Source organism: Dromiciops gliroides, chromosome 1 (assembly GCF_019393635.1).
Source record: "Dromiciops gliroides isolate mDroGli1 chromosome 1, mDroGli1.pri, whole genome shotgun sequence".
Classification (NCBI taxonomy): Eukaryota; Metazoa; Chordata; class Mammalia; order Microbiotheria; family Microbiotheriidae; genus Dromiciops; species Dromiciops gliroides.
Window position 1 is genome coordinate 185,570,457 of NC_057861.1, and position 576,716 is coordinate 186,147,172.

Consider the following 576,716-nt stretch of genomic DNA (forward strand, 5'->3'; position numbering starts at 1 on the left):
GTGAATGTGAATGGGATGAACTCTGCTATAAAACGGAAGCGAATTGCAGAGTGGATTAAAAACCAGAACCCTACAATATGCTGTTTACAAGAAACACATTTGAAGCAGAGAGATACACACAGAGTAAAGGTAAAAGGCTGGAGCAGAATATATTATGCCTCAGCTAAAGTAAAAAAGGCAGGGGTAGCAATCCTTATCTCAGACAAAGTGCAGGCAAAAATAGATCTCATTAAAAGAGATAAGGAAGGAAATTACATCTTACTTAAAGGTACTATAGATAATGAAGTAATATCAATATTAAATATGTATGCGCCAAGTGGTATAGCATCCAAGTTCTTAGAGGTGAAGTTAAATGAGTTACAAGAGGAATTAGACAGTAATACTATACTAGTGGGGGATCTGAATCTCCCCCTCTCAGAATTAGATAAACCTAGCCAAAAAATAAATAAGAAAGAAGTGAAAGAGGTGAATAGATTACTAGAAAAGTTAGACATGATAGATGTCTGGAGAAAATTGAATGGGGATAGAAAGGAATATACCTTTTTCTCAGCAGTACATGGCACATTTTCAAAAATTGACCGTGTATTAGGGCACAAAAACATCATAGTGAAATGTAGAAAGGCAGAAATAGTAAATGCATCCTTCTCAGATCATGATGCAATAAAAATTACATGTAAAAAAGAGCCAGGGAAAAGTAGAATGAAAATCAATTGGAAACTAAATAATTCCATTCTAAAGAATGAATGGGCCAAACAAGAAATCATAGAAACAATCAATAACTTTATCCAAGAGAATGACAATAATGAGACAACATACCAAAATCTATGGGATGCAGCCAAAGCAGTGCTTAGGGGAAAATTTATAGCTCTAAATGCTTACATGAATAAGAAAGAGAAAGAGGAGATTAATGAATTGGGCATGCAACTTAAAAAGCTAGAAAAAGAACAAATTAGAAATCCCCAATTAGACACTAAATTAGAGATCCTGAAAATTAAAGGAGAAATTAATAAGATTGAAAGCAAAAAAAACTATAGAATTAATCAATAAAACTAAGAGCTGGTTTTATGAAAAAACCAATAAAATAGATAAAATATTGGTTAATTTGATTAAAAAAAAGAAAGAAGAAAACCAAATTACCAGTATCAAAAATGAAAAGGGTGATGTTACCACCAATGAAGTGGAAATTAAAGCAATAATTAGGAAATATTTTGCCCAACTGTATGCCAATAAATTTGACAATCTAAATGAAATGGATGAATATTTACAAAAATACCAACTGCCCAGGTTAACTGAAGAGGAAATAAAATCCTTAAATAAACCCATATTAGAAAAAGAAATTGAACAAGCTATTAATGAACTCCCTAAGAAAAAATCCCCAGGGCCAGATGGGTTTACGGGTGAATTTTACCAAACATTTAAAGAACAATTAATTCCAATATTATACAAATTATTTGGAAAAATAGGTGAAGAAGGAGTTCTACCAAATTTGTTTTATGACACAAATATGGTGGTGATACCAAAACCAGGCAAAGCAAAAACAGAGAAAGAAAATTATAGACTAATTTCCCTAATGAATATTGATGCTAAAATTTTAAATAAGATATTAGCAAGGAGATTACAGCAAGTGATCACCAGGATAATACACTATGACCAGGTGGGATTTATACTAGGAATGCAGGGCTGGTTCAACATTAGGAAAACTATTAACATAATCAACCACATCAATAAGAAAACCAACCAAAATCATATGATTATCTCAATAGATGCAGAGAAAGCTTTTGACAAAGTACAGCACCCATTCCTAATAAAAACACTAGAGAGTTTAGGAATAGGGGGAGTTTTCCTTAGAATAATAAACAGTATCTACCTAAAGCAATCAGCAAGTATTATATGCAATGGAGATAAATTAGAGGCCTTCCCAATAAGATCAGGGGTGAAACAGGGATGTCTATTATCACCCCTATTATTTAATATTGTCCTAGAAATGTTAGCTTTAGCAATCAGAGAAGAGAAAGGAATTAAAGGAATTAGAATAGGCAAGGAGGAAACAAAACTATCACTCTTTGCAGATGATATGATGGTATACTTAAGGAATCCTTGAGAATCAAGTCAAAAATTACTTGAAACAATTAACAACTTTAGCAAAGTAGCAGGATATAAAATAAATCCACACAAATCATCAGCATTTCTATACATGACCAACAAAGTCCAGCAGCAAGAGATAGAAAGAGAAATTCCATTTAAAGTAATGGTAGATAATATAAAATACTTGGGAGTCTACTTGCCAAGACAAACCCAGGAACTCTATGAACACAACTACCAAACACTCTTCACACAAATCAAATCAGATCTAAATAATTGGAAAGATATCAATTGCTCATGGATAGGCAGAGCTAATATAGTAAAAATGACAATACTGCCTAAATTAATTTACTTATTCAGTGCCATACCAATCAGACTACCTAAAAATTATTTTATACAGCTAGAAAAAATAATAACAAAATTCATCTGGAAAAACAAAAAATCAAGAATATCCAGGGAAATAATGAAAAAAAATTCACAGGAAGGTGGGTTAGCGGTACCAAACCTGGAGCTTTACTATAAAGTGGCAGTCATCAAAACTATCTAAAAAATAGAGTGGTAGATCAATGGAATAGGCTAGGCTCAGGAAATGCAGTAGTAAATGACACTGGTAATGTAGTGTTTGATAAACCCAAAGACTCCAGCTTCTGGGATAGGAACTCAGTATTTGACAAAAACTGCTGGGAAAACTGGAAGATAGTATGGCAGAAATTAGGCATAGACCAACATCTTACACCTTATACTAAAATAAGGTCAAAATGGATACATGATTTAGACATAAGAGGTGATACCATAGGTAAATTAGGAGAGAAAGGAATAGTGTACCTATCAGATCTTTGGAAAGGAGAACAGTTTTTGACCAAACAAGAGATACAGAATATTATGATATGCAAAATGGATGATTTTGATTATATTAAATTAAAAAAATTTTGTACAAACATAAGCAATGCATCCAAAATTGGAAGGGAGGCAGAACGCTGGGAAACAATTTTTGAGGCCAGTGCTTCTGATAAAGGCCTCATCTCTAAAATATATAGGGAATTAAATCAAATTTATAAGAATCCAAGTCATTCCCCAATTGAGAAATGGTCAAAGGATATGAACAGGCAGTTTTCTGATGAAGAAACCAAAGCTATCTATTCCCATATGAAAAAATGCTCTAAATCTCTAATGATTAGAGAGATGCAAATTAAAACAACTCTGAGGTACCACCTGACACCTATCAGATTGGCTAAAATGACAAAAAAGGAAGATAATAAATGTTGGAGAGGCTGTGGGAAAATTGGAACACTAATGCATTGTTGGTGGAGCTGCGAGCTGATCCAACCATTCTGGAGAGCAATTTGGAATTATGCCCAAAGGGCAATAAAGCTGTGCATACCCTTTGACCCAGCAATTCCACTTTTAGGTCTTTTGCCCAAAGAAATCATGGAAGGGGGAAAGGGACCCACATGTACAAAAATATTTATAGCTGCTCTTTACGTGGTAGCAAGGAATTGGAAGTTGAGGGGGTGCCCCTCAATTGGGGAATGGCTGGACAAGTTGTGGTATATGAATACAATGGAATACTATTGTGCTGTAAGAAATGATGAGCAGGAAGAGTTCAGAGAAACCTGGAGGGTCTTACGTGAGCTGATGATGAGTGAGATGAGCAGAACCAGAAGAACATTGTACACAGTATCATCAACATTGAGTGTTGACCTACTGTGATGGACTATATTCTTCTCACCAATGCAATGGTACAGAAGAGTTCCAGGGAACTCATGATAGAAGAGGATCTCCAAATCCAAGAAAAAAAAGAAAGAAAGAACTGTGGAGTATAGATGCTGATTGAACCATATTATTTCTTTTGTTTTGGGTGCTGTTGTTTTTTTTTTCTATTTTGAGGTTTTGCATCACTGCTCTGATTTTTTCTCTTGTAACAGGATTAATGCAGAAATAGGATTAATGTTATTATGTGTATATATATGTGTGTGTATATATCTATATGTATATGTATATGTATAGAGATATATAGATATAACCTATATCAGATTACCTGCTGTCTAGGGGAGGGGGGAGGGAGGGGAGGGAGGGAGAAAAATCTGAAATTGTAAAGCTTGTATAAACAAAAGTTGAGAACTATCTTTACATGTAACGGAAAAAATAAAATACCTTATTAAAAAAAAAGAAATGCATAAAATATATCTGTGACATCAAAATATTTTATCTTTTAGTAATATAACTCAGACTTATTCTATTGTATGAAGGGAGGGCCAAATTTCTTTCTTTTTTTTTTTGTGGGGCAATGAGGGTTAAGTGACTTGCCCAGGGTCACACAGCTAGTAAGTGTCAAGTGTCTGAGGCTGGATTTGAACTTGGGTCCTCCTGAATCCAGGGCTGGTGTTGGGCCAAAAAATTTTACATGGATTTTCCAGATCATGGGGGTGCTGTGCCCCTATTCCCCATGATGTGGAAGGGATAACTGTACAACAATTACTGTGAAAAAAGATCTAGGAGTTTTGAGGCACCACAAATGCCATATGAATCAATAGTAGCAGCCAAAAAAGTGAATGGAATTTTACACTGCATTAAGAGAAGCATTATAGGGGGCAGCTAGTTGGTGCACCAACACTGGATTCAGGAGTACCTGAGTTCAAATATGGCCTCAGATACTTGACACTTACTAGCTGTGTGACCCTGGGCAAGTCACTTAACCCCCATTGCCCCGGAAAAAAAGAGAGAGAGAGAGAGAGAGAGAGAGAGAGAAGCATTATGTCCAGGATCAGGGAGTTAAAAGTCCCATTCTACTCTGCCCAAATTGGGTCACAGCTAGAATTCTTGGTTTTTGGAACTACATTTAAGGAAAGACATTGAAGAGCTAGAGGTCATCAAGAAGAATGTAACTAGAATGAAGGAAGTACTGGAAAACATGCTCTGATGAGGATCAATCAATTGAAGGAATGGGGTTGTTTGGTCTGCAGAGAATTAGAGGAAACATAATAGTTGTCCTCCAGTTTTTCAATAGTTATCATGTGAAAGAGCAAGAAAGACTTGTTCTGTCTGACCCCAGAGGGTAGAACAATGAGCCATTGGTGGAAGTTAAGAGGCAGGAAGATTTAGTTGTTTTTTTTTCTTTTTAAGGAAATACTTCCTAACAAATCAAGTTTTCCCAAAGTAGAATGAACTTCCTTGGAAGTTAGTGGGTTTCCTCTTATCTTCTAGATTGTAGAATCTACTTCTTATAGGTACTGTAAAAGGAATTTTAGTTAGTTTTGTATTAGACAATATGGTCTCTGAATTTCCTTCTAGTTCTAAGAGTGTGATTCTGTAATGGGGTTACTTTTTAACTGTACATTTCTTTAGTACGATCAACAAGGAATTGTCAGGATGCATTTGTTGATTGAGTGTTGAATGTTTCATGGGGAAGAAAAAAGGAAAAACAAGGCCCTATTCCTGATTTTCTTGGCAGAGATTATTCAGTTTTTTTTTGTTTGTTTGTTTGGTTTTTTTTACACTCCAAAAGAAAAAGCTTCTGGCAAATGCAATTGGAGATTGTCTTGCAGGTTTTGCTCACACTAGCTTCTTGAAATTTCTGTAACTTACTCTTCTGTTGACTAGCAGAGTACTTTCTATCCCAAAAATACAGAACTCATTGGAAATAAATAGCATGAACTTGGTTGGTCACATTTGGAGGATTTGTCAGATGTAAATCTGTGTTGCACTTGGGAAGGTTAATATACCTCATTTTGAAATAAATACAATTCTAGTGTTGAGTAAAAACATATTTTTTTAATAAAATGAGATACCTTACTGGAAAACAAATTTTATTTTTCCAATTAAAAAAAGGGTGAAGGTGAGCATTTCTTAACTCCTTCATTTACTTTACTTCCTACATTTTCTCCCCTTTTGGTGATGATGGATGCACCCAAAATAAAGGTTCAATTTTATTTTCCAAAATGGAACAAAATTAATCAATAGATTTAGGAATTTATTTATTTTTAATTGGTACCAGACTATTAAAACCTGATCAAGTTACAATCAGCTTTTAAACACATCCTTTAGGAAAATAGACACAGATACATGTATTTCCCAAACCCATTTTACAACACACATTTAATCACTCTACATATAGTATGTTGTGAAAGACAAGGTAGCCTGAGGGCTCTCTAAGTCTAACATCTTTGAACATTACTGTGTTTCTAGTTGAGAGGAAAAAGCTAATTTTCATATGATTACAGTATATGATTTATGTGATTAGAAAATGCCTGTTTTACATTGAAATGCAAGCTAGCTCCCAGTGATACTAAATATTGCCACCTGTTTTTAAGTGATTGCTTTTTTTATTTCTAGGAAGACCCATAATCAGAAATTAGAAGCACCTTCTTATCCATTGAAGATTAGAAATACAATTTGAATGTATTGAAGAATTTTTAATTTATACTTTCAAGCCATTCTTAATGTCACATGTTTGGAGGACTGCATCTATCATGATCATGAACATTTCAAATGGCTCATGGCCATTTGACAGATGAAGTGAATGCAGTTCACATGAACTAGATGTCACATCTGGGCTCTGCACTATTAACTAACTGGGTGATAACTTCTTTTTTGCCCAACTCCTCTTAATTCTAGTGTCTTCCCTTAGTTATTTATTTCCTATTTATCTTGTATATAGCTAGTTTCTCTATTGTATTGCTGTGCATTTGTTTCAGTCATGTCCTACTCTTTGTGACTCCATTGGTGATTTAAGATACTGTAATGGTTTGTCATTTCTTTCTCCAGCCCATTTTACAGATGAGGAAGCTATACAAAACAGTGTTAAGTGACTTTCCCAGGGTAACACAGCTAGTAAGTGTCTGAGGCGGAATTTGAACTCAGATTTTCCTGACTCTCACTTTAGTGCTCTATCCGTCACACTACCTAGATACCCTTGTTTCTCTATATTTGTCTGCATATTGTCTCCATCATTAGGGTGTGAGCTTCTTGAGAGCAGGAACTGTTCTTTTGTTTTGTTGTTGTTGTTGTGCTTCTTTTGTATCCCTAGCACTTAGCACATGCCTGGCAAATAGCAGGTCCTTAATAAATAGTTATTGTTTAATTGATTGTCTCAATTTTCTCATGTGGTTTTGTCTAAGTTTTTATTTATAGACTAGCAGTACTTCTTGGTCGTCGTGGACTTACTTCTTGACCAGAAATTCTGCAGCCAGTTGGGGTCTAGCCCTTTCTCTGAGCTAAATACAGTGCTCTGATTTTGCTAATAACTTCTGGCACAGATATTAACATAAGTGACAGTTCTGTTTTTCTGTCTCTGGAAGTTTTCTCTTCTTACTATAATAAGGAAATTTTAAGGACCTTGAGGGCAGGGATTCCATGTATCTTATTCATCTTTATGTCTCTTTCACTGGCTCCCAAGCACAGCACCTGACACAGTTAGATACTTGATTAATGTGTGAATGTTTGAATCAATGGTAGCTCTGTCTGTCTTCAGCTAATATTTGGCTGTTGTGAAATTCTGCTAGAATTTCAGTTATTCTGGATTTTAATTTTTTCCCTATCCTGATTTTCCTTATATCTTGGAATTTACTAAAGTAGTAGTTTCAGATATGTGTTTCATTTGGGTTTCTATTTATGCTGATTTAGTTCACTCAGTCTAAGTGATCCTAACTTTTTGTTTTTGTATTAAGTCTCCCTAGAGCTATTCTGAGATAACTGGATTTCTCTTTGGGTCTTTTCCATGCAGGATCATGTTTCACCCCATTTGTTCATTCTTTTCTAAGCTATGGGACTATTTCCAGTTTGAAAGACTTTTGTTCCCACCCCAGTTATTTCTGTAATAGTATATGCTTTCTAGGGTTGGTGTTTCATTTAGGGTTTTTTTTCCCCTGGACCTGTGATTTCATCAGGTTAGGGAATTCCTGGTGTGGACATTCCTTCTACAGATGCCTATCAGTGACTCCTTTGTAATTTATAATCTTAGAGAGTTACCTGGGGGCACTGAGAGGTTAAATAATTTGCCTGTGGTAATACAGTCTGCTTGTGTCAGAGGCAAGATTTCCTGACTCCTAGGCTGGCCTTTTAGCCACTCTGGCACTTGGTCTTTCATTTAGTTAAGTAACTCATTGATAACATCTTTTAAGCAGTATTTCTATTTTGGGATATTATATTCCTGTAGTACTTATAAAATTGTGGCACACAACTCAACACTTAATTACACATAGTATGCTTCTGCTGTTTTCTAATTGGTATACGTGTTAGTCTCTTCTCTGTGAATTTGTCAGCTCTACTCCTCCAGAAGACAATGGCTTATGTTCCCATTGTGCCTTTCTCCTCAGCTTTTAGCATAGTGTTGGAAATATGGTAGGTGCTATATTTATTAGATAGATGGATCGGTTAGTAATTTGTAATATTATTTATAATATAATTAAATAGATGGATCTGTCATTATCAAGGGCTCAGTATTTTAAAATGGTAGCATAAAAGCTTTTTTCTTCTCTATGAGAAATCATGAATCAGTGGGTGGAATCTTGTGCATTGTTTGTTCTTCCTTTTATTTGTCTTTTCTCATTGTAGGATAAATGCCCACTTTTTTCTGATTCTACATGAGAATTGGATTGGTTTTTTGCTTTTTGGGGTTTTTTTGCAATCATGGTTTTTTGTGATTTTTTTTGGCCATCTTATGTTTGGTTTCCAGTTAGCACATCTTTGCTTCTAAGTGATATCATTTACTGATGTCATTAAGATACTTGGTGATACAGTGTGGGTGTACTTCTTGCCTCTACATTTATTAGATTACTTGAGTGATGCATGATGGCAAGGGGAGTACGGTTTAGTAGAAAGAGCATATAATTGAGCCTCAGGATAGCTGTGTTTGAGGTGTGCCTTCATCATTAATGAGATAAGTGACTCTGAAGAGATCACTTCTGTGGTCCTCCTATTTGGAATCTATAAAATGAATGGGTTGGATTTTAAAGGTCCTTTCTAGCTCTGTCTGAAAGTCTCTCAGTCATTGAACAATGTTGGGCAGGGGGAAAAGGGAATAAACATTTGTAAAGCACCTTCTACTTCTCAGGGACTGTGCTAAGTGCTTTGTCCATGATCCTCGCAACAACCCAGTGAAGTTGGAATGGTTATTATTCCTCTTTTACAGGTGAGGAAACTGAGGTAAACAGAGGTTAAGTGGCTTGCCCAGGGTCACTCAGTAGCTGAGCCTGTATTTGAATTCAGGCATTCCTAACTCCAGACTGAGAACTTTATCTGCTATCCCACTTGACTGACTCTAGCTGTGACTAAACATCATGATTCCTGGCCTTGGCCAGTCATTCAGTCAGTCAAAAAACATTTATTAAACACCCAAAATGTGCCAAGCACTGTGCTAAGCCCTGGAGATAGAAATTAAAGAAAAAGAAACATAGTTCTTGCCCTCAAGAAGCTCTCTCTCCAATGGGGGAAGACAAAACACAAAAGAAAGCTCAAAAAGTGGAGGGGATAAGAAAATACCCAGTGTGGGAGCAGTGGTGGAGTCCAATCCAAGGAGTGTAGCTGGTAGAGAATAAGGAATTGGTGGGTCTGTGAGCCCTCTTTCAATTCGGGCACTGGAAGGAGTCCTTTGCTCCACCCTTCACTTAGAAGGGCAGAGGGTACTGGGAACTGAAGAGGTGTAAATAAAAAAGATGATGCAGTTTCCCAAGATAATGAATTTCCTGGTGAAGAGGTTTCCTGGAAGCATGATAATGGGGGACATCAAGTCCAAAGTGTGCAGCTGGTAGAAAATGAAAGTCCTTTGATTTTTTCTGAGCCCCAATTTCTTTATGGGCAAAGTGCTAGCAATAGAGTTGTTAAAAGGGAAGTTAGGAAGCCCCATCTTTGTGAGTTTAAATCTGGCCTTAAACACTTACTAGCTGTGTGACTCCAGGCAAATCACTTAACCTTGTTTGCCCATTTCCTCCTCTGTAAAATGAGCTAGAGAAGGAAATGGCAAACCACTCCAGTAAAGAAAAACTCCAAAAGGGTCACAAAGAGGTGGACATATCTGTAATAAATGAACAACAACAAAAGTGCTGGTAATGATATCTATTCAATTTGCCTCATAGGGGTGGTTTTGAGGATCAGATACAGAAAAGCATGTAAAATCACTTTGTAAATAATACAATTCTTAATCATTTCTATATTTCAGTGAATCTGTAATTTCATGAACATACCGTCTAGTGATGTACATTGCAATCCATCCTTGACTTCTTATTCTATATCTTTCTGGTGCATGTGCTTCCATAAATTATCCACAGAAGAGAAATCCAATGTCCAGAAGGCCTCCTTCTAGGTCTTCTGACATCCTGTGGGTATTGATACTGCCCATCTGTTATCCCTGACTCCATAAATTGGATCCGCCTTTTCTGTTTTTTCTTTTTCAGGGTTTTTTTTTGGTGGGGCAATGAGGGCTAAGTGACTTGCCCAGTGTCACACAACTAGTAATTGTCAAGTGTCTGAGGCTGGATTTGAACTCAGGTCCTCCTGAATCCAAGGCCAGTGCTTTATCCACTGTGCCACCTAGCTGCCCCTGATCCACCTTTTCTAATAATAAATTTCCTATATATTTTACAATGCTTCTTGCACCCATGACATCATTAGTATAGCACATGCCATCCCTATCTAGGCTTACAATATGCCTTTACATTCCACATGGGGTTATCTGCCATTTTGTCTCTTTAGAGATTGGGAGATGCATGACTCCCTACATGCAGCATCAATAGAAGTATATTCATATGTCAACGATGGATTTTTAGGTCCGGGAGTAGTAGCTCAGGAGCATTGGAAACCATCTTCAATTTCCCATTTACCATCTACCCCAACATCTTCCTCCTTTTCAATTCTGGGACCAGTTTACAGTCCATACCACAGTCTTTGATAGATAGAGCTACAGAGATAACTTTGTTCAGCAATCCTCTTAGCTGTTAACAGCAAGTGAAGCATAAAATAAGGAGACATATGCTCCCCAGGGATGTTCACCATTTCCTGTAGGATGTACTGAGCACAGTTAAGATGGAAGGATTCTCACTAGATCTTGCAGTCTTCGAGATGTTTCTGTTTGTAGATACCATTGTGCTGATTCTATCAAGCTGCCAAATACCACTGAGACTCCAGTGAGATGTACAACCACTCAAAAGAGACTAACCTAAAAATCCAAATAATAAAAAAATGAAATCACTGAAAATGTCTGTTGTCTAGACTATGACATATAGTCGGGTGGACAGCTATAGAGTCACAGGGTCTGAGTTAGTTCATTGGTACATCTATCTTGGACAGATGTATCAAGTGGAAGGCAAGTTCATTTAAATTTACTTTTCCTGGGCATTCTTCATTAGTGCTTGACTGACTTCTATGTGCCAACATCATAATTGTTTCTGTTAATTCTTTGAATTAACTTTGAATTCTTTCATTTGAGGAGGAGTCTTGGGACGGGCCAGTAGTGGCACTAGAGGTAAGTATTGGGGGGTATAGTATAGAAGATAGTATTAGAAGGGTAAAGGGATACAGTGAGGTCAAAGAGGAGTTCCAACCATAGAGGCAGTTGCAACAAGAGATCATGTAGTCCATTCATCATAGTCTGTGCTCTCTGGGTGATTGTAGCAGGAAGGGAGACCTTTGAGAGAGGTTATTTCATAGTGCCAGGAACCTAAGAATGGAATCATATGAGGAAGCAGAGTCTTATTGTGCAGAATAAACCAGCAGATGTCCACAAGAAGTAGAGACAGCAGTCTTTCCAAGGTGTGGGTACATATGCTCTCTTGAATGTCTATGCCCTGGGACAAAGCTTTTATGGCCACACCTTAGTTATTGTTCCATAATATTTTTGTGCTCTAAGCACATCTTAGGCCAGATGTTTACTTGACTCAAATGCAAGTTGCAGATCTGGAGAAACTCAGTCAATGAGACAATTAATAATGAAAACAACCCCCTTTTTACTAAATATAAATACATGCTGTGCAAAGATAAATGAACAAATATTCAGCAAGCATATAATGTTAGAGTTCTAGGATTTCTCCTCATTGAGAGACACCCAGATCAGTAACAACAATAGTTTGTCAAATTCAAAGAGCTACCTTCTTTTCTTGATATTGGCTATATAAGATTCTCCCAAAAGGGGCCTTGGTATATTTAGCTCATCGCACTTTGGAGTTTTGATGACTGAAGGCTCTGCACTCATTTTGAATCTTTAACAACATGCAACCTAATCATACCCTGGAGCCCAAGACCAGGGCAGAACAAATAACACCTGAGATACCACAATATTTTCTTGGAATGCTTAACTCTACAATCTGCATTGTAAGATTGATTTGTAGTTAAAATAAGACTCCTCAATGTGATTTTTACCTTTCATTTTTTCTGGTTGTAGAAACAAAGGGCTGAATAAGACCATCCCAGTTTAACTAAATTCTGATAGCAGGTAATACTGTTGCCTGCCTCCTATAGTGTCAGTTAATGAAGTAGAATAATAGAACAATTATCTAAAACAACCAAAAAGCAAACAAAACCCAAAAAGAACCCCAATGCTTATTTATAACCTGCCAATAACCAAGTACTCTGCTTTGCCCAAGATTGCCCTAACCACCTTTGTTTCCTCTCCATAAAATCATTTATTCATTTCCCATTCTTTTAGACTCCCAAGTATAAAATAACAAACCTTCCTTCCAACATTCACCCTTAAAGACAGTTTGCCTGTTTATTATTTATTCAGTGTGATAAGAGAAAGCAGTGGTAACTGAGGCCAAGTCAGGTAGGTGACTTGTTCAGTTCCATACAGCAGATTTACTTTCCTGATTAAAAATAGCCTATATACCATATTTTGCAAAGTGCTGAATTTGCCACTAAAATGTATCTCTGTGAATGCAGTACTAATGGAGAAAATGCTGCTACTGTTTACTTCCTGAGGTTCTAAACTCCCCTTAGGAGTTATTTTTTTTTCCTTCAGAAAAAAGTACTGTATAATTTAATAAGGAAGTATGGTGGAAAGAGGTAAAAAGAGAGAAGAGTAGTTAGTAGAAGGAAAAAGCCAAGTCAGACCATATTATCCTCCATATTCACATCAGGTCCATGTTACTGAAGAAACAGATAGTGGAATGGCATAAGGATAGCATTTCTTCATTCCTCTGATTTAATTAAATGCATTTTCACTTAAAGTGGATAACAATGTTAGATCTTAATGGGATTAACCTAACTGAAATTTATTTGGCTTTGCTTTGACAGTCAAGATTATGGATTGCTCAAGTTCTATTTTGAGACTGCCACTACCGATTCTGTAATTATAGCTGCACACCAGTCATAATGCTGCCTCACCTAAGACACGGCGAGAATTATCAAACAAAGCTTGTTTGGGGAATGACTGCAGAAATGTGATTTGGAATATTGGTGCAACTTGAGTGTGTCTCCTTTTAATTTATTTCTCCCTCACCCATTCAGACTCTAAATCTTGGTTTGAAAGAAAAGTGATAAATTCTCCATCAAATTAAAGGTTTGCACATAGTCAACAGGTACTTGTGATTGAGTCTTCAGTGTGGTTTTTTCCATTTGGTTCTGAATTGTCCAGATAACTCACTCCATAATCCAAATTCCCTAGTTAATTGCCAACTCTTCCCTTCAATTAGTGTTACTTTACTTATTAAATGGCTTGATTCTTTTACCTTTAAAGACAGATCTTCCTTAGCCCATGAATTATGAATATGAGCAAGTTAAAATCTGATAGCTGACAGTAATCAACCAATCAAGAAGCATTTCTTAAGCACTTCCAATGTATCAAGCACTGTGCTAGGTTCTGGGGATTTAACTACAAAAGCTAAATAATCCTTGCCGTAGTGTTCTTGTGTGACTTTGGGGTTTGGAGATTTTTCTAAGTTTCAATAAGGAAGCAGTGTTTGCATTTTGTGGGTAATATACCTGGAATTCTTCCACTTAAGTCCTGCTTTGATGCTTCCTATTGGCATGGAAGTAACCCTGAGTCCTTGAGACTATTCCAATAAAATAGAAAATCTTAGACCTATTACTGACCTGGAAAGATTTCTAGTATGGATCCAGCAACAGACTGGCTAAATTCATTAGACTCCAGCCTAGCTATGTGGAGACAATGGTCCACAACACTGACTATGGGATTGTGTGGTTTTCATTCAGAGTAATTCATGTATGCCATCTACTAAGGCATAGATAGGTTGCTGTGGCATTGACAGAAGAAGTACACAAGTAGATGAAAAGCAACCCCAAATAAATAAACTATGATTCTATGAGGTATTAAATTATGATTGGTTTTAGTCTGACAAAAACCACTGTTGAGGGTCTGGTTTTTTTTTGGGGGGGGAGGGGCAAAGAGGGTTAACTGACTTGCCCAGGGTCACACAGTCACACAGCCAAGTAAGTGTCAAATGTCCGAGGCTGGATTTGAACTCAGGTCCTCCTGAATCCAGGGCTGGTGCTTTATCCACTGTGCCACCTAGCTGCTATCAAGGGCCCTGTTTTTTAATTGTCACATAAGCAATTGGCGATTTGGGAAGCTTCTAAAATCACAATAAACCATGATATACCACGACCTAATTTAACCAGTAATCTCATTAAATTTTGGGGTTTTTTTTTTTGCAGGCAATGGGGGTTAAGTGCTTGCCCAGGGTCACACAGCTAGTAAGTGTCAAGTGTCTGAGGCTGGATTTGAACTCAGGTACTCCTGAATCCAGGGCCAGTGCTTTAACCACTGTACCATCTAGCTGCCCCATAATCTCATCAAATTTTTAAAAAATTGTATCTCTGTGGCCACTCACTGCCCCAATCCTACTAGTGATCAACATGGATCTACTTCCAACCTGGGTCCATCTATAAGCATCCTGGTGACCCTCCATTCTCCTAGGGGTTCACCATATTGGTGCTAGTCAGTATATATAACAGATTGGTTTTAACCTACTTTAGTGTATGACTAATACACTAAATAGGTACACCAACCTTGCCTTCCCCCAGTAGCAAGGTGGAGTGGGGATGGAAAGGAACAAGCATTTACTGAGTGCCTACTATATTCCAGACACTGTCCTAAGTGCTTTACAAATATTATGGCATATACCACCATGAGCACTGTCTTATGTGGGGAACATTTTTTTAAGAAGTGTTTTCTTTGTTAATATTAGGAGTTTTGCTGGGGGGGACTCTTAAAATTTATATAAGACACCAAGTTAACTATGAAACAAGGTGATACCAGTGCCAAGAATGCTAGCTTTGGAGTCAAAGAATCCAAGTTGGAATTCCAGCTCTACCATTTACTACCTTTGTGATCTCAGGAAAATCTCTTTGACTCTCTGGGCCTCAGTCTCATCATCTGTATATTAAGGAGGTTGGGTCTGACGATCTCTAAGATCCCTTCCAACTCTAAATCTGTGGTCTTATAACATCTCTAGGAAGGAAATCTAGGATTTGGATTGATTGTGCAATTCAAAGGGCGTCTGCATTGTAAAACAATCCTAGAAGAATTTTAGGCCTTTGAATGATCTCTCCTACTTGCTATTCCAGGATATAAAGGGGTAGATGGGAAGGGAATGAGCATTTATGTAATGTCTACTGTATGCTACACTGTGCTAAGTAATCATTTTACAGATATTATTTCATATTCTTATAAGATTTTAAGGCAGGCATGGTATTGTCAAATGAAATATTCAACTTTAGCTCTAAAATATTTTGGTGGCTTTTTTAGTCATGAAATATATCTTTTGGGTTATGATTTGCCTTAGATAACTTTAACCTTAAGAAGCCTTGGAAACCTATTTATTTCCTTACTCTGCCATCTTGATTTTCTTCTTTTATTTATTTTTTCTTCTTCTTCTTCTTTTTTTTTTTTTTTGTGGGGCAATGAGGGTTAAGTGATTTGCCCAGGGTGACAAAGCTAGTAAGTGTCAAGTGTCTGAAACAGGATTTGAACTCAGGTCTTCCTGAATCCAGGGCTGGTGCTTTATCCACTGCACCATCTAACTGCCCCTTGATTTTCTTTTAATGAGAACTTTATTTCAGGACTTGCTGTTTTATTTTTTTAAGCAAACATTTATCTGTAAAGTGCCCAGAATAGTACTAGCTGTGAAATAGATGTTCAATAAATGTTTTATGACTGGATTAATGAGTAAAAGTTAGATAAAGCATTTATGAAGCATTTATTCTATCCTAGGAACTCTGGCAAGCACTATGGATACAAACACAAGCAAGTAGGACAGTTCCTGAACTCAGGAAGCAGGAAAGAAGTCAGTGAACCACATATCATTATAGACCTACCTATGGCTTCTTCCCTGTATTCACTTAATTTGCATCTTCTCTAAGATTTATTTTTAATGTGGAGGATTTTGATTTAGTTCATTAAAGATTCAAGTAAAGGCTGAGTTCTTTGCTAAGTACTGAGATACAAAGACAATGAAATCCAAAATAGGCCCTGCCTTTTAAGAGCTTACATTCTATTGGGTTGGGGGGGGGAATCACATATACACGGAAAATTAAATGGAAAATATGCACAAAGTATATACAAAGTAACTTCTGGGGTAAGTGTACTAGAGAATGGTGGAGATCAGAAGTCCAATAGGAGGTTTCATCTGAGCTAAGGAAGTAAGTCAGAAATACCGTCTATCAGAGATGAGAAGAAAGTAACTCCTAGGGATGGGATGGAGAGATGGAATGTCAAATAGGGGTTGGTCAGTTTGGTGGGATTGTAAGAGCATCATACAATAAGCCTGGAAAGGTGGACTGGAGTCAGTGTGTAAAAACTTTAAAAAATAAATAGAGAAGTTTATTTTATCTCAAAAGCCATGGGAGGTCCATGGGCCAGCAACTAATATGGTCAGAATTTGCTTTAGGACTACCATTTTTTCAGTTGTGGGGAGAATGGATTGAGAGGGGAGGATCTGGCAGCAAGGAGGCCAATTTAGGAAGCTGTGGCATTTCAGGTGAGAGAGCCTGCACCAGGGAGGTAACTTTTTGAGTGGAGACATGGGAATGGATGTGACATATATTTAAACATAATTAACGTGATGTGGTGATCAGTTATACATGAGAAGTGAGGAGACAGAGACAAGGATAACTTCAAATTTGTGGACTTTGGTTACCAGAAGAATGATAGTGCCCTCATAAGTATTTGGGAAGTTAGAAAAAGGAGGAGGACTTTGGGGAAAAGAGAACAAGTTCTGTTTTGAACAGATTGAGTTTGAAATGGAAGATTCTTTTGGAGCCATCCATTGGGCTGTTGATGATTCTGGGCTTTCTTTTTTAAATGGTAGAGAAGAGCTGGACTTATTTATAAGACATAGTAAAGAAGTTAGTGGAAAGGTTTAGTTAGAGAAATAATGGTCAAAAGACAAGCTCACAGAGGTGATAGAAAGGGATGGCATTGAGGGGCAAGAAGAGAGCTTATACATATTGCAAGAAAAGACATTTCTTCTAAGACTGAGGCAAGAAGAAGAGGAGAGAATGGGAAGCAAAGTAGAAGTGATTTGAGGTGGAAAGCTGGACATGAATTAGTATGTAGTTCATGGGCTACTCTCTTAGGCCATGAACAAGAACAAGAACAGAACAAGAATAAACATTTATGAAGCATGTTACTATCTTTCAGGCACTGTGTTAGGTACAATACAAATAGTAGCAAACTGAATGGCAGCCTCTATTAAGAAGTTTATGGGTTTTTTTTGTTTTTTTTTTTTAGTGAGGCAATTGGGGTTAAGTGACTTGCCCAGGGTCACATAGCTAGTAAGTGTTAAGTGTCTGAGGCCGGATTTGAACTCAGGTACTCCTGACTCCAGGGCTGGTTCTCTATCCACTGCGCCACCTAGCTGCCCCAGAAGTTTATGTTCTAATGGAGAGGACAACACATAAAATGGAGCTGAAAAGGAATGGGGTTTGGGGAGGGGTCATAGAGGTCAAGAGTTAGTCCAGGAGTTCATGGTTAAACTGGGTGTAGGGTGAGAATGACTGACATGGACACTTCCTTAAAATGGAGGTGTCAGGAGGTGCTCAACAATTGTAGTAGTGGGTGAAGGTGGTGGAGGCGCCTTCCAGAGTGAGAAGGGTGCTGGGTGTGTGGAGGAGAGAACCAGAGAGTCAGAAATGGGGTCAGCATGGTTGGCCTGAGTACTTCCTCAAAATGAAATTTCCTGGAAGAACTCAACAATTGCAAGTGGGGCAGCGGGGTGGGGGGGATCTTCCAGGATGAGTGAAGGAAGGGTATATGTGTGTGTCACTATGAATGTGTGACCATATGTACATACACTTGATCTCTCATAGGAAGTTCTGGGGTCCTACAGTGTTCCTGAAAGGGTGAGCAAATAACTTGACAACTCAATGCCAGAGGAAAGTTATGAAAAGTTAACTTGGAGGCACTGCCCCTTATTTCACCTTAATGGGCAGAAGCATTCCACAGGAAAAGTCAACCAACCATATACTCAGACATTTCTTATTAGAATTTAATATATTTTTATAAAGGGTGTTACTTTTCCTTGTGCATTCATTTTTTGGGAATGCCTTGCCAGTAGCCTGCAGTAGCCTTATCCAAATACTTGGGTTTTAAATTGACTTGCCATTTATATTTGAGAAGCATTGATTAGTCTAAGATGTTTTCTTTGAATTTCAGATTTACATATAAACATTTTGTTTTTGCTTAGCTTTGGTCTTTACATTTCTAAGAGTGACATTTGAGACTTTCAAAAGAGGCCCTATATAAATAGTTTTATAGTTCAAAAGAGCAATGAACTGGAAGCCAGGATATCTGGATTTTACTCCCAACATTGCAGCTAACCTGCTTTGTGATTTGGGGAAAGTTACAAAATTTCTCAGTTTCCTTATTAATTAAATGGAAAACAACAACAACTGAGTGGTAGCACAGTGGAGCAGAAAGAATATTGGGATTAATGTGGTTAAACAAATTATGGTATGTGATATGGATTGTTACTGTCCTATAAGAAATGTTGAATAGACAGTTTCAAAGTAAATTTGGAAGATCTAAATGAACTGATGCAGAGTTAAGTAAGCAGAGCCAAGAGAACAATTTATATAATGGCAACATTTAGAAAGAATAACAACTTTAAAAGACTAAAGTCTGACAAAGATATAACATGCTACCTACTCTCTAAAAGATAGGTAATGTAACAATTGGAATGATGCCACCTGCTAGAGAGCTACTGTAGGAAAGCTCCTCCAGGAGGAGAAGGTGTCTGAGGGCAAGCTGTGCGGCTTTTCTTTGGCATCAGGAAGTGACATTTGCTTGTGGGAGGAAGAGGGGGGCAAGGCTGGCTCTCTCGCTTTCTTTTGCTAGGACTCTCATAGAGAGCGGAGCAGAACTGTAGCTCCCCAAGATAGATGAATGTAGGCCATTCTCTCTCTCTTCACCAAATTTTTATTCTCCTTAATAAATGCTTAAAAGTCTCAACTCTTGCTAAAGCTTATAATTAATTGGCGACCACTCATTAGATATTTTAGATAGGATAGCTAGAATTTTAGCCCCTTATAGTAATGGACCAAAATGAAGAATAAATGATAGATTTTTGGATATGTCAAATGAGTAAATTTACTTTACTTGACCATGTATATGCATTATGAAGGTTTTCTTTTTCTTTGTTTTTGTTAAAATAGAGAGTAAGAAGGAAAGACTAATATTTGTTAATAAAGAAAAAACGAATATTGTATTTAGAGGATGTGTTTGCTTCTTAACGCTTTGTAACTTTCTGACCTTAAACAAGTTTTCTGGTCTATAAAATAAGATTTCATTATATGATCTGTAAAGTCTCTTCCATCCTTAACATTGACCTGAATACCTACTTCATTAGATTGTTGTGATATTCAAATGGGATGATATGAAAAAAGATCTTGAAAGGTACCATAAAAAAATGTAAGATGCCTTTTATGATTAAAAGTTGTCTGAAAATTTTGGCAATATAGAGAGCTCATTTTGATCATATCCACCCAAAGTGTGTCCTTTGATTCCCTAATATAGAGTTTGTTTTGGAGCCCCAAAGCAAAACTTTAGATGGGCTACTTCCTTTATCTGCCCTCCTGGGCTGTGTTCCTTTGGGAATGAACGTTCTTATTATTAGCTTTAAGGAACTTGATGAGGATTCTTAGTTAATATATAATAAAGGCTCAAAGAAGGTAGTAGTATGCACCAGGGAAATTCACTCAATAACTACTCAGCTCTTAGCTTTTCTTTGCCTCTAGAAGAGAAACCAGAGATTGAGTTTTGAATATATAAATTCATTCCAATCTATTGTTATTAAATGTATCATACTAGCATTTGAATAACCACAAACCCAGTTTATAACTAATTGATATGTGAGCGCCTGGACATGTTTGCTAACCTCTATATATTCACTCTGAATGACTTTGTAATGTTGATCTTTTTGGAACTAATGTAAGCAAAATGAAAATTAAAAAGAGTTAGAGGGGCAGCTAGGTGGCACAGTGGATAAAGCACCGGCCCTGGATTCAGGAGTTCCTGAGTTCAAATCCGGCCTCAGACACTTGACACTTACTGGCTGTGTGACCCTGGGCAAGTCACTTAACCCCATTGCCCCATAAAAAAAAAAAAGAGTTAGAAAGGATAAGTAAAAAAGTGGCCAAATTATACCTGTCTTATAAAAATAGCAGATAGTGTCAGAGGGGCTGTGCTGGTCTATAATTTCTTTCTTTTGGAGGTGTGTAGGCAGAAAGGAGTGGGAGGAAACCTTTTAGCTCATTCTTATGCCAGTGAGTAACTTATGAAGTCTCCTGTTTTTTATTTTTAATTGGTTCACTCATTTTGTTACACTTTTAACCTTCTTCTGTCTATCTCTGGCCACATCAGAATTTAGCTATTTACTTTGGGATTCTCTATTTCTATTCATATAAAGGAGGAAATCAAATCCTCTTTCTCTCTGAAAAGGAAAACCATAGACACATTAAATTAAATTAGGAAGACATCAACTATGGTATGCTTACTTTTAAAAACAACTCAAATAGACTAGAACTTTGAAGGCAGAAATCACTTTACCAGTTTTTTTTTTTTAATATATATCATGGTGCTGACCTTACTACAGGTTTTTATAATTGTTGGATGAATTAAAAACACACACACAGATATAAAAATCTGAAGTCACAAAATAGCTCAAGTAAATGTTAGATACATACATAGATAAAGCATTTATTAAGTCCTAGTAGATGACAAAAGTTGATTATTCATAGATTATAGAGCAGGAAAAGACCTTAGTGGTCATCTATTTTACTTCATCATTTTACAAATCAGGAAGCTGAGGCCAAGAGAGGCAAAAACGACTTGCCCAAAGTTAAACTGGTATTAAATGTCTGGTTGTGATTCAAACCCAGGTCCTTTGACTCAACATCCAGGACTCTCACTTTACAAAAAGATTATTTGTATAAACTGTGGTCCGGGGCCCACAGTCTCCTCCGCTCACATGGACCAGCTCCAATCTCTTTCTTTGGCTTATTGCCTCCACCAGAGTTTACTCTTGCAAAATCTCTAAATATAGCTTAGTTTAGCTCCTGTCTAGATTTCCACAGATTGTTGCTCAAAGTAACCCATGCATATCACATTAAGATAGCCTCCATTTCACTCTACTTCAGAATGCAGAAAACAGAAAGGACTCCCCCTAGCTCATATACAGATATCAAAATCACATAAATCACTCTGCATTTTTTTTTTCTTTGCAAGAATTGAATTTGGAATTATTCTAAGTATTTGGGCATGTTTCTAACTCCCCCAAAGGGTCCAACACACATCCCCTCCAACTCATAGTGCTCATGTGATCTGAACTTTTCCTGGGAAGCAAATGCAGTCTGGAGCTGCTGGATGGCCAATCCCCTTCGCATTGGATCTGTGCTATTTGAACAATTCACTCTATTGTGTGTGTGTGTGTGTGTGTGTGTGTGTGTGAGAGAGAGAGAGACAGACAGACAGACAGACAGACAGACAGAAAGAGACAGAGACATATAGAAAGACAGAGACAGAGACAGTGATGGTGATGGTAGTGGCAAGATCCCAGTCACTTGCTTACCAATCATGTGACTGATCCTTGCTCCTCCTCTGGCCACAGCACAGAGGTCATGTGGACAATCATCTTTCCTCTGGAACTCCTTGCCCATGAACTCTCCCTTACCAGGTCAGAGAGCTAGATTCTGATGTCGTATTACTGAGGAAACCCCAATTCTCTTACTAGAAGGCTGGAGTCTGTGACTCTTGGTCTTGGAGAAAGCTGCTCCACAAGACACATACTACTCACGAAATCTCCCTTCTTTTTTGACTTGCTTAGATTTTGGGATCACACTGACTAAGCAATCAAACCCCACCCCCTTTACATGGAAGGCTGAGATTTAGGAAAATTAGCCATGAGTGCCTGTCTTGGGCTTAGTAAGCAAGCAAGTTAGCTTATATAGTTATGCTCTTATTGCCCTAGCTGCTGTCATTTCTTAGGTTTGGGAAGTCCCCTCTTAGACTGCTGGTCTCAGATCATGCTCAGAAAGCTGTGGGTAAACACATTTTAATTCTCATATCCTTCTCCTCCAAGGAAGCCATTACTTCTCCATGGGGTGTAATATTTTTTGCCTTTCTTTGTAATCCTAGCACTTAGCATGGTGCCTGGCACATATTGTGCTTAATATTTGCTTATTGATTTGATTTAATGGGGATGATTGTGTTCAGGCACAGCCTTCCCCTCTACATAGAACATAGGTATGTTCTGATTTGCCCTTTTCTGTCCCTGGAACAGAGAAAAAGTGAATCAAGAAGTCTGAAATGATTGAATAGTCTGTTACCTTATTTTCATAGACCCTTGGAGTGAGGATGGCTTCTCTGACTCATGCTGATCCTCCCAAGAATCTTACTCAGTTATCTTGGGGGAAGCCCAGTCAGGAGCGAAACTCTATCCTTCTAACAAGGCACCAAATGGGTGTGCCCACACTTTCCACAGGGATGTATTTTCCTGACTTCAAAGACTCAGGCTGTGTAAGCCAAACAAATTGATTAGGGAGTTAATCAGATTGATCAAGAAACTCTTCTGATCAACTTCCGTCTATATTTGGTTGGTAAAATAATAAATCCAGATTACTTTTTTTTTAAAGTAAGAGCTTACCAGAACATTTTAAGTGTTTGCAAATTACTTGAGGGAGACAAGGTACATATATATATGTATATATGTATATGTGTATGTATATATATATATATATATATATATATATATATATATATATATATATATATATATATATATATAAATAATTTTTTCTTGGCGGGGCAATGAGGGTTAAGTGACTTGCCCAGGGTCATAGAGCTAGTAAGTGTCAAGTGTCTGAAACCAGATTTGAACTCAGGTCCTCTTCAATCCAGGGCTGGTGCTTACCACTTCACCACCTAGCTGCCCCCATCAAGGTGTATATATCTATGGGAATATCTGTCACTACCATTTAAAAGTAAAAAAAATAAAATAAAATAAAAGATCTATCATCTTTTTGTTCTTGGGGCAAATCAATAGGCGATGATTTTATTGAAATTCAATTTATACATATCTTGAATTAATAATATATTGTCTTTATATGAGAACTTTTTTTAAGAAAAGAATTTTTTTTCCATTTGATTGATGAGGGAAATGAAACACAAAGAGTAAATGTCTTAGTGAGGATCTCATCTAGCTAATTTGAACTATTAGGATAAAAGCTGGCTTCCTGATTCCTCATTGGTCACTCTTTTCAGAGTTAAGTTATCACATTTTGGAATTGAATACCTTCAAATTCAGATCATCAGGTATTTATTGAACTCCAGATCTTCAGGGATTGTGCTTTTGCCAGGATTAATACAACTATATAAAGAATTTCACTATTTTGACTTTTATTTTTTTCTTCTTTTTTTGTGTGATTTAATGTGTAGAGGAACTCTTGGTGTGGAAACTTCCTCCCTTGGTCTATTGTATGTCAGATGTAATATATAAAAATGTTTACACACATATACATATACCTATTCACACATATATTTAATTTATACATACACACATACATATACCCAACATTATTACATATTAAACATAATATATATTTAAATATAATATTATATATTTTGTTTTGATCTATATATGTCAGAGGTGAAACTTGAACTAAAGTTTTCTTGACCCCGAGTAGCAAGTATTGACAATTCTGTTTCCTTTTTTTTTTTTTTTTTGAGGCAATTGGGGTTAAGTGACTTGCCCAGGATCACACAGCTAGTAAGTGTTAAGTGTCTGAGGCCCGATTTGAACTCAAGTACTCCTGAATCCAGGGCCGGTGCTTTATCTACTGCACCACCTAGCCGCCCCTGACATTGCTTGTTTCTTTTAAGAGAAGGAATTACTTAATAATTGTCACTAAATTTACTACCAATGGTTAGCTATTTTAAAGTTGTACATTGTACTGGATAGAAAGCTGGTCTTAGAGTCAAGATAACCTGCATTCAAGTTTTGCCTTTGATCCATAGGTCAAAGACAAGTTAGGTGGAGTGATGGATCGAGTGCTGAACTGAGAGTTAAGAAGACCTGAGTACAGATCTTGTCACTGGCACTAACCAGCAGTGTAACTTCAGGCAGAATATTTGCTTATATGTATTGTCAAATGGAGTTTCTTCACAGAGAAAGCACCCTATACAGATGTAATCAGAAGTCTAGACAAGGAAATAAAAACAAGGCTGGAAAGATATACAAAATTCCTGAAAGAATTAGTTTTCTAGAAGTCATGATTTTTTTTTAAACAATGCAAAACCAACAATGGAATTACTTTCAGCTATCTTTCTGGATGGCTGTGATGACCCTAATCCTTACTTTAAAACATGCACAAACAGTGTTAGTAATAAACAGACAGTTATATGAGAGACAGGTAGGAAAAGGGGGGTTAGTTCCACTGCCTATAGCTTTTGTTAACAATAAAGGATAATTGAGTGTAATCACCAGACATTGCCATTACAGTCACATCCTCTGAATGAATTGCATGGGGACCTGTGCTTAGCTCACTCTGTTTGTTTATTTAGGGTGAGACTGACAGTTGTGCTATCTGTGAGAAGGAACTGTATCACAGTGACAGAATGCAGAGTGCTCTTTCATGTGTTACAGATTGCTAGGAAATTGGATAGGACCTCCTGAGAAATTGTATCTCACACCTTCCCCCAAGACAATTCTGTGACATACATTAGGAAAAGGCAGGGAAGGAATGATGGGTAAAGGTGGAATTTACACTAAGATGTATGGTGTCCTCTATACATGTGGACTTTTGGGCATATCAGTGGACAATAGTACCTTTTCTATGTCTTAGAAAACATTATATGTCTTTATGTCCTTCATGGTTTCTCCTTCTCACTTCTTCATACACACACACACACACACACACACACACACACACACACACACACACACATTTGATCCAAATGGAGCTACTTGATTGTGTCTTAAACCGAAATCACTCTGGCTCTCACTGATTGGCCAGTAATGGGCTCCAACCCAAGTCTCGGTAGGTCAGTCATTGTTTGGGTTTTGTTGGCTCAGAGTGAGTGTAAATAGCAATTGTTTCTATTCTAGCCAGAAACCCTGAAGGTCTTCCCATCCCAGATTTATTTATTTATTTTTTGAGTAGGTAAAAGAGGCCATTTTTTGCTTTACTTCTTACCTAGCCTTAATCACTAAATAAGTGTTGTTTCAGCCAAACTTAGCTTAAAAAGACCAAGGTCTCCCACTGATTCCAGGACCATCTCCAGTTGTCCTGATCTGTTTTGCCACTGGACCCAGATGATGGCTCTGAAGTGAAGCTGGTGACTTTGCATAGCCCTGCCTTACTTAAATCCAATTCACTTGGAAGTCAAGACATCACTTTCATGATGTCATTGGTTTTCTTAAAAAATGAAGGACAAACAACAGTCTGTGAGTAGTAGTAGCTGCCCTTCCTTCCTTCCTTCCTTCCTTCCTTCCTTCCTTCCTTCCTTCCTTCCTTCCTTCCTTCCTTCCATCCCTCTCTCTTTTCCCCCCTTTCCCCTTTACACACACATACACACACACACACACACACACACACACGCAGAAAATGTTTTCTCCCATTTACAGTCTGAGTGTCTAAATATGCAAATATATCTAGATATGTAGTGATTCAGAGTTGAAATGGAAAGAAAATGATCCTTGGGAAGAAAATATGGCTTCAGGTGATTAAAGTCTCTCATTTCCTGAAGCCCCAGTGGATCTGCATAGGTAAATGTCTTTTGTTGTTGGGTCAGGTGAACTAACTCTTAGCTGGTGTGTCTGTCTTCTAAGTGAGACAACCACTTTTGCCTTTGGGATCTTCATTAGTTAAAGTATAATAAATAGGCCTGGCATAAACTGAGCCAATATTAATTATTTGCTTTTTCATGAGAAAAGGCATAGCTGTGAAACATGGAACTCTTTCCCATTGGAAGAGAAAACAACTTCTGAGAGAAACATGTGTTTCATATTTAGTATTAATAAGTCATTTTCTCAAAAAATACATAATTTGAAAGTCATTCTTTCTTTTCCTGTGAGAACTGGAAACTTTTTTTTTTTTTGCTCTTGATGTGAACTGTAATAAAAGTGCTTGTAGGCAAAAGAATAGAAGTCAGGAGTGGCTTTTATTTTGATACAGTGTAATGGCTGTCATTCTAGGATATGTCTGGAAAATGCATTGCTGTTTTCTGCTGTTGAATATTGTTTTTCCTGTGAGCCTCCTGTCCAAGGATGATGTCATCCTCATGTCATCAGCATATCCTAAGTCTGTTTGGAAATCAAAACTACTGAAAAAATAGTAATTGATCAAATATGTACCATACAGTAGAGGAACAACCCAAAGATTCTGCTAATAGCTATCATATCTCTCAGTATTTGCTGGGATTGCTTGTTTTGTTTCAAATTGTTAAAACCCTTTTTGATACTTGTGATGCTGTGTTTTGCATAATGTGACATATTTGCCCTTCTCTTTTAAATGCATAGGAATTGGCTAAATCTCATTTTACTGGATGTCCGCTGAAGCATGATCACAAGACATCCAGCATGACGGATGAGTACTTCCTCAGGTAGGGAAAGAAATGATTGCTGATGTGGGTTATATTTTGTCCTACTTAGAGTTCTTATGTCTGACTTTATTGGGGTTCTATGTCCAGATTAGCCCCTGTTCATAACAAAAACTATACCACATCATAAAGGGACCCTTATCTTTTACAGTATCATTTTTTAAAATGTTGGCATCCTTATTTAAGTTAAGATGGCTTTTCCATGATTTGCAAGTTAATATTAGGGTTGCCATATTTTGAAGAATAGAGTTTACCTAAATCGAACTGAATGCAGAAAGTATTACAGGTAGAGAGTAACTGTTGGTTTGAATGTGACTGTGGCAGAATGAAACCATCAGGTACCCAGACACTGGGGAAATAAATAAATAAATGAATGAATGAATGAATGAATGAATGAATGAATAAATAAGGGACCAAATTAAATGGTACTTCATTTGGTTTGATGTACACCTGGGACTTCTGACAACTCTAGGTAATAGTCTTAATTCATACTGACCCAATGTCTTTTTCCCTGTCCTCTTTATCCTTAAATTCCTTTCTCTGTGATTCTAATGAAGCTTGATGAAAGCCTGGAGTGTTTGACCCTGAAGAAATGTAGGTGCTTGGGCCTTTAACTTAAAAACCCTCTTTCAGGTCCCCTCATGCAAGTAGGCTAAGTGGGTGTGGGGAGGAGGGATAGGTAGGTAAACAGCTTAGATAGTGCATATCCTAGTGTAACTATAAAGGTTAGCTAAATGGAGCCCTGCTAACTTTCCCAGGGCTTAAATATCAGGGTGACTTAGGTTTGTAATCTCTTAGAGCAACACTTGGCTTTTCAGCATGTTTCTTGAAAGTGGATGTTCCTTGTTTTTCTCCTTGGAAGTCATGCTTTGTGGTGTATTGTTCACTGGAAAACTGAGGTTTCTGTCTTGTGCACAAGAGGAATGTTTCAGTAGCCTTCCTCCAATGCCAGACTCCCTTTAAACATTATTTCCCCTTTTCTGTATGCTGCTGATAGGAATGATATCATTTAAGATTTATTTCATCATTTGGAGCATTGCTGAGATTTGGAGTCATACATATTATATATGAGTTGTTTATCAGAGATTCAAAATGAATTTAGAACTATCTCTAAGAAGGTTAAATAGAGTTTTGTTAATAGTTATCATGATATCATAGCTTCTCAGGTAATTTTTGGAGAAGATGAATTAGGAAGGACTACTCATTTCTATCTGTGTAAACTGAGGTCCAAAGATATTTAATTCCAGTGTTGTGCATTGCTCTTGTTAGAGGTTTCAGGCAGCATATCCCAGGATGATTTGAGGCTGTTGTTAGGAGATGAAAGTTACTGAGGTTTTGGTCCTGTGCCCTTGACTTTGATAGAACATCTGCAGTACTCAACTGGTCTTGTTGTTTAAGGGACTAGATCAGCACTGTGGTTCAGAGGTCTAATTGAAATGGAAGTTCTTGAGTTCTTCATAGGATGATCTGTTCAGTTGAAGTCTAAGAATCATTGCATGGAGCTAAAAATGTATAAATTTTAATTTCTGTTTAGTCAAATTATTAGCCAATTACCCAATGACTGACTAGGTCCTGTTTATTCTACCTTGTAACATCTCTGGTGTATGCCTCCTTCTCTCTTCTACCATTGCCACCACCATTGTACAGAGTTTTATCACTTCGTTTTTGGACTATGGCAATAGCCTGCCACTTAGTCTCCTTGCCTCTTCTCTCTACATCCTACATGACCTGTCAAACTGATCTTAAAAAAGTCTGACCCTTTTCAATAAACTACAGTGTCTTTCAATTATCTCCAGGATCAAATATAAAATCCTCTGGCCTTTAAACCCCATTTTAACCTGTTCTCTTCCTACTTTTCTAGTCTTCTTACACCTTACTTTCTATGATTCAACGACCCTGGCTTTCTTTCTAAAGTGAAAGACACTTCATCCCCTGAATGTGCATTTTCAGTGACTCTCTCTCATGCTTGGAATTCTCTCCCTTCCTGTCTATGCCATATAACATCCCTGGCTTCCTTCAAATTTCAGGTAAAATACCACCTACTACAAAAAGCTTTTCTTGGTCTGCCTTAATGCTAGTTCCTTCCCTCTGCGATCATGGCCAATTTATCCTGTCTATATCTTGTTTGTACATAATTGTACATTCTTTCCTATTAGTATAAAATAATGTAACAACCAGCATTTATATAGCACTTTGTAAATATTATCCCATGTGATCCTCACAACAACCCTGGAAACTAGGTGCTATTATTATTTTCATTTTACAGATGAGGAAACTGAGGCAGACAGAGGTTAAATGGCTTGCTCACAGTCATATAGCCAGGAAGTATCTGAGGCTGGATTTGAACTCAGGTGTTCTTGACTCCATGTCCAGGACTCTATCTACTGTGGCACCTAAAATGTGAACTTTTTGAGATCAGGGACCTGGTTTTTTTTTTTGGGGGGGGGGTTGGAAGATGAGGGGTTGTCTTTCTTTGTATTCCCAGTACTAAGTAGATTACCTTCCACATAGTAGAATGTTAATAGATGCTTGTTCACTTGACTTGCTAAACTGATGGATTTGAGAGAGCATAGACACCTCTGTGAGGAAGGAGAACAAGTTTGTGTCAAAATATTATCTGCTTCCTCCATTGGTTAAAATTCCTATACTCCTATTAGAGAACAAATTACTCAATTTTGTTCCTTGTTGAGCAGGTCTGAGTGTCAAGTCCTTACCAAATATATGTAATAATTAGCATGCAAATCTCATTGCCTCTGTGTTTAAGGGAACATATGTGAGTCCTAGTCCAAAAGATTCCTGAAAGGCTAAACTTCTATTTAAGGTTATCATACCATTTGTTCTCTATTATACTCTTTCAATTTGTCTTCCTTCAGTTGTGGGATAGAGAATGTAAAGTGAGAAGAGATGTTCTAGCATCACATTAAATGGATCCCTTAACAACAGGAAGTCTAGAAGTTTACCTTTGTTTGAGAAAAGGAGCTTGTTAAATGAATGGTATAAACTGACTCATTAGGGAGTATGTTTTACCTCCTTAAAAGTATAGACATACAATTTTCCTGTGTATGTAATTTAGCAGCAAACATTTACATATTTACAATTGATATTTTAATGACAAATAATTGCCACCAATTTCTTCTAGTAGCTCCCCAAGATCTTCAACTTAAGTTGATACTTTTTTGTTAACTTTGATCCAAGTAGGCTTATTAGACATAGAAGTGGCCTTAAAGATCATCTGGCCCAATTCTTGAATTTTACAGATGGGGAAACTGAGGCCATGCGATTAAGTCTTGTCAAGGTAATATGATTCGAACCTATGTGCTTAGACTTCAAATCTGGCACCTTTCCACAGTATCATGCTGTCAGTCCTATATCCTACTGGATTTGATTGAAAGTAATAACATTGTTTTTCATCCTAAATAGTTTAATGCAGGCCAGGCTTTATGCTCATTAGTCTGAGTTAGTGATTTTTTACTGAGCATGCATTTTGAGATTTGTAACTTGACCTTATTGTGTGCCCATCATGCGCCCTCTCAAGGTGATATTGAAAAATTTGCCTTTCCTTCCTTCCTTCCTTCCTTCCTTCCTTCCTTCCTTCCTTCCTTCCTTCCTTCCTTCCTTCCTTCCTTCCTTTCTTCCTTTCTTTCTTTCTTTCTGCAGGGCAATGAGGGGTAAGTGACCTGCCCAGGATCACACAGCTAGTAAGTGTCAAGTGTCAGAGTCTGGATTTGAACTCAGGTCCTCTTGAATCCAGGGCCCTTGCTTTATCCACTTGCTTTATCCAGCTGGCCCCCCTTTATTTCTTAAAGGTGGGAAACATGCCATGTTCTCAGACTAAAATGAAGGCTCTTATGTCAATCACTTCTTAAACAGCTCAAAGAACTCTTGTATCAGCATTAATAGGAACACTTTGGCTATAGGGAAGCTGCTGGAAAGGGCTTTTCTTTAATTTTCATGCTAATACTGAATAATTTCACAGCAAGAAAACAATTTTAAAGTAATCATGAGACCTTGTTGCAACTATTACAATAACAATGAAGACTGGACCATGGAGGGAATCAGTTTACCAAAAGAACTAAAAAACAAGAAGATAAAAAAAAAATCTAGGGCAGCTGGGGACTGAGGATAGCAATTCAGTGCTTTGCTGATCCTCTTTGGTTGGCAGAGTCCCTGGGCAGCAGAGTTCACACAGCTGGAGAAAGGTTGCACCCTGTAGTTTCTTTTTCCACTTGGACAGAATTGGAGGTGCTGGGCCTATAATCTGACTCTACCCAGAGCCAAGTTAGTGTTGTGCAGTATTTCCGTTTCTGAGCACATCTGTCCTTATTTCCCCTTTACATTGCCTGCCCACTGCAAAGGAAGAAAAAAAAACAACATAGAGGATCTGTTTGGGTGGAGGAACTCTCTGGTATAATACCTCAGGGGCTTTCTAGGTTAAGTTAACAAATTGGAGCCTTTGATCAGATAGGGAAGGAGTGGGACGCAGCTGTTTTGTTCTTTCTTCCCCACCCCCTATCCTGTTCCTGATGGAATTATTGAGGGGGAGGAAAGGAAGAAGGGGCCCAATTTCTGAGACTGAAATACAGGCATCTACACTACAGATCCTGGTTATAAGCAGTCTTGTAATATTTCCTCCTTCATTTAGGGAGGGGTTTGAGTATATTCTTGGGAGTGGGACAGAGACAAAATTCCGATTTGGAAAAGGGTTCACAGCAGGACTGTTATAACCTTGGGCTATACTCCTTTGGGGCTGGATTATGCAAGGGTAGAAGAAGGTTGTGAGGGCTAGCCTGGCTGAAATGGATAAAAACTCATGGGCTCTATCAGAACACTCTTTGAAGTGACTCACCACTCAGGGAAGAAGAGACATACCGCTTTGGCATCTGTCCCTGTGGTCCCTGGGTGAAGGAAAGAGGAACTTCTTTTAGGTGTGTGGGAGGAGAGAAAGGGAGTGAGGCAGTTTGATTATCCTTAAGAGGTACACCATTATTCCTCTCATCCTCCTCTGCAGGGAGGGTGAAGGAAGGAGTATATGGAGGTGGAGTGCTTCTTGACAGAGTCTTTATGAAATTGAAAGGAAGCAACGACAACAAATAAACCAGAATACACATCTCTCCAACTCTTAAGGCTGTGATTCTGTGATTCTCTATTCTCTCTCTTTTCTCCTAGTCACACTACCCGCCTCCTTTCCCTTCTGTGGCAGGAGGTAACTAGTCCATAAACTTTGGCAGGAGTTAAGCATTTTCATACTTTTTTGAAATGGAGACAACTGTGCATGGAACGGTGAATTTGAAGCTGGAATAAATGATAAATAAACTTTGATACTTCTGTACTAATCCGGATATGGTGTACCATCAAAGTATCTTGATCCAGGGGTGGGGGACAAAAAAGGGCCCATCTTAGATGGATGAAGGAACGGAAGAATCAAAGGATGATAAATAAGGAGCCAGTATTCCAGACTGGCAGGCTCATGCCCAACTTGTCAGGTTCTGAAAGTATGGTTTCAGGCTTCCTTTATTATTGTAACCTCTTGAACAGACTAAGCCATTTTCAATGACAATAAATGCTTCTCCGTGGATAAGTTTATGACCTAGTTCTGACCAAGAGTACTTATGGGATTGTTCTATGCAGGGAAGAGCAAAGTAGGTTGGACATCATTGGCCTGAAGTTCTATGTGGATCAGGGGCTTGGGGCTAATTAAACCCTGAGACATTAAGGAGCAGCTGTTTTATTGTGTGATTTTTTTTTTTTCAAAGAGGATTTCAAGAGGCTAATTCTCCTCGGAAGTCTGTTTGCAAAGGGGTGCTTTCCTGGCTGTGGCTTCTGCCTTCTTCAGAGGCCTATTTTCACTGTGGGATTGTGAGGCTGTGCCAAGCTCACGGATGACCTTATGATTCGTGGAACCACAGGAAGAAAAAAAATGACCCTGCAGGGCCCCAGGAGGGGTGTGGGAAGGGGTGGGAAGACTAAACTATTAGGGCAGGGCTTTTAAACTTCTCTGCAGACTTTCTGGTCCTAGTTCATCCTGCCTTCGACCCACCCAGCCGCCTTGGCTTCATGCCAAAGCTTCAGAAGAGACCTGGAAGTTAGGTAGCAGAAACTAATAGGAATGTTGCTAAGAGAATGTTTCTCCTGCTCCTCCTCTCTCTTGTAAACTTGGTATTTGGCTTCTCTCTTCACTGGCATTTTTCTGTGAACTCGTGGTTCCACTTCCACTCTTCCTTTTTGCACTCTGCTAATTTGAAACTCCAGTCCTTGTTCCACTGAAAGGGTGACTTTATTTCACCGGCTGTGATTTTACCCTGGAGGCCTGTGAGAAATGAAATTAAAATTCATCTAAAGTTCAATGATGGTGGTGAATATGATTAATATGGAGGCTGGAGGCCTGCTGCTATTTTCTTTCTGACCACAACTTTCTTAACTTTTTTTCTAGCTTTTTTTTTTTTCATTTACAATGGAAGAACTTAATAAAGAACTGTTTAAGCAAGTCTTAGGAAGGAAAAATTACAGTATAAAGAATGGTTTGAGGACATAGTGTAGTCTCTGATGCCTGTAACAATGAAGACTAAGAGAGATTAAAAAGCAAAATTGGTTGCAGTTGCATAAATTTGTATGAGGATTCTTAAAAAAAATAAGCCATGAGTATAATATCCATTTCCATGTGACAAATTTACTTTAAGACACCATGACTTTGAATAGTGGATAAAATGGAGACATGCATTCTGATGCTGGATTTGCTCAAAGACTTTAATGAATAATAAGAATTAGATCATAGTGTTTTCTTTCTCTTTTCCATGATTTGCCTTATATAATTCATAAAAATTAGTGTCCCATAAGGTTTGTTTTTTGTTTGTTTTTTGTTTTTTTGGTGAGGCAATTGGGGTTAAGTGACTTGCTCAGGGTCATACAGCTAGTAAGTGTTAAGTGTCTGAGGCCGGATTTGAACTCAGGTCCTCCTGAATCCAGTACCGGTGCCCTATCTACTGCACCACGTAGCTGTCCCCCGTAAGTTTTGTTTTTTTTTTTAGGGCAATGAGGGTTAAGTGACTTGCCCACAGTCACACAGCTAGTGTCAAGTGTCTGAGGCCATATTTGAACTCAGGTCCTCCTAAATCCAGGGCTGGTGCTTTATCCACTTTGCCACCTAGCTGCTCTCTATAAGTTTTTTTAAAAGAGATTAAATACCCTTATTCTAAGACTCTCTATAGATCTCCCCATTCAATGTAATTGTAAAGATATATAGGAGTTTTAGAACTTTTGTGCCTAAGTAATAAAATGCAGCAGTGCTTATCAATTGAGTGATAGGTATGGCATTAGAGAACGAAGGTTCAAATCTAGGCTCAGTCACTTAATTCTTTCTCATAGGCTTCAGTTACATCAACCTGTAAAAATGAGGCTCTCTTACCAATTCTAAATCTGATTCAGAAGACCTAATTTTAGGTCTTTGTTCCACAAATTTCTAGAAATGGTTTTAACCTCTGGACTCTATCCAGAGGCACTAAGTTTATATTTAGATCCCTTGTAATGTAATACAATTAAAAAAAAAATCTCTATCCTACTTGGCTTAACTCAACTTACTTTTCTCTCAAGTTATTATTTTTAATTGTTTCAGTCCTTTGGTTATGTCTTCCTTCTCCTTTTCTTAAATCTGTGTTCTCTTTCTCTCTCCCTTGGCTCTTGTCTTTCCTCTTATTTTTTGTTTCATTCCCTCTCTACCACTGATGAGATGATCTTTGAATTACTTTACTGAGGATGACTCATAAGCAGTGAGCAACATGTCGCCATTAAAGTTAATAGTGCTTCTGAGGGACCACATTTGTGGTAATAAAATTTGCAACTAAGCATGAGCAATTTCAATTTGCAATACAGTGCTTTAATTGTTCAGAGATGTCTATAAAAGTATAGTATGGGCAAATTAAAATATCTTATGAACTGCTGCAATTCTTCTCACCAAAAAGGATGCTCCCCTGAAAGCTCTCTTCTTCAAGGATAATGCTTGCTGGCTCAAACATCTGCTTTGACACACAGCACAGGATCATGTGCCCCTGAAACTTTGTTTTCCTTATTTTGATTGATAGAACATTTGGTCTAAATATTTAAGCCATTCGATAAGTTGAATTGGCTAAATTTTTTTTTAGCAGTTGATGGATGTCAGCCCAGGGCATTTTATTCTCAGACATCTGAAGGAGGGACTTATTTGACCTTTCCTTGACTCTTTTAATTACTACCTGAAGAGAAAGCAATTTGCATTATGTAGATTCACATGGTTTTGGGAAGTGAGAGAGCATGATACCAGAACCTCCTACATTTTCTTACATTCCAAAGATGAGAAAAAAAGGTCTTAAAATGTTCATTTTTGTCTGTGATAACCTGGGCTACAGTAAAATGCTAAGCATCTAACTTTGTTCCCACCAACCTGTGTCTTTGACACTTATTTTCACCTTCATCTCTCCTGGCGTCTTTTTCAACCTCCCATTCCTTTCCCTCCTTGCTAGTGGGTAAATATTAGCCATTTCTGTATAATGAGTGTATAAGTATTATCATCCACTTCTAGCTTTCTCCCTGCTGGACAGATCTTTAACCTTCTAAATCCTGTGCAGATGGGGAATCACACTTTTTAAGTGCCAGTAGGTCAGGGGCATATCTCATATTTTCTTTACAACATTCTACATTTTAGGAATCTTAGTTAATATTGTTGACTGACATTCTGAAAAGTCGCTATACTTCTTAGTGAAGACTTACACAGTCAGAAGGGGCGTAATCACAGAGCCACAGGTAACAGTTTTGTAACTTGGGACAAACAGCACAAAACAAATCTTCAAATCGATTTTGTAATTGTACTTTTTGTATAAAACAATGAATGTTATTTACAAAAGAAATATTTAAGACAGATTCAGTTGGGCAGGAAGGGAGACCCCAGGACACTGATCCAATGTGGTGTTGAGGAAAAGCTACATGCCAGGTCTCCCACACCCGGGGCCATCACCAGTTATCCTGACCTGTCTTGTCACTGCACTCTGATGACTCTGGAGGAGAGATTGAAGCTGATGTCTTTGTATAGCTCTGCCTCACTCATATCCAATTCACTTGCAGGTCAAGACGTTACCCTCCTGATGTCATTGGTCCTCTTCAAGAATGAAGGATGAACAACAACATCCCAGCTGGGAGCAGGGTAGGGTCAAGCTAGGGAAAAGCTCACCTGAAGTGGCTGAGGGGGAGAAAGTAGGGAGGGACAGAGGAAGCTCACCATCTGGTAGCTTACTACTTTAACAAATTTGTCTTGCTACCAACTTTAATTAAGTAAACATTTGTTAAATATCTATTATGTGCCAGGTACGTTCCTAAGACCTGGGAATGTAAATAAGAAAAAAAGATAGTCTCTGTCCTCAAGGAACTTAGAATCTAATGGGAGAAGACATCACTTATAAGGAAATTGAAAGGGGTAGGGGAGGTAAACACCACAAAGCTGAACAGAGCTGCTGGTAGAAAATAGTTACCAGGAAGGTTGTGAGTCCTCTATAAAGGAAGTCATTGGAAAAAGTTAAGTGTTCCACCCTCTAGGCCTCCAAATCAGAGGGAAGAGGCAACTGAGTGAATTGAGAGGGTGGAATCAAAAAATGAATTATTTTTCATTGTGATGAGATTTTAGTTGATCGGTTTATCCTGCAGAGGGGGAGAGGGCATATTTGGTGTTTTTTTATGTTTCTGAAAGACTAAAAGTGTTGCCCAAATCATAGCAAATGTAAAACATGAACAATTTTAAAAATCATTGTTTTGAATTTATGTGCCTTGAAAATTCAGCCACCTCTTTTTAAGTCATTGGAAATTTTAGATGTTGAAGAAATAATGAATTTGAAAGGCAGTAGCAGCACTCTGAGGACATGTGGAGGAGGCTTCCACAAGACAAAGGGGATTTCCCATGGAAACTGGAAGAACTGTGGTTGGATATATTATATATGGAATTCTTATTTAGACATGAGTTAGGCCTGATGTCCTTTCCAACTTTGAGATTCTGCAATTCTTTGATTATACCTAAAATAATTAGTTGATTTGGGAAATGTACTTTGGAGGCTCCTTTACAAAATTTTATTGAAGGTTTTTGTTAAACAATCCCACAAATTTATTAATTGCTCACTATTTTAATGCATAGTTATAGTTACTAGGGGAAATAGAAAATGTAGATAAAATATGACCTTATCTAGTTTGGTCGGGGTTGGCTGGTTGTTGTCCTTGATTCTCAAAGAGGAACAAAATGACACTACTATGTTGGAGTGGGTCTAACTGACCGATCAGGCTAATATGAGCTCAGAAGATTCTACCACAAGATTGGGCACACATAGTCCACAGAAACATTTGGAGTGGAGATGTCTCTAAATTTGCACATCTCACATTTCTTTTGAGCCACTGCAGTTCTGCTTCACTCATAGAACACAGCACCTTCTTTGATGAGGGCACGCCATGCTTGGCGATCCTTTGCCAGTGTCTCACATGTCATGCAATTGATTCTAAAGTTCTTCAGAGAGAACTTCAGAGCATCCTTGTATCAATTCTTCTGATTTCCATGTGATTGTAAGCTCTCTATAAATTAGTCTTCTAAGGGACACGTATGTTTGGCATTTGAACTACATGTCTAGCCCATTCAAGTTGCCTTCTTTGCAGTAGAGTTTGAATGGTTGGCAGTTTAGCTTGAGAAGGGACCTCAGTACCTTATCTTTTTTTTTTTTTTTTGGCAGGGCAATGGGGGTTAAGTGACTTGTCCAGGTTCACACAACTAGTAAATGTCAAGTGTCTGAGGCCAGATTTGAACTCAGGTCCTCCTGACTCCAGGGCCAGTGTTTTATCCACTGTGCCACCTAGCTGCCCCTCTGGTACCTTATCTTGCCAGGTGATGTTCAGAAAAATAAAGATAGTCTGCCCCATATGATTAAAATTCTGGTTCCATTTTCTATGTGAGGGCAACATATCCCACTGGCAACCCTTTTTCTATCCAAACTATTTTTGATCATGGGTGTTGCCAATAAGCCTGTTTGCTTAACCTGCTTCCTGCTTCCACAGTGTTTAGTGGTTCTTAAGTGCTTTATGAAAATTCTTTTTGACATACCTGTTCTCTGGGATTGGGTCAAACAATTCTCCTCCACTCTGACCTAAACAGAGTCAGTATGGGCCAGGGCACAGTTTCAGTAGAATTGTGTGGATGGAAGTGTAAATAAAATTTATCAAGTGTTGAGGAGAGTATAGGTGGAAAAGAAATAAAGACATTCAGAGTAGACAAATTTTTATAGAACATTGCCCAAGAATGGAAGATGAGAAATAGATGGGATGGTAGCTAGATTGGTTGAAGAGTCAAGAAAAGTCTTTTTTAGGATTGGGAGGTCCTGAGTGGAAAGGAAAGAGCCTGTGGACAGGGAGAAATCAGAGGATGCATGAGAGATATGATTGCTGGAACAAGGACCTAGAAGAGGCCAGAAGGGATGGGTGTGACTTGAAGAAAAAATAACCTTAGCCAAGTGTAGGAAAACCTCTTCCTCTGGAAGATCATGATTTGGATAAAGAAGTTGATGATGATGCCAAGAAATTTTGAAGTATGTAAGTAGGGGGATAAGAGTGCTTCTGTTATTGGTCCCAATCTTCTCAGAAAATAAGGAAACAAAGTCATCTGGTATACCTGCCAAAGATAGATGAGAGGGGTACTTTGAGTGGACCTTAAAAATCTGAGGCAGAAGTTTGGAATGGTCTCTTTAAGGAATGAGGCAAAGAGTCAGTAAGAATAGAGGAACTTTCTGCCAGTGGTGGGAACTCAGCTAAAATTTTAGTGGATGGGGGGCAGCTAGGTGGCGCAGTAGATAAAGCACTGGCCCTGGATTCAGGAGTTCCTGAGTTCAAATCCGGCCTCAGATACTTGACACTTACTAGCTGTGTGAACTTGGGCAAGTCACTTAACCCCCACTGCCCCACTGGATGAAATCCAGCTCATTTCATGATTCTCCACTGAAGCTCAATGACCAGCAGCAGGAATAGTTACAACATATCCCCAGATACAGTATGGGGTTATTGTTGGTGACACCTTAAATCTGAAGTGGGAATGTGTAATGAGATAGAGGCATTTCCAGGCATGCTGATTTATCCCATTCCATTGCGAACTGTCATCACTTGATGTGATGAGAGGGCACAACCAACAAAAAGTTGGCTAATGGGGAAAAATGAAACACTTTAGATATTTTGGGGTTTATTTATATATTGGGACCATCAAAGAATCACATAGACAAGGAAAATGTCTCCTAATAAAGCACATAATATGAATATATTCTTACTAAAGAGATGAATTGAATACTAGTCCCTGGCAGAGGCAGGTTATCTTGGCAGTAGTGGAACAATAAAATGGTAGTCAGAAAGTGCTTTCCAAATACTGGTCTCAGCAATAGCCAGATTTTCCTTGATCCTGAATACCATTAGAGAAAGTATGTTGTGGTATGTATAGAGTAGTAGTGTGTGCCTTGGGAGAACTGTGAATCATGTTGCTACTATATATTCTGGAATTAGATTGTCAATTTCATTTTGGAGATAGTCAGAGTTCAGTTATAGTGACCATGGTGTAGTGGAAATAATACCTGGCTGGGGGCAGGGAACCTTGGAAATCTAGTCATGGCTTTATAATTAACTTATTTGTGCCATCAACCTGTGTGACAATAGTAAGGCACTTAATCTTTCTAGGCCTTGACTTTTTCATCGGTCAAGGACAGATGCCAAACTAGATAGGATCATAGAACTTTAGACCTTAGTATCATGGATTCATAGATTTAGTGGTTGAAGAAACCTTTGAATTCATCTAGTTCAGCCCCTTCATTTTATAGGTGAAGAAATTGGAGCCTGGAACTATTAAGTGACTTGGCCAAAAGTCAAGTCAAGTACTTACAGTATACCAGGCATTGTGCTAAGCACTGGGTCATACAAGAGGCACAACTGAGATTCTGCTGATTCCAAATCGATTATTACACTACATTATACTACTTGAAAGAAACTTAGAGTATAGGTGCCAATGTTAAGAGCCTCCTTAATGTAAGAAAGCATAAAGCAAGAAAGCAAGAAGGCACAAAGCATTGACCCTCCTCAGAATCTTCTTTGTACTAAGAGGTTAATTTTGTTTTGCTAAATGCTCAAATGAACAAAGTTCCCCCACTGAATTTGCAGGTCCACTTCCCCATCTTAGTAACTAGGCCTGAGAGGGAAAGGGTGTGTTAACTTATGCAGGTAAGTTCACTGCCTAGGGTGTTGAATGCTCAGAATCTTGCTGTCCAACATTAATGATTTTGACTCAGACTTACAGTAAACTTCATCAGCTTTATTCAATGTTTCTCCCCACACCTTGACTATATAATTTTATGGCCCATGGAAACTCACAGATTTCTGAAAATTATTTTTTAAAAAAATCACACCCTGGTATGCTAGCATGAATGCTTGCCAAATAGCTTCTTTCACTTGTTTTGCAGGACTGAATCATGGTATTCTACCTCCCCCCACCCTTTAGCTGTTTCTTTCTTTCTGACTCCCCCAGTTTTACATTTAATTAAGAACACAAGAATCTTGCTCATTTTGGAATGGATCTATATGCTAGGGCATTCTGGAGAACAAAGATAGTTCTGTCTCTGAGTTTCCAAGGCTGAAGGGCAGCCTTGTAGCAATGAACATCAGGTTTGAACAGACTATTGGTCTCTACTTAGTTTCTAGGGGAAGTCACTGTTTATAAACTCATGAAATAGAGCTAGATTTTTCATGCCAAGTTTGTCTTGATGTGCCCTCACTCCCCATTGCCCACTCCCATTCCTATTTAACATTTTAACTCAACAACTATAAAATAATGAGAGGATTTGGGGGGGATAGACTTCTTTAAGACACACCCCAAGTCTCTCTATCCCCCCCCCCCATCTGCAATTAATTGAAAGCTGCCACTGTTCTATTCAGGAAGGAAATAGAATGACACTGTTTATGTCCAGGCCATTATGTGAAGCTATTCTGTACCCAAGGGCCCTTTTCTCCTTGATAAGACCACCCTTTATTGCCTTTCAGAGCTGGGGTAGATCAACTTTAAGTCTAAAAATAGTTTATATCCACCAAATGCATTAACACAAGGTGAAAAACATATCTGCAACAATAAACAGTGGAAAGAGTCTTCTCTAACACCTTGATAAAGTTTTGATTAAAACACACACAACAGAAATCTATGGGGCAGGGTCTCTGAGCACTTGGGTTTTTAAGGTTTTTTTAGAGTAAGCCTTAGGAAAAGTAGCCCATCAGATTCTTATGTGATAGGATCTTGTGCATATTTAAACCCTACAGATCAGCATTCCAAGTCATCCACCAACTTGAGTTCCCTCCCTTCACCTCCCCATCTGCAACAACTTCCTCTTTCCTTGGCTTCTTAATGTGACACACACTCTACTCTGTTTGTTATCCTTTGAATATGATCTGCTTGGCCTCACCTCTATTTCTGGTGAAGACAAAATATCAAAATATAATATTGTTGTCCCAACTCTTTACTTATTTATTTATTTATTTATTTTTAATTTTTCAACAAACATTCATTTTATTTTCCATTTACATGTAAGGGTAGTTTTCAACATTCATTTTCACAAGATTTAGAGTTCTAAATTTTTCTCCCTCCCTCCCTTTCCTCCCCCCTCCACAAGATCACAATCAGGTTATATATGTACAATCCACAAGTGTTCTTTTTATCAGTTCTTTCTATAGGGGTGCATAGTAAGCTTCCTCATTAGTTTCTTGGGATTGTCTTGGATCATTGCACTGTAGCTAAGTAGCTAAGTCATTCACAATTGCCCATCGAACAATACTGCTGTCACTATTCACAATGTTCTCTCAGCTCTGCTCACTTCACTATACATCGATGTTCATTAGTCTTTCAAGGTTTTTCGGGGATCATCCTGTTTGTCATTTCTTATAGCACAAGTCCATTCCACTACAATCATATAACACAGCTTTTTTCCATCATTCCTCAATTGATGGACATTCCCTTGATTCTCAATTCTTAGCCTCCACCAAGAGTTGCTATAAATATTTCTTGTACAATTTTCCCCCCTTTTCTCTTTTTCATGATTACTATTGTTAACTGTTTCCCTTCCATCCTATTCTGTTCCCCATGATACCTATTCCATTATCCATCTTCTTTCATCCTATCACTCCTCAAAAGGGATTTGCCTCTGTCTGTCCCCTCCCCCACTCTGCCCTTCCTTCTTTTGCCCCTCTCTCTTTATCCCCTTCCCCTCCTATTTTCCTGCAGGGTTAGAGAGATTACTCCACCCAATTGAGTGTGTACATTATTCCCTCCTTGAGCCAATTCTAATGAGATTGAGGTCTTTGAGCAAATTTTGATGAGTGTTAGGCTCATTTACTGCCCAGATTAAACAGATTACTCCACCCATTTGGGTGTGTCTATTAGTCCCTCCTTGAGGCAGCTCTGATGAGTTTAAGATCTTTGAGCCTTTTCTGATGAGTGTAAAATTCATTTACTGCCCCGCTCCTCTCCCATCTCTTCCCCCACTCTATAAGCCTTTTCCTGTTACTTTCATGTAGGATTTAGCTTCTGCCCCTCCCCCAATGAATTCTCTTCACCCCTCAATTTAACCCTAAAGATGTTATCATCTAGCTAAGTGACACAGTGGACAGATCATCACCTCTGGACCCAGGGGGATCCCAGCCAAAACCTGGCCTCAGACAGAAGACAGTTGCCCACTCTATGGCCCCAGGTATGACCCTAGCTCCAATTTGTTTTTTTTTTATGGTTCTCTAGGGTCTTGTATTTGAAAGTCAAATTTGCCATTCAGTTCAGGTCTTTTCATCACAAATATCTGAAAGTCTTCTTTTTCATTAAAGTCCCATTTTTTCTGCTGAAAGATAATGCTGAGTTTTGCTGGGTAGGTGATTCTTGGTTGTAATCCCATTTCTTTTGCCCTTTGGAATATCATATTCCATGCCCTCCGGTCCTTTAATGTAGAAGCTGCTAGACCTTGTGCTATCCTGACTGTGGCTCCACAGTACTTGAATTCTTTCTTTTTGGCAGCTTGCAATATTTTCTCCTTGACCTGAGAGCTCTGGAATTTGGCTATAATATTCTTAGGAGTTTTCTTTTTGGGATCTCTTTCTGGAGGTGATCAGTGGATTCTTTCAATTTCTATTTTAGCTTCTTCTTCTAGAATTTCAGGGCAATTTTCCCTGAGAATATCTTGGAAGATGGTGTCTAAGCTCTTTCCTTGATCATGGTTTTCAGGTAGACCAATAATTTTCAAATTATCTCTCCTGGACTGATTTTCCTGGTCGGCAGTTTTTCCCAGAAGATATTTCACATTGCCCTCTATTTTTTTGTTCATTTGGATTTACTTTATTGTGTCTTGGTTTCTCATAAAGTTACTGGCTTCTATTTGTTCAATCCTAATTCTTAGGCAATTATTTTTATCAGAGAGCTTTTGTACCTCCTTTTCCATTTGACTTTTCAAGCTGTTGACTTTTTTCTCATGTATTTCCTGCATCACCCTCATTTCTCTTTCCATTTTTTCCTCTACCTCTCTAATTTTATCTTCAAAGTCCTTTTTGAGCACCTCTATGGCCTGAGACCAATTCATATTTTTCTTGGAAGCTTTAGATATAGGGGCCCTGATGTTGACATCTTGCTCTGAGGGTGCCCCTCGGTCTTCCTTGTTACTGAAGAAACTTTCTATGGTCCTCACCTTTCTCTGTCGGCTCATCTTGCCTTTCTTTTACTAGACTTTTAGCTCCTTAAAGTGGGGCACTGTTTCCAGGCTGCAGTATCCCAAGCTTAAGAAGTCCCAGGTGGTATGATTTAAGGAGAATCAGGTTCTTCCCTCACCCGGCCTGTTTCCTGGTCCTAGATGACCCCAGACCAACTTGCCAATCAACTGGCTTTGTGAGTTGTGGTTGTTAGCTCCAACGAGCCTGTGCCCCTCCCTCACCTGGGCCACTTCTACTTGATCCTACCACCTTGTTTTCAGTAGGGGTGTAAAATCCAAGTTCTGCTTTAGCACCAGCATAGACCCATGTAGTCTCTCCCCTTCCCAGGGGTCAGCCCACTCACCAGACTGTGAGCTTATTTCCAGACGACACTGGTGCTTCAGCTGATTCAGAGGCTCTGGGGGTCTCCTTCTCTGGTGAGGACTTCCTGAGACTGGATCTGTGTCAGGGTGACTGTGGGGTTGGGCTCCACTCCTGTATCAGCACCCTTTTGGGGAGGAGACCAACAGCATGAGCTATGCACACCAGTCCGCCTGTGATGCATGCCAGATTGCCTGCTGAGCACTTGACTTCCGGGGTGGGAGCTTAAAAGGCAAGGAGAGAACGGAAGTGGGGCCTTTTTTTTTTCCTGCTCCACTGGTCTCCTGACTGCGCTGCACAGGCTGATTGCTAATGAGAGTTGACTGGGCCCGGCTCGCAGTTAGCAGCAGCACGTGCTTGACATGGTCTCTCTCTCTTCCCAAAGGTAGCCTTCGGCTTTTGGTGAGTTTTATACGGAATATAGACTAAGCCTAGACTTAAGACGATTTGTATTGTATTTCTACTTTCCTGTCCTTCTAATCAACATCACCTTGTGACTACCATACAATAAAAGCTCTAACTAGAAAACCAGAAGCTTCTTCCATTTACTAGTCTGGGAGATAAATTAAGGGAAAGGTTAAGTAGGGGAGATTTATGATCTAATATCCAATTTTAATCTCACACTAGTTTATGAAGCCTTCCATCATTGATACTTCCTATTGTAGACACTGACAATTCCCTAGCTATTCCCTCTAATGTTTTACCTCCTATTGTCTTGTGGGAGATGTGGTTGTGTTTTGCAGATTTTAAAGTGCCATATACATGTGAACTCCAGGTATTATTGAATTTACTGTTATTATTATTACTGTTATCTTGGTTTCCTCATCTTTGTTTATTGGATTCAGATGCAAAGTTTCCAGGACAAATCACTATTTTGCCATTATTCTTTTATTTTTAAACATTCTGTGAATTACTACACAAGTGTTTGTTAAGTGTTTTTTGTAGTTGAATAAAAGTCTTGGGTTATAAAGTCATCTTCTTTGGACTCACTGAAAGAAACCATGGAACAACTCCAGATGTAGATAGGCAGACAAGAGTGATATAGACTTCATCCTATTTTCACATAATTTTGACTTCTACTAGGTCTCTATATTTTGAGAGCTTTTCATTACATATAGCTTGGAAACAGTGAATCCTTGGTATGGTAACAACTATTGAAATTGTTGTTCCTAAGTTCTTATTTTATGTATCAGTGGTATAGTTGGGTGATTGATGCTCCAGTTATAGTGTAGTTTGATGTTTTAGTTCTTAAAGATACTTTGAAGTATGTATTTGCAGTATGGAGATTTGTTATCTGTCAGTCCAAGAAAGATAGTGAACTTTCAATGTATAATTCCAATCATCAGGTCACCTCTTGCTAGGTATGCTGTAGTTGTTAAATTTTTGCAACCTGATGTGATGTGTTCTGTAATATGTATCACTTTATTGCATAATAATCTGCATTTGTAAAAATTGTTTCTTACATTCATGGGCTAGCTTTGTCTATGTGTTTAGGGGATGGGGAATAGAACTTGTGCTTATACACAATAGAAAAACCAGTGTCATTCATCCTTCATTTTCAAAGAGGACCAATGACATCAGGAGGGTGGTGTCTTGACTTGTGAATAGCTTGTATTTGAGTGAGGTAGAGCTGCACAAAGTCAGCTTTACTCTCTCCCCTGGAGTCATTGAAGTGCAGTGGCAAGACAAAAGTCAAAACTGCTGGTGATGGCCCAGGATGCTATGGGTGATCTTGGCTTTTCTCAAATAAGGCCTTTCCCAGGTATCAGTTTGTTCAAACAGTGCATTACAGAATATAGAAAGAAGAGCTGGTAATCTCCATGTCCTTCCCCCAAGCTGTGCATTTTGACTGTCTTTGAGGAAGATTGTGAGAGAAGGGCTAGAACCTGGTTATTAGTGTCCATTGTGATCAATGTATTAATAAGATATGAATTATGATGAAAATACCTTGAATTAAGGAATACTGAAGTCCTATCTTAGTGTGGAACAGAATATGAAATACCTTTTCCCTGGACAGAACACCCCTGGACTAACAAATTAGTCAGTTGATGCTATGTTGGTGGCAAGACTGCCTTTCTGCAATGTTTATAGGCTCAGATATGCCTGAGATTAGGCCTGTTTCAAGATGACTCTCTCCTAGTCATACTTCTTTCTCTGATACCAATCATTAAGAGATTAGGTTTCTTGAAATATCAGCATTTGTTGGCCCCCTGGCTGAATCAAAGTATGTAGCCTATAGAGGAATGGATGCTTGAATAGATTTTCCTCATGAAAGAAATGCTGAGTTCTGAAGATGAACATTCATAGAGTAAAGCAATCTTTCACCTACTGAGAGCTGACAGATGCTTTTGATTTTTTTTTAATATTGTGGCCAAGGGCATTTGCAGGTAAGTATATAAATAGGTAGTTGTGGCACTAGGCATTTCTCTACTTTGTGCCTAACTCTTCTTGGTAATTATTAAGCAGTAGAATCTATGTAGCCTATAATCAATTCATTTGAAGATCTCAACTTTCTTTAGCAAAACTGGAGATTTTGATTTGGATGGTAGTACTAGGATTACATGATTCTTGTGGGACATTTTTGTGGCATCCTCATTGTTAGCACTCATGTGCTATTGATGTATCAATAGCATTTTATAGTTTAGAGATCGTGATGTTACCATGAGGAAAAAGAACATGTGGTGCTCAATATGATAATCAATTCTCTGGGAGAATGAAGTGAGCAAATCCACAGTTCAGGGCAAGAAATGTATGTCAATTGGTCATCAATCAGCATTTTTTAAGTACCAGGGAGTGTGTAAGACCCTGGAGATACAAGGAAAAAAATAAAACAATCCCTACTCTCAAGGAGCCTACATTCTATCAGGGGAAGCTATATGCATGTGTATATATGTATGTATATATGCAAATATATTTGTATATTCAGAATAAACATAAGTAGAATCAATAGGAAGTCATTAAAAATTAGATAGGGAGGGAGGGAAGGCATTAGGAGTTGGGAGGAAGCAGGAAAGGCTTTATTTGGAAGTTGGTACTTGACCTGGGTCTTTAAAAAAATAAGGGATTCAGTGAGCCACAGGTGAGGAAATCGAGGATGGTTAGTGCAAAGATTTCTCTGGAAATGAGGAACAACATGCCATAAATAAGGAACAGAGATAGGATCAGTTTGGCTGGATCATATAGTACAGGAAGGAAAGTAATGCACTGAAAAGATAGTCTAGGACCATGTTGTAAATTTATATTTTATTCTAGAGGCAATAGGGAAGTATTATAATTTATTGAGTAGAGTAGTTTGGTCAAGTCATTGCAATAGTTCAGGTAGTAAGACTTTCAACTAAGGTGTTGGCTATATGCATGGAAAAAAGGGGTCATAGTCAAGAGATTTTCTGTAGATAGAATTTGCAAGATATGGCAACAGATTGTATATACTGGGTGAGAAAGAGTGAGGTGTTGAGGATATACCAAGGTTACAAACCAGGGAAACTGAAAGAGAGGTAGTGTCTTTAATAGAAATAAGACCATTTGGTAGGTGAGTTTTTGGGGAAAGGTAACCAGTTTTGGTTTTGATATATTGAATTTGAGATGTCTTTAGGATATCTGATTTGAAATGTCCAACTGTTATTTATCTCATAGTGCAGAACTGGAGCTCAGGAGAGAGACAGTAGCTGGCTTTATGGATCTGAGTAATTAGCATTTAGGTGATAATTAAACACATAGGACTTGATGAACTCATGAACACATAGAGTCCAGAGAGAGAAGATTCCTCAGAACAGATCCTTGGGGTGATCCCAAATTAGGGGAAATGATATGGTTAATGGGTCAGCAAAAGAGATGGAGAAGAAACCATCAGACAGGTAGGAGGACAACCAGAAGCAGTGTTATAAAAAACCCAGAGACTTACTAGCTGTGTGACCTTGGGAAAGTCACTTAACCCTCATTGCCCTGCCCAAAAAACAAAAACAAAAAAACTCAGAGAGGAAATGATATCTAGGAAGAAAGGGTATTCATCAGTGTCAAATGGAGCATGGAGCTCAAGAAGCTGGAGACTGAGAGGTGGCCTTCATATCTGGCAATAAGGAAGATCACTGGTAACTGGAGACAAAAGTTTCAGTTGAGTGAAGAGGTTGAAAACCAGATTGCAAAGGAGAAAAGAAATAGGGATAGTAAGTAAGTGTAGACGGTTTTTTGGAAGTTTGGCTGAGAATGAGAAGAAATATTGCATGATAGTGCCTGGTGAAGGTGTTTTTTTTGTTTTTGTTTTTGTTTTTGTTTTTGTTTTTGAGGATGGTGAAACTTGGACATATTTGAAAGCAATGTGGAAGAAACCATAGTTAGGGAGGGTTTGAAGATTAGAGAAAGGGGGATTAACAGACAGTAATATGCTATAGAAGACAGGATGATCAAGGGCACATGTAGATGAGTTGGCCTTGGCCAGGTGTAATGACACCTACAGTGGGAGATAATGTCAGGAGTTTTGGAAACGAAGAGAAGAGGACAAGGAGATCACCTGAAATGACCTCAGTTTTTTCAATAAAGTATGAGGGGAGGTCCTCAACTGAGAGAGTTAGGGGAGGAGGAAGTGTGGGTGGCTTGAGGAGAGAAGGTTTGGAATAATTCCTGTGGGATAGGGAATTGAGGGGGATACTCTATATCTTTTATTTGTAGTATCTTTTAAAAATAATATTTTATTTTTTATTCATAGTATCTTGAAGTGGACAAACACTGAAGAGGTAGAAATCAGAATTAGTCTGGACTAGCTGAGGTAAAGTGTCTGTGTGCAAATAGAGACTTCTATTAGAATTCATTGTAGGGGCAGCTTGGTGGTGCAGTGGATAATGCACCAGTCCTGGATTCAGGAGGACCTAAGTTCAAATTCAGACTCAGACACTTGACACTTACTAGCTGTGTGACCCTGGGCAAGTCACTTAATCCTCATTGCCTCCCCCCCCCCAAAAAAAGAATTCATTGTAAAATTGAGTTTGTTTTGTCACATAGTAACAAAGTGGTATCACATACCTAGGCTATCATTTCTTCTTATCCCCTGTCTTCCTTCATTTTTCATCCTTCTTCCTTTTTTCCTCTTCCCTCTCCTTTACCCTTTTTTTTCTTTTCCTATATTTCTCCTTTGTTCTTCCCCCATCTCTTTTAAAGAAGTCGGGTTTAGGAATATTGCAAGAATCTGTGAACAAAGATGGTAAAGCTGATCACATTATTTGCCAGTAAACTTCGCCACTGGACAACAAAATATGCACAAAGAATGGAGAATAGAAGCTTTTTAGTCACACTTTGGTTTTAATAATAATGTAACATCTTCGGATTAATTTGCCGAGTTAGCATTGGAGGATCTCAGAGTGTTTAGGTGTAAGGTGGCCCCTGCAATTTTGTGCCATCTTCTGAATTAAATGGACAGTGATCCATAATAAATTGTTGAAAGAATGGACTTGCTTTCTATTGGCAGGTACCATATGAAGTTTGATCGAAAGGGATGGGGAAGGAAAGGGCCCAAGAACTTCTGATCTTGGAATGGAAAGGGAATGTGGGGAAATGCCTTATGATGAAATGCCTTACAAGTGAAAGAGAACACCACTCCTAGCTTTCACCAGAAAAGTTAATACTTGTTTGTTTTTAATAGTTTAAAATAAAGAGGCCTTCTGTGTACCTTTGGGCATTTCTCACAAACAAATAGGCCCCCAGGCGCGCTGCTTGAATCATAATCTGATATCCTTCCTTGAGGATTATACCTATCTTGGGAGCTGCCATTATGAAAATAAGCAGTTCTCTGCCACATAATCATTACATCCTAACTCAGTCTATCAGGCTAATGTGTATCTTCATAACCCATGCAAGTGAAACAGTCATAAATAGGTAGAAGGGAAAGTTTCCCTTGAAATTTAAATAAATGCCATACCAGAGGGTAAAATTGACACTTAGTCGTGGTCATTAAATCTCTTCATTTTCTTGAAGTACCTTAGTAGCCATGTGAAGAATGGTCTTGAGGTATAAATGGGGAACCCCTTTCTTAGTCTGGGTCTTTGTGTTCTAGTCTTCCATCTGTATAAAAAAAAGAAACCTAAAATTTATCCCCAGCTGCTACTGTACTGTAAAGTTCTCTGAGAGCCTGCAGGTATTTTTTTTCAGTGCCTTTGTGATTGTGATAATTCAGAGATGGTGAAAGGGGAATGCCTGCTATGGAAATAGTAATACCCACACTTAGGATTTAGCTATTTGAAAAGCAAAATGCACTTCTTGTTCTTTTTATTTTTTCCTTTTCCTTTCTTATTTTTTTTCTTCTTCTTGTTCTTTTTAAATGAGCTTGCCCAGGTTTAGTTTTATAAGACACATTTCAATACTGTGATTTTCTTCACCTCCCAGCATCTGTTGGATCACTTTTTTTTGGGAGGGGATTTGCTGGCTAAAATAGTTGGTCAGGATGTTGTTGCTGTAGTTCAAGAGAAATATTAACAGCCAGATTTTTGAAGTATCATTATGTCTAAGAGTTTATGTTTATTTATATTTAGTACTAACATGGATACCCTGCATCATGGAGAGCAGACAGGATTTGGGAATGAGATCAAGTGGTTATAGGGTGTGAAAAGCGTCTAGTCAATATTTGACCTGATGGGGTAGCTATCATTCTCCTAGAAGAGAAGGGACCCCAGGGGTCATGTGGGTCAATTTTCTACATAAGTTTTTGATGTTCTCTTTATCAGATGACTATCTAGCCTCTGCTTGTATATCTCCAGTGACATTATGCTCACCGCCTTAAGAGATGACCACTTCTATTGTTGGAAACCTCCAATTATTAGTAAGTTATGTAGATTTTTGCCACATTACATTTTTCCTTTTTCATGGTTATTTGCTCTCCAAAGCAAGCTCAATCAATCTCTGTCTCTGTCTATCTCTCTAACACACACACACACACACACACACACACACACGCACACACACACACACACACACACACACACACACACACACACACACTTCCCCTCCCTCTCTTTCTCTTATTAGTGCCTTCAATATAGATGAAATCAACCCAGACAACTTTGATCATTTTAAATGATGGTAAGAAGTCAATTTCATTGCTAACATAAGCTTTTGGATTATCTGTGAATGTCAGCAACCTCCCATTTCAGTTACTTGAAAAATTGAGATTTGGCTTGCTCTTTTAGGTTTTGAGAACCATCTGGAAGTTGACCACCAATTGAGAATGAAGTATCTTGCACTTGAATTTCATAACCCTGAAAACAATTAGATTTAATGGACAAAAAGGGGGGGAGGTGTTGTGAGGATGGGAGGGGCAGTTTGAGAGTTAGAGAAGAAGCAGACACTTGAAAGTTCTCTCCAACATCACTGGTATCTTTTAGATGAATCTTTGGTAGGGTCAAGGAATAATTTTTATTGGCGTTCTGACTTGCCTGGTAAATTAGGCAGACATGTCTGTGCAAAATAAAGGTGTTAAGTGAAGAGGGTTGGGTCATGTTGAGCTGGATTGTAATTAAAAACAGAACAAACAAACAAAATCCCCTTTTCATCGTGTGGAAAAGTTTTACCTTACCAAAGGGAATGAACTCTCTGAAGCAGAGAAAAACCATCTGCAAAATGAGGGGATTAGACTACGTGGCTTTTGAAGCTCCTTCAGATTCTATCATCATGGTAGGACAGATAAAAGTATCTGATGAACAAATACTATAGCAACGTATTCTGAATAAAAAATACTCTTAATAATATCCTTGCTGAAGCCTGCTTTATATGTGTGCAGATAAACTCTGTACATAGATTTCAAATCAGAAGCATTGGGGTACCTCTGTGGCATTTGTCCAGGAATGTTGAAATCATTTTAAATGTCATTAGCTATAGAGTATTGGCTACTCAAGCCTAAAATGGATATTTTGAACTGAAACATAAAAGCACATATCATAATTAAAATACAGAACAGCATCTGAAAGTGCCTAAGGTTAGCGGTTGCTACATCTATATTATGAGTAAACAAAGTATTAGTCAAAATTACTTTCAGAGGCCTTAATTACATCTGTTTTAATTTAATCTGCTTTAATGATACTTTTTATATGAATTTACTCCATGGTTAATCTACTGATTGCAATTTCCTTTCATTAGAAAGAATGTAGTAGGGGTGGGATAATTGGAAACTTCCTAGTAGGAGCTTAGTTTGGTGGTCTTGGGTAGCCATGTTATTCTGAATTCTTCATCATATTTTATATTTCACATTTGAACACATAGTAGCCAGTATAAGTAAGAGAAGAAAAAATTTTAATTGTTTTGGAACCAGCTTTCAAGGGAAAAATTTTAAAATCAATAATCTAAATTCAATACATTTTGATGATTGATTTTTAGAATTTGGTTCTATGGGACATGTGATGGTAGATACAAGAGATCATAGGATATAGATAAATATATAAAATATGCAAGTATCATAACAGATGTCAAGAGATAGTATATTTAAAATAGAGGAGATAAAACGAGCAATTTTGAAATGACAGAGCTGGCAAAAGAATCATTATAATCTACTCTTTGTTTTTTGTTTTTTTGGTAAGGCAATTGGGGTTAAGTTACTCACCCAGGGTCACACAGCTAGTAAGTGGCAAGTGTCTGAGGCCAGATTTGAACTCAAGTCCTCCTGAATCCAGCACCAGTGCTCTATCCACTGTGCCACCTAGCTGCCCCTATAATCTACTCCTTTATTTTTATTTTTAGTGAGGCAATTGGGGTTAAGTGATTTGCCCAGGGTCACACAGCTAGTAAGTGTATAATCTACTCTTTTTTTTTTATTTTTGCAGGGCAGTGAGGGTCAAGTGACTTGCCCAGGGTCACACAGCTAGCAAGTGTCAAGTGTCTGAGGCTGGATTTGAACTTAGGTTCTCCTGAATCCAAGGCCAGTGCTTTATCCACTGTGCCACCTAGCTGCCCCCTTTTTGTAGCTGACATTTTTTTTTGTGTGTGAGGCAATTGGGGTTAAGTGACTTGCCCAGGGTCACACAGCTAGTAAGTGTAAAGTGTCTGAGTTCGGATTTGAACTCAGGTCCTCCTGACTCCAGGGCCAGTGCTCTATCCACTGTGCCACCTAGCTGTCCCTTATAATCTACTCTTAAAAGACAAATAAAAATAATAAGTATGACAACAAAACCTATAGGGACATGTAAGGGGAAGAAACCAGAAATGTAACTCCTAAATCTAGATACAAAATAATATTCTGATTAACTGACAAGGAAATTGAGATCTTGGAACTTCCTCCAAATGATCTATACTTTGCCTTGGGATCTCCAACAAGTATGCCCATTCTACTTTTGGATTCTGGGTTTTGTTAGGAAGTTTTTCCTTATATCAAGTGTACACAAACACACACCCATGCACACAAACACATTTAAAAAATAGGAAATCCGTATGTATACACACATATTTACATATGTGTACATTGTATGTATATATAATATAGCAATACTAAACACATATACATAATATATATGCATATATACATATTTAAATGTGACTTCCTCTCCCTCTTCAGTTGTACAGTATGGAACAAAGGAAGGTGGGTGGTATTTGGAGAAGGGAAGCAACTCTAGAGACTAAAGTGATGAGATGGATTTGGTGTCAGAGGTCCTGCTTTGTGTGATCTCAGCTAAGTCCTCATCTAGAACTGAAAATAACCTGGTGGAAGGTAGTTCCTGGTGCCTCCTCCCTTCTGCAATCTCCATCACATTTGCTGGAGGAGTCCCAAATCACTAGAAACTCTCTGGCCTTGATTCCTGGGAGCTATGTTTTTCTTTTTTCTTTTAAATTTCTCACTCTTAGAGTGTCAGCAGCAGTGAACAAGTAGTTATTATTTAAACACACACACACACACACACATCACATTGTAGAATCACAGAATTTTAGTGTTGGACCCTTAGCAGCTGTCTGGTCCATTCTATACCTAAAAGGAATGCCCCACTATAAAATACCTGAAAAATGGCCTTTTGGTCTCCTCTTGATGACCTCTAATGAAAAGAAACCTACCACTCTTTGAGACAGTTCATTCTTTTTGATGGCTCTAACAATAATAATAGCTCTCATTTCTATGGCATGCCTTGTCATCTTTCCTACTAATCTTTCATTGTCATTTTGGAAGCAGAAGATGAACTTGTAGGAAGGAGGGTCATTTCAAAATTTTTGTTTATTTTTTGAGCCTCTGTGATTAAAAACAAAGGATCATTAATTTGTCAAAGTAATGGGGAATGAACTCCTTCTTAATTATAGTGGTCCTTGGTTAGCAGGCTAAATCTTTTGTTGGACTTTTATTAAATCCCTTCCAAATTGGTAAATGCTTCCAGAGTTTGCACCCCAACATTGGGCTTAGTCTTTGATAATACACTTTGATGATCCATTGGCATTGAACTTCTGTAGAAGATAATGAGATGGGTGCAGAATGACAGCCAGCTATGGTACAGTGGATTGAGTACTGGACCCAGAGTCAAGAAGATCCAAGTTAAAATCTAGCCTTAGGCACTTGCTAGCTATGTGATCCTGGCAGAGTCACTTCTGTTTTCTTCAAGTGTAAAATGGGGATAACAACAGCACTTATCTCACTGGGTTGTTGTGAAGATCAAATGAGATAATATTTATAAAAAGTGCTTAGCATAGTGCCTGTGACATACAGGCATTTAATAAATTTTTTCCTTCTCCTTCCTTAAAATTAAATAGGAACAACTGAGTTAACTGGATTAAATTTGGAGAACTGCACAACACTTTTAGCAATCCTAAGCAGTTTTCTGACACAAAAGTCCATCTTTTTTTTTTTTTTTTTGGTATTCTCCTGATGCTACATCTCTGTGAATTGTGGAACACCATGATCTCTGAAAAATAAAAATTGTGGGTGAGCCAAAGGGCAAAGGAGAGAATCCTTACAGTGAATGTAAGAAGGCTGCAGCTTCTTATTAATAATGACTTGTGCTTAAGGAGTGTAGTAAAGGATATCATTCAGGAAATGTGTGATTAGAAAAGAAGGAAGGCTGATCATAGAGCAAGAGCAAGGGATGACAGCTCAAATGCTGCACTGGCACCAACACAATGTTAAAAGTTCTACAGGAAGGAAGACCTAAAACATATTGGTAGGATTCTCAGTGGATGACTTATGGGAGGACATAGATTAGCTAGGATTATATGTGGAGGGCTGTTAATTTGGACAGCTGGATGAAGTACCCACATCATTAAGACACAGGGTTATTATATTCTCTACCCCTTCTCCCACACAGAAATGTTAACACTACATATACACTATATGTATGCGTGTTTATAAGTTTATAATATTATGTATATCTGTGTATTCTATATGTTTATGTATTTTGTATATATGTGTTTATATGTTATGTATAATGTGTGTATGTATATATGTTTGTAATGTTGATTTAAGTAGATCCTTTATGTAATCAGAATGATGTAATGGAAAGAACATTTGGGTTAGAAGTCAGGTGAGCCAAGTTTCAGGCTTAGATTTACTGCTTAATAGTTGTCTGATCTTGGACACATATCTTCTCTCAGGTCCCATTTCTTCACCTGTAAAATGGAAATGATATTTGTCTACCTCTTGGACTTGTTTTAAGTGTCAAATGAGACACAGTGCTTTGCAAACTGTAATGATCTCTGAAAATATAAACACAATGAAACTCATGCCACCATGCAATAAAACAAAGTTCTCTAGCACTTTAAACTTCTAACCCGAGACTCTTTGGAAATGACATTAACTATTTAAGCTACTTTTGAGAGGAGGAGAAGAGGTATGGGTTTCCGATTATAAGTTTAATATTGGAATATTTTGCAGCTTGTGACTGTGAATATTTACTGTGTTTAGATGTTTATTTGCTATGACCTTGAAGTTACAGTTACTTATGAAGTCACATAAATATTAATGATTGTTTATCATGTGGAATATAAGTTGAAAGCACTTCAAATATAAATATTTTAGCCATATGTTAGAAGATAGCCAGCACATTAGAGCTATTTAAGAGGGTGGAGGAAAATCGCTTCATTTATTGATGACGTGTGGGAATCCGGAGTCCTGGGTTTTATTTTCATCTCCACCTTTGACAGCCCTTTATAAAATGTTAATGCCTAATAAATGTTTAATAACAACAGCAATAATGATTTTAAAATAATACCTTTGGGTCAATTCACTTCTTTATGCTGCATCTTACAGTGATATATTTTAGCCTGATCCTCACCTAGAACTTTTTTACTTAATATTAAAGTTCCCCATCACTGGACTTTTAAAAAACTTTTTGGTTGTGTAGTGGTGGTTAAACCTCCTCATTAAGTACTACATTAGTTCATTTTTCCATATCACAGCTATATTTAAAGCCCACCTGAAAAAACATACCAATGGAAGTCTCTCAGTGTTTGTTAGTAAAATCAATTTACCAAGTAAATTGTTGGCAATTAGTGGCACAACTGGTAGTATTTCTTCATGGGGGAGCATTACATCTGGAGGAATAGAGGTATGTTGTAAGTCAGGGAAACTTTCCCTTTCTTGTGAGTGTCAAAGCAGCAAATTGGGGAGCATCATAACAACATCAGACAGTAAAGGAAGGAAAGAAGAAAGAAAGAGAAAGAAAGACAGACTTTTAGGAATTTCCATTTTGTGTCCAACTCTCTATATATCCTCAGTGCCCAATTATCATCCCATGATGGCTCACCTCTGTCCTTATAGGGCATATAATATGGAGAACTTTAGAATCTGAGCATTTTCTAGATAGAATAGACCTTGGAGATTGTCTAGTCCTACCTCTTCATTTTTCAAGTAAGAGAACTCAGACCCAAAGTAGAGAAGTGACTTGTCCAAGGACACGCAGAAAGTAAGTAGCCAAGCTAGGAATCAAATTCTGATCTTTTGGCTTTAAATTCACTTCACTTCCTATTCCCTTTCTTTTCATCCCATGGTCTTTTTTTCTCTTCCTCAAGTGATCAACATCAGCAGCATATGGGGGGAAAAAGGATGGAGAAAGGGAGGGAAAGGTCACTTTGAGCCACAGTGACTGGTATAAAACCTGACAGATTATTCTTTTTTTTTTTTTAGTGAGGCAGTTGGGGTTAAATGACTTGCCCAGGGTCACACAGCTAGTAAGTGCTAAGTGTCTGAGACCGGATTTGAACTTAGGTACTCCTGACTCCAGGGCCGGTGCTCTATCCACTGCGCCACCTAGCTGCCCCAGATTATTCTATGTTTGAGAGGCATCTTTTGCTAGGTCATCTTTCTCTCCTCGAAGTTGTCTAATTCATAGGCATATAGAGAGCATGAACTGGCTCAGGTGGGTAAACCCAGCCCATTGTCTATGGATTCTCTGGTCAGCCTACTTCACTACAGTGAATGCAGAGCTAATTTAAAGGGCCATACTTTCTAATGTAAAGTACCTGCCATGAAAACAAACAACAAAGTGTACATTTGGTCCCGTTCATTCAGCCTCATTTTTCTACTTTTTGACTTCTATGTTTGCCTGCGGAATTATTTTGAGTGTTACAGCTTATCTTAGCCTAAATAGCATTTTAATTGAATGAAGAACAGCTAAAGGAACAAGCAAATATAACTAACTTTGTTTTTCTCTTACATTTTTTCCCCATTCTCTGGTGCTTTACTTGATCTTTGATTTTTGAGTGTGGGTGCACTTGGAATTACAGTGGGAAAAGGTCTCTTCGTAATTTATGTTGCCAGAATCCTTTTTCACTGAGTGTGAGGGCACTTCCCCCTAATAGCAAAATGGATTGGTAAAGAACAAACAGTACTTTGCTAAGTTTTGTTTTCAGTTGAAATAATATTCAATAACATTCCAAATTCAGGATCAGACTATCTCCCAAGAGTTACTCATGCCAATGTTTGTGACATCACGTCTTGGTATGGAGCACTGAGAAAGTAGGGTAGAAGAGAATGCAAGAGAATAATTTATATAAAATGTAATAGAAATCTACTTTGGAACAAATTTACCCACTTATCTGTAGTTCATGGTATCTAGCTTCATATCCTGAATTTAGGGAAGGGTGGTAGGGTAATTGTTTACCTTTTTTTCAGTCATCCTCTTCTTATTCTTTATCTTTCAAGAGGCCAAGATGAGAGAGCAAGAGAAAGGGAGAGAAAGAGAGAGAGAGAGAGAAACACAGAGAGACACAGAGACAGAGATACAATACATGGAGAGGGAGAGAGAGAGAGAGAGAGAGAGAGAGAGAGAGAGAGAGAGAGAGAGAGAGAGAGAGAGAGAGAGAAAGAGAAGGAGAAGGAGAGGGAAAAGGGAAGGGGGAAGGGAGGGAAGGAGGGGGAGAGAGCAGAGAGAGCAGCTGATACAAGGTGGTATATAGTGGAATGACCATTGGACTGGAAGTAAATCAAAGGGAGCTGAGTTAGGTTAAGCTGATTGCTTAACCTCATTGTACTGCTCTTTAACTGTTCACAAAATGATGATTAATATTATGGGTCCAGTCTATTTCACAGAGTTATCAGAGGGATTGAATGAGGATATATATATATATATATATATATATATATATATATATATATATATATATATATATATATAAACACTGAAATTTTCAAAGTGTGATAGAAATATATGGTATCATAATCCCACAGAAACTGATAGGCAGATGGATAGATGGATGGATGGATGGATGGATAGATGGATGGATGGATGGATGGATACATGCATACATACACACATATATAACTACCTACATAGATGGGTACATAGGTAGCTAGATAGAGAAAGGGCAGGGATACCTGGCCTAGTAGTACATTTAACAGATTTTTAAAACCTAATTCTTCTCCCCAAAATGCATGCTTAGTTAACAGGTCAGATACATCTTTCTACATATTTTTAAGGAGGACTGAAACATTCAGTCATATTTTCTTGATCAATGTTTTGTGGATCAAGGAAATCACACATGAGGAAATCCATCTAGAAAGTCCTTCCTTTAAGAGACTGAGGACAAAGCACCAGCCTGGATTCAAGAGGACATGAGTTCAAATCTGGCCTCAGACATTTGACACTTACTAGCTGTATGACCCTGGGCAAGTCACTTAGCCTTCCTTGCCCCCCCCCCCCCAAAAGGCTGAATAGTTAATTTTTATTTTCTTATTTTCTAGGCATTTCTTTATTGGGTGGCTTAATAGCTTTAATAATGATGCATTTACTTGGATCAGTACTTTCTCCCCATATTTGAAATGTTTGTTCCTTCATTTCCCCCCTGCAGATTTCCACATCTATTTGATTCATTTGGGAATATGATTTGGAGCAACTGCTCATATATAACTTGATTATCAGTTCATTGTACATATATGTATATGCATTTTTATTATATATATTCTATATTTCTCTGGTTAAAAATTTTCATCTACCAGTATGATGCAATGTTTGCAAAATGCTTAAGCCAAGCCTCAGGATAGCCTGCCAGCATCATTTAGAAATCTGCATTTCATTTATTTATTTTTTAAGGATCACTTTCTGTCAGCTGATTTTTTTAAAAAAAATTCTTCAGTGTAGTCAAATTAACACTTGTTTTTTTCCTCCTTTCCTTTAAGGAAAACCAGGGCAAGAGAAAGGGCAGTTCATAATAACATCATGACTGAATGCCTTTGTCAGAGTTCATATTCTGGACTTCTGTGCTGGCCTTTTATTTTTTCCCCCTGAATTCAAGTTTTCTGTGAAGTTATAGAGAGAGGGAGGGGTCAGGGGAGAGGCCAAGTGATAGTCAAAGGGGAAGAAAGTTCAGGGTTGGACTCTGTGGCATTGGGAGCCAAGCAATGGAGCTGTTGCGAGAGTTATTGCTGTTTGTGACTGTTTGGCCTGGCTACATGTCAGAGCTATTAACTTCAGAATAACAGAGCCTTTAAGAGAATGTACTCTTTTAGAAAACTCCTCATTAATTTAATTTATGGAAGGGGAGAGGAGTTGGGGAGCAAAGACCTAAAGCCCGGGGCTCCATCAGTTCCTGGAGTTACATTAAAAATAGCCAGGAATGCTGAGCTAAATGAAGAACTCCCAACATCCTTGGATCTGCCCCGGGTGGTTCTCAGGGGCCTGTCGTGTTTGAGATGGAGGAGCCTGGCCTTTGGAACCCAGTTCCTAACATGGAACCAAGCCTGGACATCTTCTAACTCTAGTTAAACTTTGGTTTGTTTTGACTCCTTTCCAGCTAAGTGGTTGAATAACTTTGTATATATAGTCTTTTGCTAACTAATAACTTTTCCCACAGTTAGTAAAAAGTAATTCTTTAGTGTTTATACTTACCTGAAAGTTTTTGGCTTTGCACTCTTAGCAAATGGCTAACTTGTATACATAGTTTTAAATCCTGCCCAAATCATTGGATCATAGATTTGAAGCTGGAAGGAACCTTTAAGACTGATTAGTCCAACTCACTCCTTTAAAAGTTAGTCCACCATGGCATAGAAAGGTGAGGGGTGGTGTGGGGTGGGGGTGGCTTGGTCTAAAACTCCTCTACTAATACTAGGCTGCCTTTGTAAGATCTGGACACTTAGAGGCATGAGGAGTCACAAAGGAATTGCAGTTGGATGTAATCAAAGTGCTTCCTCTCCTCTCCTCTCCTCTCCTCTCCTCTCCTCTCCTCTCCTCTCCTCTCCTCTCCTCTCCTCTCCTCTCCTCTCCTCTCCTCTCCTCTCCTCTCCTCTCCTCTCCTCTCCTCTCCTCTCCTCTCCTCACTCACCCCATTTCTCTCTCTGTATCTGTTTCTTTCTGTGTCTCTGTCTCTCCTCTCTTTCTGTGTCTGTATCTCTGTTTTTGTCTATTTGTCTCTCCCCTCTGTGTCTGTCTGTCTCTCTTGTTCTCCCCTCTCTGTCTTTGTGCCTCTCTCTCTCTCTCTCTCTCTCTCTCTCTCTCTCTCTCTCTCTCTCTCTCTCTCTCTCTCCCCTCTGTTTCTCTCTGTCACTGTTAGCCTCTTTCCCTCTCCTTTCCCTCCCCCCCCCCAATAACTACTAGTGGAGTAGGAAAGAACAATAGTGACTGGAGCATATTGAAGAATTATGAAACATCCATTTTGTGAACTTTGTAGATTCTAGGACCCAGGGGGAAGTAGGGGAAAAGAAAGGAGGAGGTTGGGAGCAATAGAAAGAGGACAGAGCTTTTTTTTTCATTGATGTTTAGTTTTGTTCATGTAGAAGGACATTCTTTTTTCTCCCTTTCCAAATCAAACTTTCTCTGAGAATTCATGTTCTTGCAGGAGAGAAGGGAGGGAATAATAATCAGTGAATTGAAATGTGATAGATACCCAATTCTTACAATGATAGGTTATCTTTATGGGGAGGGGGTATACCAAATTTGACTAATCCCCCTTGCTTATCAGTTTAGAAAAACCGAGGCACTGTATCTCTGGAGCTAGTAAATGGTGAAAACAATGCATTAGAATTTGCTGCTGTCAGTCTTCACAATCAACGTGGCCTGCTTGCAGTAGTTATTGATTATGTGATGAAATGTATTGATCATTAGGACCTGCAGCATTGAACCATGGGGACTCTTTGCCTGCCTTTTCTCTCATTGTATACACACTCTTGAGTTTTGAAATTGTAATAATTTGGGTTGAAGTCTATAAAAGCAAGATTTTGTTGTGCAGGCATTGCTGTGTATCCTCCCTGAATGTTTTACCCTCTATCAGATTAATACTGAAGAAGTATTTCCAAGAAATATACAATTAAATTAAAAATATGATGTAGCAATAAAACATTAACCCAATTGTGAAGCTTTCTTTGCAGTTTTTTTAGTTCCTTGCCATATTTTCCCCATTATTTTATTTGCTTTCCTTTTTCCTGTTTTTTCTTTATATATTTATAAACTCATTTATGCACAAAGTATAATATTGAGCTCTGTGAGTTTTGTACTCTCTTCTTTTCCCTTTTAATATTCTTATTAGTGGCATTCTCATTCTCTTCCCCACCCCTTTTATTACTTCTTCATTTTTCCTTACTTTGCTTAATGATTTAGTTTGAAATTGGGCAAATGCTTTCCAGAATTTATGTCCTTTACTCAAAATACCTGCCTCCAGCCTTGAAGTTCAGGATTTCTGTTCTTTCTTAAAAGAGAGATAAAGTTACATTTGTGATGTGAGTTTACTTAACTATGGTTTCTAATTTTGGTGAATTTTATTGGACATAGTTCAGAAAAGCACCAAGTCCTCGGTCTCTTGGGATTGACTTCATAAGGGGAGAGTCAATATATTTAAAACAGTGTCTTTGCATTGCCAGCTCTGGCTAATGTTGTGTCAGCATTTCCATTATAATAATCCCAACATTCTACAGTGTATAATGAGGCTGTTAAATTTCACTGTGGACTGGAGCTTGGCATGCAAGATTTCAGCCTACAGCAAACTTTTTTCTTGAAAAACCCCAGTTTTTGCAATTTCTGTATAAATGCACCAATAAAGAAGCAAAGCTAGTGATTATTGTTATTACAATGCCCAAACTGCTTAGTTTATTTTTTCCTGCAGGGACATTAGTCCATAATGTAAACAAATCACTGTGAGAGTTTGGGAATAGAGTACTGAATGTGAGTGATACTTAATTTTGAAGGGTGTCTGTTTGAACATTAACAAAACATTCTCATCTTGATTTTAGGAGAATTTTCAAGATTTGTTTATTTAAATGTCCTATGGGAACCTAAAGTGCCTAGGACTTACAATAATAAACTCAATAGAAATATGCAAATGTTTGTGCCTACAGGAGGGTTCCCTTCTCTCTGCTCAACCCAGACCAGTGGTTGAGGCACAAAAATTATAATCAAGTTGACATGGTTCAGGCTATTTTAGCATGGAATATAGTGCCTTGCAAATAGTAGGTGCTCAATAAGTATTTATTTTGATTTAGTAACTTATTTCCTCTTTCATATTTGTGAAAATGGTACTGGAATTCAAGAACCAAAATGATTTGAGTGCAATTGGCTTTTTTAGTCTTATCTCACACTATTTTCCTTCACAAACCTGCCAAGCTACTTATGATGCTCTACCTTTGGCCATCTCCTCCCCATTGTGTGTCTTTTGTGCCCCCAATGACTAGAGTTGAGTAGAGCAGATTCCTTTTCCCATTCCCTTTTGCCTACTGACCTTCTTTGTATCCACAGTACTTAGCACAGCCTGCTGCATAGTAAGCACTTGATAAATACTTGTTGATTGACTTATGGAAATTCTTCCAGTTCTTCAAGGGCCAGCTCAGAGGCCCTCCTTTGTGAAGCCTTTTGGCATCCTACCAGATAAAACTAACCCCTGCCACCTCACATTGTAGCTCTGAATTACATAGAATCTCAGTTAATGGGCTCTGCATTCATCTATACCTAATTTCACTCATACCTAAGCAGGACTTTCTTTCATTGTATCACACAGGATGAATAATTCAGCTTCTGCTTGAAGCTTTTCAGGTATGGAGAAGTCAATGAATGTCTTCCTAGGCAGTTCTTTCTTCGTTAAGACAACTAATCTTTGAGAAGTATTTTTTCTGAGTTTTTAGGTAAAATTGCTCTCTGAAACTTTAAGCTCTTGGTTTTGTTATTTGTCTTGAAGCAAAAGAGAGCTATTCTTCTTCTTCTTCTTGGTGGGGCAATAGGGGTTAAGTGACTTGCCCAGGGTCACACAGCTAGTAAGTGTCAAGTGTCTGTGGCCAGATTTGAATTCAGGTCCTCCTGAATCCAGGGCTTGTGCTTTATCCACTGCACCATCTAGCTGCCCCTTTTTCTTCTTCCTTTTGTTAAGGTATCTAACACTTGAAGACTGCTCTCATGTATCCACTGAGTCTTATTTTCCTCTAACCTAAACATGACACTTTTTTAGCTGATCCTTTTATGACATGGTTTCCAATACATTTATCATGGTTATTTTCTTTTTGGGTGCATTGCTACTTGGTCAATGTCTTTCCTAATATGTGATGTCAGCAAAGGATTCAAAACCCCAGATTTGGTCTATACAAGGAAGATAATAGTGGGACATTAAATCTCTTGTTCTAGATACTTAGACTCTATTATTGTAGGTCAAAGTGTCAGCAATGTGAGGAGGCAGACCTCCCTTCTGGCTGAGAGGATCCCCAAAGAGTTTGTGAAGGGGCTAGCACCTGAGCTAGCCCATTATTACTTTGTTGAGTTGTATGGGCTTCCTGCCCAAAAAACCTTCCAGGCCCTTTTCACATGAAATGTCTGGTTGCATTTTCCTGATCTTATAACTTTTTCAGTGGATTTTTAAAAATTCAAGTGTAAAACTTTATATTATTCCTATTAAATTTTATGTTATTAGCTTTGATCCACTCTTCTAGCCTGAGAAGTTCTTCTGGGTTCCCAGTTTTGTCATTCATTACTTTAACTGCATATTCTAGCTTCAAGGCATTTGCCCTCATCTGAGGCAATGTCAACGGATTTGAACAGAAATGGTCCCAGTACAGAATCTTGTAGTATGGTCCTGGATTTCTAACTTAAAGTTAACATCCAGACATTAAGCATCATTCTGTCATTCTAATTTTTCAACCAGCTTTGATCCACCTAAATAAACTATTTCCTAGTTAACATCTTTCCATATAGTTCATAAGGATATTATGGGAGACTTAGTCAAATGCCTTTTTGAAATTTAGGTGCATTATTATTATTATATAATTCCTCTGATCTCCCAGTCCAATAACTCTGTTGATAAATGAAATGTATTTACTCTTGCTTGCTTTGTATTTTTTTTTATTTTTTCTTGATGAACCTAGCCTGACTTGATAAATTTCATTTTAGAAAATTCATAAACTCTTCTTTCTAGAACTTCCCTAAGATATCATCGACTTAACAATCTTAAAAATCAACTTTCCCTGACTTTTTGGAGATGAAAATGTATTTCCTTTTCTATTTCTTTGGCACCTTTTCCATTTAACAGGATCTTTTGATCATCACCTAGTAGTTGCTCAAGCAGTCAGAGCCACAAGTTCTTTCAGAATGCTTGGAGTTAGTTCATCTGGAACTGTTGGTTTGAATTCATTCATTGTTGCTAGGTACATTTTCAACATTCCCTTACTTATTTTGAGGCTTAGTTCCTTATAAAGATTTTTTGTTCTATCTCCCCCAGTACAAAGATTATTCTATTTGGTAGAGAAAGCAGAAGTAAAATAGGAGTTAATTAGTTCTACCTTCTTTTTGTAGTCTGTTAACATTGTCCCAAGTTTCACTGAAATGGTACTTTTAATAATGTTTCATGACACTAATACTATTCCAATATATTCACATATGATAATTTGTTAGCCATTCCCTGATTGATTTGTACCCCTTAATTTCCAGTTTGGGCTGCTACAAAAAGATCTGCTATAAATATTTTTATACATATGAGTGTATGAATGTTTTTCTTTGATCTGTTTGGGGCATAGACTTCATCTATCATAGGTTTTCCTGGGCCAAAGGATGTGTGCAATTTAGTGACTTTTGGGGCACAGTTCCAAATTGCATTCCAGAACTGTAGTAATTTACAGTTCTACCAAAAGTGTATTAATATGACCTTTTCCCTGTATCCTCTCTAACAATTCTCATTTTCCTTGTTGTTCCTGTCATTTTGCCAATCTTCTTGGTATGAGGTAGAACCTCAGAGTAGCTCTAATTTTCATCTTTTGAATTATTAATGATTGGGGTCATTGTTTTCATATGGCTCTTGATAGTTTGGAGTTTTTTTCTTGAACTATTTATTCATGTACTTTGACTATATATCAATTGTGGAATGACTATCATTTGTAGAAATTTGTATACATTTTGTATAAATCCCCATATGTCTTGAAAATGAGACTTTTACCAGAGTTTTACTTTTACTTTTACCAAAATTGTTGCAATTTTCCTCAATTACTTGCTTCCTTTCTAATTTTAGCTGCATTGATTTTGTTTATGCAAAACTTTAAAATTTTATGTAATCAAATTGTCTATTTTATCTTTGATGATCCACTCCTTTCTTTGTGTAATTGTCAACTCTTGTTCCATCCACGGATAATAAAGCTAATTTCTTCCTTGTTTACTAATTTGTTTATGTCATCTTTTATATTAAATAATGTACCCATTTTAGAGCTTTTCTTGGTATATAGCCTGAGATATTGTTCTATACCTAGTTTCTGGCACACTGATCTCTAATTTTCCCAGCAATTTTTGTCACATAAAAAATCTTTAACTTCAGTACATGGGTTTTTTTGTTTTTTTTTTTTTAACATTAGTTTACTAAGTTCATTTACTTTTGTATGTTAGGTTCCTAATCAGTTTCACTGATCAGCCTCATAATTTCTTAACTAATATCAAATTTAATGGTAAAGCAGTATAGTTTGAGATTTGCTACTGCTAGGCCCTCTACCTTCAACTGATCCCCGCCCCCCAATTATTTCCCTTAACATCCTTGACTTATTTTTCCTGCTTCTCCTTTTTAAATATTCTCTTTAAATATGATTTATATTATGAGCTCCTTGTGCTTCCTCATTAGTCTTTCAAAATGGTTTTCTTTTTCCTTCTTCATCAGAATTCTCAATATTCTTCTCCATATCTGCCACGAACTCTGAGGTGGCATGATCACTTCCTCCCCATAATTATGTCTCTTTTATCTTGGCAAGCAGTTCCTTCCAGTTGGTCCAGAATAGAAGTTACCCACATTGTACTTCCATGATTTTCTGAAGGATTATACTGGCATTGTGGTATGGAAGCATTCAGATGCTCACTCTGTTCCTTCCTCAGGCTACATATTACAAAACAATATTAAGATAATACTTTGGTCTGATGTCCTTTTCATATTTAACTGAAATGAATAAAAACTTGCCAGTATGTAATCAAATACCTAGGAAAACAAAGCTCTTCACAGAATCATATTTTTCTTCTCACCAAAGGCCTAACCAATTTCTGTTAGGAACCTGGGTAAGTCATGGAGGTGCACTGTTCTCTCTGAAGATAGAATTGGGATGATGATAGTTAAGGACAGGGGACCCTGATTAATCCACTTAATTCATACATTGACCAAATTAGGCTAAAATTAGAATAGGAGAAGAAAGAAATCTCTGATTAATTTAGCTGCTAGAAATATCTCTTGGATTCACTTTCAAGGAGGATGGAAAAAGAATCCTTAGAGGGAATGGTTTAAGAATTGAATGGTTTAGGAAAATGATTCTCCAAGGTTGTACCAATATTTTAAATGATTGTTCTTTACTCTGATGATTTAGACTGTAATTTGAACTTTGTTACTATGTTTTATTTTATTATGGAATTTTGCCTGTTGTTTGGTGATAATATAAATTGTAACCTGAAAATAGCTTGTTCAGATAGAGAGATATTCAAAGGAAGGCTGGATTTCTGGGTCTTTGAATTTTCTCTCCTCTAAGCATAAATGCTCACACTTAGAATAATTTAATTATTAAATGGTCTCTAGTAGGGTTATACCTCAAGTTCAGAGATCAATTGTTGTCGTTGTTGTTGTTGTTGTTGTTGTTTTTAACAATTGGATGTAAAGAATTATGAAATGCTTTCATAACTAAAGTATTTTGTCTTCATGCCAGTATAATTGCTCTCTCAAGACCATGAGGCTTTTATTTCTTCTGAATTTAGAAAGAGAGGAGCTAATACAAGATTAGGACAGGAGGGATTTTGAGTATATTTTGAGACAAATAGAAGAGAGAGGGAAAGGAAAAGATAAGAAGGGACCCTGACCACAAGGAACAGCAAAATGACAACAGTGCGCAGTGGCATCAATGTTGGTAGTATCCTTCTTCAAACCCAAGCCTCCATGGAAGAACATGCTAAGTGAACTCAAACCAGACAAGGGGAGATGTGTATGACCACACAAATAGTCATATATGTCTATATAAGGGATCTATATGTCTATATATACATACAAAGATAGATACACATGTAGACATATGTGTGGGAATATGTATGTATGTATCTATCAGCCATCCATCTATACACACATATACATGCATACACAATACATATACATACATATAATAAGACTGGTATTATATTTATCCCTCTTCTTGGATATTATGGGCATCTTCATTGCAATTCTTCTTCCTGTGCTATAACTTGCTAATCTCCACATATGAAAGAGACTATTTGTGGACAGCTTTTTAAAAATTTCTCTTCAATTTTCTGTTTAAATTCCACTTGATCAAGTATATGAGTTTCCAGGTAAATCTATTCTTCAGGCTTATTAGATATAATAATAACAACAACAATAGCAAATATCTAACATTTATATAGTGCTTTAAGGCTTGCAAAGTGCTTCACAATTATTCAATTCTCACAGCAACTCTGGAAATAGCTGATATGGCCATCATAATTTTACAGAGGAAGAAAATGAGGCATGCAGAAAGGTTAAGTGACTTGCATGGGGGTCACATAGCTAGTGAGTGTCTAAGGCTGCTTCAGTCTTCACAATAAGGGTTTATGAAATTATAATTCAAAACAAAGATATATCTGAATTTAAACTACTGAATGGAATATTTGTAATCTGAAATAATCCTGAGATAGTTAGGATAGACACCTTTTTTAAACAAGATGTTATATGATTATTTGCATACATAGCTGGTAAGACACAGAAAGATAAAGAAATCTGCTCATCAAGGGTGCCATTTCTTCTTGTTCTTCTGTTGAGGATAACATTTCAAGTTTAGACATCCTGTTTCTCATACTAACATCGAGGGTGTTTCTGCTTTTCTGCCACTGGTAGCATGGTGCACTGGAAAAAGTCAGTGGAAAAGTTGCCTTTTGAGTAAGAAGATTAGAATTCAAATAATGGATCTGCTACTGTCTGCCCTAAGTGGCCTTGAGGGAATGACTTTACTTTGCTTTAGGCCTCAGTTTCCCCATCCTTAAAATGAGAGGGCTGGATTAGATTCATTCTGAAGTCCCATCTAACTCTAAATCTATAGATGACTATATGGATGAGAATACAGTTGCATTGCTGTATGTCTCAGGAGTTTTTCTGTCTTCTCATAAAATGAATATTCTATTCTCTTTCCTGTACCCTCTTTGGCTTGAATAGAATTAGATAAAAGGTGAGGAAAAAGGAGATCACAAATCAGGAGATCAGGTAATAATATTTTAATATGCTAAAGTTAGTGGTCTTAACATAAGTGTTCAAAATAGCCCTTTTAACACACCCTTCTTGTTCTTCATTGGCTCATGCTCAATGTACTCATTTTCTTTGCTTCTTTCTGTGTGACATGACCCATGATACTAATGTAACCATGTCCTCCTTTGATCTCAAATATATTGATGCTATAAACATTCTTTGCTGACACAGCCTGTTACTGGGGAATGGGAAATAGAGAGAGATGACCTGGTGCTCCAGACATGAATCTAATTTTATATGTAAGCCAAATTAGATTATTTGAGATGCAAGCCATTCAGACTAAATGTTTAGAAGAGCTGATTTGAGTCACTATAAACAGAATTGAAAATTTTACTCTCAGAGTATAATAAATATTTGTTGAACTGAATAATGTATGAGAAGAAAAAGTTGTCAAGGATTTTAGTCCTTTTTCTTTTACCTAAGAGCAACTCCTCACAACTATGATTCACTTCCTGTCTCAGAGAAAGGATGTAGTAGAAGTGGAAAGGGCCATAAAAGTCCACTTTGATAAATGGAATTTTCATTGTTCAAATAATTTGCAGGCTCATGGTGATCTCTTGCTAATTAACTGAAAGGAAGCCCTAAAGAATCAGAAAATACTAGTGGGAGTCCTTATAGGGTGATTGATTTAGATCTGGAAGGGGCTTGGGGGCAGCTAGGTGGCACAGTGGATAGAGCATAAGCCCTGGAGTCAGGAGGACCTGAGTTCAAATTCGGTCTCAGACTGTGTGACCCTGGGCAAGTCGCTTAACCCTCAATTGCCTCACCAAAAAAAAAAAAAAAAAAAAGAGAGAGACATAGAAGGGGCCTTAGAAATTGTCTTGTCCAAGCCCTCTCCTCTTTTTTGGGGGGCAGGACAATGAGGGTTAAGTGACTTGCCCAGGGTCACACAACTAGTAAATGCCAAATGTCTGAGGCCGGATTTGAACTCAGGTCCTCCTGAATCCAGGGCCCATGCTTTACTCACTGTGCCACCTAACTGTCCCCTAAGCCCTCTCATCCTCAGGGTTTTTTGGTGCATTTCTTTGCATTAGCTTTTTGTAGAAGAGTTGATGTCTCAATTTCGGTGTTTCTGGTGTCCATTTTAAGGGTTACAGGGATAAATGCAGAGTTTCAGTGCTACTTAAATATGCCGCCTCCAACGCCCAAATAATCAGTAACTATGCTGATGTCTAAAATACACATTTAAATGCCCATTTTATTATTTTTCTCTTCTTAAAAATCAAACTTTTCTGCAGACAGCTTATGTTTTCAATGTATAATGTAAACAGGAAATTCTATACTAGGTCAACCATCGGGTAATACAATGGAGGATTCTATCTTTTTGAGTGATGCCGGGGGATAATTTCAGTTACTGTACATTTTGTTGTTTTCAAGAATGAAGTATGCACTTTAAACCCCTTGCTTTTCCTTTATGGAATATTCATTCAACAAGGTAAATGAGGTATGTATAAGAGAATGGTAAAAATCAAGTTGTCTATTTCAGATTTGGAGACATTTGGAAGGTAATATCTCACATTTCTCCTGGGCTTTATGATTTGCCAAGCACAATCCTCTTAACATCCCAGTAAAGTATTATCATACCCATTTTACATTTGAGGAAATTGAGGCTCAGGAAGTTTAAGTCACTCAGTCATGCATTAGTAAGTTTTGGAACTAATAATAGCATTTATAAAGAACCTACTATGTGCCAGGTACTGCACTAAGAACTTTACAAATATTATCTTATTTGATTTTTACCACAACTCTGGGAAGTAGTGCAATTATTATTCCCATTTTACAGATGAGGAAACTGAGGCAGAGGTTAAGTGACTTACCCAAGGTCACACAGCTAGTAAATATGGCCAGATTTAAACTCAGATCTTCCTGACTCCAGGCTCAGCACTAAACCATTGCACCACCTCCCTGTCTTTTGTCTTATGTCTTATATGTCTTAAACCTGGGATTAAGACAGAGATACAGAGGGAGAGAGAGACAGAGAATGATGAAGAAGGGACATATTCTCACGAAAGGAATGTTTTATACCAACTGCTTTGCATGCTGCTTACTTCTTTTGATGAGAGAATTCATAAAAAGTTGGATAAGTTTTTGCAGGCTTTCAGGAAGATATATGAAACAAATACTGGGATGCTTGTGGATTGTCTCATGAATTTCTGTGCTTTGTATTTTGCTTTGCTTTCAAATCCGTTTCCTGGCCCAAATTTACAGGAGTAAACAACGGGGAAAGGACTCTTTCACATTAAACTCTTCCATAGCTTCCATAGAGGGTAACTGCACACACAAAAAAATGAGTAGTTTTCTTGGCCATTGGCAAGTTTTATGGATCACTATTGTGAGAGCACTGTGCTAAACACAGAAGTGAGTTAGCTGATACAATATATATATATATAAGTTTCTGCCCTCATAGGACTTGGAAAGAGGATTATAACCAATATAAATGAGCAAGAGGGCGTGACCTTAGTTTTCTATTTCTAGTGGCTGTCCAATGCAGCAGCACCCTCTCCCTGTCTAGTTAAAGTACTATTTATGTAAATAGGATGCTGACATCTAGCAAATCAATGTCTCTAAAAAATATGGTAGAATTTCTTTTGCAATCATGGCAAGTTTTTGTCACCATATGTTACAATCAACTTTTGATTAACCACATGTGGCTAAATCAGGATTATCTGTGACAGTTAACTCCCTCCTTCCCCTGGCCCCACCCAACAAAAACCAATGCACAGTTGCTTTACTCCTGTCACCAGCCAGCAGCTTCCTGCTGTTCTTAGTTGCTGTGTGTTCTGGGGCTTCAAATTAATCTTAATGTTAGCCTAAACTATACAGAATCAGGAGGGAGGTTTATTTCCAGCCTACCACCATGGTTTAATGCATTCCAAACCAACTATAAGTGATTATTGGATTATCCAAACCAATCATTTCTTCTATTGGCTTGAATAGATAGTCAAATGGGGACTCGGTTTACAAGACTTTTTTAATAGGTGGGTTTTGGAAAAGATTCCATTTGCATTATGAAAATAGTATTGAGAGGATCCCTCAAACATTTGCATTTTATTTTTGGAAATTTTGATTGCAGCTGTGATTTAAATTTGTTTCTTTTTGTCATGCACTCTGGTTTACATATTTTGGGTTTTATGATTGTTGTTATTTTTGTTGTTGTTGTTTGTTTAGTTGTGAATTTTTAGAAATTTCACAATGACACACTCTTGCTTGGTATATGGAACAAAAGGGATTTTTTTTCTTGTATTGTTCTTAAGGTACCAAAAAAAAAAGTTCTCATTTGCCTTTTCTTTCAAGCTCTAGATAACTTTTTACATTCAGGACTCATTCCCTTTGCACTACACACATCTGTCTTTTCCTCATATTGAAGTTCAACCAACTTCACTGGAGGCTCTGCAGGAGGAAGAGATTATGTGGGTGGAGAAGGGAAGGAGAGCCTTTAGCTTGTTTGTATGAGCTTTATGGAGTGCACTGCAGGAAGTATGAATGCTTTAACTTGGAAGGATGCAAGCAAATCAAATAAGCTGACTCTGATTAAATGAATCTGGATTCGCTCATTTACCAGGGAAAGTTATCCCTTCCCAAACAGATGACCTATTGTCTTTACATACATAGTGGTTTTTTTTATTATTTACTTAATAGATTGAGTTGAATTCCTTCCCATTTTGAGTCATGCCAGTTATAAAAGATAGGCTATTTATTTATTTATTTATTTATTTATTTATTTATTTATTTATTTATTTATTTATTTATTTTGGTAACTAAAAGAGTATCAGAAAGTACATATTTTTTATAATGGGCCTTATTGAAAGTATATTATACTCAGATTATTAGTTCCATTTTCTCTATAATTTGTTAAACTTATAAATGACATTGTGGAAATGGACTGTTGGTTGATATTTGTCACTGGTTCCCAATCCTCATGCCAAACTCTATCATCTTTGCTAAAAGGGAATAGGGAAAAGGAATGAGCAGTCTTGAACACCCTACTATGTGCCAGGTACTGTGCTAAGTGCTTTACAAATCCGATCTCATTTGATCCTTCCAGAAACCTTACTAAAAGGGAAAGATAATATTGTTTTCACTTCCTTGGTTATCAACCTTGTTGCAGTGTAGAGTTGTTAGGGCATTGGATAAAAACAACATGTGTTTGTAGGTGTATGTTTCCGAGGGATTGTGGGGTGGTTACAGAGTTAAACAACAACAACAACAAAACCTGGAATAAGTTGTCTGGGTGAGAATGCTTCTTAGGTGGCAGAAATCATTGCTTTGCCTGAGAATAGGAAATGTATACAGAATATCCCTTTGTCCTGGATTTAAAGCAAATCACTGCCATGCTGCTGCTAAACTGTTCCACACCTGACTCCCCCATTCTTCCTGCATCCCCAAGAACCACATCTCTGGGAAGACCAAGGAAGACAGATGTGGAAGAAGAAGATCCATAGATGTGAAGGCTGTTTAACTTAGCCCTGTCTGCTCCAGAAGCCGGTTGGAAGAGCTCAGGTGGTGGGAGTTTACCTCTCATAACCGCTAACTAAGGCTGTACTTGTCTAGGATTAACATGAATATTGTAATTTGAAATAAATATTCCTTGAATGAATGAATGGATGGTTTGATGGATGGATTCCTTATCACATTAGTGTTTTAGTTTTTATCATCTCTTTTTTTTCCCCTATGCTTTCAGCAAATAGAAATTTTAAAAGATGGGAAACTAGTCAGAGATTAAAAATAATTGACCTCCCCCCTCCCCCCCCAAAATCTTATCTATTTGTTTAGGTATGAAAACCTTGACCTAGACACGCACATATATACACTCTTTCCTTTTCTTGAAGTTCTCAGGGCTCTTTGGTTGTTCAGAAAGTCCTGGTGAACCCTTCTTCTGTGTAGAGATGTTCTAAAACATTCTACTATCTAAGGGTGAGCAGGGAACAGTGACACAAGGTTTCATCCACTCTCCCCTGCCTTCCACTTATTGTTTCAGGATTGTCAGAAAACATGCTGAGATGAGGAGGAAAAGAGACTGTGAGGGCTGTTTTTTCTTTTTTTTTTTCTTTTGGCAGTTTGGCTGCTGAATGAAAGCAGTCGCTTTATTTAGAAGTGAGTAGGGAGGGAAATGTAGCTTAGGGTTGACACCCTCCTGGTGCTTATCCATAAATATGAAATGGTGTTAGAACACCAGACACCAAAGAGCTTTCTGATTGGCTACTGGTGATGTCATACTTGTCATTAATACTGTACTCTGAAAATGCACTGATCTGCCTGCTTTTCTTTTTTCTTTTAAATGTATAAAATCCATTTTGTGATCTCAAGCACGGCACTTCAGGCATTGCATTTTGAAACAACTATTCCACTTAGATGGGTAAAGTCATTTTGGCCTTCACTTGATCTTCAAAGTAATCACCCACAAGTATGCTGCCTGTCAGGTCTTATTGTTTAAATGTAAGGCAGACAATTTTCAACACCTGGACACCAACAGTTGACATTTACCTCAATTAAGTGCTAATGCAGCAGATATGAATTTCCAGCCTGTCAGTCCTCCAGTGTCCTAAAAGGTTTGGAGCATAGGTTGGCACATTAGAATGAATGAAGAATGTTGACTGGTAACAAGAAGTGCTTCTTTTCTTTTCTTTTAGAGTCTAGTTTTAAGATCCTCCACCCCCTGTAACCTCATAACTGAGTCTAAATGGTGTTTTTCCCACCCACCTAATGCAAGTGCATCTGAAATGTTAACTTCCTGATTGTGTTACAGGACCAGCATTACACAGGGATGGTGTGTCAGCACTATGCACATGTTAGGTGGATGTGTATTGTATATGTTTGTATGTATGTGAGAGAGAGAAAGAGGGACTGAGACACAGAGAAAGAGCTTGAGAGACACATGAAGAGAGACAGAAAAAAAGAGATGGAAACAGATGAGAGAAAAGGAGAGAGATACAGAGGGACACACAAAGAGGGACATACATAAAGAGAAAATCGGAGACAGAGAGAGACACAGAGAAAGAGAAAGACATGGATAGACAGAGAAAGAGTGAGACCGAGACCGAGATATCATATAGCCTTAAAAAAAACACCCCAACAAAACAAAATACTGCCAGAGTAGCATCCTTAAGAGGAAAGTCACTGCACAGTCACTCTGGATTGATTTTTGGCCTTTCTAGGGTTGAAAGGTTTGACCATCCTCCAGTTCTATTGGTTCCTATGCTTTTCAAAAAATAGCTGAGTTATTACGGGCCAATGGGAAATATTTAGTGTGGACATGGCTTTCTGTGTTTTCTTTATATTAGGTACTAAATTGTCCTTTTAAGGTAATGCTACACATTCTCTGAGAGTTGGAGAGCAAGCTGCTGGAATATTCCTACCCTTGTCTGAAACATTATCCATGTTTAAAAGAAAACTTGTAGATAACTATTAAGCAATGAATGCGAACAATAGCTCACAATTAAATACTTGACTTTGAGATCTACAAGCAGAAGGTATATGACCACATCAGGGGATGTGTTTAGTGGGGATTGGGAGGGGTGTAGAATTGCTATTGGCTGGGGTGGATGGTCCTTGAAGTCCCTTTTGATTCAGAAATTCTGTAAAGGTTTACAAAGTATCATTCTCAAAAAAACCACTGTGAGATAGTCATATTTCTTATGCTTATGTTCTATAGATGGGAAGGAATGGCAGCTTGGAGAAGTTATCATTTGCCCATGGTCACCTATAATTAAAGCGAGGGACTTTCTACCCAGGTCTTTTGATTCCAAGGACGAGAATCTCTCTACTTCATACTGTTTATTAAGAAATGAGCCATTCTCTATTACAGAAAACTGGTACATAGCTAGGAGAGACAAACAACATAGATGTCTAGATACTGCCTTATCCACAAGGCTAGGAGGGAACTTTATATCTAAATGTATGTGTGTGTGTGTGTGTGAGCGTGCGCAAGAACTGCTTTGTGTAAGGGATAGACAGCTGGTCTATATACCAGGAAAACTTGGATTCAAGTCTAGTCTTTAACACATATTTGCTGTGTGACTCTGGGCAAATCATTTAATTTCTCACTTCTATGGGAAGCTCTCTTAGATGATGAGTTCCTGATCCAAATCAGTAAAGGCAATTTCTACATCATGAGTTCCCTATACTAATGAAATCATATAGTTGTGTGTCCTCCTGCCCCATTACCTTATTATATTAAATAAAAAAGATGTTACATAAAGTAATCAATTCCTTCCCCTCTACTCTAGAGCTGTTTTTGTACTGAGAGTATTGTGTTTAACTCACATGTGGTATAGTGACACCCCATCTTGTCATTTTTGGGGTGTTTATTTGGATGCCCTGCAAACAAGTGTGGTGTGATTCCTGTTTTATTGATGTTACCAGAAATTATTGTGAGATGCCTCCCAGCTCACCTCTCTTAAGGTCTTTCTCTGTTTTAGCTAGGTTAGAGTTCAAAGAGTCAGCAGTTCTCTCTAGGTCTCAGAAAGGAAAAGGGAAAAAGAAAAAAAAAACACCCAACAACAAAGATTCACATTCATTTTTACACACTGTAATGAGCTCACCGGAGATGGTCTGTTTTCCACATTAGAGCCATTCCTTTGATAGGCCTTAATTATTTGTGAGCTGAAACCCGAACTGAGGTAAACATGCATACAAATTTCAGACAAAGATTTTTGCAGGTGGTGACTTGGACAGGTCTAGGAATGAAAAATCCGTGTTTACTGCTCACTCAGCCTGTCTGCTGAGGACCGGGGGAAGGCTCTGCTCTGTGGTTGCCCCCTCTGTCTGCTCTTTCTCCACTCGATCATGTGAAAGCAGTCGCAGACCAAAGGAGGGAAACTATCATTCACCAGCAGGATTCTTAATCCTTGGCAGGTGCCGTTTGAGTAACTGCACCAGGCCTGAAGGTCATGATAATCGTAAAGCCCCTAGCTTTTGCAGATGGCCTGAGTGGGAGGAGCCAGATTCAATAACTTTTCACATATGAAGAGCCCACCCCCCCACCCCAGACCTTTTTTTCCCCTTGAATATGGTGCTGCCACTTTTCTAGCCCTGTATGAACTTTTGAACCCCAGTACAGTTTTTAGGATGTTTGCTGTTGATAGGTTTCAGATAAAACAGGAGCAGATTTGTAGGAAACAGTAGACAGATACATTTTCCTTTTCCTCTGGTGATGTTAGTGGCCTAATTTGAAGTCCATGCTTTGGTAGCTTCCTCCCTGTGTGCCCCGTGCTTTCTTTTCTGAAGTCTGCTTACAGAAATGAACAAAAGCAGGATGTGACCACTCTGTGTTACTCAAACAAGGACTCCATCTTCGAAAAGTCCAGAGTTTACCAAACCACCCCTTTATCTCACCCCCCCCCTCCCCGTTGCAGACACCAATCCAGAGCTGGTGAAACATTCTGTCTCCTTTTCATTGTGAAGGCAGTACTTTCACTGCCTTCCAATTGCCCCTCTGTCGATTTATTTTATGTCCTTTACTAATCACTGCTCACAACTAATTGGGATTCCACGCACACACCTCTGCCACACTCATGGGTTTGGATAATGTGGAAAACCACAGAATTGCTCAGTAACGAGTGTTAAGCTGGCACCCTTTCAGAATCAACAATGAAAGCTCTTGGCTACAGAAGAAACTGAGTATATCAATTTGGGGGTTGAAGATTGGAGCCTGGAATCTTCTCAGTGATTCTTAGCTTAATTCAAAGAGTAAACTACATTGGATTCTGGAGGGAGACAACTGCTAAGCTCATTCCTTTTTCTGGAGCCCTAATATTCCTTGTGGCTTGGAGACTGAAGCACAGAATTTCACAATTATACTGTATACATGAGCACAGGCCCATATTTAGTATACAGTCTCTGTGGTCAGGAGCTACATATGACATGTGAGTGCCTAGTTAGGAACTAAAAATATACATCGCAGACCAATTTGTACTTAGCTGAAGTCATACTTTAAAAGCACATTTTTTTAAAAGCATCCTTTTTAAAAAAAGATTAAACTTATTTTGACTTCGTATTTAAAAGCAGTGCTCTTTCTATGGAGAGGAAGTTCAAGGTCAGGTTTTTTTTTTAGCTTGCACTCTTCATTGGGCCAGATGTTGGCTGTACATCACAAACTGGGAAGAATTCACCCGAGAGATGTCAGTAATTAAATGAAAAAGTATATGGAGAAAAGTTCCCTGTTAAGTATTATACTTATTTTAGCTGTAAGAACAAAATTTGGGATAGATCACTTACCAGTAGATAAGTGGATTTAGAAATTGAATTGGATAGTTTAGAGAGATTCCTTTGCAGATAAACACAGAAAGTATTGCATATCATAGGAAGGAGTTGTGCTAGAATTGTTTTAAGAATGATGTCAAGTGGGGGGGGTACAAGTATGGAGGTACAGATTTATGGAGATGATAAGATGGTAGCAGTGCAGGACCTTGATCCATTGTTTCATGAGGAACTCTCTGGCCTCCCCAAGAATATTATAAGTCTTTTAAATCATGCAATGTTTTACACACACTCACACACACATGCAATGCTTTACATATATATGTGTGTATGTACGTATGTATGTATTTATTTATGTGTGTGTTTATATATGTATACCTAGGGCAGCTAGGTGGCACAGTGGATAGAACACTGGCCCTAAAGTTGGGAGGGCCCGAGTTCAAATATGATCTCAAACATTTACTAGCTATGTGACCCTGGGCAAATCACTTAACACCAATTGCCTTAGACATCCAGGGCTATCTCCAGTCATCCTGATATATATCTTGCCACTGGACCCAGATGGCTCAGGAGGAGAGAGTGAGGTTGGTGACTTTGCACAGCCCTCCCTCACTTAAAATCAATTCACTGCCAGTCATGACATCACCCCGATGTCATGGTCCTCTTTGAGAATAGGAGCAGGTAGGTGGTGCAGTGGATAAAGCACTGGCCTTGGATTCAGGAGGACCTCAGTTCAAATTCGGTCTCAGACACTTGACACTCACTAGCTGTGTGACCCTGGGCAAGTCATTTAACCCTCATTGCCCTGCCAAAAAAAAAGAAAGAAAGAAAGAGAAACAAAGAAAGAAAAGAGAATGAAGGACAAACAGCAAAAACAATATGCACACACACACACATATATGCATCTACACATACATATATACACAAAAACATGTACATATATTATTTTTCATTTCATTGAATCAATATGGAAAAGGGTCTGTATTTTTGTTGATTTGGGAACCCTACGTACCAAAATAGTGTTCAGCCTGTCTATAACTTAGTAGAGAAGTTTTAGAGAATCTATTGAGCTTCAGAAAGGTTCAGGTACTTCTCTTTCCTAAGAAAGCTAGGAAGTGTCAGAAGTGGAATTTGAATCCTAGCATTCCTGACTCCAAGAATGTCACTCCATCCCCTACATTGTGATGCTTATCAGTTTGTACTCATCATCATTCAATGCTGTTTGCATAGTTGATTGAAATATGCTTAATGTATGCCCTCCTATGCTACTTAGTTTTCATCTTCTCCCAGACATGATATTTAGAAATCCTCATTGTGAGCCATGCAGGAGGCTCCTAGATAGAAATGACCATTGAAATATTATTTTCCTCTTGTTTTTCTGCATATTAAAACAAGTGAACCTAGATTACAACTTCAGCTGAAGGTAAAGATTAATCACAATGAAAGATGTTCTGTCTTCTCTCTTTCCCACTGAATATGGGACCATGGAAAGCCTTTATGCCAGTTGTCTTGCAGCCCTAGGTTGTAGATACGTTAATGAGTTTAGCTTCCTAGGGACTTGGTTCTTTCCTAAGGTTGAGATGGATCTCATAGGCATCCCGGTAACAACATCCAACTGCACTTGAAGACTGTGTGTGTGTGTGTGTGTGTGTGTGTGTGTGTGTGTGTGTGTGAGAGAGAGAGAGAGAGAGAGAGAGAGAGAGAGCGAGAGCGAGCAAGAGCACACTTTTTTCTCATCCTGAGTGCACATTACTAGCCTCAGCCTATCTGAATTCCTTCTTGGAAATCCTGACTTTTGCCCTGGTCTTCCCTCTGTACTTAGTATAATCAAAATCTCTTTATCCCCCATACTCAGTCTAGTCTCTGACATCCTCAGTGCCTGTTCCTGTTTGGTTTTTGGAAAACAATGACATCCAATCTTGATTACCCTTCCTTCCTTCCTTCCTTCCTTCCTTCCTTCCTTCCTTCCTTCCTTCCTTCCTTCCTTCCTTCCTTCCTTCCTTCCTTCCTTCCTTCCTTCCTTCTTCTCTGTGTGCTTTGACAGTGGGGACTATAGCCTCTTTCCCATACCTCCTTCCAACATACAGTTGTGTATTTTCTAAAGTTGCTCTACAAGTGAAAATAGGACACAAGATATAACATACTAAGATAACGTCATCAAAAATGAGTCTACAGGAATATACCCTAGATAGATTGCATAGCAGATTCTTTTTTGTTTGTTTGTTTTGGTTTTGTTTTTGTTTTTTTGGTTGGGCAATGAGGGTTAAGTGACTTGCCCAAGGTCACATAGCTAGTAAGTGTTAAGTGTCTGAGGTCAGATTTGAACTCAGGTCCTCCTGACTCCAGGGCCAGTGCTCTATCCACTGCGTCACCTAGCTGCCCCGCATAGCAGGTTCTTCTCAACTTTGTCTTTGTATCTAGCACAATGCCTGGCACATAGTATGTATTTAACAAATGCTTATTGATTAATACCCAAGCTTATTTTATCTCTCCTAAGCTACCTTAGATTTCTTGCTGAATCTGAGGACCATCTAAGCCAAATACTGAGCATCTTCACAGAATACCGGCTACTAGGGAATAATTTTTTTTTTTTAACCAGGGCAACCTCAGAAACAAAAGTAACCACCACTACCTCAGCAAAACATATAAAGACTTCAGCTAAGTGTAAAGAAACCATCATGATTTGGGGTATTCTGTTGTTCTCTTTCTCTCCCTGATTCTTCCCCCCAACTATCTTTCATATTTTAGGTTTCAGTATATTTTTTTCCAACTTCCAAAGGCCCTCAGTAATCATCAAATTTAGAACCATTCCACATCTATCTATCTATCTATCTACACATACATGTACATATATACATATGTGTACATGCATGTATTTACACACAATTATATGTACATATCTATATAATTTGTAGTATCCAATGTTTAATAGAAAATGTCTAACATTGAAAAAAGGGACAGGGACTTTGTGTAGGAAGTGCTAAAATCACTCATTTGTAAGTCACCTCTTAAATTTGAGTGACTTATATTCTACTTAAAATTGCCCAAAATGCCCATGTGCATTGTACCCTTATCCAAGAACCTCTTTTGTACACATATATAGTAGATACATATATACATGTATATATGTGTGTGTGTATACACACACATCTATACAGATGTACACACATATACACTTTATGTTTGGGTTGTATCTGTCTCTTTAGATTGTTCAGGGAATGGACTTTCTTCTGTTTTAAGACTGCCAAATCTAGGTGGGAGGCAATGAAATTAGTGGATGTTGGTAACTGTCAATTTGAAAATGTTAGGTGAAAAAGAAAGTAATGAAAAGGATGACTTTGTTCATGTAAGATTGTTTTGTGTCTCAAAACATCAGCTGATTTCCTACTAAGTTTTTGAAATGGTCTTGGAATTAAATAAAGACAGTCTTGCCCCTGCCCCCAAAATGAAGCATGATCGAGCCTTAGGGATATTGTTGGTCTTTAAATTTTTTTTTATCATTTCATATTCTTTTTACTTTTTACTCATGACAAAAACCCACTTACATTACTTCTTTACATTTTTCATAAGCTTATTGATATTGAATGATGGGAATTGTGACCCTTCTTTTTTTCTTTCACTCTCCTGTTTTCTTCTGAAACTTAGTCAAGTGAGAAAGTGAGAGTTTTTTGTTTTTGTTTTGCTTTTTTGTTTTTGGTGAGGCAATCAGGGTTAAGTGACTTGCCCAGGGTCACACAGCTAGTAAGTATCAAGCATCTGTAAAGAATTAATTGTTATTTAAGGTTTTTATGACCCCATCTTTTGGCTAGAATTTGAAAGAAAAACCTTGGCGTGCACTGTCCTGGGGCTCCCCAAACTGGATGGTGCTCCACCCACTGGTTGTAGCTGTTGCCATGGCGCTGGCACCTCAAGTCATCACCACTCCCCAATGCCTACATGGGCCTGGCAAAATTATAATGATTGGAAGCCTAGTGAGGGCAGTCATGTCACTGTCAGAGCGGCCAGCCAATTGGCTGGGGACTGTGTGAGGGTGCTGGGAGAAGGGAGTTTGTTTTTTTTTTTTCCTGGCATTCTAGCTGGAAGCTGGAAGGTGCTGGAAGAGGCTGTGGTGTATTCTCACCTGATTCCTGGGCGGTGGTATTTTTTCAGGTTGTATAATTTCCCTTTCCCCATTTTATTTCCTTTCTCTTGATCCTACTGATCCTGTTTGTGTTTTTGTTTTAAGTTCGTTCTTGTTAAAATAAATCCTGTTCTGTTTTGAAGGAGGCTGCCTTGCCCCAATATTGTGGCGAGCCGCTTAGCTAACACTCCCCAATTAAAAATTGGTCCCCACACGTCTGAGGCCGTATTTGAACTCAGGTCCTCCTGACTTCAGGGCCGGTGTTCTATCCACTGCACCACTTAGCTGCCCCCAAAGTGAGAGATTTTTATCAGTGATGGTAACACAGATTGTAGCCAACAGGTTTTGGTATCATAGAAGGTATTCATGTATTTTGATGACCATAAGAATTCCTTACCTGGTGGTCCAGCCTTCTGGTGATAAGCTTTTTGCAGGCAGCTAAGCTTGTCATTGGATATCAGAGACACAGTATGCTTTTGGACACAATTCAGTAGTGTAGATTTTATGAGTACAGGTATCTCTAAATCATGATGAGGTATGAGGGTTAGACTTTACTGGTAAGTACTAAAAAAATAGGTAAAAATATATTACAGAGGCAATATTCAAAATACTTGAGAATAAACTGTTCTCAAGTATTTAATAAGCCCTAATTTACATATCAACAATTGATAGCTAATTATAAGCCATTCTCTTCTATTCATTAAAGCATATTCCCCAAGGACCCCTACTAGGCAATAATTTATTAGCTGAGCTTGAAGTTATCATATGTTGAAAGCAATGAAACAGCTTTTCTTATTAAAACATTATAATTAAGACTTTTCACTAATGTGGATTGGCCTTCAGTCCCAGTTAGTCCAAATGAGTGTGTTTTTCCTTTATCGCTATGGAGATGAAGGTGATCTAGCTCTTTTATGTAGAGATGGTCAGTGTCACTTTAATGTTCTTCATAAAATCTTAGGGTGTTAAAGCTGGACAGGCCCTTATTGATATCATATCAAGTACATTAGCTTTGTCTTACAGATGATCAAGGATCAGCAAGGTTAACTGACTTGATAAAAATTGTATAGTGAGTTATTATCTAACTTAGTATTAAAAGATCAGTGGTTCTTAGAAACTAAAGGTAAGAATTCCCTTTTCTTCCTTCTCAAAAAAGGAAACATTTCTTTAAATCAAAATTATTTTTCTTAGGTGTCATTACCAAAAAGAAGCCATTTGAAAGAAGAAAAGAGGTTGAAAGCAAGTCAGAGAGTCATTGTTTTCTATTTTCCCTTTTGTGTTTACCCTATGTTGGCTCTGTCCTTCTGAAGCTCATTGTATCATCTGTCACTTAGAAGCTAGTGGCACAGTGGATAGAGCAGAGGACTTGGAGTCAGGAAGACCTGGATTCAAATCCTGCTTCAGATAGTACCTGTGTGACCCTGGGACCACTTAATGTCTCTGTACTTCAGTTTCCTCATATGTAAAATGAGGATGATAACAGCACTTACCTCCCAGGATTGTTGTCAGGATAAAATGAATTAATATTTGTGAAGTGATTTGCAAACCTTAAAGTGCTGCACAAATACTAGCTACTATACTAGCTGGTAGCTACTACCAGCCATTATTCATCAAAATGCTATTATATCTGTCTTCTGACCAGTGTCCCTTTGAGCTTTGAGTTGACCATCACTCAATGTCTCCTAATATCTGTCATCTCATGATATTGGAAACTTAAGCTTTTACTTGGACCTGGCACCAACCCTAGGTAAAATTGTGAAGGAAGTAGTTAGATCTGTTCCTTTTTTAGAGGTTTCTTAATTTTGGTTGCAAGGTACCCTCATACTACACCCTATCTGCGGCACTGTCCACCTGAATGTGTATTTCTGATCTTTTCCCCCTTACCAGTCCATCTGTCTTCCCCATCAAGACTAGCTTGTCCTGCCTGTCCCATTCACTTATGATCTTAGCCTTTACTGCTGAACAACAGCTAGCTATAGTGATGATCCTATTAGCATATAGTAGTTTCTCATGTTGATGTGTTCATGCATACTATTCTAGTGCTTTGTCACAGCCCAGAGATGACTATGAATTCTCAAAGGCTCTTCCAGCCCAAGGCATGATCTGACTGCTCTTACCAAGAACTCAAGTACAGCCTGATGGATGGGATGTGTCTCTATTGTCCAAAGACTATTTAGTTTCAGAGAGATTCATGACTAGTAGTTTGGGTACTGGGTGATGACATTTATAGGTCACAGCAACTCATGAGAGTCACTTAAGTATTGTAGTGGTGAACATTGAGAAATCATATAACTTTTGATATATCTGAGTATTAGGTTTAATGTATCATCTTGAGCAATGTATGTACATTTTGGCAAAGGACTTCTTCAGACCATCCCTTAACCAAAAAAAAAAAAGTTATTCTAATAAAAATTTCAGGTATAGTTACAGGACTGTGAGAGAGGTATTATAGGCCAATTATGAACTCATGATATTCCTCAAATTACATCCAGTAAAGAGTTCCCTACTTGGTCTCCCTTTTAGTGCCACCCCTTGGGTTTTCTCTTCTTTTTCAGTTGTCATATAGGTCATACTGTTCCTGAAATAGTTATATTAGAAAGAAGACTGGAATCTTCATTATTTCAGGTGATGGAAATTGCTGTTTAAAGTAGTGAATTCTGGGAAAGATTGTATATTTAACACATTTCTAACTTGACAACAGGTCATTATTGTTCAGTTGTTTCAGTCATGTCTGACTGTGACCCCACTGGGGGTTTTCTTGGTAAAGACACTGGAGTGGTTAGCCATTTTTTTCTCCAGCTCATTTTACAAATGAGGAAACTGAGGAAAACAGCGACTTGCCCAGGGTCACATAGCTAGTAAGTATCTATGGCCATATATGTACTCAGGTCTTCCTGATTCTGGGCCCATTGCTCTCTCCACTGAGCCAACTGGCTTCCTCCTAAGATAGCTCATGCCATCAAGATTACTTCAGAGAGAATTTAAGGAAAATAAACATGCTTATACAGTATGATCCATTTGTCTTAAAATGGCCTTGCATGAAGTAGGTGTATGTGTTAGAAGGGAAAAAATATTCTGTATCCACAGGATGCTGAGTCAGTTGGACTACAAACTTCTATATGTCACTGCAGTAGAAGTATGGAGGCTAATAAATTATATCAGTGGACAATTTCCATACTATCCTTAAATGAAGAGATTCTTTGCATATCTGTTTATATAATAAAATTTGAAAAAGAGTGTGTAAAACATAAGCTTTTGAAATTATGAGTAATCCACAGTAATTTAACAAAGGCCAGGCAATGGGCAGAGAACAGCTATTCATCAGAATTCATCATCATCTTCTGTAGCCTCTGTGGAAGAGGGGGCAGCCCTGGTGCTGTCCATTGCCTGAGACCATGAGGATCCACCCACTGTAAGTTCATGTGTTCATGTTTTATCTATGTTGGTGGTAGTGCAGGGGTGGTGGAGGAGGTGATGGTAAAAAGTTTATGGAGATGATCATTTTTCCCCATGAGATGCTTCAAAGGAGAGTGTTTGCTTTGTGAAATAAAGTAAAATCTACATAAAATGAAAAGCTCTTGAAATGTAATTTTTCAGAGATGTGATATAATATCAAAGGGGAAAAGGTTAATGATGGAGTGCTTTTCCCTAATGCCTGGAGCTTGGAGCTCTGTTCCCTACGAGCTGCTGATTTTCATAAACTAGATGGATGGGGGTGGGAATCACAGGTCACTAGCCTTTAGTAACAGGGGGACTGTGGAAGTAGGGGTTGTACATTGATAGGGAAAGAAAGGAACACCTTAACTACCACCCAACATGCACAGAAAGAATCTCTAGGAATGTCCGTTATCCTTGGCCTGTAGCTTGGAAAATGAGGATTGCCTACATGGCTGTATTTAAAAATAATAACTTCTGAGACTCTCTCCTGGATGTTTTGAAACATATCATAAAAGAGCCAGGAGTGGAAATGCCTCGAGTCATGTGGTTTATGGCCCCATCACAGACACTAATGAAGTCCTTTCATCCACCCAAGGGACATACCATCATTGGTCTGTGCAAATACAGTTATTGGAACAAATCTGTGGTACAAATTCTCCCCCTCATCCCTAACCCCACCCTTTTAATTTTGCTCTAGCCGTGCCAGCTCTCACTTGACATTTGGCTTGTGAAAAAATAACTTCTGTGGAGCTATTGTTTCTTCTGTCATTTTAAAACAATAACAGAGGATGGTGGGGAGGGAAAAAAACCAAATCACAGCTCCCACACAAACAGATGCCTGTTTGAAAGTGTGCAAAGGCAATGATATTCTTGTAGCTGCCTTCTCAGCCCTGCCTCCCCCCCACCCCATCCTCGTCCACTCCCCCATCAGTAAACACACACTTTCTGACAGCTGTTCAGGGACCAAGGAGTCCAGACTCCTCTTGAGCTGACACAATTCAGAGATGGCTGTTCTGTTTGTATACAAGTCCTACAGCCCTTCAGCCATGAAACTCCTTGCTTTACAAACATTATTCTGTGTTTGCTTTCCTAGAAGCAGAGTAGGTATTCTGATTCAAATCTGCTGGCTGGTGGTGATGAGATCTTGATGAGCTAGAGTTTAAGGGCAAATCACCTCTTTTTCCTTCCCAACATGGCTATCATACCTTTTTCTTCTCTTTACTGCTTTATAGTGGAAAGATTGCTGGGTTTGGAGTCTGAGGGTTCTGGATTTGAATCTTCATTCTGTCATTTACTACTTGTGCGATTCTGGGCATGTCCCCATCTCTATGAACCTTAGTTTCACCATTGGTTAAAAGAATAAAATAGAAGGTTGGACAGTACGGCCTCTAAGATCTTTTCCAGCTCTGGATGCTATGATACTATGATCTTATATTTACTAAAGATGAGGGAATAGAGAGTTAGCAAAAGCAGGTTATTTCCCTGATCATTCATTAGGCATCTCATTCATCACAGAAGTTGAGTTCATTCAGTAGAGCATCAAAAATGTTGGTAGTATAGTAGAAAGTGCTCTGGTTTAGAAATCAGAATACTCTATGGTGAATATGCTTTCCCCCCACTAGAAGTTGTGTCACCTTGGGCAAGTCATTTCTTCCTCTCTTTTTTCCTTTACCTCCATGGTGAGGGGTTAGACTGGTTGATCTGTGAAATCCTTTTCAGTATTAGAAAAAAAAAATCTTACAGTTCCTAAGTGGTGCCACATTGCCAGGCAGACTTGATCCTATGCTATCTTAGGGAGCTCAGACCATTGAAAATTTGTGTTCCCGTCCCTGCGTTAGATGACTTTGCATGGAATTTGAAGGGATTTTATGGAATTCCGATTCGGTAGCAGGGGGGGGGGAAGTAGCAACACTCTGGTTTCTGTTTATTCATTCTTACCCCACATTCTGCCTTCTCTTTTTTTCTATCCCCTTAAGCTACTCTCTGTTCTCTTAAAACTAACCTGAAAAGGAGAGAAGGAAAATAGATACACTCTGGGGATGTTCTTTTGTTCCTTAAAAAAATATTAGACGGCAGCTTGATGGCGCAATGGATAGATAGAGCACTGGCCCTGGAGTCAGGAGTACCTGAGTTCAAATCTGGCCTCAGACACTTAACACTTACTAGCTGTGTGACCCTGGGCAAGTCACTTAACCCCAATTGCCTCACTAAAAAAAAAAAAGTATTAGAATGTATTTAGGGCTTTGAGAGACCATTCTACGTTATCCCCCCTAACTCAAGGCCTACCGATTTAAAAAAAAAAAAACAGCTCTGAGATTTTCTTAGTATAGGAAGTCTTAGTAAGGAAATTCTTTCTACCAATGCATTTTGGTGCCTATTCTGAAACTTAATGGAGAGATACCAGAGTCTTTGAGATTTAAAGTGACTTGGCCAGGTTCATTCTGCAAGAATGTTTCATTGTTGGGAGTTGATCCTTGGTTTTCCTATTAGGGTGGCTCTCTTGTGTCACTAAGTCGAGCTGCCTTTCTCTAATGGTAATATTTATTGTGTTAATTCTTTTTTTTTTTTTTTTTTAGTGAGGCAATTGGAGTTAAGTGACTTGCCCAGGGTCATACAGCTAGTAAGTGTTAAGTGTCTGAGGTCGGATTTGAACTCAGGTCCTCCTGAATCCAGGGCCAGTGCTTTATCCACTGCGCCACCTAGCTGCCCCTATTGTGTTAATTCTTACATTATGAGAGTTATGAGAGAGAGAGGTGGGGGGGTTGGGCGGGATGTAGGAGAAGATTATACTCATACCTATGAATGTTAAAAACACCTATAGACATGCCATGGCTTCTAGCATGTTGGATAACTTTCCTATAGAGTCTTGATGGGAGTCTCCAGTGGACAAGAATTGTACAGTATGAGAAGCTATGAATGGGTAGCAATCTATAATGTTAGAGAAAGCACCTACAATTGATGAGTTTGTGAATCTTTTAGAGCATATGAGGCCAAAAATCAGAAAGAAGAAATCTTTCCCTCCCTTAAACTCTTCAATACTGTGGTTCTTTAGCATTTTTCTGAGCTGTCTGATAGAGAAGAGAGTGCTAACTTTAAATAAGATTGGTATGTGACTTGCTTAGTATTTGTGTATTGACATGATACCATCTATTTTCAGACACTCTTCAATGAAAACATTTTTATTGATATTTATATTTTATAGAATGGTCTCTTGTATTTTCTTGTAATCTACCTTCTGTCCAGATGGTGGAGCATAGTGGAAAGAACCCTCAGTTTGGAGGATCTGAGTTTTAATCCTGTGCCTGTGCCTTACTGCTTGGGTGACCCTGGGCAAGTCATTCAACCTTTTTGGGTCTCAGTTTCCTCATCTGTAAAATAGGCATGTGGAACAAGATGACTTCTTAGGGGTTGTCTATTTCTAAATCTATAATCTGTTAATCACAGGATCACAGGTTTAGAGCTAAAGTGACTTTCTTCACTTTAATACAGACTTCACACAGGTAGAGGAATGATATTTTTAAAAATCCTAAGTCTGACCAGATCACCTCCTTGCTTAAAAAACTCCATTCACTCACTTTTACCTCTAGGTTCAAATATAAGCTCTTCTGTTTAGAATGTAAAGCTCTTCATAACATGCCCCCTTCCTATCTTTCCAGTGTTTTTTTTTTTCTTTTCTTTAATACCATACATCACTGTCCTCCTCACCCTCTCTGATTCAGACATACTGAATCTTCCTCACATGTGATTTTCCATCTCCTTTTTTCAGGTCTTTTTGTTGATTGTCAACAATTTCTGGGATGTTTTTTTTTCACATTTGCCTCTCAAAATCAACAGTTTCCTTCAAGATCGCTCAAGTACTACCCTCTGCGTGCATCCCTTCTTAATCTTCATACATCCTAACACTTATCATCCCCAAACTGCTTTCTATTTATTGTGTACATATTTGGCAAAGTATTATAACTATGTATCATATAGGTCAGCATATATATGCATGTACCTCTGTATATATGTTATATATGTATATAACATATATACACACGTGTATATATGTATATGTGTATATATACACAGAAACTGCCGTGTGTGTGTATGAGTGTGGCATAATGGATAATATTGACCTAAAGCCCAGGAAGACTTGGACTTATATCCAGCCTCTGACTTACTTTGGCTATGTGACTAAGCAAATTATTTAGTCTCCCAGTGCTCCAGGTAACTCTGTAAGACTCTAGTGGATGACATGCACTGGTAAAAGATGTTTTCTGAGAAGAACCTGAGAGTTCCCTCTACTAATGGGTTTAGTATCCATCACTATTAATATCCTTATATATGTTCTTATTGTCTCCCCCATTAAAATATACCTGGAGGGGTGGAGCCAAGATGGCAATTGCCTGAGCTTTCCTTTGGTTCCCTCAAAAAGAATATTAAATCAAGTTTCTAAACAGATTCTGAAACTACAGAACCTACAAAAAGACAGAGAGACACAATCTTCCAACCTGAGATAATTTAGAAGACTTCAGGAAAGGTTGGTCTCTCTCAGGCAAAAGGGAGGAGCAGCTCACTGCATTGAGGGGGTTGGGGCAAGTCAGCAGGAAGCTCTAGGCCACAGTCAAGCAACTGAGGCCCCTTGATCCTGACTCAGCAAGCTGGTGGTGCAGCAGGTCAGTGGTGAGATCCACCATCACCAGCTGAGAGGGCAGACTGCCAAATAGAGGGCCACCCACAGGACAGGCATGACCAAACCTGGCCGTCCCAGCATGCCAGAGCAAGCACAGGGAGTAAGCCCAGGGCGGTGAGCAATCCACAAGCCATAGAGGCCTCAGAGTAGAAAGCCAGTGACACAGTCCCTATCCTCCAGAACAAGCAAGAAGCTTGAAACAGGGACCCAAGTGCTCCAGAAGCAGACCTCAACTTAAAAATAATAATAATAATAATAAGCTGCAATATGAGTAAGAAACAAAAAAGAACTCTTACCATTGAGAGCTTCTGTGTCGACAGGGAAGAGCTAAACACAAACTCAGATGAGGACAATACTCTTAAATTGCCTACGTGTGAAGCCTCAAGAGGGAAGATGAATTGGTCTCAAGACCAAAAAGCCTCCTTGGAAGAGCTCAAAAAGGATTTTAAAGATCAATTGAGCCAAGACAAACCTAGGAACTCTATAAACACAATTACAAAACTCTTTTCACACAAATCAAATCAGATCTAAATAATTGGAAAAATATCACTTGCTCATGGATAGGCTGAGCTAATATAATAAAAATGACAATTCTACCTAAATTAATTTACTTACTCAGAGCCATACAAATCAGACTACCTAAAAATTATTTTATAGAACTAGAAAAAATAATAACAACATTCATCTGGAAAAACAAAAAGTCAAGAATATCAAGGGAAATAATGAAAAGGAAGGTGGGTAAGCTGTACCAAATCTGGTGCTCTACTGCAAAGCAGCAGTCATCAAAACTATCTGGTGCTGGCTAAGAAATAGAGCGGAGGACCAATGGAATAGGCTAGGCACAGGAGACAGAGTAGTAAATGACATTAGTAATGTACTGTTTGATAAACCCAAAGACCCCAGCTTCTGGGACAGGAATTCAGTATTTGACAAAAACTGCTGGGAAAACTGGAAGATAGTATGGCAGAAATTAGGCATAGACCAACATCTTATACTAAAATATACTTATACTAAAATAAGGTCAAAATGGGTACATGATTTAGACATAAGAAGTGATACCATATGTAAATAAGGAAAAGAAGGAATAGTCTACCTTTCAGATCTCTGGAAAGGAGAGCAGTTTATGACCAAACAAGAGATACAGAATATTATGATATGCAAAATGGATGATTTTGCTTACATTAAATTAAGAAGTTTTTGTACAAACAGAAGCAATGCATCCAAAATTAGAAGGGAGGCAGAAAGCTGGGAAACAATTTTTATGGCCAGTACTTCTGATAAAGGTCTCATTTCTAAAATATATAGGGAACTAAATCAAATTTATATGAATCCAAGTCTTTCCCCAATTGAGAAATGGTCAAAAGATATGAACAGGCAGTTTTCCAATGAAGAAATCAAAGCTATCTATTGCCATATGAAAACATGCTCTAAATCACTATTGATTAGAGAGATGCAAATTAAAACAACTCTGAGGTACCACCTGACACCTATCAGATTGGCTAAAATGACAAAAAAGGAAAATAATAAGTGTTGGGAAAGCTGTGGAAAAATTGGAACACTAATGCATTGTTGGTGGAGCTGTGAACTGATCCAACCATTCTGGAGAGCAATTTGGAATTATGCCCAAAGGGCTATAAAGCTTTGCATACACTTTGACCCAGCAATACCACTTTTGGGTCTTGTTCCCAAAGAGATCATAAAAAAGGGAAAAGGACCCACCTGTACAAAAATATTTATAGCTGCTCTTTTTGTGGTGGCAAGGAATTGGAAATTGAGGGGATGTCCATCAATTGGGGAATGGCTGAACAAGTTGTAGTATATGAATGTAATGTAATTCTATTGTGCTGTAAGAAACGATGAGCAGGAGGAGTTCAGAAAAACCTGGAAGGACTTGCATGAACTGATGATGAACGAGATGAGCAGAGTCAGAACATTATACACAGTATTATCAACATTATGTGTTGATCAACTGTGATAGACTAGATTCTTCTCACCAATCCAATGGTACAAGAAAGTTCTAAAAGACTCATAATGGAAAATGTTCTCCAAATGCAGAAAAAAAAAGCCTGTTGAATTTAGATGCAGATCAAACCATACTATTTCTATTGTTTTTGTTGTTGTTGTTTTTATTTTTTGAGGTTTCTCCTTTTTGCTCTGATTCTTCTCTCATAACAGAGAGCAGAAATATGTTTAATGTGATTGTACATATATAACCTATATCAGATTACTTGCTGTCTTGGGGAGAGGGCAGGGAGGGGAGGGAGAGAAAAATTTGAAACTAGAAATCTTATAAAAACAAATGTTGAAAACTATCTCTAAATTTAACTGGAAAATAATAAAATATTTATATGAAAAAAAAATCAATTGAGAGAGGTAGAAGAAAAAATGGGGAGAGAAATGAAAGCCACATAAAACATGCCTGGCACACAGTAGGGTCTTAATAAATATTTAATCCCTTTCCCTCCCTGAAGCATGGACTGTTTTATTTTGGTCTTTGCTCATTGATTGTATAGTAGACAATAAATGCAGGGTGATTGATTACTTGATTTGATTGGTTTAGTGTAGTCATTTATAGTGTCTCAGAACTGGAGGACACCTTGAGATTTGAGCCAATTTTTACCAAGGTTTTTGAGTAGTATCAGAAAGTCACAGAATTTCAAAGCTGAAAGAGACCTTTGAAATCTTTTTTTCAACTACCCCATTTTACAGATGAGAAAACAGACCCAGAGAGGTTAAGGTATTTGCCTACATTTGATGCCTAGTTAGTGACTGGACATATCAATCTAGCCTATTTAAAACATCTTCAGACTTTTCCTTATTAACCTACCCTAGTGTTTATAAATCCTGTCTGTCACCCCATTCTATCTTATAAGCTACCCTACAACTCTCATGCTTCACTTTCAATCTGTCTCCTTATTCTACCCAAGGCAGAGATTGGGAGCAGTTGGTCACCATAATGACTATTCCTAAACTTGAAGACCATCTTCTCATTATTACCATGTAGAATAATCCAAATGCCTTTCACAATTCCACATTTTATAATTCAATCCTAGTCCCTTCATTATGTTCTGTCACTCTGAATTGTTCTTATGCCTGTGCCCATGCTCCTCCTCTAAACTGTGGAGCCTTCAATGGTACATAGTACTCTCCTGTGACAATTGGAGTCATGCCCCCTGTTGGAGAGTTACTTTAGGAAAGCTCTGCCATGAGGAGAAAGCATCTGAGGGCAAGCCACGTGGCTTGGAAGGTCAGTTCCTTGGCGTCAGGAAGTGACGTTTGATGTTTCTGGTTTAGACAGGAGGCTTCTGGGAGGAGGAAGGAAGTGTTGGCTCCTTTTTGTTCCTGACCTTGCTATGGCAGGTTGGATGATGGGGATGAGGTCTCTTAAAAATAGTTAGATTTTTACCTTTCTCTCTGATCATTAGATCCTAATGCTCTTTAATAAATACTTAAAAGTCTAAATTCTTGCTAAAGCTTCTAATTGATTGGCGACCACTCATTAGATTTTTAGACAGTATAGCTAGATAGCAACTTTACACCCTTAAGGGTTGGCCCAATGTTGTGCACAATTGGAAGATTGAAAAGTCAGAAGAGTAGGGATGACCCCAGCTGGGTATGCTACAGCGGGGATTTTTGTACAGGTGAAAATTGGACCAGATTGCTTACAAGGTCCTTTTCAACTCTGAGATTCTACAATTCTGGTCACTAAAGTAGGAGTGAGGAGATTTATTTCTAGTCCCAGTTGACTAAACTAACTATATAAACTGGGCATGCCACTTCACATTGCTGAACCTCAGTTTCCTTATCTGGAAAGTTAGGATAATATTACTTGAGCTTCTCATATCAAGGGGTTATAAGTGAGGATCATATGATACAGAGCATGTGCAGGTTATTTGACAAATAGAATATTTTATATGAACACACAGGACTTAATTAGGAGGAAGAAGTATGGAGAGACGGAGTGAGGGCAACGCAGAGGGTGAGAACAGCAAGAGCGACCAACAGTCTTTGTCAGGCTATAGTGTGGAGATTGCTGCTCTAGAGGGTATTATTTGGATGACTTCTGTAACTCAGTAGAATAGGACAAATACATCATTAGCCGTACACAGGATAGAATTTAGTCTTTTTGCCCGCCAATTGAGATGCCAGGATGCAAGGAGTAATTTAATAGATCACTGTGTTCCTTTTTGGCCTTTGAAAAGGATAGAAAATTAATAAGACTACACCCTCTGGCTGCCAGCAGTTTCTTTGGTGTAGTCTTTGAGGTCAAGGCCGCCTGCAGCAATGAAGTATCAATGTGTCGATTTGGGTTTCAAGTCCTCTTGAAACTCAGGCTCAGGCCCTGGCTTCCAGCCCAGCATTATGTGTGGCCTCAGGCCCACCCATTGCCTTGGCCTCATCCTATGTCTTGGATCTGGTACTTGGCCTTTCTTCTGTGCCAGAGGTCTAAGCATCACGCAGAAAAGGTAAGTGGGTTCCAAATTGACATCCACACAGGAGTCAGAGGAGAGCTGCTGGCATCAGCTGCTGGATCTGATTACACCTTCTCACCTTAAAATTTGATTCTGTTGGATGGCAAGCTGATTCTTTTCCCTGCCAAAGGCCTAGACTCTTCCTGGGACTGTGGACATATCTCTCTTTTCCTGTGGTGAATTGGAGGGAGGGCTGTTGCACTGGCAATATCCTGTCGTCTCTCCCCTACCCACTCCTTTCTTGTTAAAGCATTAGATCTAGGAACTTGATTTGGACAGAAGCTGAAACCAGTTAGAGGCATTCCTTCTTGCTCTTGCTTTATCTCTTCTCATTTCCATGCTTCAAAGGAGGAAACCTGGACTTTGGAAAATGGCAGAAAAGCTTGGAATCCTTTAAGACTTGAATTGACTCCAGGAATGTGTAATAAAGTGAGTTTAAGAAGTAGAGTTTTTGACTTTGATTAAAACTGCCAAGAAAAATGTGATGGATTCTCAATGTACAACTGGAATGAAAATATCTGCACATAACCGTGGGGAAAGTGAACAGATGCATAATCTTCATTTCCAGCTTACCTCTTGTTCAGGACTGGCCTCTTTAAAGTGGATGGGGTGAAAATTAGTAGCATCAAATGCTATTTTGGTAGAAAAAAATGCTGGAATTCAGTGTCAGGAGACATGGGTCCTCATCCCCCTCATTGGGGTTGTGTAAAACTAAGTGTTCTGTTCACTTAAAAGTGCTATATAAATGTGAGGTGGCCCAGTGGATAGAGAGCTGGGCCTGGAGTCAGGAAGATCTCAGTTCAAATTTGCCCTCAGCCAGCTGTGTGACCCTGTTCAAGTCACAACCCCATTTATCTTAGTTTCTTCATCTGTAAAATGAACTGGATAAGGAAATGGCAAACCACTCTGGTATCTTTGCTAAGAAAACCCCAAATGGAATCATGACGACTTGGATGGGACTCAAACAACTGAACAACGGTTGCTAGAATATCAGGTTGTTACACTGTTTTCATGAATGACAGATTATGTTTGCCCCCTTTCCACCTTCTAAAAGCTAATGTTAACACATTGGGAAAATATCCAGGTACCTAGAAAGGTCATCTGAACCTGTCCACTCTTCTGATAGTAACTTACTGCCTTTTGCAGACATGGCATTAGATCTTTTGTCAAAAGACCTAGGTTGAAATCCCAAAGGGCTACTTTCTACTTACGTCACCTTGAGCAAGTCATTTAATTTCTCTAGGTTTCATTTTCCTCACTGTAAGGTCGACTATGATTGATCACCTTCTCTTCATGTAGGGGGAAACCGAGGCTCTTAGCTATTAAAAGACATTCTCTTTCACTCACTAAGTGGCTGATAATTAGACAGCTTCTCCACAGAAAAGAGGTTAGATGGACTATCCATGATAACTTTGAAGTCACTTATCTAGGGGGAATGAGTTTAGCTTTGCTCACATAAAAGAGATCATATTCCAAGATAGATAGATGGATAGATAGATGATAGCTAGCTAGCAAGCTAGATGTAGATATAGATTCACACACAAACATATATATACATACATATGTACATACACACCTTTAATAAGCTGGAGAATGCTATTTTCTTTGAATCTTGGCATTTATTTATGTACCCAAAGAATTTTTTTTCTTTTCTATCTTGACTTACTTTTGCATTTGATCTGTATCTTCCAAGATAGAAATGTTGTCCCTGGAAAAGAAGAAGCCCCTCATTACTTGAGTATTGGTTTATTTTATTTTGTTTTTGGCATAATGGTCTAGTTCAAAACTTTGATATGAAAGCCCAGCTTGTGTTGTTGTTCTGTCATGTCTTACTTTTTGTGACTCCATGGACCATAGCATGCCAATGCTATCCATGGAATTTTCTTGGCAAAGCTATTGGAATGGTTTGCCATTTCCCTCTCTAATGGATTAAGGCAAACAGAGGTTAAATAACTTGCCTGGAGTCACATAGCTAGTAAGTGAGGCCAGATTTGAACTCAGTTCTTGCTGACTCCAGGTCCAGAATTCTATCCACTGAGCCACATAGCTGCCTCCACACTTGTAGCCCTACTTATGTTTTTAGGAGAGAAAGCACATTTTCTTCCAACACAAGACATTATAAGCCATTATATTTGGAGGAGTCAAAAAGACTTATTGTTGACTCTCAGAATTAATGATTGAATTAAAGTCATATATTAGAACCTAGCTTCTTAAACTGTGGGTTGTGACCCCATTTGGTGGCATGCAACTGAACGTAGGGGTTGCAAAAAATTTGACAGCAGTAAAAGGTTATGCATATACCTATATACCTGAGGTAAAAAAAAAATTCTTTGGTGAAAAAGGGTTGTGAGTGGAAAAAGTTCAGGGAAGTCCTAGATTAGAAGAATTTCTCCTGACTCAACTCTATCTTTTTTTGGTCTTAGTTTACTTTTCTGCAAAATGAAGCCACATTGTTGTATAGATAATGAGATTTATTTTCAAAATAATTTCATATTAATTGAATTCATTGTATATGTGTGTGGATTTTAGACTGGAAGAGAGGTCAGAGGTCATCTGGTATAAGTCCACCTATTTAAATAAATGTGGAAACAGAGACCAAGAGGATCTCGCAGATTGACAGTAGAAGACCTGGGATTTGAATCCAGCTCTTCTAATTTCAAATTCAAATCTCTTCCCTCTACCACTTTTATATTTTTATACTCTATTTTGGGATGAATGTAGAGCTTTTGTGGAGCCAAAATATTTTGTTTTGAGAAGGATTTAAAAATTGAAATAGAATGCAAACTTATTGCTATCTTGTTATTATATAGATGAGTTTGTGTGAGTCCCTGAGGTCTTCTTGAACATCAGATTTGATGAGGCTATTAGGTTTGCTTGAAACTATCTGTCTGTCTCTTTCTTGTAAAAATAAAAATAATAGAATTTGCTAGTCCAAAATTTTGACATTTCTAACGTATGGGAACTTCATTCTAAAAAAATTTTTTTTTAGTGATTTAAAGATTCTTTTAGCTCTAAAATAGAATTTTCCCCAGTGATCTCTTCCCAACAATTTTTTGTCAGCTTGGCAAGATAAAGTGCTTGGATGTCAAGATTTTGGTGATGCCATGCTACAGCAGCAGAAAGTATTCTATTTATTTGTCCATATATACTGTATTCTTTTAGGTAAGGATTGCTTTTTTCATCTTTATATGCTCAGTTCCTCATACATGATAGAGGTTTCATAAATGTTTATTGAATTGGAATGGGGTTGGCCAAGCCATTATGGTTAGAAATGACTACAAGACACAAATCACTCTTTGGTTAAGTTTTAGAAGGAGAGTGCTATTATTACACAGAGATGGATCATATGATTTTGAGCTGTAAGAGAATTTGAGATGTTCCAATCCAAGAAGGGCTTGCTTCATGGAAGCACCATAATGTCTGGGATTTTTTGAAGCAGATAAAATTGGTGAATGATTTGGGCGAGGCCACTTTGGGTTTAGAAACTAAAAGAAATGGCAGCTGTTGTCCATATTTCATTGAGAGGATAGAATGATTTTCCAGATCAAGTTCAATTTTCATCTGAATGTACTTTCTAAGTATTACCAAAATCTGCCATCAATAACTTTTTTCCAAGACTGACTAATGGCATCTTTTATGAGTAGGGTTTTGCTCTTGACCAACAGCTTTCCTCTGTTTGTCCTCTAAGTAGTCATGAAAAGTAGTTTGTGTTTATGCAGGTCCATGGCCTGAGGTGGTGGTGGTGGTGGTGGGTGAATCATTGGAATGTTCTTTTTGCCTTTTCCCTTCTCTTTCATCCCAAAAAGCATTATGTCGTGGGGCTCAATCAGAAGCCAAAGAGTACCCAGCTACTGTGTCTCTAACTCAATAAGTTCATAGTATAATTTTGGGTTTTTATTTTGCATGCTAACATGCTATACTTTGGAAATTCGTAGAGCAAAATATATTTCTTGGCTTCCTGCTACACTCTAGAAGAGAACTCCTGACCTTCTATGCTCACGTATGTCTCTGTACAACTGTAATTAATTTTGTATCTGTTTTCATATGGGAACCTTTCTACTGCTACAAGAGTGGGAAGCTTGGGAAAGATGGCTAGCAAGGAGTCTTGGATTTTCCAGTCCCGGCTGTAATCTCCTTTAATGGAGAATTGCTAGCATTATGGGGTGAATCTAAGGCTGGACTCTTGTGTCTGGGGATAGATCATGAAAGAGGAGATGGGTAAATGAGAGAGGGAGAGAAGAAATTAAGGTGGGAGGGAGGGTGAGAGTGATTGTGGAAGGCAATCCAGAGCAATTTTCACCCACTCAGGAGAAATTTAAAAAATCAGGAGAACTGGAACACCTCGATCCAACCTGCCTCACACTCTCCACAGATTATTATTGGGGTTATTGCTTAACAGGTCCTGAGTCACCTTGGTTAAGTGCTATCCTTAATGTACATGTGGGTTTGATTCCTGCCCTGAAGGCAGTACTGACAGTCTAACTAGTAGGCCATGTAATGCACAGATATACCAGTGCCAGAGGACAGGGCATTGTTGCTGTCATTCTATTAAGTAATTTTCAGGCTGGAATAAAAGCATGTTTTCCTTTCTCTCCCCTGGCAGTCTTATTCATTCCCATGTCCTTCAGCAGACTCTACACCACAAGTAAAGTGGTACACTACTTTTTGTGCTCAGAATTGGCTGATGGAGTAAATTACTGAATTTACTCACCCTGCTTCCTATACCTAGAATGCCCTCCTTCTGCACCCATCTATCACAACTCACCTAAGATGCCACTTGCTCTGTGAAGTCTTCCCTGGAGTAGGTATGCCCTTGGACATAACTTAGTTTTCATTTGTAAACCTCTAGTGCTCTTATGCAACTATTTGTGTTCTAGCTAACTGTATGTCACAGTAGTATCTTACCTCCTAGGCTAAATTCTTGGAAGTCGGGGCCCTCTTTAATCTCAATTTTGTATCTTCCCTAGGGCTACCACAATCCTCTATGCACAGGAGAATCTTAAATAGGACTAACCATTTAGAATTGGAAGGGGCTGTAGGGGTAATCCAAACCCTTTATATTCCAAATGAGGAAACTGAGTCTTAGAGATGAAATGATTTACCTTAAATTGCAAAGGGAATGACTGGCCAGATTTAGAAACCATGTTCTATGGCTCTAAATCCAATAGCTTTTCTGTGTAACCCCTTCTCCACTCCCCCCCCCCCCCCGCAAGGTTTATTGACTTCAATTCAGCTTCAGTGCCTTCTCTTTCTTTGGAGGACTAAATCTGGTAATTAACTAATTTATTGTTGCTATTATGCATTAGTAATAATTTTATATAGCACCCACTGTGATGTGTGCTCTCTGAAGCATGGTCCTTGCTGATTGGGAGAAAAGGACAGCGTCAATGACTCATATCCTTTCAAATTATACTGTTGCCTATTACTATTACCCTTCTCATAAAGAAGGATGATGTTTGGTAATAGAGAAAACAGAATGTTGCTTATATTGGTGAACTGTTCCTGTCTTTGGATAGTTTTAGCCATTAAATCCCTTTTTTAAAATGTGACTAATTTTTCCATACCCCTGATAACTTAGAAAGTTAGTTTTGTTTTTTGGTTCTGATGTTTGAGTTTTAGAACTAGAAGTAATATTCTAAATGATTTAGTCTATTTCCTTCATTTTAATGAGGTAAAAACCAAGACAGAGTGAGGTTAAGTGACTTCTTGAGGGTCACATGTACAATGAATGGCAAAACTAGGATTAGAAGCCAGCTTTTGTGGAATTTCCATTTCCCCTCCATTATTGCCAACTTTATCATTTCACAGAATCCCAGAATCTCAGTTATAAGGGACCTAAGAGGCCATGTGGTCCACCAGGCTACATATTGATTGCATAAATTCTCAATGAATTAGCTCTTCTCTTTCCCTTATGTTAGATGAATCTATACTCTGGGTGCTCTTTGTGAGTGGAGACCTGGAGCATGTATAATGAAGGAGAGATTTCTTCCTAATAAGAATTCTCCATCTTGTTACTGCCTCTGTACTCATTCTCCCTCTGTCTCTACTTGTCTTAAGTGTTTTCCTCTCTCAGGCAGAAACTGAGGGGGCGGAGCCCAACAATGCATGTGTAAAGGCATGTAATCCCAAGCTAAACCTATCTGTTTTATCTGAGTCCCTTGTGTAGTGTTAATTTTCATTAAATATGCTTTTGAAAACTAAAGGTATATTTTTAAGGTGGAATTGATGCATGCTGAAAACACTTGATTTGTATAATCAGGGTCCAAGTATAATTGAAATCACCTAGACAGTGTTAGTAACAATGACTGATCCCTGGCACCCTTCTTAGCATGCCTTATAACTCATACCTAATAGAACCTCCTCATATATTTATTGGTCTTTTCAGAACAGATGAATGCTATATGTCTATCAGTTGACAAATGATCAAAAGGAACTGTACTGAGACGACCAAATCATTTCAGGTCTTTAATGCCATATTACAATTTATTGTAATTCTTTCATTTCTGACCCTTCCCGAACACATTTGGGATTTTTCTTGGCAAAGATACAGGAGTGGTTTGCCATTTCCTTCTCTGGCTCATTTTAAAGATCAAGAAATTGAGGCAAACAGGATTAAGTGACTTGCCCAGGGTCACTCAACTAGTAAGTGTCTGAGACCAGATTTGAACTCAGGAAGATGAATCTTACTGACTCCAGGCCCAGCACTCTATCCATTGTGCCATGTAGCTGCCCCTGATTACAATTCAATCTTTCTTATCTCTTGTCCTTTATGAGAATAAAAATATTTGATTAGAATGATGATATTTGAATATGAAGACACAAATGTTATACTATCAGTTATATATTTGTATTGTTTTTGAGTAATTTTTAGTTATGCTTTACTCTTTTTGAATCTATTTGGGGTTTCTTGGCAATGACACTGGAGTGGTCTGCCATTTCCTTCTCTAGCTCATTTTAAAGATGAGGAAATTGAGGCAAACAATATTAAGTGACTTGCCTAGGGTCACACAGCTAGTAAATGTCTCAGGCCAGATTTGAACTCAGAAAGATGAGTTTTACTGACTTTAGGCCCAACATGGTGACACTTAGTTGCCCATCAGTTGTATGTATTTCCTTTGACTTGTTTTTATAGCAGCAAGTGGGTAGAGGCTTACCTCAGAGTTAAAAGAAACTGTGTTCAAGACTCACTTTTGACAAGTACTGAATATGAGAATGTGCAGAACACTAACTTCTCAAGCACATCTTTTTATTTATTTAACAATAGACATTTTTATTTAAAGCTTTGAATTTAAAATTTTATCCCTCCTTCCCTTCCTCTCTTCCCCTCTCTCTGAGGAGGTAAGCAACTAGATATAGGTTATACATGTGGAATTATGTAAAACACTACCCTAGTAGTAATTTTGTTTAAGAAAACTTGAATAAAAAACGAAAATGAAAGAAAGAGAAAAATAGCATGCTTCAGTCTGTGTTCAATCAATATCAGTTCTTTCTTTGGAGGTGGATAGGATGCTTCATCACTAGTCCTTTGGGATTGTCTTGCTATTGTATTGCTGAGAATAGTTGAGTCATTCACAGTTCTTCATCAAACACTATTGCTGTCATTATGCAAACATTCTCCTGGTTCTGCTCACTTCATTATACAGCAGTTCATAAAAGTCTTTCCAGGCCTTTCTGAAATTGTCCTGCTTTTCATTTCTTATAGCACAATAATATTCCATCACCATCATATGCCACAACCATTTAGCTATTTCCCAATTGATGAGCATTCCCTTGATTTCCAATTCTTAGCCACCACAAAAAGAGCTGCTATAAATATTTTGTTATGACTAGATCCTTTTCTCTTTTTGGGGACCAAGTACATCTTTTAAGACATAAGATATGTATTGGTAAAGGGAATTTCTTTATCAGGAATTCTGTGCACCAATGAAATATCACTATATATACTCCAGTACTGGAGATAGATTTAGATTCACACACTCTCACTTTGTCCACCTTGCAATCTTGTACGTGTTTATAAGACTAGTGGTTTGATTTAGGGGTGCAGAATTTACCCACAGAAGCAAATTCTTCCCCCAAGTGAAGCTAATTGGCCTGTATTATGATTGATGCTTAACCAGTAGTATTATTAGGATCATACTCATAATATAGTATACTGACAGATACAGAGAATCACTGGTCCACGTGCTTTAAGAACTTCATCTTCTCCACTCTTCAACCCAGTGTTTAGAGAAGAGAAAGAAGGTGAGGAATGGATACTGTCTTCTAAAGGAGTAAAAGGAGGAAGAAAAACACATCTGCCATTGCTCCTCACAATTCCTGTTCCCATTCTAAGGGCTTCAGTTTTTTAACCTGGCAGAGTCCCTTCCCCAGATTTTAGAGGTTACCACCAGTGTATTAGAGTTGAAAACATCCAGTTCACATTGCATGGGATGAGGAAAGGGGGATGGAGTGGATCAAAGCCCTAATACCGTTGTCAGAGCAGCATTTGGAGAAGGTGCAGATTTTGGCATATCATATAAACCTGAGTTTCTTTGATACTATTAACACAGTATGGTGTTCCATTTTGGCTACCAAATGGGTTTTATAGGATTTAGTGTGTAGTTCTTGAACCCAACTGCTGTGAATAAACATTGATGCAGTGAGTAAAATGCATTTAGGGTTTCAGACAAATGTCTTTTTTGCTATAACCTGTGGGAAACTCAGAAGCACTTTGCTACATTTGTCTATTGCTGTTGACTAAATGTTCTTTCTGGTCCTTCTAGTTGTCTAGGCAAATTAGGGCAAAAATCAGCTAACTTCAACAAATACTTATTAACTGCCTACTGTTTACAGAAAGCATTTATTCTCTCCAAAAAAATCTAAAAAACTTGTCACTTCTAGCTTTTCTTGGCATTTGAATTCCTTCTTCATGGTTGCTTAGCATCATGTTTGGGTTGGGGAATAATAGCACTTTTAGAACATGGTGTAATTGAATTATATTTTTGAAAGTACTCAATAGGGTTTGCTCTTTCCTGAACATTCTTTTACCCTCTTTCTCATCCATTACTCCGCCTCCCCCTATCCTTCCAGAACAAGAAGGGTTTGATCATCTCAGAGCTGGTGTCAATTATAATTAATTCTTTCTTTTATGACTTTGCCACATGAATACACATTTAAAACAAACCAAGTGAACATTAAAAGGCAAAACTAGATTTCAACTTGGGTGGTCCGGTTCATTTCAGGCAATGAACTTAGCTTTGGAAGGCAGGCATAAAAACCTTACGCATGACTAACCCATTGTAGGATCTTCATACATTTTGATTTTATGACATTTATTATTTTTATGTATTCTCTTGAAGTATTTGCTTATTTTACATAGCTACTATCTCCAACTCCTGCCATCCCTGGGGTTCTCCCCCAATTAAAAAAAAGTATATCCCCTAGAAACAATACCAGAGAAAGCCACTGGCTTATAGTTTCAATTTAGGTATCTTTCCGACACCTAGAAAATTCCATTGTATCAGGTGGCTCAACCAACATAGTAGCTGCATTTCTTTCCTTCTTAAATAGCTTCTCCAGTACTTGACACTGCCCATAGAATTCACAGTAGTTTTTCAGAGTCCTTTCAATGATTCCCTAATCAGAGAACATAATTAGTAAACAAATCAACAGTCCTTGGCGAGGATATATACTCAATCTAATTCATCAGTTTTCCAGTACCATAGAAGTCATGGTGGCCACTCATTCTCAACACTTATTAGATGGTGCACACTGGGCCTAGACTTACTTCAGCACTTATATTCACCCAAATGAATAATTGTTCAGTGAAATTCAAAGCTCAAGCCTATTTTGATGCTTGCAAGGGTGATGTCTCTGTCTAGTGCATGGGTTTTTCTGGTAGAATAGGCTCCAAGCAAATAAATATAACATAATGACTTTGGATGAATTCACCCAATATAATTTAACACATTATTGAAATGTGAAAGTTGCATGGACTGGGTGCAATCTTGCTGCCTTTTAAATACCTAAAACCTCCCACCCGAGGTTTCCTCAAGCAACTTATCCAGTTCTCCAGAACTTCAAATTCTAATTCACGTGCACATTAAGACATCACCCCTGTGATGTCACTGGACCTCTTTGAGAACAAAGGATGGACAACAACAACAACTACTGCAATGGGAAACAATTATGGTTGTTAAGGAATTCAGCAGCCATACTTGCTATAGAATTCATTGTACCAGAGAAAGGTTATATCCAGGTTGCTTCCTCACATTATAGCTTCCTATGATAGCTATCCTCTCCATCCTCCACAACCCCTTTAATGTTTCCATTTGGCAATGGCTCCTCCTAGTCATACATGTTTCCAGTTTCCCATTAGTTTGTGCTGTCTTCCATTTAGCATCTGTGTTTCTATGCATATAGTTTCTGAGAGAGCCACATGTTTCCCTAAAGGTGCTATTGAGATGCATAGATGATTTTCCAGGGAACTGAATCTGTGTCTCTATCAATTCTATCAGTATCAAAGAGGATTCTTGGCTAGAGAACTGTCCCTCTGGAGAAACTTGTAGTTCTTTAGGATTGCATGATCAATATGAGCAAACCATGTAACAGTGGCAACCCCCAAAATTAGTATTTTACTTCTTCAATCTAAATATCCATAATTCCAGTTCTTCATTAGAGGTGCATGATAGTTACCTTCAAAGTAATTGAAAGGCTATCTAGCACAAAGGTCATTAGACTTGGTTTCCTTGGCCCAATAGGACATAATCATTATTAGATGAATGAATGAAAGTTGCAAGAATCCAGGGCATAGAACACCCCTGCACTTACAGTTGTCCAGAAAGGGACTCTCCTTTCTTAACAGGTAATGAATTTCCCATCATTAGAGGTCTTCCAGTGGCTTATAGAGGATGCCCTAATGTTTATTCCAACCCACTTATGGGTTGAACTTTTGAAATCCCTTCTAAATGTATGTGAAATTTTTTGATTGTATGATAGACTTAAAAAAAAAACAACTCTGCTTCTTGTTGAAATATGTTTCCCTCATACTTTGGAAATAAACATGTTTGTTTAACTGATATAATTTATCTTTTTTTTTTTTGGTGGGGTGGGCATTCACTAAAGAAAACTGGGCTGAGAGGGGATTTGGATTCTAATCTAGAATCTGCCACCACATAGATATATAGTGTGAACAAGCCATTTATCATCTCTAGTCTTCAATATTATCATACGTAAAATAGTGAGTGAGGGGAATTGGCCTTACAAAAGTTCTCCCATAGTTGTCTTCCTTACCTCAAATTTCTTCTCACTTATATCCTCCACCCAGTTCTCAGAGTAACCTTCCCATAGGGCTGGTGTTACCAAGTCAACATCCTAGTCATTAAACTCCATTGCCTTTGGATCAAATATGAAATATTCAGTTTGACTTTAAAAGCACTTTGTAAAGTGGCCCTTTTTGTTATTTTTCAGGGTTTTTTACAACTTATTCCCCTCCATGGATTCAGATCCAGTGGTACTGGCCTCCTGGCTATTCATTATTCAAGATACTTCATCTCCCAACTCCAGGTATTTTCACTGGCTGTCCCCCATGCTTGGAATGCTCTTCTTTTCACCTGCACCTGCTCAATTCCTTGACTTTTTTCAAGTCCCAGGTAAAATCCTACCTTCTTCAAGACCTTTTCTGGTCCTCTCTAATAATAGTCACTTCTCTCTTAAATTGGCTCTAATTTATCTTATAATATAATATATATGCATATATTATATTATATATACACATATATATATATAATATATATACCTACACACACACACACACACACATATTGGATACAGTTGTTTGAATGTTTCTTCCTCCCATTAGACTTTGAGTTCTCCTGAAAGTAGTGACTGTTTTTTGTTTTGTTTTGTTTTGCCTTTCTTGGAATCCCTACTACTTAGCACAGTACCAAGGACTAATAAATAAAATAAATGAAAAGTTTACCTAATAAAAGTTTGTCTTGACTAATAACCCTTTCATTTCTTAAGTTCTGTAGTTCTATGGATTAAATTATGGATATGGAAGCAAAACAAAACAAAATTTTAGTTGGGGGTGTTATACTACATCTGTAATTCCATTGGTAAGCAGAAGTCCTGGGGAGGAAATTGTCTATCAATGCATATTGGAAATAATTCTTAAATTGAGTGTTGCTTGGAATGCTGAAATGTTAAGTGACTTACCAATGGTCATACAACTAATATGTGTTAATAGTAGAGCTATTGAATGAAACTACATCTTCCTGATTCTTAGGCTAACTTTTTTTTGGTGAGGCATTTGGGGTTAAGTGACTTGCCCAGGGTCACACAGCTAGTAAGTGTCAAGGGTCTGAGGCTGGATTTGAACTCAGGTCCTCCTGAATCCAGGGCCAGTGCTCTTAGGCTAACTTTTTATCCACTCTACTATGCTTCTATGAAAAAATGAAACAAAACATAGTGCTGGGGAAAAATACAAGATGTTGAAAAAACTTTCAAATAATAAATGGTGGAAATACAAAATATAAATGACTAATTGGTTGACAAAGGCTTACATGTAGTATGTATTTCTCTGCCTTCTAAAGATGAACTTTGTATTTACAACTAACTTCATTGGTCAGTGGGGCAGGGCTAGTGGTAGGAAAAAAAGACAGGACACCTTTAAGACCCGATTTTCCTTAAGCATATTTATAGGGAGTGAGGAAGTCCTGCAATATCTTATAAAAGTTGTTGTCATATGATATTGTGCTAATACTACTATTAAAATCATTCCAGTTAGATAAATCAGAGTTCTATTAGACTAATGTTGGATGTGAACCAGTAGAACTTTGGTGGTTCATGCAGCAATGTGGGAAATCAGAGCTCTAGACTGCATATTTCCTAGGAGTCATGTTATTTTTGTTGATTCCTTTCACTCATGTCTGACTCTTCATGGCCCCATTTTGAAGTTTTCTTTTTTCCCCCCAGGGCAGTGAGGGTTAAGTGACTTGCCCAGGGTCACACAGCTAGTAAGCATCAAGTATCTGAGGCTAGATTTGAACTCAGGTCCTCCTGAATCCAGGGCTGGTATTTTATCCACTGAGCCACCTAGCTGCCCCCATTTTGGGGTTTTCTTGGCAAAACTACTGGAGTGGTTTGCTATTTCTTCTTCCATCTCATTTTACAGATGAGAAACTGAGGCAAATAGCTTTAAGTGACTTGTCCAGGGTCACTCAGCTAGTAAGTATCTGAGGTCAGATTTGAACTCATGAAGATGAATCTTCCTGGTTCTAAGCCCAGTTCTCTATCCACTGTTTTACTTAGCTGCCTTGGAGTCATGGGTTTGGGTGTTCAGTAGAACAAAGACTTGTACTTGAATAGAAAGAAACACTTCCCTTTTCTTATTCAGCTTTCTTCTGTGTCTTTTTCCCCCCTTCTCTTTCTGACCTCTCTTGATTTTTCTTTTCTCTCACCCTTAATTTATTTAGAAGCTTGGCCAAAATAATTTTTCAGTACGTCTACACTCTTTGGTAATTGGGAGTCATGTTGCTTCTTAACTTTCATTTTGAGTAAGAGAGTAGGGATTAGACTATAATTTCTTAACATAATTGAGAGAAAGTAGCTGTATATGTGGGAAATATTTTAAAAATACAAAGTGCTTTACTTTACATTAATTTTTAAAAACATATTCCAGCAGACATTTAAATGTAGACTGTGTAACTAGACCCTAAGGAAAGGCATTCCAGTTGGTCACAAAAGTAGAGTGTTAGCAGTGAACATGAATGTTAGTTAATAGCACATTGGGGAAGAGGGAATACAGTGTTTCATTAAAGGTCTTTTGATCAACTTTGATAGGCTTTGAATGATTTGCCAGAACTGTATCACAAACCAAAATGCTTTTAACTGTTCTCACTTTTAAGTTTTTAAATTCATTTATATATGCTTTTACAAATTTTAGAAATAGACAAGATTAATGAAGCAATGGCTAAGCCTATTATTGTACATTAATATAATAGCCTGTTACTGCACCATAAGAAGTGATAATTACAAAGAATAAAGAGAAGTAAGGAAAGAATTATATGAATGTATGTAAAAAGAAGTAAGCAGAACCAAGGAAACAATATATGCATTGTTAAAGCAGTATAAAAAGAAAGAACAGTAACAACCACCACCACCACTAAAAAACCAAAAACAACCCCTCCCCCCACAAATGCGTCCTAAATAAATAAAACTGAAAGTTATATTTGTACCATGACCAAGCTTGGTTACAAAGAAGATATGAGAAAATGTGCCCCTCTCTTTGAAAAAGTGTTGGTATAGACTATAGGGTGGAATGTGACATCTACTATCAGACTCAGTTAATGTGTTATTTCATTATATTGAAATACTTTCCCCCTCTTTATTTCTTTTTAATACTTTGGTGAAGGGGATTACTCTCTGGGTAAGGGGGGAGGGGGAATTACATGTCTGAAAATGAAAATGATGTAAAAACAAATGATATCAATATATATTTTTAAAATTGAGGGGCAAATGTTTGTGACAATCTTATCTTGTAACTGAATCAAGAAAGGTAAAAGAATAATAGACGAAATAGTTTTTTGATGGCAACAGTTTTAAAATATTAAAATGTGGAAATAAGACTGGGGAATCTTTCTATGCAGGTCTCAGGAATCTCATATGTCAAGGGAACAGTTTGTGGTTTTGGAGATGAGATGAACCCCCAACCCTACTGTGATTCTGTACAGTTCAGTCCTACACATGATTTTTCTTTGCCTTACTGCAAACCAAAGCATGAATGCTAAAAGTAGCTGAATAAGAGGTAAATGGTTGTTTAATACGAATACTTAGTGATTGCGACTTGATGAGAGACATTTAAGAGAGGGGAAAAGCACTATATCTTCTGGTAATAGGCCAGTGAAGTATGATTAGATCATCAGGAATCAAAGAATGCAATAAGTAAAATTCAAGATGTTTTAGGTGCTATGTCAAGATTAAATGAATTGCCTTAGTTAAGTGGCGACTTGTGTCTGTCTATATCTGGTTTGTCTGACTCTCAGGGGAGGGGCAGATTCTTGAGATGCTAGCAGGAAAGACTTAGTAGGTGAGGCTTTCTATATTGTGATTCTTCCTGTGACAACTGGGAGAAGAAGCAAGTCAGGCAGACAGAAAGAAATATACACATATCTGCAAATATAAATACATTATACAAATATAGTGTATGTTTTATAATGTATGATAATAACTATATTAGCTACATGCATTATGTAATAATATACTTAATTGGAAACCGTGGCATATATACATACATGTATATATACATATATATACACACACATAAGGTGTCTCAGAAGTCTTTGGAAATACCCTGTATATTTGCTACTTAACAATAGCCAGCCATCCCTTTGTGCCCTTTCTATATCCCCTCTCTAGGTGCTAGGATTTTTTTTTGAACAAATGGTCAAAATATGTGAATTCACTCATGTAGGGGGCTGATGGGTGAAAAAAACTCCCTCTATCAATGCAGATCAGCAACTGTTCTATATTTAGAGTCTTGGAGCATTTATCTGGAGTGCTGAGATAGGTTTTGAAGCCTTCCTCCAAAGCTGGCTCTTATTCCTTCTGCCATTCTCCCTATGGAGAAAGACAAAAAGGAATGTTAGCTGCCCTCAAAGAGCTTTCTTAGTATAAATGAAAGAACTTCACTTCATGGTAATGGAGTTAGAAAACAAGAAGCCTTAATCCTTAATTGAATACAAATGAACATATTCACATTAACCAGCTAGGGTGATTTCCTGTTCTTGACTTTTGTGGAAATTTATTTTGATTTGGGGACCTTACCTTTGGGCTGAGATTGGAAAGCCTTAGGCCCTCAGAGTCTCTTCTGTGTGGGAGGGGCTGGTGCCCCTCCTCCTCAGCTTCAGCTGAGCCAAAAAGCCCCATGGGCTGTACAAGATGCCAGGTCAGACAGCTGGAGGGAAAAAGCCCCCAGCTCCCTCCTACCTAAGCGGAGGTATCTGAGAGATGCTGGGCTCTGGCGTAGCCTGTGCTGAGGCATGTGAAATTGGAGTACACCCCGCCTCCCCCCACCAGCTGCAGCCCTGGCTAGTGGATTAGCTTGGTCTGTGGTGGCGCAGGAAGCCCGGAGATTTGAGTGGAGAGAAGAAAAGGTATATATAGACCTGGGAGTTAGATTAGAAGGGATCTGTCGGGGGGACGAGATGAACAGTAACGCAGGACTAGGAGCAAGGAGGAAAGGCCGGCAGACAAGATTAAGAGAGGCGGACAAGATTAGAGGGGCGGCAAAGGTGACAGAGGGCAGACTGACGGAGCAGACAGACAGAAGGTCGGTGAGAGAGGAACACAGGGGTTCAGCGGTGGCAGTAAGAAGAGGAAAGTTAGAAGCAGGGGGATTTACAAAGTGAAAGGGTACAGGCAGAGTTAGTGAAAGTAGCTGAGTAAGTGAGTGCCCTGAGGCAAGAGAAGGTTCAGGCCCTTATTGTATTAAAGAAGTTCCACGCAGCAGGTGGGAAAGAGACACAGTGGAAAGAGACACACCGCAATGCAGTCAGGGTGTACATTTTATTTCCCTGTATTCTTAATTTTAAATAGTATTTCATAAATAAACTCTTCTTTGATTATTTAGTTAAGAGGCTTCTTAATATTTTGCTTATCATTTTGGGAGTAGAGCAGTGTGGTGGAACTTTATAAACGGCCCATATTAAATTAAATGCAGTCAGATAGCCAAACAGTCAAAGGTCCCCAGATTAAGTACCCCAATCAGATTAGCCCCCAAATTAGCCCTAGTCATTAAAAATATTTTACATTTTAATGATGACCATGAAGGGACTTATGGCCCAATTATAATTTTCCTAAACATATAATTTTTCATATAAACTTATAATTTTTCATAAGTCCAATTATATAATTTTTCCAGGTTAGCTATAGTTATTAATAATTAATTTTTGTACACTTGGTTGGTCTATGTAAATTTGTACTTAGATGCTTGTCCTTCATCTAACTGCCTCTATGTATTGGGAGTGATATTGAAACACAAAACAGTACAGTTGCTTCCATGCTATGGACACAGCACCTAGAGTTAGCTTGCTTAAAGTGCTTAAAGAAAGGAGGTCCTTACTATGAGAAACCCACCATCATTTTATAGATAGGTTTTGCTAGGACTTGTAAAGTTTCATCTTTTTTTGTTTTGTTTTGTTTTTTTGGTGGAGCAATGGGGGTTAAGTGACTTGCCCAGGGTCACACAGCTAGTAAGTGTCAAGTGTCTGAGGCTGGATTTGAACTCAGGTCCTCCTGAATCCAGGGCCAGCGCTTTAACCACTGCACCATCTAGCTGCCCCCCCTTTTTTTTTGTAAAGTTTCATCTTAAAAGTAAAAGCAAGATAATAGTAATAGTCTACACAAACTTCTGCAACCCATTCAGCTCCTCAGAATGGATCAGTAAAGGTCTGATAGATATACATCCTACTTTCTCTTTAAATATTCTCATACATTTTATGTGTTCCTGTTGTCTGTATGCTTCTAGATATGAATTGTGAAGGCTAAGACAAAGGTAGAGGTAGAGATTGGAGTGTTTATTTGATATGGAGTAGTTTGAAGAAAGCCACCCTAATGCAATTGTGATTGAAATGATTGCATGACTTCTTTTTAGTTGTTATGGAGCAGATCTTATTATAGGATGAAGGAGGAAGAATTGGGGCAGCTCATTGACTCAGAAGCTCAGAAGACCTGAGTTCAAATCCAGCCTCAGACACTAATTGTTTGACCCTCAGCAAGTCATTTAATCCCATTTGCCTTAGTTTCATCATCTGTAAAATGAGCTGGAGAAGGAAATGACAAACCACTTCAAATATGTTTGCTAAGAAAATCCCAAATGTGATCATAAAGAGTTGGACATGACTGAAATGATTGAACAAAAACCACAGGAAGAATAGGGTCTGGGCTAGTCTGGGTCAATTTGCAGTTGCTTAAGCATGTAAAATATGGCAAAAGGGCTCTCTGATGATGGGCTCAAAGTTAGCCCTAAAATAATGCAAGAGAGGCCATGTGAGATTTATGAACCTTCCCCTCCCCAGCCAGCTTTGTTATAAGCCTAAGCCATTAAAAAGTAGGTGAACTGGGTAAGGGGGGGGGGTGTTGAATACTAATTAGAGGGTTTTCTGCTTTTGATACCTCCTTTTCAATTGGATTGGAATAATGGCATTTGTGGCTAGGTATGGGGATTGTGAAAAAAAGATTAATTTTTTAGAGAATGTTGAAGTCAAGTCAAGAATAATTTTTTAATCACTTTTTGAGTTCCAACAACTGTGCTAATTCCTGGGGATACAAAGAAAGAGGGGAAAAAATGACAACCAGTCTTTGCTATCAAGAAGCTCACAGTCTAATGGAGGAAACAAAATGCAAAGGTATGTTTATGATAGTTTTCAAAAAATTAATACACATTATAAATATTAATAAAGAATATTTCAAATAACTTTTAATAAGGTAAATGTAAGTTGAAACAATTCTTGAGGCCTCCCTTCAGATTCATCAGACTGGCAAAGGAGGCAAAAGACAAAAAATATGAAATAGTGAAAGGGACAATACATTTAATACACCTTTGGAGTTAGGAATTGGTCTAACCATTATGGAAAACAATTTGTAATTTTACCACCAACAGGCCCTAAATTGTACACACTCTTTGTCCTAATGATACCATTGCTAGGTATATACCCAAAAGAGCACAAAGAGCTCCATTAGTATTTATGGTAACACTTTCCATTTGCAAAGAACAAAGTTGGTGCTTATTGACTGAGGAGTGTTTGAACCAATTATGGTATGTGAATATAATGAAAGGCTGTTTTTCATTAAGAAATTATGAATATAAGAGACTTGGGGATTTTAGACAAACTTTTTGGAGTGAAGTAAGCAGTATAAAAACATTTTACACATTGAGAATGTTTATAATGTCTTAACTACATAGAATAGGCTTGGCTGAAATCAGTAGAATTCTACTGTATTGAAGCCTAGACTAACTTGATGACTTAAAACAGAGGTTAACCAATACAAAAGTTCTTTTATGTTTTGCAGTTAAAAAGTTTAGGTTTGTAAATTTATTGGGAAGTTTTTATTCATCCTTTCAAAGAATTTGTGAGATACATCTATATTAATTTACAGATTTAGGAATTCTTGTTTGTCCTTCATTCTCAAAGAGGACCATGACATGGGGCGGGGGTGTCATGACTTGCACAGAATTGTATTAAAGGGAGGGAGGGCTATGCAAAGTCACCAACCTCACTCTCTCCTCCAGAGGAGCTATCTGGGTTCAGATCAAGAAGACTGGAGATGGCCTTGGGTGTTTAAGGCAATTGAGGTTAAGTGAATTGCCTAGGGTCACACAGCTAGTAAGTATCTGAGGTGAGATCTGAACTCAGGTCCTCCTACTGCACCACTTAGCTGTCCCAGATTTAGGAATAGATTCAGATTGGTTATACAATAGCACTCAGGAACTAACCTCTTGATGAGATACTCATAGTGTAAAGAATTAATTGTTATTTGAGGGTTTTATGCCTCAGTTTGCACTGGCCTAGGGCTCTGCAAAACCATGGTGCTCCACCCACTGGTTGTAGCCATTACCATGGCATTGGCACCTCATGTCATCACCACTCCCCGATGCCTACATGGGCCTGACAAAATTATAATGATTGGAAGCCTAGTGAGAGCAGTCATGTGACTGTCAGAGTGACCATCCCATTGGCTGGGGTTGTGTGGGGTTTTTCTGGGATTGGGGGAGGAGAATTGGACATTCTAGCTGGATGCTGGAACGACAGAAGTTCTGATTCCTGGGCGGTGGTATCTTTTGAGGTTGTATAATTTCCCTTTCCCCATTTTATTTCCTTTCCCTTGATCCTACTGATCCTGTTTGTGTGTTTTTTTTTAAGTTCGTTCTTGTTAAAATAAATCCTGTTCTGTTTTGAGGGAGGCTGTCAGTCTCCTTGCCCCAATATTGCAGTGAGCCGCTTAGCTAACACTCCCCAATTAAAAATTGGTCCCCACAGTTTTTTGGCACAAAAACCTCAAATAACAATTCTTTATAATAGTGATGCTAGGTTTCTGCTTTGTCCTCTGGCCTGGTAGGGAAGAAATGTTTTAAAACTTCTTTGTCATCCCATGAAGGATCAAATGGGTACTGAAGGGAAAGTGAAATAGCAATTTGGTGATTTTCCATGTCTGTAGAGAACTCCCCATTATAATCAATGGAGGATTTGAACATTATCCCTAAAATTAACCATTAATTTCATTCACTCTTCCTTCATTACCATTCATCCATCCAACTCCTTGAGGGTAGGTATTGTTTCATTTTTTAAAATGCTTATCACTCAGAGAGACAACACAAAGTGGTTAGTGGGTAGATGATGAATGAGTCAGGAAACCCTGGGTTCAAATTCTGTCTCTGACACATATTAGCTAATTATCATGGGAATGTCAATTAACCTCTCATTGCCCCAGGAAAATAAAAGTATAAATTATAAGTGAAAGATCTACATAGGTGAAAAGAGTTTCTTATCAGGTATTACCTATATCAAAGAAATCCTAGGTACAGGTCCACTTCCACCTTCAGTGGGAACTTAATAACTTTTTGACTGAATTGCATTCACCTGGTAATTATTATGCTAGACTTGTAGCAGTTACCAACTCTGTGGGAACAAAAGTCTTTTGTAGAGTGTTTGAGTTATGGAAGGGGAACACAAGAAGGGATTTAGGGTACCAAGGGTTGGTTTGTGATCAGTAAATTCTTGTGTCATTGATTATTATGGATGGCAGGATTTATGAGTTGGAGTATAAGAGCAAGTGATTTCTAAAATCTTTACTACATTCAGAGTTTAAATTCTGGCCCTTTACTTTCTACCTAAATGATCTTGGGCATGTAAGTCATTTAACTACTCTGGGCATAAATTTCTTTGTCTAAAAAATGCAGGGAGTGGGCTATATGACCTCCAAGGTCCCTTTGAGCTCTACATCTATGATCTTATGATTTCTCAATGATATAACAACCTTGGATTTTAGGATCATACCTCTATGCTATAATGATAGGCAGAGATGGGTATTTACAACTTCTTAGCTTGCAGACTATTTGGAGTCAGTGGAACAACATTCGAAAAATGATTTTTATTTTAATTTTGGTGCAAGATCTTTTGCATTGCCACTGCTTTAAAGGCTCCCATTTTCCGTGGTGGTGTACCTTGCCCTCTCCTGGCCTTCTTATATGTGGTGTTTTGGCAAAATCCCAATGTGATAATGTCAAACCATATGCATAGATTTGATACAGCTGAAGGAGCATCAAGCCATGCTGATTATGTGCAGCGATTTCCCACATCAAGTGCTTTAAAGATGAGACTTTTTGGATGATCCTTTAAAAAAAATAAAAATGTGCTTGCTATTTGACATAGATTGATTAGCTGGCATCAAGGGAAAGTTGGCCTTTGAAATCTATAGGCATCATGTTGCAGACATGACCTCCCTGATCCATGGAGATTAGTAATGGTCTATGCAGGCTGCTCGGTCAGCAAGTCTGGCAGTGCAATGCATAGCTCCCAGCCAGTGCCTGTTGGAGGAAAGCACTGCTGAACACAACAGTAAAGGCACTGTGCCTTAGTGCCACCATTTTGGGAGGATGAAACCTTGCTGAGAGGTTTGTCTAAGTGCCCCTGCCCTAATGAGCAAGAGAGCCTTGTATAGATGCCAGCCTGGATTTAGGGTCCTTTTGCAGGTTATTCAAATTTAAGTATTGCTTTCCTACCTTAGCATGGAGCTCCTGAAGTAGGACATCTGGGCTGATTAAGGAGTCTGTGGCTTTAGGGTTGTTCCTAAAGGGAATCTGAAACTAAAATTGATCTTGAGCCAAAGAGCCAAAGAGCCAAAGAGCCGGGCATGATGTGATAGTTTTTATTCCCTGAGTTAATCAGTGTAAGGTAAATGAGAGCAGGATAGAATTGGAAGAGAGGCAACCATTATAATTACAGTTCCCAGTGGAAGAGGGTAGAAATGGACACCCAAATGCTCCATCCATTTAGCTTCCACAAGTTCCTGCAAGTTGTTGTAGAATAATGCACACACACACAGAGTCAAAACTTGCAAGAGTGAGGACTCAAAGATATGGTGGCTGCCTATTCCTTTGGCTACAGAACAGGGAGGAGAAGAAGCTCATCAAGATTTTTTTTTTTTTTTTTGCAGGGCAATGGGGGTTAAGTGACTTGCCCAGGGTCTCACAGCTAGTAAGTGTCAAGTGTCTGAGGCCAGATTTGAACTCAGGTACTCCTGAATCCAGGGCCAGTGCTTTATCCACTGCGCCACCTAGCTACCCCTCATCAAGATTTAACAATTGAATGAGCAGCTCTCTCTTACTACAGATGAGCCTAAGATTTGTCCCATTCATCTTTCTGATTGAATTTTCATTATTTGAAAATGATACTTGGAGTTTTATTGGATGTTTAATTCTGAGCGACCAACCCTTATAATTATCTCCAATCTAAGCTTTACTCTGTCTGTAAAAAATGTGCAAAGATTAACTGAAAGGCTCTTCTGTGGTCTTTGAAGGGTAGCCACTCAAAGGTAGGGATTGGTTATTGAATGGGTCAGTGACTTTCATCTTTACTAACTTTGAAATTTTTTTTTTCCTGCTGTAACTTTTTCTTCCATTGCCTCTGTTCATGCAAGCTTGGGCTTAGCAACTTGCTGCTATTTCACGTGCTCATTGATGCCTGTTGAGTTGTTTGGTGATATACTGCCTGGAAAGCTGCAGAAGATAGGGCCCATTTTCCGAAGTTTACCTTTGAGGATGATTTGTATCACCAAATATAATTTCTTAGAGGGTTCTACTTAAAAACCTGTAGTGGTCTCATGAAGTGCATTATTGATTTCTTAGATACTCAAGGGCCCTCATTTTGTTTATTTTAGTTAGGGCACTTTTAGAGGAACTTTTGAAAGGGAGTAATTTGTTACTTTTTTTTTTTTTGTGGGGCAGTGAGGGTTAAGTGACTTGCCAAGGGTGACACAGCTAGTAAGTGTCAAGTGTCTGAGGAAGGATTTGAACTTGGGTCCTCCTGAATCCAGAGCCAGTGCTTTATCCACTGTGCCACCTAGCTGTCCCCTGGGAGTAATTTGTTAAAGGGCATTGGGGGCTTGCCTTCTTAGGTCCTCATTTGCTAGGTGGCACTGTGGATGGAGCACTGGCCCTGAAGTTAGGAGAACCTGAGTTCAAATCTTACCTCAGACACTTACTAGCTGTGTCACCCTCGGCAAGTAACTTAACCCCAATTGCCTTAAAAAACATCCAGGATCATCTCCAGTCAATCTGATAATGTATCTTGCCACTGGACCCAAATGTCTTTGGAGGAGAAAGTAAGGTTGGTGACCTTGCACACCCCTTCCTCATTTAAATTCACTCCATTGCAAGTCATAGAATCTGTCATGGTCCTCTTTGAGAATGAAGGACAAACAACAACACCAATATTTGGCTTATCTTTAATATACATGGGTTGAACTAGGTCATCTGTAAAGTCCCTTCTGAAATTCTTTGATTCTGTAATTAATAAAATTTTTCTTAACTTGCATATTGGGGTCTTGTCAGTCTCCATCCCAAAGTGAAATAAAACACTGCTTAGTGGAGCCTCAGAGGGAAAAGTATAAAAATCCTTTTTCTGCCCTGGGGTAAGTAGAACTCTCTTAGATGAGTCAATACATTTGACCCAACTAGTTATATAACTTTCCCAGATTACAAATACCGATGATTTGGACAGTGTGATTTAATAAAGACAATCGAGTTCTTATTGATTCTATATTAGAAAATTATGCAAAAATATAATAAAAACACTTTAAATCAGCTTGATAGATATTTGGAGATGGGAACTTTCCTGTGACATTTTCTAGAAGGACAATATGGTTGAATAGCAAGAACGTTAATTTGAGCCAATAGTTCAAAACCTTATTCTAGCAAGTCACTGAAATTTTTTGGTTCTCATTTTCCTCACCTACAAAATGAGGGTATTGAATTAGATGGTCTCTGAGCTCCCTTCTATCTCTAAATTAGATCTGTGGTCCTTTTGGGTGCTAGGAAAATGTTTGGAGATTGCTTATCATAAGATTGCTACAGTTTTGCATTCAGTAGGAAAATTCAAATGATTGGGAGGTATTTCAGGTGAAAGTATGCCATTTGCACTGTTTTGGGAGAGAAACAATAATACATTTGGATTTTGTAGTGATTCAGCTCATCTTGCAGGTGCTTAGTTTTCTGGAAGTAGATGCCAAAATAACCAGAGAAATTAAATAGGTAGGAAAGAAGTTTCCTCCTCTCCCCTTTTCACCCAATGCCCTATGGTTATAATGCCATACGCAACAGCTATAACAACATGAAGCAAATATCTGCTGGTTGATTTTAGTGGTGGGAGGAAGAGAAGAAGAGAAAGGCAGCAGAAGCCAAGAATAAAACCTGGTAAAGAGGCCACATCAGCTCTGCCTGGCAGACTGGTGCAGTGGCTTGGGTAATTACCCTGGTGCCTGGTGTATGTGTGCATTTTCCACTGAGTTTAAAAAAAGGCTTTCCTTTAACTACTAGGGCCTCCAAAAGTCGGACCACTTTTGCACTTGGTGGTTTTTCCTTGTGGAGTCTCTGCTGTGTCTGGGCTCCACATTGTGTTTGCTGACTCCAGTATAATGCTCTTGGCCTTGCTGCTTCACTCAGTCCTTGCCCTGCCCGGTCTCTTCCTCCTGGTCCCCTGACTAAGATCCCAGAAGGCTTGTGAGGACATGCCTTCTTGGGAATGGTGCCAAGAGAAACCACATGACTGCATGGCTAGACGGATACATGTGTGCTCAACGGATGGTCTTTTTTTTTCTTTTTTGTTTGCCTTTTTCTGTCTCCTTTCTTCCCTCCGCCCCATTTTTAGCTTAAACAATAACTAACTGCCTCAAACTGGCAAAAGTTGTATGGAGAGGGTAGTGAACTGTGGGTGAGAACTGATTTGACTTTTGGATTTATACCATAACTGTAAATAAAACTTTGCTTCCAAACTCTTTCTGGCCCTTCAGCCCTCACTTTTTTTTTCCCCTTGACATTTAAAAGCTATGATCATGCATAGTATATGACCAAAGAAAGTTTTAGAAAAGCAATTCTTGGTGAACCTGAGGCTTTGCCCCTTTTCTACTTTCTTAATCCTTCAAGATATTAGAGAGCCCTGATTTTTGTCACTGCTACAAATGGCAGTCCTCCTACAGCTTAGCCTGTGATCTCTGAGAGCTGCTGTGGCCCAAACAATCCCATTGCCCTCTGGCAGAACTGATGACAAAACTCATCAGATGTCAGTTAATCCTTGGAAAATGGATAGCTTGTTAGTGCGGCTTGTTTTCAGGTCTGTCCCAGTTTGCTAAGTCCTTCAAAAGTTTGCCCTCTGAGAACCTATGGTCACCCTTTTACTATAGTGAGGAATTGAAGCAAGGATCTTTCTTATCAGCTATTTGATTGGTTTCTATCTTTGTTTATTTCTTTCTTTCTTTCTTTTTTTTTTTTGGTGGGACAATGAGCGTTAAGTGACTTGCCCAGGGTCATACAGCTAGTAAGTGTCAAGTGTCTGAGGCTGGATTTGAACTTAGGTCCTTCTTAATCCAGGGCCTGTGCTTTATACGCTGCGCCACCTAGCTGCCCCCCATCTTTGTTTTTTTTTCTCAGAGAAGATATCCATAAACATTAATGGTATGACTTCTTTTTGCCATTTTACTGTACATTGGAAAGGGACAAGGCAAGGGTTCACCAACTTTTCTGTTGAAGGGCTCTTGGGCATTAGTTGTGGTTTTGGAAATCCTTTTGTAATGTTCATACCTGAAATCCCTCTTCTCTTTCTATGTTGCTGTCAATTTAGTTTTAAATATTTTAATATACAATAATGACCTATAATATTTATAATCACATCATCCAAATCATCAGTATATGTAATCTGGGCCAGTTTTATAACTAGTTGGCTCAAATGTATTAATTTATCTAAGAGTGGTCTACTTACCCCAGGGCAAAAGAAAGATAATATGGTTATAGAATAATATAATTTAATTTATAACATAAAATGTTTGTGATCTAGTAGTACAATATTAGAAATAATATTGTAAATATTATATACAATATAACATTTATTTATAATGTAAGACAAAATAATAAACATTTATAATATAATAATGTGCTTTTCCCCTGTCACCCCTTTCCTTTTTTACATAAATATCAAGCACTACTTTTCATTTTGTTCTTCCTTGTACTATTCCTCAAAAATCTCTTTTGATTCTAAATTATTCTTATTCTATCATCCCTCCCCCATCTCTACCTTAGAGGCTTTGGTGTGAGCTGTATAAAACTTCTAAGTGTCCTATGGGTTACTTTGTAAAAAGCAAATTCGAGAATTCTGAAATTAATATCATGATTGTGTGTTCTGGCATAGGGCCCATATAACTTAAACAACTAGTTCAGTTTAAGTGATTTGTTAAGTAGAAGCCATTCTGGTGAGATAGGCCATGAATGGGAGGCCTGGAGCATCTCTTTCATTATGATAATCCAAGTTGTGTAGAAGGATGGAGGGGAGCCCTACAGGAATGTGTACCCCATTTTCCCTTTAGTTAGCTTTACAGTCAAATATCTAAACTAATTGCAAGGCCAATAACCCTTGTTCCCACAAAGGATGAATTTGGTATCTTGGATAGAGTATTGGACCTGGAGTCAGTGAAACTTGTGTCCGTACCTTACCCTTTATATTGTCTTGGTGACTATGGACATCCAAACCATGGAGTGTGTAATTATAGAATGTATAAAGGTATTTGATGTGCAGAAAGCCTGGGAGGGTAGGCTGGAATCAGACTATAAACGTCTTTAGATGCAACACAGAGGAGTTTATTTTTATTCTTGTACCTAGAGTACCTACCTTATGGGATGGATTATAGCCATTAAGATCATGTAAAATAGTGTATGTAATTTGCAACCATTTAGCACTGTACACATATTGATTATTATTACCATTACTTTTCATTAAAAGAATCCTGGAATTTCAATGTTGTAAAGGACTTTGGAGACCATATAGACTCATGTCTGGACAAGGTTCTCCTCTACAATATAACCAACAAGTATTGGTTGAGCCTTTACTCAAAGACCTCTTTTAAGGTCCACTACTTCCTAAGGCAGTTGATTCCATTTTTGGACAACTCTCATTGTTAGGAAGTTTTTCCTGACATCAAGCCTAAATCTACTTCTTTGTAACTTCTGCCCATTGTTTCCAGTTCTGCCCCCTGGGTCCAAGTGGAATAAGTCCAATTGCTCTTCCAAGTGGCAGCCCTTCAAATGCTTGATGACAGCTATCACATCCTTCTTAAATCTTCTTTTCTCCAGGCTAAACATTAAGTTCCTAGCTTAAAATGGAGAGATGTGATATTAACAGGTTGAAACAATGTGATGATTGTACATGAGAGAACATCACCATTCTTCTTGCAATAAACTAAATAGCATAATGACTTATTCTTTTTAAGTCCCTGTATTAGTAGTCACATAGGATGAGTGTAAGTGGCAATACTTATAAGAAAATACAAAGAAGAAACAGATGAAAAGTTGTCATAAAAATGTGGATGGCCAAAAAGAGAAGATGGGCTGGTGATACAGTGAGAGAGGGGAAGGGCACAGGGAGAACCTCTGGATGACAACAACAGCAATTTAAATAGCACTTACTATGTACCAGTCAATGTGATTAATACTTTACAACACCCCTGGGAGGTAGGTGCTATCATTATCTCCATTTCTCAGATGAGGAAAGTGAGTTAAAAAGAGGTAAATGACTTGCCTAGTAAGTGTCTGAGGTCAGATTAGATTTGAACTTGTATTTGAAGTCTTTCTTATTCTTGACCTACAACTCTATCCATTAGACCACCTAGCTGCCTTGTTAGTATCCTTATACTATCAAGAGAAAGTAAAGAAAGCCCACAGCATGTCAGATGTGGCAAATTTGTGGGAAGACATTGGGGAATTGTATAGGATGGAAAGCTATTAATGTACTATGTTTTACATTATTGGAAAGAATATCAACATTGATGAGATCACATATCCTTCAGAGTTTTTAAGTAGTGAAGGCCATGGCTTTCCACTATATTTCAATATCCATTGGTACCTGAGACAGTCAGAAGTGTTAAGTATATTAAAGGCTCTTGTCTTACTCCTTGTATTGTTTTCATTGTGTCTAAAGGTGGTGGTATTGTTGCTAGCATTTCCTGTACATATTACTGTTGTGTGTCTGTCATAAGGAAATGCCACTAGTGTAGTCCAGGTCACTGGGAAGTAAACTAGCCCTATTCCTAATATCCTGAGTTCATTTTTACTTCAATACTTTGATTGATTTAATAAGATTAGACAGGGTTTTTATGAATAGGACGTTTCTCCTTGTCCCCAAGAATACTAATAAACTCCTAAGATCTTCCAGATAAAAACAATCCAGTGATGGATTTGAACAACAAGTCAAATAACAGATATTTATTCAATATACATATAACAAGCATGGTACCAGCTGGAGCTCTGTACTAGATTAAGGCAGGAACAAGGATATAGGGTAAGTTCCCTGACTTTATGAAGCTTAAAATGTAATTAGTAGAAAACAACATAGATGAAAACTGAATACAGAAAGAATTTAAGGGGTTTATCCCAATGAAAAATATGCTCTCATTTAATACATCTAAAAAATTCTCAAATGGATTTTCATGGTTGCTAACACATTGAACGTACATTGGCTGGCTGACTAGCTAGTCGATAAGCCAAGAAACTTTAGACATTTGGAATTGAGATATCAATGTGTGGCTAGTTGACAAAAAATCATTTTCTCCTATTCTAGTAGTATATAGATTTTTGTTTATTTCATTGCTAGATGATTATGAATTATGAAATATGCCAGTCTCTGAAGAATTAAAATTGTAGATCACTGAATGGCCAAGGACAGATGCATGGTAGGTAGATGCATTTAGATTTCATCTCATTGCCAACAAAGAATTATATAGGAAAAGTGGCATAAAGGGCAACATTAGAGAGATATATATGACATATATTAAAAGGACAATGAATATCCTTGTGGTAAAAGTGAGGGATATGCATTTAAACTTATGCAATGATAAGCTACCTAATGAATGTCCCCTAACACATTGTATGGATTGCCTTTGGAGGACTTATGTGAGAATGTAGACAAATATCAGACATGAGAGAGTCAGGATGGGTTGGGATTATTGGAGGGAGTACTCAAATTGATGGCATCTATCTGAAGTATCAAAGTACAAAGTAAACCTTTAAATTTATCTTGAGGTATCTTTTTTTGTTTTGTTTTGGTGAGGCAATTGGGGTTAAGCGACTTGCCCAGGGTCACACAGCTAGTAAGTGTCAAGTGTCTAAGGCCATATTTGAACTCAGGTCCTCCCGAATCCAGGGCCAGTGCTTTATCCACTGTACCACCTAGCTGCCCCTTGAGATATCTTTTGTAGGGTTAGATAAATAGGATTATTATTGGAATTGGAGAATTATATGTTGTTTGAAATTGGCATCTTCAATAGCATTAGAGTTGGAAAGTAAGTCAGGAAAGCCTGGATCTAAATTCTGTATTGATAGAAATAGGAGAGAAAAAGAGGTCATTCCTTCTGTGTTCTGCCCACTTATTAATTAAAGACCACTTTAATGTAAATTAATGTGTCAGTGGCTAACCCTGGACAATTCACCTCCATTCAATACCAAGCACCTTTTAGATTCTAGAAGCTGTGCTAGGCATTCTTTTCTTTCTTTCTTTTTTTTTTATGGGGCAAAGAGGGTTAAGTGACTTTTCCAGGATCACACAGCTAGTAAGTGTCAAGTTTCTGAGGCTGGATTTGAACTCAGGTCCTCCTGAATCCAGGGCCAGGACTTTAGCCACTGCACCCCATAGCTGCCTCTCTCCCCCCCCCCCAGGTATTGAGAATGCAAAACTGAAAAACAACATAGCCTCTCTCCCTTCATGGGTCTTACAGTATAATGAAGGAGGATTACAATTTAGGTACATAATCATGACACAAAAGAGAATATAATAAAATATGGGAAAGATACAAATAAAATGCTAAAGAAAAATTTGAATAGAGAAAGAAAAAAGGGAAGGGTTTTGCAGGAGGTTTTTCAGAGAATTTCAGCATGAAGAGATCAGATAATTGCTAGCAGTTTAGTTTGGGGGGCAAGTTAGAGAGTGTGAAGAGGAATGGTATCATAGATTTATAACTGGAAGAGACTTTATATATCATTTAGCCTAATGGCGTCAAAATATAATAGAAATGGATCTTCATCAGTGCATATTCACTTAGAAAACTACATATTAACATTATTTTTGTTGTATTTTGTTTCAATTTACTGTGTTAAATGTTTTCCAGTTACATTTTAATCCAATTCAAACTATACTTGGGAGTTTTATGGGCTGCTTATGGCTGAAGAGTTTGATATCTCTGATCTATTCCAACACTATCATTTTATAGATGTAGAAAAGAAATCCCAGAGACATTAAGTGACTTGTCCGTGATTATATAGGTATACAATAGAAGTTCCAGGATTCACGCCAACATCCTCTGACTACAAAAGAAGCCAGATTGTGGAGGGATTTAAATGCTAGATTAAGGAGTCTGAAGTTTATTCTAAATAGTAGGGAGCCAGAGAAGGGTTTTTTTGTTTTGTTTTGTTTTGTTTTTTGATGCATTTGGGGTTAAGTGACTTGCCCAGCGTCACACAGCTAGTAAGTGTAAAGTGTCTGAGGCCGGATTTGAACTTAGGTCACCCTGACTCCAGGGCCAGTGCTATGCCACCTAGCTGCCCCCATTAGGGAAGCTTTTTAATGAAGACGGGGAGGGGTATGTGATCAGACCTAAACACTAGGAAGATAATTTCGGTAGCTGTGAGAAGGGTGGATTAGAAATAGGGAAAAAAAAGAGAAAGAAATGGGCATTTTTTTTGTTTTGTTGTTCTCTTTGTTGGAAATAACAAGATGAGTATACCTTTGTATATATTGAGTTTGAGGTATCTATGAGAATCCTGGTGAAGGGTCCAGGGAGCAGATCTACTTTGGATTTGTGTTTTGCCATTTTAGCCCATGAATTGAGATTCCCATATCTTTTTTACTTATGGTATGGGAATTTCAATTGGTCATGTGGTTTAGTGGACTTTCTATGGGTTTAATCTTATATTAACATTCTCTTTTTCAGTGGGGACTGAAGCTCTTGAGACTTTACCCTTCTCTGTGTGATTTATTCTATTCCTACCATTGAGGACAACAGTCAAGGCAGATATTTATATCACTGAATATTGAGGTTGGTAGCTTTGGGAAATGGAAACATATGGATTATTATAAAATAACAAAAAAGTAGCAAACTCCTAAAATACACAAAACCAAAACAACCCTAGTAAAAAGCAAATAAGTTCTCTTTGACACTCAGTTTCATTTATTTATTTATTTAGTATTCTTCAAAAGCCGGTTGGTCTTTTAAAAAATCTTGAAAATCAATACCTTTCCAGGTCACCTTTTGTAACATCACACAGCTAGATGGAACTCTTTGTTTTTATCAAAGAATTACCCTTTCATCTGGTGAGATATAATTTTTTCTAGCATTTGATTTTGAAGGTTGTCGTTTCATCCTCCAGTTTTTCTTTTGATTTTCTAATCCTGATCTACTTGACGGTTTTGTATGTGTGTTGGTGATTTTTTGAGTTTTTATTCAGACCAAAAAGAAGAGGAAAAAATAAAATAAAATTAACCATTTCTAATAATCAAAAGCCTCTGTTTAATTCTTGGGGCTTGTATGGCCGGTGACTGAGTTGGTTGTGCTATTCTGTCTAGTTTTTATGATGCATGAAACTAGACAAGTCATTTCCTGGATTTCAGTAAGCCAGTTTAAAAGGGGTCTGAATTCACTCAGCTCCTGAGAATGCATTTAAGCTCTCTAGAGTGCTTGTTAACTAAATGGTGCCCTAATTACATCCAAATAACTCCTTTCCCCTCTTGTAGAATATTTGTCCAGCAGGATCTAACCTCATTGACTTTTGCTGTGCAAACCCTAACATCCTGTAAACATTCCTTTAGGATGAATATAGAATGAAACAAAGTGCATTTGTGAGCTGAAGGATCAGAAGTGAAGCTTAGACTGAGTTTCAGAAAGTGATTAGATGAAAAAAAATTTTAAAAATAGAGACAAGACATTTAAGAAAGGTAATGAAGTCAAAAGAAGCTAATAAAGATCTCAGACGGACTGTTTTGCCATCTCGGTAGGCATGGGATATTATGATATGCGATGTTCTGAAATGTTTCTTTTAGTCAAACTCTGGTCCTTTTAATGATGCTTGTCTCTTTCTAGTCTCTACTTACGTTCTCTTACCATCCCTCCTGAGCTTTTTTTAAATAGGAAAGATAGGTAGACTTAGAAAACTCAGGAAAGTTTTTGGTGACATTAACATGAGATATATAAACCGTGAGGTATGTGGCACAGCAGATGTTACTCCCAGTCTTCTTGGCTCTCCACCTAGGTGTCATCCTCAACTCCTCACTCTCTGTTACCACCCTCCTCCTCATTTTGTTGCCAGATCCAATTGTTTTGACCATTCTAATACCTTAGGCCTATGGTCCCTTCTCTCCTCTCATACTGCCACCACTCTGGAGCAAGCCCTCATCACCTAATGACTGTTATAATAGCTTTCTGGTAGGCCTCCCTACTTTAAGTCTTCCCACTCTAGTCCATCCTCTATTTAGTTGTCACATTAGTCTTTCTAAAGTAGCAGATCTGATCATGCTAGACCACACCCCTCACTCATTAATCTCCATTGGCTCCCTATCACCTCCAAGGACAAATGTAAAATTCTCTATTTGGTGGTAAAAGACCTTCATGTTCTGCAGTTCTTCCCCTCAACCTTTTCTGTCTTCTTATACCTTACTCCTCCCCACCTCCCCCTAAATGCTCTGACATCCAGTCACACTGGCCTTCTTTCTATTTCTCAAATTAGACACTTCTATCTCCCAACTGCAGGTATTTTCACCAACTGACCCCCATTATGTCTTTTCTCATCTCTGCCTCCTGGCTTTATTCAATTTGCTGTTGGAATCTCATTTTCTACAAGAAGGCTTTCTCCATCTTCCTTAATTCTAGTGCCTTTTTTCTGTTGATTATCTCCAATTTATCTTTGTACATAGCTCTTTGCATATTGTCTCCCCCAACAGACTGAGTTCCTTGAGAACAGAGTAGTCTTTTGCCTTTCTTTATATCTCCCAGTCCTCAGTACAGTGCCTGGCACATAGTAGGTGCTTAGTAAATGTTGATTGACTGCCTGACTGACTTGTAGTGTCTGGAGTGCCAACCTCAGAATTAAGTGAGACATCTGAAACATAGTGACTCTCTGACTCTAGACAAAACCATTAGTCACTCAGTACTCTGAGCAATTCTTTAAGACCCTAAGTTACTGAATAAGTTGAGGGAGTTTCTTCCATAGGGATTTCCTAAAACAATGAAATCATAAACCTGGAAAGGCAAATAAATAAAAGCTAATAATAATAACATATGTGTGCAAATATATATACATATATACATTTCTATGTGTGTATGTGTATGTATGTTTGTATGTATGCATGTGTACATATATTCTCCTCTCTTCAGATAATGCATTTTTGATAGAAACCATGTATAAAAAAAGACCACCCAAAAGGGCAAACTTCTAAGTATAATATGAGAGCTAGAGTGATCATGAATGCTAGGGGAAGATCATTAAGCTACTAAAGACTACCATTACCAATATAAAAGATGTTATGGCTGTGATTTGAACTCCAGAACTTCAGAGAGTAGTTGCTATCATCCAAACTTTGCTATCAATTGTGATTCAAGGGGATTCTGGGATTCTCCTTAATCTAGGAATGATGTCTACGCTCCAACCCATCACATACAATGTGAAGGTTTTTCTGAGATATTGGACTACAAAGGGGGTACCCTTCTGTAAATCTTTGCCTTTGGATCCAGTATTTAAATTTGTACTGCTACAAATGGGAATGGTGCTGTTTCATTATTCATTATATGTCAAGACTGTTGTTTGACAAAGCTTCATTTCACTTGTGGCTATTGTTGCTAAGTGACTTCTGGTATCTTTGTTGTTGTTGTTCAGTCATGTCTGACTCTGTGACCCCATTAAGGATGCTCTTAAAGATACTAGAGTGTTTTGCCATTTCCTTCTCCAGCTCACTTTACAGATAAGGAAACTGAGGCAAATAGGGTTAAATGACTTGCCCAGGGTCAGTATGTGTCTGAAGCCAGATTCGAACTCAGGATGATGAGTCTTGACTCCAGGCCTGGTACTCTATCCACTGCACTACTTAGCTGCCAACTGGTATCTCTAGAATGTTCTAATTTAAAAAAACTGGTTGGAGAACTCCATGTAGGATGGGATGGATTCATCATATTGTATGGAAGTTGAGGGAGAGGGGAAAAAGAGAAGGGATGTGAAGAGAAGAAGGCTAGAGAAATGGGAGTATAAATGAGAAAGATAGCTTGAGTGCATCAACTGTTTGGGTAACAGTCACGTTCTGTTAGATATCTATTTACCAAAGTGACATTGTCAAAGAATTCCAGAGTTAGGAGGAACCTGAGAAGTTATCTAGCTCAGAACATGTATGTGAAAAGCCTTGGGATAGTTATTGGGAATTAGGAAGCAAATTGCAAGTAGCTGTTTTATTAGTAGCTCTGAAGTCTGATTTTCCTAAAGCCTGAGAAATGTCTTCTAGCTCCAAGGCATATGAGCTAGTGATTTACTTGATGCCTGAAAGAGAGCAAAATGGATCATGAAATGGAGGCATTATGACAGACAAGGAAGACCATGAATAGGGAGAAGAAATGAGAAAAAGGATGATTTTTTTCTGTTAGAAATTGCTAACAAAATTCATAGCACCACAGTTGATTGTATTAATATTATTATTTTTCCAGTTTAGATGGGAACAGTCTCTCTCTAGCTCCTTTTTAAAACTTAGACTGGTAGGAAATGTCATGTTTGTACTCCCATTATGCTACACTGTAAAAACATTTTTCTTTATTGTGTACAACTGCATCTTTTCTTGTCTTGTTAAGGGCAATGATAATGAGGAATAGGAAGCCTTCTTGATAGGTGATGAGGACATTACAAAAGTCCTGCTGTGAGTTAACTGCAAACTAAATTGTGTTCAAACTATCAGCCCCAGGGGGCTGGCCCCTGCTGAGCCTCCACACTTCCTTTTTCTTTTTATCTCCCTTCCTCTCACAGAGGCTGGAAATCTTTCAGTTTAGACAACTCCTCCCTAACTTCTATAACAGTATGTGATGGTAGGAAACAGAAGAAATGATCTTGTATTTTGGGTAGGTAGTTACTTTAGCTAACCTTTTAAAAGACATATACTTTCTTAAACAGGTAAATTTAAAATACCACTTGAGTACCAAAAGGCAACACAGTTATGGGCACTGCAGTTTAGGTAGTACCTTCATAAGACAGAGAGGGGTCAGGGGAAGATGACGAGGGAGGTGAATGGCTTCAAGTCTATGTCACATAAAACTGTATTGAAGTACCTGGGATTGTTTATCCTAGAGAAGAAATGACTCAGGAGTGTGTGATGGCTGTGCTCGTGTATTTGAAAGGCTATTGCATGGAAGATATATTGAATTCTTTTATTTTGCCCTCGAGAGAAGAACCAGGGACTATGAGTGGAAATTGGAAAAAAGAATCTAGGCTGTATGTCAGGAAAAGCTTTCTAACAATTAGAGTTAGCCAAAAGTGGAATGGACTGTCTTAGGAAGTGGTGGTTTTCCCCCTCACTACAGGTCTTCAAGCAAAGGAAGGATGACCATCTATCTGTCAGCATTTTGTAGTGGGGATTTTTTTTTTTTTCAGGGAGAAGTGGGGAATTGGATTGTACTATATGGCTATTAGGATACCTTCTAACCGAAATTCTGTGGCTTAACATTCTTTCCTGTCCACTGTCAAACTACCAGCAAGAGGGTGTGCAACTATTGTTGTTCAGTAGTTTCAGTTATGTTTGACTCTCTGTGACCCCATTTGGGGCTTTCTTAGCAGAGATACTAGACTGGTCTGCCATTTTCTTCTCCAGATCATTTTATAGATGAGGAAACTGAGGCAAATAGGGGTAAGTAACTTGCCCAGCATCACACAGTGATTTAAACTCATGAAGATGAGACTTTCTGACTCCAGGCCCAGCCCTCTTTACATTATACCACTTAGCTGATACAGAAGATGTGCTATGACCAATTAAAACTGGAGCTCGAGTTAGCCAAGTAAGGATCATGATTTCTATAGGAAGGAAGATTGGTGTCAGGCAGCTGAGAAAGGGATTAGGTACAAAAGAAGCTTAGCAAAGCTGTGTTATCCTCTACAATTGAGGCATAAAGACTTCAGGTCTCTAAAGTGACTGGGTTTGTCTTCCGCTGATGTAGAATTCCATATGTGGTAAGGCAGGTGAGCTCTATGGTGTGAAAAGGGGGAGAGGAAGGGACTAAGCAGAAAGAGAAAATGAATATAAAAGGGAAAAACGTTTTGAGGCTGTGTTACCATGTTAGCTTCTATGTTTTGTTTTGTTTTTCAATGTTTTCTCTCCTATTCAACTGTGAACTCCTTGAGAACAGACTGACTTTGCCTTCTTTAAAAAATTTCCAGTACTTAGTATTGACTCATATTAAATGACTCCAGACCTGAAGCCTGCCTTCAAACCTTCCCAACACTTATACCACCATTACTCTGACCTCAGAAAACCATTTTCCCCAATATACCTGCCCTCTTCTTGCTGCCTAGGTTCCTGGGGTCTGCTGCTTTGGTTCTACTGCCTTGGTCACCTGATGGGCTCTGTTTTGTCTTTTGCAAGTTTTGTCTCCTTGGATGATCTTGACTGGCTCTCTCCTTCTCAGTGATAGACATTAATAAATGACTTCCAAATTGAAGTAAAGATTATTTGACCTCAGTGTTCTCTTAATCATTAATCAATTAACAAGTAGGTCTTAAGCATCTGCTGTGTCCCAGATACTGTGCTAAATGTTGGATATATAAACAAAAGAATGAAAGAGTTTGTATTGTCAAGGGGTTTATGTTCTAAAGGGGATGACATTCATATAGGTATATATACATATATATGTAAATGTCTGTATATAGCCACATGTATGTATACATATGTATACAAGTACTTGTATAACACTACATATGTATATGCATATATACAAATATCTATATATATGCATACACATGAACACAAATATAAGCACATATACGCATGCACAGATATATATATATATATATATATATATATATATATATATATATATACAAACATAGGAACATACAGAATAAATGAAAAAGGTTAAATTCTGAGTAGTTAGTTACAAAGTAGTTTGGGACAGAGGGTACCAGCACTGAGGGGGATCAGGGAAGTGTTACATGTTGAAGGTACTCCTTGAGCTGAATCATGAAGGAAATAGGCAATTCTATGAGTCAGAGGTGAGAAGAGAGTGCATCTAGGTATGAGGGAAAGCAAGTGCAAAGGTGTAGAGATGGGAGATTGAGTATTGGTCAGTTTGGCTTGATCACTGAATACAGGTTTGGGGGGAGGTAGGTGATATTCAGTGATATTGGAAAGATGGATTGGGGCCAGATTGAAAAGAGCTTTAAAAAACTAAACAGAGGAGGTTTTTAAAAATATTTTATCCCAGATGCAATAGAGAGTTTGTTGAGTAGGAGAATGCTATGAGATCTGTGCTTAAGGAGAATCACTTTGGCAGCTAGCTATGCAGACGATAGACTGAGATGGGGAGACACTTGAAGCAGGGAACCCATTTAGGAGTCCATTGTAATAATCCTAATAGCACTGTATTTTCTCATTATTTTTCTCCTGCCACTTTGAGGGGGAAAAGATGATGCATTCTGCTTTCTAGTTGAACAGTGCATGCAATAATAGCTCATATTTATAGAATATTTAAAGCATTATTGCAGAGCACTTTACTCACAGTTCTCCTGTGAGGTAATATCCATGTCATTTCTCCCTTTACTAGCACAGGCCATGTCAGCTCTATGATGGCTTTCATGAATTACTCTGTCTAAGAACTTCATTCCCTAGCAGCAACCCTGCTTATAAACCTTTCTGACTTTAGCTAGATTGGTCTTTCAACCAAAGACATAAGTTCCATTGTTATTCCCAAAGTCGAATCCTTTACAACATGTTAGACCCATTGGAGTTTGTGCTCAGCTGGTGTCACCTTCAAGCCACCGAGGTAATCTCTATGCCATGATGAAGTATTAGAATAGGACTTTAGAAGAAGGGTAATCATTATAATAGATCACAGTTATACAGGGTTTTAAAGCTCACAAAGCAATTTCCTCACTCTAGCCTTGTACATTAGATTATGTGAATATTATTATCCCCATTTTATAGATGATGAAACTGGTTTCAAAAAGTAAAATGACCTATCAAAGATCACAACAGCAAGTGAGTGTTAAGCTAAGACTCCAACCCAGATCTTCTTTATTTTTTAATTAAAATTTTTTTAAATAAAATTTTTTATTTATAGTTTTGAGTTCCAATTTTTATCCCTCCTTGTCTTCCTCCCCCTCCCTCCTCCCTGAGATGGTAATCAATCAGATATGCAATCCAGGTCTTCTGCTTGAAATCTATTGCCCTTCTCATTACACTACATTGTCCGTGATGCTTGGCCCCAGTGGGTAGAACTAGGACTGACAGGTAAATGCTACAAATCCAAGCTATCCAAAATCAGAAAAGGCTGCTTCTGGGAGTCTTCAGTAAAAGGCTGACTGACCACTTGTAGGCTGTGCTGTGGATTGGATCGTTATTCAGGTACAGGTTGCACAGATGCAGTCTCTTCTAACTCTTGAGATTGTGTGAGTGTGTGAACTAGAATACCTGACAATGTCTAAATAACTGACCACAGAGGATGGAAATGTTAAATTTGGCCACCTGATCTCCTTTGATCTATCATTCATAAAATTAACATGATCCTACCAATCAATAGCTTAGCAATCCTGTAGTTCTGATGCCCCAAAATGTTAAGTTCTCTTTGTGGTTGCAAAATGACATCAAGATCTGGTTAGAATTTATTCTCAACCTAATCTCTTGCCTCTGATTGAATGTCATCTTACTCAAAAGGTCAATATTTCAATGGTAGGTAAGTTTAAAATGTTGGGATGAAAGTCTTAGCAAGAAATGACTTTTGTAATATAAGAGGTGTAGATAAACAACCAAGACCTAATGGATAAAATGCTTGACCCAGGATCAATAGCCTTGGGTTCTTTCCTCACTAAATAGTTCCTGGGATAGGATTAGCAGGCAAGATGGACATATCAGTCTTTCCCCCAAGTATAAGATCTTGGAAAAATCCAATTTACACAAAAATAACTATTTTGATATATTTTCAGAATTGTCATTTGTATTTTTAAAACTCTTTTGAGAAGTGGAAGGTAGAAGGGGTACAGAATAAGGAAATAGAATAGTTGGGTAGGAATAGGATTGGTAGGACCTGATGGTTTTAGGGAGAGATGCCAGAAAAAATCAAGAAATGGAACCATGGGTAGAGACTGAATTTTGACTCACTGTTTGGGTCACTGGTCACTTTGATTCTCTTGAGATGGAAGCTTAATGATTTGCAGCTATACAATATTTCCAACAGTACCACACTGCCTCTTGGGTTTTCTGAAATTCTATTCTCTCTTCCTTTTGTCCACCCCTTGTCCCTCTGGCCAGCACTAAGCTGATGTCAGCCTGTATTCTTGAGTCAATCATGGAGCATCATCTGTGGAGAGGCTACTTGGGAGGAGGTGCGAAGTGGTACCTGGTGGGAAAATATTTAATTGTTTGGGCAATTTCAGTCGGTCAATAAACATTTATTAAGGTCCTACTATGTGTCAGGTGCTATGCCAAGCACTGAAGATATAAAAGGGGGCAAAAGATAGTACCTGTCCTCAAGGAGCTAAGAGAGGAAACAATGAACAAATAAATTGTAGAATAGATGAGGCAGGGGGCAGCTAGGTGGCGCAGTGGATAGATCACTGGCCTTGGAGTCGGGAGTACCTGAGTTCAAATCCAGCCTCAGACACTTAACACTTACTAGCTGTGTGACCCTGGGCAAGTCACTTAACCCCAATTGCCTCACTTAAAAAAAAAAAGAATAGATGAGGCATATTAAGGATAAATAGGAAAAAAATTAAAAGAGAAAAGGCAGTAGAATTAAGAGGGATTGGGTAAAGGTTTTTGTAGAGGACATGGTTTTATTTGGGACTTAAAAGAAGTAAGGGAACCCAATAGATGGAAATAAGAAGGGAGAATATTCCAGCTATTGGGGGACAGCCAGAGAAAATGCCTGGAACCCAGATAATGAGTGTTTTGTTCATGGAACAGAAAGGAGGCTAGTGTCACTGGATTGAATTTCCCAAATGTTATCCATCCTGCTTTCCTCCTATTAAATTTTGGGCACTGCTCATCATCATGTTCCATTTAAGTCTTTAAATCCTAATCACATCATACCCTTTCTTCCTAGTAAGAATTTGCCCTTACTACTAATTCCACATCTATGTATAAGGTACTCATAAGAATTGCAGCTTTCCTCCCTGAGGCACCTAATGTCCCTATACTGTATCTGGTTTCATGGGGTACCCGTGCTGATGATACTGAGCTGAGGCATACACTCTTCAGCACTCCCCTATCCTTCATACCTTTCTTTGCCTCCACCCTCATTAAAACTTATCTGTTCCTTGCTTCATTCTCTCAGGGCTTTGGTGACTGGCAAGCTAACTGATAAATTAATTTGTGCTAAGGTGTTAATGGGTGATAATGACTTAATATGCTACCTTTCACATATAAGATATTTGAGTTTTAATAGTCATCTGCCTTTTAACCCAAAAGAATGATCAGTAATAGGCATTTAGGTCTTTCCTGCCCCTCAAATTACAACCTTATATGTTCATATGCTATGGTGCTTTTGGTGTACAATTGGTTCTACTTTTAACTTTACATTAAATGTGATTTCATTTCTGTGTAGCTTTTCTATCATCTGAACTCACTGATCTCCTTCCTGTAATCTTTGCAAGGTCACAACTGTATAATTTGTTACATAGACTAGTGTCCTTGAAAGAGAGGAAATAGTCCCATATAAAACCATGGAGTCTGGCCTGAATGCCTGCATAGATATGTAGTTAAATGTCTGAAGGGTGACTGTCTGATAACCATCAGTATTTAGTTGGTTGGGCTTACATTTTTTTTTCTTTTTGAAAAATCTGCTGTCCTTTTTTTGGGGGACTATTACTGAATTTGTTAAACCTGAAAATGTGATGATTAGTTTGGACATTACCTTAGATTTAATCAGCTTGTATAGAGTTGGGCCTGACACTCTAGCTGGTAGTTGTAGTAGAAATGAGACAAATAAAAGATCCTGTCTCAGGATCTCAAAATCCTATTAATTTAAGATATACTGTTTTTAGGGTAAATTCGTCATGTCACTTATGAATTACCTGAGTTTATAGGCTTTCCATTTATATATTTATAATTATTGTAATAATATAATAATTATTATATAAATATATCTTATATATTTATATTTATTTATAGGGATTCCTTAAATTTGAACAACAGTTCAATCATTTCAGTTGTACCTGACTCTTCATGACCCCATCTGGAATTTTCTTGGCAAAGGTACTGGAATGGTTTTTCATTTCCTTCCACAGCTTATTTTATGATGAGGAAGCAGGCAAATACAGTTACTTTTCCAAGGTCACACAGCTAGTAAATATCTAAAACCTCAGATTTGAAACCTCAGGAAAGTGACTTTTCCTGACTCTAGGCTCAGTGCTGCTGCCCTCCTTAAGTTTATTCTCTCTTTGTATTTGGAATATGGGATGAGGATATTCTTAAAGTAGTTATGTATGTACAATATGCAGTAAGACATAGCAAAACACTTCCTCACAATAGTTCTGTGAGGTAGGTAATGCAAGTATCTTTTTTTCTCATTTTACATATAATAAAAGTTAGGTTTAGAATTACATGCTTATTAAGTGTTTACTTACCTTTATTGGTAACTGAAAATAGAATTATATAGCTCTGTGACTTTGGGGGCAGGGTGGGACAAGATGTGTATGGACCTGATGTTTCACTAGTACATGGAAACTGTCACCACTGATGCAGATTGGCAACTGGTCTATAAGATATAGTCTTAGATAGTTGCTTGGAGCATTAAGAAATTAAGTGACTTGACAATAGTCCCATAATTAGTATGTGTTAAAGGCAGGATTTGAAGCCATGTCTTTCTGATACCCCTCCTAGCCCTGTATCTATTGCTTTGCCTCTTGAGGTTTGAAGTAGATAAAATGCTCAACTCAGGAGTCAAGGAAACCTGGGTTAAAATCCTAACTCAGTCACTTTTTTAGCAATTCAACATTGAGAAAGTCCTTTGAACTCTCCAAGCCCTGTTTTCCATATTTGCAAAATGGGGATAATATTAGCACCTCCTTCCTAGGGTTATTGTGAGAGTCAAATGAATATGTGTGTATGTGTGTATACATATATATACATACATACATATATAAATATATATATATATATATATAATGTTCCATATAAGCCTCATGACTCAATATAAATTTCAGATAACATATCAATATCAGTTGAACTTTGAACTACTATAATGAATATAAGTAGATAATTTTCATTGGAATCCATCAAATTTTTATGGAATGCTTATTGAATACCTAGCATCATGATAGCATCCTAAAAGGAAAAGAACATGATGTGGTTCCTGAAATCAAGGGACTTTGGGAATTTGAGGGAAAAATGACTTTAAAATAATTACTGGTAATCCTGAGAGCAATTCAAGACTGTGTTCAATAATAGTGTAAGTTAGCTATCAGGTTGACATCATGAAAGAAAATAAAAGGAATGCAGGATTATATACTTCAATACTTGAAGAATCTATGATTTTTAGGGTGTTTATGGGTATTGCATATATGGCTATCGATCACATTTTCTTTCTAACTTAGGTGGACTTTGTTGTTGTGGACAAAAATTTATCCCTCTGACAAGGGTTCTTGGTTGATGAACATCTGTGATCCAGTGACACTGGCCCCTTCCTGTTCCTTGTACAAGATGTTTCATCTCCCAACTCTGAACATTTTCACTATTTCCCAGGCCTTAAATAATCTTCCTCCTCATCTCTATCACTTGTATCCCCTGTCTTACTTCAAGTCCCAGCTAGAACCTTACCTTCTATAGGAAGCCTTTCCCAATTCTCCTCAGTATTAGGGGCTTCGCACTGTTGTTTCTTTCCAATTAATCCTGTATATAGCTTGTTTGTACGTATTTTTTGCATGTAATTTCCTCAGTTAAACTTGTGAGGAGGGGCTATCTTTTGCCTTTGCATTCCCAGTGACTTGCACACAGTAGGGACTTAATAAATGTTTATTGACTGACTGATTGGTGGGGCCCATGGTTAAAGTCTTTCCCAGTCTTCGGGAGGTGCTACAGCTTATGCTTCATAGCCATAGACTTTGAGAATCTATGTTGTCTTGAGGTATCAAAGTAGGGTTTTAATGGAGGCGAGGGTGTCTACTATGTGCCTGGCACTGTGCTAGGCATAAAAAAAAACCAAAAAAATAAATAGTGCCTGCTCTTAAGGAGCCTATGTTTTTTCAGAAAACACATGTTGTACACCTATAAATATACAAAAAAAAATATAGATAATACTTGTGGACTAGGTGGATTTCCAGAAAGCATAGGGCTTGAATGTGCTTGGTTTCAGTATTTGGATTCCTGACTACATAGGAATTAAATTCTTTCCCTGGCTTTGCCACCACCCCAGTGTAAAACTCTGTTAAGGGCTAAAATTCTAGCTAAACTGTCTAAAATATCTAATGAGTGGTCGATAAAGGCAATTAGTGTCTTAAATGATAAGTTCCCATAATCCAAGTCTCATATGGATTTAAAAATTGAGGATAATAAATGATTGCAAAAAATGTGAATACATCTTGACTCAGAATATAATATATAATTATGCAACAATTTCAAATAATACCTTTTTTTTACTTAGTATACAATTACTTTTGTGAAAAATCTGAACATATTTAAATATAAGTTAAAGCACAACAGAATCTCAAAGAAAACTTTTTTTTTGAAAAAAAGAAAACTTTTACAAATGTTCCCCTCTTTTTTTTTTTTGGAATATGCTTATCAAAAATAATACTTCTAGAATCAATTTACACTTGCCATGGCAACCAATTTGCCAAGGAAATGCTTTAAAGAGTTTGATCAAATAATCAGTTGAGAAAAAATAACAAAAACAAACAACTCAGAATATGGGAGCACAATACTCCTAGAATTAACATTGTATTATGAAATCAAAACCATGTTTCAAAATTAGATAGATGAATGAATAGAAGAAAATACACGTGGAATAATAAAAGACAATGAAATTCAAACTAGGGAAATCTAAATGAATATGAATTTAATATTAATAAGAGTACTATAAAATATAAACTTGATCACATGACTATAAAAAGCTTTTACAAATATTCTCCTTGTTTTAAAAACTAAGTATAAGACACAATCTCAAAAGCATGAAAATCTCTATGAAAATAAACCCATACCATTAATTTCAAAATGTATATATAATAGCATAGAAATCCTATGTAACCTCTGAACTGACATTAATACTCTGAGTGAATTCAGAACACTTTTGATTCCGATATCTAAAATCCCCAACACTCATATCAATACCTTGCTGCTTACTTCTACATTTCTCTAAAATATATACCCTTCCATGGCAAAAGAAGCAGAGTCTTGAACTATGTTGATGGTTGTCATTCTTATTCAGCTTAAGTTTTTCTTCTTTAACCCCTTTATATTGTCTGTCAGTCTTTTCACCATACAAATGCTTTATAAGATTACTAATTAAAGACAAAAGCAGGTTAGCAAAATTATGAACAAAACGAGCATATCTGGAATTTAAAGAGTTTTCTAAGATTGTCTCAAAAGCACAGCCAGGGCGGGGAAGGGCTGAGCCTGAAGCTGCAAATGCAGTTAGAGAAAGTTGAGCATGTGCATTAGATCTTTGGACTTCCCGGGCCAGGGAAGCAATGGGCTTGGCCATGGGAGGAGTAGAGGTTGGGGTTTGGAGAGGAGGGGAGGGACCAGAGCAATTTGAATCAGACTTGATTTTGAACTCAGGCCTGGATTCCTCTTCCCCCACTTTGCCTCCAGGTGCTAGGGGATTAAAAACTTCTAGAGGGTGGGTCATTGCCTCCAGGCATGCAAAATTAGAGCAACAATTAGTGTTAGAATTGGGAAAAGCTGCAGGAATCTCTTCAGGTTTCTCTGAAAAAGCATGGTTGGGAGAGGGAGTGATATTTCCTTGTGTGAGTAAGTTGCTGGCTCTTTTAACAAAAATAAAAAGAAAAATAGAAAATCCACAAAAACAAAGCATTAACATGATCTTATCCCCCATTTGTCTGGTTAAACAGACTAAAATCAAAAATAGGGTAATTAGGGAGTTTAAAAGGTCCATTCGAAAAAATTTAAAGGAAAACACAGCCAGTGCGCCAGTACTTAGCAGTTAAAGGGAGAGGGAGGGGAAATTTCTTACCCAACCAGCAGATCAGAAGACTGAGGGTTAGCTTTCCTCTTCGTGGTCAGCCATCTGTTAAGGGCTAAAATTCTAGCTAAACTGTCTAAAATATCTAATGAGTGGTCGCCAATAAATTATAAGCTTTAGCAAGAGTTAGGTTTTTAAGCATTTATTAAGGAGAATAAGAATTTGGTAAAGAGAGAGAGAAAGGCCTAGATTCCTATCTATTAAAGGGAGAGCACATTTCTAGCTCCCTTCTCCGCCAGCGTCCTCAGGAAAGAGAGTGAGACCGAGCGCCAGTCTCTTCCTTCCTCCTCCCACTAGTCCGCGTCACTTCCTGACTCCTGGTCTTGCCCTCAAAGACGTTCCCTTCATGGGCAGAACTCCTCTACAGTAAGTATCCAGCAGGTGGCGTTATTCCAATCGTTACAACTCTAAAGAAATCTTTAAAACAAAGCTTAGATGTGCATGGCTAAATGAGCTAGAAGATTAAAAGCAAACTCTAAACTAGAAAAAAAAACCCAGCACTACCACACACACACCCCAAAATCTAAGCAAAATGTTCTATTTTTATTCTACTAATGTGTATAATTTCTTTCATAGGCCCCCAAATATAAGGAAGGGAAACCAAGGGAAGGAGAGCCTGAGAGCAGTACCCTTAATATAGTAGGATGTTGATAAAGGCTTTTTCAATTGAGTTGAGTAGAAAGAAAACAAGACAAAGGAAAGGATTAAATTAAATTTGCTATCTTCTCATTTTTTCCTCTTACATGATAACTGGTTTTATTTTTGATACTATGGGTTTTTTTTTTTAAGCAAAATGATATGCCAACCATGTATGTATGAAACTCTACCTACGTGTGTAGTCCCATATGTACTCTTGGATAGTCATCTTGATGGTGTTGGACCTGGAACATCTATAAATTGTGCTTTGATTGACTTCTGTTCCTGCAAGCAAACTATACTTATAAACACCCTTTGATGGGTGGAAAGCCTGGTCAATACGGGTTCAATTTTCTCATTTGTTCATTGCCCTATGTTGAGAGATTAGAGTTGTAACATAGACAACACTTTTGCTCTAGCATAGAGAAATAGTCTATTTGAACTCGACTGCTCCTTGAGTTTTTGGTTTCCCAACCAGCCACAGACTTTTTAAAAGTTTCCCTCTATATTTTTGGTTAATCTCTCACAACTACAGTGGCGGCAGCTGGACTTTGAACTGTTTTTGGCAGTTCACACAAAGTGCCTGTGGGGCAGACTATGATAATTTCCAGAGGGAGTTCTCTTTAACTGGTAAAGAGCATTTCATGGTGATCTTTAACATCTGGGGTTAAAAACTTCTAGGTTTGCCTTTGGTTTACATTCAGAGCTGAAGTCAATGAAGAGAATACTTTCCTTGTGTATATTCATTCTTGGTGATTCCTTTATAATTGCCTCTTACCCATCTCTTTCTCTGTCTGGCTCTTTCCCTGTTTCTCTTGGTATTCTCATGTAAGATTCAATGCTTGAGATATGTGATGTTATATTAGAAGATATAGGTTTTGAATTTATTTTAAATACCTCTGGTTCTCTTCTTCCAGTGGTCGTTTGAGGAATAGCACTTTTCACTGGTAAATCAACAATATGTATAAAGGTGCATGCAGCCAGATAACCATATGATAGAAGGAAATCTTCACCTGTTAAACCCTTAAAGTACTTTGTAAGGAGAAAAAAACAACAACAACAACAACAATTAGCAGATTAATACACCAGCAGAGCACTTGGCCTAGTTCAGTGCCCCTGCTGTGACTCCTCAGTGTCAGGAGACCATTATCTGGGATATTTTGTTTATGTAAAGAAATGTGAATGAGTTCTCAAACCACTGTACTGAAAACCGCAAATGTTGGGGTTGAAATCTTGGTAACATCAAGACTCAAAGCTCTTGGTTTGATTGTAGAGGGGTGTGTGTGTGTGTCTGTGTGTGTCTGTGTGTGTGTGTGTGTGTGTGTGTGTCTGTGTGTGTGTGTGTGTGTGTGTGAAGACAGAGATAGAAACAGAAACAGAGTCTTTAAAAATGTTATTTTATGGCTGACTCAGATTCTTATTCTGGTGACTACATGCTTATCTGAGTGCTTCTTGACTATTTGTACATTTATGTTGTTTGGGTTTTCTAGTTTTTGTTGGTCAGTCATTTTAATAGTCTGTGATCCCACTGGGGTTTTCTTGGTAAAGATACTGGCATAGTTTGCCATTTCCTTCTCTAGTTCATTTTACAGATGAAGAAACTGAGGCAAAGTGTGTTCTTTAAAATCTAAATGTGGGTCCCATTATTTTATCACAAAACAGGACTACATGACTTGCCTAGGGTCACAAAGTAAATGTCTGATGTTGGATTTGAACTCAGGTCTTCCTGACTCAAGGGCTGATGCTTTATGTACTGTGTCACCTAGCTGCTCTAGGATATCTAGTAGTACATCTTATTTCTTGATTAGAAGACAGCTAACTGAAGGAGAAAAGTTACATCTTAGCTATAATTGGTAATTCTGTGGTATCCAGAATAGTTCTATATATTCCAGAGAAGCACAATAAATCTAATGTGTCTAAAGATGATGCTGATGATGCTATTAATCTTTCTCTATTATTTCTGGCTTCATGTATCTAGCAATTAGCATGACATCATGGAAGGAGCAGGGAATTTGCACCTGGATTTGATTCTACTATTTACTAGATGTGGCCTTGAGGTAGTTACATAACCTATCTCAGACTAATTCCATTTTTCTATAAGGCAAGAATAATTCAGTTCCATTCAATTCAATCCACATGTATTAAAAACTCTGCTAAGCACTAAGACGCAGAAGACAATCCTGGCCCTCAAGGAGCTGACAATCTAAGGGGGGGGGGGAGAGACAGCATGCAAACAAACATATACAAAATGGGCTACATACAGGATAAATAGGAAATGATTAAAAGAGGGAGAACAATGGAATTAAGAGGGTTTGGGGAAGAGTTCCTGTAGGAGGTATGGTTTTAGTTAGGACTTAAAGGAAGCCATGGAAGTCAGTAGTCAGAGTACAAGAGGGAAAGTGTTCCAGGCATGGGGAACAGCCATACAAAATGCTCAGAGCCAAGAGATAGAGTGTCTAGTTTGTGGAACAGCCCAGAGGCCAGTGACACTGGATTGAAGAGTCTATGTTGGGGAGTAAGATGTAAGAAGACTGGAAAGGTGGATGGGGGCTCGGTTATGAAAGGCTTTGCATGCCAAATAGAGCATTTTGTATTTGCAGCATGACCTCAATGGAAGTGTTTTGTATGTACACTATAAATGTCAGCTGTCATTATGTCATTATGACAATACATGTTAAATTATTAGTTTCTGGGGGCAGCTAGGTGGCACAGTGGATAAAGCACCAGCCCTGGATTCAGGAGGGCCTGAGTTCAAATCCAGCCTCAGACACTTGACACTTACTAGCTGTGTGACCCTTGGCAAGTCACTTAACCCTCATTGCCCTGCAAAAACAAACAAACAAAACCAAAAACAAACAAAAAAATAGTTTCTTTTGTTCATATGTACAAAATTCATTTATAGCTATTAAGGTAAAATACAAAATATAACTTATTTTAAAATTCTTTCCATTTTAAATTTGGATGCCAAATACACTTAATCACTTGGCTAAATGGACCTCTTCTGTTCTTAACTGAGAGTAACCTTCAATTAATTTCACCAGAGGTATAGACTCCCTCAAAGATTCAGGGTTCCCATGGATTTTTTTCAGCCTCAGGGGCCAAATCCAGAAGGTTATGATCTGTCTTTAGCTCTTATTCCACAACCTTAGTGTTTGTTCTGGGATAGTCTCTGAAATATAAAACTTTCATATATCTTGTGTCCAAACGTTGCTAAATTGTAACCCCATCTCTCAAGGTAACACTCAATGTAATTAATGCATATTGGGTAAGGTAGCCCTTATTGTATCTCACAGAAATTGCGGAAGATACAAAGAACTCAGTGGACCACATAAACAGAGAAAACATACAATACTCAAATCCCCAAAGATAGAGTAAAACACATACACACAGACATGCATAAGAGGGAAATGATTATAAATAATCAATAATTTGTTGAGATCTAGAGTTTTCCCCTTTTCCTAAAGTCCTGATTTTAAAAGTTCAGTCTCTTGAAGGACTAATGAGATTAGACTTGGACCCCACCCTGATAGGACAGCTATTCTGCTCAGGCTTGGGTGGGGCATACATTCTTTGAATAGATGGCCCAAGGCTAGGGGTGGTCTGGGTACAGAGATAGTTCATCTGTCCATGGGTTACATGATGTCACTCTCAGTCCCTCATTTAATATAGCCCACCTCCCACTGTTTTAACCAATCAGAATTAATTGCTACTCTTCTTCCAAAAGGACATATGAGCCCTGAGTGGATAGCCATGATGGTCTTTGGTCTAAAAGAGAGAGTCAAATGACCATCCTTTTATTAATAACTTGCTGACCTTATTAATAAAATGATTGAATTACCCAGAAACTATGTCTCTTGAACCTTTTTAATTGTCACACATAGGTAATCCTAATATTTTAATAATTGACCCTTTAACACCACAGGGAACCCATTGAGGTCCTGGATTATGTAGGAAAAGAAATTTTTTGAAGCTCCTAAATTGTAGTACCCCTTCTTTTGGGACTCACACTTTCTAAATAACTCACCATGAGAGTTAGTGGCAAAGGCCTTTCTCTGGCCTCTCCAGCATCCCTGACTTGGCTTTAGCCCTTCAGGTGTAGTGATCATTCATGAGCTAAGCTTTTCTTTCTCCAAGGCTGGATACTATTCAGTACTTATGTGGATGAACCTCTCCTTTCTCAAGAAGGATGCAGCTTGGCATTTAGGTATTTGTCTTCTTTCTCCAGATTTTAGATTTCTGAACATTTGGATATGGATGTGAATGTTTTCAAATGTGGGAACTCTCAAGCTTGAGGACATCCATAAAGCCGATCCCCAAGTCTGGAGAAAATCATCTTCTTTAAGAAGGTTAAGATCGGGGACCATGAATCTCAGGAACAAAGAATTCTCCCTCCTCTACACAGGATATTGAGGTTCAGGAGCATTGTCTGTGAACTTCCCATTTTGGACTATGTCAGCTTGTGTCATGTGCTTCTGCAGGAAATCTATCAGTGTCCTAATTGTTTCTTGGACTAGGAAAGTACTTTTAGCATCTGTCTTCTCAGGACTTGTGTCTAACTCTCCTGTACATTTCTACCACTTGCTCTCATCAAGTGTTTCTGGTGAGAGGAAAAGGAGGAATTCTTTCTTCTCTCAAGTACCCACCATCTGCTGACTTCCCTACATCCCATGCTACTCCCCTCTGGAAGCTTACAAGATTAGAACAAAGGGAAGATCAGGGCAAGTCAGCTTCCTGATGTCCTCTATACCTTGGAGATAGAGGACAGTTTCATTCCCAGTTGAAAGGCTCATGATTTCTGTTCCTTCTCCTTCTTTGAATCATTTCCTGGGCTCCTCAGGCTCTCCATAGAGATAAAAGATGAGCAATCACTAGTCTACATTAGTACTGTATTGAGAACATTAGAAATTTGTATTCACCGCTTGAGGATAGCACAAATCCCTGAGATTTCTGAAGGAGCATTTTTGTCTGACATAGACCTATTTGTCTGACATAGACTTTTTTTTTTAAAAGCTAAAATGCTTCCTTGAATTTCTATTTAAGCGAACTTGGGATATGATTCAAGCATATGCAGCTGTGACTTAATCTTTGGACATATTATATCTGATAAGCATGGTCATCTGTGGCTTATATTGCATTGTTCTTAGAGTCTTGGGAAATTTGCTGCCAATCCTGGTGATAGCTAGGGGAATGTTGACTGTAGTTTCCTTCCATTCATATAGATTTTACAGTTGGTGGTAATAAACAAGACTATTATGTTTAAAAAAAATCTGCCCCTTAAAAAATAATTCATAGCACTGTTGGGCTTGAGTAGCATAAGACTCATATTTTACAGTGGGACTCATATCACGATGGACTCATGATTAACAGTGAGAAAAGGTAATGTGTTATATTCATGTGCTGTCATCTAGATGTCAAACATAGGCTTACTAGGGAACATTTCTATATGTATATACAATATATGTGGATGATTTTATAATATACATACATATATGTGTGTGTGTGTATACATATTCAAGTTAAGATTTTATTTCTACTCTATTTCCAGAGCACAACTGGTAAGCCAAAAAACATTCTTTCATTTTAATGCATCACTAAAGAAGTCTAGATAACAGATTCCTTCCTAGATATTTGAACTCACAGCTGTAATTCCTTACATTCTTTAAAAGAGCTATGACTCCTTAAACATAGACACACACTTATATTTGAAGCCTTTTAAAACCCATATGGAACACAACATTGTTAAAACAGGAGAGTAATTATTCCCTGCCCCGCCCCCACCCTAGCCCCTGTTAATAATTGTATTGTAGTATCTAAATGGAGAACAGTAGTTTTCTTTTTAAATGTTCTATAATCATATTCATATTCCCAGATGCTCTGTCTGTTTGTTCTATCACATTTTCCAAATGACATTTCTCAGCCATTTTTGAATCTGGTGTTGTATTGTGGTCATTTTGCTGAAAAGGTCCTTGATATAAACATTGAGACGGCCTGGATTGGTCCTTGTTGAAAGCTTTTCATAATGCATCTCTCAGTCCAAGATGAACTAGTTTCCATCCCCTGGAATGAAATAAAGTTAAGGTCAAAGAGGTAAATACAAAAAAATAAACCATGTGACCACAGTACTCATTAGCAGTCAGTCATCAATCTCACCAATCTTGTAGCTGGAAGACCATGGCATAGTTATTATTGTTATTGATCTGATATAAAATCTGATGAAGCCAATTGGCAGTTTTGAAAAGCAGCTGATAGTTATGGTGCAAACTCAACAGAAAAATTTAGTAAAATTTGCAGGAAGTCTTTTCTGTCACTTGGCCTTGTTCCTTTAGCTTTGGGCATCTGCTTTGCAAGACCTAGGAGCTGTTCTTATCTCTACAACTATCGATATTTAAATGTGGCTAAAACCACTGAGTATGCATTTCTCTTTTGGCCAGACAAGACAAATGGAAGCCAGACAGTTAGTGTTTTGGGTATTGAGAGGGAAAATCCACACAGGGAGAAGAAAATTTCCATCCACATAAAACAGCAAACATTTTGAATGTATGCCTATGTAACCAAAACAGAGGGTTTAATCTCAGTCTATTATGATTTTCCTAAAATAAAGATCTGACTCTTCCCCCTGCCTGCCACCTCCCTGCCCATCACCATTTAATAAACTCCAGTGGCTTCCTATTACCTCTAGGTTAAAATACAAAATCCTATTTGTTTTTTTAAAACCCTTCATAACCTGGTCCCTTCCTACCTTTCCAGTCTTACAACCTAATCCCCTTAATATGTTCTGTGATCCTGTAACACTGGTCTTCTTTCAGTTCCTCAAATAAAACATTTTATTTCTCCAAAATCTGAGCTTTTCACTGGCTGTCCCTCATGGAATACTCTTCCTCCTCATTTCTACCTCCTGGTCTCTCTAATTTCCTTCAAGTCTCAATTAAAGTCCTACATTATGCAGGAAGCCTTTCCCAGTCCTCCTTATTTTCTGAGACTACCCCCATTATTTCCTATGTCTTGTTTGAACTTAGACATTAGCATGTTTTCTCTCTCATGATACCATGAGCTTCTTGAGAGCTGGACTGTGTTTTTCCTTTCTTTGTATCCTCAGTGCTTAGCATACAATAGGCATTTAATAAATGCTAGTTGACTGATTGTCTTTCAGCTTTTCATTGACTATTGCTAATCATAGTGACTTATAAAAAAAGCCTTTGCAGATTCTCCCTTCCTCAAACCCCATAGAATGGTGTTAGATCTATTTTGTATAGACATATATATGTACAAATTAGATTGTAATCTTCTTGAGGATAGGTTTCACTTTTGTCTTTGTACCCCCAAGTGCCTAACCACAGTGCCTGAAACATAGGAGGAACTAAATAAATGTTTTTTTAATTGATTGATCTATATTAAGCACACATATCCATGTATCATAAATCATAGAAGACTGGTGACTCTCGGGATAATTTTTCAGAGATGTATTTCTCTGGTTCACTATGGTTCTTAACCCTTTTTTATGTGTAATTTTGATGCAGTATTTTAAAGACTTGGATCCCATCTTAAAACACATGATTACTAATATTTCTGCCTAGTGATGTTTATAAGAAGATAGGCCAATTCTGCTAATTGAAGATATCCCCAAGTTTTCTAGTTTGATAAAGTTGTTAAGCTTCAATGGAGTTTAAAAAGAGCATTGATTCTGGAAATGTCTAGTGTTTGCAAGGCAACATTCTATAGAGTACCTCTGTAGCATGGACTATTGGCCCTTAGAATAATATACTTACCCACAATGCCAGCTTGAAAAAAAAAACCATGTAGCATTTGTGTACCTAATGATTATTGAAAAACATGTTAAGTTATTTTTCCTTTGGTATAACATTTCTGAGAGCTTGTCTCCTCTCCTCTCTGTTTCAGGCATGAATCATGGCAGACCAGGAAAAGACAATGATTTACTACTTTGAAGGGCAGGCGTGTATGTGATTAAAGGATATAAGTGCAGGACTCCAAGATTTACTTCCTTCCTGCTCCATCCAGCAGGGATACCTGAGGTGAGTGAGTAATGGGATAATTTATAACACCTCAGGCTCTTCGTCAGGAGGCTTGTAGTCAAAACAGGAAGATAAAACTCTGAAGGTTTCTAGTAAAAATACAACTTTTTATACTCTTAACACACCCTTTAATTGCAAGTGGCAGCAACCTTCAGAATTTTCCTCTTTTAGTTACCCAAAGATTTCCATAAACAGGACAGTTTCCAATGCAATCAAAACATGTACTCAGTTGACTTTCTACAGCTCTTCTTTCTGTGCTTATTTGTTTCTTAATATCTTTCTGTTGTTGTGGATATCAAAGAAGCTAGGAAAACTAATTATAGATTGTTCCCTGAACCGGTTTGTTTTCTCAGGCTGTCTTAGTTGTCATCATGACAAATGCTATAATGCTATTCTGCCAGAAGCTACCAAGAACTATTAGTTGACCATTATTAGCTCATTTCATGTCTATTTAGAAATATTTTATTTCAGTTTAGAAATACTTTATCTGGTGCTCTTTCCCATTGTGGTAAAAAAGTCTTTCTCTTTTCTATGTAAATCCTTCCCAAACCACTTTATAAAGTATGTGAATGAGTCTTTAGAGTTTGAGGGGCCCCTGTAATTTAAATGATGTCAGGTGACAACAGAGCTTTTAACATTATTCAAATAAGTGGGTGATAATTGTCAAAGCAGTGTGGTATAATGGACAGGATGGTGTACTTGGTACCAGGAAGTCCTTGGTTCCAATTCTGTTTTAGATAGCTACAGCTCTGAACATTTGTTTCCTTACCTGAAAAATGAGTGTAATAATTAACATCCCTAGCATTTACCTCATAGGACTAATGTGAGTATCAAGGGAGATTATGAAAATAAAATGTTATGGTAACCTTGAAGGGCTAAATGGTAGCTATTATTGTACTCAAATGTCTATACTCAGGTTTTCAGTCATAATGAGTTTTTTTTATAATTATTTTATTGTGGCAGCTAGGTGGCCCAGTGGATAAAGCACTGACCCTGGATTCAGGTGGTCCTGAGTTCAAATTTGACCTCAGACACTTGACACTTACTAGCTGTATGACCCTGGGCAAGTCACTTAACCTTCATTGCCCTACCAAAAAATTATTTTATATTCAATTCACAGAATAAAACATAAAACTGTAAATCTACCATGTACAACTTGCTATTCCCTCCAAATATACAACAAAGTTTTTGTTTTTTTAAATTCATAGATGCAGATAATTCATTGCAAATTGCCTCTTGAATATCAAACTAGAGGTCTTGCAGGCATCTCAAATTCAAGACATAGAATTAATCATCTTTTCCCCCAAACCTTCCTCTCTTCTAATCATCTTCCTGGTGTCCCAGATTCAGAAGCTTGGTGTCATACTTTTACTCACCCTGCATATCCATTCTATTGTCAAACCTAGTTGTTTTTACCTTTACAATATTTGTCATATATGTTCCCTTCATTTCATTCACATAGATACCACTCTAGTTCAGGCCATCATCAGCTTTCACCTGGAATTTTTTCTAAACCATGGATCTAACATTCACTTACCTACTGAGTAAACGCCAGAGATGCCTCTCTTAAATCTAGGTTCAAATACAAACTCCTCTGTCTTTTTTTTTTTTTTTTTTAGTGATGCAATTGGGGTTGTGACTTGCCCAGGGTCACACAGCTAGTAAGTGTTAAGTGTCTGAGGCCAAATTTGAACTCAGGTACTCCTGACTCCAGGGTCGGTGCTCTATCCACTGTGCCACCTAGCTGCCCACTCCTCTGTCTTTTAAGATCTTTCATTACCTGGAGCCTTCTAGCCTTTTTACATTTTCTTCCTCTTTACCTACTCTGCTATATACCTACCTTGCCTTACTTGCTGATCCTACCACTTGGCAATCCATTTCTTTGTACTAGCTCTCCCCCCATGTCTGAATTGCACTCCCTTCTCATCTCCACCACTTAGCATATATCATCCTTTTTTCAGGAAGCTTTTCCCAGTCCCCCCAGAAACTGGCCTCCCCTCTTAGATGCCTTTCCATATATTCAGAATATTTCTTGTATGTACCTAATTATCTGCACTGTTTCTTTGATTAGAACAGGAGCTCCTTTGGGGGTGGGGTGGGGATAGTTTTTACCTTTTTTTTTTTTTTTTGTATTTCCAGTGCATAGAAGAATTGTTGTTGTTAAGTCCTTTCAGGCCTGTCTTACTTTTCTTGACCCCTGTGGACCTCTGTCCATGGAATTGTCTTTGCAAAGATACTGGAATGGTTGATCATTTCCTTGTCCAGTGGCAAACAGAGGCTAAGTGACTTACCCAGGGACATAGCTAGGAAGTTTTTGAGACTAGATATAAACTCATGTCTTCCTGATTCCAAGTCCAGCACTCTATCCATTGTGCCACTTAATTCCCCTACTTAGCAAAGTACCTAACAATAAATGTTTTGTGTTTTTTTTAATTATACTCTTAATTGGGCTTATACTATCAATCCATCATTCTCTAACCATATGTTAGATGGTATAGTAGATGGAGTATTGGGCTTGAAAAAGAAAACAGTTGATTTAAAATTCTGCTTCAAATGTACACTAGTCCTGTGACACTGGGAAAGTTAAGTGGGTTCTCTGTGCCTCAGTTGCCTCATCTGCAAAAGAAGGAAAGAAGGAAGAAAAGGAAGGAGGAAAGAAATAAGGAAAAGAAGGAAGAAAAAGAAATAGGGAAGGAAGAAGAGAAAGAGGAAAAGAAGGGGGAGGGAAGGAAGGAAAGAATGGAGAAAAGAAAGAAAAGAGGGAAGGAAAGAAAGCGAGAGTTAAGGAAAGAAGGAAGGAAAGAGGGACTGAAAGAAAGCAAGAAAAGGAAGGAAAGAAGGAAGAAAGGGAAGGAAGGAAAGAAGAGGGAAAGAAAGGAAGAAAACAGGCAGCATGAAGGAACAAATAAATGAAGAAGGGAGGGAAAGGAAGAAGGAAAGAGGAAAGAAAAAGGAAGAAAGAAGGACAGAGGGAACAAATGAAGGAAGGAAGTAAAGAAGAGAAAGAAGGGAAGGAGGTAAGAATCATTGATTCCCTTGATATTCTTGACATTTTGTTCTTCCAGATTAATTTTGTGAATAATTTTTCTAGCTCTATAAAATAATTCATTGGTAGTTTGATTTGTATAGCATTGGATAAGCAAATAACTTTAGTTATAATTGTCATTTTTACATTGGCTAGGCCTACTCATGAGCAATGAATATTTCTCAAATTGTTTAGATCTGTCTTTATATGTGTAAAAATTGTTTTGTGATTGTGTTTATATAATTTCAGAGTTTGCCTTGGCAGGTAGACTCCCAAGTATTTTATATTGTCTACAGATATTTTAAATGGAATTTCCCTTTCTATCTCTTGCTACTGGGTTTTGTTAGTATATAGAAATGCTGATGATTTATCTGGGTTTATTTTCTATCCTGAAACTTGTTAAAGTTGTTAGTTGTTTCAGATATTATACCATCATAGCCTCTGCCAAGAGGATAGCTTTTATTTCCTCATTGTTTATTTTTATTCCTTCACTTCTTTTTGGTCTTATTATTATAGCTAGCATTTCTAGTACACTATTTTGTTGTTGCTGTTGTTCCATGTTCAGTTTATTTTTTTAATCATAAAATATTTTATTATTTTCCAGTTATATGTAGAAATAGTTTTCAACATTTGTTTTCATAAGATTTTTAGTTCCAATTTTCCCCCCTCTCTCCCTTCCCTCCCCCCTCCCCAAGACAGAAAGCAATCTGATATAGCTTATATATGTATAATCACATTAAGTCTATTTCTGCATTAGTCATATTGTAAAATCAGACTCAGAACAAAAGGGAAAAACCTCAAAAAAGAAAAAACAACAATCACCAAAAAGTAGAAACAGCATGGTTCAATCTGCATTTAGAATCCACAGTTCTTTTTTCTGGATGTGAAGGACATTTTCCATCCTGAGTTCTTTGGAATTATCTTGGATCATTGCACTGCTGAGAAGAGCCAAGTCTATCACAGTTGATCATCACACAATGTTGCTGTTACTGTGTACAATGTTCTCCTGGTTCTGTTCACTTCACTCAGCATCAGTCCACTTAAGTCTTTCCATGTTTTTTTCTGAAATCTGCCTGCTCATCATTTCTTACTGCATAATAGTATTCCATTACATTTATATGCCACAACTTGTTCAGCCATTCCCCAAATGATAGGCATTCCCTAGATTTCTACTTCTTTGCCACCACAAAGAGAGCTGATATAAATACATTTGTACATGTGGGCCCTTTTCCCTTTTCTATGATCTCTTTGCATACAGACCTAGGAGTGGTATTACTAGGTTAAAGGGTATGCACTGTTCCATAGCCCTTTGGGCATAGTTCCAAATTGCTCTCCAGAATGGTTGGATCAGTTTACAACTCCACCAACAATGTATTACTGTTCCAATTTTTCCACAGCTTCTCCAACATTTATTATTTTCCTTTTTTTGTCAAATTAGCCACTTTGATAGGTGTTAGGTGGTACCTCAGAGTTGTTTTAATTTGCATTTCTTTAATCAGTAGGGATTTGGAGGATTTTTTCATATGAAAACTGCCTATTCATATCCTTTGACCATTTCTCAATTGGGGAATGACTTGCACTCTTATAAATTTGATTTAGTTTCTGTAGAACACTTTTAATAATAGTGGTGATAATGGACATACTTGCTTCACACTCTGATTTTATTTTGGGGAGGCTTCAAGTATATTCCTGTTACAGACAATGCTTGCTCTTGGTTTTAGATAGATACCATTTTAAGAAAGGCTCCGTTCATTCCTGTGCTCTCTAGTGTTTTTAATAGGAATGTTTATTATATTTTGTCAAAGTTTTTTTTGCATTTATTGATATAATCATATGATTTTTCTTTTTTTGATATCATTAATTATGCTGATAATTTCCCTAATATTGAAACAACCCTGCGTTCTCGATATAAATAGATCTTTGGGATATTTCACTGTAATCTCCTTGCTATTATTTAAAAATGTTTACATCAATATTCTTTAAGGAACTTGGTCTATAATTTTCTTTCTCTGTTTTTGTTTTCCCTGGCTTAGGTTTGATACCTAACCATATTTATGTCATAAAAGGAATTTGGTGGGATTCCTTCTTTGCCTATTTTTTTTTCAAATAATTTATATAGTATTGGGATTAAGTGTTCTTTAAATGTTTGGTAGAATTCACTTGTAAATCTATCTGGTCCCAGAGATTTTTTCTTAGAGAGCTCATGGATGGCTTGTTGAATTTTTTTTTTAAAGATAAGATTATTTAAGTATTTTATTTTCTCCTCTGTTAATCTGGGCAGTTTATATATTTTGTAAATATTCATCCATTTCACTTAGATGATCAGTTTTACTGGCATGTAGGTGGACAAAGTAACTTTTCATAATTTTTAAAATTTCACCTTCATTGGTGGTACATTCACACTTTTCATTTTTGAAACCAGTAATTTGATTTTGTTTTGTTGTTAATACATCAAACAATGGTTTATCTACTTTGTTGGTTTTGTCATAAATTCAGGTCTTAGTTTTATTTATTACCACAATCATTTTTAACTTTCAATTTTATTAAACTCTCCTTTAATTTTCAGGATTTCCATTTTGGTTTAATTGGGGATTTTTAATTTGTTTTTTCTAGTTTTTTAGTTGCATGCCCAATTAATTGATCTCTTCTTTCTTTTATTGATGTATGAATTTAGAGATATAATATTTTCCCATTAGTATCGCTTTGGCTGCATCCCACAAATTTTGGAATGTTGTCTCATTGTTCTCATTATCTTTAATGAAATTGCCAGTTGTTTCTATGATTTGTTCTTTGATCTACTTATTCTTTAGAATTAGATTTTTTAGTTTCCAATTGATTTTTAATCTATGCTTCCAAAGCCTTTTATTAATTATAATTTTTATTTCATTATTAACTGAAAAGGGTACATTTAATAATTTTGCTTTTCTGCATTTGATAGTGATGTTTTTATGCACTAATACATGATCACTTTTTGTGAAGCTGCCAGGTATAGCTGAAAAAAAAGTAGATTCCTTTCCATTTCAATTCATTTTTTTCCAGAGGTCTAACATATCTAACTTTTCAAAGATTCTAGTCATCTCCTTGACTTCTTTCTTATTTTATAGTTAGATTTGTCTAGTGCTGGGGGAAATTTGAGGTCTCCCATTAATATAACTTTACTGTCTATTCACTCCTGTAATTCATTTAACATTTTCTTTTAGAATTTGGATGCGATGTCAGTCAGTACGTATATGTTTATTATTGATATATTACTTTGTTGTCTATGATTCCTTTTAGCAAGATGTAGTTTCACTACTTTTTCCTTTTAATTAGGTCTACTTTTGCTATCCTTTCCTTTTTTTTTTTAATTTCAGTAGAAGTATAATGGATTCTGCTCTAGTCCCTTATTTTAACACTGTGTGGGAAAGTGTGTCTCTTGTAAACAACATTTTTTTGGATTCTGGTTTATATTCCATTCTGCTTTCTTCTTCCATTTTATGGGTGAGTTCATCCCATTCACAACCACAGTTATGAATACTACTAACTGTATATTTCCCTTTGTCCTATTTTCCCCCCTCTCTCTCTCTCTCTCTCTCTCTCTCTCTCTCTCTCTCTCTCTCTCTCTTTCCACTTCCCTCCCTCCCACACTCTCTCCTCTAAAATCTGTTTTCCATGTATAACCTATGTCAAACTGCTTACTGGCTTTGGGAGCAGGAAGGGAAGGGAGGGTGGGAGAAAAATTTGGATCTCAAAAAATATCTTTACATGTAATGGAGAAAAATTAAAATAAATTAAAAAATCAAATTTTTTTTCCTTCTGACCACTACCTCTTTTATTTTTCCTCCCTTTTGTCCCCCATCCCTTTTCTCTTATCCCCTTCCTCTCCTACTTCCCTGTTGGTTAAGGTAGATTTTTATTACCAATTGAATATGTATTTGTATTTTCCCTCTTTGAATCAATTTAGGTGTGAGTTTTACATATTGCTTTCCCCACTTCCATTTCCCCCTTCAAGGTAAGAGCTATTCCTTGTGTGCTTCTTTTGTCTGCAATAATGTCATTCATTCTTCCTCTCCCTTCTCTCAGATCACCCTTCTTTCTTACCTATCCATTTTTACTTCATCCCAATGTAATTAACTCATTCTCACACCATCTTTCCATGTAGAATCCTTTTAACTGCCCTGATAATAATAAAGTTTTTAGAAGTTACATGTAGGGGCGGCTAGGTGGCACAGTGGATAAAGCACTGGCCCTGGATTCAGGAGTTCCTGAGTTCAAATCCGGCCTCAGACACAACACTTACTAGCTGTGTGACCCTGGGCAAGTCACTTAACCCCAATTGCCTCACTAAAAACAAAACAAAACAAAAAAAAGAAGTTACATGTAACACTTTCCCATATAAAAAGGTGAACATTTTGACCTTATTGAGTCCTTTATAATTTGTCTTTCATGTTTACCTTTTTATGTTTCTCTTTGAATCTTGTATTTGAAAGTCAAATTTTCTATTCAGTTTTGGTCTTTTCATCAGTAATGTTTGAAAGTCTTCTGTTTTATTAAAATAATCTTCTATTTTATTGAATCATTTTTTTCCCTTTAAGGTTTATTCTGTTTTGCCTTATGGAATATCATATTCCAAGCCCTCCACTCGTTTAACATGGTAGCTATGAGCCTGACAGTGGTCCCATAGTATTTGAATAATTTGATGTTTTATCTGACTGCTTGAAGTATTTTATTTTTGCCCTGTAAGCTCTGGAATTTGGATATAATATTCCTCAGAATTTTCATTTTGGGATCTTTTTCAGACAGTGATTGGTGCATTCTTTCAATTTTGTTTTTTACTCTTCAGGATACTTAGAACAGTTTTCCTTGAATAATTTCTTAAAATATGTCTAGGCTTTTTCTTTAATCATAGCTTTCACTTAGTCTAATAATTCTTAAATTATTTCTGCTTGATCTATTTTCCAGGTTAATTGTTTTCTGTTGAGATATTTCACATTTTCTGCCATTTTTCAGTCTTTAGACTTTTTTATTGTTTCTTGATGTCTCACAGAGTCATTAGCTTCCATTTGTCCAATTTTAATTTTTATGGAATGATTTCTTTAGTGAGTTTTTGTACCTCTTTATCCCTTTAGTAAGTTCTGTTTTAAGGTGTTTATGTCAGTGAATTTTTGTAACTTTTGCCATTTGGTCAATTCTGGTTTTTTAGGTGTTATTTTCTTTGGTATTTTTTGTGCCTCTTTTACTAAGCTGTTAATTGTCTTTTAATATTTTCTTCTTTTGCTATGATTTCTTTATCTATTTTCTCCTCTAGCACTCATTTCATTTATGTATTCTTGTGGTTTTTTCCAGTTCACATTTTTCTTTGAGACTTTGCTTGTAGATATTTTGACTTTATTGTCTTCTGAGTTTGTATCATTCTCTTCCCTGTCACCATAGTAGCTTTTTATGGTCAGGTTCTTTTTTTATTGTTTGCTTATTTTCCCACCTCATTTCTTTATTTTGAACTTTATATTACCATTGGGCACTCTTCTCAGCCTTGGGTGGGGAAGGGCACTTTCTCAAACTTCAGGATTTTTCACATTGCTATTTTCAAAGCTGATTTTGAGGGTTTGTAAATTTTTGGTACTTTTCAGGTGCTATGATCTGGAGAGAGAGTGGTTACTGCTATCATAGTCTGTGATCTAGTTATTACTCAGGAAGGATCACTGATCCCTTGGAATTTTAATCAGTTCTGTTTCTCAGGACTCCTGCTTCCTTGAGACCAGATACAATGCTATTGCTCAGGATTCTTGTTCCCTTGAGACCAGTGGTGATACTTCCCCTCACGGCTTCCATCCCAATTTGACTGAAAGTGCTCCTTTGTACCCTTGAACCCCAGAAGTGGGTATGGGCAATGGAGTTGTCAAACAACATCTGGGCCTGTGGCCAGTGCTACATGCAGGAGTGGCCTTTAATCTCTTTCTGACCAGTTTCTAGGTCCCCTTACTGTTTCTGGCTTGAGAGCTCCCAAAGCTATTCTGCTTATATCACTACCTCCTGCTCTTACCAGTGTTTTTTAATCAACATGGGCCAGCCTCTAACTCCTTAGCACTAATCTATTTTACAGAATTCCTGAGTTGTCTTGGGCTGGAAGAATATCTCACTCCAATCTTCTGTTGGCTCTGCCACTCCAGAGGTTTGAGACATTATTTTAGCTTGTTCGGAGGGCTATGTTGGGAAAGCTCAGCTGAGTGCTTCTTCTACTCTGCCATCTTGGCTCCATACCCTGAAGTCTGGGGAAGAACTTATTAAGTGTTATGTGCCAGGCACTGTGCTAAGGGAGCTGAAAAGCTGGGGATAGGGTGGAATGGGTAAAAACAATGGTATAAAGCATAGGGATATGGTTTGACATCCAGAAAGTCAAGGATAAGGGACTGAAAGGAAAGGAGGCCAGTCTTGGATTTGTCCACAAAGTAGAAACTCCAGGAGAAACCAATGGGAATGAGTGGGAAAATTCTATGGAGATATATTCTAGCATGGGCATTTCCCCATTTTCTACCAGATATACTGCTTTTGAGTCAGCTACATGGCTCAATGCATAGAGGGCTGGGTCAGGAGTCAGGAAGACCCGAGTTCAAATTTGGCCTTAGACAATTACTAGCTGTGTGACCCTGAGCAAGCTTAGCCTAAATCCACTAGAGAAGGAAATGACAAACTACTCCAGTATCTTTGCCAAGAAAACTCCAAAAGGAGACGTGACTGAATGACAACATATTGCTATTGGACTTCATTGAAAATGTCCATCATGTCTTCCTTGAATCTGTCTGGTATTCACTGGCAATCCCATCTCTTCGGTGCCCTCAGCCACTGAATAAAAGGCAGGGCCATGGGCTCTAGGACCTCTATTTAAAGAAGGAGCTTAGTGAGGTTCCTTGAAGGCAGGGATTTTCTTTGTTTTTGAATACCCAACACTTAACACAGTGCTTGGCACATAGAAGGCCCTTAATACATGTTTGCTGAGTTGACTTTAGTGAGCAGGCCACAAGTGTGGTAGGATGGTCCATGGTGAAGAAGGCCTCATGTTGTACTGAAAGTTTAATGATGAGATAGCAGTAGAGCCATGGTTTTAATAAAGGAAGGAACAGGGAAGAATTTATATAGTACTTTAAGGTTTGCAGTGTGCTTTACATATGTTATTTGATTTCACAACAACCCTTTGAAGTAGGTGTTATTATTAACCCCATTTTACAGATAAGAAAATTTAGGCAGACAGAAGTTAAGGTACTTGTCCAAAGCTAAGTAAGTATCTGAGGCAGGATTTGAACTAAAATCTTCCAAACTCCAAATTCAGCATTCTATCCACTATGCAACCCAGCTGTTTGTGGAGGTAGAAATGGAAAGATTTGGCAACTGACTGAAAATATGCGATGGAGGAGAGTGAAAAAGCAGAGTATAATCCCAAAGTTATAAACCTGAGAGAAAGGAAGAATAATGATGCTTTCAACAAAAATAGGAAATTTTGAAATAGGGGTAAAATTTTGGGGGGCCAGGGTAGGGTGAAAAAAATAATGAATTCTGCTTTGGACATATTGAAGTTGAAGATGTGTTCAGGACCTATATTAGATTTTAGCATAATGTGATTAGGTCTTCTGGCTTGATTGTTAGAAAAATGATCTTTATGTTGGGAAATATTTTTAACACTATTTCATTTAACAAATTCATAGTTTCATAATTCATGCTTTCAATTTAAAATTTATATTTCACTTAAGATAATCTTTTAGTTGATATTGGACTTCTGCCTTTATAGGCCAAGTAGACAAACTAAAGTTCACATGGTTTCAACTGATAAAATTTTTTTGTACTCCCCTATTTTCCCCAAGGAACTAAAATGCATTCCCACATGAAGCTGATGCCCTTTTGAAGTGACCCTCTTCCCATATTTGCCATGATATTAGGATAGTATCTTTGACATTTTGGGGCATATGTATAAAATATTATGCTATAAAAGCTATAATTTTTTTAGATAATTGAAAGCAATTAGAAATAGTATGGAGAGACTGTATCACTTAGCTGTTGTTTCCTTATGAGGAATTGGTGCTTCCATATAATGGTGTCCTTAGGGTCTCTACTATAGGACTGCCTTATAGGTATATGGAAAGAGAACACCCTCATAATGAAATCCTTTTGGGACTTCAGGAATTGTAGCAATTCAGATGAGTTCCCAGATGAAATTGCCTTGAAAGAGATTCTATTCTGGGAGAAAAGAGTATAACCTAGCTTTTATTATGTTGACTAATGAGTTATAGGCCCACAAAACCTTCAGGGTATCCTGTGTCCCCAAGAAATGCATATATACATTGATAGATACACACACACACACACACACACACACACACAAGTACAAAGCTCTTTGTCCAAAGATGATGAGACTGACAAATTAACGTGAATGTTAGATATTAAATAGTTTATTTTGAGCATTCATAGTAACCTACTTATTAGCATTCTTGGAAAGTGTGTTCAGTTACATTAAAATCATATAAAACTAACTGGAAATGGAGTGTTGATTTTGCAAAATGCTTAAACATTTTTTTAAAGCTTTTTCCTTGCTTTGCTGTCATCTTTCTGGTTTTCCATAATGTAGATAATAGAAAAGGGGATATTAGGATAGTCACTTTGTTCCAGTGTCAAGTATTATGAGTAGACCCTAATTTACCCATCTATTGAAGTGCAATTTTGCTTTCAAAAATGCCACCTGCTATGTCTCACAGACTTGTGGGACTCGCATTCCTGTATTGTTTCTCGAGTTTTTACTCCAAGAAGTATGGGCACCCCAAGATGATGCTTATCCATCTGGCTATGGTAGCATTTGTATGCGTATCTCCTAAGTGCTTCAGCAGACACTGGGGAAAGAGAGGGTGTTTAATGGAGGAAAAAGAGAGGAAATGAAAATAACTTGATTGAAAGAACAGAAGCCAAAAAAAGAATATCTAACTGCTTTTGCAAACAAGGTTAGGAGCCAGTAGCTAAGCCTACCTATCACACTCATCTTGGGGTAAGTTTTTTACCTACACAACTGATTTGTTGTTGTTCAGTACAACTGCTTTTTTGTTGTTGTTCAGTTGTGTCTGACTCTTGGTCACCTCATTTTCTTGGCAAAGATGGAGTGGTTTGCCATTTCCTTCTCCTGCTCATTTTATAGATGAGGAAACTGAGGGCAAACATGGTTATGTGACTTCCCTAGGGTCACACAGCTAGTTAGTGTCTGAGGCCAGATTTGAACTCAGGAAGATGAATTTTCCTGACTCTAGGCCCAGCTTAGCTGCCCACACAACTGATACTGGAATGGAAATCTGGAAATTATCCAGGAAATTTGATTAATAAACAGCCAGTCTATAAGATGAATTTTTCAAAGAAAACAATATGAAGATTCTGTTTTGGCATTGTATATGGAGAAAATGAACTGGGTATTTGCCAGATCTCTACTTTACTTTCTAATGTTTAGGCACTAAGACATAAGACAATGAAATTATGAAAAGGAATGGCATGGCCAAAGAGATCAGATTTTGGAACTGGAAGGGCCCTTTAGAACTACTGAGGTTTCAGTTATGGGGACCTGCTAAATTGTTTCTTGACATGTGAGACATGTACTAAATGAGAAGGGAAGAAGAAAGGGGAGCATATTGGTGTTTGAGATATTGAGTCTGTGTAGTTCTCTTCTTATTCCACAGAATGCAATAGTATCTCTCAGAGTTGTGGGGTAGAGAATATTTGTAAAGTGCTTAACATAGTGCCTGGCACATAGGAGGCACTTTATAAATGCTTATTCATAGTAACCTGCTTATTAACATTCTTGGAGAGAATATTAAGTTACATTAAAATCATGCTAAAATAATTGGAAATGTAGTGTTGCAAAATGCTTAGACTTTTTTAAAAAAAGCTTTTATGTAGCTTTGATGCTATCTTTCTGGTTTCCCCTCATCTTTTCACCCTACCTGGTGTATGGTCCATTATTCACCTTTCTAGAAATAGCCTCATTCATTTTCTTGTACCATTTAGTAGGGAATGATGGTGGGGGCTTTAGGAAGAAAGACTTTCCACATGACTCATCTGAAGCAGCTCCAAGAAAACAGTAACTTATTCTCATTTGTGCTGGTACAGCTGTCATCTCCTAGCAGATAGTGGCTTCCACTGATGAATGATATTTAAGTAGGAGTATATTAAAATTGACTGCCCCAAAGAAACCCAACTAGTCAGAAGAAGGGTAGAAACTAGACTCTAGGCCTTTTGATTGTCAGTCTAGTCCTCGTTCCCACTTTATAACTTTCTGTGGCACTTTGGTGCATTGGATTGAATTCTAGGCCTAGAGTCTTGAAGTCCTGAATTCTCATCTAGCCTCAGACATTTTCTAGCTATGGAAACTCTAAGCAAGTCACTCAACCCCTGCCTGCCTGAGTTTCCTCAACTGAAAAATGGGTTAATAACAGCATCTAACTCTCACAGTTATGAGGATCCAATGAAATATTTGAAAAGTGCTTAGTACAGTTCCGGCACATGTTTGGCCTTAACATATGCTTTTTGATTCCCTTCCTATGGAGAACTAGGCTTAGTAAATATCAAAGGAACGTGGACAGATAGAAGTATGAAAAAATGAAATAAATATAAAGAAAGGTAAATGATATTTTCTTTTAATTTCTTAATCTGTCGAATTTAATTGTCAGTATTTTCTAGGCCTCTGTTCTCTACTCACCTGCCCAACCCAGAAATGAGTTGTCTAATTGATCTCTGTGGTCAAGGGGTCAAAGATCTGTTTGATCTAATTGATCTCTGTTGTCAAAATGACTGGACTAAATGTGTCCATGGTTTCTTTCAGCTACAACATTCTATGTTTCAGCTACAACATTCTATGTTTCTTTGCTAATTAGTCTGGGACATGAATTCTTGGATTTTCTTTTTGTGGGGAGGCAGAAGAATATATGAGAATGATATCAAGATAAGGAACATATGGAAATTTGCCCCTTTTCCTTTTTTCCTCTCTTCTATTCTTTGCCGAATGGTGCATGTGTGATACATCAGCCCGGAAGTCAAAAGAGTGAGATTCAATCCTAGGGTCAGTACTACTCCTAAGGTCATACCCAAAGGAAATCAAAGTAAGAGCAAAAGAGCCTTTATGTACAAATATATTTATAGCAGCTCTTTTTGTAGTGGCAAAACCACTGAAAATGAAACAAATTTCCATCACTTAAAGATGACTGAATAAATTGTAGTATGTGAATGTGATAGAATATTATTGTGCTATAAGGAATGAAGAAATAGATGATTTTAAAAAGACATACTAACTGATGCAGAATGAGGTGAGCACAACCAGATAAACAATTTATAATAACATCAATATTATAAAAATGAACAATTTTGAGGACTTTAAAAAACTGATCAAAAATGAAATAAGTAGAACCAGGAGGAAAATTTACAAAAAAAAAGAACACTGTAGAAACAATCAACTTTGAAAGCTATAAGAACTATAATCAAACCAATGACTATTCATGATACCAGAGAACCAATAATGAAACAAATATGCTGTCCATTATGGGTGGAGAATGAAACAAATGCTCATATTTTAGTATAGAAACATTGAAGGAATTTGTTTTGCTTGACTACAAGTATTTGTTATAAAAATTGGGGTTTTTTTTGTCTCTTCATTTTTCAATGGGGTAGGGGTGGGAAGGAGAGAAAATAGATTTCTGTTAATTTTTTTAATAGAGAGGTATGCAAACTTCAAGACACATTATGGTTAAATTGAACAATTCACTTCTGAGATAATTTCTGCAAATGACTATTAGAAAGACCTTCAAATACAAAGGAAAGGAAATTAAACACAAGACTTCATTACACAGCAGAAAATGTAGGAGAGAATGGAATTACACATTCTGAAGAGCAATAGAGTTCAAGATGAAGTCCAAGGTGACCTTTCTTATAAATCTGAGCCTAACCATAAATGAAAAAAAGAGATAGATATTCAATAATAAAGGGGTGTTTGAAATATTCTTAGAAAGAAAACCAGGGGGGCAAGTAGCTGTCATAGTGGATAAAGCACCGGCCCTGGATTCAGGAGGACCTGAGTTCAAATCGGACCTCAGACATTTGACACTTACTAGCTGTGTGACCCTGGGCAAGTCACTTAACCCTTATTGCCCCCCCCCCAAAAAAAAAGAAAGAGAAAGAGAGAACGAATGAAAGAAAGAAAACGAGAACTGAAGAGATGATTTGCTTCTTGAACACCACAGACAACACAAATTCAGGAATGGTGAACTAATACAACTAATGACAGCAACAGCAATAGAGTGTCATCAGAGAGACTAGTAAGAGCTTTCCTTAGGGGAAAGACATAAGGAGACAGAAGTGAAAATGGAAGCTTAGTGCAGATAAGCCAAGAGGTGAGCCTGGAGCATTCTGGACAGAACATTGGAACACTTTGCCTAGGGGTGAATCAGTGTTGTGTGTGTGTGTGTGTGTGTGTGTGTGTGTGTGTGTGTGTGTGTGTGTGTGTGTGTGTTGTGTGTACTTTACAAAATGGGAGGGTTCAGGAAAGGGGAGAGGGGAAATGGAGGATAGAGGGGAGGGTGCCATAGTCAAATCAAAGGCTGACAATGAGGGGAAGATGACTCCTATAGTATTTAAGGAAGAGAAAATCTTAAAGTTGAGTAGGTGCAGAGATAGAAAAGATTGAAAAAGGGAAGGAGAGAGGGAGCCTTGTTTGGGTGGCAGGAAGGGAGTTCTACTTATAAATACTCACTAGGTGAAGAGAGTTATTATGTGAAGGGAGGTGAGGACCTTATGTTGGGTATTGTCTAGGGGACTTGGTGCTTAAAAGGAAGACTCATCCTACCACCAAGGGAGGGGAATTAGAACCCCTGGCAGCACCTGGTAACTGTAGGAGTAGGAGCACATGGATCCAGGAAGAATGTGTTCAAGCAAATGGGGAAGAAAGGTGACTAGGGGGAGGGTATAGTTCAGAGGTGGGCTGCATAATCAGGGATGTGGGAGGAAGTTATAGCATAGGACAGTGTCCTCTCTGTCACTTACAGGAATTGACATTGTTCTGGTAGTGAGGCACAATGGAAAAGAGGGATTCATGGGGCATGATCTGTCAGGGAAAGGCAGAAATAGCCTTGAGGAGAGAGCCCAGAGTGGATACTTCAGAAGTTTTGACTTCATGGAGAATACAGAGAATAAAAAGGGATCACCTAATTACAGGATCATGAACAAGAGAATGAAGATCTAGAGTAGACAGAAAGAGAAGAAAGAGAGGATAATGAAGAAAGTGAAAGAAATATTCTCTAGAAAGGGGCACAAAAATGAAATATAAAACAAAAAAGACAACTTCTCCTCCTCCATCCCCTCCAAAAAACACAACAAACCCAACTAATGAACAAAGACTAATTGAAGGAGTCTAAGAGAAGAAGAGGGAATCTACTTGACTAATTGAGGACAAAAAAAGGAATAATTAAGTAACTAAATAAAAGCAGGAAATAAAAAGGAATAAATAAGCAAAATTCCAAAGGGAAAGTAGAAACAAATGGGCAAAAGGGATTAGGGTTAAGGGAAAGTGAGGCAATGGAAATAGGGTCACTTGAAAAAAGATCAAGTGAAAGTAACTGAAGAGACATGGTACTATATTTACACCAGAAGAGGGGGGGAAATTATAATTTGATAAAAACTCAGTTTTTAAGAAAATGGAGGAAAATAAAAAACTATCTTTTATTACTTTAAATATCAGTCCAAAAAAATAAAAAAGAGTGACACATTGGACAAGAAGGTAAAACTCTATAATCTGTTATACATATTGTATAGTCATGTGCAAACAAGACGGAGAGCACAAAAGAAAGAGAAATATCTTTGAAAATATAAAATACTCAAACCATCAAAAAACCATATAGAGATAATAAATGACTTAAGCACAAAAAAGAAAATAGATTTAGCTATAAAGGAAGTACCAAAGAAAATCTTCCTAGTCCTGATGTGTTCACAGGTGAATTCTATTAAACTTTTAAAGAACTCTTAGTATCTATATTTTACAAATTATTCTCAAAAATAGAAAAAGCTCCCTACTAGACTTCTCCTATGAGACCAATATAATCCCAGTACCAAAGCCAGGGAAGAATACTACACAGAAGGAAAATTTTAGGCCAATATCATTAATAAATATTAACTCAAAAAGTCCTGTCAAAGAAATTATAGCAATTGATCTAAGGAATCGTTCATTGTAGCCAAGTTGTATTTATATCAGGAATTGAAGGATAGTTTAATGTTAGGAAAGCAATCAGCATAATTAATCATATTACAAACCAACATATAAATGCAGAAAAACCCTTTGAACACCATGCAAAATATAAGCATAGAGAGACATTTAAAAATATCATAAAAAACATCTATCTAAAACCAAAAGAAAGCATCATATGCAAGGAGGGATACACTAGAACCTTTTCCAGTAGAAGGATCCCTAATCTCCCCACTACTGTTTGATGTAGTTCTGGAAATATTAGCAACATCAGTAAGATGAAAGAAATTAAATATATAAAGAGAGATAAAGAGAAGATACAACTATCCCTATTTGCTGATGATATGATGACATACTTGGAAAATCCTAGGAATTAACAAAGATAAATTGAGACAATAACTTCAATAAAGTTTCTGGCTACAACCCCCCCTAAAATATCAAAAGCACTTTTATATAATAATAACAAAGCACAAGAAAAACTAATAGAAAGGGAAATGCATGAAATATCTGGGGATAGACCTACCAAAGCACTCAGACACTTATATAGAATTTAGTTGCAAAATGCTCCTTAAAGAGAAAAAAACAGTTTAAATCACTGGCTGAATATTTGATGCTCATGGCTAGACTATACCAATATAACCAAAATGACAATATTATTAAAATTATTTTTTTAAATTGTATTTTAAATTAACATTTAATTTAAAGTTTGAGTTTCAAATTCTAACCCTTTCTTTTTCTCTCTCTCCCTGCCCCCTCCCTGAGATGGTAAACAATTAGATATAAGTTATACATATATAATTAATTTACATTTTTAATGTTAAACTATTCATATTACCAAGGGAATACTTTATAGAACTTGATAAAATAATAACAAAATTCATTTGTTTCTTTTTTATTATAAAAGTATTTTATTATTTTCCAGTTACATGTAGAGATAGTTTTCAACACTTGTTTTTATAAGATTTCTGGTTTCAAATTTTCCTCCTTCCCTCCCCTCCCTGCCCCCTCCCCAAGACAGCAAGTAATCTGATATAGCTTATATATATATATATATATATATATATATATATATATATATATATATATATATATACAATCACAGTAAACAAATTTCTGCATTAGTCTTGCTGTGAAAGAAGAATCAGAGCAAAAAGGAAAAATCTCAAAAAAAGAAAAACAACAGCACCAAAACCAAAAGAAATAGTATGCTTCAATCTGCATCCATATTCCACAGTTCTTTTTTTCTGGATTTGGAGAGTATTTTACATGATGAGTCCTTTGGAACTATCTTGTATCATTGTATTGCTGAGAAGAATCAAGTCTATCACAATGGATCAACACATAATGTTGACGATACTGTGTACAGTGCTCTCCTGGTTCTGTTCATCTCACTCATTATCAGTTCATGCAAGTCCTTCCAGGTTTCTCTGAGATCCACCTGTTCATCATTTCTTACAGCACAATAGTATTCCATTACATTCATATACCACAACTTGTTCATCCATTCCCCAAATGATGGGCAACCCCTCAATTTCCAATTCCTTGCCACCACAAAAACAGCAGCTATGAATATTTTTGTACATGTGGGTCCTTTTCCCTTTTTTATTATCTCTTTGGGAACAAAATTCATTTGGAAAAAGAAAATATCTAGCATATCAAGGCAAATGATGAAAAGAGATAGGGATGAAGGCTTAATTTTACTTCTAGAACTCAAACTATATTATAAACCAAGAATCATCAAAATTATCTGGTATTGGCTAAAAGTTAGACAAATCAGTGGAGCAGACTAGAAGAGGTAGAAACAATGAAATTTACTAATCCAATGTTTGATAAGGTAGAAAACATAAATTACCTAGGACAAAACTAGAAAGCAGTCTGGATAAAAATTAGGCTTAGACTAATACTTTATCCCACATTCCACAAGATATTCCAAAAGAATATGTGTTCTTAATATTAAAGCTTGTACTGTAAAAAACAAATTGGAAGTGAATAAGATTAAGAACCTCTAACAGTTATGGGTGAGAGATGTCTTTTTAAACAAATAAGAGATAAAGGTAATTATAAAAGATAAAATAATAACTGATTACAGGAAACTGAAAAGCTTCAGAAATAAAATATACCTAGGATAAGATGATATGTATACAGATATTATATGTGTATATATGTATATGTATGTACATTTATGTATATATTCACATATATGTGCATAGACAAAACCATTCCCCCAAAGATAAGTGGTCAAAGGATATAAACAACTTTCAAAAGAATTGCAAAGTATCCGCAGCTACTTGAAGGAATGTTTCAAATCACTCATGATAAGAGAAATGCAAATCAAAACATTCCCTAGGTTTCACCTTACACCCTGAAAAGTGTCAGAGATGACCAAAAAAGCTCAGTAGTCAATGTTGGAGGGGGTGTAGAATAAGCATACTAATGCATTGTGAGTGGATCTAGGAATAGTATGATCATTTTGAAAAGCAATTTGGAATTTAAACCAGATACTCCATTACTGGGCTTATCTCCCAAAGAAGCCATTGATATGAGGAAAGTTCCCTTTTTTTGTAGCGAAGATGCTTATTAGTTGGGGAATAGATAAACAAATTGTTGAACACCAATGTGATGGGATATTGCTGTGCTTTTAGAAATAATGTATGTAATGAATACAGAAAGCATGTAAAAATCTACATAAACTAATGCAGAGTGAAGTAAGTAGATCCAAGAAGACAATATACATAGTAACACAATAATGTAAATGAAAGAACAACAACATACAAAAAAAGATGAATGTAACAAAATTATAAAGATCAAACATGACTTAAATGAAGAGATATGAGAGGGCTCATCTCTCCCCACCCCTTAATGGAGCTAAGAGATCCACAGTTATTACACACTGTATATTTTCCACAGGTATTACACATTGTACTTTTTTTTTGCTTTTTCATTTGAATTCATTTTCATTTGAATTAAAAATTTCAAATTAATTTTTAATTTCAAATTTCATGTGAATTGAGAATTCATTTGGATTTTTTCAATGAATTCATCAGTTGTGGTGATTTTTTCTTCTTGTTTTTCGCTTCTTTTGCGGGGCAATGGGGGTTAAGTGACTTGCCCAGGGTCACACAGCTAGTAAGTGTCAAGTGGATGAGGTGTTTTTTGCTTCTTAAAAATTCTATTTGTTGTATGAGATGACAATCTAAGAGGAAGATGGGAAGAGACACTGAGAATAACTATGCTGATGTAAAAAACAGGATACAAATAAAACCTTATTTTAAAAAACAGAGGTGGGGTATGGTACAATTATGAGATGTTGCATGCCCTTTCAGATGACATTTCTATATTATGAGTTTTACTTAACTGTTTTATTTTGTTATAAGAAACTTGCCACAAAGTATCAGTAAATTGCAAATGCTTATAATTTTTTAAAAATCAATAAAACTATTAAAAAATGCTAGTGCTAATATTTTGTAGCTATGTCACCTTGGGCAAGTCTTTAACTATTTGGAGGATAGTTTCCTCACCTATAAAATATAGGCAATACTATTTGCTGCATAGTATTTTGAAAGAAGACTCATATAAACTTCAGATTACTATGTAAATGCAAATTAATTTCTAAAACAATGATTTCTAGCCTCTTTGATCATGCAACAGTGTAAGTAAAAAATTTGAACACACATCCAGAATATGTGTATATTTAACTACTTATGAATTATACCCAGGTACTATTATACTAATAATTATGTACATTGTAAAACTTAAGTCAAAAATAGAAATTAACTAAGACAAAATAAATGGTTGCCTACTAAAATATTATTGTCAGTAATGTTATTACTAGTCAGAGCATTGTGCTTGAATTAAATTTTTTACTAAATCCAGAATTAATACTTTGTGGTACAACTGTTTGAAGACTTTGTTCTATAATAGGTTTAGTTTATTTTGATATGTTTATTTTGTGGTTGTTATAATAGAAAAAGTAACTTTATATGTTACCAGCCCCATCTACCAATCAAACACAGATTTTTTTGTCAAAAATCATTTATCAAAATTTTATCTTTCCTGATGTAAGTTGGTTGTTCTTACACATGATTTAAATGGGATCACATTTTTATATTTCAGCAGAATATATTTGGAAAGGGCAGCCAGGTGGTGCAGTGGATAAAGCACCGGCCCTGGATTCAGGAGGACCTGAGTTCAAATATGGCCTCAGACACTTGACACTTACTAGCTGTGTGACCCTGGGCAATTTACTTAACCCTCATTGCCCCACAAAAAAAAAATGAGGTCTGAAGAAGGGTCTAGAATATATTTGTAAGATTTTAGAACTTTACAATCCTGTTTCAAATTGTGTTAGTGAGTTTTTATAGGTGACATGCTTTTGTATTTCCAGCAACCCAGAGAGGTTTGAGTAACTAATTTTATAGGAGCCAGTAATATTTAGTTATATCTAACACTACAGAGAGCTGGATAAAGATGAAGATTTAGAAAATCACATTAAATTTAATTAAGGAATCATTGCTAACTTTGAAGAATGTAGTCAGTTGACTGAAGAGTCAAGGATAATGAAAAAGTTGACAACCTGGATTCCTGAAAGGGTGATGATGCCCTTGAGGGGAATAATGAACTTTGGAAGAAGAGTAGATTTGGGGAGGAAGATAATAAAAATGAGATCAGCAATCTACAGATTGTAACCCAACCTTGCCTACTCATATTATGATTCTCAGTCTTCCCCACCAAACTAAGTTGTGTGTGTTCGTATGTGTGTGTGTATGTGTTACCCACAAACCATTGCCCTGGAGCACAGAGCCCACCAACTGAAGGCGTCTCCATCAGCTTTGAATGCAGAGTGTGGGAACCTAACTGCTTGGCTGGATTATAAAATGCTCTCAGAAACTTGGGGGAAGGGGCTCCTGGTGCTAAGTAGTTGGGGAGAGGGACTTTTGAGCTATAAAAGGAGAAGGAGATGGTGTAGTTCTGTTCGAACTATTGTGAGGAGTGTGAAAGGCAACCCATCTTCTTATTCTCTGATAGGTTAATCATTAACCCTTTGGGGTCATGCCTCCCAGGCCCAGTGATCCCTCTTTGGAGACTACTCATCATAAAGACTCAATGAAGGCAGGAATTTGTGGTGTCTTATCTAAGTTTTGTGTAGAAGGGATTGGATACCCTAAAAAGTTGTCAGATTTTAAAATGTCATTGTGAGTCATTACTTTAAAAACAAATTAGCAATGTAACTATGGTGGGATAAGTGGGAAAAAACAGCTCTGGATTCCTCCTGGGAAGAGGAATAGATGACACCTTTTAATACATAAGCCATTTTAATGATTTGGAGAAATGTTTGGGTGAGTGTTGGCATGCTGGGGAGGAGGAGAAGTCAGGGAAGAGTGGAAAGAGAACAGAGAGCTCTGCCTAGGTGGGAGATGAGGCTAATTATTTCTTTGTGGTTTTCATTCCATTTTGACAGGATCCTTTTGGGAAAACAGCATTAGTATGCAATATAGAACCTGAAGGAGAAAGTGAGCTGGGAGTCCTGAATGTTCCCTTCTTCATTTTTCTTATGTTTCTACTTGAGATGACATTATGTAGTGTGTACCCCATTAAGGTACTTCTCAGGAGTGGGGGAATTGTTGAACTTTCTTTTGAGATTGTGGAAAAACGAATCCATCATCAGATTGTTATATGGGAGAATAATGGAGTGAAAGCAGTTTCTTCTTCTAGTTTCTTTTTGGTCTATTCTTTCTGTTTTGTTTTACTAATCCAACACAAGCATACCACCTTCCCTATGAGAAAATAATGGGGTTTTGGGACTCCCAGAGGCCCCCGCTGAGAGAACCTGGCCTGACCTTTTATTAAGGCCAGCCCAGTGTCAGGAAGTTACCTCATTCAAAACCACACCCACCTGAAAGCCTTGTTCCTGCCAGAGGATCTGTTCTCTGGGCTTTGACCTTAACATGTTCTGCTCATGGACCACACTCAAATCTAGTGAACCAATAGATTTAAATGATGCTAGCTAATTAGCTTTAAACAGTGTGTAAGTGCAGCATCTTTTGCTTCCCTCAGAGAGCTTGTACTCCCTGATCTCTCTCTTTGGCCCAGGAACTTGGTGAGAACAGACGCAGCCCACTAGGGCTCCCCATTTTCTCTTTTCTCTCTCTTCTCTTTCCTAGCAAGGTTTTCCTATCTTTCAGAGCCATGTGTGCTCTCTTTACTAATACTTAATGTGCTTTAATAAATGCTTAATGCTACAAACTGGTGCAGTAGCCTCTAATTTCTAAGTCACAAATATATTATAAATCCCAGCTAAATTCCCTAACACTTGAGACAATTATAGGGCGACCACATATAGTTTTACTCGCCACATCTCGTAATGCTACCTTCCAAACCCCGCAAAACACACCTTTCCAGAAGAGAAAGTGAGTAGAAACACTTTCCAGATCTGATAATTAAGCAGATCTCAAGTGATGAAACCTTTGGCCTATATCCCAGGGTGAGATCACACGATCTTTTAGCTGAATATATACTAGTATGTCAACCAAAAAGTGAGGCATATTTTGCTGTTTAATCATTTTTCAGTCATGCCCTACTCTTTGTGACCCCATTGGGGGTTTCCTTGGCAAAGATACTAGAGTGGTTCACCATCTCCTTCTTCAGTTCATTTTACAGATGAAGAAACTGAGGCAAAAAGGGTGAGGTTACCCAGGGTCACACAGCTTGTTAAGTGTCTGAGTCCAGATTTGAACTCAAGGAGATGAGTCTTCCTGACTCTGGGCCTAGCACTGTATTTACTGTGCCACATAGCTGCACCTGGGAAATGCATACACATAAGAAAAGATAATTAAATCTATTCCAGTCTACCCATTCATCAAGATTTAGCTCAAGTTTTTCCTCTGGGTTAATTCCAGCCCACTTTAAACTCTCTCTTTTGAACTCATAGCACATACTGTCTGTACTGCTTTTTAGCGTCTAATTGAAGACTGCCTTGTGGCATCCCTTGTATTCTTATCCTGTTTTGTTGTTTAATTATTGTATGTTTTTTTGTTGAACTTTTCATGTCCTTATGGCTTGTCTCCCACAAACATGCTCTGTGTTACTTGATTAGATCTAGAAAGAATGCACTAATCCCTTCTGTAAATGCTGCCTGCTAAATGTATACAAGCTTGACTCCATTTGGAAAAGTTGTTTTTTTTTTTCTCTCTCACTTTTCAAATGTGGTATGGTGGCATTTACATTTTGTGAGCAAATAGTACCTCACATTTAATGATAACCTTTGGGGCTGACTCAGCAGAGATGATTGACAGTGCCGTTGGTGGCAAAGCAGTAGCAAGTTATAGATCTCTGTGGCCCACGTTTTAATTCTGAGTTCAGATTAAATCCGTGGAAATAAGGCTGAAAATGTAAAGATTTCTTTTTACCTCTAATTAGTGGTGTGCTATCATGGATCTTTGAAGGTCACTCTCATCTTCAAAATAAAAACACTTTAAGGGAAGACACTCTGGATAGTCACCTTTTCCCTCAGTTTCTCCATCTATGAGAAATGAATAATGACCTTGGCCAGCTACTTACCTCCCAAGCATGTTGGAAGGAATGAATCTTTGCTTTTAAAGTGCTTTGAATTTCTCAGATGAAAGGCTTTCTCTAAATACAGGTCTTATTAAGGTATTATATGTATGCTTTCCAAAGCACCATTCAGACAGTTTTGCAAGAGCAATAATACACTCTGGGCTTGTAGCTATAAAAAGATAAGCACTCAAGAGCCTCCGGCTGCATCTTGTGAGGTACCTGAGGCATGTGTCACTGCTTGCTTACTTATAAGTCTTTTCTAAGGTGCATGGGCGGTTGGGTGGTGCAATAGATAGAGTGCCAGGCTTGGATTCAGGGAGATTCACATCTTCCTGAGTTTAAATTTGCCCTCAGAAACTTACTAGCTGTATGACCCTGAGCAAGTCACTTAACCCTGTTTGCCTCAGTTTCCTTATCTGTAAAATGAGATGGGGAAGGAAATGGCAAACCTCTCCAGTATCTTTGCCAAGAAAATTCCAAATGGGGTCACAAAGAGTTAGACATGACTGGAAAATGACTGAACAACAATAACAAATGTTCTACATAAATAACAAATTCTGTGATCTATTTTGAATGTGTTTGGACTCAGTAAAACATCAATGTGAACTTTAAAAATGTTTTTTGGTTCCTTCTTGTCTTTATCTTCCTCTAAACTTCCCATAGACACACTGAGAATGAAGATCAATGAAGGTTACAGATTTAGGTTTGTAAGATGAAGCCAGACAGGATTAGTCAAGTCAAGGTAACAGGACCAGAAAGACCTAGAGTTTGTTGGATTTTCATACCCCTTTCCCTTTTAGAAGAAAACTGTCTAAAATGTCATTCTTTCTTCAGATAACCTCCAGGTCCACTTCTCTACCATGATCTTACCCTCCTGCTCAACCCTGAATTTCTTTGCTGTTCTTAGGACATTTCTGTTTGAATGCTTCCCAGCAGAAGATAGGGTCTTTTCTGACCCTGCCCTGCCCTGCCCTTTCTTAGGACTGGGGGCTTATTTGTTCCAACCAAGTCACATAGTGGGTGTGGATGAATGGAATTCTTTTGAGGGGCCTGAAAATCTGGAATGCTGTGCTTGGGGGCTCTAGCCCATTTCTGTCACTTGGGACCCATATATCAACTAGGCAGTGTAATTATCTGACCCAACTTTTTGGTTCTCTGAGAAACACTTACTGAATCTCATTGTTAATTTATTGTGAATGTAACAAAAGAAAAGCACCTCTTGATCTTTTCTTCTTCTCTCTCCCCACAGACACCTGAATCACATTTTAAAAGTCCTTTTTGTTGGGATAAATATATGTTATCTGACCTACTGTTCAAAGTCCTATTGGTCCTGCTTAGGCATTTAGTAAAAATCCTTTACTAAAATTAATTAGATTATTTTTCTTCCTTCCTTCCTTCCTTCCTTCCTTCCTTCCTTCCTTCCTTCCTTCCTTCCTTCCTTCCTTCCTTCCTTCCTTCCTTCCTTCCTTCCTTCCTTCCTTCCTTCCTTCCTTCCTTCCTTCCTTCCACCACAAAGAAGAGCAGAACAAATTAGATATAATGTAGAATAACTAGTAATAGCTGGCTTACGCTGATAAAAGGGTCAGTCAGCTAGCCCTCGCTGAGTATTTATTCTAATCCACTACCCACTGTGGTTTATCCTCTCTATAAATATTAGTCTTCTTTTATATTCACTATCATCTTTATTCAGATGATAGGTTAATTCTTGCAAATGAGCTAAACAACAAAAGTTGATACAATAGAAGAGTAAACTACCCTCTGTGAGGAAGAAATTTGGGAGGTATTTATGAAGGGTAGAGTCATTGGAGGGTATGCCAATTAATCATTTATAAATTGTTCCTTTTTAAAAAATGGGAGATGTATTTGTGATAGAAAGCCATGATCTTGAGTCCTTATTGTGAGAAAGCCCTGGAATACCCTACTGAACATAATAAATGGAACTAATGACAGAAAGATGGGATTTGGGGTACAGCTGAAAGAACATTGACTTTCTAGACAAGAGATCTGGCTTCAAGTCTTACTTTGGACACTAGATACCTTTGTGGCTTTGTTCAAGTTACTTCTATATGTGTGTATATATGCACACACACAGATATGCACGTGAATACATACAAATATATGTAAATATATGTTTGCATATATGAATGTGTGCATATACCTATACATGTCTGTGTGTGCATGCATATATGTGTACATATACATATGTACATTCTGTCTGTCTATTTAATCAAACTAAACAGTTCTTGCCCTCAAGGAAGGAGCTTCTGTTCTATTGAGGGTTACAACATGCATGTTTATATGTATAAAATATATACATATATATGTTATATCATAACATATAACACATTCCATTGGATATCTCATATTTATCATAGTATAATATGCACATATGTGTTAAATATATATATATATACATAAATAAAAATTGGTTATCTACAAACATGTTATGTTCCCTCATTAGTAAGTAATAATTCTTGCCCTCAGAGAGCTTACATTCTATTGTATACATGTTGTATCCTCTCAAAAGAATGTAGGCTTCTTTAGGGTAGAGACTGTTTATTTTTTCTTTCATATTCTTATTGTCTAAGCAAAAATGTACGTCACATGGTAGGCATTCAGTAAATGTTTGTTGAATTGAATCAAATTTTTGGCCACTAGGTACTAATTCTTTATTAATATCAGTGAAAACCCCAGGAGTTAATTTAAATAGATATGATTATGGACAGGAATTGGCAAAGCAATCTCAGAAATAATACCTTTCCTGTTAGGTTGATTTTTCTTCTCTTTTTGCTAGTGACAAAAAATTCCCAATTTTTCTGTTGAAAAAGTCATGCCTATTTATTGTTAAATGATAACCAAGTAAAGAAGCTTCCTTCCTTCTTTCCTACTTTACTACTCTTGTAGGCACAAGTATCTTTCATCCAATGAAAGATAAAAATTCTTGGCCACTGTCATAAATTCTTTCCTTTTGCCAAGTCTGTAACCACTGTCAGCCTTAGGAATTTTACATAGGAGACCATGACCTCCTCCTCCTCCTGTTCCTCTTCTTGAAAAGGCTTAGAAAGGGGTGTGTGTGTGTGTGTGTGTGTGTGTGTGTGTGTGTGTGTGTATGTGTATGTGTGTGTGTGTGTGTGTGTGTGTGTATGTGTGTGTGTGTATGTGTGTGTGTGTGTGTGTGTGTGTGTGTGTATGTGTATGTGTGTGTGTGTGTGTGTGTGTGTGTATGTGTGTGTGTGTATGTGTGTGTGTGTGTGTGTGTGTATGTGTGTGTGTGTGTGTGTATGTGTGTGTGTGTATGTGTGTGTGTGTGTGTGTGTGTGTGTGTGTGTATGTGTATGTGTGTGTGTGTGTGTGTGTGTGTGTATGTGTGTGTGTGTATGTGTGTGTGTGTGTGTGTGTATGTGTGTGTGTGTGTGTGTATGTGTGTGTGTGTGTGTGTGTATGTGTGTGTGTGTGTGTGTGTGTGTGTGTGTGTGTGTGTGTGTGTGTATGTGTGTGTTTAATAGGAACAGAAAGACAGAACAAATGACATATCTGCAAACTATAAAGTCTGAGGTAAAGAATTCTAAGAGTTTTAATGGATGAGTACTTTAGAGAGATTTAAGTGCTTCCAGAAACTTACTAAAATTGTTACTGCTTTTCCTTACACATTACCTACTTGCTTTTCTCTGGATGATACCAAGTCTTACATGGAATTTAGCTACCTCAACTCTGTAATCAATTTCTTTAATAGGGTAGGGGAGGTGCATTTCTATTTTTCTATGTCATTTTCAGGAGTTTGATGGAAAAACTAAAAACAAAAGATGGTCCCTGATCAATTTTTGTATTTGTACCTTTGAAGTCACCCTCAATTTTTTTTCATTTTCTTCATCAGTCCTTCCCCCAGCCACCACTTAGCCAATTAGTTGTCAAATATTTTCCATTCTTGGTCCCCAGTATATCTCAAGTTTATCTTCTTTCCATTCAACACAGCCATCATTCTAGTTTGGTCTATCATCTGTTGCCTGGGCAATTGCCATATCCTTGTAGTTAGTCTCCCCATTTCCAGGCTTTCCTTTCATTAATCCCTCCTTAAAACCAAACGCTCCCTTCACCAATCTTCCAATTAGGCATAGGCCAAATCAATATTCCTAAAGCATAGTTATAGCCATGTCATTCCCTTGTTCAAGGGAGTAGAATAGCTCCCTATTCCTTCTAGGATCAAATACAATGTTCTCTGTATGGCATTTAAAGTCCTTTACAATTTGCTCCAGTTCACCTCTTTGGACTTATTGCACATTCCTTCTCATCATGGATTCTAGTTCCATTCAAACTGTTCTACTTGCTATTATTCCTCTTCTCCCATCTCTGTGCTTTTTCATCCTTTTCCCACCCCAACTTCCTTATGTCTGGAATGTCCTCCCTCCATGCACCCCTTGGAGTCCCTGGCTTCCTTCAAAGCTCAGCTCATGTCACTTCCTACATGATGCTCATCCTGCTTCCCCTCTCCCAGTTCCAATTGCCATCTCCATTCTTTGTATTTATTTATTCATTCATTCATTCTACCTTTAGTGTTTGTTTATTTTTTTGTGGGGCAGTGAGGGTTAAGTGACTTGCCCAGGGTTACACAGCTAATAAGTGTCAAGTGTCTGAGGTTGGATTTGAACTCAAGTCCTCTTGAATCCAGGGCTGGTACTTTATCCACTGTGCCACCTAGGTGCCCCCTCTTTGTATTCATTTTTAAAATATGTTTGACAGTTATTTCTCTGTGTAGATGTAAGCAGAATGTAAGCTCCTTGAAGGCAGGCACTATTTCATTTTAATCTTTGTAAACCCAGAACTTGATACATACAAGATAGACATTTCATAGATGCATGTTAAGTAAATAAATAATTGACTTTAAATTTCTATTAAACTTGATATTTTCTTACTTTTTTTAAGGGGAACAAATTGGTATAAAAAAAAAGATCCCCCACTAAGCATGTTGAAGTACTTTTTCTGGGGGGTATTTAGCAAGGATGTATGGTGGGTGAGGGCGAGGAATTCAGTTTACTAGGTCATGCTTGTATTAATCCCCAAACTTCCTGTCACACTGTATTTGACCTGAAGGGAGCAGCTGATATGACATCATCTTGGGTGTTGCTGAATGCTGGCACTTTCTACTTTTCACAGAAACTAGGAACCAAGTAATCCCTCCCCCCACCACCACTTTGGAAACACAGAACAAAGGGATCTTGGCTTGCTTTGCATACCTTATAGGTATGTCTGGTTGTTTCTGATGAGTGAAGTATTGTCCTCCTCTTTACCTCCCTCAAAGGAAGTGTCTGTTGACACAGTATGCATTTCAATCATCTTTATTATAGAACACCCTGAGAAGCCCTTAGGTGAAATCCAGTAGGCCCCCAGAAGCAGCTTTTTAGTCACAGAAAGACAGGCCTAACCAGACAACAGACGTTCATATTTCTGTATTTTTAGAGATTTGAACCAAGATAACGTCAGACCTCACAGAATACTAAACCTTCTTATTTAGAACTGGATACGAGTGAGGTAAGGTGGGAAAAGTTCCCAGCTGCTATTTTACCTGGCTGGGAAGGTGATTGGTCATAGACTCTTGTTAAGACTGGGAAGCTGAGCAGAACGGTATTGCTCAATCTCTGTTTTGAGGCCTGGACAAGCTGCATTAACTAGGGGCTTCCCATGCACTTTTGTCTTTCCCTTTTGTTTTGCTTCTGAGTGATGGATTGCTCCCACAACTGGGCAGAAGGCAGTCTCAATCTAGTTTTTTGTGGGTGAGTTATCATGGTTTCTATTAGGGACATTTTCTTCTTTTGCCATGTTTCTCATGTCCTTCAATGGACACATTCATTTAAAGTTGGGTGTAACCCACCTTTTGAAAGCAGGTTCAATGTGGATCCTCTAATACATTTGACACATTCAGAGGTTGATTAAAAAGTATTCATAACTATAAAACTTTTCTCTCCAAGCTACCCCCCCCAGGCCCCACCCAAAAATTTGAAAGAGCATCACAGATTTAGTTTGAAACTCAATTTTGTAGCTATTGGATTTTATAATGACCTAAGGCAAGGTTGGTTTTTTTGTTTGTTTGTTTGTTTTACTTTTTGATGTCTCAGAACCAAAGTTTTCATTATGTTTGCCTTGAATTCAGCAGGCATTTAAGTGTCTCATAGGTACAAAACACTGGGCTAGATGCTGAGAGACATGCAATGATCAATAAAATATGTTCCATGCCTTATAGAGCTTACTAGTTAGCCAAATAACTTACCTTGTTATAGGGCTCTAAGGTTTATAAAATGATTTCTTCAAAAGAAACTTTTGAAATCGATAATGCAAGTATCATTGACTCCTTTTTCCAGATGAGAATGGTCAGATTCAGTGAGGAGGTTAAGTAACATGTGAAGGATCATGCTTTTAATATATGGAAGAATTAGGACTTGAACTCAGATCATGTGACTCAACATCCTGATCTCTTTCCACCACATCGTAAATAATATATGACTTATTGGTAGAACTTATTATAGGAAAGAATATTTGCAAAAGAATACAAATATGATGCTAGTTTATAACAAAAAAATCCTTTTTAAGTCATGATGTTCCTAAGTAACAATTAAAGTGGTCCTTTAACACTGAGGTTCTATGATTTTATGTTTTTGTAAGAGAGGGAGAGGATTGTGGTTTCCCTTCCCCCATCCAGTTGATATAGTCATAGAATGTAATCATATATAATGAAATGTTAATGTGTTAACTAGGTATAACACCCTATGATCCCTTTGTGATTTATAAACACCTTTCTCTGGTGGAATTAAAGGAGTAAATTAGCACTAAACAGTGCTTGGCACTTATTTAGTGCTATATAAATACTATTATCATATTGGGGTGGCTAGGTGCACAGTGGATACAGCTCTGGGCCTGGACTCATCTTCCTGAGTTCAAATCTGGCCTCAGACACCAACAAGCTGTGTGACCCTGGGCAAGTCACTTAACCTTGTTTGCCTCAGTTCCTCATCTGTAAAATGAGCTGGAGAAGGAAATGGCAAACCACTCTAGTATCTTTGCCAAGAAAACCCCAAACAGGGTCATGAAGAGTTAGACATGACTGAGAAATGACTGAAACTTTACTGTGCAATCTTGATAGATGCCCTTGAAATGAGCTAATTGTATCTACTGGCTAATCATTATTGAAAAGTACATCAGTGGGAGCTCATGAGCTATTGCGTTAGGAATGTAGACCTACAGGGGTCACCCCTAGCACCTCTGGGCACCCAAATAACAAATGTGAATGTGAAGTTGGCTCATTACTAGCTTGATCACAGGGAGAGTGATGAAATTTAGGCACAATTCTCAAAAATCTATACACTAAGGTTTAGTGGGATTGTGGTTGTGTGTCTGGAGGAGATACCTAAATTATGAGATCAAAGGGTTATAGATTTGGAGCTAAAGGGTATCTTGGAGGGCATTAAGTCCAACCTCTGCATTTTTTTTTCAATTGAGGAAACCAGTGCCCAGAGAAATATGTAATTTGTCAAAGGTCACACAGGCAAATAAATGGTAAAATTGGAATTTCAACCCAGGACCTCTGATTTCAAATTTACCACTCTTATACTAACTATACTGTACTTCCTCCTTTATCATAGACCCTTGATATTTTGGGAACCTTCTTAAAATGCTGAAAATTTCCACCTATAGGTAATAATACTTAGATCATTTGTTTTCTGTCTTGCTCCTTAATTGTTCTTGGGCACAAATACGTTGCTACAGGTTGAAGATAGAAGTATAATTTTGAGATGAGAAAAAAGGCGTTAGATTCACAAATAATTTCCTAAGGTAACCTTACATTTTGAACCCCAAACCCCCCAAAACTTACTAATTTAAAACAAAACAAATTCCTAAAGCCTCATCACAAGGAAAAAGTACCCCCACAGAATTCTAGGAACTTCATTGGAATCCAAAATTTCTGCTTTAGCAAGCCCAAAAAAGTATTTCTCAAAAGTTAAATAAAGTGAGATTAAAAAACATATTTTGGGGCAGCTAGATGGTGCAGTGGATAAAGCACTGGCCCAGGATTCAGGAGGACCTGAGTTCAAACACGGCCTCAGACACTTAACACTTACTAGCTGTGTGACCATGGGCAAGTCACTTAACCCCAATTGCCTCACCAAAAAAACCAAACAAACCATATTTGACCTGCTGTTTAGAGTCAATGGGAATATAGCATGATAATAAATTATTAATGTTACAAGATAATTATAAAACTCTGGAACCACAAGGAAAGTGTCAGTGGTTACAGGCCACATAGAGAAGGACCATGGCTTCCAGATTTAACAGTTTCATTGTGAGAGAGAAGTCAGTTCTACTTTAACAGGAAGGGAAGCTGATAGAAGCAACTTTAAGGGAGTTACAGCTCAAATTCTGGGACCTGTTTGTATTGCTATAAAAAATGAAAAGAGATGAATCCAAAACCGGTCCCTCCATTTTTCTCATATACTATGCTGCCCTTTACGTTGTTACCATTCTTTTCCTAAAGTATAAACTCAGAACTCAAAACTCAAATGAAACAAACAAAAAAATAAGAGTATACATAAAGTGATTTAAGGGTACAATTTTGCTAGTCTCATTGCCATTCAATATTATTGGCTGCTAAATGAGAGACCACATGTAGAAATGGGGTCAATATCAGTAGTAAGAGGGGAGAAAGTTGGAAAACCACAACTTTTTTTACTGATAAATTTAACAACCTGTTTTGAATTGGGCAGAAGGTATAGTGTTACCTTGTATTACTTTGTTTCTTTTGCTTTCTTGAACTCTCATTTCAATCTTGTAAAATTATTAACTTTTTCTATGTTTATACCTGATCTTCATAGGTAGACTGGAAATGACTCCAGGGCAGAGATTAGGTTTTGCATAGATAGATGACAGGTAGATTGATATAGATATATAGATATGTGTATGTATATGCATATGTATATGTACATGTACCCATACCTGTACATGTGTATGTATATACATACACACACAATGCATTTGTACATACACATATATACATATACATATACACATCCATATAAAATCAAACACAAGGCTATGTACATGTTAATTTTGAGTCATTTGATTTGCTTAGGATGATGAGCCCTCAGACTCCCAGATATTCTGGAATAGAAAGTTCTCTGATTTTATATCTCATCCATTCCACACATTCTTCTTTGTGGCCTTGGGATTTCAGCCTTGCCAATCCTCCTCAGCCTTTCACTAGCTTTTCCACAGCCGGCTATCAGCACATCATACATCGTCAGTCATTTTACCAGAGTGTGAAGATTTTGAAATACAAGACTTATGTAAATATCCATATCATGAGCAATCAGATTAGACACTGAATTCAGTTGGACGATTTCAAAGACAAAGCTGGTTTTTGTGCCCTTTTTCCATCTCCCCCAAAGCTGGCAGGGTGACTCATCATCTTGAATCTTTGAGAAAACGGATTTACTTTGCTTGGGCTACCATTGTACAACTCATGATTCCGGAGCTTCTTGAACATTGCTCTCATTGCTGCTTTCTATTCCATGGCCAGGAATGCTGCAAGAAATCCTTGACCTAGCTCCTATTTATTCTACACTTATGTCCTTTCTCCTGAGGCTTCATTTTCTTAGTCTTCTCTGCCTCCTACATTGTCATGCCCTTTCTCCCTGACTGGAAGCTCTCTGAGGGCAGAGAATATATTTGATGATTTTCCCTATCCCCAACAACACTCAGTACTGCCTCCTTAACATAGAAGGAGCTCAGTGTAAAGCATGTGTTGATTGCTCCAGCTTTTGTTGATAGTAATGTCTAATCCATCGATGGTTTCCTTACTGCTTACTATAGATATTGTACTTGCTTTAGCTCATCACTCCCAATCACAACCACATTGCCCATCTCTCTCCCTTTTAGGATATTACTGCTAAAGATTTTGAGAGCATTGTTGCATTTTTAATTGATATGGATAAATGAGATCATTTCTTGCTCTATAGACCAGATGAAATTAATACAAAGGCAAGAGCCAGACCTGAGGCCAGATGTTCCCTGCCTCAGAAAATAGTACCAGAGTAGAAACTGCTTATTTCAGAGAGGAAGCAATCACAAAATCTTTTACTATATGCTTTGTGACTGAAATAAAATTCTTTAAAATATAACAGGATATTAGCAGGGTTTTTAATCCTATAATTTATATTATTTACATTCAAATTTGTGTCATATCTTAGACACCTCAAGTTTATTTGAATTTCCTTTAGACAAGGTTTGCCTAGTATATACTGTATGACTCTATGTATTATTAGAAGGCAGAAATAGGACCAGTGGATAGAAGTTGAGGAGATTTTTTTCCCCTTATTGTCAGGTAGTGAGTTCCATGTCAGGGCAGTTTGATGGCATATTGGATAAAGTGCTGGGTCTGGAGTCAGGAAGACTCGTCTTCCTGAGTTCAAATCTGGCCTCAGACACTTAGTAGCTGTGTGACCCTGGGCTTAAATTAACCTTGTTTGTCTCAGTTTCTCATTCTATAAAATGCCCTGGAGAAGGAAATGGCAAACCACTCCAGTATCTTAACCAGGAAAACCCCAAATGGGGTCAAGAAAAGTAAGACATGACTGAAATGACTGAACAACAACAAAAATGTTTCATATCCATGGAAGTGTTCATGACTTGTTCTTGTGAGAGACATTGTAGAGATGATTCCTACACTAAACAGAAACAAAACAAAACAAAACAACAACAACAAACAAAACAAAACAAAAACCACTTTAAGCTAAATAGTAACTAAAAGCCTAGATCAACCAGTCAATCAAGCCTGTATTACTAGAACGATGATGTCTAATAATAATAATAATAATAGCATTTATTTAGTGTATTAAGGCTTGCAAAACACTTTAAAATATCTCATTTCATTTTCACAACAATTATCTCCATTTTACAGATGATATTGAACCAGATAGAGATTAACTGATTTGCCCAGGGTCACATAGCTAATAAGCATCTGAGGCAGGATTTAAATTTCCATCTTTCTGACTCCAAATCCAGCACTTCATCCATTTGTGCCACTTAGCTATAGGCTAGCACCTAATAAGCTTACTATGTGCTTTGTGTGCTAGGTACTATGGACACAAGGGGAAAAAAAAAAGAAATAGTCCCTAACCTCAAGGAATTTACATTCTATTATAAGAAACAATATACCCATACATACCTGTCTATATCTATATATATCTCAATGTATATACCACTATATACACATGCATCTATACATACCACCACACATACAAACACATATATGTATATGTGTGTATACATACATACATGCACACACACACACACATATGGTAATTTGGGAGGGCATCCAGTTAGTTCTCTTTGTTTTCTCTTAATTTTCTATTACTTCTTTTTTCTTGAACTGACTATAAAGCTTCTCTACCATCGTTTATCATTATTTATCTATTTGTTCATTCATTCATTTATGAGTTATATTCTACTTCTTTTCAATATGGTGGCAAGATTCTTCTTTAATCCCAGTCAGAGATGTAGAATTATAGAATGTTAGAGCTGCAATGAACCTTAGAAATCATAGAGTCCAACTCTTTCTTTCATTTCAAAGAGGAGGAAACTGAGGTCCAGAGCAGATAAATCAATTTATCTGAGGTCACAACAAATGGCTGAGCCAAGGTAAAAGCACAGGTTCCCAGATTTTCAATCAGGACCTATACCTTATTCTGTCATTTACTCTTTCAGACAGAAGCATGGAAAACTTTTGGCCTCAGGATCATGTATTTATCTCTGTTTGCCTAAATAATGACTAAGTTACTAGTCTTAAGCATTTCTAGATGCCTGTGGCCCTGATGGGCCTCAGTTTTCACATCCATAAAAGAGCAATAACTTAGACATCAAACCATCATAATATTTAAAGTTAAATATCAAAGATAATCTCAAATTATCATTTTAACCATTACTTATATTTCCCCAAAACCTTTTATCTGAGTTGCTGCCAAGTCAAATTTACTTAACAGTAACTTTCATTGGTGGAGAATTGTACACTCCCCAGAAAACTCACACATAGGTGATAAAGGGTTATGCCATACCTAGATCACATCTTATGGTACCAGCAATGACAGTTCTTTTCATATGGTGCTTGGCACCTAGTAAGCACTTAATAAGTGTATAATGATTGATTGAAGTTCCTCTTCCTGCTGTTGCTCTAATATTCCTCTGCAGTTTCTTCTTTTTGCCTCTAAATCTGTTGTTTGCTGATTCCATGTCAAGCTTCTGCTGTCATTTGTAGGCTTCTGGCAAAATGTCCATCTGTTCTGGAATTTAAAGCCTTCTTTAAATTGGTCCTTCCTTGTCCATCCTGATTTTTTTTCTTACTATTTCCATAGATACTGACTCAAGTTTGAATCTTGCCTAAGATACTTAACAGCTATGTGATCTTGGTGAAATCGCTTAATTTCTCTCAGCCTCAGGTTCTTCATCTGTAATTTCACTTACCTTATGAAGATCAAATGAAATAACACATGTGAAGAACTTTATAAACCTTAAAGTGCTATATAAATTTGGGTTGTTGTTGTTATTATAGTAATAGTAGATTATGGGATTAGTAGATTAGAGGATCATAGATTTAGATCTAGAAGGGATCTTGGAGAAAACTGAGTCAAACTTCCTCATTTTACAGAAGATGAAACTGAGTCTGAGAGAAGTTAGGTGACATGACTAGAGTCACATAACTAGTAAGTATCTGAGGTAATATTTAAACTTGCTTATTCTGATCTTTTTGCATGAGCTGTTTCCCCACACATATAATTCTGTACTCTTTCTATTCAAGTCCTACCATCCTTCAATACCTATTAAATTCCCCACTCCTGTGCCCATTCTGATCTCATCACTTTCCTGTTTCCTGTAGACAATGTTGTCAATTTCATGCATTTTGTCATTTCAGTACATATGACTTTTGTTATACTGTGTTTCTTTCAAATATTTAAGTCTTATCTTGCTGAGATGGAGTGCACTCCTTGAGTGTAGGTACTATTTTTATATGTTTTTTCTTGTCATTCAGTACAGGTTTTAGATTAATTACTGAATTAAATTCAATTCACAAGGTCAATAGTAGCTCAATTCCAAATCTATAATGGTGATTGCTAGGAGTTTAGGAATGGAAAGAAGACACCTTCCTCCCATAAGATATGGAGTCTAGGGATGAAGATGGATTACTTGGTCCTAGATTTTCTTCTACTATTTTCTAACATTGATTCCTCATTGTTATGGAACATATAATATTTATTCTGACTTCTCTATACCTACTGGATAAAGTCTTGCTTAGGAAACTTAAATTATTCTCCAAGTCTGTGCCATGATTTTCTATGGTTATAGCTTCATTTTTCTGAGCTTAAGGTGAAAAGGGGGTAATGATAATCAGTTTACTAATTGATGTGAATCATTGTTAATTAAAGATTTTGAGTACACTGAATAATAATAATAATAATAATAATAATAATAATAATAATAATACTTCAAAGGTTAAAAAGTGCTTCTCATCCATTAAGTCTTGATCATTACAATATCCCTGTGAGGTAGGTACTGTAGGTATCATGGATCTCAATTAACAGATAAGGAAACTTTGGTTCAAAGGAATTGTCACTTGTTCATACCATTAGTGAGTTTCAGAGGTAGGATTTTAACCCAATTACCTCCTAACTCCAAATGTAGTGTTTTATCCACTTCACCAAACTGTTTCTTTAATGGAACCTAAATAATACTAAATGTTATATATTGTGCACATAAGTATATGTAATAGCTGTATTACTAGGATCTCTCATAGATATACATATTGTTACTGTATCTTTAAGAGCCAAATGGAATGTCATCAAAATGGAAGTTTTTAATAGATTGGAGAAACTAATGAGAGTGATGGCTTGAGAGAAGGTGAAGTGACTGTGTTGCCTTATATTCTTCCTTTTAACTTGAAATCATGAATTCTATTTTTCTAAAATCATTATATGTAAGAGCAGTAGCCAAATCAGAGGAGTACAGACTTAGAGCTAGGAAGGAACTTAGAGATCAACTTGTCCAATCACTTTATTTTACAGTTGAGGAACCTGAGACTCACAGAATTTAAATGACTTGGCTAAGGTCACACAGCTATTAAGTAACAGAGCCATAAAATTTGAGCCCAGACCCTCAGACTTCAAATCCAGAACTCTTTCTCACTTGATTTTGTCACATGACAACAATTAGAAATGTGCATGTTGGAAAAGATTAAGAAAATGAAGAAATTATGTGTACAACTTTCATGCAGGTTTCAGTTGGTAAAAAATGAAAGATAAAGTAATTAAAAAATGAACATGTACCAATATGTTTGATAACATAAAAGACAATCTCAGTCAAGTTAGCCTCATTAAGGTTTTAAATGGAACTTCTGAAAAGGACCTATTGCCAGACTCTATTCATGTCCTCCCTATGTCCTTCTTCATCCTAACTCTCTCAACACCTTGAAAGGGAAGAGGAGTATTCTGGTTTGCTCTGGTGTCTGTGGGGGGGTACTCTGAAGATTTTACTTAGTTGGGAAGAAACTGACACTTCCCTGCCAGGGGAGCAGCACCACCTAATTGTCTGGCTCCTGCCCAGCTACAACTTGACCCAATAAACTCTGATGAATCTGGATTCCTGCAGTCTGATTTGCTTCCTTTCTGCCACAAGCTTCTTAGCTTCCATGAAGAGTCAAAACCCTAGTGCTGACTTTGACAAAGGGAGTGAGAGGGGGATGGAGAGGAAGAAAGGGCAGATAACAGCCGAATGTAATCAGCATTTTATTACCATCCTCAGGAAGTAGGAATAGGAAAAAACGTAGGTTGGAGCAAGGAAAGTTAATTATGGTGAGGTTATTTGACAGGAAATTACTAAATACAAACAGACAGAAGAAACACATTTTAAAGCAGGGTAGGAAATCTCAAGTTACTTCACTGTGTGTATTCAAAAACCCCAAAGCAAATCCTGAAAATAGCAGTTTAAACAAAAGCTATCTTATCTGATAAAGGAATTTCAAGCACAAAGAGAAATTTATATATTGGGTAGACAATCTTAAAATAAACTGATTGCATTGATAACACTGCAAATTTAATTGTGGGAAAAATGGACTTATTTGAAACCCCCAGATGCCTGTATTTCCCATGTAAATGGTTTGAATTTATCCTTCACTTTACATTTCTCCTCTTCTAAATTGCTTTACTTGTTATATTTTCCCCAAAAAATTGTGTTGGTAGATGCATGGGTGTACATGAAAATTAATTTTAAAAGTATCTGTATTTTAACATTTCAATTCTTTGCAATCTCAATATTGTTTAACAAATTGAGTAAAGATTAGGAGACAGAAAATGAGCTGAGAACATTTTATTTTGAGTTCCATCTCTCTATTCAAAATATTGCCTTTTCCTTGAATTGACTGTATTTGTGAACAGTTTCTATTTTCACTAATCATCTCAAGTTATTTTAATTACTCTGCCTTTGAGTAATAGATATTTTTTTCTATATCTCGGAATACTGGGGAAATATTTGTTTATCTCTCATGAAATAGTCAAACCTCTTTTGTTAGTGATTTTTTTTTAGATAGTAAGGTGTATAAGAATACAATAACACTTCTCTTCTATCTATAGTGGCCTGTGGTGCTTTTGAGGCATAATGCTGGGTTTGTATTGTAGTTAAACTATAAAGGAAAACCAAACGAACCTTTTTGGATAGCTGGCCTCTCCAAGCATGGCCATAATTGTCTAAAGAAGACATTGCTTCTCTAGGAGGAAAAAAATAAGGTTTATTTTTCCAGCCCTCCCTTTTCCATAGTTGATACTATGGAACACTTAAGGGTTCTTTTTCTTTTTCTTTTTTTACTTTTTAGGTTCAGACATTGAATAGTCATGGAAATACATATGTTCAGAGAGTATAATTATATATTCCATGTGTGTGAAATTACAAATACTGTCAATTCAAGGAAAAAGCAATATTTTGAATACAGAGATGGAGCTCAAATTCTGCATTCCTTTTGGAAGGCCAACACCTGTGGAAAGAATGTATGGTTGTTTCCATTTGACCTTGGCTATTTCACTGGGACTGTTTCGGTAGCTGTTACAGTGGGTGTACAGGACTGCTCTGCTTTCAAAGGGACTCTCCTGGTTTAGCACCTGTCTATTGCTGTAGATGGAACATGCATAACTAATCCACACCAGCCACACATTTCACCCAAATGCCTGGCTGTCTGTTATCTTGTTTTTCACACTCTTGCTCCACGTGGTCATAGAAGAGTGTTTGAGAACTGTAAGACACAGGGTGTCACCTCCGTAAACAACCACACTGATAATCTTCACTGAGAAATCCAGAAAAATAATATAATATTTAAGCACTTTGAAAAGTAGCTTTTAAATATCTAAGTAATTTAAATAGTATTAGTCAGATCATTGCAATTTAAATTAAGGTTAGCTTTAAAACAGAATCTTGCTTTTCTGGCTTTTCCTATCCAAAAAACCCCCCCAAAAATAAAACAAACAAAAAAAAAAACAAGAAAGAAAGGAAAAAAGAAAAAGAAAACAAACAAACAAAAATACTTATGGTTAACTTAACCTTATTATTCAAAAGTGCTCAGTTTAAATCCAGGAAGCAATTTTCATGTTTAGAAAAATTTTAACAATAGAAGTTCATATTCAAACATTTGATGAAAGTAGGATATAAGTTGTTTGATGACAGATATTGTTATATAACATATCCACAACACCTTGAACATATTTAGAGCTTAATTTCTATTTTTTTGAATTCCAAAAGTGAATCAGAGTAAAAGTTGTGGGACCTTATCAGTGCATGACCTTGGAAAAGCACTTAACCTTTCTCAGCCTCAGTTTCTTCAATCCATAAATGATAGCATTAGATCGAATAGTCTTATGCAGTAGTCATGGCATTTTGTGATTCCATAGCCATGTATCTCTAGTAAGGTAGTTCAATTAGCACATGGTGGTATTGAAGTCAAGATCATAGTTCTGATGTCTAGAATCCTAGGGTTGGAAGGGGCCTTAAAGAACACCTAGCCCAACCAATAGCCAAGCAGAAATCCCCACTACAACATCCCCTACAAATGGTTACCTGTCCTCTTCTAGAAAATGTCCAATGAGTGACTGCTTTTGGAGAAAGGTAACTTTGCTGTGTTCATATATGGATACTGATTACAAGGCTCAAAGGGGAATGATTTTAACAAGGATACCTAAAGAGAGAATGATGGCACCCACATTTCCTTCATTTCAAAAGGGAAGGAGTGGGGTTAGTATACACACCTAGAAGAGGTTGTTTTTATAGGCCTCAGCTTGATAGACTGAGATTCTCCTCCTTCTTCCCTCCATTTTCCTGACTTTGCCCTTGCCAGATACCTTCAGGCTGTAGACCTGTTTTTAACCCAAACCAATTTACTTCTAATTTTTTTTTTCTTTAATCCCCTGACTGCTTTGTCTGCATGGATTTCTGACTTGGGACAAGAACTGCTTATGGGTTAAATCCCTCCACTTCCCCAGGTGGTAGGGCAATAACAGAGAACATAGATTTCTACTAGTAGAAATTCAGTAGTGACTCAGAAACATCTTCTTCAAATGATGGATGGTTATCCTTTATCTTTCAGTGACCCAATAACTTGGTAGAGTAAGCTTGACATGGATACTGATTGGCTGACTCTACAATTGGCATCTTCTCTTGCCTAGAAAGTCTCAAAGTGGTCTGTCTCGAGTCTTACATTTCACAGAGCTGACAAAATGATATCCCTAAAGCTTAGGTCTGAACATGTCACTAACCTACTCAAAAAAAGCCCCATGTCCTAGAGGACTGAGTTGCCTCTAGGATAAAATCTATATCACTCTATTTGGCATTTAAAGTTCTTTACTATTTGGCTTCACCCTAAATTTCCAGGCTGATTACACATTATTCCTCCTGGACACTCTTGTTCCAGCCAAGCTGGTCTATAAGCTACTTCTCAGACACATCATTCCATTTTGGGGGCTCAATGCCTGCAAACTCTACTCCATGCCTGAAGTAAACCTCCTTTCTACAACCCCTCCTCTCCCCTCCCCAAACCCCCAGTAAACCAGTAGGCTACCATTCAGGGAATCAACCTTGGTGGAGATATGTCAATTGCCTTTGCTACAGTCCTGACCTCCTTTGCAGTCCCAGGGACAGAAGGGCCCAGAGGTGTTATGAACCAATTGTTATTCAATATGAGCATGTCCACCTCAGAAATCCACAATCTTTATAAATCAGGGCTTGATTTATTGTTTTGTTGATCATCTAGACTTAAGAAAGTGTTAATAATGTCGATGAAACTTAAAAGTGTGTGTGCATAATTTCTTTTTTTCTAGAGAGATCCAGTCATTAAATATCCCTGTATTGTTCCATAAGCATTGCTTGAACTCCACAGGAGTGCAATAAAAGTCTCAGGCAATGAAGTCATCCCCAGATTGGAGGCCTGATGACTATAAGATTAACAACAACAACAACAATAATAACTGGCATTCATACACTTTTAAGGTTTCCAAAGTGATTTTATATTCATTGTCATAATTGAGCCTCACAACAACTCTGGAAAAATCAGAAAAGAAAGTTCTTCACACTAAATTTTCCTTGACTTGATCAAATGGTTCAACATAAAAAAATATAAAAAAACCCCACAAAAACAAAAACAAAAACAGCTGATATGGTTTAATGAATAGAAATGACACTAAAGAAGATGCATTGCTATCTGTTTTGTTGCTGATCCCTAGTGGACACTGGGCCTTTTCATTTGATTTGAAACAAAAACCTTCTACTCTCTTTGAGAGTAGTGACTGTTGCATTTTTGTGTTTCAATCACTTATCATTACTGCAGATTTTTGAACTTGTTTAGTTGTTTCAGTCACGTCTGACTTTGTGACCCCATTTGGGGTTTTCTTGACAAAGATACTGGAGTCATTTGCCATTATCCTTCAGATAAGGGAACCAAGACAAGGCAGGGTTTAATTACTTGTCTAGGATCATACAGCTAGAAAGTGTCTAAGGCCAAATTTGAACTCGCCTTTCTAACTCAAGGTCTGCCCTTTCCATTCTATCCACTGGCCTACCTAGCTGCTCTTTTTGCCCATAGTAAGTGTTTAAATAAATGCCTTTTAAATTCATTCTTAAATATTTGGTACTTACTTTGATGTATGCATCTTGTTTCTCCCTGGTAAAATGTAAAGTCCTTGAGGACAGGGGATGTTCCTTTTCTGGGAGTCTTTGCAACCTCAGAGTCTAAAACAGGGTCTTCTTCAAATATTATCTTAATCCATGTTTATCCATTGATTGATGGCTCAATTTTGCCATTAATGACTACATAGCAGGTATCATTAGTGAAATTAGGCCACTACTTGATGTACAAAATATCATCATTCTGTACTTTTACATCAACAAAGACCTTGATGCTCCATTAGTATCAGAATTTACTTGCCTTTCCATTTGATCTACTTTAATATTTTGATGATATGGGATTTTTTTATCCTGTGACGACATTTCCCCCCCCCCCCCCCCGCCCAGTGTTAGAGATTACAAAACTTCTTTCCCTTGTTAGATGGTCTTTGGGAGTTGTGGCCCACATCTAATCACCTTGACCCATCCTGGTCATGTTAAGTCCATTGTTAGATGGGTACTGTGATATATGGAATTTTAAAAAATGGTCCTAACCAATGTACTTCTCATGGTTCTGGTTGGTGTGGTGCTGAGGTAATACAATCTGTTAAACATTTCCTGTTCTATGATGATGATGAGTTTTTGTTTACATAAATTTTAGGAGTGGAAAGATAAATGGTGGGGGTTGTTTCAAAACACTATGAAATGATTTATACTGGGAGCACTGACAGTATATCTACTAAGGCATTTGCAAATGAGTGGCTTCCTAGAGAGGCTAGAGATTCTAGGAATGTGTTTCCTTATACATTTCCTCTACATTTCAACCACTGTTTGAGACTGGATGGTCAGTAATTTCTTTAAGTTTTGAAGCAATAGATATTTTTTGTGGGTGGAAAAAATAAAACAAAAACACCTTTTTTTGGTAAAAGGGGAAATATATATGTCACTTTATTTTATCATCCTTTAAAGAACTAGAGACACTGTTATTGGGGATGTGAACAAGATTTATTTTGCTCATAGTTATGTTTAATATATTTAAACTTGTAAAGACTAAAAAAACCAACCCTACAGATCAATCTTCTCTTCAATTTCTTCTTAATTTTGGAGACACCAAAAGATCCTTGGCACAAAAATGTTTGTCCACCATCTGGGCTTTTACATATCTGCTGAGTATAATCAGTAACATTCTGCCAGGCCTGACTTTATAGTCAACATCATTCTTGCTGGATCATTTGTGTAAATTCTTTCAGGGACCTTCTTTCCTGATGGTTACAAGGACTTTCAAAAAAAATATTCCTTAAGATGGAAGAGTTTTCCTATGGATATGAGTCAACACCACTTTCCTTGTTTATAGTTACATCCTGAGGCAGCCCTGTGGGGTAGTGGAAAGAGATCTGGGCCAGTAGCCTAAAGTCTTGGACCCAAGTCCTAGCTTTGTGGCTAACTCTCCATAAGTCTTTGAACTTCTTTGACCCTTAGTTTCCCCATATATAACACAAAGGGAGTTGGACTCAGTGTTCCCTAGGATCACAACTATTTCTAAGAGTTTTTGTATCTCACTGACAAATTGCCACTGCAAGTTCATAGGAGGGAGAGGGGAAAAAAGATCCAAGACCAAGGATGGCTTAAGCATAGGCATAGAAGATGCTGCCTATATTATATGATGTAAAGGTTCCCTACCCTTAGGATGCCACATGTACCAGCTCCCTGTTGCTGGAAATTCCACTAGAAATTTATTCTTTTGGTTTGAAAATTCTTGGCCCAGGTGAAAATTGAAATGGGTTTGGCATAAGCATTTTCATGTTAATGGAAATGCTTCATCCTGAATCTCTCCTGAAAACAAGATGTGTGTGTGTGTGTGTGTGTGTGTGTGTGTGTGTGAGAGAGAGAGAGAGAGAGAGAGAGAGAGAGAGAGAGAGAGAGAGAGAGAGAGAGAGAAAGAGAGAGAGAGAGAATGAGGCAAAGAGAGTTGAGAGTTGAAAGAGTAGATATCAGGAAGGGTGGGAGTAGGGCTGGCTGGTTAGGAAGTTAGGATGTGTTGAGGAGAGGGAATTGTAGTAGGAAGCTGGAGGTTTAGGTGTGCCCCTAGAATCAAACTGTACCATTTTTCTGAGTTCTAAGGAAAAAGGGACATTTGCCAAGACTACTGCTTATGCAGTAGAAATAGGATTTGTCAGACTCGGTGAGAATAAAGCATGAAGAAGGGTGGTGGAAGGAGCCTATATATGGTAATATCAAAAATGAACCAGACTGACCCCTGAGTCAGTGGTGCATCTCTGTTCCACCTCAGAACACGGTGGGGTTTGGAAATGATGTTCTCTGATCTTTTTTCCTGGAATTTCATATGATCTTTCATTCTGTCCCAAGGGATTTCATAATTAATAAAGATAAATAAAAGACAGGAAATCTGTAATGAAGTAGAAACCTCCATTTATGCCAGATTAAAAAATATATATAGATATTCAGCCCACAAAGTAACACCGTCTGGTGGGATGAGATCAAAGGGGGCAGCCATATGACTGAGCTGGCAAGAGGAGTCTTTTCCCATGCAGTCAACATCCTGCCTCTTTATAGTCGAGACAAGTTAAATAAGGAAGTCTTATGCAGTTGAGAGACGGAGTGTGTAATTCTCAGGGAATATGGTCTAAGTTCAAGGGCTCTAGGAGTGTGATTTTAAGTATGGGAATGATAAGCACACATCTGCTTGCATTCATAAACACAGCTCTAGGAGGCCTGGTTTTAAATTACTGCACTACCCCTGCTAAACCTCCCCCCTAATCCTATAAAGATGTCAGGTACAGATGGGCCTGGAAGGGTTATAGCAATATCTGACAGTCTGGTATCAAATAGCCAGAGATCGTGAGGATTGGGTTACAACAAGAATATCCTAATCTTGATTTTATTGTTTTCCCTCACCCCACAAGGGGTGGAGTAGATTCAGAGGTGGGCAGAGGCTCACTGTTCCTGGAGCTGATGTCCGTGTAAGTAGAACCTGAGATGCTGATTTTCTTATTTGGAGGGTTCAACTCAAGAGGGCTAGCAACAAGCCTACCACTATTAGGAAATCCTCCCCTTCTCTTTCCCCAAATTGCTCCAAGAAAGGAGAGCAGCTGTTGTGAACTGGAGTGCTGATATGATCAGAAACGTCTCTTGTGTGCTGTAGGGAAGCTGAGCAATGACTTTGCAGCTGAAATGGTCCTCTAGAATTATTACCTATCGGACCTGTAAGTGCAAGGAGGTCAGGCCACTCTCTAGCACAGGAGGGAGGTGGGGAGACCACTGGTATGTCAGGCTGTCAGCACTCCCAATGTCAGTGACAGCCAAAGGGATTTATTTATGCTTCCTCTCAGGCCCTCCAATGCCACTGCAGATATACTTAGCAATTACAAAGCTGGTTTGGGAATTTCCCTGGGATGGGCCAGGGCTTGTTTCCAAAATAACACCTTTCAAGGCTTACAGAGACTTTTGGAAATTAGATAATTGTGTGATATTTATAAAATGAAATACCGTTCTGCTAATGAAGTTGGGACAGATGGTTCTGATTCTGAAGCAAATAACACCTTGTGATTCATTAAAGAAAAAAAAATTAAGCCTTTGCTATTGCTACATTCTAGTTTGAGTTTTTAATGGCCGCAGAGTTAGCAAGTTCACTCATCAGTTATCAGAAAGTTTCTTTTTCAAGGAGGCTTTCCCTATGGCTGTGATGTTGAAGGTGATGTTTTTGTTGGGGGTACACTATCATTCCTTTTAATCTTTTACGGGGAATCTGATTTACTGGACATTTATTTGCATATGGAAGATCACTAGTAATGCATTCCTCAGTATAAAAAGGCATTTATAATGAAATTTTAAAAAATCTGCTCCTTAATCTTTACTGTTTTGAAAGATGAGTTGATGGCACAGTTTTAAAAGATTAAGGATATTTTTAAAAAAATGAAAATACTTGCCACATGTTTTCTGGGCCTTAGATGTGGGTATATATTTCTTAAAGTCTCTGAATTCTTAAATGATTAAGGGTCAGTGCATTGTACTTCATTGGGAATAGAAAACAGTGAGGGGAGATTTCTCATCAAAATCTCAAAAAAAAAAAAGTCCCCAAGGTTTTTGGAGAAAGATGAGAGGGATATTTGGCTTCTTATGAGGTAGCCCAGAAATGCTTTAAGGCTGGCTCATAAAATTCAGACTGTGTCCTTTGAGCATGATGCCACCACTCCCTTCATTTATTCCCAAACGGGGTTTGTTACTAAAAGGCAGATTGATAGCGTGCTGAAATGAAGAGGTGTAGTGAGAGCCTGTTAGAATAAACAGTATGAGCTGCTGCTTCTCTGCCTTCCCTAGGAGTGCTGCCAACCTCCCACTCTTAGCCTTTACTGGCCTGGGGCCTATGATCTGAGCTTAGATCCTTTTCTCCTATCCTACGGAGCCAAGGCTGCTGACTTCACCAGCTTTTAGAAGTCATCAGCATTGGGGGTTGAGTTTCTCTCAGGAGTCGAGTTAAATTGTTTGTGGAGACCAAATGCTTCAGTAAAACAGCCTTCCATTTTGACCTTTCGGCTTTTAAGGAAAACAATGTGCTACTTTCTGTGTGTCCTTAATGGGCTACCAACATGTTATGTATGCCTTTGAGATCATCCACTTTGGCCTGAATTAAACTCCCCCTATTGATACAATGGACTGTGGCTTAGCATCCCCATGGATTGTAGGACAGTCCAGTATTTGCAAGGCATTAATTAATGATAGAACACCAATAACTATTTTCTCTTCTTTAGAAACAATCTTCCTGGTTTTTTATCACAGACTGTGAACACAATAGGGAGAATTATGCATTGTATCCTTTTGGGTGTCTTTTTTAAATGCTTATTCTAGAATTGGTATTGAAGCACTGAGGTTTTTGGTCTATGTCCAGATATCTAGTTTTTGAGCTAATTGTTTGAAGTCATGGTTATGTTACCTGCTTGGTTATCGTCATTTTTACTCTTCTACCCCGTCTCCTTGATAAAGCATTTGAAATTGGAATCGTAGTGATATTATTACCATTTAGATCAGGTAACTTTTTTTTCTATTGCAGAGATGCTGGTTAAGTTCCACAGCATACTTGTAAAATGGACGGCTAGACTGGTTAGCTGGTATTGGAACTTGAGACAGGAAAGGCAAATATTGGGATTTCAGATGAGGACTATGTGGGAAGAGAGTGGATGGCTATGCAGATGATGTCAAAGAATAGGATTTGTCTTTGCTCTGACTTATGACAAATAGATAAATGACCTCATGGTATGGATGGAGTGCATCTTATGAAGATTAGGAAGACTATTTTTAACAGATTTGTCACAAGGGATCATATTAGAAGATGAGGCAACTAACATCCATAGATGTGAGATAACTTGCCAAAAGTCACGAAAGTAAACAGAAGAGCTGGGATTCTTGATCCACTGGCAGACTCCAAATTCATCACTTTCCCCACTGAACCAATGTAATCTAAAAACCTTAAAAGGAAAATGGGATGGGGTCGGGGAAAGTTTGTATGAACAATACTGATAATCTCATCTCCTCTATACCCACTGCATTAAATTTAGACAATAAACAAAGTGAACTGGAATTTTAGCTCAATGAGTTAAGTATTTGGCAAAGCCTCTTATGAATGATACCCTTGTGGACAAGATAAAATGAAGTGGGATGAATGGTAGAATAGCGAATTAAATTCAGAATTGATTGAAGAGCAGATCTACAGAATAGCAATTAGTAGGCTCATGTCACTTAACCTCTGGCTGCCTCAATTTCCTCATCTGCAAAATGGGGGGTAACAATAGTGCCTCTCTCCCAGAGTTGTTGTGAGGATAAAATGAGATAATATTTTTTAAATGTTTTAAAAACCTTAAAGCACTCTGTAAATGATAACTGCTATTACGATGATGTTAATTTAAGAAAAATCTCCCTAAAACATAGAGATGTCCAGAAGCAGAATCGGATGCCTTGGCCACCTTACTGGAAGTGTTCAAGTAGACTCTGGGCCTCCATTTGTCTGAGATATTATATATAGCATTCCTCCTGGGGTAAAGGTTGGATTGGATGATCTTTGAGGCCTATCCCAACTTTGTGATTCTATGAACCTAAAGAATCAAGTGTAACTACTCAAAACTGTTGTACACATTCATATTTTAAAAGAAAAGGAAAGAAGGGCATATAATTAAAGATGAATGAAGTATTATGAAAGCTAAAGGGCAGAAGAGCCAGTAGGTGGCCCAGTGGCTAGAGCGCTGGGCCTGGAGTCAGGAAGACCTGAGTTCAAATCTGACCTCAGACACTGACTAGCTGTGTGACCCTGGGCAAGTCACTTAATCCTGTTGGCCTCAGTTTCCTCATCTGTAAAGTGAGCTGGAGAAGGAAATGGCAAACCACTCCAGTATCTCTGCTAAGAAAATCCCAAATGGGGTCACAAAAGTCAGACAAAGACCAGAATGAGCTAAGGTTTCTAAAAACTATTAAGGGCCACAAAAAAGGCATTTTAATAGCAGTATATAGAGCCACAAAAAGAGCAAGAATGGGAAAAGTGATTAGCTCATGGCTTGGGCAAATACTATAATGGTTTTATTTTTTTTAATGGTTCATTTTAAATCATATAAAAGTTTCGATGAATCATTCAATAAATGACCAAACCCCAAGAAATAAACACCATATAAAAGCATATTTGTGTTGAAAATGTAAACTTTAACAAAACAGTAGTAACAAGCATTTATTTAGTATACATATTCCTTCAGATCTCTTGTCCGTCTTATAGAATTTTGTTGTTTTTGTACAATTATAATCATGTTTATGTTCTAATTCTGGTATCTTTGTTCCACACCACTTCATATGTATTTCCATATTTCTTTCTATGCCTGTTATTTGCCATGATAAATACTGTAATAATATTCTATTCTATCACTATGCCACAGCTTGTTTAACCATTCCCCGAGCACTGGATATATAGGCTTACAGGATTAAGAGCTACCAGGGACCTTAGAGATCATCTAATCCAGCCTCTTCATTTCACAGATGAAGAAACTGAGGCCTAGAGAGGTTTATATGCTCAAACAAACTGATTGAACATTTTTTAGAGATGTTTAAAAGATATTATTTTATGAGGGTGGTCTTTGGGACTCTTTAGTCTCTAAGTAATCTATAGTTGATTCTACAAGTTTGAATTCTATGCCTGATTGTCTCTAGGTGGCACAGTGGATAGGCATGGTGCCTGGAGTCAGGAAGATTTCATGAGTTCATCTTCATGAGATCAAATCTGGCTTCAAACTCTTACTAGCCATCCAGTTTATAGAAACATCTTTAGCAAAATGTCCTGTGTATCTAGGGGCAACTAGGTGGCACAATGGATGGGTTTCTGGGCCTGAAACCAGGAAGACTCATCTTCCTGAGTTAAAATTTGACCTTACTTACCAGTTATGTGACCTTGAGAAGTCACTTAACCCAGTTTACCTCACTTTTCTCATCTATAAAATGAACTGGAGAAGAAAATGGCAAACCACTCTAGTATCTCTGCCAAGAAAACCCCAAATGGGGTCATGAAGAGTTGAACACAACTGAAATGACTGAACAACAAATTACTATTATGAATAATATAATATGACATAAATCTGTATGGCAGAGAGTATGCACTATATAAATGTTATCTCATATTTTTAGCTCTTAGATGGAGGAGGGGAAGGAAGAAGTAGATATTTGGAAATGAAGATGATATAGAGACATGAGATATCAATAAAAAAGAAAAATCTAGGGTCATATCCATGTTATGAAGAGGCACCAAAGAAAGACATTAGTGGGAAGATATTTAGGACTATAGTGGGTTGAATCAACAAACCATTAGATAATGAAAGAAATGGATTTCTAACAAGTTTGAATATAAAATTATCTGTAGGAAGTGCTGGATATTTTTCAGATAGTTTATCTGAATGATAAAACTGAATATTATAAAAATTCTGTGATTTGTGCTCCAGGTAAATAGACATTTTCATCATTGTTATGCCTTTGCAAGAAAGATTATGATTGAAGCCTTACAAATTAGTTTTTATAACTGGGGATTGCAGGTATTTTAGTCCTCCAAATGAGTCTCATAATATCAGTGATTTTTCAAATCTTAGGAGATACTTAACTAGGACACAGTAGGATGGATTTAGACATGAGGCATTAATTTTAACTTTGAATTCCCTTGCTTTTGTGATTTTGAGCTTTGGGCCCAGCATCATTTCAACCAAATTCATCATTCAAGGGAATGACATACAGGAAATATATAATAGGACGGGTAATACAAGCTGTCTGTTCACCTTCTTCCTCCCCTTTTCTTGCCCTAGTGACTGCTCAGGAAGTGTATTTTGCTCATACACTTTGTAAGTTTGCAGTTGTCAAGTCTTTCTTCCACCATAGTGCTACTGTGATGCCTCAGTGTGATGAAGAGGTAAAATGGGGTTCTCAAAGTCCTTATCAGCTGAGCATACTCCCTGTCAGATCTGACCAAGTTATAGAGGTTTAGGGTACAGACTTCATAGTGAACTCTTCAGCTGCTATCAAAAGAGAAGTTTAGCAACCAGTCCATGATTTGGGGTTGTTTATTTTGCTATTAATGAAGACTGTTTGGTCATGGAATGTTTCCCCCTGTCCTCCCAAATTATTACTGGAAGTACTTAAGTATACTCTTTGTACAAGGAATGTTTTGTTCTATTTACTTGATATACTTGTCTTTTCATTAATCCCATACTTTTCATCAGAGAAGGAAAATTAAAAATGAAAAAAACAACAAACAATTACCTACTAGACCCATGCAAGTTTCTTAGCTTGATAGGTAAACTCCTTGTGGTCCTATCTTCTGAATTCTTTGTCTCTAATATAGCATTCTGAGTACAAACAGTAGTCAGTCAGTCAAATACTTGTTTATCGATTTAATAGTATAAAGGAGGGGGAGGTTAAAAACCTTTGGATTTTCAACATCATGAGCACAATTGAATAGGACCATCAGACCTATATTTTTATTGAACAGAATGTGAATTTTGAATTAAAATGTCAGATAGTAGATATTTAGTTTTATATACTGATAATTATGCCATTTCAAAGAATGTGCTTTCAGAGATTAGACATTCTTCAGGCATCCAATAGAGATATCCAAATGATGTGATTATGAACTTTGTACCCTTTTGAAATCAATATTGACAGAGCATATAAAAAGTCCATTCAACCATTCACCTAATAAATGTACATGTGAAATACTTGAAAATGACTTCTTTACTTGAATTAAAAGATAAAATGATAATTTCTAAAGTTTTCTCTAGTATACAGAGGTCTCTATACTGGCTATATTTGATGCCCAAAGACTGTTGCCCTCATTTTTCCTAGTTGCTCGTCAGAAGAGTCTTATTTACTAAGATCCAGAAAGGTGACAATACATTGCTATGGACCTACATGTTTGCTTCTGCCCCACTTCAATCCACAGTAGAAAATACAGACATAGGCCACCTGGAGATCATCCATCCATTGTCTACTTATATTCATTCCAGTGTCACTAAGCTGAAGCATGCAGTGCTGGTCAATGGGCTATATTACAGGACCTTTCTGTTGGGGTTGTTTAATGTTCTGAAACTCACAAATGACACTGTGCAATAAACTGGATGGTTCTGAAGGCCATATATAAAGTCAGATACGATGACTGAAGATGGGAGGGCCTATGGCTACAGTGGTGCTACATTCAACCTTCCTGCCTTTGTCTGCCCAAAGGATCTTCACTCCTGATATGAAAAGACTTTATAGACTAAGTATACCTTTCTTTGTATCCCCAACACTTAGTATGGTGCCTGGCACATCCTCAGTGCTCACAAGTACTTGTTGATACCTTAGGAATTCAGACTTGCACTTAGCAGTAGCAGCTGTAGCAGTAAACTGAAGAATAAACTTTGCTTCTTTGTAAAGGTGTGCCTAGGATTTGCCCAGGAAAGCCTCTATAGCATATGAAGCTATCCCTGAAAGGAAGGAAATAGAGGATCAATGGAGTAGTGTTATCTATCAGTCAGAATCAAGGACAGCAATAGGGATCATAGGGCAGCTAGATGGTACTACAGTCGATAGTGTGCTAGGCCTGAAGTCAGGAAGACTCATCTTTGTGAGTTCAAATCTGGCCTCAGATGCTGATAGCTGTGTGATACTGGACAAGTCACTTAACCCTGTTTGCCTCAGTTTCCTCATCTATGAAATGAGCTGGAAGAGGCAAATCACTTCAGTATTTTTGCCAAGAAAACTCCACATGGGATTTCAAAGAATCAGACACAACTGAAACTATTGAACAACAGCATATAGAACATAGACTTAGAGCAGGAATGAACCTTAGAGGAGATATAGTCCAACCTGCTCATCTTTACAGTCAACAAAACTGCGAGCCATAGAAGTTGTGACTTGATCAAGGTTCAAACAGCTAGGAAGTATCAAAACTAGAATTTCAACCCAGGTCTTCTGACTTCAAATGCTCTTTCATTATACCATAGTGCCTCCCCCACAGGCCTTCAATATCTCATCGCCCTATATAGAAGAAAAAACAACAACCCTAATGCAGGAAGTAATCATCCAGGAGAGTAATAGAAGTTAGAAATAAAAGAACAAATTCTGACCCATTTTCTGTTCTAATCAAACAGTAGCATTTCATATAGAATGAGTGCTTCACAAAACTAGGGTGGTCAGAATAATCAACTAATTAAACCAATGGGCATGGATTAAATGTTATATTTCAGGTGCTGTGTTAAGTACTGGAAATACACAGAAAAAGGGGAAACAGTCCCTGCCCTCAAGGAGCTTATGTGTTAAAGGGAAGGAAATCATGTGCACAAAGTGTGATATACAGGGTACATATAGAATAGATACAAAGCAACCATAAAGAGGTACTAGATGCTAAGAAAGACTGGGGAAACCATCTTGCAAATAGTGACATTTGAGTTGAGCTTGAAGGAAGCCGTGGGTTCTAAGAGAAGAAGGTGAGGAGGGAGGACATTCTGGACCAAGGGGACAGCCAATACAAAGGCATGGAGGTGGGAGATGGATCATTGTGTGTGAGGAGCAGCAAAATAGGCCAGTATAGCTGGCTTATAGAGTGTATGGTGGAGGGCAAGATCATTGGAAAGGTAGAAGGGGCAAGATTTTTTTTTTTAAAAAGCTTTAAATTCCAAGCAGTGGAATTTACATTTGGTTTTGGAGATAATAAAGGAGCTCCTGAAGTTTATTGAGTGTGGGAAACATAGACCTATGCTTTAGGAAGTTCACTTTGGCAACTTGTGGAGAATGAATTGTAGTAGGGAGACTTAAAGCAGGAAGACCAAGAAAGAAGCACTTGGAAAAGTTGAAATGAAAAGTCATGAGGACCTGAAATAGGTTGTTCACTCTGTGCATGGAGAAATGGGATATAGGCTGGAAATTTTGTGGAGTGAGAAATAACAAAATTTGGCACCCGATGTGATATGTTGAGTGGGTGAAAAGTTGAGGACACCAAGGGGCCAAACCTACCTGACCCCTGTTTTGTTGGACTTGGACACCTTCCATGGAGCTGGGCATGTACCCTGGCTCCTTTCCAGACTAAGAGAAGCATGAAAAGAAATGTCCAAAACGTTCTTGAGAAATTATACGTCTGGATGCAGAATATTTCAGTGGAATTTGGGATGAAGAAATGAAAGACATGGTTTTTATTTTTTACTATGCTATAGCTTTGCTTTGAGATCTCAGGCAAAAGGTTTAATCACATTTTCTTTCACTTTCTGGAGCTTTAAAATGAAGAATACTAATATCTAGTACCTTTCTGCCTTTACCAGGTATTGTAGGGCTTTCTGAAATTAGCACATGTAAAATTCTATGATTTCCTCACAAAGAAAGTAGAGAAGTTGTAATATATAATATTCTTCACCAGGTAGTGTTGTTGACAACCTGTTCTTAACAAGTGATAATATACTAGAAGAATTCAATTCCCTTCTGTTGAAATCATGTAAATTAACCTTAGAGTCAACACTTTTTGGCCTTAGTCAATCATCCACTTCCAAATATACCTAATCATACATCTCTCCATCTTGACCACATGTCTATCAGAAAAGATTTTGAAATACCTTGCTGAAATACAGGTCTGCTTTGTCTATGGTATGCTCCTGATCTACCCGTCTAGTAACCATGTCAAAAAATGAAATTATGTTAGTGTAGCATGAATTGTTTTCAATGACCCATACTGAAGCTTGGTGATCATCCATTCTTTTGTAAATGCTAACAAACCACCCATATAATAATCTACCCCAGAATTGATGTCAAACACAGCTCTAAAGATTTTAGAATCCATCTTTCCCTATTAAAAATGGGGTAATATTTACTATCCTGTAGGACACTATCAGTGGTCTAACAATCTCATCTGTGTATTCAACAACTATTTGTTATGTACTTACAACTTGCAAAAGACTGTGCTTTATGCTGAAGATATACAAAGAGAATTTGTAAGTCACCTCCCCCCCCATTTCCTAGCATATGATTTGTGTGGACCAGGTCATTTGAATTAATTAAGGGACAGCTGAGATCTCCCTTATTTATTTGGGATTTTCATTTCTTTTACCTATTTTCTTTTATCTTTTCCAGCCTGAAGATTATCTTCCTTGATAGAGAAAACAGAAACAGAATTGCAGTTGAATAATTCTGCTTTCTCTTGGCCCTTTTGCTACCCAGGGGAGTATTCTCAACCCAGGGGAATCATATAAGTCTAGAAGACTGCATGAGCCCCTGGCAAAGGAAGTGGTTCCCTGGAGAGGGAGAAAGAATTTTCTTGATTATTTCTGGAGTCAGGTGTGAGTTCTTTTCAGATGAGTGTGAGTTTATATACACATATAATACTTTAGGCATATATACATATATATTTATGTATACAAATAGCTATATATCTTATATTTCTGTCATAACAGCATAAATGCACATACATATTTGCATTAAGGTTAAATAACATTTGTTCCGTGTCAATTGTTTTATTAACTTGCATGCTTACATGGGATCTGAAGGAAATTTCTCTCCTTTCCACTCTCCTTTTTTTTAAAAATGGAAACCAAGACACAAGTAAAATTCCAGTGTTCTCAAAGAAAACATTTCGTGGTGGCAAAATGAGCCAAATCATGCTATCAGGGAAACTTTGCAAGGGAACACAAGGTATAGAGATTTGAGAGAGAAGCCCTTCAGATGAAATCATCTATCTATCTATCTATCTATCTATCTATCTATCTATCTATCTATCTATCTATCTATCTCTCTATCTCTCTATCTCTCTATCTCTCTATCTCTCTATCTCTCTATCTCTCTATCTCTCTATCTCTCTATCTCTCTATCTCTCTATCTCTCTATCTCTCTATCTCTCTATCTCTCTATCTATCTATCTATCTATCTATCTAACCATCTAACCATCCATCCATCTATCTAATCTATCATCTATCTCTATAGATATATCTATCTATAGATTGTACTCTGTTAGATAAACAGATACTTGGTTGGTTATATGAACTCAACAGTATGGGTATTCTTTCTTTTTCTTTTCTTTCTTCTTTTTTTTTTTTTGGTATGGTAATGATGGTTAAGTGACTTGCCCAAGGTCACATAGCTAGTAAATATCAAGTGTCTGAGCCCATATTTGAACTCGGGTCCTCCTGAATCCAGGGCTGGGGCTTTATCCACTGTGCCACTTAGCTGCCCCAGCTATTCTTTCTATCAATGTAGATTTCAGCCCTTCCACACCATGCCTTGTGCAATTTTTGTTCAGGTTTCTCCATAAACTGCTCTAAAGATCTTTCTCTGGTTCTATTGCTAACTCAAGGGTACCAGTGTTGCCCTTGTGTAGTCCATCTATTATCTTTCAATCTCACTACATAATTGGCCCACTTTTTCTGTGTCATTTATGTGTCATTGATAATGTTTTAAAATCATTTTAATATCTTGAATCCATATCATTTTTAGATGATATGATTCAGTCCTATAAACTCACCATATTGAATTTTGTTGCCCTCTGTCTTAATTGGAGATTTTACTTTTTCCAGATCATGGTATTCCAGGATTCATAGTGATAGAGCAACAGTTAGGAAATGTTGGTGTTAAAGAGATGAGTTTTCATGGCATCAAGCAGTTCAAGATTCTTGCACAGTTTTCCAAATGTGCAAGATCCCACTTGATCTTCTCCTGCTTATTTTGGGGCTCAATTCTTTGCCAAGCTGCAATTCTTTTCCAAGTACATTGATAGTATACTACTGCATTTGGCTGCCTGTCCAACTCATGTTCTAATCTGGGCATTATGTGCATGTTTTACAATTTCACTTTGTCTTTCCAGTGTAGATAATGGTTTAAGTCTTTTGATTTATTTTGGTTTTTACTAAGGAGGCTCAAGGACTTCACACAGTTAGTGCAATATCATTTGGGAATAAGAGTATTTGAAAACCTTTCCATTGATAAGCAATGCTTCTTTCCTTAATGAAAATGTAAGAAAGGAACGGTTAGCCTTCTACAAATAGACCACAGATTTACAGTAGTACAATTGACTGAGAGGTATAGAGCATATAAGACCTGACTGCATGTATTGTTTGTTGATTTTTAAACAACATTGGATTTTGCAAAAGCTTTCTGCCCTAAAAAAGCTTTCAATATAATAGCTAACAAATAACAATAAAAATAGCAAATATCAATTATCTTATTTAACTTTCAACACCTCTTCTTGTCTGTTTCCCCTCTTGATGGAGGCACTGATAAGTAAAATGGCTAAGTGGTGAGCAGCTGAAAGGAGGGGGAGGAACTAGATACTTTAGAAAATGGCTAATTGGCTTAATAGGGTTGACTCTAATGGAAAGACTTCCTAAGTCCCTATGGGAAATGGGCATCAGAAGATGGATAGAAGTGGGAGTGTAAGAAGAGATCTGTGGAGTAGAGAGATGAACAAACAACATAAAACTGTTATCAAACTCCAAGCTGTTGAAGGCTTGCCTTTCCTTCCCTCCTTCCTTCCTTGCTTTGTTCCTTCCTCTCTCCCTTCCTTCCTTTCTCTTTCTTTCTCTTTCCTTCCTTCCTTCCTTCCTTCCTTCCTTCCTTCCTTCCTTCCTTCCTTCCTTCCTTCCTTCCTTCCTTCCTTCCTTCCTTCCTTCCTTCCTTCCTTCCTTCCTTCCTCCCTTTCTCTCTCAACTGAGCATGTTTTAATATATATTTAAGAAGATAATAAAACAACATGGTCAATCCATTCCATGTTGAATTGTCTTATGACAAAGTTAGGATAGTTTTATACTTTGAATGTATGAATTATAATGGGGTATTTTTTGGCAGTCTGGTGACTGAGGATTATTTTCTACCCCATATTTAGTTATTCGATTATTTGCTCTAGTCTGAGAATGCTATTAGAATCTGAGATTTTTGAAGTCCAGTTCTTAAATTTATGTCATTTGTTTTTGATCATTTTTGAACATACTACTGATGAACCAAATGTGTATTATATACTCATAGCTTGCTAATGTGTGACTTTTTTTTTTTTTTTTTTTTTTGGCGAGGCAATGAGGGTTAAGTGACTTGTCCAGGGTCACATAGCTAGTAAGTGTCAAGTGTCTGAGTTCAGATTTGAACTCAGGTCCTCCTGAATTCAGGGCCAGTGCTTTATCTACTGCTTCATCTAGCTGCTCCCCATGCGTGACCTTTTTAAAAAAAAAATAATAAATCTGTGAAAATAGTTCTGTACTACTTTTGTTTTCTCCCAGCCGTATTTTTGTACACTTCTCTGTTTCTACTGGAATAAAACAGTAACAAGGAACCCATTATACATAGGTGCGGTGAGGCTCATTGAACCTATTCTTTGCCTTCCCATTAGCCCTGAATAATTAGTTATTCATCTTTTAAGACTAGCAGCAAAAATCCTTTTGGTTTAAACCTGTTTGTTTTCAAGTAGGCCCCTAAATTTTTAGATTTTGTGGCTAAGTCAGAAACCTTAGAGACCGATTTGAAGCCAGAGTACATAAAAATGTGTCAATAGTTCAGGATGACTGATAGCTCCCCTTGTAACCAAAGCCACCTGCAATTTTTTATCGTCCTGCAGTATAAGCCATCTTGAACAGATAATCAATTCTATTGCACAAACAGTCACTTCTGTTCACCAAGGAGGCCCTTCCTGTCTCCTCGAGCAGAAACATTACAAAAATCAATCCACACAGTCCAAATGATCAAAAATTCTTGAAGATATTAGGGCTATTTTGAAGTTAGCCTTTAGTTGACTATTTATGCCTAAACTATGGTATAGAATATCCATATACTTGAATATCCATATACTTTAATATATCCATATATTATAATATATTATGAAGATATGCAACTTAGTAAAAATAAAATACTCCTAGCTGAGTCTGGCAGGATTTTAATATCCTGTAAAGGATTAGATACAAATTTATTTTTCTCCCTTTGAAAAATTCATCAGAAGGCAGTGTAACAACATCATGTTAACACTAGAAATTAATATTTTCCCCAGCTGCTTTCTACATTTCTATAAATCAAAAAACTATTGCAGTCTATGTTTAAAATAAATGCTTCTTAAGGGCAGGAGGTTATTCTGCTGTAATGTATGCTAATGTATTTGGCTGATTCTGACAAGAGCAAACTGGCTTTTAGATAGCTTCATCTAGAGATGCTGTTCATGGTATAGCTTTTCAATTTTGGCTTTGGCCATTATAAGTGTTACTGGTTAGGTCTACAATATGTAAAATGTAAATCTGTGGTTAAGACCCATTGCATTAATGTGACACAAGATTTTGTTGTAATTTAAACATAGGGTAAATATCATGCTAAGAAAACTGATGTAACTCAAACCCCCAACTTTCTGTGTAAAACCAAAATCTAAAATCTGCAAGAGGCTAGTTGGGCCAATGTACATTAACCACTCAGCTAGGGAACATTCTTACGGGAAAAAGAGTGCTAAAAGGTAAAACTTATTGCTTTGCAGTGATAGACTAGTATTTTCAAACATTCTAAGTTCATTGCCAGATTCCATTTAGTCCCTTAACAAACATGATCATCTAACTAAAGACAGTGAGTCACCTTGAGCAATGCCAAATCTCAGTATGGTAGATGGCATTTTTTCTTTTCAAACAGAAAAAGAGCTAGAAAAACATATGGAATCTCAACTTAGAAAACTGAATTTTCATTTGATTACAGTTTTAAGTCAGGACTTGTTGGGCCTAGGTTTTCCCTTGGTCATCAGCAACTTGACCAGCCACCTTACTCATACTGGGGTCCTGGAATAGTTTTCTAGAGATCTGTGCACTTACAAACAGAGCAAAAGCATCTCTGCAGATGACTCAATTCTCTCTCCCACTACAATAATAAAAAACTTGTATTGAGGTAATACTTGAACATTTTTGGAGTGCTTTCATCCCACCCAGGTAGGGGTACAAACAGTGGTATTCCCATTTGACAGATGAAGAGACTGAAGCTTTGTGAGGTTAAGAGATTTACACAGCTTGTTAATGTCTCTGGTGAGATTCACACCCAGGCCTCTTGACCCCAAGTCCGCATTATACTAATAGCTCTAAGGTGAGGAAGGAGTTAGGGCCAGGATCCTTCTAGAATCCTTGTTCTTATGTTAGTCCAGCTTGAGTCTATATGTAACTTGGGTCCACAAGGACTAATATTTATATGTGCTTTTGGCTTCATCCTCTAGTCAGTTAGATGCAATCATCTACTTCCCATGTTCCAAACTCATGGACTTTTCTCAAGCCTATCTTAGGGTTTGGAATTCTGGCTACTAAAGATCTAAACATTTTACAAGGGCCAGTGTGAGGCTTATTCTTCTTAGCATGTAGCTTTGCATGCTAAATGGAAATCAAAACTGCTTATCAGAAACATCTCCATAATCCATTTGGAAATGAAGAATTCAGTTTGCTCTACTTCCATCCCCTCAGGAAACTACACCAAGCTGACATTCTTCAGTCTGGACTTGTTCTCAAGGTCATCCATGTAATTTTTTTTCCCCCAAGTCTCACAATCCTTAGTATTCTCAGAGATAATCGTGCCAGGCCCATCAGTCATTATCTCCTAGTCCTCAATTTTCTTTTTGGGTTTCCTGCAATTTTAATCCCAAGTCTCTGCAGCTCTTTTCCATGGAGGCTTAAGTGGCCCAATTTACAACCAATTTTCAACTAATATTGGCTGCGTTCTTTTAAAATAAATCAAATAGCACTTGCTATGCAGGCTTTATACCTTTGGACTTAAAAAAAAATCAAAGGCCTGGAAGCAGGGCTTTAAAATAATGCTTTAAAAATACAAAGATATGAGAGATCTTTTGAAATCTATGCTAGATGTTTATTTCCTGCTGGGCTTAATTTCTGAATCTAGTGCTATCATTAACTGAAGGGGGAAGGGAGACCAGTCTCCCTTTCATCTCTGTACCATGTTGTACTGATTCTCATAAAGGAGAATGGCTGAGTGTGAATGTGCTGTGTGTGTGTGTGTGTGTGTGTGTGTGTGTGTGTATGTGTTCAGGGAAAAGTAGTTTAAAAAAAAATCACATCTTCCTGGGGTCTGTTTTCTTCTGACCTCCTTTGGACTCCTTATCTCTGGCCCCTTCTGTCAGCTGATCCAGCTCATGTCTGCCTGACATATGAACCATGCAAAGCTTCTTTTTAAAGCGATTTTAATTCCTGCTCTACAGGCTAGACTGAAGCTCATGAGTGACAGTAGGTTTTTGAAAACAAGAGTGAAAGCTGCGATGCACCTGGTATTTCATTGAATTCTGGAAATTTTTTTTCCCTTTAAAAATTCAAGCTAGTTAAAAGCCTAAGCTTTAAGTAATAAAATGAGGCTTAGATAGCCAGGAGCAGAGCACTAAAGAAAAAGATCCACCATTTTGGTCTTCTCAGAGACCTCTGTATTTTTCCCTAATCCATTTTAAACCTTTTAAGGGTTTTTATTCTTTCCCCTTTGCATAGTCTTAACTCATTTCCTTGAATTTTTTTTTCTAGTCTGAAATTTCATCCTTAATTAGGTCCTGTTTTTTCTTAGTATCTAAGTATCAAATCTCATATGTTATATATAAGACTTCTCACTGCCCCTAAGATGTTTGGGTGAAATGATCCCCTCATCTGCAATATCCTGGAACAAAAGGGTGAGGTAACTAGTGACTGAGATAATCTTATATACTATGAGACCCAATTCCAAAGCACAATGAGGTGATTTAGGTACTAGCCTGAATTAATTGCCTTTTGCAAGTTTAAGTTAGATGATTAATTTTAATTTATCAACCATAACAGATTTATTTCATATCAGCTGAAAACAAGGACAAAACCAAAGGAAACGTTTTCATGGTAGTGTGTGAGATAAATCTCTTCTATTTACTTATTTTTAATAAAATTTTATTTTTTATTAACAAACATTTATTTTCTCTCTATGCAAACCCCTGCATCTCCAAAAGAAAAAGAAAAAGAAAACTCATGTAAGAAACGTACATAGTCAAGTCAAACAAATACTCATATTGGCCAGGTCCAAAAATGTAGAATGAAAGGGATAGTGTCAGGGAAACATGGAAAGACTTGTATTCTCTTTTAAAAAGTCTCATTACCTTATGTTTCCATAGCACTCTGTGCTTCTCAAAGTCCCTCAACATATAGAGATATGGCACTATCTATTTGATTTGCCTGATAACTTGTTAAGGTGGATAAAGGATCATAATTCTAGACTTGGAAAGGTCCTCAAAAGCCATGAAATTTGACAATCATTTTACTGTTAAGAATAACATAGGACAGGAGGAAGCTAGGTGGTACAATGGATAAAGTACCAGCCCTAGATTGAGGAGGACCTGAATTCAAATTGGGCCTCAGACATTTGATACTTACTAGCTGTGTGACCCTGGGAAAGTCACTTAACCCTCATTGCCCCATCCAAAAAACAAAAAGGAATAAGATAGGACAGGGGAAACTGAGGTAATGGGAGATTTGTGACTTCATTAAAATTACTCAGCAGTATGACAGAGTGGATTGAAAACCAGCCTTGGAGTTAAAATGATCTTGGTTTAACTTCTGTCTCTGTCTGACCCTGGGCAAGTGACTTACTCTTTGTGCCCCAGGCAGCTCTGTAGAATAATAAATTGCATGGTAGTTGCAGATCTGCATTAACAGAAAAAAGTTTCTTCACTGAGAGTTCCGTAAGCTAATAGGGAATCTAATCCCTAGGGGTTAATAGGGCTCACAAGTCTGAACAAAAACAAGAAAATTATTAGATGCTTTCAAATATATTTCCATTGTAATGCTTAAAATTTTTTTCATAGTAAATGCAGGAGGAGAAAATGTTTTAATGTGACTCACTACTTGGAAGAAAGATGAAGGGCTAGCTATTGTAAATGTTGCCTGGTCAGACAATGGAGTGTTGGGATTAATTAAATATATAGTTTGAGAAAGTTATTTTTTACCACACCATGAAGAACCAATTTTCAGAGAAGTAGAAAAAAAATTAAAATGGTTAATCCTTAAAAAAGTGCTCGACACAATTTAATCTCTTTGATAATTTAGGAAGCATTTATGAATTTTCCATACCCCAAAGTCATCATGTATATCAATTATCAATATTAGGAGAATTAAGCTTCCAGGTAAAAGAATTATGGTCCAATTAGTGTATATTAGGTAAGTACTTTTAAAACTTTGCTTTCTTGTACACCTCAATGGAAATACAGACTTGCAACCTGCTAGGTTTTTTTTGTTGTTGTTGTTTGTTTTTTGCAGGGCAATGAGGGTTAGGTGACTTGCCTAGGGTCACACAGCTAGTAAGTGTCAAGTGTCTGAGCCTGCATTTGAACTCAGGTCCATCCTGAATCCAGGGCCAGTGCTTTATACACTGTGCCACCTAGCTGCCCCCAGAACCTGCTATTTTTAAAAAAGGAAAAGTGTACTAGCTCTTTACAATAGGCTTCTCTCCCCCTATTACTAGTTTTAACTGGCCTTAAGGTTTTGTGGGGTTTTTCTTCTCTGTTTAGTTGTTTTGGTTATTTTAAATATCCAGGAGGAGGAATAGTGACCAAAATTAAAAAAAAAAAAAAACACAAAAAGTAGTAAGGAAAATAGGATCCAAAATGAAATACAAAGGAAAGCAGGAATGGAGAACCGGGAAGCAAGGAAAAAGAGTTTACTCCGGTAGCATTAATGAACAGACATAATAGCCAGGGACTGTTTTAGATTTACACATTGAATGCATAAGTAACTCTAATACTTAAATGGATGTGTCATCTCAATAATGAGGCTATTACTTCCCATGATGCAGATTGCAACTTCTCCATGCTTGCCCATCCCGCACAAGTCTTATACATGTTCAACAAGAACAACAAAAACAACAACATCTATCACCACCACCACCACCACCACTACTACTATTACAGTTTACTACAAATGGTACAACCAACAAACTGAGGGCTTTCCTCTGCTATTATAAGCCCTGTGGTTAAGTTTTGCTAAATACATGGATACATCAAAAATCTATGATAAAACCTAAGTAGAGTTAAATACATTATCAGGAATTTTTTCTATCATAACTTTATATTTACTGGTATTTTAACACATCTACACTGTAAATAACTAATATTTATAATGTCCTGAAGCAAATGATCCTTGGACTCATTCAAAAGAAGTTTATGTTCAATGTATTTGTTGTGTTATATGTATATTTGTTTAGTTCTTCAAAAACTGCTCATCTCTATATGACACATATATGACAACCCTTCATTAATAAAAATATATGCTTAATCACAATAACTGGTTCTCTGATCATGTTGGATAATGGGTTTACTATAATGAGAGCTACAGGAACAATTTTAAACTTCCAAATTGTAGAACACCTACAGAGTCATAGAATCATTTGTGTCCTCTTCTTCTAGCTTCAAAATGTAAAGTAAACTTGGTTTCATTTAATATTCTGACTGTGCTTTGGTTGCCAGAAAAATCATTTGAGAAAAGGAACATTTCTATACACATTAATGACTGGGTAGTAAACCTTTACTGGAATGATCTTCATTTATAGCAATCCATGAAACTTTCCCTGAAATACACCTTCATATGCAGTACACTATGAAACAGTTAAAAATATGAAATGGTCCTATGAGGTCCCGTCTGGTCCCAGAATGATTCATAGGATAATAGGTTTAGAGCTGGTAGGAGCTTAGCGACTATCTACCCCAGGGGTCCACAAACTGTGACTTGGCCTGTGGGCCAACTCTGGCCTATAGCCTGCTCCTGTAGGCCCCAGCAACTATGAATGTTTTTTCATTGTAGGTTAAAATGTAAAACACATCCTTGCCTGCTGGCCTGTACAAAAACAGGCAGTCTGCAGGCCATGGTTTGCCAACCCCTGACTAGTCCATTCCCAGTATTTTGCGAAATTCAGAAACTGAAGCTCAGTGTGGCTTTTAGTTGACCAACATCATGTACTAAGTGTCAGACCCTGGGGGTAAACCCAGGTCCCTTAGCTTTATATCTGATAATATTTTCACTACACAATGTTGATTGTGGTGGAGTAGTCGAAGGGGGATAGGATATGTTAAAGATCACAGTAATTAAATTTTCCACAAACAGTTATATCCACAAATATTTAGACTATTATCATTTAAAAAAATCTATTGTCTTGCAGATATTTTTCTTGCCCCTGTCCTAGAGGTCTTTACAATTGCTATCCCTTCAAGGTTTTGTTTTGATCTTGATCTATTTCTAGATCTATAGCAATTTAGCCTATACCTAAGTCTGCTTTTGTCCCAAGATGAAGCACAGATCCTTTATCATTTGTTCTAGTTAGAATCTAGGCCTAGTCCATCTGTCTGCTGCTTATAACTTTTAAAATGATATTTTATTGTAAGAATCCCAAGCTTATTTTCTTTTATGTCTCATTTCAAAATGAACACCAACACAGGTATGAGGAGGGGAAAATTGGCACATTGAGAAATCTTCAGTGTCTCCCAAATAAATATGCAGTCAATTTTAGAATTCCTCTGTTTATAATTCAAGGCTCTGCATAGTATAATACTTTCCTGCCTCTTCAGACTCATTTTGCATAACTCCTCTCCAAGATCTCTGTACTTCATTCAGATTGGATTACGCAATGTTCCTTTCTCCTCCTTTGTACTCTCCTATTTCTGTTATTCTCTTCTTATACCTGGAAGTCCTCAGTCCTTCTTGTCTTTTGAATTCTTACCCATCTTTTAAAGCCTAACAAAAACTCTACCTCCTCCATGAAGTAATACAATTCTCCCTTGGGTCTTGTATAGTATTTTCTTCTGTCATACTTATCATATAATATTATGTATTAGTTGTATGTGTTTTGCTTCATCCCCCTCCTGAAGCATAAGTTCCATGAAGCTCTGGACCATCTTGTTAAAACTTTGAATCTCCCTAAGTGCTTACAAGCATGTAATAAATATTTGCTGAATGAACAAAGCCTTAAAGTTTTTGATAATTATCAAACCTGAATTCATTAGATTTGCAGAGTCCAGTAGATGCTTACACTTCCTAGCAACTTAGGTTACTGTTCCTGCCTATTTTCTGATAAATTTGTTACTCATTGCCCATACCCTACCTCACAAGATCAAGAGAATAACTGTCCCTGACCCTATCTTTTTTCAATATCATAAATTCTTAAAGAACATAGTAACATGTGATTTCCAACAGTTATAAAAGAAAGCCTACTTTTCTACAAAAGCAGAGTTAAATGCCAAAAATTAGAGAAGAATCAGCATGGATTAGTCATGGAAGGGAAGAAATGAGTCTTAGAATGCTTTCAAAGGATGGCTAGGATATTGATAAGGAGAAAGAAATAAATTGGTTGTATGTGCAGAATGTAAAACATTACATCTTTACACAATAGATAACAGAAACCAAATGCTTATAAATTGATGTGTATTATAATTTCAACTAAGGAGCTTATAATTTAAAGAAAACCAACAGTGAACTGATTTGTTTAGTGGATTGTTCTTTTATGAAATGAATCATTTCCTTCTTTTTTTTTTTTTTGAAAATTTTTTATTTTTTTAGTAAGGCAATTGGGGTTAAGTGACTTGCCCAGGATCACACAGGTAGTAATTGTTAAGTGTCTGAGGCTGGATTTGAACTCAGGTACTACTGACTCCAGGGCCGGTGCTCTATCCACTGCGCCACCTAGCTGTCCCGAATCATTTCCTTCTAATTTATCATTTTGTAAGTTTGGATTTTTTCATTTACATTGGAATTTCTTTTAAAGAGAGACAATTAAAATGAATTTTTAAAAAAAGATTCTGATCACAAATAAGTCAGATTTAGGGCTGATGAGGATCTTAGAGATCATTTAGTATAACCTTCTGGCCTTTTAACATGAGTAAACTGAAACGAATGGAAATTGAGTGATTTCCACAAAGTTGCAGAACCAAACACTGAGAGAAATGGGACTAGAAACCAGGTCTCAATGCTGTCCAGCTTCCTTTTCATTTCCTCACACAGTTGCTAATAACGTTGAATATAGATATGTTGATGTTTTGGCTGTAATCATAGCTACTTTCCTGAATGAAGGAAGCATGTGGGTCCTTTTGCATGATAAGTTATAATCAAAATACTTCAGCTATAATTTTTAGATTTCAATAAAAATGTCTTGTTTTATGGTAAGGCAAGAACCTCATAGTTGCCTTTCTTTGATATGGGAGAGCTAAAACATTTGACCTTTGTTTACAGACAAAATCCATCTGCTGAAGGAAACTATTCCATTGTCTTCTCTAGAAGAAAAACTTATGAAGAAAATGTTATGAAGGAGTGCAAATGAGAGATAAGATCTGTCAAATGGCAATGGTGAGTTTGGAATGGAATCTATTGGGTCCTTATGGAATAGAAAATACAAGTTTATAAAGGGAAAAAAGTGGACACAATTGCTATAGATGGTTGATTATCCATGATATTCATTCCTCTTCACCTTGGATTTTCTATCTGTTCTTTTGGACATTTCATGACATAATTTCATGACACTAATTTTACATGGGTAGAGGTATGCTCACTATGTGATTATAGATGTAGAACCAGAAGGTACCTTAGAAACATAGGCCAATATGTTTCTTGATTGCACATGTTTTCTACACCATTAGATTGTGAGTTTCTTGAGGGAAGATAAAGGTTTTGTTTTTCTTTGTATCTTCTATGTTCAGCACAGTGCTTGACATATAAGTAAGGGCTTAATAAATACTTGTTGACTTGCCATAGAGTATTGGTAGGGTATACTCCCACACATACTCTGTAGCAAGCATTACCATTGACTTCTCTTGAGTGGGAAAGGAAGAAGGGATCATTTTAATATCTGTCGTAGGCTATACTTCCCTACCCTGGAAACCATTGATATTCTGTGCATGCCTATATTTAGAGGTCTTCTGTTTCAACCCTCTCATTTTATAGCTAATAAAAATGAGGCCCAAAGAAATTAAATGACTCATTCAAGATCGCACAGATAACATGGGACAGAATTAGAATTTGAAACACATCATCTGACTTCAAATCCATTAACTTTTCCATTCTGCTGTGCTGATAGATGTTTTAAAGAGAGTAAAGCTATTGTAAAAATGAGGTTTGCAGATTATTTATGTAGGTCAGTAGTTAATACCTGTGTAACTTTGAGGAAGTGATGATCCTTCTAGGCCTCTTTTTTTTTTCCAACTATAAATGAAGGTATCAGATTAGAGGATATCTAAGGCCCCTTTTAATTTAAATATATGATCCCTCCTTCAGAACAGGACTGTAAAAGAAAGTTTTAGAACCAAAATAGGCCAAATGTTGATTTTTAACAAGCCATTCAAGATCAGTATGAAGGAAAACACCTGAAGAACCTGCTTAAAACTTGACTTATTACATAATGAAAAAAATTACTATTATGCATGCTGTTATTATCTACAGGGTATTGGAGATTGAGCTGATGTTAGTCAAAAACCACAAGTTGAACTGATTTTTAATTCAATCTGAAAAAAATTCCATTAATTTCATTCTAGTTCCAGATTTGTTCCCCTCATTCCTAATTCTTATCCAGTATGTTCTAATGCTAATAAAATTTAGTCTTTAGATTCTCTCATTCCATACTGCCATTTACATGCATTCTTCTGGGGAATCCACAGGGTCCATGGCATTTCCTTTCATTTGCACATATGGAACTCACCTCATCCTTTACCCAGTGGCTATAATGGATTTACATGGCACAGACAATTCTTGTTTGCATACATGACTGATGATAAGATACTTCTTTACTTCTGAATATACATACAGGTGTGCCTTCTGCCTTCACTGATACAGGCTTCAGCCCTTCCCCACTCCACTAGATGATCTTTGTGGCTTGGCCCTGCCAAAAAACTGTGATCTGGTACCCAACCCAGCAATGGAACTGTGCAAGTTAGATCCTCAGGTGGCCCAGAGAGTGTCATTGGCTTGACTGATAAGTCCACAGATCTAGTAAGTGGCAGATTGGTGGTTTGAATCAAGTCTTCTGGTCCTTAAGACCTGTGCTCCTTCTATTGATTCATACTTCTTTTTTACTATTGAATTAAGATTAATACCTTTATTTTTTTCTTCATGATCCATAAAGATTTTATGTTCTAGTTTTTCAGTTTTTCTTTTGTTATTTAAATAGTCCTATACTTGAGTTAGATGGTCATTCCTTCAATGATATTTCCAGAAAATTCTAGGAAACCTTATTCTCTATGTTTTGGATAGCCTTCTGGAATGAGACGGAAATGGGGGAGGGAAAGACAGAAAGAAAACAAATGTAAGTTGGCCTCAGATCAGTGAGATAATGTCTAATATGGCCAAAATGAATTTGGCAGATGTTGTTCTCCTGTTTTTTCCCCCACTCTAGAGTTCACATGTTGTAACTTGGATCCTACTTGCATTTTTTTCATATTTAGATTTTTATTCAACTTTAGTAACCAAACTGTGTCTTTGGATTGTAGCCAGGAATGAATATCGAGGAAAAGTTTTGATGTGGAGGTTTGAAGGGAGAAAATGTTACCATTAATATGCTCCCACTCCCTTTTATTTTCCCTACCCCAGGGGTACTGAATCCCTGGTTGCCAATGAACAAATCCTTTCCACTTATCCCAGCTGTCTGCTCCCTTTTTCTCATCCATCTCAACTCTGCTCCCCCTGTGAACTGCTCTAAATCTGTCTGACCTATCCAGGGTTCCCTCTGGAATTCTGGCTCTAAAATTAACAAACATTTTCATACTATACTTTTTCTTTTTCATTCCTTCCATCTTTTGTCTCTTTCTCAACAATACTAATTCCCCATGCTACTCTGCCGCATTACTATACTTCCTCTTATACCTTAACCTAGTTATGCTAGGGGAATTTAAATAGTACTTGCTTCCTATTGATACTTCTAGACTCTTCTTCTACTACTTTCACTCAGCAAACTCTTCTCCTCTGAAGTTCATGATGTATAAATTTATTTCCTAACCTAGATCCTGGTAGCCATTATCTACTTGTCCTCCTGGCAAACCTCTTTATTATTCTACCTTTTCCTCGAGCCTCACTTCTCCTAAATCTGTTCTTCACCCTCAGAGAGACCATTAATTTTTCTTCTCCACAGAGAAGATGCCAGGGATGTTAGGAGAAGGTGAAAAAGTGTTCCAGGGATGAGGGGTAACCAGTACAAAGAAAGGAGATAGAATAAGGAGCATCTTTAATCTTTCTTCTCTTTTCTCAGAGACCTGCTCTGACTTCATTTTCCTCCACTATCCAATCTCAACCCAATCATTATCCATTTCAATTCTGTGTTGTCCTTTGCTTTTGAGTCCCTTGGTACCTTGTTGTAGCACCACACTCTTCTCTAGCCAAACATTGGCCCTGAATTACTTCCATCATCCACCTGTCTGGTACTACTATGAGCCATGAAGCCAGTTAGAGGAAGTTTTACAGTTGATGTGACTGGGTACATTACAAAGGCATGTGTCTAATATCAACTGGGCCATCACAGTAGCAAGACTATCTTTGCTTAAGTCCAGTCTGACCATGTGAGTCCCCCTATTCAATCAATTCTAATGACCTCCTATTGCCTCTATGATTAAGCAGAAATTCCCTTTATTTTTTAAATCTCCATACAATATGACCTTAACCTATCTTTCCAATGTTATGGAACTTTACTTCTCCTCCCCTGGAACAAATTCTCCCTCCACCGACTTTGTGATCCATACACCCAAATTGGCTTTTGCTCCATTCCTCACAAAGGCAGTCTATCTCCCATCACACCGAGCATCTTTTAAAATATTGCAAAAGTTTTCTGAGTGTTCTTTCTACCTCAAGTCTCTCATCACTTCAATGGATCCTATACTTCTCTGCTAAAGAAAATTTCTTAAAGTACATTTCTGACCATGTCATCCACCTCCTTAATAACTGTCAGTGGCTCCCTACTAATCCAAGATCAAATATAAAGTCCACATCCTGGCCCTTTCCTATCCTAGTGTCTTCTCATCATTTATTTCCCTCCAGGTTCTATATGGTCCAGCCAAAATAATCTAATACTTTCTTTGCCCTGGCTATTCCCTAATCCTTGGCATGCTTCATCACCTTCATCTCCTGACATCCTTGGCTTCTGTCAAAATTAAACTTGAATGTTGTTTGCATGTTGTCTACACAATGTAAGTTATTTGAGGGCAGAGAATATTTCTGTGTTTTTATCTTTGTACTCCTAGGACTTAGCACAGTCTCTGCCACATAGGAAACACTAATAAATGGTTGTTAATTGAGTAATTGTTTGGAAAGTCAGTCAGGGCTTTCATTTTCATGAACCTTTAATGCACAGAAAGAAAAATGCATTTGCTTAATAAATATATGACATTAAATTTTAGTTAAAATTCTCTCCTTCCCTAAAACAGATTTAAGGCATATAGGTAATTTTTTCTTCTTGATGTTCAGTCTGGGCCTAAATAGTATCGCTAGTTCTTTTTTCATTTTTTTTGGCATTTGCTGGTAAGTTAGAGGTTGTCCCTGAATTGGAGAAATAACCTATAGAAAAGAATGGTGAAGCTCAGGAAATGAGCATGAATGCAATATTTTGGATAATAGGTTAAAAATGAAGCAAGAATAGAAGGAAAATAAATGTAGGTTTGGCATACATAGCTTCCATGACTGGAAGGACCTTGGAAGAGTTTTTGTTTTATCTCTCTTCCTGAAAACAGAAACATACATGAATCACTACAGGTACCAGAGAATCAGTCTTTCAATTCAATTCAAAATTCCTACCTTGGATACCTGTTATGATGCTGAGGATTGAAGGATAATAAAGCAAATAAGACATGCCACCTTTCCTCCTAGAACTTATTGTATAGTGAGGTAGGGGAGGAAGATAGAACATGTACTTAACTATAATTAATTACGATAAAAGTGCAAAAAGAGCTATATAATCCTACACATACATACATACACATACATACATACAGTTGTCAAATCTTGAATGCCAAACCCGTATCAGATGTTTTCCCCATTTGACCACTTCCTTTCTTATCCTAGGTTCGCTAATATTTGCTTGTAGTCAAAGTTATCTATTTTATCTTCTGAAATTGCTTCTATCCCTTGTTTAAGGATTTGTCTTCTACCTAGAACTGTGAAAGGTATATGGCTCTTGCTTCTCTTCTACTTTAAAAAAATAACATAATCATTATTATTAAGATCACATATCTATTTAGAATGTATTGTAGAATAGGGTATAAGATGTTGGTTTATGCCTAATTTCTGCCATACTGCTTTCCAATTTTCCCAACAGTTTTTAATAAAGTAGCAAGCCTTTCCTAAGGAATGTATATGTTCCACTGAATTTAACACTGGATTTTTGAATTCCATTGTTTTTTAGTCTTCCTTCTCTAGTCTATTCCATTGATCTTCCTTTATAACTTTATGCAGTACCAGATGGTTTTGACAACTCCTACTTTATAATTCAGTTTGAAACCTGGATGCTTTTCCTCCTTACTTCTTTTCCTAATTTATATTGATATTCTAAATCTATTATTTTCCATACATATTTTGTTAATATTTTATTGAGTTTGATAAAGTAGACCTTTGATAATTTGATTGGAATAGCTTTAAAAGTATAATCTAACTTTGGTCTGTAATTTTTATTATACTGGCATGGTGTAGTCATAAACATTAAATATTCTTATAGCAATTTAAGCTGTCATTTGTTTCTTTAAGGAGCACTTTATAATTGAATCTATACAAGTATAGATTGGCAAATTGATCTCCAAGTATTTGATACATCCTCTACTTATTTGAAATGAAATTTCTCTTTTCTATCATTGCTACTTAAATCATTTTCGTCATCATTATTATATAAAAATGCTTTTGATTTTAATTGTCTCAATTAGCATCTTTGCTGATTCCCTTGCATATTTTACATAAAAACATGTCATCAGAAAATAAGAATTGTTTTCTTCCTCTTTAGGTCTTTAATTTTTTTCTGTTGTTTTGCTGCTATTGTTATCATTTCTGGAACTACATCAGATGTTAATGGGGAGATTAGGCATCTTTGATTTCTTCCTGTATTTATTGAGAAAGCACATGATACTTCTTCTGGATTTTAGATAAATATTTTTGACATTAAAAAGACACCCTCTCTGCCTATACTTTTTAGGAATTTTAGCATATGTGAATGTTATACTGTGTCCAAGGCTTTTCTGCATCTATTGAGATAATCGTGTAATTTTGGATATTTTTACTTATAATATGATTAATCATTTTGATTCATTTTCTGCTATTGAACCACCCTTGTAAAACTAATATAACTACAACTTGGTCATTATGTATAATTTCTTGCATGAATTTCTTTTGTCTATTTGAAAGGATTGTATTTAAATTTTTTATATTGGTATCTATTAATGATATGGGTTTATAGTTCTCCTTCTATGCTTCAACCTTCCTTCCTTGGTTTAGTTTTTTTTTTTTTAATTTTTAAAAAAATTTTAGGAATTTCTGTTTGATCACCTGAATCTTAAAGAATGCCTCAGGTTTTCCAAATAGGTGTAGTTTTGATTAATTAAACAAATATTAAATTTCTACTGAGTACAAGACACTAGGGTGGAAGATTCAAAGCCAATAATGAAATGACCTGTCACTTTCAAAGAACTTGCATTCTTTTTTTTTTCCCCTTTGTGGAGCATTGAGGGTTAAGTGACTTGCCTTGGGTCACACAGCTAGTGTCAAGTGTCTGAAGCAGGATTTGAATTCAGGTCCTCCTGAATCCAAGGCCAGTGCTTTATCCACTGCGCCATCTAGCTGCCCCCAAAGAGCTTGAATTCTACTGGCGTGGAGGCACACACACAAAAATAAGTAAATAAGTAAAAGTAATTTTATGAAGAACAGAGCATGCCCAAATGGTTCTGGGAAGACCTGACATTTAAGCTGAACATGAGCAAAGATAAGAATTCTGGGAGGTAGACATAAGGAGATCTAGGACAAATGCATAGAGATAGGAAATGGAATGTTGAATTTGTGGAACAATTAGTAATCCAGTACAGCAGAAACATACAATATGTTAAGGGGAGGAATATGAGATAAGAGTCAGATTAGGAGAGTTTTCCCAATTAGTTTGACATGGATGTGCCCCCCCCCCCCATGAATGTTTATTTGCTTTGAGTTTTATTAGTCAGGACCTGAAAATTTGAATTTATACAAATTTATTTTAAAAGTGTTTGATTCTCCCTTTAAGTAACTTGTTTTTCTGACTTCTTAAACTATGTATTCTCTATTCTTATTTCATTTACTTTAGATAAAAACAATGGAGTGTGTGTGTGTGTGTGTGTGTGTGTGTGTGTGTGTGAGCATCAACTAATTCTGCCCTTTTGGTGACACTGATTACCCATTTCTCCCTCTGTAACTAATAGAGGGACTATGTTTTCTTTTCTCTTTTTCTTCTTAAGTTTTAAGCATATTTTCAGTATTATTCTTTAACTTTTTGCAAGTTGCATCTCATTTCCTCCTTTAATTTTCTGACCTTGATCCTATTAAGCCACAACTGAACTGGGGTTGAAAAGTTCAATTTCTAACACAGCTGCTTTGATCAGAGACACATTACAAGAAACAAAAACAAAACAGTCTGGGTACTCAGAGAAGGATCTGATTCTGAGGTCTGGAAGAGACTTTAGAGGAGATAAATCTGACCCCTTCATTTTACAGGTGAAATCACTGAGGTCCCCAGAGGAGAGACAACTTTCCCAAGGTTACTTAGGGACTAAATAACAGAGTCAGTTCTCACATTCCAAATCCTGTACACTTTCCACTTATGAGCTATACTTTGGTATTATTGTTCATTAATCTCAGCTGGGAAGCTATGCCCATGCATGTTATTTTGTTTCCCAAAGATTTAGTATGAGCAGGTCAATTTAGAAATAATAACATTTACCCTTATATATAGAAATAACCTAATACTTCCTAGTTAGTAAATGGTCAAGAAACCTGTCTTTTTGTACTGCTATTAGCTATATGATCTTGGGGGAGAAATCTCTTAACTTCTTGGAATATTAATTTTCTTATGGGGGGTTGTGGTTATGGGAGGACTTTACATAGCAGAAAGAACCCAGGTTTTAGAGTCAGAGAATCTGGGTTCTAATTCTGCCCCTGATGCTTACTCCCTGTGTAATATTGGGCAAGGTTATAGAAAACTCCATAGGCCTCAGTTTCCTCATTTGTAAAACAAGGGGATTTAAATGAACAGTCTCTGAGATCCCTTTTAGCTCTAGATCTTTGATCCTATGAAAATGGTGAAAGGAATATCTTCCTAAGTAGATTAAATGTCAAAAGTATGGATCGGTTCTTTAAAAAGGCAAAACCTGAATTAATAATAATTGTTATTGTTATTATTATTATCACTACACTGGAACCCACTGCAACACCTTTTTGGGGGGGAGTCCAAACTGTCTGATCTAATGGAGAAATATGGAAAGAATACAGTATAATTAATTAAATTCTTGTTGAATAAATAATCAAGTAGATAATATGGTTGGCACATTCAAAAACAAAAATGAAATAGCTTCTGGATGCCCTCAAAAAGCTTGCAGTCTTTTTTCAGGGAAACAACCTGAACATAGATAACAACTTTTTAAATTTTTAAAAATTAATTAATTAATTAATTTATTTATTTATTTATTTTGCGGGGCAATGGGGGTTAAGTGACTTGCCCAGGGTCATACAGCTAGTAAGTGTCAAGTGTCTTTGGCCGGATTTAAACTCAGGCCCTCCTGAATCCAGGGCTGGTGTTTTATATCCACTGTGCCACCTAGCCCACCCCAATAACAATTAACAAAAACCCAAAGTAATTCTCAGGGGGAGGGTTCTAATAACTGGAGGGATCAGGATAATTCTCATGAAGGAGGTGGCACTTGAGCTGAGCCTTAAAAGAAGCTCAGGATTCTAAAAAACAGAAGCATGGAAGGTATGTATTCTAGGCAAAAGTTGGAGGTGGGAGATTGAATGCCATGTATACAGAAGAGCAAGTAGGCTAGTTTAGCTGGAATGTTGCATGTGTGAAGGAGAGTAATATTCAGTGAGACTGATATGATAGACTGCCATCAGACTGGGAAGTACTTTTAATTGTGAAGAGAAGAGTTTTTCTTTTATCCTAGAGAGAAGTTGGGAACCACTGGAGATTCTTAAGTAGGAAAATGACATGGTCATGTATGTTTTAGGAATAACAATTTGTCAGCTATGTGAAAGTTCGGTTGGAGAGGGAAGACACTGGTGGTAAGGAGACCAATTAGGATGCTATTGTAATGGTATGGGAGAGAGGTTATATCGATGCTCTGAATAAAGAGAAGTCACCCAATGTAAAAATCGGTATGAAAATGATTAAATAGAATTTGAGAGACATCACTTTAGGACCCAAACACAAAATCACTTTGAATTTATTTTGTATAAATACCCTGCAGGTAGGTAGCACAATGGCTAGAGCACTAAGCTTGGAGTCAGGAAGACCTGCGTTCAAATACTGCCTCAGACACTTTGTTTTGTTTTGGTGGGGCAATGAGGGTTAAGTGACTTGCCCAGGGTCACACAGCTAGTAAGTGTCAAGTGTGTGAGGCCGGATTTGAACTCGGGTCCTCCTGAATCCAGGGCTGGTGCTTTATCTACTGCACCACCTAGCTGTCCCCCTCTCAGACACTTCTTAACTGTGGGACCATGGGAGAGTCATGTAGCCTATGTCTGCCTCAGTTTCCTCTTAAAGAGCATGGGGATAATAATAACACCTACCTCCCAAGATTGTTGTAAGGGTAAAATGAGATATTTGTAAACCCATTTGTAAATCTCAATAAATGTGATGTATTTTATTATTTATCTTTGAACATGTTTTATCATCCCCATAAGCCATTTGAGGTTAGCTACCTCTTATTTTTGTATTTATATCTCCACTGCACAGTATAACTGGAGACATACTGACATTAAAAAAAGATGGGCCTTTGTTTCAAGGAGAAGCTTTGGGTAATTAAAACCAGAGCAATAGGATACCTGGAACATGTGAGGAGCTTTATAAATGTTTGTTTATCAACGCATTGATTAGTTCAGTCTTCTCATTATACAAATGCAGAGGCTAGGGACAAAGCCCATATTAGAAAATGTTTTCTGGTACACAGTTTAGCGTCTTTTTCCTACACTAACTTCACCACCATTCTACTTTATCAAACTAAAGATGCATATGAAATAAAAAATCTTCTGTATATTCTTGGCTATTTCTTTGTTGGAGTAAAGGTGGGATTTTTCTTACGATCCTTAGGAAGAAATTAGTGACACTGGAGGCCTGGAGAAAGCAGAAACTTCCTCACTGATGAGGCTACAGAGAATGAAAATGTCAAAACAATAAGATGGAATAAAACCGAACCACCTTTGCCATGTGTTGTTTACATCTCCATATGGTGTGAGTTAGTATTTGGGTTCATTGGCAGTAAATGCGATCCTAAAATGGAGATATGGTGGAGGATGACTTTTTAAAAATATGCAATACTACTTAAACCATATAAATGTCACGCATTTGCATGCTAATGAAATGTTAGAGTCCTAACCAGTGGATAGCAAGTAAATACTGAGAAATCAGGATCTATGCCGAGTGAAGATGTCAGCCAGGCTGGTGATATTGACTGGCAGGGGTATTATTCATTATTGACACTTATTTTCTTCTCTTTTCCCAGATGAATTCTGAAACTTAGTTTTTGCTGTCTCTAGCCCATCTATTTTCCCCCCAAATAAGTTGGTTAGGGGACAGAAATGAATGCTCTCTCATTTTCAAACAGACAGCAGAATTCATAAGGGAATAATTATAAGTCTAATTCTGCTATTTTAATGACATCAATTGAACAGTTCTAAAAGTCAAACCCCACATGATTTCATAGCTTTTTACTACTGAGTGTTTGGGTCTAAATAGCACATCATTCGTGTGTGTGTGTGTGTGTGTGTGTGTGTGTGTTTGTGTGCTGTGTGCACGCATGCATGCATGCCCATGCTTAGCTTAACCTTGTGTTTTAACTTGGAGTCATGGTGATCTCTTCCTTTTCATTACTCCCCCTCTCTCTCCTCTGTCTTTCTGTGTCTCTTTAGGCCTTGTTTTTTTCCTGTTTCTGCCTCTGTTTCCCTTTCTCACTCTGTGTCTGTCCCCATTTCCCCTCTTTCTTCCTCTTCTCCTATTTTCCCCCTTCCTTCTCTTTCTTCCCCTTTCCTGTCTTTCTCCCTCCTACCTTTCTTCTTGGTATAATGGAACAGGAAAGGAAAGGAGGATGGTAGAGAAAATCCTTGTATATTTGCCTTAGCATGGAAAACTATGTCTGCTTTTAGAGAATGTTTCTTCTCCTCTCCTATACAGGAAGCCATGGAAATTCTGTGGATTGAATTTCCCTATGGTTCAGTGTTACTCAATTGACTGTAGTGTCTAGAATATAATGGTCAGTCTGTTCCCATCTTCTGCCATGTTGAGAATCTACCATGATATTTCACTGGAAAAGCTGAGCAAGCCAATGATTAACTTCAGTTCCTAAATAGCTATGTCTAGGAAAAACTGGCAGAATATTGGGACATTCCTGCCTTTTCTCTTTATGATGCCAAAAATGGAATATGACTTCCCCTTACTTCAGATTTCTTCTGTATCTTTATACATTTTTTTCTTTTTTGCTTCATATTTGACTATATAAGGAATATTTATGTTTTAAACTAGATATTTTATGCTTTGCATAGTTTGAGTTGACAAACCCCTTTGGAATAACATGTAATAATAAAGCAAATTCATAAACTGATATTTGGAGAAATGTGAAGCCCAGGGCTATGCTAGAAATAGGCTTAAGTCTATGGTGGCTCTTACCAGGTGCAAGATGACTGAGAATTGAATGTCAGACAGGCCCATTGGGTAGGTTATTAAACATCTACCATGTATATAGCATTGTAGTAAACACACAAGAATTAGGGACAAACCTCTAGAGTCCAAGAGAATGATGGGGATCAAAGACAGACCGCAGTCTTTGAAATGGAATACCAGACAGGGAAACAAGATTGGGACACAAATATAGGGACACAAGACAAAGACCTGACTTTTTAAGGAACTGGAGTATGAAGGCAAAGTGAGGCTGTCACAGAAGAAAAAACCCATGGTCCTAAATTTTATTCTGACAAAAGAGCAGATTGGTTTGATGGAGTCTAGAGGGTAGGTAAGGGTAGGTGGGTATGAGAGGAGATGCAAGATCGGAGAATATCTTTATGTGGAATGAGGAAAATAACAACTATGGGAATCAATCTTGGCATTGAAGAAAGTGCTTTGAGCTTGAATGCACCAGTCTTAGAAGAAAACAATGGTGTAGTTTCTGGGGCCTATTTATTTCTTTTGAACAGTTTTAAAACTTGGAGCACCATGAGGGTCAGGATCCACCTAATTTACAAATTTATTGTCCTTTGCCTCATTTTCCTTCACCATGCTGATCTCTTCATAGCATCTAAGAAGGAGGTAGCAGAGCAAAGTGGGGAGAATGTAGGGCTTTGAATCAAAAATGGACCATGGTTATATTATAGTTCCATAGGAGACTGGAGGAATATATAAATGTTTTGTATATAGGGGCTGAAAAATGTTTTTATTAATCAATGCTTCTCCCTGTTATTTAGTGTACAACTTTGTTCCACTTGCTATTGAATTAAAAGTTTCTGTCAGATCTTTTAGTAGAGGATATTTGAATGGGGACAATAAACCAAATGTGACCTTCCATATTGAACTTGAGTAACGGTGTGATTCAACAGTTGAGATACATGGCCCTGCTATTTACCTCCTGTGATACTTTGGGTAATAAATCAATTCACTTTTCTGAATTGCACTTTCCTCATCTCAAATATGAGAAGATTCTATTACCAATCTTAGAGGTTTTGATGGAAGCTCAAGTTAAGATTTCATTTAAGGAAAAACTTCCTAACAGTTAGACCTTTCTAAGAGTAAAATGGGCTGCCTACAGAGGTATTGGGTATCTCCTCACTGAAGGTCTTGAGGAAGAGACTAAATGACTACTTATGGGAGATGTTAGAGAGGAAAATCCTATTCCAGTATGGGTTGGACTAGTGGACTTTTGAGGTTCTTTCCTTCTTTGAAATTCTATAGTTGTCTTATGTAAGGTGATCTACAGTTGTAATGGCTATATAAATGTGAATTGTTTATTATGCTTGTGAGGCAGCAGGTATAGTGACTAGTTCAGTCTAGAGTTCAAGTCCTGATTCTGACATCTACTGTTCATGTGACCTTTGGCAAATCATCTAACCTATTAGTACCCTTGAAAAGGCAAATCTCTAAGACTAGAAGTTAGAGCTATATTGATAGAGATACTTTCCTTACCTTGGAATTAATTGCACCAATGAAATCACAAGTTTTATTCCAATCCTTGCTTTTTCAGTCATGTCTAACTCTTCATGACCCCATTTGGAGTTTTCTTGGCAAAGATACTGAAATAATTTTCCATTTCCTTCTCCAGCTCACTTTCCAGATGAGGAAACTGAGGCAAACAGGGTTAAGTGACTTTCCCCGGGTCATACAGCTAGTAAGTGTCTGAGGCCAGATATGAACCCAAGAAGACTGATCTTCCTGACTCCAGTACTAACACTCTATCTACTGTGCCACCCAGCTGCCTTATCCCTGTTCCTATCCCTACCCCTATCCCTCTCCCTAATTATTATTTTATTATCCATCACCTCCATAACTAAGATGCTCTTCTCCCTTTGCTTCCCAGATAGCACGTCATTGTTTCTCTTCCTACATCTTTGGCCACTCTGTTCCTTCTCAAGCTCTTCAGCTTTCTCCTTTGGTCTCTCAAATGTGGGTGTACTACAGGTCTGTCCTGTGCGTCTTTGTTTTTTTTTTTTAATTAGGATCATAGATATAGAATTGGAAGGGAACTTGGAGATCATTTAGTATAACCTTTTTATTTTACATATGAGGAAACTGAGACCTAGTAAGATTAAGTGACTTACCCAACATTCATATAAGTGGCAAATCACAGGGCTGAGATTGGCATTCAGGTCCTGTGATTCAAAGTTCAGTGCTCTTTCTATGGTAACTATTACTCTTGGAGACATTAACCACTTTCAGATTATCATGTGCTACCCTTACACTGGTGACTCCCAAAAGTATATCTTTAGTTATTATGTCTTTCTTAATTTGGGGTTTTGCATTGCCAATTACCTTCTGGACATCTCCATCTGTATGTCCTGCTGTTACCTCAAACACAACATGTCTAAAACTGAGTACCATCTTTCCCTCCCAGCCAGCTGCTCTTCTCTCCTTCTTCTCTCTCTCTCTCCCTCTCTCTCTCTCTCTCTCTCTCTCTCTCTCTCTCTCTCTCTCTCTCTCTCTCTCTCTCTCTCTCTCTCCCTCCTATTCAGTCATACCATCTCTTTTCCTTTCATTTAAAGCTGTAATTGGCTCATTTCTCTCATACTGTCTGTCACAGCCACATTTATTTCTTTCAGTCTCCTTTGCTGCCACATTATTCTTGGCTTTAATCAAATCATGCCTGGATTATTGGAATAGTATCCTCACTTGTCTTCCTGCCCTTGGTCTCTCCATTGTCCAGTCCATCCTGCAAATTGTTGCCTTATCAATCTTCAGAAATAATTGTTTTGCACATGTCAGTACTCCTTGTTCAAAAGTTTTCAATTCCTCCCAATTTCCCACAAGATACAATTGAAACATAGTTTGATATTCAGTGTTCCCGCAGGTCATCTTCTCCTTACCTCTCCAACCTTACCTCCAACTATTCCAAACAAAAGTAAAATCTCTGCTTTTAACAAATGTCATCTTCTCATTATGCCCTGATAGAAACCATTCTTATTACCATGATCACATCTATGATTATACCATTTTTCTCTGCCAGGAATACCCTCCTTATTTCCCATAAAATAATAGATATTAACAAGACCATACCATTTTTGATAACTCTAATTGTAAAGAACATTCTCCTTTACAGTACAATTCCACACTTCCTTTGAACTTAGGGTGAGCCATTGACTTCCTGTGTGATATTTGTTTGTATGGTGACTAGCTATATTCATAGAAGTTGCTGTCTTAGTCCTCTGAATGCCAATAGTATCAATCTCTCTCTCCAAAGAATTTCATCATAATTATGGCTAAGTTGTGTCATACCCTTTTGATTTTCTTGCTCTCTGGTGGAGTTGCCAGTGCTGCTCACTGGTGCAGTAAAGCCCCCAAATGGTGGGTAGCCAGAGGCTGGATGATACAAAAACTGGATCATCCTTTCTTGAATAACTTAAAGTTGACCATATGGCACCAGAGAGCAAAATCTGTAGTGGAAATGCTCTTCCTATATTTCTAAGTCCAATTGACATAATGCCCTATTGTTAATATTTTTCTTCATCAAATACTATAGCTGAGTTCATAATGGTTTTCATTGCAATCTCCTGCCTCATTGATGCATACATGAAAAACTATCCTTAACGCTTTCTATGGCTGATCTTAACTAAAGGTGTTGTTTAGGAAAGCATAAGAAAAATTATTATAGTTCTTTGTAATAACTTTTCCTAATTGGTATCTTTGTGAGTTATAAATTGTGTACATGTGACTTATTATTATTGTTATTTATTGTTAATGGATCTATTACTTAAATTGTTCTGGTGTAGTGAATGAATGAATGAAAAATAATTTATTAAGCACTTGCTATGTTCCAGATACTATATTAAATGATGAGAATACCAATACAATAAAGCAATACAGTATCTTCCCTCAAAGAGCTTACATCCTTATAAATGAATGCAACGCAAACAGGGCAGTAGTTGCTAGGAAGGTTTTTTGGTATAAGGGAACAATTAATAATAATGGCTAGCATTTGTGTTGTGCTTACTATGTTCCAGGTACTGTGCTAAGTGCTTTACACTTATTTCATTTGATAACTAGAATTAGAGGACAATTGAATGACCTGACTTTTCAGAAAGAATAATGTCGGTGTGACTACTATTCTGTACTTTTTGGGGAGTGAACCTTTTCTAAAACCCCAATTAAATAACTATTACTTGGTAGTGTTTTGTAATATAAATGTCTGTATGGTCCATGGCTACTTTACTGAGGTTTAGAACTTATGTTCTATATAACCAAAGACTCATTTGGTGAATAATCTAGCTTAATGGAATGCCTATCAAATAGATAAAATCAGAAGTGAATACAGAGCTGAGGTGGTATAACAAGTTTAGGTCATGGTGTAAAAATGATTAAATTTGTGTGCATCCTAGTGGGCACCTACATGTGACGAACCTTCAACAATCACAGATGTGCAGATCTCTGAAATGGAAACTGTGGTGAATGAGAGTGAAACACAGCAACATGGTCTGAAAATGTGTGGTCCCGAGTGTTATCTGAGTGACAAGCAGGCTCTGTTCTCTGTGGGGACTTGAGTTCCCTTGCATGGTTTCTGGGACCTTTGAAAAGCCATGTTTGCCCTTCCTACCATATGTAAATATCTCTAATCCATCCATCCCTTTTACCTAAAATGCAGTGAGTCCTTTTGTATTTGAAACGCAAAAGGAGAAATAGTTCCAAATGACTTGGAAGGAAAATGAATAATAGAACCTCAGACTCTAAATTCTTGTTCTATGTCATATCTAGTGAATGCTAAGGTTTCTTTTATTTACTTCTCTACTCTTTTTACACAGGGTTAAATGTTCCTATTCCAGTGAATTCATCATAATAAAAAATAGTTATTTATAATATATCTACATTTATATCATGTTCCCCACCTTCCAAGGGAATATAAGCACATTTAGGGCATACACTATGTCAATTTTTACCTTCATATCCCAGGCTTAAAGACATTTAATAAATGCTTATTTAATTTACTGAAAACAAATGAGAAATAATTCATCTGTTGTGTTTTAGTGCCCTTAGAAAGCAATTTAAATTATTATGAGTCAGATTGCATGGGAATAGTTTGTATGCCTCAAAATGAAATCAATGCAAGTCAACAGCATGCTTAGAATAGCCAAAAAGCTAATATGATCCTAGGTAGCTTTGAGAGAGGGATAATACCAAGGACTAGGGAGGTGATACTTCCATGGTTCTCTCCCCTGGGTCAGGCAACATCTGCAGTACTGTGAAAAGTTCTGGGTCATGTTTTAGGGAAAGTATCACTAGAGAATGTCCTTAGGAACACAAGAAGGATGTTGAAGGGTCTATAGATCAATAGATCATGCCATATAAGGATTAATTAAAGGCATGTGGTGATTTTTAGCCTGGAGAAGAGAAAATAACCTGGAAAGGGAACATGGTAGCTGTCTTTCAGTGTTTGAAGGATTGTTAAAATGAAGTAGTTGACTTGTCCAGCTTGGCCCTAGGGGGCATAATTAGGAGCAACAGAGAGGCATTTCAGAGAGGCAGATATAGTCTCCATGTAGTAGTGGGGGTGGATGTATGGGGTGGAAAACAAAAAACAAACACAAACTTTCTAACAATGACAGCTATGACAAAGTAGAACTGTCTGCTTCAAGAACAGAGGGACCCCCTTCTCACCAGAGGTCTTCGAAACAAAGGCTGCTTGACCATTTGTCAGGAAAGTTGCAGAATGTTCAGGCATGGGCTCTCCTTGTATGCTTCTCCTAAGTCTCCCTGATTTTGAGGTTCTCCATCTATCTGTTATGCTATGTTGACCCTGCTTTGGTATTAGGACTTTCATAAATGTTAAATAATAAGGAAGCAAGCACTTCTGTAGAGAGAGTAGATACATAGTTTACACTTGTCAAAATTAGCTCAATGGAATGCCGATCAAATAGATAAAATCAGAAGTGAATACAGAGCTGGCCTTGCAGCTACAAAGACCTGAGTTCAAGTCACATTTCTGAGGAATCTTTGTTCTGTAACCAAGTAAGGCATTCTGTAAGGCATGTGACCTCTCAGTGATCTAGGTAATTCTTCATAGTGTACAGAGGAGGAGCTGCCCTATGTTGATAGGATATTAGCATTTTTGTCTGTTCTATCATGCTGTATTGATAGAGTGAATTTCTTCATCTAAAAGTCCAACCAGCCATTGTTCTTCACTAAACCACATCTTATATAGATCTTTAGGAAAGAAAGTAAGCTGCTCTGTACTTTTTGGGGAGTGAACCTTTTCTAAAACCCCAATTAAATAACTATTACTTGGTAGTGTTTTGTAATATAAATGTCTGTATGGTCCATGGCTACTTTACTGAGGTTTAGAACTTATGTTCTATATAACCAAAGACTCATTTGGTGAATAATCTAGACGAGTTTTGATTGGTTCCACCTGATACAAATCGGCACAATGAGGATCAGCCATAGACTTGGGCTAATTGTGTCCAAGAGTGTGATGTGGGAGACATAAAATGAAGTTGATGCTAGTACAAGAGCCCATTGTAGCAATTCTGTTTATTTATTCTATCAGCATATATAAATTCATTTTGTATTCATGGAACATAAGATTATCCTAAGGAAGTTTACTGTTACACACAGCAGGCAAGTGAGCAGTTTGGTGGTTGTCCATCCAAGTCTCTAGATGCTAAGAATACAGACAATAGGCTCTTTTTTCCTTTAAAATTGTTACTGAAAAACTCATTCTTGGACCTTTTTCTATTTATTTGACTAGAGAGGGTTTGCATAGAATTTCAAAGATCACTTGGTAGGAAAGTTAATTCCCATGGTGTTTCCAATATCATTTAAACAACTTGCCAGCTTTCTATACCCACTATTTGGCTGTGGGTAGTGGTCCAAATGTCCTTACATGCTGAGAAAGTATCTATTCTGTATTGCCAACTCACCATTATCATCAAGATTATAGTGTGAACAATGGTAGAAATTAAGGCAATATATATGCAATCTGAAAAAGTTATTTAGATTATTAGTTTTAATGCCTCTTAATTTTCACAGAACACTCCCCCAATACATTTTAAACTAGCTCTACCAAAAAGTGATAATAGCTGATAATTTGAGTTTTTATTTCTCTTACTTATTTCCCTTTTCTTTAGTGAAGGAGCTAAGGAATAGAGAAATGACTAAAAAGATAGGTTGCAAAAAGAAGGACTCAGGTACATGGCTGATAAACAAACTGCATGGCTTTCATTAGATACGTGGTTTTTGTTCTTGTTAGTTGTCTTTCAATTGTGTCCGACTCTTTATGACTTCATTTGGTGTTTCCTTAGCAATATAATGGAATGGTTTGCTATTTGCTTCCCTAGTTCATTTTCCAGATGAGGAAACTGAGACAAACAGCATTAAACGAGTTGCCCAGGATCACACAGCCAGTAAGTGTCTGAGGTCAGATTTGAACTCAGTAAGATGAGTCTTTCTGAATCCAGACCGGATGCTATATCTACTGTACCACCCGGCTTCAATAACAATGGAGATAAGAATGTATTGATATGGTTATGAATATAAATGAATGAATTAAAAAGTATTCTTAAAGTGCTTACTATGTGCAAAACACCGCTGAATGCTGGGGATACAAATTGAAAAACAATAATAATGATTGAGATTTATATTCCACCATTTAAAATCAGTCTTGTCTGTAGCTACAAACATCTAACCCCAAACCTTCCTGCTGTAAATGTAACAATTTTAAAAGCTAACTTCTATATGGAACATTTTCCTTTACCCAACTGCTACTGCTTCCCTGTATTTTGACAGTTTCATGGTATTTTGAGGCAGAATGGCAGAGTTTACCATGGGGACACCTGGGTTTAAGAATCACCACTGACACATACTGACTGTGTGACCTTGGATAAGTCATATAAATTAAAGGCTTATAGATTTAGACCTGAAAGGTACCCTGAAGGCCACCAAATCCAACTTAGTCCTTTTAGAGATGAAAAAATCAAAGACAAAGAGGTTAATTTTTTAAAAATTTCAATCAACAACCATTTGTTTTCTTCCCCAGCCTATCTTTTTTTAATAAAAGAAAAATGAGAAATAATATGCAGATTGATGAGACATATTTTTCTGCACAGTGCCTAGACATAGTAAATACTATTTAAATGCTATCTGTCATTATTAATTCCCCAGAGTTATATAGGTACTTAATGTCCAAGGCAAGATTTGAACTCAGAGCTTCCAGACTCCAGGTCCTCTAGCTCCCTCCACTCCACCAACTAGTGGCAACCTTTGGGATAAAACAGAGATCACTTACCCTGGCTTTTTTGGTGATCCAAAACTAACTTGTCTCTGATCTACCATTCCAGATTTATTTAACACACCCTCATCATATGTACTATGCTCCAGCCAACTTGAACTGCTAGTTGTTCCCCAATAATGTCCTATACTTTCCTGCCTTCATGAATTTTTGCAGGCTGACATAACCACCTTCCAAATTCTATGTCTGTTACAATTCTGTACTTTCTGAATTAAATTCCATTGCTACTTCTTCCACAAAGCATTTCTTGATCTCTTCAGCTGAAAAGGACTTTTTTTTTCAAATTTTCCTCTTGCATTTTATATGTATTTCACTTGTACCAACATCTCTCATCCTATCTTTTATTATACTCATTTGTGGACATGTTGTATTCCCTTTGTTAGGGACAATAAGAGGTGGTGTCGTTTAGTGGGAAATAATGAGATTGGAATCACAAAAAACCTGAGTTTATATCTCACCTCTGACATTTATGCTACCATGAAAAAAATCATTTAATTTCTCTGAGCCTAAGTTTTCTCATCTATGAAATGGGGATAATACCACCTTATTGTACCTACTTTACAAGAATCTGTCAAAAGTAATTTTTGAATGATCATGAAGAAATCAAGAGAATAAAGACAACTTTTATCCCAATTTTCACAAAAAGAAAAACTGGAGTGAAAAATGTATAAGCTGGTGATCCTGACTTCAGTTCTTGGCAAAAGTCTAGAATCTAACTTTACTAGTTATAGTTTGTGGCCATTTAGAAAGGGAAGTGGTGATAAATTAGAGCCAGTGTGGCTTCACCAAGATTAGATCATACCAGACAAATTTAATTTCTGTCTTTGAAAGAGTTACTAGACTCATAGATCAAGGGAATGCTGGAAGCATAGTATTCCTAGATTTTGGCAAAACATTTGTCACTATCTTTTAATGTTATCCTAGTGGAGAAGATGAAGAGATATGGGCTAGATAATACAGTAAAGTAGATTCAGAACTGGTTGAAGGACCAGATCAAAAGAGCATTTATTAAGTGATCTTCAAAAATTTGGAGGGAAGTCTTAAATGGAATGCCCTAAAGATCTGACCTTGTCATTTGACTGTTCAGCATTTCTTCAAATGAATTGAATAAATGCATAGACAGCATATTTATGAACCTTTAGAATTATATAGTTCTTAAATTATCTACCAAACAGTAGTGCAACTGTTGTTTACCATAATGTTCAAAAAGCAACAGAGGTGAAAATGAGCCAGCTTGGATGAGACCCAATTAAGCCACCAAATCCCAAAGAAAATGTGTTGATAAAATTGGGAAGAGAACAACATATTTACATGAAACACAACATATCTGATGGAAATCCCATAGTGCTCTTCTCTCTACCTATTGATTCAGAAAAAAAATAAAAACATTATTTTATTCAGTAAAACAAGTCACACTCACAGAAATTGCCTATGGATTTTTATAGGAAAAAATTTCTAGTAATCTCTAGGTACCATGGAGAGACTGGCATCTCTACTGGTTAAAGAGGGTGCCCACATTAATGAGATCTTGACTCTGAAATAACTAAGTATATAAATATATGTTGTTATTATTTATTAATAATATTTCAGTATTAGTAGTAAGGGAGAAGATGTAGAGGGAGAAGAAAATAAGACCAATAAAAAAGCCTTGGAGAATGTTTATGCTGTGACTTGGCATAAGTACAGATGCCAGGTAAGCAGCCCCTGCATGACATAAAAAGCTGGTTTCATTGAAGTAAGGAATTATAGGAATGGTTGAGGATGAAGATGCTGCTTTGAGCATTTTTGAGTGGTTTAAGTAACCATAGTATTGACCATGAATTATTAAAAATAGAGCTTTCAAAAGCATTAGACCTTTCTCACCACATAGTTCAGGAGAACAGCTGTGAATGATATATGAAGAAGAAGAAAGGATAGAAGAGTTTTTTGCAACTCAGCTCTTTACTATTTGGTGCTTGCCTAGGATTAAATTTGGGGGGAAAAGTGATATGTCTAGGGCACTGGGCTCTGCAGCTTGTTGTTCTAATCCTTCCTATTTGGCCTGCTACTTTCCAAGAACATATTGTACACATGTTCTGATGCTGTTTGAAGGTCCTGGGAGAGACAAGAATTGATTGAAAGCTCTCAGTTCTATGGGAGTGGGTGGCCAAAGAGCTTGAGCTGAACAGCTGCTGTAAACCCAATGAACTTTTGTCATTTATAAATTATTTTGTAAGCCATCTGGAGTAAGAATGGTGCCATGGTTTGTGGGGAAAAAGTTCTTAACCAAGGTTCATGCACATCCAACATGGATGTAGTTTCACATATTTTAAAAACACCAAGTTTCAAAAGTTTTTCCAATGTTTATATATATACATATATATGTATATATGTATATATATATATATATATATATATATATATACACACACACACACACAGAAAGAGAGATTTAAAGGAATGAAAAAACATGATTCTTTTTTAAAAAATTCTTTAGAAAACATTGACTGTCCTCTAAGTCACTCTTCAATCTTTTCTTTCAGCTAATACATTTCGCCTACTTTAAGATCTAGTGGAAAATATATTAATTCCAGAGTACTAATGAAATTTCCTGCTTGATGACGGAATCTGAAAATCCTTTACCCATTGCTCCTGGGGCTGTTGTCTGGATTTAATATTGTCTTGTTCGGTGTCTTGCTTGTCTGGGCCTCCTGCCTATTCTAAAATAAGGGTGGAATCTCAAACCCTGCTCTTTTGAGCCAAAGCACATCACAGATCACTGCCTGTCAAAATCACTTCTCAAAGACCCCTTGACAACACACATACACACCTGGACCTTTCTTTACATATAACTTCATTCTTGAGGAGACAATCTTGAACTGAGACCATGCTATTTGATTGTGGCAGGATATATGAAATATCATAAAAAGAAAGGATGATATTTGAACTGATATTGGAAAGGCTGATATTTTATGAGGACTGTAGCTCTACCAAACAATCCTATAGTATTCATTCTCTAGGATTTCTCAATTCATTTTGTACCTCAGTAAACTGAGGCTTCTGGTTACATAGAAGTAATTGCCAGCAATGGGTAAGACTCTTCTGCTAGTGGATGCAGTTCCTGGGCTCAAGTAAATGTTTTCTCTTATTTCATACTAGGATTTAGAAGAGTCACTGTAGTTACAAAACCCATTGGCTCTAATCATAATCTGCTTTAGGCATGGTATACCTTTTTTCTTGACTATCTACAAAAATTACATACAATCACTTTTTTTTCCTTTCCTTTTTGGGTGGTGGAGGGGGTATACACATTTTTTTTTCTTTTTTTGGTGAGGCAATTGGAGTTAAGTGACTTGCCCAGGGTCACACAGCTAGTAAGTGTTAAGTGTCTGAGATTGGATTTGAACTCAGGTACTCCTGACTCCAGGGCTGGTGCTCAATCCACTTCACCACCTAGCTGCCCCCCAAAAACTAAAATTAAAAAACAAATAATGATTTTGTGTTTAAGTTGTATTTATTTAGTATTTAATAGTGATTCTCCTACAGATTTTTTTCATACTTCTAGTGAATGATTAACAAGAGTGGCAAGTATTTCCCACTGTATAGTCATAATACTTAAAATTCTTGTAGTTAAAACCCTTAGATATTTATTCATGTGCATTGTCATATGTTTTTTTAAAATATCCCATCTTGATCCAACCATTCTGGAGAGCAATTTGGAATTATGCCCAAAGGGCTATAAAGCTGTGCATACCCTTTGACCCAGCAATATCACTTTTGGGTCTTTTTCCCAAAGAGATCATGGAAAAGGGAAAAGGACCCACATGTACAAAAATATTTGTAGCTGCTCTTTATGTGGTGGCAAGGAATTCGAGGTTGAGGGGATGCCCATCAATTGGGGAATGGCTGGACAAGTTGTGGTATATGAATGTAATGGAATACTATTGTACTGTAAGAAACGATGAGCAGGAGGAGTTCAGAGAAACCTGGAGGGTCTTGCGTGGACTGATGCTGAGTGAGATGAGCAGAACCAGAAGAACATTGTACACAGTATCATCAACATTGTGTGTTGATCTACTGTTATTGACTAGATTCTTCTCTTTGTTTTTCTTTCTTTCTTTCTTTCTTTTTTTTAATGAAGCAATTGGGGTTAAGTGATTTGCCCAGGGTCACACAGCTAGTAAGTGTTAAGTGTCTGAGGCCAGATTTGAACTCAGGTACTCCTGCCTCCAGGGCCAGTGCTCTATCCACTGCACCATCTAGCTGCCCCCTAGATTCTTCTCACCAATGCAGTGGTACAGAAGAGTTCCAGGGGACTCATGATGGAAGAGGATCTCTAAATCCAGGAAAAAAAAAAAAAGAACTGTGGAGTATAGATGCTAATTGAACCATACTATTTCTTTTGTTTTTGGTGCTGTTGTTTTTCTATTTTAAGGTTTTTCCTCTTTGCTTTGATTTTTCTCTTATAACATGACTAATGTAGAAATATATTTAATGTTATTATATAAATATATATATAATATTAAACATATATATTAAACACACACATATATATGTATATATGTGTGTGTGTATGTGTGTGTATGTATATACACACATATATATACACACACATATATATATATATATATATATGTATAAAACCTATATCAGATTATCTGCTGTCTAGGGGAGGGGTGAGGGAGGGGAGAGAGGGAGAAAAATCTGAAATTGGAAAGCTTGTATAAACAAATGTTGAGAACTATCTTTACATGTAACAGGAAAAAAATAAAATATTTTTATCAGAAAAAAAATCCCATCTCATTCACTTCCCTTTTTATATGTAAAATTGTAAGTCATTTCACCATTATGGACTTCTTAATAGCATGATTCATTCTGTCATAGAAAAAAAATCTGTTTGTGTATAAAGGCACCTAAGACATGGGCACTGGAAAAGCTTTTCTTTGTCCAACTCTTTTAAAAGGGACACAAACATATGTTTGCTCCCAAATATTTTATTTTAGTTTATTTTCCTTGTTATTGTAAAGGACTTGCTTTGATGCATGAGAATTGTGACCTCAGCAACATTTTACATTTGGCTTATAAAGCACCTGCTTGAACAGAATTACAGTGGCCCTTAACTATGGCGGTCACATCAGTGGGAAGCACTTTAATAGCTCATGCTGATATTAACGAGTTGAATGCTTTTGCATTGGAGACTGTATTTTAAAGCAGATTAAGGGTATTTGTCAGTGAAAAGGAAATGGTTTCTATCAATAACTGGTCAGAAATATAGACTTTGCTATATTTATTTACAAATCAATTAATGGACCTCTCTGTTAACACTCCATCAGTCAAAGCATTACAGCCCCCATTGATAAGGATATACCACAAAAAGAAATCAATTATCTTTTGTCATTTTGACAGGAATACGCAGTATAGGTGGATTTACCCAGAATGCAATAGGAAAATGTCCATGAGTTGGAAGATAACCTGATTTTATAAAAATCACAGTTGTCATAAAAAGATTTCATAATTGATAATGAGAAAAGGATTTTCTTCTTCTCATCCCCAGTGGTCAAGATAAAAGTGGCCACCCTATATGCCAGAGGAATTGTTTAAAACCAATTTAGTCTTTCCCTTTTTAGCATCCCTTCCTTCTTCCATTCATTGCCAGCTGCTATAGGAAGGCTACAGATTGCATGGGCCCTATTTCCAAAGATTCACGGTGGAATTTAAACCATTTTAGCAGGGAGTCATGTAACTAAATCTCATGTAATGCATGAAAAATGTACACTTGTAGATCCGGTGCATGAGAGTATGTGCTGGCATGGATACAAGAATCTTTGTAAGCACTGTATGAGGGAACTGCTACAAAGGAGAAACATGTTTCACTAATGTGGCCTTACCAAAATCTTGTACAGTAAGAATTACAGTCAAAGCAACAACTCTCTGCAGATAATGCTGCTAATAGCCTATTGACTCCAGAGTGTTATCTAGAGGACAATGATGACAACACTCCAAGCCACAAATCACAGGGCCTCCTTCTAAAGGTGATTGTAAACAGATGAGTCGTTTCTGCGATTGTGGACAAAGTTATAGCAAACTGTCATATCACGTATAGCAGCAGGGTCATAAGGAAGTTTAAAAATTTGAAGCATAAGAAATACCTCCTCTCTTATCTGTGGGAAAGGACACATTCATGAAAAATTTTTTATTCCCTTGTTTCTCCCCAGCTGAAATCAATTTTTACAAGTCTATTTCTTTCACAAATTATCTTTTGTGGTCTTTGAATGAATATAATTTCATACTAGTTAGACATGTCATCATCTTATGCCACCTCCTATAGGAGATTACCTTGCTAGCGTCTCAAGTTATTGGTGTTTTCCTACTAAGAATTTTTTTTATTTACTTACTTATGTTTTGTATTCAATTACCTGCTTATGTGTGGTTCCCTAGAATGGAATGTAATCTTCTTGAAGGCTGGGACTATTTCATGTCTCCATGCCCCTAGAACATACCATTGATGCCTTGCACAAATAGGCATTTAATGAATGTTTGTTGAATTGGATCAAATTTCCTTGTTCTATTTCAGGACCAGAACACTTATCCAAATTTTGTTTTCTTCTCTTTTTTGGTAACTTTGGGAAAATATAGCAAAATAAATGATCTTTTAAATGAAATGCTGAGTGTATGGGACTACATTCTATTTGTAGTGCATTAAAACTTTTTAGCTTATTTAAGATGAATTATTTTGGAATCAGAAACAAAAAAATCATTCCTTGAAAAAATACTTTTGCATGTTTGTATATTTGGATAGTAAAAAAAAATTCTTTTCCGAAATGATATTGTTTTAGATGTACATTTGCCTTAGGAATCCCAATGTCTCTGTGTGGCTTTGAACCAGTTCCTTCATCTCTTTAGCCTCTTCAAGACATTACTTCTAGGAATACAGTATGCAAGTAGTGTTTAAGACATTGCATCAAAATCCCCAAATAGAAGTCATTCAGTAACTCTAAAATATGATTAGAGTGTTCTCAGCCTCCCTTAGTCTCAACACTGAGCACCAAGAAGTACTTGCAATCCCTAAAATAGATGTTCATAATTGCAAGAGAATTCCATGGAATGCTTCCAGGAAAGTCTATGTTATGTATGTATTTATTTTATTTCTTTATTTGTCTGACTATCATCTATCTGTCTGTCTGTCTATCTATCTATCTAATCTATCTATTTGTTTAATTTATTTATTAGCACAAGGATGGCATGTAAAAGAAAGTCATGAGAGTGGCTTTGTCCTCAGCTTTCATGACAGCCCTTTGATGTTATGCCAAAGACATGGGTCAAGCCTTGCCCTTGACACCAATTTGATAAGTTTATGTCAGTTATCTGAAGCAACCCTACATCCTACAAATGAAATGGCCAGTGTCACAAAAGTAATGTATGTGTGATACATGTGCTTATAACAAGTTGTGATCTGATTTAGTTTTACTACATTAGGGCCAACATGGGATATACCTTAATGTGGGCATAAGGGTGTGTCAAAATATCATCATGCTTTGTCAGAGTGTGGTAATGTCATTTTATGGAATTCCAGTATTAACATCTCAACTTGATGAGAGTGGCAAGGCATAAACATTTTTAAAAGTGATGGCTTTATCTGTAGTGAGACTCTTAGCCTATGTTGTGCAGTTCCTTGAAAGTTCTTCTAGAAAAATGTCTCCAGAATAAGCCTATTCTACTCGATCTTTACAAAGGGAAGTCTTGCCTCTGATGCTTGCCTTTGTGAACTTGGGCAATCATTTTGCCTCTGGTACCTCTATTTCCTCACCTGTAAAATTAAGGAATTGGACTAGGTGGACTCTAAGTCCTCTTCCAGTTCTAGGTCTTTGATCGTTGGAATTCTTTTCAGAGGACAACAGCATAATGCAGTACATAGAATTGTTACTTGCTGATCTGACATGGCAATATTCTATAGTCAGCTAGGTGGATATACTCTAACTTTTTTCTACTTTTTTTTTCAGGGCAATAGGGTCACACAGCTAGTAAGTGTCAAGTTTCTGAGTCCGGATTTGAACTCAGGTCCTCCTGAATCCAGGACTGGTGCTTTATCCACTGCGCTATCTTAGCTGCCTTTATTTTTTTAACTTTTTCATTTGTTTGTTTGTTTTAGGTGGATATCCTCTTTTTTTTAACCCTCCCCCCTCCCTGAGGTGGTAAGCAATCAGATATAGGTTATAGAAGTGCAATTATGTAGAACATTAACATATTAGTCACTTTATATAAAAAGACTCAAGTAAAAAAAAAGAAAGTGCAAAATAGCATGCATCAGTCTGTGTTCAATCAATATCAGTTCTTTCTCTAGAGGTGGTTAGTATAGGTGGATATACACTTAAGGAGAGAATCATACTTGATCCAGCTCTAAGTCTTTTCACTGTTTTTTAAGGGGCTGGATAATTGCAGCAGACAATACTGTGGTCTTTCAAACTTTTAGTCCCAGAGGCCATTTCTGTTTCTAGGACTTTGAGCCTTCCTCTTTTTATAGCAGAGCATTGATTGGAAATGTTGTCAGAGTGACTCATTTATTGGGTAGGGAATTAGACCAGGAGGTTGTATGGAAAGCACTGAGGATATGGATTCAAATCCTGGCTCCGTAACCTTGGATAAGGCATTTAATGTTTCCAGATCTCAGTTTCCTTATCTGTGAAATGTAGGGGTTCAATTAGGATTGTATAAATGGACCTGGAAGGGTATTTACAGGTCACTAGTCCATCCTTCACCTAAGCCCACAATCATTTTATAGATGAAGAAAGTATTGTCTAGAGAGGAAAAAGGACTTGGCCAATGTTGCACAGTTAATAAATGGTAGAACTGGGATTACAATCTAGATTCTTAGATGGCAGGTGCAGGGGTTACCACCTCCCCATATTTACTACCTCTTGATGTACCTCCCCATAGCTGTTCCTTAATGTCCTTTTAGCTCTAAGTCTAGGAGTTTTTATTAACCCTAATCATTGTGCACCATCTCTGTTTGTATTTAATTCACCATTCACTTTGAATATAAATGTTCAGGAATTGACATAATTGCCATATTATAAATATGAACTGCAAGCATGTAAAAATAACACAGGCATCATGAAATTATATATACAAAATTTGACAGTATCTGAAAGTCTTTTGGCAAGTGAATATGGTAAATATACATTTTAATCAATTCCATGACCTTCAAACTCTTTGATATTAATAAAGCTTTCCAAAAACCAATGCTCTCTCGCTATTTTTCTTTGCAAACAACTCAGATAAACATGACTATTTCTTAACTATTAATAGGGATCCCATTAAAATTCCTCATAATTTAGGCATATAAAGAGACAATGCGCTGTAGTGCTGACCACATTGGACTTGAAATCAGAAAAGCAAATTTCAAGTTTGAACTAGCTTGAACAATTGCTTAATCTCTATAGGACTCAGTTTCTTCAGAGCAAAATAGGGAAAACAAGTACTTGTGTTAACTTTCTCACACTGTTGTGAGGAAAGTGTTATGTTAACAAGGTACACAATAAAGAAGAATTGTTAAAATCACTTAGAATTAGTTTATATGCATATGTTCCTCTAATTTGTACATGGTGTGACTTCTTATATCTATGTCATATATCTATCTGGATCTTATCGTGATGTGGGAGGGGGGTTGGCGGGGGAGGTAGCTAGGTGACACAGTGGTTAGGACACTGGCCCTAGAGTCAGGAAGATCTGAGTTCCAATTTCACCTCAGATTCTTACTAGCTGTGTGACCCTAGGCAAGTCACTTAACCCCAATTGCCTTAAAACATCCAGGACCATCTCCAGTTGCCCTGATATATATATATATATATATATATATATATATATATATATATTGCTACCACATGGCTCTGGAGGAGACAGTGAGGTTGGTGACCTTGCACAGCCCTCCCTTACTTAAATCCAATTAACTGCAAGTCATGACATTGTCCTGATGTTACAGTCCTCTTCAAGAATGAAGGATAAATAGCAACAACAACATCTTGATGTGGTGTGAGATGTTTATAAATACTTAATTTCTGCCAGATTCTTTTCCAGTTTTCTTAGCAGATTTTGCTGAATCCTAGTAGTTCAGTTCTATGGGATTATTGAATATAGTTGTCTACTATGTTTGTTTTGCTTTTGTATTTCCATTCCATTGATTGTATTAGCTGTGTTTTAACCAGTGCCAAGTAGTTTTGATGACTGCTTCTTTGTTGTATGATTTTAGATCTAGTACCACCAAACCTTCTTCTTGCTTATATTTTTCATTATTTCCCTTGAGATTCTTGACCTTTTGTTTCTCTAAATTTTATTTTTAGTCTATCTAGCTCTATAAGTAATCCTTTGCTAATCTGATTGTTTTGGCATTAAATAAATGACTTAATATAGGTAGCACTGTCATTTTTGCTATATTATCACAGCTTACCTACAAGTAATGAATATTTCTCTAATTATGGGCTGCTTATTTTGTGTAAAAAGTCATTTGTAATTGTATCTATATTATTTCTTTGAACATATGCTTTTACTAGCTCCTTTTAGGAAATATATTCTTTGGCTCATTCTTGGTTCATTTTATTATCTTATCCCTTTAGCAGTGTGATATAGTAGATAGTGCCAGCTTTGAGTCAAAAAATCTTGGGTTCAAGTGCTGCTCATGAAATATGCTGGCTGTGTGATTAAGGGCAAACCACTTAACCTATTGATATCTCTTAGGCTAAAAGACTTAGAAAAGTTACTTGTTTGAATTGGTAGAGAAAGCTTCCATGGACAACGATGACATCATAGGGACAAACCCAAAGTGAAAAAATCAGAGAGAACTTCATTGAGTTAAAATACTTTCCTTTTCCACAGATGAAGGAGGAAGACCACGTTTTCCTAGAGAGCATTTACTTATAGGAACATGATCTAAAACTGACTGTCATTTGCAAGGATACAATCTGCCACTTTCATTGTGTATGATCATTGTCCACAAAAAATTAATCCTTTCCCAATGACGAAGCAAAAAGAAATGGAGGAAGACAGTGAGGCCTGAAAGGAATAAAATGAATCCCAGAAAGAAAAGGTCACCTAACAAAAAGTGAAGAGAAAAGTATTTCTTAGAAGACCTGCAAGGAGTATATATTATAAGGGAAGGGAAGAGATGAAAGTATAAGATATGGAAAAGTGTGAAAGAAACAGAATAAAAAAGGTGGGAAATTATCAACTGGAAATATTACCAATGAGTTCTGCCCAAGTTTTGGATCTCTGTTTAAGTTTCATCTGGGGAGATCTGATTCAGCCTATTTAATTGTGAAAGAAATTCTTTAGTTGAGTTTTCAGTTGAGATATCTTTTATTTGAAAAGAAATTAGGGAACATCTTTTTTCATATTTTTATTATTCCACATTATTTTTACAATCCACATTGCACACAATGTCAAGGCCTGTGTGAGTAATAATGTATATATAGAGCAAGGCAAATGAAGACTTTTGCAATTCCACTGGGGCAACTTTATTCTTATCATGGCTTTGTTTTTTTATCTTTATACACATGAATTTCAGTCCCAGAATTTCAGTCTAACCTGTTCATTCCTAATTATCCCCTCTGTAACATCTCTGACAAGAAGACTAACTTTTGCTTGAGACTTCAACTTGAGTGGGGAAGGAATCTGCCTTATTCAGAGGTAGCCATTCTACTTCTGGATAGCTGTAATTGTGAGGAAATGAGAACCAGATGGGGGAAGTAATTTACTTAGTATCATATAGCTATTTAATTTAAGATGGAAAACTAGAACCTAGTTCTTTTTAACCCTATACTAGACTATAACCTCTGTGAGGACAAGAGCCATGCCCTGTCTAAACTTTGTATCTTCCCAAAAACATAGCACAGTGTTTTGTACCTTGTGCACTCTTAATAAACAATTATTACAATACATTCTAACAAGCATTTGTTGAAAAGAATTGAATGAATCATGATAAAACCAAACCACATAAAATTATCTTCATGGTTTTATAAGGAAGTAATATTCATTCTATAGTATTATACATAGAGATCATGGTTATAATTTTTAAAGGCTGTTTAGTGGGTGACCCAGCAAAGAGTAAGGTTTATTTAAAAACAAGACCTGGTTTACTGGGACATAACCATCTAACTACAGATGGTAGGCAAAACTGAATGACTGCAGGTATTTTTTACTAATTAATTCTCACAACAAGTGCTTTCTGTTCCCCTTGCAATAAGTGCAGGCATCAGCATATAATATCATCATGGGAAGCATGTTTTTGTGTGCATTTTAAATTTTGTTCTTACAACCCTTGGATTCTGGATGCCTCTGGCCCAGGCCTCAGGGCAAGGCCTGACATCCCTGAATTTAAACCACAGAATACCAATTGTAACATTGAATTGTCAGATTAATTTTATAGTGTTTCAGCTACATGTGTACTTCATACTTTTTGGTTGTGTTGCTTGTGTTTATCTGCTGAAGAAAATGGGGCTATCTGAGACTGAACAATTTTCACATCTGAATTGCTCCTTAGCTGTCACTCTGGTAACAATGTGTAATGTCTTCCATCAAGCTATATTACCCATTCTCTTTGAAGTCTGAAGTCCCATGCCAGCACTTTCAGACATCAGGGAGCTTTCTTGGTATGTTTTTGACATATTCGGGATGGTGTTTGCTACCATACTTATTTTATCCTATAAAGACTTCCATTGCTGTTGTGGATGCCGTGAACGATAAGCCATTCTGAAGGACAGAGAATGTGGTTGGATCAAAAACCTGCATGAGAAAGATACTCTTAAATAGCTAAGCAAGAACATTAAATGATTAGACACTCATAAATGTAGTCATTCCCCATTCTTGTGGTTTTGTTACCCATACTCTATTAGAACAGAAAATCAAAAAGTCAAAAGATCTATAAATGTTATATTATGGTCTTCTGAGGGCCTTTTTGAAATTTCTGTATGGGACCCTCAAACTGCTTGTGGTCCCTTAGGCTTTCTGTAAACCAGAATGAGAAGGACTAAATATTAGGCCAGAAAGTTTTGAATTATCTAAATTGCTATCTGTATTTTGTCTACATTAATCCAATGGTGTCCAAATGAAATAGAGATGGTAGACCATGAGCTATACACAAAGATCTCTGATGGCCACATGTTGACTTAGGAAACCACATATCAACACTAAGTTCTATTGTAATTTTATCTATTTCCCAATTACCTTTTAATATGATTCTCTACACAGTTTGGGTACAACCTATGTTTGATAGCTCTATTCTAAGCTATACTTGACATTGTATTATTTTTAAATAGTTAAATCTTAGCAAATTTATGTTGAGCATCTGCTATGTCTAATGTATTTCCTCCAGGTTACAGGAGACTTTTAAAAAACATAAAGCATACTTTCTTCCCTTGAGAAACTTAACAGTCTTTTTGACAAAATAAGATGTGTACAAATGGTGGCAAGGCAAGTTACAACATAAGGAAGTTCTTTTTTTTAATTGTATTTTTTTCTACTTGTATTTTTTTCTAAAATTTTAACATTCATTGAAAATTTTTGAGTTCCAAAATTTCTCCCTCCCTCCTTAATCTCCCCTCTCCCTAAAATGGTAAGCAATTTGATATATGATATATATATATATATATATATATATATATAATCATGTAAAACATTTCTATATTAATCATGTTGTCAAAGAAGAAACAGATGGAAAGAAAAAAATACACACAGAGAAAATAAAGAAAGAGAAAATAGTATTCTTTGGGGCAGCTAGGTAGTGTAGTAGATAAAGCACTGGCCCTGGATTCAAGGGGACCTGAGTTCAAATCTGAACTCAGACACTTGACGCTTACTAGTTGTGTGACCCTGGGCAAATCACTTAACCCTCATTACCTGGCAAAACAAACAAACAAACAAAAGAAAATAGTATTCTTCAGTTTGCATTTGGACACCATCAATTCTTTCTCTGGATGTAAATAGTATTTTTCCTCATGAGATCTTTGGAATTGTCTTTGATCATTGTATTGCTGGAAATAGCTAAATCATTCAAAGTTGATCATACAGTGTTGCTGTTACTGTATAAATGTTTTCCCGGTTCTGCTCTCTTCACTTTGCATTCTTTCATGTAAGTCTCTCCAGGTTTTTAAAGAAGTACTTCTTAAGTGACATAGAACAAGGGCCAGAAAGACTTGGCTTGAATTCCTGCCTCTAACACATACAAAGTGGCTACATGACCCTAGGGGAGTCATTCAACCTCTCTCTTACTGCCAAAAGTAACTCTTTCAGAGAAACATAGACAGTCACTTTCAGGGAAGTTGCCAGGAGTGAATTTTCTTTTTTGGGAGTTACCTGAGTCAGTGAAATGACAATTCTAGTTCCTGTCCTTTTTTTTTTTTTTTTTTTTAGTGAGGCAATTGGGGTTAAGTGACTTTCCCAGGGTCACACAGCTAGTAAGTGTTAAGTGTCTGAGGCCGGATTTGAACTCAGGTACTCCTGACTCCAGAGCTGGTGCTCTACCACTGCGCCACCTAGCTGCCCCCCCCTTTTTAGTGAGTATTAAGTATATGTCATTTACTTATTTATTTTTGCTCTGAATTTGTGATTTCAATGGTGTAGTAAATTTCCAGTGAAGAAAGTCCCTCAACCAATTCACATCAACAAAGGGTCTAAAACATTGAGTCTTCAAGAGTTGTCTGGGGGTACTGAGAGATTAAGTGACTAAGGTCACATCTCTAATATGCATCAGAGGTAGGCTTTATCTTGTTGAGCCCAAGGCCAGTTCTCCTACCACCATGACATGATGCTTCCTGCTACAGAGATAGTAGCATTTATAAGAGAGTGGAATTACCATGGAATAGGGTGGTAAATAGAAATTCCACACATGGTATTACTTGATTCTTTTTTTTTTAATTTTTTAATTTTTTAGTGAGGCAATTGGGGTTAAGTGACTTGCCCAAGGTCACACAGCTAGTGTTAAGTGTCTGAGGCCGGATTTGAACTCAGGTACTCCTGATTCCAGGGCCGGTGCTCTATCCACTGCGCCACCTAGCTGCCCCATATTACTTGATTCTTAAAGGATAGGTAGAATTTATGTATATAAATAGAAATAGGCATTGGGGAAAGTAAGAAATGAGGCTAAAAGATGAGGAAACACCAGGTCTTTTAGCAATGCCAAGAGCATACTAGTATGTAGAGAGCAATTTGGGGGATTTATGCAAGATAATAATGGTATATGAGAGTTGCACTGTGTCTGTTAGAAATTGTGATAGGTAAGAGATACTAAATTGTGGAGGGCACCAGATATCATTGTTAAGGATTTTATCTTATTAAATATAGGGAGACATCAAAGGTTTCAGAATGGGGGAGAATCAGAGTGAAAGTAGTTTTTTCAGGACTTTATTCCTACTTGTGATTTCATACCTATTGTCAAAGACAAGCAGTTGATTGCAAATGGTTAAAGCTGTTTGTCTTGTCCAGATCTATTCTACCTGCCCGTATTTTCACACCATTTTTCTTATATTTTGAGTTTGAAAAAAGGAAAGCAATGTGAGTGTGGTGTGGTGCATAGACTGTGGGTTCAAATCTCATCTTTGATGGTCACTAACTCTATGGCTATGGCTACATCATAGCAGGATATGACTGTAGATTTAGAGCTGGAAGGTTATCTGGTCCAGCCTCTTTAGGAGGATACTGAAATGCAGAGAGAGTAAATGACCTGCCCAAGGTCATACAGGTAGTAATTGTCAGAGCCAGGATATTAAGTTGCTTAACCTTTCTGAGCCTAAATTTCCTCATCTGTAAAATGGGTTTAACAACCAACACCTGTAGTACTCACCTAACAGCATTATTGTTAGGATACAGTGAGGTAATATAAAGGACTTTGAAAACCTTAGAGCACTATATGAAGACTACTTATTATTATGCTAAAGTAGAATGTAAACCTTCAGTTTTTGTTTTGCCTTGTTTTGTTTTCTAGGCAAGGTTATTTGAAGAAAACACACACACACGCGCACACACACACACAGGAACTCTAAACTTCATGAGGTATTGAAGAACTGATCTGTAGAAGTATGTATAAAATAAATGTACACAAATATGCCTATATATGCCAATATATACACATAATACATTTCTATATGCATCTAATGGTAGCCATCTCTAGGGCGGGGGGGAGGAAAGGAAAAAAGAAATTTACATGATAACTTTATTATATGTTTTATATATATATATATATTTATTATATATTTATATATTTAAAAGGAACAGGAAGTCGTCCATAATAGAGTTGCAGTTTCATGTGCAATAATCTTTTTAAAAAAATTATATTATGTGGGGGCAGCTAGGTGGTGCAGTGAATAAAGGAAGACCTGAGTTAAAATCCAGCCTCAGACACTTGACACTAGCTGTGTGACCCTGGGCAAGTCACTTATCCCTCCATGCCTCACCAAAAATTTTTTAAAAAGAAAAAAATGTTATGGAAATGCTTATTTTATTCCATAAATTAAAAAAATTCATGGGGTACCCAAATAATTGCTGAGTTGTTATTTTCTTTTGGGTAATGATTGATAGCCTATCAACAAGGTCAGCAACTTTCTTTTGCTGTACTGTAACTCAACCAAACCTGAAAAACAGTCATTTGCATGCCAAGTAAACCAATGTTTATTACTAGTAAGAATCAGGCAGGACTGACAGAGACAAACATTCTTTGTAAGCTCCTGCTCTGATCAGAGCCATGAGTCTAGTCAAAAGCAAGAACAGGCAGCACTGAAAATAAGTGTTGTTCTGGTAATCAATAGGATTCTGTGTGGCTCTGAGAGGGAGAGATACTCATGACACCTGCATTGGTAGATGAAATGTCATTTGTGAAACACAGAAAGAACTCAAATTTGGCTAAACTATTGGGTAGTAAGGGGGATAATGTTTAATCAGCCTAGAACAAGTGAGTTGGAGGCAGATTGTGAAAAACTTTAAGTGCCAGACAGAGGGATTTGTACCTGATCCTAAAGGCAATAGGGAGCCACTGGACTTTATTGAGCAAGAGAGAGTTACTTGGTTTAACTCAGACCAAATTGTTCTTGTGCTGCATTACATTTCTCTCTTCGCTTATCTTTAGGTCTTGCATGCTATATAATTTGCTCAACTGTCAGGCAAATACTAGACAGTGAGCATTATCTCTGTAACAATTTGATCTGATTTTATTTTATAGGAGGTATGTTGCAATCAAACTTTGTTCAACAATCTGCTGAGTATCCACATAATGGGGGTCACAAAACAGAGAGATGTATGCTCACCTGAGGTATTCATCAATGTCATGGAAAAGATCCCATAAAAAGTCCCAACTGAAGAGATATTCTCAAACCACGGCAGGTTTCTCCAAACACATCAATCCACAGAGGACAATGGACTGTTTGCAGGAATATCCACAACCCTACAAAGCCTCCCCAATGAAATCCACAGATGTTGTAAAGACATTAGCCTTCCCATCCTCAGCAGAAAAACCAAGTGAATTAAAAACTCACATTGCCCATATTAGGGATGAGCCCTAAAGAAGAACAGTGAGATGGGCTCTGCAATGCACAGGAAGAAGAGAAAAGTCTGAATTGCATTTGGGAAATTGTTCAGGACTTTTAACAGTCCCATGGTGCCCTCCAGTGAGAAACCCAATCTCTTAAGTGGGCATATTCTCCTGGGGACACTGCATAGTTGTGAATCTTAGGAAAAGCATCGTCTTTAATGACTCAATATTGTGATAGAGAGATACATGATAGGAGCCAGTGAAACACTCATATTTCCCGTGATGAAGCTATGTCAAGAAATGACATAGGAGACATTGTCAAGGAAAAGAATGATAAAAAAGGTGTTGGGCTGGTTGTGCAGTATAAATCATGTAGAACAGCCATAATATTGCCCTGGAACCCACTGAATATGAAAGACCCAGAGAAAGCCCTTTAGCATGTTAGTTGGATCCACTATGAGGGATCCATAGTAGAATGTGGTGATCTGTACTGATCACCTACATCAAAGAAATCCCATATACATTCCAGTATTGCCAAGATGATAACATGCAGTTGGATGTTATAATCAGTCAACTCATTTATTCCACCAGTATTTCTAAGTTGGACAAGTGCTATAAATGACAAATGAGCCAAGCTCAGAATTGTATAAGGTGGGAGAACAGGCTGGATCACATCTGGAACATTTTACAGTAGTATCAGTCTTCCCACCTTCTCTCTGCTGCATAATCCCATTTTTTAACACTGGTATTTTCTTTTCATAATTATATGGTTGAAAACCATAGATCATCATGATTGCCATATCTATGGCCCAAACGCTAGTGGAAGAAAACATTAGTTCTACGTAGAGTGAAAAGCATTGTAGTGAGAGCACTGATTGTGAGAAGTGGCATAAAAGGAAGCATCAAGGACACATGAACAGCAGGGAAAGAAGGCTGGTCATCCAGGGGAAGGAAGGACAAGGAGTAAAGGATAACAGAAGAAGTTCCACCAGAAGGACTAAGAGGGAAGCTTCTATTGCTTCAGGTTCATCCTCTAGGGAGAATAGTATTGAGGTAAGTATATTGTTGCACATGTTTAGAATTTCAGCCTTTTGCTTGATGAACCCAAGACTATGAAGAGTTCCATTGGTAGAATGTCATATAGGAGCTAATGGAAGAATTCTCCCACTACTTAATTCTTGCCAATTAATGTGAGTGCAGTAATTGATGCTTGTCATGGTAGGTATCAAACAGTCCTTGCCTGTTCATAGACATATGTTTGGACTTTCAATTGAATATGTATTTTAGAGGCATATTTCTGTCTTCCCCACTTAATTGTTAGATCTCTGATTTCCAGATCAGCTTAAAAGAAAAAGAAAAAGTTTTCTTTGAAGAAGTAGGCTGGTAGCCATAAAATAGGTTGGATTTCTCATAGTGATAAACCATTTAGGCAAATGCAATCTTTGTATCTATGATATCTTGATTTTAAAATAATTCATATGAGGCAATTGTCATTGTCAAATGAAGTTACCTAACTTTAGGGAAAAGGCCCATCATTCTAGAAACTGAGGTTTTCCCAACTCAGCATACTGTCCTTGAATATTTATCTCTAAATTCAAACACTCTTCTGAGCTCAAGACTTTCAGTTTCAACTGCTTGTTGGACCTAGACATTAGACATCTAGACATCACCTCAAACTCTTCTGTCCAAAATGGACTTTATCAACTTTTTTTTTTTTTAACCAAAGGAGTGCCTTCTGATTTCTCTGTTTCTGTCAATGCCTCCACTATTAACCTCATCTTCCATGTTCTGAACTTCAGTGTTTTCTTTCTCATGTCCCACATTTAATTAAGTACTAAATCTTATTGATTTTTTTCTTTGAAAATATCTCTACATGTGCATTGCTTTCTATTTATGATAGTATAGGGCCTCAATACCACCTACCTAGATACTTTCAAGTGTTCTACCTTCTTCTGCGCTATCTTCCATTTTATCCTTCACATTATTTCTGGTTAATATTCATGATATATAAGTATGATTGTGTAGAAGCAGGCCAGATCTTGTAGATAGAAACCTGAAAAAGACCTAGGTTCAAGTTCTTCCTCTGACACATATTGTCAATGAGACCGTAGACAAATCACTTAACCTGTTAGTATTCTGGGTAATACTTTTATGAATATAAGTTGTAGAGAAGGAGCCAACCTGATTTGGTAAAGGAAGTTTCCTCTTATGGGTGTTATTTCACATGAAATCATAGGCCTAGGCCTAACACTAGGATTATATCACTTCTCTGGTCAAATCACTTTGTTGTATATTCAGGATGGCTGAGGAGATATTGTATTCATTATGCATCATCCCTTTGAAGCATGAGTTTCAATTTTTTCCTGCTATTTATTGTACCATGCTACAGATGTCTTTGTGCATATTCACTGAGACAAAGTAAAAATAATTAACTTTTTAATAATAAACCTTATATGTTTATATAAAAATACATTTGACAAGCAAAAAACTTTTGATAATCAACTTTTGATACTTTCGCTGCAATCATTTTCCATAATTTGGCATTCAATTCAAATAATGTTGATTCCTTAATTATTTATTATGAATTCATACTTTTATCACAATGGTTATAAAGTATATCTTTGACAAACAATCCATTTTACCAATAACAACTTATAGCTTTTCAATGAGTTTGAAATTAGGTAAGTTCCCAGGCCACTGAAGCATTTTAATCTTTATTTCTTGGATAAATTTCTTAACATTTTGTGATATGTGGAATGGGACAAGGCCGTGATGTAAAATTCCATTTTTTGGAATTTTTCTAATGTTAGAACTAATCTACTTTCCAATATATAACTATAGTATTAGTGTTCATCATTCCTTTGATGGTGACATGATATCCAAGCCCCCTGGAAACAAAAGGCCCTTAAACATTTTGGGGATTGCATGTCTTACAATCAGATGTAGATGCTCAAATCTCCCAGCTCATCCTGACTCTTGACAATGATTTTGGTAAAGCCTTGAATAAAAAAGTATGTTTTGTCAGGTTAAAAAAAAGTCTTCTTCAGTATTCAGTACTCTACTTTTTTTAAGTGTCTTGTCTGTGACAAGCATTTTTTCTTCATAGCAAATTATCAGCTGCTTTCTTTTAAACTCATCCTCTCTGTTCTTACAACTTCAAGATGCCATATACCACACTGTAGAGGAATCAGTAACAACCTTCCTAGCTGCCAGTTCCCTCTGAAGGTCTTTGCATGTTTTCTGGCGATTGATTATGCTATCTTGCAGCAATATTCTGTCAGATTATTTTGTTCTTTTTTCATTTTGACTGCACTTTGTTTTGTGGTTAAGTACAACTTATCCTATTTTGTTGTAGGCTTGAATGATCCTTGAAATACTTGGCATAGCCCCACCAACAGCTTCTCCACTATATCTAACAGTCATTGAAGTGTGCACATTTCCACAAAGTAATATCCATTCTTAAAACACATACACATAACACCAAGAATTAAAAACCCAACAGAAAAGAACAGTAAAACATTTATGGATGGGGGCAGCTAGGTGGGGCAGTGAATAAAGCACTGGCCCTGGATTCAGGAGGACCTGAATTCAAATATGGCCTCAGACACTTGACACTCACTAGCTGTGTGACCCTGGGCAAGTCACTTAACCCTCATTGCCCTGAAAAAAAAAAGAAAAGAAAATCATTTATGGATAGCCTAAAATTCAGCACAAAACTCAGAGAAAAAAAACCAAAGGTGGGGAAACCAGCTCAATCCAGTTTCATCTGTTCAAGGTCAGACAGTCCCAAGTCAGTTTAGTTTGAGTAGAAGCATACACATGACTATTATTTTTGCAAAATGAAACCATATAAAAATTATTGCTCACCAAATGTGTTACTCAGTCCAGATCCTGGTATATATTATCTATTGACTCCCTGGATAGTCTCCTTCTTTTCTTTCTTCCTTCCTTCCTTCTATGAAGAGTTCAGTACCGAGCTCACAGCCTCTTTCCTCTAAACCTCCTGTTCTCATGTTGAGAAACTTCAACATACATATTGATACTCAATATACAAATTGATACCCTGACATCTCAGATTTTCAGTCTACTTGCTCCTCATAATTTATACCTTCACCTTAATTCAGCTACTCATAAGTCATACACTTAATTTTGCCACTGTCCATGTGTTACACTCCTCATGTTTATGAACTCTGAAATTCCTTTATTCATATACTGGTAGCTACCAGTTGGATGTTGTAAGCCAATTCTCATATCTTGGCTCTATTGTCAGTGATAATTTGTCACTTGATTCTGAGATCAATCAGAGGATTGGGAAAGATACTTCAACCATGGCTAAGCTTGCCAAGAGTGTCTGGGCAAACAGTAAACTGACAAGATGAACCAAATTTGCCATCTATGGAGCATGAGTCCTGAGTACCTTATTGTATGGCAGTGAAACATGGACTACATACACTAGACAAGAGAAGAAGCTTAACAGCTTCCACATGTGCTGCATTTGGCACATCCTTGGGCATATCTTGGTCAGATAGGATCACCAACACAGAGGTGTTCCAACGCGCGCAACTTCTGAGCATCTACACGCTACTGAAACAAAGACGGCTGTGCTGGCTCGGTCATGTGCACAGCATGCAAGATAGGTGCATTCATAAAGGCCTACTCTATGGAGAGTTAGCCTCAGGCCAAAGACCTGCTGGACGCCCCCAGCTTTGCTACAGAGATGTATGCAAGCAAGACTTGAGGGCTCTGGGAATAGACACCTGCATCTGGAAGGAGATAGCCAAGGACTGTGTCCAATGGAGTTCAGTACTCAAGAGCAGCTTGCGCGCAGCTAAGATGGGCCTCCAAGCTCTGGAGGAAGAAAAACGAATGAGACGCAGGAACCGATGGGCAACAGAGAACGCAGTTTTCTGATGTCCTCGGTGTGGCAGGAGCTGCAGCTCCCGTATCGGTCTGCACAGCCACACTGTGGCCTGTGGCTCTTCAAGGCGCTGATCCATGGTTGTCCGTGACTGGTGGAAGCCTACTATATTATTTCCTCCTTCCCTCTGCTTTATGACCCCTGATTATGTTCTTTCTCCATAAATTCACCACCAACCTGTCAAACCCTCAATTCTCTCTCTTTAAATTTTATATATATATATATATGTGTGTGTGTGTGTGTGTATACAATCATGTTTAAACATATTTCCACATTAGTTGTGTTGTGAAAGAAAAATCAGAACAAAAAGGGAAAACCACAAGAAAGAAAAAATAACAAATAAAGTGAAAATAGTATGCTTCAATCTGCATTCAGATTCCACGATTCTTTTTCTGGATGTGGAGATCATTTTGTATCATGAGTCTTTTGGAATTGTGTTGGATCATTGTATTGCTGAGAAGAGATAAGTCCATCACAGCTGATCATCCCCAATGGTGTTTTTATTGTGTGCAATGTTCCTGGTTTGGCTCACTTCACTAAGCATCAGTTCATGTAGGTCCTTCCAGGTTTTTCTGAAATCAGTCTGCTCTTTATTTCTTATAGCACAATAGTATTCCATTTCATTTATATTCCAGAACTTGTCTAGCTATTACCCAATTAATGAGCATCCCCTCAATTTCCAATTCTTTGCCACCACAAAAAGAGCTGCTATAAATATTTTTGTACATGTATTTCCTTTTCCCTTTTTTTAGATCTCTTTGGGATACGGACCTAGTAGTGGTATTGCTGGGTCAAGGGGTGTGCACAATTTTATAGCCTTTTGGGCATAGTTTAAAATTGATCTCTAGAATGTCTACCCTTCAATTCTTTCCTGAGTCATCATCCTACATTGCCATTCTTTTCTTCCCTATCTTGATGCCTTAGTGAATCCATTCAACTGTTATCTATTCTCTACTCTTGAACCTATTCATAACCTATTCATAGACTCCTGAAAAGAGGTAGAGAAAGTTATCTAATCATACTAACTGGGTCCACTACAAATTTATGTTATGTAATCTCAACTGATCTCTCACTGTAGCTAAGCAATATTTTATATCTTCCTAATCTATTCACAATGCCACTCATCACAGTGGCTATTCCAAATCTCTTAATTCCTTCCTTCTTAATCATTTTGGTTTGTTTGTTTTTGTTTATTTGGGGCAATGAGGGTTAAGTGACTTGCCCAGGGTCACATAGCTAGTAAGTGTCAAGTGTCTGAGGCCAGATTTGAACTCAGGTCCTCCTGAATCTAGGGCCGGTGTTTTAATTAATTCTTCCCCAAGCCTCCTATGTCACCCCTTCCCCAACCCTCTCATCAGAGAGTGTCACCTCATATTTCACTGGTAAAATTGAGACCCTGTGACAATAGCTTTCTTTTATTCCCTCCTCCTTATCTGGTATCATTTAAATGTTTTCCTCCATCATCTACTACATGACTGTTGTATATGAACAAGTGTCCCTTCTCCTTGCCAAGTCAAATCCCTCCACATATACAACCCTGGGAGATAAGTGCTATTATTATCTCTATTTTACATGTGAGGAAATTGAAGCACCAGGAGGTTAAGTGAGTTGCCCAAGGTCATACGGTTTAGTAAATGTCTGAAGCAGGATTTCAACTCAGGACTTCTTGAACCCTTCTATGACTTACTCATGCACAAATGATCCTATTTTATCCTCTCTCCTCCAGGAGATTGTCCTCTAATTAGATTTCCTCTAATCTTTAACTCCTCCATATCTGCTGGTTCCCTTCCTGATGCTTACACATATACCCATACCTCTAGTAGAGAGAATCCAAACTCAGACCTCCTGAAGTCTATCCACAGAGTACTTAGGGGCCCATGGATTCCAGGGTGAGAAGCCGGGCTTTAGTGGTTCACTGTAGCCTCTCAGATGAAATATAAACTCCTACATTTGATATATAAAGGCTTTTACAATCTGGCTCCAGCCTTTCTTTGCAGATGTTTCACATTACTTTCTCTCATGAATGCTGAGTTTTAGCCAAACTGGCCAGCTTGCAGTTAGCTGCCTGTGTAGAGCATTCCATCTCCTACTTATTTGCCTTTCAATAATCTGTCCCCCATATCTAGAATGCCTTCCATCCTCACCTCTGCTTCTTGGAACTGCTCACTCCCTTCCAGACTGAGGTCAGGTCATACCTCCAACAGGAAGCTTTTCCTGATTCACCTATTAGTGTTCTCTGTCCCTTGAAATGTTTTTGTATATACAGCTGTATTTTGTATTTACAGCCCTTCCACCCAATGCATCCACCCAGGAGAATGTAAACTCCTCACGGGCAGGAACTTAAAAAATTACTTTTGTTTTTGAATCACCTAAACCTTGCTGTCAGTCAAACAGTCAATAAACATTTTTTAGTGCCTTCACTGTGTCAGATACTCAACTAAATGTGATACAAGGAAAGGCAAAACCATCCCTGTCTTCAAAGAGCCCATAGTCTAATGAGGGAAGATAATACATAAATAAGCTGAAAAATGAGGGAGGAGGTTAGTATGTGGCATATATACATACATACATACATACATATGTGTGTGTGTGTGTGTGTGTATATATATATATATATATATATATATATATATACACACACACACATCTATCTATCTAATCTCCTTTTATATGACATAGTAGACAGAGTGGCTAAGTGTTAAATTCTAGCCTCAGAAACTTCCTAGTTGTATGACACTGGGGAAGTCATGTTACCTGTTTGTCTCCGTTTCCTCATCTTTAAAATTGGGATAATAATTATATCTACCACGCAGGGTTGTTGTGAGATAATAATTATTAAGTATTTAGTATAATGCCTGGCACATAACAAGCTTTATATAAATTCTAACTGTTACGATGATGATAATGATGATGAAGAAGAAGAATTTGAAGGAAGGAAGAATATAGGTGAACCTATATATTTCTTTAAATTCAGAAGGAAATATTACAATCATTTTTACACGTGTGTGTATGTGTTTAAATCTGAAGCACATCAAAGCCAGTTTCAACAAGAAGCCTCCTCACTGGAGGTCTTCAGGCAAAGGCTGGGTGACCATTTGTTAGGTATCTTATAGAAGAGATTCTCATTCAGGTATGAGTTGGAACAAATGACCACTGAAATCCTGCTCAGATTCTGTGATCTTGCCTTTTAAAAACCGGCTTTTGCTCCCCAGGTAACCTACACTCACTTCTCTTTATTGAATTTTATTCTATTTATTTCTGATCCTTTTTTCAATTTACTCAGACCATTGATCACTTTGAGTTTTGATTCTATCATCCAAAATACTGCCCTTATCTAACCTGCAATGCTCCCTGATGTATTCTGGAAATTTAATGAACATGCCCTCTATTCCATCACCCTGGTCATAATGAAAATGTTACCCAGTGCTGGGCTATGCTCCAACTCCTGCAGTTCACCACTTGTTACACCTTCCTAAACTGACACTGATCTATTGATAACCATGCTCCGGGTATGACCTTCCAGTCCGTTCTACATAGTAGCTAATGCCATAGGAATGAGATGATAACAAAGAAATATAGATAATGGCAAGACTGTCTTTCTGATATTTCTTCTCTTAGTAACATTTCTGTTTGTTTTAGTTCTAAGTGCCAACAATGCAAGGAATTTATTTAGAATGAGTTTCAGTAAGGATTTCTTCCCCAGCATACCAAAATGTAGAATCTTTTATTTTTGTTGTTTTCTTGTTATTTACTTTATCATTGTTTGTTTATTAGTGCTGTTTGTTTCTTTAGGAGGTAGAGATGCGGGAAACAATCAAATCTATAAGATGAAAGAGGAATAATACATAAAACATATGATTTTAGAATTTAGAAAGGATGCTAGAATTTATCTCTTCTAACCCACTCATTTCACAATTGAGAAAGTTTGGGGCCAGAAAAGCAAAGAGACATACATTATTAAGGTCATATTACTCGGTACTGGCAAGGCCAGGACCAGAATCCAGAACTTCTGACTCCAATTCCAGTTGTGTTTTCACCATTTCATGATGCATCCATCATACTAACTATTGAAAACTTTCAACTTTATTATTTTATCATTCAGTTTTTAAGTTCTAGAATTTTTAGAATTTAGAATTGACTGAGATTAGAATACCATAGGTTTCCATAGTATTCCTGTCTATTAACAACTGATATTTCTTGCATTTTACAAAATACATTATTATTTTTTGGCCCTAACAATAACCATATGCAATGGGTAGAACAAATACTATTGTCACCATTTTACGTAGGAACTAAGGGATGTTTGAGCGTGGTGAAATGACTTGCCCCAAATTACACATATAGGAAGGGACAGAGCCAGGTCTCATTCTGGTCTTCTGATTCTAAACCCAAGGTCTTTTCTACTGTGTAAAAAACATTTGTTGCTAAATGACTCTATGTATAGTAGGAGATATAGCCTTTGAACCTAGCACAGTTTGGTGATCTTAAAAGTTTATTATTTTTGCCTCCTATTTTTTAAAGTTCATCCTAATTAAAGAAATTTTACTTGTCCCTTTTGGGCACCACTTCTTTTTGGTTATGTGGTTTGTGAGGCCTAAAAACACAGCTGTCTAGTGTTGATATTCAGATGTCTTCTTGTAGGCACAAGGCTTCCATTTCTTTTTTTTTTTCTTTTCTTTTTTTTTTTGCGGGGGAATGAGGGTTAAGTGACTTGCTCAGAGTCACACAGCTAGTAAGTGTCAAGTGTCTGAGGCTGGATTTGAACTCAGGTCCTGTGCTTTAACCACTGCGCCACCTAGCTGCCCCCAGACTTCCATTTTTTAAGCAAGAATAACAGTCTTGGATGTTGGCTATGGGATTTTACTCCTTTGAAATATGGCACAGTTTTTTAATGTTTCCCCTCCCCTCTGTTTCTTCAGTTGTTACTGTTTTATCAGAGTATATGGGAATTTTAATTCTATTTTAATTTACTCTTTATTCTATTTTACTCTTTGTTCTAGTTTTATTCTTTATTCTATTTTAATTCACTCTTTTCTTTTATGGCAGGGAAGAAAGGTTTATGCCTAATCTGGAAGCAAGGGTGGCTGTTTTGCTGTGGATGCATCCCTTCCTCTTTGCCATTTAGGGTTCTCAGTACTGTGTCCCTTCAATCCTTTGAAGAGGGTGTTGGCATTTCAATACGATGGCTGTCTCATATTTATGGGAAACCTGGAGTACTTTTTGACGATTTCACTTTTTAAAATCTAATCTTATAACACCTCTCTGAGGTAGGTAGTGGGTAGTTGTTATCTCCAATTTGCAGGTATGGTAACAGAGGTACAGACATATTGTGCAACTTGCTATAGGCCATATAGCAATTCAAGGGATAAATTGGAAATAAACACCCACTTCTTTTAATCCCTGTTCCTGTATTCTAGGCACTGCACTGCTTAGATTTTTATAAGCTATACTAATCTTGATTTTTTGGGGGGCAAATTAATTTTATCTGGGGATTAATTGTAAAGTAAAAGATGTCCCTAGCAACTTATTGACAGTTTACTTGATATCCCCTTCTGATTCTTATGTTAATTCCCATATGTGATCTTACTATATATGTACACACAAATGTATTATATTTGTCTTGTGAATTAATAATTATCAACAAAACAAATAACCAAATAAACATACCAAATACCCTTACCTTTTAACAAGCTATACAACCAAATTAATTATTTACAGTCAACAAACAATCCAAGAAAATGCCTTTTTTCTTTGCTCCCTACTACACCCATTCTGAAGTACCTCTGGTTTCTTTTTTTCCCTTTCATCTTCCTTTACTATCCTTTCCCCTTTTCTTTTTCTTCTTTCCTTGGGTTCAGTTATCATTATAATGTAGATGCTTCCAAGATCTCTATATCTAGCTAATTCCCTCAAGGGTCTTTTCCTGCATCATCAGCCTATTAGACATTTCCAACTTGATGTAGGTAACTCAAACTCAGGATGTCCAAAACAACTTTTTATCTTCTAACTCTTCCAACCCTGACCCATCCTCTTTTGAAGATCTCTTTTTCTATCAACAGCACCATTATCCTTCCAGTCACTCCAATTCATTACAATCTCAGATTATAGTCCCTTTGCTCATAGAACCAATCAGTTTTTACATCTTATCAATTCTAACTCCATGATAACTTGAAACAATTCCCTTCTCTGTATTACCCTGGTTTAGGACCCCATGACCTCTTGCCTCTATTTATTGTCACTGCTTCCTAAATGGCCTCCCTGATTGAAGTTTCTCCCCACTCTCTAAAGAGTTGCCTAAGTGGTATTTCTTTCTTTCTTTCCTTTTTTTTTTTTTTTTTTTTTTTGCGGGGCCATGGGGGTTAAGTGACTTGCCCAGGGTCACATAGTAGTAAGTGTAAAGTGTCTGAGGACAGATTTGAACTCAGGTACTCTTGAATCCAGGGCTGCTGCTTTATCCACTGCGCCACCTAGCTGCCCCCTCGAAGTGGTATTTCTAAAGAGCAAATTCGACCATATCCACTGCCCTACTCAATAAATTCTAGTATCTTCCTATCACCTCTAGGATCAAAAATAAATTCCTCTATTTGACATTTTAAGTCCTTCACAACCTAACTCCAATCTACTTTTCTGGGCTTAATAGACATCATTCCACCTCTCGAATTCTAAGGTCCAGTCAAACTGACCTTTTACAGTTATTCATACAAAACAGTAGGTGTGTTGTCTGGCTGTCCCCCATAGTCAGAATGCACCCATTTCTCATGTCTTCTTAGCTTCCCTTAAAGCTCAACTCAAATGCTACCTCAATGTAATACAAACCAATAAATATTTATAAAGTACCTACTATGTGCCAAGCACTGTGCTAAGTGTTGGGGATACAATTGATAAAAAGAAAGACATTCAGGGGCAGCTAGGTGGCTCAGTGGATAAAGCACTGGCCCTGGATTCAGAAGGATGGGAGTTCAAATCTGGCTTCAGATACTTGACACTTGTTAGCTGTGTGACCCTGAGCAAGTCACTTAACCCTCATTGCCTCAGGAAAAAAGAAAGAAAGAAAGAAAGAAAGAAAGAAAGAAAGAAAGAAAGAAAGAAAGAAAGAAAGAAAGAAAGAAAGAAAGAAGGAAAGAAGGAAGGAAAGAAAAAAGAAAAAATGTTCCCTACCCTCAAGGAGTTTACAATCTAAAAGAGGAGACAGCACACAAAAGGAGGCACGGAAAGTGGGGGAATGGAACCTGGGAGCGCTTAACATGAGTGTATCTCGTTCCATTGAGTTGAAACCAGGCAGAACAGGAGAAGCAAAATGGAGGGATCTGAGTCTAGTTCCTGCCCTCTATTAAGGAAGGCATTGGGAAGAGTTTAGCACTCCACCCTCCAACCCTCCATTTAGAAGGGAGAGGAGGCTTAGGGAGGTCCTGTCAATCAATGTTTGTGTTAGCAGCAGGGTGATGAGTTTAAAAGTGATGACCTTAGCCTGGGAGGAACATCTTGTTTTTGAAACCAGTTAGGGCAGCAAAGTGGAATCATCTCATAGGAGGCATTTTCTGATTCCTTCTGCTGCTTGTGATTCTCTGCTTCTAACCCTACTAAATTTCCATGTGTTTACTTTGTATATATTTAAATGTATATATGAAAAAACCTCCGATGATGCTGGGTGCCTTCCCTCCCTTCCAACCCTCCCACAAGCCCCATAACATACTTTTGGGAGAACACGGATAAGAATCATATAGGTTGGGCAGATATGGATTGGTTGTGATCTTTATCATTGAAGGGTATTCTTGAATTGGTGAGATAAAGACCCCTTTAAGTAACTAAATACAAATCTTAATTCTTTTTTTTCTTGCTATTGGGATTGGTATTACTGAAATGTAAGATATTACTTTTTACAAATTAGAAATAGCTAAATATTCAGTGGTTAGAGAATTGCTAATCAGATTGTTGTATCATATTGACCTAAAGAATGACAAATATTAGAAAAATAGCAAATGGAGGAACCATTATAGCATAGTACCAGCTGACAATGGTAACATGAATCTACAACCATGTAAACAATATTTATGTATATATGTATATAATATGAGATGTCCCTCACTCTTCCCATGTAAAATTCTTGAGAGAAGAAATGAGTTCATTTATAATTTTGTATCTGTAGTGTGAAGTATATAGCAGGTACTTAATAAATGTTTGCTGATTAATTCCTTTCTTCTTAGTCTCTGTACATCCATGGTTCTACTGATTTCTCTTTGCATTGTTCCTTTAATTTTTTTTCTCAAATTTCCATATATGTTTCATACTTATTTTAATACTATAATATTCTGTTAAATTAATATACCATGATGTGTTTAGCCAATCTCTAATTGTTAAACTTGGAGCTACTAAGTCCTGGGGTTCAAGTCTTGTGTCAGTCACAGCTATGGTATCTGGTGCAAATCACTTAACCTCTCTGACCTTAATTTCTTCATCTGTAATACATGGTTGAGCACTGTGACCTCCAAACTCCCTTCCCCTCCTCTAAATCTATGATCCTATGGTCTTTAAATCTATGACATATGGGTTGTTTGATTTTTTTTCCTAATAAAATAGGGTGAATATGTTTTTTTTGTAGCAGAGATAAAAATGACATTTTTATGATTTTTTGACATAAAGTTCTAGAAAAAGAATTGTTTGGTTGAAAAGTGTGAATAGTTGTATGACTTAGTGCACATTTTCCCCCAAAATATATGTACCAATCTATAGTCCAATCATCATACACATGTATTCTTTACAAGGTTGTAGTTTCAATGTACTCTTACTGTTCTCAGTTGGTACTATTTAGTAATGATTTTTCCATATTTTGGAATTTTCCTAATATTTGTCATTCTTTATGTCAATATGGTACAACAGCCTAATTAGCAAATCGCCAGTCACTAAATATAAGCTTTTTCTAATTTGTAATTTTAACCCATCTTGCATTTTAATAATGCCAGCAACAATAACAGCAATAAGAACTAAAATGTGTATCATGTTTTAAGGTCTACAATGTTGTTTGTTATTCAGTCATTTTCAATTGTGTCTTACTCTTCTGGACCCAGTTTGGGGTTTTCTTGGCAGAGATATTGGAGTGGTTTGCTATTTTCTTCTCAAGCTCATTTTACAGATGAGGAAACTAAGGCAATCAGAGTTAAGTGATAAGCCCAGGGTCACCCAACTAATGTCTGAGGCCAGATTTGAATTCAGGAAAATGAGTCTTTCCAGTGCGCCATCTAGCTGCCCAAAATCTACAATGTAATTTCTGCCAAAAGAAACCCTATTAATTGAAGATTACAAGTATTATTATGCCCATTTTACAGTTAAGGAATTTGAAGTTCAGAAAAATAAACTCATTTGGTCAGTACTGTATCAATAATAAGTGTCTGAAGCAGGTCTCAGAGCTAATTATCCATACTCCCAATACAGAAATGACTGTGTTCTCCATTTTAGCAATAGCATCTAGTCATTTTGTATTTAAAGTCACTTTTTTCTTTCCTTTTCCCTTCCTCAGATCAAAAAATCTTATCTACAAAGAACAATCTTGGGCTGAAGTTATGCATGATGGGGATACTTGAGTAGAATGCTATGACATTCCAGCTTTCTCATATGACTTATTTAGTTTGAATAGTATCATTCGTGCTGATGTAAGACCTTTTGATGTAAGATCTTTCTATCTGCTGTATGTGAATTGAAGACATAAGCACTAGTCACTAGGAAGTATTTAAAAATGCAGACTTTGACAATAGGAAATGTCAGACAGTAATGGAATAGGTATTGCAAAATTGGACAGCAGATATTCATTAATAAATTAAAACTGCGTTTTTAGTTGAATGGTTCTCACATATAAATGACATTATCCCTAAAGTAAATTTTTAATGTTTTTCCTACTTTTTCTTTCTTTTCTTTTTGTGAGGTTTTTGAATAAGAGGTTGAATAATAACTTTTTGTTTTTGTGTTTTTTTCCTTTTATTGGTAGCATGATGGAAAAAGATTTTTGCTGGTAAAAGGTGCCTCAGTCTTCTTAGCTGAATCTCAGCCAGGGAAGAGCTGTAAAGAGGAAGTCTCTAGGATGATGGTAACTTCTGCTATCAGAGGGGGTGTGTGCAAATGCTGCTTTTCTTCTTTGATGCAGAATTTGGGTAGCCACCCCCCCCTTTTTTTTTCACCAAGTGTCACTAATTACACCATTGCTCCTGTAGAGCTAAGAAACTGCCTAGCAGGGCAATTTTCTATAGTTCCCAGGGTCTCGGGGGCACCATTTCTATTTATTGCTGGTTGAATGAATAGGGAGCAGAACTGTAGCACACGCTGCTGAAGTGAAATGAGTCTGGAGGCCTCTATGGGATTTTTCTAGCACCGGTATGGTGATTTAGAGGACCTGGTAGGGGGATGAAACTTCTTCCACCCCCATCTTTTTCTAATTTTCCCCCCCCTTGCTCCAAGTACCACCCGGCTCTCCATAGTGATGCTTTCAACTTAAAACTGTTTAGAACTGCTGGGATGAAGGGCCACCCAGGGCTTCGAGGAGCAGCTGTAGCAGCAGGTCGCTTATTGGCCAGAGCAGTGAGTGTTCTCACTTATCTGCATTGAACATGGGTGGCCCCGGATCCCTTAGGATAATGCAATTTCTCACTGTCTGGAGGTGGAAGCTATTGTCCTCCTTTCTGGCTTGTTGTTTGAAAGTTTCTTATGGCTTCTGGCTTCTGCTGACTCACACGCATTTGTTCAGTGATCTTGAAATGGCACATGGGGGTAAAGAATCTTTCCTCTCCTAGTGTGGGGTGGTGGTGTAGCTTAAATGAGAGAGACTTTTTACACAGCCCCACATAGCCTGAGAAGCTAAGCAGGCTCTTCCTCCCTTGCCTTTTCCATTTTCTCCTCTTCCTGCCCCTCCTCTTGAGTTCTACTCTTTCTCCATCTGCATGGCACACTTCCCTCCACAGAGAGGGGCTTTTCAGATGAGCAGGTTGAAGGTTGCCATCTCTTGTTCCCCCAGTATAAAATTGCCATTTCTGATGAAAATTTTATGAATGGGGCTTATTAACCTGCCTTTCATTTCCCGTAAACTATAATTAAAATGTATGAAGAACCTGATTCATGGTGGGTGCACCTGGGCATATTGTTGGGTCTGCATTAGCAGTGTGCTCTGAGAGGAGGTTAGTATTTGAGAGATGTTAAAACAGAAAAGAAAACTCTGCAACAAAAAGCTAAAGAAGCTCTGGGAGTGTGAACAGCAGGATTATTGCTTCCCTAGAAACAACTACTACTACTACTACTACTACTACTACTACTACTACTACTACTACTACTACTACTACTACTACTACTATTCTGAAAGACTCAGTCAGCCAAAGGTAGGTAAAAAAGCAACAACTGACTGGGACTGAAAATGTGGTAAATTAAGTTAAATCCATCAGTTTCACCAACATCAGCAAATTCTCAGCATCACAGTGATCAAGTAATTGATTATCTTTTATATTTCATAAAGAAAATGATATTTTTATATAGAATGGAACTTGAAAACAAATTAAAAAAAGACTAATGTAGATGACTGTCCTCCTGCTCTTGTGGTTATTGTTAGCTGATAGTTCCACTCAGACTGAAGCCTCCCTAGATTTGGTGGGCCACTATTGTCTCTTTAAGGAAAGTCTAAATTGATATATTTAGTTTTTTATGTTACCATTGTTTCTCCTAATATCCCTCTCCACACCTCCCACACCTCCAGATTGTTGAGAACTGTATTTTAAGGAAAATGTCAAAAATTTCCTGTCCTTTGATTTCATTCTCTTCATTGTAAAGGAAATACAGGGCCTAGAAAAAAAATTTTCTCATGCTGTTCTACATAGTTCCAGCTCCTGAAGCTTTATTCATCCTTATAAAGAATTTCTAAAAGCGGATCTGTGTGTTTTTCATATTTCACAGCATACCAGGCCATCAAAGAACATATAGAAACACAGAGACACACACAGTAATATATATGTGTATATATGTCTGTGTACACACACACACACACACACACACACACACACACACACACATTTTATTTATTTATTTTCCTGAAAGCAGACTTTTGTTTTCTTAAGGCCCAGAGAGGCAAACCTTTCTGATGTGGGCTCTTTTAATGTGTCTATATATAGCTCATAGGATAAACTCTGAAACATTTCTATTTTCCTAAAGACAGGTCTCAACATTTCCTGTTCCTTGGATACAATTTATAAACAAATACAGTCTTTCTGTCTTTGTAGATACGGTTGGTCTTATCTCAAGGTAAAATAGAATAATTGGTACAGAATTTTTCAGCAAGAAATTGAATTAAATTTATTTCAATAAAATTTAACAAATATTCAGTATTGTCTTCCTGTCAGTATAGAGACAGAGTTGTGCACTGTGGAGAGCACTAGATATGGAGTCAGATGACTTGGTTTCAGATTCTCTCTTTTCCTCTTACTGTGTGACCTTTAGCAGGTCACTTTATATCTTTGGACCTCTGTTTCCTCATCTGTAAAATGAAGGGTTAGACTAGATCAAAGCTTCTTAAACTGTTGGTAAGTATGTAACTAAATGTGTGGGGGGGGAGGGGTGTCACAGAAATTTGGCAGTAAATATTTGATTTCTATACCTATTCTATAGCTCTATATACCCAGGCTAGTGTAAAAATTTCTTGGGCGAAAAGGGATCACAAGTAGAAAAAAGTTTAAGAAGCCCTGGACTAGGGGCAGCTAGATGGCACAGTGGATAACACCGGCCCTGGAGTCAGGAGTACCTGAGTTCAAATCTGGCCTCAAACACTTAACACTTACTAGCTGTGTGACCCTAGGCAAGTCACTTAACCCCAATTGCCTCACTAAAAAAAAAAAAAAAAAAAAGCCCTGGACTAGATTACCTCTGAACTCAAAGTCTATTAACTTGTAATTTGTTTTATAAGCCTAATATGTACTGGCACTGTATAGGTTCTGGAGATACAAAGTCAAGTCAAATTAAGTTATTTGTTAAACACCTACTTTGCACTAGGCACTGTGCTAATGAATGGGGTGGGGGGGGGAAGAAAAGCTAAACAGAACAAACAGAAATAGGGGACACATGACAGTTTGTGCCCTCAAGGAATTTACCTTCAATTGAGGATGGAGCAGGGCAGGAATAAGCATTTGTTATGCACCTACTGTGTGCCCTCATGCACATAGGGACCAACTTGGGAAAGTGAAACTTCATCTCACTTATTACTGACCCATTCTTTCTAACAATGGAGAAAACTGTTGATATCCCTACTTTCCTTCAGCTTGTTTGATGGCTACATTGCTTTCTTTTCCTTCTTTCTATGTCAGCCTTTATTCTGGCAGACTTCCTGTTCTCCAGTATAATCCATCGATCTATGATTTGGATCAGAAGTGCACTGGGAGATTAACAGTATCATTTAGTTCCTCCCTTGCCAGCATAAACCTATTCAGAGGACACCTTAGAGCTCTATAGTCAACCAGTCATTGCCCCAGATTCTAGTGTTAATCCTTTCTAACCATCATTTAGAACCCAATTCAAGTACATTCTACCATAGAAAGCCTTCCCTGATTCTGTTAGCATGCACCTTCTCCCTCAGAGTGTGTAACTCTAATTTACCTCGTGTGTATAATTATAGATACATTTCTGATTGCTTCACTATATTGTAAACTCCTTGAGGGCAGGAACTGCATAAGCTTTGCATTCTCAATGCCTAACACAGTGAATGCTACCTTATTATCCTTTCTTCTCACCCCACCACACCCCAAAAAAGCTGTTATGGTGTTGGACTGGTACCTTTGGTTACCCAGTAATTTGCTGGGAAGATTGCTTAATAAATTCTTGTTGACTTCCTCTGTTGCTTATCCACAGCCTATCAGTCCTATAAATTCCCTCTCAGAACTCCCTTCCTGAAGCTTTCCTTAATCTCTCTCCAGTTGATCTCTTCTCTTCCTGACCGTCCCTCCCCCATAGTGCTTACAATCTTGTAACACAGTTTAGTATTTAATTGTATTTTGTGCTTAATTATATACTATCTCAAAAGTATTATTCTCTAATTCTTTTTTCTTGTTTCTTGTTGACCCAATAGAATGTGAAGTTCCTCAAGGCAGGGACTGTCACTAGTCTTGCTTACAGCACCTAGTATAATCTGGGCATATCCAGAGGTGTGGAAAACTTGTGGAATGGAATCAAGTGGAAATGAAGGGATTAGAATTTGGGTTCTCACCAAGTGGCTCCAGAATCCTGCTGCTTCTTTCCACTTACCCCAAGCACAAGCTGCAACACTGCAATCCTTTCCATGATGCTGGGAGTGTTGGTTAAGCAGAGAGAGGTAGAGGTAGGCGGTGGAGCTAATGGGGGAGGGTGGAGCAGTTGGGGCTTGTTTCTCCAAATAGATGGTTATTACTCTGATTTTCAGGTTCAAGCTCGAGTCCCTTTCCATCTCAGACATCTTCCCACTCTCATGTACTGTAAGGATGGTTTCAAGGGACTTCGGTTTGCTTAGAATCTTTTCTACAGCTCATACTTTTATTCTAAGAGATGTTGTTATCGATGTAATAGTTGTAAGTTAATAGCTGTGGTGGCCTGGGACTGTGAAGTCGCAGCCAAACCAGGCTGGGAAATAGAAGTGACATTTTCTCTCAACCCTGTTTAATTCACCTGAAACCCTACATTCTTATCTTGTTTTGGAGGAGAGATTTCAGGCACCTTAAGAAAGTTGTCCAGGCTCTTAAAAAACAAACAAACAAACAAAAAACCCAAAAGAAAATCCAAAAAACTATGCCAACTGTAACAGAGGCAATAATTACTCACAAAGAAAGCACTATTAATAGAATATAGGTGTGTGTGTGTGTGTGTGTGTGCACGCGCACATGTGATCACGGCTTATTTTATTTTCAAACTGGAAATGTTTCTTTGGGATTTTGGCATGTTCTTGGATATACTGAAGGATGAGAAAACATCATTTGGGAAATAGCACGTAAGCTGTATTTGGAAATTTACAGAACCTCAGATTTCACATTTTAATGTTTTAATTGCCTGGTTTGGTAATACAACATTTTCAAGCTTCTCTCTTTCATTTACAGTTATGACCACATTTTTCCCATTTACAGTGGTGGGTGCTTGCCAGCTCTCACTTCCTGCTCTCCTACAGGCAGCCCCAGCATGGACTGATTATTGGCTCTGAGAAGGCAGTTCATCACATGTCACTTATAATGAGTATCATATTGACTTCTGAAGTGTTTATTTTTTTTTGTTTGTTTGTTCTAGATACCACACATGCAGGCTTGGAAATTGTATGCATTTGCTATGTTGCTTGTTAAAGAACGTTAGTAGAATTAAAATTAAATAGTGGAAGGCACAAGGCAGATTTCAGTGGGGCTTGAGACTCTGAGTTGACCACAATTTCTTTGCACCCTGGTCCTTATTCTAAATATAGAGTACAGGGAAACCAAAGGAAATGCACCTTCTTCATCTGGGAGGTAATTCATGATGGAAAGCCTGTACAATAGAAAACAAAGTAGTATACAGGAGTACACTTAGGTCTTCTGGGAAAACAAACAAAAATAAAACTGAAGCTAAATAAAGTCTCCAGGGAGAACTAAATGCCTCTAAGACTTTTGTTGTTGTTGTTGTTGCTGTTTAGTCATGTCTGAGTCTTCATGATGCCTTCATAGGGTTTTCTTGGCAAAGATACTGGAGTGGTTTGTCATTTCTTTTTCCAGTGGATTAAGGCAAACAGGTTAAGTGACTTGCCCAAGGTCACACAGCTAGTAAGAGTCTGAGGCTAGATTTGAACTCAGGTGTTCCTGATTCTAGGCCCACTGCTCAATCTACTGAGCCACCTGGCTACCTCTCTGACATAGCTTATTTGTAATCATCCATTCAGAAGAGTGAACAGTGTTTAAAAGTGTTTAATCCTGCAGAAGGAACCACCACTGGCTTTTCAATTCATTTGAATGGACATTTATTAAGCCCCTAGTAAGTGAAAGGAACTGTTCTAGGCACTGCAGATACAAGCACAAAACAAATAACAGTCCATGTCCCTAGAGAACTTGAATTCAATCAATCACATTAATCAATGGTAGCAATAAAACATCACTTCAGGTGCTACTGAGCACTAAGTAAAGAATGGTTATAACTACACTGGATTATTTCCCTATTTCAGGATTTTTGGATCCCCACTGCAAGTTCAGCTCCCATCCAGTTACTTATAATGTGTCACATAATTCAGTAGTACCTGCTGTTAGCCATTTCCAGATCAGCTATAGATACTTCGCATTTTCACACTATTTCCTGGAAACTTCTTAAGTTGACTCAGTGGAGAAGTCATGTTTTCCAGTATTCTTCTTTATCCTATCTCTGGTTGACCAAGTTGTCATTTGGCATTAGGCTAGCCAGTAACCAATTAAAATAATTTTGGCTGGTCTAGTGCTGATTGGTATTTCAGGGATCTAATAGCATTGTGCTCTCCCGTACCTATTTGCCCCAAGACTGTATTGTTGTTGTTCAGTTATATCAGTGTTGTCCAACTCTTCCTGACCCCATATGGGGTCTTGTTGGCAAGGATACTGTAATGATTTACCATTTCATTCTCCAGCTCATTTTATAGAAGAGGAAACTGTGGCAGAAAGGGTTAAGTGAATTGCCCCGTCATAACTAGAAAGTGGGTCCCCATAATTATCAAACCCCTGAATTGTGGTACAAGAGGAAGTCACTGGCTTTGAGTCAAAGGGTATGGGTTCAGCTTCCACTTCTGATGTTTATTATTTATGTGACCTTGAGCAAATCACTTACCTTCCCTGGCCCTCATGTGCAGAATGAGAAGGTTAGACATAACGGCTTCTGAGATCCTTTTCCATTCTAGCTCTATGAACTCTGAAGTGAAGATCTGGATCTTATCTGGCAATTTAACACAAAGTTAATATGCTGTTGGCAGTGGGGGGGTATTTTTGTGTTTATACAATGGACTTCATAAATTGGTGTTTTAGTTCAGATAATATTCCTCTGCTTGAATTCTTTGCTCTAGTCAGAATGGGGCAGCTAGGAGGCACAGGGAATAGAGTAGCAAGCCTAGAGTCAGGAAGACTCCTTTTCCTGAATTCAAATCCAGCTTCAGACACCTACTACTGTGTGACCCAAAGCAAATTGGTTGACAAAGTGTAGACGTGATTGAACAAAAGAAAGCATCTACTATATTTGGAATGCATTCTCTTCTTCTCTATCTCTTATAAGAGGTATTCTCTCACCCACCTTAGTTTAGTTGTTTGAAATTCATCATGTTCTCCTTTCTATTGCTATTTTGTTTTCCTATTATTTATGCATATATATTCATATACATTTCTATAGTATGTACAATCATGTATATTTATATATGTACATATACACACATATTGTATCTTGTTACTTGCTATTTTTCATTTCGATATGTACACATTCTATCTTCACTTCAGAGTTGTATTTCAGGACTTTTATCATCATAGGGTTGCAGAGATAGCCATGCATCATCCCAAAGGCACCAAATAGCTAAAATATCAATCAGTATTACCAACCCAAAGTGAATTCAATCAACTGCATGCTGGATTGATTAAATAGCTAGTTAACCAATGACTGAAGGTGAATATTGGAAAACACTAAATTGAAGATGATAGTTTAGAGATAGAAGGGACCCATGAGGCTACCTAGTCCAATACCCTCGTTTTATACATGAGGAAACTGAGGCCCAGAGAGGTTGAGTGCTTTGCCTAAGGTCACATAGGTAGTATTAAAAGAGACACGATTTGAATCCAGGCCCACTTTTCATTGTATTCCAGACCAGATTCCATGTGTGAATCTAGAGATTTCTCCTTACCTCTTGTATTCCACTGATTCAACAAAAGAAGGTCTCAGGGCACACTATGAGAATTCACCGTATCAGCAACTACCCTGGAAATAAGGCTGCAGTAGGTACTTGTAAGTAACTGCCGGGAAAGAGGACATCCAGAAGAGACCCCAGCAGCCCCAAATAGGGACAATTCCTTGAGGGCAAGAACCCTGTTTTAAACTTTTTTTTGCCTCTGGCACAATTTTCTATATGTCTGGACAGCAAATATTTCTTTGATTTGAAATGGGCATTATTTTCCTGTCCCTTCTTCTTTCTTTCTCAGTTTCCTACCCTTATAATACTCCTTCATTTTTCCCCTTGACTCTTGTTTGGGATATGAGATCACTTCTTGTACCATACCTACTCAAGACTATGTCTTTTGCCTCGAAGAATCCCTTGTGGTCTTTCCTAGTGTAATATGTTGGCCTAAGACAAAGACATGTGGTAGCACTCATCCGAAATTCTACAGCCAGCTACATTCTCTCACATCATTTCATTCCTGCACTGTGTATCTTTGTTGACAGAGTTACTTGGCATTCTCTGTTTCCCAGATCATAAGACACTCTTTTTTATTTTTCTCCCTTGAAAAAAAAAAGTTGCCTAAAATTGCTCCATGTCTTAAATGAAGTCTGTTATCTCTCTCTCATTCCTAGACCTTCATCTCCTGGGGAAGCCCTCCCAATTTGGCATCTCCTTTTGCCTAAACCAAATGGCCCATTAAAAGAAGAACATTAACACTCTTCCATTCTTGACAGGAGTATGTTGAAGCACCGTCGACAACATCGTCCCAGAGGTCTGCTTCCCTGGGTCCAGTGACATATGCACACTTGAGACAACAGGCAAGGCTTCAGAAGGTGTCAGTGAGATTACTTACAGCTGTTGATGACTTTGTGAAAGATAGATCACTTCCCAGCCCTTTGGTGCTGTTGGTTCCTATTCTCTCCAGCAGTTTACAATATAGCCCAATGCATGAGACTTTCCCCCCAAGGACACACACATACACAAGACAAGGGAAAACAAATGCCAACACCACAAAAACCACCCAGGTAACCACATTCCCAAAGCTCCGACACAGCAACATCTCACACGGCTCCTCATACATTCTCCCCTATCAACACATGCAGCTGTATAGAATAAGGTCCTGTTTAGAAAATACTTTCAGAGAAACTGGGACCTGTTCTGATTTTATAAACTGCCTACAAGCTGTCTCAGAGTGGGAGAAAGCCTGATAAGTTCATTAGAGAAGTTGGCTGCAGCTGCTGTCTTTCTGTCCCACAGATCAATTGCTTTGCCTTCCAGATCTTGCTAAGGCCAGGATGCCACACCACAGATAATTCCCTTAGGATCTGCACTCTGCAGAGGCACATGCCATCACTTCTGCATTCTAATTAGAACCTTCTGACTGGATAATGCTACAAGACTACATTAACTAATTCTGCTTACCCATTACTCCCCATGGCCAACTTCTCCCTCTAGCTTTCTTCCCAAACTCCCACTCTAATATTTGTCATCCAGAACTGCCACCCTGGGGGAAAATTCTTTTCCCTACTACCTTTATTATACTCACATCTCTATTTTTAGCTTAGCCCTAAAGTTCCCTAAACCTTCTCTTCCTACAATGCTTGAGGATAATAGGTATTGTATTATAAACAAATTCTCCTTCAACCTCAGTCTTGCTCTTATCCTTCTTTCTTCTGGAATATTCTTCTGGCATGAATGAATGACCAACAGCCCCTACCTTCAATTACCTTACATTCTACTGCATTAGGGTAATTCTGTTCACATTCTCCTTTTTTTTCTCCTCAGCTACTCACTCATACACTAATATAAGCATGCAGAGAGCATCGGCTGAATACTGGAAGACTGGTTTATGATATCTTTATGCCTAAGCATAGGAAAAAAATATTGCAACCACTACAACTGCTACTCTAACATGGTTCATGCTGCATGTCAGTTGTTGCAAGCCATAGTAGACAATCAGCCAAGGAGGAGCACAAGCTATTGCCACTCTTACTTCTTTACCAAGAAGTAGCAGGATTAGTTAAGGAATTGGAACAGGAGCCTTATGGAAGGGAGAGCATTAGGGGACTAGAACCAGGCAGGTCAGAGAATTCCACAGACCCCTTCCTTAACCACTGGGGGGACAATTAGTAACTCAACATCTACCCTGTAGTAGATGTATCCCCACCCTTCCCCCTCTCCCACCTCCCACCTCTTGCTCAGGTCAAGGAAGATCAAGTAGACATTATTATCAAGACTGTGAAGAACATGATAATCTACTTCCCCTGTGTCCCCACTGTGATTCTGAATAATGGGCTTCTGCAGAGAAGGTTCCTTCTCTAGACTTCACTCCTTGCTTCATCACATCAGTTCACATCAGTTTTATCCCTTCCATGTTCCTGTTTCATCCTTACCTACCTCCCAATGTACTCTCAGGAGCCCGTTTTCTATTGCTGACAAACTGCCTTTCAATAAATATATGTTCTCCCCCAATCATGTTGCTTATATTCTGTATTTCATTTTCTATATTCATCCCAAGGAACTCCCCCTTCCATAGAACTTCTAGTTTTTCAAAGGTGCATTCCATCTCAAAGTTCAATATTCCATCCTCTTGCTTTCTGATGTTATCAGTGTTCTGATAATAAGAAAATAGCTTTCAAAAGCCATGATAACAGACCAAGTTTGGTATCTTTAAAAATGTGAGCTTGGCTTTCTTACCATATTTTTTTTGGATACCATCAAATTCGTAGTTTTATTTCAAGTATATAATCTACCTACTTGGATGCTATCATTCATTCCTTTCTGAACTTGAAATCCAATCCCCACCAAATGGAGACATCACCTTTATGATGTTATTGGTCCTCTTGTAAGAATGAAGGGTGAACAAAAACAGTAGCAGTGCCAATTCCTTTCTGAGTTGAGAATAACCCCTAAAGGTAGGCTTTTCAATTTTCCTTAATGTTTAGAATTATTTTAAAATATTTGCATTTAATTTTATACTTTCCTCACATAATATATGCCTCATGGCTATTCCAAGGGAGATGGAGTTAGAAATATGTCAGAAATCAAAAGTAATTCATTGCTTGGCAGGGCAGAAAGGCTTGATGAAAATTCAATGATTTTGGAAAACAAGGCATGAAAGAATCAAATCTGGCCCATTTGGTGAGACCTTTTGACCAACATCTTTTCCCCATTAAGACATTCTTCTCTTATAATCAGCCTCTCTTCCCCCTCTTTTTCCCCATCAGCAATCCCTTTAGAAAATATGTACTTCTTTATTTAAGGCAATAAACAGCAATTTGGGTTATTGTGAGAAAGAGGTGAAAAAGAGGAAAGGGTGAGAAAAAAAGACACAGGAGGAAAGGGATCTAACAGTCCTTTAGAGATCAGTGGCACTGAACTTTGCTGTCCCCTCTTAAGCATTCTGTAGGTGGTCTCACTCCTTCTGTTACCTCTACTGAAAAAAAATCTCTAACTTCACTGAATTCTTTTGTCATCTTGTTGCCTTGGAAACCTCTATACCACACACCTGATTCATGCATCTCTCCTGGCTAAGTCCACGTTCAGGTCTCAGGTTGGCATTTGCCCTGTGTTCCTCTTTCTTATATTTTTCAAGCATCTGTAAACTGAAGATAGAATGAGATGTTGGCTAATGCCACATGTAAGGAGGAAGGTTTTGAGAACTTTAGAAGTTAAAAAGAAAATTTAACAGGGGGGAAAGGGAAGTGAAGTGAAGTGTGAATGGAAAATGTTATAGGTTAAGCTTTTCATGTAAGGAAATGTTGGGGTCTCATAACACATCTGAAAGTGATGTACTGGGTTTTTGAGTGAGATAGGAAATCAGTATGACTGAGGCAGGAGACCTGTGGCCTTTAAGATGAGCCTTATTCCTTTGTCATAAGCAGAGCTATTTCACAGTCTGAGCTAGGCCTAGGTAAGCCCCTGGGTAAGCAACAAGCTGCAGAAATCAACTAAAGCCTGCCCAGCACGTTGGAAATCAAGTTTTCTGATTAAACTCACTCAGGTTACTGTTTTACTTTTAAATTAAAAAGGAGAATTAAAATATAAATGGGTTTGGGGAGAGAGCCTTTCATTAAGTCTGAATACATTTGCTGAGGTGGGGTGACTGCAGGTGTATGTATGTTTCTCTCTAATTACTTTTTCTAATCAAACTCCTTTAATATAATGTTCATTGAAGGGGACAGAGTAGAAAAGCAGATTATTAATTTTCTTCCCCAAACCCAACTTTTCTTTCATTCGTAGATTCAACTTCTTTGACTCTGCTGCTCCAAAGTTTCTGTTTATTAGCATATATGGAGCTGAAGTTTAAAACAAGATTCTAAAATCTTCATGATTAACATTATAACTTGCTTCCTGTGAATAGATATAACTGGAGTGTACCTACCCAGACATGTCTTTCCCTGATGTTTCAATACACAGCCTCATTCATCTGACATGACTAGTGTGCAAGGTCTGGCCTGGGCACCATAGGGAGTGTTGACCGATTAGTATAAAAATCACATTTTGATCTCCTAAAAAGAAGACAAACTTCTCAGTTGTCAGGCTTGCTAATTATAATAAGACAATCTGATTGTTGACATTGACCCAAGAAAGAATAGCTTAGGGCTAAAAAATATAGTAGTAGATTAAAAAGAGATGAGAATCCAATTTATTTCCACTAGCATTTACTAAGCCCTTCTTATGGTCAATGTACTGGGTTGGTTTCAAATATGGAGGAGTTAAATACTGCTCTCAAGGAACTGACAGTCTTTGTGAGGGGAGTGAGGTAGGGGCAGATATGTAAACAAATAACCATGATACAAGGTAAAGCAATGTGCTATGACAAAGATGAAGAGGTTGGTCCTTTGTTTCTTTATGGAAGTGTTGGTAGCTGAGTTGGGCCTTGAAATATGACTTACAAAAGATATAGATAGATGATAGATAGATAGATAGATATGTGTGTGTATGTATCTCTGACCTACCATATTATTTTGGAATCTTACTAAATAAAGATTAAGGGACAAAGAAAAATATATTGAGCAGTTTTCCAAAGATCATATTAGATCATTTGAGGGGTCACCAATATCCTTGAACAGCTTGATCATTTACACACTCTCCAATACCAAAATGCCTGTAATCTCATCAGTGTTGGTATCTCTTTATTGATGTGGATCACACCCTATCCATTACTGCCCATCCTGTGTGAGTCATGTCCATTTTCCCTTCAAAGTTCACAGGGGAATCTACCTAACATGCCAGAGTCCTCCTTTAAGTTCTGCTCACCTGGGGAAGATACCTCAACAGAATGTAGACTGTTAGCTTTTGCTCTTGCCATGTGATCAACCGATCTTTTTCCCCCTCCACTCACATAGTTCTTTGATATCTTCCTTTACTCTACTTCTATATCAGAATGTCTATTTAGTAATATATTGCAATGGGCTCATGCCCATCACGCATGCCTCTGTTCTTTGAGTGACTTCTAATTGTAGTTCTTTAGAGATTCTGGTGTTCCATCAATCTAATCCCCTACTTTCCTGCACATTAACAAATTGTGATAAAAGAGACATCCTGATAGTTCTACTATCTTTTGCTTCCCTTTTCCACCTATCCCCTTCCTCATGCCTAACAGCATTTTGGTATACTATGTTTATAGGCGATAGGAAGTTGTATTGTAAAAATACTAGTTCCAATGTGGAAAGTCCAATAATAGTGAATAGTATTGAATATTGTGTTAGTAACTCCTTCCTCTTTTCCACCCAGAAGCAAACCAAACCAAAACAATACAGCTTTATAGACTATATTAACTAAATGATTAGTCCTAGGAAATAGATATAACACCCCATATGAACAGAAACATTAGATAAGAGGACCCTATTAAGTCCCAGAATGAAGCTGTCAAATCAAATGAAGTTGTGTGTAAAGTGCTCTGTGAATTTTAAAACAATGTATAAATTAAGCCATCATTATTACTCTCTCCTTCACTCAGCTCTCCTCCCATTCCTTATAATGGTGTAGAGGTAATCTTGTGTTCTCAAAAACTATGTCAGCAAAGTGCAAGCTTTGGCAACAACTACTAAGCTGGAAGGGTTTCAAATTCAGTCACAGCCATGGCCTGTATGCTTGTCATCTACATTCCAGCCTGCTTAAATTTAAAGAGATCCATTGTCAGGAGGTTGGTCACCAGGTCAATTTTTTATTATTGTTGTTTTTTTAAAATAACATAACAACTCTTGAAGGCAGCCTACTAAATTGGTTAGAAGCTGGGATATGAGTTGATTGTTTGAGTTTCCACACTGATGACATCACAGCTTATGGAAATATTGGTGTGTTTCAGGATAAGGTATGCTGGAACCAGCTCCAACAGGAAGCCAGTTGTTAAATTTTCAGTGGGTATATTTATACTTCAGATATCAGCAATTGTTAAATTGCTATAAATTATAGCTTGGTTTATTGTTTTGTTGATTGTCCAGACTTAGGAAAGTGTTAAAAATGCAAATCAAAATTTAAAGAGTGTGTGTGCATTGTGGGTTGTTTTGTGTGTTTTTTTGTCTTTTTAAAAATTTTCTCCTGGAGAGCCTGGTTGTATTCCCAGAACATCACTGTATTGCTGCATAAATATTGCTGGAGCTTAGCAGGAGTGCAGTAGAGGAAAGCTCAGGGAATGAAGTCATCCCTGACTGGAGGCTTGTTGACTGGTGACTAATAATAATAATAATAATAATAATAATAATAATAATAAATAATTTGCTGCATGTGGCGTTTTAAGGTTTGCAAAGTGCTTTACATCCATTATCTCATTTGAACTTCACAACATTCTTCCCCTAAATTTAGATCTTCACACAAGAGATGATAGCCCTGGTCAGGCCTCTGAGAATGAAGGTGCTGCCTCAGATTATATTGCCAGCCACTTGAGCTCATTGCTCAGCATGAGCTCACTCCAGGGAAGTCACTGAGTTGGAGTTTGGCACTGGTCCTTTCATCAGATTCAAACTTTATGCCTCCAGTGCTGAGAAATTCATTGCCAGGTTCACATATAATTAACGACGCTGCTCAGGACACAGGTTTGTGCCCTGGGATTATAGCACATTTTAGTCACTCTCATTTCTGAATTTTTCTTCTCCTTTCTTGCCTAGAGGCAGAGAACCTCACCTCTTCTTACAGTGTCTTTTAGACCTCCCTGCTTCCAGCTGTTCTTAGTTTTGCCACACACCCCCCTCTTCTGTTGGAGATACTTGATATCTTGTAGTTGGAGGTATTTAAGGCAGTAGACAGATGGGGAAAAGGAGAAGGAAGCCCTTTTATTCCCTTCTTTCTGAAGGCACCCCCTCTATCGGATCTTTGTCATGTAAAACTAAGGCCTGTGGTTGCAAATGGAAAGTGTGTCGCCACTGGCCTGGTTGCTGTGTAATCAACCCCATGCCACACCCTCCACCACCCACACACACCCTGCCTCTCAGGGCAGCTCCAGCGGTACCTATTTGTGGATGGGCAGGGCTCCTCTAATTAAGCAAGTCTCTGCAAGAAACCTGTCTCCCTTCAATGGGCAACTGGGGACTGGGGGTGGGGGAAAACATCTTGCCAGAAAGAGTAAGGGAAGGGGCGGAGTAGCTTCCATATGCCCTCCCATCCCTTTTCAACTTCCTCACCAGCTTGGCACCACCTGTATCTAAGGGATGGGAATTTGGCAAAGTCAAAGTGTCTTGTTTAGTACCCACCCTCCAACCTCACCTACTTTTTAAGCTAGCATACAGTACTTAAAAAAAAAAAAGAATCTAAGTCATCCGTTACAGTATTTAGGCCTGGAAGAGAATTGAAAGACCATCTCATAGTCCAACCCCCTCATTTTCCCAATGAGGAACTGTGGCCCCAAGAGATAAAATTGCTTGCTTCACTGAAGTCCCAAAGCCAGTAGTAAATAACAGCTGATATTTTATCCCAAGGCCTCTCCTCTCTAAATCCAGTATTCTTTCCTTACAATGTTCCTTAATTTTAAGGGACTCTAGATTCTTTTCTTGCTGCTGGTGAAGAAGGAAACTTGGCAGAATTGTCTTCTTTAGGAGATGAGTAACAGAAGAAGGAAGAAGGGTCATATGAGGCTAAGGAATTGGAAACAGGGCCGGAGCCAAACTTGACCAAACTTGCAGGATGCATATCAACCTTAGTGTGATATTCTGAATACTTTGTGGGTACAGAAGAAAAGAGCTTGGGAATCAACATTATATTCAGTACCTTGAATCGGATCATATTACAAATCTAGACACCATGCTCATGATGTCATTTGTCCTTTTCTTTCATTTAATTATTTTTTTTTGTGGGGCAATGAGGGTTAAGTGACTTGCCCAGGGTCACACAGCTAGTAAGTGTCAAGTGTCTGAGGCCAGATTTGAACTCAGGTCCTCCTGAATCTAGGGCCAGTGCTTTATCCACTGCACCACCTAGCTGCCCCAGTCATCAGTCCTTTTCAAGAGTGAAGGATGAACAACAAGAGATAGAAGGGACCTCAGAGGCTGTATCATTCTTCCCCTTATTTTATAGATGAGGAAACTGAGGAAGTTAAGGTATTTATCTAAGGTCACACAGGTAGGAAGCATCAAAGATGAGATTTGAACCTTTGTCCTTATTTCATTTTCAGCTCTGTTGCCATGTACTATGCTGCCTTTTTCACCATGGATTGAGTCAAGATGGGATTTATGAAGGAATAAGCACCAAGGTTACCTGGTGTGGAAGTAAAGGATTTACAAAGCACCTTGTACAGTGTAGTAATTATTAGTGGATTGACTGTGAGACATCTTCAAAGTTCATCTACTATAAGGGGTAGTAGTCATCTTTTTTGAAAACTATGCATCCCTTCTCAGAATAATGTTTCGAAATGCATAAAATAAAGTACACAGCATTACCAGGGAAAGCAAAGGTTAATCAAAATGGTTATATGATATTTTTTCTTATCCATGTTCATGGACCTCCTGAACCAACAGACCTCTTGGAGGTTTTTGGACCCAAGGTTAAGAATCCCTGCTCTAATTTATCTCTTCTCTTTCTGAAGGGACAGCTTCTAATGAGTTTTACTCAGATAAAATCTGATCCTTTTTAGAAAGACTGCTTTGGAAGGAGATTGCATAACATTTCTGCCTCCCCTTCTTTGTCATTTTATTTAGCATTCTATGTATTCTCCTGCCCCATGGTATGAGGAAAGCAAACTGAGTACAAAGCAAATCTTCCTCTCTTCCTCCCTCATCTTCCTCAGTTTTCAAGCAAAACAAAACTCAAATTCCTTAGGAAAATGTGTCCCTAGCCTTCAACTCTGCCCCCCCCCATTATTTGATTTTGTGATATATTTTACAACATGTGAATATTTTGTGATAGAATTTGATATTGTCATATAATCCAAAGACATTAGTAGAAAACATATCTGCTGGTGGGAGAAAGAGAGATGTAGTGGAAAGAATACTGTACACTGGATTGAGAGCTAGAGGGTCCCTTAATCTTAGAAACCAAAGAGTCTAGGAAAAAGACAAAAGATGAGATATATTCCCAGTTCTGCTGCCAATTATCTTCGTGAACATGGAAAAGTCACTTCATCTCTTTGGCCCTCAGTTTCCCCATATGAAAATTGAGGGGGCTGAACAAAATTATTTCTCTAAGGTCCCCTAGCACTAACATTCAGTGGCCTGATAGTAAAACTACCTATCATATTGAATTAACTAAGTAAATTGATACTGATTGCAAAAATGGAAAAAGTCACCAAGAAAATCCCCAATGGACAATTATTTGGTATTATAGATAATGAAACTAGATCATTGTCATTAGTGCTGCTGTGCCCATATGTTCTTCTCTACAATTAGGAATGTAGGACTTTTTTATGGAAAGGAGGAAGGGTGTATGTGTGGGGGTTGGGGTAAGGGTGGGCATTGCAATCTGGGAAAGGAATGAATGTAAACCTTTTTTCTTCACCCAGTAAATACATTTGCCTTCCATACCTGTCCCATGGATGAACTAGTGCCAAGTCTCCTACTTTTAGTTTAAAATATTAACTCCCTTTAGCTGGCAATAAAGCTGTCTTTGTGCTTTTCTTTGTTAATTTAACAGGTAATTGGTCTGTTAACACCTTTGCTTATAGTGACAGAATTTTTACCTGACTGTTTTGCACAGTTTCTGAGCTATGTGCATAGTTCTTGTCTTTGTGGTACTATTTTTTTTAAGGCTAGCAATTACTTCTTGCAGTTGGAGCTGTAAAAACATAGACCTTCCCACGGCAACTGAAAAAATAAAAGCAGAAATTTTGAGGTTAAATAATTGTAGTTGTCAGAGTAGAAGGATTATGGAAATCATGGAATTTGTGTGGGTTTGGGTTTTCTTTTTGTTGAAGGTGTTGGTCAGAGGTATAGGGGTCATCCTGAGTAACTAAACTGTGTGCTGCTTTTTGCTTTGAAGCAGAGAAATGCTCCCCCCTGGGTAAGTTTGGAAGAGGAAGCCAAGGTTTAATGAAGGAGGGTCATTATTAATGTTTCCATGGTTTGGGCAGTTTAAAGGCTCAGAGTTTAAGAAAGTTTGTTAGTTGTGGGGAGAAGAAGCCACAGTTAGTCAGACAAGGTTAGAGCTTAGTCTCTCAAACTTCACTTGGATATGAAAATCGAGTGCCAAGGCCCAGGAAAATTGTGGTGAGTGATCACTTAGTGACTTTTATATCCTGAGATGTCAGCTGTGGCATGTTATGCAATGGTAGACAGGATAGAAGCCATGTGACTGTTTTCAAGAGCCCGAGTATCCTAGAGATCTGCTCAATAGAAGCAAGAACGTCATTATTTTGGATTAAGAAGGTTTAATTTTAAAAAAGTTATATCTTTAGACAATGAGCATGATAACAAATTTCTCATTCCTCAAGAACTGCTATATAAAGTAAGCAGCTCTTATAAAGTAAAACCTATAAACATTTTTTACTTTGCATTCCTCTACTTAGGAACTAACAAGGGGGAACAGAAGACCTCAGAATTTGGTTTCTCTCTCTCTCTCTCTCTCTTTCTGTGTGTGTGTGTGTGTGTGTGTGTGTGTGTGTGTGTGAGAGAGAGAGAGAGAGAGAGAGAGAGAGAGAGAGAGAGAGAGAGAGAGAGAATGAGTCCTGGAAATATACTTTACTTTTTTTCCTGAAAGGGGAGCTTTCATTTTCCATTAAAGCTATGGTTTTAATTTCTCTCTTGCCTTTTGGATGAAGACACATGAATATTTCCCCTCTTTGTCTTTCTCCAATGAATATCACTTACAGCAGGATTGCCATTTTTACCATTGTTTAGTGTCATCATCATTATTTTTTATTATTAATATTATGATTCTTTTACCAATGCCATTCTCCCAAGGTGAAAGTGTTTGTGCTATGCAGAGATAATCCAGAAAGTTGAGTTTTAAGGGCCAGCCAAAGGTAAAATATGAACTAATACTCACAAACTTCCTTCTTTAATTGGAGGCAATGTGGTGCTTCAGATAGAATGCTGAAGTTGGGGAGCTGATCTTGTAGTCACAGGACCCAAGTTTGAATGTGTATTCTTTCCCATACTACCTGCGTGAACTTGGGTAAAATTAGCCAGTGATTCTGGGCTTCAGTTTATACTTCTGTAAAACGAAGAAGTTGGACTTAGTCTTGGAAGCCCCTCCAGCTCTAAAGCCAAGATCCTATAAGCCTCCCAGTGCTGCTAGCAAAGATCATCCCCTGCATAAAAGAAAATCAGTTGGAAAACCAATAACCTTAATAGTCTGCCCTTCCTAAGCAAGGTAATTGCTCAAGACTAGCATGGTCTTCAAAGCCTTCCACAACCTGGCTGCCCCCTACTTTTCCAGTCTTATTAAATACTGTTATCTTTCATGTGCTCTCCATTCCTGGAAAAATGGCCTTCTAGCTGTTCCCTGCATGTGAAATTCCATCTTTCACCTCTATAACTATGTACAAGTGGTCCCCAATGTGTGGAATGCATTCCCTCTTCACCTTGACCTCATAGCATCTCTAGCTTTCTTTCAAACACAGGTGAGACACAGGTACTTCCTTTGGAAGGACTCTCCTTGTCCCCTTAGTTATTTTCATTTTCTCCCTCTTTAATTATATTTGTATTACCCTGTATATGTTGTAGACCCTCAGTAAGTTCCCAGAGAGCAGATAATAACCAACTGTGTCAATTTGGGCTTTTTATTTCTAGTGCTTAGAACAGTGCCTTGCATTTAGGAAGCACTTTCTACCTATTTTAAAAATGGAATGGAAGTTGACTATCAGCAACAAACTGGGAAGGGCAGATCATGAAAATAAGAGAAGAGCCCCATCTAACATTTTTTTCTTTCTTTTTGTAAATGGTAGCATGGTCTTCCTTGTTTCAAATGAGTGAGGAGAAATATTATTACTTGAAGTATTAATAGAATGCTGAACTCAAGAATAATTAAGAGCCTTCATGTGGCCTCCATATGGCCCCCATATTGTCCACATCATTCCATACAGGCTATGAGGCATAGTAGCACCTCACATGCAAATATTAGCATTCTTTATACTTCCCATTGTTAGAGGAAACTCTGGAAATATGTAAGAGGAGAAAGAGATTGGTATCAGAATATCCTTGATGAATAGTTTGCTGGAAGATTTCATTAATTCAAAGCAAAATCATTTCCTGAAATGTAATGATAAGAAAAAAGACAATATATATTTCCTCTATAAATATAGGGTACACTCTCCCACAACATGCACCATCAATAAGAAGACTGGGTACACTTAGGAAATGCACATGGAAAAGCGCTCATGTAAGTTAGATTTGTTGACTCAGGCATGAAAGGCACAGAAGTCATGCATCCCCACCCTGGATTGTTGTTAATGTCTTCCAGTGATATTATCAAATAGTCCTCTCTATCAAGCATTGCTCTTCTAGACACTGACCCTCTGGACATAGGGTATGACAGTGAATGTGTTGCCTTCCTTGTACCTCTAATCTCTATCAAAAGTTGTTTCATTGGATGCTGCTAGAGCAGATACTGTTCTATGATCAGGTATGAGCCTCGTTGACACACATCTTCGGGAGTTTCTGTGTTTCCAGATTCTGGATTCACTTAGAGCCTTTGGTTAAAATACTATTTCTTAAAAGTTCTTGAAAAAAGAGTAACCCAACTATGGATCTAAAAAGCCTTTCTTTTGGGGAGAAAAACATCTCAGCCTTTTCCTTTATAGAGTTACCTATATCATTACCTTTAAGTTCTTGAGTAGTGGATCTTTTATGTCTAAGAGTTGATTCTTTACCCCCAGGTAAAGACACTTAATGGTATCAGGCAAAAGTCTTGTCTCTTTTGAATCAACTCTGAGGCTCATAGGGCACAGGTCTCACTCTAGTTTATGGTGAACATTTCATATACTTCATGATTATAATCTATATAGGCAAGACTACACCTGGTTCTCATCCATATGAAGGATTACTCACTCAATATCCACCAAACACCCTGTGATTTCAGGATCCCGAGTTTCTCAACTCCAATGTGTTTTGCTCTCCCACATAGATGAGTAGGCATGGCACACAGACAAATCTAACCCTTGGGGGGAAAGGCTTTTTTTTTTCCTTCTTCTATCTGTCTACTCATATTCTTGGCATTTCCTATGTAAATATGGCCATCCAAAGCCCAAAGGTGTTTTGAGCTCAGACTTAAAACTTTCTTATTTCCTAACCTTCCATGTATGGAAAAGGGGAAAGTGTGCTTCTAGTTTAGGGTGCTTTTTTCTGTAAGAACTGCCTTTGCTACTTCTGCTTAGTAACTGCCTCTTTCTAAAAGCTAGTTAACTTTGTCTAGTTAATTCTTCATAAGCCAGAACATAACATATGGGAGCTTGTGAATGATAGTACTAGGGGAAAGAAAAGTAACCCAGCTACTCAGGAGTACCAGAGGGATTCTGAAGAGCACAATAATTGGCTATCCTCTGTTGCCCCAGCATATCAATAAAAGTGGGGATTGGGAGCATGAGACTAGAGAGGGTGCTGTACTTAATTGACTGTGTAGGTTAGAACAACTAATATTTCATTCACTTGATTGCCATAAAGTTCTCTCTTTTGTTTTCTATTTGCCTATACCACTGAGTATTTGCAATGAGATACCTAGCCCCAATGCAGAATCCCTGAGGCCAGTGGTTAGAAGCCAGCCACAGGCAGAGAGTAAATTGGTGGTCTGTAGTAAATCCTACAGAGGGGAGACCTATTAGCAAGTAGTATGAAGGTTGCACAGTAGAATATTTTGTTCCATGTATTTCTGCTTTTCTGTCATCATAAATATTTTTTCTCTGGTCCAACACCATATTATTGTCTTTTCTTGATTCTCTATTTACTTGATCAAATGAGATTATATTTGAAAAGTGCTTAGTATAATGCCTGGCACATAGTTAGTGATTGAAGAATGTTTGTTCCTTTTTCCTTGATTTTCTTGGAAACAAAGCCAGCAATAGAAAGGGTACTGGGAAAGGAGTCAGGAAACGTAGCTCCTAGTTCTCCTAACTTAACTACATATTTAGAGACCTTGGGCCACACACAAATTTTTAGGGACACTACTTTAAACTTTACTTAATCACCTTTTATTTCAGGGCATTCTATACTCCCCATATCAATATACACCAATCTCAAACTGTTCATTTTTCATCACTCAGTCATGGCTGACTCTTCATGACCCCATCTGGGGCTTTCTTGGCAAAGATACGGAAGTGGTTTGCCATTTTCTTCTCCATTTGCCATGTGCTCCTACAAAACTATTCATGTGATCATGTATTTTAAGCTAGAATGGATCTATCTCGCAGGCCATCTAGTACAATGCTCCATTTTATAGATAAGGAAACTGGGCTCTAGAGAGAGAAGGTAAGGTCTCACTAGTAGTGCCTAGTAGAGCTGACATTCAAATCCAGAGCTTCTGACTTACGATCATGTGCCTTTCCATTGCTCTTCTGTAGTCAAATTTCTCCCTCTCATAGAAGGAGGAAATGAGTCTCTCCTTGGTCCTCTTCTCAGTGTATACTTTTCCCCTTTGTAAAATACCTTCAGTTACCAAGGCAGGCAGATCAGTCTCAAATGAACATGGTGTGATCTGGAAGCAGCTATGACTGGCTCCTGAGTGATTTTTGAATTTCTGTGTATTTACACCTCAGAAATCTTCAAAGACTACAAATCAGAGCTTGATTTCTTGTTTTGTTGGTTTTCTAGTCATAAGAAAATGATGTAGAAAATGTTAAATAATGCAGATTAAACTTAAAAGAGTGTCCTGGATACTTCCTTTTCTTTTCCTTTCTTTCTTTCTTTCTTTCTTTCTTTCTTTCTTTCTTTCTTTCTTTCTTTCTTTCTTTCTTTCTTTCTTTCTTTCTTTCTTTCTTTCTTTCTTTCTTTCTTTCTTTCTTTCTTTCTTTCTTTCTCCTCCTCCTCCTCCTTCTCCTCGAGTGTTATTTTCCAGCACATCGCTACTCGAGTTTCTATTTAAAGCCTTGAAATATCTCTTGAGTTCCAAACTTGTCTCTCCAACTGTGTCTTATTTCCTTTACTGAATTAGGCTTAATGTTGTAGAATAAAGGAACAGAAGTCTAGGGGTGAATAAAGAAAAGAAAAATATTTTATTAAGTTGCTTCTATTTTATTAAATGCTTCAAAGGTTATGTCCTGATGTTCTTCAATATATCCATGTTCTTCAATATATCAAGGGCACTTGCTCCCCTGCAAACCTTGAGAGGCACTGCTGCTTCTTTAAGCTCCACAGAATCTCTATCTCCTAAGATGAGTTGGTCTAGAGAGGAGAGGTTGTTCATCTTCGACACAACATCTTTCAATACATGCTTCAAATGAAAGAATAAATGAATGAATGAACAACCTAAACAACCTATTGCCAAATGAATCACATGCCTACCTATCAATCAAGGTCACAGGAAGAGTAAAGGAGAGAACTGTACAAGGTGATACATAAACTAACACCAAAGTAATTTACTCTAGAGAAAATGTTTATGTTGGAAAGGTATACAAGGCCATAAACAGCTTTTACACCACTAGTTAAAAACCAAAGGGAGTGCCACACTGGTCCTCTTAAAACAAACAAACAGAAGAAGGCCTTATTAAGCTTTTACCCTGTTTCTTTTTAAGCTCTTACCCAGTTTCTAGCACTGAAATAAGCATTGCAGATAAAAATGCAAAAACCAAGAAAGTCCCTGCCTTCAAGCAGCTTACATTCTAAGAAGGGTAGTACTCTAGTAGAGGAGTAGTAATCAGGAGAGGCAGGCACAGATCTATAGAAAACTGCTTCAGGACTGAAATTGCCCTGGGTATGGTCTCTGGTGTGGACTACTAGACTTTTGGCTGGTAGTCTGTGGAAGAGGGGGCCAAAGGAGGGGACATATGGTCCTTTATGTTAGTTGAAGGTTTTTGAGAACAAAGCACTAACAACAACAGTTTTGTTCAACCATAGTTAATGAAAATGTGCTGCTCAAAAACAGAACAAAAAACATAAAACCTGACAATGAAGCATCTAAGATGCTTTTTCTTTTTTTTATAATAAGGATATTATTTATAGGGTTCTGGTGAACCACGACTGCAACTGTCTATTGTATGAGGTTCCTATTGGTATTTAACAAGTGGTATAAAAACTGTTTATGGCCCCATATACCTTTCCAACATAAACATTATCTTTTGAGTAAATCACTTTGGTGTGTTAGTTGATATATCACCAGGAACAGGTTTCTCGTCTATATTTCCTGTGCCCCGGATTGATAGATAGGTATACATATCATTTGTCAATGGCCTTTTCAGTTTTTCTTTTACATTCAAAATAGATACAAATTCGTGTTTCTGCATTTTGCCTTTCACAAAATTTAGGATAATACTAGTTTGGGGCAGCTAGGTGGCGCAGTGGATAAAGCAACGGCCCTGGATTCAGGAGTACCTGAGTTCAAATTTGGCCTCAGATACTTGACATACTAGCTATGTGACCCTGGGCAAGTCACTTAACCCCCATTGCCCCCCCCCCAAAAGAATAATACTTGTTGTTGTTCAGTTGTTTTTCAATTGTTCCTGACTCTCCATGACCCCATTTGGTGTTTTCTTGGCAAAGATATTGGAGTAGGTTGCCATTTCCTTCTCCAGTTCATTTTATAGATGAAGAAACTGAGGCAAACAGGGTTAAGTGACTTATTCAGGGTCACACAGCTAGTAAGTATCTGAAGCCAGATTTGAACTCAGGAAGATGAGTCTTCCTGACTCCAGGCCTGGAACTCAATCCACTGTGGAGGAGAGGAGAGGAGAGGAGAGGAGAGGAGAGGAGAGGAGAGGAGAGGAGAGGAGAGGAGAGGAGAGGAGAGGAGAGGAAATTCTAGAAAATGGCAGGCTTGGGATTTGAACCCACTAGGCCATATCACCTCCACTTTCACCAGTCAATGGTAGGTTAAATGTGGTGCCCAGTACATACCTCCTGTCAAATCCTCAAAGGTTAGGGCTATGGTCTTTTAAACATTGTTAGTCTTGAATTTGAATGTCTAGCAGAGTGCTTTGCATGTAGTAGGTACTTAATATATATTAACTGAATCATATAAACTGGGAAATATGGGTTCAATATTTGATTTCATTGGTCTAGGGAACATTTGGATGAGGAAACTCCTAGCAATGCAGGATAGTATGCTCTCTGAAATTTATTGTCTTACAGTGTGGCCTAGAGCACTGTGAGGTTAAGTGACTTATTTACCCTGAGTCACACAGCCAGTATGTGCTGGAGGTAGGACATGAGTCTAAGTCTTCCTCCTGTCAAGGCTTGCTCTCTCTATCCATTATACCACATTTTCTCTACTTATTCAACCATATGAAAATAAAATGGAATGGGTCAACTCTTCTTATTCCAATTGCTTTGAACTCCCCTTTATATTTCAGATTCTTAAAGGGTTTCTGGGAATTTAGAACTACTCAGAAATACCCTGTGTAACTAAGACAGTGAGATCTCTACTGCTTACTAGGAATGTTATAACTATTGAGTTTAACAATCTATCTCCTATCTTCATGACTTGGCCTTAGCCATCTCCCAGGATTGTAATGTGCTTCCTCCCCATCCCTACCTCTTGAGTCCCTTATTTCCTTCACATCTTAGCTCAAGGACCACCTTCTCATAAGGGCTTTCCTGATCCAGCTACTAATGCCCTCCCAAATTACCTTAATGTATTATACACACACACACACACACACACACACACACACACATAAATATATATATATATTTATACACATGTGTGTGTATATATATACATACGCATATATTGTTATGTATACATCTATACATATATGTGTATATTTTGCGTGCATTTATACACATGCATATATTTGTATGTTTATGTGTATATGTCTGTCTATATAGATATAGATAGATATAGATATATACGCCACACTCATTTAAATATTCCCCACAATAGAATGAGAACTTCTTGAGAACAGGAACTGTTTCACCTTTGTCTTTATATTCTCAGCGCCTAGCACATGATAAGCTGTCACCAAGTAGATATTGATTGATTTATTAAATTGCAATATCTGAATATATGTGTAATTCTTAAGGGTATACTTAGGAGAACTGATAAATGATAACTGTAGATTTGGACAATTTAGGCACATCACAGATGTGTTATTGATATATTTTTTATATGTTTTCTGTCTTTCTCTACAGTAGTTCTAGAGCACCATCTAGTCTGCACACTCATTTGTTTTGGTTTCCTTTGATCAGTATGGAATATGACTTGGTTGACAATGTTTAAAGATTGTTTAAAACACTTAGTAAAGAAAGCCATCTCATATCCATGTCAGACAAGAAAGACCCGTAGGAATAAGATAGATGTAAGGTGATTCTTCAAGCTCACCTAAAAATTAGTAAAGTCACTTAAAATAGATGTGATTTTTGTTGAGAATTTCTTTTAAAATAAATTTAAATATTTAAATAAAAAGTAAAAATACTATTTCAAGTAACATAACTTTGGGCTTAGAATCAGGGAGACCTATGTTCAAATCCCACCTTGGACACTTACTATGTTACCCTGGGCAATTCACTCAACCTCTCTGGGCCTCAGTTTCCTCATTTGTAGAATGAGGGCATTTGGACTCAGTAGCTTCTAGTGTCTCTGCCAGCTCTAAAACTATGATGCTATAATATTTATGTTCAGTAGTGGCAGTAACTTAATAAGATGATATTCATGCTACTTCTCATAAATATGTTTCTCATTATTATTTTTCTTATATGAATCTGTGATCAGTATAGGTACTCTTTATAACTATATAGATAACAGCTTTTCCATTCCGTCCAAACTATTTGATCCTCATCTATGATCTTCAGTATAACCTTCCATAGAGGATCCACTGAATGCCTTCTTCTGCTTCTTTTAATAATTTGATGACCAGTCCAGCAGTTTATCCATCTACTGACTCACTATATTACTAGCCTATTTCCTTTTTTATTCATATCCATCTATCCATTTATCCATCCACTGTCTCTATCATCTCTCTATCTAATCTATCTACTATCTTAATAGTCTCCATCTTCCATCTCTGTTGTCTCAATAATCTGTCTTCCTAAAGTCATTTCTCATGCAAGTCATCATTAACAATATTGGTATACCTTCCAAAATATTGATTCATTGTCCTTTCAGTCACCTATAGTTTCAATTTTATTAAAATGTAGGGAGTCAGTAATTTCTCCCTGAAAAAATGTTTATTTGGCCTTCAACTTTAAAGTTATAATACATTTGAAACAATTTCTTTCTCCAGGTGATCGAAAAGGCAGAATTTGACGTAGAAATATTTATCGTTCTTTATCAAAACCTGGCAATTTACTTTAGCATTGTTTAAACACCTTAGTTAAAATAGCAACTGATTTGAGTAACTTGGGTTTTTGAATTTTATAGCGAATTACACAAAATATCCTCTAACTTTTAATACATGTTGACGATATACAAATTATGACTAAAGGTAAAAATGAATCAAAACTAAAATCAAAGTCTTCACTTGAATAATGGAAGTAATGCTGTATTCTCAGTGGCTAGGTCATAACAATCCTGGATAGATGTAGATGACTGGTAAGAGAATACTTTTTTGGTGATTTTTGTCCAAGTTTGAAAGATCAGAGGTCTTCCTGAAATTAGATTCAGAATGCTATTGGTTTTTAGAACTAACTCTTGGGTAATAAGGTATCTCAACTAGATAGATTAGGGACTAAGTTATGGAAGGCTTATGGTAACTGTCAGAGAACAAGAACCTACAGCTTGAAAGTGACAGACCCCTAAATTATTGACATATTTTAGCTATTTAAAACTATACTTTTAGAAAAAAAAACACAAGACTTCTCACAGAAGCTCAGAATCTGTCCATTGCCCTCCTATGTATTGCTTTTGTATCATAGACTTAGAACTAGAAGAGGCCTTAGAGCTTATCAAATCCAACCTCTTCATTTCACAAAAGAGATAATGGAGGTATTAGGGTTAGTTGAGCATTTATCTGTCACCATTTTATACTGTTAGTCCATTATTTTTTTTTAAATTCTCACATTTCAATGTCTATATTTCCAGTTCTTTAATTTCTAGATATTTGGGTCATGAGGGCAATTTTAGCTGTAGGTTTTTAGAGAAAGTTCTTAAGTTTATATTATTAGAGAAAAGCAGGTGGGGGAGGGGATATAAGCCTTCCATTCCTTAGATCAATCTTTAATGTCAACAAGAAAAGTACCTATATTGACCAGCCTTTGTTTTGTATTATGTTGCTAGTCCCCAGTAAACATATAAATGACCAGGCTTTGGCAGAGTTGACTTGGAAGCACAAGAGTTTGTTTTTTTTCTTCAGGTTATTTATAGCCTTAGAATGTGTCACCAGACACTTAAACAAAATAAAACAAAACAAAACTCTTTTCTTGATGTTTTTATGCATTTCCATCTCTTCACAATGTCCACACCCAGTAACCCTCTAAAAGAACCTGTCCTTGTAAAGAAAAAAAGCAGAGTTAAACAAAGCAAACTCACATAATATCCATGTCTGACAAGGCAGTTCACACCTACTGTCTATCATCTCTCTGCCAAGAGAAAGGAGGTATGTTTCAACATCAGCCCTCTGAAGTTTGAATTCTTCGTTATCTACCAAGAGGTAGTTTGATGTTTCAAAAAGAAAACTGGACTTTGAGTCAGAAAGGCCTGAATTAAATTCCACCAAGGACAATTACTAGCTGTGTGACCTTGGTCAAATCCTTTAATTTTTCTGGGCCTCAATTTCCAGTAAAATAAAGGGACCGGGTGAGGGTACATGATGACTTTTAAAGTCCCTTCTAGTTTTAAACCTGTGATGATGTCTATGGTTAGGTAGGTGGGTGGGTGGGCGGAGGATTAGTAGAAAACAATTTTACTTTCCTTCGGTTCTGGGTTTAACAAAATGTCAAATAGTATAGTTATTGTTCATATGTACCCTATATCAATTTGCTTACTGTCTTAGGGGGAAGGGGAAAGGTGAGGGAGAAAATTTGGAACTCAAAATTTTTAAAAAAGAATGTTATAAATTGCCTTAGTAGGGGCGGCTAGGTGGCGCAGTGGATAAAGCACCGGCCCTGGATTCAGGAGTTCTTGAGTTCAAATCCAGCCTCAGACACTTGACACTTACTAGCTGTGTGACCTTGGGCAAGTCACTTAACCCCCATTGCCCCGAAAAAAACACAAAAACAAAAACAAAATAAATTGCCTTAGTAATTGGGGAGAACAATATGAAAACAAAAACAAAGCAGTAGTATAACTGAAACTTAAACCAATCAAAATCACTATTCTTGCACACTTTAGAATTTTCCTGCTCCTTCTAAATATCATACTTCATCTGGAGCTCTTCATGGTAGTGAAGTTCATAAGGAAGATGTTCATAAGGAACACCTGATCTCTAAGTACATGTTTTGTTGAAATAAGACCTGCAAATGTCCAGTCTTTGCTAATTCCCCTCCCCCACCCCCAAAACTACCATGTATTTATTTTGTATGTGCCCATATGGAATGTTATGTCACATGATAGAATGTAAATTCCCTTATGATCAAAACAATCTCGTGGTTTTGTCTTGCTATTCCCAGTGCCAAGAACAATGCCTGGTACATAGTATGTGCCTGATGAATGTTTGTTGATCAGTTGTTTGGGAACCTTCATCTTTGCTAAATTTGACTTGTGATTGTGTGTGCATGTGTGTATGTGTGTGAGTGTGTAATTGTTATCCAATAAGTCATGGTCAATTTTGACCATGTATCAAACAGTAAAAAAATGGCTGGGGGGAATGAAGTAAAATGAATCAGAAGGGATGGGGATGGGGAAGAGAATAATATTTGCTGGTGGCTCCTTCAGGAAAAAAAAATTTTAAATTGGGCATCATCACCCTAAAAATTTAGAGTATGTGAGGGTCCTTATGCCTGTGTGTGTATAGGGGCACATGTATAATCCTGGACCTTAGTCTGAATGTAGGATGATAGACAAATAAACCTTAGGGAAGAATAAATAGTGCAACTAAAGAAAATACCATATACAGTAGGTTGAAAGTGACTAGAGCTTCATGGCTGTGATTTATGATGCCTCTGTGGTCCCCATGATGATTTATAAAAGCCTATTTATCTTTTCTATTTGGTCATCTGTGCTCCTTCACATTTGAAGAAACCTTTTCTTCAGAATCTTTAACTCTCTAAAGCTAGGAAATGGCAAGCAAACACAAGCAGGTACCCGTCTTCTTTTCTCCTTTTTAAAATTTTTGGTCTGGGTAAAATATCTAAGATTGTAACTTGCTAATATAAACTACCTTGATGATGACTCTTTGCCATTTGATAACCATTTCTTCAAGATTCCAAAGCTTTGTTTGTTTTTTACCTCAGCAGCATCATTTAGTGTAAGGAGGTAGGGACTCGGGTGGGGGTGTTGAGAGCTCAGTTCTAGTTCTCCAATGGCCACTAAATAGTTTTGTGACCTTAGACAAGTGATTTTCTTCATCAGGGTCTCAGTTTTCTTGTCTGTGAAATGAAAGGGTTTAACTAAATGATATTTTTTGGAGGGGGCAGTGAGGGTTAAGTGACTTGCCCAGGGTCACAATCTAGTGTCAAGTATCTGAGGCCAGATTTGAACTCAGGTCCTCCTGAATCCAGGGCTGGTGCTTTATCCACTGTGCCAGCTAGCTGCCTGGACTAAATGATTTCTAATGGCCTTTCCAATTATAAATTCTATAATAAGAAGAGCTGAATCCTTTTATTATAAGTGGGGGGGGGTGGGGACTAGAAAATTCAATCAAATAGCACCCAAAGTTTTCTCACCTATTCTGTTTTCTACTTTCTAAGTGGGTGGTATTTATTTATTTTGTAGTCCATCCAGGTGGCTCAGTGGATGGAGTGTTAGCCCTGGAGTCAGGAAGACTCATCTTCCTGAGTTCAAATCTGACCTCAGACACTTACTAGCTGTGTGAGTCTGGACAAGTCACTTAACCCTGTTTACCTCAGTTTTCTCATCTGTAAAATAAGCTGGAGAACGAAATGGCAACCCACTCCAATATCTTTGCCAAGAAAATCCCAAATGGGGTCATAGAGAATCAGACATGAATGAAAAAATGACTGATTTCTCCTCTCCTTTTTCCAAGTAATACCTTTCATACTCAATTAATTGATGGTAGCAGGAATGAAATACAAGCGAAGATGCTTGTTTGCGGCATCTTCTTTTAATTTTTCTGAAAGTAACACTCCTTTTTTAAACATCTTACTTTGGGAAATAGTATACACTCTTCTGATGTTCCAATCAACATTACCACACCATTGCTAGTCTTCCATCCATAATACTTCTTTATTCTGGATTCTTCACCTGCCTTTCTCCATAAGGACTGTAGCTCCGGGTTACTTTTCCTTTAAAGAGAACCTAAATTGCTTAATTAGGTGCTATGTATTGTGGTAGTACTGTGCACACACTTAAATCACTTGAAGGTCCTGAAAAGCTCATAACATTCTAGGATATGACAACACAAATTTTGTTGCTGTATAAAATTTTGAAAGAGCTAAGATAAGTTTGAAGGATATTTTATGGTTTTGATTTAGTGTCCTTTCAATTACATTATACAAAATTCAGCAGAATTTTCCATCATCATTAGGAGAATCAATGTTTTTCCTGCAGTAAATCACAAATACCATGAACAACATGAGGTCTATAATTGACAGGTAGCTGCTGATAAATAGTGTTCATTATTTTTCTAGTAGGGCAAACTAGAAAGTTAGTGCCCACCATATTTACTTGGAAAGTATATTCTTAACATTGCAAAATGTACTTAGTTTCCAAATATTAGAACTAAAATTAAGGGGTCTCTCTGTTTCTGAAGGTCTGAAGTGCACAGTTGTGGGTTTATGGCCGTAAGGACCACTAATTTGAAGTCTCATTGCTCTAAATTTGGTAAATGAGGAACTTCGTGAGGCAGTGAGCTTGACAACTTTCTTTCCCCTGTCACAGAGGAAACACTCACATTGATGACGAGATATTGCCCTGATACTGATGACTAGAATGGAGTGACTAAATGCCAGGGCTAACCTTGTTTACCAAAACAAATTGGTTCCCCAAACATGACAGTGAGCTGTAGAAAAGAAACATATCAGACCACTTAAAAAATACAACTGTGGCAGAACTGAAACTTGAAAACAGTATTCATGTTCTGATTCAGGGAAACTAGAGGATGATTCAGAGATATTATGATCAACTCGGTCATTAGTCCAAAAAAAAAATCACTTAAGGAGCACATATGTCATTCTTGACAGGCAAAGAAAAATATCTAAAAAGAAACCCATCTACTCACATTTTATTATTTAATCCTTTTTTTCCTTTCAGTTTATGGGTAAAAATTAAGACTCAAAACCCAAAATCTGTTATATACAGTAGTTGTAGGCTGTGGCAAGATTTTTTCTTGAGAACAAATGTGTGTTTGAATGATCTGTCTTTTCCCAACATATGCTGCTGCACCCTATAAATGACATCCTTCAGAAATCCCTCTCACTGTCTTTCTGAACCATTTTTGTTCTCACCTTCTCCTTAGATATTCCAGCTATTCCTTTCCCTTCTGTTATCCACTTCTATGAAATGTACATTTGCTAAAGAAAATATTCAGGGGTCATAAGGAAGTTATCTTTAGCTTGAAATTGTTTAATATGTTATATTCGTTTAGTAGATTTAGGTGTTTTCTACTCTTGGCGGGGTGTAGAATCAGGACTAGAAATAACATCTACAGTTGACCTGGAAAGAATGAAGAAGATCCAATATCTTTCCCTCATTCCCTTCCCCATGACCCTTTCCTCATCCCTACCTTAAATTAATGCCCCTAGCTTATCTTTTCCCCTCACCTTGAAGGGGAAAATTTCCTGGCATTGATTTAAAAAAAAAACCTATAAGAACAGATTTTTTACTTAAATGATAGTTTATATAACAATAAATTACTAAAACAAAAATTTACACTGATGCCCTGAATTTTATTTATGTAGTATTAAATGGGAAAAGGAACTAGCATTAATAAAGTACCTACTGCATGCCAGGCTCTATGCTAAAGGCTTTACAACTATCTCATTTGATCCTCCCAACAACTCTGTGAGCAGGTATTATTATGACCTCCTATTTTACAATTGAGGAAATTGACCCAAAGTTTAAGTTACTTTCCCAGGGTCACAAGCTGGTAAGTGTCTGGGATTGGATTTGAGTCTTCTTGACTCCAGACCCATTGCTTTATCCTTAAACCATTTAACTAACCATTAGAAGATAGATAGATAGATAGATAGATAGATACATACATACATACATACATACATACATACATACATACATACATACATATGCATGGGTATATGTGTGTGTATTTACTGAGATGGAAACCCTTTTTCAATCCATGCTCATCTCAACACATTCAGCTAACTTTGATTAAGTGCCTACCACGTGCAGAATACTTCTAGGCAAGATATAGTTTGGCTAGGACATAACCCTGATCTCATAAAGTTTCATGATATTCCTTTGTTGTTTTATACCCACGTTCAACAAATGTAGTTGATATGGTTAACTTTTAACACTGGATTGGGGTGATTCTATGATGGTGTGATCTGGTCTAGACTTCAAAGACTATTTCTGCTTTTCTGATAGGGCAGGCCATATTTACTCTGGCTGGTAAGTCACAGATCTATCCCTGCCTGCTGAATATTGTACTTTAAAGCCCTATATAAATGTTAGCTATTACATTTTTTTTCTTTTTCTTCCCAGGAGCTATCGAGGCCAAGTGTGACTGCCAGGAAGGAGCTGGGAGCAGCCAAAGAGGCTGAGCATGTCAGACTTCTCTCCCAGCCCGCCACACACACTTAAAACCTAAAGGAAATAAGCAGGGATCAATGGGAGGAAGGGAGCCAACCAGGTGAGCAACCACATCTGTCTGAAGTCTAAAGGCAACAGGAAAGGATCCCTGGCATTTAGATTTGTTTGGCAAGATTGAGACATGACCTGAGCTTACACTAAATTACCTCACAATGAATTATTTTTACCTTGCACTTTAAATGTCAGGATGACTCCACTGAGCTTTTTGGCTAAAGAAAGAGAGAACACATCAAAGGCTGGTAATTAGTCTGCAGGTGTGGCTAATGGGATTGCAAGTCATTTGTCTCCTTTTAGCAAAGGGTTAATTTCTGGCTTTTTTTCAAACTGGCTTCTGTTGATTTGGTGAAAGAATTAGAGATTTTCCAGAGTTATATGTGTTGTGTGTGTGTGTATGTGTGTGTGTGTGTGTGTGTGCACACGTGTATGTGTGTGGTGTGCATGTGTTTCCTTGGGTGCAGTCAAGGGTAGTATTTCACTGATTTATTCATGGGGAAGACCGGAGGAAAGTCTCACTATACTAGTCACTAGGCTTCATACCATGGCGCCACTGTGCAAATGAACTCCTTCATAATGTGTACTTTTGCTACTTAAGTAAGTAAATTCCCTTGAATAGGCTCCATGACTGCCTTGACTTATAATGAATTCTGATCTGTAGTCAAGTTAGTACTTCAGCAAGTTTCCAGTGTGATATATAGTTTAGCCTTTGCTCTCCCTCCTTACCCAGTTTTTTCAGTTAAATCTTATCACTAAGTGGAGCAAGAATAATTATTGTAATTGTAGCATGAAAGGGTTTTCAAGTCTGAATGGCATTTTAGAAATCTTGGCATAGCTACTACTCCATAAGTGACATAGATTATATAAGAGATGCTGTTTATTCAAAATGGCATCAAATGTGGTCTGAAATATCTTCAAAGACTACTTTCTGAATGAAATGGAGTGAAAGGAAAAGAATTAGTTAAGTATAGAATGCAAATCAATTGTTTTTGCTTTCTAGTATTTTTCCTAGTCTTTCTCGTGTCTTCAGAAGCAATCTGAACCTCAAGATGTCTCAGAAGGCATACTGCTGCCTGGTCGTCAGCTCTTTAAAATTTGCAAGTTTCTAATTTTGGAGCAATTAGTCTTAAAAATTAAAATGGATTAGTTAAAATTATAGAGGTATCCATTCTTGAATTATCATGGTGCCTATGTCTTGAAGACTTATGTTTCCATATCACCCCAAATGCTTAATTTGTTGTTGTTGTTCCAAGAAACACAGGTGATAGGGATTGAAAAAAAGGGACCAAGGGGGCAACTAGGTGGCACAGTGGATAGAGCACCAGTCCTGGATTCAGGAGGACTTGAATTCAAATCCGGCCTCAGACACTTAACATTTACTAGCTGTGTGACCCTGGGCAACTCACTTAACCCTCATTGCCCTGAAAAAAGAGAAAGAAAGAAAAGAAAAAAAAAAGTGACCAGTAATAAGTATCTGGCTCTAATTTGCTAGTTGGTGTTTGCCAATCTGTTGAGGAGAGAGGATGAGAAAAAATGAAAAAATGCCAAAAAAAGATACCATCAGGTTGAGTTAAAAAAAGTTTCCTGTGTATATCAAAAAAAGGGGAAGGAAACATCCGAGGTGAGTTAATGTAGATACAAACCAGAATGAAGAAAAAGCACTATTCTTTTAAACCCTGTTTCCAAAAAGCCTTGTGCATGGGAGGTCAGACATGTTTCTAGATGCAGAAGTGAATCTCCAGAAATGTTCAAACAAAATTTCCCAAGCCCTTGCATGGGATTAGGCTTTATTTTTTTAAATAGTTTAATGGTTCTCATTATTTGTTGCAAAGTTTGTTTCCTTCTCTGTGTCATAATTGTAAAGACAATTGACATGTTGATTCATGGCAAACCCTGAATCACTGTGGCATTACTTGTTATCTCTTACCAGTTTTCTTTCTTCTCCTCCTATTCCTTTCTTTCCTTCTATCCCTTTTGTGTGTGCACATGTATGTTTACCCCTCACCAATTTTTCCTTTTTCTCCTAACTTCCCACCCCTTTCCCCTTCTTTATCTCTTTCTTTCTACACTACCTCAGCTCTTATTTTCTATCCCCTTGCTGTAAAGAGAACATGTCAGGTGCCTTTGTTGGCACAGTCTTGCCTTTTTGGAGCAATGTTACTCAGGGCCTTCTATTTATTATGCCTCAGGCACACACTCTCTTTACTACCATTCCTCTCAGAGGGACAGGGAATGATCTTTGCAGCATAGGAAGGTGAAGTTGTAGCCATGTTATTGTTATAACACAGCCAACTGTATGAAACAGATTGGGCTGAGATTGGAACAGCTGGGGCTGGCACAGTGACTCTTGACTTCTCTCAGAAGAGTTCTGGCACTGCCAAATCATCGCACTTGAAGGGAAAAGACAGGCAGTGAAGGTTAACGGGATAGTGGCTCCTGTAGGCAATTTGGTGTCTGATTTCCCTTTGCAAAATTGTCAATAGTTTGTGTACCTGACAAATTGTGGGCCTATTTTTCTCAAGACCTCTATCCGTGTCTCTCTTACTCTGTTTGTGTTTTTCTGTCTGACTCTCTGTTGCTTTCTTTGTCTCTGTTTCTTTTTCACTTTCTATCTCATTGTATTTATCTCCTCTCTCACTTTCACTCTCTGTCTCTCTCACTGTCTCTTTTGTACCCTCTCTGTCTCTTTCTCTCTCTTTCTTTCTCCATGTCTCTTTTGCACTCTCTCTGCCTCTCACTCATTCTCTGTCTCTTTATCTCTGTGTGTCTCTGTCTCTGTGTCTCCTCTCCCTCCCTCTCTCTTTTTCTTTCATGTTTTTCCTATTACAGATATCATCTGCTCTGTTAGACATTGCTCAGTTACAGGGTTTGAAAGTGTGGAATGAGATGATTTTTAGTGTCATCACACATGGTTGTTTTACTGACATCATCTTCTGATGCCTCATCCCAGCATGGAGGTGAGCCTGGGTTCATTAAAGCTATGCCAGTGGAGCTCAAGTTCTGGCAGGCCCTGACAATCTGGAAGGCCTCTGACTTCAGGCCTACTGACATGCTACATTCAAAGTGCTTGGTTATTAGGGAGGCCACCGGGTGAAGAGTTCTTCAGCTGAAGGTACTCAAAACCATCTACTCAGGTGGAGAAGACCTATAATACTCAATGGGACAGGGCATGCCTACAATAAAGAAGTTATAGATTTTCAAAGCAATGAAATACTTTTTTGAAGATGATCAAAATTATTTATTGCTCAGATTTTTTTCCCAATGTGGGTGGCTCTAATCCGCACTTTAGAAGGGTATTAGAATTTTAGGGCTATAGTAATGCTTTCATATAGATGCCATTAATATGACCATATGTCATCTTTGAATTTGAATTATGGATTCAGAGCCAGAAGGGACCTGAGAGGCCCTCAAATCTGAGCACCTCATTTTACACATGAGGAAACTGAGATCCAGAGGTGTTAAGTACATGGCTGAAGGATTCCGAGATACTAAGTAACAGAGGCGGGATTTTTTTTTTTTTTTTTTTTTTTTAGGCAATGGGGGTTAAGTGACTTGCCCAGAGTCACACAGCTAGTAAGTGTCAAGTGTCTGAGGCCGGATTTGAACTCAGGTACTCCTGAATCCAGGGCCGGTGCTTTAACCACTGCGCCATCTAGCTGCCCCCAGAGGCGGGATTTTAACCCAGGTCCTCTGGCTCCAAAATCAATGTCCTTTGGCCTTTTCATACAATTAGGTTGTGATAATAGCTCATTCAAATATCAACACGAAGGCTCTGAAGTACTTTTCTTAAAAGAACTCTATATGGTAGGTAGTGGACATATCCCTCTTCTGTGTCTCTTCTGGATGATTCATGGTGAATGCACAAGAGAAAGTTAGAAAATTGCTGTGTGAGGTCTGAGTTGGGGCAGGATTATTATCACATGGAAAAGCTTCATGACACAGGTTTAATCTTAGTTGGGCAATAAGGATAAATAAGAATTCAATAAGAATGATGAAGAAGCCATTCTGTACATAGGGAACAAAATGGACCAAGGCACACAGAGAGAAGGTAGGGGTGGGGTAGGGGGGATGAGTATTTCTAATTGGTTGGAACATTGAGCACAAAGAGGCAAATAATATGAGAAGAGTTTAGAAAGGTAGGCTGGAACCAAATTTTATGAGGTCTTAAATAGCGAACTAATCAGTTTTGAATTTACTCAGCTGTCAATAGGGAGCCGTTGAAAGTTTTTATGCAAAAGAGAGGCATTACCAGATTTATATATAAGGAACACGATCGTAGGAGGGTTGTGAAGTAAAGTTTGGGGAGTAGAAGATGAGAAGCTGTTATTCATGCCCCAGTAGGATATATTCCAAATCAAAATGGGTTAAACCTATGGAGTGGAATGAATTAGAATACTTTGTAAAGGAAATGGTAAAAAAATGGAAACACCAATCTAAGTAGTCTTTTTAATTTCTCCCTTAAATGATGTTAAATTTAGATTTCATTGAGCCTGCCTATCAATAATTTGTTCATGCAGATTTATTGAAATTTCAAAGGACATTATTTCCATATTATCTTACTCAAGTGGCATCTTTCCACCCCCTTATGCACAACCTCTGACTTTCATCCAAAGATTGCCAGCTTCCATTGGGCTGCCTTTCCAGATCAGGTTGCTTCTCAGCTTTTACAAATGGAATTATAAAATATCGCTCTTTCCATATATTTTCCTTCATTCTACTTGTGGTTAGACATAAGATTTGTTTGCTTTAGGTATGGAAGTTAAGTAAATCCCATAACCTTTTTTCATTGTGTCAAAGGATAACCATTTTTTTAAAAAGTGGGGTTTAAAAAGTAATATACAATGTAGCTCACCGTTATTAGGACAACGTTAATTTTTTAACTAGGAAACTGTTACTGGGAGACTGTCATGTTTATATCCTCCTTAAATTCTTCTTGGAAGTGGAAAAAGACTCCTTGATAATGTTATGGGCTGAAGACATTTTTGAGGATGAGGGAGTAAGGGAAGAGATATGAAAGGTAAGAAGTGGTTTTAAATGTTGATTATAGAACAGAAAATCAAACCAGATGTTTGTATGTGACCAATTATGTGTTTAAATATTATAATCTTGTCTTGTATTAAATCCATCTTGGATGAATGAATGGCACTGTTAGGGAGGAAGACTCTTCAAGAGAGGAAATGGAATATAAACTAGAGATATTTTTAGAAACTGAGTTGCTCTTGCTTCATATTTTGAAACATATGTCCTTGACCAATACTGGCCTTACCTGTACATAGGTGTGGTATGATTTAAAGGGTGCTAGGAGGGAATCCTTTTTTACTAAAAAGTTTCCTTCCACTAATCTGTGACTGAAGTATTAAGGAATCATTTGAATTGCTGTCTTGCCTTCAGAAGCAAAATATTAAGTACAAATATTTGGAGGAGAAAGAACTTATTAATGTGCCAGGATAAAATACTTTAGGAGACTGCTTTTATTCTAGTACAGAGGATTGGAAAAATCTTGAAAAAGTTGTATTTAAATGAGGACTGGGTGAATACTTCTAGAGTTGGGGTCCATTTTGAGTAAGTTAGAAAGCAGCTTCTGGTTGGCAGCATAGTAGAGTACAACAAGGACATTGGAAATTGGTTCCAAGGCAAGGAGAAGAGGATCACAGTGGGCAGGCATGATGATATGAAAGAAAAATTGGTCTAGTTTATAGTATGACAAAAATCACTTAACCTTATGCTTACATTCAAGTTTAAACAAAAAGAATTGTTAGGTCTTGCTCTCTATGAGAATTTCTCCATACGATGGTCTATGCACTGAGCCACAAGTATTTCATGTAAAGCATACCTTTACCTTATATGTGTACTTATTTTCAAGACAAAGTTTTGTTATTGTTACCTTTAAAGTTTTTGGTGCTTGATATTTCTTTTTTTTCACCATTCTTTTTTTCTTTTCTTTTCTTTTCTTTTTTTTTGGTGGGGCAATGAGGGTTAAGTGACTTGCCCAGGGTCACACAGCTAGTAGGTGTCAAGTGTCTGAGGCTGGATTTGAACTCAGGTCCTCTTGAATCCAGGGCCGGTGCTTTATCCACTGTACCACCTAGCTGCCCCTTCACCATTCTTTTTAACTACAGCCATTATGAGGAACTTTATTAGGAAGTGCTTACATGTCTATATATTAGATACTGATGTAGTAACTACAGATATGAAGATATATGAGACACAGTTCTTGCCCTTGAGGAGGAAATAACTAGTCAGAGGGATAGGATACATGTGAACAAAAGTTTAAGTATAATATCCATAGATTTTGTTTTAAGCACATGATCTAAGGCAAGGTAGGAAAACTTGGTGACTTACTTAAAGCAGGCCTAAAGCTATATGCATTGCATCTTTTACTGAATCAAAATGAGTCTGAAATCATTTTTCACATTGGGTGAGAAGAAAATTTGCCAGGTCAAGAAAAATCAAAGGGATCCAACATTACCTTAAGCCAATGCAATAAATATCATTTGTAATTTTCTATTTGCCTGTGATCAGATCTTTTTGATGTGCCAGTGACAGATGCTTCCTTCTTTGGTTCATTTCTTGGTTTTAAAAGGGTTTTTTTTTTGGTTTTGTTTCATTTTATTTTAAGGTTAGGTACTTTTTCTGAATCTCTATGTGGGTACAGGGTATCTTCATATACATACGTATCTTTGTACCTTCCTATTCCTTATGTGATGTGAGGTGGAAGTACTAGGGCCACAGACTGCTTTGAGCTGAGCCCACTTCCCTTCACCCCTAGAGACTGTGAAGCAGTTAGACCAACATCAATCAAGGAAAAGCCACAGGCTCTACTCCCACCGTTGGAGCAGGTGCATGGGCGTTCATGGCTTACTTACATGATCAGTGCATACCTCCATGTATCAGCAAATGGTATAAGTTATCTTCGTCTAGACAGACCAATGTCCTAACTACATAGTAATAAGAGAAACCAGTTTCATTTTTTTTCTTACTTTGAACAGGTTTAAACTCAGGTCCATTCTATCTGATCAAGTAATCTTGAGCTGGTCTCCTTTTTCTTTGCTTGTTACAAACCATGTTTTATGATCACTATGCAATGGCAGCAGCTAGGGTTACACCTTTCAGATTGTAAACAGGAAAACACTAGCTGGTTTCCTGGGGACAGGGGAGACAAAAGTAAGTTTCTAGAAATTGTAAAAAGGAAAAAAAGTTTAAGTTAAGACTAAATAGGAAATAAAGAAAAAGAAAATGTGAATACTTAAGTAACTGAAATTGCAGAGAAAGACTCCCTCTCTCCATCCCAACAAAAAAATGCTTATTGTAGCTAACAAATTGTGTTGGACTGGTGTTCCTTGGAATTTGGAGAGTTTCTCTTAAGGCTCCAAGTAATTGGGCTTTTAAAATATAAGGTACCAGCCAATGGTAAGATGTTTATATGTTGGCTTTTTCGAGAAATTGATAAAAATGTTATTGGTACATATCCAAAATTATTGGTAGTGGGGCAGCTAGGTGGCGCAGTGGATAAAGTACTATCCCTGGATTCAGGAGGACCTGAGTTCAAATCCGGCCTCAGACACTTGACACTTACTAGCTGTGTGACCCTTGGCAAGTAACTTAACCCTCATTGCCCTGCAAAAACAGAAACAAAACAACAACAAAAGCAAAAAACCAAAAAAACCTCCAAATTATTGGTGGCTCTAAGCATCCATTCTGAGGAAGAATTGTGTGAATGTAGAGGGCAGTTGAGGTGTTGGTGGTGGTACAGTGGATAGAGTACCAGACCTGGAGTCAGGAACACTCATCTTTCTCATTTGAATTCTGGACTTAGATACTTAATAACTGTGTGACTCTTGGCAAGTCACTTAACCATGTTTGCCTCAGTTCCTCATCTGTAAAATGAACTGGGGAAGGGAATGGCAAACCACTCCAAGAAAACCTCAAATGAGGTCATAAAGACACATGATTGAAATGACTGAACAAAAACAATGGTTTAGGAGACCATACAGTATGGTAAAAAGAGCCCTGAATTTTGGAAACCTGTATGACCTTAGGCAAATTACATCATAATTTCCTTAAATATAAACTAAGGTTGCTAACTAGTAGTCTCTTCTCCATGGTCCCTTCCAGCTCTAAATCCTACAATCTATGGTTTTTTTTGTTTGTTTGTTTGTTTGTCTTTTTTTTTGCAGGGCAATTGGGGTCAAGTGACTTGCCCAGGGTCACACAGCTAGTAAGTGTTAAGTGTCTGAGGCCAGATTTGAACTCAGGTCCTCCTGAATCCAGGGCTGGTGCTTTATCCACTGTGCCACCTAGCTGCCCCTATGTTTGTTTTTTTTTTTAATGGGCAGAGTTTGACAATTTTGCCCTCTTCAATTTGATATGTTACTCCTGTGTGCTAACTATGCCTCCTGGAAGGCTTCGAGTCAGAATTCAGGGCAGTAATCACATTGGCTTATCGCAGAACAAATCCCTATGTGCCATGAAGAGTGAAATTTTCTGGATGAAAATAGATGTATTTATTTCAAAATAATATTTTAAAAATCCCATTAAAGGAAAAAAACCACAATAGCCCAGGTAACTGTATATCTTGCCTACATCTAGTTCTGACTCTGCAGTTATATCCTCTTTTAAGCAAAATGTGCAAGACATTCATTTGAAAACAAAATTATAAACAGTCAAAATTATTTTTCTAAGTTTGAGAATTTTAAGACAAGTGCAACATTTGTCAGTGGGTGGGCAAACCTGACCTTCATCAGTTGAATGAAACCATTCATATATTTATTCAGCAAATTTTAACGAAGCACTGCAAGCAAGAGATAGAGAAATGAAATAAAATATACTCTCTGCCCTTATTTTTCTACAAAAAAAGAAATGATACATATATGGTAATTATAATACAAATTAGGATATCATGAGCCATATGTGGTTCTAGGCGTAAGAAAAATCATTTTGGGCTAGAGAGATCAGGGAAGGAGGCTTCATGGGGGAGGGGACTTCCAGAGCTGGCCCTTCAAGGATGGGCGGGCAGGATTTTCAAAAAGTTACCATGAATGGGTCAGGAAGAGTTCTTTTCTCATGTGAGGAACAGTGAGCAGGAGCAGGATATGGAGGGATAAATGGGACAATGGGGGAAAGGGGAATAAATGGGAACAACTCCCTCTTCTAACAAGTTGCATTATTATTGTGCAAGTTATTTTATCTTTCTGAGCCCATTTCCCTATCTATAAAATAGGGAATAACATCACAGTGCTGCTGTGAAGCTGAAATTAGATAACAGCAATGTCAGATTAATGCTACTCACAGAAAGGTTTAGGTTTTGACTGAGGTCACACAAAAGAATAGGTAGCTCACCTGACATTGAAACTCAAGTTCTTTGGACTCCAGATCTATGGTTCTTACTATTGATTTTTTTTGGAGGCAAATTGAGCAACAATTTTTTTAAAAATCCATACACATATGTCATGTCTTCTGTCAATTTCACCTGTTTTTAAATAAACATCCTATTTAGATTGCTTCCTTGTTTAATTAATCAACAAGAATTGATTCAAGTCTTAGTATCTATTGAATTTCCCCATAGAGTTGTCCATATATTATATATTTACAAGAATTGACATATAATTGGCACATATTTAAATATTTTCTTTACTAAATTTGCTACTCAGTTATTTTTGTTACATTTTTAAGGCCTAAAGAAGGCAAAGTATGAACACCCAATCCAACAGAGATGAAGAACACTGCAGCAAACTTGAAAAACACTTTTGCATTGGATCTTATCTTATTTTCAAAGGATAAGCCTCTCAGAACTGTGTTTCTTTAAGTCAGAACTAAAGAAGGAAAAATAGCTAACATACTGAACTCAGTGCCTTTGTTTTCTCAAAATCATCCATTTGCAGGATTTCTGAATTTGAAGGGACTTCTGGTGCCATCTCATCCAACCCATACCTGTATAAGAATGCCTCTTACAATGTACTTAATTAGTTATTTTTCTGTAAACAAGTCGTTTTTGAACACTAAACTCTTCTCCCTTGAATCTAATGATACTGTGGTTGGGTCAGGCAAAGATCAAAGGTTCTCAACCTTTTAGCCTTGATGGCCACAAATGTGACTGAAGAATGAATGTGTGTGCAGATCTGTCATTCTAGGGTGCACTCTAGGTGGTACTTGAGTCTAGGTGGTATCACCTTTTGACAGGTCCTACCAAGCCAGAAATTCAATGAGATTGATTATGGTGTTGATTTGTTCAGTTATGGTGATGATTTGTTCAGTCATTTCAGTCATGCCCTACTCTTCATGACCCCATTTGGGGTTTTCTTGGCAAAGGTACTGGACTGGTTTGGCATTTCCATCTCCAGCTCTTTTTGTATATAAGGAATTGAGGCAAACAGGGTTTAGTGACTTGCCCAGGGTCACACAGGTAGTAAGTGTCTGAGGCTGGATTTGAACTCATAAAGATGAGTCTTCCTGACTCCAGGCCAGGCACTCTATCCACTGTGCCACCTAGCTGCCTATGGTGATGATAGCCAGCATTTATTTATATAGTTCCTATTATATGCCAGACATTGTGCTAAGTGTTTAACAGATATTATCTCATTTGACCGTCATGTTAACCCTGGTATGTGTAGGATATATCCTTAGTAATATATTGTGTTTCTAGGGTGTGAGGACCAGCCTAGCTAGCTCTGAGGAGTCCCATCACGAGGTTGGTTGTAAGATAGAGTGCTTTTCTTCCTTGTCCACTTCAAAAGTTGCCTCAGGGGGCAGCTAGGTGGCACAGTGGATAAAGCACTGACCCTGTTTTTAGGAGGACCTGAGTTCAAATATGGCCTCAGACACTTGACACTTACTAGCTGTGTGACCCTTGGCAAGTAACTTAACCCTCATTGCCCTGCAAAAAAAAAAAAAAAAAAAAGAATTTTTTTTACAAGGGGGGCAGTTAGGAGGCACAGTGGATAAAAGCACTGGCCCTGGATTCAAAAGGACCTGAGTTCAAATCTGGACTCAGACACATGACACCACTAGCTGTGTGACCTTGGGAAAATCACTTAACTATTGCTAGCCTCAGTTTCCCCATCTGTAAAATGTAGATAATAAAAGTGTTCACCTCCCACGGTTTCTATGAGGACCAAAAGAGATAGATGTAAAGCATTTTGCACCCCTTAAAGTGCTATTTAAAACCTATATTATTATTATATTATTTATTCTACATTTTATAATATAATGACATTATACTTATTCATAACTTATGGGGGGATTGTTATTTGTATTGGTGAGAGGAGTCTATTCCTTTGAAGAATCTCTGAAGTGTTAAAGAAGTAAGACTGTTTAAAATGTTATAGGTTTGTGAATGCCAAGTGAAAAAATAATTGTTCATAGTGAAAGTATAGACAAAGTTGACAAAAACTATCACTGTCTACTGTCACGATTTTGTGGATATGGGCTAAAAATGACTTCAGTTTTTTTTTTTAATATTGTTATTGCTGATAGAGAAGTAATTTTGGTGGGGAGAATACAACGTAATCCTGATAACTTTATAAAAGTGGCTTTGGGGACCAAATACCTCCTAGATCCTATGGCCTATTGCTTGATGAGGTTCAACACTGGCCCTCTGTTTTCCCCTTTTATCATGGTGTATCACCTAGACATGTTTTTCTACACTGTCAGAAAAGGAGACATTGCTCCAGAGGCCAAGGAAGCCAAAGGCAGAGAAGACACATCATTTGGAAGTATTAATGGAATTAAGAAAAACTTTAAGGAACAGTACTTTTTCTTTTTTAATCCTGTCTTGAAGAATGCTTTGACAGATCTGACCTCTGCTTTTTTCATGAGTCCCTGGCTTTGAAATCAAATCTGGTTTTGATACACAGCAGGTGTCATCAGGGTGCAGGGATCAATAGTTGAAGGAAAGCTGAGATGGGGGTTGGAGGGGATTAGCTTAATTATTTCATGGTCTGGCACATCTGTGCATATGACAATAGAGAAGGAGATGGATACTCAGGTTTAGATCAGGAGTATCTGAATGGAGGAGGCCTGGAATTTAGATTGAGGATGGCTATTCATCTAGAAGTTCCAATGCTCATCTCCCAGAGTCTGCCAAAAGGGTTGTGAGTCTCATGAGGGCAGAATGTTTCTGTTTGTGACGGTCTGCTTCTTTCCTGAGCAATAACAATTCCAGAAACATAAACTCTCATGTAATATCTCAACACTTCTTTTTCTGATACTGACCCAAAATTAGAAGTGAAAAAATAATCTGGCCTGAATTTCTCAGGGCATCAAAATGAAAAGATTTGTTAGACATTAATTTTTTTTTAATAGTAAGGATCTTTAAAAGGAGGGTTTTGCATTAGAGTAAAATTCACATATATTTTCCAGTTCTTTATAATGTAATTCAATTTAAAATATATACATATACATACCCATATTCCTATGTGTAAGCATATAACGAGTATATATGTATCTATATATGTATTTCTGTGTTTATATATAGATACACACCTGAAATTCAAATAGGTTATATACATATATATGTATATATTATATACGAGATATATATACACACAGTATTTTGCATTATATATAATAGGTATATGTGTCTCACATATGTATACATGTCACATATATGCTATTTATATACTGCCTATATTATATATAGTATGTATTTATATATGCCATGTGTATGTGTGTATACATGTTGGGGGTATATATAGATTTCTGTCTCTCTGTCTCTGTCTGTCTCTGTTTCTGTCTCTCTCTTTCTCCCCTACTCCACTATGTGCAGAGCACTATACTAGTCTTTGCTGATACAAAGACAAAATGAAACAGTTCTTACCTTCAAGGAATTTACATTCTATTGAGAGGATATAATGTATGCATGCTTAGATACAGAGTAGGCCCATGTAGGTTGACTATGGGAGAGAGTATTGATAACTGGAGAAATGCCTTCCATAAACAGTTGACAACTGAGATGTGGATCACAGAGGAAGAGGAAGTACATTCCAGAAATTGGGACCCATTCAGTTGGGACCCATTAAGCAGACAGATGTTGAAGTGGGCATAGAAAATCATAAATGGGAAACAGCTAGTGGGCCTGTTTGACTAGAACAAAAAGCATAAGTCGAGGGGCAGCTAGGTGGCGCAGTGGATAGAGCACTGGCCCTGGAGTCAGGAGGACCTGAGTTCAAATCCAGCCTCAGCCACTTGACACTTACTAGCTGTGTAACCCTGGGCAAGGCACTTAACCCCAATTACCTCACCAAAAAAAAAAAAAAAAGAAAAGAAAAGAAAAGAAAAAGAAAAGCATAGGTAGGGGAGTACTATGGGAAGTAGGTGTGAGCCTGATTGTGAAGGGCTTTAAATTCTAGGTTTAAGATTATGTATTTTATTATAGAGGCAATGGGGAGCCATTGTTCTTTGTTTTTGTTGGGTGTAGGTATTGGGGCAGGGGGAGAGATTGGTGACATGGATTTTTAGGAATTTAGCAACTGGGTGGAAGACGGATTGAAGAGGGAAGGAAGGGAATGGAGGCGAGGAGACCAACTATAGACCAGAACTTTGGCATGTGCTTTTCCTCCTTTTTTCATAGGTAAGTACTTTTTGAATTAAGTTTCCCCTCCCCACCTTTTGTACATGAGAGGAAAACAAAACTTCTTTACATTGATTTAAATTAAAAGGACTTGATTTAAATCTAGTCAAGTTTTCATGAAGTAAGGATGAGTCAGTGGTGCAGTAGATAGAACACTGGGTTAGGAACCAGAAAGACTCATCTTCCTGAGTTCAAATCTGGCCTCAGACCCTTACTAGGTATGTGACCCTAGGCAAGTCACTTATTGGAGAAGGAAATGGCAAACCATTCTGGTTTCTTTGCAAGAAAACCCCAAATGGGGTCACGAAGAGTCAGACATGACTGACAGGACTAAACAACAAAGTAATGAGTCAGGGACCTTTCTGGGCTCTCTTCATGAGGCTGCTGTTGTTTTCCTAAGATCCTGGGAGAAAAATCATTTGCCTCTCTCAGCCTAGGCAAAACACAGGACAATGCCATTTACCAGCTGCTTAAGGAAAGTTTGAGTTTTAATGAGAAAATAAAAGGAAAGTGTTTCTCCTATTCAAGAGATCAGTACAGAACAGTGTAATCAATAAGTCAGTGGATTGCTTTTTTTTTTAAGTGTCTGTGTATTAGCATAGTATAGTGTTTAGTAATGTGTGTCTTCAGGCAGTCTGATCTAATCCCACTTATTGGATCACTTCCACTTTACACTCTCCCAGGGAACAATATATTAAATACAGTATTTTGAATTATCTGTTGAATCCTACTGTCTGGTTTTGGCAAGTCTCAAGGAAAATAAGAATATTCCTTAAAATTGTCTGGAACTTTCCCAGGGAGGCCTGCTTCATACTGTGGGAAACACTGGTTTAGAAGATAACACTCACAGAACTAACTCCTTGTTCAGAGGACACTGAGAAAAAAAAACAAAACAAAACAACTTTACATTCCGAAAGCTGGGGAGACATAGAAATCAGACATAGATGATTTTGCCTGTCATGGGGGCTGGAAAAGTCCAAATTATGTGCTGCCCTTTCCATATGTTGGTATAGGTCATTTCCTTTTAAACTACTCCCTATTTATCAGGCCCTCATCCTGTTATGTTAACATGTTGAACTTGGAGGAGCTAATGTATTCACTAAATGTGACAGGAGAGAAAATGTGGTTGATAGCAAATTGAGAGGACTTTTAAAGGGAGCGTGGAGTTCCTAAAATGCCCACAATGCTGCTTGTCTTGGTCCTGCTGCAGAGTACAGAAGCTTCAACACTGGGACAAAACATCAGGCTATTTTTAAAGGTCTTAAGGTATCTCATTCACAACAACTCTGTGAGGTGTATAGTTATTACTGAAGCTATTTCAACATTGAGGCTGCTAAATAATTTAGTCAGCCAATAAGCATTTATTTAGCACCTAATATATGCCTGGCACTGTGCTAAGCCCTCTGGATACAAACAAAGGCAAAAGATGGTTTAAATGATTTGCTCAGGGTAATAGCACTAAGGAAGCATCTGTGGCAGGATTTGATCTTAGGTTTTCCTTTCTCTAAAACCTCCTAACTACCTATCAAAAATGGATGGATTTAAATGTTTATCTTTGACATATAGGAGTAAACAAAATGTAAAACTTAAGGGATAGGTAGGTCCACAAATAAAAAATGAGATTTTGGAAAGGCCCTTTGAAAACTTGTGTATTGTAATAAAAAATAATCAGGTTTCATAAAGACAACTCTCAAGACGGATTATTAGACAATGTTATTAAGCTGTGTCCTTGGGGTTTAGGAAGGTCACCAGTGGCATTTTGGCACCTATAAAATCTAATACTGACAGTATTCCTCTTGATACTGAAAAGGAAATCTTCAAGGCATAAAATGTACTACTGTCATATCTTATCAGATGATCTTTTCTCAAATTTAAGGTCTTCCAAAAAGGCTTCATTATTCTTAGATATGTAAAAGCAAAACTTATAGAGCATGTTTTATTCAATACTATTTGTTAATGTTACTACTCAGGTGAAGGCTATTGAGTGGATATTGGCAGAAAGTATTGGTGGAAGTGACAAGAATTCTTCATATTAAATATTCTGCTATTGTCCAGGGTACCATTTTCAAAAGTCATAACCTCTATCTATGGGAATGAAAAGAGAAAGAAAGGAAGGAAAGAAAAGAGGGAGGGAGAGAAGGATAGAAGAAAGGAAGAAGGGAAAGAAGGAAGGAAGGAAGGAAGGAAGGAAGAATTTATTAAGTACTTACTATATATCTATCACTAAGCTAAGTGTTTGGTATAGGGATATAAGCAAAACAAAAGACAGTCTCTGAAGGAGCTCACATTCTAATGTGACAATACACCAAGGGCAGCTAAAAGTGGTTGAGGGGAAGGAAGGAAGAAATGAATGTACCCTACACACCTTGGGCATGATTTTGAAATCCAGAAAGTTAGGAACAGGGCTTAGAGGAGAATGAAGGTAGGCCAACCTGGGTCCTTCCAAAAAATAAAGGTTCTTGGTGCAATTCACTAATGGGAGAAGTGGTATGAGCCTTAAGAATGTATATTTTAGAGTGAGCAGGCCAAAGGAGTAGTAGGTTATTCCAGGCTAAGGAGGCTCCAGGCATGAAAGGAGTTCTAGAATGAGCCAGGAATAGAGAGGGAATGGTTTTGAAATCCAGAAAGTGAGGAATAGAGCCAGGAGCAGAATCACTCAGTCAATGAATTTCTTCATTGTCCTTGTCTCAGACATGAACAAATTTTGATTAAAAATAAGTTTCTTGGAATCAGTTATTAGCTCCAGAACACACTGTAGGACTGAGAATTCTTAATTCATTTAAATTCAACTGCTGAAAAATTATGCTAGGACTTATACATCAACATCTGCTCACATTTCATGTCATACATTATGGGGTAGAGATGGAAATGGGGTGGAGAGCTGGAGGGAGAAAGGAATGGGAATCTGAGATTTGAGCCTGCATTATGGTAAGATATTTTCTTGGTCAGATTTGATAGCTTTCAGGAATAAATTAGAGCTCTTATTTGAATAAGCAATCTTCAGCCCAGCATGTTGCCAAAGAAGATCTCAGCTCTTCCACTATAATACCTATGTAGTTTTGGGCAAATCACCTACCCTCTTTGGGCCTCAATGTCCTTGTTTGTAAAGTAAAGAAGTTGAGTTAAATAGCTCTAGATCCATCTTCCTTTGTAAAATTCGGGTCTTGTCCAGTGAATTGAACTGCAACAAAAACTCCTCAATTCTTACCAAAATAATCTGTAAACTGAAGCCTGAAGATCTCTGTTACGATGTCTGTTTAAATGGAGAAGGGCTAGTTTTTCCTCACATATTATTCTTGGCATGCATTTTTGTGTTTAAGTCACTGGTCAAGTATCTAGTAAACAGTAAACAGTCCCCTGATGTTGCTAACCATTTCTCCCCCCAAAACCTCATCTTTTCTCAGTAGCATCCCTTCTCCCCTGATGGAAGTTAAGAGCTCACAACAGGGATAATGGGCAAGAGAGGAATGCTGGGAAAAAAATGTGAATGTTGGAGGCAGTCAGGTCCCTGTGCCATATTATCCTTTCCCATTTTTGACCTTCAGCTTCTCTCTTCAATAACACATATTTGAAATGTTTCTTGAGAGAGTAACATTTATGCAGACATTCATTTGGTATTCTGTATGCTGAGAGGAGAGAGTCTTATTTATATTAAGGTGGAAAGCTCTATCCCAAAGCCCATAATGGGAAAAAACAAAACAAAACAAAACAAAAACCCAACAACTTACATTTCCTTCAGGGGTGGATTCTTGGTGAAACAGATTAGAGCTAGTTGTATGTAACAACATACCACTCTGGGTATCCCTTCTGAGAAGTAGGATATTTCTTTGTGTGTGTCTATATGAGCTCCTCTGTTTCATCAAACATATTAGAGAATAGTCCCCTAAGGATAGAGATTATGTCTTTCTCTGCTACATATAGCACCTGATGAGCCCTCAGAGGACCACATTCTTGTAATGGTGAAATGCCTCTTCATACACTTCAGGAGCCATATTAACTTGTCCAGACTTTACAGAAGTACTGTTAAGAATGATCAGCATTACCTCCAGTTGAACAGCTAAGGGATCAAGACTCAGCTGAGTGTCTGGCTGGTGTTGGCAGACTCACAGTAGTGGACTCAATATTTAAGTGATGAAAAGACTCAATATTTAAGGTTATGTGCTATGCCTTTTTCTAGAAGGATAACCTGTTTTCAGGAGCAGTAGATCATATTGAATTGGATGTGGTGTTGGTGGCATTGGGGGAAAATAGCAAATTAATAGTCCCAATTTGATGCAGAATTACTCTGAATAAGACAAAAGTATAGAAGGCTGAGCTACCATTTGGTTATGATAGTCACCACCCAAAGTAAATATGAATATGGTCAATGCAGCATAATCTCTGTATTATCAGAAGAAATTTGGGTAGGGACAAAATATTAGTTCATTTTGTTATTTTTAAGAGTGGGTCTCCCTATCTCAACCCAACCAGAAAGCACAGGGGCTGCTCAAAGACCTGGTCCTACTAAATCAGCTCAGGAGATTTAACCTGTTGTGTTTCTGTCCTTGGTTGGTTCATCCCTCCAGAGGCAACCTGGTGCCCCTCCCCCATTCTTGGGGGGAACTCTCCATATTAATCAGAAACTTGATCATCCTAGCCTACTGCAAAGAACTCTGAAATTCAAGACATCCCTCAGCTTCAGCCCCTCTGGTAGCTGGAATTATGGGCATGCTCCACTGTGCCCAGCAGACAGACAAAATAATAAACTTATTTCTTAACAGAATTTTTACCTCTAAGTTACAAAGTGTGGAAAATAGAGTACTTAGTAGCATAGAAATATTGGTATGGTACTACTTGAATATGGGAAGGGAGAGAATGTCAGAGGATCTACGGACCTGGTTATCATTTTTTCCTTTTAATTTGAAGTCACCTGAAGCCTTTAAGAAGCAGAAAAGCAACCTGATCCCCATATGGTTTAGTTCTTTCAGTATAAGAGGCATCTACTTTTAGCTCTGGCTTCTGCTTGCCTCTTTGTGAGTCTGAGAATACTTCCTGTCTGCTTGGTGATAGGAAATGTAACCAAAGCAGACTTAGCCACGAGGGGCCATTCTCATGTTTTGTCTTCCATTTTGGCAAACTGAGTAATCCAGTGGAGGGAATCCCCTTTTATGACACATTATACTTCTCTGTGCCATGAATGTAAGAATCAGAGGACAAGTAAAAGAAAACCAAAGACAAAACTTTAAGGGTGCCCTGAAGAGTGGAAGCTTATTTTAAATGATTGTATTATCTGACTTGCTAGGGAGCCTTGTTACATCCAATGCTGCCTTAGCCCTTTTCTTCCATTCTTGCTTGTAATTCTGCTTATCATATAATTTCTTATGAGGAACAGTTCTGTATTGTCAATTCATTTGTTTTTTGTTTTTTTTTCCCTGAAAGAAGTTTTTGTAGTCCACAGCATCATCAGAAGGGCACATATTCCATCAATCCAGAAACTTGAATATGCAGCTGTTTTCATCTGCTGGTGCTCTTTCATCACAAAAATCTCATCTTTCCTCCTTTGCTGAAAGCAACTTATTCCCTTTCTCTCTCTGCTATTATTATTTAATGTTTTAATTGAAGCATTTAACTCTGTGATGTGCTCTGGGAATTTGTGAGAAAACAATGTACAGAACAAAGTTGAGTTGTTAGATGGTTCTTCAGTGCTCCATGTTCCTGCGTCTTCTTCCCTCTCCTCTTTATTTTTAGGCTTGATTCGAATGCCATTTCAATTTCATATGTTAAAGAAAATCAGAGTAGCTTTCTTCTATGAGAGACTAAAGGAAAAGAGAATTGTTTTCTTTGAGCTTACAATGGAGAGACCCTTTGCTTTCCCCCCAAATATATTAGATCAAAACCATCCCAGAAACAGTAATCTAGAATGACAATGCCCCTAGGTTGGTTATGACCTTTCTGAATTTGTGAATTGGTACACTGGAGGGGATCAAGATTTAATGAGACAGCGGAGGTACATGTGTAGCCCAAGCTTCTCTAGCATGCCCAGTTTGTCTAACATGGAAATGGCTACGTCCTACATGAGAGTGGGAGAAACTTCTTGTGATTGGCTCCTTGCAGCCTAGCCAGTCACCTTATCTGCTCTTTTTTGGTGACTCCTATTAGCAACTCTTCTGCCAGCGTAGATGCCATGAACTAAATCAGTGAGAGTTCCCTCTCTTTTATCTCCACTTCAGAAATGGGCAGGGGGGTTATTTGTTTCTGTTCTGTATTGTTCTTTTTCCTCAGTTTTAGGTGCCAGAGGCGATTCCCACAGGACCAGGAGTTTGAGCTGTGTCAATATTGGAGCCAGTATTGGAGGAAGAATGGTACAGCCAGCCTGCCTGTCAAGAAGTCAAGGGTACCGCAAGAAGTCAGGGTAACTGGGACTTGAGCCTGAGGAGGGGATTTTGGAATTGTATCTGTAGGAACCAAGCTGGGGTATGAACCTAATCCCCCTTCCCTGAATGTGAGCTACTTGTAAATTTAAGGCACAAACATTCTTACCCTAGGTCATTTTGCTTTCCCAAAAGGCAAGCAATCTATGTATCCTTAAATGCCAAAAAACCAAACCAACCAAACAAACAAACAATATCAGAGGACAGTAGTACTCTCATGATTCCAAATTTCTCACAGTAAACTTAATGCTAGTACTTTTTTTGAGGGAGGGGAGCAGGGCAGTGAGGGTTAAGTGACTTGCCCAGTAACTGTCAAGTGTCTGAGGCTGGATTTGAACTCAGGTCCTCCTGAATCCAGGGCCAGTGCTTTATCCACTGCACCACCTAGCTGCCCCAATACTAGTACTTCTATAGGATTCAATCTATAGGACACATTAGCATACCAATCCTATACATAATTCAATAAAACAAAAAGGGTTAGTACTTAATAGTCAGGAAAAGTTCACAAAATTAGACCTATGGCTGTGATTTGTGAAGGAACATTCTTGAGCAGAGGATGTGCAGGGGGAGAGCAACTGGACATTTAGAGCCTAAAATAATTTTGCCAATTTTTTTTTTTAGGATGTTGCAGTTTAGGGTATCTCAAAAATCAAGTCTTGGGCAGAAAATCTCTCCAGGGATCCTCACAAAAGGAAAGGGCCAAATTTTATCTGTGAAAAGGCTCCACATGTAACAAAGAACCTTTTACAAAAGAATGTTTACTTCAAATTGTATATTGATAAATATGTAAACTTACCCTCCCTAAGATGTGGGAGGCATAATCCTACTCCCTTCAGTCTCTGGGGAAAAGAAGAGTAGTATTATGTTCATAATTTAGCTCAGTTTCTATAGAACACAGTCCCAGTTCCAATTCTAAATCTTTCCTTAGACTTGAGTCCCAGATTCCTTGGCTTCTCAGGGCTAACCTGGATAGCTATATCATCCTGTCTGCAGTCTTAGTTCCAAGGTCACCATGATTCAAACTCCCAGGATGTGGAGATCAGCTCTGGCACCCAATACTGGGGACAAACAACACAGAACAGAAATGAATACCCCTAGGCTCAGTTCTCAGAGCTGGGAGTAAAAGAAGAGGAGTGGGGACAGATTTTTCTTCTAGTTCATGGGGTTCATGCTGGATCCATCACATAGGAATAATGCAAAAAGAACATGAAGAAAATAATAGCAGAAAAGAGCAACTAACTAACCTCACCAGTTTTAAAGATGTAGACAATCAAAGGAGGTTATTCCCACACATGGTAGAGAGGATAGAGCAAGCTCCATGTGATATAAATTGAGCATGCTCTGGACAGGCTCAGAAGCCTAGACTACATGTGAAAAGACTAGGAGCCCAAAGTTCTGAGTTCTCTTCTCCATTCCTGGTGATTATGTGTTCATCCTATAATCACTTTGTCTCATCTATAAAATAAAAACAGTGATGCCTCATTCTCTTTATCTCATGGAGTACCTACAACTGAGTAATCTTAAGTTGATATGAAAATGCTTTCAACTCCTATGAAGAAAGGTGCTTTATAAACCAAGGTGATAGAAATATCAAGTGGACAGCCTTGTTTACTGAAGAGAAAGGGCAGGCCTGGAAATAAAAGAGAGATTACTTGTAATTTTAGTAGACCCCAGAAATACTGAGTGTTTAAGAATTCTGTTCATCTTCTATGAAAGCTAACATTTGGGGAAAAAAAGATGCATGTGCAGCAAGTTATTGCATCAGCCAGTTTTCTTCTTTGCCACATGTGTGAAACACATCTGGAACACAGCAATCTAAAAATGAGATCAAATCAACATGGTCTTTTCTTCAGGATCCAGGTCTATATGCAAGTGTTATAATTACTTTGCTACCTTCCCTCTCTGTCTGTGGGTTTTTATATTTCAATTTTTTCAATTAATAAGCATTATTTTTTCTCTTATCTCCATACTCACCCATGCTGGGGTAGGTAGGAACCCTTCTAACAAATGTGAACAGTCAAATTAAACTAATTCCTTAATTGACCATGTCCAAAAATACATGTTTCATTCTGCATCTTGAGTCCATTTCCTTTCTGTTGGAAGATAGATATAATCCTCTGAAACTGTGGTTGGTCATTGAATTGACCAAAGTCCTGAAGTCTTTCAAAGTCATTTGTCTTTCTGGTGTTGTTGCTATTGTATAAATTCTTCTCCTGGTCCATTTCACTTTATTTTGGTTAGTTCATGCCAGCCTTCTCAGGATTCTCTGAAACTAACCTTTTCATCATTTCACATGACAGATGAGCATTCCATTCCATTCATATGTCATAGTTTATTTAGCTATTCAGTGTTAATGTTTCTATATTTTTAAGAAAACTTCCTAAAAGTTATAGCAACCCTAAAAGGGAATATTCTTTTCCAGCAAGTAGGAAGTTTGCCTTACTTAAAGTTTTCAAAAATCAGATAATTTGTTGACCACTTATTTGATATATTTTAGACTTGAATCATTTTTAGTACAGATTGGTCTAGATAGCTTCAGAGGCCTTTTCCAATTCTGAGATGCTTTGATCAAAAAAAAGTATCAAAATGCCTCAAGCAAATCTTGCTCACTCTAGTAATCCTACTCTTACAACTGATGACTCTGTATATGTCCCATAGCATGGACCTTATTGTACTGTATTTGCCATGACAATTTAATATTAGTATACAAATCCACTTTTAATAGGCCAGGCAAGTGATTAGAAGTACTGGTAAAAGTCCTTTATTCACTTACTTTGTCATGAATTCAGATATGCATGTGTATATACACATAGGTATGTATACACATATGTGTAAATACATGGCAAGTCATGTTCTCTGTGTACTTGAATAATAGTGCCAAGAGCTTGTAACAAAAGTGCCACCCTTATCTCCTATCAGTATTTTTTCCATCTTAATACTATTTTAATTTTTCTAATTATATAAAAAGATAGTTTTCAACATTCTTTTTTTTTTTTTTGGTTTTCTTTTGTTTTCTTTTTTTTGGTGGGCAATGAGGGATAACTGACTTGTCCAGGGTCACAGAGATAGTGTCAAGTGTCTGAGGCCCGATTTGAACTCAGGTCCTCCTGAATCCAGGGCCGGTGCTTTATCCACTGTGCTACCTAGCTGTCCTTCAACATTCATTTTTTTTTTAAATTTTTTTTTTTTTAGTGAGGCAATTTGGGTTAAGTGACTTGCCCAGAGTCACACAGCTAGTAAGGGTCAAGTGTCTGAGGCTGGATTTGAACTCAGGAACTCCTGAATCTAGGGCCAGTGCTTTATCCACTGCGCCACCTAGCTGCCCCCTCAACATTCATTTTTATAAGATTTTGAGTTACAAATTTTTCTCCACACCCCAAGACAACAACCAGGCTGATAAAGGTTATCTATATATGATCATGTTAAACATATTTCCACCTATTGGTATTTAACATAGCTCTTCTATACTGCCCCTATAATTTTATTATTAAACTGTTATAGATTTCTTGTGCCCTAAGAGGTCCAATGGTGAAAGTTCTTCAGTTACTGAGAATTCCAATTTTTAATTAATATGTTGGTCAATCTGTATTTATCCAGCTTCTGCTCTAAATTCCCCAGATATATGAGGAATTGTTGGAGAAATAAAACAAAGAAGATAAACTACAGTCTGTGGTTTTGACACATGAAATAATTGGAGAATTAAGTGGCACACTGTGTGGGATTATACATAGGTGTTATAAGAATTCAGAGAAGGGAATGATCAGTGATGATTGGAATCAGTAAGGGAGAACATGAAGGAGATGGGACTTAAGTTGAACTTTCAAAGTTTAATAGAATTTTTACAGATGGAGAGAATTGGGAGACCATTTCAAGATGGAGAAGCTTCATGGGTATACAAAATGCACAGGTATATATGAGTGAATGCACAAAAGAGAGAAATACATTTCATTGTAGGGAATATGAAGGATATCAACCATGGTGGAGCAGAGGATTGTGTTGGGGAATAATAAGAAATGAGGTTGGTTATAGAGCTAGGATCAGGCTAGGACATAGAAAGTCTTAAAATCTAGACAGAGGTATCTCAGTTTCTACAGTTATTTTTACTTCTGCTAAAGCTTTATGTTTATTCTATATACATTTTTGTGCTTCTATGAAGTGGGACAACTGTATCACTGAGTTTTATCACTATTAGTTTTACCATGGCAATGTTGGCCATGATTTATTGTTCTGTTATACTTCTGAGTACCTGCTGTTAGAAGTTATTTCTTATAATCATGTTATATGTTTAATATATTATATTTACTTACTTTATTTACCAACTCACCTCAGAAGGCTCATTGGTAGTATATAATATTAACAATGTCATTGTGCCTTTGGGGCTAGTCTGACTGCCAAACCACAAGATAACCAATCAAGTCATTTTCAGTCTTTGTGATTGATACTGATTGCTGCTGTAAATCAGTTACACAGAGATCACTATCATGATTGAAAATTATTACATCATCTTTGCTATGATTCACTTATTTTAACTTGTTTACATTGTCAAAGATGTCTTCTAAATCACACTTCTAGTGCATATCATCAAGGACATGTGTCACTGGGGAAAATAAGTAGGCTGATCATTTGGCAAGAATGAGAGAGATAAGATGAACAACCCAAGTGCCATGTTGGTTTTCTTGATATATTAAAAACACCTCTAACCTGATCACTCCTAGTTGAAAATTCATATTTCTTTGTTCAGATTTCTTATAGTCCACCAGCTGGACCAGTCAGTTCAAATTCAGGAAAAGGGTCACTAAATCTTACATAAGTATCTGGGGTGTGTGTGTGTGGGGAGATATGTTTACTTAGAAAACCACATGGCAACATTATCTATGTTCCATTATACTTATATTTATTTTGTTAAATATTTCCCTATTACATTTTAATCTGGTTTAGGCAGCATTCTCAAGTGTTTCAGGTAACAATATGTGAGGCATATGTTTGATGCCTCTGATCTAGACCACTCCTTTAACTTTATCATAGTCAACTTTATATCATACCTACTTGTCTACTTATGTCTTATGAAAAGATGTGTATAAGAATCATAATGGATGGGAAGGCTTAGAAGAGGTTATAATCTCTTTGGAGGGAGGTCTAGGGAGTACATACACATAATGCAATCCCAAATCCATCTAATTGTAATGGCACAAGCCTTCATCTTTTGATTGTTCTGTACTGAAAACTGGGCTGTTTAGGTGCTTAGTAATGTGGAGAAATCACAAAAATATTGCATTAAAATTTTTCATGTAAAGAATGAAGGGGAGTCAACACAATATTCTCTATTTTCAGTTATTTAAGGTCAGTTGTTACTTTTTTAAAATTTAATTTAATTTAATTTTTTTGGTGGGGCAATGGGGGTTAAGTGACTTGCCCAGGGTCACACAGCTGGTGAGTGTCAAGTGTCTGAGGCCGGATTTGAACTCAGGTACTCCTGAATCCAGGGCCGGCTGGTACTTTATCCACTGCGCCACCTAGCTGGCCCAAGGTCAGTTGCTACTTAAAGAGCTTCTGGATTACTGTGAAAATTGGGTGGCCTACAGGTCTATCTAGTCCTCTAAAGTTAACTTTTCTGTTACTATTGATCATCTGTCTTTCTGCATTGAATATCTCTGAGTTGATGGTTCATACTAGAATAGTTATGGGAAAAAAAAGTTAAGAATAAAAACATATGTCCTTCTCTGTCTCATTGCTCTCATAGCATTTTCTTTAAATCTTTCCTATAGAACTGCATCACATTCTACCTTATAGTATAAGGAATTAAGAGTCACTTTTTGTTTTTGTTTTTGTTTTTGGTGAGGCAATTGTGGTTAAGTGACTTGCCCAGGGTCAAACAGCTAGTAAGTGTCAAGTATCTGAGGTTGAATTTGAACTCAGGTCCTCCTGACTCCAGGGCTGGTGCTTTATCCACTGTTCCACCTAGCTGCTCCAAGAGTCACTATTTTTTTTTAATTAATAAAGTATTTTATTTTTTTCCCATTACATGTAAAGATAGTTCTCAACTTTTGTTTATACAAGCTTTCCAATTTCAGATTTTTCTCCCTCCCTCCCCTCCCTCCCCCCTCCCCTAGACAGCAGGTAATCTGATATAGGTTATATATATATATATATATATATATATATATATATATATATATATATATATATATATATATATATATATATATATATATATGCATATAATAACATTAATCATATTTCTGCATTAGTCATGTTATAAGAGAAGAATCAGAGCAATGAGGAAAAACCTCAAAATTGAAAAACAACAGCACCAAAAACAAAAGAAATAGTATGGTTCATTCAGCATCTATACTCCACAGTTTTTTTTTTTCTCCTGAATTTGGAGATCCTCTTCTATCATGAGTTCCCTGGAACTCTTCTGTACCATTGCATTGGTGAGAAGAATATAGTCCATCACAGTAGATCAACACTCAATGTTGATGATACTGTGTATAATTTTCTCCTGGTTCTGCTCATCTCACTCATCATCAGCCCACACAAGACCCTCCAGGTTTCTCTCAACTTCTCCTGCTCATCGTTTCTTACAGCACAATAGTATTCCATTGTTTTCATATACCACAACTTGTCTAGCCATTCCCCAATGGATGGGCATCCCCTCAACTTCCAATTCCTTGCCACCACATAAAGAGAAGCTATAAATATTTTTGTACATGTGGGTCCTTTCCCCTTTCCATGATTTCTTTGGGCAAAAGACCCCAAAGTGGTATTGCTGGGTCAAAGGGTATGGACAGCTTTATCGCCCTTTGGGCATAATTCCAAATTGCTCTCCAGAATGGTTGGATCAGTTCAGAGCTCCACCAACAATGCATTAGTGTTCCAATTTTTCCATGAGTCACAATTTTTTAAAGAAAAGGAGGAGGAGGAGGAAGAGGAAGAAAGGGAGAGGGAAAGAGAGAGAGAGAGAGAGAGAGAGAGAGAGAGAGAGAGAGAGAGAGAGAGAGAAAGAGAATAAGAATTAAGGGTCACTATTAAAGTTTAATTTGAAGATTCTCCTTAAGGAAGTATAGTCCTTGAGATAATAGGGCTGTTCCTGTGTCCATATTGAAATATGTTCACCTTGGGGGCATCTAGGTGGTGTAGTAGATAAAGCACTGGCCCTGGATTCAGGAGGACATGAGTTCAAATCCAGCCTCAGACACTTGACACTTACTAGCTATGTGACCTTGGGCAAGTCACTTAACCCTCATTGCCTCACAAAAAGAAAAACAAAAAGCAAAAAACAAAACAAAACAAACCACAACGAAATATGTTCACCTATGCCCTATGGGGGCAAGGGAAAAGATCCAAAGAACAGTTTATACCTCTTGCCAAATACCTTAGATACCTGAATTCAGACTCTTTCTTATTCCACAAGTACCTGTTATTTGTTTTGTATACATGAGAAAATATATGTTTTTGTTTATAAAGTAAATGAGAGGCAGCATGATGCAGTTGGTAGACAGCAGCCTTGGAACAAGAAAGACTTGGGTTCAAGTCTGTCCTCTGACATATCCTGGCTTTGTGACCCTGGACAAGTTAATTAATCTTTCAGTGTTCTAGGGAACTCTAAGAATACAAATTGTGGAGAAGGTGCTGACCTGCAATGATACAATGAATTCCCCATACTAATGAAATTGCAGGTTCATTCCCCCTACCAATTTCTATGTGTTATTTATATTTATATGTATGCATGTGTTGTCTCCCCTGATAAAATGTAAATTCTATGAGAACAGAGAATATTTTTGTCTTTGTACCTTCTAGGCCCAACATTGAGCCTGGCACAGTCTTGATTCCTTGCCTCTTTGAGGGGTAGTCCTTATGTGAAGGTCACTGGAAAAGGCCTCTGGGAACATCTAGCTACATTCAAAGCTCAGCTCATGTTCCACCTCCTCAACAAAATGTTTTTGATTTTCTCAATTTTCAGGTTCATCCCCAAAATTATTTCGAATTTTCTTATGTGTATATAAATTGTGAAAGTATAATGTAAGGTCCTTGAGGGAAGGTACTATATAAGTTTTTACCTTAATATCCTTAGCACCTAACAGTTCTTACGTAGCACGTGTTGGTGTTTTTCAGTGGTGTGTGACCCTCCATGACCCCATTTGGGGTTTTCTTGGCAAAGATACTAGATTGGTTTGCCATTTCCTTCTCCAGCTTATTTTACAGATGAGAAAACTGAGGTAAATAGGGTCAAATAACTTGTCCAGACTCCCACAGCTAGTAAATGTTTGAGGTCAGATTTGAACTCCTGAAGATGAGTCTTCCTGATTCCAAGCCCAGTGCTACCTAGCTGCCTCCTGGCACATAGTAGATACTTAAATATTTACTGAATCGAATTCAATCACAACCATTACACTAATATTCATTAAGCACATACACTTTGACTATATGCTGTGGAACCCACCTACACTGTGGCCATCATCCTCCCCTCCCCTATCCACCACCTCCTACCACACTTTGGATTCTATCCCTGGGTTACCTGCCCCAGTACATGACCTGACCTTGTTTTGTAAGGATCTAGGCCTCCGTATCATCTTTTCCCCTCTAGGGGAAAGTACTGGACCGCTATTTCCAGAACCACTTTAAGTCTTGCCTTCCTCTATTAAAATGTAAGCTCCTTGAGGTCATGGACTGTCTTGCTACCTTGTGTTTGTATTTCATGGTTGTTGGTGTTGTGCATCCTTTGTTTTAAAAGAGGATCGGTGGCATTATGGTGTGGTGATGCCTTTACTCTCTTGTGAATTGGATTTTAGTGAGTCAAAGTTTCACAAAGCTGTCAGCCTCGCGCTTTCTTCCATAATCATCAAAGTCCAAGTGGCAAAACAAAAGTCAGGATGACTGGTGATGGCCCAGGATGCAGTGGATGGTCTTGATGTCTTCCATGTCTGACCAGGTTCTATACGTTCCATAGCTCCTGCTTTAGCCACCTTCATGTAGAGTGAAGAGGAGGAAGGCGTCATAAGACCGGTATAGTGAATTCAAGTTGGGTTGTGAAGGCAATTGAATGCAAGGTAGAAAAGTTTGTATTTCATCCTAGACCTAATTAGGGAACCATTGGAATTTATTGAACAGGAAAGTGACATGGTCAGATATGTGTTTTAGGAATATCACTTTGGTAGCTGAATGGAGGATGGATTAGAGATGGGATACAGGAGGCAGGGATACCAATTAGAAAGCTATTTCAGTAACCAGGAAAAAGGTAATAAGTTCCTGAATTGGGGTGGTGGCTCTGTGAGTGGAGAGAAAGGGATAGATGCAAGGGATATTGTAGCCATAGAAATAACAGGATGTGATTAGTGATTGGATTTGTGTGGTGAAGGAGAAGGAGAATTTGGAGTTTGCTGACAGGTGGCAGGAAGTACACCAGAAATTTGGAATCTCAGAAGAAGGGTAGGTTTTTGTGATAAAGACAAAGATTTCTGTTGTGGATACACTGAGTTTGAGATAACCTGTGCAATATCCTCTTAGAAATAAATGCTCAAGAGGCTGAACAGCTCAGTGCACAGTCCAGATATAGCCAGGAATAGACAGTGCTTCCAGAGTGCCTCAGAGTCTTCAGTGCCAGCAGCTTCTGAGGCTCCGATTGCCGACTGGTGAGGGGGTTCGGCGATAGGCCGGGGCGAAGTGGAGGCAGTCTCTTCTGGAGTTGGGGCAAAGCGCCCTGGTTCTGAACCAGTGGGATGAATCAAGTGGTGGTGGCTCAGTGAGGGAGGGGCACAGGCACGCCAAGCTTCTGACCATAGAGAATCAGAGTTCAATTAGACTTCTGTTTCTGGGTCAAAGAGAAAGCAGCCATGGTTACTCACAGGCCAGGCAGGCTGAGAATAAGCCCAATCACCCCTGGGCCACACTGTAGCTTGAACAGTGTGTCCTGGAAGCAGCATGATGCTTTAAGGAGTTGAAAGCCAAGAAATAGATGGCCAAGATAAGTAGGCAGAGAAAGCAGCAGACCATCAAAAACTTCTTTGGGGGAAAGGTAGACAACAATACACCCTCAGAAGAAGAAGATAATGACAAAGTCAAAGCTCCAACATTCAAAGCTTCCAAGAAAAATGTGAATTGTTCTCAGGCCATGGAAGCATTCAAAAGGGACTTTGAAGAGAAAGTAGGAGAGATAGAAGGAAGATTTAGAGAGATGGAGGAAAGAATGGAAAGAGAAATGAGAGCAATGAAGGAAAGTCATGAGAAAAAAGTCCACAATTTGAAAAGCCAAATGGGAAAAGAAATAGAAAAGCTCTCTCAAAAAAATAATTGCCTAAGAATTAGGATTGAACAAATGGAAGCTAGTGACCTTATGAGAAACCAAGACACAGTAAAGAAAATCCAACTGAATAAAAAAATAGAGGATGATATGAAATATGTCCTTGGAAAAACAGCTGACCTGGAAAACAGATGCAGGAGAGAGAATTTGAAAATCATTGGACTACCTGAAAACCATGACCAAAATAAGAGCTTAGAAACCATCCTCCAAGTGCTTGTCAGGGAAAATTGCCCTTATATTCTAGAAGCAGAAGGCAAAATAGAAATTGAAAGAATCCACCAATCACCTCTTGAAAGACATCCCAAAAGGAAAACCTCCAGGAATATTATAGCCAAATTCCAGACCTCCCAGGTCAAGGAGAAAATATTGCAAGCAGCTAGAAAAAAGGAATTAAAATACTGTGGAGCTCCAATAAGGCTAAGACAAGATCTAGCAGCATCTACGTTAAAGGACTGGAGGACATGGAATATGGTATTCCAGAGGGCAAAAGAACTGGGACTACAGCAAAGAATCATGTACCCAGCAAAACAGAGTATAATCTTCCAGAGGAAAAAATGGGACTTCAATGATAAAGAGGACTTTCAGGCATTTGTGATGAAAAGACCTGAACTGAATAGAAAATTTGACGTTCAAATACAAGACCCTGAAGAAGCATAAAAAAGTAAACAGAAAAAAAGACTTCATGAGGGATATTAAAAGATCAAACTGTTTACATTCCTACATGGGAAGATAATACTTCTAACTCCAAAGAACTTTCTCAGTAAGGAATTCACAGAAGACACAGATCTGAACTGAACATGAAGGGATGATATCTATAAAGCATTTATGTTTTGTTCTTTGTGAGGCAAACAGGATGGAGTGTCTTATGTCTGAGACTAGATATGGTCTTGGGGCCTCCTGGTCCACGGCTGGTGCTTTGTCTACTGTGTCACTTAACTAACCCATGATGACATCTTTAAAATAGGGTTGAGATATAGGAGGAATACACTGGGGGAGGGGGAAGGGGAAGAGATGGTCTGGGGAGAGATAGTTCACATGAAGAAAACAAGAAAAAGCTTATGGAAGGGAGGGGAAGAGGGTAGAAGGAGTGGGGGGAGTGAGTGAAACTTAATATCATCAGAATTGGCTAAAAGAGGGACTAATGTACATACTCAAGTAGGTATAGTAATATATATTTTCCCTGAGGGAGGGAAGTCAGATAAGGCAGGGGGTGGGGGGAGAAGAGGGGAAGGAGGGAAGGGCATATTTGGGGAGAGAGCATTAAATAGCAAAACACTTTCAAGGAAGGTGAAGCTGTTCTGCATTGCTGCATAAGTATGACATAGTGTATTTCTTGATTTCATAGGGAGGGTTGAGGAGGGAGGGAGGAAGAAAAATTTAGAACACAGAATTAGCTCAAAGACCTTAATATCATCAGAGTGGACTCAAGGAGGGAATAACATTCACACCCAAGTGGGAGGAGTAATCTATTTAACCCTACAGGAAAGTAGGAGGGGAAGAGGATAAGGAGGGAAGGGTGAAAAAAGGGAGGGCAAAGCAGGAGAGGGGACAATCAGAAGTAAAACACTTTTGAGGAAGAATAGGGTAAAAGGAGATAGAAAATAGACTAAATATCATGGGAAGGGATTAGGATGGAGGAAATAGTTATGATGATTGATTATAATGGCAAAACGTATGGTACCTACTTTGCTCGGCTATTATGAGGAAAATTCTTTGTCAAGTTTAAGGTACTATATAGAGATCATGATGAACAGGATACTATCAGAAAAACCTGGAAAGACCTACATGAAGTGAAGCAGAGTTAAATGTACTATATACAAAATAACAGCCATAGTGTAAGACGATCTGCTGGGAAGCATGTGATTATTTTCAGCAAGACAACAATCCAATATAACCCTGAAGGACTTATGAAAATTGCAATCCATCTACAGAGAAAGAACTGATGGTATCTGAAAACAGATGGAAACACATTTAAAAAAATTTTTTTCTTGACAATTCCTTAATCTGAAGTTTTAATTTTTTAACTGTTTTCTCTCACAACTTAGCTAATGTGGGAATGTTTTCCATGACTACTCAAGTATAACTTATTTTGAATTGGTTGAGTTCTTGTGGGTGGGGAATGGGAAGGGAAGGAGGAAGAGAAGTTGGAACACAAAGATTTAATAAATTGATGTCGAAATTTGTTTTTTTGTTTTTTTTACATATATTTTGGAAAATAAAATTCTATTCAACTATTAAAAAAAAGAAAGAAATGCTCGATAGGGAATTGGCATTGTAGGCTTGTATCTCATGAGAGAAAAAAGACCTAGATAGGTAGAACTTGGAGTCATTTGCATAAAGATGATGATTGAAGTATTGAGAGAGAAAAAAAAAAGAGAAGAGGTGAAGGAAGAAGAGGAGAGATGGAGGGGAAGAGGGAGACTCCAAGGGGACAAGAGGGGGGAAGAAAGAGAAAAGAGAAATGAAGACAGACTAAGAGAAAGGCTGGGGTTTTGGCCATAATTAGAAACCACAATATGGATGGTGATCCAGCAAAACATACTGATAATGATCAGTCAGCAATATAGTATTACTGCTATTTAGCAGTGTCACAAAATACCAGAGAAGAAGGAAAATCCTGGAGGAAAGGGAAGAAGAAGAAGAAGAAGAAGAAGAAGAAGAAGAAGAAGAAGAAGAAGAAGAAGAAGAAGAAGAAGAAGAAGAAGAAGAAGAAGAAGAAGAAGAAGAAGAAGAAGCATTTATATGGTGCTTTAATGTTTGCAAAATGCTTATAAATGCTATAAATAATATCTCATTTTATCCTAACAACCCTGGGAGGTAGATGCCATTATTATCCTAATTTTACAGATGAGGAAACTGATGCTAAATTAGTCTAAATGACTTTTCCAGGAAAATACAGCTAGTATCTAAGGCAGGATTTAAACTAAGATCTTCCTGTTTTTTAAGTCCATTGCGGCATGAATTCTGGCACCTAGGTTCATCCTTGAAGCTTTAAATGCTACAAAGAGGTCAAGAATGATGAAGATTAAGAAACTGCTAGCAAATTTAGCAGTAAACAGATCATTGCTAATTTGGGGGAAAACATATTTATTTGAGTGATGAGACTGGGAGCTATACCAGAGGGTTGACCTCAGTAGGAAGACATACTCTGAGCCCAAAAAAGTTTAGTGGAGGAGAGAGGTCAGCTGAAATTGTGATTATTTAGTCTTGCCTACCCATCTCCAAATCCCAACCCCAGCATAACCCTAAAAGGTTTGAAAAAAAACAACATTTAACAGAACTGTTCCTTGAAAGAGTATGGGACTCCATTAAGCTACAAGAAGAGATAGTAAGTTGTTTTCCAGAGCAGAGGTGTTAAATATGTGGTAGGCTGCATTTAGCCCACAACACTCCCAAGTGTTGACCAAATCAGACTAAAATGTGGTTTCTATCTGGTTATTATGTATTATATATTAATAAAAAAGAAACATATAAATGTGTGTTTTTTCTAAGTCAATATACAGTGCACAGGGATCCTTCTGTATGGTTTAGTAGCCCTGTTTCTTTTTGATACCACTGTCCTAGAGTCAATAAACATTTATTAGGGTCTTGACTATGTTCCAGGCACTGTGCTAAGTGCTGGGAAATATAATACAAAAAATAAAAACAGTCACTGCCTTCAAGGAGATGACAGTCTATTGGGAGAAAACTCACAAGAGGAAGTTGAAAACTGGAATGAAGTAGGAGAGGAGATACCAAGCATAGGGGCATGATGTTAGCATTATGCTGATTTCACATCCAGAAGAAGTGCAGCGAGGTGGGAAATGTTACTGTGGAATTGATTTACTTTAAAATAAACCATACATTTAATAAAATTTTTAAAAAGTGAATTGATAGAGTTTCCATACCAAGTATTCACTATACTAATGAAATAATATATTGGGACCAAAAAATGCATGTTCTTGCATGTGCACACACACACACATACATACACATACACACACATACACACATGCTCCAGTATCTATGCAGTAGATACCCTTTTTCCATGTAGTAGATGATGCAGGCCTCACTATCTCCTATCTTCTGTGGCTCCAGATTCCCCACAAAAACTATGGCTGCCTCCTCCAAACAAAATATTCAGTGGCGCACATGCTCTGTGGATGCTCTGTCCAGGTCACTGACCCCATCCAAATAAAATTCAAAAGATCAAAATGGGAAAATTAATGACGACTTTCTAATCCACAGAAAGTTAGACAGTGAGTATCTCCTCCATACATAAGCCCATGTGGTCTTTTCATGATGATACAATCACTCAATAAGCATTTATTAAGTGCTTATTGTGTGCCAGACACTCTACTAAGCACTGTTAGGTCAATTAGCCCAAAATTCAGAACCTTGTCAGTAATGGCCAGGGGATTCTGAGAGGTTAAGCTACTTGTTCACAGCCATGCTAATAGTATGTATCAGAGACAGAACTTAAACTTGGATCTTTCTAATTCCAAAGCTCTCACTCTGGCCATTACACTCTACTGTCTCTCGTTTCAACTGGAAAATAAATAGATGGTGATTACAATAGTAATGCAGGGAAGATTGGAGGTGAGAAGCCATTGAATGGGGTAGCAGCCCCATTCCTCCTCCGGTTACAACTATTTTCTATCCCTTGTGATACAAGGTCAGAATGGCTCTTGTTGCTAGTCATTCTGAAACTTAACAACTTAATTCTAGAGAAAGTCAAAACAAGCTCTTGTGCTCACTGTGGTGCAGATATCTATCCATGCTCACTTTTACTGGCATGAAATTGTATAGCTTTCTTGCCTTCCCTTCAAGGAAACTTGTTGAGTGCTTTTAGTCATGTCTGACTCTCTGTGACTCCATTTGGGGTTTTCTTGGCAAAGATACTGGAGTGGTTTGCCATTTCCTTCTCCAGCTCATTTTACATATGAGAATTTGAGGCAAACAAGGTTAAGTGACTTGCCCAGGGTCACACAGCTAATAAATGTCTGAGGCTGGATTTGAACCCATGTCCTCCTGACTCCAGGTTGGGTGTTCTATCCACTGCACCACCTAGCTGCCCACTTCCTTCCAAGCAATAGAATTTGGAATTTGGGGGTATCCCATCCTATGAGAACAGATAGTTGTGGCCCTATTTCTTTTAACCTGCCTATGTATAGTAGGGGCAAGCTTAGGTCTTCACTGAGTATTCTATGATCATAGCAAGAGTTAATATTTGATGAGATATATCCTCAGGTTTTGTGTGTGTAGTGCATACCTGGGAAGTAACAATCTGAAGTGTTCTTTCCCATTACTGTGTACAGATAATACCAAGCAAATTAAATAGTCCTTAACAGGGAATAATTGAAATGTGGCTCATGGTCTGTTTATCCAAAAGTTGGTCATTAGAGTTTTTTGGTTTTTTATCTGTTTGCAATAGTGATCTTCCTTTAAGACACTGAATATCTATTAATTAGTATAATACCATATGATTGGGAAATAGAAGAGCCAGATCTTAGGACTTCTATTCTTTATGTGAAACAATAGCAGGACGTTACTGGATCATATGCTGCTGGTGATATTTTTGTTTTGAAACCTCCTTATGAAAATGTGCAATGTTTGAACACATTCAATAAAAAAGAAGATGAAGTGGTAGGCCTTTGTAGAGCCAAGTTTCCAACTGGAAAAATGCACTTTGATTTGGAAACATGACTAGCTAGGCAGTTTAGCTCAATAAAACAAAGAAGAAATATTATTCTGGGTAGAATTATGGCTTGTTTTGGTCAGTTTATCACCAATGAAAACTCTTATACTCTAAGTGAATAGATTTTAGAAACATAAATCCATCACACATGAAGTTAGGAATAGAGCTATTTTGAATAGAACTCTCACACTGAGAAATCTGGACCTCATATATAGAAGTGGGAATAATTACTTGGACTTAAGCTCCTTACAACTAATTTTTTTAATTAGAACTTTGTATTTAAATTAATACTTAAAATGATGAGGATGAATGTGTTACATTTTCACCCATTTTAAGTATTTTCACATTTAAAGGTTGGAAATGGCTCCTCATCTTTAACCCTTATATAATCATCTTAACCTTCGTGGCAATCAATACTGTGACACTTACCCAACATTCCAATCTCAAGGTTAAAAGGATGGTATTGAATTTAGTGCTTTAGTCCAGCAGAATGTACATAGAATGGGAATGAGAATTAATTGAGAGATAGGTTTTATAATTCAATTAGGTTTTAAGAGGAAACTACAAGGTTATTTATGCATTTATTCTATATAGGTAAGTTTGTGATATGATATATCCCCACAGAGCTATGTGTAAATATTTATTTAGACCACATGTCACAGCATTTATAGGTTGATATTGTTAATTTCAGTATCATTTCCCCTCCTGATAAACGATAACAAAAAGCAAAGACATGATGTGCTGTTCAATTCTGAAAGGGGCTCAAAGGATGATGATGATGAACATCTTTTCAGCACAAGGGTGTGCCACATTGTCTTCAAGAAGTCATATGGCCAAGCTAATGTAATTACTATCATGATTCATGATCTGCAGCATGCTTACTGAAATGCTAAGAGGAGAAGGTGAGTTTTTCCTAAAAATATTTTCGAATGGATTCCATATAGTCAAATCAGAATTCTGAATGAACAGATTGTTTCTATGGTTGGCCCAAAATCTGATCTGTTCTGTCAGCAGCAACTTAAGCTTAATTTTTATCACATATCTGTTGAAGATATTTTATTTTTCATTTACTTTGGCTATTTTTAAATGATAAGAAAAAAGAGAAGAAAAGAAGAACGTGGAGGCATGGCAAAACAGAGATGTAATAGAATCAGATTTAGATCTGGAAGGGACCTTAGAAATAATCTGGCCCAACTCATTTTCTGGCTGAGGTAACTATGGTTAAGTAAACTCCTTGAAGGCACACTTTTTTCCTTTTTCTTTTCTGTTTCTTTACTAACCTCTTCTCTAAAAAGTTAAGTGAGCTCCTTGAAGACAGGGACTATTATTTTTTTTGTTTTTTGCTCCTTTGTATCCCTAAGGCTTAACACAGTGCCTAACACAGAGGAAGCAATTAAATAACTGTTTGTTGATTGCTTAAGTGACTTGCCCAAGGTCAAGCAGGTGGTAAGTGGCAGAGACAAGCTTTGAACTCATCTTTTATATCTGAAATTCAGAAATCTCTGGGCTGTACCACAGTGCCTCCAAAGGGCAGTTTATTGTTGTGACAGGGGCATTAACACCATGTTATCTATGGAGTGTGGGATACTATATTTTGGACTGTGCCAAAACAGATTTTATACCCACCTCCACAAAGATACAATGTACCTATATGTATATGTATGTACATATGCATAACACAGTATATGTCTACATGTTTATATACACAAGTGTATAGATTAATATGGATGTGTATATGCATATATATATTTGTGTTATACGTATATATGTGTTGTGTATGCGTGTTATAGATGTGCATTACATGTGAGTATAGTGTGAATATAGCTTGTGTATACATGTTTGTATACATGCATATGTATGCTATTATATGTATATGACTATCTATATATATGTATATGCTAGGATAACAGGAGTCTTGGAATCCTACCTTTATACCTTGTAAGTGACCCCACTTTCTAGAAGCTTCCTCTCACAACATACAAACTTTCTTTTCTACATTTTCAAAGCCTATTTAAAGCAAATCTCCACCATATAGCTTTCTGTGATTTGATTCCAGTATATGAGCAGGGTATGTAAGGTCTCACAGCCCTTATATTTTCTCTACCCCTGTGATTGTGTATATCCAGTGCTTAGCACAGTACCTGGCACATAGTGGGTGCCTAATACATGTTAATTGATTGGTGTACTTATCTGTGTGAACTCATGTAAAGAGACTCATTCATTTTCTCCTATGTGTATGTATTAAGCCATGCACTGTTAATTTTCACTTGGCCCTTGACTTCCAGGTACATTTCTTTTATTCTCTGGAGCTATAGGCACCTAAAATACCTTATCTATATCTTTCAATGTCAATTTATCATACATCTTTTGTTGGTCACTCATAAGTTAGTTTGGCATTTTACATGGGCTACCATAAATTGGTGTGGTGTAGTCAAGGAATGCTGACTTTAAAATAAGAGGATATGATTTTCTCATACTGTTTGACCTTGGACAAGTCATTCTTCCTTTCTTTGTCTCAGTCTCTTGATTTATAAAGTAAAGGAGTTGGACGAGAAAATAGACATCTCAATTTAGAGCTACAGCTCAGGGACCTTAGAGATTATCTAGTACAGTCCCCTTATTTTGCAGATGGGGATATTGAGGCCCAAATGATTCTCCCAGTGTCACTCAGGTAGTAAGCATCAAGCTTTAAGTTTTTGAAATCAGATTTCTGAGGCCACTTCCAACTCTAACATTCTATGATTCTGTATTTTTACATGTCTTTTTATGCATATGTACTGTTTTCCCAACTATTTTATAAGACCCTTGAGAATATAATGCCTTCAATATAGTGAATGTTCAATAAATGTTTGTGGTTGGTTATCTCAGCATTACTGAATTGAAAGAAGTGAAGTTTGAGAGGTCCCAATTCTCTGCAATCAACCTCATACTATTGCTTTGGAGAATGGGATCACTTAGTTGAAGCACTAAGTCATTCAGGGTATATGTGTTTTCCACTGCCTTCTTTTGCAATTTTTTTCAACCATAGTTACTCTGTTTATTCTTGAATGATCAGAAAAAAAATTAAAAGTAAGCTTTCCTAACCTTCCCCAAAAGTTCTGATAGCTCTGTTAGTCCATCAGTAATTTAAGAGCTAGTATGAGAAATGCATTCACATGCTGGGGTTATATAAACCGCTAGAATCTAAGTAATGCTTACCTATTTGTAGTGTTTCCTTCTCCTGATTAAAGCAAAGTATAGCATAAGAATTTGTTCTAGTATGTAGAATATTTCTGCTTTCCTATAGCTGTCATTTCCCCCCCCCCCCGCACTGCGTTTAAAGTTATTCTTGTTTTGAGAATTTAATATAATCTCAGAATTGTGTGAGGAGATTGAATCAATCAATCAATCATATGTGTACACTAAGTACATATAAATCTTTAATTTGAGAGGAGTCAATCAGTTGATAAACATTTATTAAAAGCCTGCTATGTGCCAGGACTGTTCTAAGCAGTTCTAAACATTTATTAAGCTACAGTATGCTGAGCTTATAAAGAAAGGCAAAAGATAGCCCTTCCCTGAACAAGCTCACAATCTAATTCCAAGGTGAAGGGTGGGAGCAGGGTAGATACAAGACTTAAAAGATGTTTGGTTTTTGTTTTCATAGAGAACTGGTGACATCAAGGGTGATGTCTTGATTTACACATGAATTGAAATGAGGCAGAGCTACACAAAACCATCAGCCTTATTCTTCTTTTCCAGAGGTATCAAAGTCCAGTGATAGGACAAAAGCCAAGACAACTGACTATGGCCTGAGATGCAGTGCATGACTTTGGCGTCTGATTTCTGACAAAGTTTGAAGTATCCCCAGCACCTGCTTTACCTACCTTCATGGCCATTGAAACAGATTCTTCTCGTTTGCCCATTCTGCTTGGGGGAAGTCTTCATATGCTTGGGGTAGATATCCCCCTAACTCCCTGACAGATTTGAGATGCCTCAGTTATCCTCAAAATGGTCTAGCCAACCCACCAATTTGTTGTTAGCAGTGTGTGGGCTACAGCTTCTTGCAGCCACAGGTGAGAGTTGGGTGAATCAGGTAGACACCCAAGGTGGATAAGTAGCCCTGAAAAGGAAGCTAAAAAGGAGGATAGAGGAGAAGGTACCTGGCAAGGGGGATTGATGACTAATGGAGCACACCTGGGTGGGAAGGGAAGCAATAACTTCACTGGGGGCTGTCCTTAAATAGAGGACTGTACCTTCCACCCTCCCCAGTCAAAGCGAGGATGTTCTACTGGAGATGTGAGTTCCAGGATTGATGAGATCTTGCAGGATGATGAAGTTCCTGAGGGCATAATGAAATCAGAGGAGAGCAGCCAGATGGAAATGTTTTGCACATTGGATGAAGAGAGATGATCTCACACAGGAAATGTCTTGAATTTGTCTGTTTGGCTTATCAGACCCTTCATAATCAGGCCCCTTACTAGCTTTCTGGTCTTTTTATACCTTATTCCCCTTTACTTACTGTGCTCCTTAGGAGCTGCTATTCCTCAGACATGGCATCCATCTCTTAACACTGAGAGTTTCAGGGCAGCTAGGTGGCGCAGTGGATAAAGCACTGACCCTGGATTCAGGAGTACCTGAGTTCAAATCCGACCTCAGACTCTTGACACTTAGTAGCTGTGTGACCCTGGGCAAGTCACTTAACTTTGCCCATTGCCCACCAAAAAAAAGGAAAACAAACAAACAAAAAACCAAAAAGGAAAAAAAAAACACTGAGAGTTTCCACGGCTTGTCCTCCGTGCTTGACATTTCTTCCTCATCATCTCTGCCTCCAAGCTTCCCTAGCTTTCTTTAAGTCTCAGCAAAAGACCTATCTTCTTCAAGAAGTCTTTTCCAGTTTTCCCTCTAAGACCACTCCCAATTTATCCTGTATATATATTGTTTGTGTTATCTTCTAATTAGAGTATGAGCTTGCTGAGAGCAGGGACCATTTCGTTTTGGTTTTGGTTTTTTTGGTTTTTTTATTTCCCTTTCCCCCCTTTCATTGTACACTCAGCACTTAGGCCACTTCCTGGAACATAGGTGCTTCATAAATCCTAGCTGTAGGGGTATCTAGGTGACCCAGTAGATAGACCACTGGACCTGGAGTCAGGAGAATCTGAGTTCAAATCTGGCCTGACACTTTCTAGTTGTGTGACCCTGTCAAGTCCCTTAACCCTGTTCACTCTGCCCTCACGCCTGCCCCAAATCCCAAAATAAAATAAATGCTAGTTGACTGCCACACCTCTGTCACTATGTATAACAACAAACCAGTTCTAAATCAGCAGTCAAACATCATAGCAGTTATGTGGTAGAGAACTTAAGACCCTGTTCTTACAGCTGGAAAGCTGTAAGGAGGAGAGGGAGGGCACAGTGGATTCCAAGGGATTATTATGATCTTCTCCTCTGTCATCAAGTATGTCATTAGAGGTACTGGAACAGTAGAGGCACACTGAGAACAAATAGAGACAAAAATGGACACAGGTGGCTACAAAAAGATAGCCACTAGAAGGAGGAAGCAACCTTAAAACACATAAGCCCTAGTTACAGATTCAAGAGAAGACTTCTAGTAACCAAGAATTGCTTTCTCCTTGGCCACACTTGGTCCCCACAGTTAGAGCCCAGTATCCCATGGATCTGTCTGTGTACACTTGTGGCAGAGTTTGCCTCTGACTTTTGTAGAAATGTTTTTTTTCCCCCTATACCACCTTAGTAAAATGCCCTTAACTGAAAAGCTAATTGCCTCCATTTTACTTCCTAGACATTTCCATACCCTGCTGCCAATACTCAAGCCATTCTCCTTAATCTCTTTATTCCCTTCCCAGAATTTTTACTTTTTCCCTTGGGACACAGGACTGATAGATTCACCTCACCTTGATGGCAATTTTCCTGCCATTTTTTTTTTTCAGGGGAATGAGGTTTAAGTGACTTGCCCAGGGTCACACAGCTAGTGTCAAGTGTCTGAGGCCAGATTTGAATTTAGGTCCTCCTGAATACAGGACCAGTGCTTTATCCACTGCACTATCTAGCTGCACTATCTATCCAGACATTCTTTTCTCTTTTTTTTTTTTATGAGGCAATTGGGGTTAAGTGACTTGCCCAGGGTCACACAGCTAGTAAGTGTCAATGTTCTGAGGCCGGATTTGAATTCAGGTACCCCTGACTCCAGGGCTGGTACTCTATTCACTGTGCCACCTAGCTGCCCCTCAGACATTCTTAATGCCACTGCCCCTCCCTACCTTCTGGCTCTTTTTATGCATCGTCTTTATCCATTAGAATGTAAGATCCTTGAGTGTAGCAGTATTTGTACCCCTAAGTACTTAGTACAGCCTCAGTCACTTTGTAAGTACTTAATGAATGCTTTATCATTCATTCATTAATTCATTTGTGTCTACAGATTGATTGAAATGTGATGCATGCAATAAGGGGTTGATATAGCTCCATCCCCTCAGGGATGGCTTGGGATTGGGTTTAGTAGTTAGCCACCTTCTTAGGACCTACCTCACCAAAATGATTGTGAATAGGTAAAGTGGTCCCCAGAGGGAAATTCTCTAATTGATCTTATCAATTTGAAATCTGAACTGCTGAATTTAAAAAAAGCCCTCTTCCAGCAGGAGTGCCAGGAGTCAGGTGATCAGGGGCCCTTGAGAATTACATTGCTTTTACCTCATCACTTTCACTGTGTACCTTTCAAATGCTTTTTGAGGAAGAAATTTGGGGAATAGATTTTTTTTGTTGTTGTTTTAGTTTGTTGTGGGTTATTTTTTTGTTTTTGTTTTTGTTTGCAGGGCAATGAGGGTTAAGTGACTTGCCCAGGGTCAGTCATACAGCCAGTAAGTGTCAAGTGCCTGGTTCCAGATTTGAACTCAGGTCCTCCTGAATCCAGGGCTGGTGTTTTATCCACTTGGGAAATAGACTGATAAAGAAACACCAAACCAATAAATCACAGTAAGTAATATGAATTTTGGAGGATTTGTAAAGATACAGATGGGACTACATTTTTTCCCTTAAAGGATGATAAAATTATCCAAGAATTGGAATAAAAGTAGTAGAGTAGACCAGCAATGTTTTCTAAAATGAATTGCGTTAGCCAAATGAAGAAAACACCAGAATTTTATTTTTAAAAAAATTTTGTTGGTTTTAAGGAGACAGAATCTTAGAGTTTTGGAAGAAAGTATTTTGGGACTAACAAACTGAAGGTTAATTTTTGTCATTACACTCAGGTACCATTGCAGTTGTATTTTACTATAATAAAGTAATAACTTTTTATTTATCACACTAAAGGCAAAAAATAACATTGTCAATGGATAGGAATAACCATTTCTAATTATTCTGAGTGGTGTTTTCAGGAGCAGAGTTGTTTATATCTCTCTGGTTTTAACTTGCTAACATGTACATCTCATGAATCCTTCTGTTAGTCATCACTCTATAAAATCTACTTGCCTTTTTTTCTTTGTAAAGAGGAATAAACTAAATAACTTTTCATTATTTGAGCATTTTATGGATATCATTTTCATGTCTTTTTGATGTCTTTGTAGTTTATCTTACATTGCACAATATAGTTCTCTGGAATCAAGAACATGCTTTAGCACCTCTTGGCTTTGACCAGTGTCCTTTGGCTAGAGACATTGGATCTATATATTTGATATTTTATTCCTAAATCAACCCCAAAGCATTTATTTAATGCCTATCCTGTTTGGTACAGAGTAATGTGCTAGGCTCTAGAGACAGAAAGGAAAATCACTGCCCTCATGGAATTTACATTCTATCAGGGGAGACAACATGCACATACATGAATATGTATATAAAATTCATAGAAAATAAATACAAAGTGGGGCAGCTAGGTGGTGTAGTGGATAGAGCACTGATTCTGGAGTTAGGAGGACCTGAGTTCAAATCCAGTCTCAGACACTTGACAGGATCAGCTGTGTGACCCTGGGCAAGTCACTTAACCCCAATTGTCTCACCAATAGATAGATAGATAGATAGATAGATAGATAGATAGATAGATAGATAGATAGATAGATAGATAGATAGATAGATAAATGAATGAATAAATAGATAAATAAATACAAAGTAATTTGGGGTTTGAGAAGATCCTCATATCCAAGGCTAACCTGAAAAAAGCATTTTGTTGGAGTTTGCATTTGAATTGTACTTAGCCTTAGAGGAAACTAGGGATGCTTAGAAAAGGAGGTGAGGAGAGAGTCATTCTAAGTATGTTGGAGAAATTGTCCAAAGGCATGGTGACTGGAGATGGAATGTTGTATGTGAGGAACAATAAGGTTCATTTGCTAAAAGCAGAAGAATGATGTATAATTATAGTGGAAAGGGAGTTTGAAGCTAGGTTGAATGGGGCTTTCAATACCAAACAGAGGAATTTGTATTTGATTCTAAAGCTTTCTATAATCTCTAAAATCAAATGAAACTGAAAGTTCATCCAGGTTTCAGTTAAAATTTGCATTTTGTTTTTTCTAAAGAGTCAAGTAAACTTAGAATGTAACTTAAGAGTATAGAGACCAAAATCTTTGATGTAACAGCAGAATCATTTTTTCATTCGTGATATTCATTCCAGAAACATTTATAAAATAAATGCCATGTACAGAGCACTGTACTGAGTCTTTAAAATATAAAGTTCACCTATAACATTATATCTACTCTCACATTGTCCATAGTTAAATGAGACGATTAGATACATACAAAGAGAAGTACAGCACAAATTACATAAGCAGAGTAGTTACATTTGCTACAAGTGTTCACATTTACTACAAGCCATTATAATATATAAGATACAAATGGGATACTTTTTTGTGACTATGTCATATATTAATTGTTGATGTTTTCCTTAATATTAATGATACGTGCTACAGATGATTAATATACATCATGCAATTTTCTGAACTTGAAAATTCTTTACATGGATGGCAATGTAAGAAGATCAGACTATAATCTGTTGGTTAGGGGGAATGTAGGACAAAGATCAACAACCTTTTTGGTATTCTCCACACAGCTCAGGCTTTGTCATTTACCTACCATAGAGAAGTATAATGAGGAGAGATCAAGAGAAGGTTCTTCACCAACTTCAGCCCCTTTTCTATTTAATGAAGCAAAACACTGGCAATATTTGCCTCAGTCAAGAGTCATAAGGTCTAGGGGGCAGCTAGGTGGCACAGTGGATAAAGTACTAGCCTAGTATTCAACAGGACCTGAGTTCAAATGTGACCTCAGACACTTGATATTTACCAGCTGTGTGACCCTCGGCAAGCCACGTAACCCTCATTGCCCTGTAAAAAAAAGCGTCATAAGGTCTAACAACCAAAATGGGTTTCTGACCATAAGTTAGATAAAACTTGAATTAAAGAAAACAGTTACTAAGTCATTTTTCAGTTGAATTCGACTCTTCATGACCCCATTTGGAGTTGGTAAAGATACTGGATTGGTTTGCCATTGCCTTCTCTTGCTTGTTTTACAAAGGAGGAAACTGCAGTAAACAGGGTTAAGTGACTTGCCCAAGGTAGAATAGCTAGTTAAGTGTCCAAGGCTGAATTTGAAATCAGGAAGAGGAGTACTTCCTGCCTCCAGGCCAGGTTCTCTATCCACTGTGCTACCTAGCTGCCTCAAGGCAAGCAGAGGATGCAGTAGAGAATAGTTAAAAGGTCATAAGTGATCTTCACCTGGGCCAATGCAACATAGATGAAGGAACTTTAATCTTCCTTTGTAGAGGAGGAGCTTACTAATAACAGACAATCCTTCTCTCATCTATAGTAGATGAAGGGCAGATTGACTGCTGGTTATGCTGAATAGTGCACCTCAGCTGATAGTTATAGCCCAGAAATTTCTTCATCTGTAAAAGAGAGACTATGTCTACAGGACCTCCAATGTCCACTAAACTGTAAATCTGTAGTTCCATGAGCAAGTATGGATGAATAAGATGGTGGGGTTTGCTGAAGGATAAGAATTCAAAGGAATGGAGTGGTGGCGGACAAAGGAGGTAGGGGCACTAGGGTTATAGCTAGTGAGACATTAAAATGATAAGCCAGCTCTGGGCTCAGTGAAGCCAGAGTGTGATACATTGACTGGGAGGAAAAGGTTGGATCCAAGGAACAGATATCATGATAATGGCAAAGAGTAGGCTCATTGTTTGTATTAAATTCAAAGAGTAGAAGGATAGGGAATTTTTGTCAGAGAACTAAATTTCAAAATTGATATATTAGATGTCCCACATTGTTGTGGTTGCAGTAGGGTAGAGAAAGACATAATTAGAATTAGATTTTGAATGATTATGTGGTCAGGTTGTTAGAGCAGTCATAAATAAAAACACTAAATCCTTTGAGGATGGTGACTGGGGACAGTGTAGAAGACCATGGATCTTGTACTAAACTTATGAGTGAACTTAAGAGTGACAAGAAATGGAAATGGTCTGTAAAGATTTTTATAACAAAAACTATTCACCAATATGTTCAGTGTAGTTATTACACTTGGAATATACCTTCACAGTTCTGGCTATGCTACCAGAGGAAGTAGAAATGAAACTGAAGAAAAAAATGGCAAAAGGAATTGGTCTAGATCAAAGAGGAAATCCATGGACAAGAGGATAGAGTTTCAGAGACAGAAGGACTGATTTTCATATTATATGAAAGAATTGAAGAAACTAAAAATGTGGGAAAAAATCCTAGACCTTATCATTGTCAAAACTGTTCCAGAGATTGTCAATGATTACCATCCCATGGGCCTACTTTCCCTATCTATATAACATTTTTATGAAAAAAAAAATCACACCTATTGAGAGTATTCTTGATGAAAGCATTAGAAGTTAAATTAGTCTTTCTCAAATCAGTCAGTAGACATATATTTAGCACTAGCTATGTACAAGGAACTATGCTAAGCACTCGGCTTACAAAGAAAAGTAAAAAAAAAGAAAGAAAGAAAGAAAAAGAAAAAAGAGAGAGAGTTCCTGCTCTCAAGAAGCTCATATTCTAATGTGCTAATGGGAGAGAAAACATGTAAATGACAGTGTATGAAAAAAGCTATTTAGAAGATGAATTGGAAATCATCAATAGAGGGAAGGCAATACAATTAAGGGGGGCTGGGAAAGGCTTCCTATAGGAGGTAGGATTTTAGCAGTATTAACACAGTTGACTGAAAGGCATGGAAAAATATGAGATTCCGCCATGATTCCTGATTGTTGACTTTTATTTTATTTTGCAGAGCAATGAGGGCTGAGTGACTTACCCAGGGTCACACAGCTAGTAAGTGTCAAGTGTCTGAGGCTAGATTTGAACTCAGGTCCTCCTGAATACAGGGCTGATGCCTTATCCACTAGCTGGCCCCTGACTATTTTTTTAAAATAGAGCAAAATGCTACTTTTAATATCTCTCCAATGAGAAGTCTCCCAAGTATATGGCGAATTTATGTAAGATTCCTGAAAGATGTAACAACAGCATCCATTGGATCAATAATATCTGTATCTTGTAAATCCCAGGCTTCTTAAAGAGAAAGACTTTTTGAGTGATTTAGGATTTTAAGTTTTCTCTTAAAGTTTTCCTTTAAGGCATCAGACACTCAGTCCTTGAAGGATCCTAGTCTAGTTCTCTGTCAATCAAGGACCAGTAATGAAGTTTAGACAGATTCACTGACAGAAAATGAGGGGATAGCTAAATAAAATGTCTCTGTATGATTATACTTTATTTAACTAGTGTATATGTTAATGCTGTCAGTAGAACATTAATGGCCTTGAGGGACTGGGATTAATTTTTGTTTTTATATCCTCAGTAAAACACATAGGCCTGTCACTAAGGAGGGGTTTATTCAGTGTTTGTGGAATCAAATCAAGCAACTAGCCTTCATAGCAAAAAAACCTGAATCCTCTTCATTTTTCTTTTTCCTCATTTGAATCCGGGGGAATTATTTTAGTTTTGCTTTGATTTTTTTAAACAAATTTGAAATTTTAGTGTTTTGCTCAGAATGCATCGTTTTCCCTTAGGGATTTCTTCCATAGTGAATGTGTGTGTTCTAATGATTTGCCATTTCCTTGATAGTATGCCCATTACGTTGCATGATTCTCTCAAGAAGCAAAAAATGTAACTTTCCCTTCTTGACAGCATGGGGCTACCTAAGGGAGACAAACTATTGCAGTTGCTTTCCAAGAAAAAAAAAGTTATCATAATCAAACTGGACAAAACCTTAATGAAAAATGAGACAAAGTAGTGTTTATAAACTCCAAGGAAAGCATATTTTCTCCATGAGGTATTACCCAGCTGGAAGGGTAAGAAATTTTATATATACTGATACTGACTCTATTTGTGGAAAGAATGAATATCTGCAAATGACTGAATATCCGGTTAAGCCTGAACCAAGTCAATCTCTGTGTTCCTCTCCTAGCACAGTTTACCAGGAGACTCATGCCATTGCCACTTTCATTTATGATGAATAAGAGGATGAATAGATAAAGGTTATTTACTGAAAGAAAGCCTATATAGACCAGGGTCCTTTTGGTCATTTTAATTTCAGCTTCATATGAACAATAGGAATTGGCCTGACTTTACTCAATAAAATCTTCTCCTAATAAGAATAGAAGGAAGTAAGATCAGAAAATATATGTTTGGATCATTGGTTGGCCTGCTTCTCTGTCTTACTCTGTATTAACACAAAGGGAAATCAATGCTCAATCAGAGACTGGATATAGTCCAGATCCCAATGAGTTTTGACTTCAGGTATATACATATCAGCCAGTGTAAAATTCCATCTTGAAATAATAAATATGAACCACCTCTTATAGAATGTTAGGGCACTACTTTTCTTCGGAGCTGAGGGCTTGGTGCTGCTTGTTTGTTTGCTGTGTCAAAGCTAATAAACACGTTAGTCTCTCTGTGGCAATTCACATGCTGCACAAAAGCTCTTTTCTTTATGGGGTTCTTCTATTTCTTAATTGGCACACCACTGCCTGAGTCACTATAAATAAACCTCTCATCCAGTGAATATGCTGGAAAACTGTGAGTGAAAAGAATGAGCACAGCCGATGACTTCTTTAATAGACTTGTAGTCTCTAAGTAAATACAGCTGCATAAATAAAACAGTGAAAATAAAACAGGTCAGAGTGAAGGAAGGTCTGACAGTGAATATGTTCTTGATATTGCATATAACCAATGGAATATCCAGAACTTGATATGCCTTTTCCTTTTAGAAAAGGGACTATTGGCATGAATTTAAGTGAGTGGACAGTAAAATATGTTATAAGGATACTCTGGGTTCAAATTCCATCTCTGGCACTTACTATACCTCAATTTTCTCATTTGTAAAAATAAGGATGTCAGAGTAGATGTCCATTAAGGTATATTCTAGTTCTAAATCTATAATCATGTCATTTCTTCTTTCTGTGCTGTACTATCAACAGGTCTTCAGGAGAGAGACACTCCTTTCTTTCCTAGGATTCCTAGGATTGTATAGGTTCAAAGGTAAGCTAGAATTAATTCCTAGAATCCATTTTAAAATTTTAAGTGTGAACATTTACCTTTTGAAAACTGACAGATGCTACAAATTAGGGCTTAATTTATTGTTCTATCACTTGTCTAGACTTAGGAAAGTGATGGAGAAAATGTTAGCAATTCATATTTAACTTAAAAGTTTGTCATGCAATGCATTTTTTGAAATCCAGTTATTAAACATTTACCAGCATGCTCCTGGTGGTACTTATCCTTGTATCATGTCTCACAGGCAGCAATTATTTTTTGCTCCTTAATGAGGTGGAAGGCTATTAGACTCAAACATTAGCACATAAAATATTGGTGTTCACTATTAGATAGAAATGGAGGCATGCATAAAACTTCAAAATTATTTTGTTCCTTTTAAACACTGTAATCCTAAAACTATTCAGAGAAAACTACTCAGGATATGTAATACACCAATATAAATATGGACAATAAGGTGGCACAGTGGATAGAGCACTAGACTTGGAGTTCAAATATGGCCTCAGACACTTATTAGCTGTGTTACCCTGGGCAAGTCACTTAACCCTGTTTGCCTCAATTTCCTCATCTGCAAAATGAACTGGAGAAGAAAATGGAAAACTAATTCAGAATATTTTTTTCCAGGGCAGTGAGGTTAAGTGACTTGTCCAAGGTCACACAGCTAGTACGTGTCAAGTGCCTGTGACTAGATTTAAACTCAGGTCCTCCTGAATCCAGAGCTGGTGCATTATCCACTGTACCACCTAGCTGCCCCCTCACTTCAGTATCTTTGCTAAGAAAACCCCAAATGGAGTCAGGAAGAGTCAGACATGGATAAGCAACAACAAGAACAAAATGTTTGAGTGTATTTACAACTGTAAAGAAAGAGAAAGGACTATTCTGATATCACATTAGAAGAAATAGAATAAAGCAAGAATTCGGTAGGCACATGAACTTGAGTAATGAAAAAATACATAGTCCAAAAGAGAATTCTAGATCTTATTAGATATCCTTCTCTAATTTTTGTAAAAATGTGAGATCTTATCCTAGGTAGGAAAGTGTTTTCTGTGTCTATTGAGAGAATGATGATAAGGAAGACTGATCAGTTTTTAGAACACTAACATAAAATAATATCTCTCTTCCAAATGTAAATGAAATCAGTTATAAAATGAGCCTTGTTTCTAAAGGAGTGTTCAAAATCCACAAATTTCATATCTATGTTTTCACCAAAAAACATAGTGATTTGTGACTAGAAGCTGTGAATACTTACCTTTAAGAATGTCTATTAACTGTCTTGGATAGTTAATGACTTATGATTTGCATAAGAGAAGGCTACACATATTGAATATAATTGTAGGCAGTCTACCAGAAAGAATATATAGATATATGGAGGACAGCTCTGTTCCTGACTCTGGTACTAACTAGCTATGGGAACTTGGTTGAGTAATTTATATTTGGTAGGCCTCCTTTTCACCTCTGTCTACCCCTAGCTACTACTTGTGATGTTGTAATAATATGATATAGTTGGAAAGGTACCTTTGGGGGTTAAGTGCTATATAAATGAAAAATAGTTTATGTCATTGGCATGCTTTTAATATGGCAAAATGTGTAAATGTATACTTGCATAATTTTCCTTAAAACCATAAATTCAGTCTTATGTATAATATTGATATCAATGTTAAAATTCTACATGCTCACGTGAATCTCTATGAATGTGAATATAGAGAGTTCCCTCTCCCCAAAATGCAGTTAGGAAATTGTACTTTATTTCAACTCAATTTAACACACATTTATTTAACAATCACCATGTTTAAGGCATAGGGCTAGGCTCTGAAGATGCAAAGATACAAAGGAAACAATTGCTAATGACCATTATTTTAAATATTACTTGGAGCATGGAGTCATATCTGTCTATAAAATGCATATTACTCTTTCATTTGATATTCAATATGAACTAAATCAGTAGGCCTGACTGATACTTCAGTTCTAGGTGTTCTGGTGGAACTTAATAGGATGAAAAGATGTTAATTCATGTGCAATACTGCAAGACACCTTTACTAACAATTTCATGATATTGGAACTAAAGATAGTGATTTGTTTAATTTTTTCTTCTTTCTCTCTCACTTTTGGTCTTTCTTTTTTCCTCCTGTCTCTCTTCCTATCACCTTTCCTTCCTTCCTTTTTCTTTCCTTTTTCTCCCTTCTTTCCTTTGTTCTTTCATTCCTTCATTCCTTTGTTCCTTCCTTCATTCTTCCTTCCTGCCTTCCTTCATCACAAAACAATAACTATGTTAATATGAGAGATGGGAAATGAGATTTCCGGAAACTAGGAGGGTAGTGATAACTATATCTTGTTTTTCCATATTTTTAAAAGATACTTTTTCTTTTTTCAAAGTGAGGCAATTGGGGTTAAGTGACTTGCCCAGGGTCACACAGCTAGTAAGTGTTAAATGTCTGAGGCCAGATTTGAACTCCTGACTCCAGGGCCCCCTGACTCCAGGGCCCGTGCTCTATCCACTGTGCCATCTAGTTGCCCCTAAAAGATACTTTTTAAAAGCTTAATAAGAAAAGAAAAAACAAATTTGAGCTTACTCTGTGTGCTAATCTACAGCCTTCTTGATAGAAGCAGTACAAGTGTCACCTCCAAATGCCCATGTTCATGAAAAGGTCTTACAAAGAGCAATGCAGAAGTGTTGCACCATAGTTATTTCTAAAATACACTCCTATAGCTCTAAGAAAATAGCTGCTGAACTTCTCTTCTTGGCTTTCTCTAAAAGTCCTTTGTACTTTTCTTCATTTCAAGGGCATGAAAGATAATACTTTCATGTTCCTCCCCTAGCCCCTCTCCCTGGGATATTGATAATAAATTAGATTATATGGTTAAATTACTTTGAGTCAGCTGTAGGAAGCCACATATAAATTCAAAGTGGTATTATTGTAATGCATAACTAATCCCACTACCTGAAGACATACTGAAGTGTCTTATTGTGTTTTGGAGGTGCCCCTGGGTTCTTCAAGGTTATGTCTGCTGAGCAAAAGTCCTGGCTGCATCTACAAATGTGGAAAGGCTCAGCCATGGATTGTCTCTCACCTGGGCAGAAGCTTCAGCTAAGCTTGGGCAGTTTCATCACCACTACATCATGCAGTTGTCATTATTTTTGCGGGGAGGGGTTTGTACTACAACTCATCAAAACATCAACTAGGAGTTAGGGATGGGGCAGCTAGGTGGCGCAGTGGGTAAAGCACTGGCCCTGGATTCAGAGGACCTGAGTTCAAATCTGGCCTCAGACACTTAACACTTATTAGCTGTGTGACTCTGGGCAAGTTACTTAACCCCAATTGCCTCAAAAAAAAAAAAAGATTTGGGGATATTACATTTTTTGACAGTGGAAAAGATACCTTTGCTGATGATATCATAAGTATTTTAAAATAATGAAGAGTTTTATCTAATCCTGTTATTGATAAAGAAATCCCTTGAGAACAACTCCCTTTGTTAATGAAAATATTGATTTTCTTTTTATTTGAGTAGCAAGATGAACAAAACCAATGAGCAGCAAGAATGCATTATGCTATTTTGTAAACCATATATTGATAGGGATGCTTCTAATTTGTATTCCCTGTCTGATCTTAAGTAATAGAGTCCTAAGGAGTAGTTTTAATATCAGTCTGAAGTGTACGTTAGAAGCAGTACAATATTCTTTTATTTCTTGAAATAGGGAAGTACGTGAACTAGTTGTAAAGGTCATTTCTATTTTTATTTTCAGTGATTGGAGGATATCAAGAAAACTGAAAAGTGGGGGCAGCCAGGATTTTCTTTAGAACAAAACAGTTAAAATTGTATAGGAAAAAACAACACAGAGGTATATAAGAATGTGCTAAAACATATGGCTACCCCTATGTCTCTGATACCCTTCTCACCCTCAATTAGATCCCATTACTTGAAGAAGCCTCCAATAAACAGCAAATGGCAACAGAGTTGACTGAATCTATTCATGGGTAGTATTGAAACATTAATTTTTTTTCTTTATTTGAAAAAAATTATAAATGCAGGAATTCAGTAAATCTTTATTGAACATTGGAGGAACTATTTATTTAGAGATCACATTAAATGTTTTTACTACTGAAATCCCTCTGGTTTTTAAATAGGCAAAGTGATACAATGGATGAAGTGCTGGATGTGGAGTCAGGAAGACCTGGATTAAAATCCTGCTTCTGACCCTTACTGGCTATATGACCCTAAGCAAGTCACTTATTCTCTCTGGACCTCAGTTTCTTCATTTGCAAAATGAGAGGGCTGCACTGGATGGCCACTAAAGCCTCTTTCAGCTTTATATCTATGATACTATGACTGGAAAGATGTAAAAACTCTTATTTCTACAATTTCAAAATAATATACAACATAAACATTTATAATAGTAAGTAAAAGGTGGATTTTAAAATAGAAATTTAACCTAATGCTTCACATCATATTGGTTCATAAAAAGTTATGTCAAAAGTGAAAGTTTGGATACTAAATCTCATATTCACATAGACTTGTAACTTCTGAAATACATTGCCATGGGAAAAGAAATTGGCCCCACAACATAATAAAAAACATATTTAATGGGGCAGCTAGGTGGCGCAGTGGATAGAGCACCGGCCCTGTATTCAGGAGTAACTGAGTTCAAATCCAGCCTCAGACACTTAACACTAACTAGCTGTGTGACCCTGTCACTTAACCCCAAATGCCCAGCAAAAAAACAAACAACCCCCCCCATATTTAAGAATCCTAACATTCATTTCAAGAATCATTCTTCCTTTTTCAAAGAACAGTCTGCCTTCAGTTGATTCCTCCAAAAAGGCCTTACAAGAAAAGTTAATTAGATGGATAGTCAGCATGCATGGTCTTTACAAAGACTTAAAAGTACCCATAAATTAAAATGTACTTCAGTCAATGCTGCTTTCAATTGGTAATACTCAGGATTGGAAAGACTATGCCATTGACTGCCCAGGTGTTCAGCAGAAGTATGTGTATATATGTATGTGTGTGTGTGTGTGTGTGTGTGTGTGTGTGTGTGTATATATATATATATATATATATATGGACAGATTTTATGCTACATCTATCTACTAATGCTATATATAATTTGGGAAGTAGAAATAAGCTTATAGAGAAACTATTGGCCACATCATGGATATGGCTACCATCTGGCCAATATCCATTTTAACATGTGCAGGTATTACTAACTTTTTTTTTTTGGTGGGGCAATGAAGGTTAAGTGACTTGCCCAGGGTCACACAGCTAGTAAGTGTCAAGTGTCCGAGGTCGGAATTGAATTCAGGTTTCCCAGAATCCAGGGACGGTGCTTTATCCACTGAGCCACCTAGATGCCCTGTTACTTACTCTTTTTTTTTTTTTTTCGGTAAGGCAATTGGGGTTAAGTGACTTGCCCAGGGTCACACAGCTAGTAAGTGTTAAGTGTCTGAGGCCTGATTTGAACTCAGGTACTCCTGACTCCAGGGCCGGTGCTTTATCCACTGTGCCACCTAGCTGCCCCCCCCCCTTACTTACTCTTTGAGAACACTAGAGCATTTCCTGTTACTGTGTAACTAGTAAATTGATTTGCACACAGTAGGAGCTTAATAAAAAGACTAACACTAATCAGTGGACTATCACATTAGGTACAATTTTCAGTAGATAAGCACCCAGTAGTGCAGGTGCTAATTAAAGTCATAAGGGTTTTTGAAGTTTTTAACTCTGAAAACCTAGCACAGAGGCAGACTATTTCCTTAATATAGCACTCAGTGAGGCTTCTATAACATATTCAGGTTTTTAAGTACGATCACTCTGACAGTTATATAATTTGCAAAAGTGAAATTGTTATGCATGTACAAACTTAATTGATTAGAAAGTTTATTTAATATCCTAGCCTTTTGGGTGATGACAAAACCAGATATGCAGATATAAAGCAACGATGGTAAGACTTTATTCCCTTAAATACCAAAATGAAACCATTCTGTTTAAACTAAGTTTCAAATGTTCAGAAAGCAGAAAAAGCAAAACCACCTTAAGAACATAGGTATGATTTTTTGTTTTATTTTGCTTTGATTGGGAGGGGGAAAGAGGAGGAAAAAAGTGTTAGAGATACATGAGGATAATAAATATATGGTCTATTAAACAGAAATGGATAAATGACCAAATAGAAACTACCTACTCTTTTATATCTCTAAGATTATCATTCTGGTGCATAAATGGCTCAAACCAGGTCTCACTCTACTCTCTCTGTATCTATGTTGAATGACGTGTCTCTGTGTGTGTCCATATATGTTTATATATCTATATATGTCTAGATATCTATCTATGTCTAGATATGTCTATCTATATGTCTATCTATGTATATATGTATATGTCTCCATAGGTATGTATATGTATATATATATATATGCATACATATATTTGTTGTTATTATTGTTGTTAGGGAGGTTGGATCGGAAATTGGGGCTTTTTGTAGAAACAATAATTCTAAGCTCATTAATTCTTTGTTCCATTTATATGTTAAGGACCCCAACTGAAGAAAAAAGTCTTTTAACAAAAGGTCTGGTAAGTGAGATAACTATTTAGCATTAGTCCTCATGGTTGAAGAGTCTATACTACTCCCATATAAATGTTTGTAGTGTTGTGTTGTTCATTTAAATAATTGAGATTGACTTCAATGCCTGCTTAAGTTGTAATTTCTACACTTGAGTGATCTGAGTGCTTACTTGTGATCTTTGATCCTCATTACTTACTCTGTTACTTCGATAGATCTGTGCTTTTAACCATGGCGATCATCTCTGCTGCATTAAAAATTACAGTTCATCTATACTTTTTCATCATGTAAGCAGCTTGTCTATGCCTTTCTATATACCCACCACAGACAATACACACAACATGCTCAGTGGCTTCCTTTTGATCTTGTAATATTTTGTGGCTACAAAGGGAGTGCTTGGGATATCTTTCAGTTATAGGTCCCCCTTGTTTCATGAATAGGCCTCTCTACTTATTTGGTTAAACATCTTTCTTGACAGGGACCTAGGTGACAGAGCGGATAGACATGGAGTAAAGAAGAGCTAAATTCAAATCTTGCCTTAGACACTTACCAGCTGTGTGACCCTGGGCAAATCACTTAACTGTTGTTTACTTCAGTCTCCCCATTTATAAAATGAAGATAATAGTAGCACCTACCTCTTAGGGTTCTTGTGAGGATCAAATGAGGTAGTCTTTGTAAAGTACTTTGTAAACATTAAAGTATTAATATTAGTTAGTCCAATGATTATTGTGATTATACTTTCTTTTATGTAGTTCTTCATTGGCAGTATACTGCACCCCATTCATTCTCACTATGTACTTCTTCATTGCCTTTTGGGTGATCTGCAACAGTTTTGATTTTTTTAGTCTTTTGTATTCTTGACTTGTAACCATATAGCATCTCAGGAAGAATTTTGGTGTTAAAGATATGGATATTTTGTTCAGGGTTTTGCCATGTCTGTTTATCTCTTAATACAGGCATAAACTTTTCTGACAGAAGCAAGGCAATAAAGGAAAAGCAGATGAAGCTTTCTTTCCTATCATGAGCAATACCACACTTTCAGTCTGGCAGATGGGATCATGGACCCAGAGGATCAAAGTACTAGAGAAATCTAAATAAGATAGAAGGTCATTGTGGTACCTATAACAAAAGCAGTAGATACACTAATAACCTGAGCAGATGTTTGTGAGGAACCCGAGGAACAAATGTCCATTTCTGATTTAGCATTATATGTACTCACATGATCTTAGGGTCTTATGTGGAAGATAGTCTGGACAACACTATTGTAACATGTGTATGAAATATCTCTCATTTGGAGATGCAATTTACTTTTATTTCTCCCTTGTTTTTAAAAAATATTTTTATTGATAGGGCTAGTTTTTACATTGCCTAGATTTCCCCCTTTATTCCTTTCTCCTTTCCCAAGAGTCATCCTTACAAAAGAAATTTTTAAAAAGAATAAGAGGGGGGCAGCTAGGTGGCGCAGTGGATAGAGCACCGGCCATGGAGTCAGGAGTACCTGAGTTCAAATCCAGCCTCAGACACTTAACACTTACTAGCTGTGTGACCCTGGGCAAGTCACTTAACCCCAATTGCCTCAGTAAAAATAAATAAATAAATAAACAAATAAACAAATAAACAAATAAATAAATAAATAAATAAATAAATAAATAAATAAATAGATAAATAGATAAATAAATAAATAAAAAGAATAAGAGAAGAAAATAGCAAAAACAATCAATACATAAAAACCCACCTGATTTTAAATGCATTTTTGCACCTGTACACTCCCCACCCCCATCTCTGCAAAAGAATAAGAGGAGCTGTCTTCTCATATCTCTTCTTTGGGCAATTTACTTTTCTAATCTCCTTTGTTCTTAGGGGAAAATCACACTCTTTCTTTATTTAAGCAAGGCTCATTCCCTAAATATAATGTTTCCTTTCAAATTGTTGGACATCTTCTCATCTTGTGGAATTCCTAAGAGTGCTGTAAGATGAGAACTTGACACAGTGATAACATTTTGAGTAAAATGACTAGAAATGTTTCCAGTCCAACATTAAGGGCTAGTCCTTGGGATTGTGAGGAGACCTTTTTGTCCCCCTGAACTAAGTGCACACCCCTCTTTTATGTGATAGTGCATTTGTAGCATTACATGTAAATGACTCATTTGGCGTCTGATAGAGAGCAGATTATGGTAAACAGATGACACAGTAAGCGCTCTATTTAATGCAGGACAAATCTCATGGGTGACTATGAATAAAAAAGCTCCAGTGAAGAGCTTTTGCTTTTTTTTGGTTCCTCAGTAAGATGGCATTGTGCTCTCTCCTCAGCCAGATTGGCTCCCTATGATGATTACCAGTGCCAAAGAGAGAATCTGTAAGGAGAAGTTGTCTGCAAACCTTGAATTTAGTGTCTGGAGCCTGGATTCTTGTTTTTGATATAGTAACTATCAGTAGCATATCACAGACAGTGCCACCAAAATGCTCTTCCAATACTTCATTTCCTCACAGTGCTCTGAACTACATTAATGTGTTATTCCCTGCAGGTTAACCAAGATTTCTGTTTATATTGTGGACATATTATTAAGTTATTGCCATTTTATTGGTATAAATTGTTTATGTTTGCACATTCTCTTATGTTCTGTAGTCATGGGGCTGCTTCTACATATGTATGTAACAAATTATGCTGATCTGAATTATACCAATAATCTCAACTGCTATACCTAACTGCCACGTACCTACATTTGCTTTTTATCTTCTCTCCCCACCCCCCTCCATGTAGCTTGTGGATTTGTAATGCCAAGCAGTGTAATGCATTTGTGGGGGGCATATAAATTAAAACAGGTCACCAGACACAGTCTATTGTGGTTGCATTTGTCAACACTTTTTGTGTGTTAGTTGGTATTCTCTCATTAATAAAATATATATTTATATTGTCATCCATCACAAATTTAATCTTCCTTTAATTCTCCTTTTCATGATGAAATGTATATTTTAAAAAGAATAAAAAGGCACAAACTTCTTCACAAATGTTGGAATATGTATTAATTAATATACTGACCGATATCATACATCTAAAGAGTTTGCTATTTAAATGGTTTTGTTAAGATACAACTCTGATTGAGGGATTGATCTGTCATTTTGTGTTACAGAATTCCATAGAGACAAAAATGAAAATTGGAAGTCTATACCCACCACAAATACAATTTAGTGTCTACTGGACTTGAATATTGTATAAAACCCCTGAATTGCCTACAGCCTCTTCTAGGAAGACACATTTTAAATATCTGATTGGTTTCTTTGCTTCCATTCTCTTCCCTTCTTCAGTCCATCCTTCACACAGTTGCCTAAACAAACTTCCTAAGCTATAAACCTCTCCCTTTTAAAAAATGTTCAGTGTTTCCCCATCACTCTTAAAATTAAATACAAAATGCTTTGTCCGGCATTCAAGACCCCCTGCTCACTGGCTATACCATTTTAACTTTATTTAAAATTACTCTTCCCGGATTTTGTATTCAAGTTACAATTGACTTTGCTAGATGTTTCAAGGACCTGAAATCTTTTCCTACCTCATATATAATCGTATAAAGTACTTGCCCTCTCCATGCCTAGAATACACTCTAGTCTCCACTTCTTTAGAATTCCTTCACGGCTCTGTTTTCTCCTTTGTCTAACCTTTTCTTTTTCTTCCAATCATCATTTTTCCCTTCTTTAATTTTTCCTGGAGAACTTCAATCTCTTTTTTGTTCCCTTGACTTCATAACCCTATTTTATGCTTATCTATATCACAGACATCCCCTTCCTTCCTCCAACCTTACCCCAGGATAATGCAAACTCCTTGAGGACAAAACCTATTACATTTACAAATTTCAAATTTGCACACTGAGCACACTGTATGTGCTAATTACATGGTTGTTGAATGGAACCTCCATGTTTATAGGAATATTGTGATCTGGTAAAGATAGAAAGAGGAAATGGGGGAATCAAAGGGGAAGATGATCATGGGAGCAAACTCTGACCCATATCCCCTCCTTTCTCATATTTTCCTCTTTTTCTTACTTCCTCTGTATTCCTCAGTCATCTCTCAATCTCTCTCTGTCTCTTATAAATAACTCAAGTCTCTCATTCTATCTCTGGCCATTTTTCTTGGTGTCTGTGTCTCTCCTTTATTCTTATGTTTTTAACTGATATAACAACAGCAACAATAACAATAGCAGCAACTATAATAGCAACTCACATTGATAAACATGTGAGACTCAAGCCCAATCTCTTCACTAAGATCCATTATGGTTCTCCCATGTCCTTTTGCCTTTCAAAGGAGCAACAAATCTTTCTAATTTATTTAGCATTTTCAGATTCACAAAGTCCTTTCCTCATTACATTTTTGTGGAATGAGTGTAAAAGTATTATTTCTCTTTTACAGATGGAGAAACTGGCACTCTGAATTGATAAGTGATTTGCCCAGGGTTATAAAACTGGTAAATAATAAGGAACAGAGATTCAAACCCATCTCTCCTTGTCTTTCAAGTGTAAAGCTTTTTCTACTTTACCATACCACCTAAATGAAGTATAAATGAAGAGATTTATACTTGCCAATGGAACTGAATCTTGGATCAGTCAAATGGATAGAGCATTATTATTTTTGTTTTTGTTGCTTCGATCAGAGAACATTGATGCTCTTTGCTAACTTTAGGCAGCTATTAGTATTAACCATTTCACTAGATGGTAGGTTAATAGTCCCAGTATACTTTACCATGATGAGTCCTGTGTGTCTAATAACAATGTTAGGAAAGAAAAATATAAGTAGGATCTTTTCTAGAAGGTGGTAAATGGTCAGGAGAAAATGCCACATGAGCATCAGTTCAAGGAACTAGGGATGCCTGAGGGAGAAGGGATGTAAGAGGGGATGTGAGATCTTTCTCCAAGTATTTGTGGAACTTTATATGAAGAGTTAGTTTTTTGAATGGCTTGGCTCAATAGGGTAGAAGTAGGAACAATGAGTGGGAGTTGTACATAGATAGATTGTAATATTATGCAATGAATACTAATAATTAGAGTTATGTAAGAGCATAATGAGTTGCCTCAATAGTTAGGAGGTTTCTTATGGTTAGAAGGCTTTAGGCAGTGTCCAGTTGACTATATTTTGGTCATGTTGTAGAAGATGCATAGATTTCACAAAATCAATCATTCAGTCAACAAGTAGTTGGTATCTACTGTGTGCCAGGCATTGTGCTGGCTTCTGAAGTATTTTTCAGCTCTTAAATTTTGTGATTCTGAATAAAATAAATGAAATTAGCATTATTTGGTAGCAATCACTGGCCACCATCATCTTTGAAAATGACTTTTCATTTATTACACAGAGATCAGTGAAAACAAAGAAAGAACCATTTCTTGAAGAACAGAGTATGAGTTGAAGCACAGAAAACGTGAAGAGAGAAATCTCCAACAAGGGCATTAAATATGTACTACATTGAAATTCTGTGGAAGCGTGATTTCTATATCTCTTCTTTTCTTGATATCAAAAGGATTCCCCAAAGAGGAGGATGTGAAAAGGAGTGAGAAGTCAAGTGTCAATCAATTTGGGTGTCAAGGGAATAACACTTGGTTCATTCCCACCATGATATAGAGTCAGGAATATGGTTGGGTTTTTGTTTTTTGTATTTTGGGGGGGGGGTTTAATAGATCCTTGGTTATACAATTATACTCTTTATGAGGGTGGTCTCATTCTAAAAGCTGGTAATTGTGAATTAATCTTATTCCTTTCTAAGTCATCTTCCTTTCCTTTTAAAAATCTGCCTTATTAAAAAATGTCATCCACAGTGGCCTGAGGAGTATGCAGCTTCTGCTAGCAATAATTGTCCTTACTCATGCTTCTTGCTAATTCACTTTCAGCTTTCATTTGGAAAGTCCTAATTATTAAAAAAGCTCACAAAACAAAACACTATAGGTGCTTGAATATTGCTTAGCATGAAATTTCTCTTCCAACCAGTATCATTATAATGCTCTAATCCTGAGAAGCTGTCATGATAAATCTCCATTTGCCACAGAGCCAGGAAGAAATAATGAACTTTGAGACATGAAGCACTTCTCATGATTCAGCCAACGAGGTGTGAAGTACCTTTCACTAGTTGGCTATGTGATTTCCTTCAGTGTATCCATAGTTGGGAGAAAGTGTATAGCAAGAAGTCAACAACAATGACCACAGATGACAAGGCCTAGTAGAATATATGTAGTCCTTGAGGACTGGGTTTCACTGGGTCTTATATTTACATACCCAACTCTTATCATTGTGCCTGTCACAAACTGAGTGATTAATGAATATGTATTTATTTAAGCCTGGGTATCTCTTCCCCAGGCTGCAAGTTCAGGGGCTACTCATGAGTCTGATTCTATTCCTGATTGGCACAGGAACTTTGATACCCTCCATTTCTTACCTTGAATGGTTTGTCCCTCCTTAGGCAACCTGGTAGCCTCCTGTTCCTTGGGGTTTGCCATATTAATGTTAAGTTTAATGTTATCACCTTATTGGCATGGCCCACTGCAGCTCAGGATTCCCAGGCTCAAGAGATCCTCTTTCCTTAACCTCCCTAGTAGCTGCATTCCCTCATTATTGCACATAATGCACATTAAATTTTGTGTTTCTGGATAAATATACAGAATCAGCATTATTTTGGTAGCAGTTAGTCACCTGCCACCATCATAAGTGAAAATGACTTTGCAGGGGCAGCTAGGTGGCACAGTGGATAGAACACCAGCCCTGGATTCAGGAGAACCTGAGTTGAAATCTGGCCTCAGACACTTAACATTTACTAGCTGTGTGACCCTGGGCAAGTCACTTAATCCCAATTGCCTCAATAAAATAAAGAAAAAAAAAGGAAAATGACTTTGTTTCCATTCCAAAAAGATCAGTAAAAAGAAATAACCATTTTTTTAAGAAAAAAACATGAGTTGAAATAAAGAAAATATGAAGAGAGAAGAGTAGTAATGAGGTCCTGGATTCACCAAATACCTTTGGTGCTTTTTTCCCCAGTGGCTTAGAATTTTATGATTGCATGTATGAATTAGTGAGCCGTTGTTATTCAGCCACTTCAGTCATATCCAACTGTGACCACATTTAGGTTTTCTTGGCAATGACAGTGGAGTGGTTTGCCATTTCCTTCTCTAGCTCATTCTAATTTTTTAAAAAAATTTATAGATGAGGAACTAAGGCAAACAGGATTAAGTGACTTGCCCAGGGTCACACAGCTAATAAGTGTCTGGGGTCAGATTTCTACTCAGGAAGATGAGCTTTCCTCTCTACAGGCCTGATACCCTAGCCACTGTACCACATAATTGCACTAATTAATGAGCTGCATTCTATTTATTATTATTATTATATGTAGATGAGTATATTAATTTCTCACATGCATATTCTTAGGTTAAAAATGTCTTTGATGAAAATCCAAGAAAAATTTTTTCTTTTTGCCCAAAGTATATGGCATACATATCCTATCAGAGCACTTTTCAGTAATGATACAATATCATTACGTTTTAACAATTTCACTCTAACAATGCCTAACAGGCAAAGTAATTTTCCATTCCATTTTGTTTGATACAATGGAAAACTTTCTAGAACATATTGTGGTCTAAATAACTAGTTTTTTGTTTTGTTTTGTTTTGTTTTGTTTTGGTTAGGCAATTGGGGTTAAGTGACTTGCCCAGGGTCACACAGTCAGTAAGTGTTAAGTGTCTGAGGCCGGATTTGAACTCAGGTCCTCCTGACTCCAAGGCTGGTGCTCTATGCACTGTGTCATCTAGCTGCCCCTAGTTTTGTTTTTTTAAAAGAAAACCTCTTAAAAGTACACATAGCTGGGCAGCTAGGTGGCGCAGTGGATAGAGCACCGGCCCTGAAGTCAGGAGGACCTGAGTTCAAATCCGACCTCAGACACTTAACACTTACTGGCTCTGTGACCCTGGGCAAGTCACTTAACCCCAATTGCCTCACCAAAAAAAAAAAAAAGTACACATAGCTTATCCATCCATACATCCATACATATATCCTATTAGCTAAATGTCACAAAGTGATTTTTAAAAAAGAGTCCAATATTTGTAAATACTTAGGAAATTGAGGGGTTTTTTTCCAGTTTTCCTTCAAATTTTCGAAATGCCAAGTCTTATAAATTCTACCTCCACACCATCTCTTTTATCCATCCCCTACTCTCTACTTTCACAGATGTCACCTTAGCTCAGGCCCTTTTTCATCTCTTATTTAGACCTTTCTGCCTCAAGTCTCTTTCCCCTCCAGACATTGCTCCACATAACTGCCATACTAAAGTGAAGGTCCAACCATGTTACTCTTCAACTCAATAAACTCCCTTTGCCTTTAAATTCAAATACAAACTCTTCTGATTAGAATTTAAAACCTGGGGCAGCTAGGTGGCACAGTGGATAGAGCACTGGCCTTGGATTCAGGAGGACCTGAGTTCAAATCCGGCCTCAGACACATAACACTTACTAGCTGTGTGACCCTGGGCAAGTCACTTAACCCAAATTGCCTCATCAAAAACAAAACAAAACAAAACAAACAAAAAACAAACAAAAATTTAAAACCTGGCTCTAACCTATATTTTCTTTCTTTTTGAAAACTTATCATTCCTCCTACACATTCTTTCCATTCTAGCCAAGTTGGCCTTCTTTCTACTAAGTCCTCTTTTTCATCCATGACATCATATTTCCTGTTTTTGTGACTTTCCCCAGGCTATTCCCCATAATTGGAATCTACCTCCTCTTCATCTTTGCCTCTTGGAATCCTGATTTTCTTTCAAGGGCCAGATCAAATACTCCTTCTATCAGGGGACCTTTCCTGATTGCCCCAGTAGCTAATGCCACCCCCTCCCCGCAAATAGCCTTGTCTTTACTTACTTTATTTTTATATATGTTTGTATTGTCTTCTCCCTTAAATATAAGCTCCTTGAGGTCTAGAACTATTTTATTTTTGTCTTTGTATCATCAGGGACTAGAACTGTGTGGAACAGATGGTAGGTGTTTATTAAATTCTTATTGATTGACAGATTGATGGCATTTCCCAGCTCAAATATCTCTGAATGGTTGTGTTTTTTTTTTACCTGTAGGTAAATACAAATTCTTTAGCATGGCATTTAAGGCTCCCCAGACATTGGATCTAATAGATCTTCTAGCCTTATTTTATATTATTGTCCTTTGTACATTCTCTTCCATGCAAACTGGACTTCTAGCTGTTTTAGGAACTGGTGATGTCTTTTCTCACATTTGTATCATCAGGGATGTGAGAAAATAATGGGGCTTGGGGACTCCCAGAGGCTCCCTGCTGAGAGAGCCTGGCCTGACCTGTCTTATGGCTGGCCCAGAGTCAGGAAGTTATTTTACTCAAAACCACACCCACCTGAAAGCCCTGTTCCTGCCAGAGGATCTGTTCTCTGGACTATGACATCATCACGACTGTGCCAAACCACCCTCAAATCCAGTAAACCAATAGATTTGAATGATGCTAGCCAATTAGCTTTAAGCAGTGTGTAAGGGCGGCCTCTCCCCCTTCCCTCAGAGAGCTTATGCTCACTGATCTCACTCTCTCTTTGGCCTGGGAACTTGGTGAGAGCAGACACATCCCACTAGGGTGCTCCATTTTCTCTCTTCTCTAGGCTTTCCTATCTTTCAGAGCCATGTGCGCTCTCTTTACTAATATTTAATATGCTTTAATAAATGCTTAATGCCCCAAACTGGTGCAGTAGCCCCTAATTTCTAAGTAACAAATATATGATAAACCCTAGCTAATTATCCCTATGCTTGGGACAGAACTAGGGCAACCACACATAGTTTTATTCACCACAGAGACTAGAATTATATGGAACAGATGGTCGGTATTCTTTTCACTGAACTACCTACCCCTACCAATTGATAAGATGATGGGGTTATAGCCTTAAAGCAAGAAAGAACCACAGAGCCACTTAGCCTAATCCCATCTTTTTTTTTTTTTTTTTTTGGTGAGTCAGTTGGGGTTAAGTGACTTGCCCAGGGTCACACAGCTAGTAAGTGTCATGTGTCTGAAGCTGCATTTGAACTCAGGTCCTCCCGAATGCAAGGCTGGTGCTTTATCCATTGCACCACCTAGCTGCCCCCCATCATTTTTAAAGTGAGAAATTAAGGCCCAGAGAAGTTATGTAGTAATGTGATTGGGATTTGAATGTATCTGTCTTCAAATCTAGTATTGTACCACACCACTGCCAACCCTGGCTCTTTCCAATTGTCAAATGCAGCAAAAGGAAACATGGAAATACCTGGATGTTCATGGAGCAGCACCTATTTTTTTTTTTTTTTGTGGTGAATCAGTCCATCAGATTGTTCAGTCATATCTTTTTCCACCACAGGCCACCTGAAAGTCAAGGTTGACTTTCCTTTTGGAAAAAAAATAAATAATTATCTTTCAGATACCTTGCTTTGTTATTCCCTTTATTTAGAATCATACAATTTCATGTGTTGGTAGGAGTTTAGAGATTATTTAGTTCAAGCCCTTATTTTATAGACACAGAAACTGAGGCACCAAAAGTTTACAGGAACCTAGCCAGGAAACAAGGTCTTCTGGTTCACAGTCCAATACGTTTTCCACCCATTCCATTCTTGGTGTGGGATGGGTATGTTTTGCTAAAAACCTAGGAATAATATTTTACCTATAAAAATGTATTAGTGAAAAAGAGAAAAGTTTTCGTTTGGGAGCTGAAATTACATTAGCAACTTTCTCTGTTGGCTGTCACTCCAGTTCACGTGATTGAACTCTGCCAAGTTGATCAGCCATATTTGGATTATTCTGCTGCACATGGTTGCCAGATGCAAAAGCCAGCCCTTTGATGGAGGGCAAGGAAGCTGGAGGAAAGTCTTGGAAGTTGTGCCATTTAATCAGAAGGATTTTTGTTGTTGTTGTTCCAGTTTTTTCTGAAAGAGCAGACTATATGATCATAGATGGTTTGGAAAAACAGTACTGCTCTTTGCTCTTCAGTAGCTCTGGAGACTGTAAGGGACATGGTTAAACACTTTGAGGGCAACTTCTCAGAATGAATCCAGTTTAAACTATAAGCTTTGCTTTTAGAGTTTATGAGTAATAAGAATTCTAGCTATACCTTTTGTGGGTTTCTGCAACACAGTATGAGCAGGCCATGAAAATGACTTTAATACTAACAAAATTACTTTGGAAATTCCTATTCCAACAACCATAGAATGTTTAGCAAGTTCAAAAAATCAAAAGGTCACGTGGCATAATGGTGAAGCAGATAAGTAGAATGGAAAAGTACAGTGGTCTGAGAGTACTGCTTCATCTAGTTCTTGTGTGGTCTTGGACTTTCTGGGCTTCATTTTCTTCACTTGTAAAATTAGGGCCTACTTAAAATGTGTGTGTATGTGTGTGTGTGTGTGTGTGTGTGTGTGTGTGTGTGTGTGTGTGTGTGTGTGTGTGTACAGCTAGATAGAGCACTGGCCTGGGAATCAGGAAGATTCATCTTCCTATGTTCAAATCTAGCCTCAGACATTATTAGCTATGTGGCCTTGGATGAGTCACTTAACCTTGTTTGCTTCAGTTATCTGTAAAATGAACTGGAGAAAGAAATGGCAAACCACTCCAGTATCTTTGCCAAGAAAACTCCAAATGGGGTCATAAAGAATCAGACATGACTGAAATGATGAAACAACAACAATAACAATACAGACATATACACATGTACATATGTGTATATGTGTGTTTTATAAGCTTTGTTTTAGCTCTGGAATTCTATATAAGAATAATGTCTTACACTACAGTGCCCCCTAGTATACACGTAAGACAATCATCTATCCTTAGCTGACATAACAGGCTTTTAACCAACATGTAGGAACCTTCATGTGATATCTTTATGTGATGCTAGTGGATCTACAAATACAAAGTGACCCAACTTTTTAGAGTGGCCAGAGAATTATTGCTGCTCCTTTCATTTCTGCAACCTGAAATACTGTAATCTTCATGGCTAGGGCCTTGTATGTGCTATTAAAGGTGTCAAATAAGATTACTTGAGTCAGTGTTGAAGAGCTTTGTCATGAACACCACTAACAAGGCGATTGTACAACATTCCATTTGTAACAGCTCTGCAACACAAATTGCAATGAGTTCACTGGGCTGTTGATTTCTTTGGTGAATTTTTCTTAGAACAATAGCTGATAGTTCTAGTGAGATGTAAGCTTTCAGTGACCTCAAAGATTCATCAATTATTACAATCTTATGTAAAAAGGGCAATTGTTATGAAATGTATATGCCTCACAAATTGATAGGAGCATCATATTTCTTTTTTATTTCAATATAGACGCTTAGTCTTTCCACATAAGGATCCCAGGAATTAGGTTTACTGACATAATAAATGCATTACATAGAACACTGGAGATAGAAGGCCCCTGAGAGATCTTGTAGTTTAACTCCTTGATCTGATTGATAAGAAGCTTAGAGAGATGGAGTGATTTGCCCAAAGCCACATTGTTAGTAGCAAAGCTTGACTAGAATCCAGGTGTTATGATTCCCAGTTCAGTAATTTTTTAAAAAACGACACCACTGCTCCCATAGAAATCCTCACTATATCCTTGACTAGGCATTATCAGCACAAATCTGTTTAGTTGTAATAGTTGACATTTGGTTGCTTACCAGAAATACTTTAGAGTGGAATTACTCCAACTGTAGTTGTCCAGGTATACTGTTATCTGTTTGTCCTTGCCAGAGTGGATAATGTATCAGTAGCAGTAGCAAGCATGAAAAGAGCAGACCTTTAAATAACTAAACCTAATTACAATAGAAACTATCTGTGATAGCTATATTGCCAACCAAAGAAACATAAAGCACCTCATAGATAATGATATAACTATATTGTACCAGAATATCCCTTAACTATATATCCCTTTATATGAAAATAATATATCTTTTGCAGTGTTTTATGGAGCAAGGATATTTTAGGGTTTTTGTTTTACATGCATGCTTATATGGATACATACATGTTATACACACTGATGACCTACATATATGCCTATAACTATATTCTATATGTAGGACTATGATTTTCAAAGTTTGAGAACTCCTTATATAGAAGCCCTTCCTACACAGATCAGTCACCATTCTTCTATATCCTACAGTGTTAGAGATCTGCAGAAAGCACTAAGGGGCCAAATGATTTGCCCAGGGTTTCATAGCTAGGTAGTGTCAGAGGTAGGATTAGAACCTAGGTCTTCTTGATTTTAACTTCAACTTTATCCACTACAACATGCTTTCTATATATTTTATATAATGCAAATGAGAGAAAACAAAGCAGGGAGAACATTTGTGTATAGTTAAAATATTCCTTTCTATTGAAATCTGAATTGCTCTAAATATATTCTGCCATTTAAAAATATCATGTGACAATTTCTTAATATAAGGAACTAAGGGCAGCTAGGTGGTATAGTAGCTAGAGTGCTGTGCCTGGGTCAGGAAGACTCATCTTCCTGATTTCGAATCTAGCCTTTGACCCTTATTAGCTGTGTGACCCTGGGCAAGTCACTTAACCCCGTTTGCATCAGTTTCCTCATCTGTAAAATGAGGTGAAGAAGGAAATGGCGAAGTACTCCAGTATCTTAGCCAAGAAAACCTCAAATGGGGTCATGCAGAGTCAGACATGACTGAAAACAACAATAATTTTTAAAAAAATTCTAGTAGAGTAATTTTTTGGTAATAAATTCTATTGAATAAAGTATCTTTAAAATATTCTAATATGAAGAGAAGTCGAAGATGCAAATATACAAAATTACTTTGTTATGTATTGTTTTAATTTACGTAGACTATTCCAAATGATGCTAGTGCAATGCAGCTTAGAACCCACAATACTCCTAAGGGCAGTCCAAATTACATTAAAATGGAAAGGGAAAATATTTAACAAAGTAAATAAAAATACATTAAAACACAGATAATGTTCTACTTTAAAACTAAGTCAGTTATACAGCCCACAGGTGTCCTTATGTATGGCTTAATGCCTTCCATTTAAATGTGAGTTTGACAGAACTGATATAGTGGCTGGAGAACTGGCCTTGAAAGCAGGGATAACTGGTGTCATGTTCCACCTCTGAATCACACTTGCTGTCTGATATTCTCAAGTCGCTCAACTTCTTGCTATTCTTAGAGACTCTAAGACTTTAAATGTCAGTGAAAATGTCTACTAATGTATTAGTAGAAAGAACATTGTCATCCAAATTTCCCTATAATAGTGAAATCACAGGCCTATCCTGTATCCCATTGTGGGATAGCTTGGGAATTATGAGTCAATAATTGCTATCACTAACTTAGAACAAAGGGCAAAGGCCCTTAGTTCTACCATCATGGATTTTTGAATGCATGATGGTCTAATGTAGAAGGGTTCCTTGTAGGTGTAGTGAGACTTGAAAAGAGACAGTAGCATGGAGAAAACTTCCATGGACTGTTCCTTGAACTGTTTTCCCTGTTTACTTTTGTGATTAGAAGAGATCATACAGTTCATATCGTATTATAGATTTATCCTTTATATTTGCAACCCAGTACATAAAATTTATAACCAGGCTTAACTAGAACCTTCCAGATCATAGACATTTGTGATTCCCACAGGTAACCTTAGTATCATGTTTAGGATTTATTGAAGAACTTGGTTTTGGAAACTTTAAAGTACTGCTATAATTACAAGTGTATAGCTACCAGTTGGATTTTGTAAGCCAATTCTCATATCTTGGCTCTGCTGTCAGTGACAATTTGTCACTTGATTCTGAGATCAAGCAGAGGATGGGGAAAGCTACTTCAAATATGTCTAAGCTTGCCAAGCATGTCTGGGTAAATTGTAAACTGACAAGACCAACCAAATTTGCCGTCTATAGAGCATGCATCCTGAGTACCTTACTGTATGGCAACGAAACATGGACTACATACACTAGACAAGAGAAGAAACTTAACAGCTTCCACATGCGCTACCTTCGGCACATCCTTGGCATATCTTGGTCATATAGGATCACCAACACAGAAGTGCTCCAACGTGCGCAACTTCCAAGCATCTACATGCTACTGAAACAAAGATGGCTGCTCTGGCTCGGTCATGTCCACTGCATACAAGATGGGCGCATTCCTAAAGACCTACTCTATGGTGAGTTAGCCCCAAGCCAAAGACCTGCTGGACGCCCCCATCTTTGCTGTATGCAAACAAGACTTGAGGGCTTTGGGAATAGACACCTGCAGCTGGGAGGAGATGGCCAAGGACCGAGCCCAATGGAGTTCAATACTCAGGAGCAGCTTGTGCGCAGCTGTGAGATGGGCCTCCAAGCTCTGGAGGAAGAAAAACGAATGAGACGCAGGAACCAACAGGCAACAGAGAGTGTAGTTTTCTGATGTCCTCGTTGTGGCAGGAGCTGTGACTCCTATATTGGACTGCACAGCCACATTGTGGCCTGTGGCTCTTCAAGGTGCTGATCCATGATTGTCCACAACTGGTAGAAACCTACTAAGTATTGAGATGGGATAAGAATATTTCTTGTTGTTAAAGCACCATAAACTTGGTAAAATTATCTATTTTACCTAGGTATAAATATTAAAGGCTCTTTTTTGCCTTTTATGCTTGTACATTGATAAGCCTGTCCAACAACATGCAGATAAGAATATAGCATTTTATGGCTAAAAATTATATAGAGTTTGGGACCAGGGACTAGAAATGAATATATAGGTCCAGGTAGGTACGAATTGATGGCTAGAATTTAGCTTAGTCTGAAGGAAGAACCTGTTCAAGGTCAAGACTCCTAGTGAGTATGAAAGCTGAAAACTTTTCTTCATCATACATCTTCCCCATCAGATTGTATAAGAGTGACAACTTCCATTTATAATATTTTGGGGTTTATACTATTTATAGTATTTTCAGGTTTATAAAATATTTTTTCTTGCAATAAGGTTGTACAGATATTATTATTCTAGTAGGAAAAAAAGATGTGATAAGATTAAACTTGGTCAGTGTCACAGTTACTGAGTGTGAGAGCCAGGACTCAAATTTGGATCCTGCCGATTTTTAGGTCCTGTATTCTTGGCTATATGCCATGCATACTGTTTAGGTGTTGTATGAGTAAGTATAGTCATCATTGAATCCAGAAGGGTAGACTGGATGACTGCTTAAGCTCTACTTTAACTTTGAGAAGTCAAATTGTTTTCACCCTTCTCTTGCTAATCCCACATGTACTCCACCTTTGTGACCTGACTGCTAGCCATTCTATGTCATCTCCTCTCTTGACATTCAATACTTTTGTACCTGCTCCCCAATATTCCTTTTCTCAAGTTAGCTCCTTCCTTCCTAACATCTTTGCTCAAAAAACTTTTGAAGTCTTGTCTTATTCTCAAAAGTTTACTGACTGAAAGACACAGGGTTTTCACAGGCCCATGGCTTTCACCACCTCGTCCAAAACAAAAACTTATGTCAACTCTTCAAAAGTTAGTCTGATATGAACAGAAGTCAATTTCCTAGTTTATGAATGAGTTTCTATGATATTTTTCTCTGTTGGGCTGATTTTTTAGGCTGTGGTCATTATTTTTAATCACAAACTCCTACTGGGTAGAAACAATCTGCTTATATACTATTTTGTTTTGAATTTCAAAGGAATATTTAATAGAGACCATTGTATAATGATGAGTCCAGATAGAAGATTTACATAAAAATTCCTTGAGGAATAAGGTGTGATGGAGTATTTGCTGGAGGCAGTCTGTAATTATATACATCTGTGTACCTCCTAGTACTTTCTTGAACTAGGATCAGGCATCATGTACCATCATAGTGCCCATGTGATTAGGGCTTGCATTACATTAACTAATCCAATAAATTTTGCTCTATTGAGCTTCTTATGGTACCTTATGAAATTCAACATAATAGAAAATCAGCTTGAAATAGTAAACCAATTCGTTGAGGCACTTTTAATGTTTTCATTTTGTGGTTTAAGGAAATGCAAAGATTATACTTGGTTTTGAAAATTTTGTTTTGATGTACTTAAGAATTCAAATATTCAGAATTGAATCCCTTTGATCTGGTAATCTCTGGAAATCTCATTAGAGAAGATTTTCTATGTAATTGGTGGTTATTTCTGATCCAGGTATGTCTAGAAAAACAAAAAAGTTCTGATACTTGCAATTTTTATTCTAGGAAGTGGAAAAAAAATGGAGAACTACCACAAGAATGAGTTAGCGTTCCATAAGCTATTGTCAGAGCTTAAAAGTGATATACATCAATATTAATTAAATCTGCATATATAATCCCATAATTCTGAATTGAGTGCCTACTGTGTATGAGACACACATTTTTTGATGTATAGATACTTTGGAGTGCTGGTCAGGTAATGCGAAAGTCAGCAATTCAGAAAAGTGAGGAGGAAAGACAAAGACAAATGAAATAAAATGAAACAAATCAGAACTATTTTAGCCTTCAGTTTGGAGTAGTAGAGAATAATTCCCCTTTTTCCCATTGGTATGTGGAATATTCCTGCATATCCCTCCTTAATAGCAGAACATAATTTGAGAGATACATTCTTCACACATGGTCCTATATTATCCTAGTTTGGTTTTTTTTTTTTGTCCTTAGGCAGCAAGTAGTACATGTTACAGGAATGAACACAATGTTAATGTATATTGTATATCCAGATTTTAGATGCCTTCAATAATAAATGAGAGGAAGTGTCTTGCACCGTTCAGATTTAATTTCCTGGATGATTTTATAACTTATGTGATCAGGAATAAAACCCAAAAATTTTGCCTTCTATTTTGAGGTACCTTGTCTAGAGTGGGTGCTCAATATGTATTCATTGAATGACTGAATTAATGAATGAATGGTGGATGACCATTCATCCATAGTGTATTTATGTAGTGTGTTGATCATGATGCCTTTAGATGTTATGGTGAAGGATTATCTGATTGATATTTCTCATTATACATGCATTCACTAAGTAATCAGACTTGCAAGATCACTTTCTTCATGATTCATGGAGAAGTAGAGATCAAACAGGGGCCTTTTCTCTTAGGAAAATCTTTTTCTTCTGAAGGAGATAGGCTACATGGTATCTCCAAGCATCTTCTTTTTATAATATGTATGTTTTTGCTTAATGAATAAATGAATTAGTGTTTCCATACAATTTTTACTTTCAGTGCTAAACCCTACTCATCAAATAGACAAAGGTAAATTCACACATTCTAACGTTTTGGAAATGCCTTCATTTTAATAATTTTCAAAACTCTTCTAATCCTCCAAAGGATCTTTTTTTCTTGAAACTTGCACCTTCTGCCTTAGGCCACAAAATAAGATGTCCCACCAAGTAGTTGAAGAAATAGAATCATAGAATTTCTACTGAGTCCCAACTTTCCATTATATTTCTCTAAAGAAAAGCATACTCAAAATGTTTAATGGATATGTCCCATGTCCCACAATGAAATAGTTGCAGACCTGGAAATGAGACCCAGGTTTTTTTAGAGGCTGCTTAGTAGCTAGTAGAGTGCCAGATCTGAGTTGAAATTCGGCCTCATATACTTCCTTGCTCATCTGTCAAATGGGAATAATTATAGCACCTACTTCCCAGGGTTATTGTGAGGATCAAATGGAATCAAATTTATAAAACACTTTGTAAACCTTAAAGTGTCACACAAACTCTAATTATGAGTATTTATTATTATTTTTTTGACGAAACTAGTATTACTTTTTATAAAAGTTATTAGGATAAAAAAAGAAGGTGGGGAGGGGTGTACTGAGAAGGGTATAAGATATATATTTATACACATGCATAAATATATATGTTGTGCATATATGTGTTATTTAGGTCTTATTTCTTTAGTAATTATACTTTAAAAATTTGTCACATATATCATTTATATAAATTGATATGTATACATTATTTATAAAAGTTACCTGTATAAAAAAGAAAAAAAACTGCCTGTTTATTTAAAAAAGGAAGAGGAAGGATTTAAAATACTAAGTTATATGTACTAGACTATATCTAGGTATATCTAAATGTAATAACATAGGGAATATACATTATATATGTCATAAAAAGCAAAAAACATTTTTGTATTTAAATTAAGATAAATTTTTTAAAATTTGATTGGCATTTAAAAAAATTTGTGTAGGTCCCATCAGAGACCTTGAGAAGTAAAATGATTTGTCCAGGGTTACACAGCTAGTTGGTGGTAGGTAGCAGGGGTATTCAAAACCAAGCCTCCTGATACTTAATTTTTTTTTTTTCCCATAGCACCATGCTGCCTCAGGAAAGGCAAAGGCCACTTACATAAAATCATGCAACTGTAGGAAAAAAATGACACCCCCAATTACCATGTGAAAAATATTAAACTGCTTTTTGTTATGTTTATTGCTAACTTGGGTGGTGGTTTCAACCAATCAGAAATTTCCTTTACATATTAAATGTTTGTCATATTGCTTACTAGTTAACACAAAGCACATGTTAAAATGTACTTAATATCTACAGTTCATTCCTTTTCCTGATAATTGTTCCATTGTGTAATATATACCTTAATGAAAAACGGCCCTATCAGCATTAAAAAAAAGTCATCCAACCAATCAACACCCCATTTCCTTCAAATGGATTAGGAAATTAGATTAGCTTTGAAGTAATAGAATGTGGAATGAAATCAAATCATGAGCTGTGCTTTTAATGCCTTTGGAGAGTCAATGCCATTGAACAACTATTGGTATTTAAAATAAGATGAATCTAGTGGGAGGCTGGATGATACAACAAAAGAAGCATAGACTTTGTGGTCAGGAGACCTCCCCTTTCACTGTGTCAGCTCAGGGAAATCATTTAACTTTGCTGGGCTTTAATTTCCTCATTTATAAGATAAAGGGGTTCTACCTCTAAATCTATGATCCACTTGATCTTTTAATTTGACCAATGCATTTTTTTTCCATTTTGACCATTGAGTATTTTGTATATAAATGTCTATCCCTGTCCTCTTGACTCTCCTACCTTCTTCTTCTTTTCTTCTCCTTCTATTTTGTACATAATAGACATTGAATGTAAAGTGGATAACTGGGAAGCTTGGTATATCTGATTGCTAAGGTATTGCTGAAGTGAGGGATATGTTTTATAAGGCCTTGCATCTTATGGCTCATATTTATGAATCATTTTGGTTGGAGTCATTTTTCCTTTTGCCCACTGATGTATATACACATTTTCAGCATTGTCTTTATTTTTGGCAAAGGCAGTGTCCTCTGACCAGGAAGTGACTGTACCCCTACTTGTATCATTTCCCAGCCTTGTTTATTACCAACTTCTTTGTTAAGGCCTTGGCACAAAAGCCTGATTTTGGTGTGCCCATCCCTGACTCATGTGTCCAACAGACTTTTTGTGGCTGACTTGCTGGCAATTTTTCCATAAGTGGGAAGCCCAGTCTCATATAATGTTGCATAATCTTCCCCATTCCTTGAACGTCAACAAGAGCCACATGACGCCTAATGTACTAGAAAACAAGATCTACATTGATTCTGCTAAGGAAGCCTCCTATCTGGTTGATGTAAGGCAATTTTCAGAGTGGCAGAAACTTTGTATCCTGGCAAGCTTCTTGCTTCACCCATGATAGCTTTCTGACTGTCTTTCAGTCTCTTTATCTCCCTCCATCGCTCCCTCTGCCTCAGTTTATACTTCTGTCTCTGTCAGGCTGCCTCTATACCTGTCTCTCTCAGGTTACGTTACTCTCTGTCCCTGGTATAGGTAAACCTCATCTTGGTGTATGCTATCCTCACTTGAGAGGGGTTGTAGGGCATTTAAAAATAAATACAAGATCCTGAAAGGTTTGATGGCTTCATTGGAGTAAGCTATTGGCTTGACAATCCAAAGTACTGTAACTCACTTAAAATTGAAGTATAATGTTTTAGGAGGAGTGATTTGATAAATATTGGCTTAAGCTAATTGGATTTTCAATGGCCAAATTACTGCATTTTCTCATTACTTAGCCTCTGTAAGGCTATCATGTTGTAATGGAAAATGTTCTTTCCTGTAATGTTAAATTCAAAAGCTGAACTGAAGTTGAGTGGGCTGATGCTGTTTCAGATTACTGAAAGGGGGACATAGAGGGAGGGAGGGTTAACTGCTTCTGTGGATTATTTCAACCTCTGATTTGTCCCCAAGTGAATTCACAAGAAGCAAGGGGCACATTTTCATTGCCTTTAGAAGAGGGCACGAAGGGTGGGAATTGAAAAGAAAACCAAAACCCAGATCCTTTCTATGGCACATGTTTCTCTTATTTGAGAATCAGTCTGGGGAAATTCTTACGTGTAATTCAGAGACAATCTAATATGTTTTTAAACCTCTTGGTGAATGTATCAGTCAGATAACCTATAAATCAAACCTAACTTGTAGCTTAATGACCATCAGGCCTCATCACCATAATAATGAAAGCATTTGTTATTATAATACTATTTGAAGGAAATGAAGTTGTTCCCTTGGGGAGATGCCTTGTAAGCTCTTTAATCTTGTTTGACTTAGCCTATCTTAAAACACACACACACACACACACACACACACACACACACACACCAAAACAAACTCTTTCCAAAATAGAGGTTCTTATCAGAACTAGTTCTTATTTGGACTTGATGTCCCCGATCCTAATTCAGAATTTCAGTTTGTCACCACCGAGGCAGTGTGGCACTGTTTGGAGAATAGTGCCTCCTTAAAAATTACTCTCATTAAGGTACACGACCATATGGGCCCGAGGGGTGGCAAAGATGCTGAACAGCTTCTTGCTCATTAATACTGAAATATTTATATGAGCAGTAATAATAACAGCATATTTTAGAGTCTGTGTGGTATGAAATTGAGCACTGATGCAATTAGATAATATTGACAGTCCCTATTGTAATTATGTAAATAACACCAAGATCAGCTAGCTCTCTCTCTTTCTCTCTAACTTCATCATTTCTGCATGTGTAGAGCGTAAGAGCTCAAGATATGAGTAAATGCTGGGTACTGGTGTTTAACTATTTATTTCTTTGACAGAAAATAGCCCGAAGCAATGATTCCTTTGGGTAATTTGCTTCTCCAAATCAGGCAAGACTGGTTGGGATGTGCATAGAAGGGAGGTAGGTATGTGTTAATTTCGACAAAAGGGTGGAGGTAACCAAGGCATCAGGGTTTGGCCCCTCCAAACCCAGTATTTCTGTCTTGAGTCTTACCATTTCAGTTCTTTGCATTAGGCTTCTGTTTAATTAATGCCAGTGTCTTTTTGTTATCTTTTGAATAGATAATTTAAAATTGTTCTCCATAGGGACATTCTCTATGTCTAGCTGCCTATCAATCTTTCTATCTCAATGCAGAAGTATTTGATTAGTGTATTTAAAGTAATAAAGATGTCAACAGTGGTGTCACATTGATTGATGCTAATTATAAGTCTTTAATGGTTCCTCTGGCTTGGCCACTCTCCTTGCAGATCGGGATTTTATGGTTAAAATAATGCCCTGCTGTCCAAAGACTTAGCCATAAATTTTGGTCTATCTCTCTTTAATGAGTCTGCATGCAGTGGTATAATCCCAATAACATACATTATCTTTGTTAAAAGCAGGCAGTGACTTTCATCGGAGTGATTAATGGATTTATAAGGGGCTAGCAAAATTCTTATTGGTATCTCACCCGAGGTGATGATGATTATGTTCCTATGCAGGAGAATCAACAGAAACATGAAATGGGATGTTTTAAAATAATTGAAGATTTTCCTGCAGCTCCTATTTAGCACATTAAAGTTGTAAATGAGGATGAAGCAGGAATGGGAAAAAGTTGGCAATTTTGTACTCAGAGATACACTCAGTATTTGACTGTCAAATCTACAAAATCAACTGGAAGTTAAATTATACAAAGACTCTTTAAAAATAAAACATAAATAATCTTGTTAAATAGAATTGATTAGTATTACTTTTAAAAAATATCTGTTGATTGAAGTATTTATCTGCACTGGAATTTTCATGACAGATTAATATTAGACTGTTTGCTTCTCCTCATCCCATTTTGCCATTCTAATATATGTTCAGAAATCTTTAATCTCTTTTCTCATGCCCAGAAGTAGAATTTTAGAGCTTGTGTGCAGAGCAATATACAGACATTTATGGGACTTCAGAGATAATGTGGATTTGCATATATATTATATACACACATGCCTACATAGTAATACATCTGTGAAGTGCTATGTCTTGTATAAGAGAACACTAACATAAGTAAAAAGCATGTGTTTCTGTCCTATATGAGCACTTCACTGGTGTTGGTCAAAGAGGAAAATGGGGGTTTTTTTGAGGATGCAAATTTTTAGACTATATTCTAAAGGTAGTATTCATGTGTACCTGTCTTTTCCCATGTTTGATTTTTCTATATTCTGTGCATATAAATTAAGCTAAGTGGAATTTTAATTAAGGTAGTCTCTAGAACACCAAAGATATTTGAAACGTTTACACCTCACCATATTCTATTATATTTTAATATTTATTCCTGATAGTTATATTCTATATTAATACTATTTAGCTATTTTGACCAATTTCCTATAGACAAGCCTATATAACTTTTTTCATAAATTAATTAAAAGGAATTCTGACCAAAGAACCAATTTCCCATTTCCAAAGAAGGAAAACCTGAATTTGAATTAATTAATGAGACCAATTATAACCAAATAGTATCCACATTTCAAGGCAAGTAACAGACCTCAGTTAACCAACATCTGAAGAGTATATTTTTGATAATGACACTTTCCCAGCAGTTTCTTAAAAGAATTGAACTGGCAATGTGTCATGAGGTACCAAGTAGATTTTGCATTGTACATCTGAAGGGCCAACTTTAGCTTACTGCCATCTTCTGATTAAAATTATATGTAAAATTAACTTGTGTAAGGAGTAAACTTGATATTCCTTTATTGCAAAATCTAGTCTAATTTTTAAATATTCGTTTAAGATAATCTCTTATAACTTATTTTGTGCACTATATGTTTATATTTCTGTAGGCATGCAGATAAAACTTTATCATTTAACTTATAGTTGATAGTTGATAAACTAATGCTCAAATGTTTACCTTATTAATAGTATAGAGGAGGGGTTCTTAATCTGGGATCATGGGGATTCATGAACTTGGATGGGAAAAGCATAGATCTTTATTTCAATATTACTGGTTTTCTTTTGAATCCAATACATCTTATTTGATGCATTTAAAAAACAACACCATTCTGAGATGAGCTCTGTGGGCTTCTCCAGATTCCCTGAGGCATCCATGACACAAAAATGGTCAAGAACCCCTAGTTTAGACTACCAATATTTTCACAGGATCATAGATTTCAAACCAGAAGAGACCTCAGAGGCCATCTATTTCAACCCCCTCATTTTACAGTTACATAAAGAATCTTTCCTTTCAGGGCATTTGATGAGTTTGCCTAACTATGGATGATTCAGAAATGGGTTTCACAGATCTTGGGTTTGGGACAATTCAGCAACAACTGAGATAGTGTTGATTATGATAGCCACATGACATGGTAGCATCGGTGATCACAAGAGATAGTGTGTGTAGTGAGAAATCCCTAGGGGAGGAATAAATGCTCCCCAGTCTTTTCACTCCATTACTCCCATAAATTGATAACATCATTAATACATGTGTGAGTAGAAAGAATGACTAAGCGTAGTGTCTGGTCTCAATACTAAGTGTCACTGACCACCACTACAGTTGAGGTTCCTAATAGTGAGTTGGATCTAGTCCCACTCACTGAAATGCAAACTGTGAGACCAGAGAAGGTATTAACAACGTTCCTTATTCTGTCACAATTTGATTATTTTCCATTGTTGTTTCTGATAAATTAGCGTTGGCTCATGTGTTCAACATGAATTTAAAAAAATTTAAAAAGCCCCAAGGCTTCTGTTTAAAAATGCAGGTTAATTCTCAGAGGCTTTCACAAGCATTTCTGCAGTATGCTACTAATTAAGATAAGGTTATCATTTTAAGTTATACCAGGAATGCAATTAGAGCTTCTAGTGAGAACTGTAGCAATCAATTTTATACAAATTATTCAGCCCCAGTAAGGTAGAATGCAGTTTTAATAGGACAAGTGAACATACTGTGGTTTATTAAGTATAATGTGGATTCAAATTACACCTGAACCCATCATGTAGCTAGACTCAATGTGTATCCATTTCTAAAGCCTTTCATTAGAAAAGATTTTAATCACATTTTCTGTTTTCAGTTGTTCAGTGACAGTTGTCATTTTTTTATTTGAAAAAGATTTTGTTGTTGTTAGACTTGCATGTTTTTAGAAAATGGAAAATCCATCTTCAGAATTCATGGCATGAATTTGCTAACACTTATTTATATGGATCTATGCAATAATGGAAAATGACAGGTCATGAAGAAGATGGTACAGTATTCATGCTTCTTCTCTATTCACAACCACCACCACCACCAAAGAAGTGTCCAGTTAGGAAAGTAATTTAATTAATTTTTCAGTGTGTATGTTGGATAAGTAACTAATGTTTGTTGTTTGCCAATTGTCAATATTTATTCTTTAAAGGAATGCATATTTACCTAGGATGTACCAAGGGTAGAAGGTTTGGTTACCTCTCCTAAGTGATTTAAGTGTACAAGTCCATGGAGTTAATCTTCTATAGATTTAAACGTTCAGGTAGAAGTAATCTATTGATGAAAAGCAATGTGTCTGGGAACTGGGAAACCTAGGTTCCAGTACTGACCCTGTCACTAATGAAACTGTTGGTTTAGGGCATGTCATATAAACTTTCTTGGACTTAGTTTCTCATCTGTCCAATGAAGCAGCTAGAGAGCTTTAAGACCATTTAACTAGGAGTCACAGGACTCAGGTTTGACTATCAACTTGGACACTAACTAGTTGTGTTATCTTGGGCAAAATGCTTCACTTCTCTGGGGCTGTCTTTTGTGAAACAAAAAGGGTGAATTAGATAATCTCTAAAGTCCTTCCTTTTCTTTCAATGTCAGTCTCTATAATGGAACTTTGAGCCTTTTAAAAGCTATATTGTAAATCCAGCAATGATTTCTGCTATGTACTCCTCTGGAATTTTCTGGGATATCCTAGGAGAGGGGTGAAGCTTGTGTTAGGGTCCTCTACCATACCCCACTCAAGGACTTGATAATAAGAATCACACTCTCTCCTGTGGTAGTTTGAGATTTCCAGGAAATATAAAGTAGTTCTTGCTCATAAGAAGGCTTCTGTAAGATGATATCTCAAGTCCCTCTTAGCTCTAACATTCTGTGATTCTCTACTTTAGTATGGAATACTGCTTGCCTCCTTTTTTTTTTAAAGAAAGAAAAAACCTTTATTATAGTACATTCATAAGCACTCAATATAAGGAGAGGTGAAGGCTATGTTAAAGGCAGGACATGGGATTTTAAAATATCATTATGTTTCCTCTGATCTTGCCTCTTACATATTGGAGCATTATATAGTTAGTATGTGATTTCACTTTCTATGGAAGTCCTTGGAGATAAGTGCTTAGTGAGGACAATGTAGTTAAATAAATGAAATACTTTTAGGTTTAACTACTTAGCTGACATGCCAGAAAGTTGTTGAAAGCTTAAAATAATCTCTCTCTTCCCTACTCAGACAACTTTCTTCTTTGTGGTTGAATATGTAAAGTGCCCCCCCCAACAAGTAACACTACAGATTCCTGAATAACCCCATTGTTCCCTGAAAACTGAACGAATTATGAACACTTTTCAGATTCCTATGTCTATGAGTCTTTAGCACCTATTTTAAGAACAGGCATCATATTTATGCTTTATATAATACCCACCAACCCACCTTTTTTTTCTACTTTATGCCCTTTTGGTCATGCAGTATGTCTAGAACAGAATCCAAACGGAAGAAAGATTCTTATATATAGTGAATACCTCCAGATACTCCTGATTGGGGATGACATCAACTGACTTCATTAAGCCCCACAACATTGCAAACCCTACAAATGAGAGCCATAATTATTGAAAAGAGTTAGTTTGCAAGAAAAACCAAAGTGATAAAGAATGTCTATTGTCCATGATCTACCATTGAATGGACAGCCCATGAGGATGGTGCATCAGTATACATATTGTGAATCAACATAGCAGAGAGACAGTGACATGGCCTCAGAGTTGAGTAAGATGAAGAAAGTGCAATGGATTACATTTAGGGAAATGAGGATTATCTTCAATGACCTCTAGCTTCTCCCCAAAACAAACAAACAAACAAACAAATCATTTTAGCACAAATATTCTTTTAGTCACATTATTAATGGCTCAACTCATGTATACCTTAACCAAGCCATATATCATAATCTTAGAAAAATTAAAATTGGTTACTCAAAAGACACATACTGGGCATAAATATGTGATATCATATTATGAATGAAGGAATGAATTCAAAGATTAGCATAAAAATGTTGGACATGGGGATACTAGATGTATGGAAGATGTACTTATTGACAATCATTTAGATGTAATTCCTGTGGAAATGTTCAGGAGGACATTCATAGAAAGTGCCCAGTGAGACAGCAATTCTCACTGATTAAGGGGACATGAATGTTTCCTGATTTGCGCTATTGGAAAAAATAACCCCTTAGATGAGGTCACAGATTCAACAAAGGTCTAAAATATTTTATGTTATTTTAATGAAAAGGGGTTTTGTTATTTGGATTTCTCCAGGGCAACCTACATTGCTTCAGACTTCCATGTTGGTATTTCATCATTCTCATCCTCCTAAATAGTTTTAAGAAATCATTAGGCCAAGAATCATTAAGCCATAGAATCTTGATATGTGAACTAGCCCTTATTTATCCACATTCCCTTCTGATCCTCTAGTAATCCATAACACTGCATTCCTTTCCATGTCAACAGACAAAGTGACACCTTCACTCAGAATTCTTTTACAAATTCCCATGATAACCCAAATGAGAAAATAGAAAGAAAAAGAAGAATCATTAAAGTCAACTTAATGCTTCCTGTTTAATTATTGTCAAGTCCAGGTTGATTTCTTTAAATCCTCAGAATATGTGTGAATGCTGATTTTCATGATGGTCTTAAAGTCTATAAATACAAAAGCTGAAAAATACACTTTTGTACCATCTCTTCTAGGGACTTAAAGAGATTCCCTTTTCTCTTTGGACTCTAAATTTCCTTTCACTATCTCAAAAACTTTGTCTTGAGCACAGAGAATAAAATTCTACTCCATGCTTCCTTTGTCCTTCCTTTACTCAGCTGAAGTATCTTATTGTGAAAAATACAAATTAAAATTCTCTCTTAATACCTTGTAACCAACAACTCAAGCTTGCCATGGGCCTAGCCTTTAGTATCTTAGAAACTGATATGACTGTAATGTTAGTTTTGGCTATCCTAATGGTCTTTTATTTTCTAAAAGAAATGATCTCATGACTTATTGTTTTTCCTTCCTTCCTTCCTTCCTTCTTTCTTTCTTTGTTTTTTGATCTGGAAGCTGGAGTTTGGTAGGCTAGGGTTTTGCCAATTTGAAATAGTTCTTAAGTTCCTTAATTTACCTTAGAGCATGGGGCCTTCTTAAGAAATCATGCTGACTTTTATGAAACTTGTATGTATCCTTTACAGCAAGTACTACCGTGAATAGAGCAGTGGGTCTGGAGTCAGGAAGATCTGAATTCAAATCTGGCCTCAGACACACACTACCTGTGTGACCTTGGGCAAGTCAATTAGCCTCTGTTAATATTCCATCCCTTATAGCAATCCCGGCAAGTTAAAGTTTGAGGCCATGATCCTATCCTATGTACATTCGTTCTAGGGCAAAAACATATCCAAATTTGGGTCCAAAATTCTTCCCCAGCTCTGTTTTTTGAAGGAATCATCACATGTCACCACATGACCTTTTTCTGGACATTGATCTTACCTACTTTCTCAATGTAGACCAGGCTTTGTGCTATATCTATGGAACTGAACTCTAAGACTACAATTATCCTTGATTTCTTCAGGGTGGAAACTCCTTTCACTGGTACAGAATAGAAGTTCTCTATGGCTTGGCACATGGTCTTTGATTGTTGTCATGGCCCCAAAATTCATCACTGTACCCACCTGGTGAAGAGTACCATATATAATGAGACTGATCCTTGGTCAACAGATATACAGTCTATATCCTGACATTCCAGTTCAGTAGGATGTGACAGAGCTTATACATAACCTGGAAACCAGCTCCTCCCTATTGCCCAAATGGTTTGATTAAATTAATACTTAGTGACTATAAGGTCCTTGATGTTTTTTAAGGGCAGTTGCAGAGGTACAGAATTGTTTACTCTGGAGTCTTTTCGTGGCAGAGCTGGGAACAATATCCAGTGTTTAGTATAGTGCTTGGTATACACTAGGCACTTAATAAATGCTTGTTGACTTGACTCAAAAGAGATGCAACTGATTCCTTTTGTTTCCAAAATAATCATATAGACAGTGATTTCAACTCATTCAATATTCAGTTAGGTTTCCATTTGTCCCATCACCATGGCAGACAATCATGAAGTGAAGAGGTGTGAAGGAAGTTAGAGATCATCCTGCCCAACCTCTCCTCCTCCTGTCATCATAGAGATGAGGAAATCAAGTGTGAGAAAGATGGAGTGATTTGTCCAAGGTCATACATTTAATAAGTAGTAGAGCTAGCATTCATATTAAACAACTCGAACTCCAAGTTTACTGTTATTTCCACATGCCTTCTTCCTCTTTTGAGGCAGGAGCTGAGTTGGGCAAGAGGCAAGCATGGCTAGCATGGTTAGTTTCTCAAATTCGAGATTCTAAAGAAAAACTCACCAATCAGAGGAAGAGGCCACAGTATTGCTGGTGTCCAGCAGCTACCAGGGCAGAGGTGGAAAAGTATTCTGGAGAGTGAAAGAACCTGAGCTAGGGTAGAAGAAAGAGATTTAGAATATAGCTTTGCCTTGAAACATCTGAAAACCTAGTATCAATCAAGTAATAGCATTTATTAAATACTTGCCATACACAAAGCAGTGGTAAGTATACAAACACTCACACATATGTGTGTATATATATATATATATATACATATATATGTACATATGTATATATATTAGGAATGTAGACTTTAGAAATGTTAAAAAAATTCAAATAACCTTATCACAGATTCAGCCCTTATCAGAAAATCCCTTCCCACACCCCTACTACCAGTTAAGTGGACATCAAGTGAAGGTATTACATGCAAAATACCCAGTGTATAGGACACATAGTCAAAATACCCTACATTTCTGGCTACCTTCCCTTGTGAATGTGAGTCTGGGCCACCACACCTAAAAAAGACACAGAGATGTATCCAAACAAGGGAAGAGTCCCAGAAATCCAGACACTACAATCATATTTCCCCCTTATGCTGAAAGCTTACCTGGGTCTAACTCATGTTCCACATGCAATCAAATCTACCTAAGGGCAAGATTAGTGGCCAGTCTAATTATCCACCAGCAATGGTCACCACCCTTCCTCCTCTTTAAATATCTCAGCTAAACTTGCCCTTATATATATACCACTACTGGGGAAGTAGTGCAATTGTGATATATTTTGCCTGATCTCCATAGTTCCATAGAATTTCTCCAGTTACACTGTGTCAGAAGAGAGCAATGTGGCCTGGCACAGAACAGAAGTTTTGTAGTCCATGTATTAATCTCCTGTTGTAATAAAGAATAGCACTAAAGTTCCAAGATACCTAGGCATGGGACAAGTTCCCATCCATGGTGCAGACAGTAAAATACATGACAGGACTTTTGTGAAAGGTTCTTCATGAAAGGATTTCAGAATAGCATGTGCATAATTAGTTATGCAACTCCCAAATATGTCTCCTTCCTAAGGGCTCTCATAAGTACTTTGTAATTCTCACATGCATTGGTCACATTCCATTTTCTTTTATATTCATTTGTCATGTGTCATTTGCCCTTTGCTAAATTGTAACTTCTTTGAAAGCAGTAATTATTCCATTAAAAAATTTTTTTGTATCCTTCCTCAAGAACCAATACATGGTATTTGCTTAATAAATACTTGTGGTGTTCAGTTTGTTGCTCAACAATTCCATGTGGCATAATATTGTGAGAAAAAGAATGTGGCAGGAGAAAGGGAGGAGTTTTAGGGCTTATCATGGACTATACCTTCTTGATGAGACCACAATTTTCAGTTTAGACAGCTTAAACTCCATTTTCCTGGTGAAGGGGATAACTCTTTAAGGATAGTGAAAAGAGATTGAAGTAGAGAATGAACCAAAGGAAAATGCAATGGTCCTGCACTGTCTCTGAGGGTGATGTAAATGTGACTCAAATTTTGTATATACCTTGGAGCAACATCTCATTCTTGTCAAAACCCCAAACCAACTTAAGTTTTAGGGTTTGTGGTTTCAGTGAGTTGCAAGTTTCCTTGTCATAATTCATGGCATGACATTGTTTCACATATTTGCTTGGCTTTAGTTTCACAAATACTTATTTCCTTACTTCTTTATCTCATTGAAGAGTGCTTGGTCCCTTACCTCCCTAACCCTCTGCAGTACTATTGAAAATATTTGCATCTAGGAGTTTGTTTGGAAAAGGTTTATATTTTCTGCTTTCAAATTATTTCTGTTGAAAGGGAATGTGCAGTTTCATTATATGCCTCAAATAGCTAGAATATTTACATTTTTCCCGTGCATATTCATAAATTCACCAGTATTTTCTATATTTGTAACAATTTTAAAAAATCCAAACACCCAGGAACACTGTGGCAGAGATTTTTGTTTTCATTAATGGACCAAAGACATATTATTCCATGCCTATTGCATCACATTAGTGCATCTATGTGTATATGTGTAATAATTCTTAAGGCCACATAGCTTAAGGCTATAACTCCAACCAGGCATTTTCAGCAGTCAATCAATTTTTGTTTAGGAAGTTTAGCCTATTTGAGATTATCTATCCAGATAATTGGTGAAGAGCCCATTGGAATGAGTAGCCATGTCATTGTTCCTCCAATAACTACAAGAAGTAGAACCTTTCTCTGCCAATTCTGAATGCCTCTGTCTTTCTGGGGGACGTGTGACCCAAACTCTTTGCCTCAGACCACAGGTCCTTTTGATTGGGTGAAGGCAAAAGTTTCATTCACATTTCAGAAATGTCTTGAATAACTTTCTCTTCACTCTCCCTTGATGTGCTTACAAATTGACCCGATTTCAAAATTAGTGCTATATTAATAAAGTTCTGCTCATCATCAAGACTTTATTGTCAGGTGTTTTAAGTTGTTTATTGATGTTATAGCAAATTATTTAATGTTACTTTCCCAAAGTGAATTTTCTCAAAGCATATTCAAAAAGATGTTTTTATCATTATTTTTATACATGCAGGAATTTCCAGGATTATCATTTAAAAAAACAATCTTGATAAAGATTGATTAAATTGACTTCTTAAGATTATTTAAAAAGGTAAAAAGGTTATTAGATATTATAGGTTGTATCTACTTTGAAAGCAGAAGAGGAAAAGAAGCAATGTTGAACTGGTACCAACTCAAAGGCAATGTCTTTGAGACCAGAAATCCAGACTATGAGTCTATAGGGTGACATTAAAATTTTACTATGATTCATTTTTGTTTTTCTTTTCTCTAATTATAATTCTGTTATCCCTGACAGATTATCTACCACTGGCTTCCTTAATCTCCCTTTGAATTGAGTTATTCTCAATAATATTGGGCATTATGATGACATTATTCCAGTGACTGTCCACTGTGATCTGTATACTGGGGGCTTTACATGAAACAGTTAGTTCTTCCATATCTTCAATTTTTCTCATTACCCAGAATTTAAAAGGATCTTGCTTTTTAAAAATTTTGTCTTCAAGTTTTTCTGATCCTGTCAAGAGATGTGAATCTAAATCTAGTCTTTTAAATTGCCGAGATATATTTGATTTCTCATTTGCTTCTTAGTGAAATTATTTTTTCTCAGATTCTATGTTTTCAGACCTCATTCTATTCACCTATAGCTTTTTGGTACAAGAAGTTCAGTTTTATTTACTGGGTTCAATGAAGTAATCTGGGGACCACCACTTTTACCCCATTCACAGAAAAGATTCTCTTGTAGTGTTTAGGTCTCTTTCTGGTTGTAAGTATCAACAGTGGATACAAGGATGCAGTAAACAAGGGGGAAAACAGGCATGAAAATGAATAGCCTTTTTCTGGGTATTAGAATTTCACCAGTCATTCTCAGTGTCAGTCAGTCAATAAACATTTTTTAAGTGCCTACTTGGTATCAGACACCTTGCTAGGCGCTAGCACTACAAAGAAAGTTTAAAGACAATCTCTGCCCTCAAGTTGCTCACAGCCACTTTTTTCTGATTCTGACCACTGCTGGGCTTTGAACCTTATTTACATGCCTTATTTATCACCCTTAGTGACCTTCCTCTACACTTACCCTTCACATCTTTGACTTTCTCCATTGAACTTTCAATATATCAAGGGTCTGCATAAGAAATTAAATAGGAATTTTTTTGAGTTTTGCAGAAGCTACAGATAGCATGTCTGCAGATGACACAGAAAAAGTTAAAGAAACTCCGAAATGCATAAAATATACGTATAATATTGTATAATATCAACCCAAATTTTACAATAAGGCACTGTGAATACCCCGCGAAAGAAAAAGGAAAAAAAAACAACAGACTTATTCTCTGGTATGAAGACGAAAAATTTTTATGTGTATTTTTCACATCATGAGGGTGCCACATCTCCAACCCCTGTGATGTGAAAAGGACAGCAATACATAAGTCCTTATTGACCTCCTGAAGACTTGTTTTTCCTCTTCTTTTAAGATAACCCTGGTTCTGGTCCCTTCCTTTTTATCCCTATCCTGTTGCTACCTAATTCCCAAGGAAGTCAGATACTTTTAGCTAATCTCTTTACTTTAGGTACATATTTAGTTGCATGCACCAACTTGTCATCATTTGTTACCTACTTTAATTTTGTTTAAAACTCTCTTGGTTATTAATAAATGTTAATTGAACAGCTCTTGCTGGGTTAAACATGGGAGCATAAAATTTTAATAGTCTGTTCTTTACGCTTCTCATTGCCATTGATATATATTAACCTGATATAGACTCAAGATATTACTGTCTGCTTTTCTTTATGTATTCCTTTTGGAATAAAAGGGATGGGGAAATAAAGTTGTTTATTCCTCAAACTGGAGCAACATGTTCTACAAACAAACATGGTGAAATAAAATCAGTGCAAATTCTTTACCTCTTTTTATATCACCTGTTACCATTTTGAATCTTCTATGGAATGACTACAATTTAATGAGATGTGTTTACTCAGACTTACTACAAATTATACATATGATGGGTGTTTTTTGGAGGCAGCTAGGTTGCACAGTAGATAGCTGATCCTGGAGTCTGGAAGACCTGAGTTCAAATTTTGCCTCAAACACTTACTAGCTGTGTGATATTGGGCAAGTCACTTAACCCTGATTGCCTCAGTTTCCTCATCTGTAAAATGAGCTGGAGAAGAAAATGGCAAACTACTCAAGTATCCTTTCCAAGAAACCCCCAAATGAAGTTACAAAAAATTGGACATGACTAAAACAACTGAACAAAAAGAAATGGGTTTTTTTTGGCTCCAAAGTTGTCATCTTTTAAAGCTATACATTGATTCTAAAGACATTACCATTTCTTAAAATATCTTTTAAACCCTGTTTTGAAAATACCTTAGCGTTTATAGCCTATTTTTAAAATAGCCTCAATGATGATATATCTTTACCTTCTGTGCATGAGTTTTAGGTGGTTAAACTGCCAGAAGTCATTCAAAGAAAAATATGGTATATTATTAAAGAAATAAGCACATTTCAGTGTGCTCTTTGAGCAGAAGTACTGTCACAGTGAAGAAGCATGGTCTAGTGACTAGAATGTTGAAGTCAGAAGACAAAACAGATTCAAGTCTTAGCTTTTCTAAATTACTTCCTGTCTGCCTTTAGGCAAGACTCTTCAACTTTCCAAGTCAGCTTTCTCATTTCTAAAATGGGGATTCCAATATGACCCTTGACTATATCAAAAGGGGTTTTTTTGGGAGGGAGGGAGGGTCAGATGAGTCACCCCATATGAAAGCTCTATGCAAGCTGTAAAAGACCATGCAAATGCAGGGTGGTTTTTATCATTTCACAGAATCTCTCAAGGGCTTCAGAATCTCTGCATAATGAATAAGCCTGATTGACTTTTTGATACTCTGGGAAGAACTCTGTAGAAACACCACCACCAATGTCAAAGAAACAGTTCAGCATTGTTGTTACTTGTGACTTTTGACATAAAATCATTGATCTCAGGAGTGTTAGAAGTTTCCATGAGAAAATTCATCTCATTACTTTATAAGCCATCATACCTGTACACATAAGTATGTGACTTTGATGAGTCCAAATAGCAACTGATTTAAGGCACTCTACTTATATGATTTGAACCTATGCCAGAAAAAAGTTTCTACTCCACTGTTTCATCTTTCCTTCCTTCCTTCCTTCCTTCCTTCCTTCCTTCCTTCTCCATCCCTCCCTCTCCTTCTCTCTATTCCCCTTCCCCCTTTCTTTTTTTCTTTTGGTAGTTTACTTTCTCCTTACCTCAAGTTGAAGTCTGGCCTACTTCTTCTCCTCACCCCATATCTGAAGGAATACTCTAGCTTGTTGTTGTTCAGTTGTATCCAACTCTTTGTGAGTCCATTTAGGATTTTCTTGGCAAAGACACCAGAGTGGTTTGCCATTTCCTTCTCCAGCTCATTTTATAGATGAGGAAACTGAGGGTTTAGTGACTTGTCCAGGGTCACCCAGCTTGTAAGTGTCTGAGGCCAGATTTGAACTCAGGAATAGGAGTCTTTCTTGAATCTAGGCCAGGGACTCTATCCATCCACTGTACCACCTAGCTGTCCTGATTCTCTAGCTATTATTCCCTCAATCACTGCTATGATGCTGCTTTCTGTTCCCCACTATTAATATTGGTTGATTTGAGGTGTAGGTGAGAAGAATGTAGGGGGCCAGAGATAATCTGTAGCTGTTATTTCCCTACTCCCTTAAGTCTCTGGAGATTTAATCAGCCACAATCAGTTACATCAATTAACTAGGATTTTTTAGCCCGGAGACAATCAAACAACTTCTTAGGTTCACTTGCTCCCTTCCTCTACTTTTGTTGAACTTATATTAAGTGAATATTTAAGAGTACAATCACAATTACTCAGATCCCCCAGTTAGGAAAATTCCTAACATCCAGGCAGAGGTTTGGCTCTTTGCCGGAATTTAAATTTATGTTTAGATCTAGCTAACTCCTAGCTTCTTTATGGTTGAGACAAAATTCAGATTGCCGGAAATATTCGAGTGAAGAAGCAAACAGAATATATTATAGTATTGGTTAATAGACTGGAACCAGTAGAGGAAATTGGGAACGAGCAGATTTTTTTACTTGAAACTTCCCTTAGTCTTTGAAGATATGAGTACTTCAGTTCAAGTCCAGTGCCCTGAGAGCCCTGTCGGGCTTTTCTCAATCTCTCACTTCTTTGCCATAACTTGGCCCTACTCTCTGTCTATCCATCTCTCTTTCTCTCTCCTTCCTTCCATTTCTTTTCTCCGTATACTTTTCCAGAGAGGTTTAAAATTATTGCAGTAGCAGAGACTCCTTTAATGTCTGATCGTGTATTAGCTTCCTCATTTCCTAAACTGAGAAGAAAATATCTTAAAGTCAGTCTGATCATTGTCAGATGAAGAGTTATACCATAAGCATTTGGGACTAAAGCAAATCTGTCATGGCTAGACCAGAGCCAGTCCATAACCAGAACCCTTGGACACCATACCTTTAACCTCCAGAACTTTGCCCAAGACCAGAGACTCACTCTCTATAACTCCTGCCATAAAGACTTCATCTAAGAGTAGGGCTTCTGACACTGGCTCAGTTTCTTTTCTTCCTTTCTGTTTGAGAGTTAACTAAGTGATGTCCCCTTGAGATACCACAAAGCCCTTGAGGATGAGAATGAATCCCAGTCAAATGGTCTTATACATTTGGTCTTATGGATCAAGAACTCATTACTCTTCCCTTCCTGATCTCTGATTCAGATCCCTGGCTGACTAGGCAGACATCATCTTTTCTTAAGATTTCATTCTTACCCTCATTGTTTTTACCCTCTCAAGTCTATATTCTACTCTGTCTTCCTCTTCCAATGTCTCAGTTCTATGTTAATAAATTTCCTATAATCTTAGTCCCTTTTCTTTCATATTTTTGTATTCAAGGGCACTGAGCTACCCTTTAACAACACTATATTCCTGAGCACCCTTTCTAGTTGTATTTTCTTTCATGCTCCAACTGAGGTTGAAGAGAATAAAAGTAAGTGGACTCCTTATTCCCCACTACCACTTTAGATCTTTTCTGTGCATCATTCACTCATCAAACTCTCCTCCTTCAAGGTTAATTCTACCTAAATCTATCATACTTTTGAGATTCTAGTGGCACTTACCTACTAACCCTAATTACATGTCTTCCCTTTCTCAGAGAGTTCAATACCTGACTTGATGTCTTTCTTCTATCCCAATCCTTTGCCCTCCTCCTTAGGAACTTGATGTACCCTCAAATGCTCTTGCTGTGCCAGGCATCCATCTCCTCACCTTCAATAATCTCTACCTTTGCTCTCCCTCATCCACAGACAAGCATGATAATCACTGACAAATATTCCACCTTCATGGCTTAGGACTCTTAAATTCCTCCGGACTATACTTCTCTTTCCATTTCTACATGTGTAAACATATTTTCTGTCTTCTCCATGACCTTCCACACTTCCCCATTCTTTCAGCCTTATTTCATCCCAATTCTTCAAACTATAGTTAACAAGATCAAATGTATACATCGTCCTCAACTCGTGAATTCCTGGTCTCCTTGTCCTATTTTTTTTTCTCACATTGCCAAATCTTAATTATGAGTTACTGCCCCACTCTAATTCTCTGTTCCTATTTGTATACAGTGGCAGACTAATCATGTGACCAGGCCTACTGGGGCTGCCTCAAGTTTGTAAGTCTTGAGGGGGCCTTCACTTCTTTGTTGCAATCTTTTTATTCTTTTCTAATTGACTCTCATACTTAGGTGATTGTTACAAAACTTTCCTTCTCTCTTTGAGCCTCTTCCTTTAGGGTTAAAATAAGGCAGATGGACTTCCATCTTGTCTATCTCTGTCTCTTCTAGCTCAAAAAGGCAATAATCCTATATAATTCAAATTGTTCATGCTATGCCTATTTTTTATATTGCTTCAGAATTTCTCGCTCATCCAACAGCGCTCAGGACATTGGGTACATGATTATGCAGAAACTGTCATTTCAGCCAGGTGCCACGGCAGGATTTGGAAATTCCATCTTTTATAGATAGACCTGCATTATGCTCCATGTCGACTGCATGACTATATCATAAGTATCTTTTCTAAATCAGGAGGAGGTTTATCTCTGCATGATAATGTCTCTCTACCTCTACGTTTTGTTGGCTGTGCCCACCCAAGTCCCATTAAACTATAATGTAACCGAAGTGTTCTGTGGAGGTTATACTTCATACTGTAATGTGGAATTACCAGCAGGTCAAGAGGGGACAGCTATGTGGTACACTGCATAGTAGTACCCTGGAATCAGGAAAACTCATCTTCCTGGGTTCAAATCTAGCCTCAGACACTTACTAGCTGTGTAATCCTGGGAAAGTCACTTAACCCTATTTGCCTCAGTTTCCTCATTTGTAAATGGGCTGGAGAAGGGCTGGTCTGGAGAAGGAAATGGCAAGCAACTCCAGTATCTTTTCCCAGAAAACCACAAATGGGGTCAAAAGACAGACATGACTGAAAAATAACTGAACAACAACAAGCTTCGGAAAGTCCTCCCAAGCCACAAAGACTTCAAGTAAAGAGCCCAATGATGGACAATTATATTTGTTGTCCAAAAATTTGCAGAGATAAATTCTAAGGGGTTTATTGTTGCTTTAGATTTGGGCATGAGGTAATGAATTTCTTTAACCATGGAGGTGGGGTATAATCTGTACTGGTGAAGTGAGTACTCATATAAATTACATTATTCATCTATGAAATATTGAAGTAACTGGCTTAATTGTTATAACTTAAGTGGTCACTAGTAGATTTTTTTAGGGGCTATAATTTTATATGTATAATTATGCATATAATTATATATATGTAAGTATAAAATGGTAGTCACTTGGAAAATATGTATATATAATATATTTTAAAACATATAATATATGAAATTATTATATATGTGAAAATGAATGTACATATGAAAATGCTTTCCAGTATAGATAGAAAAACGTAGTAGATGTTTTATCTATTCGCTGTACATAGACATTGGTAGTCTTTAGTTGTACTTGAAACATAACATTTTTCCCATTTAGTATGGTGATTCACAATGGTGTCTTTTCATTCTCAAATATGTTTTTCATCATGACTAACACAATTTTTCTGAAGACTGGAAAAAATTAGACATTGTATCAAAATCTTTTTAAAATCTGAGATCTGCTTTCCAATTAAAAAATAACTTTCTACTATTATTTCTTTATATGCTTTATAGTACTTATTTATTACAGTGGGCAACATAGACATAGGGATAGAAAAGAGTTGTGTAACCTATTTTGTGTTATGGACCTCTTTGCTAGTCCGGTGAAGCCTATGGACTCCTCAGTATAGTATTTGTTGTTGACATTCATAATGGAAGGAAATGCTAAATGTCATTTAGAGGTTAATGAAAAAATGTAATTATATTCTGCTGTCCATATTCACAGACCTATTAAAATCATTCATGGGGGGCAGCTAGGTGGCCCAGTGGATAGAGCACCGGCCCTGGAGTCAGGAGGACCTGAATTCAAATCTGGCCTTAGACACTTAACACTTACTAGCTGTGTGACCCTGGGCAAGTCACTTAACCCCAATTGCCTCACAAAAACAAACAAACAAACAAACACAAAATCATTCATGGACTCCCTGATTGTGGGTGGACCCTGCCTTTGAGAACCCCTGGTCCAGTGGGTTATGCACGAGGCCCTCTAGTTGTCATTATGCCTGGGTTCTTTATTACTCTGCCAGGATTCTCTCCTGGTTACAGCCCTTTGCTTTGTTGACAGGCCTTGAACCTCTTGCCCATTTCTTCTTTTTTCTTCTTCTTCTTTTTAATTTTTTTTTTTGGGTGGGGCAATGAGGGTTAAGTGACTTGCCCAGGGTCACACAGCTAGTAAGTGTCAAGTGTCTGAGGCTGGATTTGAACTTGGTCCTCCTGAATTCAGAGCCAGTGCTTTATCCATTATGCCACCTAGATCCTTCGCCTTCTCCCTCCACCATTTCTTCTTAATGAAGTACTGGCACAGAGAAACAGAACTTTGTATTTTTTAATCATGTCCATAATTTTCAGTAGGACAAAACAGGATTTGTCCCCTTTTTGTTTTTCCCCACATTCTGCTCCCTTCTTTACCTTACCTCCTGCCTTCTATAGAAATAGAAGAGCAGGTAAGGGGCATAGTTTCTTACTGTGGAAAAGCCTTAAGACTAGCATGAAACCTCTGGAGCATACATTGACTTTACTTATGTCTTACTTAGAGTGAAAAATGCTTCACCATCCTTTGTAGTCCAAGGGCTAAATGTACTTACTTAACTTCCTAAACATGGCTAATTTCAATATTTCATTTCCATTAAAATTTTTAAATACATCAATGGAGAATGTCAAAATTTGCTAAATATTTTACAAAATGCCCATCTACTCTGGTCTCAATAAATTGATGTGATTTTTTTCCTTTCCTTTAAATGTGCTATCAGCTGAACTGGTGTTTGCAGGTAGGTTTAGGGAGCCTATCACTATACTGCTTTGTGTATGTTTTATAAAACCAGAAAAGTCTGTCATCATCTGTCCATCTTTCAATCTTTATGCAATTTGAATTTCATGTACAGAGTGATGAAAAGTGTTCACACATACTTAGTTACATCCTAGCTGTGGTCTCTTTATTCTATCTCTGTGGTTCCAGGCTTAAGCCTCCAGTCCCAGATGCCAATGTTTGACACTTCAGTTAGAGGGCTGACAAAGCTAGGACCAGTTAGTAGATTAGGGACTCTGAGGCTAGGATTTTGGGAAATAGAAATAGTGAAGGACTAAGAAAGATCTGCCATAGGAGTCACTGCCTATAATAATCCATGAAATAATGCTTTTCTGTCCAATCTTTTTTTTTTTCAGTTTATTTGATCTGAGGAGGAAAAAAATATATTACCTAAAATGTGTTTAGTGAAAAGAATTACTCTCTTGGTGTATGTATTAGAATTGAAGGATCATAAAGATCATAGAGTGATCCTGCAGTTAATTTTTCTTTTAGTTCAAGAGCTCAAGATGAGTTGATTTTCTGTTATGATGACCAGAAGCTATTATTTCCTACTGTTGTGGAGGACTGTGTCTGAGAACATATCCCATTGTGAGAGTTGATGACTGACATGAAGAGAACTTTGTTGTCATGGTTGTAGTTAAAAGAAAAGAAGCAAAAGAAATGGGATCTTTTAAACCCAAAGGTTTTCTCAATGTGGCTAATTAAAGGCATTTGAAGAAGACATTTGGATTGTGGGAAAATGATGATATCACATTGTGACATTTATTTCATTCTACTTCTCCTCAAGAATCTTTGTAATTGTATGTCTACTTATCTTATTCTACCCTAGAGTAATGACACCAGGACCTCAAGTCCATTTCATTTAATTTATCTAATTGGCGTATTGTATAAAAGCTTTATAAGTGAAATATTCTTTAATAATGAATGTGTCTTATTTATTTGTCTTTAGGCACAAGTTCCTTGTAATTACTTATGTAACCTTAATACAAGTCTAAAAGGAAGATGGGTTAGGAGTCAATCTCTTGGTATTGTGTTTAAAGGATGAATTATTTTGCTAATTCATTGTTTCTGTGTTATCTGGGTGCAGTATAGGAAGAAAAGAAAGCATGGTCATTGCTCTCCAGGAGCATCTTCATTGTCCTCTGCTATTCTTTAGACAATTTCCTCTAAGAGTAGGTGGAAGTGATACAAGTAGAATTGAGAAAGGAAATAGAAACAACATCTGGTTGTTGAGATGGAGACAGTGGTCTACCAGTCTGGTATCAGATTCAAATAGACATGTTGGCCACTAAACCATATATCAGGATCCATGCAGAGTGCATATTGACTTAAAACCCCAATATATTTACATTATTTGTGTTCTATTGTATTTTTCTCCAATTACATTTCAATCTAGTTAAGGAGTATATTTGACACCTCTGGTCTACTATACTCCAAATTAAAAGCCTGAGCACAACAAATTGCAGCAAATTCTTTGAGCATACTTGGACCCTTCTTTTGATTTACCCTGTTTCTGTACTTTTTTGCCATATTGATTTGCCCTCAGGTCCTGTGACTTTCTTATTTCCTTATTCTTGGTTCTATCTTTTGTCCCTGGTGCATCTTGAACTTTGTAGAATATGTAGAATCTTCTCCTTATATTAGAGGTTTATTTTCTACTTGCTCTTTACAAAATCTGTTGCAGTGGTCATTTATGGCTCAGTCTCACTGTTAATTCTCATGGAAGCTGTAACTTGCTCCATTTTCATCCTAGGTTGGTTTGCCCTTCATAGTCTGCTGGTCCCTCATTCCCAGGGCTCACCATCTTGGTGCCAGATTTAACATGGATGCCTGATGGTATTAAGTCTGCTTCAGAACTAGCATTCTCAAGAGATCTGCCAGTCTCAGCATCTCTAGTAGTAGAAAGTATAGGCTTGTGCCACCATACCGAACCAGAATCTGTTTTCATGTTCAGGCTGCTGATTATCTTCGTCCTCCTAGGGTCAATAATATACCATATCTTAGAGATGAAAATAGCAAAAAACGTTATGCAAATATTTCTTCAGTAAGACTCTTAATATTTTTCTAAACTTTAACTTGGTAAATTTTAAACATCACAGATGAATCTATACTTACACATCATGCTGCTGTTATGACTTTGTTTCTTGGTTAAGATTTTTTTTTTAGGTTTTTGAATCATCTTTGAAATTAAAATTCCTTCTTTTACTCAATTTTGATCCATTGTAAATAGGAGCTCTAGGGAGAAAGCAGTATCCCAATTTTATATGTGAATTATCATCACCCTTATTATTTGGATAACTCAGATTTCCCTGTCTTTTTTAGATTGTAGAATTAATGAATGAATGAATGAATGGAATTTTTGTTATAAACTTGTAAAATTTCAAAGCTCCTGCTCTATTCCATCCCCCTTTTATTCTTTCTGTGCTTTTTCATAGGTAAAGGGGAAGGTTCCAGTGAAGATGGCTGTGTGAAAGTTCATAGAGGAACTTAGCTCACCTACTTTTATCCCAACATTGATCTATAAAGAGTACCAGATTGAACAATGACCAAAAAATCTAAACATATTCATCAGGAAGTTCCTTCATTCAGCTCAGGGATACACAGAAAGACTGCCAGAGAAACGAACATAAACACAGGTAAACAGAACAAAAGCCCTTGCTAGTGCCCTGAACAAAGAAGTCCAAGGCTATACCCTGACTGAAAAAGCCCTAAGAAGGATGGAAGCCAGTGGAAGCACTCCTACAGAGAACCCACAGGGATGATAGAAAGACACAGGCAGTGCCTTGATTGGTGACAGTCAACAACAGAACCCTGAAGAAGGAAATTGAATCCTGTCAACATTTTGAGCATAAACACATTATGGGAAAGTGGAAGTCAGTGGCAAGAATTCAGAAAAGCAAGGTCAGAACCAACCAGTGTAGGATTATTCCATCCAAGAAGCTTTGAAGGGTTGTATCTGACTCTAAAACAATTTTCTAATTCTGCAAGTGAGGCTGGAGACATGACTAAATAGAAAAAGAGATTGAACAACAGGAAGAAATATTGTGGGTCAAGAGCTGCCCAGAATAAAATAATAATGCCATCAAAATTTCAAATGGGGTTTCAGAGGGTGAAAAAAAAATGATAGCCACAAGGACTACAAGGAAAAGAGTTCTGGAGGAATGAATTGGAATGAGAATAAATATTTTACAATGCTAGGTAGAAAACCTTACCCAAATAATGGAATCTCAGAAAATGGGAATGAAATAACCAGAACTTAAAGACTACACAAAATAATGAGAAATATTAGAAAATCAAAAGATTAAAAAAGAAGAAAATAAAGTATCTACTACCAAAAAAAATTGACCTGGAAATTAGACTTCAAGGAAAGTCAACTTAAGAATTATTGCAATCCCTGAAAACTTGTGACCCAAAAATATCAGCCTTGATATCATATTTTCAGAAATCAAACTAAAATTGCTCATGCTTTATAAATGAATGATAGATAAAATGGAATAAAGTCAAGAAAATCTCTGACTTCAAAATGTTCTAAAGTTCTACCAGGATTATGCCAAATTCCATAGAACACAGCATTTTCCAGTTGGAAGGAACCTTAGTGGCTATCTATAGTAGTTCAACCCATACATGAAAGGAGTTCCCCCAGCACATAACAGACACAAGTGGTCATCCAGTTTATGCTTGATGATCTCTAAGGAGGAAAACCCTTCTACCCACCAGTGCATCTGGTTTTACTGTTATATAAACCCATTTCTTAGAAAGTATTTTTTCCTGTATCAAACTGATATTTGCCTTTTTGCAACTTCTCTTCATTGTTATTGGTTCAGCTCTCTGAGGCTAAATGGATTAATATATGCAACATAATCTCAGAAGTCAAATAACTGGGAAAGGCTTCTATAGAGTAGAATTTTGGAGGAAGCTAAGGATTATGAGATGTAGAAATAAGAAAATATAAGGGCACATAGTTGGAAGATGGAGTGCCCAGTTCCAAAATTAACAATTATGCTGGCGGGATTGTAGAGTGGGTAAAAGGGAATAGGTTGAAATGTCTAGGAAGTGAACTGAAACTAGGCTGTGAGAGAATTTAGATGGCAAAATGAGGCATTGGTGTTTTATCCTAGAGGCAATAGAATGCCAATGAGCAGGGAAGTGACATGATTAGGAAGATTATTTTGACAGCTATGTGGAATATGGATTGGAGAAGAGAGAATAAAAGCTGAGAGTCCAATTAAAAGGCTAGTGCAATGGTCCAGGCAAGAAGCAATGAGGTATGAACAAGAATGGTGACTGCATGAGAAGAAAGAAGGGGTCAAATGTGAATGTTGTGGAAGTAAAATTGAAACAGCACTTGAATGGATATGGGAGATGAGAAAGATTGAAGAGTTGAGGATGACTCTGAGTTTGTGAACCTGAATGACAGAAGGAAAGTGGTACCCTCAACAGACACAGAAGGGCATTTTCAGAAAGAATGGCCTTGTGGGGAAAATAGAAGTTCTGTTTATGATTTGTTGAGTTTAAGATCTTCATGGGGCAACAAGTAATTTGAAATGTCCAACAGGCAGCTGGTAATGTGGGACGGAATTCAGGAAAGTGATTAGGACTGGATTATATAGATTTTGGAGTCATCTGCATAGAAATGATAATTTAAACATTGGGAGCTGATGAGGTCACTAAAATAAAGAAAGGAGAGAGAAAGAAGAGGGCCAAGACAGAAACACAGGGGGCATTCATTGTTAGGGGTCATGATATAAATGATTCAGCAAAGGAGACTGAGAAGTAGTCAAAAAGGTAAGAGGGGAAATAGACAAAAATATTATTAAAATAAACCTAGAGAGGACATAGTATTAGGGAGGAAAACAAAGTTTAAGAATGTCAAATGCTTCAACTTTTGATCTAGGACGATTTGGACAGAGGAAAAAAACCCAAAGGATTTAAAAATGGCTTATCTGTTCATTAAATAAAGCAAATCGTACAGGAAGAAATATTGCTAAAATTTTTTAGTTGCTGCATACAATGATGTAAAAAATAGGCTATGTTTCATCACCCTGGCCTTCCCTCTAATTAATCCAAATTAAATGAAATTTTACTGTACTGAAAAACAACCAGCAATTCCTGTTCTCTTTGGCAATGAATGTGTCAATTATGCATCTATGTTGGTTATGTGTTAATGCTGCCTGAACTGAATGGTGAGAAGCAGCATGAGCACAGTTTGGAATTTTGATGTTGTTCACTTAATTTTGGACTTCAATTTCTGGAAGCAGTCTTTGTCTTTCATGCAGTTTGGTCCCTGACCTTCTGTAACACTTGGAGTCAAGCCATACTGTCTTTGTTTACTGTAAAGAGCATGGAAAAGCTGACTTCCTGACAGTGTGGCTGGAGTCTAAGGTCAAACTATTCACAGGTGAACAAACACAGTCTTTCCACCTTAAAATGGCCATTTGGCCCTTGTAAAATGGACCTGGGCCATAATCCTGGGTAGCAGGGGGAGGTGAGATCAGTAATTTGTCAAATAACAGCAATTAGTCACTTTGTCAGCCTTCTCACAAAAACAAACAAACACCTCCCACCCCCATCTTATAATTTATCCCTTGTGGATAAAAATTTATTGCATACCATTTTTAGTCATCTAACAACCTACTAATTAAGTGTATAGATCTGCATAATATCACCATGCTACTACTGTTTTCCAGGATTATAAAGTCATGGTACATGTGTTCATGTTTTTGCTTATGTGAATCTAAGTCACACAAATGTAGTTTTTATATTTTCCATGGCATTTTTCCTACAAAGTGGCATCCAAAGAAGCTTAACTGTGTTTTCCCCACAAATGGGTATGCACATTATCCATATCTCTTTCTAAAAAGACCTTCCTCATTTCAAAGCATAGAATTTGGCTTCATGTTTTCAACCAGTCCACTTAACACAATATCAATCACTTCTGAAATCTCACATTCTTGAAACCAAGGTTATTTGAAATTGCATAAGAATAGTAAAGAGGAATGACTGGCACACAGTTAATTTGAATACATTATATTTCCAAAATGGAACTATGTGATTATTTTCCTCCAAGAAAACTTGAAAAAATTGATGAGCATTTTTTTCACATTAAGTTTAAACATGTTCTTGAATGCCCTAGCTCTCCTAGCACTACAGCTTGAGCTTTTCTCTGATCAGAAATGATTTACCTGCTATTCACTAAGATATATTTGGACATTAAAAGCTCGGTTATTTTACTGCTTCTGAGAAAGGTTATTAAAAGGTTTTTAGCTTTAATATGAGGTAATAGCCTCTCTTCCTTACTTCGAAATCCAATATGTCATATTCACCTTCATTAGCAAGAATGCTCAGGAAATGGGGGTAAGGGTTTCATTTGAGTTTCGGGTTACAAGAGTTTATGTATTTGAAAACATTTAATTTTGACCCTTAAGATTAAAAAATATTTTTGAAATACAGGAACATTTTACTGCCTTAGTAAATATATCATCCTGAACAGAATTCAGTATTTTTCATGATTTAAGATCTTTTAGGGACATTATTCTGATCATCAAGTTTCAATCTGTTTTTATAGTTCTACCCCTTCTCATTACACCATCACTGCATATGTTTATCATCTTATTGGTGAAAAAAATCTATACACATGAAATAATTGGTGAACACTGTACTATGAAAGGTTTGAAAAGCACTAAATTGTATATAATAAATTGAAATAGTGTATGATACAGAAAAGAAATTCTATGGAAAGTTAGGAAGCAGGGAAATCACTGCTACAATTACTAACAAAGGGTGCATTAAGGAGGTGTAATCTGAGATAGGTTTTGAAAGATTGGCTAGATATGAGTAGGTGAAAAGGACAGACTAGGTAGGGAAACCAGTTAAGTGTTTTTTTTTTCTTAAGTAACCAACATATGGGCCCAGAAGAGGAATGTGGCTGTGACAATTATGAAACATAGATATATTGTGAAGGAAAGATCAAGAGGACTTGGTGATAGATTTGAGATGAGATGTAGGAATGGGAAAGATTCCATCACTTGGGGAAAGTCTCCTAGGTTTTCAAGCCTAGGAGCCAAGAAGAATTGTAGAGCCATTAACAGTAATAGAAAATGATGAGGGAGGCTGAGGTTAGGAAGAAAGGTGAGTGATGTTCCTTTCTATCCTTAATGGCTCTGGAATGTAGTTAAAACTTCTGTGTAACTATAGACATGGATTGGCAGTTTGAAACTGTAAGAAGAGATGTGCTCACTCTATAGGGAGTGTATGTAGAGAGAGAAGAACAAGGGCTGAGCCCTGGGGAGAACATTCACAATTAAAAAGTGGGAGGAGGAAAAATAATGAGTTAAAAATAATTTTTAGGGTTCTCAATAAAAAAAATTACGAATAGTTTTCATTAACTTAATGAAACTTAATTTCACTGTCTGAAGCCTAATGGTCATATACCCAGGTCTTGCCAGTTAGGCAAAGCTAAGCATAAAGTTTTGCAACAATTCCAAGCTGTTCTAGTGGTCATAGGCACTTGAGTAGCCAAATGATAGAGGAAATGTAAAATGTAAGTCCATGAGAAGATAGTAGTAAGAGTATATTCTACAAGCTCTTACTTTGTGCAGCGCTTTATGCTTGTTTCTGGACGTAAAAAGACAAAAGAAGTCAGTAGTAGACTTTAAGGAGCTTCAGCTTTGCTAGAGGTGAGAAATAACATGTATAGATAAACAAGTATAAAGCAATACAATGGAAGTCTGTGTATGTGTGTATTTGTTAGGAAAGCTTTTCTGTAGCAAGTGGCACATGAACTAACTAAGCCATAGTGAAAGAAACTAGGGATTCTTACTCATGGAGGTGAGCATTTGAGGAGCAGGTATGGAGAGAAGACTGTGGAAAGGCATGGAGATAGAAAAAGGTGTCCTATATAGGTAGCATCTTGTAAGCCAGTTTGACTGGAATGGAGATTACATAAAAGGAGTTAGTATGAAATAAGACCAGGAAAGGCATAATACGAGCCAAATTATGTAGAACTGAAGATGTCAGGTTGAGAATTTGGTATTTTTTCTGTAGCCAATATGGAATAATTTTTGGATTGATGATGAGGAAGAAATCTGCATGAGATGGGGAAAATCGAGAGCCAGAGATCCATCCCAGGGAGAAACTTGAGATAAAGAGGCTGGTGTAGTAATCTTAGGAAAGAGGTTATTTGGGCCTGAAGTAGTGTTGACTCTGTGAAAGAGCGGAGAGAGAAGAGGATGGATACAAGTGATATTGTATAATAGAGTAGACAAGACCTGGCAATTGATGGGATATGTGTGTGAGGAAGAGTGAAGAGTTGTAGGTAACCTCAGGATTATTGCCAGAAGGATTGGGGTAGCCTCAGCAGAAACTAGGAAGTTTGAAAGGAGGATAGGCTTAGGAAAGAAGATAATAAATTCCATTTTGAATAGATCAAGTTTGAAATGGTTACAGGACACCCAGGTAGGGATGTCTAGAAGATTACTGATAATGCAAGACATTAGAATTGAATTTATAGATTTGGGAAGGTTGTATTTTATATCTAGTGAGTATACATATATCTTCATTAACCCATTGCTTTCTTAACTTGGCAAACCTTATCTTTAACAGACTTGCAGTTTCAAAAGAAGGTTGGAAATCAAGGGATTTACACTTTTAATTATATTCTGTCCTCAGATAACAAAACTCAGCATTTTTAGGTGATTGAACTTGGAGATCCTTTCAAAATAGTAATTGAAACAGATGTTTTAATGATGCATATGCATCAAATGATAGGTTTCCTCTGAATATAAGGAACATGACATATGAGTTTTATATGAATCATATCCAGATATTTGGAAGTGCCACCTGTTGATTACCCCCTCTCTAACAGGAGCAAAGAAGAACTCTATTCATCAATTTACAGTATCAGCTAAGTACATGAGGAACACAGGACAAAAGGCCTTCTTTCTCGTGTGTTGTCCCTATGTGGTGTGTACTAGAAAACCATTCTAAAGTCACTCTCCTTTTTTTTTGACCTTGTGGAAAGCAATGACACACATTAATAGCCATTTGTTTGGTTCAGAAGATCAGTTGCCATTCTCCCAGCAGGAAATAGGGAGGGCTATGGTTAATCAGGCCCATGGTGTTACAGACACAGGCAAAGAAAAAAACCCTGGAGCCATCTCAGCTTTGATTATAAAGCAAGTTAGTTGTAAAGTTGTGGACATTTATCTTTTTCTGTTAAATGGAATTGATTCCAACAGTCACTACAGTCAGATTTTTAAAAAAATCAGTCAGCCACCCACACCCTGGGCAGGATGACCCCAACAGACAAGTCTATTAACTTTAAGAGGCCATGCCTAAGATTGTGGAAAAGGCTACCCTGACATTGATAGTAAAACATACCTGCAACCACAGCAGTGCCTCAGCAGAGGAGTGACAGCAAGCACCTGTTCTTTTCCTTCTGAGCAGAGGCAATCTAAGTGTGGCTTAAGGGCTCTCGTTGCCTCCATGAATGTTAGAAAAATATCACCACCATTTGCCAAATTGCAAATAAGAGCCATGTCATATTCAATGAAGCAGAAATATTTTGCTTGTTTTTCCTGATTACTTGTGGGAGTTTATTGTTGAGTGTGTGTGTATGTGTTAGTATGTGTGTGTTTTAATAAGAGATTGCCTTTCTGAAAATGATGAAAGCTGTCTCCTCCCTACAAAGAAATATGCTTTTCCCACTTGGGTGAATATTGCCTGTTCTGCTCACTGAAGAAAGGGAGCGGCCTTGGCAAGCATCTTATTAGTCTAAAAATAAATTATTCAGAATGCAGGTTCAGATACAGATTGCAGGGACAGATAATAGAATTGGTTTTCCAAGCCTGTTCATGCTATGAAGACATGGTGTATGCTTTTCAGGAATTCACTTAAGTGGAATCAGCTTTGACTAATACAACTGAGAAATAATATTGCTGCCATCCAGCTAGTGTGTGTGGAACAGCATCCTCCGATTCCATGGTTTCTTTCAGTGTATGTGTGTGCACATGTAAAAATTCAGATCTAGGGTCACACATACATGCACATGCACATGCACATAGATACTTCAGGTTGGTCTGTTCAAGGACACCAACCCTTTGTTACCAAAGGGGGAGAAGGGTATGTTGCACTGGAGCATATTTGTTCTCCCCCCCTCCTTTAGTGAAATAGTTGACCACATCAGCAGCCGACTCTACTTCGTCATGTGGTTTCTCATGTGATGCTGGGTTCGCAGCGCTTTGGAGACAGAGCCTTTGTGACTCGGCACTCATGGACAGTAGCGTTCAGCAACAGAAGAGATTTTGGAGGGGGGGCGGGGTGGGAAATATAACCAGAAACGTCAGAAATAAAAGTCGCACGAAGTATTCTGATCTAAACAATTTTTTTCCTTCATTTTAACTCTTGATTTTTTGGGTTTGTTTCTCTTTTTCCACCCCTGCAGGCGTTGAGCTGTGTTGGTTTTGTTTTTCGGGTATTTTTGTTTGTTTGTTTTTTGGGGTTTTTTTTTGAAGCAAGACTATCTTCCCTCAAAGCTCCTGTCCTGCATTGCTTTTGGTATGCCAAGCTTCCCCCTGGTTACCTGAGCTGCTGCTAGTGCTGCTGCTTCTGATTTCCCTGCCACTGCTTCATCATGGCACATCCGAAGCGAGAGTCATCCATCTGCGCAGCATTCAAGAAGGAGCTGCCCACGGAACTCTGGCCACGGTCTCCTGTTTTTGCTGGGAGAGAAGGGTCCATGGACTGGGGTGAAGCTGCAGAAGATATGGGGTTGGTTGGGTAGGAAGCAAAGGGTTGGGCGAAGGGAAGCTTAGATATATTATACCGTGCCAATGCCAACTAAGCCACTTCACGACAAGGGCACCAGCAATACTCACTCAGCCTGTGCTGCTCAAAGGGATTAGTCTGGGGAAAACCATGCAGAGATGCGGTGGCATTTTACCTCAGAGTGGTGCTGAAGATGGATAAATAAGGTATCTGATGGGTCGCCTGACAAGGCAGAGCCAGGAGGAAAAACAGAGCCAGGGAACGCATGGAAAGAAAGAAGAGATGCTGAATGCTGTTTGATTGTCTGATGCTGTGCATTCTCATTCTAGGGAGGATGGCATAATTTATAACACAGTGTATGGATGGAGGAACTGTAAATTGTAGTCTGAATGTCCCCGATGCTGTCAAGGAAGAAACTGATGAGCTAGGTGGCTGCACCAGTGTCCCCAGAGAAAACAACAGCTCTGCAGTATAGCGTTAGATGCATGTGCATGCATGTGTAGACATGAAAACGAGATTTCTGACCATTTTACACAGAAAGTTTGTCACTTTGCTGGATCAGGCTTGATTGCAGCTTATATTTTCAGCTCCAGTTCGACACCCATTTCCTGAGTAGTGAGCGCTTGGTTGCAGCCATCGCATGCAGAATTTTCTTGTTAATGTGAAAGCATCTCCCTCTGATTTAACTCCTTGAAGCTCTGACTCCTCAGTGCTGTGCTAAGACCAATTGTGGGGTTTTGTTTTCTTCTTCTTAAAAATCTCTGTAAACACAGCTGTATCCAGTATGGTGAAAAATTCTATACTGTAAATAGAAATCTGATCAATCTAATCAAAATAAATGTATCCCAGATGACTCTGGGACCAGCTGACTGCCACAGGCTTCAGATGGCCAAATGCTCAACTGAGCTGAACCCAGTGTTACATTTGCATTTTTAAAAGAATTTCAAAATCAGACAATAATTTTAAAAAGGAAAGGAAAAAATCCTTGTCCAAGAAAAGAGGTGGTGCTGACATTTGCAGCAAGTTTGTCAGATGAAGGATCTGTATACATATCTGTCTCTATAATTCTCTATGGAGATGGCTATATCTATAATTGTCTATGGAGACAGACAATTATAGATATATATTAGATATAGATCTTTTCATTTTTGTTGCGAATTTTGTGGGACTGTGTTTCAAACATCAGTAGGATTTGTCATGACATGGACATAGAGTCGATATGGAGAAAATTAGTGTCTTAGTTGAGTTGGCCTTGTCCAAGTGGTGAGCAAATCTAATACCAAGTGGCAAGGGCTGCCAGCACAGTTGCCTACTGTGAGCCTCAGATACATGTAGACTGAGGATGAAAAGGGCTTAACTATAATTGCTACTGCAACCCAGCCCCCAATTCAAGATTAGGGGATGGCCCAATAGTCATGGTGAGGTCCTATAGGATGCCTGTCTGACCCTTCCATTATTTTTCCTAGGTCTACAAAGACAGTACTGTGTATTGGAATATGTTTGGCCAGCTGTTGGGTACATTCATGCAGGGGGAAGGAGAAGGGGAGGAACCTTATTACTGTACTCCCCAACTATAGCTATGTGTACAGGGAGAGACTGAATGGGGAGGAGGTTTGCAAAATCAGATCACTTTTGCACCTATAGCCAAAGGTACGAATCTAGAAAGACGGAAAATGAAATAGATGTGGGAAGAGGGAGAATGAACCCCAAGCAAGCATATAGGATAGAAATAGTTAGAACTTCAAAGCATCTCAGACAAGGAGAATTGTCAGCGACTTGTAATTAGCAACTCATGGTTACGTCAGTGACTATCTCTCTCTAAGAATAACTATGTGATGTATGCTCCAAAGTAGAGATAGTCATAACTAAGTTATAAAGCCCAGTTCAAACAAGGGCAAAAGGATTAATGAATCTGCTATGTTCATAAATCAAATATGAATGGATTACATGTTTAAGACTTGCTGAATTCTGCATAATTGAAGGCTGAATTATCAGCTTGTTAGAGGGCACATATTCATTAAATGAAACTGTAAAGCCCTTTAAAAATGCATTTTAACCATCCAAGAAAATATTTTTTCATGGTTCAGTCAAATGCTTGAAACTCTCTGAAAATGAGTGATAATACATTTTCCCAAATATGCATCCCTCACCATACCCAATTGTTGTTGTGGAAGAGGTGTTGTTTTGAGTCATTGAAACAGAGTATGTATGTATAAGGAGGCACCCATAGTAGGAATGTGATCCAGTCATTTCTAGAAAGCCACAGTGTACTATGCACAAATGCTCAGTTTTTAAAGACCATATTCACTTCCCCCTCTTATCCCTTCCAGTGTTTGGAGATGAGAGGAAGGCTGTGGCTGCAGCCCCTACATAGAGATGGTGGGAGGTACTTCCTGATTGGTCTGTAGGTTTAAAATGGTGACTCCCATTTTGTATTTGTATTTGTGTTCATGCTGCCCAATTGCTCCTGACCTGTTTTGTTTCCCTGCCTGGGGAGAAGTCAATCTCAGTTCAGCTCTCTACATTTGGATTTTTTTTTTAGTGATATGTGCATATTTATGATGTTACCTGTGCATGCATTTAAAAAAAATTGTTTTAAGGAAAATTATAGGCAGGCGAGATTGTGTGTATTAAATCATTGCATGTAATGTAATTTAAATATACTTACTCTGAGATTCCAGAAGCTGACATTATCTGAGCCTGTTTAATTTACATCTTAGATTTAGTCAATAAGCGTAACCTGCTGGATCAGAATAGTGTATTCTGTGCACCCAACAGGGTGGAAGACATTATTTTGTTTGTGTTAGTTCAAACAGCTGGTCATTAATGCAGGACCCATTTCCAGAGTGAAGTGCTAGTGGACGTGAATGGCTGCCTGATTAATGCTGTCCCTCAAAGGGTCCTTCATCCTGCAGTGATGCTCGCGCCAGAATAATGCAGCATGATTTGATTGCACTCTAACAGGGTAGTATGTCATTGTGTCACCAAGCAATTGAGGTTATTATGGGGCAGGGCAGACAGACGGGACAGTGGGGTTACTAGACCGTAGCATTTTTAGAAATACAGGCCTGACCTACTTAGAGTTATTCTCGCTAGCTGGCAGCTGCATGGAGCATGGAGTCTCCTGATAGGCTGAGCCTGTTGCTAGGGGGAATTAGCATGAATTTTTCCACACACAGATTCAGTGACTGAATGATAAAAGCTGCCTGGAATTAAAGAGATTTGGTTCAGTATTATACAGATTTATCTCTCTCCTTTTTCTCTCTCAAGTGCAGAAAAAGGATGCAAAATGCAGTTTTTGTTTCCATTTGTTCTTTGACCTCCTTTCCCCCCCCACCCCTTCCTCCAGGAAACGGGAGGGAGAAAGGGACAGTTATGAAATTTTGGTTAATCTCTTACTGTTTGGGTCATTGAAACAATGTTGAAAATTGTGAGATATTTACCCTTAGAGACTGCTGGGAATGAGTAACAGGGTTCGGCTCTGTTTTGCCCTTCTGTGCACTAAGCTGTTTTGAAGTTGTACATGCATCTTTCATGCACTGTATATTTAAACTCTCCTTCCCTTTTGGGCTTGAACAAAACATTTATATAAATTCTCCTCTGTCCAAACAGATTCAAACTCGCAATCCCTGGCTTGTTTAAAATGAGGTATTCAGGATGCCAGATTTAGAAGGGAAAATATATACTATTTTTTAAAATGGTGTAACAATATTCTGAGCTATTTTGGGTTTGGCTCACTTCTCTAAATCAGCCTGATGTTTATGCTCATGGATAAAACATAGATGTACAACCCCCTCTCCCTTTGCTTCCCCTAAATGCAGAAAGACATAGGATTTTCCCATAGAGGAAAGTATGTATAGATTGCTTCTCTGGAGAGTGTTTTTTGCTTGTTGCTGACATCTGCATCACATGCAGACAGTTCGTGTAATCCATTTTATAAGATGACCCACGATTTTTCTCCTGGATTTCCAAGTATTTGTCAGTGTTCCAGGATCTTTTCAGTAGTTCCTTTTTATTCTAGCCTCCTTAAAAATATCAATTTTGTGTATAAGGTAGTCTGAAAAGTGCCAGGGGCAGTGTGGGGGGGGGGGAGAAGAGGAAATAAAAACAATGCACAGTCAAGAATGCTTTGATGTAATTATGAATATTTCTCTTTTATCGTCACTAATTATAGAAGGTCTCTACTTAAATAACAATTCCTCTCTGTTATCCTTCACTGTGGAAAGAAATCATCAACCCTGCCCCATGATTTTGCATTAATTTTCGTGATAGCACATGGTGATGTTACAAGGAAGCAAATTAGGGATTGGGTTAGTAGAAGAAAAGCTTGGAAGGGATCAGTTTGGCATCTTGTGTGCTTAAATCTTTCACATGGTGGGGATGTGGCTGGGGGATTCTCTTTTCATTTTGATTTTTCCAGGTGAGTGAAATAAATATTTTAAAAAAGCAATGTCAAAGGTATCCAAAACTGTCTAGACAACTAGATTCTCAATCACAATGATTTCCACTCCTGGAGACCACTCAACTGGTATAAGTCAAGAGCAGACATGCTTTTTAATGGTTTTGGAGACAAGGAATTCAATATCAAGTCATTCAACACACATTTTTTTAAAGCACCTTCCATATGTGAGGCAGTTTGTTAGATATTGTGGCCAAGGCAGTTGAGTAGTGGATAGAAAGCTGGATGAGGAGTCAGCAAGGTCTGGATTAGAATTTTACCCCAGACTTTTTAGTAATTGGATGGTACTGGTCAAGTGATTCAGTCTATCTAAACATTTGTGAAATGGAGACCTACTTCATAAGGGTCATTATGAGGATCACATGAAATAATACCTGTAAAACCCTTTGCAAACATTAAGAGCTATATAAATGTGAGCTATTACAATGAAGGGAGAAAGAAGACTTTCTACTCTTAAGGAGCTTATAGTTTATAACACAAATAGAAAAAGATATGTACATAAAAGCAATATAACAAAAAACTTATCTATTGACCGAATCAATTTCAAATTTCAGTGTTTAAAGGATGTATAACAAGCTAGTGGATGAGTTGTCATATTCCCTCCCTTTTAGAAAACAGAATTATGAAGGTGCCTATGGCTTAGATCCTTAAACATAATCCTTCTTAAGTGAGTAATATGTCATTTGATTGTTGCTAAATCTAAAGTCACCATGCCTTTGCTATTGCAATGGGTTTAGCAGTGATGGGTTAGACAGGAGGGGCAGAGGGAGAAAAGCAATTTCCTTTAATTTGTTGTTTGGAAAATGTGATTACAAACAAATGAAATAATTGCAAAAATAAATAAACCCCTGGGGAAGAATGACATCATAATATTATGGCAAGTATCTTTGGAAGATACATAAAGCTTTTTTATATACCTAGACTATGTCTATACAATGAATCAAACTGAATGATGGGAGGTTGATTGATAAGCAATCAATCTGACTTCAAGTGTGAAAAGTAAGTTTCAGTTGTTCTGTCTGTTAAGGAAGGTGATTTGGATTAGCTTTTCTAGGGATTACAGGTGTCCATGTTAATAGTTGGAATGAAGAATTAATTATCAAAATAGTCTCTGAGCTCCCACATATGCAGATATGAATTATTCACACTGAAGACTATACCTAACTGTACAGTGTATTTCAATCACCACCCAATCTATCCTGGAATTATTTCTTTTGCCTTGATAAGTGTGGTTACATTGCTTCTCCCTACCATGCCCAGAATATATATTGGGTCATGACCACCATATTGATGGGTAGTTTCTGGACAAGAATCCAAGAGTAATGTGGCTAAAATTTGCTGACAACATTTTTGGACAATCTCCTCAACATTCCCACAATTGCCTCCTAGTACCTAGGAGGTGTCATCCTGCAGGGCTTTATTCTACTTATAAGGATATAAGATCATAGAACTAGAGCTAGAAAGAACCTTAGAAGTCGCCTTGTCTAATACCTTCATTTTACAGGTGAAGAAACTGAGGCCCAGAGAGAAGTGACTTGTTCAAAGGTCTCACAGGCGATAAGTGTCTAAAACATATTTTTTTGTTTGTTTTGTTTTTGTTTTTGCTGGGCAATGGGGGTTAAGTGACTTGCCCACGGTCACACAGCTAGTAAGTGTCAAGTGTCTGAGGCCGAGTTTGAACTCAGGTACTCCTGAATCCAGGGCTGGTGCTTTATCCACTGCGCCACCTAGCTGCCCCTAACATATTTGTTTTTAATCATCTTAGTGTCCAGTACTAGAACCTAGGTTTTTGTTTCAATGTAATACATTGTCTCCATTCTATAATTGTCTTTTCTTCAGTCCTATGGGAAAAAAACCCATCTGGCTTATAACTCCTTCATGTTTACTATAAGTGATAAGCCATAGATATTTCTAAGCTGTCTATGCTTGGAATTTTTTATTTTATCTCAAATAACTGAGAAATTAAGCTAACAGTTATGTGTGTTGCACTGAGGCATATTGTAACCATTCTGTAATTTCATAATTATCTTTAGAATTGTTTTAGCCTATTTGTTTTAGCCTCTATAAAGTTAGCTAGACTGATCCCTGGACAACAGCCATACCTGCCAACTTTGGGTACATACTCAAAGCCTTTCTACCTTGACATAGACCACTGCACTGCTTTAGCATGAACTTTGAGAATCAAGAGCCACATGAGGATTATATACTCATACGCTATGTATATATAGTATTTTTTTTCAAATGCACTTGACTATTTGAGTCAGATAAGGCCTAAAACTATATCCTTAGTAGCAATGGATGAAGAATGAAAAGAATGAGATTGGATATAAGGAACAACTTCCTAACAATAAAATCATCCCAAAGTAGCATCAGCTGCCTCACTAGAGGTCTTTAACACAGACTATTTGGTTTTTGAAATAGAAATTCTTTTGGAGGGATATGCTGGATTAGTGCAGGGGCTCTTAACCTTTTTTGTAATGACATTTTTTGTCTTTTGGTGAAGCCTATGTACCCCCTTATCAGAATAATGTTTTTAAGTGCATGAAATAAAATACATATGATTTGAAAGGAAATCAAAGGCTATTGAAAATAAAGATGTTACTTTTCTCAGACCCTACATTCATAGACCCTCTAAAATTTGTCAACAGACTGTTTAGGAGTCTGTGCACCCAAGGTAAAAACCTCCAGAATAGTTGGATGCTAAGATTCCTTCCAACTTTAAATTCTATGAAATCTTCACAGAGATATACCACCTTCACTTAAAAAGCAGGCCATTTTTAAGGGATGGCAATGATCATAGTCATCTTGGAAGAGACTAAAGGTCTAAAAGGAGTAAAGCAAGATATCAGAGTTTGGGATATCTGTACAATCCCTGTAAATTATCTGTTCAGTCTTTAGGAGACACTCCTGGGATCACACAATTTGTGGATTCCTGGGATGCAATTAGCCATTGAAAAGCAACATGCTTCAGACAATGGCATTTTTGTGAAACTGGAGCTACTCATTAACACAAAATCTATGATGTAGCCAAATGACATTGAAGCTCCAAGTTCCAACCATCGATGTAGATGAAATCTCTGTAACATCTGTTTGCAAACCCCAAGGGAAGTACTTTGCTTTCAGGAGCCCAGGAATACTAGATCATAACAGAGCACATATGTTTATTGGTGACTTTCAATATCCACTGTGTTACAAGGAGACATAGCAAAAAATAAGAATGACGATTTAGATGGGATCTCCACTGACACACTTTACTGAAGCCTCTTTAGATTCAGTACCACCTGGATCTTCTATAACTTTTGGAGAGTTTGTATCTTAGATCATTGGCTTACACAATTTAAATCTATTGCGCTCATTGTTTTAGTGGCCATATTGCCAAATGATAATAATGGGCAGATGTCCTCTATTTCAGATAAATGATAGGAAAGAGAAACATCTTACAAGCTGTCCAAACTTTACTGAGTTGACATTATAGAATTATGACTTTTAAAATTCCAAATGTACTAAAATAATTTATCTCCCCAAAGCAAATAATTAAGTTGTTTGTATTGTTACATAAATATTTGTTTACATGACCTTATTCCATGTTCACAATAGCTTTGTGAGTTAGGAGTTATCCTCATTTTACTGAGAAGGAAACTGAGGCTAAGAGGCAAAGTTACTTGCTTTTGGTAAATAGAAGAGCAGTTTAAAATAATATTCTTTTAACTCCATTGTTTTCCCCACTGCATTGCAATTGTCAATGACCTTGATGATAGAGAAATAAGCTTACATCAGGGTTTCTTCCAGAAGCCAAATTTTAAAAGCATGTGTTCCAGAGAAAGCCTTTCATAGAAGAACTTATATCAGCCATGGTTTCATTTAACATTTCTAGGGAGGAAGGTTATGTAAATGGAAATAACCAGTTGAAAGAGTAGGCATGAGTACTAATTGTGGAAGGGAGGGTAGCAGAGGGAAGAGTGGTTGCCCATTGGCAAACAACACTGTTATTTGAAGAGAACAGGATGACCTCAAAAGACAACCAGGTGGCACTTTGCCTTTTTCACCCATAAAAACACTAAGAAATGAGGTGGAAAATTCATTTGGAAAGAAATCATTTCAGTGCACCATACAAAAGTGAGGGCTTCAATACCAGAGCAAGAACCCATAGAATGAAAAAGGTTTCTGAGTATATAGAGCCAGTCAAAGGTTTTTATCTAATTCTCCAGCTGCATATCCTTAACAACTTTCCATCAAATCTTAGAATATCAAACCCTTGGTAATAAACCAGAGTATAGTTCTCAAGCCTAAATGGGGTACCTGTGCCTTATAGATTTTCAGCCATCGCTGGTGAAATAATGTACTGTCTAAATTTTACAAATACCCTCTCTGAGTCATCTACTTCTTATTGGGCACTCAATATAGAACAAGACTGGTTTAAAACAAACAATATGTCAACCTGGCCATAGACTTCATCATTTAATATATAACAGTTGGGTTTCAGAGAGCGGAATTCCGGAGGCAATGCCCTAAACTGATTTGCCAAAATTATGTTATTATTCATGAGAAGTATTGTGGTGTAGCAGATAAAGTGCCAGACCTACATTCAAATCATTCTTATGCCACTTTCAAAGCTGTAGGATAATGGACACTTGCCCATTGAACCCTATTGAGACTCAGTTTCCCCATCTGTAAAATGGGTAGAATATGTTATTGTGAGGCACAGATAAGGTAACATGTACTTTAAAGATCTATGTTTCGTTATTGTTTGTTGCTATATTGCTAGGATTGGGCTATCTCCTTGAAGCAGCTCAGATAATTCTATAAAGCCAACCTAGTTGAGAAAAAGCAAAATCAGGAGTTATAATTTTATTTGTCCTTTCTTCCTAGAAAAGTTAACCTCCCTCTCCCCCTAGACAAAAAACAAATGCCCCATAGGTCACTGGGAAAATGCTTGATTGCTTTCTGGAATAGACTTACAGGATATTTTACGTAGTTATTACCTGTCTTTGGGATGAACGGAGCAGACACCCTTAGAAGCAGAGAGTCTTGGGAAAAGCAGCCAACAGCTGTGGCAGGTGATAAGAAATGCCAGCTAACAAAAGATTCCTCCCAAGGTCATTCTTGGGAAATGTAGTGCAAAAGGTAGAGCTGAAGTCCAGAAATATTCTAAGGGGAAACAAGTAAAACATGAGAGAGGGGAGGCAATAGAAGAATAGCAGTAAAGGGAGTAGTGAGAAAGTGGTCTCTGAGAGCAAAGTTCAAAAGTTGGAAGATCAAACTGAGGAGGAGGAGAAGGGTAATTATGGGGGGCTGATAGACAAGAAAATGGAGAGGAACAGCTGGCTGAACATTTGATAATGGATGTTTATTCTGCTTGCTTGAATATTGAGAGAACTTGGCTTTGAAGCAATGTTGAGTTCTGCCTCTTGTGTGTAGGCTTCCTGGGCCAGTTATTTATTTATTTATTTTTTTGGTTTGTTTGGTATTTGTGGGTTTTTTGTGAGGCAATTGGGGTTAAGTGACTTGCCCAGAGTCACACAGCTAGTAAATGTTAAGTGTCTGAGGTCGGATTTGAACTCAGGTCCTCCTGACTCCAGGGCCAGTGCTCTATCCACTTCAACACCTAGCTGCGCCCCTGGGCCACTTATTTACATCATTGAGAAACTAATCTGAGGGGTTTTTTTTTTTCCTTCTGGAGTAGTACTCTTTTAAATAAAAGTGTATGCACATTTTAATCACTGGAAGTCACTAGTAAGTGGCTGATCACAAGATCAATCCTCTTTATTGGTAACCTTTAAGTACCTGTGATTAACTTATTGAAAACAATGTAGACAACTTGGTATAAACAAATGATCTCTAGTCAAGTAGGCAGCTCAGTGACCCAGTAAATAAAGAACTGGGCCTCAAGGAGATCTGAAGAGTGAGTTCAAATATGGCCTCAGGCACTTATTAGCTACATAACTTCTGTTTGCCTGAGTTTCCTCTACTGTGAAATGGGCATAATAATAGCACTTCCCAGGATTGTTGGGAGGATCAAATGAGATAATATTTGTAGAGCACTTAGCACACAGTACCTAATACATAGTAGGCATCATATAAAATGCTAAGTGCAATTCTTATTATTGTTGCCATTATTGTTATTATCATTATTATGCATACCACCACAGGAAAAAAGCCATTATCATTACCATCTAGGTGGTGGAGTAGATAGAATGCTGCACCTGGAGTCAGAAAAACCTCAGTTCAAATTTGGCTTCAAATACATGTTAGCTGTGTGATCCTAGGAAAGCCACTTAACCTTTATCTGCCTCAGTTTCCTCAACTATAAAATGGGGATCCTGATAACACAAAGAGAGGGCTGTCTTTCTTTTGTAGGAAAGAAGCAAAAGAGAATTGATTTGAAAGAATTTTGTTGTTTGGGATGGGATGAAGATAATTTTGAGAAGACTTCCTTTTCGTTGTTGTAAAATAGCAGGCTATTGATAGATTTGTGGAAAGGGGTGATCTGGGAGTCTTAAGGAAAGAAGCCGGCCTTTGAAATGGTTAATGTTGAGAGCTGGAGAAATGATTAGGGAGCAATAAAAGGTTTGGGATACAACCCTGAGGGCCAGATTCAAATGAAAGAATTTGAAAAAGGACCCACTTGTTATTCATGGTCCTATGACTTCCTTCTCTAGCATTCAGGAGTTGACATTGTCAGAGTTTGAGGAGTCTAAAACAAGGAGATGACATATCTAAAAATTGAAAACCATATGTTGGTGAACTGTTCAAGACTGGGAAGGGAAGGAATTGAGTCCCCTGGGAGAGGAATAGATTGTAGTGTGATTGAGGGGAATGGTCCAGCTGGTCAATCAACAATTATTTTTAAAATTCTTCCTATGTATAAAATACTTGTGAAACAAAGAAAAGCAAAAACACTATCCCTGCCCTCAAGAAGATCATATTCTAATAGGGAAGACAAAGTTTAGGAAGAATAATATAGCAGAGGGAGAGATGGAAGGATAGGAGCTTTTGCTCAGAAGAATATTAGAATTTTGGATCCTGAAAAATGGGATTCTTGTGAGTGATTATCGAGGGCATGACCATCCCTAAAATGGGATGAAGGTACATGGACATTAAGTTAACTGGTGAATAGGGAAACTAGGTTGATTGAGGGATCATCAACAAAAGTTTTGAAGTCCCTAAATATAAGTGCAGGGTATAGGAAGGTTGGTTAAAAAAAAAGAATGACCCAGGAACTAGATAATATTATATAAATACTTCAGTGAAAGAAAAGTTGTTAAATGATAGCAGAAGAAAGGTCCAAAAGAGAAAGTGAGAAGCATGAATTATGCTATCTTCTCCTTCTGGTATCTTCTGCTGTAGGTAATGAGAGAGGATACCTTCATTAGTTGGACAGATTAACTAGAGACAAAGTGTCTTCTGGGAGTAACCAAATTTCCATAAATGCTCATGAAGATGGAAGGCATATGAAAGGACAGCATCCATGATGAAAGGAAGCTTGTTAACAATCACCTAGTTGAGAAGATATGATGGAGAGAGAAGGCAGAACAGGATAAAGACTCAGGAAAAGGAGGGCTGAGAGAATATGAAAGTTATGGCAGGGGAAGGGGCTTTTGCCTAAGCATCTAGCAATTCTGTATCATAAGGTCTGGCAGAAGACACTGGCCCTCTGGTTTCTCATATGTAAAATGATGGTATTGAGCTGGATGACCCTTGAAGACCCTGGATTCTATGGTCCTTTGTGGGAACTTCCTGGCTTTAGAACAGGGATTTAAGGCCATTTGCCCGGGAAGCACAGGGCAGTGTTTCAGGAGAGCTACTGTGGCTATGGGAGTTGGATGCTTCTGGGTATCTTATGCTTTGTCATTGTTGTGTGTTTCTCATTATGGTGTGCTCCTCTTGTCCTATAAAGGGTCTCTAAAGGGGTTGGGGGCAAGTGTCTTATCTACTTGGTCATTGCTGCCAAGTTACCCAAGATTCCTTGGTTAATCAGTTCAGCTCTACACTTCTTTCAAGTCCCCTGTGTCCTTATCCTATCATCAGTCTTGTCCTACCTTTCATTACTCCAACTATCACTGACCTTTGCTCCTACTCCTGTGCTACTGAATGAAGATAGGGAGTCTTGAAACCATGCCAACTGCCTCTACTATTATATTATATTATATTATATTATATTATATTATATTATATTATATTATATTATATTATATTATATTATATTATATTATATTATATTATATTATATTATATTACACTATATTACATTATATTATATTACATTATATTATATTACATTACATTATATTACATTACATTATATTATATTACATTACATTACATTACATTATATTATATTATATTATATTATATTATATTATATTATATTATATTATATTATATTATATTATATTATATTATATTATATTATATTATATTATATTATATTATATTATATTATATTATATTATATTATATTATATTATATTATATTATATTATATTATATTATATTATATTATCTGAATACTTTGTGGTCACCATCTGAATTGCTGCTGTCTATAATGTGGCTAAAATTCTAGCTTTAGCAAGAGTTTAGACTTTAAAGCATTTATTAAGGGAGCATAAGAATTTGGTGAGGAGAGAAAACGAGGCCCATTTATCTATCTATCTCAGGGAGCCAGTATTTTTGCTCCACTCCCCACATGGTCCTGGCAAAAGTGAGAGAGAGCCTCACCCCTTCTCCTTCCACAAGCCTCCTGTCTAAACAGGAAACATCAAACATCACTTCCTGATGCCAAGGAACTGACCTTCCAAGCCACATGGCTTGCCCTCAGATGCCTTCTCCTCATGGTGGAGCTTTCCTACAGTATCTTTCCAGCAAGGGTCATCACTCCAATTGTCACATATCCTAAGTAGGTCTTCATTGTAGCAAAACAATCCTTTTCCAACTCCCTAATTAACTCATTCTCCCATTCACAGCAGTGATTTTTCCAAACCATTTCCATACCTCTAGATCCCTTTCACCATAACCTATTAGCTGAGAACCCTGCCTCATATTTCACTAAAAAAATGGAGGTCATTTGTCAAGAGGTACCTATACCTTCCTCATCACATATCACTCAGATGCCCTATTCCACCATTTCTTCCATCTCTGTCTCACATGAAGAGATGGTCTTTCTCCTTGCCGAGACAAAACACTCTACATGCATGTGATTCTATTCCCATCTCTTTTTCTCTATCAGATTGCCCCCTCTGTAATCCCCACTATCTCATTGATTTTCAATTTCACCCTGTTTTCTAACCACTTCTCTACTGTCTACAAACATATCTATGTCTTCCCCAACCTCTAGAAACCCTCATTTCCTTTATCCATTCACCCCCTTCTACCTTTCCAGCCTTCATGTGCCTTATTCCACACCAAGTACTCTGTGATCAAATGATACTCACAAATTGTCTTTTTCAGACTCAGGCATGTTCATTGGTTGCCCCCTTGTGCCTGGAACCTTCTCCTTCTTCATCTCTGCACTCTGGCTTCCAGTCTAAAAATTCCACCGTCTATAGCTAAAATTCCACTTTTTCTCTGTGATTATCTCAAATTTATCTTCCATGTATCTTGTTTGTATATGATTATTTGCATATTGTCTCTCTCAGTAGACTGTGAGCTCCTTAAGGGTGGGACTTCTTTTTGGGGGGTGGGGTGGTTTTCTTTGTATCTCCAACATTTTATCACAGTGCCCGGGACATATTAGGTGCTTAATAAATTCTTATTGACTAACTGGGGTATACCATAATGAATTTTTTTTTTTTGGTGAGGCAATTGGGGTTAAGTGACTTGCCCAGGGTCACACAGCTAGTAAGTGTTAAGTGTCTGAGGCCAGATTTGAACTCAGGTACTCCTGACTCCAGGGCCGGTGCTCTATCCACTGTGCCGCCTAGCTGCCTCTACCAAAATTAATTTTTCCTGCATGTTCATCATTGGCTCTGTCTCTGATTCACAATTCTATGATTACGACCCTCTTCCTGCATGTCCTACCCTTTCTGTGACTATAGGGCATTCTTGAGAAGGTTTAGAAGAAGTTGGATAACTAGGAGGTAAGGCTTAAAACCTTAAAACTAGACTGACATAGTGGGGAAAACAGTATATGAAAATAAAATCACTTTCACAACAATTCAATGATCACACAAATAGACTTCTCATCTACAACATGATGAAACCAAGTGGACACATGTCAATCCTGTCTTTAGGATGGAAACTCAATGGCTAATTGATTGAATCTTGCTTCCTTGGGTTCAATATTGATATATCACCTCAAAGCCCAAAGAAAAAAGGGAAAATTAGAACTCACTAATAAATAAAGCTTCAAAAACTGAGGTGGGAGCTTTTCTGAGGGAGGAACCAGGGCAGTTGCCATGAAATTCTGCACCATTTTATTATTCCTTTCAGCCTCAGAACATGTGTGCCCTTATAATCAGTTCAAATTTGACTGGCCAAAATGGACTTTGTCAGAGGACCTTTTATCTACTCTGTAAACTCTTCAGTTCTCTCTCAATTTAGTATTAATTTCCTCCCTAAACTCAGGTTCTTACACACACTATCAATTCTATCATCCATCTGACAGAATATTATTCTTTTTTTTTTTATATGCTAGTCAATTTCTTCACTTTTTATTTTATCTTGACTTTGTGTGACAGCTTTGAAGAAGACATAGATATAGGGGAAAGGGAACCATTTCCCACTCACAAGGCACATTTTTTACAAACTGAAAAGACAGTTCAAAACTGTCTTCAAAGCCTACTCTGATTAAATGGAATATAGACAACAAAGTCCATTTGTCAAGGCATGATCAGCAAGCCTCTTCAGCCCTAAGCTGCTCCTGGCTTCCAACCAAATTATTATTTTTTAAGAGAGTGCTGCATGTTGTCTATCTTGTTCCAGTAGGGACGAAAAACTCCTAAAGGTTGGAGACCTGGCCCTTCCATATTCTATACATCACCTAGTCATAAATATTGTTGGTCAATTACAATTTGGCAATAGTCTTAAAAATAAGATGCAAATTAATGGGAAAGCTTCAGAGCTGATCTGTTTCTGAAGTCTTTAACAGCATCTACAAATGAAAATCCCTCCCTATGTCTTTGGGGAATTAGTTATCGGGAAAGTGCATGCAATAATGTACATTTATCTCAGATTAGGACTCACTCTTCCTGGAAGCCATTAGATTCCCTTTCATTCAGTTGGAACACGGGCTAGAAAACCAGATAAGACCCAGGATTGTAAAGGAAGGCTATTTTCAAAATGGGCAGGTTTTCCTAAGCAAGTGGTTTTTTTGTGTGCAAATTGGCTGCATTTCTATAATGCTTCTTGTTTGGAATTTCCATATAGTATGTTTCCTGTTCAGGAAGGAAGCACGTTCTTTTACTTATAATAAACTATTGAGGGGATTATTGGCTAGGAAGAGTCCACTTTAAATCAATTGAATTGTCTTTATATATTTCTTTTCTTCATATGGATTCCTTAGCCACCTATCTTTGCCCCAGCTCCAGCCTCAGATGCTACCGGTACACTTTTAAGAATATTTTTACAATCAAAGAATATTGTAGCATGTTGATAACAGATAGTTGGGTAGGCAGTAGGGCTTGAGAGATTTAATTGGCTCTATGAGCTTCCCCTGTTGTCGTTTCCCCTGGCTTTTGCTAGTAGCTACAAATGGCTAAGCACCCTAGGGGGAGTGGAATGCAGCAGCATGAGCCTTTTTAGTTGTTGTTCTGTCCCAATTATTGGCTCTGATTGAATATTTTGAAGGAAGTTAGTACCCACAAATTGACATTTAACTAGCTTCTTCATAAGAGGTCATTCCCCCCCACCCCAACTCCCACCCCCTGCCTCTTTTCCAAGGTATTTAGCTATCTTGCCATAGTTGCCCTTTCTCTTTACCTCACACTGTCAGAGATAGACTCAGCCATCTCTTGTGCCCATGAAATTTCTGATATATGGGTCATTAGGCTCATTCTTCTTTGTTCTATAACTGGAAGAAAGCCCTTACTCTGTGGTTCATACCTTTTCCAGGTACACAGAGATTGACACTGCTGCTGTATAAGATATTTGGTTCTGGTGTTCTCACTATTAGGGTGAGGAATTGTGATATTGCTCTTCAAGAGTGGCAGCTGGTGTATTCATTGCACTCTAGGATGTGGTATGTACAATGTTCCCAAGATTCTGAAATGATTCCCATCAGGACAACTCTTTCAACATCCTGGCAAATGAAATATTATACAAGATTTTTGTGCTATGGAGAAATGGTGTTTGGAATAAGGTGATTAACTGGATGTCACAGTATTTGAAAGTTATTGCTAAAATATATGGAATTCTTGATAAAAAATTAGAGAAATCTGCAGAGGATTCTGGGCATCACATGCAAATTTAAAATTAAAGCCATGAATATAGTGTTAGCATAGTTTAGTAAAAAGAAAATTGGGCTAAAAATCAGGTTCTCTGTGTGTATGTGTGTGTGTGTGTGTCTGTAGTTGCCTATTACAAAATAAATGCAAGATGAATACAAGATAGTTGGGAAAGGAAGATACCAGTAGTTGGGGGAACTGGGTAAGGTTTCATGTAGAAGGTGGTGCTATAGCCAAGCCTCAAAGAAAGTGAAGAATTTAACAGACAGAAGCATGCCAGAGATTTGGGGAAATCAATATATTTCTCATGTTGAATTCCCATTTCTAGTACTCTATTTGGCATGATTGCTTCCTGGTATTCAGATACCCCATGACAAATTCTTCCTGCTCTGCACATGAGTTGGTACTGGTCATGGTTTCATCATGTCTGGTGAAAACTAGAATTTTCTGCCTTTACTGGCCCTTATTTTGTAGAGCTGAAGCAAATTCCTTTTGTTGCTCATAGTTTGATAGCTGAATTTTATGTACTTTATGTCCTTTGCCATGACTATAGGAGCAGTGACGTGGCACAGTGAGGTGCAGGAGGTAGAGTGTTGGACCTGGAGGCAGGAAGATGTGGGTTCAAATCTGAGCTCAGACACTTACTACCTGTGTGACCTGGGGCAAGTCTCTTAATTTGTCTGCCTCAGTTTCTTCATAGCTAAAACAGAGATACTAGCACCTACATGACAGAATTGTAACAAAGATCAAACAAAATAATATATGGGAAGCACTTATGCAAACATTAAAGTCCTATATAAATTATGACTATTACAGGAAGCTTTCATGCCACTTTCCAAACTTAATGGCACTACTTAGCTTTATCCTGGATATGGATAGCTCTCTCTTCAATAGTCTGGTTTTCTATCCACTAAGCCACACTGTTTTTTTATGAAAGGCAGTAATAGAAAAAGTATAGTAAAGCCAGATTGTGGAAGGCTTTAAATACTAAGTTGAGGAGGTTGCATTTAGGGAACCACTAAAAATTGTTTATTGGGGGTAAGGGGTGTGTGTGTGTGTGTGTGTGTAACATTGTTAGACCTGTGTATTAGGGAGTGTTATTTGGAAGCTGGAGGAAAGAGGGGAGATGAGGAAAGATTGAGAGTTAGGAATCCAATTTAGGAATCTAAGCTGCAATAGTTCAGCCTGAACTAAGGTGGAGGATATGAGTAAAGAAAAATGGACAAATTAGAGAAATGTTATGGAAGTAAGTACTATATATGGTAACTACTTGAATATGTAAAGAGAAAGAAAGGGAATAATTGAGGATGACTGAGCTGTCAAACCTACATTAATTGGGAAGACCATGATATCCTTAACAGAAATGGAATGGCCTAAAGGAAGGGACTGGTTTTAATGGTGGTAAAAAGATGATATGTTGTTTTGAACATGTTGATTCTGAGAGACCTACAGAACATCTAGTTGGAGGTATCTAGTTATTGATGTGAGACTAGAACTTAGGAAAGTTATGGGCTGACCATAAAGATTTTGGGGTCACCTTCAAATAGATAACTGAATTAATGGGAGCTCATGGGAAGACCAAGACAGTATATAGATATAGTATATAGTATATATAGAAGGTGGGGACTAGGACAGAGCTTTGGGAATAACTCATAGTTATGAAATGCAACAATGATGTTGATCCAGACTGAAGACTGATGAGTGTTAGAAAGTTAATCACGGAAGAGTAATATTACAAAAACCAAAAAGAGGAGAAATTTTTCAAAGGAGGCAGTTAATAACAGGGTAAAATGCTTCTAAGAAGTCTAGGAGCATGTGTTCTGAAAAAAGTCCATTGGATTAATAAATTAAGCAATCATTTGTGATCTTGGAGAGAACACCTATGAAATGAGATCAGAACCCAGATTGTAAGTAGATGAGAAATGGGCAAAATGTAGTTTTTCCTCCCAAAGAGGGTGTTTTTGTTGTTGTTGTTGGTGGTGGTGGTAGTAATAGTAGTAGGAGAAAGAGGACTAGGAATAGTAGTAGGCAGTATAGTAGGAGTGGGAATAGGGGAGTAGTAGTAGTAATAGTAGTAGTAGTAGTAGTAGTAGTAGAAGTAGAAGAAAAAGAAGAAGAAGAAATCATAATTAATAGTTATACTCTCAGTATCACATCAAGAAGTGGAAAGTATTTTACTTAAATTATCTCATCTCTTCCTCACAACAAATTCTTTGGGGCAGGTAGTACTATTATTCTTCCCTTTTGTTGTGGTTTAGAGAGGTTAATACCCAACATCATAAAGCTATTAAGAATCTAGTGCAGGATTCAAGTTAGCTCTTTCTAATAGCATTCTATCCATTATGGTATATTGCCTCCGATAGCTTGAAGGGTCACTTGAATGTTATATAAAGATGAGGGGGTCCTGGGGATGTTTGTAAGTATCAGAAAAGGAACCAATAGAGAGGAAAAGAATGAATATTAATGAGAAGGGGGTGCTTTTGAAAGAAGGGAGGGGGATAAAGAATAACAGTGTGGGGCAGCTAGGTGGCACAGTGGGTGGCACAAAAATATTTAAAGAAACTTTTTTTTCTTGCAACAAAGAGCTAGAGGGGCAGCTAGGTAGCACAGTGGATAAAGCACCAGCCCTGAATTCAGGAGGACCTGAGTTCAAATTCGGCCTCAGACACTTGACAATTACTAGCTGTGTGACCCTGGTCAAGTCACTTAACCCTCATTGTCCTGTAAAAAAAAAAAAAAAAGAATAACAGTAGATCTCATTCTGCAAAAGTATTGTGTCTAAGGTCACAAGGTCATAAGCACTATAGCCAAAATTTAAACAGATCTTCTGTCTCCAAATTCAGTATTCTTTTCACCAGAACCCAAGTGTCTTCTTTTCTAACCAGCAATCCTAGAGAAGCTAGATTTAAATTAATTCAATAAATATTAAGTACTGCCCTATGCTACTTGCTGGGGATACAAAAAGAGACAAAAGACAGTCCCTGTCCTCAAGTAGCTTACAATCTAATGGGGGAGATAACATTGAAACAGATACATATGAAGCAAGCTATATATGGGATAAATAGAAAATAATTGAAAGAAGAAAGCAATGGGATTAAAAGCGTTGGGCAAAGCTTCTTGTGTAGAAGATGGGATTTTAGTTGATACTTAAAGGAAGCCAGGGAGGTAAGTAGAGAAGAGGAGGGATAACATTCAAGGCATGGGAAATAGCCATCAAAAATGCTCAGAGATTGGAGTAGCTAGTTGGCTCAGTGCAAAAAGCACTGGCCCTGGATTCAGGACCTGAGTTCAAATCTGGCATCAGACACTTGACACTAGCTGTGTGACCCTGGACAAGTCACTTAACCCTCATTGCCCTGCCCCTCCCCCCCAAAATGCCCGAAGTTGAAATATGAGAGTGTCTTGTTTGTGGAAATGCTGAAGTCATTGTATTGAAGAGGACATTTAGGGGAGTAAGGTATAAGAAGATTGTAAAGGTAGGAGGGGGCTAGGTTAGAAAGGACTTAGAATGCCAAACAAAGCATTTTGTATTTGCTCCTGGAGTCAATAGGAAGCCTCTGGAGTTTATTGAGGAGGGGACTGACATGACCAGACCTGTTTTTAAATAAGTCATTTAAATTACACAGATTATTTGTGGTAGAACTGGGACTAAAACCCAGACTGCATGATTTCCAGCCCACTTACCCCATGTTTCTTTTTTATTGAGAATTATTAATTTTAAAAAACCAATATTACTGTCATTTCCCTGTGTATTCTCCCCCCACTCCCCTCAAGAGAATTTTGGCTTATAACAAAGAAGTATTATTAAGCAAAACAAACCAACCCATTGACAGCATATATACCTCATTCTGCAGCTATGGATTTCCACCTCTTTAACAAGAAAAACAGTCTACATCTCTTATATTTTGGAAGATTATTTATATTTGTACACATGAATTATGCACATATACATTTATGTATTTACTAAAAGAGCATTCAGAAAATGCATTTACAGAAATGATTATTTCTTAGAAAATTGAAAATACATCTCTCACATCTCCATGGGATGACCTTTTATACCTTTTGAACATTTTATTGAGTGCATCACCTCTAACCCTCCTAGAGTGACAGAAAGTTAGATCAATGGCAAACACTCACCAAGTTCCTGCTATGCTACCTCTGATATCAGAATGTAAAAGTTGTTGGCTTTTGGAAGGCCACATCTTTCCCTGTCTTGTAAGACAGTGCTTCCCCTTTTTGGATCCCTTTCTTCTTGAGATTTTCTGAGCTTAGCTCCCTGAAAGTGAAGTTTGACTTGTTTTTCTTAAGTTCTTATGTAGGTACTTGGCTTCATGTAGAGAGTCTAAAATTCCTATAGTCCCAAAACGCAGAATTACACACAGTCAGTATTCATGATAATAGGACCATTTTTCAAGGGATACCCAAAAGGATTATAATGCAGTCAATGTAATTTTGCCAGTAAAAACAAATCCAGAAGAGAGGAAAAAAACCCACAATAGCAATTGTGAGAATGTGGTGTAACCACCATCATCATGAATAAGATTGAAAATAACTTTGTATTATTTAAGTTCCAAAAAAGAATAAGTAGAATAGATTTTGATTTTTTTAGGGTTCCTTAATACATTTCAATGTTTTTTTGAACTGGGGAAGTGTAGCTGTTTGTTGAATATATTTGTAACATTGGCATTATGACCTACCAGATCTCATAGACTATACAGACATTCAGCCATTGCTCAGAACTCATTTATGTCAGAATCACTGCAAACACTTCAGTGAAAACTAAAGTGAATTTTAAGAAATGCCACATTAGAAAATTACAAGACTCCCTAGGCCCCTAAAGTAGCTTTCTTCTTGTTCCAAATACAAAGAATAAAATACAGCAATGCTTGTGGGGACAGTGGGAACATAATACAGGCGACTAATCTGCCTTTTTGACTCGAGTTTTTTTTTTTTCTTATTTTCATCCCGAAGTATTGAACACTTTCATTACGTGGTGGTGTCTGCCGGTGTCAAATGTCACAGGCACCAAAGCTAAGAACATAAAAAGTATCAGCAAAAGGTGAGAGAAGAGAGAAACCCAGAATATGGGAATTAGAAGGAGCTTCAAAGGTCATCTAGGTTAGTCTGTACCCTAATAAAGTCCCACTATGAGATGTCTGATGGGTGGCCATCTTTCCCCACAACCTTTAATAATAGTCCACTCCACTTTGGGTGATTGTGATTGGGGCAAGTGCAAGCTATCCATCTTCAGGTACTTGAAGGGCTTGTCAAATGGTAGAAAAGTTAAATTTGTCCTTTTGGTCCTTCAGACTCAGAGTCCAAAACTAGGGGTACTGGTGGAACAGTAGATTCAGGTTCAGTGAAAGGTAAATAGAAACAGCAACCATAAGAACAACAAAATTGGGGCTGGCCAAAATTTTAATGACCTATCCTGGGAGGTGGGCAGCTAGATAGCACAGTAGATAGAGTGTCAGGCCTCGAGTTAGGAAGATGTGGGGTCAAATTTGGCTTCAGACACTTGCTAACTGTGTGATTCTGGACAAGTCACTTAACCCCATTTGCCACAGTTTTCTAATCTGGAGAAAAAAATGGTAAACAATCTAGCATCATTGCCAAGAAAACCCCAAATAGGGTCATAAAGAGTCAGACATGAATGAAACAAGAGAACAACAATTAGCTCGCCAACAGTCTTTAAGCAGGGGGCAGCTAGTTGGAGCAGTGGATAAAGCAACAGTCCTGGATTCAGGAGGACCTGAGCTCAAATCTGGCCTCAGACACTTGACACTTACTAGCTGTGCGACCTTGGGAAAGTCACTTAACCCCCACTGCCCCACAAAAAAATAAAAATAATAAAAATAAAAGTCTTTAAGCAAAGGTTGAACAAGCATTTACTGACAGCTTACTATATTCCAGATGTGTTGCTAAGCAATGTAGCCACAAAGGGAGACAGTTCCTGCTCTCAAGGAGCACACATTATACTGGAGGAGACAAGATGACATCAACCATGTACAAACTAGCATAAATTGGAGATAATCAACAGAGGGAAGGCACTAACATTGAGAGGGGCCAAGAAAGCCTTGTTGCAGAAGATGGAAAAAAGCTGGGAAAAAGAAATGAAAAGGGAAGATTCCTGCCCCACCCCTTCCAGACCAGTTGTTCTTATCCTGGGGTCTTTGAAATTGTTTAAAAATATTTTGTTGCCTGTGTTTCAACACAATTTATTTCTCTCTTACTCCTCTGGGTTATGTTTTATGCAATTAAAAACTATTGTAGGGAGAGGTTTGACTGGCTTGCCAAAGGGGTCCATGACACAAAAGAAAGTAAGGACTCCTGTCCTAGACTACAGAATGCTTTGAGCACAGGACTGTTTAAAAGCCCTCCTTTGTATCCCAGCATGTCATCTAGTGCCCTGTACTCAGAAATTAGCTCCTGTTGGGGATGCTGTAGTAGAATTATCATTCAAGTCAAGAGGTCTCTCTATGATGCTGTAATACTTTGAACTTTGAATACACACAAAGGCTAACTTTTGAAAACCCTCCCTCCCCACAAAATATTCCTAGTTCTTCACTTTGGGGCTAACGAGAACTATGTTTGAATGATCTTGTATGTGGTTGTTGTTGTTGTTCAGTCATTTCAGAGTCTTTGTGACCCTATTTGGAATTTTTTCTTGGCAAAGATACTAGAGTAGTTCACCCTTCCCTTCTCAAGCTCATTTTATAGATGAGGAAATTGAGGCAAATATGGTGAAGTGACTTCCCCAGGGTCACCCAGCTAATAAGTATCTTGGGGCAGATTTGAACTCAGTTCTTCCTTACTCCAGGCCCAACACTCTATCCACAGTGCCATGTGGAGATATGAAAGCAGGGTTCGAGTATTTGTAGTGTTATCTTCTTTGTGACAAAACTTCAAATACTTGAATCCAGCTGTTAAATCCCCACATATACAATCTATAGATGACCAGTTTTAAGCTGTTCAAATACAATGAAACACACATCACAACCCTGCTAGGAAAAAATAAAATATTCATCTTTTTTGATAATTCAGAAGCACTTTAGGATCTTGCAATAAGTCATCACTAGGAACATCAATTACCATTTATTTCCCTGGTCAAGCTTTGAAGGGATTACTTAAGAGAAATTGCTGGATGGTGGACTACAAGATAACCAATTCCCATTGTAGTTTGTTTCATAGACTTAGACTTTAAGGGCTTTGTATCACAGCATCTCCTATGACACGAAGTATAATTCTAACCCAGAAAGATGCTCATCTTTGCCGTTTTTGTACTCTCTTTGATGAGGCATGAATAGGACCCACTTGAGAAATGATTCTATGACTCGAGTAGTGTTCATTTTCTTCAGTACTATAGGAACGACAAGGGAATGACAGGGCAAGGAGTCCAAATAGACAACTGATGTGTGATTTGACATCACTGAGTTTCTTTCTCCAGCATAATGCAATGCCACGTAGGGTATTGTCAGCCCCCTGTGGGTTATGTCCCTCTTGTTTCCTTTACAAATGGTTTTCATTAATATTAATAATTATGACTTGTAATTAAGACTGTGCTAATGAATAATAGGAGTTGGCGTGTTTTTTTTTTTTCCCCAACTGTGCCACACAGAGCTTTTATGTATTTCCCTGATTATGGCACAAGCTGATAGCTTTCACAAAGCAAGCCAAATTTCCAAGGGCTGTCAGTTTGTATGTCGCATTGGGATTTGGAGCTGAAAAGTGTGGCCTGAGGTTTCTTGGGGCTATCTTTTATGTCACAGAGGCACAGAATTGTTAAGCAATCTGGGGTAAATTGAAAGCAGCCACGTGCAATAAAATTCCCACTGTATTCAGTGCTACATCACAGAAGAGACCAATAAAGTTGGTAACACCAGGCACTTGGAATGGGGACTTATTTTGCAGGGCTGCAAATCACAACACATGCACCAAAATATGTGTCTTTAAAACACATACACACACATACAGGTGTGCGCATACAGGATGCACATACCACTCCAGGAAACCAGATCTTCTTTTTCCTTGTATCTGCTCAAGCCTGAAGCCTTCATGGGATTTTATGGAAGGAAAAAAAATGAGATTGCTGCAGGCCATGTTTTCTCTGCTTGGTCTTTATGTGAGGTCACCTTGACCTTATTTACTGGAATTTCCTGAACTTTGCATTCAAAATGCAGTGGCACCGTGGTAAGAAGTGGGGAATGGACCTAAGTTTTACAAGGGTTGATCATCTATTCCATGGTCTTAAAAAAGTCTAAGGATTTTATCTTGCCTGCTTGACATGGCCACACCTGGGATTATATTTAAAGATACTGACAAATCTCAGGAGCTCAAAAGAGGTAATAAACATCTTTAGTCGCATTGAATGTTTCTGAGGAAAGCGTTTAATCACTGAATAACACTAGTGCAGTCCAGGTTATGGGGCTTATGAGTGATTTTGTTTTAAAGACATCATGTTACACTTAGTTTGAAGGAAGAAAAAGATTCCTCAGACCTTCAGAGAGGTAACTGTCTAGGAGAGGGCCTTAACCAGGAAAACAGAATGTCTTTTCTTCAATGCTTGAAGTGAAAATGTTTGAAGTCTTTGACTCAAGAAAGAGGCCTTGGGGCTTTTGTTTTGGAAACAGGGTGAGATATGAGACACAATATCACTTTGAGCCATGTCATCTAGTTACACTGTGTCAGAAATATTTATAGAAAGTATTCCATTTCAATTTCAATTTTTTTTATACTGAGATTTGATTTCAAGCAGCTTTGGGGTGGGGGTGGGACATAATCTTACACTTCTGTAGTCTTCAATTCTATTATCTGCCTTGAGAGCTGGCATTCTTTTAAAATTGCTCAGCCAAGGGTCCCACCCTCTCTTTCTGTCCTGCTAGAGACAGAGGGAATGGTGCCATTTGGGGCCGACAGTGCCTCACAGAGCAATAGGATGATGGATGGTGATGGCAACTGGCCTGTGAGTCAATGAAAACCAGCCTGAATGCCATCTCTGGTACGTGTACTATGGATTACTGATCCAGCATATATTATTTTCTGGTAAACTCACAAAACCCCTATGATGCAGCTACTTCAATCAGAGGGAATCTCTAGGGTAAGCTATATTAATCACATTTACAGATGAGGAAACTGAGGCTTGGAGCAGTTAGTGGGGAGATAACAGATTTTTTCTTCAAGTACTTTGGGGTATTATTGTTTTTTCAGCGCAATTAGGGGCAAAGTGACTTGCCCAGGGTCTCACAGCTAGTAAGTATCAAGTGTCTGAGGTTGTATTTTAACTCAGATCCTCCTGAATCCAGGGCCAGTGCTTTATCCACTGTGCCACCTAGCTGCCCCTGGGCGTATTGTGTTAAGGGGGTGGGGCTTTAGAGTTATTTTTCTTGGAGGAAGGAAGGACTAGCACTGATGGATAGAAGTTAAAGAGAGGCACAGTTAAGCCAAATGACAGGAAGGATAATAATTAGAACTGTCCCAAGGTGGAATAAACTGCATCAGAAGGTAGAAAGCCCCTCTTCACTAACAGCCTTCCAATGGAGGTTGGCATATGACTTATTGGGAGGAATGTTGTTGAAAGGAGTTCTATGTATGCATGGATAAGACTTTCACGGAAGCATTTAGTCTTGTCAATATGGTACTTAGTTGAATATCAAGACCTATGTCGCTCATGACTTTCTTGAGATTGTTTGAAGGCCAATGTAAAGAATAATAATAGCAGTGCTCTAAGATTTGCAAAATATAGTGGGGCAGCTAGGTGGCGCAGTGGATAAAGTACCGGCCCTGGATTCAGGAGGACCTGAGGAGGATCTAAGTTCAAATCCGCTTCAAACACTTGACACTTACTAGGCTGTGTGACCCTGGGCAAAGTCACTTAACCCTCATTGCCCTGAAAAACAAACAAAACAAAAACCCAACAAGAAAAAAAAAAAAAAGATTGCAAAGTCCTTGCTGTACACCAAAACATTTTGCCCCACAATAATCCTCTCGGTTGAGTATCAGCTATTCTCACTTTACAGATCAAGGAAACTGAGTCTGACAGAAATTAAGTGACTTGTCCTGGGTCATACAGTGAATAAATATCAGAGATATTTATGGAGCCCAGTTTTTCCTGATGCCCAGCCCAGTAGCTCTCTTTTCATTATTCCATACTGGCATCTCTCAACACCTGGATGATTTGGGTACAGGGGAGTTTCAAAGCATGAATGAAGCAAATTTTCTCTCTAGGTTTAATAAATGGAAGGATGCCTTTAGAATGCATTCTTTGTAACCCTGCCGAGATAAAACAGAATCACTTTCCCTTCATACCTCAGTTGCAGCTATTTGCTGTGTCTGAATTGTGAAATGAATTTTGTTTACTCGGAACTTCTCAACCTTTCTCCCAACCCTCGAAAGAGAGGAGTCCAGAGAGGAAAGTGCACAAATGGGAGAGCCTGAGATGTCAACAAAGTGGAAGCTTGATAGCAACAGCTCTCAGAGAACTATAGGGCTGGAACTCATAATGGTAACTGTCGCAAGATCCTTTTATGATGCCAAGAGAAATGATACCTTTCATGTGAGAAATAAATCCCAAAGTAATATTAGTATTTCTATATATACTCACACCCCAACTTTTGAAAGCTTATTACTGAAATACTACTATAATTGAAACTGGGACCCTCATATTATCCAGAGGACAGTGTCCTGGCCACCTCAATTCAGTTAGAAAAATATTAATTAAGTACTTACTATATGCTAAGTCCTTTGCTAGGTGTAGTAGATAAATAAATCAAATGTTAAGTAGTTGTTTCCCTCAAAGTTCTTATGTTATAAAGGAAAGGTCACTAGATAGATAGATAGAGAGATAGATAGATAATTAAGGAAATATTCAAGGTAATTTGAGTAGGAATAAAACACTAACAAATGAGAAGATCTGGGGGAAAACTTCATAAATGATGTGGAACCTAAAGGGATCATTTTCATCATTTTATCATTTTTGATGAGTTTTAGAGAGGCAGTGTAGCACAAAGGAAAGAATGATGGATTTGAAGTCAGATGTGGTTCTGCTATTTGCTACCAATGTGACCCCGGGTAAAACAACTAGCCTCCCTGGGTCTTAGTTCCTCATCTATAAAATGAGGGTTTGGACTAGATGCCCTCTCAGGTCCCTTCTGGCTCTAAAGCAATTATAGTATGAGTTTCCCCCATCAACTCTATGAAAATGCCAAGCTTACACCTTCGTTGGGAGTGTAGCTGAAGGGTACCTTCAGGTGAGAATGTAGGCACTTTGTTGATTGGACACAGGGAGTTTCTGATGATTGGCTGACTGAGACACAGCAGCTGCTGGCCTCTCTATAAAAATGAGCTAACAGACCAGCGCTTTCTCTCTGTTCCTGTGAGAAGACAGATCCGACCGTAGCATTGGAAGGACTTACACTGTGGAAAGTAGGGAGGTCGATTGTACCATGTTCAGTTTCCTTTCCTTTGACATATTGATGACAGCTTGTAGCAGCAACATGTGACAGAAGCAGACATGTTTTCTCTTCAGAGATTGGGGAAAGCCTTGGTAAGTTTAGAAAATCCATAGAAAGTAGCCTATCTTATAGGCTTCAAAGCCAAGTAGTTTCTACCAAGCAAACACCTCCTTTCTCTGAGGGTCAATCCATCCCTCTTAAAGGTAGATTATTTAAGCTACTTTGGGTATTTTAAAAGAATTCTGTCTTTGCTAGCCTGAGACTTCTGTAGATGGAAAGATCTAGGAGGCACAGGGTCTAGAGGCCTGTGTTCTCTTGCCTAGGCTCCTTCTGAACCTAGATAGTTAGCCCTTGTGGACTTTGGTTTCCTACTCGTAAACGAGGTGGTGGGAGGTGATACTAGATCCTCTCTCAGGGCCCTTCAAGCTCTGGAATTTTATGATTCTATTTCTTACCACCTGTGGCAGCCTGGCCTATTAAATTCATATATAGTTGTATAGTATTGCAATGAAACACCTTCCCATCTGTACAACTTATGAAAGACCTTCTTACTATAGAATACCACAGTGGTGTGTGGGAGCCGTATTCAGGGGTGACACCTGGGAACATGGCTCCAGCTGAGGCAGTATTTCAACACAGGATGGCAGAGCTGGGCTTCAGCTGTGGAAAGCCATCAGTTATGAATTAAGAAACTGGACATTTCTGTTGCGCCATAGCAGAACTTGATGTGGTATTGTGCCAATGAGATTTGGAGGTGGTCCTCGAGTCTCTAAGCAGAATTGACCTGGTTGTTCTTTGGTGTTCTGGATTGCCTTCTTCTATTCCGTCTTGCTGCATCTACTTGGGAAAAGGAGGCATCTTGGTTTTTAATCTCAATTTTGTGCCATTTATTCCAACAAAACTGAGTTTTTCATCTCCAGGCATATGTGAAGGAGGGATCCATTTCTTCTCTACCCTCCTTGATGTTTCTGAGGCGCAGTCAGCTCTACTTCTCATCCCTCTCTCACATTTTCAGACTCTGTAACACTGACAAGGATACTTGAGTTGAGACAGTTTCAATCTATAAGCCTTTATTAAGTATAAAGACTTATGTAAATGCTCTGTTCCATGCACTGGAGATGTGAAGACAAAAAAGAAATGGTTCCTTTCCTCAAGGAATTTATATCCTATTTATTCATGCAATCAACATTTACTGAGTGCCTACTGTATCCACTCTGTTGACTTTAAGGCACTTATACCCAACTAGGGAGAGATACTATATACAGAGTCAACATTTATTAGGTATGTGTCAGCCACTCCAAGTGCTGGGACTACAAAGAAAAGTAAAACACAGTCCCTGCCTTCTAGTAGGTTTTATTCTAATGAGAAGGATAGCCCGCAAAAAAAAAAAATTGTATATAGAGGATATACAGTTATACCTTCCATATTGTGACTTTCCCCATCACAATTTCAATATCATGGGTCAATGAATGGGGCGGGGCGGCGGGGCGGCGGGGGGAGGGGGGAGGCAGCTAGATGGCGCAGTGGATAGAGCACTGGCCCTGGATTCAGGAGGGCCTGAGTTCAAATCTGGCCTCAGACACTTGACACTTATTAGCTGTGTGACCCTGGGCAAGTCACTTAACCCTCATTTGCCCTGTAAAAAAAAAGAAAAGAAATTAAATGGGGATTTTGGGGGTGTTTTGCAGTGACTGTGGATGGCACATGAAGGCCAGCAAATGACACATAAAAAGTTTAGAAATGTGGAAATGCATAAAATACAGTATTTTATAATATCAACATATTTTATCTTTTAATACCATAATAATTCAGATTTCTTCTTTGGTACAAAGGGAGGGCCGAAACATTTTATAAAGATTTTCTAGATTGCAGGTGCACTGTGCCCTTAACCCTGTGATGTGGAAGGGATAACTATATGTGGTATAGGTGAAAAGTAAACTTGGAGGAAAGTCACTAGCAGTAGGGGTGGGTGGGGGAGTGGAGAGGTGTCTTTAAGAAGATGGGTTTCAGCTGGGTCCCGAGGAAAGCTGAGGTAACTAATGTAGATGACATTTTTAAGGAATTTAGTCAAGGAGAGGAGAGATAAAGGATGATAGCTACTGTGAAAATATTTTGAATTGACTAGCCTAATTTCAGGGGCTAATGATGACTGGGGTACTACTTCTGGGACTTTTGACTGTTTGGCTATCTGACTGCTGTTAATTTAATATTGGCATGTAGTATGCATGTAGTATGCATGTAGTATGCATGTACGTGTATATGTATGAATGAATGAATGTATGTATGTACATGTATATGTATGTATTATGCATGTATTATGCATGTATGCATATATGTATGTATGTACACATGTATGTATGTACACGTATATGTATGTATGTGTATGGGTGTGTGTACGTGTGTGCATGTATTATGCATGTGGTATGCATGTATTGTGTATGTATTGTGTGTGTATTATGTATGTATTATGTATGTACACGTATTTGTATGTACGTCTGTCTGTATGTGTGTACGTGTGTATGTGTATGTGTATGTGTATCATGCATGTGCCATGCATGTGTTAGGCATGTATTATGCATGCACGCATATATGTATGAATGCATGTATGTATGTGCACATATATGTATGTGTGTACACGTATATGTATGTATGTGTGTATGGGTGTGTATGTGTGTATGTAGTATGCATGTATTATGCATGTAGTATTCATGTGTTATGCATGTGTTATGCACGTATCATGTATTTATGTACGTATATATGTATGAATGTATGTATGTATGTATGTACACGTATATGTATGTATGTACACGTATATATATATATATATGTATGGGTGTGTGTACGGGTGTGTATGTGTGTATATGTGTGTGCATGTATGTACGTGTGTAGTATGCATGCATGTATGTATGTGTATGGGTGTGTATATGTGTGTATGTATGTGTGTGTATATGTATATGTATGTACACATATATGCATGTACATATTATGTACGTATTATGCATTGCTATGCATTGCTGTGCATGTGTTATGTATGTACACGTACATGTATGTATGGCTGTGTGTCATGTATTATGTATCATGCATGTTTTATGCATGTATTTACGTGTATATGTATCATATGTATGTATTTACACGTATATGTATGTACACGTATATGTATGTATGTATGTATGGGTGTACGGGTATGTGTACGTGGGTGTGTGTATGTAGTATGCATGTAGTATGCATGTAGTATATGTATGAATGTATGTATGTACACGTATATGTATGCATGTATTATGCATGTACATGTGTATGTGTGTATGTGTGTATGTAGTATGCATGTATTGTGTATGTATTCTGCATGTATTATGCACGTATGTATGAATGCATGCATGTATGTATACGTATATGTATGTGTGTATGTGTTTATGGGTGTGTATAGTTGTGTATGGGTGTGTATGTAGCATGCATGTATTATGCATGTAGCATTCATGTGTCATGCATGTAGTATTAATGTGCCATGCATGTAGTATTCATGTGTCATGCATGTGTTATGAATGTATTGTGCATGTACGTATGTATGTACATGTATGTATGTATGTACACGTGTATGTATGTGCACGTATATGTATGTATGTGTGTGTATGGGTGTGTATGTGTGTATATGTGTGTGTATGTACGTGTGTAGTATGCATGTAGTGTGCATGTATGTACGCGTATATGTATGTATGTGTGTATGGGTGTGTATATGTGTGTATGTATGTGAGTGTGTATGTGTATATGTATGTACACGTATATGTATATGTATGTACGTATTATGCATGTGCTGTGCATGTGTTATGCATGTACACGTACATGTATGTATGGGTGTGTATGTGTATATCATGTATTATGTATGTATCATGCATGTATGTACGTGTATATGTATGAATGTATGTATGTATTTACATGTATATGTATGTATATACACGTATATGTATGTATGTGTGTACGTGTGTGTATGTAGCATGCATGTAGTATGCATGTATTATATGTATGAATGAATGTATGTACACGTATATGTATGCATGTATTATGTGTGTATGTACGTGTGTATGTACATATGTATGTGTGTATGGGTGTGTATGTGTGTATATATGTGTATGTAGTATGCATGTATTATGTATGTACGCATATATGTATACGTATATGTATGCATGTACACGTATATGTATGTATGTGTGTATGTGTATGTGTGTATGTAGCATGCATGTATTATGCATGTAGTATTCATGTGCCATGCATGTGTCATGCATGTATTGTGCATGTGTGTACGCATGTAGTATGCATGTAGTGTGCATGTAAGTTCACATGTAGTGTGCATGTATGTACGCGTATATGTATGTATGTGTGTATGGGTGTGTGTATGGGTGTGTATATGTGTGTATGTGTGTGTGGCCGTTTATAAAGTTCCACCACACTGCTCCACTCCCAAATTGATAAGCAAAATATTAAGAAGCCTCTTAACCAAATAATCAAAGCAGAGTTTATTTATGAGATACTATTGAAAATTAAGAATACAGGGAAATAAAATGTACAACCTGACTGCTTTCCTGTGGTCTCTTTCCACTGAGCCTCTTTCCCACCTGCTGCTAAACTTGAATACAATAAAGGCCTTAGCTGCCTCCGGCCTCAGGGTACATTACACTTTCCCTGCTCAGTTACTTTCTTCTAACTCCTCTTAATCTTCACTTTCTCCAACCTGTACCCTGTGCTGACCGCTTCTGTGCTCTCCACTGCCTCCTTGTAGCCCCGTCTCTTGTCTGCTGCGCTCCAACCTTTCTAATCTTGTGACCTCTTTTCTGCCTCCTCTTCTCTGCCTCCTCTCCTCTGCCTCCTCTCGTCTGCCTCCTGTCGTCTGTCCGAACCTCTTCTCAGCCTCTCTCGTCCCTCTTGGTCCGACCAAACCCCCTCCGTCCTTGTCCGCCCCCCTTGCTGTCTAACTCTCAGGTCTATATATACCTTTTCTTCTCTCCACTCAAATCTCAGGGCTTCTTGTGCCCCCACAGACCAAGCTAATCCGCCAGCCAGAGCTGCAGCTTGGGGGGGGGTGCTCTCGAGCCTCATGCCTCAGCACATAGCTCCGCTCAGGTCAGAGGGAGCTGGGGACTTTTTTTCTCCCCAGCTGTCCGACCTGGTGTCTTGTACAGCCCATGGGGCTTTTGGGCTCAGCTGAAGCAGAGGGGGAGGGGAAGAGACCCTGAGGGCCTAAGGCTTTCTAATCTCAGCCTAAAGGTAGGGTCCCCAAATCAAAATAAATTTACACACTACCAAGGAGATATGTATGCATATATATACACACACACACACACACACACAGACCTGCACATATATACAGACATAGTATACATGTATATGTGTATGTCTATATATGTATATGTTTGTGTGTGTCTTTATCAGAAAGAATTGTAGATCTGAAAACACTCCAGATCCATGATTCTTTCTGATATACCCCACTGCTTAATAGTTTATAGGCAGATTCAGGTAAAACAGAATTGTGAAGGAAGGAATAGGGGAAAGAGCATTGGATTTGAGTCGGAGGACCTAGATTTGAATTGTGTTTGTGCCCCAGTGTACATGAGGAGTATGGTTGAGTGACTTTTGATATCCCTTCCACCTCTAAATCTATAATCATATAAGAAATCTATAAATCTCAGGCCTTCTCAGGGCCTCAATTTTGTTCCATATTAAATGTGGACACTGGGTCAGATGATCCATGGTCTCTTCCAGCTTTCAATTTATGCTAGTGCAAGTTGTTTCCCCAAATCATGCATTTTGTGTTTGTTATTATTGTTCAGTTGTGGTCTCCATTTGGGGTTTTCTTGGCAGAGATACTGGAGTGGTTTGCCATTTCCTTTTCCAGTTCACTTTTTCTACAGATGAGGAAACTGAGGCAAATAGGATTACATGACTTGCCCAGGATCACACAGCTAGTAAGGGCCTGAGGCCAGATTTGAACTAGGGAAGATTGGTCTACCTGACTCCAGGCCCTAGCTACCCCTTGCTATTGTCTATTAGCCTCCAAGACATTTTCCCCTCTACAACTGAACTTTGATGCTTTCTTCTCTAAGGAAATGTTCTTTCCAAGGTCACAAATGAATTCCTTATTGCCAAATTCATTTCCCTCTCAGTTTTTATTCGTCTTGAATTCTAATTCTTTGCTGTGTTTGACCCTGTTGATCACCCCATTTTTCTAGAAGTTGTCTTCCTATGTTTTTGTGATACTGCCGGTCAGACTCTACCATAGGTTTCTGCTCCAAGCCTTCTCTGTTTATCTCTTTTTGTTGTTCATTCATTTAGTCATGTCTGACTTTTCCTGACCCCATGGCCCATAGCACCCCAGGTACTTCTGCCTTCCACTATCTCCAGAAGTCTGTCCAAACTCATATTCCTTGTTTCCAAGATACTATCTAGCCATGTCATCCATCTTCTCCTTTTGCCTTCAATCTTTTGCAACATCAGGGTCTTTTCCAATGAGTCATCTCATTATGTTACCAACGTATTTAAGCTTCAACTTCCATATTTATCCTTCCAATACATAGTCTGAATTAATTTCCTTAAATACGGACTGATTTGATCTCCTTACTGTACAAGGGACTCTCAAAAGTCTTCTTCAATTCTTCAGGTTTCAGCTTTCCTTATAGTCCAATTCTCACACTCTCTCTGATTAATCTTATCAGCTCCCATCCTGGTCAGCTATCATTTCAATGCAAATAACTTTCAAATCTACATAGCCATCTATTTTATATCAAGTTCCAGTACCACATATCTAATTGACTGATTAGCATCTTTCCCTAAAAGTCCCTTAGCAACTCAAACTCAACACAACTAGACCAGTACCCATTATTTTCCCTTAAAGCCCACCCCTTTTCCAAGCCTCCTTATTTTTGTTGTGAACACTACCACTTTTCCATTCACTCAGGTTCTCAACCTCAGAATCATCATTAACTCTTCACTTTCCCTTATTCCACTTTATTTCAGTTGCCCTCTAGATTCTACCTCCTCAACATCTCTGGTATGCATCCACTTCTCCCATAGCCACTGACTAGTTCAGGTTTCATAACCTGTCATCTTGACTATTGCAATAGCTTTCTAATTGATTTCCTGACATCCTGTCTCTCTCCTCTATCATATATCCTCCACATATCTGTCAAAATGCTAGTCCTAAAAAATGAGTCATTGTTTTTGAGTTTCTGGTCAAGAGACTTCAATAGCTATAGGTTGTTCTGCATTTGGTAGTTAAACTCCTTGATAATCTGCTTCCAACCTATACTTCCATTCCTTCTATATATTACTCTTCATCATGCAATCTATATTCTCACCAGGTTGACCTATTTGCTATTCCCTTTACATCTCATCTCCCACCTCTTCATATGGAGGTGTATCTTCTGTATCGTTGAATAGCCTGACCCCCATGCTTCCTTGCCTCTGCCTCTTGAAACCTGTAGATATATTCAAGTCTCAGCTCCAGTGCAACAGTCTTTAAGGTCCTGCCTGATTCTCCTAGTTGTTAGAAATTGACTTAAATTACTACATATTTATTTTGTATGTGTCCTGTTTGCATTCAATCTCTGAGCATGTATTCTTTTAGAAGACGATAAGCCGCCTGAGGGCACATTCTGTCTCCCCAACACATGATAAATAGTAAATACTTAAACACTTGAATGAAGCTAAGGATAAAGCTATCTCTTTTCTTTCCGATAGTGTACCCATTTCAGTTGTACTAGTCTTTGCTGCTATATCCATATAAAGTTTAAAATACTATTTAAGATAAAGATAAAACTCCCATGAAATTTTCATCTTTTAAAATAATGAAATATTGGGGGTAGCTAAGTGGCACAGTGGATAAAGCATCAGCCCTGGATTCAGGAGGACTTGAGTTCAAAATCAGCCTTGGGTACTTGACACTTACTAGCTGTGTGACCCTGGGCAAGTCAATTACCCCTCATTGCCTCACTTTAAAAAAAAAAAGAATGAAATCTTGTTAACAGTTTCTACACTATCACCCATACTGTATTTCATACTTTTAGCAATTATTTGTTATTTGTGTGAGTGTGAAGATACTACTGTTGCACTCACTTACATAAACATATACATATATTGTTGTTGTTGTTTAATGCTTTTTCAGTCATGTCCTATTCTTTTAGGGTTTTCTTTTGGGGTTTTGGGGACCTTTTTGGGGGTTTTCTTGGCAAAGATACTGGAATGGTTTATCATTTCCTTCTCCAGCTCATTTTATAGATCAGGGAACTGAGGTAAACAGGGTTAAGTGACTTGCCTAGAGTCACATAACTACTAAGAGTTTGAGGCCAGATTTGAGGAGCCTTCCTTATGCCAGACCCAGTGCTCTATCTACTGCATACCTAATTGCTCCCATATACATATATACAGTCATTTAATTGCCAGCAGTCTGTACAATATATGTCAACATGCTACTTTATTCACATGGAATACTTATAACCAGTAGGAAAGTTCTGGGCCCTCAATTGGAGTCATAGAAATTTAGAGTTGGAAGTGACATTAGACATAACTTAATTCTACTGTCTCATTTTGCAGAAGAAGAAGCTGAGGCTCAGAAAGAGTAAATGACTTACCTAAGATCACACAACTAATTATGCTTTCCATAATTGGCTCCATAGTCCCATTCCCCAGGGATTGGGAGGGGTCCCTCTTTGTCTGAAGACAATTTCATCTGAGTCAGTTACTACATCTTAACTTTCCAGTGACTCAATTTATGCCACTGTTTGAGGGATTTATTACTTTCTTTGTCAATGGACCAATATCAGCAACACTGTGACCATGAGCAAGTTATAACTTCTTTGAGCCTTGGTTTCCTGATGTGTAAAATCGAGATAACTATACTACTTACCCCACAGGACTGTTGTGAGGAAATCACTTTGTAGAAACTTGAAAGCCCTTTGTTTGTAGGCCATTATTATCATAGTGACAACATGAGCTTGTGCTGTTGCCACTTAGCCTTTCCTGTGTCTTACATTTTCCTCTAGGTTGGTAAAAAGAAAGAAATCATGCTGTCTTCTAATGTTGTAACCCCATGATACCTAACTCAGTGTCAGGAATGGAGCAAGTATTCATTAGAATTCTGTAGAAGGAAAGTATCTCTTTAAAAAAATAGGATAACGTTAATCTTTGGAGAGCATCGAGTTCACGTTCTGAGACTGCTCTTTGTGAATATGGAACATGTGTAAGATGGACACAAGTGACATTCATGTTTATTTAATACCAAGAGCATAATTTATCTATGTTGGAAAATAAAGGCTCAACTCTAGTGATTTTGAGCCATTTCAAGCACACCCTGCGATTTTACAGCAAAAATATCCAGTTCTCCCCATAAAACTGAGAACAAAAATAAATATTTTAACAAGGGGAAAAAAACCTAACCTTGACAACTCAGAACATAATAAAGTATGACAAGCAACATTCTCTATTGGCCGAGAGAAAAATAAGGACTCAGACTCAGAGGTATTGGGATTGAATAATACTTGAAGAGAAAAATCACACAGTCAAAAAATCTTTACTTGTGTTACCATTAGTTGCTCAGAATCTAAGTGAAAGAATTATTAAATTTATTTTTATGCTTTTGTTGCCTCAGGGCTTCAAAAACTTCTATAAACCAAAATAAAAGTTGTAGAATGTTAGACCTGGAAGGGACTTCAGAGATTATCTTGACTAGCCTTTACATTTACTAATTAGGTAAGGGAGGCCCAAAGAGAATAAATGAATTGTCCAAAGTCACACAATAAGGTAGCTGTAGTACTTGTGCCAGAAATAAATTCCCCTGACCCTAAATTTGGTGTTCTTTTATATCATTTTGCTGTGATTATTTTGTAATGTCATCCTATTGATTTTGCTATATTCTTATGAGACTTTCTCAGGTCCATTATCCATAATTTTTACACTGAAGGGGTCCTGGAAAAAACTGTAAGACTCATGGAAGTAGACATAATTTGTAAGATGAAGTTAACTTTCACCTCATGCCCCTACCTACCTAAATTGGCCATTGTCCCACAAATTCATCCTGGTTATGGTTCCTGGATCATACTTTAAGTCTTGTTAATTTTGGTTTAACTACCCAAGTAGCCACAAAATTTCTGCTATTGTGTAGTTAGAGATGTTAAACTTGTTGTCACATACTACCTATTCTAATGTAAATCTATTAACATAAGCCTATTGGTCCCAGAAATCCCTCAACAGAATCCTTGACTTCCCCCTTCCATGCTCTCTTCCAAAGTATGAAAAGGTTATAAGTACTAAATGGGCCCAAGATAAAACAGAATCCTAGATGAGCTGTATTAGAAACTAATATTTTTATTGATGGCTAGACCCATCAAAGCAATTGAGGAATTTCCATCCAGAGTAAGAAAAAAGACTGTCACAAGGGAGTATTGACTACATTAACCTTTCAAAGTGGGTATGATTAGGGTGGGCTTTGTTACACAGTTGCTCTTATGAAGAATCTGTGTGACTGGGCCAAGTGACCATGGTGACTACTGGGGAGGTGGACATTTCAGCAGCAAGCAACCAGTATGTAATTGAAAGTAGGACTGTATGCCCTCTTAGGCACCAAAAGATGACATATTGTTGGATTCTCTACTACATCTAGAAACCAGGCAATAGTGCAATAGGATTGCATGTACTGACTCTGTTTCATGGCCCTTTATGCTCTAACTACAGTGGATAAAGCACTTGGATCTTCCTGACTTTAAATCCTGTCTCAGAGACTTAATGACTGTGTGACCCTGGGCAAATCTCTCTCTATACTGCAGTTTCTTCTTATGTTGTCAGGATAAGATGAACTAATACGTGCTTTGCAAGTCTTTGAATGCTACCTAAATCTTAGCTATTATTTTAGCTATTATTCTTCTCGATTGTTGTTAGTTGGGCAAGTTGATTGGCACATCTTTATGGTATCAAGACATGAAGATACAAATGGGATTCATTCTTCCAGATCATTGATGTCAAACTCAAAGGAAATATATCCCTATGGCCTAGAAAACCACAGATTAACATTATCTGTGTTGTATTTTTATTTATATTGTTCCACATTTTCTAATTACATTTTAATCTGGTTTGGGCCATTTGGAGTTTTGCAGGGTCTTTGTAGAGATGAGTTTTGTGTCAGCATTCCAAGTGAAATATAGACATAGTTTATGGGAAACTATATTTATGTGCTAAAAAACTAGTATCTATAGGATGGTACCCTAAGAATAAGGGAAGCATTATGGCTTGTATTGGCTTTCTACATGGTGGTCATCTGGTTGGAGAGGTCTGTTGAAAAGACCAATTCTTATGTTTCCACTCTGGGATGCTCGCTCAGAAATCTATAGTGACAGATGAGCCTTCAGCCAGTCATAACAGGCATCAAGGACATGTTGCAAGCTCCTGCTGTTAGCATGATTATCTTGACTTGTTTGAAATTCAATTTTTATTTTTACCTTTTGTCACCAATGCTTGAGCTCCTCTGTTTTTCTGAGGATTTTATAGAAGGTAACCCTCTTCCATATCTATAATTCCAGGACTTGTCAGGTTATCAACACTTCCCACCCACACAACTCACAACACCCACTTGCAATCCACCTGCGTGTGAAGATTTTTACACAGAACAGGCCCAACTGGACTGGCAGTATGGACAACAGAAAGAAGACCAGAAATGGAGTGTGAGACTCTGGGATTTATTCCTGCTTTTGGAACTTATTTTTATAGTACCTATAGCATCTTAGCCAACCTCCACTTACTTATCTGGGCCTCAATTTCCTCATCTGTGAAATGGGAAGTTGGACCCCAAATCTTCCAAGGTCCTGTCCAGCACCCAAATCTCTGATTCTTCCACGGGGATTTTGTGTGTGCATTGAGAGTGTTGGAACAGATCTTTTCTTCTTATTGATGACAGGCCTCCTAAAATGCTGTTGCCAGCCTGCTGTTTCTTTTATTTTAGTATTTTATTTTCCCTCAATTACATGTAAAAACAATTTTAACATCTATTTTTAAAACTTTGAGTTCCTAATTCTCTCCCTCTCTCCCTCACACTCTCCTTCTCCTTTTGAGAAGGAAAGCAATTTAATATAGGTTATATGTGTACAGTCATGTAAAACATTTCCATTTTAGTCATGTTGCAAAAGAAAATAGACAAAAACCTCAGGAAAAAAATAGAGTAAAATATGCTTCAATCTGTATTCAGACAACATTAGTTCTTTCTCTGGGGGTTATGGATAGCATTCTTCATCATATATATGTCCTTTAGAGTTGTCTTGGATCATCTTATTGCTGAGAATACCCAAGTCATTCACAATGATCGATCATCTTACCATATTGGTGTTACTTTATACACAGTACATTTCATTTGATCATCAGTTCCAGATTTTTCTGAGAGCATCCTGCTCATTTCTTATAGCACAATAGTATTGCATCATCATATCACAATTTCTTCAATCATTTCCCATTTGATGGCCATCCCCTCCCTCAATTTCCAATTCTTTATTACCAGCAAAGAGCTGCTATAGATATTTTTATATTTTTCCTTTTTGAAAATCTTTTTGGATACAAAGTAGTGGTATTGCTAGGTCAAAGAGTAGATTTTATAACTCTTTAGGCAAAGTTCCAAATTGCTCTAGAAAATGGTTGAATCACGTTACAATGCCATTAATGTCTCTTTCCACATATGCCATCCAATATTTGTCCTTTCCTTCTTCTGTTCTATTAGCCAATATAATACGTATGAGGTAGTCCCCCAGAATTGTTTTGATTTGCATCTCTTCAATCAATAGTGAGTTAGAGCATTTTTTCCCACATGGCTATAGATAGCTTTGATTACTTCATCTGAAAACTATTCATGTATTTTGATAATTTATCAATTGGGGAATGTCTCTTATTTTCATAAATTTGACTCAATTCTCTATGTTTAAGAAATAAAGCTTCAAAATTTTTTCACAATTACTATTGCTAACTGTACTTCTCCCCATTTTACTTTCCACCCCCATTTATTTTATTCTCTCTCCTTTCAACCTGTCCCTTCTCAAAAGTGTTTTGTTTCTGACTACCTCCTCCCCCAGTCTGCCCTCTCTTCTATTACCCACTTCATCCCCTTTATGCCCCTTTCTTCCTATTTTCCTGCAAGGTAAGATAGATTTCTATACCCAACTGAGTGTGTATATTATTCCCTCTTTGAGTCAGTTCTGATAAAAATAAGGTTCACTCACTCCCCCTCACCTTTCCCATATTCCCCTCCACTGGAAAAGCCTTTTCTTGCTTCTTTTATGTGAGATGATTTATCCCATTCCACTTCTCCCTATTCCTTTCTCTTAGTGCATTCCTCTCTCCCTACTTAATTTTATTTATTTATTTATTTATTTTAGATATCCTCCCTTCATATTCAACTCATATGTGTGCCCTCTGTTTATATGTACTCCTTACTATTCCCCTAATAATGAGAAAGTTCTTATGAATTACATGTATCTTCCCATGTAGGAATATAAACAGTTTAACCTTTTAAAATCTCTTATGATTTCCTTTTCCTGTTTACCTTTTTATGCTTCTCTTGAATCTTGTATTTTGAAGTCAAATTTTCTATTCCACTATGGTCTTTTCATCAAGAATGCCTGAAAGTCCTTTTTTTTCATTGAATGCCCATTTTCTTTCCCTGAAGGATTGTGATCAGTTTTGCTGGGTAGGTGATTCTTGGTTGTAATCCCATTTCCTTTGCCCTCTGGAATATCATATTCCAAGCCCTTATATCCTTTAATGTAGGAACTGCTAAATTTTGTTTTACCCTGACTCTGGTTCCATGGTACCTGAAATGTTTCTTTCTGGCTGCTTGCAATATTTTCTCCTCAGCCTGGGAGCTCTGGAACTTGACTATAATATTCCTGGGAGTTTTCATTTTGGGATATCTTTCAGGAGGTTAATGATGGATTCTTTCAATTTCTGTTTTGCCCTCTGGCTCTAGAATATCAGGGCAGTTTTCCTTGATAATTTCCTGAAAGATGATGAGTTTTTTCCTTTCCTTTTTTTCTTTTCTTTTTTCTTTCTTTCTTTCTTTTTTTTTTTGAGTTTTTTCTTCAGTGAATTTTTGTGCTTCTTTTTCCATTTGGCCAGTTCTGCTTTTCAAGGCATTCTTCTCATTGGTTTTTTGTACCTCTTTTACTATTTGGTCCAGTCTGTTTTTAAGGTGTTATTTTCTTTTAGTATTTGTGTGTGTGTGTGTGTGTGTGTGTGTGTGTGTGTGTGTGTCTTCTTTACCAAGCTGTTGACACTTATTTCATGATTTTCTTGTATCACTCTCATTTCTCTTTCCAATTTTTCCTCTACCTCTTACTTTATTTTCAAAGTCATTTTTGAGCCTTTTCATGGCCTAAGATCAATTCATACTTTTCTTGGAGGCTTTGGATGTAGGAGATTTGATTTTGTTATCTTCTTCTGAGGATGTGTTTTGATCTTCCTTATCACCATAGTAGCTATGGTCAGATTTTTTCTTTTGTTTGGTCATTTTCCCAGCTTCTTTCTTGATATTTTTACTTTGTTAAAGTAGGGCTCTTCTTCCAGGGTTGAGGGAGCACTGTCACAAAATTAAGGGGAGATGTGTGGAGCTGTTTTCAAAGATACTTCTAAGGATCTGTAAGTTTTCAGTTCTTCCAAGGTGTTATGATGTAAGGAGCTGTACGTCTCCTGACCTGTGCTCTGGTCTGTGAGTCACCACAAGCACTCTTTTCTGCTCTGAAACTGTGAGGATGGTCCTTGGTCCACTGGTGTGCTCTTTCTCTTCCACACCCTGGGACTCCCCACAGGACTGTGACCTAGAATCCACGTATGGGCAAAGCAACAGAGTCCTGCCTCGGTGCCAGCAAAGAGATACCTGTAATCTCCTTCTGGCCAGCTGTTTGACTCCTCATTGTTTGTGGGTTGAATGATCCAGAAGCAGTCACTGTGACTGCTGATTCAATGGCTCCCAAGGCCTGCTCCCGGTTTTCTGGGGCTTAGTCTGCTCTGGCATAACCTGCACTGAACTGTGTTCCATTCTTACCCTGGTACAACACATCTTTCCTATTGACCTTCTAAGTTGTCTTTGGCTGGAAAATTATTTCACCCTGTCCTTTTGTGGGTTCTGATGCTCTAGGAATTGTCTTATGGTATTACTTAAAGGTATTTGGGGGTATTTTGGGGAGAGCTCAGGAGAATTGCTGCCTTTTCCTCTGTCATCTTGACTCCACCCCCCCACCACCTTTCTGCTGTTTCTGAAACAAGGAGAGGGCTCATTTTTCTTTTTGTTTTTTTCTTTCTTTCTGTTTTTCATATTCATTTAAAAAAAGTGTGATGGGCTGTTTACATCAGAAACAACACTATGCAAACATTCAAGACCATTTTCTCCGATATTTCTTAGGAAATGATGATAGTCAAATATAGCTTGAATAATAAGACAACTTTAAAAAGTTTCATTTTATGATTATGATTGCATAAAAATATGATAGTAAATGGAATATTATACTTGGAATGAGGAGTCCTGGGTTCATAGCTCATTTCTTTTTGCTAGTTCCTTTACCTCAGTTTCCCTAAATGTAAAATGAGATGTTTGGACCAAATGATCTGTATGTTCCCTTTAACTCTATTATATGTCTAAGAAAGGTGGGCTTCTGTTTTCTCATCTGTACAATGGGTGACAAATGCCTGTGATTCTTGCCTCAGAGTTGTCGTGAAGCTCAAATGAGATCATATAAGTTAAAGCTCTTTGCAAACTTTAAAGTGCTATACAAACACCAGTTACTTTAATAATTTTTTTGTCACCAATGAAAGATGGAATAATCCCACCTTTTTCGCTTTATATAAGACTACAGTCAAAGCACTATTCTTTTTAAATAAAGCATCCTAAGCCTCCTCTCATCATTGTGTCTAGCAGGGTTAGAAGAGGAAATGTGCTATGGTGGAAAGAATGCTGACTTTGAAATTAGAAGGAAATAAACATTTATTAAGTGCCTACTATATGTCAGACATTAAGAAGTTCCTCCAAATATTATTTCATCCTTACAATAACCCTGGGAGGTAGTGACTATTATCCCCCTTTTACATATAAAGAAACTGAGGCAGAGAGAGTTTAGGTGACTTGCTCAGGGTCACACAGATATTAAGTATCTGAGGCTGGATTTGAACCCACGTCTTCTGAATTCAGGCCCAGAATTCTAATTGGTGTGCCACATAGTTGCCCTTTTTTGAGAAGAACTGGGTTTATATCCTGACTCCTCTGCTTACTCCCAGCAGAACTTCAGAGAAGTTCCTTTATTTCATGAGCCATATAGGTTTGGGGAGACTGTCTAGTCTAATCACCTCATTTTCTCAATGAGGAAACAGGGTTAGAAAGGAGAGCTGATTTGCCTAAAGCCACACAGGTCGTAAATAGCAAAGCTAAGCTTCTGTTTCCTTACCTAGAAAATGAGGGAATTGGACTAGGGGATCTTCAAGGTCTTTCCAACTCTAAAGATTCACCTCTCATTTTCTTCTTGGGCCTAGAGAAAGACAAACTTGGTAGAATAGTAGGGTCACATAGGTAAGAATGAGGAAGATCTGAATTCAAATCCTACCTCAAACACTTTCTAGCTGTGTGACCCTGGATGAATCACTTCATCTTTCTTAGACTTTCTTTCCTCCTATCTAAAATGCAGATGATAATAGCACCTATCTCAAAGAATTGTTTTCAGAATCAAATGAGGTCATTGTAAAGCGCTTAGCAAATGGTGAAAGTGTTGTATAAATGCTCCTTGTTGTTGATATACTTTGCCTTTTCTAGACTTATATTTGGACTTCAGCACCCTTCTTGTCCTCACCAGAATACCCACAATCTCCCCAACCCTCCACACATGTCTGGGTATACACATGCGTGCGCACGTGCGCACGCACACACACACACACACACACAGAGTGGAGAAAATAGAACTAGATAAGCCTGGCTTCCTTGACCTGTGAGTTAGAGGCTAGAATAGTGAAAAGAAGCCCTTCAAAGCAAGGTGAGTAGGCTCCTTGCAGTGGGTCAGGGTATCATCTTGCTGCAGCTGTCATTGTTAGTTTTTTCCTTTTACTTTGGGCTTAGATCTGCCTCCTGGTTATTTTTCTTTGTTGGCTCTAGTTCTCCCTGAACCACAACAGAATTCCTTTCAGTACAAAAAATGTTGACTTTAAAAACTTACAAAGTACTGCCCTAGACCTAGAAAAGGGTGGTGTTGAAAGGAAACAAAGATAGTTTCCATAAAACCTCAAGATGGTGTCCAATAGAGCAGAATGTATTATATCTGCATGTGTGTAGACATTTCATAACACATATGTAAGCTATATAGTTATTGCCTATATATGTAAGCTATATAGGTATACTTATAAATGTAAGATATATAGCTATACATATATGCATGCATAAGATATATAAATATTATACCAGACCTCCCAAAAGACTATGAGGATTGTGATAAAGCAGATAATACTCCCATTTGGGATGATTAAGCAAGGCTTATTTAAGGAGGTAGCTTTTGATCTGAATCCTAGAGAATGGTCAGATTTGATGGGAAGAAGTGGAGTGGGGAGTGTTATTTCAGAGAGAACAGAAACAGTAAAGATGTGGATTTAGGAAAAGATAGCATTTTTCAGGAAACAGTGTTGTAGGTAGGATGGTTTGGTGGAGGGAGAAACTAGAAGCAGGGAGAGGAGTTAGAGGCTATTCCTATAATAGTCCAGGTGCCAGGTGCCAGGTAATTAGGGTTTGAAAGGTGGTTGTGGGAATGATAATGTATGTGATATCTATATATGACTTTTAGATTTGTAAAGGTTTTTCCTCCATGATATTCCTCTGATGGAGATAAGGCATTATGACCCCCCCCCATTTTAAAGATGAGGAAACTGAGGATCAGAGAAGTAATGGGAATTATCCACAATCACATAGCTATTAAGTATCCAATGTGATATTTGAACTTGCCTAAGACATTATGTAAGTATAGTAAATAAGATTTGACAACTGACAGCATGTAAGAAAAAGAAAAAGAAATTGAGAAATCAAAGGTAATTACAAGGTTTCAAGTCAAGAAACATCAGAAGGTGCTATTTTGTAGGTGAAGATGAAACACAGAAATGATACTCAAAGTCATGGGAATAAATATGATCACCAAGGGAAAGTAAAGAGATGAAAGGGAAGGGGACCAAAGGGAAAACTCTGGGGAAACTTCCACTTGAAGGATGCTGGAGGAGGGAGAGGAAAGTAGTTTTATAGGAAACCTATAATGATACCATATCACAAGAGTAGAGTTTCAAGAGGATGGTCAAAAATCCCAGATATTACAGATAAGCTGAGAGTATGCTGGCTGATTAAAATAGGTTAGATTTCATGTTTAGGATAACATTTTTTTGTCATCTAAGAGAGAACTTTTAGTATACAGAGTTGAAAACCAGAAGACAAAGGAGTAAAATGGTGCAGGCATCAGTGGGTCTGAGAATCGTAAGTAACCCTTAAGTTTGGTGATGAATTGAAACAGAAAGCTGGGGCAATTTTAGATGAAGGAACTAGCAGCCAAGGGACAATGAAAATCGTTTCTTTCCCCTCAAATCCAACAAAATTCTGTTAAACCTCCATTGTATGCAGGACATCTTGTTAGTTCTATTAAAAATATAAAGTTTGGGGCAGCTAGGTGACGCAGTGGATAGAGCACCAGCCCTGCAGTCAGGAGGACGTGAGTTCAAACCTGGCCTCAGACACTTTACACTTACTAGCTGTGTGACCCTGGGCAAGTCACTTAACCCCAATTGCCTCACCCCAAAAATAAATAAATAAATATATACATATACATATGCATATACATACATATACATATCTACATATATATACACACATATATACATATATACACACATATATACATATATGTATATATATATATATAGTTTAATATAAAGTACAAGGGTTCTTAACCTGGGGGTCCATGGATAGATTTCAGGGAGTCCATGAACTTGGATTGGAAAAATTTACATCTTTATTTCAGTGTAATTGGTCTCATAAATATTTTATTTCATGCATTTCAAAACATTCTGAAAAGAGGTCTATATGCTTCAACAATGCCAAGGGGGAGTGTATGACTTTAAAAAGTTAAGAATTCCCTGGTCAAGGAGGTATAGAAGAACTTGGGAGTATATTTGCATTTCTCATTAAGTACATGATATATAATAGCTAGTATTCATATGCCATTTTAAGGTTTGCAAAGGACTTTAAAAATATTATTTCATTTGATCCTCAAAATAACCTTGGGAGGTAGGTGCTAATATCATCCCCATTTTATAGATGAAGGAACTGAAGCAGACAGAGATTAAGTGAGTTACCCAGGATCACACAGTTAGTAAATAGATTTGGATTCAGGCCTTCTTGATTTCAGGAGTAGCATTCTATCCACTGCATCACCTGATAAAACAATTAGTAACATATTACTTTAATTGATAGAGCAAGGCTTTGGGAGATAAAAGGAGATGAGATAAAGAGCAGCATATTTTTCCCCTTATAAATGGCCTCCTAGTTATCAGCCTCCCCCCCCCCCTTAAATATAACTCAGAACTGTACACGATGTTTCAGAAGTGAGTGAACATTCCTCTACATACCTAGAAGATTTCTTGATGGTTCCTGGAAGCAGTTGACATATTCTTTAATATGGAAGAAGTAAACAGTATTCTCTTAGGATTCCCCATTGTTTTTTTGTCTAATCTGTATTGTTATTTTAACCACCCAAATTGTTATTCTGCTTAAGAGGCAACTGTGTTGTCTTTAAGGGAAAATCAGTGTCCATCACTAATACTTTTGTGTACTCCTGAAATGAAATCTTTTCTGTCATCCGAAAGATTAAAAAGGGATTAAGGGTGACTGATGGGTTCCTCTGGGTTGCTTTGGCAAATTTATGGGCTCACATAGCACATTAATTGTTCAGGTTCAACTCCTTTGCTCAAGACAAATACCTGCACATTTGTGTTTGACACTCTTATTTGTCAAATCCCAAAGCTGCTCTGAACCTTGAACAAACCTACTTCAATGTCCGCATCTCTTAAAAACACTTTGTGTTTTGAGGTAGCGGGGAGGAGGGCGGGAGGGAGTAGTGAGAGCCAGGGAAAGCAGGTATATTGACTTCAAATGCACTTTAAAAAGCCTGCTTGGGTTGTGCTTCACTCATGGGGCCATTAAAAAGCTTCTCACTCAAAGTGTACTTTGAAAAGGCAGAAGAAATGAAAGATAATTCTTTAGCGTTTTTGAGGTATCCAAATGTCAAAACAGTTTGCTATGGGAAAATGAGTGTCCAATTTCTCTATTAGTATTTGCTATATTTTTCCAATGCAATTGCACAAGACAGATGAATATTTGGGTGAGAAAATACCACAGGCAAAAAAACTGAAAACAATATACCCATCACTTATTCATTGAATACGGTGTACCAGAAGAGGAAAAACTGACACAGCCCTCCAGATTAGGGGTATTTGATTCATGATACACAATTCTACTCTATCAAAATCAATTCTTTGTCTTTTCCATTGTGACTTCCAAACTTTCTTCTCTTCTTTCAATTCCATCTATGCCCCAATTCCTTATACTTCCTGCAAATGACCTTGCCACCTATTTCACTGAAAAGACCAAAGGCCTGAGCTTCCTTCCTTCATTCCTCAAGACTTCTTAGTATCATCGTCCACACTTTCTTTCAGACTTCTGCTAAAAGGAAAAAAAAGACATCCTCACCTCTCAAATGGAAATTCTTCTCTCTGTACTCTTGATTTATCTTCTCCAGGACCTTGCTTCAGTCAATTATCATTTCCCTCTCATGAATTTTCCGTTTCTATCTTTCTGTTGCTTCCTTCCCATCCATCTACCAATATTATGACATCTCTGATCTTTTAAAAAAGCCTTTCTTTGAGTCTACTATCCTATCCAATTGCCATTCCATGTTTCCCTTCCCCTTCCCTACTATTTTGTTATAAATATATCTATGTGGGAAAATACCTATTTGTAGAAAAATATTTATAGCAGATCTTTTTTGTGGTAGCTAAGAATTGGAAATCAAAGGAGTGCCATTCAATTGGGGAATGGCTAAACAAGCTGTGGTATATGATTGTGATGGGATATTATTGTGCTATAAGAAATGACAAGCAGGATGATTTCAGAAAGGCCTGGAAAGACTTATATGAAGTGATCTATAGTGAAGTGAGCAGAAGCAAGAGAACATTGTGCACAGTGACAGCAATATTGTTCAATGAAGAACTGTGAAGGACAACTATTCTCAGCAATACAATGATCCAAGATAATCCCAAAAGACTAATGATGAAGCATGCTATCCACCTCCAAAGAAAGAACTTATATTGATTCAACACAGGCTGAAGCATGATATTTTTCACTTTTTGATTTTTTTCTTTAGTCTTCTTGTACAAAATGACTAACATGGTAATGTTTTACATAACTGCACATGCATAACCTAGATCTGATAGCTCACTGTGTCAGGGAGAGGGGAGGGGAGGGAGGGAGGGAAGAAGGGATAGAATTTGGAACTCAAAACTTTAAATAAAAATGTTTATTAATATTAAAAAATAAATATATCTATGCTTGTTCTGTTTCCTCATTACCTGTTTTCTTCTCAATATCTAATATTCTGACCCTCAAGTGAAACTTCTCGTAAAAGTCAGTAATAACCATGTACTCAACCAGTCCAAAGGCCTTCTTCAGTCCTCATCCTCTGTGATCTATTATTGATCATTCCCACCAGTTGGATACCCTCCTTTCACTTCAGAGATCCCACCTCCTCCAGTTCTCTTCCTAGCTCTCCCTGTGTCAGCTTCTTTCTTTCCTTTCTTGGCTCTAATCTCTTTTTGAACACCTGAATGTGAGTGTTTTCCAGTGGCCCAAACTTAGTCCTTTTAATGTTCACATTCTCCCCTTTTCACTTCCTACTTTTGCTTCAGCCTCTATGCACATAACTTTCAAATCTGTATTTCTAGTCGTGTTGGCCTTTCTTTTGAGTTCGACTCATAGTACCCTCAAGGTAGAAAGACCTTCTGAGATCATCCAGCTCAAGCCCATTCAAGACACCTCTATAAATCCAATAAGTAGTAATACCTCCACTGCTTGAAAATTTCTTATGAGAGGGAATTTACTAGCATTTTTTACTTTTAGATAGGTTTCATTATTATCATTTTTTCTATTAATTGAACTAAAAGTTGCTTCCCTGTAACATCCAATTAGAGCTATTGGTCCTATGTCCCATTCTTAGGATCAAGCAAAACAAATCAAAATCTTCTCGTCAGTGTAACAACCCCGTCAAACATGTCAAGACAGCTATTGAACCAACTAAATGGTCTCAAGTTCATTCAGACCTTATGTGGCATATTTTATTATTATTACTAATAATAGCTAGGATAATATTAGCTACCAGTTATATAGTACAATACACATGTTATTTCTGTTCGTCCTCACCTGTGAGGTAGGTTTTATTGTTGCTATCCCCCTTTTATAGATGATAAAACTGAGAATGAGACTTGTGAATTGTCCATGGTCACATAGTTGTAAAGTGGTTGGGGCAGGATTTGAACTTCTATCTTTCTGCTATCCATTGGACTGCCTCAGTGCCTCAGGTTAATGATTTCTCAAAATCCTCATAACTTCCTTATGTATTCATTATAACCTTTGAAAATGCTTTAAACATTTATTGATATATACATACATATATATGTATATACATATGTAATCAAATTTTTGTATACATAATATAAATATATAACCTATATATCATATAGATTATATGTATACATACTTACACACACTTGAGCACACTAGCTCATACACTCACACACAGTTTGTACTTGGATGTACATAGCTGTTTGCATGTTGTCTCCCCTATTAGAATGTAACCTCCCTGAAGTCATGGAACAAAACACTTCTTGGTTTCACTAAAACTCAAGCTCTTGACATAAAGTAAGTGCTTAATAAATGTTTGACTTGTTGGCTTTTTGCAGTCATCACAGTCTTGTAGCTCATTCTCGTGTCAGTTTTTTCTATCTACTCTAAGCCCAAATAACCTGGTCTATCATCTACTTCCCCCCAAATTATTTGCTCCCCCTTTCCTTTCTTCAAACTATTCCCTATGCTAGAGATATCTATCCTTCTCTTCACCTGTGGAATTCCTACCTAACCAATCAATTATTCAATCAAGTTTTTCTTCCCGGTCTTATGCTATGTACTTGGGATAAAAATAAGAAGAATGAAACAATCTCTGACCTCAAGAAGCTTACATTCTATAGGGGGAAAGAACACTTACAATCTTGATATATATATAAGGTAATTTAGCATGGCGGTACTATCATCTGGGTAGGAAAGATTTCATGTAGGAGAATGTCAGTTAAGCTGAGTGAAGAAGGAGGGATTTTGAAAGAAAGATTCTAAGAAGTAGAGGTGAGAAGGTAGCAAATCCAGGAGGGGGCAGAGAGACACAGGATGGCATGTTGTCTGTGAGGAGCAACCACAAAACCGCTTCTCCTCCATTGAAGAGTGTGTGAAAGGAAGTAATATAACATAAAGCTAAAAAGTAGATTAGCACCCAATTATGAAGGGCTTTACATGCCCCCAAGTGGAAATTGTATTTAATTTCAGAGGCAATAGGGAGCCACTAGATTTTAGTGAGCAGAGGAAGTTCATGGGCAGAGCTATGCTTTAGAAATAGTATCACCTTGGCATTGGAGTGCAACTCAAATGTCACCTCCTCTTGTCTAATATTTTTTCTTTATGAACGTCCTTTTGTCCCAATTGTTCAGTGTACTTATCCTGTTATATTGCCTAACATAGCTACCAATGCTTATCTTATTTCTCTGATAGAGTGTAAGCTGCATGAAGATTGTAGTTTCCCCATTACCAAAGGTAGTGCATAAATATTTAGTGAATGAATTTGTTGCATCAATACTAATGATAATATTACTACTATATTATTAACCATAACAACTAACATGTATACATTTTAAAGTTTTCTAAATATAACCTTGGGAAGTAGGTAACGCAAATATCAATTATCCAGATGATGGAACTTAGTAGGATAAATCAACATTAAAAAGATAGAAGTTATTCTTTTTACATGATGAATGCATGAAATTGTAGTAATCTAGAATTAACTTTAGCAGGGGTTCTTGCCCTGAGGTCTATGAATTTTTTGACCAATATATTTTGAATCATATTACAATGTAATTGTTTTTCAAAGAGCTCTATCCACTATACTGCCTTGGTGCCTCTGTTTAAAATCTTCTCAGCATCCTCACCTTTTAAAAAATGCATTCTAGTCTTAAAAAAAAACTTTAAAATATTTTATTGAAATATACATATTTATATCTATATAGATGCCTTTATATGTATACACACACATATACTAGAATACTATACATAGCATGTTATAGATAATATACATATATCTGTGTGTACATACTTGTTTATATGTTGTCTCCCCATTAAAATGTGACCTGGGTTTTTTATTTTATTTGTGTAATTTATATTATATATGTAATCCTATGTATTATATTTTATGCATTTAAGAACATTTTTCTGGGATCCATAGGCTTTACAAGGCTGCAAAGGGGTTTATGACTCAACAAAAAGGTTAACAGTGCGTGCTTTAAAGGAATAAAAGAGATCCCTTGTGCCATTCTTGTGCATCATCTTGCCTTTTTGACTATTTACTCTGTACATTTTTATTATCTATATTGGGACTTACATTTGAGGATAATATGCAGAGAATAATAGAATCCTCATGTAATGAGATTCAAACTCCATTCACAAGCTGACCTCATCAGGCCCTCAGTGATATTCCTTCATACTTAGCACTAAATGAATGGAGTGATATGGGAGTGAGAAATGCTGTAAATGAACTTGTATTGCTAAGGCCCTTCAGCTTTTTCTGGGTATCAGACAATGGGCCTCATCTGTCCTCTTGCTAATGAGCTGGGAGGATGGCTGGAACATATAGCTCAAAGGTGAGATTGTCTACCTGAAGCCAAAACAACCCGTCCCCCTCCCCCCCAAAGATATGTCAATTTAGTAAAATACAAATGTTTCTTTAGCATGGTATTAATAAAAGGCTTTGTTAAAGGACTTAATTTCCCACTAATTTGTTTTGATTTTTTAGGTTGGGGTCATAGGGCACAACCTGAGGTTAGAAGGGAGGAGCTAAAGGAATCACAGATGGGATATCCTTTATTTATTTGTTTGTTTATTTGCTCAGATGTGTTTTGGGAACATTTGCTAATACCACTCAAACTGATGTGTACATATCACAGCTTTAGAAGGGCCTAAATATGGGCCTCCATAGCAATATTAGCATCTTGATAGAAAGTGGACATTTGCATTATTCTGCATTTAATATGAGAGTAGGGGTTAAGGGGAAACTGAGAAGGATACAGAATGGTAGGTTTATTTATTTATTTTTTCAATCCCAGTTAATTTTTCATTTACCAGTCCTTTCTGGAACTCTCCTTTAGAGAAAAAAATAAAGTCTGAGATTGGGGAAGAACCCATTTGTCATTTGAATTATAGTATTAGTCAAGGGGAATATTCAATTATAGTTCTGGAATGACTTAAAACAATGCATTTGTGCTATCCTGGAACCCTTAGATGGGTTTCTTTATAAAATAATTGATTAATTATTTTGATATTAGAGTTCTATTAGTCTACCAATTTGGAAGTTATGGGTGGTATAGAAAGGACTTCCCAGACTTATATAAAAGTAAATTAATGTGGTAAAAACAAAATTTGCCACAATGAGTAGAACATCCCACTTAAAATAGAAAAGTTGCTTAGAGAAACTTGAACTACTTATTCAAAATGAATCCTTAAAAACAGGAGGTGGAGTGTCATTTAAGAAAAGCAAAAAGTCCAGTCTGATTGAACTAAAGAATTCAGGAAGGGGAATAATGGCTAATGATATGAAAAAATGTAAGTCAGGACCAAGTTGTGAAAGGCTTTAAATTCTTTTTTTTATATATAATAAACACTTTTATTAAATAAAAGTTCTGAGTTCCAAATTCTATCCTCCTTCCTTCCCTCCCCTGTTCCTCCTTGAGGCAGTAAACTATCAGATCTAGGTTATACATATGCAATTATGTAAAACATTACCACATTAGTCATTTTGTATAAGAAAATTTGAACAAAAATTTAAAAATGAAAGAAAGTAAAAAATAGCATGTATCAGTCTGTGTTCGATCAATATCATCAGTTCATTCTTTGGAGGTGGATAGTATGCTTTATCATTAGTTCTTTGGGGTTGTCTTGGATCATTGTATTGCTGAGAATAGTTGTCATTCACGGTTCTTCATTGAAGAATCTCGTCACTGTGCACAGTGTTCTCCTGCTTTTGCTCACTTCACTGTAGATCAGTTCATATACATCTTTCTAGGCCTTTTTGAAATCATCCTGCTTTTCATTTCTTATAGCACAATAATATTCCATCACAATCATATACCACAACTTGTTTAGCCATTACCTAATCGTTGGGCATTTCTTAGCCACCACAAAAGGAGCTGTTATGGGGGCAGCTAGATGGCGCAGTGGATAGAGCACTGGCCCTGGATTCAGGAATACCTGAGTTCAAATCCGACTACAGACACTTAATACTTACTAGCTGTGTGACCCTGGGCAAGTCACTTAACCCCAATTGCCTCACTTAAAAAAAAAAAAAGAGCTGTTATAAATATTTTTGTACAAATAGGACGTTTCTCTTTTGGGGGATGTCTTTGGGATATAAACCTAGTAGTAGTAATGCTGGATCGAAAGGTATGCAGTTTTATAGCCCTTTGGGGATAGTTAAAAATTGCTCTCCATAATGGTTGGATCAGGGGCAGCTAGGTGGCACGGTGGATAAAGTACCGGACCTGGATTCAAGAGGACCTGAGTTCAAATCTAGCCTCAGACACTTGACACTTACTAGCTATGTGGCCCTGGGCAAGTCACTTAACCCTCATTGTCCCACAAAACAAAAATACAAAATGACTGGAACAGAATGGTTGGATCAGTTCACAACTCCACCAACAGTGGATTAGTATCCCAGTTTTCCCACAACCCCTCCAATATCCAACATTTTCATTTTTTGTTATATTTGCTACTCTGAAAGTTGTGAGGTACTACCTCAGAGTAGTTTTAATTTGCATTTCTCTGATCAATAGTGATCTAGAGCATTTTTTCATATAATTATAGATAACTTTAATGTTTTTGTCTGAAAACTGCCTCTTCATATCCTTTAACCATTTATCAATTGGTGAATGACTTGAATTTTTATAAATTTGACTCAGTTTTCTATATATTTGAGAAATGAGGTCTTTATCAGAGATACTTGTTTCAAAAATTCTTCCCCAGTTTTCTGCTTCCATTTTAATCTTGGTTACATTGGTTTTGTTTGTGCAAAAGCTTTTCAATTTTATATAATCAAAATGATCTATTTTATAATATGCTCTATATCTTCTTTGGTGCAAAATTCTTCCACTGTCCATAAATCTGACAGATAAACTATTCCATGTTCTCTTTTTTATGGTTCCACCATTTATGTGTAAATCACGTATCCATTTTGACTTTATTTTCATATATGGTATGAAATATTTGTCTATCCCTACTTTCTACCATACTGCTTTCCAGTTTTCCCAGCAGTTTTTGTCAAATATCTTCCAAAATCTTGGATCTTTGGATTTATTATATATTAAATTACTATATTTATTTACTATATTCATACCACTGATCTACCACTCTATTTCTCAGTCAGTACTGATTGTTTTGATAATTTCCATTTTATAATACAGTTTGAGATCTGGTACTGTTTTTCATTGGTTCCCTTGATATACTTGAGCTTTTGTTCTTCCAGATGAATTTTGTTATTATTTTTCTAGCTCTTTAAAATGATTTTGATAGTTTGATTGGTATGGTACTAAATAAATAGATTAATTTAGGCAGGATTGTCATTTTTTATTATATTGGCTTGGCAATTAATATTTTTCCAATTGTTTAGATCTGACATTTAATTTTTTTTTTCTGAGAAATGAGGGTTAAGTGACTTGCCCAGGGTCACACAGGTAGTAAGTGTCAAGTGTCTGAGACTGAATTTGAACTCAGATCCTCAAGAATCCAGGGTTTGTGCTTTACCCACTGCACCACCTAGCTGACCCTCTTTTTTTAAAAGAAAAGTGTTTTATAGTTGTGTTCATATATTTCCTGGGTTTGCCTTGGCAGATAGACTCCCAAGTATTTTATATTGTCTATAGTCATTTTAAATGGAATTTCTCTTTCTATCTGTTGTTGCTGGACTTTGTTGGTAGTATATGGAAATACTGATTTTTTTGTTTGTTTTTTTCAGGGCAGTAGGGGTTAAGTGACTTGCCCAGAGTCACACAGCTAGTAAGTATCAAGTGTCCGAGGCTGGATTTGAACTCAAGTACTCCTGAATCCATGACCAGTGCTTCATCCACTGTGCCACCTAGCTGCCCCCAATGCTGATTTTTTTTTTATGTGGGTTTGCTAAAGTTGTTAATAACTTCAAGTAGTTCTCTAGGATTTTCAAAGTATAACATGATATCACCTGCAAAGCTTGATGATTTTGTTTCATCTATCTATTCTAATTCCTTTAATTTCTTTTTATTTTCTTATTGCAATAGTTAAAATCTCTAGTACAATATTAAATAATAGAGGTGATAATGGGCATCCTTGCTTTGCTGTTTTAAATTCTAACAGAGTAGCTTCTATTTGATCCTAGAGTCAATAGGGTACCATTGTAATTTACTGAGTTATTTAGTGATGTGGCCAGACCTGAATGTTAGGAAAGTCACTTTGGCAGATATAGAGGTTAGGGTAGGGAGAGACATGAGGCAAGGAAACAAGTTGAGAGATTACTGCAATTATAGAAAACATGATGAAGATGGGATCTAGAGCTGTGGGTATGTGAATGGAGAAAAGGGGACTTATATGAGAAATGTGGACATAGACAAAATTTGGTACCTCATAGTATATATGGGATGAAGGAGGGTGAAGAGATAAAGATAATGATAAAGTTGATAACCTGAGTGACTGGAAAAAATGATGGTACCCATAACAGTGAGAATTTCAGAAGAGGGGTGAGGTATTATTTTGGGGGAGAGAAAAATGAGTTCTGATTATTTTTATATAAGGTTGAAGATGCCTATGAAGTATCCAGTTTGAAATATTCCCTATGAAGTTGGACATATACAATTGGGAGAGACTATAGCTGGTCATATAGATTTGGAAATAATCTGTATAGATATGATATTTAAACTCATGAGTGCTGATGAAATACCTGAGTGGGAGAATATAAAGAGAAAAGAGAAGAGGTCCCAGAGCAGAGCCTTGTGGTACATCTATAATTAATAGTTCTGACATGGATGGTGAATGAACCAAGGAGGCTGAGAAGGAGCATTCCAACAAATAGGTGGAGAACTAGGGAAGAAAAATGTTATAAAAACCCAGTGAGGAGAGAGTATCCATGTGATTAATTCTGTTGAATGCTACAGAGAAGTCAGAAGGATGAGGAGATTAAGCCTGAAATCTGCTTGAAATCCTTCAAAATGTTTTTCACAGTACCTTTCATTTCCATGTCACATATCTTTCATCTTGTATTTAAGAGATTGATTTCAAAATCTAAATATATATTACACTCTATATACATTTACACTTCCTCAATTTAATTTTATTATGTTTTGTTACCCTTCCTCCCCCTTATTAAGACTTTTTTTGGGGCAGCAGGGCCATGAGGGTTAAGTAACTTGCCCAGGGTCACATAGCTAGTAAGTGTCACGTGTCTGAGGCCGGATTGAGACTTTTTTCAATCCTCACTGCCATCCAATATTCTAGTTATTATTCATTCACATAATTGATAGGAAAAAAATTGAATGGCAAAAGGCCAGTGTCAGAAGTGGCAAAAGGAAGACTTTTGGCAGATCTTTCTGCTCTCCTATGCATTCATCTTTTTATCAAACATTTTTGTTCTTTCCATCCCAATTCCCAAATCTTTCTCCTTGGAAGAAAACCAAACAAGAAGTAAAATACAATTTGAATAGCTCTTCCTTCTCTACATTGTCCATTATTGCTGCTTCATCTGCTCCAAACAATGGTCCTATCTCTTTTGGTCTTCCTTACTTTTTCTGATATAATTTTACATTCATTTTCTTGACTTATCTTTATTTACCAGCCTCAATTAATTTTTAGATTTAGGAATCCCAAAATGATGCTCATGGAGCCATGCCATTCTTTTTTTTTTACATTATGCTTTCTGCCTTCGCTTCCATCTTCCATATATCTTTTAGATTTCAGTTGGCCATTTAAGACTCCGCGCATCTACACCACTTGTTTTTGTTTCTCCTACCCTAAGTGTTCACTGGCATTGTTTCTGTGTTTTCAGGCTTTCATCTTAAAAGTTGCCTATTCCCTTTCCCCTTTACCATTTAAATAATAATAATATCTAAAATTTCTTTATCAATTTGAGGTCTGTAAGGCACTTTCCAAATGTTATCTTACTTGATCCCCATTACAATCCTGTAAGGTAAATGCTATTATTATCCTGTTTTGAGAGAAGGAAACTGAAACTGAAAGAGGTTAATTGATGTTTGCCCAGAGTCACATAGCTAGACAGTGTCTTGGGCAGGTTTCAAACACAGGTCTTCTTGGATCCAGCACTCCATCTACTATACCACCAAGCAGGCAAGATTTTGTCATATAATCCCATCTATCCTTTCCTAAACTCTTTGAAATCACCCAACTGAGAGTTTTTGGCATTTCTTCACATATTAAAGGATGGTATTACAATTTTAAAGAAGCTAAGAATTTATTATTTTCTCTTTTGGAAGGAGACCTCCTCTAGCTGTTCAGATAGATGAAATCTCTCTCCTTACCTTCACATTTCTGATCAATTTCTTAACTTTCTTGACTCTTTCCTCCTTCCTTCCAGGTGGTATATAGTATAATCCCATGAAAATATTGCTTCTGTCTGTCCTTCCATTGAATTTCACATAAATGCTTTTGAGTTTTCCCCTTCCAGTTCTTGACATTATAGACCAATTATTGCTTCTTGGCTAGAGGTAGAAATAACATGCTATGTAGACTAGGATGGCTTCATGTTGGTTTGCATCTGTGGAAAGATGATTAGGACTCATGTGATATATGAAACAAAAATCCATTAACTGAAATGGTTTAAAAAAATGGACTGGAGAAAACATTGTAACTTCTCTTTTGGGAATTATATTTACACTATACTTCATTCATTTCAATTAAGCCATTACATTTATCCAAAACACTGGGTACAACCATATTCAATGAATGTGACAACTTATTGCCTTGTAGCCATATCCTTTTACCTGAAAACTCCTTTGCATGTAGGGTTAACTTTTATTTACAGATAACAAATTAAATTGCCCGCTTAAGATTGTGGCCTTTGCTATATAGCTGCCTAGATTAAGATGAATAAACTGTGAACAATTGAATCCCTGTCTAGATATTTGTTATTCTGTAGACAAAATAATCAGATTATGAGAAAGTCCACTTCTCATCCAAATGGCTCATCCACACTTGACCAGTTACTTGTTTGACCTTTCTTTTTATACTGGTGATTTTTTTTTATTAGCATCTGAGCTTAAAAATCACTTGGATTGTGAAAAAGTAATATTGGCAGCACTTCTCACTATATAAAATTAGTCTTATTTCCAGTGGAATTGCTGTTGAATCTGCCAATCTGAGTGTAATAAGTGCCAAGTGCTACTATCAAGCCCACTGTTGTAATAAAGCAGATGCTAAAATTATCGCCATGGAAAGAGTGCAGCTTGACTCAGGGTGGGGGGTTAATCTGTATCTCCATCCTCTGTCATTTAATTTGAATGGAAAAATGTTTTTTTTTTGTTTGTTTTTTTGCAAATCCATTTTAGCAAGTAGTTTCAACACTTTTCTAACTATGCTGATGATAATGGCACATAAACTTTGCTGGCCATTCGTGAGCAAGGAGACTTCTGGTAGTTGTCTACTTGAGAGTATAAGGAATGAGCAAAAACCTTGAAACTCAAAGTGTATAAGAATGGCTATGAATGTCTGCTCTTGAGCAGAGAGAAGTGCCAGTAAAACGTGGGTTTTGTTTATGAATTCTTTTTGGACCCAAGCTTATGAAAATTGTTTCATCAGTATAGTTTGGAGACAGGGTTTGGTTTGGCTTGGCTTGCAGAATTTGATTTTTTGGAACTCATCCCCAACAGCTAAACACTATTCTCTTACACCCTTCCCCCCCATGTAATACAAAACAGTAGCAGTATAAAGGAGCAATTGTGACTTTGGTGATGGGAGGTTTTATTGAGGAGTCTTTTGTTATATACTGATCAACTGATTTCATGTCTTTTACAAACAATTTTAAAATGAGGTTGTTTTTCCAGTTGCTATTTATTCTTACTAGGTTTGTCTAGGGATTATAAAAGAGCTAGATAAAAGTGAGTTCATCTTATTAAAGTAATCACTCAATTACTGAGAATTCTAGAGCTTTATCACTTCTATACATCTTCATAACAATGATAATTGGTAGCCATTATTACTTACTCAAATGAATAAACATCCGAAAACAAAGATAAAGAAAATGGAACAGATCTGCTGATATTTGTATAGTGACTTATTCTCATCCTTGGTGACAGTGCTACCCATCTTTGGATTCTACCTCATCAGGAACCAATGTACTATGAAAGGAAGAAGGATTGGTATTTAAGAAGATAAATTTGGGAAGAGCAGCAGGATTTGACCAAGTACATACAGAAAAACTTTAGGCTGGAAATGATCTAGTTTTAAAGACAGAGAAAAAAGGGGGGGAAGATAGCAAAATAATGGAAAAGAATGGCAGATGCCACTTGTACTGAAAAACTACTAACAAAGGAGAAGGTATCAGCCATGACCAACTTATGCTTTCTTCTTCACTGTGATACAGCTTTTATGAAAAGTCTGTTTACACACACAAGAGATCTGAAAAACAAGAAGAAAAAGAAGAAGAAGAAACAAAACCAAGTTGATTTTACATATGATTTTATGTAGCAGACCAAATCTCCACAATGTTACCAAGAACTTAGAGGTGCACAGAATACTCAATTCCACCATGACTATCTCTAATTGATTTTAAAAAATACAAAACATGTTGCTCAGTATAATAACATGAAGCTTTGAAGTCTTGACATGTCTCCCACACATACATTAACATTTTATAAGTCTTTAACAGATAAGACTATGGAGATAATTTTGGCTAATGATCCATTGTGTATTAAATTTAAGCTAACCATATCACAGAATCACAGAAAATCAGTTTCATTTGGCCTTAGAAAATACACACACAAACATCAAGATCTATGTATAGCTGTACATAATACACACTATCTTTGCCTGTATGTCTTCAGTGTCAGGGAATACATACATATATTCATATATATGTGTGTGTGTATATATACATTTAAAATATAATATGTGATTATCTAGAACATTTTTAACCCCTAATGAAATTTATTCTTAGATACTACTGGAGATTTTGAGTATATAGAAATGGTGAAACATTTTTTTCACCTGGGTTGGGGATGCCATGGATTTTGGTAAGTCCAAAGTATTTACCACAAATGGGACCTTGATGTCCAGAAAGTCAATTATGAAAATGGTAGAGGACCTATGCAATTGTTCCCTTGTTATACATAACTGCGAAAAATAAAATGCTGGGAAATGACATTTTCTGTTGCCCAAAATGCAAATCGAACCCATAAGGTATTTTAAGTGTCATTTCTCTGTCTTTATGGCACTACATTCCTTATAGGTAGGATAGGTAACAGCCCAATTATATATAACTAATGATTCCAATAGCATTAACAACAGGGCAGTTTTGACTCTATTTCCCTGCTTTCTTAAATGAATACCAATTAGGGTATTTTTTTCCCTCTTCCAAATTGTTGGTTGGCTAAATGCCATTTTGTGTAACTGTGTACCCAAATTTTGTTTCTTATTCTTGCAAAAATTTCCTCATAGAAATGAGGAAACATGGGGGCAGCTAGGTGGTGCAGTGGATAGAGCACCGGCCCTGGAGTCAGGAGGACCTGAGTTCAAACCTGGCCTCAGACATTTCACACTTTCTAGCTGTGTGACCCTGGGCAAGTCACTTAACCCCCATTGCCTCACTAAAAAAAAAAAAAAAAGAAAAAAAAAAGAAATGAGGAAACTGAAGCAGACAACATTAAATGCCTTAGTCAGTAATTCTCTTAGATATTGAGGCTCTGGCTACTGAATTACTGTAAAGCATAAATGCAATCCGAGTGCTCTTACAGGCCTTACATTAGGACAATTTTCCTCTTCTTCCTCGTGCCACTTGCAACATAATTTCTTTGACTCATCTTATGCAAAATTCTCCTTCCCTAGTTGGAATTCTGATATAAATCTCCCTAACCCAGAGTTAGTTTCAATACAGGAAGCTCAGAATTCTTGAGTCTGAGATGGAAGGATCATAGACTTTGAGTGGAAAAAGACCTTAGAGGTTGAGTCCAATATTCCTCATTTTTCATATGAGGAAACTGAGACCCAGGAAGGCAAAGACTTACTTGCCTAAGGTCTCACAAGTATCAAGTGTTAGAGTTGGTATTTGAAACTATAGTCTCCCTTTTTTATGTATTATCCTCCCCTCTAGAAAGTAAATTGAAGGTAGAGTTTAACCTTCTTTTTCCTTGTATTTGTATTCCTAGCCCTTACAGTGTGCCTAGTATATCATAAGTGCTTGGTAATGCTCTGTCTGTCTCTCTGTCTGTCTACCTATATTTATTAAATTGCCTACCTACCTATCTATTGATCCATCTGTCTATTTGCTAATGACAGAAATGTCCTTTGAAGGTTAAAAGTAATGGAAACCCAAGGACTTTGGAAAATATATGCCCACACATGTCCTTTCTTCCTCATGCCTCACTGATCGATTACCCCCCAGTCACTCATAAGATGTATTAGAAACACATGTTATATTTTAGAGCACCCTATTGGCTCTAAAATTCAATTGCTGAATGTTCTAAAACTGAATTCCTCCCCTGCTATATTCTCTCTTTCCCAGTTGCAGAATGGTACCCTTCAGGGAAATATTTTTTTGATTTCTTTTTTCATTGGCTTTTTTGAATTCAGAGGCTCCTAGACTGGAATTATATTACTATTGGCATAACACACCTCCCTCCTACCTCCCTTAATTCTATACCTAGCCACATTAGGAAAGTTGAGGCAGAAGCAGAAAGCTAGGATTCCCCCCCGCCCCCATCTTGTCTCTTGAGGGCTGGTAGATGGAGTATGTCATGTTAGTATTAATCAAACTCAAAGACTGGTCATTTGTCATGGCATATGGACACTTAGGTTCTGTTGTGTTAAACAAAGATTGCTTTATAACATTCTATTGTGTTGTTGATTAAAGGGTCTTATTTTCATTTCCTTTCGTTGAAATAATAATAATAATTGACATTTATACAGTGCTTTAAAGTTTGCAAGCACTTTAGCCATTTAAATTTTTAGGAATTAAGCACTACATGTATTAATATTTTCATTTTACAAAGAAGGAAACAGATTCAAAGAATGTGAACAACTTGCCTAGGGTCACACAACTAGTAAGTGGCAGATACAACATTTGAACTTTGACATTCCTGACTCCAAAGTCAATTCTCTATCCAAAACTCTTGACTGCCTTTTATTATGGTATTACCCATGAAAATGTCAAATAAGGTGAAAGAAGACTCTGGCTGCCTAGAACATGTGAATATAGTTTCCCTCCTTTATTTTGTTTAAAAGAAATCTATCCCTTTTTTCCCAGAAAGGCTGAACATCAGAATCAACCAACAGAGACCTCTTTCCTAATTTCCGCAGACACTACTTACTCATGATATACTGTCATGAAGATAACATGATCATAAAACCTTTTTGTGACATCAGTGACACAATTCCTTGGATACCCAAAGTGTCTGTGTTATCGAAAAGCAGAGCAAATCCTATTATTTTGGCTGTTTCCTCATTCAATACCAATAATTGATCTGATTTGCCTGTGATTGCTATCAATTATTCAGAATGCTGGTTGCTACAGACTCCTTCAAATTGGAATATAGAAATTTGGCCTGAGTCTAAGTATAAAGAAATGGAAAGAAGTGGATTTCAGGTGTGGTTATTTTGTTTATTTTAACTAATCCACTATAATCAGAGTATTGAATATTTATCATGTACCCATTATTAGACTAAACACTCTGGGAGATCTCCACACTGAAGGAATTTACCATCTAGAGGGGAGACACCACTCATAGTTATAAAGGAATTAAATATTGTGGAAGGATTGTGGGCAAGGGCAAACTAAGAAGATAGGATAGGAAGTCAGAATCAACAGGTGAGTTCTGATAGGAAATGAAAAGTAGGAGTCGGGCATAAGAGCATATTGTACCCTTATAGGAAGAATCAAGAACTTGCAACTGATAATAAGTTGTGGGTCACACTTTACATGAGCTTGCAGCATTTGGTTCTGATATGCAGCATATAGTTTTTTAATCATAAAATTTTAAATGAAGAGAAAGAAATACAACAATACACCCAATGAATCCACTCCTGATAGGCACAAGCCCTAGAACCTTCTAGAGTAACATTATCCATACCATTTGTCCTGCTTCCAGTCCAGCTCCCATAGTCATTATCTGGAGAATTATGGGGAGAAAGGACTAGCCATCTTCACCAACTTCTTACTAAATGCAACACATAGGGGAGACAAGTTAGCCTACTTGAAGCAGCAAGGTACCAGAAGGAGAGAGAGGAGACAGAATGTTCTGGGGAAGTAAGATCACCACTATCTTGACCACCATCTCCCCTCAGATCCTGATGGAGGCTACCCAGGACCGGGAGCCCAAGAGCATTGGGAATGGCAATGCTTCCAGCCCAGTGTGCTCTGCCATGATCCTTGGACCCTAAGGCTACCACCTCAAAATGTGTATCTTATACCCCTATTATAATTTAAGCTGTTTGAGGGAAGGGACTGTCTGATTAAAAAAAAAATGTATTCCTAGAGCCGAACATAATGCCAGGTACAATAAAGTAGCTTAATAAATATTTGTTGATTGATCTCTATGACTTCCAAATGCACAATGTTTTTTTTTCTTATTCTAAATTTATTTTTTAAATTTAAAGTTAAATTTAAAACTTAAATTCTAAAAATATTCTAATTCTATCATATTGTGTGTCCCTAAGCATTTTCTCCCTTTTAATACATGATAATATATATATTTATTAAAATATTATATATTTGTATATATACACATATAAATATATAGATGTATATACACATACACCTATATGCAAATACATACATATTCTATATTGGTGATAACATAATTGTTGAGTAGAGGTTATTTTCATAACTTTCTATCAAACCAGTCTGATTAATAGAACTGGACCTGATGATTTCAGCCAAAAGTTTCAGTCATTATGGTTTTGTGTAATTATATAGAGATAGTAAAAAATGATAGAGGGAGGAACCTGTGTCACTGAAAGTTAATAGATAAAATAAAAAAAAAAAGAATAAGAACTATGGGGCAGCTAGGTGGCACAGGCCCTGGATTCAGAAGGACCTGAGTTCAAATCCAGCCTCAGATAATTGATGCTGACTTACCCTGGGTAAGTCACTTAACCCTTATTGCCCTGCCAAAAAAAAAAAGAGAGAGAAAATAAAGAAAAGAAAGTTAATGGATACTTTTATTTGGAAGACTCCTTTTTTCATCAGACAATCAAATATTTTGATACAAAATTGGGACCTCTCTTCCTGTTAAAATCTTCCCCAAAATGTGCCAATCAAATAATGCCAAAATGTTTTTGTTGGTTAAATTAAATTCACCAAACATTTATTAAGCTTCTGAGTGCAGAAGTAAGTGCTGAATGCTAGAGAAGACATAGTTCTTGTTGTTGTGGAACTAGCGGTATAGGAGAGGGGTAATGAGGCAAGCATAAATATAACAATACCATGTGTTATGTGCACTAGAATTGTGCAAAACAAAATCTCTTCTGACAACAATAAGATAAAGATATTGGGAGAAGATGTAAGGCTAGGTCAGAAAATTCCATGTTCTCCAGATTTTCTCCACAAACAAGACAGAACATCACCTGAGGGTGAACATAGAGGGGGGAAAAAGGAAGAGTTGGGGCAGAGCAGTGGTTCTCCTGGGACAACTAGAGAAGATCTCAGGAAAAAACGCCAGGATTGTAGGTTTGGTCCAAGTGAAGTGCAAACACCTCCATGTTCTCTCTGCTGAAACAATAAAATACAAGCCCTGAGGATAGTTAGGTTAGAAAGCAGCCTCAGCCTCAGCCTCAGCCACAGGAAGTCTCACCTCACAGACAGTGTGGGGGTCAGACATTGGAGCTCGGGAAGAATGAAGGACTATCTGGGATGCCAGAACCATCTGTGCTGACTAGACATAGTCCTGGGGTGTGGCTGAATGGGAGAAGGAGCTAGCACATGCCCAGTAAGTGTGGTAGTAGTGCTGCAGGCACACTGTTGACTGTGGGCACATAAGAAAGCTAAATTCCTGGTTTCAGTTCCAGACCAGAGGGGAGAGGTAAGAGATTATAGTCGCTGGAGGGTCCACAGGAAGCAGAAGCATTTCTAGCACTTGTCATAATGTGGAGGTGGAGAAGGGTGCTGAAGTTGGGCCCTGAACAAAGCTCAGAAAATAACAGTAAGAAGGACCTGAGGCCAGGACCACCATTCCCCATACCTTGGGATTAGAGCAGATTATAATAATAAATTGCTAAAAAAAAAAAAAAAAAGAGAAAGCAAAGGAGAAAGACCCAACTATATAGATAGCTACTATCGGGATAGAGAAGATCTGTGTACATATTCAAAGTTCTTGGAAAAACTTGAAAAGTGTTTTAAAATAAAAAAGAGAAATTGAAGAAAAATTTAAAAACAAAATAAAACAAGAGCAATCTGAAAAAAATCAAGAAAATAATGAAAAGAAAGTCAACCAACTGAAAAAAGAGATCCAGAATCTTAAAGAAGAAAACAACTTCTTGAAAAGTAGAATTGGGAAAGGGGAAGCAAATGAAATAATACAAGAAATAATAAAAATTCAAAAGAATGAAAAAAAGAGAATATGAAACATCTCATTAGAAAAACAGCTGATCTGTAGAATAAACTGAAAAGAAAAGGCAATATCAGAATTATTGGGCTAGCTGAAGGCTATAATCAAAAAAGAATCTAGATTCAATATTATAAGAAATAATTAAAGAAAAATTTTCAGAAGTTCTAGAACAAGAGGGTAAAGTAGAAATAGGAAAAAAAAATCCACAGATCACCACTTAAAACAGTTTCCAGAATGAAAACCTACAGGAATGTCAGAACCATGTTTCAAAACTCCCAGGTTAAGGAGAAAATATTACAAGCAACAACAAAAAAAACCATACCATACAATTCAAATACTCCAGATCCATAATCAGAATTACACAAGACCTAGAAGCTGCTACACTGAAAGAATATAGGTATTGAAATGCCATATTTTGAAGAGCAAAGAACTAGCATTGCAGCCAAAAATAACTTGCCCTTCAAAGTTAAGTATAATCCTCAACAACAACAACAAAAATGGATATTCAATGAATTGACATTCAACTATTTGTCAAAAAATACCAGATTTTATTTATAGCTAAAAGCAGAAAAGCAGAAATATTAAATGTTTTCTTCACATACCACAGTTCAGTAAAAATTATATTTAATCTTAAAAAATTATATTTAATAAGGGACCATGGAAATATGGGAAAAAACAACTGGATACTAAACAAACTAATCTTAAAGAATGAATGGTTAAAGAATAAATCATAGAAACAATCCATAATTTCATTAAAGAAAATGATTAGATAACGAATCAAAACTATGGGCTACAGTAAAAGCAATAGAGGAAAATTTATATCTCTAAGTGCTTATGTATATGATAAAATAGAGACAGAGCAAACCAATGAATTGGGCATGCAATTAAAAAAATAGAAAAAGAACAAATTAAAATTCTCAATTAAACATTAAATTGTAAATCCCAACAAAGGTGAAATTGATAAAATTGAGTATAAGGAAATCATTGAATAAATAAAACTAGGAGTTGATATTATGAAAAAACAATAAAATAGACAAATCATTGGTGAATATGAGTTTTTTAAAAAAGAAGAAAACCAAATAACTGGTATAGAAAATGGAAAGGGTGAATATACCGCTAAAGAAGATGATAGTAAAGCAATTATAAGGAGTTATTTTGCCCAATTATATGCCAATAAATTTAACGACTTAAGTGAAAAGGAGGAATATTTACAAATATATAAACTGCCTAGATTAGTGGAAGAGGAAATAGAATAACTAAATAGACCTATTTTAGAAAAAGAAGTTGAACAAGCCATAAATGAGCTTCCCAAGGAAAAAAAAGCACCAGGACCATATGGATTTATAAGTGAATTCTATCAAACATTTAAAAACCAACTAATTACACATTAAATAAATTATTTGGAATAATAAAGAAGGGGTCCTATGAAACTTCTTTTATGAAACAAATATTGTGTAGATACCTAAACTGGGAAGAGTAAAAACAGAAAAAATTATAGACCACTTTCATTAATGAATGTGAATATGAAAATCCTAAATAAAACATTAGTTAAAAGATTATAATGGTATATCACAAAGATTATACATTATGATGAAGTGAGATTCATACCAAGACTTCAGAGACAGTTTAACATAAGTAAAATTATTAATATAATTGATTATATCAATAATAAAAATAAGTCATGTTTATATCAATAGATGCAGAAAAAGCATTTGATAAAGTACAACACTGATTTCTATTAAAATACTTGAAAGTTTTGTAGTAAGTAGATGTAAATGCCCACTGTTACCAATATTATTCAATATTGTATGGGAAATCCTAGCAATAAAAAAAGAAAAAGAAATACAAGGAATTGGAATAGGGAATGAGGTAATAAAACTAACTCTTTTTGCAGATGATATGATGTTATTCCTGGAAAATCCTAAATACTCAACTAAAAAGTCAATTGAAATAATAATTTCAGCAAAGTAGCAGTAAATAAAATAAACCCACATAAATCATGAACATTTTAATATATCACCAACAGGGCCCTGTAGGAAGACATAGCTAAAGATACCCATTTAAAATAACTCTAGGAGGCAGCTAGGTGGCACAGTGGGTAGAGCACTGGCCCTGAAGTTAGGAGGATCTGATTTTGAACCCTGTCTTGGACACTTAACACTTACTAGCTGTGTGACCCTGGGCAAGTCACTTAACCCCAATTGCCTCACCAAAAAATAAAATAAAATAAAATAAAATAACTCTAGACAGTATAAAATACTGCCAAAACAAACCCAGGAACTATATGAATAAAATTATTTTAAAAATCTTGTATGCAAATAAAATCAGATTTAAATAAATGGAGAAATATTAATTGTTCATGGGTAGACAGGGTCTATATAATAAAAACAACAATTTTACCAAAATTGATCTATATATTCAATGAAATTTCAATTAAATTATCAAATATATTTTATTGAGCTAGGAAAAAAATAATAACAAAGTTCATTTGGAAGAACAAAATATCAAGACTATAAAAAGAACTATTGGAAAAATGTAAAGGATGGAGGTTAAGCAGTACCAGATCTTAAACCACATTATTAAGCAATAGTCATCAAAACTATCTTATAAGGATTAAGAAATATAAATAGAAATGTAGATCAGTAGAACAGAGTAGACATACGATTCACAGCAGCAAATGAATATAGTAACGTACTTTTTGACAAATGTAAAGATTAAGAATTCATTATTTAGTATAAATTGTTGGGAAAGCTGGAAAGCAATCTGGCAGAATTTGGGCATAGACCAATATCTTACACCATTTACCAAGATAAGGTTAAGATGGGTACATGACCAGATATAAATGGAGATATTACAAGAAAATATGAAGAACATGGAGCATATTATCTATAAGAGTTATGGGTAGATGAACAATTTGTAAGAAATTAAGAGAGAGCATTGTGTGATGTAAAATGGATAATTTTGATTACATTAAATTAAAAAGGTTGTATACAAATAAAACAAATGTAACCAAGATGAGAAGGAAAGCAGAAAACTGGGGAAAAGTTTTAAAGACAATTCCTCAGGTAAAGGTCTCGTATCTTAAATATATAAAGAACTTTTTCAACTCTATAAGAATGAGTCATTCCCTAATTGATAAATGGTCAAAGGATATGAACAGGCAGTTTTCTGATGAAGAAATCAAAACAATTTATAGTCATATGAAAAAATGCTCTAAATCATTATTGATTAGAGAAATGCAAATAAAAACAACATTGAAATATCATTTTATACCTCTCAGATTGGCTACAATGCTAGAAGGGAAAAGTGATAAATGTTGGAGGGGATATGGCAAAATTGGGACCTTAATTCATTGTTGGTGGATCTATGAGCTGATCCAATCATCTTGAAGAAAACAATCTGAAATTATATACAAAGAGTTATTAAACTGCCTCCACCCTTTGACCCAGCAATACTACTATAAGGTCTGTTTCCCAAGATGATTAGGGAAAAAGGAAAAGAACCTGTATGTTTTAAAATACTTACAGCAGATCTATTTGTGGTGGTAAAGAACTAGATATTGAAGGAAACGCCCATTAATTGATGAATGACTAAACAAATTGTGGTGTATGTTTGTGATGGAATATTTCTCTGCTCTAAGAAATGATGAGCTCAATGATTTTAGAAAAGCAGAGAGAGACTTGCACGAAATAATGAAGGGTGAAATGAACTAAGAGAATGTTGTATACTGTAAAAGCAGTATCATTTTAAGAAAAACTTTGAGTGATCAAGTCATTGTATTGTAAATACCCAAATTAACTGCAAAGATCCTGTGAAGGAACATGCTGTTTGTATCCAGAGAAAGAACATGTATGTGTGTGTATGTATGCATGTATGCATGTGTATATGTGTGTGTATATACATACATGCCTAATGGTAGCCATCTCCAGGCTGGGGATGTGGGGAGGGAGGGGAAAAAAGACAGTTATATGATAACTTTGTTGTATATTTGAGAGGAATAGCAAGTTGTACATAATGGATCTGCAGTTTCAGGTGCAATCCTCTTTTTTCTATTCTACTTTGTTATGGAAATGCTTGTTTTATTTCTTAAGTTCTGAATAAAAAAATACAAATTTAACAACAACAACAAAGATAAAAGCATTGGACTACGAGACCTCTATCTAAGGCCCCAGCTGTCAATCTATGATCCTTTGGTCTTATTCTGTCTGAGGGGGTAGTTTGATGTTTCATAGAACAGAACAAGAAATGCTTTGTAGAAGAGATTGCATATGAGTTGGGTATTAAAAGATGGGTAGGAATTCAATAGCTAAACACAGGGAGGAAGGGAGGAAATTCCAGGCATAGAAAACAACATAGGCAAAGACATGAGAGAAAGGAAATGATTCCTGGAGTAAGGTCTTGTAAAAAAATAGAGAGAATGGATTAAAACACATGGAGAGAGGGATTGGATTTAATCAGGAGTACGGTTGTCTTTTTTCTGTGACCAGAGAGGGAAGGAGGAGAAAATGGCTGAAGGAGGTAGTTGGGAAGTTTTGATAAATGGAAGGAAGAATTAAAGAGCTCTCACTATATGTTCTCAATAGTTCCAGGGAAGTAGGAGATTAAGTTATCTGCTTTGATTATGGTGGACTGAGACACAAGTGGGGGCTTTAGAAGAGATTAGGTTTGTGACAACTGCTATTGGGAATGAGATAAAGAGTTTATAAAATGGAATTGTTAAGCAGTAAGGGGGGGCTAGCTAAAGTTATACACCTCAATGTGAAAAGTGTCATGATTTTCTCTAAAGATGAACAGTAATCCTGGAGCAATAAGGGTAAAATCAGCTAATAGGGATTATTTAGGCATAAAAATTAGCAGACAAGAATAATAGGTCAGGGAAGAAAGGGATACTCAGTGTCAAGCGAAACACTGATGTTGATAACTGTGATTTCTGTGGTCTGTATAAAGACATATTGGTTGGAAAAATAGGTTTGGGTAAAGAGACCAAAGGAAATGATGAGGGAAAAGAGACTTAATATGAGTGAGATATTGGGAGAAGTAGAAGAATAATATGTTTTAGTTGGAGAGTGGAATTTCAGAGTTCAGAATCTTGGAGGGGGTGTAATTCCAAGGCTAAAGGGTAACCATGCCTGGCCATTAGCTAAAGTGGGGATGAAGAAGGAAATCACTGGAGTCAAAGTTGAAGAATTATTTGGATGGGTTGTTAAAGGGGTCTTAACATGAATATAAAAGTTCAGAAGATAGGGACAGGATAGAGTAGAAGTTTTGGAGAGGTATTAAAGTCCTTTTTAAGTGTTCAAAGAGTGGCTTGAAGGTTGGTAGATAATAGTAATAAGGATGGCATGGTATAGATAGAGTCAATGGACCTTAAAAGTGAGTTATTGAATGAATAAATGATTGAGCACTTATTAAGTACCTACTTTGTGCCAGACACTATTCAATATCGGGAATACAAATACAAAAATGAGATTGTCCTCCCCAATGAGTTTAAGTTCTAATAGACAGGGACAGAAAATAGCCAGGAGGGGAGGCCAGGCACTGACAGTTGATAGAAAACCCTATTTAGAAGCTATGGTAGCATTAATTTGATCACTATGTCCAAAAAGTTAGGGGTTGATACACATGTGGTGCTGGGGAAAATGACAAGATGTCTCTGGATAGACAACTTAAAGGTAATGAGAAGCAGTTTTGAAGACAGTAGCAGACTAGATCTGTTCTCACCAATCATAACAGCTCAGCCTTAAAGAGTTCCAAATCTGGGAGGAGTGATTCCCCTAGCAACTATGGCAATGGTTTCTGGAGCCCAAGGGCCAGGGATGTTGTTGAAGATAGGGGAAGAGAAAGGGTGGAAGAGTTATCAGGAAGCAGCAGGAGGAAACAAGGAGCATATTGCTTTCAGACCTGGGAAAACTAAGAGAAAGTATGCCTGGAGAGAAGTAGGGCTGATTTGAACAGGAATGACTTTTCTGGAGGAGGTAGGTTGGGTATTCAAATAGCATTTAAAGCAGTGCCAGGTTTAGGGAACCAATATGATAGGAAAGGCAGAAGCTGCATGGCATAATGCATAGTCATCAGCAAGTTCTAACTTCACTTATACTCATTACTTGTGTTTTTATTTAGAGGCATCAAGGGGGTGCAGTGGATGGAGTGTTGGAGCTGGAGTCAGTAAGACCTGAATTTGAATCTTGCATGAATCTTGACCAAAAAACCCAAACAAACAAACAACAACAACAAAAACCCCCAACAACTTTGTACCTCAGTTTCCTCGCCTGTAAAATAGGGATCATAGTAGTACCTAACTCTCAGGGTCGTTGTGAGGATCAAATGAGACAATAGTTATGTAATTTTAAAGTACTTAGCAGGGTAGCTAGGTGACCTAACAGATAGAACACTGGGCTTGGAATCAGGAAGACTCATCTTTATGAGTTCAAATCTGGTCTCAGATGCTAATTGTGTGACCCTGAGCAAGTCACTTAACCCTTGTTGCCTCAATTTCATCATCAGTCAACTGAGCTAGATAGGGAAATGGCAAACCATTTTAGTATCTTTGCCTAGGAAACCTAAAATGGGGTCACAAAGAGTTGGACACAACTGGAACGACTACGCAACAAAAGTGCTTAGCACAGTGTCTGGCACATAGAAGGTTCTTAATAAGTAGCTGTTCCCTTTTCTTTCTGGGCAAATCAATTTACCTCTATGTGCTTTAGACAACTTCTTAAGAATTGTTGTCAATGTGCCTTAGTGAAAGGAGTTCATCATACTGATGAAATCACAAATGAAAAAGAGATTGTTATCTGTAGAATTTGATCATTAGAGACTAGAAAAATTAATCCTCTCCAAAGTTTGAGGTAGAATTTGCAATTGTGGTGTTTTGAAATGTGTCTGCTTGGAATCTCATCCCCAGATGGTCTTTTGTCCACTTAAGTTGGCTGTGGGGTTCCAAAACTTCCTGTGGGGAGGAATGAAAAGCGGTGGGCAAGACAAATCCTGCACGAAATAGGACAGATGTATAAACTCAACCTCTAAATCACCAGACTTAGGAGGGAAAAGTACCAACCAAATGGAGATTATTTATTGTAGTAAGATAATTCTTGGTTTGGTAAATCCTTCTAACAACATTTGAATTTGATATTATACTAATAGAACCCAGTAGTGATTACATAGCAACATCTGTACTACTCCTCTGTAGTGGGCAGGGATCTTTCATTTCAATGAACTAGCAACAACAAGGTCTCCTCCCACTATTTGTCAGTCTATGCAGGAGCAGCAAAAATACTTAATTATTTGTAGTCAGAAGAATTGGATTCGGATCTTGGATCTTCTACTTACTACCTTTGTGACCATGAGTAAATCATTTCTCTAGATCTCAGGTTCCTCATCCATAAAGTGAAGGGATTGGTCCCTTCTAGCTCTTTTTTGACCTTATATCATCTGTCCTAAATCAACCCTTTGTCGTAAGAACAAGAGGTAAAGGGTATCATATCATAGATAGAAAGGACTTTCATAGTCATCTGGTCCAGCTCCTTCATTTTTCAAATGAAGAAAGTGTAGTCCAAAGATCAAGTAACTTGTTCACTGTCTTGAGAGTTGCAAGTGGCAGAGGCTGAATTTGAACCCAAGCCTTCTGACTTCAAAGCCAATGCTCCTTCCAGTGTGCCATTCTGTCTCCTTGTTACCTGCAGACAGATGGCATTCACTGGATTCTAAACTTATTTTTTGTGCAAAAATGTCAAAATGAAAAATGGAAAATTCAGGCAGTCATCTGAATATTTTATATTTGAGATGCCCATATATCTGGATATTTTAAAACACTATTGAAGAAGTTAGTGACAGCTCACAGTCCTACTTTGCTGAGGGAGCATCTTGGACTATGTGAGGGTTTTCCTTGTTGTTAGCTACGACACAAACTTGGAAATATAGTTGGAAAAATCCAGATGTTTGGCATTGTGTAGACCAAACATCTGGATGATTGACTGTGTTTCTCACTTTTCAGCTGGACATCTTGGCACCAAATTGACCTTAGCAAAGGGAGCAGAAAAACACATAAAAAAGGACAAAAGTTTCTTTAATATAGCAACTGTTTTTTTTTAATTTCTGGGGCAGCTAGATGGCACAGTGGATAGAGCACTGGCCCTGGAGTCAGGAGTACCTGAGTTCAAATCCGGCCTAAGACACTTAACACTTACTAGCTGTGTGACCCTGGGCAAGTCACTTAACCCCAATTGCCTCACTAAAAAAAAAAAAAATTCTAATACATTTATTAGGTGTCTATAATGTGCAAAAAACCTACAAGGCACAAAAAAAGAAAAGTTTTATTTCTTGCTTTCATGTAGGTTACCATTGAGTTGAGAAAAAAGACATAAGCAAAAATCATTCATTCAGAATAGAACTTGACAGGTATACTCTGGGAGATAGTGTAGTGGAAAGAGCATTCAACTATAAGCCTGTCATATATAACACAGGTGGCACTAGGTACCATCAGTAGCAACAATAATAAAATATAAAGTCCTGGAATATTGCTAATCTGCTAGCATTGAAGATGGCTGTTGAAACATAGTACTGGGGGAAACTAGGTGGCGCAGTGGATAGAGCACCAGCCCTGGAGTCAGGAGGACCTGAGTTCAAATACAGCCTCAGACACTTGACACTTACTAGCTGTATGACCCTGGGCAAGTCACTTAACCTTCATTACCTCACAAAAATAAAACAAAACAAAACAATAACAACAAAAAAAGAAACATAGAACTGTTGGTTTGGATCTGCAAGGGAATAAGGATGGCAAAAGAAACCCTGAACATTCAACTATAATTTAAGCTGAAATGGAATGCAAGCCACATGGAAAAAATGCTTTCAGAATGCACCAAAATACACTTAACATTTTTTCATTACTTTTTAATTTTTTTCTTTACAAAATACACTTTCAAGAGATGCAAAGTAAAGCTATGTTAGATTCTGGTCATGTCATTCTTACTCAAAAGATTTCAATGGCTGCCCACTACTTACTGGCATAAAATCCAAATTGCTTGGCCTGGAATGAGAGTGTTATAGATCAAGTTCAGACTAGTCTAATGCTTCTAGGTCAGAATTGTAATGGTGGGAGGCCACCATTAACAAAAGCAGTTAACAAAAGGAAGTCTCCTTAGTCATATCACAGAAAAAGATATATAGCAGGGATTCTACCTTGATTTAGTTAACTGCAATACCCTTGCCTTTGTACTGGCTCTACTGGTATTCCAGTTAAGCTTGAGGGTGAGTAATGCCTGGGTATTCATGGTTTGACTTTTTCCTTTAGGCCACTAGGAAGCTAAATCTATATTAGCCTAAGCTTTAGGTGTTCAAACCAAGTAAGTCTTGATGATCATTTCAGTACCTTTGAAGGGAGGGGGAAAACACCGGGAAAAAACAAACAAAAAACCCCACCCCCCAAAACTCCAATAAGTCTAAGTGGTAGATATTTCTTCTGCCACAAAAGCCCTTTGGGGGCTGCCCTCAAATTACCTTTCCAATCTGTCTTCATGTTATCCTTCTCATCTTCTTTTCCCTAAACAAATGCCATGCTTTCCCAGTTCTGTGTATTTGTTCCTGATGTTCCTTATACCAGGAATGCTGTGAAATCCACCATTGACTTTTGATATCCTACCCCTACTTTATGATTTTTTTTTTTTGGTGAGGCAATTGGGGTTAAGTGACTTGCCTAGGGTCACACAGCTAGTTAAGTGTTAAGTGTTTGAGGCCAGATTTGAATTCAGGTCCTCCTGACTCCAGGGCCGGTGCTCTATCCACTGGGCCACCTAGCTGCCCCCATTGTTATGATCTTTTTTTCCCTACCCCTACTTTAAAGACTAGCTCAAATGTCTTCTGTTTCCCAAAGCTTTCCTTGATCTTGCAAACCAAATTGATCTTTCCATCATCTAATTACAGAGCATTTTATAATAGTCCTTTGTACCTCTCATTTACTCAGTATCATAGCTATATCCTTATATATCATCATGTTGGCTAGACTGTAATTTATTTGAGGTCAGAGGTCATGCCTTCATCTTTTTATCTCCTTCAAGAATGATAGGACAGCTGGAGAAAAGGCATTTACTGATGATTTGCTTAATGAATGAAAAAGGGAATGAGTGAAGTAAGAGGGGAAAAAAAACCCCTGAAGTTTGTCACAATTACAGTGAGCAGTGGGTTGATTATAAAGCGAAGAGAAAGTTACAAATAGTGACAGGCAAATCCAGACAGTAATGTTTTCTACCAGGAACCAAAGGTCAGCTTGGAAAGGAGCTTTTGGACATCAATCCTACAGATCATAACTGACATCACTACCAAGAGCAGTAAAATACAAAGAACAACTTTCACCTTTCTCTGCATCTGAATTTACCTTCTCAGCAGCAGAATGGGCTGGGGGAACTTTTTAGTTATGACTTTCAAACTGATCACTTTCATCTATCCATATGGGAATGCAATTGACAGAAGCCAGAATCATAGTGATTTCTATCATCTAACCTCTGGATCTCATTTTCTTAAGTGATTCGCAAAACACATTCCCTTTTAACTCTAGCCTCATATGGGTACTAAAATACTTTGATGGACCAATGATCCCCTTCAAATAGGTTCTCTAATGGGGAAGGTAGCAATGCTGTGTAACTCTTGACCATGTCTTCCTATGAATCTTCCACATATACTCCACTGCATGTGCTGGGGGACTTCTCAGAGTTGTCTCTACTACATTTTGTTCTGTGGAATCAAATTATTTTTTAAAAATAATCAATTGTTATGTTTACCTATTGTGTTTAGTGTCTTATTTAATATGCTTAGTAAATAGTAAAAGTGCCTGTAAATCGAGATATCTGTAGATTGATCAGGAAACATGGTACAATGTTGTATAATTTGTACTTTTTGGTCCATCTTAAAGTTGCTAGTCAATCAATCAACAAGCATATGTTAAATGACTACTCAGCTCCAAACACTGTTCTGGGGTTCTGAGAAGATAAAAATGTAACAATTCCTGTCTAAAGGAGTTTACATTCTTTTGAAGAAGATTGAATTCTAAGTACATATAAATACATAAAATCACATTGCAGGAAAGAGGTACTAGCAACTGGGAAGGTCTCATGTAGGAGGTAGTGTTTAGAGGTGAGCTTTTCTGAAAACGAGGAGTTCTAGAAGACGGAGGTCAAGAGAAAGTGATGTCCAGCCCTCAAAGCAGCCAGTGAAGAAGCTTGGAGATGGAATGTCATGTGTGAAGAGTGACCAGAAGGCTGGCAGGGATAGAATGAAGCATATGTAGAAAAAGGCAATATATCATAAGTCTGGAAAAGTAGGTTAGAGCTCAATTGTGAAGGACTCTGAAGACCAAATAGAGGATTCTCTATTGTTGGTATTAGGCACAAAAAGGAAGAAATTGATTCCATCTCATTTTCAGTGCCAATTACTGATTCTCTTCACCTAGAAGCCCTAATAATGAAAGATAGTTTTATGGCTGAAAATGTTCATGTCTTGACCTGTGTAGTGTAATATGGATGGCATTATTGTAGCCTATTAGTCTTTTCATATGCTCACATGATAGGCATTTTATTTGTCTCCTTGCTGTTCACATGTTAATTCTTCAAACCAGGCCTGACTCAGGCAGCTTCTGGCACATTATAGAAGAAAGGGGGCGTTTCCTTACCAATTGTTTGTGTTGCAGCATGACCCTCCACAATACAATAAAATGAGGAATAACAAGGATTTAATAGTGTTTTTTCCCCTTCAGCTCTAACTTTGGTGGTCCATTTTGTTCATGCTCTTCTTTTCCTTAAGTTAATGTTTGTCTTTTACAGGAGGAAGAATGTTGTCTGCCCCCATACCCACCCCCAAGTGAGAAAATAAACATGTGATACTCAAAAGACATAAAATATGCTGGGATATGTCAGTGGGCAACAGACATTTTTCAATATATATTTAGCTTAGATGATAGCTGTGACCCATGTGACCTGGGTGACATGTTACCTCCAGACCACACTTCTATTCAATATTAGTGACAGCATAATGATTAACTGGAAAGCAATCTTTTGCAGCATTATCTAGCACAGATAAGAAAGTCTGTTTGCCAGCTTATTCTATGCTTTTTTTTTCCTTTTCCAATCTATGGTATGAAATAAAACAGTAAGCAAAAAAATATTTCACGTAAAAGTATAGGAAAATAAGGAAGACAACTTTGTAGATTTCTTTTTCTTTCTTTTTTCCTCCTTTGCTTGGATTTTAATACTTTCAATGAAAGGACCTAAAGGCATGTGCTGCTCTGAGATAAAATACATTTTTGCATCACAGTCTTCACTTTCACATTGTAGGTCTCTGTCTTCACCCCCTGTCTGTGCTGGCTCTGAGGCATGTGTTATCTCCTACTAACATGCATCCTGCCGTGTTCTATTACTTAAATGAATAGAAACCTTGTTTGGCCAGCAGAGAAATAGAATGATTATCTCACCTGCTTAAATGACTATGAATATGCTTTAATCATCATCATTACAAATGTGTTTATTTTGCAGGTTCTGTGGCTGGGTGAATTACCCTATGTGAATACCTCACTATATTTATTAATGATGGATATTCAGTAAGAGTCAGGGAAAATGGGAATTCTTCATGTATTTGAATGTGTGGCAGGCTGTCCCCCCCCCCCCGCCCCTTTCTACCTACATTTTCATGGGATCTTAGATTTAGATCTGAAAGGGACCTTAGAGGCTGCTTAGTCCAGCAATTCATTTTACTAATGAAGAAACTGAGATGTAGAGAGATGAAGTGACTTGCTTAGATCACACAGATCTGTGGTAGAGCCAGGTTATCTGCTTCAAAACTGTGCATTCATTTGACTGTACCACTTCATTCCACAACCTCTTCCCTTCAAATTGCCTTTTTATTGTTAAGATTGCATTTTGTTCCTTAGAAAAGCTAAACTAATTTGTTCAGCTTCTTCATTATAGAGCCCTGAATCCTCTCTACACCACAGAATCATAACTGAGGAGAGACCCAAACTGCAAAGACTGACTATTGCACAGGAGTATTGATCTTAGGGTTATGACATAATCCTGTCTTTTTTGGTGACATTACATCCTTTAAAAAAACTTTTTTTTTAAATTTCACAGTCCCTAATTTTCAACAATGTTTTTTCCCCTGTGCTATAAAAATATTAGACAGTGCATTTGTCTAAAAAGGTACGATGGAATTAAGATCATCTTAGGTGTCTTCAAAACAGTTTGTGAAATTCTTAGTATTTGAGGAGAAAAGGGACAACAAGGCATAAAGCATAACTAAATCTAAATGACTTTTTTTAGATACTTAGATTTCCCTTTTTGAAACTACATGGAGGGGGCATCTAGGTGGCACAGTGGATAGAGCACTAGCCCTGGATTCAGGAGGACCTGAGTTCAAATCCAGCCTCAGACCCTTGACACTTACTAGCTGTGTGACCCTGTACAAGTCACTTAACCCCAATTGCCTCACCAAAAAAAAAAAAAAGAAACTATATGGAAACAATATATCCAATAATATACCAAAGGAAAATTCACTTTATATTGTAAAAAAAAAAAAAAAGAAATGGGGGTATCTGGACTTCAGATTTCATTGGTAACAGGAACTACTAGTGAAAAAACTCCCTTAATGAAAGAATGAATGAATAAAGTAGTTTTATTATGTATTTACTATGGTCCCAGAAGGGTGTTTAAGCACTAGTGATACAAATACAAAAGCAAAGACAGTCCTTGGCATCAAGGAGCTTACATTCTAGTAGAAGAAGACAAGGTAGTGGGATGGGGTAGCTAGGAGTGGGGTATTTGATTTGGAGAATTACAGGTATAGTGAGGGGAATCATAAAATAGTGGAATGACATATCATTTCTAGGAGTAGGTAGAATTGATTTGCTTATGGTTCCAGAATTATAATTGAGGTGGGGTCAGGGAGAAGGAGATAAGCCATGCTAGTGAGATGGCTGATAAGATAAATGCAAATAGATGCAGCCAATATGTTTCAGAGACAATGAGTAACCAGGTCTTTCTGACTCTGAAGCTAACTCTTTATTATGCCATACTGCCTTGCTGACAGTGGATGTTTCTTTTATGATATTATTATCCTAATTATTGACAATATGGTAAAGAGATAGTATATAGAGTAGATAGAAAATCAGAATGTTCTAGGTTCAAGTATTTTTTACTAACTATTGCCTGTATGATTCTGGGCAAGACACTGGACATTTTATTGTCCTAGGCAATTTTCTAAGACTGTAAGTTATAGACGAGTTCTTGCTCAGTATCAGTGGATATAATTTTCATTTCAGGAATTCTCCTACTGATGAAATCACAAGTGTTCCCTCCCTCTTTTTTCCTCTTCTCTACAAAAGGAGGCGTGGGGGGGAGGGTTTGGGGGAATTACAGTGCATTTATTAGTTAGAAAAAAGGCTACATATTGTAAGATTCTGTGTCTATTCAGTGGTATGCTGTACATTTTTAATGGAAAGAAACTTTTTATCAGTTGAATTTATTTCCTTATGAACAGATAGCTATGATTTCCTGGTTTCTAATGGAAAAGGGTGCCAAAAATATTAATAAAAAGAGGCTAAAGGAACTTTGGTGACATCAGACAGTTCTCACAAAGCAAACTTAAAATGACTTATGTGAAACAGTATCATGAACATATGGAGTAGATTTCCCATTTGAATACACTCTGGACTAAAAATTAAGATTAAAATTGTTGGCTTTTACCAACTCTGTAAAGCTCAAAAAATAGTTCAACACATTTGACCCATCACAAGGCTGACTGAGCCTGCCAATACCAAATGTCCTCAGTGCCAGGAAATGTTAGAGAAGGAAATGGATATGTTCCTATGCCTTCAAAACCTATTTGATTTAAGGTTCAAGGCTAAATCTACAGCTGACATGTTGACAGATTGACCAGAAATGTTCCTCTTTAAAATTATGCCCAATTTTCTCCCTCTCCTGGTTTGTTACCACCCCTGGTGGCACTTGGAGATGAAAACTCTAGGTCAACAGAACAATTTTCTTTAGCATCACTCTTTAGCTTAATTCTGAATTTGGATCAGGTTCAGTGGTTGCCGAGAGACTGTTGTTTGACTTTTGGATTCCATTCACATGACTTGATTTTTTCATTACTCATAGATGATCATTAATAATAGATAGCTTCAAGAATGTTATATGAAAACTAGCATTTAAGTGGCTGAATTTCTAAGGCAAGACCTATGAGGTCAAAACATAGACTTTTATAATCCTGAGGACATGGTCCATCTTTTGAATTCATCCCCTGTGTCTTTTTTTCACCCTGTCAGCGGGGTCACCTCTGGGTAAATATAGATGTGTTCTAAGAATCATAAAATATTAACTATGGATAGGACCATTGTCAAACTTCTTCATTTTATAGATGATGAGACTGACATTTCTAGCATGGAAAAAGGAAAGCAACTACAAATAATCATTTCCTATGAGAAAGATAGTAGAAGGTAATAGGGAGCCTACTTGCTTTCCATTCTCCATGACATTCCATCTTCCATCTCTTTGACTTTACATTGGCAGTCTATTCCCCATGCCTAGAAATGATCACAAGCTTCAGTGAGTCCAACTGATTGTGCCTAGGTTACATGGCCTAGGTTCAAAAAGCAAATTACCTGAAAGCATACCTCTCTGTGCTCATAGGATGTTCTTCTTGGCATGGATGACACACTGAGAAGCAACAATCAGATCAAGCTATTTAACCACAACTTATAGTTTAATACCATTTCCAAATTTGATCAGTGTGATATCTTTGCCTTCATATGTCATTGATAAAAATAATTAAGATAGCCAGACCTAGGATAGAACCTAGTGGCATTCCACTATAATCATCCATAAAATTGGCATTGATTGATTGATTGGCACTTTTTGGGTCTGTTTTTCCAACATAATTGAACTTTCATCCGGTTTACTTATCATCATATCATAAAGCTGGATACCATAAGAAACTTTATCAAATGCCTTAATTGAATCCACTTAAATCATGATTGTAGAAATGTCTTCATCTAGTAGTTTAATAACTATGTCATAAAAGGAAATTAGGTTAACCTAGCATGACTTCTCCATAATGAACCAATGCTAGCTCTTACTAATCGCCTATTTGTAAATGAAAGCACAGTATACTTTGATAATCCATTCTGGAATTTTTCCAGAAATGCAAGGCAAGATCATTAGCCTTTAAAGTGTTATTCCTTTTCCTTTTTGGGGGGGGGGTATTTTCCAATCCTGAAATACTTTCCCCTTTCTTCTTCAGGGATTTCTTTGGGATCATTGAATAGTTTTTTGGGGTTATAAATGAGTCCTAAATTCCCAGTACAGGTAGTGGGGGGGCAGAATCTTCATGGGGAAAAGCCAAGATCATTAACCAAGAATGCAAATAATGAAACTTAGCATAAGGCCCAGCACATAGTAGGTACTTAATAAATTCTTGTTGACCAACTGGTTGATCAAAGTATAAGCTGGATCTGAATTAGATACTCTTTTTTTCTAGAAGAGAAACATTCCCTTTGGATGTTCAGGCAGTTGGAGGCTCCTTGCCCAATGTTATTCTTCCTTCTGGCATCTTTGTCATCTGTAAACTTGAATGCATCACTGATTTTATCCCCAACTATACAGACTTGTATCATTATATTGCTTCTTTTTCATTGCTTTTATTGCCATGTGAGTTGTTTCTATTCTATTTAATTTTCTTAGCTTTATGATGCAAAATGAAAGGAAAGGTTGAAAGTAGCATCATCTTTATAGGTTTCTGAACTAGTTCTCTTGATTTTCACATCTGCTAAAATTGTGACCCTCTCTTTGCTCTTTGAGGGTCTACCTCCACCAACTATTCTCCTTGTTTACTGACTTTCAAACTACCAGGGTAGGAAGGAAGGAATAAGAATTTATTAAGTCCCCACGATGGGCTAAGAACTGTGCTAAGGGAAGTGCTTTTTACAAATATTATCTCGTTTTATCCTCAAGATAGGTGCTATTATTACCCCCACTTTAGAGTTGTGGAAGCTGAGGCAAACAAAGGTACATGACTTCTTCAGGGTCATACAGGTATTGTACTTTATTATTAGAGTCTGTTGCAGGGAGCCTTTTTTCATAGCTAGCTTCCTCATATTGCCACACCATCTCTTTTACTGACTTAATTAATGAGGATTATATCTCATTAGTGATTTAGCACTGAATGGTTGCATAAAGTTCAATTGGTTTAATTTGCCCTTGTTATCCTATATAGTTTCCTGAGTGTTAGGTGTCCTGGAAATACCATTCCATCATCAGTACAGTCTTTATGGATTGTGGTAGAATAGGTTCGCTGAATTTTTGGTCACCTGCTTATGCTCTATTCACATAGAATCAGACATGATTGATGCCTCTTTTTTGTGCCTCAATTTTTGGGGAAATATTAGCTTCCTGAGAGATGGTTTCTTAAAATTTGGCAAACCAAGTCTTTGTCTAGTTGATCTCTTTGGACAAAGGAGGGGCACAGACATCAGTATTTAATTTTCATGTTCGTAAATGTCTTGAATTACTTAGAAAAGAATACTTCATATATGGTGATTTCAAATATTTTAAAAAATAGTTAAAAATGACTTCAGTGGGAATTCAAATGTTTTTGAGTTCATTGGAAAGGCTAACCTTTAAAAATCCTTTAAAAATATTGCCACATGACCTTAAATATTTCCCTATATTCCTTTCTACCCCAACGAAGGGTCAAAAGACCTTAATACAGAGATATTATTGTCTGTAGGCAATAAGTTTGAAAAAGGATATCTTCCTGGTGATCCAATCAGGGCAAAACAAAAGGAAGCAAGATTTCATAAAAACTCTACCATGGGGGCAGCTAGGTGGCACAGTGGATAGAGCACCAGCCCTGGATTCAGGAGTACCTGAGTTCAAATCTGGCCTCAGACACTTGACACTTACTAGCTGTGTGACCCTGGGCAAGTCGCTTAACCCCAACTGCCTCACTGAAAACAAAACAAACAAACAAACAAAAAACCACAACCCCCCCCAAAAAAAAACAACCTCTACCATGAAGGATGGAGGTTACCAAACATATATTGACCACAAATCATGCCTACTCTCTCTCTGGTGTCTCCACAGGATAATAAATTGTTAGAACTTGAAGAGCCCTCATTTGACATCTCAGCCTACTAACATTCAGAGAGAGTAAGAGATCTACTTAAGGCCTCATAGGTAGTAAAAAACAGAGCAGGTTATTTGGCTCCAAATCTGGTCGTCATATCATTATGTCCTACTCCCTCTTTGGAGAAGGATAATCGAAGATCAGGTAAAAGATTATCTTACAAAGAAGAAAGACTGTTTATATGGGTATGCATCCTAAGGTTTGGCAGAAAAGCTTTGAAATTTGGTTATTGGAGGATTCCAGACTCACAGAATCTCAGAGTTGAAAAGAATCTCAAAAGTCATCTAATCCACCTTGTACCTGAATAAGAATCCTCTGGCAAAAGCTTATCCAGGGCATTGCTTAAAGGACCCTAGTGAGGGAGCTTCTCACTACACCACTACAGTACACTACAGGACCTCCTTTATACCACCAGTCTAAAGCCATGAGGCTTTCTTCTTCACCACCAGAGCTCACATCACTGAGGTCATCACCTTATCATGCACTCCCAAGAAAACAAACAAAATAGAACTATTGGTCTGGGGTCCTGACCTTGTAGATGGCTAAGGCCCATTGGAGTTAAATTCTAACTCACATTTCTCCTGGGACCCAGCTTCTATCATTTCCTTCTGTGTTTACCATTGATGTTACAATTTGTCTTTATCCTAGCAAATATTTGACATGCTGAAAGAAAACAAATTGTGAATACATTACTCATGTTTCCATATATCCCCCAAGTCTCTGGAAAGTGTTGGAACTAGAATTTCTAAGGTCACATCTATACCACCAAAGCAAAGCAGAGGATGAAAACGTTGTTGAGAGATTTTTGGACAGGCTCGTCAGGCCATGTATGTCACTAAGGTCCTCCCTAAGTTTGTAACATTCTTTGGGTTGGCTGACTATTGATCCTACCCTCGTTACCCTGGCACTCACTGTCTCAGTCCTTATTTTGTTTTGACTCCATAGACCTAGCATTGAAATTACAGACAAAAGACCCTAAATCTAACCTCTAGGAATTTCAGAAATGCAGTTCTTAGAAGGCTATTGGGGGAAACACCCTCTTTCCTTTCCTTCCACATCAGTGTCTACATGTCTAACTGGCAACTGAGCCATTGCAAAGGTTGGCTGTGATTTGATGGCATTGTTCACAATAGGCTTTATAAGCAAATGGAAGATCGTGCAATTTAACCCTGATTCATAGAAAATGAAAATGAGTAAATGAAAAAAATGTTTGTCATTTGGGGAAATATGAGACCAGAAAAATACTTCATTTTAGGATCTTTGAGATCAATGGGACTACTGCATGACAGAAAGTGCTTATTGATAAGCTTCCGGCCAATCCATTCATTGTAACTCAAAGTAAAATCTAACCAGCAGTCTGGGTTTCCAAAATTTACCTTACGAGAGTGCGTGGGCTAACCTATTCCTTAGCTGCAAAATCCAAAGAAAATAAATGCGCCCCAGATGCTGGTCTTAGAGGTTCCCATTGTATTACAAACAAAACCGAATATTTGTTTTTGGAAAGTCTTACTACTGTATATTGTTTAAAGTAAAGGTTACATGTGTTTCTTCATTCCTGTCACAGCTTTCAGGTTTCATCTTTGGAATGCCACTTTGCCCACTTTGGTGTCGCCAGCATTTCTGTGTTTGTCTACAATGCGCATGATTAAAATGGTATTTTTCTATTTCCATGTAGTTGGGGTTCCTTAAAGCAGAGGGTTGTAAGTGTAAAAGAGAGATATGCTGTTCCCTATTGACTTATTACCATTTCATTTGCAATTCAGATCAGCTCTAAATTGACTGAAATTTTTAAACACATAGCAGGCAGTTTAAACTAATGATTGTCTGGAGGTTCACATCTGACATGAACTAAGCTTCTGTTCAAAACAAATTGCAAATAATTCCTCCCTTAGAGTCAAAATGTCACTTTTTAAACTCTGCCTTGTTTCCAGATTTTGTCAGTTACATTAAAAAAAAAAATCTGCTTTATAGTGAGCACTCTATATTTGAAAGATCTGAGTGACATCACTTTTCTATTTAAAAATGTATTTTTAATGTATATGTGTATCCACATATACATATAAATCCATGCACATGCATACATACAAACATGTGTGCATGCATATGCATCCACTTGGTTTCTCTAAAAATCCACCTCCCACCCCCTCCTTCTTTTCCCCTTCAAAAATCCTAATTGTAAAGTAAAAAGCCCTTGGGGCAGTGGTAGGCCCAAGTTGCTTAGCAACCCTCAGCAGGTAGCAGGGATTCAGCTGCAGCTGTCCTGATTCTCTCCTAAGAACCTTCTTATTACTGTTTGTGTTAATCTTTAACCAGGCTTTTAAACCACAGTCTTTCTTTGTGGTCCCTTGTTGTTAGATTGCAGGGGCCTACTCAAATGTTGTCTCAGAGGTAATGGTATTAAGGGTGGCTATTGAATGTTTGAAGAGTGATAAGCACTGAAAGGGATTAGAATTGCATGTTCCAGCTAACCTTATTTTACATCCTTACTAAATATCATGAAAATGGTACCCTAATAGGAACAATGGATGGTGTTGACACATAGCTCTAAACCTGCTTTTACTTCCAGCCTATAAATACAGTCAGGCTGCTTCCACATAATTGTTTCTTTTAACAGCTCCACATTCTCCTACAATGATCACTCAAGGAAGTAATTTAGAATTTGGGTTTAGCTTCAGACAGATTTCAAAGTCTCTATATTTAATTATAGGAGGGGTGAAAAAAAACTTTAAAAAATCTAAATGGACTCATGAGGATATATCTAATATATGTTTGAGATGCCTTAAGAAAAGAAAACCTGAAAGAAAGGTCCCCATTGAGTGTTTATTGGAGAATCTTGACAGTCTCAACATTTAGTGATGGGATGGGGAGAAGCTCAGTAATTTCTAATGGATAAGTCAAGGTACTGAGCTACAAATGCCATTTCCCTTGGATAGTGTTGGAATTTCCTTTCACCATTCCATTTGGTTTTTCTGAGGTTCTTTTGTATTGTGTCCATACTTGTCAAGTACTGCCTAGCAATCTGGTGGTGTTTCTCTCCATAAAGCCTGGACCAATGTGGACACAATATCATTGAAGTACTTGTTGTTCACTCTGTTTATCAATAGGTCCCAACCATTTTCACAGACATTCACTCTTCTGTCTCCTGTTCTGTTTCTATGGGAACCGAAAGGATTCCAGGCCTTCTTTCCTCACATTTCACAAAGTGAAGGAACAGCACATATAGCTTTGTAGTCCAGTGAGTGACCCTTCTAAATGCTGACTGAATTCTGGAAGTGACAGAGAAGATAGGGCATGCTGAAGGAGAATTTCAGGGCTTCCTCCATCTGTGCTGCACCCACTTGTGGGATCTCAATATTCCTTTGAACAGCAAGTTGTTGATAAAATCTTCATGCAATTTTCATATTTACTAAATTCAATTTATTTTTCTCTTTTAGTAACAATGATAAGGAGGCAGTCTGGTGAAATGAGAAGAGAATAGGATTTGCAAAGGACCTGAATTCAAGTCCTGGTGTTGCTACTTCCTCTATATGTCACCTTGGGCACAGCCTCTCTGGGTCATGATTTCATCATCTGTAAAGAGAAGGGGGCTGAAATAGGTGACCTGTTAGGATCCTCCCAGTTCTAAACCTATGGTTCTTAAAAGAGACTAAGATTGATGGAACTCTTCTTTCTTGAGAAGTAGGCATTATTACTGTTAATATTTTCATTTTACGGATAGGAAAATTGAGGCTCAGAAAGGTTTGGTGGTGTTCCCATCATGACAACTTGAAAGAATCATGACTAGAATAAAATCCCAGTGAATCCAGTCTAGCATATTTCCCATTTCCAAATGAAATTTCTAGTATCTCACTTTTCCTCTAGTATCTCTATGCTGGTACTAAATTGTTTTAATAGCATGTTGAATTTAAGTTGGGGGGGGGGGTGTGTGTGTATAAATATCATTATTTTTGCCATGTCCTTTGTTGCAATATAGTATAGTAGACAAAGGCACAGACCTAGGAAGTAAGAAACCTGTGATATAGTCCAGGCTTGACTGTGAGACTTTGGACAGCTCAGTTAATCTGTCTGGCCCTCAGTTTGCCTATCTATAAAATAAATAATTTGAATTGTAAGATTCTCATATATTGTTTTTGAGTAGAAGGTTGAAGTATTCATGAAATAGCCCAATTTCAATCCATTTTCCCCACTGAATATCATGGACATTTTAAAAATTGCTGGTCCACATTTATAACTATGTCAATAGCCACTCTAGACTCAAATTGATCTATGATCTCATCATTTTGGATATTTCCTTTAATCACTTATCACAATTCATTTATGCTAATCATTCATATCCCTGCAATTCAAGGAAAAATGGAGGAGAGCCCTCATATTTTTGTGTTTTTTTTTTTTTTTTTGCGGGGCAGTGAGGGTTAAGTGACTTGCCCAGGGTAACACAGCTAGTAGTATCAAGTGTCTGAGGCCAGATTTGGACTCAGGTCCTCCTGAGGGCTGGTGCTTTATCTACTGTGCCATCATGGTGCCCCTCCTAGAACAGTTTTTGAAAAACTAGGGTCCCTTTTATGGCCTGATAAGCAGAGTATCAACTCCTCTCATTTGAGTTTACCTTATTTGAATCCAAATGCTCACCTGCTCTTCATCTCTTTTACCATAAAATCATAAGACTGATAGACAAATAGGCCAATATTACTCCTGTTGCATTTAGGTTTTGTGATTAATGAAGTCACTTTTAAGGATGGTGAGACTATAAAATGATCTGAAATGAAACTCTGCATAGAAAAAGAATTCCTTTTGATTAAGCTCTGGAAGCATAGCTGTGTATATAACATGGGCCATGTATGCCAACCTAACCCAGACACACTAGGCCCAGGATTTCTACAAGCCTATATCTGAAAGAAATGACACGTAAATTGGGTAGAAATCTATCAATAAGATTTCATCCTCATTCTTTTGAAGCATTGCACCAAAGAGGGCTGGTACTACAATAAAAATGTACTTATCCCAAGGATTATATCATAGTGTCAAGTATGGGCATAATTCATTATGTCAAAGGCATGTGTGTGTATATGTATATGTGTGTGTGTGTGTGTGTGTGTGTGTGTGTTTTGGATCAGTCCTATTATTTCATTGGTGTGGAGAACTCCTGGCAAGGAAATTTTCTTTACCAATATAGACTGACATCTGGCAATTTATATTCACTATACCTTATCCATTAAGAGAGCTGGCTACCTCTATCTACTTGCAATGCCCCCTTTTGAATGACAGGGTTTATTTTGCTAATATAGGGAGTATATAGCTTGTGGTTGGTGTGGATTTATCTAATTAAACCTTAATATCAGTGCCTGCTCACTAGGACACTACACCCTCCGTTTTCCTTTAGCATTTCATGGCCCCCTGTCACATTAACATAAGTGATATCATAAAATTGAGTACATAACCATGGCTTAAGGTGTACTATGCTTTGTTCATAACTAATAGAAGAAAAAGGAATAAAATCAGATGCATTAAACCACCTTCTACATGGACTGTGTACTTATGTCTTCTCCCAGATCAGAAACAGGCCACCCTTAACCAGTCTAGGCATTCCCCAACCTAAAAATAGTTTGTACCCAGAGAGAGCCAGCACATTTCCCCATGTCTATAATTACCAAATACTCCCAGTGTTGTTCTTCTCATGTCCTAAAGGGTCAATGTTTAGCTGTCCATAGAATACTGGGCCTGGAGTGAGAAAGACTTGAGGTCAAATCCAGCCTCAGATATATACTAGCTTTGTTAAATGGGGATGATAAAAGCATCTATCTTGAATGTTTGTGAGGATAAAATGAGATAATATTTACAAAGCACATAGCATAGTGGTTGGTGCATAATAGGTATGTTAGTTATCATCATAGTAGGTATATTAGTTATTATTATTGTTATTATTATTATTATTATTGAAACATAGGACCTAGAGAACTAATTCTTCCTTAGGGCACTTTTCCTCACCCACCATTATATAGTTTGGTTTTTCAATCCTGCACCTGACAAGACTAGGTGTATGAGACCCTAATCACTCCTTACAATTTATTCCATACAAATATAGTGATAGAACATAACAAGTGGCAGGCCCAGACATAAAGATATTCCTTTTACATCTGCCATTCATCCTTTTGCTCCTTCAGTTAATAATCTCGGTCACTTCTGTCCTGTTTGACATGCTCCTTCCCCTGGCAATTAAAATTGGATGTGCATGACCACCTTTAAGTTCATTTCAGTAATTGTCAGCCAAAAGGCATAACCATTCACCTCCATGGACAGACCTGAAATCTTTCTGGCTTAGTAGAAATTTCCAGAATTTATGCTTTTCTGGCTTAATTTTCAAGAACCCAAAGTCATCTTCACACCATGAGAGGCATCTCAGTAGTATTGTATTGAGAAAGAAGTTTTTTTGTTTTTTAATAATAAAACAATAACAACTGCAATGGCATTTGACATTTAAAGAGCGTGTGGCAGTTTTCCAAAACATTCTCCTCACAACAATCCTATGGTACATAGTGTATGTATTGTAATCCCAATTTTAGAGAGGAAATCGAGGGCTCAGAAAGGTTAAGTGACTTATACATTGTTGCAATCCTAGGACCTGGGGGAATGAGGATTTAAAACCCAGCTCTTCCATTTAAAGTCCAATGTTGTTTGCATTTCAAATACATGCATATAAATGTATGACTATGTGTGTATATATAAACATATATGTAATATATAAAATATAATAATAAACAATAAATTTATAAAATAAATGAAATAGTAAATACATCTAGATATATAAACATATATGTATATAAAACACATATGTAGATGTATATATAAACATATATACATATATAAGATTTTATATATTATATTGAAATTATATGGGTAGCCAGGTGGCACAGTGGATAGAGCCCTGGGCCTGGAGTCAGCCCCAGCCACTTACTAGCTCTGTGACTCTGGGCAAGTCACTTAACCCTGTTTGCCTCAGTTTCCTCATCTGTAAAATGAGCTAGAGAAGGAAATTGCAAAACACTCTAGTATCTTTACCAACGAAACCCCAAATGGAAGTATAAAGAGTTTGACACAACCGAAATGATTGAATAGCAACAACAAATATTATATATATATATATATATATATATATATATATATATATATATATATATATATATATATATACACATATATTTTATATGTGAGAAATAAGTTGTCATATATGTATCTATTATATATGTATATATGTAAAATATAATAATGAATGATCTGAGGAAAATGAAAGGAAATTGGGAAACTTAAAAAGATTTCAAATGTCAAAAACCTTTTCTTAAATTCCCAAGTTAATCAATTGAAATTTGCTTCAATACTGAGATAAAGAGAGAGAGAAACAATTGTGTAATCCTAAGGACTTAAGTAATATACATAAGTATTTTAGGAACCAAAGAAAGAGCTAGAGATTTATATAAATGCTTGTCTTCTAAAGCCCCCTTTGCCTACCCTTTTTCTTAGTGGCATCATCATTACTGGAGAGTGAATGTCAGAATGTAGGCAATAATCTGAAGTAAAGAATCCTAGGTTCACCTATTTCTATCACTTTCCTTTGACAGAATTAGTGTTGAGCCACAACAAAACAATTCAGGGATTTTAGATGTAAATAATCATGGGGGAAAGGATGTCTCTGCTTCTCTTGCTACCAAGATTTGTCTTCTGATTGCTATGAGTGTGCATTAAGGCTTTGATTAGCCAGTCCAATAGCTCACTGAGTAGTTGCAAACCAGAAAAGGGAATAAAATGTAGCATTTCCATAATTTTACTTGAAAATAATACATCTGTGTTGCCTTGTTTCCCAGTTCTTTGAGAAACCCTCTGCCTCTCACTGATTGTGCTATTTTCCTTCAGCTCAACTTATGCAGCTGTATCATCAACCTCATTTTTCATTCAACCTATATTCTGATAGACTATATCCTCAGCTTCCTGTCATTGCTGTGGTGATATAATATACTTATGCCTTTATTAAAAATTTATCTTAAATAGATCTTCCAGGAGCTGGTTTTTTAGTCAAAGGACATTTTTCAATTTCAATTTCCTGCCTCCCCAAATACAGAAATACTGGGGGCATGTATATGGATATTTATTCTTCTATAAGTAAAAGAGAAATGGGGCTACATTTTCAAATTTGGGTGCTTGAGTTACTCCAACAAACTATTTGTGTGCAGAAAAACTGCTTCCTCTTCAACCAAAAGACACTGATGCAATCGGATCATACTTATTTGCTGAACTTATTTGGTTGTACTTTCTTGCCTTTTTAGGCAAACTCCAGGCTTTGATTAGTATCATTGTTGCCTCATATGATGATCTATTATCAGAAGATTTAAATTTTCAATGTGGACTGGATTAGATCAAGAGATGCCTGGGATGACAGATATTTAGCATAATTTTTAGTGTTTTCTTAACATATTGAATTGAAATAGTCTATTGTTATAGAAACTACTCAACATGGTGCACTATTAGCAGCTTTTCCCTAAAAAGAGATTTTCACAACAATTATACTGGATAAAAGGAAGTAACCATTGTCTCTACTATGTATAATGAGAAATGAATTACAAGGAGATAGGAAGAAAATCAGAGAATATTGTCCCAAGTGTATATAAATTAGATAGGATAATTTCAAAAAGGTCAGATCTGGAGTCTGAAAGCAGCTTGATGAACAGAGAAAATTGTGAGAATATTTTTTCATTATATTCAAATTAAAAATAAATTTAATAATGTAAAAGGTAGGGAGTAAATGCTCACATATAACTATATCTCTTCTGGAGCTCTCCATAGTACAGTGGAAAGAGTAGTATGAGTGGAATCCACGAACCTGGCTTCAAATCTTGCCTCTGCCCTTTACTACTTTTATGACTATGGGCAAGACACTTAAACGGCCAGGTTCTTAGTTGTATCTTTGTGGGGGGGGGGGGGAAGAAGGTTTTTCTCTCCCAGTTCTATATTGATTATCCTATTACTTTTAAGGAAGTAGAATATAATGAAAATAATAGCATACTGGGAATCAGGAGACCCAAACTCTGGTACTAATTAGTTTTCTTGGCCAAGTCATATTACTTCTTTAAGAGAAAGAGGAAGGAACTAAGATTTTTATTAAACTTCTTTTGTTTTCTAAGCACTGTGCTAAGCATTTTACAAATATTATCTCATTTGTTCCTAACAACAAGCTCAATTTCTCCATCTGTAAATGTGTGGCTTGGACTAGTTATTTTGTAAAGTTCTCTTCTAGTCTCTATTCAACTCAATTCAACCAATATTTATTTATTTATTTATTTATTTAATTTTTTTAAGTGAGGCAATTGGGGTTAAGTGACTTGCCCAGGGTCACACAGCTAGTAAGTGTTAAGTGTCTGAGGCCGGATTTGAACCCAGGTACTCCTGACTCCAGGGCCGGTGCTCTATCCACTGCGCCACCTAGCTGCCCCTCAACCAATATTTATTAAACAAGAAAATGCCAAACTCTAGGCTAGCTTTAATATTCTACAGTTATTTATTTTGCCATTAAGTTCAATTCCACAAATAGTTATTAAGCACCTACTCTATGAAAAGCACTGTTTTAGGCACTGGAGACACACACACACACACACACACACACACAAACATACACATATGCCAATACAATCCCTGCTTTCAATAAGCTTATATCCTATTGGGAGGCTACAACATGTAAATAATTAAGTAAATATAAAGTATTAGTAATTTCAAGAAAACACTAATAGCTAGGAAGCCTTTGGAAAGGTGACTTTGAAGAATGCTAGGGTTCTATGAAGTGGAAGTGAGAAGGAAGGATATTCTAAAAACTTGATTCTGCCTAATGAAAAGGCCATTCCATTCGCCAGCAAATTCTTTACTGTATTGTTGAATCTATCTTTTGGACTGAATGAAACATAATGTTATAAAAGATATATAGTCAAAAAATGTACTATTTTCCTTTTTCATTGTGTAGGGATTTAAAATTTTCAATGCTATTCACACATATGGCGGTAATTAAATAATTTTTAAGATCTGATATAGATCTTTGAAGGACATGCACCCACAGTGACACCAGTAATTCTGCTAATCAGTTATAGGTACACATATATAATATATGTGTTACAGAGGAATGTGTAAATTGTTATCCTTTTAAAACCAGTTAAATATGTAATATGCCTAAATTAGGGTCTAAGCATTCAGAATAATACTAAATAAAATATGGTGTGTAGGGGAAGGTAGTCTCCATGAGTAGAGACATTCATATTAGAGTACCTTTGAGTTGTGGGTAGGAAGTGGATTGAGCCAGAGAATTAGAACAAATGGGTGAATTCCAAGGGAAATGGACTGAAACTAGAAATTGAGCAATGAGAAATAAAGTTGATACAAAAATTTGCTGAAATCTAATAGTAAACTATTTTTATTTAATTGTCAAGGGAGAGAGATCTCAGTATCATACCTTTGGCTACTATAGACTAATAATTTTGTTGTTGTTAACTATAAATATTATGGGGGGAAATCATCCTGCTAAGTGGGCAGGGAAGTGTCTGTGTCCAGAAGTTCTCAGTTCGATTAAAAATACTTATTAAATAGGTATGTCTGTAATTTCTCTTCACTCTACTCTAGTTCTTTAGCAGTTGGATTCATTAAAAATTTAAAAATCATTAAATTATATTAAAAAAAATCACTGAACATTTGACATTGAGAACTCACTATTAGTTATCTACCCAAGGTCAAAGACAAAAGGAAAGTCTGCTATATACTAAAATATTCAGAGGAGAACTTTTTGGGGGTCTTTTTTATGGAAAGTGAAAACAAAGCAAGTGTCATGTGATTATGGAATTGCTGAAGAAACTATGGTATGTAATAAAATATTATTGCTTAATATATGATGAATATGAGAGATTTGGAGAAACATGGAAAGGCTTGTTTCAACTGATACAAAGTGATGTAAGCAGAACCAGAAAACAATTTATGTAGTCAGTAACAGTAGTCAAATATATATATATAATTGTAATATAAAGGTATAGATATAATTCCCAGAAGTGAGATGTAGATAGTTACAGAATATACCATGCTTTGTCATATTTGGTTGCTGTCTTGGCTAGCTATTTTCCTTTGGAGGGTTTCCAAGGAAACATTCAATGAAGCATTGTAGAGAACATATTCAGAAATGCTTGTGATATAAAATCAAAAAGAAATGATAAAACATTTTTAGGCAATGATTGAGTTAATTGTTAGAATGTGTCTTTTATTTTTCGGGTGAGACAAAATCTTTAACCCCAAAGTCTTCCCATCTTACATTATTCATTTTGCAAATAACCTCTGGATAATTGTCTTTTTGAATTAGATCTATCCACAAAAATAATTCTTGCTTCAGAACTGCTTAAGTTCTTTATACATAGAAAAGATTCTGCCCAAGCAAAAATGGAATAGCTCTCCACATGCATGTTGCATGTGTACAAAGACATATAAGGATTCTCTGGGTCACCTAATCCAGTCTCCCACCCAGTGTTGAAAGTACCTGATATGTATCATTCAACCTCTCATTATAAGTTTCCAGTGACCAGGACCTAGCCAAATATCCCATTCTATCTTGACACAGTTTCAATTATCAGAAAGTCTTTTCTTATATTAAGCTGAAATCTATCTGTAATTTCCAATTATGCCACAGTAGGTCTGTGCTCTTCTGTTACACTTTCTAAAAGCCCAACCTGTGCAAAATAGAATGGGTTGTCTCATGGAGAAGTAAAAACTCCATCACCGAAGATTTTCCTGTATAAAACAGAAGACTACTTGTAGGTGATATAGTAAAAAAAGGGATTAATCTATGACTCAATGGGTTGAATTATGTGATCTCTAAGGTCCCTTCTAGTTCTAGGGTACTACACATCCAAATAATTCTCCTAACCTAAAAATCCATTCCTGTTATTAAAAAAAGGGAGTGAGATATATTTAGCATGACTTTTTCCTCTTTGGGCTGGTCTCTGATCATCACTATTTTCTTAGAACTCTTCTAATAATTTGTTTTCATATTTTGCCCCTGTAAATCAATATCAACTGACCAAAATCAATTGGATTAACGTCAAACTTACTGATCCATAATTTCTATAATAAACCTTTTCTCCCTTTTGAGATGTGGCTATTTGCCTCTTTTCTATCTCGTTGAACTTCAACATTTCTCTATGACTCCTGAAAGACTGATTTCACAGTGATTCTGTGATTACATTCTATGTGCCTTTTAGAGCCCTTGGGTCTAATTCATCTGGGCCTAAAGACTTGAATGAAACTCGGTACTCTCATTGTTTCCACACTTATCTTGGACTTCAGCGTTTTCTTAACCATATTTATTTTAGCTTTTCCAGTCAGAAAATCATTCATACTAATAGAAGAGATGTTAGCCTATGAGGGGGAAAAAAAAGATGTTGAGTAATAATTCTGAATGGCAGGCTGATGTAAAACTAGGGGCTTGGAATGAGAAGATGTGCATTTTACTTCTGACTCTGACACTTACGGTCTAAATGTCAAATGTCCCCAAGTATCTCCCTTTCCATACTTCTGAGATTGATGAGATTTTCATCATTAGAGTCAAGGTATAGACTCTTCTTTAGGTACCTGTTAAAATGCTAATATGTAACCTGGGAGGGTGCCACCCTTAAATCCATCCAATGAATTGGAGCATTGATTAGTGTTCTGGGGGGGATGGGAATGTTTTTGAGATATTTTGATGAGGGTAGAGAGGGGAGAATGGAAAGATGTGGAGCATGGGTATCTGCCCATAAGACAAGTTGACTTTTGTTGGAGCTCTGTTTGCTTTTCAATTATCAGAAGATAAAACCCTTTCTAAAATTTTAGGATCGGTTTGTTTATGTTCTGTGAGGATTTTTTTGAGGGAATTTTATGAAGTACAGGTAGCTTGGTAATGCCTAGTTCTAGCATGATGCAGAGTAAAGAATTCTGAATTTAGAGTCAGAACACCAAAGTTTAGGTCTTGACTGCCATTTTTTTACCTGGAAAATCACAACTACTGTGGTCCTTAATTCCTCCCCTGTAAAATGAAGGTGTGTTTAGACTAGATGGCCCCCAGGTCACTTTCAGATCTAAATCCATGATCCTATGATCCATAGTGGAATGCTGACAACACTCAAGAAGTCCCATGTAGCATCAGCAGAATTGTCTTTTTTTCCTTTTTTTACATTCATTTTTAAAAAATTTTGAGTTTCAAATTTTCTCCCTCCCTCTAGCTCATCCCCATACCATTGAGAAGCCAAGCAATATATGATATTCATTTTACATGTGAAGTAATGCCAAACATATATATCCATATATGTTTCCATATGTATGCATACATATATTTCCATATAGACATACATACATATTTATTTATTTATGTATTTTTTTTGTTTGTTTATTTATTAGTCTTTCAAACTTTGTAGGACCTCCTAGAGACTCTTCTACTGGCAGGTCAATGGTGTGGTTGGGTAGAGCATAAGGCTTAGAGTCAGGTTCAAATCTGGCCTCAGACACTTACCAGCTATGTGACCCTGGGTAAGTCATTTAACCTCTGTTTGCCATAGTTTCTTCAACTGTAAAAAGGGGATAATTATACCATCTTCTCACAGGGCTGTTATGAAGATTGAATGAAGTATTTATAAAAAGTGCTTATCACAGTGCCTGGTACATACTAGATGCTGAATAAATGCTTGTTCCCTTCTGCTTTGGGAATGCAAGTTTCCCTCCAAACCACAGTGAAGCATCTGACTTTGATGGAGGAGTTCAATGTCTCTTCAAAGAACTATTTGTGATATCGTATACATTAGAAGGTGAGTGTGTTTTTTGATGTTGGTGATAGTGACCTACTTTTTCTTAGATTTATAGGATAAGAGAATCCATGATAGCCCCTGTAAGAATCACTACCTTTTCAAAGTGGGGTAGGTTCTTCTTTACTCATGTGGCAATTTAAGGGTAGTCAGGTGGTGCAGTGCATTTGAGTGCTGGACCTAGAGTCAGGAAAACTTGAGTTCAAATCTGACCTTAGATACTTACTAGTTATGTGACCCTGGGCAAGTCACTTAACCCTTTTTACTTCAGTCTCCTCATCTGTAAAATGAGCTGGAGAAGGAAATGGCAAATTATTCCAGTATCTTTGTCAAGAAAGACCCAAAGGGAGTCACAAAGAGTTGGACATGATTGAAACAAATGAAAAATTTGAATGTATTTTCTCTTGTTTCAGCCTCTAAGCTCCACTCATCACCAGATACACAATACTGTGACATATTTGGCAATATTTTTTGACTACTCTTTTTGATGTTTTTTGTCTATTTTACTATATTTTCCTCCAAAAATGCACCCAAAGGATTTGGGTAGATGTATTGTGAAGAAAGGCAATAATAGGAAGTTTCTTATGTCAATAACTTTTTGCCTTTGTGGGAAAAAATGCATTTAGAGGGTTAGGTACATTATAAAGAAAATCACAACATTCAGACGGCATATTGTTTACTGATTTGACCTGTTTTATCAAAGTTGAAATATTTCCATATATTTTCCTCAGAAAGTCCAGACATAAATGGAATTGTTGTTTGATTATTATTAGTTTTTTGGTGAGGCAATTGTGGTTAAGTGACTTGCTAAAGGTCACATAGCTAATAAGTGTCAAGTGTGTGAAGCCAGATTTCTCCAAGGCTGGTCCTCTATCCACTGTTCCACCTAGCTGCTCCCTGAATTGCTCTTTGAAAGCATCTCCTTCTGTCTTTCTCTCTTTTCTTTTCCATTTGTTTTATACACACACACACATATATATATATATATACACATATGTATTCCATATTTGGGTACATATCAAAATTACTTAAATTCTAAAATATAAATACAAGCTCCTTGAGCATGCAGTGGAAGGAAAGGTTAAAGAAGGATGTATAACTCTTTCAAGAGAGAAAAGTCCAATTCCCATTTAAGGGAGGTACTTAGAAACGGAATCAGATGGTTCTTTGGAGGCTAGGGAGGAAATTGTGAGTACAGTAGTTGCTCCTGATTGAGTATTATTACCTTCCTGTTGTGTAGGAAGATGATTGTTATAATTAGCCACAAATGTCATGGGCAACTTCCCTTTATGTGTAACAACTATGATATTTTACCCTTTTCCACTCGTTCTTCTATCAAATCATCCCATTCCGATTTTTCCTCTAGCAATCAAAGATAAAATTAAATGTCTCCCTTCCCTTATTATTTCTGTATACTACTGTTTATTTACTGACAGAAGGCTTGTTGAGTGTTGCTTTTGTTATTTGGTCAAGGCCTGTGATTTCATTAATGTGAAGAGCTCTAGGTGTGATTGCTGGATCAATGCAGATCACCAACTGTTCTGCAATTTAACATTTTTAGAGAGCTATCAGGGGCATTCAAAAGTTGTGATGCCCAGGGCCACACAGAGAAGGGAATTGAACTCAGATCTTTAATCCAAAGATCACTTTCTAATCACTATAGCACATGCCTTCTTGTGTATAACAACAATAGTTATTAACAATATAAAACATTTACTTAAAGCTGACAAAATCAGGCAAATGTTGAGCCTTTTATATATTTCCAACATAAAAATAGTTCCTTTTTAAACATCAAGAGCTTGTTTAATCACAGAAACAGGACTGGACCTGAGAAGTTATCTAATCCAAGCCTGTGTTTTATAAATATGCAAGATGAAACCTAGTAAATTTAATTGGCTTGCCAGAAGTCACAAAACTAGGTAGTGGAGGAGGTCTGCGTATAGAGTTCAGGCATCCTCAGTACCAGAATCCATTTTGGTTTTTTCTGTACCAAACTGACTCCTAAAATTTTGGTAGTAGGAATAAATCAATCAACAAATATTTATTAAGTACCTGACACTGTGCTAGGCACTGGGGCTACTACCTAGACCATTGAAATGCATATCCCAATGTCAGTCTATTTGGATTTATTGTCCTTATCTTTGGTTGGGGTTGGGAGTAGGCTGGTGGAGAGGGCTCTTAGTTGAAACTGTGACTCTTACTGGAAAGCCTGATTCTAAATCAAATGTCAGTGATGTGCAGCATTTTTAGTACAGCACATTATATACTCCTCACTATGAATTATATTAGTACCTTTTGAGTTTAATTTCCAACAATACAATCTGACCTGAACAATTTAGTTATTAGTTGTGAATTTGTGACCATAGGCACTGAAATTTTTTTAGACAAGTGGCATAATTTGATAATTTTCAGCTTACAATGCATTGTATTATGCAATTAACTTATTGTAAATTGTACTTTAAAAATGAATTTGCCTCATTCTGTTTACTTTTTCCTATTTATATTTTACTTTATAATGTGTACTTTGCTCATGACAGGCATACAATAGATATTTGTTAAATTGAATTTAACATTGCTTTTCAAATAGCCTTCAATTAAGATTTTTTGTTTTGCTTTGAAAGAATAAGGTCTCTCTCTCTCTCTTTCTCTCTCTCTCTCTCTCATAGGGTGCTAATATTAAAAGTAGTTCTTAGATTGGACTTTTCTTACCTTCACCATTAACCTTACAAGACTTGGTTTCCACTCCTGCCTCTAACACTAATTAAAAGGGAAATTTAGAAAGGTAGCCTGCAATAGTGCATATTGGCCATGTGCAAAAAGGATTCCTATGAAAAGAATTTAAACAGGACCAAAGTCTTTTGATCCTTGGGGCATGTATGTATGTATGTACATAATAAAGATATAAGGAGAGACAGAGAGACAGAGACAGTGACAGAGTGAGACAGAAACAGAGACAGAGACAGAGAGAAGAAAATGGAGGGGGAAGAGAGGACAAGAGCAGGAGGGACTGGGAGAGTCAGAGACAAAGGCAAATATAAAAATCCCACTTTCTACAGTCCCCCTTTTCTAATTTGTTCCCTTAGTTGATTATCTCCAATTTATCTTGTATATATCTTGTTTGTATATAGTTATTCTATATCTCTACCATTAGACTGTAAACTTCTTGAGAGCAGAGATTGGTTTTTCCCCTTTATTTGTGTGGTCAGTGCTTATAGTACAGTATATGTACTAGTACAATAGAGTACATATTAGTCATTTAATAAACTTATCAATGGATTAACAATAATAGCTAAGATATATATAGCGCTTTGAGATTTGTAAATAGTTATATATATGTGTATATATATATATATATATATATATATATATATATATATAATCTTTAGGATTTAGATTCAACTGCTAGGAAACTTGGGCCCAGGTAGGTTAACTCACTTAGCAAACACTACAGTGTTATCTATTTGAGGATCTCTGCCTAGAGGAGAATAAGAAAGTAGATGCTGGTAGAAAACTGTACTACTGTGCTCAGCACAGTTCTTGTTATATAGTAGATTCTTTTCTTTTTTTCTTTTGCAGGGCAATGGGGGTTAAGTGACTTGCCCAGGGTCACACAGCTAGCAAGTGTCAGGTGTCTGAGGCTGGATTTGAACTCAGGTCCTCCTGAATCCAGGGCTGGTGCTTTATCCACTGCACCACCTAGCTGCTCCTACATAGTAGATTCTTAATACATGTTTAATGATTGTTAATTTGGTTTTCATTTCTAAAAAAGTTCCCTTCCTACCTCTGATGTTCTGGAAAGAAGTCATTTTGTTTAGTCTTTTAATATATTTAATCTTATTTTTTCCTTTTCCTTGGCTTGTGATGTGCTTTCAATATTTTTTTTAATTGGGCATATATGCATATATACATCTACACGAACATACACATAATGTATCTATGCATGTATATAAGCACATAAATATGTGTATATGTGTCTGCATATAACTATGTACATATATAGAGGTCTCTCTCTCTCTCTCTCTCACACACACACACACACACACACACACACAATACCAAACATACATATATATGCCCCCAATTCAGACAACTCTTTTCACATAATTAGTTCAGGTCCTGAGAAGCAGCAAATAGTTTTTCAGGTGACAGTAGGACTAAATTACGATTTATACCCAGAGCAATTTCAGTGGTGCTTGGGCAAGCAAGCCTGCTATTTTAGCACCATTTGCTGATTTTGTTGGTAGTAATAATAATGAAATATAATAACACTTCATATTTATAAAGTACCTTTCATCCATTGCCCGCAGGGTGCCTGGGCCTCAAGTAACACTCAGGGTGACCTTTTTTTCCTGGGTGAGATTCAAACATTTCCCTGTGGCCTCTATTTGTTCATAGGCAGAGCCACAGAAACTATACCTTCACGTAAGCTAGATGTGTAAATCATGAGCCAGATGATAAGAAAATATAACTGTTGGCTATATATATATATATATATATATATATATATATGTTAATTGGCTAAGGTATAATATAAGAACATTCTTCTGGAATTCAGAAGACTGGAGTATCCTCTCTGTCACTATCTCTCTGCCAGCTGCTGCCTTGCCAACATACTCATTTTTCTTTCCTTGGATCCTCTTCCTTCCCCTCTGCCCCCAACTTTTCAGTTCTAGAACAACCATAACTGACTTGATATTGGCCTTGTTACTGGAAAGGGTATGTTAACCTACTACCTATGGCTCCATTCACTGTCCCCATGACTTCCCAAACAAAAATGCCCTTCTCAAACTTATGAAGAAAAATGCTATCCATCCCCTGAGAAAGAATTGATGTTGTATGAATACAGATTGAGGCATAATTATTTTAACTTTATTTTTCTTGAGTTTTTTTGTTGGATTTCTTTCACAACCTGACTAATATGGAAATGTTTGGCATGACTACAGATACATAACTTATATTGAATTACTTGCCTTCTTAAAGAGGGGGTGGGGAGGGAGGAGGGGAGAGAATTTGGAACACAAAGTTTTAAAAATAGATGTGAAATTGTTTTTACATGTAATTGGGGAAAATAAAATGCTAAATTATAAATAATAACAAAAATGCCTTTCTCTGAGAACCACTCTTGTATATTGCCTTCCCCCTATATAATTGTCTATTAAGTTTTGAGAAACTATCTTCCTTTATTTATATCTCTAATTCTTGGCTAGTTAAGTGTTTAATAATTTTATCAGGTTGTTTATTGCTAGTTGTGAAATCATGGGCAAGTCACTTAAAATATGGTAAGAATTTATTCTTTAAAGATAGAACCTTATAAAGTCTCTGAATCTCTTATCATTTAAGAATTAACACTGGAAGAAACCTTAAAGATAATTTAACCAACTTCTTAATTTGATAGCAGAGAAAATGGAGACCTTGCGTTCACAAGGGACTTCAAACAAAGATTGTCTGAGTCCAAATCAATAACTCTTTTTAAAATTAAATCATAAAAGTATTTTATTATTTTCCAGTTACATGTAAAGTTAGTTTTCAACATTTGTTTTCATAGGATTTTTCGTCCCAAATTTTTCTCCCTCCCTCCCTTACCTTTCCTCCCCCCTCCCCAAGACAGAAAACAATCTGATATAGGTTATATATTTACACTCACATTAAACACATTTCTGCATTAGTCATGTTGTAAAAAAAGAATCAGAACAAAAGGGAAAAACCTCAAAAAAGAAACAAAAGCAAAAGTAGAAACAGTATGCTTCAATCTGTATTCAGAATCCACAGTTCTTTTTTCTGGATGTGCAGAACATTTTCCATCATGAGTTGTTTGGACCATTGCATTGCTAAGAAGAGCCAAGTCTACCACAGTTGATCATCACAAAATGTTACTGTTACTGTGTACAATATTCTCCTGGTTCTGCTCACTTCATTTAGCATCAGTCCACTTATGTCTCTCCAGGTTTTTCTGAAATCTATCTGCTTATCATTTCTTATAGTACAATGGTATTCCATTATGTTCATATACCACAATTTGTTCAGCCGTTGCCTAATTGATGGGCATTCCCTTGATTTCCAGTGTTTTGCCACCACAATGAGAGTTTCTTCAGAGCTGTGGGTTCTAGTTTACTTATTTATAAAATGAGGGGGTTGGACTAGGGGCCTTTGAGGTTTCTTCCAACTACAAGGACAGTAATTCTCTGTTTTCTGATATTGGGTTGCCTTGTAACACAAAGTTTATGTTTTGTTCTTGTACAAAAAAATTAATTATTAATAACTATAACTAACCTGGAAAATTATATATAATTTGATTTATGAAAAATTATGATTATATAAAAATGATAAATTTAGAAAAATTATAATTCAGCCATAAGTCCCTTCATGGTCGCCATTCAATTGTAAAATATTTTTTATGACTAACTTAATTTGGGGGGATTAAAGCTGACTGGAAGACCAATCTGGGGACTTTTGACTATTTGGCTATCTGACTGCGTTTAATTTAATATGGGCCATTTATAAAGTTCCACCACACTGCTCCACTCCCAAATTGATAAGCAAAATATTAAGAAGCCTCTTAACTAAATAATCAAAGCAGAGTTTATTTATGAGATACTATTTAAAATTAAGAATACAGGGAAATAAAATGTACAACCTGACTGCTTTCCTGCGGTCTCTTTCCACTGTGTCTCTTTCCCACCTGCTTCGATTTGAACTTCTTGAATACAATAAGGGCCTTAGCTGCCTCCAGCCTCAGAGCACGTTACACTTTCCCTGGCTTGTATTAAGGCCTATAACCCTGTCAGCCCCGTCTCTCCTTTACGAACTGAACTCTCCTCTGTCCTTGTCCGCACTTCCCTCTAGTCAGCCTCTCTCCAATCTTGTCTATCTAGTCCGCCCCTCTCCTAGTCCGTCCCCCTCTGCTATCTAACTCCCAGGTCTATATATACCTTTTCTTCTCTCCACTCAAATCTCGGGGCTTCCTTCGTCCCCACAGACCAAGCTAATCCGCCAGCCAGGGCTGCGGCTGGTTTGGGGGCAGGGGTGTGCTCTCACTTCACGTACCTCAGCACAGGCTATCCGGGATCTTTCAGATAGCTCTGCTCAGGTCGGAGGGAGCTGGGGGCTTTTTTTCTTTCCCCCCAGCTGTCTAACCTGGCGTCTTGTATAGCCCACGGGGCTTTTTCGCTCAGCTGAAGCTGAGGAGGAGGGGGAGAGACCCTGAGGGCCTATGGCTTTCTAATCTCAGCCTAAAGGTAAGGTCCCCAAATCAAAATAAATTTCCACATTCTGGACACCAGCTGTCTCATGGCCCAGAGCTGACTTTGCTAAGGTGAGTACTCCAAGGGCACCTCTTAGCCCTTAGAGGGTGTGGCACACAAACCACATAGCTGCTTCTTCCTTACCAGGAAAAGTTGTCAGGAACAATAATAACTCTTGTTTCTAGGCAGCAGACCTGCCTTGCTGATTGTCATTCTCTGTCATTTCAGACCAAACTCCTCTTTTCAGGAATGTGACTTCATTTTCACCAGAGATTTTCAAGCCTCAGGCCATCTAATAAATACATTTGCTTATTTACTCCTCTATGTAATTGGGGAGGTCCTCTTCATTTGTCCAGCGTTGCTTGCAATAGGCTGACTATAGCCTGTCCATATACCTCCATTCTGGCTTCCAGATGGATCTTTAGCATGGGAGAAAATGACCTGGGGATATTCCAATGTGTTACGTATCAGTCTCTCTTCCAGTCCCATATTCCTCCATTACATGATGAATTTTGGATACATTATGGCAAAATCTTGAAGGTTGGGTTTGAAATGTGAGAGGGTGAAATAGAAACAGAGTGAAATGGGCTCACACCCCTCTAGAGAGGGAGGTGATGAACCCAACTGCCATGGCTTTGGTCAATTCCTTCCCATTAGATGATACATAGTAAAAGTCAGAGTTTTTGTTTGTTTGGCCTCTGGGTGGCCTGGGCACAGTGCAGTTAGGCCTGGTTCAAGAGTTAGGGGAATCTGGAGAGCAAGGCTGGAGAACAAGTGGCTGCCAAGAGAAAAGGAGAATGAGGAAGCCGCAAAAAGCACTACCATCTAAGATTTAGCAATGACACTGATGTAGGCAAGGGAAACCTTCTATTTTTTATTTTCAGGTGGTAAAATGGAGTCAAGGAGATACAGAATCAGAAAATTATAGATATGGTGCCTCAGATATCACAGACACGAAAACTTGTCTCCTTAATATCAATATTTGCTTGGTGTTACTAATAGGTAAGACCTAAATATTTTAAATTGCCTAAAGCTCATATCTTTTTTTTAAGACAAAAGAGAATTTGAAGAGTTAAGTGACTTGTTCAGAGGCACATGCCCTTTATTTTCAGAGGACCAGTGATATCACTGATACTGTCTTGACTTACTTACATGTGAATTGGATTTAAGTGAGGGAGATTTGCATAAAGTCCTCAGCCTCACTCTTTTTTCCTGAGTCCTTGAAATCCAGTGGCAAGACAAAAGTTAGAACAACCAGCAATGGCCCAGGATGCAATGGGTGACCTTGGCATCTCTGATGTCTGACCAAGTTCTAAGCTTTTCATAGTGACTGCTTTAGCTGCCTTCATAGCTGTTGGAACAGATTATTCTCAGCCACTCATTTGGCTAGGGGAAGTCTTCACATGCTTGGGGTAGACATCTCTGTAACTCATTGTTGGGCTTGAAGCTGGTTGGTTGCCCTCAACCTGGTTTAGTCCATCTGCTAGGACAACTTTACTGGGGTGTGGCCACTGAGTATGCTACAGCTTCTTGGAGTCTCAGGTGACAGCTGGATGACAATTGCTTGCCAAAATCTTTATGACTAGTCTTGTAAAGTTATCAGCAAGTCCTCACACCAGAGGTGCTATTTAGGAGACACATATAGCTGGTGTGTCAGAGGCAAGATTTAAACCCAGGTTTATTGACCAAGTCTAGAACTTGTTGGACTTGGAGTTAGGAAGATGTTAAGTTCAAATCCATTCTTAAATACTTACTAGCTCTGTGACCCTGGGCAAGTCACTTAACCTCTTTAGTCATCTGTCAAATGGGGACCATAATAGCTTCTATTCCCCCAGGGTTATTGTGAAGATATGAGATAATATCTATCTATCTAATCTATCTATCTATCTATCTATCTATCTATCTATCTATCTATCTATCTATCTGTCTGTCTGTCTGTCTGTCTGTCTGTCTGTCTGTCTGTCTATTTAAAGAGGCTTTTTTGGGGCCTCATTTCTTTTTCTTTTTTTTTTTTTTCTGCATGGCAATGAGGGTTAAGTGACTTGCCCAGGGTCACACAGCTAGTAGATGTCAAGTTCTGAGGCTAGATTTGAACTCAGGTATTCCTGAATCCAGGGCCGGTGCTTTACTCACTGCGCCACCTAGCTGTCCCATGAGATAATATTTACAAGGTTTTCAAAACTTAAAGTACTACACAAATGCTCTTTTGTTATTATTATTTTTATTGTTATTTTTAACCTCTCCTTTCTAATTGAGAAATCCTAAATTCTCCTAGAAATATTTACATTTTAAGAGGGCTTCTTTGTAAAGGGCTAAAATTCTAGCTATACTGTCTAAAATATTTAATGAGTGGTTGCCAATAAATTATAAGCTTTAGCAAGAGTTAGATTTTTAAGTACTTATTAAGGAGAATAAGAATTTGGTGAAGAGAAAGAGAAAGGCCTAGATTCATCTATCTATTAAAGGGAGAGCGTATTTCTCACTCCCTTCTCCACCCGAGTCCTGAGTAAAGAGAGTGAGAGAGCCAGCCTCACCCCGTCTTCCTCCCACAAGCAAACATCACTTCCTGACACTAAAGAAAAGCTGCATGGCCTTGCCCTCAGAGGCCTTCTCTTCATGGTGGAGCTTTCCTACAGTGAGTCTCCAGCAGGTGGTGTCATTCCAATTGTTACACTTTGTTGACCTAAATAATCATAATCCTTAATGGAATTTTTTGAAAAAAAAAAAAAAAACAGGCAATGGGCTGGTCATATGTTGGTAGGGGGAGACAGCTTAGGCAGGCCTGCTATGCTTGGGAAGCTATGTATAGGAAATGTTTCCTTAACTTGTTCTTTCACTCTTCTTCTAGACTCTGTTTCTTTCCATCCCTTACTTCCGTGAAAGCTCTCACCCTTTTCACCCACCACTCTGATGACAAAGGCAGCAGGGGTTCTGGCAGTGAGGTAGGAGATGAGGGTAGAAAGTTTAGAAATGGTTATTTTAATGTCTGGGTGATAAGTAAATTGAGTGTGAGTCAGGGATTGCCTATATATTTTTCATTGTCATTTAATAAACATTTTAATCTCCACCGACTATGCTTTAATACTAAGTGCTGTGGATATAACAGTGAAATCAAATGCTTTCCAGAATATCATAGAACAGATAAAATAATCAATTGTAAATGAAAATCACAATATAAAATCTTAGGTGGATTCCAGACTGCATAGGAGGCTTGCAAAGGACAAAATTACTTGTAATTGGACAGGTGAGGGAAATCTGTTTTCACCTGTAGGCAAATTAATGTTCATTAGTAGGCAACGTCAGTCCCGAGTATAAAAAAATACTCTAAGTTCTTAATATGTGTCTGTAGCAAGAGCTTTGAACCTGAGATCTGTGAACTTGAGGGTTTTTTAAAAAATATATTGATAACTTTATTTTAGTAGAATTGGTTTCTTTCCACTTCCATTGCTACTACTCTATTTCAAATTCTTATTAGATCTTTTCTGTAATAGTATCCTCACTGGTCTTCTTGCCTCTAGGTTCTCTTTCCTCTAATTCATCCCACGCAAAATAAAAGTGCCCAAGTGATCTTCCTTATTTATATATATATATTTATGTGTGTGTGTGTGTGTGTGTGTGATTTATGTCACTCCCTCTTTAGAAGCCTTCACTTTCTCCCCATTAGCTAGAGGGTCAAAGATAAATTCTTCATCCTTCAAAGCTATCCATGCTTTAGCTCCTATTTCTCTTTCCAGATGTATTCCATAATACTTCCCTTTATTCAATGTTCTAGCCATTCCCTGTTCCTTTCCTGCCCTTTCCTGCTTCCATCCCTCGTGTCTAAAATGAGCTCAATCCCCACCTCCACTTGTTGAATTCTTTTTCTTTAAGGCCTAACTTGGGTACCACAAAGCCTCCTTACTAGATGACTTCACTGGAGGAGTTAGCTATCTCCCTACTTAATTTGTTGTTACGTGCTATTTGCCTTCATCTAGCTCATTTTCCCATTCAGTCTCATATTATATGCCTATCCATGCTTGTCTCATTCCCCTATTAACTTGTAAGCTTTTTGAGAGGAGCTTTGATTGATTGATTTATTTATTTGTCTTTGCGCCAACCTTGTGTGTAGTCATTGCAGAATAAATTGTTTTTTGTTGTTATACCTATTTGGATATATGAGGAAGTAGATTATGATTCCTGATATATTAACAATTCACAAAATATCCAGATATAGCACAGCCTATTATGTAGGACCTAGCTCCACTCCTTGACACCAGAATTATAAAGGAATTCCACTTTAATTACTAGGGAAATTACTATATTATAGTGTTACATATAATATATTACTATGTTAATTATTGTGTTTATAGTGGAAATCATGGCTTTGAAGTCAAAGAACATGAATTCAATAATAATTATTAACATTTCTATATTGCTTACTATATGCCTTAAACTATGCTAAGTGCTTTCCAGTTATCTCATTTGATCCTCACAATAACCCTGGGAAGTAGATGCAATTATTATTCCTATTTTAGACAAAAGGAAACAGACGTTAAAAGAGGCAAATAGATGTTAAAAGTGACTTGCTCAAAGTTGACCAACTAGTAGGTGTCTGAGGCTGGATTTGAACTCGGGTCCACTGCTCTATCTACTGAACCACCTAGATGATTCTTGCATAGATCTTAGCTTGTGTGATCTTGAGCAAATCACTTTGTGTCTCTGTGTCTCAGTACCTCACCTCTTAAATGAGAGGACTAGATTTCCAGTTCTAAGACTATTATTCATCTTTAAAGTCTACAGAAATACATGTTATAATCTATTTGCTCCTACTTCATTAATTCCCTTTCTATTTTTAGGAGGAAGGTGAAGAGATGGTGAGTCATGTTTGGGGAAAAATAGTGAGAGTTTATTTTTTTTATTTATTTTGGGGGGGTAGGGCAATGAGGGTTAAGTGACTTGCCCAGGGTCACACAGCTAGTGTCAAATGTCTGAGGCTGGATTTGAATCCAGGTCCTCATGAATCCAGGAGCCAGTGCTTTATCCACTGCACCAGGTAGGGGCCCCAATAATGAGAGTCTATTAAGGAAGGACCTACTGGTGAAGGAAGTGCTTTGAGATCATACCATTAGAAGGAACTGGGGATATTTAATTTGGGCAAGAGAAGACACAGGAGGGATGTGAGAAGTAACTTCAAGTAGCTGAAAGATTTTTCCATAGAAGAGGGATTAAATTTGTCCTGTTTTGCATGCAGATCTAGGAACAATGGATGGATGTTACAAAGAGGAAAAAAATTAGGCTTGTTGTGTGGCTAAAAAATCCTGAGAATTAGAGCTATCTAAGACAAATTAACTGAATAGGGACTTTGTGAATTTTTCTTCATTGGAGGACTTCAATCTCTTGCTGAGAATGCTGAGAACCTACTACAGTAGGTTCAAAAAATGAACTTTAGACAAAAAGGGAGCAAGCATTATAGCTGCTGTTGAAACAATTTTTAGTCAAGTCCAACTCTTGGTGACCCCATCTGGGGTTTTCTTGGCAATGATACTAGAATACTTTGCCATTTCCTTCTCCAGCTCATTTTACAGATGAGGAAACTGAAGCAAACAGGGTTAAGTGACTTGCCCAGGGTCACACAGCTACTAACTGTCTCAGGCCAGACTTGATCTCAGGAAGATGAGTCTTCCTGACTCCAGGCCTCACACTCTATCCATTGCACCACCTGTCTGTTCCCAAAGCACTGATAAACAAGAGTTAATTTTCTGGTTCATGTATGAATTGGAATAGATAGCCCCAGTGTCCTTTCCAACTATGAAAATCTATGATTCTTCTTCCTCAGCCCAGAATATATTTCCCTCTTCCTCATATAAATATAAAAACAAAGGTGTGTGTGTGTGTGTGTGTGTGTGTGTGTGTGTGTGTGTGAGAGAGAGAGAGAGAGAGAGAGAGAGAGAGAGAGAGAGAGAGAGAGAGAGAGAGAGAGAGAATGAGAATATAGGGAGGATTTAGGGGGAGTACTCAGATTTTAAATATATGAGACCTAACCTTATGAATTAGGGACTATGAAAATTGCCTGACAAATTGCAGTGATATTAGCTGGTTAATTTGTTCACACCCTCTTGTTTGCATTTGTCACACTCTCTTCACCGCCTTCAAAGATTCTGCAGTCACTTTACTATAATATGTCCTATTAAATCCTCATCTGATCCAAAAGAAAACAGAACCTCTGAATGTGTCCCATGCTCAATGGCAATGCAGCTAAATGTTTTAACAACTGGTTCTCTAGAAAAATGCATGCCATACTGTTAAGTTTAATCTGCATTATTAATATTTTCGCTTTTGCTTTCTTAAGTCTGGACCATCAACAATACCACTAGTTAAGCCCAGATTTGTAGAGTTCGCAGATTTCAGAGATGGAAGTGTTCAAACAATTCAACAGTAGAATTTCTGTAGCTAGTATGAGCAGTCTTCAACACACCTCAGCCAAAGTAAGGATTGTGTATGGGGGTATATGCCTGCCCCAAATAGATGTACCCTAGTATGTTAGGCTCCATTGCTCATATTTTTTTATTTTCTCTTCCCAGTTGAATAAATGAAAGAAAATGAAAAAAATCACTACCATAAAAAGTACATTTTCCCCTCTGTGTTCAATTATGGAGGGACATCTATAAACAGAAGCATAAAGCCCTGAGGAAAGAAGATATTGCTGGAATGTTTTCTGATAGTCATTTTAACTTCCAAATAAAAATTGTTTGAAGGTACATTAAAGACATATAAGTAGAAATATTGGAGTTTACTGTGTGATGCTCTGGGTATGTTCATAGATGAAATACATACCAGCCTAAAGGAGCACAGCTGTTAATTATATTGCTTAAGTAGGGGCTGATGGTCCAGCTGTATAATTCCCTAGAACACCAAGAATGTTAGAAATAGAACAGCATTAGAGCTCATCTTTCCCAATTTCATTGATAATCAGGATGGGGGCAATGGGGATATTAAAAATTTGCAAAGCAAAAAAGAGTTTGCAAAAAAAAATCCTTTGGAATCACTGAAATATTCCATTTGTTAAGGATCCTAAAGCTATTTCTTGCCTGCTTTAGGCATATCTGTTTTTCTGTCGCTAGCCTGAACGGCTGTGCTGCTTGTTCCAAGTTCCCTAGGGGACAGCATTTATTTGTTCATTGCAATTTTATCACCTGTGCAGTGCCATATATATTTATAGCATCATTAAAGCTATAAGCCATAAATCACAGGATCTAGTCAATATGGAGGGCCACTTTTGCAAAAGAAACCATCCAAAGCTATGCCTACACATGCAGACAAAACTTAGAATATTGAAGCATTCATCTAGATAATGATAATGTTAGCTAGCAATCATATAGCCCTTTAGCATTTGCAAAATGCTTTCGTTACATGTTATCTCATTTGACCTGCACAACTCTGGAAGGTGGGTGCTATTGTTATTCCTATTTTTCAGGTGAAGAAACTGAGGTTGGAAGAGGTTTAGTGATTTGCAAAGTGTCACACAGCTAGTGAATGTCAGAGGCAGGATTTGAATTTGTGTGTGCTTGACACCCAAGTTTAGAACTCTAACCAATGGGCTACCTAAATTAATTATCTTATCAACTCCTATCAATACTATGGAACCCCTGCCCCCCCGAAAAAAAAAAACAACAACAAAAATCCTGAAATATATGTGCAAATTGAAGGAAATATGTGTCAGTTTGTTTGTTTTTAAGTATAAGGTATAATAGAAGCAGAGTGGTAGGTAAGATGTTGAATTGTTTAGGGAATTGCTAAATTTTCATAATTCTCTTTGCCTAAATAAAAATACAATTCTTTTATGCTTGGGAACATGAGTGAACCAACAACTTCCTCCTCCTAATTTACATCCTTTAGAGAAGAGTTCCTGGGGTTATTTATCTTTTAGCAGGGTCAATTTATCTAATTCAGTCTTCTTTATGTTCCTAAACAAGATTTCTTCCACGTTTTGAAGACTGTGTTTGATAGGGTGTAAGCATGCTGGCTGGCATAATTCATTTTTATTTAGCAAAGGAATCAAACCCCTGTAGAACAATATCTGAAAAGCTGTTGCAATCCCAATCTCCTTACAGGACTTTGACACATCATGAAAGTCTCATAGTTTCATGGATTTGGAGATGAAAGGGACTTCGGAGGTCACTTAGGTCAGCTCTCTCATTTTACAGATGAGGAAACTGAGGCCATAGAGGTTAAGTGACTTGATCATAGGATCATAGCTTTAGAACTAGAGGAGACCTTAAAGGTCATTTAGTCTGCACCCCTTTCATTTCATGGATGAAGAAACTAGGTCCTTTTGCTCCAAACCCAGATCCCTTATCCATTGTATCGTACTGTATCATGTTGCCCCAGAAGTCATTTGGGTTTGCCTAGCCCACATCTATCTGGATCTCTGATTAACCCAACAAATTTTGGGGGGTAACATCAAGAATGGGGTTATGATAAACATACAATAGAGCATAGAAATTTGATCAACATACAATAGCAAACAGAGATGGACTTCAATGAGTGGAGAAAATTGAGTCAGGTATCAAAATGGAGAGGAGGAAGGAAAGGAAGGAGAGATAGGGTGGGTCTGAATCAAGAGAACAGGAGAGGAGGCCTGGTAAAGTAGATAGAGCATAATTCCAGGTGCTTTTTCAGCCTCTCCTGAAGCCTATCTGAAAGCCTGCTGGGTAGCCTAGATGGAGGGATCATAGATATTTGAATTTCCCTTCTCCTTTATCTCCCTTTTTAATTTCCCAGGAAAGAGAATGTTTCTCAATTATAACTCTATCACTACTCTGTGTTTGTTTTTGCATGATTTTGCCTTGCTGTCAGTCAGACCTTTATATGGTAAACACTTCAGGGCCAGCTCCATTATGAAATGTAAATTTCTCAATAGCATGAGATTAGTTGATGATAGTAGATTAAAATACAAGGCAACTAGGGATTTCTTTATTTGTGAATGCCTGTATCCATAAGGTTATATGATTTGCAAAGCCAACTATTTTTAGCTTGGCCTTTCATAGTGTTTTAAAAAATATATTTATATCATTTAAATTGTATTTCAACATTTTTATTTGACTATTTTTTCAGAGAGGTTGTAGAAAGATTTCATCCTTGGAGGCAGAGGCTTGTACCATGTAACCCCCTTTACGTTAAAATCTATCTTTACACAGCCTTTCCTTCTTCCCTCCAGTCTCAAAGGATGAAGTGGTTCCCCTTTTGTCAAGGGTAACCCTTCTACTTGTGCTCTTGATCCCATCACCTCTCACCGCCTCTAGGATGCTGCTCTATCAATCATTCACTTTGTCTTTCACCATAACAATAATGGCTGACATTTTTATAGCAGTTTGAGGTTTTCAAAATGTTTTGTGTTCATGGTCTGATTTGACTTTTGCAATAACTTTGAACTACAGGTACCCAGCCAGGCCCATATTACTTAAATGAAAAAAAAAAATTAGTTCAGACTGGTGTACTCATAGATGCCCAAGTGGCAGTAAATATTGGAGATGGGATTTGAACATGGCTCTCTCCTGCCACCTGAGCCAGCACTAACTGTACTAATACCCTGTCTTCTACTGGCTCCTTTTCCCCCTGACTAAGGGGCTTAGGTTTAACAAATTCTTCTTGCCTCAATAATTATTTCATTCCTCAGAAGGTAGAAGAAATGGTAAGGGGAATGGCTAGTCTAGACCTGATTATTGACCAAAAAGGGGATGGGTGCCTGAAAGATGTGCATTTAACCCTGTAGCACTAACTAACATTGTTATCAGTTCCTTGAAAGAAGACACACATATTCTAAATTTGCAGATGGTGCTAGCCTAGAATTCATAGCCACCATGTTGGATTACAGAGTCAAGTTCCAAAAAGTTTTTTTTTTAATAGACTATAATAATGTTCCAAATCTAATAAGATAAAACTTAGTAGAGTTAGATGTGTAGTCTGACATTTGGTTTAAAAAAATTCAACTTCAAGAAGAAGAGATGGTGAAAGGCAGGCTTAGACAAGAATTCAAATGAAAAAGTTCTGGATTCTTTATTAAATCACTTGGCTAATATGAATCAACAATGTGATATGATAGTCAATACTGCTAAGGTTGAATCCAGAGATCGTGTCCAGCATGTAGGAAATATAAGTCCTATTGTACACCACCAAGGTTAGAGCTTATTTTAGGTATTATATGCCACCTTTCTGGAGTAACACTGAAAATCTGAAAAGCATTCAGTGGACAAAAAGAAAAGTCTAGTTGTGGTTGTTGTTCAGATGTTTCAGTCATGTCTGACTCTTTGTGATCCTATTTGGGGTTTTTCTTGGCAAAGATACTATAGTGGTTTGCCATTTTCTTCTCCATTTCATTTTATAGGTGAGGAAACTAAGGCAAACCAGGTTAGGTGCCTTGCCCAGGGCCACACAGCTAGTAAGTGTCTGAGACCAGATTTGAACTTGGGAAGATAGTACTCTATCCACTGCACCACCTAGCTTCCCATGAGATAATGCCAAAAAGAGTGAACTGAAGGAACCTGGCAGAGTGGGGGAAATGTCATGGGGAGTCAGGGTTCAAATCAATCCTGGCTCTGCTATTGTTTTATCTTTGAGACCATAGGCAAGTTGTTTTTTCCCATATGTAAAAATGGTGGAGTTAGTGTGTGTTGGGGTGAAGTAAAGGATCTGTGACTTGATGAATTCTGAGGTCTCTTCCATGTCTAACTCTACAATCCTGTGGACAGGGGGTGTTTAGCCTTCAGAAGGGGATATGTGAGTGGAGACAGGAGAGCTGTCTTCAGGTATTTGAAGTGTTGCAATGCAAGAGAGGGATTATAGTTGTTCTGCTTAGCCCCTTGGGCGCTAAGGACTATGAGCCCTGAGTGGAAGTGGTAAAAAAACAGATTGAAGTTTGCCATAAGGAAATTCTTCCCAACAATGAGAGCTATTCAGAAGTGGAGCAGACTGCCTCAGGAAATACCAGGTTCCCCCTTGCTAGCAGTCTTCCAGTGAAGATCGACCACTTGATGGGGATGTTCAGGTTCAGGCCTGCATGTCCTCAGAAGTACCTTCTGACCCTGAAATTCTGTAATTCTTCCATGCTCCCACCTTAAGCTACTGATCTAACTGCTCTCTTTCTCTCATGATCACCCCCATCAATTCCTTCTCCTAAAGAAAGCCTATCCTGATAGCTCCAATTGAAAGCATTCTCACTTTCCTCACATGCAGAATAGCACTAATTTGTACCTCACCTCTGCAGTCATGATCCTCTCCTTTTTGTTTTACTTATATTTATCATCCTGTGTGGTCTTTGAAAGCAGAAAGTGCATTGTTTTTATTTTTATAGCTCTAATATCAAGCATAGTGCCCTGCCAATGGTAGTCACTTGACAAATGTGTGTGTTTAATGGAATAGAATTGCACAACTTCTAAGATCTTTTTCATATCTATGATTTCAGGATTCTTTTGAATCACCAAAAAAAAAAATTGTCCTACTGGGTTTGAGGTGGAATCTTCTCTTTCTTTTCTTTCTTTTTTTTTTTTTTTTTGGTGAGGCTATTGGGGTTAAGTGACTTGCCTAGGGTCACACAGCTAGGTAAGTGTTAAGTGTCTGAGGCCGGATTTGAACTCAGGTCCTCCTGACTCCAGGGCCGGTGCTCTATCCACTGAGCCACCTAGCTGCCCCTGAGGTGGAATCTTACCTCATGGGTCTCTAACTCAAAAGGACCAGACTCTCATGTACCATGACAGGCAGGAATGCATGTGTGTGCACACTCACATACCCGCACATGGACATACACCAGATCCTTTCATCCCTTCATCTCACCTTTAAATCATCTAGATGTCAATTTCCTAGTGCTTCTGTTTCATGTCTTAGTGGGTTGAGGGCTGCACTTTTGAATGTGGCTTGATTTCATAGGGCTGGATAAATATTTGAGCAATCAAGTTACAGTCAGTGGACCTGGGTTTGAGTCCCAAATCTGTCACTTCCTACCTACTTGACCTTGGACAAGTCACTTAACCTCCCTCAGTTTCCTTATTTATTTATTTATTTTTGGTGAGGCAAGTGGGGTTAAGTGACTTTCCCAGGGTCACACAGCTAATAAGTGTCAAATGTCTGAGGCTGGATTTGAACTCAGTTCCTCGTGAATCCAGGACTGGTGCTCTATCCACTGTGCCACCTAGCAGCCCAATTTCCTTATTTATAAAAGGAGGAACTCAGGCTACTTGTCCTCTGAGGTCTGCTCTAGCTCTCAATCTATGATCTTATGATTTACCTCCAAACAGAATGAGCAGGCAAGATATGAGCCCCAAATATTTGCAACACTTTACACTTGTTTTCTTTTTTTTTTCTTTGACAGTAGTTTATTTGTCTAATATGCAAAGTGTGGTTCTCAGTCCTTTAATGCTCTAGCTGGCATGAAGCATTCGAGGTTCAAGGTTAATGGTGGCTTTACCACTGATTTGCCATTCCATGAATTTGGGCAAATTGACCTTGTTTGTCTTTAAGATGAAGCAGCCAATTAGAGTTTTCTAGGAGCATGTTTTTGTTTTTAATAGGAGAACCATTTCAGAAAAGCATATATTATGAAGCAAGAAAGCTAGAGAGATCTCCCCAAGGGAGGAATCAGTAAGAGCAGTGAGACCATTTTGGGGAGGAACAAGGGAGATGTTGGCTTAGCAGTTACTATCATGAATGAGCCGGCACTTCAGGAGCTTCAGGTAGTTGTCAATCTTGTGTGAGTCTCTTCGTAGACAGTGCAGTAAATTATAAAATGCAAAGAGACGTGTGTCCTCATCAGCCATCTGTAGAGATGGAAGTCCTGACCAGACGGAGTAGACCTCATTTTCTCTGTCACCTGGATGAACCTAAACCACCAAAGAGAACAGGAAGATTTATACATTTTTGTTTCTCCTTATTTCTCCTGATAGACTAGGCAGTAAAATACAGAGAAAAGATCTAAGCATAGGGGATTCTTTAGGCTAAATATATTAGGGAGTCCTTATGGACTGTTCTAACATTGAAGGCTGTGCACTATACTGGGAAAAAGCCACTGTATTTGGAATCACAGTACCTGGGTTTAAACCCTAGCTCTGTTATTTACTACTGTGTGACCCTGGGAAAGTCCTTTACCCTCTCTAGACCTCAGTTTCCTTAGCTGTAAAATAAGATGGCTGGCCTACATGACTCCTAAGGGTCTATCTAAATCTATGACTCAAATATTATGAGTAACTATTTACTATCACTAGGTACCTGGAGCAAAATATCTTACTCAATGATTTCCTCTCTTCTTATACTTGCATATTTGGCTTGCCTGGCCTGCATATGCCTGGAAATGAAGTTTATATTTGTCTAAGAGGAGACAGGTGGAATATGGGTGGGGGGCTCAAAAATATGTGTTGCTGTTAAATATAGACTTTGGTATTTCCATGAGAGGTCTAAAAGAGCTCTCCACTCTTATTCTATTTGGGTGGCTCTTATTTCTCTGGAATATGAACTGCTTGGTCCTATTTCTCTTGGCCAGTTACCATAACTTAACTTGTGTTTTGTTGGCTTTTAAATCCTATTTCTATATATTTTTGTATGGCACAATTCATATATGAAGGTGATGAGGTGAGTAGTATCCCAAAAGTTTTGAGGTGTTGAAGAAACTACATGATATGCAGAGGACCTGGATTTAAACAGCATATACCTCCACTGTTTCCTCGATGTATGATCTTAGAGAAAAGTCACCATCTTTCCACAAACATTTGCTAAGCTTCTACTTTCCTGTTTTAGTTTTCTCAACTGTCAAGTGAGGAGAATGTTGGGGAGTGCTATCTGGCATGACTGTCTTAAGGATTAAAACATGTAATATATGTGGAATCACTTTGTAAACTGAAATGTCAAGGACCTTGACCTCTGACACAGTAACACTTGAGACAATAGGGAAGGGCCAAGGTATTGTTGGAGATATAGTTTTTGTAGTTCTTGTGACCATAGACTTGTGATTGACCAACTCTTTAGTGTTTACTGTGTCCAAGACTTCTGGATACTTGTAACACAGCCTGGCACTCAGGACTTCCTCAGGGGAAGACAGAGTAATACAGGTGAAGACAGAGTCCTAAAGAGATAGTCACCCAGGAATAATAGAACCACAAAGGCTACTCTGCTCTCTGTCTATTTCATTCTTTCTCTGTTGCCATTCTCTATTTTTCTGTCATTCTCACTGTATTTCTCTCTCCCTCCTCAAACAATTTTCTCTTACTATATATATAATTTTATAATTATGAGGTTCTGACTCTCCCTGCTAATTAGTAGTAGTAGAATCTGCCTTCCTTTCCCACAGATTAACTGTTCTGCTTCCCTCATTGGCATAACCTAAAATGTAATGGAAATATACGTTATGGTTATTTTATTGCTAATAACAATAAATATAAAATTCTAATAATCTAGTAATAAGGATTAATAAGACTTGTTGAATTATTCAAGATTGAGAAGGTAAATGAGAAGACTTTTAGGATAGAGATTCTCAACCTTTTCCTAAGAAGTACTTCATATTTTCCCCATTCCTTGAGAATCCTAAGTGTGGCTAGAGAAACTAGTAAATAGTGACATCAAAGTCCCTGAATCTTAGGAATTGGGGAAGGGGTCCTGATGGTAATGTATATGTTAGGGTTAAGGGAGGGAGGGAGTTCTACCACCAATTAAACACTTCCTGTCTTGTTAGGCAAATGAAATTCTAGGCAAATGAAATATGGACACAGCTGAGGAAAGAACTCAGTGGCAGCAATTAACTTGGAGGTTTTAGACTCTACTGGTAGAGCCCAATCTGTTGGTTGTATAGCTTAGGTAATTGCTTATCCTTTTCCAGGGAAGGCTGTCTCCTAAATTTTGGCATCCAGTGTTTGCCCATCCTTCAAAAGTGATTCCTTCATGGGGTGGCACTCAAAAATGGATAGATCACTGGGAGGTTACTATGGTGGTCTTAGCTATGTGTATTATACTGAATGTTTTAATGGATGGTTAGTAAATAGGTCATGATGTGGGGGGGTAGAGGGAAGAAAAGCGGAGGAAAAAGAATGAAAGAAAGAAAGAGGAAGAATGAAAGAAAGAAAAAGGAAGAATGAAAGAAATTTGGGGAAATGAATAAGATGAATTTGCATAACATAAATTAATTAGTTGAAGTAATAAATATCGGTCACAGTATGGAATAGAAAAAAGCCCCTTCTTTATACCTGTAAAGCTTAAAATAAATTTCTAATGCGCAGTAGACATAACAAGATTGTTCCTCTATTGAAAGGATATAAAGGCCCATAAAACATATCCTCAGTAAAGAGTGTGATAATGTGACATCACTCTCTTTTTATAGCTTCAATAACTGTATTGTGCTTTCAGACAGTGCTGTTTTTCTGAAGATCCTCAGCTAGGTCTGTGGGACATTAGCTCCTTAATGTTCAAAACATTTCTGTAGGCACAGGTAGACAATTCAAGTAGTATTAGTCCCTACTATGGGAGGAAAGTGCAAAACCTAGAAAGATTGAACACATTATTTTTGCTGTTTAGTCGTTTTAGTCCTGTACCAATCTTCTTGACCCCATTTAGAGTTTTCCTGGCAAAGATACTGGAGTAGTTTGCCATTTCAGTCTCTAGCTCATTTTACAGATGAAAAACTGAGGCAAACAGAGTTAAGTGACTTGCCCAGGTTCATACACCTAGTTAATTTCTGAACCAGATTTGAACTCTTAACTCCAGGCCCACCACTCTATCTGCTGTACTACCTACCTGCAAAAAAAAAAAAAAGGCAAATCTTAAAAAGACTAAACATATTGGAGTTGTTTCAAACCTGGACCCCTGAGCAGAATGACTGAAAAGGTCCCTTTACCACCCGTACTCCCCCTTCTTACTTTGTGGATACAAACAGGTATCCACTAAATCCACTGGTAGAACCCAGTCTGTTGATTGGATACCCATTCATGTTCTAGGTAATTGTTTTTCCTTTTCTAGGAGTCTCAGTCTCCTAACTTTTGGCACTCAGTGCTCACCTATCTTTCAAAAATGGATAGATCAGTGGGAGAGTATTATGGTAGTGCTTTGCTAGGTGTATTGTACTGAATGTTTTAATGGATGTTTAGTAAATAGCCCATGATGGAGTAGGGAGGAAGAAATGGAGGGGGTAGAAATGGAGGAAGAAAGAGAAGAGAAAGAAAGAAAAAGAAATGCGACAACTCTATCTTTTGTCCGCCCCTTGCATTGCAGGTGATGAATCAAACATATTTATGTCTTTATCATTTCAATCTCTTTCCCCACTTTTAGCCTTCCCAGAACTGCCATCAGGAGACAAAGTATTCTGAGAGTGTCTCATTTCCCCTTTCTATCTTCACCCTTTGAAGAGAAAGGAGTAGGAATGGGATCGCACTACATTGGTGAAGCCTTCTCAGGAAGGGCTGTCAGCATTAAGTTCCATCAAGTATTTCATACTTTATTCTGAATACCAACTTTACTCATCTTTAAGACCCAGAATTCAATGGATCTAAGTTTAAATTCTAGTGAAGGGCTTCTTTTTTGTGCTCTCTCTTTCTCTGTGTGTGTGTGTGTGTGTGTGTGTGTGAGAGAGAGAGAGAGAGAGAGAGAGAGAGAGAGAGAGAGAGGGAGAGGGAGAGAAAGTGCAAGCACAAGAGCTCTCTGGCAGTTTGGTGAAGTCAGCCTATGGTTCTTTTCTCAGGATGATGTTTTTAAATGATTAGGGGAAACAAAGCTAAATTTTAGTTATGTTAGTATATATGTGTGTGTGTATGTATATATATATATAATATCATATAAATAAATATAGAATTATATATAAAGTATTATATATAAGTTCTATCTATCTAATATTATTTTCACATCCAAGTTCACAGACACCTTGAAATTTACCCATGGACCCCTTTGGTAGGATCCTGTGGACATCAGGTTAAGAACCTTCATGCTAGTGCTTCAAGCCAAATCTTGTAGTCTCCCTCTCCAACCTGCCACCACCCATCTTTCTGTATCCTGGTGGACATCTCTCTACAGGTAGGTCTCCAAGGAGTTCAGAAGCCCTGGTCACTGTTGAATGAGCTGCTCAAATGGCACAGTGAGTTGAAAGCAAAACCATTAGAGAGAAGCTGCTGGCTTTCTACAACCTCCTGCTTTTCTAAGTCATAAGATAATAGAAAAAAAGTCTGTAGACGCATTCTTCCTGGAAAAGAGGAAAGGTCTTCTTGTTTTCCACACCCATCCCCAGTCCCCCACACTATTCTGCCTTTTAATTTTCATTAATGAGAAAGAGAAAGAAATAGGGAAGAAATAAGGGTTCCTCTCACCTGCCCCACTATCTTCTCCATGCCCTCTAGAAGTCGTTTGTTTTGTTCCTCAATCTCCACAGCTTTTAAGAGGATGGTGTCAGGGGCTTCTTGCATACTCCGCACTTCTGTGACCAGATGAAACAGGGGCTCATTCCAGGAACGCAGGACCCTGAGCACTAAATTCAGGAGGTCTTCATGCTGTGCAGTGACATCAAGAGGAGACCATTAAAACCAACTCTATGGGAGGAGTGTGATCTTTTCTCCATATGATCCTAGAAGCATAGATTTAGGGCTGAAAGGGATCTTCAAGGTTATTTAGCCCTAACCTTTCATTTTACATCTGAGGGAGCTGAAGCCCAGGGATAAATGACTTGCCCAAGGTCACACAGGTAGTAGGGAGCTGAACTAAGATTTGAAATCAGATCCTCTGTCTCCCAATACGGCAATATTTCCATTGTCACATGCAGCTGCCTTGAGAATTCCAAGTGGTTTATTATATATGGAAATAATTTTAAAATCTGGGAAAATGGAAAGAAGAGAACTTTATGATGAAAAGGAAATAATTATTCTATGTAACAGAAAACTACCTTCCAGGATCAGATGTGATGATAATTGTAAAGTACACAACACTGTGCATTATATAGTAGGCATTATATAAATGAGTTATTGTTATAGTAATAAATTTCAATAAAGAATCTATTATATCATCGATTGTAATATTAAAATTAAAGTTTATAAATTATAACAATATATTACATTTAAGGTAAATAATACAAAATTATAATTATTACACAATTAATTTTATAATAAAATAATATTTTGTTGTAAGTTATTATTATTATTATTATTATTATTAAAAGTAAAATGTACTGGAGTAAAAAGCATCCCTCCCTCACTGTGAGTTTCCACTTACAAAGACAAAGCAGAGAGTGGGACTTTACCTCTGTTTGTCTCCGCTTTGTGCACTGACAAAATCATTCAAGGTCTGGTGAATTTACCTGTGCTTTTGGAGACTGAGCGTAACTTGAGTTCCTTTAATTCAGGATAAGTGTAAGGTTAAGTTTGAAGGAGTGGAGGAAGAAGGACTTTTCAGTTAGGAGGGACAAGATAAGCAATCACAAACATGTTTTTTGTGGGGAGGGGAGGGAAGGAAGGAAGACAATAAGCATTTATTAAACACCTACTATGTGCCAGGTACTGTATTATGAGCTTTACAAATATATTATTACTTTTGATACTCAACTCTGGGAAGTAGGTGCTATCATCACCCCCATTTTACAGTTGAGGAAACTTAGGTACACAGTGGTTAAGGGACTTGTCTAGGATCACACAGCTACTGTCTAAGGCCAGATATAAATTCAAGTCTTCCTGACTCTAGGCCTATCCACTGCCCTACCTGGTTACCTAGCTGGGGGGTCGGGGGAGGGGAGTAAGGAAATCATTCTAGCCAAGGTGCAAAGCCTGGTTTCAAGAACCCAAGGTCACCTCCATACCACAGTGAGGCCCTGGAGTAAGCCTTTAGTGGAAATGGCGATAACACTTCTCTTACATTACACAATCATTTTCTGATAAAAATTCCCCTCCATAAACATGTATGTTGTAAATGGGAGGCCTTTGAAGACCCTTCCAGCTTTACATCTCTTATCCTACAGTCTAAATTGCAATGTACCATAATGCATATATATAAAGAACTCTTTTTTTTTTTTTTGGCAGGGCAATGAGGGTTAAGTGACTTGCCTGGGGTCACACAGCTAGTAAGTGTCATATGTCTGAGGTCTAATTTGAACTCAGGTCCTCCTGAATCCAGGGATAGTTCTCTATCCACTGTGCCACCTAGCTGCCCCTAAGAACCCTTAATAATTATGTGAGGCCACACAACACAGTGAAAACTACTCTGGATTTGGAATAATAAAACCCAAGTTGAAACCTTGGCTCTGCCTCTCTGTGCCCAGATGTCACCCTTGGAGCCTCAGCTCCCTCATTTAGTTGGATGAGGTGATGCATGAGCTCCCTTCCAGCTCCAACTCCATGCCCCCCTGCTGTGCTCCTCCCCATTGTTCCGGTTAAAGAACTGGAAATAAGACTCACGTGGATCTGCTGAGCCTGTTCTTTGTCTTCAGGAGTAGAAAGAGAAGAAGTATGACAGCTATTGATGGCCTTAGTTATGAAGCCCCGGCCCTGGGCATAACGTTCATCCTAGAGGTGTCCAAGCAAATAAGTTTGGGTTGTTAGTGTACCAAATAAAACAATTAGCAGAAGGTTCGACTCTATGAGAGATAGGCAATTATCATTGGGAAACAATGAAGAAATTTAAAATAAAAATAAAGTAGATAATGCTTTTTCTAACTTATTTTCCTATTACCCCCAATGGCTTCTCAGTATTTGACTGCTCAATAAGGTTTTATATTGCTGTTGATGATTGTGAAGTAATATGTAAAGGACGAAGGGCAGATGGAACAAATATTTTCAGCAAATGATTTCCAAAAAAACCTGAGTAATCTTAAAGATGGAAAAGCTAAGATATAGTAAAATTATTTCTAAAGATAAATTCACTTTTATCAAAACTTTGCAAAAATATTAAACTTTAAGACTTGGAAGAGAAAGGGGGTAATATAAAAAAAAGAAGGCAGAACAAAAAACAATCATCTGGTAAATATTGAATCAGATTCTCATTTGGATATCACTGAATTCAATGGAGCAATAAAATATGAGATGGTATTTGCTTGCCTGAAAGTGATAACGAAGGACTTTTAAAAAGTGCTCAATCAGAAAGAGAACAGAACTCTCTTCTCTGAGACCTCTGTTACTCATGACCCTAGCTCACCCTCTTATTGTAATTAGAAAACTCCATTTTTTAAGAACTGTGATTCTCAGTCTTTTGGATTTGTAATGTCCCATTGTTTTTTGACTTCCTGACATCTTTTCCTCCCTCTTCCTGGATATGGAAGCACTCTTGTGTCACATAAAAAGTGAATTAAATAAAGTTGTGTTTAATTTTATTAAATCACTCCAAACAAATCACTAATTTAGAAATGATTAGGGGATATTCATGGTTTCACAAGAGCAGGTGTGGGGATCCATGAGATATAAAAGATGGGACTAGAGGTGGTAAGTGGTGGGAGGAAATCCATTTAACTGAGTAAACATTAACAGGTGGCTACCATAACTTCAAAACAGCCTTTTTTTTTTTCCTAGTGGCCCTGTTCTTAGCATTAGACATGGATGTTTCCCATTGACTACTTTTGACTCGTGAGGTTTTCCCAGAGTTCAGAAGAGGGGTCATTCTGGGATGGAACAGATACTTACAAATTCATTGAACATTTCTGAGGAAAGAGAGTGGATGTAGTGAGAGAGCATGACTGCACGGTCAAAAAGGTCACTGAGGGACACCTGGCAGTTGACAGCCCCACTGGGACAGATGGGCAGAGATTCCACGCTCCTTGACAGGAGCAGGCTCGCCATTAGCAGCAGTAGCAGTAATGACCCTGCATGGGTGAAAATGGACATGTTTAGAATGATCTATCCAGAAGACATTATTGAAAGTAATGGAGTCATAAGGAGTGTTATCTCTTCCTGAAGTGCTCTGCTTTATGGTTTGGCACTGTAATAGCTGGGGGGAAAGCCAACACCTTCCATTGTGTAAATTTAGATTTATAATTATGTTTGCACATATATACAGTTTGAGAAGTAGGTCACTCCCTGCATTTTTGTATTGCTCCCTAGAGTACTTCTATTCTTTGCAAACATTTGGAGCTTAAATTAATTTTGAGGCAGGGTGTCCAGGTCATTCTCTTAAGATAGTTTAATGTCCTGGGAATTCCTGCAGAAAATTTCCAGCAGCTGTGCTATGTAGCTATTTGCAACTTTAACCCTCTATTGTCCAATTCTTGCAACAGGTTTTGTGAAATGAATAGGGATTGGGACAATCAATCTGCTTGTTTTGTTTATCTTAAAAACCAAGGGGAATAATCATCACATAATTCATTTATCTATTTGTCTATTCATTCATTCATTCATTTATTTATATATTTCATTGCTTATTCATTTATTTATCTATTCATTCATTAATTCATTTATTCACTCATCTATACGTTTATTTATTTAATTTTTATTTACTTTTGTTAGTATCAACTATAACCCACTGGGGCCTAGTCCTCCTACCTAATATAGACATGGTGCTAAACCTTGTTTATAAGAGGTTAGAACCGGGTATCATGGAAAGTATGAGAGCACCTAGTGGGTCAAGGGTTATTAGAAAGATCACTGACATTACTTCTGAAAGGCAAAAATTTAAACTTATGTAATATGCCAAAAATTCTGAAAAACTTAGTGTCTCCATTCTTTTTGTATAATTGAAAACATTCTACTTCCTAAATAATCACCGAAGAGGGCATTGCACTTCTGAAGATCATGGGAGGAAAAAAAAAAGAGAGTGGCAAAAACCACTTAAGAATACATGTGGAAGGGGCAGCTAGGTGGCACAGTGGATAGAGCACTGGCCCTGGATTCAGGAGGACCTGAGTTCAAATCTGCCCTCAGACACTTGACACTTACTAGCTGTGTGACCCTGGGCAAATCAATCCCAATTGCCTCATCAAAAAAACCCCCAAAACACACACACACACACACACACACACACACACACACACACACACACACAGAATACATGGTGGGGCAGTTAGGTGGCGCAGTGGATAAAGCACTGGCCCTGGACTTGGGAGAACTTGAGTTCAAATGTGGTCTCTGACACCTGATACTTACTAGCTGTGTGACCCTAGGCAAGTCACTTAGCCCTCATTGCTCCGCCAAAAACAAACAAACAAACAAAAAGAATACATGGGAAATGATTATTATGAATACATGTTAACAGGGACTGTTGAATCCTTTTTAAAAGAAAAGGAACATAGTTGAACCATCAAAACATCTTGCTTCATAATTTTAGTGAAACATCCATAAGAACATCTGATAAACCAATATTTTTATCTGAAATGAAAGTTTCCAGGAAACATAATTTAAATGGTGGAAAATGTGCCAGAGATAGATAAATACTATAGGTTTATATTTGGAAAGTCCTACATAGTATGCATATCCCATTAGGAAGAAACCCTCTGAGTTATAAGTTGAGACATTTTAGTGCAGGGGGATGATCCACATAAGACTTTATTTGTCAAAAACTTGAAACTTTTGAGATGATAATTGAGCATGTGCATTAAGCATACGTTATATACAAAAACAATAATTTCCTAGCAATATAGCACATATGATATGTATTACAGAGACACCAGAAATATTGAATCCAATAAATGTCCAATTAGTTATTTCTAATTCAGGTACTTTAACTTACACATTAATCTTTTTAGCTGACATTTGTTTGCTCATTTTGAGGGGAGGGTGTTCTAGATTTCAATTTCACTGGAATAAGGAATTTCTGGTTTATGAAACACCCTCTATGGTACAGATTGGAACTTATCTGTACCAATCTTAGACAATTGCATGGGGTAGTGAGAGGTTAAATAACTTGCCAGTATACATGCCCCTAATATGTGTCAAAGGCAGGACTTGAACCCAGATCTTAATGCAGGTCAGATCTTACTACCTTAATCCCTTGACTTCATCAAGCTGCCCCTTATTTAGATGTCTTTTTTTTACTGTGATTTTATTGGTCTAGTGAATATGTAATAAAGAAAATCCTTCTACCAAAGAGTAGCTAGCATAATTCAAGCAAAAATGGGTCAGCCTAATTTTACCAATTTTTCTTTTCTTGCAAATAATCCTGGACACTGGAAAGGACTTCAATAGTTGCTTGCTGTTCAAGGTGACAAATGGTTTGAGTGAAATTGAAAGAGTTGTGCAAAGGAAACTTGTGCTCTCATTCAATTCATGGTCTACATGAATATAGAAGAATTGGGTGTAACGGAAAATTCCAGTTGCTCCAATTTACTGTGGCCAATACTGTAACTTCACAGGTGCTGGGGAGCTAAAAGTTCAATTCTTACCAATTATGGTCCATGGAATATAGGACTATAGCATCATAAATCTAGATCAGTGAGGACCTTATAGAGTATGTAGTTTGACCCCCTTATTTTATTAGATGAGAGAACCAGGACTCAGAGAGGTAGCTTCATAGCTATCATAGCTTCATAGAGGTCATATGAAGAGGTGGAACCATGATCTGAACTCATGACCATTGACTCCACATACAGTAAACTTTCTACTTTACTGCAGTTCAAACCAAAGCAATTTCTTAGGAAGGTCCTATTTTGCATAATTGGATAGACTCATACTATGACTGCTGAGTGAAGAGAGGGCAACAAGTATCTAGGCTTTAATCCTGAGGACCTTCAAAAACACTATATTTCCCCAAATATCAAAGAGACAGAAAAGTTAAAGGAAGCCAAAGAAGTCAATAATTAGGCTATTTTTGAGGAGTTGTACCTACCTTTCAATGATGACCTTTTGGTGTACATGGTGGTGAAAGGAGATTTCACTGTGTTTCACCAGAAGGAGTTGGTGGTCCTATAGTTTCCTGTTCCACAGATAGTGGCTTTATAAAGGCTCAGAAACTCATACTGCATATGTTAATCATGTTAATATGTTATTCCTAACCCTTACCTGATCATCCCCTCTCGTCATTGAGATTATACACATAATTATAAACATCAAATGGTATTTTACTTCCTATTCATATTCAGGTAAGACATATTGGTCAGAAATTGACATTCTCAGAAGGATCTTGATTAATTAATTTCAGAGTGCTGTCCTGGACTAGGAGCGTAGGTGGGAAATGAGGAGAACAAGTAGAACTGTGAAATCTGGTGGTTGGGATGGGTCAGAATAAATGTGATAGATGTCATTTATGTAATGCCCTACCTTCATTTTCTTTAACATTTCCTGGATGTGGTGTCCTTTCTCATTCCCTCTTGGATGACTATGCCATAGTCTTAGATGCTATTGAAGGACTTTCTCCTTCCTGCCAAAATTGAGAGAAAATTCAGATACCTTTGGTTGGGAAAAAAGAAAACAAGATGTACCATGAATGAGAAAATAAGGTATAAAGTAAAATCAATAAAATTTCCCCAAAAAGTGATAGAAAACTCATGAATGTAGATAGGACATATAAGTAGAACAGACAGAAAATGAAAAGACATAGGACAAAAATCCAGTCAAGAGTGAAAGAAGAAGACTGAAAATAAGCCTGGGAAAATCATGTAGGATTGAAGAGAAAAGGCAAGGGAGCTGGAAAGAGATGAACATGTCAACTGATGAAAAAGGAAAGAAAATATGGCATCTAAACAATGGTCATATTATATATTTTGAATGAGATTTGTATTCACACATTCACAGAATTGTAGCATTGGAAGGCCAACTATTCCAGGCCATACATATACCTATAAGGATATATCAAATAAAATATACCAAAATAGTAGTCACCCAATTTTTACTGGTAGGCATTCAGGTAGAGAAAATATACTTCCTTCCAGGGTGACACATTTCACTTCTGAGCATCTCTGATTCAGGGATTCTTAACCATTTTTTTTGGTGTGATGGGTCTCTTTGGCAGTCTGGTGAGATCTAGCAACTCAATATCAGAATGTTTTTAAATGCCTAAAATATATTACACATGATTATAAAGGAAACAAATTATATTGAAACACAGTAGTCAAAACTATTTTTTATTTTAAAGTTCACAGACCCCAGGTCAAGAACCTCTGCTTTAATTATTAGGATGTTTTCTATCCATCTAGCCTGAAATTTCCTCTTTATGCCATACACCATAAATGTAATGCCTCTTCTATGTGATGGCCTTTCAAATACTTGAAAGCAGCCATCATATTCACCCTAAATTTCTTTCATCTCCAAGTAGAACCAATCCCCAGTTACATCAAGTGATCCTCAAATGGCTTAGTTTTGAGGCTCTTAACTACCCTCATTGCCCCCCTATGGATCTGCTCAAGCTGTTCAACATCCTTCCTAAAATGTAGCACCGAGAATAATATTGCATATGTGGCCTGATACAGGCAGTGTACAATGGGATTATTACTATTCTGAATCTCTATGGCTTTCCTGCTACAGATCAGAATGAGTTATCTTGGTTGCTATATTATTATACTGTTCAGTCACAAACATGGCAAGAGGGGATGATACTATGAGTAGAAGAGAGAATAACAGAGGACAGAGGAAAGAAAAAATACTCAAGTATTACTTTGATATATTTTATTTCCCAAGTATTTTTAGTTCCTACAATACTTAATAGGCAGCTAGGTCTTGCAGTGGATAGAGTGTGGGCCCCAAGTCAGTAAGACTCATCTTCCTGAGTTCAAATCTGGCCTCAGACATTTAGTACCTGTGTGACCCTGGGCAAGTCACTTAACCCTATTTGCCTCAGTGTCCTTAATGAGCTATTTTCCTCAAAATGAGCTAGGGAAGGAAATGGCAAACCACCTCAATATCTTTGCCAAGAAAACTCCAAATGGGATCACAAAAAAGTCAGACATGACTGAAAACAAGTAAACAACAAAGCACTCAGTAGTCCAGGCTAGAGGCAATAAAGGCTTGAACTAGTTAATTGGTTGTTTGAGTAGGGAGTAAACAGATTTAAGGTATTTGTAGAGGTAGAAATGGCAAATCATTTCACTTCTGAAACCATCTATTATCTCATCTGTAAAACTGAGTGTGTGCTTGAATAGGATATATCTGAGTTCTAAATCTTATCATTTAAAATAATACTCTCAGTTAATTTCCTCATGTCAAATGAGGGACAACATTTGATTAAGGGGAAGAGAGATTTAAAAATAAAGACAGAACAAATTAAAGCAGAAAGTGGGTGACGTGTGAACAGTCGGGGAAAGTTTAGAAAATCATGGCATTTTGAATAAAGTAAGCCTTTTGCATTAGTTAGATATTGCAATATCCTGTTAACAGGAAACATGGTATGATAAAGCAATGAGGAAGCCAGTTAATGAATTTACATGGAGAAAACGTGGTTCTTTGGAACCAGATGCATCAATTGGCCACCATTGAATAAACACAACTTGGGTTTTTCTAGGTAATTTCTACTGTAGCCAGCTATAGAAACCACAGTATCTTTATCCTTTCAGAATATATGATCAGCCCTTTGGATAGATTTTCTCATTCTTAAGTCCTTAGGAAAGAAGGGGGATGAGGGGAGGTGTACATTTATGTGTCACATAGTGCAGCTCTCCTAATGGCACAGTGCCAGGCAAAAGCAGATAGCTATAGGGCAGCTAGGTGGCACAGTGGATAGAGCACCTACCTTGGAGTCAGGAGGACCTGAGTTCAAATCCGGCCTCAGACACTTAACACTAGCTGTGTGACCCTGGGCAAGTCACTTAACCCCAATTGCCTCACTAAAAAAAAAAAAAAAAGCAGATAGCTAGGATCAACTTATTTCTTCTCGACCCTGCTTTTGGATGTACACAATCTATAAATCACTTTCTCTCTCTGATAGCAGACTAGCCAAAAATCTAGATAGATGCACCTAAGCTGCAATCTGTTCACTATGAAGCAATTAAAAAGCAAGTTTCTCTCTGAAGTTACCCTTCATTACAATTATGATCACTAGGTCCACACCAGAGCAATTAGTCAGATAGTTGCTATAGGGTGGCTGTAGCCTAGGAACTATAGTGATAGTAAGCACTTTAGCGATAGATTGATTGATTGCTAAGTAGATAATGACCTTATTCTTTATTTTTAATTACCTCATTCCTCACAGTCCACTGCAAAGGCTTATGGACATAGAGATGTTGAAGGACATAGCTGATCCTCTGTGCCCATCATGTGAGTTATCTGAAATGAAGTAGGTCATTAAATACTTAGTTCTTATTCATTACAATCATTTCATTTAGGAGACTAAATGGATAAATGGAATGGAAGAACAGATGAAAAATGAAAGATTTATTATTTTATTCATATAAGGACCACTGGGTTGGTGGAGAGGAGGGAGAGGTAGGGTCTACCACAGGTTTGGAATGACCCATTCACCTTAACCCTCTAGACTAGGGAGAGGAAGGGAATAGGACTTGGATATATCATATCAAAGATGGCTATGAAGGAATATTTTACACAGAGAGCTTTGACTGCTAAGTTCAATGCCATAGCTTTTAGAATGCCATAAATATAGTTGTAGTTCCATCATTTAAGTAGTGTCTGACTCTAGCTGCCCCTGGATTATTGCAGTAGCATGCTAATTGGTCTCTTTTGCTCAAGTATCCCCACTCCAATCCATTTCCCACATGGCCGCCAAAGTGATTTTCCTAATGCAAAAGTTTAACCATATCATTCTCCTTGCTCAATAAAGTCCATTGGTTCTATTTCTTCCAGGTTCAAACACAGTTTTCTTTGTTTGGCATTTAAAGCTCTTCACAATATGGCCCCAACCTATCTTTCTATCATTCCAGCTACATTACACACTATTCTCCTTCAAAATCCTATAGTCCAATAAAATTGCACTGCATCTCTGGTCTTCCTGACTTTGTATAAGATACATTCCTGGCTGGAATGTATTTCTTCCCCAGCTCTTCCTCTTAGAACCCCTAATTTCCATCAAGACAGTTCAAACTCCATCTTCTGTATAAAGTCTTTCCTGATTCTATAAGCTTCTAGTGTTTTCCCTTATCCCAGATAATTTGGTATTGATTTGTACTGTATTTTGTAGTTAGGGGTTTTGTTGTTTCAGTTGTGTCTGACTTCATGATCCTATTTGGGGTTTTATTCCTAAATATGTACGTGTTTTTTCTCATTACAAAATATAAGTTCCATAGGGGAGGGCCTGTTATATTTTTGTCTTTGGCAGGACTCTGAGCCTTAATTTTTCTCATCTGTAAAATAGGTTTGATAATAGCATCTATTTCCCATAGTTGTAAAAATCAAATGATTTAATTAACATATGTAAGGTGCTTTGTGGAACTTAAAGTGATGTGTAAAAATGAATTGCTTATGTTTTCTGGATATGACTATATCATTCAAGAAATCTAATTGTCACCCCTCACTACTGTTACATGATCAGGGCATTCCCTTTCAAATAAAATTAGGCTGGGATTAGTGCAAACAGTGGATTCCATGACATAGTGGAATGTATTCAAATTCACACTATTCAAAATTATAATTATGTAAAAGATAGTGATTGGTTCTAGACCAATTTCAAATGTGAAGTTCAAATTCAAATAAATGCAAACATTTCCCAAAATTCATTATTCATATTAATCAGCACCTAGTTGTAATATATATATATACTATTATATCCTTTATACCACCTCTTTTCCAGAGGTCATTATTGTCCTCTACATTGTCCTTTTGGTCACTTAACTTTGTGTGTATGTAGAATGTGAATTTTTAAAGTATTACTTTAAAAGTCCAAAGTCATGATCCAAAACTTGGAATAAAATATTTTTGATAGGCATAGGTTAAATCTAGAAGAAAGTGTGATATGCATTTGGAAGTGAGAGAATGGGTACAAATGGTTTTGGGGGCATTTGAAGGCATACATTTAGTCTAGTTTAATACATCAAAGATTTAATGTATTAAGCTGTTGGATTTTAGCATTTTGAAGAATCCTCCAATATAACCAATTATTTCACTCAGTTCAACTGATTTCTGCCACATCAAGAAAATCAAACAAATAGAGGCATGATGCGGTAAAAAGAAAATAAATGTGTTCTTAGAACTATCCCCAGGAAGCTGGGTTTTTAATTCTAACTTTAGTAGTGTCCATATGACCTTGGGAAAGTCACTTCAATATTCTGGACTTCAGATTCCTCCTCCTGAAAAGCTAAAGGCTCTACTAGGTGATCTCTGAGGTCTCTTTCAACTTTTAAATTCTCTAATTTAATTGATGTTGTCCAGACTCCTTTGTCTGGTCAAATTTTATTGAAAGCTTCCCTCAATGATCCCAGGAGCTCTGGAATGTTTCCTGAGCATGAAATTCTGTGTTTTCTATGATATTCTAGGTCCCTTTATAAAGCTGGGTATTTCTACCCTAAAGAGAACATTTGATAATTCCCTATCAGACTGGTAGATTTTTGACATGTTCATTATAATGGTTCACTAATGTAACGATTAGAATGATGCCACCTTCTGGAGACTTACTGTAGCAAAGCTCCGCCATGAGGAGAAGACCTCTGAGAGCAAGCCATGCAGTCAAGGTCCTTGGTGTCAGGAAGTGACATTTGCTCATGGGTACTGTCTATCAAGGCTACCGGCCAATCAACTTGAGGAGCCTCCCATTTCTGGGAGGAAGACAAGAAGTAGGAAGCAGACACTGGCGGAGGGGTTCTGTTTCTTTTTGGTTCCTAACCTCTCCATGGTGGGTCAGATGATAGGGTCTCTTAGAAATAGATTTTTACCTTTCTCTCTGATCCTAATGCTCTTTAATAAATACTTAAACCTTTAAATACTCTTGCTAAAGCTTATAATTTATTAGTGACCACTCATTAGATTTTAGATAGCATAGCTAGAATTTTAGCCCCTTACACTAATTATCAATTATTTGGGTACTTAGGTGATACAGCAGACTGAGAACTGCGCTTGGAATCAGGAAGATTCATTTTCATGAGTTCAAATATGGCTTCAGACATTTACTAGCTGTGTAACATTGGTTAAGTTACTTAACCCTGTTTGCCTCATCTGTAAAATGAATCAGAGAAAGAAATGGCAAACCACTCCATTATCTTTTCCAAAATGGAGCCATGGAGAGTCAGACATAATTGAAATGATTGAACAACAAACACCACTTATCCACAAAGCCTCAAAGTCTATGAGGTAGTTTTTGTTAAATGCAATATTCACCTCTAGACAATGTGTGTCAATGTCAGAGTTTTAAATCGCTCTATGCCTCAGTTTCTTCATCTATAAAATGGGAATAGTAATAACACCTACATCTATGTAAGGTGTAAAACCTTCAAGTGCTATATAAATATTATTATTATAATTAACTCTATGTGGCCATATATTTGTACATACATATATGTGTATGTATACGCATACATATATTTCAGAAGATACATTTTTCAAGAGTATAGGTTGATTTATTTTTTTGTCCTTGCATCTCTAGTACCTTGCACAGTCCTGGCACATATGAGAAGCTTAGTGAATGCTCATTGATTGATTGATCTAGGTATTCATAATGTTGAAAACAAAACAATAATCAGCACAGTGAGATATATATATATATACATATGTATATATATATATATATATATATTATCAAAGATGATTACTAAAAATCCTCTTCATACTTTGTCATTGTATAATAGCATTCTTTACTTTTGCTCAGTCATCTAGAATTCTCTCTTCTGTGTTATTTGCAATATGAATGAACTGGGTTACTGAATTATTGGCAGTCAATGAGTTAACAAGCATTTATTAAGTGCTTACTATATGCCAAGAACTGTGCTATATGCACTGGAAATACAAATACAAGCAAGAAGAATGACTTACATTCTAACTGTGGAAGACAGTACATACAAGTTACTCATGCATGTATGGAGAGTCATAAGTGATGCCAAGTGAGAAATAAAGGATGACTGGCTGACTTGGGCCTTTTCTCAAAATGGAGGTTCTTGGAAGAACTCACCTAGGGGAGGACCTACGAAGACTACAGAGTCAGAAGGACTTTCCAAGGTGAGAAGGCAGCTAGACATGGTGACAAAGTTTAGAGTCCAAAGTGGAGCCAGGAGAGCCACAAAGAAGCAAACGGTTCCCCGTCCCACTTCCAGAACCCATGGGCTGCTTTGTTGCTTATCTAAAATAACTCAGGTCTTTTCTCTTATTCACTCACTTTCTTTTTTTTTTGGGGGGGGGGCAACTGGGGCCAAGTGACTTGCCCAGGGTCACACAGCTAGCAAGTGCTAAGTGTCTGAGGCTAAATCTGAACCCAGGCACTCCTGAATCCAGGGCCGATGCTCCATCCACTGTGCAATTCAGCTGCCCCACACTCACTTTCTGAATGCTGATCTTTCCTTAAGAGTATATTATATAGGGGGCAGCTAGGTGGCACAGTGGATAAAGCAATGGATCTTGCCTCAAACACTTGACACTAGCTGTGTGACCCTGGGCAAGTCACTTAACCCTCATTGCCCCGCAAAAATAAATAAATAAATAAGAGCAAGTGGCTCTCTTTTCTTTCATAAAGCATTAACATTTTGACAGTAAAATTGAGAGTATATTGACATGAAAGCAATGGAATTGCCTAGATGGAATCTTTATATCTTGGCAAAATCAATTTAAAATGTAAATCTAAAGGATTTTCTCACACTTAGATGCCTCATAGAGACAAAACCTAGGGAGAAATCTTCGAGGAGGCTTTATCTCCAATAATTTTTTAAGTATTTGTTTTTAGACTGCATGACCACCTGATAATAGAATCATTGAAGCTATCTGGTTTCTCCAACCTCTACTCTTGCCTTCTTGTCTGGAATTTTATAATAGCCTTTTAACTTGTTTGTCCACCTTCTGGTTATTCTTTCTCCAATATACACTTCACAACACCTGGATTTAGTCATGTCACATCTTGACTCTAAAACCTTCAGTGATTTCCGATTGCCTGAAATATAATTGCTTTTCAAGACCATCTGCTACTTGGTTAAGCTACTGTTGTAGTTTTATTTTCTACTTATCCCTTTCTTGTTTTCTACATTCCAGACAAACTTGACTCTTCTCCATCTTTTATTCTTTTTTCACTTGAATTTCTTTCCTTTTTTCCCTTAATTTATTTTATTTTATTTATTATTTTTTTTTGTGGGGCAATGAGGGTTAAGTGACTTGCTTAGGGTCACACAGCTAGTAAATGTCAAGTGTCTGAGGCTGGATCTGAACTCAGGTCCTCCTGAATCCAGGCCATTGCTTTATCCACTGTGCCACCTGGCTGCCCCTCCATCCATTATTCTTACCATGATCTTTCCCATCCCTGTGCCTTTCTAATACCAGCTCACATTCCAGAAATGGATTCTTCCTATCATCCCCATCTCCATTTCTTAAAGTATCTTCATTTCTTCAAGACTCCTTACTGTGTTCTACAGTCTGATCACATCAAGTTATAAAGATTTTAAGTATGGTCCCTGGTCAATGACTGTCATTAGTACCAGTCTTCCTAAGTTTAGACAGATTCAATACAAGTAGTGATATGTGCTCAGGTACAGCAACTCATGAATGAAATCTAATAAGGTATATAGGGGTTACAGTTTGTGTTGGTATGAAGAAAAGTGCCCACATCAATGAAAACATTAATACATTGAAGTATCAATGTACTATAAAATAATATTCCTAAATATAATATGCATATTTATATATACATCTATATATAAGTATATAGATATATATATTTCTCAATATAACTTTTTACAAAATATCAATTTCTTCCCCTTCCTGCTAACTCATCCCAATTCTTTTCCATCTAATCCTATACTCTGAAATGTCTCTGATGTTTTCAATTACTCAAGAATCTTGGACTTTTTAAGCTGTAAAAGTAAGTAGAGATTGTGTAACTCAAAACTCTCACTGTACAAATGAATAAACTGAAAAAGACTTTTAAATGACTGGGCAATGGTCATATGACCAAAGGGTAGCAGAGTGGGGAATGGAGCCCAAACTAGCTGAATAATCTGAAATACTCCATTTTTTTCTCCTAATTTTTTAGTTCTATCATACTCTCCCCATGTAAAAATACTGTACTTATATAAACACTGTATTTTTTGATCCAGATTATAAGGCATTTCTTTGAAAAGATACAGATTTTACCTTAAAGGAACATTAGAAATGCATTCTATATCAAGCCACCCAAACCTTAGTATGCATCTTGGCTTTCCCTTTTTGGGAAGGGGCATTGACATCATAGGAGAAAACTTGAGGATTCTGTAAAAGCACATGAAATTCTTTAGGAAAAAAAATGCTGATGACTGAAACAGGTAAAGAAGAAAAATCCATTAACAACTTAACTTTAAAAATATCATACTGTGATTTATCTTCCATTTTGACCTCCAAGACCTCTTTCACTAATATGAGTATTGCACCTGTCATAAAATCTGCATTTAACTTTTTCACTTGTCACTTTTACATCATTAGTAGAATGAAACCCAATGAATTCATGTAGATAAAAAGGTTATCTGTCGGTACTTTGAGCGAAGAAATATAGTTACGTTATTCTTGGTGATGGGGCATTTGAAAGTTCTTCCAGCTTCATACCCATTATGTTATCAGCCTTACAATGCTATCTTTGGAAAATAGAAATGGAATGACTATTTTAGAAAAGGGGTGATGAGTCGTCCATGAGGAAAGGTGCAAGAGTTGCAAATAGTAATAGGCACTGCAATTAAAAATTACATCTATAGACCAAAGGACAGTTTTTGCATGTGTGCGAAAGATGTCTTTTTTTCAGCCACATCTTGATAGGAGTAGGTCCTCTTTGAATATATAAAAAAGCACCAATATCTATATGTCTGTATAGTACAATATTTAAGTTATAAATATGTGGTATGCATTTTACTATCATTACATATTTATAACTTAAATATTGTACAACACATTTTTCTATTGTTATAATCATAACATATATGTACAAGTATATATGTGTCTATATGTGTACATATATCCACATGCACACACATATACACTTTAATATGCATCGATTTTTTAAAAATTCCATGTAAAGCTACTCAAAACCTTTGTAGGGGACAACACTTAACTTCTCAATACCCCAGGCATATTTCTCTAAGACCATAAGCCTAATAGTATCATAAGTGTAAAGCTGGAAAGGGCCCTTAGAGACTACCTAGCCAAGTCCCATCATATTACAGATGTATGTACTAGCTAAAATGCATGGCACATAATATTCCAACTTGAATTTTCTTTTTTGACTTAAGATTTTTCAATTAATTTAACACATTTCATTACATCATTTTGCTATTGCAGACCTGTGTGTGTGTGTGTGTGTGTGTGTGTGTGTGTGTGTGTATGTTTGAGGGTGTCCTAGACTAAGGTGTCTCCTTGATTCCCAAATGGTTATTTCATACAAAAGCATACCCCCCATATATATATATATATATATACATATTGGAATATGTGTGTGCAAATTTCAGGACAAAGTATTGTTTGGTCTATATTGTCTGGATGATGACCTCAATCCTCTATTTCTTTCAGTTAATTTATAGCTACTTAAATCCTGTTAGAAATAATTATATTTTATTGAAAGTTATTCTGTCAATATTCAATAAATTAAGAATGTAAATCAAATAACTTATTTTCAAGTAGATATTCGAAATTGATTTTATATACAGTGGTAATAGCTGGCATTTATTATATATCACTAAAAGGTTTGCAAAGCACTTTACATATATTACCTGAATTGTGGTATTTATATATGTACATAATGCATCTATAGACAGACAGATAGACAGACAGACAGAGGGATAGACATTTTAAGGCCCTTGCCAGATTTCTTGACTGACAGTCCTCTGTTCTTTTTATTCATCACATTTACCCCATGAACTCATGCACTAATGTTATATAATTACCATGTTTTTGATCCAGTGGATGGTATATCTCTTTGAAAATGTGCAGATATCACCTCAAATATGAGTAAAAAATTGCATTGTATGTAAAACCACAGAAAACCTTTATAGGTCTCTACACTTAACTTCTCAGTACCCAAGGTACATTTTTCTAAGAACATAAGGCTGATTGGATCGTAAGTTTTGAACTGGAAAGGCTGTCTTGTCTAGCTCCATCATATTACAGATGTGAATGATAGTAAAATGCATACCACACAATATTTAAACCTGAAATATCAAGGGGTTTTTTTTTGGTTTAAGATTGTTCAGTTAATTAACACATTTAATTATATCATTTGCTACTGCAGAGACGTGTGTGTGCTTGAGAGGTTGAAAGATGTCCTAGATCAAGGTGTCTCCTTGATTCCCAAATAGTTATTTAATTAAAAAAAGGAAAGAAATATATGAAAACTTTGATTTTAACATGTTCCCAACAAATATGTATTGTTATACAGTCTTAAACACTAAGAAAATCATCTCTGTGTGCATTATATATTTTCACAACCACCACCACAAAAGCAAACACTTTTTGCCCTAAATGTCTAGACATTTCAAGTTTTACAATAGTTATTTCTAGGTAGGGAAGACCAGAGTTATCTATATGATGACTTCAATTGTCTACTTCATCATCCCTAAGAATGATACCTGTTCCAATAGAAAAAATGACTAGAAGGTATGAACAAATAACTTCCTTTATTAAAAATAAAATTTCATTGGTCTCTTCTGCCTAAATTTCCTGCCTTACAGAAAACCTTACATAATTTTTTAAATAAAAGAAAAAAAAACCCCAAATCAGTAATTACATTGGAAACATCTGAAGACAAATGAAATGTTTTTCACATATGTAGATCTCCAAGCTCTGCAAAAGAATGCGAGGAAATGTCTTTTCATATCTCTTCTCTGAGGTGTGTACTTGTCAGTTGTTTTGTGACACATTTTGTTTTGTTTTGTGGTTGTTTGAACAAATAGCATGAACACCTGTTCCAACTTACTAATGGTAAGAGAAAGGAAGATGAAAATAACTCTGATACTTCATGTCACATCATGAAAATGAACAAACATTTTAAAAGATGGCAATAGTGGGAACCCTCAATTGTGCTTCACTCTATTCTCCAGCCTGGTCAGCCACCTGTGCCATCCTCCCCCAAACTCCACTCTTCAGTTCTAGAGAGCTACACAAATCAATAAATCACTGCAACTCAAAAAGGGGTCAGTCTACTTACCTATGATGAGCCTTTAGCATCTCTGTGATTGTCCAAACCAAAATATTCCTACTTGCACACCACTCCCTTATCTATATCTCCATATCTATCATAAAAATCCAAATCTGTATCTATATACACATATACATATAGAAATAAATATATTTATACATATCTATATCTATAAAGGCAGAGCAAGATATATCTATATAGAAATACCTAGAGATAGATATGTCTATACAGACATATATATGTCAATATTGAGAGAGAAAAAGACTGAGTTTGTGCTTAATAAAATACAAGCTCTTTCAGGGTACAGACTAGTGCTTTTTATTTTTATATCTAGTGTTTTGCTAAGTGCTTGGCACATACTGAACCCTTGACAAATATAGTTATTTTTGTTGTTTTAATTAATTAATTAATTCAGTTATTGTTAGAGGGACTGTGAGAATATAAGCAAAATGATGTGCCACAGGTTGAGCTGTTAAGTCATTTTGCATTTGTTTGTAATTATGCAATAAACGTGTCCAAACTGCATATACCCTTTGATCTAGCAAGCCTACTACTGGATGTATGCCTTTTTACCATATATTTCCAGACAGCAATCAAGACAAAGAGTAAGATCCAGCAAACACCAACATATTTACAGTCATGCTCTGAGTGAGCAGGGAACCGGTAACAAATGGAAGGCCCATTAATTAGGAAATAATTTAAAACAAAAACAAAAACAAAAAAACCTATGATATATGCCTGCAATGGAATATTAGCCAGCTATTCAAAATGATGAATGTGAAGGTTTTAGAAAAATATGGGTAGATTTTTATGAACTGATGGGATAGAGATAAAATCTAGACTTGTGATCTCCCAGATGAGGACACTTCTATCAATACAGGTCCGCATCTTCTCTCTACCTTGTAGTCATAAGAAATTTCCTAGAGCACTGAAAAGCTAAATGACTTGCCCAAGGTCACATGGTGAGTTTGTTTCAGGAGCAGAACTGGAACTCATGTCTTCTAGGATCCAATATTAGCTCTATATATACATGCAGTTCCTTTGAAGTAATACAGAGTAAGCAAACCCTAAGAGAATAACATTTGCAATGACTACAACAATGTCAATGCAAAGATGACTACAAAGAAATTGATGTTTCAGTAATAAAGGGGGAAAAAACCCCAAAGCAAAACCATGAAGGTATTGGAGAAGAGATAATGAAATATGCCCTTTCTCATAGCATAAAGGCTACTGCTAGGATATTGTATAAATTGTCAGACATGGTCTCTACATCAGATGTTTTTGCTTAATTGCTTTTCTTTTTCACAAAGGAGGGTTCAATCTGGAGGGGGTGATGAGTGAGAAATCACTGTGATGTTAAGAGGAAAGGCAATAAAACATTTTTAAAAGAATTATATTGGCTTGATCTACTGCCAGTGTAGCAGAAGCAGAGAATACATTTCAGCCTATATTCCATGTTCCAAAATTTATACAAAGCACATGTCTTTCCCTATATGATCTTATAAAAAAACATTTCAGCTCTCGGAAGAAACTTTGTCATTAAAATACTTAAAACAAGACGAACTTCCTATGTCAGTGGAGTTTGATTTACTTAGGCAAGAAGGTCAAGAAAGCAAGGCAGGGTATGGGAAATTAAAAAATCCATATTTAACATTGCGATAACTACTCTTCTAAAATCAATGATGAAAAAGTACAGTAGAAATGATGTCCTCTCACCCTAGGCACAGCTGCATTGATAACCAGGGCTGCAAAGGTCAATTAAATTAAAAAGGCACACCTGCAAGTACATTTATGTGTTTAAAAAATTCATTAAAAATGGAAGGTACCTTCCTGTTTGGCCACTTCTATAATGAATATATTTGCATTTAATCATTGCAGCCTACCTTCAGAGCTTCTCTGATCATTTTCTCTGTCTTTAAACTGAGCAGGCAGATTCCCAAGGTTAAGGCTGAAGTCTTTACAGAAATGTCATGGCTTCGTCCTTGTCAAAAATGCTGAATCTTATATGTCTTTCCTTGTGGTCTGCTTGCTTATTATTGCCTGCATATGGAGCACCATAAAATTCACACCATGTTTCTTTGGATGATTATGAAAGATTTTATTACCCTCCCCTCCTCTTCCAAAGACCCATTTTGATCACTGTCTCTTTAAGTGCAAGGCCACACTCAGCTTACAATTCTATATTATAGATGCAGAAGCTAAACCTTAGAGAGATGAAGTACTTTTCCCTGGTTTGCCCAACTAGTGAGCATTGGAGCTGAAATTCAAATCCATTGCTCTCCTGGCCCCATCTATTGCTCTTTGGGTAACTTTAAATACAGACTAATCTTAAGAAAATTCATTTTAGCCTTATTCTTTTTTTTTTTTTTTTTAGTGAGGCATTTGGGGTTAAGTGACTTGCCCAGGGTCACACAGCTAGTAAGTGTTAAGTGTCTGAGGCCAGATTTGAACTCAGGTACTCCTGACTCCAGGGCCGGTGCTCTATCCACTGTGCCATCTAGCCGCCCCAGCCTTATTCTTTTAGGGGAGGAGAGGATCTTGTCAGGGCCAATTTCAAGATTTTGGGCAACTTAAGATACATGTATTCTACTGGAGGCTCATCAGCCAGGATTAAGGAGCTCTGTGGGCTTTTAAAGAGAATGCTAATTTGAGAATAAAAATTTTAAATTCTACTCTTTACTCCATTTCTATTTTTTCTGAAGCTGGATCTAGATGACTAGGTGGAATTGTTTCATGGCTCTCAGATTTGATGGATATAATTACTGATGACTTGTGAAGTTGGCTGCTTCTTTCACTGGCCCTGTTTCTCCTGCAGCCATGGGCCTGCATAATGTCTCATGCATCAAGTTCAGTTCTGTAAACTTGTACAGCTTCTTCCCTAACTTAGGTCAAGTCAATGAGCTAATGTTCATTTATTAAGTGCCTAGTGTGTTTGAATTTTAAGGCCCTTCATGGCCCATTCCATTCCTTCCTCTGTAGTTCTCTTATACCTTACTTCACTAAACCCACTCTAATCCCTCCACATTGGTACCCTGGGCAAGTCACTTAACCCCAATTGCCTTTGACACCCAGGGCTATCTCCAGTCATCCTGATATATATCTTGCCACTGGACCCAGATGATTCTGGAGGAGAGATTGAGGTTGGTGACTTTGCATAGCCCTGCCTTACTTAAATCTAATTCAGTGTAATCATGACATCACCCCATGTCATGGTACTTTTTGACTTCAAAGGAAAAACAATATACCTGAACTTTAAAGTCTCAAACCACTTGGATTTTTCTTGGACAATGAGTTTGATCACATTTCAAAGGACCAGAGATGAAAGTGACCATTCAGGAAAAGGTTTAGTTTCCCAAGTCCTGGCTGCCATGCAGAGATGGATGGGAACAGAGAATGAAAATGAATAGATAACCCAATATACTTGGGTTCCCCTTGGAGATAGAGAAAAGGAAAGGGGGCTATTAATACCTCTCATTTCAGATTATATTTGAGCCACAATGTCCGTCTCACCCATTGTTCATATTGTTCCCATTGTCTCTGACTCAGGATTTGCTGTTTGGAATTGATGGACCCCTTTAGTTTTGGTGGTTCTTCTCTGATTTCTTCATTATTCATTCCACTCACTCCTTTACCCTCAAAATCAACATGGAGTATATCTAGTATCATTGAGGAATAGTAGTAGCCCCCCTCATCTATCAAGGCAGGTACCCAAAGCTCTCAAGACTCAATCAACATGTACTATCACCTTCATCAGCCTTACTGGATTTTGACTCATTTTCCTTCATTGTTAGGCATTTGTCCCTCAAGGTGGCTCCACCTCCCTCTTATCTAACACAGAAAGTCTGACTTCTCAATGAAGCAATTAATTGATCACCCCACCCTCAATTTAAATAAATATCAGAATCAAACATCAAAAGTGTTAAATGGGTATGAACAATTCTTAAGCACCTCTATTTAATCAATCAAAGGTATAAACTAGGTATGAAAAATTCTTAATTACTTAGGCTGAAGAAGAAGATTCAAGCCACTAAAGGAAACTAGATAATATTACATAGGAAGTATATGGGAATTGGAATCAATTACACCTTGTAAGACTTAGATACGGTATTTCAATGGCATACTGGGCTAGTCTTTGAGAGGGAATTACTTAGGGAAGAAATTGGGTGGGGGAGGAGAGTCTGTTTCCCCCCAAACATATACAACACACACACACACACACACACACACACACACACACACACACACACACACACACACACCAAAGATTTCTTGAATTTTAACAGGTTGGATTGAACTGCCCATCACCAATGAAAAGGCTATAATTGCAATTGCTGATGCTAGTGTCTACGTAATGAGCTAGGGACAAACTAGACACCTTACATAAATGCAACTTCAGAGGAAATCCATTAGAATTCCAGAAAGGGAAAAAAGAACTTCCATCCAACCAGGAGCTATGAGTTATGCCCTGGCTTCCTGTGTTCTTTAAGCCTGAACCTATCTTCTTCTTGACTCTATGTACTTGGTTGGGTTTTTGTTTTGGTTATGTTCTGTTTTATTTCATTTGTTGTTGTTTATTTGTTTGTTTATTTTTGGTCTTCCTGGCCCATCTAGATTGGAAGTACAGGGATAAGTCACAGGCCCTATCCACTCAGATTATCATGAGAACTTTTACCTGCTCCATTTCCAATTGGATCTAATTCATTCCTCCTTAGGCCAACTGGTGGCCCCCTGCTTCTAGAGACCAAAATATTAATGACAAATTTAGTGTGGATGCTTGATTGGCTTAGTCCCCTGTAGTGAGAACTCCTGACCTTAAGAGATCCAGCAACCTTGGCCTCCCCAGTAGTTTGGGTTATGGGCAAGCTCCATCACACTCAACTTGATTTTTGTATGTACTTGTAAGGAAATGTATGCTAGCTTTTAGGGGAGATGCTTTTTATACCAGCTTTTCTTACTATATAACTTTAATATATGACTCTTCATAAAAACTAATTGATCTTAATTCATTAATTGATATTGTGGAGATAGCTACTGTTACATGGCATGGGGAAGGAATATATTGAATGGAGACTTGTGAGCAATAATGATAGATAATATGATTAGGTAATATTAGAGTACTAATACTAGAATGTAAGCATCCTGAATGTAGCCTCATTACCTAACACAATATGTTGAATAAGTGCTTAACAAACCAAGTTACTGAATTGAGTTGAACTAAATGTGACCTGGTGGGATTCAGTTTATATTCATGCAAACTTCAATCATGTCCAATCCTGATTATGGGTTGTGCGACTGCAGTGAATCAAAATAAATTTAACAGCTCTTGCTACATAGAGGCAATAAGATGATTTGGCAGGAATAACTTGAAACATTTTCCATTGCATAGCAAAAGGTCCATTAACAATCAGTATATTCTAGTGTCCCTATTATGTATATTTTCTAAATAAATATTAATTTTCTCATTTTGTAAAACTGCTCTCTCAATCAGTGGTTAATTTCCCCATGCCCTTCTTCAAGAAGCATGGAGAGCTAGGAGAATTTTCGAGAATTGCTTTACAGTATAGGTTATTTGTATTTCTTCCAAAACCAAGTAACTTATCTAGCTTGAAGTACAGGCAAGTCTTCTTCCTAGAAGAGAAGTTAAAAGGCCTGGAGAGTTGGCTTCCCACTCTTTATGTTATCAAAGGGAATGAATTGTGCATTTAATAGTAGAAACGGAGGATCTGGAGAGGCAGAAAGTTGCTTATGATCCAATAAGGGAAACAACATGCAAACCAAGTTTATACCAATTTTATGTATATATATGTATATATGTGTGTGTGTGTGTGTGTGTGTGTGTGTGTGTGTATGTATGATAAATAGGAAATACTGAACAGAGAGAAGGCACTAGAATTAAGAGGGATTGGGAAAGACTTCCTGTAAAAGATGGTATTGTAGTGGAGACTTAAAGGAAGCCAGGGAAGTGAGTAGGCAGAGTTGAGGGTGAATTGTTTCCTCATTTATAAATTGAGGAAGTTGGATTAAATGGCCACTAGGGTCCCTTCCGGCCCTATAACTCTGATCCTAATATCCCTCTTAGCTTTGTGTCTTCAACAAATTGGGTAAGTGTACCATTTATGCCTCTATCCAAGTCATTGATAAAATTGGAAAATAGCACAGGGCCAAGCTTTCCACTATAGATTTTCCAAATTGGTATCAAACAGTTAGTCAGAGCTGGTCATTTCAGCCATTCTGAATCTATCTAACTATATAATGACCTGTCATTTGTCCATCTTCTATCATCTATCAGAAGGGAGCAGTCGTCATCAAGTTTTTCATCACATCTAGACACAGACCCTGATGAGACGGAAGATATCTATCTCTATTATTAATGTCTGGTCACCCTGCATTCAGTGCTCCATCAGCAGGTAGTCATCAACTACAACTCAACATCCTATTCAATTTACAGATGAGGAAACTGAGTCCTACTGAAGTTGTCACTTTCCTAGCTGTTCACTGTATGACAGAATCAAAACTGATTTTAGCAGAGTAATAATGTGAAAGGGAAGCCAGAAGGCATGGTGGGTAAAGTGCCAGGCCTGGAGTCAAGAAAACCTGAGTCCAAATTTGGCCTTAGATACTTACTAGCTGTGTGACCCTCAACAAGTCACTTAACCCTGTTTGTGTCAGTTTCCTCATATGTAAAATAAACTGGAGAGGGAAATAGCAAAACATCCCAGTATTTTTGCCAAGAAAACCCCAAATGCAGTCACAAAGAATCAGACATGACTAAACAACAACAACAAAATAACATATTAGCAACAAATGTAAAGTCTTACTGTTAGGTTTAAAAATCAGCTTCAAAAGTGCAAGAAAGAGGAGGCATGGGTAGATAGTAATATGTCTGAAAATCAGGGAAGCTAGGTGGCACAGTGGTTAAAGCACCAGCCCTGGATTCAGGAGGACCTGAGTTCAAATCCGACCTCAGATACTTGACATTTACTAGCTGTGTGACCCTGGGCAAGTCACTTAACCCCAATTGCCTCACAAAAAAAAAAAAAAAAGAAAGAAAATCATTTAAGGAGTTATGGTTCTACATCAAAGGTGTAGCCCCAAACCTTAATGTGAGGTTGCATTTAGAGAGGAGTCACTGTCATGAGTGAGGAAGTGACAGTAACACTTATATTCTGCCCCGGTCCAAATAATGAGTATTTTGTAATCAATAAACAAGTATTTGTTGACTGTTTACTATGTGCTAGGTGTTGTGCTAAATGCTGGGGAAGGGAAAACAAAAACAACACGAGAAGATGCTTACTCCAGAGGAGCAAACTTTTTTTTTGTTGTTGTTGGTAGGGAAATGAGGATTAAGTGACTTGCCCAGGGTCACACAACTAGTAAGTGTCAAGTGTCTGAAGCTGGATTTGACCTCAGGTCCTCCTGAATCCAGGGCTGGTGCTTTATTCACTGTGCCACCTAGCTGTCCCAAGAGCTAACATTTTAATGGAAGAAGACAACACATAGAGGGGAGCTGGAAAGTAGGAGGAAGGAAAGGGGATGGCTGAGGGTGTAAGGCATAGGTGATACAGACTTGAGAGTGAGCAGGAAGTGAACAGCATGGCTGGCATTCCTCAAGATACATGAACCCATATTAGGTGGTTTTAAGTAGAGAGACTTGGGTTTACAGTATGTAGTAGGCAGCTACTTTGTGCCAAGATGGAGTATCAAGGTTCAGTTCTATTCCTGCTTTCTGTCACATAGGTCAAAGCAAATAGGACTGGAAGGGTTCTGAAAAAGTATTGTGTTCCAGCATGCTCATTTTACAGAGGAAGAAACTGAGGCCCAAGTAGGTGAAGTAGCTTTCCTTCCAAAAGAATCACAGGTAGTAAGTGAGCTGGCATTTAAGCCCAAGTCTGATGCTCAAATTTAGAGCTCTGGGATTTGAAACAGGAGTTAATTTTCAGGTAACAATAGATAGGTTGGATGAGATAGAAAGGAAAGGCTTTCAATTTTTTATTCAAAAAATAACTTTCTCAAGATGTTTGGTTGAATTATTTTAGTTATTTTTAAGTAGAAAGATGAAAAGTTGAAAGCTAAATGTTTTTTTCTTCTCTATGTAGATTGGATCCCCACCCCATCAGCCCTCAGTGTGAGTAAGGAGAAGCTTTCTTCTCATTGGTGCCTTCTCTGGCAGCCTCAATCAGCTATAGTACTTAGGCTCTCATCAAGTTCTAATAAGCCTAGATAGTTTTTGCCCCAGAGCTATGGAAGGAAAAAAAAATACTGAAAACCTGTGTTGGAGGTAGACAAAAATATAACCACTGACCTTTGTAAGATAAGCAGAATTTCCAATGGAAATGAATGAACATTTTCCCTGAGTAAGGACTGATGAATCTGATCTTATCATTCTGAATGAGATCTGCAAATGACTGTTTTCCCAGTTTATTGGAAGGTTTGTAATTGAATTAAGGATAAGAGATCAGCTCTAACCAGGCTTTCTTTTTTCCTCTGCTATGAGTCAATTAGAAACAGGCATGGTATTTGAGAACAGTACTCCTATTTACAATTAGGTGGTGAAAACCTGAGGGATGGTCCTTAAGAAAAGAAATAGGTGTGGGATGGCATTAAACAAAAGGAGCTTCTTATTACTAAAGGCAGATACAAAGCAGGCAGAGGTCAAATAGACAAAATGGAATGAATATGTGTATGTACGTACACATATACACATGTATGTCACATGTATTTGTATATATGTGAGGGTATGAGTGAAGTTATACATATTATATATATATATATATAAACTGGTTAAGTTTATATATATATACATACACATACGCACACGCATACATACATACATACATACATACATATAGCCATCCATTTGTTTGCCCATACGTAAGAGGTAGGGTGGTATAGTGGAGAGATAGTTATCAGCAAAGCCAAGAAGACTATATTCAGCTCCTTCTTGTGGCACATAATGGTTGTGTGACCTAGGGTAGTATACTTAACCTCTCAATGCACTACGCAATTCTCATAAGACTATGAACTACAGAGAAGGCACTAGAAATTCTCTTCTTTGAGGAATTTCCATCACATCACAGACAGTATCTCTAACCTTGCTTGGTTTTACACACACACACACACACACACACACACACACACACACACACACACACACACACGGCCAATATGCCAAAGAACCATAATATTGTCTCAATGACATTCTCACTCCATATACATAAATATACATACACATACATATGTGTGTATGTATATGTAAATATGAAAGCAACCTTTATTACACAACTGGGCAGACTATTTCATTAGTTGCTTTGTCCAGAAAAAAAATATTCCATCACTTATGGCCAAAGTAGTGGTAGTAATAGTGGTGGTAGTGGTCATAGTAGGCATAGTGATGGTGGTGGTAGTAGCAGCAGTAGCAGTAGTATTAGAAGTAGAAGTAGTAGTAGTAGTTGTTGTAGTAATAGTACTAGTGACAGACAACTAGAAAGATAGACTGAAACCAAGTGCAAAACATCCTTTCTAAAGCTTGGGGCAACTACTGGTACAGTAGATAGAATAGAGCTACCCTGGAATTAGGAAGACCTGAGTTCAAATTTTTCTTCCAGCACTTACTGTGTGATCCCGGACCTCACTTTAATCTCTGCTTCAGTTTCTTCATCTATAAAATGGAAATAATAATAGCATGGGACAGCTAGGTGGCGCAGTGGATGAAGCACTGGCCCTGGAGTCAGGAGTACCTGGGTTCAAATCTGGCCTCAGACACTTAACACTTACTAGCTGTGTGACCCTGGGCAAGTCACTTAACCCCAATTGCCTCACTAAAATAATAATAATAATAACAATTATTATTATTATTATTATAACATCTACCTGCCAGGGCTAATTTAAGGATGATATGAGATGATAATTGTAAAATACTCAGCACAGTGATAGTAAATGCTGCATAAGAGTTAACTTCTCCTACTCCTCTAAACTAGGCCATTCCTTGGACAACAAACAAACATAAATCTATCATTAGGCCTGTGCTCAATGCCCTTCTAGCTTGATAGGACCTGCTGGAAGTTATACTCCAGCAGAGGTTTTTTTTGTTTCTTTGTTTTGTTTTTGCAAGGCAATGAGGGTTAAGTGACTTGCCCAGGGTCACCCAACTAGTAAGTATCAAGTGTCTGAGGTCAAATTTGAACTCAGGTCCTCTTGAATCCAGGGCTGGTGCTTTATCTACTGCGCCACCTAGCTACTCCATAATGTAGAGTTTTAAAGAAACTGAGGTAACTCCCAGACCACTTTGAGGCATTCAAAGACTTCAGCAGACTATTTGTAAAGCTATTGATCAGATATATTTTCCATTGCAATAAGTCAATCCATAAATTCCTATTCAGCTCCCACTATGTGCCAGGCATTGTACTAAGTGTTGGGAATATAAAAAGAGGTAAAAGATGTGCCAACCATTAAGTAGCTCACAGTCTAACTCAGGAGACAATATGCAAATAGATATCGACAAAGCAAGTTATATAGAGAGAATAAATAGGAAATAATGAACAGAGAGAAGGAACTGGAATGGAGGGGTGAGGGAAAATTTCTTGTAGAAGTTGGGATTTTAGTGGAGGTTAAAGGAAACCAGGGAGGTCAGTATTTGGAACAGAGGAGAAAAAGTGTTCCAGGTTTAACGACTGGAATGACGCCACCTGCTGGAGACTTACTGTAAGAAGGCTCCACCATGAGGAGAAAGCATCTGAGGGCAAGCCATGTGGCTTTTCTTGGCATCAGGAAGTGACGTTTGCTTGTGGGAGGAAGAAGGGTCGAAGCTGGCTCTCTCACCCACTTTCATGAGGACTCTCATGGAAAGTGGAACTAAAATGTGCTTTCCCTTTGATAAATAGATGAATCTAGGCCTTTTTCTCTCTCTTCACCAAATTCTTATTCTCCTTAATAAATGTTTAAAAGTCTTACTCTTGCTAAAGCTTATAATTTATTGGTGACCACTCATTAGATATTTTAGACAGACGAGCTAGAATTTTAGCCCCTTACACAGGCATGGGAGACAGTCAGAGAGAATGCCCTGAGCAGAGAGATGGAGTGTCTTGTTTGTGAAACAGCCAGGAATCCAGTGTCACTGGATCAAAGAGTATGTTTTGGGGAGTAAGTGGAAAGGTAGGAAGGTGATAGGTTAGAAAAGGTCTAGAATGCCAAACAGAGCATTTTATATTGGATATCATGGAAGGTAGGTGATGTGTATTTTAGTATGTGAGCTCTATCTCCCTACTAGGCAGTTATAAGCTCAGTGAAGGCAGGAGCCTGGTCTTTCTTAGCTAAACTTTGTACCTCCTTCATTGCTTAGCTCTAGGCTCTGCATAGAATAGGGGCTTGATAAATTCTTACTGAATGAATTAATGTTTATGTTGAGTGCTTAACATTACTTAGTATGTACTGTGAGATTTAAAATTGGATATTAGATCATAAATCTCCCCTACTTAACCTTTCCCTTAATTTATCTCCCAGACTAGTAAATGGAAGAAGCTTTTGGTTTTCTAGATAGACCTTTTTTTTATTGTTATGGTAGTCACAAGGTGATGTTGATTAGAAGGATAGGAAAGTAGAAACACAATACAAATCGTCTTAAGTCTAAGCTTAGTCTATATTCCTTATAAAAACTCACCAAACCGAAAAGGCCACCTTTGGAGAGAGACCGTCTGTGCCGCGCCGTCAGGAGTCCCGCCAAGCAGGCAAAAGCCTCTACTTCCATTCTCTCCACCCCGGAAGTCAAGTGTCCCGCAGGCAGTCTGACATGCGCAGCAGGCGGACTGTTCGTCTCCTCCCCAAAAGGGTGGTCCTTGAAAAACTGGCGTCTTTCAGTTATCCTAACCGACTGTTAAAAACTTTCATATTTTACCACAGTACACAGAATCATTGACTTTTTAAGGACTGAAAAAGACCTTAGTATTTTATGAGCTTAATGTTTTGGATGACTCATTGTCACTCAGTTACTTCTATGATTTAATAAGTGATCTGGAACTTTCAATGCAATGAACACTATCATTTAATAGAAAAGAAATGTATACATAATCATGATGCTGGAAGCTAACAGTAAAGGATAAATGTTGAGGAATGCTAGTACCAAATATTGTCTGTAAACTCATTTCTCCTTTGTTTGAAAAGATTTCCCTCAAATAAATCATATAATCTCGGAAGAAGAGGAAGAAATTTGGAGGCCACATGGTCCTACCTTTACATGTACAGGAATTTTCTGTATAACTTTCCTGAACAAATCGTCATTCAGTCTTTCTTTGAACACTAGACCTTCCTCTCAAACCTTTCTTCAGTGAAAGGAAATTCACTTCCTCTTGAAGCAACACATACTACTACTGTTGGTTAACTTTTGTTGTGAGGTCTATATTTTTATTAATTAATTAATTTTTTTTTTAAACTGGGCAATGGGGGGTAGGTAGGTGGCGTAGTGGATGGAGCACTGGCCCTGGATTCAGGAGTTCATGAGTTCAAATCTGGCCTCAGACACTTGACACTTACTAACTGTGTGACCCTGGGCAAGTCACTTAACCCCCATTGCCCCGCCAAAAAAAAAAATTAAAACAAAACAAAACAAAACAAAAAAACCTGGGCAATGAGGGTTAAGTGACTTGCCCAGGGTCACACAGTTAGTAAGTGTCAAGTGTCTGAGGCCAGATTTGAACTCAGGTCCTCCTGAATCCAGGGCTGGTGCTTTATCCACTGCGCCACCTAGCTGCCCCCTGGGAAATTTTCTTTGCATCCAGTCTGAAGCTACCTCTGCAACTCTGCCCATTGGTCCAAGTTTTGCCTTCAGTGAGGAACAAATCGAGCTCCTCTCTTACATGGTACATTTAAAAGTAATAGAAGACAATTGTCATGTCTCCTTTGGGTCTTTGCTTTTCAAGATGAAATATTCCCAGGCCCTTTCCTTCACAATCCTGCTTGCCCTTCTCTGAATAGACACCAGCTTATCAATGTTCCTCTTAAAAGGTGGTGTCCAGAAATTAACTCAATAATACAGACATATCTTGATCAGGTCACACTTGAGCAAGCTTGTCTCCCTAGCCTTGAGCACTATGCCTCTTTTAATATAGCCTAAAAGTACCTTAGTTATCTTATCTTAACAACAATAGCAACAAAGACGACAACAACAACAACAAAACAATAATAATTAGCATTTATATATTGCCTAAGCCTTGTAAATGTTTTACAAATATTATCTCATTTTATCCTCACTAGGGTTCTAGGAGGTAAGTGTGATTAGGATGAGGAAACTGGACTGATAGCTAAGGCAGATAGAATGGGAAGGGGAGAGGAAAAAGGATTAAGTATTTATATAGTGCCTAGGGTGTTACAGGAACTATGCTAAGCACTTTTTTGTGGGGGTGGGAAAATGAGGGTTAACTGATTTGCCCAGGGTCACACAGATAGTAAGGAGTCTGAGGCTGTATTTGAACTCAGGTCCTCCTGACTCCAGGGCTGGTGCTCTATCCACTGTGCCACCTAGTTGCCCCTGTGCTAAGCACTTTTAAGTAAATATTATCTCACTGGATCCTCACAACAATACTGTGAGGTAGGTGCTATTATTGTCTCCATTTGACAGTTGAGGAAACTGAGGCAGAGGTTGAGTGAGAAGTTGAGACTCATGGCTTGTAAATGTACAAGGCCAGATTGGAACTCAAATCTTCCTCATTCTAGTCTCAGTACTCTCTCTATCCACTATGAGACCAGCTACCTCCTATTGCTGAGTCCAGGTCCAGAAACCTATCCAATGTTTTGATACATATTGACCTTTCAGTCATGACAATTTTCAGATGAACCACCACCTAACCAAACTTCTCACATCTTATGACTGTGATAATGAGTTTTAAAAAATGTGTAAAGTTTTATAATTATTTCCATTAGACTTCATCCCATTAGATTTGGCTCAGAGTGCTAGACCAGAAGATCTTTTTTAATTCCTTCTCTGTCAACCAGTGTATTAGCTTCCTCTCACAGCTTTATGTCATCTGCAGATTTCATCATTATGCCATCTAGTTCTTGATCCAAGCATTTACTAAAATGTAAAACAGAACAGGGCCAAGAAAAGATCTCCAAAGGCATTCTACTGGATACCACCTTCCACACTGATAGGGAAGCATTAATGAATGACTCCTCTTGGAGTCTGGCCAGTCAGCTTTTTCTTAGTCTACATAAGTGTACAATTATCTAAACCACATGTCCCCATGTTTTTCATAATAGTAACATGAGATACTTTATTAAACACTTTGCTAAAATACAGGTAAAACATTTAACAACAATATCCCCACCCATCTACTAGCAATTTGTAGCCACCATTTCCTACTCCAGATGTTCACTATCCATCTCTTTGATATAATTATAATATAATTTAAGATTTTGTCAGCAATTGAGGTCAAGGTCACTGGACTGCAAAATGCAGCTTCTATTCTCTTCCTTAAAAAAAAAAAAAAGACTACAGAATAATAATTTGTCCATCGCCTTACAAGAAGTATTTAAAAAATCTTCTGGTTGAAACAAATTCCTTCAGAATCAAGTTCTCCTTGGAACTGGGGCCCTTTATCTGTTCTCCTCCCTACTTTGCCCTGCCCCTTGGGTTTCTGGACATCTAGTGATTCTTGACCACCTGCCTGGGCTTTGCACCAATCTGATTTATCTCACCCTTTAGTCAGCAACTCCTCCTTCTTGTCAGCCTATCTGGGTTACTCAAGACAAATGTTTGCATTTGCCCTAATTTAGTTAACCAGTTTGATTTCTGTCTCAGTTTTTCACCCTGATCATATATTGGAGGGAGGGGGTTCGCTTCTGAACTTCAGAACTCACTTCTACCTGCCTATTACTGAAGCACAACTAAGCCTGGATCTTTATTCCCAATGTATTGCTAGTTTGTCAGTTTCCAGCTCCCCTATCTGAATTTCCATTTCACCGCCACTCCCTATAGTCTTGTTACTCATGTTATGCGGCCATCTTCTTTCCTTTTAGATTATTTTGTTATCTTCTCATATCCATATATCTCTGTGGAATACTTATTTTTCTACTCCAAATCCTACCACACACTAAGTAGCTCATATTCTCAACCCAATATTGTTTCCCCTTTGGCCTAAAGCAAAGATCCTATGATCCCAGGATATATCACAACTTGGAGGTCTCAAAAATTGGAAAACATAAATTTAAAAATCTAATTTGAAAATAAATCTCTTTGGATTAGTTGTCAAGATAGCAGACTGAGAAGAACTTTGAGGGTAGGAGCAAGGGGATCCACAAAATGAAGCTCCAATATCTGCAAGATAAGTCCAAGTTAAATATATGCCTGCCTGTATGTATGTATATGTGTGTGTGTGTGTGTGTGTGTGTATTTGTAGTTATGTGCCATATGAAATTTGTTTAGAGCAGTATTGCTACATTTCGATTAATAACAAATAATAAGAAAAGATTTGTTGTTTACCAGAAAAGGGTGATTTGAAGAAAAGACAAACCAAACAACTGCAAAGCAAAATGACTTCTAGTAAAAAAGCTGTAAAAGGAACTGTACATTTGGCTCAACTCTGAAAAGGAGGAAAATTATTATGGATCAAACAAATGGAAGAAATTTTTAGAACAAAATTTCTTGATTTATACATGGATAAAAGGATATCACATAACAAATTGAATATAATTTTAACACAAGGAAAAAGGTTTTGGAAAAAATGTAATTTAATTCAACAAACACTTTTTAGGCACCCCCTTTATAGAAGATATTGTTTTAGGATCTGATGAACTTATGACAAAAATGAAATTCTTCATGTTCTCAGGTGGCTTACATGAGGTGAGGTGAGAGACAGAGAGAGACAGAGAAACAGAAACAGAGATGGAGAGAGACAGAGAAGGACAGAGAGAGACAGAAAGACAGACACAGACACAGAGACAGACAGAGCCATAGAGCCATAGAGACAGACAGACAGACAGAGAGACAGACACACACACACCCACACACCCACACACACCCACACCCACACACGCACAACCACACACAGAACTTTTATTAAGCCCTCACTATGGGCCAGGAATTGTTCTAAGAGCTGGGGATGCTAAATCAAGCAAGCAAGACAGCTCTTGACCTCCAGGAGCTCATTCTTTAATAAGGGAAGATACCACATAAAGGGGAGCTAGTAGATGGGGATGGGGTACAAATTGAGGCAATGTGTGGAGATGACCCAGAAGTGGGGTGAGGGCCTGATTAAGGGAAAGATAAGAAGAAAACTAACATATAGAGAAATAGGTGGAAATTATATACAAAATAATCTTCAGAAGCTCTAGTCCTGATTGATAGCTGAGGAGATTTGTATAGGGGAAGACAGGAAAACTAGGGATAATAGAATGCAGAGATGAAAAAGGAGTCTATTCTAGCTTTGGGAGAAAATCTGTACAAAGGCAAGAAAGTGGGAAAGAAAATTTTTGTGGGGGAAGGGAGTCAGAGGCAGGGTTGACTCCAAACTTGTAATTTCAGATATAGGAAACTAATGACATAGTTATTCCATCCACTGGACTAATCTGTATCCACTACTCTTCAGTAATTTATATCATTAGAGAGTTCTCCAGGTACTGAGAGGTTAAGTCATTTTACTGTGGTCACCTACCTAGTATGTAGTCAGATACAGAGTCTGAGCTTAGGCTTTCCTGACCTCAGTGCTGGCACTCTATCCACCAGACCATGCTGACTTCACAGAATATTAACGTACCATTAAAAATTAAATACAAATATAAGGAAATCTTGTCTGACCAATGAGAAGCAATGAAACTACATATAAAACAAAGACTACAGCTCCATATAAAACAAAGAAAACAGCCAGAGGAACTAGCATCCCCAATTGATTTGGCAAGAGACAAAGAACAAATAGAGTTCTTATTGGTTTGTGGTCTGTTAATTTGTTCAGTTCTACTTTATCTCTTCTTCGAAGATGTTTATTTAGTCGCTTGCCTTTGTTGACGGTTATTCATTTATATTATTTTTGTTAAAAGAAAATGCATCCTTTCAATCATTTCTACTCCATTAGGTTTACCCTTGACTTATTTCAACATCAAAGACTCCTGATTTGATCATTTCAACATCTGTTTATTTTGTTTCCGATGTAGGTTTATTTCATTTTTAACTTCTGTGTGTCACTAGCCTGCAGTTTACTACAGGCTCACAGATTCCCAATGAATAGATTATTCCATGAACAGAATCATCAATAGGTGGCCAGAGAACAAATAAAGCATTGGTCCATTGCAGTAGCCTGGTCTACTGTTGGAAAGTCCCAAGTATTATCATTTAGATTTAAGTGATAGAATTCATTTCAAAAATAACTTGGTATATACTTTCTACTATTTGTTATTTGTGACATTGCAGGGAACTCCTGTGTTAGGATTATGCTAAGATAGCATTTAGTGCTTGGAGATCCATCTCCCCCATGCAGGTAGGAGCATATTCTTCTCATGAAAGGCTATACAATAAATTCCAATCCTTCTGCCAGCAAAAGGGTAAATGACTTACAATTAAGTGAGGATGAAAAACTACTAACAATTTGCTTCAGTTTTATTTACAAGACATTTTCTTCCTCTTCTTCTATTAAGTTGGTTCGGGACAATCTTTTCAGGACCAGTCATTAGGTCAGCATCCATAAAATTGTCAGTTGATGCCCTTGGGTGAATGGTCCCCAGATATGTTTGGCGGCTGTCAGAGCTCCTTATCGTTTTAAGCTGGCTGTTTGGAATAAAAGCCACCTGGCCACCAGCCCCTCTCTCAGTGGGTTTATGGAACAGGCCAGAAGGCCCAGAGAGGGTTTGAGTAAGGCCTCGTTTATTTTGCCAAGCTGAGGGCCTCCTCCCTGTTGTTCATGGACAGACAGTCTATGGAATGCCTCTTGCTGCGTGAACCCTAATGGAAGTTGCAGATATTTTGTTTTAATAAAGGGCTCATTATCCCCATAAAATCCCAGTGTGAAGCAGGATGGCTGCAGCCGTTTGCATAGAGCTGAAAGTCAGGATCTTTCAGAGCTTACTAATGTGCCAGTAACAACTGATTATCCTTCTCCATTCCCCTTCGGCCACTTTCTCGGTGTACAAAGGTTTTTAGTTTAGACCCTGAGCTTCTGTGGGGGTGGGGATTGTTTGTTGTTGCCTCCATCCCCTCCTTTGCAGAGAGGGGACAGAGCTAGAGAATAGAGGTGGCCCTTCCCCCAAGCCACAAAACCTTGACATCTGGAGAGAATTTCAACTTGCCCTTCACCCTCTGAAATGAAATCTCTTAAGTTTCTTAAAAGCCGAGCAGAAGGATCACTCAACAAGAGATACAATTAACTTTTATCTGACAGGCCTGTGACTGTGTTCCTGACTCTCCAAGGAGGACCTTTCATTTGCTTGAAAGGTTTGTCCCAAACATTTCAGCTTCCAAAAGGCTTTTCTGGACTATGAATAAAACCAGATAAGCTCACTTTTCTACTGCTGTTGCTGCCTCTCTAATATAGCTTTCATACATGTTGCCCTGGCCTGTTAGCCTAAGTCCTGGCTGAGATGATTGCTGCTAGTGCTGGCTTTACTGTGCTGAGGAGTTTGGGGAGGGCTGGGGGAGTGAAGGAAGAAGGGAGAGAGGGAGAAAACCTGGGTTAATCTAATTGGGACTTACAATGGGCAACACATCTCCTTTTAAAGGCTGCCTATGGTAATTTTGCAAGGACTTCTTGAACCAAGGTTTGGGATTAACATTTAATTAATTACATGACTCTGTGATACTTCCAAGAGGTCACCTAATCTTCTGCATCCCTTTTGCTCAGACTTCACACAGAGTCACTAGAGAGAACAGCTATCCTTGAAAAATTCCCAGAAACTCAGCCCACCCATCTGTCTTAGTGAAGTATTCCTACCTCTATCAACAAACCACACTGTATAATTCTAATTATGTGTTTACCAATTCAGTTAGTTATTAATTTTTTTGTATACATTTATTAAGTACCTATTGTGGGTTAGGTGCTAGAAATACAGAGACTAAATGAAAAACTTTCTCTCCTTCAAATAATTTAGATTTTATAGTTCTTTATTTTTCTCCTACAAGTGTGTGATCTAAATTCATTTTCTTTATCAGTCCTTAGTGGAGTCTGATAACCTTATCTATAGAGAGGAAGTGAATAAGCATTATTAAGTGCCTACTATGTGCCAGGCACTGTGTTAAGTAATTTACAAATATTATTTCATGTGATCTTCAGAAAACCTTGAAAGAAAAATGCTATTATTATCTTAATTTAATAATTGAGGAAACTGAGGCAGCCAAAGGTTACACAATTTGCCCAGTGTCACAGTTAGTAAGTTAGGCCAAATTTGAACTCAGGTAGGTATTTCTGACATCCCAGCACAGTGGTTTAACAACTGTGCCACCTCTTCAACCTGATTATTATTGTGCTAAATAGTTTGTTTCCTTTGACCTTGCTTTTTTAGATTCCCAGATGCCTTCTGTGAATTTGAGTATATACATATAAGCGATTTACAATCCATTCACAGATTATACACATCTCAATTGTGCATGTAGAATCATTCGACATTATTGCTAAAAAGAGAAAGAGACCTAGTCTAACTCTCATTTTGCAGATGAAGAACTGACAGGCTCAGACTTTCACAGACAGTGAGTGACAATGCTCACACTTAAAATCTGGTGTCTTGACTCTGAGTCCTGTGCTCAACCACCATTGGCATGTTGTTTATCTGCTCTTAACTCTTTTTTTTTTTTTTTTTTTTGCGGGGCAATGGGGGTTAAGTGACTTGCCCAGGGTCGCACAGCTAGTAAGTGTCAAGTGTCTGAGGCCGGATTTGAACTCAGGTACTCCTGAATCCAGGGCCGGTGCTTTAGCCACTGCGCCACCTAGCCGCTCCTGCTCTTAACTCTTAAAGCTTCTATGTACAACTGAGGTTATTTCCTATTTAATATCCCCACAAAATATCCTCACCTCACTTAGTTATTGCATGACGCTGTGACCTGTTGATCCACAACTGATGCCTTAGTTTCATTTTTTATCTGTGCCTATTTACTAAGCTTTTATTTGCACCTGCCTTTGTACTGGAGGTGCTATGGAGGAAGGAACAGGTAGGGAACATTTAGCTTACTTCCTATAATCAAAGAGTTTACAAACTAACAGAGTAAAGAAAGGCAAATAGAAACAGTCAAAGAATTCTCCTTTCATGTATATTTGCATCTTGTATAGACATTCATAATGGGATTGTTCTTATCCAAATTTCCTTATTATCGAAAAGAAAAATACCTTTCCATTTTAGATAATATTTCAGCCTCCCTCACCACAAAACAATGTAAATGGATAGTTTATGACATATATTTGTAAGTAAAAAGTCACAAATTGGTTGCTTTTATCTCTTGCCCATACTCATCCATGAGAAGACATGCTAAAGAGCTACCCATCCAGTAACTGAAAACCAGCCTCTGCCACCTTAATGACTGATCTTGAGGATTTGCCTGGGACTAAGAGAAATTAAATAACTTGTCCATGTTTATCCAGCTAGCAAATTAATGTCTGAGGGGTAATGTGAACATCAGCTTCAACATATGGACATCCGCAGAATATGGGATGGATGTGCCAGCACTTATGGTCCAACTGTTCATCCATTCTAACATAAAGGAATTATAAAATAAAATAAAGGTAGGGATGCAAAGGGAGAAGGTACTAGCAAAAGGCAAAGAGAATCTCATAGTGTATTCAACCAGCCACTGAATAGCGGAAAAATTTGCATAGCTATCCATAGAAATATATTATGCATTTCTTATTCTGTAAAGAAATGATGCCCTGGTGGTGTTTGTTCCTATAAGTCTTTGCCTATTCAGAGGTTTCATGGAGATGTTGGACTCTAAGTATATGCTTTTAGAAGGATGGAGAAGATGAAACTTAACAAATGGTAAAAGAATAGTCTAGGTTTTTGCTGTTATTGTTGTTCTTCATCCTTAGTTTTCAAAGAAGACCAATGACATCACAGGTGATGTCTTGACTTGGGCCAGAACTGTATTTAAGTGAAGTAGAGTTGCAAAAAAGTCATCAGTCTCACTCTCCCTTCCTGAGTCATCAAAGTCCTGTGGCAGGACGAAAGTCAAGACAACTGGCGATGGCCCTGGATTTTATTCCTGACAAACAGGGGTAAAAACTCAGAGATAAGGTACCCTTCAAATCAACAATGCTGTGGGCCTTAGGGGTACATGGGTGAAAAAGAGCATAGTTCCTAGCCTTGAGCAGCTTATGATTGTAAAGGGGGCGTTAGTGAGAAGAGGGAAAAAGACATGTATGAAAATAACTAAATTAGAATATGATTTGTGCATATAAGAAACCAATCAGGTCAACAATGATTTACGAAGAGTTTACTTTGAGCTGGGATACAAAGAAAGGCAAAGACAAGGTCTCTCCCCACAGTGTGCATTCAAATGGGAGGAATGGGGAGAGAAAACCTACAAGTAACTGTTAGCTATATACGTATAAGATATATACAGTACAAATGGGAGGTAATCTCAGAGGTAAGGCA

At 37.4% G+C, this 576,716-nt stretch overlaps 1 protein-coding gene and 1 long non-coding RNA gene across 3 annotated transcripts; one reads left to right on the forward strand and one right to left on the reverse strand.

Annotated features, from left to right (window-relative positions):
- The first annotated feature begins 27,042 nt into the window (after positions 1-27,042).
- Positions 27,043-406,801, forward strand: LOC122743770. Of its 2 annotated transcripts, none has more exons than XR_006355023.1 (5): positions 27,043-27,127; positions 149,418-149,551; positions 218,241-218,354; positions 304,691-304,838; positions 404,063-406,801. It is a non-coding gene; the product is annotated as an uncharacterized LOC122743770 (long non-coding RNA). The 2 variants fall into 2 exon arrangements; XR_006355021.1 differs by lacking the exon at positions 404,063-406,801 and adding an exon at positions 324,621-324,750.
- Positions 406,802-531,760: 124,959 nt separating this feature from the next.
- On the reverse strand, positions 531,761-542,900 carry PRL (prolactin). The gene is made up of 5 exons (XM_043977826.1): positions 542,829-542,900; positions 539,696-539,874; positions 538,478-538,585; positions 536,408-536,587; positions 531,761-531,952 (listed from the first exon to the last, which is right to left on the reverse strand). The coding sequence occupies exons 1-5, from the start codon at positions 542,854-542,856 to the stop codon at positions 531,761-531,763; spliced, it is 687 nt and encodes a 228-aa protein (XP_043833761.1). The 5' UTR covers positions 542,857-542,900.
- Between the last annotated feature and the right edge of the window lie 33,816 nt (positions 542,901-576,716).

Coding starts and splice junctions, on each gene's coding strand:
- PRL (XM_043977826.1), bottom strand. CDS start 542,856: ATGTACACCAAAAGGTCATCATTGAAAG. Junction 538,586..539,695: donor CAGAAATGTTCAATGAATTT/GTAAGTATCTGT, acceptor GGACACCTCTAG/GATGAACGTTATGCCCAGGG. Junction 531,953..536,407: donor TGGAGAAGATAGTGGGGCAG/GTGAGAGGAACC, acceptor TTGGTGGTTTAG/GTTCATCCAGGTGACAGAGA.